The sequence below is a fragment of the Mustela nivalis genome, assembly GCF_964662115.1.
Source record: "Mustela nivalis genome assembly, chromosome: 17".
NCBI lineage: Eukaryota > Metazoa > Chordata > Mammalia > Carnivora > Mustelidae > Mustela > Mustela nivalis.
The window spans coordinates 29,111,830-29,688,545 of NC_139036.1; the positions used below are offsets into that span (position 1 = coordinate 29,111,830).

The 576,716-nt window shown below is 39.5% G+C and overlaps 8 protein-coding genes, 3 long non-coding RNA genes and 2 pseudogenes across 32 annotated transcripts in view; 5 read left to right on the top strand and 8 right to left on the bottom strand.

Annotated features, from left to right (window-relative positions):
• Nucleotides 1-3,107: 3,107 nt before the first annotated feature.
• Nucleotides 3,108-139,360, bottom strand: VMP1 (vacuole membrane protein 1). Of its 5 annotated transcripts, none has more exons than XM_082705935.1 (12): nucleotides 139,103-139,263; nucleotides 117,212-117,313; nucleotides 114,778-114,913; nucleotides 113,394-113,484; nucleotides 112,079-112,189; nucleotides 79,936-80,103; nucleotides 72,041-72,172; nucleotides 34,831-34,911; nucleotides 31,317-31,433; nucleotides 23,792-23,853; nucleotides 5,204-5,306; nucleotides 3,108-3,935 (listed from the first exon to the last, which is right to left on the bottom strand). In XM_082705935.1, the coding sequence occupies exons 2-12, from the start codon at nucleotides 117,285-117,287 to the stop codon at nucleotides 3,792-3,794; spliced, it is 1,221 nt and encodes a 406-aa protein (XP_082562061.1). In that variant the 5' UTR covers nucleotides 117,288-117,313; nucleotides 139,103-139,263; the 3' UTR covers nucleotides 3,108-3,791. The 5 variants fall into 5 exon arrangements, with proteins under 5 accessions (XP_082562061.1, XP_082562062.1, XP_082562064.1 ...); XM_082705936.1 differs by having other exon boundaries at nucleotides 139,099-139,208; XM_082705938.1 differs by lacking the exon at nucleotides 72,041-72,172 and having other exon boundaries at nucleotides 139,099-139,360.
• On the bottom strand, nucleotides 76,362-77,501 carry LOC309851131 (transmembrane protein 256 pseudogene; annotated as a pseudogene). Its single transcript has one exon. The product of its transcript is annotated as a transmembrane protein 256 pseudogene (transcript).
• Nucleotides 139,314-145,892, top strand: PTRH2 (peptidyl-tRNA hydrolase 2). 4 transcript variants are annotated; one of them, XM_082705952.1, is made up of 3 exons: nucleotides 139,366-139,496; nucleotides 139,614-139,769; nucleotides 145,272-145,892. In XM_082705952.1, the coding sequence occupies exon 3, from the start codon at nucleotides 145,272-145,274 to the stop codon at nucleotides 145,809-145,811; it is 540 nt and encodes a 179-aa protein (XP_082562078.1). In that variant the 5' UTR covers nucleotides 139,366-139,496; nucleotides 139,614-139,769; the 3' UTR covers nucleotides 145,812-145,892. The 4 variants fall into 4 exon arrangements, with proteins under 4 accessions (XP_082562080.1, XP_082562077.1, XP_082562078.1 ...); XM_082705953.1 differs by having other exon boundaries at nucleotides 139,372-139,496; nucleotides 139,614-139,752; XM_082705954.1 differs by lacking the exon at nucleotides 139,614-139,769 and having other exon boundaries at nucleotides 139,314-139,414.
• A 4,633-nt stretch (nucleotides 145,893-150,525) lies between these two features.
• Nucleotides 150,526-215,276, bottom strand: CLTC (clathrin heavy chain). Of its 2 annotated transcripts, XM_082705871.1 has the most exons (33): nucleotides 214,684-215,211; nucleotides 194,570-194,777; nucleotides 191,159-191,427; nucleotides 190,532-190,693; nucleotides 187,467-187,580; nucleotides 186,868-187,041; nucleotides 183,269-183,466; nucleotides 182,344-182,544; nucleotides 179,646-179,798; nucleotides 178,917-179,039; nucleotides 177,843-177,980; nucleotides 177,497-177,661; nucleotides 177,147-177,327; nucleotides 175,492-175,655; nucleotides 170,463-170,588; nucleotides 169,719-169,861; nucleotides 167,169-167,403; nucleotides 166,335-166,457; nucleotides 165,207-165,352; nucleotides 164,793-164,976; nucleotides 164,390-164,582; nucleotides 162,727-162,884; nucleotides 162,375-162,539; nucleotides 162,152-162,259; nucleotides 161,903-162,070; nucleotides 161,623-161,772; nucleotides 161,399-161,530; nucleotides 160,944-161,054; nucleotides 159,657-159,827; nucleotides 159,090-159,311; nucleotides 157,831-157,851; nucleotides 154,112-154,187; nucleotides 150,526-151,560 (listed from the first exon to the last, which is right to left on the bottom strand). In XM_082705871.1, exons 1-33 carry the CDS (start codon nucleotides 214,723-214,725, stop codon nucleotides 151,436-151,438), a joined length of 5,049 nt encoding a protein of 1,682 aa, XP_082561997.1. In that variant the 5' UTR covers nucleotides 214,726-215,211; the 3' UTR covers nucleotides 150,526-151,435. The 2 variants fall into 2 exon arrangements, with proteins under 2 accessions (XP_082561997.1, XP_082561998.1); XM_082705872.1 differs by lacking the exon at nucleotides 157,831-157,851 and having other exon boundaries at nucleotides 214,684-215,276.
• Nucleotides 215,277-215,297: 21 nt separating this feature from the next.
• LOC309851135 lies at nucleotides 215,298-217,676 on the top strand. The gene is made up of 3 exons (XR_014304645.1): nucleotides 215,298-215,821; nucleotides 216,454-216,529; nucleotides 217,410-217,676. It is a non-coding gene; the product is annotated as an uncharacterized lncRNA (long non-coding RNA).
• Nucleotides 217,677-224,758: 7,082 nt separating this feature from the next.
• Nucleotides 224,759-268,675, bottom strand: DHX40 (DEAH-box helicase 40). 2 transcript variants are annotated; one of them, XM_082705901.1, is made up of 19 exons: nucleotides 268,460-268,659; nucleotides 267,994-268,129; nucleotides 267,440-267,607; nucleotides 266,012-266,157; nucleotides 264,999-265,118; nucleotides 264,577-264,804; nucleotides 264,302-264,368; nucleotides 263,221-263,352; nucleotides 255,078-255,177; nucleotides 253,177-253,263; nucleotides 252,870-253,052; nucleotides 248,883-248,963; nucleotides 247,738-247,895; nucleotides 233,863-233,977; nucleotides 232,927-233,035; nucleotides 231,713-231,807; nucleotides 228,962-229,031; nucleotides 228,442-228,670; nucleotides 224,759-226,051 (listed from the first exon to the last, which is right to left on the bottom strand). In XM_082705901.1, the coding sequence occupies exons 2-19, from the start codon at nucleotides 268,109-268,111 to the stop codon at nucleotides 225,912-225,914; spliced, it is 2,346 nt and encodes a 781-aa protein (XP_082562027.1). In that variant the 5' UTR covers nucleotides 268,112-268,129; nucleotides 268,460-268,659; the 3' UTR covers nucleotides 224,759-225,911. The 2 variants fall into 2 exon arrangements, with proteins under 2 accessions (XP_082562027.1, XP_082562028.1); XM_082705902.1 differs by lacking the exon at nucleotides 267,994-268,129 and having other exon boundaries at nucleotides 268,460-268,675.
• A 16-nt stretch (nucleotides 268,676-268,691) lies between these two features.
• Nucleotides 268,692-270,039, top strand: LOC309851137. Its single transcript, XR_014304648.1, has 2 exons — nucleotides 268,692-269,696; nucleotides 269,898-270,039. It is a non-coding gene; the product is annotated as an uncharacterized lncRNA (long non-coding RNA).
• Nucleotides 270,040-278,546: 8,507 nt separating this feature from the next.
• LOC309851862 (ETS translocation variant 4 pseudogene) lies at nucleotides 278,547-280,616 on the top strand (annotated as a pseudogene). The gene has a single exon. The product of its transcript is annotated as an ETS translocation variant 4 pseudogene (transcript).
• Nucleotides 280,617-309,002: 28,386 nt separating this feature from the next.
• LOC309851128 (uncharacterized protein) lies at nucleotides 309,003-391,933 on the bottom strand. Of its 2 annotated transcripts, XM_082705956.1 has the most exons (5): nucleotides 391,304-391,933; nucleotides 375,634-375,740; nucleotides 363,451-363,613; nucleotides 345,293-345,399; nucleotides 309,003-309,201 (listed from the first exon to the last, which is right to left on the bottom strand). In XM_082705956.1, exons 1-3 carry the CDS (start codon nucleotides 391,461-391,463, stop codon nucleotides 363,518-363,520), a joined length of 363 nt encoding a protein of 120 aa, XP_082562082.1. In that variant the 5' UTR covers nucleotides 391,464-391,933; the 3' UTR covers nucleotides 309,003-309,201; nucleotides 345,293-345,399; nucleotides 363,451-363,517. The 2 variants fall into 2 exon arrangements, 1 of the variants encoding a protein (XP_082562082.1); XR_014304633.1 differs by lacking the exons at nucleotides 309,003-309,201; nucleotides 375,634-375,740; nucleotides 391,304-391,933 and adding an exon at nucleotides 363,693-363,807 and having other exon boundaries at nucleotides 345,287-345,399.
• Nucleotides 391,934-394,423: 2,490 nt separating this feature from the next.
• YPEL2 (yippee like 2) lies at nucleotides 394,424-459,859 on the bottom strand. 2 transcript variants are annotated; one of them, XM_082705957.1, is made up of 6 exons: nucleotides 459,594-459,859; nucleotides 438,554-438,867; nucleotides 404,543-404,586; nucleotides 403,427-403,535; nucleotides 396,057-399,380; nucleotides 394,424-395,837 (listed from the first exon to the last, which is right to left on the bottom strand). In XM_082705957.1, the coding sequence occupies exons 2-5, from the start codon at nucleotides 438,668-438,670 to the stop codon at nucleotides 399,291-399,293; spliced, it is 360 nt and encodes a 119-aa protein (XP_082562083.1). In that variant the 5' UTR covers nucleotides 438,671-438,867; nucleotides 459,594-459,859; the 3' UTR covers nucleotides 394,424-395,837; nucleotides 396,057-399,290. The 2 variants fall into 2 exon arrangements, with proteins under 2 accessions (XP_082562083.1, XP_082562084.1); XM_082705958.1 differs by lacking the exon at nucleotides 459,594-459,859 and adding an exon at nucleotides 439,001-439,469.
• Nucleotides 459,860-459,944: 85 nt separating this feature from the next.
• LOC309851133 overlaps nucleotides 459,945-576,716 on the top strand; it is a 124,224-nt gene continuing 7,452 nt past the window's right edge. The window contains exons 1-5 of one of the 8 annotated variants that reach the window (XR_014304636.1): nucleotides 459,948-460,709; nucleotides 469,013-469,135; nucleotides 477,649-477,802; nucleotides 485,570-485,637; nucleotides 531,677-532,317. This is a non-coding gene — a long non-coding RNA (uncharacterized lncRNA). Of the gene's footprint in view, nucleotides 460,710-469,012; nucleotides 469,136-477,648; nucleotides 477,803-485,105; nucleotides 485,283-485,569; nucleotides 485,638-486,322; nucleotides 487,342-531,676; nucleotides 532,318-547,272; nucleotides 547,881-576,716 lie in introns of those variants that run through there. The other 7 variants (XR_014304637.1, XR_014304634.1, XR_014304639.1 and 4 more) reach the window with 7 other exon arrangements.
• GDPD1 (glycerophosphodiester phosphodiesterase domain containing 1) lies at nucleotides 506,864-561,443 on the bottom strand (the record flags this gene model as incomplete). 2 transcript variants are annotated; one of them, XM_082705940.1, is made up of 10 exons in its annotated part: nucleotides 506,864-508,251; nucleotides 508,654-508,705; nucleotides 510,085-510,144; nucleotides 515,245-515,378; nucleotides 521,399-521,488; nucleotides 522,008-522,126; nucleotides 527,964-528,009; nucleotides 531,322-531,457; nucleotides 547,888-547,930; nucleotides 561,044-561,440. In XM_082705940.1, the coding sequence occupies 10 exons, from the start codon at nucleotides 561,183-561,185 to the stop codon at nucleotides 508,129-508,131; spliced, it is 945 nt and encodes a 314-aa protein (XP_082562066.1). In that variant the 3' UTR covers nucleotides 506,864-508,128. The 2 variants fall into 2 exon arrangements, with proteins under 2 accessions (XP_082562066.1, XP_082562067.1); XM_082705941.1 differs by lacking the exon at nucleotides 506,864-508,251 and having other exon boundaries at nucleotides 508,588-508,705; nucleotides 561,044-561,443.
• Nucleotides 569,023-573,952, bottom strand: SMG8 (SMG8 nonsense mediated mRNA decay factor). The gene is made up of 4 exons (XM_082705896.1): nucleotides 572,092-573,952; nucleotides 571,245-571,390; nucleotides 569,905-570,777; nucleotides 569,023-569,454 (listed from the first exon to the last, which is right to left on the bottom strand). Exons 1-4 carry the CDS (start codon nucleotides 573,848-573,850, stop codon nucleotides 569,257-569,259), a joined length of 2,976 nt encoding a protein of 991 aa, XP_082562022.1. The 5' UTR covers nucleotides 573,851-573,952; the 3' UTR covers nucleotides 569,023-569,256.

Here is a 576,716-nt window from a genome sequence, read left to right on the forward strand (position 1 = left end):
CATATTTTAAGGTGGTAATGTTAGAAAAGCATTTTCAATTATTTTATAGTAATTTAAAAAAATATTTTATTTATTTACTTGACAGAGAGGGACAGTGAGAGGGAAAACAAGCAGGTGAAGCCGGAGAGGGAGAAGCAGGCTTCCCACTGAGCAGGGTACCTGTGATGTGGAGCTTAATCCCAGGACCCTGGGATCATGACCTGAACCGAAGGCAGATGTTTAACAACTGAGCCACTGAGTCACCCTTATAGTAAATTTTGTGTATCATTGCTTTGTACCTTAAATCACGTAGCTGGGGGTTTTAGATTTAACACGGTTTTGGTTTTATCAAGTTCGTTCCTTAACATATGCTTTTCTCTTTATTAATTCTTATCTTGGGTTTAACTTTTTTTTTTTTTTTTAAGATTTTATTTATTTGACAGACAGAGATCCCAAGTAGGCAGAGAGGCAGGCAAGAGAGAGAGGAAGCAGCAAGCGCCCTGCTGAGCAGAGAGCCCAATGCGGGGCTCCATCCCAGGACCCTGAGACCAAGGCCTGAGCCGAAAGCAGAGGCTTTAACCCAATGAGCCACCCAGGCGCCCCTGTTTTAACTTCTTTAAACAGAGTGTTTCTACATCCAAACAAGGGCATACAGGCTGAGTATTTAAAAACCTGTATACTGGGGCGCCTGGGTGGCTCAGTCATTAGGTGTCCACCTTCAACTTAGGTCATGATCCCAGAATCCTGCAATCCAGCCCCTCATCACATCAGAATCCCTGCTCAGCAGGAAGCCTGCTTCTCCCTCTTACACTGCCCCTGCTTGTGTTCCCTTTCGCTCTGTCAAATAAAATCTTAAAAAAAAAAAAAAAAAAAAAAAAAAAGCTTCCAAGTCACCTACATGAAAGGTATAATTATAAACCATTAACATAGGCTGCTGCATATGGAGGGAAGTGGGTCTCAAAATTATGGAAGGCTTTTTGACACTAAAAGGCTGGGAACTCCTATAAGCTCTTTATACACAGGTCAGTCAAAACACTGTTCACCCCAGGGTACAAGGGGGCAACCAGTTATTCTAATTAGCCTAATGCATTAATTGTACTCAGAGGAATCAGTGTGGAGCTGTGAAAGGAAGACAAGCCTCATGCTGTCCTATTAAAGCTACAGCCCACACAGAGCACCCTGGAAACAGGCTGAGCTGGTTTCTAAGGGAGCCCTTGCTACTGCATCTACTAGTGTACTTCAGAAACTGTACTCTGGCCTTATCTTTCTCTGATTTTTAGAGAACGAGGGTGGCCATCCTCCAGATGAAAATAAAAACTCCATTTCTTTGGAGCCCCACACTCTAGCTCATAGATAGTAGAGCAAATACTACAAGTTCCCACGTGGCATGAACTCTTTGAAGGGAGTTTCCCCAGTGTGTCAGTGCACACACTGCGGCTGTGTTGCGTTATATCGCACTGCACTGCTTCTGGTCACGGAGTCAAGATATCATATAGTACCACAGACATTCAAGGCACAAAATGACACTAAAACAAAGTAGACTGAATTAGAATTCCCAGGCCCTTTTTTTTATTTGCAGCAACAGCAAACCATCCACTTACACATTTTCTGGTCTTCCATCACCTGGAATCAACTAGGTTTGTTTTTGGGATCATGTAGTTGTTGTGTCCACTTTGGTGGATACAAGAAAGGAACCAACCAATCACTGGAACAGAGGGTGCCATTCTGCCCCAGTGGAATCCAGCAGGACCATCTGAGCACGCCACACCTGGACACTCAGCGGAGGGAAGGAGGACAGCTGCTCTTTTGTTTTCCAAGTAAATTCATTTGAAAGTGAACCAACCATCATCCTATGTCAAATGTATTAATTACTTAGATTGTCACTCTAAGAAACATTTTTCTTTTTCTAATACCTTACTCTGAAATAAATTTACCAATAAATCCTAAAAATTTAGTACAAATAGTACAATTCGTATTTGATATCCTCTTTCCTTTCTTCAAACACCAAATAAAATGTAGGTGAAAGACATGAAACCCAACTGGAAGGTAAATTAGCAATTCATGATAACCCTAATGAGTGTAAAAACCTTTGTTGGTTAACATGAATCTCTCTAAAATAGAGTATCGGGGTACTGCTTTCCAAATAAAGGATCAATCACCTTGCCAGAAGGTCCCTGGGCAGAAAAAAAGATTGTTAACCTTTTCAAAACCCACAAGACAGGTTGTCTGTCCTATATTTAGCTGTGGTCATGGAGACCATCCCAATTTTCCATAAAATCTTCTCAATGCTGCAATATCATGGCATAAAAGATTCAAAGTGCCACTAGACATAAGGACCACAGTTTCTGATCATAAACCATGAGGCTAGGTAATGTTTAAATGGGAATATTTGATATGGATGGTCAGATGAAAGATACCAAAATGTCAGACAGCCCATCGACTGCTGTTGCCATGACATTCAACAGTCAACATCAGTCTGATAAGCTACCCGACAAGGTGGTACAGCCATGAAGATGTCACGACGGTAGGCAAAAATAAGCAGACATTCAGGCAGGATTTTATAAAACAATCAGGCATTTCTGGCCTGTTGCAATTTAAGCCCAATTCTACTCTTAACATAATGCCAGAAACAATCTTCCTAAAGAAAAAAGAGAAACTGTTTATTTTCCTCCCAAGCAAAACAAAGTGACCAAGTTCAACCAGAAACATCCCAAAAGAATGCAACACTTATTGAAAAAAGGCAAGAAAATTAGGTTACATAAAAAGTAAATTTGTCAAAACCAGAGTACATTCTGAGCTAAAATTAACACAGATATGAGAAAGTGGTTTTTTTTTTTAAACAAACAAAAGTCATTCTCTCTTCACTGCCCTGTAATTTGTATACTTTCATTCCTCCTGTTTTCACAAACCCCTCGCTATGCAAATCCCTAAGTTGCCCTTTGAGCAATGAGCTGCCCAATTCCAGCCTTTCCAGCCAAACAAAAAAGTACCTTGGTTATGGCTCTTATGTGCGAATACATGAAGGCTTAAGAAATTATGGTTGTGGGCGGATTCGGCAAGGCTGACCAGTAGGTGGTAGTAGCTAAAATGAAGCAAAAAAATCAAAACGCTCAAGAAAACGGACACAATTTTGGAATGATCAAAGATGTCTTTATAAAGTTTGTTCATGACTTCATTCTAAATATACAGAATAAAAAATGGTGTCAGCTCATTCGTGAGACACCAACCAGAATTTTCTTATACTGTCTCAAAATTTAAAGATCAGTTTCCCAAGAGGGTGTGCAATGCATCATAAAATGGCCTTTTTTTTTAAAGGTAGAAGAGGAAGGGGTGGGCAGGATAGCATATTAAATTTTACCATGATAGACATGCAAGACTGTCCTCCAATCTAGTATAATTTATATACATTTTAATGACTTAGAAAAACAAAGGAGTCATTTCTGACAAGCCTAAATGGCTTGACTATTCAACATACTTAGGAACTTTTTTTTTGGTGCCCGGGATTCTTTAACTGTGCCACATGGGCCCTTTGAAGGTAACAAAGAAAAGGACAGTTTCTGTTAAGTTTGGGGCTGAACATCACATTCCACCCTAATAAAATACAAGCTGGATTGAATTGAGGGTGGATACCTTACCTTAACACATAAAGGAAAAGTATGTCAGTGCAAGATATGGACTAAACTGCTTTCAGGGAAAAAAAAATTAAAACTGATAGAGGTTGGAAAAGGGAATTTTCCTTCCTGGTTTGGAGTCCTCCCAATTTAAGGCAGAACCCATCCATTCTAACTTCTGCCAATAAAACCTTTTCCTGCTTATTTAGTTTTCTCCTCTGAGTTCAACCGCTGCTGCATTCGTTTGGCATAACTTTGTGCCATGGAGTTAATGATGGACAGGATGAAGTAGCACACCATTACAACCACCAACTTCTCAAACAGCCAGGATAACCAGTTTTCTCCCTGCAAGAATAAATGCAAAACAATCCAAAAGAAACATTTCATTAGTTTGGTAGTAAAAAGGGAATCATCTATAATATTTAAGAAAAACGATTAGAGCTTGACGCTTATAACCTATAAAGTCTAAAAAATTAAAATAAGAAGTCTCACATCTCTGGGTATCCTGAAGTCTACATTCAGGCCTTTTTACAGCCAATTATTAGGATTTCACTTAGATGTAAAGTCAATGTTGATTCACATAGTTTAGAATGGGCCAGGTGTGAGGTCGCCTCTTATCTTTTACTACATAAGGATAAAATTGATTAAATTCTACTATCTGAAGTTGCCATGTAGATATTTGTAGAGAGTAATGTCAAGATAGTTACGTTCTTGTTCCAGCATTGGTAGCAGCTGTTTAAAATGTTAGCTCTTCCTGAAATCATATTTGGTCAACTGAGGGCAGCAAAGGGCCACACAGAGTCTAAGGCCATCAAATAATAATAATAATAATAATAATAAATAAATAATCCAACAGTTGGGATGCCTGGGTGTCTCAGTTGGTTAAGTGTCTGCCTCTTGATTTCAGCTCAGGTCTTAACCCCAGGGTCGTGAAATCACGCCCCGCACTGGGCTCCACACGAGGCGTCAAACTCACATTAAAAAAAAAAAAAAAAAAAAAAAAAAGAAAAAAAAAATCCAACAAGTATGTTTCCTTCAAGTTTCCCATTTCAGGTTACTGCTTACTCATCCTCTTCTAGTCATTTCCCTTTGCCACAGAACTGTTTACAGAAAAGGCAGGCTTAGTTTAATAAGTTAAAGTTTTTAAGTTCAGCTCTGTGAAGAGCCTTAGTTGATTAAAAAAAAAGATTATTTTCCCATCTTTGAAAATAGGGCAAAAGTGAAGGGAGATATTCAAGTGACCTCAGTTAGTGTAATACCTTCTTATGCTACAAAATGCTACAAATTTAAAATTTTTAATCCACTTGGGAATTATTATTTGTTAATAAAGCATTACAATCAGTCGACAACTCCTTTAATAGAACAGATCCATGATTTTCTGTTAACTCTACCTTTGTTTTTTGGGAGAAGATAGATACAAAATAGAAGTTACATTTCTGATTTAGACAAAGACAATTCCCCAGTAGAGAGTAAATAGAGCCGCAACCTTAGTTAAGAAGACTGACAAACAAACCTAGCTCTATTTGCCTAAAAATGCCAGTGAGTGCTGTGAATGTAATTTCAGCCTGAAACCACGGGGGTGGGGAAGAGAAGAAAACGGAGTCAAGTCTCACCTGTGGTGTGCCCATTTCACTTTTGTGGTGAAGCTTCTGCCGCTGGGCCTCCAGGTACTCCTGGAATGGCTTCTGTAGAGATGGACCTACGCCGGGGACAGCACTGGAAGCAGGGCACAATAACCCAAGGAAAAAGATATATTTGGGGAGAAAAGCAGGAAGAATATTAAAGAAAAATCCACTTACCACCTGGATTCAAAAAGCAGGGATTGGATAGAAAGAGGAAAAAATACAACAATCAGCAGAGCCGGCAGAGCCTCTAAACTTTTTTTAGTGGGTAAAATTCATCCTTTAACAACCCCTTAGAGAAAAATCTCTTCCACCAACATGTCTGGGAGAAAGTAGGAGCTGAGCCCCTTCTAGCAAAAGAGTTCATCCTCAGAGTGAGGCCAGCTAAGCGAATGCTGCACACCGGTGTGGCACAAAGAGTAAAATGAATGACTTCTGAGAAGTCCCACATTTATCACCACCAGTTCCTGTAAGAACTGGTTTGAACCGATTAATAAGGAAATGACTTATGCTTGTGTCATCCCCAGTTGAAAAAGAAACTGCCCGCCCTCTCTCTGACTTGTCCCATCTTCTCAGAGGGGGGCGGTCCTTTCTCAATCTAAGTCCTTATTAGGACAATCTGTGCGTCATCCTTATCCAAAAAGAATGCATTAGCAAATTTGGGAGGCACCTCCCACCAGTCAGAAGTCAGTGATTAACAAAGGAACAAAGAAGGAACTATGAACCTTGAATCACTTCGTGGCTTATGGTAGATGGTTTGCACAGAAACTACAGTACATTACTAAACAACTTGTTCTGAAACGACTGGGATAGTGATCTTTGATAAGTTTATGTACTCGGAGCTCCCTCTCACCCAGAGTACGTGGAGGCAGTGCTGTTAAACCGGTTTGGTAACCAGCGACCAGGATCCCGTTTTAGAAATGCTCGCAGGCGTTTTTTTTAAAATGGTAACTTGAGGCAACTCAGAAAATCAACATCTCTATTTTCTGTACCTTTTATTTTCTCATCTGCCATAATAGGACTAAAAGGTAGATGAGCCCAATCTGCAGCCATCAAAAGGTTTGTCAATACATACATGCAAGAGCACCTAATGGTCTCCCTTATAAGTACTAACTTCACCGCCTCTTTTCTAGAACAATCCAGTTACTGCTTTCTTAATAAAAAGCAAAGGGGCAGAGGAAGATAATTTTTTTGAATACTATATATTTACCAGAAGCTAACACATACATAAACTCCTGGCTGATACTTTTCCTTGATCTTCTTAACTATCAACCATCTAATACTTAATGGAATCCTTATTTTGTGTCTGACACTGTAGTTGGCACTAAGGGAAAACAAAACAAAACAGGGCAACTGCAAGAAACAGTTCATGCACACAAGGAACTTAAAATCTTGAGAGATTCAAAACACACAGGCACACACACACACACATATACACAAATGGATTTGTGAACAAAAAAATTTACAAATCTATACTAAATTCTTTTGGTACAGAAAATGTATTTCAAAGGAACTGGAGAAAGAAAGGAGATCAGTGTGGGGTGAAGCTGTACAAAAAGCTCCTTTACTAACTACTGCAGGATATGGGAAAGAGGCTGACTAGACATGTACAGCAGAGGCAAAGACTGCACTGATCAGACCATAAGACCCATATGACAGCCATGGAAGATGGAAGAGGGAAAGTCTCTTAACCTACAGCCAGAGTCTCTCTCACTGACTTCTAAGTGGTTTTACATTAACAATCTATTCTGGGGTAAACCAGAAGAGCTGTGTCTGATCAGTAATGATTCTGACTGCAATGGGGCAAGAACAGGACAAACTTTCTCTTTATTTTTTATTTTTTTTAGCTTTACTTATTTAAGTTATCTCTATACCCAACACAAGGCTCCAACTCACCACCCCAAGATCAAGAGTCACACACTTCTCTGACTGAGCCAGCCAGGCATCCCCAAACTTCCCCTTTAAAAGAGAAATTTTGGGGCACCTGGGTGGCTCAGTGGGTTAAAGCCTCTGCCTTCAGCTCAGGGCATGATCCCAGGGTCCTGGGATCGAGCCCCATGTTGGGCTCTCTGCTCCGCGGGGAGCCTTCTTCCTCCTTTCTCTGCCTGCCTCTCTGCCTACTTGTGATTTCTCTCTCTCTGTCAAATAAATAAAATCTTTAAAAAAAATAAAATAAAATAAAATAAAATAAAATAAAATAAAATAAAAGAGAAATTTTCCTTGGATAAATTTCCTTTTCCTCACATAATGCATAAGGGAATGCAAATAGCTCATCCATTTACACTTGAAACAAACCACGTGAATATAAAAAAACAATTCTAGTAAAATACACGTGTAAAAACATGGGCTTTGAAGACGCAGATTTATAAGAACTTTGTTTCAGATATCGATTCATATGCACTCTTAATAACAATACCCTATTGTCATTGTTTTAAATTCTCAATGATAGCCATAGTCAAGCCATTGTCGTCTTCTTTTTTTTTTTTAAGGTTAAGAAAACCCTTTTATTCATAAAGGCTGAAATGATTGTATGCTAATCTGAACAGCTGATTGTATAAGAAATGACTTGAACATTCTCTTTTTTATGTGCTTCAAGAGTTGGACTCCAACATATGTGCTTTGTTCTCTCTACAGACTTCTAACTTTAACTGGAGGTGAGCAGAAATATGGCTAACAGTTTCCCTCAAATCATTCTTAGGCTCCATTCTTGGGCCATAATTGAAAGAGAAAATGAAGAACTAAGACCCACATGTTAGAAAGGTTCTTCTTTTTTGTTGCTGTGGTTGAGGGGAATGAGGAAGGGACTGGCAACAATCATTCTAGATTCCCTTCAAAATAATCTTTAAAAAGTTAAATGACTGCCACTGTTAAGTCCATTAAGAGCTGCACACTAGCTGACAGAGAATATGTCATTACACATTTACATTTAGTGATGTGCAATTTTCAATTATCTTGGGCTAATGTTGAGATTAATTTTTCAAGGTGCTAGAGTGTTACAGGCTTCTTACGTGTTTTTGGTAGGTGGGAGAGGTCTTTATGTAGTTTCTCATAAGAGACTAGGAAAACAGCTGAAAATAGAGAAGTTAAAAGCTTTTATTGCAGTTTATTAGCCAAAACTCTCATGATAAATGCCACATGATCTGAATAAATTTGAAAAAATGAACATACAGGTATTAGGTATTATACAACTATTTATCAGATCCTCTTAATCTTTATATATTCATCAAAATTTTAGTTTTATTTTCATTGCTTTTTCTCTATAAACAATGGTTTAGGCCACAGTTGTCTCAACTTATACAAAGCACACTTACATTAGAGATTCCTTAATTAATACTGAAGCTATTTTAGTAATGGACTACATAAAAGTTGCAATTACATCTGTCATTCTTTACATGCATTTAAGGCAAACAATAATAACCAGACTATGACCTCATCCCTCAAGTTATTTTCAAGCAGCCAACAGAAGAGCCATTCCGACATTTAAGATTAATTTAAGGTATATATATGGGGGATAGGAAGAATAACTTCCATTCCTCTCCAGTGGTTTTTTATAGTTGGCTTAGTAAATGGCTACAGTGCCATTCCCAGAAATCCATTAAATTCAGAGTATCCTGTGCACCTGGCCAAGGACTCATCTCAACCTGTAGTTGAGTGGGTCCTCCATCTGCCATTAAATGCTGATTAAGCTAAAAGTATTAAAGTTTTGTGATACAGATGAAAATAAAGTTGGAGAAGAACAAACACACACAAAACTACTTTTCAGTCAACTGTTGGCCTTAAAAAATGTTTAAATTAGCTTTGTCAACAGCTACTTTCTCTAATCAAGAAAGCCTTAAAGAAACCCCAAACCAGAAAAAATAAAAACAAAATTGATCTCATCTGCTTTTCCTTGTTGTAGACTTTCAACATGGTGGGTAGAAAAAGCTGTGGATAGTAACTGATGTTTATTTTCTTGGCATACACAAAAGTGTTTCAGATAACAGAACTTATTAAAAAACACATTTCCAACAAATTATTCTAATGGCAATTTTAAAATTTTTGTTATTGATTTTAAGAAAGGGGGGAAAAACCTCTCAGAAAATGCAAACAAATGAGGAGGGGGAGAGCAAAGAACAAAAAACGCAAAAACAAAACCCGCATAAGTCCAAACCTACCCGGAGCTTGAAAGTGGTTTCATGGGAACAGTATTTTGTCAGGTTTACATATCTTAGTAGGTGTTAAGAAACAAGACAAACTTCTTTGGAAAATTCTGTCAAGAGCCCTGACCAATATGCAAACAAAACTTATTATTTTTTTAAAGCAATATATTTTTTTTAAGATTTTTTAAAAATTTATTTATTTAACACAGAGAGGTCGGTCACAAGTAGGCACACAGGCAGGCAGAGGGGGAGGGAGAAGCAGGCCCCCTACTGAGCACAGAGGTCAGGCCAGGCTCGATCCCAGGACCCTGAGATCATGACCTGAGCCGAAGGCAGAGAAGGCAGAGGCTCAACCCACTGAGCCACCCAGGAGCCCCCAAACCTATTATTTTTCTACAGTTTTAAAATCTTATGTGACTTTGCTTCTGAAATCCATTTATCTGATAAGAAATCTATAATTTAAAATTTCCCCATATTGACTCATTATAAATAAAGGTCTCCATTATTCTTTGTACCCACAAAAGCCAGAAAATCTTCCAGAGGAAGCATCACAATTGGCAGAGATTGCATAGAGAGTGGGTGGTGTGATTATTTTTCACAATGCTTTATATTTTCATTTTGTTGGTTATTCCTGGGCTCACACCCATTCCAAAAATTTATCGGTCATTATTATTCTTGTTTTCAAGGGACACTTTTCAAATTGTGTAACTTTCAAACAAATTGGATCAACAAATACTAAAAAACACACATTTTGATTTACTTTCAATCTCCTCTCCATCATAGGTAGTAATCAAACTAAGACTTGTTATTAGAATACCTGAAATTTTCCTATTCATGACTGTTTGGTTTTTTCCAGCCAGGTGTTTTTTTTGGTTGTCGTTGTTACTATGTACCACCATAAAACTTGGGCACAGTGTTAAATAACAGAAATAACATGAACTTAAAAACAATTGATGTGTCTTGTTGCTTAACCCTACAAACACAGGGCTGCCTTATATAAAGGTTAAATAGTTAAAATGCCTAAGGGAACTAAGTGGGTATGAATAAAGCAAATGTTATATTTAATATAGGTTCTGCTCCTTTCTTAACCACTTTTTGGAGGATCTTAGCATTAATGTGATCATGTAAATTACACTGGCTTTCCTGAAAATATACTGTCTGACATCAGTTCTCTATAAGGCTACAAAGCAATGAGGCTTTATTTTTCTTAGAAAAAATTACAGGCACAAGTTTTCTTTTGTTTGTTTGTTTGATCACCTTTGTTTTACTGGTTGTGTATACTTTGAAGCTGATATTTTATTTAACATCCCTCTGATGATTAATTATAATATCCTAAATAACACTCTCAAGGGGTGATTAGTTAGACCTCTGAAAGCTTATAAGTGGAACAAAAATATTTTTAGAATAAAATTCAGGTCAAGGGGGATATTAAAGAAAGGAAAATATAGGGTTTAATTAATTCTAAGTGTTGTTATAATTCAGAAGCATGATAGAAATTACTGAAGTAAATTAATGATGCCCGGTACTTTTTTGTTTTTAAAAAGATTTTATGTATTTATTTCAGAGAGAGACAGAAAGCATAAGTATGAGTGGGGGGGAGGGCAGGTGGCAGAGGGAGGGGCAGGTGGCAGAGGGAGAAGCAGGCTCTCTGCTGAGCAGACAGCTCAGGGCCCTGGGATCATTACCTGAGCTGAAGGCAGACCCTTCATAAACAGAGTCACCCAGAGGTGCCTGGGTGGCTCAGTGGGTTACAGCCTCTGCCTTTGGCTCAGGTCATGATCCCAGGGTCCTGGGATCGAGCCCCGCATTGGACTCTCTGCTCAGCAGGGAGCCCGCTACCTCCTCTCTCTCTCTCTCTGCCTACTTGTAATCTCTGTCAAATAAAATAAATAAAATCTTTAAAAAAAACAACAACAAAAAAACAGAGTCACTCAGGCATCCCATGTAAACCTTTCTGATATATGTATATATTACTTATGCAAATAGTAAAATGCACAAATACAGAAGGATAAAATAAAGCTAAAATTAAAAAATTTTTTTAAATTCTTAAATGTCTTACTAAGTATGATGGCTTTTGTGCTATCATTAGTGAATATTTCAAGACATATTACACACTTGTCCTTGATTAAAAGTAATAATTTCTAAATTTGTTGGCTGACTTCTGTAGACAGGTAAAATGTCAATGCTGCGACTTTTTTACTGCCTCCTGTGACTGCACTATTACCACTCTTCCCCTTCTACTGTTTCTTTACAGGAAACTTTTAAAGCCACTTGTGTGTTTTATGAGGATTAATTTAGTTAAAACTAGGAATTAAAAATCTGATTAATGGGGCACAGAAAAAAAACAATATATTGCAAAAGATCCACTGTGAACCCCTTTTGCATTGTGGCACTCCCACTGTTCCTCTAGCCTATTTCTGTACTCCATGAGATGTAATTTTCTGACATGTGGCCCGAGGGAGTGCCAGTCAGACTGATGGTAGTAAACTACATCCTCCATATGTGTATAGTCATATAAACTGTGTATATATGTGCTACCATAATGTTATATACCTAAAATACACAAAAAAGAAAACAACAAAGATGAAAATAAATATAAATAGAAGTTCTAAAAAAAAAATAAGTTCTATTATTTTAGTCCCATTCCGATGGTAGAGACCACTGGTGTAGACCATGAGGCTAAACTTCAAGGGGTATAAATATAAAAGGTATAGTTAGCAGACCAATTCAATATAGGACTGTTAGGTAAGATACTAGAGAGAAAAAAGCTATTTCTACAAAGATGTAGACAGTGGGAGGGGAGGCATCTGGGTGGCTCAGTTGTTGGGTATCTGCCTTGGGCTCAGGTCATGATCCTGGAGTCCTGGAATAGAGACTGCACATCGGGCACCCTTCTCAGCGGGAAGCCTGCTTCTGCCTCTCCCACTCTCCCTGCTTGTGTTTTCTCTCCTTCTGTCAAATAAATAAATAGATATATAGACAGATAATAAAGCAGACTGGATGTCTCTTTTTTCCTCAGACTTCTAATGGTCATAATAAAGAGGGACTTTTAGAATCCAGAGAGGTAAACCTCAAGAGACTGAAACTCTGAGCCCTCAGTTGTAACACAATTGTATTTCAAATGAGTATCAGAGTCATCAGAATTTTCTTGACTGAGTGAGGAACACTGCATGTAAATCAATAAATCAGATTCATCCTCTAACTCCAAAGAATTCTATCAACTGAGATTTGGCCCAGGAGGATTAGAGTAGAGAGCCTATTATTAAATGGAAAATGGTCTCTTGTAGACTCAAGCAAACAGATTCTTCTGCTGAAGAGACTGAATTTTACAGTGAAGGTACTAGTAGGATATATTTATTCAGGAATTTAAAAAAAAAAAAAAGCCCCTCCTACCCCACTCCCCCTTTATATGCTGATACTGTCTTCCATACAAAAGATGCAATAAAAACATGGTGGAAGTTCAGTAAGAAGACCGGACTAGCAATTCCCTTTCTTTTTTTTTTCTTTAATTAAAATTTTTTTTAAACATATAATATATTATTAGCCTCAGGGGTATAGGTCTGTAGCAATTCCCTTTCTTAATTTTTTGTTTTTAACTTTTTCTTTCTTTCTTTCTTTCTTTCTTTCTTTTTTTTTTTTTAAGATTTTATTTATTTATTTGACAGAGAGAGAGATCACAAGTAGGCAGAGAGTCAGGCAGAGAGAGGAGGAAGCCGGCTCCCCACAGAGCAGAGAGCCCGATGCGGGGCTCGATCCCAGGACCCTGAGATCATGACCTGAGCCGAAGACAGAGGCTCTAATCCACTGAGCCACCCAGGCGCCCTCTTTTTTTGTTTTTAAAGTAAACTCTACTCCCTACATGGGGCTTGAACTTATGACTTCACGATCAAGAGTTGCATGCTCTACTGACTAAGCCAGCCAGGCGCCTCAGCAATTCCCTTTCTTGATAACAGTCTTATAAATAATTTTTTCTGTTTCCAGAAATGTGCACATTTCAAACAGTACACAGTTAAGTTGTCCCCCCACCCCACGCAGTGATCTAAACAGGCTTAACGGTTAGTATTTTAATGAGTTGTCATTTCCTGTCTGATAAAGATTCTCACAGTATTTAACCACCAGTTTCCCTGGGGCCCAACCAATACTAGAGCTCTATTCATAGTGACTCAGAATGGATCTCAGACTCCAGGCCTGATTCAACAATGATAGATGGCCCTCCAAATGAAACTGTCTTTCCTCATAAGGTAGACTGCTCTGGAGAAGGGAGGAAGGGGGAATGTAGTTTATCATGTAATCTTTCTGAAGAAGCCAAAGGCCATTATGCTGACTCATTAATATTTATAGCCTTCCCGTCCTCAGAGATTAGAGAGAGAAAAAAAGAGAGAAACAAATTGATACCTAATTAACCCAGGAATATGACAAGTAAATGAACTGGCGCTAACTGCAAATCAACTTATATTTAACCTAGTAAAAATGGGATCCCATAATTCTGTATGACTGTAATGAAAGGGTTATTAATTTTCCCATGTAATTGAATGGAGAATCTGAATCTTTGAAGCTAATATTACAAGAGAAAATTGTTAACTGATGTATTCTACTTGCTTTTGGATCTGAAATGTGGTAGCCCACCCAAACCAAATTACTTTATAGCTAAGGATCTTGGAAGAGTACCCCAACATAAAGTCAAAATGAAAGTTATGTACTACACTAAAAAACCTCAGGATTTGGAATTAAAGCATCTTGAATTTCGTTCACATCTGTGTCTCTTTCAAATGATTAAAACCTCTTTTGTACTCTAGTTAGTCCATTGTGTGCTCAGTGGTATTATAAACACATGACACCATCGGTTTTTTAACGGCTGGGCAGAAGGAAGGTCTTCCTTCTGGTCTTTATCCAGAAACATCAGGTGTATTGTGCTACTGGCTCACAGCATATTTCCATCACAGGCGTCTTTCAAAAAAAAAATTTGCAATTGCCCTTGCTTTTGAACATTTAGAACTGTTTTCTATTAGAAGCAGAATGGAGGTAAAACCTCCTTATGACAATTAGAAGCTACTCTTTGAATTATGTGATCATTAAGGGACGTTTTTGAAAACAAAACCTCAAATCAGAATGTAGACTTGAGCAGTAGAAGCCAAACAGGCATTTATGTCAATGAATGAGGCCAGAGATGAAGGAGTGGTCTCTAAGCACCAAGTAAAAGTGATTGGCTGCCAAAACAAAACCCTGTAAAAAAATCAACTGATTTCAGTTCTAGAAAATGGCAAAATGGCAGCAGCTTTGTATAGTGACAAATCTGTGGCTGGCTTGAAGACCATTGAGTTCTAAGGATGAAATCAGCAATAGGGAACCACAGTATCAACATCAATAATAAAGAAGAGTTTGTAGAATTATAAATTGAAGGTAAAATGGTATAAAAACTTACTGACCTTTAGTTATTCAAAGTGGCATGACGGTCAGTGGACTAAAAAAATTGACATTACTGACTGGAATTCAATCTCATCTCAGAACAATATAACTATTCCAATATTAGGCAGAAAATCACTAGATGCAGTAGATAACTAAGAAAAAAGTTAGGATCTCTGTCTTAATGAACTTAATCTAGACAGGTGATAAGAAAAAAAATGCATTTAAACCTACAGTACAAAGGCCAGTAGGTTCCTCCCTCAAAGTAACACCTGCAGTAACTAGTTACAGCTGCACAAAGTGAATACACTTGTGAACACAGAGTGGACAGAGAGAATTTCTGCTGACTCCTTATCAAATTCACACAGTAGCCATTTGACACCAGCGCTCTTGTCCAAATCTACAACTTCAAGTAGATGATCTCACTGCTTTCTATAGCACTGACTCAATTCCTCTTTTCTACTTCAAAAGATCTTGGAATCTTTACTCTAGTTTTGAAGGAAGAAGTGGTTAAGGAAATAATCAATCCACTTAGGCTTTTGATCTTATTTCTTGGATCCTATCTCCAACTCTTGCATTTATATGAATTTAACTTCTGTGTGTTTCAGTTTCCTCATCTATATAGCGATAGTACCTTATAGGTTTTGTTATACATATTCAATAAAAATATATGTAAAGCATCTGGCACCATAGGTTCTTACTAAATGCTAATTTCCAACCCACATCCTTCCCTTTTTTCATTTCTATTTTCCATCTCTAGTTCTTTACTAGTCTTCCCCTCAGCCTAAAAATACTCAGAGGTCTCTCCTAATAATGAATGAATTCATGAATCAACAAATATTTATAGAACACGTACAATGTGTCAGGCATGACCCTGACCTGCCTTTTCCTTTAACCAACCATTCTATGTAATACAATATAATTCAGTTTTAGTTTTCATCATTCTACAGAAATGTTCTAATTATGGTCAATAGTAACTTCCTAATACAATGACAATTTCTCATACAGTCTAACTCCAGAGTTCCTGCTTTATCCTTAGCTATGTTGCCTCCCAGTATCTGTAACAAAAATATAGAATAGGTAAGTGTCAAAAGAGAAGATAACAAATTACAGGAAAAGGACATGAAAAGGAAGGAGTTTTCCACCTAAATTGCAGAAGATTGTGTTAAAGTCTGTATACAAGTGAGTCTCCACAGTTGCAGTGTTAAAACTTAATATATCCTTTTCCAGTTAATACAAGTACTGTGTATTCTACACCTCCATTACCTTTTCTGATTATTTTATAGTGATCAAAGTTAAAGAGAATCAATTGTGTTAACTATTTTATATTTTAAAAATGAAAGAACAGATTTGGGGCACCTGGATGGCTCAGTGGGTTAAAGTCTGCCTTGGGCTCGGGTTGTGATCACAGGGTCCTGGGATCTGCATCCGGCTCTCTGCTAGGCAGGGAAGCTTCCCCGCCCCCTGCCTACCTCTCTGCCTACTGGTGATCTCTGTCTGTCAAATAAATAAATAAAAAGGAAGGAAAGAAAGGAAGAAAGGAAGAAAGGAAGAAAGGAAGAAAGGAAGAAAGGAAGAAAGGAAGAAAGGAAGAAAGGAAGAAAGGAAGAAAGAAAGAAAGAAAGAAAGAAAGAAAGAATAGATTTTCTTTCTGTAGAAGAAAAAGTCCAGACTAACATAGCTCATTCCGACCACTTGTTACAAAGTAAGGAACAAGAAACATTGTTAAGATTCAAGAACTTAATTACTCACTGGTTAAAATGATCTCTCTTGCCACAGGCAAGTTCGACTCTGAGGTCAAACATCAAGTTAACTCACAAATAGGAGACAGCAAAGAGCATGGAACATTCTGTATCTGGTAAAAAGTCCCTGCTCCAGCCAACCCCCACCCCTAAGTTCAATGATTGAGTTACTTTCCTGTGTGGTAAAACTAGGGACTTTGTCTTCCAATAAGACCCTGGCAACCTGACAATGAGCCAATGTTCTGCATATGGTTTGTTACGAGTCACACAAGCTTAATGTTATTTTCTGGGAATTCTTATCCTCTATTTGGTAAGAATACTGGAACATGTCATTTTAATGTTAGACTTGGTCATGCTCTTTAAGAAATAGGTCCAGGTCTCTCTCATTGGAGAAAATCTAAAATTAAATAAAAATTAATTTAAAATCTTATTTAAAAAAAAAAAAAAAAAGACTGAAACAAATATAATGCCTTTGAGGCTCTGAAGTTCTCTCTTGCTTTGGTTCTGTCTCCTTGACTTATTTCAACCTAAGACACCAAATAGTGAAAAACTCTATTACACGCCTAATCTTTTTTTCAGAATCTTTTCTCTGTTCCCTGCCAAAATACTATAAACCAAAAGGATTTCTCTCAAAGCTATTATCTGTATTTTAACATCTTTCGGAATATAAAACTGATTCATTTTATCTGTTCAGATTTCCATTTTTAACTAGACAAACACTTTGATTTAGGAAAAGATAGAGATATCTTTCCCTAAACCTAATGACACTAGTGAACTTTCCAGAACTATCCAAGAAATAAATCTAATTACTATTTCTAGTTGAGGGAAGGTAACTATTTACTCATAAAATTACAGTAAATTTTGAAGGTAGGGCTTATATTCTCTCTGGGACCTTAGGACTGTCATAGAATGACATTCTGTACTAAAAATACCAAAGGCCAAGGGTATACTTAGGGTATCATATTTAGCAGGGCCACTCCCTACTTACATTAAGACTAGAAGTCCTTTGGAAAGGAGTATTTCCTTCAGTCGTCAGTATAGCAGTCATACCTCGGTAAAATTAATACTAAACCACAGCACCAGAGATGTAATGGTCAACACTAACTCACTACCAGGGATGGTATGATGGTAGTGGGCAGTTGGCCTGGCATACCCGCGGTGAGAATCTGCCTGAATCTAGTCCTAGATAAAATTATCTTATCAATACTAAGTTATCAAAACAGGAGTCTGCTGGGGATATTCTCTCTCCCTTTCCCTCTGGTGCTTCCCTCCCTCCCCTCTGCTTGCTCTCTCTCATTAAATAAATAAATGTATCTTTAAAAAAAAAAGAAAAAGAAGGAAAGAAAAGAAACGTATTGTTTGAAAAAAGAACAAATAGGGATGCCTGGGTGGCTCAGTCAGTTAAGTGTCTGCCTTTGGCTCAGGTCATGATCATGATCCCAGGGTCCTCGGATTAAGCCCAGCATCCAGCTTTCTGCTCAGGGGAAAGCTGCTTCTCCCTCTCCAACTCCCCTGTTTGTGTTCCCTCTCTCACTGTGTCTCTCTGTGTCAAATAAATAAAATCTTAAAAAAAAAAAAAAAGAAAGAAAAGAAAAAAGAGCAAACAGAAGTGGATGCAGAGAGAAGTTAAATAACTGGTCTGGGGCAAAGTTCATACTCAAATCTCAATTTCTTTTGTTCAAAGGCTGTACTCTCTTTATATATTCTACTCCCTAGCTCTCCTTTACTATTGGGGTTCAGTTTTCATTCTTCCTTTTTTAGTATCTCATCATTTTAAGTTTCAATTGTTGCTGACTTTTTGGTCTTGTCTTTTGATTTTTTCCTCTACAATGGTAATTCACCACTCCCTTAATTGTGGGTGTATAGTTCTTAATATCCTTCAAAAGGCTGTATTCCAAACTTTACTAGTTTAGTTTGATCAACTGCTAAACCATTTACAGTTTAATAGTATAATGAGACAATAATCAAAGGATAATGTTATTATAGCAAACTACAGGCACTATTTTCAGTTCAACTCAACAATGGGTCTAGGGAATCAATTTAACTATTCTACTCTTTTCTGAAATAGATTGCTAAACTATTATGATATGTAAAAATAAATTTATGTCTACTAAAAATTCATTCTCCTTGTTTAACTTAATTTTCAGTCTAGGCTTAGTGAGTCTATTTATTAATTATCATTTGAACACTTATATTTATTAATTTATTTATTTTTAAGATTTTTATCTATTTATTTGACAGAGATCACAAGTAGACAGAGAGGAAGGCGTGGGTGGGGGGAAGCAGGCTCCCTGTGGAGCAGAGAGCCCGATGCGGGGCTCAATCCCAGGACCCTGGGATCATGACCTGAGCCAAAGGCGGAGGCTTAACCCACTGAGCCACCCAGGCGCCCCTGAACACTTGTATTTAAAAGCATTTCCTACTTCAAAATACAGAAAAACAAATCATGTCAAGCTCAACTGGAGAATATGATTAAAAGATAATGTTTTTCCTGACAAATATGAAAAATATACCCACTGGTGTTTGCTAATAAAGAATTATTATCATCTGCTAAATCTGATTATTTATACTGTTTAATACACTGTCTCATCAAAAGAAATTGATGAGGTAATCCCTGTAAATAGCACTGGGGAAAAGATGAGGATTATCAGGACATTCCATTATCAATCTCCTAAAAACTATTTAAAAAATAAGACACCACCCATCTAATTCAATAAAAATTAGATTCTAGCAGGTCTTGAATATCTCAGAATGACTTTATGCAAAACCATCTTTAAGAAGGAAGAATCAGAAGCCCCTGGGTAGGCTCAGTTGGTTGAGTGCCTTTGGCTCAGGTCATGATCCCAGGGTCCTGGGATTGAGCCCTACATCTGGCTCCCTGCTCAGTGGGGAGTCTGCTTCTCCCTCTGCCCCTATTCTCACCCATGCTCGCTCTCTCTCAAAAAATATAATCTTAAAAAAAAGAAGGAAGAATCACTGGGGCACCTTGCCGGTTTAGTTGGGGGAGCATACAACTCTTGATCTTGGGGTTATGAGTTTAAGTCCCATGTTGGGTATAGAGATTACTTAAAAATAAAATCTTAAAAAAAAAAAAAAAAAGAATGAATCACTGGATTTTTTTGAAACAGTGTGCTAGATGAGATAACAAAGGGAAGAGACTCCTGTTTTTGAAAACTGTTAAGAAATTCTAACCTTAAAATGTTGGCCTAAGATTATAAAAACTCTTTTATTTCTATCTACTGTAGATAAGTAATGTAACTTTTCAGAAACTCCAAAGGCTGGGGAAACAGAAGATTCTGGGCTGTGAAATGATATGCTAATTTTTATTAGCCAGAGCTTTATTTGGATATCATGTATTCATTATATTCACTAGATACTTACCAAGCACCTGTTAGATGTCAATCAAGAAGCCAGGTGCTACAGAGACAATAGTGAACAAAACTAGGCATGGCCTAAACTATTATGATATGTAAAAATCTTAGCCAGAAAGAAGCTAACAGGTTAGGGAAAGTAGTTAGCAGAAAGATAATAATCATATACGCTCAAATATAAATGTAAAACACAACTGTCAGTGCATGCAATACATGCTGTTGTGAACAAACGTCCCTATTTTCTAGGGAAAAGAGGATATCTGATTTAGTCAGGGAAGGCATTTTGTTTTTTTTGTTTGTTTGTTTGTTTGTTTTGTTTTAAAGATTTTATTTATTTATTTGACAGACAGAGATCACAAGCAGGCAGAGAGGCAGGCAGAGAGAGGGGAGGAAGCAGGCTCCCCGCCGAGCAAAGAGCCCAGTGCGGGACTCGATCCCAAGACCCTGAGATCATGACCTGAGCAGAAGGCAGAGGCTCTAACCCACTGAGCCATCCAGGCATCCTGGGAAGGCATTTTGTTAACGTAATAGTTGAAATCTAAAGAATGTTATCTGGGGTCGCCTGGGTAGCTCAGCTGGTTAAGTGTCCAACTCTTAATCTCAGATCAGGGCTTGAACTCATGACCCTTGATTTCAGGGTCATGAGTTTAAGCCCTGCATTGGGCTCCATGCTGGGCATGGAACCTACTTAGAATGAATGAATGAATGACATTATTTAGGTCAATGGTTCTGACTAAGGTCGGTGGTGGTAGTGAAGGTATATGTGCATTAGGACATTTGGTAATATCTGCAGACATTTCTGATTATCATGGCTGGGAGATACTACTAGTATCTAGTGAGTAAGAGGACAGGTTGCAGTTAAATATCTTACAATGCACAGGACAGTCCCCATAACAAAGAATTAGTTGACCTAAAAATGTCAAAAGTACAACGGTAAAGAAACCCTGAACTGGAGTGCTTGAGTGGCTCAGTTGGTTAAGCATCTGCCTTTGGCTCAGGTCATAATTTCAGGGTCCTGGGCAGCAGGGAGTCTGCTTCTTCTTCTCCCTCTACCCCTCCCCCTGCTCATGCTCTTTCTCAAATAAATAAAATCTTAGAAAGAAAGAAAGAAAGAAAGGAAGGAAGGAAGGAAGGAAGGAAGGAAGGAAGGAAGGAAGGAAGAAAGAAAGAAAGAAAGAAAAGAAACCCTGCACTAGGCAAAGGAAAAACCACAAGCAAGTAAAGACCACTGATGGGAGACTCAAGAAAGGGAAATTATAGGGGATACATCATGCAAGGCTCTCTAGACCATGTTCAGGAGTTTTAGCTTTATCTAAGAAGGAAAAAACAATTTAAGGGTTTCAAGAAGATGAGGAGCTCGGGGGTAAGGACAGTGGTGATGAAATGCTCACATTAATACTTTTAAACGTTACTAACTGCAGTATGGAGAACAGATGGGAAAGGAACGTAACTTGATGTGGGTAGAAATGATAGGTAGTTGACTAATTTAACTTTTTAGAAATTCTAAAGGATAGTGACACAGAAGGTAGTAGTGGTGAATATGTATAAATTGCTGAAAAACTTACCCCTCCCCTTTTCTAAGATTAATTACTTTAATTTACAAAGAAGAGAGAGAGAGAGAGAGAGAGAGAGAGAGAGAGAGAAAACGCCCACATGCAAGCATGCAGGCAATTGGGGGGGAAAGGCGCAGACGGAGAGAATCTTCAAGCAGACTCCCCGCTGAGCATGGAGTCCACTGAGAAGCTCCACCGCATGACCCAGGAGATCATGACCTGAACTGAAACCAAGAGTGAGATGCCCAACTGACTGAGTCACCAGGATCCCTGAAAAACTTCCTCTTATAAATGTTCAGCATAGCAACAGGAGAGGAGAACGTACAGTGTTACATCCACAGTCACCGCTGTAACTTGTGGGTTTGTACAGTGGTCTGCTCTAGGTCCTTCGGAATTCTAGAGATGGAATAATAACTCTAAAAACAGATGAAATATCTTCTTTGTGTTTAGAAAATAAGGAACAAGAATATTTATTTCTGAATGTGATGTATGTTGACTTGTAAACCAATTTATTTGTAACAATCCAGAGAACAAAAAACTGGAATAATTAAATTCTAATGGACAAGCTATAATCCACATTTATAATCAGAAGCTTAGGAGGTAATAAAACCAATAATTGGCCCCACTGAGTTTATTCTCAAGAACATGTTTTTCATCAATTATTACTTTAAAACCATAATAGAAAATATCAAATACTATTTTATTATAAAACATGTATAAAAGAGTATAAATATATAATGTATGGTTTAAAGAATAATAAAATTAGGGGAACCTGGGAGGCTCAGCCTGTAGAGCATGTGACTCGATCTCAGGGTTCTGAAATAGAGCCCCACATCAGGCTCCCTGCTTAGTGGAAAGTCTGCTCTCCCTCTCCCTCTGCTGCTCCCCCTGCTTGTGCTCTCTCACTCATGCTCTCTCTCTCTCAAATAAATACACTAAATCTTAAAAAATAATAATAATAAGAGGTGCCTGGGTGGCTCAGTGGGTTAAGCCGCTGCCTTCGGCTTGGGTCATGATCTCAGGGTCCTGGGATCAAGTTCCGCGTGGGGCTCTCTGCTCAGCAGGGAGCCTGCTTCCCCCTCTCTCTCTGCCTGCCTCTCTGCTTACTTGTGATCTCTCTCTGTCAAATAAATAAATAAAATCTTTAAAAAAAAAAATAAAACAACCCAACAGAGTCTTTCTTTACTATTTTATCAAAGTCCACTCCACAAATTTATGACCTTATCATTTGAAGCATACGTTAAAACTGATCTTACTTCTATAAACACAAAAATAAAAGCTATGGAAAGTCTAGCCTTTTAAAATGGCCTGATTTTTCTCTAGTGAAGTAATAGGTTCATAACTGACATATTTTGTAATATTATATACCATCTTATCATTACTTTTTAATGAAATATTAATATTTTATGTAAGATTTGTATTTAAATTAAATGCAACTGTGCATCTGACAACGAATTTTAGCTAAAAATCACAACATTGTACTAAAGCACCATTAAAGATTTTTTTTATTTTTTTAAAATTTGACAGACAGAGATCACAAGCAGGCAGAGAGGCAGGCAGAGAGAGAGGACGGGAAGCAGGCTTCCTGCTGAGCAGAGAGTCCAACGCGGGGCTCGATCCCAGGACCCTGGGATCATGACCTGAGCCGAAGGCAGAGGCTTAACCCAATGAGCACCCAGGCACCCCCTAAGCTTTTAAAATTTTTTATTGTTTTTAAGATTTTACTTATTTATTTGACAAGGAGAGATCACAAGCAGGCAGAGAGGCAGGCAGAGAGGGAGAGAGGAGGAAGCAGGCTTACCGCCGAGCAGCGAGCCCAATCCTAGGACCCTGAGATCATGACCTGAACCGAAGGCAGAGGCTTAACCCACTGAGCACCCAGGCACCCCCAAAGCTTTCAAAATTTTTTAAAATTTTTTATTGTTTTTAAGATTTTATTTATTTATTTGACAAAGAGAGATCACAAGCAGGCAGAGAGGCAGGCAGAGAGGGAGAGAGGAGGAAGCAGGCTCACCGCCGAGCAGAGAGCCCAATCCTAGGATCCTGAGATCATGACCTGAACCGAAGGCAGAGGCTTTAATCCACTGAGCCACCCAGGCACCCCCCAAAGCTTTTTTTAAATCATGAATTATATGACTTTAAAATTAAAATTTAATTAAAAATCTAAAATTAAATAAGGATTATCTGAACTTGACCTTTCCCAGCTATAGGGTAAGAAAGTCTTCAATTTACCTAATAACAGGGCAAAAGATTTTTCCTTCTCAAAAAATAAAAAGGTATTAGAAAAATTCTGTCCCAATAAAATCTTCTATACTTTTTTTTCTATTTGAACAGTGATGACATTAATATTAATCCACAAAGAATTACTCACCCAATGAAAGCCACCATCTGCTCCACTATGTGTTTGCTGAATGTTATTATAACGAAGATTTTCTGTAGAGAAAATACCAGTTAAAATAAGTATTTCTGTTATCAGAAAAAAACCCCACCTCAATATAAATTCATAATTCTGGTAACAGTTTATTAAAAAGGCAAGCTGCTGCCCCAATTACAGTTTTTTAAAATTCTTTAAAAAAAAAATACTAAAAACACCACTTGCCTAAGAAATGCTACCTACTTTGTATTTTAAAGATGTTTTTCCTTAAGCACAGCTCTAGTCTTACAGGATACGTGACCATGTCTGAGGGAAAAATGTGAGTCATGAAACCCAAGGCTGAGTGAACATTCCACATGTATGTGTATCTTAGAATGGAGCACACAAACTAAAGTCATGGGTTCCCATATAGCCCCCACTACTAAAATTAATGCTGATCAGCCTAAGGACATGGGTCTGGACTAAATCTAATCCAGAGGATCCTGAAAAGCCTATACATCCTTTATAGAAAGTTTGTTGAAGTTAACATTAAAGTTCCATTCTTAGATCCTGGGTGATCTTGGACTTTTAGACTTATTGTACAAGCAAAAACATCAACAGGTTATTGAGAATCTTTTTTTTTTTAAGATTTTATTTATTTATTTGATAGAGATCACAAGTAGGCAGAGAGGCAGGCAGAGAGAGAGAGAGGAGGAAGCAGGCTCCCTGCTGAGCAGAGAGCCCGATGTGGGACTCGATCCCAGGACCCTGCTGAGATCATGACCTGAGCCAAAGGCAGCGGCTTAACCCACTGAGCCACCCAGGCACCCGGTTATTGAGAATCTTTATCAGACCTGGATCATTTTCAGTCTGGTGTCACTGAGGTAGTCTCCATTAATTAAAGATGTTGATACCTTACCTTTTTTTTCCTTCCTTTTTTTTTTTTTTTTAAGATTTTATTTATTTATTTGACAGAGAGAAATCACAAGCAGGCAGAGAGGCAGGCAGAGAGAGAGGAGGAAGCAGGAAGCAGGCTCCCTGCTGAGCAGAGCCTGATGCAGGGCTCGATCCCAGGACCCTGGGATTATGACCTGAGCTGAAGGTAGAGCCTTTAACCCACTGAGCCACCCATGCGCCCCGATAACTTACCTTTTAAATAAAGATGCCTTTAGTGCTAAAAGGTAGCAAATATCTTCAACTCAGTTGAAAATGTTCAAAATAATATAAGGCATTCTTACAGATTTTCAGGGGACATGAAATGTAAAGGACACTTCTTCAATGTCCTGAAGAATTTTTGTTTTAAGATTTACTTATTTGAGAGAGAGAGAGAGAATAGGAGTGGGCAGAGGGAGAGGGAGAAACAGACTTCCTGCTCTGAGCAGACAGCTCTATGCAGGACCCAATCCCAAGATCCTGAGACCATGACCAGAGCCAAAGCAGATGCTCAAATGACTAAGCCAGTCAGGCACTCAGCCCTGAATTAATTAATCAATTAATAATCACTTATTTGATTAATTAAGGATAATTAAGAATTAATTAATTTTAAAAAGATTTTATTTTATTTTTTAATTTTTTTAAAAAAGATTTTACTTATTTACTTGACAGAGATCACAAGTAGGCAGAGAGGCAGGCAGTGAGAGGGGGGAAAGCAGGCTCTCTGCCAAGCAGAGAGCCCAATGCGGGACTTGATCCCAGGACCCTGAGATCATGACCTGAGCCGAAGGCAGAGGCTTAACCCACTGCGCCACCCAGGCGCCCGATTTTATTTTATTTGAGAGAGAGCAGAGTGAGAGAGACCATGAGTTTGGGTGAGGGGTAGAAGGAGAAGGACAAGCAGACTCCCCGCTGAGCAGGGAGCCTGACACAGGGCTCAAGATCATGAGCTAAGACAAAAGCAGCTGCTTAACTGACTGACCCACCAAGCTACCCTGTGCCCTTATAAACCTTTTTCTTTTCTTTTTTAAAAAAATATTTTATTTATATATTTGACAGAGAGAGCGAGAGAGCACACACAAGCAAGGGGAGCAGCAGGCAGAGGGAGAAGGAGAAGAAGTTTCCTCATTGAGCAGGGAGCCCAATGTGGGGCTCAATCCCAGGACTTTGGAATCATGACCCGAGTCAAACGCAGAGGCTTAACCCACTGAGCCACCCAGGCGCCCCAATAAGTTTCTTAAAAAAAATGGGGTGCCTGCGTGGTTCAGTGGGTTAACGCCTCTGCCTTCGGCTCAGGTCATGATCTCAGGGTCCTGGGATCGAGCCCCGCATCAGGCTCTCTGCTCAGCGGGGAGCCTGCTTCCTCCTCTCTCTTCGCCTGCCTTTCTGCCTACTTGTGATCTCCGTCAGATAAATAAATAAAACCTTAAAAAAAAGAACTATACATGACATTAGTAGTAAAAATGTATTCTACGAGTTCAGAGAAAGGAAATGTCATATAAGTACGATTAATTAGAGATTCAAGGTAGTATTAAAGTTTAGCTCTAAAGGACTGATAATAACTCTCTTATCAAATATGAGTAATTCTGGGGCGCCTGGGTGGCTCAGTGGGTTAAGCCGTTGCCTTCGGCTCAGGTCATGATCTCAGGGTCCTGGGATCGAGTCCCGCATCGGGCCCTCTGCTCAGCAGGAGCCTGCTTCCTCCTCTCTCTCTCTCTCTCTGCCTGCCTCTCTGCCTACTCATGATCTCTCTCTGTCAAATAAATAAACAAAAATCTTTAAAAAAGAAATATGAGTAATTCTAGATTCTGTCCAAATTCCTGATGATGCCTGCTGACATTTTTGTTATTGTTTGTCAAATAATAACTTGAGCCTATGCAACCAAAAGGGAGGGAAGAGAAATAAATGATAGACTTCTTTTTACTACCCATCATGAATCTCAGGAAAGTAACTAAATTAGACTAAAACATATTATTTCAGATATTAGACTAATAAGGCAATGACATTTTCTTAAGAAATGTCATAGCGTTAACAGAGAGACATTGGCAGCCGGATAGCTGGATCTATGTAAGGAAGTAAGACTAAAAAGAAAAGTTCAGTCTTTTTTGGTGTTTGTTTATGTTTTTTTGTTTTGTTTTGTTTTTAGTTTTATTTATTTATTTTAGAGAGAGAGCTGGGGGAGCAGTAGAAGCAGGACAAGCAGATTCTCTGCTGAGTGTGGAGCCTGAACTGGGGCTCAGCTCCACGACCCTGAGAATATGACCTGGGCCAAGAGTCAATTAAGCCACCCAGGTGTCCCCGTTTATGTATCTATTGATTTTAAAAAGATACTACCTATCTCATGAAAAAAGCAAGCACATGTCAAAAAGAGTTACAAGATGGATGATGATTTCATAACAGTGTTATATAAACGGTGTATAAAGATTATGAAACTGGGGCACCTGGGTGGCTCAGTGGGTTAAAGCCTCTGCCTTCAGCTCGGGTCATGATCTCAGGGTCCTGGGATCGAGCCCTGAATCGGGCTCTCTGCTCCGCAGGGAGCCTGCTTCCTCCTCTCTCTCTCTGCCTGCCTCTCTGTCTACTTGTGATCTCTGTCTGTCAAATAAATAAATAAAATCTTTAAAAAAAAAAAAAAAGATTATGAAACTAAAAAGACAATTATTATAGATCATTTAGGGAGAAAAAGCATTACTATATGGGGGTCCTTGTAGTTTCCATAAAAGCCAGTTATTGGAGCTATAAATCTTTCACTAAGAATTAGAGCTAAGAGTTTTGCCTCTCAGTGATTTCATCACCATGAGTTTTCCCTACCATCATTTCCTAACATTGAAAATAAGCCAATGCCCAGATAATTGCATAATTCCATTGCCTGAAAACAAAACAAGACTTTCTTTTTATATGTAACAGCTTGAAAATTCACTGTGCTGGGCAAGACATAAATGTGCCAGATATTTAAGAACTTATGTCTCATCTCATTCAGGCTAGAGGTCTGAGTGGGGATTCTACCAAATAAACAAAAACACCGATCACCAAACAGCCCACTTAACCATGTGTGCAGAGGAAAGGGTTGAGTAGGGGGGGAAAAAAAGATATGGTTGCAGGGAACTAACAGTGCCAGAATGAACAAAGAAGAAACTATCTATAAAAGAAAGTCCTTCGATGGAACAAAAAATCTTAAATTAATTTATTAAAAATTTACTGGATGAGGCAGGGTGCCTGGGTGTCTCAGTCAGTTGAGCATCTAACTCTTGGTTTTGGCTTGGTTCATGATCTCAGGATTGTGCGATCAAGCACTGTGTGGGGCCCTGCACTCAGCAAGAAGTCTGCTTGAGATTCTCTTCCCTTCTCCCTCTTCCCCAGCTCACACTTGCTCTCTCTTTCAATAAAATAAAATCTTGGGGCGCCTGGGTGGCTCAGTGGGTTAAAGCCTCTGCCTTCTGCTCGGGTCATGATCCTAGGGTCTTGGGATGAAGCCCCGCATCGGGCTCTTTGCTCAGCAGGGAGCCTGCTTCCTCCTCTCTCTCTGCCTGCCTCTCTGCCTACTTGTGATCTTTGTCTGTCAAATAAATAGATAAAATTTAAAAAAAAAAAAAAGATTCTGTTTAAAAAAAAATAAAATCTTAAAAAAAAACAACAACACCCAAATTTACTGAGTGGGGCACCTTGGTTGGCTCAGCTGGAAGAGTGTGTGACTCTTGATCTCAGGGCTCTGAGTTTGAGACCCATGTTGAATGTACAGATCACTTAAATTTACTGAATGTCTACTACATGCCAGATGATATTCTAGGCACTAGAATACTCAGTGAGTCAAAGACTCAATTCTCCACCTTCATGGAGCTTATATTTCTGTGTATGTGTCTGTGGTGGAAAGATAAAGAGGTAATAAACAATATACATGGTATGTAAGTTTACATAGGATTATGTAAAATATTGAGTATAAATGTACTGAGTTTGGAAATCCCAATCTAACATTATTAGGTGGGCTAATTTGAAATTTTTAGGGGAAGTTTAACAAATAGCAAGATATGAATAAAAACAGTATTTTTGGCTGTTTACTTTAGGCTGAAAAAAAAGGGGAAAAGAACCAGAAGATGGGTTTACTATTAGATGACAGAAAAATCTGTGTGTGGTTTCCTTCTGATTACTTCAGAAATAGTTAAAACATTTATATTATGCACTACGATTGCCTACCCAAAGAATGAGAAATGTTTGTCACCCTGAGCTACATCTGGATGTACATCAAGTGACATGCCTTTAGAAACTATGTCTCCATGGTAAAATGGAACACAGAAAACATATCCCATGGTCTCAGTTTAGTGAAGGAATGCAGATTCTCTGCTTTCAGAAACAGAAAGATTTTGGCTTTCTTTTTTTTTGTTCCACACAGATACAGAGTATAGCTTTGAATTTATAGAGTTTGGTTTCAATTCCAGGGCTTTAGCCATGTATTTTATCTTCTCTAACACTCAATTCCCATACATATGTAATATGAATAATAACTATCTCATGGGATTGTTCTGAGATGACCAATGCACACTGCCTGGCACAGGTGCTGATAAATAGCAGGCTTTAAACAGTTCTGTTTCCTTAATCACATAAATAATTTATAGTTTAAGAAGGCAATGCAAAAAAAAGGAAAAAACACTGAACTTGAAGCCAGAAGACATAGGTTCAAATTCCAACTGTTACTTACTTTACTTATTAACCTCATAAGTGTGACAATTATAAAACAGAGTAGTTGTTTTTCTATCCGAGGATTATAATAAAATCAACACACAAACACTAAGTGCTTTAAAATGTGAAGTACCATATAAAAAACTTAAACATTATCATAACTTGAGGGGTGCCTGGGTGGCTCACTGGGTTAAAGCCTCTGCCTTCAGCTCAGGTCATGATCTCAGGGTCCTGGGATCGAGCCCTGCCTCCAGCTCTCTGCTCAGCGGGGAGCCTGCTTCCTCCTCTCTCTCTGCTTGCCTCTCTGCCTACTTGTGGTCTCTGTCTGTCAAATAAATAAATAAATAAAATCTTAAAAAAAAAAAAAAAAAACCAACCCTCTATCTTTAAAAAATATTATAACTTGAAAAAAACTGAGAATGTTTAAAAATATACTATTTTTAATATTCTGTAATGAAAAATCTGATAAGTTGCATGACCTATCACTATAGAATACTCCTAGCATAATAAATTTTACTAAATCCATACAGAAAGTTACTACACAAAGCTGGGTACATAAAGCTTATGGATTCTCAGAGAAGTTGCTATTATAAACAGAATTAAAATAATCTGTTCTAGTTTCTTAGGTATTAATACTTTCAAGGGAAAATTTTTTATTTTAAAAAAACAAAATGTTAGCTGCCTTCTTCCCCAGAAAGAACTGAAAAGATCAAAGAAAAAAATTATTCTCTGTTATACTGCAAAATAATCTACTACTCCCATAGGGTTTTATTATTTTAAAAATTCTAATATGGTCTTATAATGTTTACCAAAGTAAACAGCATTTCGACATTAAAAAACTAATTTCATTGAACAATATACTTAGTATAAGTGAGAGAAAATATATTCCTTGAAGGAGTAATGCCCTTGGAATACTGAGTGATTACCATGGCAGGGGAGCAGAGGATGGGCTCACTAAACTTATCCCAAATGCCAAAACATAACATTAGAAACTGGGCATGTAAAAGCAGCTCAAGTTTTCTTGTCTCATTCTTCCCTAAGAACTACAGGTAGAGAGGTGTTAAGAAGAAACCTGGGACAAAAGGGTTTTTAATTTTGAAGAAATCATTCCAGGGCAGATATTACTCACTGCTCTTGCCTTTCATTTGGTGTATGCCTCTGTGCTGCAAACCTCACTGGTTAAGAAATTCTATTCAGGTTAATTTTGTTTTCTTCTAGTGAGATTTACCCTTTTAAAAGGAAACAATTCATATCACAGTCCTAGAATCACCTATTCATTTCCCTTCATTCTCTCTCCTCTATTCATATATATACATACCTCTATCCTAGGGCTTTTGTTAAGACTGGCTTTGAACAATAGCAGATTCTCACTTCTCTAACCACAACCCACAGCTCTTCACCTCTTCAGAGACCCTTTTCTTCCCCATTCTCTCCCACACTAACATCTGGCTGGTTTTCTGTAAAGAACATTAATGCCTTGAGAGGAAGTATTATTGGGGGGGGGGGGTATGAAAGAAAAGTAGAATTAGTGAAAGGCCATTTTCTCTCAGCTCATGGTCAGTAAAAATGTGAAAATTTTAGACTATGTATGTGAAAATGACATGCATTTTCCTATACAGGAACACTATTTTTGGTTGGTAATAGTCTTGGAGGAACAGTTTCACAAGGCAAAAAGTGAAATAAAGAAAGACAGAAAAGGAGGGAGGAAAAAGAAGGAAAGAGAGGAAATAAGAAAAGTCTTAAAGGGTCACAGGAAAAATTTGTACCAAATTCACTAACTTCCAAATGATATGGTTAAATACCACAGTAAGTTACCAACCAAAAGAAGCAAAACCAAAATATTAACAATTCATACTGGAATGAGCAAAGAAATTAAGTTTTAGTGCCTTTTAATGGGCTCATTATCATTAGGCAGTGAATCAAAGGGTATAATTACCTGGATATGCATCTTAATTATTGCTTTTCCAATCAGAGTTGCACCAAAGAAAGTCCAAAAAGGTACAAGAAAGTGTCCACATGTTATTCCAGCCAGATCAAATAGAGGATTTGGAATCTAAGAAAAAAAGTTAAAATATATAATCCAAGGAACAGATTCATCTTGTGATTTACAGGTATGGGGAATCATGCTTTAAGCCTTGCTTTCACTGCAAAGACAGGTATAGGTTCCCTCATCACTAGGCTGTTCAGAAGGTTAGGCAAGTATTCTAACGTTTCTGTAAGTTGGGTCTCATATTCATTTCAGGCTGCTGTTCAAAGCAAACCAGCTGTCCTTTTGCTTTTATTATTTATAGCTAACACCCCATATATTTTTTTCTTTTAATCACATTAGAATTGGATAAAACCAATGGACCTGCAGGAATTTAATACCTTTCAGCACACTGCCATTTGGTAGCTCTGTCTAAGGTGAGGTATAAATGAAGAAAAAGCTTATTTCAGTAGTTACTAGGGCTCTAAAATCTTCAGCTTGAAATAGAGTATTATCTAGAAAGTACTCACATCTTTACAGCAAACATTCTAATAAAAGTCACAAATACATTTATGTGGAAAGGGGCTTTTATTCCTCAACATAAAAAATTCATAATTTGTATATTGCACATACAAACCTCATCATTTGTGTGACAGCCCAAGGCTGTGGGACTGTGTAATATATTTTAAAAAGAAAATCAAGTGTGGAAATATGAGCACATAGATTCAGATGTTTTGAATACTCAGTCCCAGACAAAGAAACGATTCAAAACAAATACCTTTTCCAAACATTCCCACATTTCAAGAATGCTGAAATACAATTTCATGCAAAAATGCAAAGAAACCACAAGCTGCTTTTGAGCACTTCATCTATTTTTCTCCCATAGAAGCACTCTGTCCTTGTGGCAGTTGGCAAAACCATTCAGAAGCCAATTAATTTGTATAATTTCATTTTTGAAATTTCAAAGAAAAGCCTAGTTGTTTAAAAGATATTTGTCACATATGTTCTTTTAAAAATAAGTCCATGACTAAATTAGAATTCAAATATTCTTTTGTTCATAACACTTGGATTCAATAACTCAGCTGTTTTTCTCATCCAAATTCAAATGTTTTATGCAATTTCATCTGTCTTATAATCATGTTAATAACAATACCATTTGTACAACTTTACATCAATCATTTCTTATATTTTCTCATGTGACCTTCATAACTCCATGGATTATAATTTTAATTGTTTTGCTATATTATCAGGCTCTACCTCATGTTGAAATAGAAATTAATCTAAAGTATACAAGATGTAAAGCAGAGATTAAAAATTAGAATTTGCTAAACATGTTGGACACCTCAGCGTATGCTATATACCCTCAGAAGAGCATATATAATCAGTGAATTTATTGTTTCATGTGCACGTTATTAATTCTTGTTTTTCAACTCCTGGCTAAATACACAGAAAGGAAGACTGGGATTAAATGAACTAAGTAGCTTTGAAACTTTCCCTCAACTAGAAGTTTTATTTATCTTAGTTCAAATTTTAACAAAATAATTAATAAACTTAAATGAACTATATATGCTTTCAACACTTTAAGTATCAAAAATTTTCTAGAAAAAAGTTCCTAGAAGGCCAAACTGATCTATCAATTGGACTATTCCTAGTCAAATATAAAGAAGGCTGACTAGTATAGAAAGTGGATTTTCAGAAGTGAGGACACATGGATAGACGAGTACCAAAGAAGACATACTATTTTGTTTTAATAAACTGAAGGTACTGTGTGTTTTCCCCACAAATAATGAAAGCTAATTTTTCTTGAATGCTTTGACTTGTTCAGTACTTTTCTAAAATTTCTACATTGTCAACTTATTTAATCTCAAATAATGCTATATGGTACCACTACACTCACTTTATAGAAAAGTGAGACAGACAGGTTTGACAGTTTATTCAGGATAGCAGGATTTCAACAGCAGAGCAGGATTTCAACTCAGGCAATACGGCTGTCATGCTTGTTCACTTAACCTCTAACGTAAGGACATTATTATCCATTAGGCCTCACAGCTTAATCCCATTCTGTTGACTTCCACGGCACTTTCTACTTATCCTTGTATTTCAATGGTCTTCCTCACTGGACTTCAGCATCCTTGAGAAAAGGGAATATCTTTCATTTCTTTATTCCTAACACTCAGTGACTGAATCAAAGCTAATGAATAACAATAAAAAATGAAGGAACATTTTATGTTCTAAGCACCCTGTTAGTTCACATACGTTTTCTTAAATCCTCACATCAGCCTTTACAATGAGTGTCTTATTGCCCCATCTTAAAAATTAGAAAATCAGGGTTCAAAGAGAGTAACCTGACTAGGTTATGTAGTTAATAAGAGGCAAAACTGGTATAGAAATGCCAAAACCAATTCTACAATAAACTTAACTTATAAATTGCTCAAATAGTTGAGGTCAGTATTATGATAAAATATTAAACATTAAAAAGAAAACTTAGAATACAAAAATTTCTAAATTGCCAGGGTCAAAGGCACATGTATATTTTACAGTATATCTAAAATGTTCACATCCATTAGAAATTTTGGCACCAATTGTCTTCTTTTCTGGTCATTTGCTTTGCTAAGACAGGAGTACTCAAAGATCTATTCATATTCTAGTACATAATGGATAAAGGAGTTGTGTGTCAGTAGACAATAATTTTGTGCATTATACTTACAGTTGCAGTTTTCATCATATCAACTAGATGCACCTAGTTATACTGGAGAAATCCACCACTGAAGTGCCAAAAATTGTGCACAGGCTACCAAAGAAAACTCTGTTCAAAATGTTCCATTTCAAATATAACTGTTTCTATTATGTTAGAAAAGGACCAGGATAAAAACCAACTCATCAATAAATGTCAGTTTTACAAATCTGCAATTTGAGATATTAACTACATTTTTGACGTAAGTGGCTTCTTAGTTCACTGTAGCCAAAGATGCACTTAACTTTGCCCGAGAGGTTTTGATTACTTTGATAATTGTAAATATCCCTTGAGACAGGTTTTTCATATGAATTCTTCCTTATAATTAATGCTTGAAACTCTGGAAAAAGCCTACCTATCTATAACTCTGGAAGGAATGAAGTCATTTTATTTGGTTAAATGCACATCATTTTATAAGTTCTTCATGGAAAGGATGAATTTTATCTTTCTTTTTAAAAATCTTTTTTATTCTTACTGAAACAAGCTATTTCGGTCCAAAGTCATCAATGGCAAGATGAAATGTTTAAAAAGTCAGTAAACAAGGTATGAAACTATCCAACAGAAACAGCTCATTTGATGAGTAAGATGAATAATTAATAAAATTACATACTCATTAAAAGTGATAACATTTTTGTTCACTCAAGTGTCTTATCTTTATTTTTCTAAGTGTGCTATCTTTAAAAACAAATTGGATCAAAATATAAATCTACCATTTATTAGCATTTCTCACTTTTAATACAATTCACTTACTGAAGCACAGGCCAAAATTCCAAAAAATCCAACTTTCTGTACTAGGTTTTGAACTGCCAGTTTAGCCCGGGAAGCAAAGTCCTGTATAAAAGGAGGATAATCAAAACATTAATGAAAAGTATAAGAAAGAATGAAAGATGGCTCTTTATAGAATTTATAATATTAAGTATCTCACAACCTGATTCACTTATTCATTGTTTTTGATGAATGATTAAAAAAAAATCACAAAAGGTTGCACTAAAAAATATGCAAATATAATCTTTTTTTTTTTTTTAAGATTTTATTTATTTATTTGACAGAGAGAGAGAGAGATGGCAAGAGAGGGGACACAAGCACAGGGAGTGGGAGTGAGAGAAGCAGACTTCCTACAGAGTAGGGAGCCCAATGCAGGGGCTTGATCCCAGGACTCGGATCATGACCTGAGCTGAAGGCAGATGCTTAACAACTGAGCTTCCCAGGCACCCCACAAATAAAATCTTGATAAAAATATTATATCCTAAAGATAAACTTTCACCACAATTCAAGAATAAGCCAAAACATTGTTAATTTTTCGTATTATCTCTGCATTATCTAAGGATGAACAAAATGTTATAAAGGAACTATGAACCAACACATTTTTTTTTTTTTTAAAGTAGGCTTCACAGGGGCGCCTGGGTGGCTCAGTGGTTAAGCCGCTGCCTTCGGCTCAGGTCATGATCTCAGGGTCCTGGGATCGAGTCCCGCATCGGGCTCTCTGCTCAGCAGGGAGCCTGCTTCCTCCTCTCTCTCTGCCTGCCTCTCTGCCTACTTGTGATTTCTCTCTGTCAAATAAATAAATAAAATCTTTAAAAAAAAAAAAAAAAAAAAAAAAAAAAAAAAAAGTAGGCTTCACACCCAGGATGGAGCCTAGTGTGGGGCTTGAATTCACAACCCTGAGATCAAGACTTGAGCAGAGCTCAAGAGTCAGACACTCAACAGACCAAGCCACGCAGACGCCCCGAACCAATTCATTCTTTTGGAAATACTGACCTACCACATTTGTCTCTTCTTCTTTCCTTCTACTACTTGCCAGACTTACTCCCTGATTAACAACAGGGTAGAAAATCATAGAATTTTTCAAGACAGTCAACAAAGACACCTCTGCTGATCACCAGTCAGAAAATGAAAAAAATAGTTCCGTGGCAATAACTGAATAAGCATTTATTACCCCCCAAAGCAAAATGACATGTTACATTTCACAGCTTGTGCTAGTGTCATGAAATATTTTCAGAAACATTTTACTCAAGCCTTTCAATAATCCTGCATTATAACAGAGCAGATCCTTTAGACTCAAATCAGTGAGTCTATGTCTATCTTACTATGCTATCTTCCATGCTGAAACAGGCATTTGGCAGGCTAGCATATTTTCATGATTTCCTTTTTCCTGCATGTTGATGCAACAAATAAACCTCCCCCCTTAAAAGTGCCACTCTGGGGATGCCTGGCTGGCTCAGTTGATAGAGCATGGGACTCTGGACTTCAAGGAGGTGAGTTTAAGCCCCATGTTGGGTATTGAGCTTACTAAAAACAAACATAACAAAACAAAACACAAACTCCCTCCAACTTACTTGGTTGGTGAGAAAAGTGGTAAGGATGGTGAGAAAATTGAAGGAATTAAACCAATAAGTATATTTTAAAAGATCTTAACAGTTAAGATAACTGTTAAGATAAACACTTTCAAGTTCAAATATATCAGCTTTCAAAGTCAATCATTAACTAAATTTTATAATGCAGTTTTGTAATTTAACAATTTATTTCCAAAGAGAGAATTTTTCTTTTTATGATGTCTTCCTTTTTCAGTAAGTCAACTATATCAGATTTATATATACATAATTTTAACGTAAGCTCTACTCTGAATGTGGGCTTGAACTCACAACTTTGAGATCAAGAGTCACATGCTCTACCAACTGAGACAGCCAGGTGCCCCCAATATTTAATATTTTTAAACAAACTGAACTACTGCAGCAGAGAGAAATTTCTATTTTTATTCAGATTTTTAAAAAAAGATTTTATTTATTCATCTAACAGAGAAAAATACAGCAAGAGAGGGAGCACAAGCAGGGGGAGTGAGAGAGAAAGAGAAGCAGGCTTCCTGCTGAGCAGGGAGCCCAAAGGAGGACTCAATCCCAAGACCCTGAGATCATGATCTGAGCTGAAGGCATAGGTTTACCCCACTGAGCTACCCAGGTGCCCATATTGGTTTCTGGAGAAGAATTCAGTGATTCATCACTTACATACAACACCCAGGGCTCATCACAACAAGTGCCCTCCTCCTTAATACTCATCACCCATCTAGCCCACCCCCACCCACCTCCCCACCTTGAACCCTCAGTTTTTTCTCTATTGTTAAGTCTCCTATGGTTTCTTTCCCTCTCTCTCTCCTTTTTTTTTTTTTTAAAGGATTTTATTTATTTATTAGAGAGGGACATAGCAAGAGAGCGAACACAAGCAGGGCAAGTGGGAGAGGAAGAAGCAGGCTTCAGGCTGAGCAGGGAGCCAGATGCAGGGCTCAATCCCAGGACACTGGGATCATGACCTGAGCTGAAGGCAGGTGCTTAACCAACTGAGCCAGCCAGGTGGCCTCCCTCTCTCCTTTTTTTCTTTTCCCCCTTCCCATATGTTCATCTGTTTTCTTTTTTCAGTTCAACATATGAATGAGATCATATGCTATTTGTCTTTCTCTGACTGACTTATTTCATTTGGCATAATACACTCTAGCTCCACCCAAGTTATTGCAAATGACAAGATTTCTTTTCTTTTTTTTTTTTTTTTTGATGGCTGAGTAATATTCCGTGTATGTGTGTGCACACACACACTACATCTTTATCCATTTATCAGTTGATGGCCATTTGGGATCTCTCCATGGTATGGCTATTGTTGATAATGCTGCTATAAACATTGTGGTGCATATACCCCTTCAAATATGTATTTTTGTATCCTTTGGGTAAATACCTAGTAGGGCAATTGCAGGGGTGCAGGGCAGATCTATTTTTAACTTTCTGAGGAATCTCCATACTGTTTTCTCAAGTGGCTGCACCAGTTTGCCTGCTCACAAATAGTGCAAGAGGGTTCCCCTTTCTCTGCATCATTGCCAACACTTGTTTCTTCTAATCTTATTGATTTAAAAACTGTTTAATATATAATGACACCAATTTTCCTATATAACTTGTTTTAAAACAAATTATATTTCCATTCATTTTTAATAATTTATACAATCAATTCCCCAAGTCATTAAACTGTAATTCACTAGAAGCACTAAATAAAAATTGGTAAGCCATAATGAAGATATATTTTGAGTTTTAAAAATATCAAACGGGGTGCCTGGGTGGCTCATGGGTTAAGCCTCTGCCTTCAGCTCGGGTCAGGATCTCAGGGTCCTGGGATCAAGTCCTGCATTGGGCTCTCTGCTCCACAGGGAGCCTGCTTCCTCCTCTCTCTCTCTCTGCTTGCCTCTCTGCCTACTTGTGATCTCTCTCTGCCAAATAGATAAATAAAATCTTTAAAAAATATACACATATATATATAAAACAATACTATTAGAATATAAGCAAGTTATGAAATTTAACAATATAGCCCAAGATTTAAAAATATTAATTCAGAAAAATATCTTCCTTTACAACCCTTGGTATCTTCACAGCAAATCCATTTTTATGAGTGGTAAGATGGCACTCAACTGCTAAGAAAAAGTGAAACGGGCACCTCAGCGGCTCAGTCAGTTAAGCATGTGCCTTTGGCTCAGGTCATGGGGTTCTGGGGTCTTAGAATTGAGCCCCATGTCAGGCTCTCTTCTCAATGGGAACCCGCTTCTCCCTTTTCCTCCCTCTCCCTGCTGCTCCCCCCTGCTTGTACTCTCTCTCTTCATCAATACATAAGTGAAATCTTAAAAAAAAAAAAAAAGACAAAGAAAAAGTCTATATAAATTTTATTTTAAAGATAACACACACTTTTTATGTCCCAAGTTGGACAAATGTGGGAATACTTTTCCTTTTTTTTTTTTTTTTTAAGATTTTATTTATTCGAGAAAGAGAGAATGAGAGAGAGCATGAGAGCAGGGAGGGTCAGAGGGAGAAGCAGACTCCCTGTTGATCAGGGAGGCTGATGCAAGATTTGATCCTGGGATCAAATTTGAGCCTGTTAGGTCCCCCAATAATAGGTCCGTGATCAAAGGAGTGAGACTGATACAAAGTGAAAGTCAAGTAAAGCTTTATTTTGCACCAAGCATCGAGAATCAAACTGACCGGCCAGGGACATCTCTTACAAAGAGGCGACCCCTCCCAGCCTCACAGACTAACTTTTATAGAGCAAAGGCCATGTGGTTGGACCTGGCCACACACAGGTGACCAATGAGATTGTAACACACAGAGAAAGCTGCACAGTCATGCTAGGTTACACACAGGTGGCCAACTGAATTACAATTTACCCTAGCAGATACTTGAACTAGCCTACCACCTTGGTCAGAATTGGCGCCCAAAAGGCAGGACCCACACTGCTTGGTAGCTAGGGAGACAGTATGCACGCCCCATGGATTGGATGTCTCCACCTGGCCTGACCCGCCCTTACATTTGGGCTTTGTTACCTGGGACTGGTTTCCCAGACTTGCTTTTAAGTAAGTTCCCTGAGGTGGGGGCAGGGTCAGTTTTAGGCCCTTACAAGCCTAAGGCAGTCACTTAACCAACTGAGCCACCCAGCCACCCCTGGGAACACTTTTCTATCATACCATTTATATAGTTCTCATGTAAAATTACAGCAAAAAAACTATTTTTTTTTTACATAAAATTGTGTAGAAAAGATCAGTGAAGTGTTTTATTTAAAGTTTGGTGTCCTGTTTTATCTTAATTTAATGGTTTTAGAATCTTTTTCTTTCTTTTTTTTTTTTTAAAGGTTTTATTTATTTGTCAGAGAGACATAGAGAGAGTACAAGCAGCAGGGTGGCGGGGGTAGCAGGCAGAACAAGAAGCAGGCTCCTCTGAGCAAGGAGCTGGATGCAGGACCCTGGGATCATGACCTGAGGTGAAGGCAGATGCTTAAAGGACTGAGCCACCCAGGCATTCCTAAAGGCTTTAGAATTTTATATTTATTTAAACCAAGTTACTATGATAGTGCCATCATTTTAAACTGATTTTTCCCATATTATAATGATACATATACACACACACACTTTTTTTTTTAAAAAGTAAGTTCTAGGGGCACCTGGGTGGCTTAATCATTAAACATCTGCCTTTGGCTCAGGTCATGATCCCAAGGTCCTGAGATCCAGCCCTGCACTAGGCTCTCTGCTCAGTGGGGAGCATGCTTCTCTCTCTCCCTCTCCATCTGTCTGCTGCTCCCCCTGCTTGTGCTCTCTTTCTCTCCGTCAAATGAATAAATACAATCTTAAAAAAAAAAAAAAAAAAAAAGTGCTATGCCCATTGTAGGATTGAACTCATGACCCTGACATCAAGTCATATCCTCTACTAACCGAGCCCCATCCAGGCACCCCCACACAAACGCATTTAAATTGGCAAAGAGGTATGACCATACCAACTGTTTTATATAAAGAAAAAATGATTAGGGGTGCCTGTCTGGTTCAGTCGGTAGGGCATGCAACTCTTGATCCTGGGGTTGTAAATTCGAGCCCCATGTTGGGTATAGAGATTACTAAAAAAAAAAAAAAAATTTTTTTCTTAAAAAAAAAAAAAAGAAAGAAAAATAAAGAAAGATTAAGCATTATACAGATGATCTAATATACAAAAAAATGAAAATATTTAAACCTACAGAAGTTCATGGAATCATGTTTTTAAAAATATCTTGAAAGTAAGGAGTCCTTTTAACCCTCTAGGGCAGAATCTCCTTATTCAACAGAAATTAGGTAAGAACAAAGGAAAACAGACTCCTTGCCCTTTCAGATGCCTGGGTGCTCATCATCAATTATTCTTAAGGGTACAGAAAGAATTTTCATTTGAAAGGAAAAAGAGTTACTTTATCTAAGTAAATGAAGTAGAAACCTCTCTTTAACATTTTTTTAAAATTAATTTTTAGCTGTGTGTTTTACAAGGAAAAACAAATTAAGTAGGTTTTTAATGGGAAGTTTTACTTTTTAAAGTCTGAAAGTTGTCTACTGAAAATGGATTTCATAAATCTTATTATGTGTTTAACACACACAGTGACCATGCTACTTTCAGTTCCTGTAATTTATTTTCCAGGACTTAAACAATATTCTCAGAATTAAAACTACATTTATATATTAAACAATCCATAAGCATTTATTTAAATTCAACTAATATGAAGTCTGCACACCTGTTTTAATTATAAGAAACCAGCAATAGCAGAATATGCAGCTTGAGAGAATATTTTCTTGATGTTTCTCCTTGCCGTGTAATGAAAAAAAACTTCAGGGAAGCATGTACCAGTATCTGCATCAAATCTAAAATATTTTATGATAGTAACCCATGTTTAGATTTCATAAACACAACTATATTTTGTTTTTATTTTAACCTTATTTTACTTAAAGCCATATATTCAAAACTTACTGATATGGCTCTTAAGGCTTTATTGAAAACATCATTCTTTTATTGTCTAAAATGTTCGACATGTTAAATACTTTGTTGCTCTATAGTTTTAAAAGTTCTTTTTTTTTTTTTTTTAAGATTTTATTTATTTATTTGACAGACAGAGATTACAAGTAGGCAGAGAGGCAGGCAGAGAGAGAGGGGAAGCAGACTCCTTGCTTAGCAGAGAACCCTATGTGGGACTCGATCCTAGGACCCTGGGTTCATGACCTGAGTTGAAGGCAGAGGCTTAACCCACTGAGCCACCCAGGAGCCCTAAAAGTTCTTTTTTAAAATAACTTCAGTACTTTAAAATTATTTGCATATTGACAGTTCTTATGTTGATTTTAAAGTAACATTGCCTATGTATATGTTTATTTACTTCCGCTTGCTTTTAAAATAGAATTGTATGGTAGGTACATTATTTGACAATAAGCCCAATTTACATGCCCAAACACACACACACACCCTCAAAACCAGCCCAAAACAGTGTCTTTTAACTAAAGTTTAAAAGAATCATTTCAAACATAATTTGCTCTTTTTTTTAGGCCAGGATATAAAATAAAAAAGCAAAAAAAGTACACCAATAGTGCACAACAACATTTTAAAGAAGAAGTTTAACAAATTAATATGTTAGGTATTCAATATTCGAGTTAAATATAAAAGGAAATTAAGATCTCATTTTAATTGTTTTGGTGCATTTGTGGGAACAATGTAGCAAGTTCAGTTTGATTACTTCCTCAATTGTCATTCTTCAGTAAAAAAAAAATCTGTACAACTAAAAACAAATTCCTTTTAATAGTTTCATTTCTCTGGATTCACATTTCACAACATTTACCTATTTCACAATTTAAAGCCTCCAAGTTTTATTCTCCAGTTCTACCTAAATAAGCAACACAAATTTACGATTTGTAAATCGACTTTTTAAAAAATAAAATACAAGTAAAATTATCATCCCCTTTCCCCATTGTGATTATGTATTTAACAAAATCATGTTTCTGAAATTAAGAATGAGAGAAAATAGGAGCATTTACCCAATAACTACAAGACAAATGAGACAAGGTTACAATAAATCCTTCTTATCACTGAGACTTTAAGGATTAATAAAGAAAGAACAGATAAAGCCTTCAAGTACGAATATTCCTGGACTACTTTTACTTCACCTTTCTTTTTCCTAAAAAAAAGTATCTATGATTAAGGGAGAAGAGAAACTCTATGGTTAATTATTAAGTAGCTTGTAAAATACTAATCCTTGAATCTAAAGATACCAGATGGATTTAAGTACATGAAATAGCATTTATCTACAGTACACTTATTTTATTTTAATTTCCATATGTGATCACAGGAAATTTCAAGATCTCCTTAAAAGCAACAAAAAATACCTAAATTTGTGAAACAAATGTAGTATTACTAGAGATAATTATGTATCCGGTTAATAGCTTATGTTAGTTAATAGCTTATGTTAGTTTGAGATGACCTATTACTATCAATGTGATAAGTGGTGAATAATTTTATAGATTAAAATTTTGTAAATTATCTGCCTTCTTAATTCATAATATGTTAAAACTTTTGCTGAGCTTGGGATGATATTGAAGTGACTCCACAGATAATATTAAAAATGATAGAGCAACAGCTTCAATAATAATCCCTTGTATGTAAAGGGAATTTAAAATATACTTTGTGTGTGTGAAGTTCTTTCACCAACTAAAAATGACTTTTTAGTTCCTTGGCCCTAGTCAAATATGTTGTGTCAAGGAAGTAAAACTCTATTAACCAGCTCTCTGCTCAGCAGGGAGCCTGCTTCCCTCTCTCTCTCTGCCTGCCTCTCTGTCTACTTGTGATCTCTCTCTGTCAAATAAATGAATAAAATCTTTAAAAAAAAGAAAAAAAAGAAATGCCCAGTCTTTCCATGAAAGAGGTCTATTTATTTACCTAAAAAGCCTTAACCTGAAGGGCGGGTTTCTTTTTTTTTTCCCCTTTTGGTTTTAAAGAAATCGCTATAACTGAGGTTGTAAGTTCCAGCCCCATGTTTGGTATAGAGATTATTCAAAAATAAAATCTTGATGCACCTGGGTGGCTCAGTGAGTTAAGCTTCTGCCTTTGGATCAGGTCATGATCTCAGGGTCCTGGGATGGAGCCCTACATCAGGGTCTCTGCTTAGCAGAGCCTGCTTCCCTCCACCTCCTCTGCCTGCCTATCTGCCTTCTTGTGATCTCTGTCAAATAAATAAATAAGATCTTAAAAAAAAAATCTATACTCAACCTAAGGCTCAAACTCAAGACTCTGAGATTAAGAGTCACATGCTCTACCAACTGAGCCAACCAGGTGACCCAGCAGGCTTCTAATGTAACACACATGAGGGCCCACTGCAATCCTTTCCAGAGACTGCAGAAGATAGCAAACACCACAACTGCCCTGCCCACCCCCCATCACTGGTGTCACTGAGAAAATAACTCGTGCAAACCTCTGGTGCCCCAGCTTTTATGGTTGCCTTGCAGGGGACACATCCCTTGATTGTCTAGGTCTAGTAGCCAGTGAGTCTTGTGTTCATGGGTTTAACAGGATGGTATCAGACAGAAACAGTTCTTGGTGGACAGTCTTACCAGTGCTCAGTGCAGAGGGAGCAGAAAAAAATGCCCATCTCCACCTTCCCTTGAAAGAGGTCCACTTGCATACATTAAAAGTTGCTGCCTGGGGGCGCCTGGGTGGCTCATTGGGTTACGCCTCTGCCTTCGGCTCAGGTCATGATCCCAGGGTGCTGGGATCAAGCCCCACATCAGGCTCTCTGCTCAGCGGGGAGCCTGCTTCCTCCTCTCTCTCTGCCTGCCTCTCTGCCTACTTGTGATCTCTGTCTGTCAAATAAATAAATAAAATCTTTAAAAAAAAAAAAAGTTGCTGCCTGAGGGTCCATTTTCCAATCAGCATGCATCTAGGTACTAACTAAGCTATTCCCCTTATGAACACTGACAGGTACTGGCACACCCTCAATTACTGGACAAATAAAGCTGTTTGGACACAATCACAAAGGACTAACAGACAACTAAGAGCCAAGACAGGGTTGAAAAAAATAGTTGATTTCCTACAGGAGGCCACCTGTTCAAGACTGAAAGAGGTAGATGTTTTACCTATGGCATAGAAACCAACACAGATGGTCACAGAAAATAAAGAAAAAGAGGAATATGTTCCAACAAAAAAACCAAGATAAACCCTCAGAAAAAGGCCTTAATGAAACGAAGATAAATAAGGACTTAACAGAGAGTTCAAAATAATGATCATAAATATGCTCACTTAGATCAGAAGAACAAAGCAAGAATTTTAAAGATAGAAAATATAAATACCATACACAAGGCACAGAGCTGAAGAACACAATAACTGCATCAAAAATTCAATACAGGAGTTCAACAGTAGACTAGATGATCCAGGAGAAGGGATCAACAAATTTGAAGACAGGTTAGTACAATTCTCCACTCAGAGCAGGGAAAAAAAAAAAAAAAACGAATGAAAATGAGTGAAGATAGCTTAAGGGAATTATGGAGCAATATTAAATGGATAAATATTCACAGTATAGTTCCAAAAAGAGAAGAGAGAGAGTAAGGAGAAGAAAAGTCATTCGAAAAAAAAAAAAAAAAAAAGCTGAAAAATTCCCTAGGAAAGGAAAGAGACATTCAGAGTTCCAAATCAGATGAATCCAAAGAGACTCAAACCAAGACATTTTATATTTAAATTGCCTAAAGTTAAAGGCAAGGAAAGAACTGTAAAGGCAGCAAGAGAAAAACAACTTGTTATATACAGTGGAACCCCTATAATACTATTAAGCAAAATTTTCAACAGAAATTTTGTAGGCCAGAAGAGCTGGCACAATACAAAGTACTAAACGAAAAACAACAATAGCAGCAAACCCTGCCAGTCAAGAATACTTTACCTAGCAAAGTCATCCAGACTGAAGCAAAGAGAAAGAGTTTTTCAGACTAGCAATGTCTGAAGGAGTTTAGCACCACTAGACCTCACACTTACATGAAATGTTAAAAGAACTTCTGTAAGCTAAAACAAAAGGGCACTAATCAATAACAGGTAAACATGTAAAAATATAAATCATAAAGGTAGATACATAGTTAAATTCAGAATAATCTAATGCTGTGAAAGTGGGTTAATCACTTATGAGCTAGTATAAAGTTTAAGTGAGCAAAAATAACTATAAGTATAATAATGTGCTAATGAGTACAAAGACAAAAAGATGTAAGTTGTGATATCAAAAACAAAATGTAACAGTAGTATAAAAATGTACAGCTTATTTTTAAAAAATTAATGGTCCTTTAGATTCACCATTTTTATAAGTTAGTTTGTGTGTACCCACCATGGGGCTCAAACTCATGACCCCAAGATCAAGAGTCATATGCTCTACCAATTGAACAAGCCAGGTACCCCAAATGTGGAGCTTTAAAATGTGTTTGAACCTAAGGTGTTATCAACTTAGGACAGACTGTTATAAGATGTTTTATGTAAGCCCCATGATAACCACAAAGCAAAAACCTATAGTAGATACACAAAAAAATGAGAAAAGAATATAAGCATATCATTACCGAAGTTCATGAAATCACTAAAGAGAGCAAAAGAAGAAAGGAACAAAGGAATTACAAAATATCCAGAAAACAATTTTTAAAAAATGGCAAATCCATACTTATCAATGACTACTTTAAATATAAAAAGATTAAATTCTCCAATTAAGAGGCAAAGAGTGGTTGGAAGGATTAAAAAAAAGTAAGAGCCATTATATGCTGTCTACAAGACACTCACTTCAGCTTTAAAGACACAAAAGATTGAAAGTGAAAGGATAGAAAAGGATATTCCATACAAATGAAAACCAAAAGAAAGCATGAGTAGCTATACTTATATCACACAAAACAGACTTTAAGACAAAGGCAGTAACAAGAGACAAAGAAGGCCATTATATAATGATTAAGGTGTCAATCCAACAAGAAAATATAACATTTGCAAATATTTATGCACCAACATAGAAGCACTTAAATATATAAAGCAATTATTAACAGATCTGATGATAAACAGATAGACAGCAATACAGTAATAGTCGGAGACTTCAAAACCCTACTTTCATCAATGGATAGATCATCTAGAAAGAAAATCAATAAGGAAACACCAGAATTAAATGATACTTTGTAAAACTAGTTAGACTTAAATATTTATAAAACACTATCCAAAAGCAGCGGAATACATATTCTTCTCAAGAACACACGGAACATTATCCAGGACAGATCATATATTAGAAAACAAGTTTTTTTTTTTTTTTTTTTTGGAGAGACAGAGTGAGAGAGTGTTGTGGATGGGAAAGGTCAGAGGGAAAGGGAAAAAAAGAATCTTTTTTTTTTAAAGATTTTATTTATTTTAGAGAAAGTATGAGTGAAGAGCACTTGAGCACACATGCTCATGTGAGCAGGGGGAAGGACAGAGGGATAGGGAGAGGGACAAGCAGATTCCACACTTAGCACAGAAACCCACATGGGGCCTAATCCTACAACCCTGAGATCACCAATGAAGCCAAAATCAAAAGTTGGATGCCCAGCTGACTGAGCCAGCCAGGCGCCTGGGAGAGAGAGAATCTTAAGCAGGCTCCATGCCCAGCATGAAGCCTGGTGCAGGGCTCATCTCATGATATTGAGATCATGACCTGAGCCAAAATCAAGAGTCAGACACTTAACCTTCTTCTTCTTTTTTGAGAGAGAAGACAAGTATTAATAACTAAAAATACTGAAATTGTATGAAGCATCTTTTCTGACCACAATAGTATGGAAATAGAAATCAATTAAAAGAAGAAAATTAGAAAATTCACCAATATGTGAAGACTTAACATGTTACTGAACAACCAATGGGTCAAAGAAAAACTTAAAAGTGAAATAAAAATCTACTGAAACACATGAAACTGGAAACACAACATAGCACAACTTAAGGGATGCAACAAAAACTGTTCTAAGAGGAAAATTCACAATGTTAAATGACGACATTAAGAAACAAAAAAGATCTTAAGTAAACAGCCTATCTTTATACCTCAAGGATCTAGAACACAAAGGACAAATTAAGCCCAAAGTTTGTAGAAGGAAGGAAATAACAAAGATCATGGAAAAAATAAACAAAATAGAGACTAAAAAGATAATAGAAAAGATCAATAAAACGAAGCTGGTTTTTAAAAAATGAACAAATGAATCAACAAACAAACGTAACAGATTGGCCATAGCCAGATTCACCAAGAAAAATAAGTAATAAACTGAAAAATTTGACACCTAAAAGAAATGGATAAATTCTTAAAAATCTACAACCTTCCAAGAGTGAATCATGAAGAAATAAAAAATCTGAACAGACCAATTACTAGTAAGGAGATTCGTTAACAAAGACCTCCCAATAAGCAAAAGTCCAGGACCATATGGGTTCACTGGTGAATTCTACTAAACATTTAAAGATGAACTGATGCCAATCTTTCTCAAGCTCTTCCAAAAAACTAGAAGAGGAGAGAACACTTCCAAACTCACTATACAAGGCCAGCATTATCCCAATACCAAAATCAGACAAGGACACTACAAGCAAAGGAAATTATAGATCAATATCTCTGAAGAACACAGATGCAAAAGTTCTCAAAAAATTTTAGCAAAGTGAATTTAATATACCATAAGAATCATCCACCAATTGGACTTATTCCAGGAATGTGAGGATGATTCAACATACAATTTCAACCACTGAAATACACCATATGAACAAAATGAAGGATAAAATCATACGATCTCAACAGATGCAGGAAAAGCATTTGACAAAATCCAACATCCATTCAAGATACAAACTCTCAACAAAGTGGGTAGAGAAGGGATGTACTTCAACAGAATAAAGGCCACATATGACAAGCCCACAGCTAATTTCATACTCAATGGTGAAAAACTGAAAGCTTTTCCTCTGGAACAAGACAAGGAGGCCCAATTTTCACCACTTTTATTCAACACAGTACTGGGAGTCCTAGCCAGAGCAATTAGTCAAGAAAAAGAGACAAAAGGCATTCATTCAGAAGGGAAACAATAAAACTATGTTTGTCTGCAGATGACATATTATATGTAGAAAATCCTAAAGACTCCACCCAAAAACTATTAGAATAAATAAATTAGTAAGAAAAGAAATTAAGTTGCAGGATACAAAATCAATATTCAGTAGCATTTTTTAAAAAGTTTAATTTTAGTAAACTCTACACCCAAGATGGGGCTCAAACCCACAACCCCAAGAGTTGCATGTTCTTCCAACTGAGCCAGCCAGGTGACCCCAAAATCAGTTGCATTTGTATATACTAATAATGAAGTATCAAAAAGAGAAATTAAGAAAACAATCCCATTTATATTTGCACTATAGCACACAAATGAAAAAAATTGAAGACACAGATATATGGGAAGATAAATGGGAAGATGTTCATAGATTGGAAGAATATTGTTAAAATGTCTATACTACTCAAAGTAATCTACAGATTCAATGCAATCCCTTTCAAAATTCCAAAGGCAGTTTTCACAGAAATAAAATAAAACAACTCCAAAATCTGTATGAAACGGCAAAAGACCCAGAGTAGCCAAACCAATCTTGACAAAGGTCAACAATGCTGGGCTGGAGGCATTACGCTTCCTGATTACAAATAACATTACAAAGCTATAGTGATCAAAACTGTATGGAATTAACTTAAAAACAAACACATAGATCACTAGAAAAGAACAGAGAGCCCAGAAATAAACTCACACCCATATGGCCAATTAATCTGAAACAATGGAGCCAAAAACACACAATGGAGAAAGGACAGCCTTTTCAATAAATAGTGTTGGGAAATCTGGATGGCCACATGCAAAGGAATGAAAATGGACCCCTATCTTACACCATTCCAAAAAAATCAATTCAAAATGGATTAAAGGATTTGAATAAAGGATCCAAAACCATCAAAACATAAAACAGCTAGAGAAAACACAAGGAGACAGGCTCCTTGACACTGGTCCTGGAAATGATTTTTTTTGGGACAGAACACCACAGCAAAGGCAACAAAAGCAAATAAACAAATGCAATTCTATCAAACTAAACAGCTTCTGTACAGCAAAGGAAACCATCAACAAAAACAAAAAGCTTACCCAATGGGAAAAAATATTTATGAATTCTATATGTGGTAAGGGGTTAATATCCAAAATATATAAGGACTCCTTCAACTCAACAGAAAAGAATCTGACTGAAAAATGGACAAGGTATCTGAATAGATATATTTTCTGAAGACAAACCATTGATGGTCAACAGGTAAATGAAAAGGCATTCACATCACTCATCAGAAAAACTCAAATCAAAACCCCAGTGAAGTTATCCATTCATAAATGTTAGAAAGCCTATCATCTTTTTTTTTTTTTTTAAGGTAAGCTTTAGGCCCAATGTGGGGCTCAAACTCCTGTCCCTGAGATAAAGGGTCGCGCTCCATCAACTAAGCCAACCAGGTGCCCAGAAAGCCTATCATCAAGAAGACAAAAGATACTAAGTGTTGGTGAGGATGTGGTGAAGAGAAACCCATATGCACTGTTTAGGGAAATGTAATTGGTATAGTCAGTATGGAGAGTCCTCACAAATTAAAAGTAGAACAATCATATGATCCAGCAATTCTACTTCTGGGTATTAATCTAAAGGAAACAACCAATATCTTGAAAAAATATCTGTACCCCCCAAGTTTACTATAGCATTATTTATAATAGCCAAGACATGGAAACAACTTAAGTGTCCACTGACGGATGAATAAACAAAACGTGGGAAATACACACACACACACACACATACACACACACACACACACACACACACAGAAATATCATCCCCCATTAAAAAAAGAAGGGAATCCTCCCATATGCAACATAGATGCACTTTACGGGTATTGTGTTAAATGAAATAAGACAGAGAAAGACAAATACTGTATAATCTGATTTATTGTGGAATAAAGTAATAGATATGGAGAAGTAATAGATATGGAGAAAGTAATAGTAATAGATATGGAGTAAGTTTAGTAATAGATATGGAGTAATAGATACAGAGAAAAGATTGGTAGTGCTAGAGGCAATGGGGAGGAGCAGTGGATGATGGTGGTGAAATAAAGCCAGCTTTCAGTTATAAAATAAATGAATTCAGGGGTGTATACTGCATGATGAGATGTTAACAATACTGTATTGTATATTTGGAAATTGCTAAGCTGCTAAGAGAGTAGATCTTGAAAGTTCTCATCACAAGAAAAAAAACTGTAACTACGTATGGTGATAGATATTAACTATTATTGTGATAATCATTTTGCAACATGTATGTATATTAAATCATTAGGTTGTATACCCAAAATGAATACAATTTTATATGTCAATTATATTTCAATTAAAAAAAACAAAAAAACTCGGGGCACCTGGGTGGCTCAGTGGGTTAAAGCCTCTGCCTTCGGCTCAGGTCATGATCCCAGGGTCCTAGGATCGAGCCTGTGTCGAGCTCTCTGTTCTACAGGGAGCCTGCTTTCTCCCCTCCTCCCCCTGCCTGCCTCTCTGCCTACTTGTGCTTTCTCTCTGTCAAATAAACAAAATCTTAAAAAACAACAACAACAAAAAAAACCTCAGTAGTTAAAATGAAAAAAATAAAACAAAGGACTAATGGTACAACTGTTTCACAGATGTGGTCAAAATCAAGACTGCAAATGATATATATAAGAAATTTGTATACTCCAATGTATAATGAGCAAACAGCTGTCCTGTCTTTATATTCCATCCAGTACACTAATTTTTTATAAAATTAAAGATAATGATTATAAAAACAATATTGGATTATCTAGCTAGAATTATTATTGATTGCTTTTGTTACTATCTAAAACTGGGACTATGGTTTCCTTTTCTCTGGCACATTAAAAATAAATTAGAAGAACATGAAATAAAAACCATCTTTTCCCCTTAAAAAAAAGAAGAAATTATATATAAAATATATCTCACATCCATCAAAATCAATGAAAACTGAACACAAGCAAAAAAGATCTGTGTATTCTTTGAAGCAATAAGAAACACTTATTTTGGCAAGTAGCTAAGTAAATAAGTACTAAAAAATACTAGATACCCTAGAAATCTTTAAAAAGAAAATTCAGTTTCTGTTCCTGTTCATATTCATATATTTCTTTTTTTAAAATAAAGCTTTTATTTATTTATTTGATAGAGATTATAAGTGAGAGGCAGGCAGACAGAGAGGATGAAGCAGGTTCCCTGCTGAGCAGAGAGCCCGATGCAGGGCTTGATCACAGGACCCTGGGATCATGACTCATGATCTGAGCTGAAGGCAGAGGCTTCAACCCACTGAGGAACCCGGGTGCACCCATAGTCATATATTTCTATTATCTAGGGCACTTTTATTAAATTGCATACTGTAAAAATTTAATGTGTGTATACAGGAGAGGGATAGTACTTGGTAGAAAAAGCAAAAAGAGATGATGAATGACTCAGGAAACATACATTGCAAAAGAGAACAAGAAAAACAGAAAAGATGAAAAAAAGTATTTAGAGAAACAATACAAACACTAATTCTACAGACATCATGTGACTTTAAAATGATACAGTACTGATTATACTGTCTTTAAAGTTTCCTGAACCAGTTTCTTCAGCTTGTCTATAAAATGGTGATAATAGTATCTATTACCATGATAAATAAGAGATAAAACTGCTTATGGGAAAAATTATAGACCAAAGTTAAATTACTCAGTAACTGTCAAAAGATTAAAAAAACCTGAGAACCAAAGAAATAAAGTATCTTGTCAGAATTCTTAGTCGACATTATGATGAGCTGAGTTCTAGGGCAACCTTACAATTACGGGGATAAGAGGTTTTTGTTTTGTTTTGAATTACAAAAAGAGAAAAGCAACATGTTAATATCAAGGAAGGAAGAGGCTGTAAAGCAGGAAGAAGGGAAGGAAGGAAATGCAGTAAGAATTAAAATTTATCAAATCTGTCCTGTAATGCCACCAATTAGTTTAACAAATCCAAGAGTATAGCAATGGGTAAGATTACTACTCCTAGGGGTACCTGGTTGGCTGAGCTGGTAGAACACACAACTCTGGATCTCGTGTTTTTGAGTTAATGCCCATGTTAGGTGTAGAGATTACTTAAAAATAAAATCTTTAAAAAAAAAAATTACTCCTCCTGAATGCTAGTTATATGGCTTTTTTTTTCCTTTTAAGATTTTATTTACTTATTTGATAGGGAGAGACATAGCGAGAGAGGGAACACAAGCAGGAGGAGTAGGAGAGGGAGAAGCAGGCTACCCGCTGAGCAGGGAGTCTGATGCTAGGCTAAGTCCCCCCATGACCTGAGTTGAAGTCAGACACTTAATGACTGAGCCATTCAGGTGCCCTCTGAATGCTAGTTTTTTTTTTTTTTTCCCCTAAATATTTTATTTATTTATTTGACAGAGAGAGAGCACAAGGAGGGGGAAAGGCTGAGGGAGAAGGAGAAGCAGGCTCCACGCAGAGCAGAGGAAGCCCCATGTGGGACTCGATCCCAGGACTCGGGGACCACGACCTGAGCCAAAGGCAGTGGCTCAACCAGCTGAGCCACCCAGGTGCCCCTGAATGCTAGTTCTTAATCAACATATTGTCTCCCGAAAATAAGAGGTAATTTTTCAGTTATTAGAAAATAAGAGGTAATTTTTCAGTTATTAAAAAAAATAGGGACGCCTGGATGGCTCAGTTGGTTAAGCGACTGCCTTCGGCTCAGGTCATGACCCCAGCGTCCTCGGATCGGGTCCTACATCGGGCTCCTTGCTTGGCGGGGAGCCTGCTTCTCCTTCTGCCTCTGCCTGCCACTCTGTCTGCCTGTGCTTGCTCTCACTTCTCTCTCTATGACAAATAAATAAATAAAGATCTTTAAAAAAAATAAAAATTTGGGGGCGCCTAGGTGGCTCGGTGGGTTAAAGCCTCTGCCTTCAGCTCACGTCATGATCCCAGCGTCCTGGGATCGAGCCCTGAATTGGGCTCTCTGCTCAGGAGGGAACCTGCTTCCCCCTCTCTCTCTCTGCCTGCCTCTCCTACTCGTGATCTCTATCTGATAAATAAATAAAATCTTTTAAAAAATAAAATACATTTTTTTGGGGGCGCCTGGGTGGCTCAGTGGTTAAGCCGCTGCCTTCGGCTCAGGTCATGATCTCAGGGTCCTGGGATCGAGTCCCGCATCGGGCTCTCTGCTCAGCAGGGAGCCTGCTTCCTCCTCTCTCTCTCTCTGCCTGCCTCTCTGCCTACTTGTGATTTCTCTCTGTCAAATAAATACATAAAATCTTTCAAAAAAAATACATTTTTTTTAAAAAGGAATTATTCTCTCTGACAAATAAATAAATGAATTCTTTAAAAATAATTTTTAAAAGTTATTTGTCAAGGTGGGGGAGAGAGAAAGAGAGAGGGGGGAGAGCGCTTGCACAAGCAGGGGGAGCCGCAGGCAGAGGGAGAGAGAAGCAGGTTCCACCCTGAGCAGGGAGCCTAATGCGAGACTCATCCCAGGAGCCTGGGATCATGACCAGAGCTGAAGGCAGATGTTCAACTAACTGAGCCACCCAGGCGCCCCAGATAAATATTCTTTAAAAAAAAAAAGAAAGAAAGAAAGTAAAGAAATCTTGCTATTTGCAAGGGTATGAATGGAACTAGAGTATTATGCTAAGTGAAATAAGTCAGAGAAAGACAAGTATGATTTCATTCATATGTGGAATTGAAGAAACAAATGAGCAAAGGGGGGAAAAAAAGAGGCAAACCAAGAAACAGATTCTTACTACCGAGAAAAAACTGATTGTTACCAGAGGGGAGAGGTGTGGGGAGATGGATTACATAAATGAAGGAGTCCACCTGTGGTGATGAGCACCAGGTGTTGTATGTAAGTGCTAAATCACTACATTGTATACCTGAAACTAATATTACACTGTGTGTTAATTAACTGGAATTTAAATTAAAACATGAGGGACATTTGGGTGGCTTAGTCAGTTGGGCGAGTGACTCTTGATTTTAGCTCAGGTCATGATCTCAGGGTTGTGAGACTGAGCCCCATTTAAGGTTCTATGCTAGGGAAACTACTTGAGATTCTCTTCCTCTGCCCCTTCCCTTGACTCAGAGGTGTCTGGTCTCTCTCACTAAAAAATAAATTAAAAAAAAAGGAGGGGGGCTGTGCCTGGGTGGTTCAGTCGTTAAGGTCTGCCTTCAGCGCCAAGTCCTCAAGTTGAGCCCCGCATTGGGCTCCCTGCTCAGCGAGAGGCCAGCTTCTCCCCCTCCCACTCCCCCTGCTTGTATTCTCTCTCTTGCTGTCTCTGTCAAATAAATAAAATTAAAGAGAAAAAAATAATAAACATAGATTTAAGAGAAAAAATAAATAAACTTAAAAAAAAAAGAGCAACTATATGGTATTTCTTAGGAAGGGCAGGCAGGCATTCATTTTTACCAGTGCCTGCCTAGTCTCTATTAGAAATAAAAACAGACTCTGCAGTCCAAGAAGAACAACAGTGCTCTAGACACTCAGCAAAAAAGTCTGAGTATGCAAGATTTACTAGAAATGACACATTATACAAGTCATGCATTTTTCTTTTCTTCTCTCTTTTTCCAGTCTGAAGTTAGTATCTCCTCATGTGATTATCTCATGTCTCACCAGAAAGGGTATTTACCAAGTCTTAGTTTGATGCTGGGGTGGAAAATCACTCTTCATTTTCAGCACTTTATAACTGATTCTATTTTGGTTACAAGTAATTAATAATGTTTATTTCCAAGTTCAAACTCGAACTGAGAAAACAAAAAGCACACGACAGCCTGCTACATATGTAAGACAACAATATTAGGTTGTGGGTGGAAAAAAGCAAAAGTAATTAAGATGAACTTAACTTAAACATCCAAAGCTATGAAAACAAAGCCAGAATGGAATTTACAAAATTATCAGGGACAGGAAACTTAAGAGACTGAAAATAAAGAATGAAGATAAATGGGATCTTCTCTTATTGTAAGACATGTAAATAGTGGGATTCTTTCCTAAATAGAACCAATTTTGCTTAACAAATTTAAAAACCCTGCAAAAGGAGCAAAGAGTTTAAATTCAAATTTACAGATGAAATTAAAATTTTAAAGTAAGAAATACCAAATTCGTGACAATAAATTGAGAGATCATGTGAACTTGAGCAAGAAGAAATTAACAGTGTAGATCAAAGTATGAAAACACATTTAGGGAAAGATTATTTAAATATAAAATGATGGGTTATAAGAGTTTTATATTATGAACAAAGAAAAGGGAACTGGGAGTAGTCTCCCAAATAAATGGTTTATTGAAGTAAACAGTTTATTAAAAACATCAGCAAAATGCATTGGCAAAAGGACAATAGTTGCAGAAATCTGAAAAATCATGAGTATAGCAATGCCCTTAGAAAATCATGTGCAGGGGCGCCTGGGTGGCTCAGTGGTTTGGGCTGCTGCCTTTGGCTCGGGTCATGATCTCAGGGTCCTGGGATCGAGCCCCGCATCGGGCTCCCTGCTCCGCAGGAAGCCTGCTTCCCTCTCTCTCTCTCTCTCTGCCTGCCTCTCTGCCTACTTGTGATCTCCGTCTTTCAAATAAATAAATAAAATCTTAAAAAAAAAAAAAAAAAAAAAAAGAAAATCATGTGCAGATCTGATAACTTCATGTTAGGAAAGATATAAAACAATTAGATAATGAGCCATGAAAAAAAAAAGGGGGATCAAAGACTTCAGGGGCTCTTAGATATAAAAGTAAATGATTACTTTCTCTAGAAAGGCTGAAAAGGGAACCAACATGAAATCTATAGAGTTATGAAAAGAGGAAAGGGGAAGTGTTAAAAAAAAAATCTTCTAATGCTAGAATGAGGGTGGCACCCTTTATGATGTGAGAGGCAAATTTAAAACCAACAAATGGCAGCACTTACTAAAGTCCTTACCTCAAGAAGTAGGTTTTTATAGATTTTGATCAATTAATTCATGCAGATCTATATGAGGGAAGGAGATAGAGAAGTCTAGAATACATGTGTACTTTTGAGGGGAGGACTAACTTAATTATTATGCCCTCGTTCTGGTATCCTAGTGCTTGAGTTTAAAAGCAAGGCAGTCAGGTTTTTACATTTCCAAGACAGGAAAATGACAAACCAAACACCGTGGCTATGTAGGAAAAAAAAAATTTTTTTTGTGGGGCGCATGGGTGGCTCAGTCAGTTAAGCCTCTGCTTTCAGGTCAGGTCATGATCCCAGGGTCCTGGAATTGAGCCCTGTGGCAGGGTCCCTGCGTGGTGGGGAGTCTGCTTCTCCCTCTCCCTCTGCCCCTGCCATGTGCTTGTGCCTATATGCTTGCTTGGGCACACACTCTCTCTCTCTCTCAAAAAAATAAAATCTTTAGGGAAAAAAAAAAAAACTTTGTAATAGGAAATGAGCATAAGTTATCCTACTGTTCGTGTTTTGCATTAAACTCTGATCCAGGGCCAAAACCCCTGAGTGCACTCAGCAGGTATAACAGAAGGTGGGTTTGTATTCCTATGTTGATTTGCGAACTCATGAGCAAAACCACAGCATACATAGTCTGTTGATCGTGTTTCAATGAAAGAGGCCTTTCCGAAGGCATTTTACAAAAGGTGTTTGAAACATAACCTGAAAAAAAATCTTTAAATTAGCTTAACAAAGGTAACCTAATGCCTTGCCACTGCTAATTTTTCCCCTATATCTGTAAACAGGTGTGCAAATGAAAAGAACAAAGCAGACATAAAACAAAACCATATTCCACTCCAATATACAAAGCAAACTGACAAGAAAAATCTTAACCATTTATTACTTACTGTGCTTCGCTAATGACTAGGCTACATTAACCTCTTATTTTCATTTTAAAATCTAGATTCAATTATAAGTGCTCCTTCATCAAAAGAAAATTTTTTTTCTATTTTTAATTTGATCATTGAGAGTAAGTGAGAATTGTTAGAATACAACAATTTTAAACTTCCACTATTCTATATTCTTTCCTGGGAAGACAAACAAGCTCAAAATTTTCTACCACTTGTTTTCTCTAAATTTATTTTGATACCAAAAAAGTAAGCAGAATAAAAATGATTTTTAGGAGGTCAGATTTAAATGTATTCATTAACTTTATTTTTAAAAGAAAAGTCTGGCTGAGATGACGACATTAAATACAAAAATACACATGTAAAAAGAAATGGATTCAGGAATGTACAATGAGTAGATAAGTTTCCCAGTGGCCATTCACTCAGCAGCTTGCGTCAAGCTGCAACTCCTGTTCAGTTAGTTAGTTAATTCTACTATTAAAATGGGCTAAAGAAATAGAGAAGACCTCAGAAAACAAATAAGGAATAAAAGTCTGGGAGTGGGGTGGTGAGAAAAAGAGTTCAAAATAAAGTAAAAGTTTCCTGAGAAAACAAATAAAATGAGGCATTAAGAATCCCACAGTAAAACATGCTAAGTGTGTGTGCTCAGAAACTACAACTATAGAACTATTTCAAGTGCTACCTTTTCTCATTGAGTCCCACACAAGTGACCTTTGTGTACCAAAGCTAAATGTGCTAGCATTCGCAATATCCTGCAACAGAATCCTTCAAAAGAGGCCACTTAAAATTGCTTAATCTTGATGGTACTTTGTGGTAAATCATGAGCCAGCCTGAAAGAAGATCTAGCAGGCCTGTCTTTTCAAAAACGAAAGGCTGCTGGGTGCGGTTGCTTCTGAAAAGAGAAACTACAGTAAACCCGGGTAGCTCTGACATGCCTTGAAACGATAAAGAAATGGGCTTCACATGTGTCTCTACTGTTCATTATGGTAAAGCTGATCAGTTCAACCACTTGCAAACAAGGAAAAGATCTTGAGGACAGGAAGCTTTTCTGTGGAAGTCCTGACGCAACACAAACCATAGCAGTTACTGCAAAGCTTAATGCAAACCCTCTAGAGTCCACGTTGACAAATTCTTTAACAAGCCCTGTGGTTACAGGGAAGCTGGTTTCACTCTGACTCACTCCTACTCAAACAGTTTACTGGAAATGAAGGGGAGGGGGAATTTTCAGAGAAGTCATGTGATGACCAGACAAACCACAGCCAGTAAAGGTTCGACAGAGTCAAAAACAGGTCCCAGCAACAACTGACACCCAGTGAGTTCAACTGGCACTAAAGTATACAAAAATAGTCCTGTTAGGTTTCAGGTCATCCACACCATGAACTCTTTCATAAATCTCTGTATGTAAAGGAACAGCTAGTTCACAGGGGGAAAAACCAGCAGGCAGTGATATGGTACGGGCAACTGCAAACACTTCATAGGAAAATGTGCTTAACAGAGTACAGCATCAAAGGAATGTTAAAGCTCTCTGGTGAGTGTATAAATAATCATTATTAAATGCTTTCCCAAAGTCTCTAAACTCAAATGTTCAAACACACATTCTATCATTACCAAAAGAAATGTCAAAAGAACCTTTAATTATCATCTTGCACTTTGGGGGATGTTCACTGGGTAATCTAGTCTACTGCATAGAGAGAAACATAGCAGCCATAAGAATGAGAATTACCATTAGGACTGACAAGCTTTTTGTGTTCTGTGCTTTCGCTAAAAAAAAAAACTGTAATTTTTTAAACATTATTTCTGAACAGGAAAGGATCTTATTTACCTAAAAAAAAGGTTTCTTGGGCCTTAAATACATTTAATAGTAAGATAAAAGATACTAGCCTTTAAACATAATTTGGTGGTTTAGCCTCAATAAATCAGATTAAGTGGCAAATATTCATCAATTTAGATATTATAGTCCTAAACAGAAGCTAAAAACATGCTCCCTTAAAACAGGATTAAATCCAGAAATTATAAAAATGCCTCTAAGGAAATACTTAACCTAAGATGGTGTACAGACTCGTGACTTACACTCAACAGAAAAACTAGCTGATCACTATAACAATGGAGGAAAAAACTGCATTCTCTTGGGGCGCGTGGATGGTTCAGTTGTTAAGCATTTGCCTTCAGCTCAGGTCATAATCCAGGGGTCCTGGGACAGAGCCCCACAGTGGGCTCAGCAGGAAGCCTGCTTCTCCCTCTCCCACTCCCGCTGCTTGTGTTCCCTCCCTCTCTCTCTCTGCCAAATAAATAAATAAAATCTTAGGAAAAAAAGAATTGCATTCTCTTAAGAGATGAAGTTTTAAGAAAATTAAATTTCTTATTTCTGCCTTAATTCTCAATTTCCTATAGGAGTAGCAAGAAACAGTAAATTTCACACAGTCAGCAAAAGAATCTAAGTAGCTAGGTCAGTTGGACAGATGGTGTTTAGGAAAGCAAACTTATTCAAACCATATTCTTCCAAGTAAATATGTACAAAATTCCTGCTCTATTGTGTAAGCTTTAAACACAAAAATACCACAACCACCCCCATGCTCCCATTTCCCACTGCTTCAATAATATTGGCCACTCTAATCTTTTATGATACATCAAGTGAATAGGTTACTTTATTTTTCAAACTTCTTTAGTACTAATGTTTCTGATTTTCCTCTTTTCTTTGGCTATGCAGCCTACAGAAAAAACAAGTTGCCACAAGAAACTTCATTTATTTCTAAAATATAGAATTTTATGAATTTTCTTTTACTTACTGTGAATTTAAAAATTATTAGACATTTAATTACTGATGTTTCTTATATTATCTTCAACTCTTGTTCTCAGATGACTATTAAACTCAAAGATGCAGAACAATTCAATCTTTCTTATGTAAAATGATCTGTGTTCACTGCAGTTTACATTTTACTTTGCAGTGGAGTGAGACTATTAAATGAACGTTTTTCATGTAATGTACATTTTCACTCTTGATATTTCTTAGTTTATTCAAAGTATCTACCACATGAATAGTATGTGCAAGACCAGGTAGGTGTTGTTGCAAATAATTTTTATGGTCTCCTCTCAAGGAATTTACAAACTCCTGGGAGAGATGAGAAAAGTCCAGAAATCGTTTTATTTTTAAAAAGATACTTTTTTGGGGGCGCCTGGGTGGCTCAGTGGGTTAAGCCGCTGCCTTCGGCTCAGGTCATGATCTCAGGGTCCTGGGATCGAGTCCCGCATCGGGCTCTCTGCTCAGCAGGGAGCCTGCTTCCCTTCCTCTCTATCTGCCTGCCTCTTCATCTACTTGTGATTTCTCTCTGTCAAATAAATAAATAAAATCTTTAAAAAAAAAAAAGATACTTTTTTTATTGTTTTTTAAAAGGAAACTCTATCCCCAACATGGGGCTTGAGCTCACCACCCTGAGATCAAGAGTCCCATGCTTTCCCCACTGAGTTAAACAGGTATCCCAGAAAGTCCATAAACAGTTTTAAATGAAGGTAGAAAATAACACAAGGAAGTTACAGCAGGAAACAATTTCTGGGGATTAGGAAGATTTTTGAGCAGCAAAGTTTCATGACAGAGGTATTTTTTGGAAAGTTATTTTTGTAATTTTGTTCAGGAATAGACTAGGGGACAAAACTAGTAAAGAGGAGACCTACTGGGAAGTCACTGGAAATGTTCAGGGAAGAGGTGGTAAAGACCTGAACCAGAGAGGGCAGATATGAAGATATTAAGGAGGTAGTCAAAAGGCCTTGAAGAACGATTGGATATGGGAAACAAGGAGGGAGTCAGATGACTCAGTTTTGACTGTGATTATGAAGACAATGACATCATTAACAGAACTCAGGAACAAAGAAGAAAAAGAATATCATAAAGAGAATAATTGAACCTTGCATGAGGGCTGCCTGGGTGGCTCAGTCAGTTAAGTGTCTGACACTTGATTTTGGCTCAGGTCATGAGACCGAGCCCTGTGTTGGGCTCCCTCCCCACTCAGCGCAGAGTCTGCTTGAGATTTCTCCCTCTCCCTCCACCCCTCCCTTTGCTTGCACATGTACTCTCTCTCTCTCTCTAAATAAAATCATAAAAAAAAACCTTGCATGAAATACTCCACCAAGCACATAAACAGCTATCTAGACTTATATTTTCTAAATTATGCTAGTTCAAGGTCATAGGAAGCTACATTTATTCATGTCTACCTCCCACAGACATCTAGTGAAAACATGACAGAAAGCCAAGAACAAAAGGAAGTCAATTTAGTGGAAAAATACCGCCTAATCTCATACTGTACTCACAAAAATAAAAATGAGGTACCATTAAGAATCTGAATTCAAATAAAAGTATTAATAATCTCTTCTTCTCAAAATATTTATGGTACATAATCCAACCATTACTCAAAACTAGAATTTAAGCAAATACTTAGCTGTAAAATTGCTACCTAGTAACAATTTCCTAGGAAAAGCATATACACCCTTTAACCTAGTTGGAGAACACATGATAAAGCAATGAGAGCCAAGTATTTTTTTCATTCTTCCTGCTGATAAACTTATTCTATCAAAGGGCTTTACCTAGATGAATAAAAAACACATTTTCTACCTCAGTCTCAGGCAATTAACATTTAAATACCCACTCATATTACTCATTTTACTTAATTTCCTGTTTTAGCTATAGCTGATCCAACTTTTTTATATTTTAGTGCTCCTATCAAATTGGGAGTTTTACAAAATGCATGTATCTGTGAGGAAATTCCAGGACCAAAGTCAGATAAACTTCTGGATCCCTGTGAAACTGAACACTATAGAAACTTATAAATTACAATCACTAAGATATAACTAAAAGATGTCAGCAGAGTTACAGTTTACCAAATAAATAAAAACATAGTAACTTTTTATATATCAATAACTATTTATAAAAATATAATATCTAATTTGTAGCAATAAAGTGTAAGACAAAACTAATATACAGACATCATGGGAAAATGTTGGAATGACACAGAAATAGCTAGTTACTTAAAGGTGAGAAAGTTAGAGTTCTATATTATATGACAGATAAAAGTATTTTAATAATATTTAAAGATGAAGGAATCAAACCATAAATATACTAAAAGGAAATATGGCTGAATATTCACTACATAATCATAATCATTCAGTAAGATAATTTTAGGCATTACTTCAAAAAGGCAAAGTCTAAGATACTAGAATTTTTGAAAAAGTAAACTTTTTATCCAAGTAAAACATAATAAAAACACACACAATAAACAATATGGAAAAACAGCAGAAGCATATGACAAAAGAAATCTCCTTAAAAATGTTAATAAGAAAGTCAGAAATACACTAAACATGAAAAACAGGTAAATAAACTAGTTAGATGAAGTTTGTTCTCTCTTTTTTTGTTTATCTGCATTTTCAACATGTTATACAATGAACATACTTTGTAACCAGAAAGAAAGTTGTTATAAACATTGAAGATGTAGAAAGTATTTAATGACACTGAAAAACGTTTATAGGATGTTTTTATATTCAAAACAAGTCACAAAGCAGTAAATACAATTCATTCTTTAGAAAAACAACTGAAGGACAGAGGAATTATTTTTAAATACACACATAAATTTTCCACAATGATCTGTGTCACTTCATAATAACACAATTTTAAAAATCAGCATCAAATGTCTATGACATACATGTGAAAAAGGAACTTCAGACTAATATTTATAGTATGATTCTAGTTTTTATTTTTTTAAAAGTTATATATCCAAAGAAAGCAGTTGAGAATGTGTTGATTATTATTCCACCCTGGGAAGTAGGTATGCGGGCTTTCTCTCTCTCTCTTTTTTTTTAAGATTTTATTTATTTATTTGACCGGCAGAGATCACAAGCAGGCAGAGAAGCAGGCAGAGAGGTGGGAGGGAAGCAGGCTCTCTGCTGAGCAGAGAGTCTGATGCGGGGCTTGATCCTAGGACCCTGAGATCATGACCTGAGCCGAAGGCAGAGTCTTACTTAATTCACTGAGCCACCCAGGCACCCCAGGGCTTTCACTTTTTACTTTTACTACTTCTGCAATGTTTCAACCCTATTACTTTAAAAACTTATGTAATTTTAAAATATGCAAATTTGGAAAAATAACAGAAACAAAGACCCTAAAACAAATTTGTTACTGAAAAGATAAAAAATATTTTTAAGATCACTATTTATAAGTAAAATGACCAAAAAATCCTTGTAAATTTATTTGCCTAATGAAAACCTTAAAAACAAATACAAGAATGTGTCACCTAAGTGTATCAAACAGCTGAGGTATAATAGAGCTTATTGGACACAGTAATAGTCCACAGTGTTATCAAGAACAAACAAAAACAAAAACTTCTTTTTGCTAAGCCATAGTTAGAAACTCTTCTTTAAATTATGAATTTAAATATTAGCACTATCTCAGATAATTTATAATGTGGAAAACTGGCAACAGTCCCCTCCAAACTATTTTACCCCCACTCCCATAACCACAAATAAATAAAGAAAAGTTAAAAACCTCACACAACCCCTTGTCTAAATCTGGGGAAAGTATACAGGGATAAATATACCCACAGAAGCTAAAATCTATAATAAGACACAAAACTGGTGAAAACTGGTAAAAACCCAAAACAATAAAAGGCCATAAAGAAAGAAAAATCAAATCAAATATAGGAGAAAGAAAAAATTTTTAAATTGGTTCTTCACTTTTTATTGCATTAACCTAAAGGAAAATGTTGCTATGCTCTAATACAGTAAGCAGAGTACTAATTTTGATGTCAAAAAACTGGGTTGGGTAATGGCTCTGAGATTCACTGGCTGTGTGTTCTTGAATGTACTTCCTGTCCAAATCAGGAAAAATATCCCTACTTTGGAGCTGTACTGTGGCACTTCATTTAAGGGCCTTATACATAGTTTTATTGATCTCAGAAAGAAAGTTGTCAGGGATGAATTATTTCAGTTTTTCTAGTCTGACTGCATAATTGGTTGATGTACATATAACTGCAATTCTGGGTAAAAATTTTAAATCAAATGTTCATAAAGAATATGTAATTTCTGGGGCGCCTGGATGGCTCAGTGGGCTGAGCCTCTGCCTTTGGGTCGGGTGGTAATCTCCGGGTCCTGGGATTGAGCCCTGGATTGGGCTCTCTGCTCGGTGGGGAGCCTGCTTCCCCCCACCCCTCTGCCTGCTGTTCTGCCTACTGGTGATCTCTCCCTCTCTGTCAAGTAAATAAATAAAATCTTTAAAAAAAAAAAAGTAATTTCTGATTAAAGGACATGAAACGGAATGCCCACATTTTGCTTACTTGATTTTTCAATAGAAGCAGATATAAAATTAGGGAATAAGAAATACATAGTTTATCCTAAAACAGTGATTGTAATTATTGGCTTTATAGGATGAAAGCAGCCAAACCTCATAACCATCAGAAATATTGTGTGCAGGCTGGTTTCCACGACTCAAAACAAACAAAGCAGAATTAGAGAAGATATAGTCAAAAAGTAACTAAAATAATCAGGGCCATAACAGATGAACAAAAAAGATTACTGCCCTAATGGTAGAGAATGGTTAAGTATTTTCAAGACTCTAAAGTATTCAAGAATTCAAATTATACATACGAGATGAAGAATAATTTACTTCATCAAATTCTAGAAGATCTGAGTTTTTAGAGATAGAGCTTTTAAATGGTAACAAGTTTAGAGAATATATTATTTATAATCCTAGAATAAAACTTGCAAAGAATGAAATGAGTCATCCAGTTAGTATTATACACAATGCAGGAAGTGCTATGCATGGATCTATGGAAGACAGCAGAGAGAGAGATAAGGTATTCATTCTTTTTGAAATAGCAATTCCATTTGTACACAATTAAAATTAATAGGCAGTTGGGTTTCTGGTTTTGTTTTGTCTTAATATTGAGCCACTGTGGGCCTCAGAAACCTCTACCCACTAATTCTAAGACAAAGTTTACCTCTAGTTTCTCAGCATGACTATATTCTCTTGACATGGGAGAGACAATTTTTGGATATTTGAGAAGTTCATTCCCCTTTCAAGGAAGTATGTCTAAATTCTTTACAATAATCTCTTACATTATAAAAATTCAAGATCATTTACCATCCCATTCCCCTCCTATAAAGAAATTCTGGTTTGTCAATGTTCTATTCTGTTAAAAATGATATCGCAGGGGGCACCTGGGTGGCTCAGTGGTTTAGGCCTCTGCCTTCGGCTCAGGTCATGATCTCAGGGTCCTGGGATCGAGCCCCACATCGGGCTCTCTGCTCAGCGGGGAGCCTGCTTCCCCTGCCTCTCTGCCTCCTTGTGATCTCTCTCTGTCTATCAAATAGATAAATAAAAATCTTAAAAAAAAAAAAGCCAGTTTAAAAAAAGAAAAAAAAAAATGATATCGCAGGAAGAGTCCCACTTCAAGATAACCAAAGAAGACCTTTGTTCCTGTGGTAGATTAGAGATGGCTGCAAATTCTTGCTTATTCCTCTCAATGAGAGGTAGGATCTAATTTGCCTCTCTGAATTTGGGCTAGCTTTAGTGACTTACTTAGCCAAGAAAATATGGCAAAGTGACTAGGATTTCTGAGGTTACATCATAAGAAACCTTGCATCTTCCCCCTAAATTAGTTCTGAATGCATGTTTTTGGAACTCAGGTACTGTGATATGAGGAAGCCAAAGAATCTCCATAAAGGGTAACTTGAGGTTCCAAACTAACAGTCCAACTGAACTCCAAGCCAACAGCCAAAATCAATTTGTCAGTCAAGTAAGTAAGCCATCTTGAAAGAAATTCTCCAATTTATAGTCAAGCCATTTTCAGTAAATTTCATATATGTGAGCACTACAAATGTTTTTTTGTTTGTTTGTTTTAAACCAGCAAATATTGAGTAGCTTCTTACTCAGCAATAAGCTGGAACACCTCCTATCTTCATAGTAACCCCCAAAATAAAAAATAGAAACATGAACTCTGACTTTGATGGAATGAGCATTAATGAAGATAAGGGAAGATGGAAGTTGGAAAAAAAGGTTATACCTGAGAACCTACAGTGAAAGATATGGAAGAGGAGAAAAGCGATCTGCATTATAGAGCTCCAAAAAGGACTTTCAGCTGAACTGCAGAAGAGGCTGGGGTAGGGCAAAACCAAGGAGACTGTAGTTTATTTTTAAAGATCTATTTATTTTAGAGAAAGAGCACGAGTCGGGGGAGGGGCAGAAGGAGAAGATACAGAAGCAGACTCCTCACTGAGTGTGGACCCTGACACGTGGCTCAATCTCACGACTCTGAGATCATGACCTGAGCCAAAATCAAGAGTCAGACACTTAACTGATGGAGCCATCCAGGTTCCCTGAGAAGACTGTAGAAGTAGACCCCTAGGCCCCACCCCTACTTGGCACAGACAACTTCCCTTAGTCCCGTAAAAAACATTAAATATAGTCTCTAGACAAAGTGAAGCAAAGATTCTGGGCTCAGGACATGTTTATGCAGGTATCCATAGTCTGAACATTAAGTGAGTTAAATGGTAAGTCTATATGGTGAATGACCATCTCTAACCCCACTTTATAGCCCAGCTTTACAAAGCAACAAAGTTAATATTCAGCAACAAAGTTAATATTCCCCAAGCAAGAAATTGGAGGATCCATCTAGAGAAAATGAACTATCCGAAATGAAAGAGCCACAGAAATTGGTATATATGGAGGTTCCAATAAATAAGATGACCTGCCACTCCTACAACTTGCCTCCACACACACACATCTTACATTCAGCCTTTATGTGCCTTATTCTTACATATAAACAGAAAAATAAAGATCACTAAGCTTAGAGGAAAGCTTCTAATATGAAGGAGAACAAAGGAAAAAAACATGCCTGGAGTAACAAAAAACCTGAAGAAATGAAGTATCTTCAAACACGTAAGAAACTGGGATGCCTGGGTGGCTCAGCTGGTTAGTGTCTGACTCTGATTTTGGCTCAGGTCATGATCTCAGTGTTGTGAGACTGAGCCTGTGTCAGACTTCATGTTCAACAGGGAGTCTACTTGAGATTCTCTCTTTCCTTCTCCTTCTGCCCCTTCCCTCTGTGCTCACATTTATGCACACACTCTCTCCATCTCTAAAATAAGTAAATCTTGGGGCACCTGGTGGCTCAGTGGGTTAATCCTCTGCCTTTGGCTCGGGTCATGATCTCGGGGTCCTGGGATCGAGCCCCACATCGGGTTCTCTGCTCGGCGGGGGGCCTGCTTCCTCCTCTCTGCCTGTGTCTCTGCCTACTTGTGATCCCTGTCTGTCAAATAAATAAATAAAATCTTAAAAAAAAAAAAATAAGTAAATCTTAAAAAAAAAAAAAAAGATAAACCATTTCTTGAAAATAAAATACAAATCACTTTCTGAAAATAAACAGGAGAGTAGAAATACATTTTAATATTAGAGTTAGAAGATAAAATTGAGGAAATTGCATACAAAGTAGAATGTGATAAATATTAGGAGCAAAATGATTAAAAAAAAAAACATCAAAAGGGTAAGTGTAAGTGTTGGAGGCCCCACACCAAAATAATGAGAATTCCAGAAAGCAAAAACAGAGACTAAAGAGGGTAAATTGACACAGAAAAAATACAAGAACATTTCTCCAAACTAATGGACTCTAGATTGACAAGTGTTTAGTAGAATAAAATTTTAAAGACCTTCCCCCCAAAATTTAAAGACCCATACCTCAGATAATGAGTAACATATCAAGAGAAGAAAATAAAACAACCAAAAAAGAATACCTATGAAGAGAAGTCAGGATGGCATTAGCTCCATCAATATCAACACCAGAGGTCTGAAGATGACTGAGCAATGACTTCCAAATTCTAAGTTAAAAAAATGATTTTCAACTTAGAATACTACATTTAGTTACTTGATTAAGTATGAATGAAGGACACAGAATTTTCAGAATTTCCATCAGGAAACTATGGTAAAATGTATTCAACCAAAATGAAGGAATAAGGCAAGAAAGAAAAAAACAAGGGGTGTCTGGTTGGCTCAGTCCGTAGAGTATGCAACTCTTGATCTTAGAGTCACTGAGTTTGAGTCCCATGTTGGGGGTAAAGATTACGAAAAAAAATAAGAACAAACAAAAACAGAAGAAGAGATCCAAATGGAAAAAGAAGCAACTGTGCAGAGGGAATCCAAGAGACTGCAGTCCTGATTGCATTGTGTGGGGAGAGGGTAGCTCCTGAGTGAGGACAATCAAGAAGAAAATAGAATTGATAATATTTTATAGGTGTTACCAAGTGGAAAGTGATATAGAAAGGTGTCTTACAGAGCTGGTAGAAGGGAGAGAAGAGACTGAAAAAACTATGCAAATGAAAAAATGTTAATTCCAAAATAAAAACTTAAAAAAAAAAAAAGAAAAAGGAAAACAGTGATAGTGTATTAGTTGACTTAACAGAGAACAATACTTAGACCCGTTTGGCATCTAATCCACAGCATAAAAATTTAAAACTACAAGCATATAAGTCTACTAGACTTATTCTACTTTAGCTTTTTGATTTTATATAGATGAAAAAAATGAGTTTTTGAAATGTTATATGACATACACTAACTATTGCCACCATTTCAGATCTATCAGCTGTTGAAGATACTTGGCCATTTAGTCTATGGATGGACACGGTTTCAGTAGTTGGAATATACTAATGACATGGGCATTCTGAGTTCTGGTTCTAGCTCTACTTCTAAGTGTAAAATTAGGGAGGTACCAACTTCTAGATCTGAAGTTTTCTGTAAGATTAGAAGAACAGTATCTTTCCATACTATTTTAGTTATTAACACAAGGCTCAAATTAGATACTGGGTTTTAAAAACCATTAAAAATAATTAAAGAGTTGTTTATATTAGTAACAATTATTAGTAACAATTATTATATAAATATTAGGACATGAGGAGAAGAGACATAGTATCTGCTTGATAGATAAGGCAAAGCAAATACCAAGGCCAACTTGTCTCTTTCCACACAGAGCAAATGCTCATAGCTCTTTGGTTCATTTGTTTTATATCTGGTTATTTGGCTATTCTATATTCATATTTGAAAATTTTGTTTTCAATTAAAAACCGTAACTGTTCTTAGTGGATTTCCACCTAATAATGCCTTTTTAAAAAGTCCATCTGTTGGGGAGCCTAGGTGACTCAGTTATTAAGCATCTGCCTTCAGCTCAGATCATGATCCCAGGGTCCTAGGACTGCGCACCATGGTCATGCTCCTTGCTCAGCAGGAAACCTGCTTCTCCCTCTCCCACTCCCCCTGCTTGTGTTCCCTCTCTGTCTATCAAATAAATATAAAATCTTTAAAAAAATTACAAAAATAAAAAGCCCATCTGTCATTAAAATGTGTTTTCTGGGGCACCTTAGTGGCTTATATGGTTAAGCATCTGCCTTAGGCTCAAGTCATGATCTCAGGGTCCTGGGACTGAGCCCCATGTCAGGCTTCCTGCTCAGCGGGGAGCCTGCTTCTCCTTCTTCCTCTACTGCTCCCCCTGCTGTGCTCTCTCTCGCTCCCTCTCTCTCAAATAAATAAATGAAATCTTTAAAAAAAAATACATACGGGCGCCTGGGTGGCTCAGTGGGTTAAGCCGCTGCCTTCGGCTCAAGTCATGATCTCAGAGTCCTGGGATCGAGTCCCGCATCGGGCTCTCTGCTGAGCAGAGAGCCTGCTTCCCTCTCTCTCTCTCTGCCTGCCTCTCCATCTACTTGTGATCTCTCTCTGTCAAATAAATAAATAAAATCTTTAAAAAAAAAAAAAAAATACATACATATATTTTCTTTCCCTCAGGGTAATGGTTTCTTGAGTCTCAGATTCCACTGAAAAGAAAACTATGAACTTGTTCCTCATAAAAATGTGTGTGTACTTATGTGGGCACACGCACTTATAAATACAAAACAGTAAGACAATTTTTCAAACAATTTCATTTCATAGGTTCATGAACACAACTGGGAAGGGATCTCTCTTTCATATCTTTCTTATTTTTGTCTATGTTGATTTCTACTGTCATTCCTAAGATGGAGACTCAATCAAATAATACTATTCTTAGGAATTTTCCTGCAAAGAATAAAACACTGGTTTTATAACATTAAGATATAGGTTGAGGGCACCTGGGTGGCTCAGTGGGTTAAAGCCTCTGCTTTCAGCTCAGGTCATGATCCCAGGGTCCTGGAATTAAGCTCCAAATCAGGCTCTCTGCTCAGCAGGAAGCCTGCTTCCTCCTCTCTCTCTGCCTGCCTCTCTGCCTACTTGTGTTCTCTGTCAAATAAATAAAATCTTTAAAAAAATGTTTAAGATATAGGTTGATATATAGTTTATATTTAGGTTTAAAGGCCTCAGCCTTAACCCCACCCCCCACTGTTAAAGGTAGTTTATCGTAATTATCCTTTCTTTTCTTAAAAACGTAATAAGGAACACCTGGGTGGCTCAGTGGGTTAAAGCCTCTGCCTTCAGCTCAGGTCATGATCCCAGGGTCCTGGGATCAAGCCCTGAATCGGGCTCTCTGCTCAGTGGAGAGCCTGCTTTCCTTCCTCTCTCTCTGCCTGCCTGTCTACTTGTGATCTCAGTCAAATAAATAAATGAAATCTTTAAAAAAAAAACGAGTAAAAAATATAGATGTGTGTCTGTGTATGTATTATATATATGTATAATACATAAATATATTTTAAAGTAATCTCTACGCCCAATGTGGGGCTCAAACTGATGATGCCGAGATCAAGAATCACACATTCTACTGATTGAGCCAGCCAGGTGCCCCAAAACCGTTTTTTGTGTTTTTTTAAAGATTTTATTTATTTATTAGACAGAGAGATCACAAGTAGGCAGAGCAGCAAGCAGAGATAGAGGGGAAAGCAGGCTCCCCGCTGAGCCGAGAGCCCGAGAAAGGGCTCAATCCCAGGACCCTGAAATCATGACCTGAGCTGAAGGCAGAGGCTTAACCCACTGAGCCACCCAGGTGCTCCCCAAAAACCATTTCTTTCTTTCTTTTTTTTTTTTAAAGATTTATTTATTTATTTATTTGACAGAGAGAAATCACAAGTAGATGGAGAGGCAGGCAGAGAGAGAGAGAGGGAAGCAGGCTCCCCGCGGAGCAGAGAGCCTGATGCGGGACTCGATCCCAGGACCCTGAGATCATGACCTGAGCCGAAGGCAGCAGCTTAACCCACTGAGCCACCCAGGCACCCCCCAAAAACCATTTCTAAAAAAAGTAATATCTACTCTGAACGTGGGGCTCGAACTCATGACCCTGAGATGAAGAGCTGCGTGTTTTACCAACTGAGCTGACCAGGCACCCTTGTAATGATTCTTAGTTAGGAGTTCTCAAATAATTTCCTTTAAACATGGTAAACTATTTTGATGTTATTCTCAAAAACATTCTGTTAGCCAGAAGTTTGACTATTTTGGACTCATATGCTGACCCACCTACTTGTCCCCCTTATTTAGTTAGTTGTCTGCCTGGTAATACTTAAGAAAACATAATGGAAAAAGAAATGTTTCGACTCCTTAACTTCATTGGCAACAACAACTTGTCCTGGTTTCTGGTCAGGTGTTTCGGCTTAGTCTGAGTTGTCTTGTGGACTTTCTGTATCTCTCTATTCTAAAATTAAGATTATAATCTCTTTTATATTTCAGCTTTTCTGAATATTCTATCCCACACCATGTCTTTTTTATTTTTAGTCTGGCAGTTTTCTTCTTCAAAGTATCTATTAATAATTTTACCTTAACCATAACTTCTTTAAGGATAATTAAAGTATTCTGTTTTTGTTTTTTTTTTCTACTGTTCTTACTTGTGCAGTCTCTGCGTGTTCCAGCATTTCTTCGAATTCCTGATACTCTTCATCATCTGGTTCGGCACCTGAAAGGCGAGCTGCCCTGGCCATGAAATATGGAGGCAGCTCTCCAATTGCTGTACCGATGCCCTATGTGCAAAACCAGATATTCACATGAGATTCTGTTCCCAACACAGTGTCACTAAACAGATCAAATCTACATTTTTCTCCATTACCAAAACCAAGTTAAGATGCACACGTTAGGGAGGAAAGCATATACTACATAATCAAGAGAACATAACTGTGAATCCTGGCCCTAATATTGACATATGCAATGCCAGGCAAGATAATATACATTAAACTCTTAGACAATACCTGGTGCATTGCAGATAAGAAATTAATGTTAGTTCTCTAGCATCTCTACTTACAATTATTTTGCCAGTTTTTTTCCCCTTTTCAAATGATTTGGTAAAGAGTATTCACCAGTAGAACTGTTAGATAAAATATTTAAAAAATTTTTTTTCTAGGAAACCTTCTGTTATTTAGAGTGTTGCTTTAATCTCAATATAACTTTATTTTGTGCAGAGCTAAAACAAATCGTGGTCAGGAAGCCCCTTGAAAACTCAACATTAGAATGGATTAATTTTTACCACAGGAAAAATGTTAATTTCCTCAGGACATTGAGTGACTCATGTTTCAGTCACTTTGTGGACTCTTGTTTTTGAAGACATTGTTTTTTTTCAATCAGCTTAGGACATAAGGATGAAAACAAAGGTAAAAGAATCAGGAACTTGGTTTGGGTTGAAAAGGCTCAAATGCAAGATAATATTGTAAAAGGTACACAGTCTCGAGGAAAATCCTCAACTTTGAACCATCCTTCTCATCTTGAGTCATAGTGAATGAAAAGCTATGGTAATTCTCAGAAGCAATTTTAGGTCTTTCTATTCATTCTGTATATGACTTTGTCAGCAAATGTCTTGAAAAGAATCCCTAAGAAACATTATCAATTCAAACATTTTGTGTTCACAGTGTTATATTCTGATGTGTGGAATAACAATCTCCAAATGAAACTGCATTATCCACATGTGAAACAAGAGTTCTGAAAATGAATATACTTAAGTGTCAAAAGAATCAGGCTCTACCTAAAGAACACAGAGAGAAATGAGAGAGGAGAGACAATACATTGAAAGATATATGAACAGAACACAAATCATATTTTGTTAAACAAAAAAGTTAACATTAGTCAACTTTGGAGGCTATCAGAGAACTATTTAAAAAAATGATAAAAAAAAGGGAAAGAATCCATTATTTATCATTCCTTATTTATCTGAAGAATATCTCAGGGTAACCAAATTGGTGAAAAGGAGGTTTCTCTTTATAAAAATATTCTAGTCAATAACTAAAGGAAAAAATGATATGATTGGAATATCCCTAGTTTATAACTCTTAATAAAATAATGGACTTGTATAATAATGGTGCTAGTATCATAAAAAGAAAGATAATCAGACATTATTATACCTTATGATAGAACTACATAAGGCTATAAACTGTGTTCTTGTCAAAAAAGATTTTTTCAAGCCTCTCAATCTATCACTCACAAGAAACACAGGGAACAGAACTATGCCAATTGGAATACAATCAGTAAAATCTAGACTGTGGGAAACTGTATTTGATAAACAACCCAGTTTCAACAACAAATAAATCTGAAACGAAAAATAAGGAAATAAACATAATCAGAAATATCTGAACATTAATGGGGTAACTGATTTGAAGAAACTATTCCTAAATTTTCTTAGATGTAATAAAGTTTGCTTAAGTCCTAATATTGATGTATTTACAGATGAAATGTGATATGTTATATAGGATATGCTTCAAGATAATTGACAAATGACAAAGGATATAGATAAATCATATTAGCAAGGAATTAGTATTAGCTGAGGTTAAGTGATAATATATTAAACTAATTATATAATTCTCTACACTTAAATATTTTCCCACTACAAAAAAACAGAAGAAAAGTTAATTACAACATTTTACTCAAAACATGAACTTCTCTTAAAACCTGTTAACTTAAATGGCCAATAGTTCTGAAAGCAATCATATGATTCAAACTCATGACAAGTTTCCTTAAAGCTAAAAAGGAAGTAATAATGGATAGAAATGAAATCAAGAGCTACATACTGACTTATACTTGGTTGACCATATTTATTTTAATAGTTTAATTCTGCTCATGTTTTTCCACAATATCAAAAAACAAGAACGGTGATCACGAGTCAATAATCTGTTTTTTATGCCAATAAATTAAAGAAATATAGTCATCCAGACAGGTTCCCCCAAACACATTATATTCTAGACATGAAGTTTATTTAGTCATTTATCTCAAATTAGATACTAAAGTTCCATAATCTCATGATTCTTACAAAACAATTTTAGAATTCTTGCAAAATCAAAACAAAAATTCAAAACAGAACTGTGGAACACTAAAAACTGTCAGCCTACGTTTAATTAAAGGGAAGAAATAACTGGCTTCCTTTACTGCAAAACAAAGAGACAAGTGATTTTTAGTCAAGCAATAATTCAGAAAGCTCTTCTAAAAACTATGTGCTCCCTATCAATTGATTACCCTGAAGTCCCTGCTTCTTGAACTGGAAAAGAGTTTAACATGCACAAAATATGCAAAACCAAGAGGAGAGTATCTTCCTGGAGTGTCAATTTTTAAAAAGGTTTTATTTATTTAATTGAGATACACAGCGAGTGATCAAGAGAGCAGGAGCAGGGGAGCAGAGAAGGGGAGAAGCAGGCTCCACTTCTCCAGGGAGCCCAATGCAGGACTTGATTAAGACTGACCCTAAGGCAGATACTTAACTCACTGAGTAGACCAGGCACCCATGGAGTGTCAACTTTACTCAAAGATTTGGGGGAGGAGAAAAGTCCTGAATTTTCATGCTCTTAAAAAGTTTTTTCAAGTGGATTCACAAGCAAATCAGCAGCATTTTGCTTTTCCATGTTGGGAATCATAAGTTTAATGGTAAAACTCTGGAGAGCAGAAAATTTTACACATGCCAACTCTCAGAAATTACAATAATTTTGTATTATCTGTGTATTAATACTTTTTTAAAACAAAATCATTTTTCTATTACATATTCCAATTACAAACATAAATCAGAGGTTAAAAGCAGAAGTTAGGAGGGTAAGCTTGAAACCATTGAGAAATTCAGGGCTCTTACAGCAATGTTTAAAAAAAAAAGTACAATTCTAGCAGAATTATCAAGACTGATTTGCAAATAGAAGAGAAAATTTGTTTCCAGTTTCCCTTGGGTCAGTTTTAAAATGATTTCAGGAAGGAATGAACTTCTGACATATGCTACAACATGGACAAAACTTGCATTATGTGAAGTGAAATAAGCCAAGCATAGAAAAACAAGTTATATGATTTCATTTATATGGGATATCCAGATTAGACATATTCAAAAAGGCAGAAAGTAAAATAGAGATTATCCCCTCACTCTCTCTAAAATAAATAAATCTTAAAAAAATAGTTAAAATGGTAAAACTTACATTATGCTTGTACTACCACAATAAACACTCTCTAACCATGAACTTAACATATAAATGACCTTAAAATGTGATGCTCTTTATTTGAAAGTCAACACACAAGCTCTTCTCTTCCCTGCCCTGCAGTCCTGCTTTACTCCTTATCATTCCTAGGTCTGAAATGAAATGTTACTTCTTCATGGAAATCTTCCCTGAATCACAAATTAGGGAAAATTTTTGTGTTATACAGATTCTTCCTTCACATTTTTATATGCAATTTTTCCACAATATTTACTTATACATTTTTTTTCATGATAATTATTTCTCTCACTAGAATGAGGGTAGAGACTGTTCAGTTCTGCTCACTCTGAATCTCCAGTGCTTGGACACATAATAACTGTTACTGGAATTCATGAGTAAAAAAGTTTGTGAAGCCTTGCATTGGTGATACAGCCAAATTGTGGAAGATCAAAAGGTTCCAAATGAAAAAGAGTAACTAATGATCAACAGTAACAAACAATTCATTTTAGCGTGCTCCTAAGATCCATATGAACAAGTTGAAACTGAAGGTAACCCTGGTCTTTATGTTATATTTGAAAGTATTTTGTATTTTCATGATTTTACTGATTCAGTACATTTATAATGATAGTGAAGTCTGTAAAGACATTTTACTTTGCTAAGTACAAATTAGATAAAAATTTCAAATAAGATATGTTTTTAATCAAGCAAGACATTCTCTTGAAAAAAACATATGAACATAAATGGGACATTTGTGAAAGGGTAAAACTCTAAGAATCAAGGCCAACACATTCTAAATTAGGTTTCCCAACCTCAGTAGCATGAACTTTTTATGACTGTATCTCATTTAACCATTTTAAAATATAAAACTAAGTGGCACTACTTGCATTCACAATATTGTGCAGCCCTCATCACTATCTATTTCCAATATTTTTCATCACCCAAATGGAAACTCTGTACCTATTAAGCATTAACTTCTCATTCCTTCAGCTCTGATAACTTCGAATCTACTTCTTGTCTCTATGAATTTGAATCTTCTGACAATTCACATAAGTGGAATCATACAATATCTGTCTTTCTATGGAATGACTTATTTCATTCAATATAATGTTTTCAAGGTTCATCTATATTGTGGCACGAACTAGAGCTTCATTCCTTTTTATGGATGAATAACAGTCCACTATATGTATATACTACCAAAAAAAGTGGGGTTTTGATTTGTTTTTTTTTTTTTTTTTGCCTTTCTCTTTTAATCCTCTCCCTGCTCCAACTCTTTAAAGAGGGACCCAGAAATCAAATGAAGGATGCTCAAAGAGCCAGGCTAATCAGCCTAAGATTAGCAGGCTCCCTCTTACAAGGACTAAAGTCTGGATGCTCGGGTCTCCAGAGTCTGGTAGTAAAAGCATGTGCAGAATAAGGTGGTTCCAGAGGCTAGCAGTAACCGGTCCAGAGGGACTTTCTGCAATGAGGGCACCCATAATAGGGCCAAGCTGTGTAAGAACTGGTGTTTGCTGATCTTGTCAAAGACCTACTTCCTGTAGGCATTCGGAAATAGTACCGTGCACCCCACAGGGGACCAAGCCTAAGGCCGGCTCTGGATAAGACGCCTAAATAGTAGAAAGCAGCCCCTGGCCTGGCCATGGCAGTGGATGGTCACCTACATTTTGTTTATCCATTTATCTGCTGAGGTACACTGGGTTGTTCCCACCTTTCTGAAAATGTGAATAATGCTGCTGAACAGTGAAGTACAAGTATCTGTATTTACACCTGAGTCCCAGTGTTCAATTCTTTGTGGGTAACTATGTAGGAGTGGAATTAGAGGAGGGTCATATGGTAATTCTGTTTAAGTTTTTGAAAATCCACAAAACTCTTTTCCCCAGCAGCTGAATCACTTTACATTCTCATCAAGAATCTTTAAGAATTCCAATTTTTCCACATCCTAACACTTGTTTTCTTTTTAAAAAAATAACAGCCATCCTAGTGTGTGTAAAGGGATATTTCCTTGTGGTTTGGGTCTGCACTTCCCCAATGACTAAATGATGTTGAGAATCTGTGCACTTACTGGCCATTTGTATATCTTCTTTGGCGAAAAGTCTATTCAAGTTCTTTGCCCATTTTTTAACTGAGCTGTTTGTCTTTTGTTGTTGAGTTGTGGAAGTTCTTCAAACACTCTGGATATTAAACCTTTATCAGATAATGATTTATGAACATCTCCTCCCTTTCTGTGGGTTGTCTTTTCTCTCTATTATTAGTGTTCTTTGATGTAGAAAAGATTTTAATTTTAGTGAAGTTCAATTCATCAAGTTTTCTTCGTGTTGCCTATACTTTTGGTGTCATATTTAAGAAACCACTGCCAAATCTGACATCATGCAGATTTGTCTCTACATTTTCCTCTAAGAGTTTTATAGTTTCAGTTCATAAGTTTAGGTCTTTGATGTAATTTGAGTCAATTTTTACATATGGCATAAGGAAGGGTCCAAATTCTTTCTTTTGCATGTGAATATTGTTTTCCCAGCACCTTTTGTTGGAAGGACTATCCATATAAATGTTGAGAACAAAAGGAACCGATTTAAACCTAACTGGGTATGTGCTATACTTTATACATGACAAATAATTTCAAAGGAGGAAACATGAATAGCAATATGCAATACCTAATGCTGATTGCTATGAGGATAATAAATTTAAGGTACAGTCTATATTTTTTAGAAGCATAAAATTTGGGAAAGTAAGCCACTATACCAGCCAAATTAACTAATTTAAGAGATGCATGGAGCCAAGCCAAATGAGCATTCAGACAATATGAACTATAGGAGTTAGAAGAGGCAATTATTACTGCCAGCTGCAATGGAAGTTTTTCTTTGTTGGCATTAGTGTTAATCCAGCCATGTAAATCATTTATCAAAGAACAAAAGCAAAACTGAAAACCAAAATCTATACACATGGTCTCTTTCTAGCATGTTCCTAGTATCTTCTGTTATTTTAATAATATTTTTCATCAAAGACTAATGCGGTCAAATTTATAAAACATATACAACTAGTACAATGAATTTGTTTCCAGTATTTATAAAAGAGTAACAGGAAGTATGACAATTTTTCCTGTCTTTCATATTCAACAAATTCAATATATGGCATTTCCTTTGTAATTCTCTTAAAATATAACATACTAGGTTATAGTATATATACTGTAACAGACAAATAACTTAGACTAAAACCAAAGACAATCGTTTGAAAAAAACCCCCACACCCAAAATACTCACTAACATTTAAACATAATGTATTTGAAAACTCTGCCTCTTCTGTGGGTATGGTATTCAAGTTCATTTTAGTTAAGATTTTGAAATGATCTGTTCCATATATTTTATTTTATAAGACACTGTCAGGGGAAAAGAGTTAAAGGGAACATAACTTAATGAGTCCAAACAATAAAAAAATATTCAAATGATAACAGGAAGTCTCTAGTAAAGGAACTATTCCTCAATAATACACACTTGAGGGGTGCCTGGGTGGCTCAGTGGGTTAAAATCTCTGTCTTCAGCTCAGGTCATGATCCCAGGGTCCTGGGATCCAGTCCTGCATTGAGCTCTCTGCTCGGCAGGGAGCCCCCTTCCCTTCCTCTCTCTCTGCCTCTCTGCCTACTTGTGATCTCTCTTTCTGTCAAATAAATAAATAAAATCTTAAAAAAAAATACACACTTGAGTGAATTTGGCATAATGAAAAAAAAAGAATGCTTTGTATAGATTAAAATAATCTGCCATTGAACATATAGTCCAAAAGCTTCCCAAAATGTACTTAAGCAAACAAACAAACAAACAAAAAAATTGGTACAACTGAAAATAAGCTCACCACAGACAACAGCCATATAGTCTGATACTTTACTACAGTAAAGTAAGGTTTATTAAGAAATATCTGACCTTACTTCAGTATCATTAACAACTCAGAAAATGAAATAAGCCCTCTAAGAATAAACACAGAGTATCTGAATATAAGAGAGAGACATAATGTTTACTAGTGTGGGTCTGATACATAACCACTTGCTATGTGTTTATCAAATTTATAAACACTGGTAAAATTTTGCAAAATAGTACAGTTGGATTATCTGTACTCCTTTTCCCTCCTGTTGTCTACTTGGCATCCATTGCTTTGTGGTACCTATGGCTTCATGCCTTCCTTCTGAATGTCATTCATGAATAGGGGAAACTCTAAACGGTTTTTCTTAGAAATGGATAACCGGTGGCTACATGAATTAATTATCTACAGACTTGCTAAGTAGATACATATTTGCACTCAATTTCAATGAACTATAACAAAGTTATCAAGATAGTGAGGTTAATTTTAGACAAAGATGAAAATGAACATCTTACCCACATGCAGGCCTCAATCCTAACTTTTGAGATGATGCTCCACAAAGAAATGGTTCCTTCAATGCCCTCTTCATCTGGACAAATAATCTGATCAGGATAGGGTGGTTCAGGGAAATTAACTGAATTGCATTCATAAGCAGCTAATGTAACTGAAGCTATATGTGGACCCTATAAAACAAATATGAGAAACCGCTGGTGAGAAATATTAAGGCAAAAGGAATTATCAACACACATGTCATTTTAACAGTACCTTAATTACTACATGTAAAGAGAAAAATCTTAGCTTTTATTTATTTATTTTTATGGCAGGGGGGCAAAGGGAGAGGGAGAGAGAGAATCTTAAGCAACATGGGAATCAATCTCACGACTGTGAGATCATGACCTGAGCTGAAACCAAGAGTCAGATGTTTAACCAACTGAGACACATAGGCACCCCCCAAAATGTTAGCTTTTATATATTTATTTTTTAAAAAGATTTATTTGTCAGAGAGAGAGGGAGAAAAAAAGAGAGCATGAACGGGGGGGGGGCAGGAGGCAGACAGAGGGAGAAGCAGGTTCCCCACTGAGCAAGAAGCCTGATGTGGGACTTGATCCTAGGACCCTGGGATTATGACCTGAGCCAAAGGCAGACAATTAACCTACTGAGCCACCCAGGCATCCCAAAAATCTTAGCTTTTAAAGAACAAGAATCGATCTAACTAAATATTTCAAGTTGCAGTTGGTAATCTGAAAATATAATACTGCTCAGAACTTCTTCCTGGCTTGCTTTTTTTTAAAACTTCAGATTTACTGAGGTATAATTTATATAGAGTAAGAGTCACTGTTTTTATATCTGTAGTTCAAAGAATTTTGACAAATATATTCAACTGTATAACCACAACCAATCAAGATATAGAACATTCCCATAGCTACAAAAAATTCCCTGATGTTGGGGCACCTGGGTGGCTCAGTGGGTTAAGCCTCTGTTGGCTCAGGTCACGGTCTCAGGGTCTTAGGATAGAGCTCTGCGGCATTGGATTGCATCGGGCTGTCTGCTCAGCGGGGAGCCTGTTTCCCACTCTCCCTCTGCCTGCCTCTCTGCCTACTTGTGATCTCTCTCTCTCTGTCAAATAAATAAAAAAATCTTAAAAAAAAAAAATTCCCTGGTGTCCTTTTGTAATCAATCTCCTCCCCCAACACCAGGCCCTAGAAACCATGATTTCTGGCTTTATTCTGATTTTATCTATATTCTCATTTGCAAGAATGTTATAGCCTGCGATAAAAACTTCCTGTGCCCTCTTCTTTTAGGCATAATTTGAGAATACTGCCTTTTGTCCTCACTTAAAAATAGCTGGTGAAGCAACTACCTCACTTATCTTCCCCAAAGATAATACAGCCTAAAACAAAATGAAAGTGTTGTATCAGTGAATTTTTCCTTTCTTTTTTTTTTTTTAAGATTTTATTTATTTATCTGAAAGAGAGTGTGTGTAAGAGAGAGAGAGAGAGAGATCATGGGCAGTGGGGAGAGGTAGCGGGAGAAGCAAACTCCCTTCTGAACAGAGAGCCCAATGTCGGACTCAATCCCAAGACACTGAGACCTGACCTGAGCTGAAGACAGACACTTACTGACTGAGCCAGGTGCCCTGAGTTTTTCTTTTAAAGCAAGTTTTTCCATGGAAGCTTTTGTGTTGCTGCGTACCTTTACTTTAAAACATTACAAAACTTAATAATAATCACACCAGTTAAAATGGATTAATATTAGATGTGTGATAAGGGCTTAAACACAATCATTCTCAAGTGCACATGTATGCCAAGGTGAGGGGTGTGCATAAGAACCAAGTAGGGGGTTTACTAAAAATATAAATTTCCAGGGCTCCTGGGAGGCTCAGTTGGTTAAGTGTCTGCCTTCGGCTCAGGTCATGATCCTGGGTGCTGGGACTGAGCTCCACATTAGGCTCTCCGTTTAGCAAGGAGTCAGTTTCTCTCTCCACCCTTCTTCCGTTCATATTCTCTCTCTCAAATAAATAAATAAAATCTTAAAATATATATATATATATAAATTCCTGGGTCCCCTAAGCATAGATTTATTCAGTAGGTGGGGATGGGGACTTGTATGTTTTAAACAAGCTCCTTTAGAATTTCAAATAGGCGAGGTTCTAATAGGCTAGGTTTAGGAACCATTGGGAGAACAGTAAATTAAGGGTCAGAAATTAAACCATCTTGGACAAAGTCACTTAACCTCTCCAGACCTCAGTCTACTCTTCAGCAAGGCAAAAGAATTAGACTCACAGTTCTATCCAGCTCCAAAATTAAAAAACTCCAAATTTAATCAAATATGTCAATAAAATCTAAGAATAATTTCCAAAGTTCTCATGAGGTGTCAGAGCTAAACCCTGGACATCCTGAACAGGTTGCTTTAACACACAGGGTAAAACACTCTGCAGACATAGTGGCCATACCATAACTTCTGGAGCCAGATGTTCTGGTTCAGGTTCTGGCCTCTGCCACTTACTTTCTGAGTCTTGCTTTCCTAATCTATAAAATGGAAATCATCAAATATCTTCAGAATCTACATTCTGGGGATATTGTAAGGTTTAAGTCAATAACTCATATAAAGTACTTAGCTTAGACTAAGCCCTCAAAATGTACTAGCCATTAGTTATTATGAAGAAAAATACTATATTTGTAGAATAAAATTTTGTAGGATAATAAATAAAATATTAAAATTTTAAGTTATATAATGTTATAAATAATATAATCTGAACTTATGTTATATATATAAAAAGTACACAAAATTTTATTTTCTTTTGCTCTCTCTGTATACACACACATACAGTAAGAGGTCTCTGTATATAAAAGAGGCTTTTTAAATCATAAGGTAAAAGAATTTGTGGTTCAGAGGCACCTGGGTGGCTCAGTCCGTTAAGCATCTGCTTTTGGCTCAGGTCATGATCCCAGGGTCCTGGGATTGAGCCCCAAGTTGGGCTCCCTGCTCAGCAGGGAGTATGCTTGTCCCCCTTCCTCTGCCCCTCTCCCCACCTGTGCTCTATCTCTGTCGCTATCACTGTCCCTCTAAAATATATAAATAAAATCTTGGGGTGCCTGGGTGGCTCATTCATTAAGCATCTGCCTTCGGCTCAGTCATGAGCCCAGGGTCCTGGGATCGAGCCCCACATTGGGCTCTCTGCTCCATGGGAGGCTTGCTTCTCCCTCCCCGCCACCCCCCGCTTGTATTCCCTCTCTTGCTGTCTCTCTCCTTCTGTCAAATAAATAAATAAAATCTTTAAAAAAAAAACCATAAAATGTGATTTAAAACAAAACTTTCTGTTGCATTTTTTTTTTTTAAGATTTTATTTATTTATTCGAGAGAGAGGCAGTGAGAGAGAGCATGAGTGACGAGAAGGTCGGAGGGAGAAGCGGACTCCCCATGGAGCTGGGAGCCCGATGCGGGACTTGATCCAGACTCCGGGATCATGATCCGAGCCGAAAGCAGTCGTCCAACCAACTGAGCCACCCAGGCACCCCTCTGTTGTATGTTAATAGGAAAAATATATTCATAAATCTGAGCTATGTTTCTCCCTATATGCAACCGGCACTGTGTGTACACATAAAATCCAAAAAACGAAGTTCTACACTTAGCACTGAGTTAATCAATTATTAGTTTTTTGGGTGCCTCGGTGGCTCAGTAGGTTAAGTGTCTGCCTTAGGCTCAGGTCATAATCCCGGGCTCCTGGGATTGAGTCCCACATTGCGGGTCTCTGTTCAGTGGGAGTCTGCTTTTCCTTCTACTGCTGCTGCTCATGAGGCTATCTCTCACTCACAAATAAATAAATAAATAAAATCTTTAAAAAAAAATTATTGCTTTTTTTTCTGGACCAACAAATTCCATGTGAATTTTTAGTCTATTTCTCTTTTCCTTGAATTTTAATTCACAGAAATCCATAAATAGCAATATTTACATTAAAAAATAATTCTGTAACTGCTTTTGATCAGTCATTTTTTTCTTAGTCACATTTTCCTTAAAAGTTATGATTAACCATGAAATTCACAACTTCTTTGAATACTATATGCATATGAGATTTCACATTTGGGGGAAATTATTACTTTGTGATTTTTTCTTTTTTTAAATTTATTTGACAGACAGAGATCTCAAGTCGGTGAGAGGCAGGCAGAGAGAGAGGAGGGAGCAGGATCCCCGCAAAGCAGAGAGCCCGATGCGGGGCTCGATCCCAGGACCCTGGGATCATGACCTGAGCTGAAGGCAGCGGCTTAATCCACTGAGCCACCCAGATGCCCCTACTTTGTGGTTCTTAAAAAAAAAAAAAAAAAAAAAACAAGTTGAAAGTTTGTGGAATTCAGAATAATTGAATTAGGTGAAAAATTTCTTACTGCACACATAGCTAAGTATCAGATGCAATTTAAAAAAAACACTGTAGTGTCCACCTGTAATATTTGAAAACACGAAAGAAAAATGTGATACCAGTGAATAAAACAGAAGAAATTCAAGGGTTTGTCCACAATAGCCCTACATAATTGTCCCCTGTAAGATGTAGGAACAGTTTGCACCTCAACTCTAGAAATAAACACTCCGTGAACAAAATTAAACAGTCCTGGATGCTAAACTAAGATTTCTGCAAAACAAAGGAAAGAAAAAACTACATTCCTATTCTAGAAATATGGAAAAAATATGTACTTCAACAGATCAAACACATTATCCAAGATAAAAGACGTATTCATAGTTTCAATTTTAAATAATTCTAAAAAGGGAAAATTTCAGCAACCTGATGAGAATTTTTTCCCTAAAGAAAGGACAGTTCACTCACACAACTAAACCGATATATACTTTCCATAACCACATTAATAAGTCATGATTACTCAGCCTTAGAGCAGATGTGGTGGTTCCCAGAAAAACAGACACAAATAACTCAGCTTCTTATCCTTTGTTCATTCTCAAGAGCCTGTTTAGCCTGTACCTTGACCATTTCGTTTAAACTATGCTAACTATAAGAAACCTCACGAGTTCTTTTTAATTTTATAGGCTGATGGTTCCTAAATGTAACTAAGTTGACTGAAATAAATATGTTTACAGAAAAAAATACAAACACCAAAACTAAAAAATGGTTAATTAAAATAATTTTTAAAGGTTACACATATTCAATCTACCTCTTAAGTTTATTTTCAAAACAAGTCCCACTGCAATGTATCAAATATTAAAGAATCACATTTTAACTATACTAAATGAAAAAAACAAGGGATAAAGACAAACAGCTACTGTATAAGCAGAAAAGGCTATCTGGACAGAAGGCTATCTGGACAGAACCACCATGAAATACATAAAAAAGCCTCACAATGTACTAAGCAGGAGGTTACGCTGTCCTGTGAGTATGCAGATATTGATATATATGGGTTAGAGGTCCTGGCCTTTAGTTAGGGAGTTTCTGAATCAGATCATGAAGTAAGTGGTACAGACTTTTACATCTCTAGTAATCTAGAAAACTGCACAAAGCATATGGAGCAATTCTTTTCAGGCATTGTATCACAGGCAGTACATGATTTCTGACTGCTAAAAGAAGGGATACAAATGAGGAAACCCTATGATGACTCTGGCTTTTCATTTGTAGACACATTTCATGTCTATAGCAAAATCCAAAGAGAAAGAACCCAAGCAAAGCAAGGTGGTCTTGGGGCACCTGGCTGGCTCAGTCTGAAGAGCATGAACTCTTGCTCTCGGGATTGTGAGTCTGAGCCCCACAATGGGTATAGAGATTACTAAAGATAATAAATAAACAAAGCATGGTGGTCTTGCTGAGTTCAGAAGCAAACCTGAGTTTAGGGAGGCTGAATAGCTTAACTCTGTGGGACAGATACTAATGAAGAGGGAGCGATGCAGAGAAAGAACTCTAGAAACACGCACAAGGTACCCTTTAGATTTTAACATACAAAGCTACTTTGCAGGTAAGCGTGGGATTCCATTAGGCTAAGCAAAATACAAGCAATGGGAAAACAACTAACAGGGAGTTGTAAGCTAAACAATTCCTAGAGTTCACACAGAACTAGAAAATACTTGTACTTTAACCAGCTAAAGTGGAGAGACAGCATTCAGGGAAGACCTTGGGGAAAGAGCTTAGAGTAACAGTTACTCCAGATAGCCATAACATGTTTTTTAAAAACCCTTAAACAGGGGCGCCTGGGTGGCTCAGTGGATTAAAGCCCCTGTCTTCGGCTCAGGTCATGATCCCAGGGTCCTGGGATGGAGCCCCTCTGTTCAGCAGGGAGCCTGTTTCCCCCCTCACCCCCTACCTCTGTCTGCCTCACTGCCTACCTATGATCTCTGTCTGTCAAATAAATAAATAAAATCTTTAAAAATAAATAAAAACACTTAAACAGCTCAAGCCGATCCATAGGTAACTTAACTGCTCACCAAAACAAAAAAATTGATGCCCTGTAGAGGAAGACAACAAAATCCATATAATCAGCAATATAATACATGTTCAGCATCTATTAAGAAACAACTAGATCTGTGAAGCATGTAAATATGACCCATAACTGGAAGAAACATTAGTCAACAGAAACAGAAATGTCAGAGATAATGGAATTAGCAGACAAGAACCTAAAAACAGTCAATATAAATATGTTCAAGGATTTAAAGCAGCAATTGGCAAACTTCAAATACGGACCAAATCTGACCCACAATAGTTTTATAAAGTTCAAAGAATAGCCATGTGCATTCATTTACAAATGTGTCCGGCTAATACTGTGCTACAAAAGCAAAACTGAATAGCTCTGAAAGACACTATAGTTCACGAAGTCTAAAATATTGAAAATATGGCCTTTTACAGAAAAAGTTTGTTGATACCTGATTTAAAGGAAAACATAAACACATGAGGAAAGAAATGAAATTATAAAAAATGGAACTTCTAGGGGTGCCTGGGTGGGTCAGTCGGTTAGGCATTTATTTGTCTTCAGCTCAGGTCATGATCCCAGAATCCTGGGATCAAGCTCCATGTTGGGCTCCCTGCTCCGTAGAGAACCTGCTTCTCCCTCTCTCTCTGCTGCTCCCCCTACTTGTGCTATCTGTCAAATAAATAAATAAAATCTTAAAAAAAAAGAGAGAGAGAGAGACTTCTAGGGCTGAAAATAAAACACTTGTATAGAAAAATTCATTGGCTAGATTACCAATAGATTAGAGGACTGCAGAAGAAACTATTAGAGAACCTGAAGATAGGAGAATAGAAAAGTATCTAAACTAAACGATATAGAGAATAAAGGCCATGAAAGAAATAAACCTCAGTAACCCATGGAATAATAATAACCAGTCTACTATACATGTAACTGGAATTCTAGAAAGAGAGAAGAAAGTGTGTGTTAGTGCGGAGGAGTGTGTGCAGAAAAATAACAATTGGGGCGCCTGGGTGGCTCAGTGGGTTAAAGCCTCTGCCTTCGGCTCAGGTCATGATCCCAGGATCCTGGGATCGAACCCCGCATCAGGCTCTCTGCTCAGCAGGGAGCCTGCTTTCTCCTCTCTCTCTCTCTGCCTGTCTCTCTGCCTACATGTGATTTCTGCCTGTCAAATAAATAAATAAAATCTTAAAAAAAAAAACTATTAAAAAAAAAGAAAAATAACAATCCACCAACTCACAGATCTAAGAAACTCCACAAACCTCAGTCAAAACAAATACAAATTAAAACTTAAATCACTGAAAATCATTATAATATAATCAAGTTGTTATAACTCAGTAATGCTGAGAAAATCTTAAAAGTAATCTGAGGGATGAAGATAAATTATCTACAGGGAAATACAGATAAGACTTCTAGTCAGAATAATACAAACCTAAAACAATGGAATTATTTCTCTGAAGTGCTGAAAAGGGAAAAAAAATCTAGAATCCCAGGAAAATATATTTAAAAAATGAAAGTAACATTAAAAACATTTTCAGACAAAAGCCAAAAAAATCTGTTCTACAAGATGAAAATTTTAATGTACACAAAGGAGTTAAAGAGTTCTGGAAATAATATAAGACTTTTCTTCCTCATTAAAAATCTCTTCAAAAATATCTAGCTGTCTAGGGGAGCCTGGGTGGCTCAGTGGGTTAAAGCCTCTGCCTTCGGCTCGGGTCATGGGATCAAGCCCCGCATGGGGCTCTCTGCTCAGTGGGGAACCTGCTTCCTCCTCTCTCTCTCTGCCTACTTGTGATCTCTGTCTGTCAACTAAATAAATAAATAATCTTAAAAAAAAAAAAAACTAGCTGTCTAAAGTAAAAACCACAGCATATGTAAAAGTAAAATATATGATAACACCACCATATAGTATGGGAAGAAGAAGAGAGAATATACTATTGCAAAGCAGATATATATACTAAAAAAAAAAAAAAAAAAAAAAAAAAAGCTCAGTCCAAAAAAAAAAAAGATAGAAAAAGAAGAATAAGAAATAGGTAGGACAAAGAGTTTGAGGATACATTTAAACCCAGTCATATTGACAACTACATTAATTATAAATGTACCAAACATACAAATGAAGGGCAGAGAGTGTCAGACTGGATTAAAAAAAAGAACTCAGTACATGCCATCTATAAGAAGCCCATTTTAAACATCAAAACCCAAAAGTAAAAGTAAAGGGATGAAAAAAAGATAACCCATTTAAAATAATAAATAATATGTAGTGGCCATATTAATATCAGATAAAGTAGGCTTGAGTACAGGGCATATTACTAGAGGATCCATAATGACACTTCATAATGATAAAAACACTAATTCTCAGGAAGTCAGAACAATCCTAAGTGTGCAGGCACTTAATAACAGAGTGTAAAATACATAGAGCAAAAACTGACGGAACTGAAAGGACAAATAAACATCTCCAATTACAGCTGGAAATTTCAATATCCTTCTTTTAGTAGTTGATAGAACAATTAAATTGACAGCTAGTATGGCTACAGAACACTTGAACAATATGGAACACTCCACCCAACAATAGCTAAACCCATATTCTTTTCAGGAACACATGAAACACTCATCAAGATAGACCGTATGATGTGATAGAAAATGAATCTCAGGGCATTTAAAAGAAAGTGCCATGCAGAAAGGTACAGATACAAGGAGCACTACCTAAGGAAGAGTGGCAAGTAAAGGTTCTTGATGGTTATTATCTCCAGTTAAGGTCAGCAGCCTTTAACCTATAAAGTGGTAATCAAAGGAAGCTAAAAAGCTACATCCAGCCCAGGTTGTTATTCTCTGTCAGATAAAGGTCTATAAATTCCCTAGAGATCAAGTCAAAAGTAACATTCACTAACTGTACTCATAACCCCCAAGAGTTCCTAATTAATGTCAATAGAAGTTCCTGTCAATGATAAGGAGGTTAAATTTTAAGATTGCAACGAAAAGTTATACTCTCATCAAAGAGGCAAGTTTTAGTTTAGTTTTGTTTTTAAATAATTCAGTATAGTCATTCTAAGTGAAGTCACCTCAATAAGATAGTTCAGCTATTTGTGACATATCAGACATCTGGTTTTGTTTGCTTCAGTTCAAAACCTCATATATCTAGTCTCATGAGATGTATGACATTATATTTTCCAAAGTTTTGACCATGGAATACTTTGCCTTGTTCAGGATAAAAGATGTTTGGTTGGCCAGGGAATAGTATGTCTGGGTGAGAGCAAAATCATAGTTAATTTGGGGGTAAAATTTCTTATAAGAGCAGATATAGGTATTTGTGGAAAAAGTGTTGTAACTTTTAAAATATTCTTAAGATAAGATTTAAGTTATACTTCTACAATGTAAACTCTTTTATGAGTAGTGTATAAAAGGAAGTTTTAGTGATTGAAAAAGATTTAACAGAGATACTTCTATGAGGTCAATCTGTACTCTAACTTCAGGGATAGTAATAAACTGAAAGCTCTGAGACAAATTATTAAAGCCCCGAAAATGAAGTCTTGGTACTGCGAACACAAATCAGGGTTTTTGCAGGGAGGGTGTGAGATACTCATGTTAACCACTGAAAAAAAATATATTAGTAAAATGACAAACTTGTATGTGCACTGCTGCTTCATTTAAAAAAAAAAAAAGTTTTCTGTTTTTGAACTTAACTGTTGGATTTACTTGGGGGCCTTTGTTTCTTTTTTCTGTTTTTTTTTTTTTTTTGTTTGTTTGTTTGTTGTTTTTTAAAGATTTTATTTATTTATTTGACAGAGAGATCAGGAATAGGCAGAGAGAGAGAGGAGGAAGCAGGCTTCCCGTGGAGCAGAGAGACCTATGTGGGGCCCGATTCCAGGATCCTGGGATCATGACCTGATTTGAAGGCAGAGATTTTAATCCACTGACCTGACCAGGCGCCCAGGGGGCGGGGGGAGGGCTCTGTTTCTTGCAGAGCCATTTTTTTTTTTTAAAGGGAATACCTAAAATGGTCATATTAGTTAATTGTTAGCCTCTCGGGCATAACTCTTTATCGACCAAGATGGAGAATATGATAATACATTAAAAGTGCAGTATGTGGGGCGCCTGGGTGGCTCAGTGGGTTAAAGCATCTGCCTTCAGCTCAGGTCATGATCCCAGGGTCCTGGGATCGGGCCCCACATCGGTCTCTCTACTCAGCGGGGAGCCTGCTTCTTCCTCTCTCTCTCTGCCTACTGGTGATCTCTGTCTGTCAAATAAATAAATAAAAATCTTTTAAAATAAATAAATAAATAAATAAGATCTTTAAAAAAATAAATAAAATGTTTAAAAAAAAAAGTGCAGTATGCGTATGCAAGAGTTTTTGTAGGGAAGATAAGGGGACAGACATTCTTCACCTTAGGCAGCTCCCTTAGAACTGATAAAACATTCCTAAAGACTAGAGCTGTTTGTACAACATCTGTAATGTCAATTCATAGCCTAATCCATCATCCATACACAGAAGTCAAGTGAGAATCCAAAGGCAAAACTTCCAACTAGTTTTGTCTGGAAACTTTAGGGCAAAGGTAATAAAATCAAGAATCCTGTGCTGATTCACTGGGAAAACATTTGTTTGCCACACTCCTTCACTAAGGAACAAAAGGAGTCAGTGGTTAGTCTGGAATGTGATTCATTAGGAATATCTGGGTGATAAATAAATGAAAGGAGATGACAAATGGTTGTCTGTACAACTTGCAAAACCTTTGTTTTCTTTAAGTCCGACGTTTAGGGGACTTCAAAAATGCCTTTGTAAACAGGAATTCTACTTCTCAAATTCTTTTAATCATTGCTTCTCTTATCATAGTAAGAAAACCACTTACTTAAGGTTATGGTGTACAACAAATCATTCTAGAAGGCTAGAGCATATAGCTATTAATTCTAAATGGGCACAAAAAAGTTTAACTAGTGTTTATATTATTTTTGTGAGGAAGGTCCCAAGTTTACAAATTAAGTCTCTGGTCCCTCTCTATAAAATGTAGCATCACTAATGCCCAAGCAGTAATTTGGATATTAATGTGGGTTTGTTTTCTGAAAATGCTAATAACTTACTGAATATAATCAGACTTCTATCTCACATTCCTCATTTGATGAAAAGCCTATTAGTAGTCGTAGTAGAAATAATAATAGTAATAATGCCTGCACACCTTAGGTAACCGCAAGAATATAGGAGATTCTTTTTTTAAAAAAAGGTTTTTTATTTATTTTAGACAGAGTGCCTGCGTGTGCACAACTTGGGGAAGAGGTAGAGGGCGAGAATTTTCAAGCAGACTCCTGGCTGAGCATGGGGCTTGATCCCACCCCCAAAAGATCATGACCGAGCTGAAACCAAGAGTCAGATGCCCAACTGACCGAGCCACCCAGGTGTCCCTATATGACATTCTAAAGCAAAAAAGTGTTATGGTAAGTATAAAACTGCTAACCAAAACAAAAAAATGTATAGTAAATTCTGTAGTTCAAGACCCCAAGTTGTAAGGACATGCTGTTAAAGTCATTTTTATTATACTGAAATAATCCATAAGATATGTTTCCTTTTTTTTTTAAAAGATTTTATTTTTACATAATCTCTACACCCAATGTGGGGCTCAAACTCACCACTCTAAGATCAAGAGTTTTATACTCCGCCCACTGAGCCAGCCCCATGCCTCTAGACATGTTTTACTTTTCTTTTCTAAACCTAAGCAATTTTTAAAAAAGATTTTATTTATTTATTTGGCAGAGAGAGAGAGATCATAAGTAGGCAGGGAGGCAGGCAGAGGGAGAGGAGGAAGCAGGCTCCCTGTTGAGCAGAGAGCCCAATGCGGACCTCGATCCCAGGATCATGACCCGAGCTGAAGGCAGAGGCTTTAACCCCCTGAGCCACCCAGGTGCCCCAACCTAAGCAATTTTTATCAGAAAGTTGATTTAAGTGTTCAGAAGAAGTGGACCACATATTTACAGAGAACTTTAAAAAGGTTACCATAAATTGTTTAAAATATCTACTCAACATGGCAGATTTCAGTTAAACTAAATCTCCTCACCTTTCTTTTAAGCACACATTAATAAACAGTGATTTAAGGGCAGGAAGTTATCCAGTCTATGCATACCCGTTTTATTTTGGGAAACCTGGCCCTGTCTCCTGGAGACCCTGGCTTCTTCTTTTGATGTGGTGATATAAGAGTTAATAGATGAATCATTCCTTGGGGAAAGGCAGGGAAAAGAGCTGATCATGCCTTCATCAAAAAAAGCACAAACAGACCTTTTCTAAGAAGGGCCTGTTTGGTTTTCCCACAAGAGCCCTGAATCACTGCATACTTATAGACAGAGTCATTATACCTATACAGAGCAGTATCAAGTTATACTAGAATCCTACTTTTGCCAATGTCTCCCCTGTTTTTTTCTTTTCTTCTTACAGAGGGAAAGACAGGTGAGCAAGAAGCAATAATCAAAAGTGAAGCAGGAAGAAAAGTAAAGAGGTTGGCTAACAATTTTTTAGAAGAATTATTCTACCTCATGGCATTAAACAATTACTATAATATTTCTTTTACTGAACCTACTTCACAATTTCATTTCAATCCATACCCATGTAGTTTTCCAAGTAACATTTACTTTAGGCATTAAATAGCCAACAGTCATAAAGTTGTAAAAAATGTCTACATTTAAGGAAAAAAAACAGCTTTTTAATAGCACACTACGAAGTACTACATACGTACTATAAAGTACTTACTTGTTCCTTAAAGGAAACAGGGAGCTATATACAAAAGGTTTCTATAAATATTCAACAGCAATCAAGAGGTCAGATTTTTTTAAATGTACAATTTTTAGCACATACTTCAGTGATGAAATAATCCTAAACTTTAAAGCAGAAATAGGCCTCTAAATCTTATACTAAGGCAAATATCTCATAATTAACTTTATGTTTATTTTATAACAAAAAGAAAAATATTTTTTCTATTATAATGGTTACATTAAACAAATAATCCATTAATACTATTCAAAATGTAATGCCTTGATGTTATAGCTTCTAAAAAAACCTGATTTGTCCACATTGAAATGAATTGTTCCAAAGCTTTTCTACATCCCAACTACATCTAGAAAGGGCAACTCTAATATTTTCAATATGTGAGTATCTCTCTCATTCTGATCCCCAAAGGTGAGGGAATTCGATGGTTAAAATATATACAACAAAGGGGGTGCCTGGGTGACTCCGTTGGTTAAGTGTCTGACTTCAGCACAGGTCATGGTCTCAGGGTCCTAGGATAGAGCCTCTGTTGTGCTCCCCTGCTCAGCAGGGAGTCGGCTTGTCCCTCTGCACCTCCCCCTGCTGGTGTTCTCTCAAATAAATAAAATAAAAATTTAAAACACACACACACACACACACACACACACACACACACACACGACACACCAAAGGGCAAAGTTATCTGTAAAATATATTCAGCCTTCTCTTTATAGCTCAATATTTGGGTGCCTTTTACCATTATTCTTGATAGGTATTGTTTCCATTAGACTTCATTTTCTAGGAGCTGGGTTTACTTGAAAGGCACTACGAAGTACTACGAAGGCTTTGTCCAGGAAACTGCTCCACCTAGTGTCAAAACTGTTCACATATCACATTATCTGAGACCTTAATTCTTGCCAAAGGACACATTCTCTTTGCTATTGTTAAACAGAATAGAATTTATATATCGTAAATGGCACTTACAGTTTACAAATTGTTCTTTAATCACCTACTTGTCTTGTAACATGGTGAATAATAATGTACGTGCATATAAGGAGCATGTCTAGGATATATTTCTCATTATCAAGTACCAAAGTTCCTGTTTATGTTACCCTGGTTGATTACAGGATTATGAATCATATTTTTCTAGTAATGGGAAGTAATTCTACAGTGGCTACTGAAATAACCCATCAGTTTTCCCAATTGTTTATAACAATCTAAACTTCACCCATAAATTACTTACTTTTCAAAATGACTGCAATGTTGAAAAACAAGTATTTAATAATTGCACTCATCAATGATTACAACATGAAGTAAGAATTAAATCTTGCTGTCATCGGGCACATCATTTGAAAGAAATTTCCCCACTTTCCTCTTCACGCAAAGTTAGTTTATTTTCTCTTGATGGTTTTCTAGACCATTCAAAGATTTGCACAACTATATTCTCTTCTAAAAACATGATGTTGGGGCGCCTGGGTGGCTCAGTGGGTTGGGCCGCTGCCTTCGGCTCAGGTCATGATCTCAGGGTCCTGGGATCGAGTCCCGCATCGGGCTCTCTGCTGAGCATGGAGCCTGCTTCCCTTCCTCTTTCTCTGCCTGCCTCTCTGCCTACTTGTGATCTCTCTCTGTCAAATAAATAAATAAAATATTAAAAAAAACAAAAACAAAAACATGATGTTAAGTCTAATATTATGACCTGGAAGAGAGAAGTGGTGATTCTTTTTTTTTTTTTTGGCAAAGGGATGAATAAATGCATATGTCCTGTAAAAAAAAATCCTTAGAAGGTGGCTAGGTCACTAACCCTGTGAGTTAGAGCAAGGGTTAACAAACCATAGCCTGTAGGACAAATGCAGTCAGGCCACCTGTTTTTGTGAATTAAGGCTGATTAGAAAACAGTCTCATTCTTTTCCACACTATCCATGGATGCTTTCTCACTGCAATAACAGATCTGAGGAGTTGCAAAAGAGACTATATGGCTGAAGATATTTATTATCTGGCTCTTTGCAGAAAAAAAATGCTGACCAGTGAGCTGTCTAGCCCTAGGTCAGACCATTATTAAGGTGGAAATTTTGATTCATCCAAATAGAGATGCATCAAAGAGGTTAACAGCAGCAACATTACCTTCATTAACTTGTTTTTACTCTGGGCATAATTTCCACTAGTAAATAAGCATTCCTGGATCACTCATATTCTAAATCTTCTGAAAGGAAACCCGCTACATGCTTGTTAAAACTAAAATAGATTTGTTACTGGATTTCTGAAAACGAGTATCCAAGAGAAGAGTGCTTAGAAGGCGCAATCTGAGAAAAATCTGCCAGCTACAGAAGGCTTTTTACATCTGATCTACTTTTTTAAAAACATGAATAAAGTAAATGAATGAAGTAAGTAGCCTGCAATACTTGTCAGGGAAAATTCATCATACAAAGGAACAAAAAAATGCCTGCATTAGAAATAAAATTGGTGCTCCCTTTTTTTTTTTTTTTTAAAGGAATTTGTTTACTTATCTGAGAAAGACTACACAAGCAGGGTAAGTAGCAGGCAGAGGGAGAGGGAGAAGCAGCCTCCCCACTGAGCAGGGAGCCCAATCTGGGGCCTGATCCCAGGACCCTGGGATCATAACCTGAGCCTAAAGCCTGACTGAGCCACCCAGGTACCCCTACAAATGCTACTTAATTTCTAATTTGTTATTTAGTAAGGATACTTTTCTTATATGAAAAAATAACATGGCTTACTATACAGACATACCAGAGATCGTAAGCATGCTCATATACACTAAATGAAAAACAAAAGCACATTTTAAGTCATTCATTGTGCTGGTGTTTATCTAAATTTAAGTAAATTTAATGCAAAGAACATAGTACAGTGTTGTTTATAAACCAGAGAGTAAATGTAGTTTTATTTGCTGGGGAAATAAAGAGGCTGTAGTGATGTTCAATACAAAATTGTTATGCAAAGTAAGAAAAAGCATATACAGATTAGGTCATTTTTCATCAATAGTCGTAACAGTCAGACATTTGGGACAGCCAATAAAGGAAGCACAATGATTCTGCCTTATTCTGCACACTCCCCAGGATTTTTCAAAGCTTTTATTTTATTATTATTAACTTATTCAACATATATTTATTGAATACCTAGTATGCATCAGATACTATTCTAGATACCAGAATACAGCAGTAAGCAGGACAGAAAAAATTCCCGTCCTTAACGAGCTTATATTGCAAATATTTGGGTTTTTTTAGAGGGGAAGGGGCAGAGGTAGAGAAAGAGAGAATCTTTAAGCAGGCTCCACGCCCAGTGTGAGGCTTGATCTCACAATCCTGAGATCATGACCTGAGCTGAAATTAAGAGTCAGATACTTAATTGACTTAACCATCCAGGTGCCCCAAGAGCTTATAGTTTAGAAGTGAGGCTTATACTTTAGTATCTGTATTTTATAGCATATTAGGTTTTCTTATTTCAGCTACTTGCACTTCCATACACAATTCAACCCCTCAAATTTGAAACCCTTCCTACTGTCACTGCTTTAAATTAGGTAATTACTACCTCTCACCTGGACAGCTGTCTTCTAACTGGACTCATTTTCAGTTGCTTCCCCACCAAATCTACCCTCCACACTGCTGCCAGAGGTATGCTTTTTTTTTTTTTTAATTTTAAAGATTTTTTTATTTATTTATTTGTCAGAAAGAGAGAGCACACAAGCAGGCAGAGAGGCAGGCAGAGGCTGAGAGAGAGGCAAGCTCCCCACCGAGCAAGGAGCCTGATGCCTGGAGCCTGACTCAATCCCAGGACCCCAGGATCATGAACTGAGCCAAAGGCAGCGGCTTAACCCACAGAGCCACCCAGGCATCCCCAGAGTTATGTTTCTAAAACACATGTTAAAACTTGTCTGAAAAACTCTTTACAACACATAAATTCCCTAGTCTGATGTTCAAAGCTTTTCACAATTTGGCACCAACCTATTTTCTTGTATGAGTCTTCTCTCCATTTCCAAAATATCCTACTTTCAAGTCTTTGCATTCACTGTCTTTCCCTCAACAAACCCATCTTCATGAACTTTTCCTAACTTTTCTCCAAGAGAATTCCTCCTTATTTTAGGGATCCCAAACAATTTATGAATATCACTCTTAGAGTACTTACTACAATATCCTGCAGCATAATTATTTATGTAATAGATATCTTCTGCTCTATATATCCAGTTCCTTTTGTAATTCACATAGTATTTCAGAGTGTTTTGCACTAAGTAACTGTTCAAGCTTTCTGAAGTAAACTGAATTACTAGTGATGATTTTATGAAAGAATTCTTTTTTTTTTTTTTGAGAATATATAAGACAACCCATTTGCTTGCAGTCTTAGTTTGAAAGTCTCAGAAAAATGAATGTTATCGAAATGAGTATTTCTGCTTTTAGGAAGTAATCAGATGTCAATTTAAAAGAACTATAGCAAGGGTGCCAGGCTGGCTCAATTGGGAGAAGCATGCAACTCTGGTTCTCCAGGTCCCATGTGGGGTGTAGGGATTACTTAAATAAATAAAATTTAAAATAAAATACAATAACTACAGCAGATATTACTCATATGTATGTAGGCAAATGGACTATAAAATTCTTTTTTTAAAAATATTTATTTATTTGAGAGAGAGAGAGAGAGTGAACACATGAGTGGGGGGGATAAGGGGCAGAGGGAGAGAATATCCACACAGACTCTTGCTGAGCCAGAGCCAAATGTGGGGATCAATCTTAGGACTGGGGCTTGATCTCAGAACCCATAAGATCAGGACCTGAGTTGAAAACGAGAGTCAGATGCTTAACCAACTGAGCCACCCACGTACCCCCAGACTATAAAATTCTAAAACAAAAGAGTATATGATACTAAAACAAAGTATTTAAGTATAGCATATATAAAAAAGTACATTATGCATATATCCTAATGAATTATTATAGTATAAAGATTCTTTATGCAGCTCAAGAAACATAAACACACAATTAAGGGATATGTCCTATTGGCTGTCAAGACTGATTATAAAGCTACTGCAATGAAAACTTTTTTTCAATTGGTTTGTCAATTTCTACAAAGTTCTGACAGATACTAAACTGATTTTGTAGATTAAAACTGGGAGAAATCATGGCCTTGCAATATTGTATCTTTTACGCTGTGAACATGATACACTCCTTCTTTTACCCATGTTTCTGCTTCCAATAATATATTACAATTTATGTAGAGGACAACCACATCTTTTATTAAATTTATTCTTAGATTTTTGCTTTTTTTAAAAAATGCTATTATAAATGGTCCTTCAAAAAAATTTCATTCTCTAAATGTTTTTCCTGTAGTACACAGAAATACAACTGTTATATATGTTGAACCTGACGTTGCATCCAACACTTATACTACATTACCCTATTAATTTTTCCAGATTTGTGGAAGTTATCACTTCTCTCTAGTTCTGTCAATTTTTGCTTTTTTTTATTTTATTTTTATCTTTATTTATTTATTTATTTATTTTTAAAAGATTTTATTTATTTATTTGACAGACAGAGATCACAAGTAGGCAGAGAGGCAGGCAGAGAGAGAGAGAGAGGGAAGCAGGCTTCCTGCGGAGCAGAGAGCCCGATGCGGGGCTCGATCCCAGGACCCTGAGATCATGACCCGAGCCGAAGGCAGCAGCCCAAACCACTGAGCCACCCAGGCGCCCCTATTTTTATTTTTTAAAGTAAGCTCTATGCCCAATGGGGTCTTGAACTCATGACCCAGAGATGAAGAGTTGCATGCTCTGGGGTGCCTGGGTGGTTCAGTTGTTAACTGCCTTCGGCTCAGGTCATGATCTCAGGGTTCTGGGATTGAGCCTCACATTTGGCTCCCTGCTGAGCGGGAAGCCTTTTTCTCCCCCTCCTACTCCCCCTGCTTGTGTTCCCTCTCTCGCTGTCTCTCTCTACATCAAATAAATGCGTGAAATCTTAAAAAAAAAAAACAAAAAAAAAGCTACATGCTCTACAGACTGAGCCAGAGAGGTGCCCCAAGTTTTTTTTTTTTTTTTAATATGTTGAGTATACATTATTAAGCAAATACAAATTTATAACTGTTATATCTTCTTGGTGAATTCAATCTTTTATTATTAAGAATGGATGCATTCTGGGGCACCTGGGTGACTCAGTTGGTTAGGCGTCTGCTTAGGTCATGATCCCAGGGTCCTGGGATAGAGCCCCGCATCAGGATCCCTGCTCAGCAGGGAATCTGCTTCTCCCTCTGCCTTCCCCCTGCCCCTGCTCATGCTCTAACAAATAAGTAAAATCTTACAAAAAAAAAAAAAAAAAAAGATGTATTCTAGATGCACCTGAGTGGTTCAGTCCATTAAGCATCCAACTTTTTTTTTTTTTTAAAAGAGTGACTGACTGACTTAGGGTGTGGAGCGGGAGAGGGCAGAGGCAGAGAGAGCATCTCAAGCAGGCTCCATGCCTAGCATGGAGCCTGATGCAAGGCTTCATCTCACCCTGAGATCAAGTCTCAAACATTTAACTGAGTCATCCAGGTGCCCCAAGCATCTGATTCTTAATATCAGTTCAGGTCTTGATCTCAGGGTTGTGAGTTTGAGCCCCACGCTTTGCTCTGTACTGGGCGTGAAGCCTACTTAAAATAAAATAAAAAGAAAGAAAGAAAGAAAGAAAAAGAATGAATGAATGTATTCTATTACCACTTCTTGCCTCACACTCTACTTTTATTTCAATATAGCTACATAAGGTTCTTCTTGGTTGACATTTCAATGGGCTCTTTTTTTCCCCATCCTCTTACTATTAATCTTTCTGTGTATTCATATTTTACGTAGTTTGTATACAGCAAACAGTTAAATTTTTTAAAAAATATTTTATTTATTTATTTGAGAGACAGAGAGGGAGCACAAGCAGGGGGAGCAGCAGGCAGATGAGAGGGAGAAGCAGGCTCCCCGTAGAGCAGGGGGGAGTAGCAGGCTCCTTAGCAGGGAGCCTGATGTGAAACTGAATCCCAGGACCTTGGGATCACCACCTGAGGTAAAGGCAGACACTTAACCAAATGAGTCACTCAGGCGCCTCCGTTAAATTTTTTTTTACATTTATTTGTACAACAGGAAGGAATATTTGAGTTATATTTACATAATTATTGATATATTTGGATTTAAATCTACTAGTGGATGCTTACACCTCATCCTGCCTGTTTTATGTTCATTTTTGTCCTTCCTTGCCTTCTTTTGGCTTGGTTTTTCATTCTTTCTTTTTTTTTTTAAGTAGGCCCCATGCACAGCATAAGAGTCCAATGCCTGGCTTGAACTGACGATCCTGAGATCAAGATCTGAACTGAGATCAAGAGTCAGATGCTTAGCTGACTAAGCCACCCAGGTGCCCTTGGCTTGGTTTTTTTTTTAATTACTGAATTTTGAGGGTGCCTGGGTGGCTTAGTCAGTTACATCCTGGACTCTTGATTTCAGCATAGGTCATGAGCTCAAGGTTGTGAGCTCAAGCCCTACCCTGGGCTCCATGCTGGGTTTAGAGCCTGCTTAAGATTCTCTCCCTCTCCCTCTGCCCCCTCCCACTGCCCACTCGAACTCTCTCTCTCAAAAAAATAAACAAGTAAAAATAAATCTTAAAACTACTCAATTGTTACCTGTCCCTATTACCTTGATAGTACATATTTTTGTAGTGCTTAGCCTATACATTATAAGTTCTTGCTTATTACAGTGTTATAGAAATTAATATTTTGCCTTTAATAGGGCAATGCAAATACCTTAGAAAAATCTTCAGTAATTTCCATTATTAAGTATCTGATTTGTAGATGCTATATTTTAATTCTTTATATATTTTAATCTTTCAAGACATTATCATTACTGCTCATCTTAATTTAAATTTCTACATATATTTACCCTTTTCTTACTTTTTATTCCTTCCTGAATTCTCTGGGCTTCAATACAGAATCACTTTCCTTTGATTCAAAGAACACCTTTTAGTATTTCCTTCAGAGAATGTTTGCTAATATCTTAATTTTACAGGTCACAGGCTACTTTGAGCATAGACTCCTCTGTTGTTAGCTACTTTCTTTTACCCTTTAAAGATACCATTCTAGGGATGCCTGGGTGATGCAGCTGGTTGGACCTCTGACCCTCGGTTTTGGCTCAGGTTGTGATCTCCAAGTCATGAGACTGAGCCCTGAGTTGTGCTCAGTGCAGAGTCTACTTGGGATTCTCTCTCCCTCTGTCTCTCCTGCCCCTGTGCTCTCTATCAAATAAAAAATAAATTTATGGGGTGCTTGATGGGCTCAGTCAGTTAAGTGGCTGCATTTGGCTCAGGTCATGATCCTGGTGTCCTAGGATGAGGTCTGCAAGGGCTTCCCTGCTCAGTAGGGAGTCTGCTTCTCCCTCCTGTTTTGGCCCTCCCTCCCTGCTCATATTCTCACTCATTTGCTCTCTAATGAATAAATTAAAAATCTTTTTTAAAAAACTGCATCTTCAAAAAAAAAAAAAAAGACAACATTCTACTGTCAGCTGCTGACTTCTCAACAAAATCAATGACAGCAAGAAATCAGTTTTACTGGAGTTTCTTTGCAGATACTATGCTTTTTTCTCCATTTTTTTAAATTCTTTTATTCTGGACATCCTTCTCTGGCCTATTTTACAGTTTACTAGCCCTGTTTTAGCTATGTCCACGGAAAGTCCAATAATAGAGTTCTTAATTTCAGTTACTATATTTTTTTCAATTCTAGAATTTCCATTCAGCTTTCCGTCTCCAATTCTCTGCCAAAATATTCAAACTTGTTTTTTTTTTTTTTTATTACCTTGAACACAGTGCTTTAAATAAATGCATCTGTTTAATGGATCCACCCCTCTGGATCTGTTCCTATTATTTCTTTCTCTTGATCAACTTATCTGGTCTCCTCAGATATCTGATTACTTTTGACTGAGTACTGGACTTACATATGAAAAAAATAAAGTTAAGGTGAAGATTAGGATGATTTTATTTTCCTTCAGACTTAAGCCTGAACTTTAGTCCCTATAAAGGGTAATTTATATCAAATCCATCCTTTCCTTTAAAGTATGGCCCCTTAGGGTTCCAATGCAAAGCCTTCAGGTTTATCAAGGCATTTCATTGTCCAGTATCACCTCTCAAGGCTTCCTCTTTAACATTAAGGCTGGCCTTGTAATTCATTGTTTGTCTGTTTCTTAATCTTGATGATACCTTTAAACAGATGTTTTTAAATTCTGTTAACCTTGCAAAAATTCTCTCATGAGAAAATTGATCTAAATTGCCTAACCTTTCATCACTGGACATGGAACAATAATCAGTGGTTTTCAACTATACTGACACACTATTACATTACAAATCAATTGTGGGAAATGTTGCTAATAATTTCTTAAGAATAACAGCTGAAGTGGGGTGCCTGGGTGGCTCAGTGGGTTAAGCCGCTGCCTTCGGCTCAGGTCATGATCCCAGCGTCCTGGGATTCAGCTCTTGCATTTGGCTCTCTGCTCAGCAGGGAGCCTGCTTCCCCTACCCCCTCTCTGCCTACTTGTGATCTCTGTCAAATAAATAAATAAAATCTTTTAAAAAATAGCTAAAGTACATAAAATGACTGCATTTAAAATAAAATCAGAGTAAGAATAATGATAGTAGTAGCTATCATTTCTTGAGAACCTTATATATACTAGTACTGAACTGAAAAGTATACATATGTTATTTCATTTAGTTCTCAAAACAAGCTTTTGCAATAGGTACTATTATTATCATTCACATTTTCAGTTGAATTAACTATGGTTTAAAAGTTAAGAAACTTGCCAAATATCACAGTTAGTAATATCTGATCAGGCATTCAAACCCAGCTGTTTGATTCTGAATATCCTTTATCAACTTCCATTATAGGAATGAAAGATTTTAGTCCCATAACAAAATCACCTTCAATCACTTGCATATTCCTTAATTAAAAAAAAAAGAATGGAATTACAGCATTATATCTGAAACTGGGCATGCCAAGGAAGTATGCCCTACCTGTAAATATTTATGTTACAGTGGAAGTAAAGGCTAATAACTGTTGAACTAATTAATGAATATGGAAAACTATTAGGAAAACTTATTTTCCATTCACAAGCATTAACTGGTATTATATAGTTGTAAATACAGATAAATAATAGAATATGTCTTTAAGTAGAACTTTTCGAGGGTTTCATATTTATCTAGAATAGAACTTACAAATACAGTACACTACATTGATTGTATTTGCAATGCCACCTAGTGGTAGCCAAATACAGACATATTTAGGAACAAAGTTCTACAAAAATGGTTCTTAACCCATTATGGGTTACAGTCTTTGGTGAATCTAATAGCATAGGTCCTTTTTGCCAGAAAGATGAATATTTGCAAAAACACTTAACAACATGTATAGTTCCAGGGCATTAACAGACCTCCTGAAGTCCATCTGTCCACTATTACAATTAATGGAACAAACCAACTAACCCCTAAAGGCCCAATTAACTCCCCTTGACCCGTGAGAAAAAAAAATCATTCACTTTCCTTTTCTTTACTCTCTGGTTAGTAATCAGAAATCCTGCATAAACAGTATCTAACTTTTCCTTTGTGGCTAGATATGTGTTCTCTGAAAACTACTAGATTTCCACTGTTTTCAAATCAAACTTAAAAAAAATTTTTTTAAAAGATTTTATTTATTTATTTGACAGAGATCACAGGTAGGCAGAGAGGCAGGCAGAGAGAGAGGAAGAGAAGCAGGCTCCCTGCTGAGCAGAGAGCCTAATGCGGGGCTTGATCCCAGGATCCTGGGATCACGACCTGAGATGAAGGCAGAGGCTTTAACCCATTGAGCCACCCAGGTACCCCAACCTTACAAAATTTGATAGTAGTCCAAACTAGTTATTTTTCTCTATTGATTTTCATAAAATTTAATGTGGATCACACAACTACATTTACTTCTGATGTCTAAAGAAATAATAAGAACCTTCAGGACATCTGAATTAACTTATACCTTCAATTATACCTAAAATATAAATGAAATTATTGATTAACAAACTTAAAAACCAAGACAACTTTTCCATTTTATTTATTTATTTTTTAATTTTAGGTGGGCCCCGCATCCAGTGTGGGGCTCAAACTCACAACCCTGAGATTAATAGTTGGTTTGTTCCATTAATTGTAATAGTGGACAGATGGACTTCGGGAGGTCTGTTAATGCCCTGGAACTATACATGTTGTTAAGTGTTTTTGCAAATATTCATCTTTCTGGCAAATAGGACCTATGCTATGCTCTACCAACTGAGCCAACTAGATGCCCCAAGACAATCTTTCCATTTTATTTATTTATTTATTTTATTATTATTATTTTTTAAGATTTTATTTATTTATTTGACAGAGATCACAAGTAGGCAGAGAGGCAGGCAGAAAGAGAGAGGAGAAAGCAGGCTCCCTGCTGAGCAGAGAGCCTAATGCGGGGCTTGATCCCAGGACCCTGGGATCATGACATGAGCCAAAGGCAGAGGCTTTAAGCCACTGAGCCACCCACACGCCCCAACAATCTTTCCATTTTAAAGGCAGATATACAGGTAACTAATATTATAGGAAATATAGTAACAGTTTGAGATCACCATTTAGTTGTAAAATGAGTCATAATTAGCTAAATGAAACATTTAAAAGAGGTAACTTCCATACTGAGAAGAACCTAATTGGGAAATTTTGCCTATTTAAAATATAGAAAAGATTTCCCTATTCTGTTTTTAAGCCATGATTTCTAGTAAAGAGTACTATGATGAAGAATGAATTAAATCTTTTCTACTTGCTATGTTTCATTTCTTTTTCACCTATTTTACTACAAATTATTATCAAAAGGATAGTTAAATTTCTGACCAGACTACTAACAAGTGACTACTTGCTTCCTTGACTGAGGAGTTATATATGTATATAGAAAATGTGACAGTTTCATTAGCACAAAAACAGAAAACACGAGAATGTTAATATCACATCCCTATGTGAGAATAAAGGCTCATAAATGAAAGAAGGTGTAATTAGGACTTTCTTTCTTTCTTTTTTTTTTTTTTTATATATTTATTTGACAGAGACCACAAGTAGTCAGAGAAGCAGGCAGAGAGCGAGGAAGGGAAGCAGGCTCCCTGTTGAGTAGAGAGCCCAATGCGGGGCTCGATCCCAGGACACTGGGATCATGACCTGAGCCAAAGGCAGAGGCCTTAACCCACTGAGCCACCCAGGCGCCCCGTAATTAGGACTTTCAAAACACAATCACGTTTCACAGATAAAAGGCAAGAGGAGTGTAGAAGGATGAACTCTTGATCACCTAGCACCAAGAAAGTGTTAAGTTTTAAAAATAAAAAATTTAGAATAGCTTCTTAAGGAGAAGGCTCCGTAGCTCAGGGGTCAGAGCACTGGTCTTATAGAATAGCTTCTTAAATAACACAGGTAAAATTTTTAGACCTTTACTTGATTCCGCTTTTGCTTCTGGTTTCCTTGCTATTTTGATCTATTTATAAGCGGGCAGTCTATACTTATTGAATAATTTTTTTCCTCTACATCTGATATCCTATTGGTTATTGACTACCTTCCTCTTGGCAGGACAACATAAAATAATTCATATAAAGTGCTAAGCACACAGCCTGGCACATAGTAAACATTTAGTAATTGTTAGTCTATCATTCAGGATAAGCTATAACAACAAACAACCCAAAAATCTCAGGAGCTTAAGATAAAAATGTTGATTTCTCCCTTCCTATACATACCCATCACAGAATGGTAAAGGGAATCTGTTCATTACAGAGTCTCAGGCTCCATCTTCAACAATGGATAGGTGAAAGAGTGTGACAAACCTTGCAGTTTCTGCCACAAACCAACAGCTATCACTTATGCCCAAATTTCATTGGTCAAAACAAATCTGTGGCTGGAGTTAAATATCATGCCGGGAATGCAAAATCTCCCCAAAGGTATTTATACCATAAAAATAAATATTAAATAAGAATTAAAAAAGAATAGAATTGACTTTAGTATTACTATGACAAGTACAATGATAATGTTTGCTACTGTATTAACAGTAGTAGTAACAGTGGTATTAACTTCTTGCAACCTGACTTCCATCCCAACCAGGCAATTGAAAAATAAAGAACAGTGATATCTTATATTTTCCTTTTGCTCAACTTCCCTGAAAATTATTTTTTTTGTAGTTGCTCATTTTTCTTCATATTCCCTATTACACTTCAGGAATCCTGAAAAGGACTCTTCAGAAAAGAAAGAAATGAAAAGGTCTAAAAACTAAAATAATCTGATCAAATGGAAATGTCACATACTGAGTTTACTTCTTTTTAACAAAGACTTTACATACTGAATTTGTTTGCTATATTGTTCTTTAATCCATTTCTGATCACTACTGTCTAAAAAGTGTTTATTTATTCATTTGTTTCTTTGTTTATTAAAGAGAGAGAGAGACAGAGCATGTGAGCACAAGAAAGTGCATAAGCAGACAGAGAAGCAGGGAGACAGAGAAGCAAGCTTCCCAAAGAGCAGGAGCCTGATGTGGGGCTCAATCCCAGGACTCTGGAATCATAACCTGGGCCGAAGGCAGCCGTTTAACCCTCTGAGCCACCCAGGCGCCCCTAAAAAACTTCCCAAAGAGCAGGGAGCCTGATGTGGGGCTTAATCCCAGGACTCTGGAATCATAACCTGAGCCAAAGGCAGACGTTTAACCCCTCTGAGCCACCCAGGCGCCCCTAAAAAAGTATTGACAACACTGATGCCTGACAAAACTCTGAGCAAACTAGGAAGAGAAGTGAGCTTTATCAACTCAATAATGTACATTTGCAAAAACCCTACAGCTAACATGATACTTAATGGTGAGAAACTAGAGGCTTTCCTACTAAGATTGGGAACAAGGCTTGATGTTCCCCCACCATTTCTATTCACTACCACACTGGAAGACCTAAGTAATACAGTAAGAAAAGAAAATGAAAAGGTATACAAATTAAGATGAAAGAAATAAAACTTCTTATTTGCAGATGAGATGATTATCAATGTAGAAAATCCTAAAGAATAAACAAAAAAGTTCTGAAACATTGTTATAACAAAGTTGCAGTATACAAAGTTAATATACAAGTCAACTGCTTACTTACATACCAATAATTAACATACACAACCCATGAATTATGCCCCTAGGTAATTACCCAAATGAGTTGAAAACTCATATACACACAAAAACTTAGTGCATGATATGATTCATAATTGCTATAATATGGAAATAACTGTGATATCCTTCAATAAGTGAATGAATAAACAAACTCTGGGGTACATCCAGAAAATGGAATATTATTCAGCATTAAAAAATAAATGAGGTAGCAAGCCATAAAAAAGAACATAGAGGAATTTCTTTCTTTCCTTCTTTCTTCTTTTTAAAGATTTTTTTATTTATTTGAGAGAGGGAGAGTGCAGTGGGGAGGGAGAGAGGAAGAAGCAGGCTTCCCGCTGAGCAGGGAGGAATTTTAAATTCATACTGTTAAGTGAAAGAAGCCAGGCAGAAAAAGACAGATGTATAAATCCAACTATATGACATTTTGAAAAAGCCCAAACTTACAAAGACAATTAAAGGATCAGTGGTTACTAAGGGTTTCTGGGCAGAAGAGAGGTGGAAGGTAGGAATAAACAGGTGGAACACGGGCAATTTTTAGGGCAGTGAAACTATTCCATATAATACTATAATGGAGGATAGATCACATTATGTATTTGTCAAACCCATAGAACTGTAAAAAAAAAAATGAATTCCAATGTAAGCAATTGGATTTAGTTAATAATATATCAGTACTGGCTCAACTGTAACAAATGTTTTATACGAAAGTAAAATATTATTAATAGTGAAATCATCATCAGGTTGTATATCTAAAACTAATATATATTCATGTCAATCATTCCTCATTTAAAAAAAACAAAATAGGGGTGCCTGGATGGCTCAGTGGGTTAAAACCTCTGCCTTCGGCTCAGATCATGATCCCAAGGTCAAGCCCCAAGTCAGACTCTCTGCTCAGCAGGGAGCCTGCTTCCCCCAACCTTCCTGCCTGCCTCTCTGCCAATCTGTGATCTCTGTCTGTCAAATAAATAAATCAAATCCTTAATTAAAAAAAAACACACAGGGACGCCTGGGTGGCTCAGTTTGTTAAGCGGCTGCCTTCGGCTCAGGTCATGATCCCAGCGTCCTGGGATCGAGTCCCACATCGGGCTCCTTGCTTGGCGGGGAGCCTGCTTCTCCCTCTGCCTCTGCCTGCCACTCTGTCTGCCTGTGCTTGCTCTCGCTTCTCTCTCTATGACAAATAAATAAATAAAATCTTAAAAAAAAAAAAAAGAGTCGGATGCTTAACTGACTCTTCTAAAAATATTTATAAAAAAAAAAACAAAAAAAAAAACAACACACAAAACAAAACATAGGGGAAGCTGTGTGTGGGTGTAGAATGATACATAGAAACTTTATCCTTTCTGCAGCCCTAAAACTGGTCCAAAAATAAAGAATGCAAGCAAAGCAAGCCAGCCAGACGGAAGTAAGGAAAGGAAGGAAGGGAAGGCGGGAAGGAGGGAAGGGTGGGTGGACGGGGAGGAAAGCAGGAAGGCAGGAAGGCAGGCACGTTGAGGGAGGGGAGGGAGGCTGGGTTCACGGGTTGCTCTGTTGGTTAAGCAACTGACTCTTGGTTTTGGCTCAGGTCATGATTCCAGTCAGGGTCCTGAGATCGAGCCCTGGGTATGGAGCCTCCTTAAGATTCTCTCTCTCTCTCTCTCTCCCTCCCTCTCCCTTGCTTGTGGGCATGCTCTCATTCTCTTGCTCTAAAAAGGGGGGGGGGGGATGGAAGGAAGGAACAATGAACAAAGGGAGGGAGGAAGGGAGGAAGGAAGGGAGGAAGGTAAGTAGGTAGGTGAATTCTCAGTCCTTTGCAAATTCCCCTTCTTTTCTGTCCAATCACTGGCACCAGCAACCCATGTGGATCAGGTGACGATCTCATCTACATTGCAATATAATTACTCATTTTAGATACTTATAATTTCTCTTTTTAGATACTTATAATACATACTGAATACACAAGTGAACACAAAACTATTCAGTTAATAATATCAACATCTACTCAAGTAAAAAACCAACAGTTATCTCTGGTTCCTTCCCACGTAACCAAATCACAACATCTTTGTACTAATCACATTTCTCTAAGATTTGTCCTATTCCATCTCAATGCTACTAACCACTCTTCTGAAATATTAAAAATTTATGCCATCTTTTGGTGTCATTCTGCTTGCCTTTTCTCTCTGCAAGTTCTTTTTTGTAATCTCCCCTCCTCTACATACTTCCTGCTACCTCCACAAAAGCCTAGTCTCTCAGAAGGATTATCATAATTGCCCATCTTCTTTCTCTCCCACTTGCAATCTATCTCCCACACTACAGCCAGTATCATGTATGGGATCTGGTTATTTTACTTGTATTTAATTTTAGCACATTTAAATAATTCTAAGGGTGCCTGGGTGGCTTCAGTTGGTTAACTGTTTGCCTTCAGCTCCAGTCACGATCCCAGGGTCCTGGAATAGAGCCCTGCATGGAAAATCTTTGTTCAGTGGGGAGCCTGCTTCTCCCTCTCCTCCCTGCCTGTGCTCTCTGTCACTATCTCTGTCTCTCTCAAATAAATAGATAAAATCTTTAAAAGTTTTTAAAAAATAAAATCTAAATAAATAAAATAAAATAAAATAATACAATAAAAATTTTACTTAATGCTAAAACGTGACCTGATCCACTATGGACCCCAGTTTATTATTAGCAGTGATAATGGCACAAAACCATTACTTATTTATTTAGATTTATTTATCTATTTAAAAGAGAGAGAGTGCATGGGGGAGGGGGCAGAGGGAGAGGGACAGAGAAATTTTAGCAGGCTCCATGCCCAGAGTGGAGCCAGAGATGGGGCTCAATCTCATGACCCTGAGATCATGACCTGAGTTGAAAGCAAGAGTTGGGCACTTAACTGGCTGCATTACCCAGGTGCCTTGCCACAAGACTTTTATATGGCTCTTAAGTACAATGTAATACAATTTCAGATGTTCCTTAACTAATTCTTCATAGTTGCTAAACTAGTGCAACATATACAGTACTGACTTTAATGAGAGTATAATACCTTCCTTCAAATAACTCCTGAAGAATTCCTTCTACACGTGTGAAAAGCCTAACCAAACCCCATTAAATCTGCCCTCTGATCTCCCAGCAGAACTACTTAATTTAGGACAGCAAAGACTTGACTTTTCACTCAAATGAATTTTATAATAAATGATTATTTGTATCTTTCTAAATTCTTTACTGGATACATGGATCAATGAACACATTTTATAAATGTCATGTTATAAAGGTTTCTCACGGATATGAAAAGAAACAGGAAACATAAAACTTTCTTGTTTCAAAATCTTTAACTTATTGTGGAATTTCTAAGTTTCATTAGAATCCCTCTTAATATTTGGAAGAATCTGCTACCTGGGTTGCTTTTTAGATAGTTCTAAATTAATCAAATGCTACAAATGAATTCCTTAATCTTCTTTTCCCAAGGAATCTCAGAGAAAAGGTCTAGAAAAGAACAGAAGGTAACCTATAACGGTAATTCTTTTCCCTTCTCCCTCAACCTCTTATAGAGCATTATACTTCTAAAACTGTAATTATTAAAGACACACTATTGTGGATTAGTTCTGAGATTTATGTCCCTATGTGGAATAAAATCAGCAACGAATCATGAATAGAATTCTAAAATTTGAGATTTTAAAGTCTTTTAGACTTGAAGAAGTTATGAATTACACATTAATCCTCAAATTACTCTTCAGGCCATTAATTTAGCAGGCTTCTGAACAATCACTCCTTAACACTTATTTCCCTGCTTCAGAAATGAATTCATTGAAGCATAAAGACTGGAAGTGTTTGCTGTGTTGAACTTTATTTTGGCAATCAGTACCACTGTGACAATTTTCACCTGTCTTTCCCCAATGAAGATCAAGCTATTTCAAGTATGAAGTTGCTTTCAATTCCTCAGGAACAGGAATACAGTGAAATAAGAGAGGCATCCAGGGCACAAAATTTAATGAAACACTCACTCATCAAGTCCATACTTACATGACCCTGGAAGCACCATTTAAATTCAGTGCCCTAGATGTCTTGTTAGTCATCCCTGGTCCTATCCCTGCTATAATTTCCAAGCATGTGGAAAACCTATCTTTTTTTTTTTTTTTTAAGATTATTTATTTATTTATTTGACAGACAGAGACTACAAGTAGGCAGAGAGGCAGGTAAAGAAGAGAGAGGGGGAAACAGGCTCCTTGCTGAGCAGAGAGCCCAAAGTGGGGCTCGATCCCAGGACCCTGGGATCACGACCCGAGCCAAAGGCAGAGACCCCAACCCACTGAGCCACCCAGGCGCCCTGAAAACCTATCTTTTATCTCTCTAATTTCTTAAGTAAAATAGTATTTTTTAGGAGGGGTACATTTTATATTTTGATTTAAAAGGATTTAAGAAAGCTTTTAATTCTACACACATAATATTTCATTAATCATATTCAGTGAGAAGGCCAAAATGACTATCCAGGTGTGTATACATGATATTTGAGGACATGAGGGAAGACATCATTTCTCATTTGCTGATTAACAGAGAAAGTAAACTGTTCAAATTAATTCTAAGTCTTACATGGCTTGTAAGCGGATAATTTCATATATTTAAAGAACTTCAACTATTAAAACGACAATTGCATAAGCAAAAGAACCATTATTCCAAAATCCGGAAAGATAAAAAACATTTCCTGGCTGAATTAATTTAAGTAAATAATCTCATCTGCTCAAGGGTTTTTCCCTCTTCTCTTTTTAAATCCTCAATCAAAAAGGAAAAACAAAACAGAATTCTAAATCAAACTTACTGATCTGAGGATGAGAATGCTTTTAAGATGCAAAGGTAAGTAAATAAAAATCTTAGAATTTTAACTTCTGAAGTAAAAGCACCAATTAAAACATCTCTTTCAATCTTCCTTATAATTCTTACCAGATAAAGGAGGAAGGTGTGCAGCCCTGTTCCAAGCCCAACAGAAGACAAAATTCCTAAGCCTATCCAGTAGGCATACAAAAGAAATTGTTTCTCTATACGTTGCACATACTGAAAAACAAAAAGGATAGAGTGAAAAAAAAAACCAAAACAGTTTTGTTAAACAAAAATGTGTTATTACCTACAATCAAAATAAAACAAACCAACTAAAGTAAGTTTCTAGTAGGAAGAAAGCATTAAGGGTAAAAACCCCTTCAAGAGACCTAATTCTTACATAAAAAATTCATCTAATTGTAATAAAGCTTTTGGTTTAGGCCTTTAAAATCCTACTATTGCAAATGCCATTTACAGGAAAAATGAAAATTACTAATAAGATAACTATGAGAATTAAAAGTTTTAAAGATAACTGAAAGTTACAAAGACTTTGTTTAAGAAAGCATTGTAATAAACAGCAGTGAGAGTGGGCAGTTATTTATATATTTGCGAATGGAACATATTCTTGTTTATCCAAGTAAAAAATGGAATAAAATTATTTTTGTCTATTTAAGACCAAGATGTTTTTTAAACAAGAGCAAGCTGAATGAAGTCCACTGAGCTATGGACTTGTTGGAGGAATTCCAGACACTACAGTCTAGATTCCCATACTGGCAAATACATTAATCTAACCAGTTCCTTACAAACTCTAAATGACGCACACAGATTTCTTCAAAATATTTGAAAGAAATGCATTTAAAACTATAAAAACTTCTCTACAATTAGAGGTTAACTGCTTCAAAAAAATAAAGTAATACCACTTTTAAAACCATTTCCTATTAGAATACATTGTTTTACTATTTTAACAAAAGTTATTAACACAATGTCCTATTTTCTTTCAGTTATATTGTACTTACGGACTACAGACAAATGAATGTCTCCCTTTTTATACATATAAAACCTAACCTTCAATCGAGGATGACTATATCTGGACAGATCACAGGAGAGTGTGATAGAAAATATGAAGACTTTGGTGCTGACTAAAGGATTCATGCTATTCTGACTAAACATCATCAGGAAAGTTACATTTGAATTCTTGAAAGTAAAAATGATCTATGCCAAATATAAAGGCTCAGCAGCCATCAACTGCCACAAGAATATTTTTAATATTTGGTCTTAGAAGAAAGATAGTAAGATATCAGTTATGAGATAAATTTAAAAAACAAAACCAAGTCTAAAAATGTGGAGGGTAGAAATTTTATCAAACCCACAATAGTTCCATTTTGAAACTGTTTGGGAGGTACAAGAGGTACAAGAACAGAAAAGCTGCTGAACCTCTTACCTGTTGATGTGCTCCTTCAACATAATACGTAGCTATAAGTACAGCAAGCAGCAGTAAAAAAGACACCACAATGCTTTGACGATGCCATAATCTTAAAAACAATTTAAAAACAAAAACAAATGAAATATCTCACAGGACTTATCACTCCCAAAACAAGTTCTTGTTGAAGCACTTAGGTTACTTAGCATAGCTATAGAATCAGTTTTTTGGGGGCTTAACTCTTCTGTCCTTAAACACGATGGTCTCTTGGGATACAAAAGGAGGTCAAGAGAAGATAAATGGGTACAGAACAACCAATTTCTTAATCATAAACCCTACTGTAGACTTTCCTTTACCCAAAAAAGTCTGATCTTGTTTACATCCCAACCTCTCACCGGTAGAGGCATCATAATGTAATGAGAAAAGCACTGGCCTTCAAGTTAGAGGACCTGGGTCAAAGTCCCTAAGTATTGCACTTTGAGAGATACACTTAACCAATCTGATTCTATTTCTTGTTTTTAAAATTATAATACAGTTGACCACAACACGGGTCAGAATTGCACGGGAGTATATGTGGATTTTTTTTTACAGTATAGTACTATTATAATTTTCTCTTCTTTATGATTTTCTTAATAACATTTTCTTCTTTGTAGCTTATTATAAGAATACAGTATATAATACATACACAAAGCTTCTGGTCAAAAGTAGGCTATTAGTAGTTATGTTTTTGAAGAGTCAAAAGTTGTATTTTCAACTATGTGGGGGTTGGCACCCCCAATCCCCATGTTGTTCAAGGGCCAACTGTAATCATGTATTTGTTTTACTAGTTTCAGAGTTGCTGTAAGGACCAAATGAACTGAAAAATGTTACAAAATGTTTTATAAACTCTAAGTACAATAAAAACGTACGATATTATTAAAGATAATAACTTAGAAAGGCAAGCCCAAAATGATAAGGCTTGCAAAAGTTCAAGTTGGTCTTTATGATATCTGGAACAGGGCTCATAAGTACTAATCTTAAAGATACAACACATTTCCTTGGCAGAGTCCTTCTTCATTGGCTCAAATTATCAGTAAAAGTGCCACGTATCCTGAACCCTGGCCTACTAAATAATCAGTGTATCTATTGCACACAGGCCCAACTTCTCTCTCATTTCCTATGTTCTCCTTTGCATAAAAGATTCAACATAAGACAGGGGTCAACTGTAATAATCCAGTGAGCAAATAAAACATGTTCCCCTAATCTATTTTTCTTCAAACTATAGAAAGGAAAATAAGTATGCTCCTAAAACATTCTAAATTTAATTCATTTTGAAAGAGCAGTTGGTAGAGAGAGTAGGAGAATGTTAAAGATTTCTAAAATTAGTAAATAAGGTTTACATAAAAAGTAATAGAAGACTCTTTACTTTGAGGTCCATTCCTTCAAGATTACTAGGATTTCCAGAGAAAAATACTGCAAGGTAATGAGTGGCTGTCTCCATAGGACAATATTCTGCCTTTCTTCCCGATCCCTCCTCTTCTTTTCATTCATTGAAGAGGGGTCTGAAAAACAGCGCAGAAATCTAAACAGAATGTTCACTTTTTCCAATCACTTTCAATATTTATCTACTTTCCATACCACATTTGAAAAACTGCATATTAACCTAAAAAACAAGCAAATGTGTTCACACGATAAGTCCTAGACAGACTAAGTGCTTCTACTCTACTCTGGGAACTATTTTTGCAATCATTTCATTCTCAAGAAACAAGTTTGCTTTCTTGTATGCTATTGGGATACTAAGTTAGCCCATCTTCTATGAAGGGCAATTAGTATCATATTACAGAACAAAGTGGTTTAGAGTTCGGAAGGCAAACTACTTGGTTCCAAATCCTGGCTACAAGTCATGTGACCCTGCGCAAGTTAGTTAACCTTTCTATGTCTCAGCTTTCCCCTTTTGAAAATGAAGATGAAAACAGTACTTACTTTTTTAGGGTCACTGCAAAGATTAAATGAGCTAATGTATGTAAAGCTTTCAGAAGAGTCTGACACTTAATAAGTGTATAAGTGTACAATTAAGGTCATTATCAAAATTACAAACGCATATACCCTATAATCCAGTAATTACGTTTCTAAGAATGATTAGGTATGAAGTGAAATGTCTCTTGGACAAGCTTATTAAATGCAATGTTACTTGTCTAAGCAAAAGATTATGAACAACTTAAATGTTAACAGCAGAAGTCAGAGAAGTGGTTAAAGTATGGTATACTCATACAATGGGATATTAAGCAGCCATAATGAAGAAGTTCTTCATGTGCAATTATAGGAAATATTAAGCCAAAAAAAAAAAAAAGCCCACAGTACAGGAGAGTAAATGTGTCATACTAACATTAATTTAAAATTCCAAGGGGTGGGCAGCAGGGGAAGAATATATAAAAGTACATGCTTTTTGAAAGAAAGGACAGAAAAAAATAACATGCAAAAGCTCCTAATATGAAAGAGACTATATGATATATGCATGCCTATCTCTGAATCCTGAAACTCTTGGTGAAATGATATAAAATTTATCAATGATCAGAGTAACCGAAAGTCAGATAAGTGCTGCAAATTGTCTTCTGCAAGGCAATGTAGTGATCAAGATAAAGAGAAACTGCTATTTCACTGAGCCTGTACTTCTTCCAACATAAGAGAATTTTTATGATATATTAGCACCATGCCAAAGTATTATCTGCAATATGTTTCAGATGCCAAACAATTCAGAAGTCAAAAAGAAAACCATTACAATTAGGAGAAGTGAAAAATCTTTCATTGCCCTTTAAACACATTATGGAAAGTTCCTACTTGAACCATCTATGTAAATAAAAGTGATAATTTTCAGGGTTTTCAGGGCTTTTTTTTTTCTTTTGGTAAATGTATGAATAAGAGTCAAATACACTGAAATTTACCACAAACTCCAAACTTGGTGAAAATATAAATTTGTCACAAATGAAAAATTTAAAATAAACCCACAATGATCACATTCTGCCTTTTTTGAGATTTGTGTATTTAGGATTAGTATAATAAGTAACTTTATAATTTGCTTCTAAAGTTACAAAATGGCATGATAAAACTGAGCACCAAACAATACCAAATAAATACTTAACATGCCATAAGATTAACAAATAATAATCTTGTACCTAGAACACTCCTGATGTGACTCTGACTAGGCTGCTTCTGCTATCACTATCAAAATTCACCATATAGGCACTGGCCCATAATTTCATTTACTATGAGGAGTAAACAAAAGATAATTACAGTAGTCTCCCCTTGTCTGTAGGGGACATGTTCCAAGATCCCCAGTGGATGCCTGAAGCCACAGACAGTACTGAACCCTATATATATTTTCTCCTGTATCTATATAGCTGTGATAGTTTAATTTATAAATTAGGTAGCAAGATTTACAGTGGTAATAATAAAATAATTATAAAAATATACTATAAGTTATATGAATGTTAACTCTCTCTCTCAACGTGTCTTACTGTACTGTCCTTGAGATTACGTGATATGATAAAATGTCTATGTGATGAGATGAAGTGGAGTGAATGATGTAGGCATTGTAACCTGGCTTTGGGTTATTAATGACCTTCTAATAATAGATCATTTTGTTTCTGGACTGCAGTTGGCCACAGGTAACTGAAACCGTGGAAAAAGAAAATGCAGACAAGGGGCAGGGGGACTTCTGTAATCTTATATAAGACATACAAGAATCTTATTTTCTTATTATATTAACAAAAAACAGTATTAGATATATTTCTATTTTACTTCAATGGAAAGGATATAATTTAAACCTGCAGATCTTCTCCCTCCAAACCACCATAATTTACCTGTGAAGCTTCCATTATATTGTTCCTTGTTCATTGCTACACGTCTCTGGTCACAATTTTTTCCATTCTCTGCCATTTCATAGATCAATAACTCTTGAGGAGCTAATAAAGCAAATAAAATCCAATGATATGTTATATACTTCTACTTTGAATTTATGACTGAATAAAACTGAGAAACAACATGATAGTAATATTCTGTATGTTATCTGAATAATGTGTTTATATTTTGATTTTCTTTTATAACCAAGATTTGAATTTGTATAGAAACTCTAATACAAATAGTAAAAATATAAAAGCCATGTAGTTGTATGCCTTTTTCAATCATTCTAGTGATCTTCCAGATTAAAATTTAGAGGATTTTGTCCACTGCAGAAGGAGATTAAATACTAGCACCTTCAAATATTGATAAGCTATACTATCTGAAGTTTGGGGGCGAGGGGCAGAGGGAGAGAAAGAATCTTTTTTTAATTTAAGTTGTTAAATTTATTTGTCAGAGAGAGAGCACGCACAAGCAGGGAAGCAGCAAGCAGAGGGAGAAGCAGGTTCCCTGCTGAGCAAGAAACCCAATGTGGGACTCAATCCCAGGACCCTGGGATCATGACCTGGGCCGAAGGCAGATGCTTGACCCACTGAGCCACCCAGGTGTCCCAAGAATCTTTTTTCTTTTTAAGATTTTATTTATTTAAGATAGAGAGACAGAGAGAGAGCACCTGCACGCGCACATGCAGGGGAGGGGTAGAGGGAGAGGGAGAGCGAGAACAGACTCCCAGCTGAATGCAGAGCCTGACACAGAGCTTAATCCCAGGACCCAGAGAGCATGACCTGAGCCTAAGTCAGATGCTTAACTGACTGAGCCAGCAGGTGCCCCAAGAGAGAACCTTAAGCAGGCTCCATGCCCAGCACAGAGCCCAATATGAAGCTTGATTTCAAAACCTTGAGATCGTGACCTGAGCCGAAATCAAGAGTTAGATGCTTAGTTGACTGAGCCACCCAGGCACCTCCTGAAGTCTTTCTGATTCATAATTTAATATTATACACACTACTCAAATTTTACCCATCTTTCATAGTTTTTTAAAGCATTATTAGAAAAAAATGGATTATACTACCAAACATGTCAAAAATGTTGATACACACTGAAGACAAATTAGGAAAAAATTCGACTGAAAAAAAAAAACTGGCCTAAAAGAATAAAAATTTTAAGTGTTTAAGATATGTTAAATGCACTCTTTATATCATGCTTCATATTACATGTAGAAGTATAAATTTTTACTTTAAATCCCTGTATTACAGGGGTGCCTGGGTGGCTCAGTGGGTTAAGCCTCTGCCTTTGGCTCCGGTCATGATCCCAGGGTCCTAGGATGGAGCCCCACATCAGGCTCTGTGCTTGGCAGGGAGCCTGCTTCCCCCACTCTCTCTGCCTACTTGTGATCTCTGTCAAATAAATAAATTAATCTTTTTTAAAAAGTCCTGTACTACAACATATAAATTGTGCTGACATAATTATTCTACACAAAAACACCAGATTGCCTATAACTGTTATCATTCTTCAGGTGTTAGTAAAGCAAATCTTACTACTCAAGAAGCACAGTAAGTACTTCAGGGCACCTGGCTGCCTCTTGATTTTGGCTCAGGTGATGATCTCGGGGTGCTGCGATTGAGCTGATTCTCTCTCTCCCCCTCTGCCCCTACCCCCCATGCTTGCTCACTCTCTCTATCTCTCTCTCAAAAAAAAAAAAAAAAAAAAAAAAGCAGGGTGCCTGGGTGGCTTAGTGGGTTAAGCTGCTGCCTTTGGCTCAGGTCATGATCTCGGGGTCCTGGGATCGAGTCCCACGTTAGGTTCTCTGCTCAGCAGGGAGCCTGCTTCCCTCTCTGCCTGCCTCTCTGCTTCGTTGTGATCTCTGCCTATCAAATAAATAAATAAATAAAATCTTAAAAAAAAAAAAAAAAGGCAGCAGCAGCACAGTATTTTGAGCAAGTCCGCAAAGCAGTCTTTAATATACTCCGAATGTGCCAGGAATCCTGCTAGACCAGGATTACAGTATGATATGGTCATGGGTTTAATCTTCCTACAGTTTGTTAGTTGGAACTATTTTATTCTTTGCCTAAAATTCTAACTATAATTAACTATAATTACTATAATACTTGCAAAATATATGCTTTGTAAAGGAAAATAAGTGAAAGACTATACATATAAAAAGACTGAGCATAGAGTATACATTCATCACTTCAACAGAAGGTGTCTTCTTTAGACACAATCCATTTGTGGACACCTTTGTTTTCCTGCCATTATTTCTCAATAAGCAAATAAACACATCAGGAAATAAAGTATAGGTTTCCACTAGCACAGATGGATAGCCTGGAGTAGATGGTTATAAGGTTGAAAGTTTGAAAATCTTGATTCACACCCCAAATTTGTCACTAACTAGTGGTGCGATCTTAAGCAAACCACATTTTTTCCCTAGATCTTTTCTTTTGTTTGCTTGTTGTTGTTATTATTGTTTAGATTTTATTTTTAAGTAATCTCTACACCCAACATGGGGCTCAAAGTCACAACCCCAAGCTCAAGAGTCACATGCTCTACCAACTGAGCCAGGCAGGCACCCCTATATCTTGATTTTCCGATCTACAAAATGAAAACAAATTCTCAATGTCGCAGGATAGGTAAGGATGAAAGAGCGTGTGCGTGTTTTTGGCACGCATGTATATAACCACATCAAAAGGGTAGGAAGTATATGAAGCAGTGAGTGCCTATACTAGAAAAACTACTTCATTGGTACATGCCTCATTGCTACCATTTCAGTGATGTCAGTGTCTTTCATTCAGTGCTTATTTTAAAAATTCTGGAATCTGTACCAGGCTCTGAGGACATAAATATGAATAACACAAGGTCCTTGTCCTCCAAAGGGTCCCTTCTTCTGCTAGGGAAGCCAGATGAGCACAGGATTTCACTTAAAATGAAACAGATACACAGCATCTAACTTAGTGGGAAGAAAACAGATTTTGGAGTCTAACAGATGGATTCAAACTCAAACTCTGTATGAATCTACTCCATGAGCTTGGACAAATTTCTCAATCTCTCTAAACAAGAATTTCTTTAACCTGTAAAATAGAGATAACATGACACATATCAAAGGGTTGTTATGAGGATCAAACAAGGTAATGTATATAAAATACTAATACACTGTCTCACTTTTCGTATGAATTCAAGATATGTACTAGTTGTAATGATGAGGAATAAAGTACAGGAGCAAATATGGGAGCTCAGAGTTCAGTATATTCAGAAGAGTTCATTAAAGCTGGAAATTTTGATTCTGCAAACTTAAGTCATACTTATGCAAAAATGTTTTCAAAAGATATAGTCCAAGCAATTACAAAAAAGATAAAATGAAGTTATTTTGTGAAAATACTCTAAAACCAGAGCATTACAATTGGTTCACAAAATGTAAATGTATTCCACAAATCACGCTTTCTGAATAAAATTAACTGAGGATACTGAAGTGGACCAAAAAATAAAGAAGTGTAGGATTTTCTATCTTCTAATATTTAACTAGAAGCCATACTTAAGTTCTGTAAAAACTTAAAACTTGTACATTCATATTAAGACAAATTCTGTACCCAATTTTTTTTCAGAGATGAAGAGCCATTCACCTACATTCCAATAAATAAAGTGTAATTAATTTGTGGCAAAAAGATAAACAAGTCACAAAGGGGCATGTGTGCTGTGAAAAAAAAAATCCTAAAACTTGTCCCTCTGCAAAACAGAATTAACTGACCTCATTTCCCCAGGTTTACTCTTTCCCATAGTATTGACTTTAAGAGTTAAAAACTTTTGGGTGCCTGGGTGGCTCAGCTGGTTTTCTGCCTTTGCCACAGGTCATGATCCCAGGGTCCCAGGTCGGAGTCCCGAATCAGGACCCCTGCTCAGAAGCATCAGGCTCCTTGCTCAGAAGGGAACCCTCTTCTCCTTCTCCCTCTGCCTATCCCTCTCTCTCAGCTTGTACTCTGTCTCTATCAAATAAATAAAAACTTAAAAAAAAAAATCAAAACTTTTATCCAAAACAATGAGTCCGTTTGAGTCCTTATTTACGACAATGGTATTATGCAACAGTTTGAAGATGTTTTTAAAGATATTGCAACAGGAATTTTCATTTGAGCAAATAATGTATTCTTACACAATATCTTAAAAAAGAAAGCAGCTTACTGACATTTCCTACTCAAAAAACTCTCTGGAAAACAAAACAGTCTGGAATTTACTTTTGTAATAAATAGCCAAGGGAACGAAGTTATTTTCTTTTAATCAGTCTACTTATTACAAAATAAGTTCACAGTTTTAAAAACTTTTGAAAAACTTGTGCCATTCCCAAAAGAACTATAAATATAAAGCTAAACATGCAAAGAATCACCTGTGTTCTAAATAGTTAAGTTATAGGGGTGCCTGGGTGGCTCAGTCATTAAATGTCTGCCTTCAGCTCAAGTCATGACCCCAGGGTCCTGGGATCAAGCCCCGCATCGGGCCCACTGCTTTGCAAGGAGCCTGCTTCTCCCTTTCCCAAGCCCCCTGCTTTTCTTCCCTCTCTCGCTCTGTCAAGATTTTATTTAGATAAAATCTTTAAATAAATAAGTAGTTAAGCTTATAAAAGCATGAAAACTTTTTTTGGACTTCAACCATTTAAAAAAATATTTTACACTATTTCTTATCTTTTAAAATTCCCTTGAAAACATCCTCGATTCTTTTGTCTCCATCTTCCTCAATCATATTTACACTTAGCAAAACTGCACTGTCCCTGGAACAACCTGCATCCTTATGGTCTGTGTGAACAGGTGAATGTAACTGGAGAAAAATCACCCAACTCTTCAGCTATTTTAAATTCATACTCTCTCTCCTCTCTGAAAGTAAATAAACGAAGTCTTTAAAAATTTTTTTTTGAAATTTGTGATGGCAGTCAGATTCCTATGCATGGGGATAAATCCAAAGTATTCCTAGTCTGTTTATAGGACTGAAATCTCCTCAAACAGGAATCTAGTACATATTTCTGACTTTCGATGGAGCTTATTTTGCAGTGAAAGTTGTAATATCAATTTTAATAGCATGCAACTAAGTTAAGTTTTATTTTTAGGAATGAAACTGTTAAAATAAACTATAGGTGTATGGATAGGATTAGAAGACAAAAAAGGAAAGAAGCACTACTCAAATATCAAATAATAATTCTCATTGTGAAAATATATCTAGATACAAGGAATGCTTTATAAAAGTTGCAACTAGCAGAGTTTAAATATAGCTGAAGCATTTAAAATTAAAGATTGATATTAAGATATGTGGGGCTTTTGTTTCTGGCAGAAGTGCTGAGAAAATACTGCCAAAATCAGCTCACAAAGGTTCTTTGTAGGTTGTACATCCACTGCTAAGACTATAATACTCCATTCATTTTAAACATTAGCTACACTTGTAGTGCAAAAACAATGTGAAACTAAATTACTTTGATTCCCTAAAGCAACACAGAATACATTTATGGATGACATGAAAACAGCAAATCCCAGAGTAATATCAGTGGAGAATTTAACAAGAAAAGGAAAAGAGTGATGAAGCCACCAATTCTAATTTTCTTGGCCACTGTATTCCAAAATAAAATGAACCCACTTCCTTGAAAAAAAAAAAATCATTTATTCAAATGACTCTACTTTCTCACAAAAATATTAAGTCAGGTTTCTCAATAATGCACACTGTTCTTCATACAAAGCATGCAAAGACAGCTAACTTGAATATTTCAGTAACCTTTCTTGCTTTTAGAAGTGTGTATAATTAGACTATTCAGTATATTCATTCAAAGAGTACTTCAAAATAGCTGTATTATTTCTCTAGAACTATTAAGAAACTGAAATTTATTATCTACACAAACAGTAATAAATATATTTTGACCAGTGAGGCTTTCATATAGTTTGTGCAGGGGTAAAAAGCCGAAGGTAATTCAAACATCATGCACAGTATCAGTGACTATTAGATCATCTGACTCTAGAAGCCAGAGATTATCACATGGTTGAGCAATATATTCTCTGAAAAATTCATTATTTGAATAAGAATACATGAAAAAAGAAGTCCTTGAATCTTTTTGAACTTCTTTTTTAAAAAAATATTTATTTATTTTTGAGGGAGGGGAAGGTGGAGGTACAGAAAGAGAAGGAAAGAATCCTCAAGCAGCTTCTCCACTGAACATAGAGCCCCACATGAGGCTCAATGCAGGGCTCAATCCTAGGACCCTGAGATTGTGACCTGAGCCAAAATCAAGAGCTGGCCACTTAACCAACTGAGCCATCAGGCACCCCTCTTTTTGAACTTTCTAAAGTCTATGGGAATTAAGCAAATTAAAACCCCCAAGTTAGGATACAATTTAAAGGCATTTGAAATCTTTATATATATATCTCTCCCAATAATCAGTTAACAAGTTATGGCTTAAAATGTCCCTCAACTTAATTTAGTGAAGTGTAATATGTATTCAACAGTCTCCTAATTGTTGAAAAGGCCATTGCTCCAGATCTAATTTTTAATTACATAAAATTTTAAGTAAAAATCCCTATTTTAAAAAGATACAACCTGGAGGACATTTTAGGGACCCCCTTCTTTGAGAGTTTCATAGGTTTGAGGGGAATGTTTATCTCTCATTTACAATATATAAAAATGTAATTCTATGTTCCTTTGGGTAAAAGCATGATATTATTTTAATACAGAAAATATGTAACTTGTAAAATTAGTTTGAAAAATCCCATTTCCCGGGGCGCCTGGGTGGCTCAGTGGGTTGGGCCACTGCCTTCGGCTCGGGTCATGATCCCAGGGTCCCGGGATCGAGTCCCGCATCGGGCTCTCTGCTCAGCAGGGAGCCTGCTTCCTCCTTTTTCTCTCTGCCTGCCTCTCTGCCTACATGTGATCTCTCTCTGTCAAAAAAATAAATAAAATCTTTAAAAAAAAAAAAAAAAGAAAAATCCCATTTCTCATTTTCTTTCAATCTACTAAACGTTCACTCAGGTTTTCATAACCAACACAATCTTAGCAAATCATTTTCACCAAAAAGATGGGGGACTAAGGTTCCAAAGTTGGGAGATTCAGCTAACTGTGAGACCTTGGGAATGTTACTCCGCATGTCTGCATCTCTCTTTCCCCATCCAATTATCAAGCACATATAATAAATTACTGCCATAATTTTCTTTCTATTCTAATACTCTATTCAGCCCAAGGTTAGGGTTTGGGTTTATGTAACAATAACTACTCTGTATAGTGATTTATAGTTTACATACAGATTAGCTGAACTGATACTGACAATGCTTTGTAGGGAACAGTTATTTTAAATCTTGCCTTCTACAAATGAGAAATTCAAGGGCTGGATGGGCTCTAAATTGCAATTCAGCAGCATATAAATGGCAAAATGAGAGTCCAACCTCACGTTTCTACATCCAAATTTAATGCTTCTTCTACTACACAAAACAGTCCAGTGAGATCCTATCAATTCTCACCAAGGAATTCCGGAGTCACAGAAAAAACAAAATGGTAATAAAATAGTTCCAAAAGTTTAACATGTTCTAGTATTTACAAACATTTCCCATTAGTAGAATCAGGAGAACATTCATCTCTGTCGATTCTCACAAACAGACAAATAACGGACTGTCATTAAAATCGGATGACTTTACCCTTGGTTCTTTCAGTCATTTCTTTGTGGGTTTTTACTATTCATGTATGTCTGACAAAATTTTAAGTTCAGATTACTTAACAGACTCCCTAATTTTACTGCCTCTAAAAACCTGGGGAATATAAACTAGCCCATACAAGTCATTAGTAAGAGAATAAGCTAAATCACAGAATATTTGTAAGTGACGAAGGCACGCATTTCAGATTATTTAAATCAAAATGAAGGGTTTTATCCATATAGTTCTAAGCTTTATGATCAATACAACATATTTTTTATATTATCCACAGTTTAGAAAAAAATACTAGAACTTGCTGTATGTTATCCAGCCACTGAAATGGTAGTAATGTTCCCACTACACCCATTAAGACTGATAAATGGAGGGGTGCCTGGGTGGCTCAGTGGGTTAAAGCCTCTGCCTTCAGCTCAGATCATGATCCCAGGGTCCTGGGATCGAGCCCCGCATCGGGCTCTCCGCTCAGCAGGAAGCCTGCTTCCTCCTCTCTCTGCCTGCCTCTCTGCCTACTTGTGATCTCTGTCTGTCAAATAAATAAATAAATAATCTTTAAAAAAAAAAAAAAAGACTGATAAATGGAAGTAACTGTTGGTATTTTTTGGTCATTTAACATTAAAGAGACCAGAATGATCTACAGCACCTTATACTTTTAATTGTCATTGTTTGCCCACTTTAAAGGGTATTTTGGGTTTCATTTTCTCTTAAATATTAAATAGCTTCCTGATAATAATCATTTAGGAACCTTCACTTTACCTTAAGAAAATTAGAACCTACTGAGTAGATAAAATATGATGTAATTATGTGTAACAATAAATTCTTAGCATCCACATGGCTTCAAGATAGAGTTTATATAAAATAAACTAAAATACTGCACATGGAAAAATGTAAATGAAACTTTTCAGTAACATTTAGTATGTGATGTCAGGTACATGTACTAGGAAGTTTGACAGTAAAATGGACCTGGATTGGATATATTCTTTGAGAAATCCCAGTTTCACAAAGGAAAGAGGCAGTCTCCAAAGTCCTCTTCCATCCCTTCAAAAAAATAAGTAAACTACACAACAGACCCAGAGAGACTGAATGGTCTGAGTTAGGTGATTGCAAGCCATGTTGGGAAAGGAAGAAAACCTGAGCAGTAGGAAAGAGACAGATAGGGGCAACAGGCAATTCAGAAGTCTCAAGCTACCTGAGAAAAGATTCTGAGAGCAACATCCCTTTAGGAAGACTGAACTTCGAGGTGGGAAGCTGTATTAGTGACTTACTCTTTGGGCAAAAACCCACGAAGAAAAACAGAATGTCACCTCAAAATCTGCCACTTTGGCATACTGATTACTTTGAATTAAAGGCACTTTAAAGAAATGGCACTCCGTTTCTTAAAACGGACACCTTGACTATCCTTTTTCTTCTGAAAGTAAGAAACAGAACTTCCGTGTAAAAGGTACGCTCCCTGTACCAGGAGGAAGGAAGACATTTTTATCAACAGAGATGGAACTTGGAGCTGACAAATCTGTACAAACTTTGTAATATTAACCCTTACCTTCCTAGATATTTCTTCACCATTTACTACCTCTAGATCAAACTTATTTGTCAATTCTTCACAAATTTATTGTTCTTGGTCTAAAAGGTATAAAAGCGTCCTGCTTTGGTCACTTCTTGGGGCATTCTCTTGTGAAGGCTCCCATTTACATGTAAAAAAAAATAAGTAAAGTTTGTATGCTTTTCTCCTGTTAATATGTCTTGTATCAGTTTAATTCCTAGATCCAGCAGGAGACCCAAAAAAGGTAGATAATATTTCCTCTGCTACACCACAAAGGCCACTGATGGTAGTCCCAAATCAGAGGTGCCTTTCTAGCTCTCAACAGAAGTAGAAGTAAACCCTCTTTGTAAATTAGGTCTGTCGGACTCCAACACAGTAAGATCAATCAATAAACTCACAAAAGTTCCAGGAAACAAGCCATTATCAGTATAGACGCCTCCAACTGACCCCACCAATCCTCTACCTCTTCAGGACAAGAAAAACAGATATCAGAGATTCAAGTACATATTAAGTATATTATAGAATAGCTATGTATATAATGTTTACAGAACAAAAGATGCAATTATAAAGATGAACACATGATAAAAACTAACACACCTTATGAAAGAAAGAAAAGCAAATGGAACTTTTAGAAATAGTAACCGTTGAAAATAAAAGCCAACAGATGGATTAAATGCAGATCAAACACAGATGAAGTGAACTGGATGAGCTTTCCAGGGAATTTATTAAGAACGCAGCAGAGATAAGATGGAAAATATAAGAAAATAAGAGACATAGAGGACGGAATGAGGAGGTCTATTATTTCTTTAATTGCAATCCCAGAAGAATATAAGGAATGGGATAAATGCAAATTCAAAAAGAAAAAGACCTGGAACACCTGGATGGCTCAGTGGGTTAAAGCCTCTGTCTTGGGTTCTGGTCATGATCCCAGAGTCCTGGGATAGAGCTCTGCATCGGGCTCTCTGCTCAGCAGCGAGCCTGCTCGCCCCCCCCCCCCACCTGTCTCTCTGCCTACTTGTGATCTCTCTCTGTCAAATAAATAAATAAAATCTTTTTTTTAAGATTTTATTTATTTATTTATTTGGCAGAGAGAAATCACAAGTAGATGGAGAGGCAGGCGGAAAGAGAGAGAGGGAAGCAGGCTCCCTGCTGAGCAGACAGCCCGATGCGGGACTCCATCCCAGGACCCTGGGATCATGACCTGAGCCGAAGGCAGCGGCGTAACCCACTGAGCCACCCAGGTGCCCCTAAATAAATAAAATCTTAAAAAGAAAAAAAAAAGGGATAAAGATCTAAAATTTCCAAAAATGAGTGCATCAATCTAGGAAGTAAAATATATCCCAAGTAGAAACAATTAAAAATAAATCCCACCCAGAAAAACTGCAATCAAATTGCAGAACACTGAAGTAAAGAGGTCTTAATCTTGAAAGAAGTTGGAAAGAAAGGACAGAATGCTGGAAGAACATTGGGGTGCTGGGGTGGCTCAGATGGTTAAGTGTCTGCCTTCAGCTCAGGTCATGATGTCTTTGGGTCCTGGGATTGAGCCGCACCTCAGGCTTCCTGCTCACCAGGGAGTCTGCTTCTCACTCTGCCAATCCGCCTGCATGTGCTCTCTATCGCTCTTTTTCTCTCAAATAAATAAATAAAATCTTTTTTAAAATAAAAATAAATAAATAAAAATGGAAGAACAGTTAGAATGAAAGCAGAATTCTCAACAGCAACACAAAAGCCAAAAAACAATGGAAAAATATCAGTTTTCAGATAAAATAGTCTATAACTGTGTGTCCAATAAAGACATTGATAGTAACCAATAAGTAAGGGTATATAACCAAGTATTGTCTAAAATAATAAGTGTCTTTCACAATAATTTTATTATTTTTAAGATATTATTTACTTATTTGATAGAGTAGGCAAAGAGGCAGCCAGAGACAGAGGGGGAAGCAGGCTCCCCGCTGAGAAGGAAGACCGAATTGGGGCTCAATCTCAGGACCCTGGGATCATGATCTGAGACAAAGGCAGAGGCTTTAACCCACTGAACCACCCAGGCACCCCTGTAATGATAATTTTAAAAAGAATTGCAATTTGGATAATGACATATAACTCTGGAAGAGAAAGATGAGAGCTAACGTGTCCTAAAGTTGGGGAGCTTCAAAATAGTACTTGGTAGAAAAAGTCCAAGTCGTCCAAATATGCCAGTAATTAAACAATAACAGTCTGTCACTTTGAAAAGGTTGCAAATTTTATTTTTTTAAAAATCCATGATTTTTTATAAGGACATAGAAAGGCTGAAAATGGGGTGCTTGGGTGGCCCAGTTGGTAAGCGGCTCCCTTCGGCTCAGGTCATGATCCCAGGGTCCTGAAATCGAGCCCTACACTGGGCTCCCTGCTCTGCAAAGAGCCTCCTTCTCCCTCTCCCATTCCCCCTGCTTGTATTCCCTCTCTCACCATGTCTCTCTCTCTGTCAAATAAATAAATTAAAAAAATCTTAAAAAAAAAAAAGGGCTGAAAAATAAGACAAAAGATAGAAGTCATAATTAGGGACAGTGAACATAATGATAAAAGATTTAACTCAGTAGGAAGACAGAACAATTCTAAATTGGAAAGCACCAATACAATAGATATAGCATCAAAATTTAGAACATAAAAATTGTTAAAAATACCCAGAGCAATGGATAATTCCAACCTTATACTGGGAGATTTCAAAACAACTATTAGTTACTGATATTTCAAGCAAACAAAAACAATGTTAAGCAATGATAAAAGATTTTAACGATACAATTAAGAAATAAAATGTGGGGGGACAGCTGGGTGGCTCAGCTGGTTAAGCATCTACCTTTGGCTCAGGTCATGATTGCCAGAATCCTGGAATAGAGTTCCTGATCGGCTCCCTACTCAGAAGGGAGTCTGCTTCTCCCTCTGCCCCTCCCCCCAATTCATGTGCAAGCCCGCTCTCTCTCTCAAAAAAATAAAATAAAATCTTTGGGGGGAAAAAAAAAGAATAAAATTTCCTTAAAAATTAATGTAGAAATAGATACATATAAAATTCAGCCTCTCACATTTAGAAAACACAAATTTTTTCATATGCTACTTATGATTAAGCTAAGAAACCAGTCTTAACATATTCCAAAGAATGGGCATCATAGACTACATTCTCTGAAAACTCAGAAATTATGTCAAACAAGGAGGGCCTTGGCAGCTTCAGATCATGGGATTGAGCCCCGTGTCATCCAGCTCCCTGCTCAACAGTCTTCTTCTTCTCCCTCTGAACCTGTCCCCCACAACATGCTCTTACACCCACACACACTCTTTCTCAAATAAAAGCTTAAAAAAATTATGTCAAACTTTAGTAACAAAAATATAACATTTGTACATACTTAGAAGTAATGCACACAGTTTTAAATATAAACTCATGGGTCAAAATAAGAGAAAACTGAAAAATGCTCAGAACTACTAGAACTAATAAATGAATTAGCAAGGTCACAGATTAAAGGTCAAATCAACACTCTTTCTATTAAATATCTAGAATAAACAATTAGAAAATTAAATTTAAGAAATTTCATTTAGGGGCACCTGGGTGGCTCAGTGGGTTAAGCCGCTGCCTTCGGCTCAGGTCATGATCTCAGGGTCCTGGGATCGAGTCCCGCATCGGGCTCTCTGCTCAGCAGGGAGCCTGCTTCCTTCTCTCTCTCTCTCTCTGCCTGCCTCTCAGTGTACTTGTAATTTCTCTCTGTGAAATAAATAAAATCTTTAAAAAAAAAAAAAAAAAACTGCTACACATCTTAAAAAAAAAAAAAGAAATTTCATTTATAACAGCATCTGAAACATAAAATACTTGAGGTAAGTTTAACAACATATGTAAAAGACCTATTCTAAAAAAATAAGAAAAGAAATTACAGCGGGTCTAAACACATGGGGAAATAAACAAGTTTATTATTTGAAAGACTTGATATTGTCATTATGACAATTTCTCTCAAACTGATATATAGGTTTAATGCAATCTCAAGCAAACATTTTTTTAAAAAGATTTTATTTGAGAGCGAGAGTGAGAAAGCAAGTGCAGGAGAAGGGGGAGGGGCAGAGGGAGAAGGAGAGGGTGATGCAGACTCCCCACTGATTGCAGAGCTGATGATATTCAGTGGATCCCAGGACCCTGAGATCATGACCTGAGATCAGAAGCTTAACCAAATGAGCCACCCAGAAACTCTTAAGAAAGCTTTTTTAAAAATCAAAAGTGATAAGTGGTTTCAAATTTATATGGACATGCAAAGAACTTAGAATACATTAAACAATTTGGTTAAAGAACAAAGTTGTAAGACTTGCACAACTGACTTCGAAATTTATTATAAAGGTAGAGTACTGATTAGTATGGTTCTGGCAAAAGGACAGACATAGATCAGTGAACAGAACAGAGAGTACATAACTAGACCCACATATACTGGGTCAATTAATTTTCAACAAAGGTACAAATTCAATGGTGAAAAGAAAGTCAATTCAATGGTGAAAGTCTTTTCAACAAATAGTACTAGAATAACTGAATATTCTTATGAAAAAGTGAACATCGACCCTTATTTCTCAAATGCAACTGCTGATTTGAAATGGATCATAGACCTAAACCTAAGAACGAATACTTTAATAAAGCTTCTAAGGAAAAAAAAAAAAAAAGAAGAACAAACAAACAAAAAACAACAAAAACAGGAGAAAATCTTTGCAATCTTGGAGTAGACAAAAATGTTTCTTAGGATTTAAAAAGCATGAACCATTAAAGAGAAAACTGATAAACTGGACTTTACCAAGTTTAAAAACTTTTGTGGTTTGAAACATTGTTAAGAAACCCAAAAAGGTAAGCCACAGAATGAGAGAAAATACTTGGAAGATACATGTATCTGAGGAAGTTCTTGTGTCCAGAGTATCTCTCTCTCTCTCCACAGACACACACACAACTAGTAATAAAGAATGAAGGTTGTTTTGTATAGGTATGGAAATAGAGAAAGCAACCAAGAAACATAATAGATGGGCATTTCAAAAGATTCTTGTATTTTTGGAACTCTTTATGGCAAGATACAGCAGTAGGGAAAGGAGAGGTTATTCAAATTGGTTATCCATATAAGGAGAGAAAAAGTGGATTACTACTTTGAGCCATGAACAAAATTCCATTCCAAATGAATTAGCAATCTAAAAGTAAAAAAGTAAAACTTCTAGAAGAAAATATAAATACCTTTTTGCCTTGGGATAGGGAATGGTTTCTTAAGACACACAAAATGGAGCTACCCATAAAGGAAAAAACTAATAAATAGAACACTGTAATTAAAGCTCAAATTCATTACAAGGTATCTTAAGTGAAAAGATAAACCAGAGAAACACATAACTGAAAAAGACTAAGTAGGTCGCTTATATAAAGAATTAAAAATATTAAGAAAAAGATAACCAGGGGCACCTGGGTGGCTCAGTGGGTTAAGTCTCTGCCTTCGGCTCAGGTCAAGATCCCAGAGTCCTGGGATCAAGCCCTGCCATCGGACTCTCTGTTCAGCAGGGAGCTTTCTTCCCCCGCTCTCTCTGCCTCCCTCTCTGTCTACTTGTGATCTATCTGTCAAATAAATAAGTAAATAAATAAATCTTAAAAAAAGAAAAAGAAAAAAAAGAAAAAGATAACACTACAAAAGCAAAATAGGCAAAAGACATAAAGAGGTATGGCATAGCAGAGGACATATATATGGCCAATGATGAAGATACCGACTTGATCTCACTGACAATCAAAAAATATAAATCAAAATAATGAGATACCATTTTTATCCAGTATACTTTACTATGTAACAATTTAGTTCCAAAATGTAGTGATATCCCTATGATTATTTAATAAAAAAAAATTAAGGAAAATTCTATTGTTCCACTGAAGCAGTACTAAAAATCTCCTATCAACAGATCTTAAAAACTATTAAGGGGCAGAAGAACCTTGCATATTCTCTTTGACTAAATACTTTTTGCAATGTGGAGAATTGAGAGTTTCTGGAAGGAACCAGACTCAACAATAAGGAAGTGGTTAGTCAGATCATCAATTTTAACTTCACTGGATTTTGGTCTATTTAACCGCAGAGCAAGATTTGACAGACCTGGCCCTTTCTTTTCTTTTCTAAAAGATTTTATTTATTTGGGGTGCCTGGATGGCTCAGTGGGTTAAAGTCTCTGTCTTCAGCTCAGGTCAAGATCCCAGGGTCCTGGGATAGAGCCCGCATTAGGCTCTCTGCTCAGCAGGGAGCCTGCTTCCCCATCTCTCTCTCTGTCTACTTGTGAACTGTCAAGTAAATAAATAAAATCTTTAAAAAAAAGATTTTATTTATTTATTTGTCAGAGAGAGAGAGAGAGAGTATATAAGCAAGGGGAGCTGCAGGAATGGGGAGAAGCACGCTCCTTGCTGAGCAAGGGACTGAGCCCAGTGTGGGACTCAATCCCATGACCCTGGGATCATGATCTGAGCCAAAGGCAGACGCTTAACTGACTAAGCCACCCAGGCATCCCAGAGCTGACCCTTTCTTGAAAGAATTCTGAATAAGTAAAAACTTTCACATGCTTTATATATGTTATACATATATATGTATATGTGTGTATATATAGATGAAAAAAATGAAAAATCTTGTTTCCCTCAGTCCCTCATCTAGTACACTCCCTGCTAGATATAACCACCTTTATAAGTTTTGTGTATCTGATCATTCTTCTAAAAAAAAAAAAAGATTTTTGCGGGCACCTGGGTGGCTCAGTCTGTTAAGCGTCTACCTTCGGCTCAGGTCATGATCCCAAGGGCCTGCTAATCAGGGAGCCTGCTTCTCCCTCTCCTCCCACTCCTGTTCTATCAGTCTCTTTCTCTCTCTCTCAAATAAAATCTTTTAAAAAAATAAAAATAAAGAAAAATAATTAAAAAAAGATTTTTTATTTATTTGTCAGAGAAAGAGAGAGAGAGAGAGCACAAGCAGGAGGAGCAGCACGTAAAGGGCCAGCACGGCACTCGATCCCAGGGACCTGAGCCAAAGGCAGACACTTAATGGACTGAGACACCCAGGTGTCCCTCTGATCATTCTTTCTTCAGACACTCCTTGGACCCCTTTTGCCAGTTCTCTTTTACTTAACCTGGGCCCTCTCCTCTTCCCTGTCTCTCCAAGTGATTTTTCTGGTCCTGTAGTTTAAAATACTAGCCTGAATTTATATCTCTGGTCCTGATCTCTAGATCTGTAAACCTACAACACATCTGGATGATTCCTAAGCATCTCAATTTTAACATATCCTTTCTTCCTTATTCCCATCCCCCCTTTTGTAACAAACCTGGTCTCCCCAAATCTTCCCTCTCCCAGTACTTGGCATAACCATCCACCCAGTTACTAAATCCAGAAGCATAGTCATTCCTGACTATTCTCATTTCCCTACTCATCACATCTAATCCAGGACCCAGTCCTATTTCAAATATATTTAGTATCCACCTACAGCTCTCCACTTTTTTGTCACCATTCGGGTCCAGGCCATCTTCATCTCTCACATAGATTACTGCCATGGACTCCTAATTTCTCTTTCTACTTTTATTCTTGACCCCTTCAATTCATCCTTCACATATAAACAAGAGTGGACTTCTTATAAATCCTATTATTCCCCTACTTGAAACTGTAGAATGACTTCTTATTACAGTCAAAATCAAATCCAAATTCATTTCCATGGCCTGCAAAATTCTATATAATGTGGACCATGAATATGTCTCCTACCTCATTTCAGGTTGCTATATTCCAAATATACTGTACTTGAGTCTCAAAAAGGCACATATCCGCATTAACTCTCTCAGACCCTTTTTTATTTCATAATATTTATTACACTGTGTTTATTCTTTCATTTTTGTATTTACTTTTTACTCCGTTAGGTTCCCGACTGAAATACTTGTTTCTCTATTAGGCTCTCAACTAAAATATGTTTGTCTTTTCTTCCCACTGTTTCCCCCCCAAAACCTGGTAAAAGACCAAGATATAAGATTTTTGCTCACTGACTGGATGAATGAACAGATATGGCAATAGATGTCACTGCAGAATAATCTTCCCATGCAAAGAAAGTAAGTACTAGAAAATATCATTAAACATCAAATTCTCAAATTTCAATCTCGAATTCCATGATGGCTTACACAAAGAATGTGAATTATTAACAATAATACAAAAAGGTTGACAGAATAGCCCACGGGAATATATCATTTTTTAAAAGAATCTCATATATTTTATAAAATATACACACAATGAAATGTATATATATTTATTTACTGAACCTTCACTAAAACTGACTAAACAACATGCATCCTGATGTTTATAGCAGCATTATCAACAATAGCCAAATTATGGAAAGAACCCAAATGTCCATCAACTGATGGATAAAGATGTGGTGCATGCACGCGCGTGCGCACACACACGGAATATTACTCAGCCATCAAAAAGAATGAAATCTTGCCCTTTGCAAAGACATGGATGGAGCTAGAGTGTATTACGCTAAGTGAAATAAGTCAGAGAAAGACAAATACTGTATGATTTCACTCACATGTTGAAGTTAGAAAACAAAACATATGAACAAAGGGAATGGGAAAAAAGGAGAGGGTAACAAAATATAAGAGACTCAACTATGGAGAGCAAACTGAGGGTTGATGGAGGAAGGTGGGCAGGGAATGGGCTAAATGGGTGAATGGCATTAAGGATGGCACTTTGGTGAAAACTAAATATAAGTGATGAATCACTAAATTCTACTTCTGAAACCAATATTACCCTATATGTTAACTAACTAAAATTTAAATAAAAACTTGAAACAAAACAAAACAAAAATACTGAGCAGTGAGCAAGTTAGCAGCAATGAAAAGATATGCTTTCAAAATGGATTGGGAAAGAGTTCTCTCAGCAACTGCTCAGCCGACTACATGATGGTAACAATGGTAACAATCATGGTTAACTACATGCCATTCCAAATGCTTCACTTAAATCTATTCATTTAACCCTAACAGTAAAGGTACTGACTTCATTGTCTAGGAGGAAATTGAGATGGCAAGAGGTCAAGTAACTAGCCCAAGGGTTGCATGGCAGTAAGAGTTGGAATTTGAAACAAGGCAATCTAGCTTATTAGTCCTGTCTCTTAACACTATCTATCTAGTCCTTCCAAAAAAAATCCATAAAGACAAAGCTTATGATTAAACTTCAAAAACAAGAGAAAACATCACAATGAACTACTGAAAAGACTATGTATCTCTGAATACCACAAACTCTTCGGCAATTATCATTAAACTGGGATAGGATTACTCAGTGGGTTGCCCTTGCTTAATTCAAAAATGCCTTAAGCTTTAAATGGCTTAATCTTTTATCTGACACAGAAAAGTTATCACCTGTTCAAATTTCCAAAACCTTCAAGGAGCAAAATATTTTAAAATGAGCTTTACAGAGCGTTTACATAATACATAATATCAGTTTGGCAAACCCTATATAAAGCTGCTTTACCAGAGTTTCTTTTCTTTTCTTTTTTTTTTTAAAGATTTTATTTATTTATTTGACAGACAGAGAGGCAGGCAGAGAGAGGAAGGGAGGAAGGTTCCGAGCTGAGTAGAGAGCATGATGTGGGGCTCGATTCCAGGACCCTGGGATCATGACCTGAGCCAGAGGCAGAGGCTTTAACACTAGCCACCCAGGCGCCCCTATACCAGAGCTTCTTGAAGCAATAAAGTCTTTAAAAGTTTACCCCTCAAAGTATTTGCAAGTCTGTGAAGGCAGATTATTAACTAATACAGCAACAATCACTTAACTCATCCAGCAACAATCACTTAACTCATCCAATTTGTTTTTGAGGTTAGTAAAGATTCTGTACTCTAGCGTTTATTTCTATACCAAAGAGAGAGAAAGAGACACCAACAAAGAGCACTGGGCAAAAAAGAAGTGATAATAATTATCTAGCTCTCTGATCTTCAAAAGAGGGGATAGACTAAACAGGTTTTGTGAAATCAGTAGGAGCAAAATGGTTCTTATCAAGACAAAGAGTTAAAAGATTACTACAGTGGCTATCTACCCAAAATAAAATACAGAAATGACTCTACCGATTAACAGATAACTAATATAACAGAATATTAAAATTACAAAGAACTCGAGGAAATTTTTTTAGTAGGAACAAAGAAATTAATACAGTTTCCTAATTATTACCACCAACATTTGTTCAGTAGAGACATGTGACAAAGATACTCACTTTTCCACTTGTCAGAAAAAAGACACCTTGATATCTGATAGTAATGAAGCATGAATTCAGAATAACTGTTCTGAAGAACAGAATTTTCTTTTTTTTCTTTCCTACAAATACTTTCCTGCAAATACTGCCAACCACAGTGTTTTTGTTTTCCTAGAATTTACAAGACTAAATAAGCTAAAAAGGGGAAACATGTATACCTATAAATACCTTTAACACAGGAAAGAAATCATTTTCATGCAAACCAGGAAATATTTCCAAACCATAAGGAGATGCTTGGAGACAACCTTAGCAGAACAGAAAGAACACTTGAGACCGCAATTCCAGTTCAGGTTCTGGTACTACCTAAATCATATGACCTCAGGCAAGCCAATTACTGATTGCTGCTGGGGAAGAATACAACTATATGTTCACAGAGGTTGACTCGAATTCCAAATATTGCTTTCAATGGGTATCGGTAAAGTGATAGTTTTTTTTTTTTTTTACTTAATAATGTAAATAAGGCTACTTTTAACCATTAGTTAACTATATAATAAGCACCTTCCTCTGTACTTGGAAATTCTTTTTTTTTTTTAATCTCTTTAGACAGAGATTACAAGTAGACAGAGTAGCAGGCAGAGAGAGAGGAAGGGAAGCAGGCTCCTTGCTGAGCAGAGAGCCCGACGCGGGGCTCCAACCCAGGACCCCAGGATCATGACCTGAGCTGAAGGCAGAGGCTTCAACCTACTAAGCCACCTAGGCGCCCCTATACTTGGAAATTCTTAAGTGACAATACACGATGACCAACAAATATCAGATTTAAACCCCCAAATGCAAAACTATATTCATTTTCCAGTCACCTACTTATTAACTATGGTGACTAATTCAATGGGTTATAGTATCAAGCTATTCCTAGGTAGCTTTTATTGGGTTCAAAAGTAGGACAAAGATCATCTCAGGAAAGTGTGCGATATTTTCAGATAAATAACACACTTAATATAAAACTTAAAACTGTGAAAAGATACAAGCAACAGAATTCCGCACTGATGTATTTCCACTTTTCACCGTATTTTCATTTCTACAGTGATTTCCCATTTCCCATCTCACTTAATCATTGTGACAATCCTTTGAAATAAGTAAGCAGTATTTTACCAACACAATCCAGACCAGCTTAGAAAGTTAGGTAACCTATCAATCATTATTCTAGAATACGAGTCACAGAAATTAAACTGTATTAATCAAGTAGGATATATTCCTCAATGGGGGGGGGAGCTTTAATGTTTTAAGGTAATACAGGCAAAGAAATAAAATATAAAAGATTTCTACTATAGAGTCATTTCACACCCATACAAATAGGCCACATTTGTCTAGGTACCACCATCCCTCTTCCAAAGGTCAATAAAAACACATTATAGAATGCATAAAATGTTGTCTAATAAATAATTTTTTACTATCATTTATGCTAAAAATACACGACTAAAATCACAGCTCATAATACAATTAATAGGCAGTAGCTGTAGGAACATTAAATTCTCTATCATTACAACACCAGAAAAACTTGTACAAGCTTCTCCAGAAGATCAGTGTAGTCTTGTCTACAGTTTTTCTGACATCAGCCTCAAAGGAGAATTGAAAAACATTAAAAAGTCAGGAAAAGCAGCCGTCTTGCCATGGTAAATAAACAGTTCTAGAACCTATATGAGATTTTTGCATGGATTTGCAGAAAAAAAAAATAGTTTAAACCTACTGGAGGTCATTAAGTAATCTTAGTGTGACACAGGGCCACATATGTCTTCCTGAAAGTTTAGAGATTAAGCTGACCTCCAGGTTTTATTGCAAATACCTCCACTGTAATAGAACAAGGTGTGGGGGCGGGGGCAGCTAGGGACTTGGAAGCCGAAGAGGACCCTACTCTTCATAAAGTAGGAGATCCGCGAGGGGTCTTTGCAAAAGATCACGGGAGCGAAGGCCCCATTCCCTTGGCCACAGACGCTTAAGATGGCACTTACTTGCCTGAATTTTGTTTAGCAGTGAATACGTTTAGTTATCAGGTGTTACCATGTCAGTGGTTGGGGAGGTCACACTGACAGGTCCTGAGAAACAGCTTGGTCATCAGCAGGGAGGATCTCATTTACTCTGAGGTCCTAGACACCCAGGGAGGAAGAGAGGAGTACCGTACAGAGCTTAGAACAGCTTCCAAGTCCGCGACAATGAGAGCGAATGGTAGGAAACCCGTGTATGGGTTCACAGTACTGGTAGCCAACCATGAAGAGGTGTCCCAGATAACCTGGCTACCGCCAGACTGACACACAGAGCCAGCAGCGCCCTAAAACACTGCCTGAAGTCGAAATTACGTTGCCCCAGATCAGCATGGTCTAAGTGGCAGAGCTGCGGAAGAAGCCAAGCTCTGAGGACAGTCTCAGGCTTCCGTCCCCAATTCCACGCGCTGGCTTACCTACCCGCTCTGACCCCGGCTTCTCCGGATCTCAGGATCCTGCAAGCGGCTCGAGACCGCCTCTCACACCCGCCGCTGGGGTCCGGCCAACCGGAACTCACAGGCGTCACTTCCGGTCCGTTCTCCACCCCCTCCACCCCCTCCGGGGACCGCCTCCAAAAGACAAAAGTTCCCCTCTCCTTTTCGCAACCTCCGCGGATCGTCGCGGGATTTCGGTTCGGGTTTAGGATTGAGGACCTGTGGGCGGGGCGAGAGGAAGAATGACTGTTCGATTCGAGGCTCTTGATCCGGAACTTATCCAGGAGTCCCGGAAGAGGTAACTCGCGGGGTAGAAGCGTGTTCACTACCGGAAAAGAAAAACGCGAAGGCGCGAGTGAGGCGTTGGGGTGGTTCCCTAGGTAAGTCGGCCCTTCACAGAGCTGAGGAGACGGATGTTCTCCATTCTCTCTCCACGTGGAATGTTTCTTCCCACCTCATTCCACACCTCCTCCCCCAACCTTTCATCTTCTCCCTAGACTGTTCCGCCCAAGTAGACGTTGGAGCCTCTGTTCCTGTTCTGCCAGCCGTCCTTTGGGAGAAGGGACTAAGATCCTGGGAAGGAGAAGGACCCAGAATTTCTGGTTCCCAGGCAAAGCCTCCATTCAGGCAGCATCGGTGCGCGCTCTCCGAATGTGAGAAAATACCGCGCGGGCCTCACATTCTGTTCAATACTTATTGAACACCCACAGTGTATGAAGTTGTTGAGTCCTAGGAGAAAAGAAAAGGTTTCCACGAATACGACCGAAAAATGTGTCTCTGTGTAACACAAAGTGTTCAGCGAAATATTTAATCTTTTAACCGGGTTAACCCTTCGCTCCCCACCCCACCCCCCAGCACTGGACACCGAGACTGTGATGTACAGTAGTTACGTGTAATTGCTACAGCAGTTCTAAGGAGTAAATAATTGATTGAGGAATGATAAAGAGTTCAGAAACAGGTGTCACTTGAATCACGCCTTCCTGGCTGAAGAGGTTGTGTTTGTGTATTTAGGTGGAGAATTATAGAAAATAATTTGGGGGGAGAGATTGATTTTTAAAGGGACCTAGCAATTTGGTGTGGCTGGAGAGTACAGTGTGTAACAGGAGAGTAGATTAGAAGGATAAAGTAGATTGTAACCAAAATTGTGTAGTGCTTTGAATTCGTGCTAAGGGATTTGTCTTATTCTTTAGGCCTTTATCCCGTGGTTTTTTGAGCTGGGAAATGACAGGATCAAGTTTGAGCTTTAGAAGTATAATTTTAATGCCAGGTGGATTAGGCTGAACTAGAACATGCATGAAGCAAATGTGGAAAGATAAGTTGGAGGAGAAGTTAATTTTGGAGGTTTTGGGCCAAGAGATCATTAGGGCACTGGTAGTAAAGGTAAGGAGATAGGCTTACCAGAGATAAATTCTACAAGGTTTGGTAACTGGATGTGGTAGGACAGAGGAGAAAAAGTCCAGGGTTACTCAGAAGTCAAGAATACAGAAGAAAGAAGTTTGAGAGGGAAAGGAAGTTACTGAGTTCAGTTTAGGATACAGAGACTACTTCATAGTACACTAGCAGAATCTGGAAACTCACGTTTGGAGCCAAAGAGAGACTTCAGGATTCCTCAGCATATGACAGTTTAAGAATAAATATCTCACGATCTTTTCTCTCTCCTCCTGTTAGATGTCAGCTCTATTAAGAGTGGGACTTTGTTTTGTTTAGTGTTCTATCTTTAGCGTCCAGAACAGTACCTGGTACACAATAGGCCCTCCATAAATATCAAGTGATTGAATGGAAAGAGAGTATATAGACCATCACTGTCCAAAAGAACTTTCATGCAAATGTTCTAGATCTGAAAAGAGTGGCCGCTAGCCACTTTTAAATTGTCGAGCTGTTGAGCACTTGAAATGTGGTTCAGTGCAACTGAAGAATTGAATTTTTATTTAGTTTTAATTAAGTCTAAATAACTATGTTTGACTGATGGCTACTATATTGGACAGTGTAGGTGTAGTGAAAAGAGGTCCAAATGTATAAGCAGGGGTAATGTGTACATCGGGGCGAGTGACATAGAGCTAAAGGAAACTGGGAAAAAGCTATCAGAAATATAGAATGATAATAGGGTGAAAGTTAGATTAAAGAATTTGAGGGAAGAAACTAAAGAAAAGTTACCAGTGAGCTGTGGGGAAAGCTCAAGATGAGGCCTAAAAGGAGGCAACTCTGTTTGGCATTTAGCAAGTGTCTTAATTCCTTAGTGATTTCAGTTGAGTGGGGAAGGAAGGCAGGTAATTAAAGAAGTTGAGAGGTAAAGGGAAGAGGAAAAGTCAGGCAGTGGTTTAAGGGTGGGAGAGGATTTTTGGAAAGGCTTTTTTTTAGGTTGGAAAGGCCAAGGTACAGCCAGTGCAGTGGGGTTAATGGGTGGAGTGTGGTTCAAAAGGGGTTGGGACTGAGAGCATTGGTGAAAGGGGCTTAGTGTGGTGGAGGAATGAGAACGCACCAGGAGGAGGGTTTTATAGGACATGTTTGTTTGGCAGTGCCATCATTGCTCTGGATTATCCATGAGACTAAGAATAGTTGTTTACTGTGGTCACAAGCACTGGGTTTATTGATATGTTTGTAGTGGATGTAGGGGGATAGACAAACACTTTTTGGAGGAGTTAGATGATAATGTGATCAGGCCGATAGGAGATTAGAACATCCTACAGAATAAAGATTTAGGATTAACATGTTAGAATTAGAGACCTCATGAGATATGGTAGAGAAGCATAAAGTTGGTAGTTTCTGGAACTTTTTCTGCTTTTGGTTTTTGCTGACTCCTATTGGTATATATATTTGTTTTTAGATAAAGTTAAAAAGATGAGAAGTTTTCTGTCATCATCTCCAGATGAGTTTCTTTATACCACTTTTACTAGTTATGTTACTGCAGATAAGCAGCTTTTCTGTTGGATCCGTATTTTTCTTGTCTTTACTAATGAGGCTCGTGTCTTTTTCTTTTTCTTTTTTTTTTTTTTAAAGATTTTATTTATTTATTTATTTGACAGAGAGAAATCACAAGTAGATGGAGAGGCAAGCAGAGAGAGAGAGAGAGGGAAGCAGGCTCCCTGCCGAGCAGAGAGCCCGATGCGGGACTCGATCCCAGGACCCTGAGATCATGACCTGAGCCGAAGGCAGCGGTTCAACCCACTGAGCCACCCAGGCGCCCTCGTGTCTTTTTCTTATTTTCACAACGACCATAATAGAAGTAAAGGGTTTAGTAAGTTTTGCAACACATAACAGGTCCTATGTATGCAGTTACCTTCTTTAGATAGTACCTGAATCTGATATATAAGATATTTGGTTACTTTGCAACCTAGAAATTGGTAGAAAAAATCCTTCTAATTGTTGACATGGAGGTTATACATATAATTTTTACATAATTGAATATTTTTTCATTTTGGAGTCTGGTTAGATTATCAGAGAGAAGTCTTGTTGATGTGTAACCTCGTGCAGTAAATAAATGATAGATACATTATGAGATAATGTAGATTTTAGTAAGAATTTAATGTTCTTTTTTCTGACTGCAAAGGCATCTAGAGCCATAAAGTACTGTCAGTACAGCTCTGTGACCAGATGTCACACCAGTGAAAGGAATAAACTTAATGTGTGTGACCCTCCTACCTCTGGCTATTCCATGTCACCCTCCTTTGATCCCTCAGTGTTCATTTCTTAGGATTCTGTTTTAGCCCTTCCATCACTCTGTATACTTGTCCCGTGGCTTCACCACTTCACCACTTCAGTAACTTCAGTTATATGTTTTCTTAAACTTCTATTTTTGGCCTAGGCTTATCATCAGAGCTTTAAGATGGTATATCCTTTTTCATTGTTGCTGAATATCTCTAACCAGGATATCTTTTGGTCAAACCATGTATAATATATCCTAAACTGATTTCAGTATCTTCTGCTTTCAAACCTGCTACTTCAAAACAATTCTCTTCATCAGTAAATAATACCTCTGTTCTCCACTTGTTCAAATCCAGGTCATTCTAAACTTCTCCCTTTCTTCTATCACCAGACCTCCAGTGAGTCACCAAATCACACAGATGTGCCTTGGCTACTTCTTTCCTTTTTCATTGACTTCTCTTGTCTAAGTGACTTTCACCTCATCTAGACTATTGGGAAAGGCAAAATAGAGCAGCATTAAAAACATGGGAATGAACATACATGCCTCAACATGAATGAATCTTGAAAACATACTAAGTGATGGAAGCTTGAAACAAAAGGCTACATATTTTATGGTTTATATGAATGTCCAGAATAGGCAATTTGTAGATTAGTGATTGCCAGGGGCCCAGAGTTGGAAAAAATGGTAAGCAACTGCTAATGGGTACAGGAGTTTCTTTTTGAGGCGCTGAGAATGTTCTGGGATTAGATAGTGGTGATGGTTGCACAACCTTGTAGATACATTTTTAAAAATTTTACTAAATTGTACACTTTAAAAAGGGAAATTTGGGGGGCATCTGGGTGGCTCAGTAGGTTAAAGCCTCTGCCTTTGGCTTAGGTCATGATCCTGGGGCCCTGGGATCGAGCCCCGCATCGGGCTCTCTGCTCAGCAGGGAGACTGCTTCCCTCCCTTTCTCTCTGCCTGCCTCTCTGCCTACTTGTGATTTGTCTGTCAAATAAAAAAATAAAATCTTTTAAAAAGAAAAAGGGAAATTTTGTAGTATGTGGATTATATCTCAAAATATTTAATATCTCCTATGCTATCCTCATTTATTTTTTGAAATTTTAAGATTTTTTTTGGTAAGGATTTGATTTGCTTGACAGAGAGAGACATAGCGAGAAAGGGAATACAAGCACAGGGAGTGTGAGAGGGAGAAGCAGACTCCCCTCTGAGCAGGGAGCCTGTTGTGGGGCTTGATGCAAGGACCCTGGGATCAGGACCTGAGCCGGAGGCAAATGCCTAACGACTGAGCCACCCAGGCACCCCTAAGATTTTATTTTTAAGTAATTGCTATACCTGGTGTGGAGCTTGAACTCAAAACCCTGAAATTAAAAGGCACATGCTCCACTGACTGAGCCAGCCAGGCACCCCATCCTCATTTAAAATATTTGAAATAATGTATTCCAATAAAATACTGAAATAAAATATTGGAAACTACAGTCTGCCTGCCATACAATTTAAAAAACACTCATATAGTGTCCTAATTTTAACATAAATGAGAAAAGGAAATTTGACAGCCATCTATATGCCATGTAGATTATGCAGGCATAATCGAGGTTATTACTTGTAAGCACCACAAATATGATAGCCCACACATTTCAATATACAAATGCTTCTCTTTCAGTAGAAGACATTGATGGTTGTTTGTGCCTGTACATGGAAGCATTATGAGTCCAATAGCCTCAAATGTAGACTGATAACAGGTGTTTTATTGGTGACTCAAATATCATCAACAGCTTTGCTGAGGGAACAGAAATTTCTAAAATATAAAGGACAAAGGATGATCTTCCTTTGTTTTATATGAAAGTTACACTTTTGGTAAATTCAGTGACTATTAGAACCTTGCAGAACGTACTTTGTGTCCATATGTATAATGAAGTTGGGTTCTTGTCTCAGGTGTTATTTTTCACCTATAATTTCCAGTGAGACGAATCTTTACTTCGTAAGACTTTTAGCACTCCATGCTGAAGTCTAGTAAATGTCAGCAGTGCACCTCACTCCAGGCCCATTGTTGTGACAGCCAGAAACTTCTCCGAGGGGTTGGTACCATCCCCATTGAGAACCACTGGATTATGAAGACACAGTTAAATGAGCACTGTATGGCAGAGAAGGGATGAGTTATTCTCGTTTTCTTTGGGTTCTTTAGACAGCTTGGTAAAATGGCATAGTTCCTTCCTCTCTACAAGACTTAGGGAAGACTGAGGAACAGAGCTTTATTATATCCAAGAAAAAGATAGATACTCCTTATGTTGAGAATGAAAATGACCTAAACTGCTTTACCCGTATTCTTGAATCTTTTAGAATACACAGGGGAGAAAAACAGTACATTAAGATCCAAAATATATTTTGCTTTTTTTCTGGATACCTCATGTAGTTTTAAAACGTTACTGCTTATATTGTCAAGGTTATTTGTCTAATAAGCCTGTATCTTTTCACTGCTAGATAGTGATAACTTTTTTCCCTTTCCTTTAAGATGCTCTCCAAATCCTTGGTAATGGAATATTTGGCTCATCCTGGTGCACTTAGCTTGGCTGCCGGAGTTGCTTGTGGCATGTGCCTGGGCTGGGGCCTCCGTGTACGCTTTGGGATGATCCCCAAAAGCTCGCTGAGCAAGACAGACACAGAGACCGGAAGTGAAGCATCCATCTTAGGAGAGAGTGGGGAGTACAAAATGATTCTTGTGGTTCGAAATGACTTAAAGATGGGAAAAGGGAAAGTAGCTGCCCAGTGCTCTCATGCTGCTGTTTCTGCCTACAAGCAAATTCAAAGGAGAAACCCTGAATTGCTCAAACAATGGGAATACTGTGGCCAGCCCAAAGTAGTGGTCAAAGCCCCTGATGAAGAAACTCTGGTTGAATTACTGACCCATGCGAAAATGCTAGGACTGACTGTAAGTTTAATCCAAGATGCTGGACGTACTCAAATTGCACCAGGCTCTAGAACTGTGCTGGGAATTGGGCCAGGACCAGCAGATCTAATTGACAAAGTCACTGGCCACCTAAAACTTTACTAAGTGGAATTTTGTTTGATGGTCCCACCATGATGTGCTTTGAAACCATTAAATTCTAATAATAAAAGCTGAATTTCTCCCCCACCCAGCTTAAGTATTTTTGAGATGAAAATCCATTTCCATGTTCTTCTATTATGTACTTGGCTCAGTTACAGTTATGTTGGGCTTTAAAAAAAAAAAAAGTTGGTTAAATGATCCCGATGGTTCAAGTGATACCACTTGAAAAACAAGAAGTATTTTTGAGAGAAACTTGTCACAAGATAGGATTACAAGGGCAGGGGTGCTGGGGAGAGCATCTTCTTGCATAATCAGCTCTGTGTTAATAGCTCTTCTTCCCTAAGACAGTGTTGCTATACCCCCTTGAAGGATCAGGGTTCAAGTGTGTACCCATTGATGCAAAACTACAGTTTGTTTTCCTCCGTCACTTTTTGGAAGACTAGAAGCCATTAACAGATCATGGTATAGTCCCACACAATTAGTTTATAATCTAACCTTCTGGATTTGTCTCAAAATTGAGGTTTTACAGTCATTGATAGAATCTACTTGTCTTCATGTTCATTTCCCCGACCCACACTGGCCAGAGGTTCTCAGCAGTGCTTCTACACCATGGCCTATAAAAATTCCTTTTACTTCCCCCAACTTTTCTAATAGCAAAGGTATTGAAAAACGTGCGAAGTGACTTATATGGACTTTGAAGGTAGTACTGGGCCCACATAAGAATTTACAGTAATTGTGGAGTTAATATAGTGTGTCATCCAACAGCCTACTGTTTTGTTTTTTTTTTTTTAAGATTTTATTTATTTATTTGACAGAGAGAAATCACAAGTAGATGGAGAGGCAGGCAGAGAGAGAGAGAGGGAAGCAGGCTCTCTGCTGAGCAGAGAGCCCGATGCGGGACTCGATCCCAGGACTCTGAGATCATGACCTGAGCCGAAGGCAGCGGCTTAACCCACTGAGCCACCCAGGCGCCCCCAGCCTACTGTTTCTTTACCTAAAATTTAAAGAACCAGATAATTATTTAAGGGCACCTTTATCTCCCTTTTGATCTTTATATACCTGTCATGATAGTAATTCCAGTAATTTCTGTTAAACCAGCTGCCCAGAATATGAAGGAGGTCCCAGTTCCCAAAAGCTACATAGCTTCTTGAATGAAAGCCACCTTTTAGGGGAATCCTGACAGTATTTTTAAAATTGAGCATATCCCTAAGAACTGATGATGCCAGAGAGCGTTTTGGTAACAGGTGCACATTAAGTAGCTCTTCAAGGTTAATTTTGACAGTTTGCATTAGTTAGCATTTAACTTCAACATAAGCAGCACGGTAACACAACTTCAAGGTCCAATGTCAGTGGAGTCAGGGCAGAACACCAAAGATTACTGCAGCCAGTTTTAGTTCTAATATTTAGTCAATTTTATAGAGTTTATGCTGGCATATGACAGCACAGGAGAAATCGCATCTGCAAATGATGCCACAGTAGCAACTGCTTCTAAATAGAATGTTTATACTAGATTCAAAAGTGATGCAATAGCATGTAACTGAGATGAAGAGAACTCCATCATAAATGCATGGTTCTGCTCAGGTTCTGAGGCTTGCTTCAGAGACTGTGACTCCCAAGTTCAAAGACCGTGCATTCCCAACAGGATGGCCTGCTGTGGCTGACTCAAGTAATTGTAAGAAGTCATGACATATCTACTAGGATGAATTGTACACAAATTCTAGTAAATCTGGAAATATATTATGCTTATTTCCTAGTTCACCTATACTTAGTATTTGTTTTACAGGGTACTTAATCTTATAGTTCTCAGGGTATACTCTACAGAGCCCATAGGGTCCTTAAGATACTTCCTGGGGTCAAAACTATTTTCATAATACTATACTGTGCTGACATTTGCAAAGGTGGGTAAAACTGTTGGGACCTTTCACAAATCGAGGCAGGAGCATCCTACCTATACAAGTAGTACTTCACTGCCCTACACCCACCGTTAAAAAAAAAAGGTTCTGGGACATCTGGGTGGCTCAGTTGGTTGGGCAGCTGCCTTCAGCTCAGGTCACGATCCCAGCGTCCTGGGATCGAGTCCCACATCGGGCTCCTTGCTCCATGGGGAGCCTGCTTCTCCCTCTGACTTTGCCTGCCTGTGCTTGCTCACTCTCTCTCTGACAAATAAATAAATAAAATCTTTAAACAAAAAAAAAGTTCACTTAATGTCCTTGATAAAGCAGTCCAAAAAAGTACTGAATTTGACCCTAAACTTTGTGTATTTGTCTTAATATTCTCTGTAATATTAAGTACTTCTGATACACACTGAAGTATGAATGTTGTCTTGGAAAAAAAATGGGTGACTGAGTTGTGAGCTGAACTAGCAGCCTTTGTCATAGAAGATTTTTACTTGCAAGAACTGACAAACTACTCACTCATCCAGGCCTTGATGTTTGGCAGGGATTTCCTCATAAATTAAATGACTCAATCATTTTAAGGAAAACAACTGACAGTATTCTAGAAAACTTCTATCTGCCTCTCCTCCCAAGTTTCCCAAAACTCGTGATTTTTCTGAGATCAGTATTCCCCACAATATTTTTTTAAAGCTATTTGTCAGTATGCAGAAGACCTGCACAACTTAGTGAATCAGTATTTTCCATATAACCAATGCATGAAGGTACAAATCATGCATGCGTAAAAAGATCCACTCAAAATAAAGAGATTAATGGGTTTTAATATAACATCACAAAAAGTTAAGTGTTAAGTCAGATTCCCACATTTCAACTAACCACAAGTATCTCAAAGGGCTACTAAAATACTCCCTTCCTTTCCTAATTACATATCTGCATGAGGCTAGACTTTTTTCACATACTTTAAAAAAGAATATATTGATTATAGAAACAAATATGAGAATCCAGCTGTCCTCTGTGAAGATGAACTTTGAAGAGACTTGTAAAAAACAGTGCCATGCCACTTTTACTTGTTTTGAGAATTATGGTTGGTTAACAGGCAATGAGTTTAAGTTATATTTAAATGAATTAAATTTTAAAATGTTTTAATTACTAATACAGTAAATATCAAGACTCACAATTCCACTTAAACTAAAGCTCTTTGGGATCTTCATAATTTAAGAGTATAAAAGGATCTTAAGTTTGAGAACCACTAGTGTGACAATGTCTACGTGACTAAATCAATTCACAGAAAGTTCAAGCAGCCCTACCTGGAGATCATGTCAGTTTGTTCCTGTTGTTGAATATGTTGTATGATGTCTAATGTCTATGTTGAAATAATTATCAACAAGTAAGATATTTTTGGTACAATGGCTGTATTTGGATAGTAGAGTGAAAGATCATTGAAAACATGTTTACCTCCAGAGAGGTTTCCCATTAAATCTCTTTCCCTTCTTCCCTTCCGTTTCAGTTAAATTTGAGAATTGTAAGAACTCTTAATACTCTGTTTTTAGTTCTTTTCCCAGACCATCCACCTATTCAGAGTAATGTTCGGGAAGACACCTTAAAATAAAGTTTATTACCAATTTGTTCTACCACTTACTGTATAATACTTTACTGCCAAGTCGAGAGGTAGGTAGGCAGTGTGATTTAAACATACTCCTGAAAATAATTCTGGAAAGTACTCATCATGTTAACATACACAAGAGGGAACATGTTCAGATGTTCAGCTTGCTCAGGATTTGAACCTTTGTCATGCACTGCTACAGTTTCTGTAACAGCCTGTAATTAGCCCATTAGGGATGGTTGATGCAGCAACTTTGTTTCATTGGACGTAGTATCACATTTTAGAACACGGTTGTTGGGTTTTTTGTTTTTTTTAATTCTTAAGGTTATAAGAAAACCTTTACTAAATATTTAACTTAAGGAAAAGAGATGAATTATTCCACTGGAAAAACAAAACCCCCACCTGATTCAAAGTACAGGAAAGATTCAGAAAAACAAATCTTGACTCTGAAAAGAACAAACTTCCAGGGACCATTGCTATTCTCCCTCATGATTTTGATAACAATAAAAGGGGGTTAAGTGCAGAGATCCTACAGAAACTTAAGTATAGCCGGATGTTTTCAGTTTGACAAACCAGAAAAGGAAAGGTATTTAACAGCTAATACTTTAATTTTTGATAGGAAAATAAGGGATGATTACAAGTGGAAAAGGGCAGGGGTTCCAAGTTTCAAAAAAAGCCTTCCATGCAGCTGATGGTCATCTGCCTTACCTAGAGAATTATAGGACAACACAAGGCTAGGTGAGGGCTCTCTAACTCTATTGAGGATTAACAATGAAATAAACAAAAGTAACATTCTCAGCCATAAACAAAAAAGGCTGAATTCAAACACCAGTTAAAAAACAAAGTACCCATAATTTGGGGGCCCTTAGGGGCAGTATGTTAATTACACGCTTACATATTTTTATTTCAAGTTAATAAAACATCCATATCTGTATATTTAAGTGAAATGCTTAGATAAAAACCTAAGGTACCACCTTGGTGAAAATGATGGGAGATAGCCAAAATGTAGCCCACTACAGTGCTGTTTCTTCAGACTACATGTACCTTATTAACTACAGGAATGCACACAATATAACGCTGTGTTTCCACAGGTCCCAATGCTCACTCTGCTTCTGTGCTCCTACCTCACTGTACCATGCCTCAGTTTTCAGTATGAAACTATGACAACCACAGTTCTTTTGGTTAAAGTTTGAGAGGTATTTAATTAAAACTGCCATTCTACGTGTTATTTCCACAGTCCAGTAATTTATTTTAAATTTGAGTAATTTCAAATTCCACAAACAAAACTGAAGAACAGCAATATTTTGTTTGAATTCTCTCTTCTGTACACTCAGTGATCTAAAACACCACAATATCCAACATACACAAACCTCAGGGAAGGGTTAGTAAATACACACAGATTGGAATCATGGTGCGCTTTGTTCCTGAATGGAATGGTCCCACAGAAAAAGCACAGGATACAGCACAACATAAGGGCACCTGTTACATATGAAGTGAGCAAAAACACACTAGCATTTTCTATATGCATAATGAGGAATCCTGCATAGGTTAAAGGGCCTTTTATGCTCATTTAAAAGTCAGGCAGGTTGTCTGTAATGCATTTTTCAAATAATTTGGAGAGCACTGCAATCCAATGTAGGATATGCTGATTAGTGTTGTCTTTGTTGGCATTGACAGTCTTACATGGTCACATACCAATATTTTTGCTGTAGCTTTTAAGTAAAGAGATTTAAATGCATTTAGACAATACATATCGAAAGCTGTTTACATACACTAAATTTAAGAGAATCAATATTAGAGTTTTTTTCTCTTTAAACACTACAGAGTGCAAATCAGATTCTTCACAACAGATTGAGTATTAAGCAGTTCTTCAAAGTATGAGGGGGAAGAAAAAAAAAAAGCCCGAGTGAATAAAACATTGAAACTATTCCCCTTTGAAAATAAATTCTAAAATGATGCGGAATGTGAAATAAGCTTTTAACACAGGTGATCCGAGTTTATAGTTAGAAACAAAGTAGTCCTTCATGAAATAAAGGTTACAAGAACATGTGCCTGTTTTCCCCGTTATAAACTGAGAAGCAGTAGAGACGATGTTTCAGTAAGAAAATATGCGACTACAGGATCAGCTTTCTGTCTCACATGCTGTACCCAAAGCCAGGCTGTGGCTGCCCATAGGGTGGTGCAGTATAACCATAGCCAAAAGGTGCCTGGGGAGGGACTGCAACACTGGGTCCTGCTGTCAGCATCAACTGGGGCTGACCTAGAGAAGAAAAACATGAAGGGTCAGAGGGTGGGGAGGCAGGGGGTGGGAGAAATTGTTAGCACTGTAAGACTATCACACTCTAATCTCACACACTCTTAACAATATAATCACAACTTAGAATGAGTTTTGTGGTGGCTCTTTTGACTATCACAATTTTGGCATGACAATCACCTTAATAAGAAGGGTTCTGCCTAAAAAGCCAACAATTTAGGGCAGAGGACAGAACTATAACAGTAACTATGTTATTTCATTTCATGTAAAGCAATATACACAGACATGCCAGACATGACTGAGCAAGACAGCTGCCAATAAGCTCATCACTCCATGGTACTCATACATTATTTAACACGTTTTTTTGTTTCTTTGTTTTTATATTTTATGTTTGTTTATTTGACAGAGAGAGTGAGAGAGGGAACACAAGCAAGGGGAGTGGGAGAGAGAGGGAGAAGCAGGCCTCCCAGTGAGCAGAGAGCCCGATGCAGGGCTTGATCCCAACACTCTGAGCCAAAGGCAGTCGCTCAACAACTGTTAGGGTGACAATATATAAGCCTAGAAAAGCTTAATTTTTTTTAATAGACGTGTTTTTCTCACAGATGAACTTTTAAAGTTAGATTTAAATTTCTGATTTAGGGGTTCCTGGGTGGTTCAGTGGATTAAAGCCTCTGTCTTTCACTCAGGTCATGATCTCAGGTCCTGGGATCGAGCCCCACATCGGGATCTCTGCTCAGGAGGGAGCCTGCTTCCTCCTCTCTCTCTGCCTGCTTGTGATCTCTCTGTCAAATAAAAACGTAAAATCTTTAAAAAAATAAAATTTCTGATTTAGGTTTCTGATTTAAATTCCTGATTGAGCCTCTCAGTAGGTTAGCGTTTGATTCCTGACTCTCAGGTCATGATTGTAAGGTTGTGGGAGCCCCGAAGCTGGGCTATGCACTTATCAGGGAGTCCTGCTTAAGATTCTCTCTCCTTCTCCCTCTACCCCTGCCCCTGCTGGCATGCAAGAGAGATCTCTCCCTCTCTCTAAAATAAATAAATAATCTTTAAAAAAAAAAAAAAAAAACCAAGAAAACTGCTTTAAACATATCTAAGTAGTAATAAAATGATAATCTAATGTATATCTAGCAAAGAATCTAGTACTAATTAAAACAAAAATAAGACAGAAATATACATTAGGTATGAATAGTTAAAGAGTATACACCCTGTTTCAAATACTGTTAATGCTCTTATGTACTTGTACTTCATTTAAAAAAAAAAAAATTTTAAGTAAACTATCCCCCCAAAAGTGGGGCTCAAACTCACAACTCTGAGCTCAAGAGTAGCAGTCTCTACTGACTAAGCCTGCCAGGCGCCCCAACACTCTTAAGTATTTTAAGTAGTGGTTGGCCACAAAAAGAAAACAACCTGTAGAAAACCCGTCTTATTTAAAGGGAGAAAACAACATAATATCTCTACTCACTCCCCCACATAAGAAGTAGATTTAAGCCCCCAAATGAATGTAAACCTAGTGCAAGGTTTCTCTCTCAGACAAGTGACCTCGTGTCTTTTTTTTATGAACAAGGAAAATTGTTGTTTGTGAGTAAATTCTTTTTGGAAATCAGCAGTTTGTAAAAATCACTTTTAACCTTAATGCTGAAATTTTCAACTGCCTAGACCAACTCTCCATTTAAACGCTCTGAAGATAAGCCAAATTCAGTAGGTACCCCCAAAGTATTATGGGATACTGTGTTTCCTATCTCAAATATGTCAAACATCTTGCTCTAATCTTTTAACCTGCTTTAATCTAATCATCTTTAATCTTTTAGATTTATCTTCTCCAACTTTATCAAAACCACACAGTTCTCTAAATTCCTGGAATCCTTTTAATATATAATAAAAAGGAGATAACTGTCATAACAGATTTGTAGTTTATCATTTCCTTTAGCAAGGTGGTCACAATTTTATGCTTTCCTCCAAAGAACACCTGGTTATAGTTCTGTAATTTATAGCTACCTAATTAATTAATTGTTCAAATGAGTATGCTCACCAAGAGTAAAAGGGAAAGGGGAAGTAGCTCAGACTTGCACATAGAAGAAATTAAACTGCCTTCAATATTGACAGAGAGTCTCAAGATCCTCTCTCTCTGGAAAGTCCTCAAATGGAAATAACCCAGTTCTCTGCCCTGGTTAGAACTTAAAGATGTACTCTTTATGAAAAGCACAATAAAGACACCCTTGGCATGTTCTCTTCTTTCTGCATTTCTGAAAACTGAACTCATTAATATTTCTTAGTAATTTACAAATCAATCAGTGAGCAGGCAATAGGAAAATTAAAGTTATGATCTTAAGTAACTGGTTTTTAATATTGTCTTTGCATTTAAGATGACCTTAATCAACAATTTCAAAGTCTGCTTTAAGACTGTTTTCAGAAAAAGATGGCAAAATTATTCCTAAACTCAGTGAGCCTTTTGCACTTTAGAAACTTACTGTATTTCTGTTTTGAGGTAGGATCCCTAGAGAATGAAAGTGTCTGCCTAATACTTTTCTGTGGGGTTAAACAAAGAGAGCAAGATTACCATAAACAATAGGTTGCGTCTCTGTAGCTTGTTCTTCTTCTTTTCTCAGTGACTCTGAAGCATCTAATTTATCCACCTGGAGAAAAACAGGTAATGTTACTTAGCACCTCAAAAGTATTACAAACCTAGGTTTATGGCAGAAAGTGGAAAAGCCTTAGTATGTTAAATTTTGTCAAAATAAAACAGACTAAAGAACATTCTCAGGCCCCCTCAAATTCATTGGCAATGTTCACAGTTCAGTCAAGGTGATTTTTAGCACTGTCATTATAAACCCTCAGAAAGGAGGGATTTATAAATGCCATAAAAGCTCACGCCAGGCTAAAACTGGGCATGCTAGGATGCAGCCAGCCTGAGGGAGGGAAGTAACGAGAAGGAACCACTTTTTCAAATGAAGTTTAAACCATGTCAAAGGTAATAATAATGAACTCATGACCAGGCAAAACTTCCCTCCCCAAAGGAAAAGATATTCAAAGAAGTAAATGAGTTAATGATTGGACAAATGCTCATTTGGAATAAGCTATCTTTTGCCAAGTGTGCAAAGTTTCTGCTGATACTGTTACAGGTGCAGACTGAAGTTTAAGACACGAAGTGGCCCCATATTCCACTGTTTGATAAAGACAGGCTGCATGTTCTAATGCTCTATTTTCTAAGAAGTAGAAATAGTAGTAGGAATGCCTAATTTTTGCCCCAGTGTCTTAGAGGAAGAATTTTTTTGCTTTTAATTAAAGTAGTAAATGGCTATTACATTCTAACTACTCTAAATAAAAGTGGATAGTATCAGAAAGAACTAATACTGTAGGAGTCCGAATGTTTAAAAAAGTTTTTTAAAAAAGTGAAAGAAAGGAGCTGGAGTACATAGGTCCTTCCACAAACTAGTTGAGTGACCCTGGCAGACCATTACACCAATCCTCAAATTTCCTGTCTGTATAATGATAACTGAATAAGATTTTCTGCAAAATTTATTCTAGGACTAACAGGATTTGGTTCTGTTATTCTGTGAAAAATTGGGGAGAAATGTTATTAGGACAGAGGGCTTATGGGATGTCTACTATACAACTTCCACCTACATTTTAAATTATATTTGTCTTTTAAACTATATTTTAAAAAGTCTATCATTATACCTGAGGTAAAACTAAAACTTCAAATTTTGATGTTATCTATTACTCGTGGTTTTCCAAGTCCTAAGTGTGTTGGGTGAGATGGGGGGCAGAGTGCAGGAAAAACTTTTAATGAATGGTCATGGCGTATTCTTAAAAAAGGTAAACAGTGAAAATCACAAAAAAAGACATGCAGACTTTAGTGAAAAATTATAAAGACCGGGTCCTAAAAAGGTTAAAGTAGCCTGTAGTTTCTATTTGAAATGATTTAAAAATGCATGTGTGAGTCTTTACATAGGTTATTAAGGTCAGGACAGTATTTTATACATATTTTGTCCCATATTAAATATTATAAATGTAAATCAAATCCATTCTAGTTTATCAGAGAATAATCTGAGAAAAGTTGGGGTACACACCCTAGATACCTTCAGATAAAATGTCATTTTTCTACACTTGGAAAATGGACTGATTATGCTTTTGTATGCCGTTTTCCTATTTCATGGCCTATGTGTTCAGTGTTACAAATTACCCCTGTATTGAATTAAAAACAACTATGGAATAGAAGTACCATGAGAAATACCCAATATTTGGCATTCAAGCTTAAAAATTATTTCAGCTGTATACTATGAAGCACAGTCTGTGCCATCAGGGTCAGATAGGGTTTTGCTAACTAAACAGTATCCAAGAGTGAGCTAAAGAGGTTATACAAAAAAATACATGGATGAGTGTAAATAACTTCCAAGTTATTAGAAGAAAAATGAAACACCAACAAAAAAAAAAGTCACCACTGCATAATACATTTCCAGACTTTCAAGGAAAAGAATCTGAAGGGAACACATGTTTAAACATTAATGTCAGAGGTGAACCTAAATCAAATGTTCAAGAAAGACATCCTATTAAAGTAGTACACATTAAAGACTTAGAAGAAAAGCTAGCAATACCACAATGCCCAGGCATGGTCACAGACAGGTTGGGCATGGGGGGAAAGAACAAAAAATAGTAACTCTGAAGGAATAGCATCAAATTAAGCAAAAAATTTATTTTTCTATATAATGGGACAGCCTCTGGCACAGCAACATCTAATTTTTGTTTCCACTGACCCAATTTAGATTGCTCAAAAAAGAAAAGCAGAGAAGGCTTTAATGAACATAAGCTTTTGTTAAGAGCTGTAACAAAAGTTTCTGATCCTTGGATTTAAAAAGAAAAACAAAGATAAGCATGTCACTGAGTTCAGTTCCATCTGTACTATTAAAAATTCACTATAATGTAAAAGGCTTTTCCACAAAGACTGCAATATGCTGCAGAGGAAAAGTTAACATGCAGTCAGTTATTTTGGTGTATGTGTGCATGAAAAAAAGGCAAAAGTACTGAAGCAAGAAGTGAGATCTGAAGATGACTGTTGCTATACAGGCTCTCAAGGAAACACACACAGCCCACAGCAATGCTTTAAGAGTTTCAAAAGTAGTATGATGTAATTGCAATGACTGTTGTACATGCTTGATTTAAAACAATGCATAACACTGCAGTTCAATTACCTGTTTTTCACACACACGCTTTCTAACTGCCTTGCTTTACTAGCTGCTGAAGGGCCTCACACACAATGCATTTTACTCAGGTTTGCCGTAAGTTCCAATGGTGATTCCAGTTTGGTTCAACACAATGCCAAGGCATTGTCCCCCACCCAAAGTCTTTCAAATTTGTTTCAACTCTCCTTTACCTTCCCACCCTTTTAGTACAACAATTTGATACCAGTCATAGTTTGTTTCATTTACACTGGGATGGAGACAAGCCAATGAAGGAAGCAGCAACCAAAAAGGTGCCTAAATTTGACCTTGGACAAGCCAACGGATGAGTAACAGCAAATTTTAGGTAGCTTCAGAGGTGTGCCTTATTACAGGAAGAAGTTAATATTGCTTCATTATATACAGAAATAATCCATGTTGCTTAGCAACAATTATAGCAAGCTACTCTCATGATTAAAAAAGTTTTGATTCTTCTTGAAAATGGACTAGCACCATAAGAACTGGACACCTGGAGAAACATGAGGAAAGTCTCTTCGGAAGCAGCTAGTATCTCTTGTATCTACTTTCAGCAAAAAATTAGTAAGAATCAAGAGATCAGAAACTGGATCACAGTCCTTCAATACCAAAAAAAAAACCCCAAAAACCTTTTAGGGCATATATATACATATATAAATTCAACAACTGTCAGGCAAAGCTCACAAAATAAAACCAGAGGCTGCTTAAATTTATTTAGAGTATTAAGAAAATCCTATTATGGTCCAGATACCCTGACAGGGAAGAGAAATTTCCTGAAACTTTGGAATTAATATGGAAACTCACCAGGCTCGGTTTTTAATAATATATTTAAGAGAGACTGTGAACCAACTACTGATTAGCCTCCTGCCCTTCCTAAAGCCTATTAGCCGATTAGTAGCAAACATCTACTAATGTCCTACAGCTCTATTATAGTTATGTTTCAAGGGACTTGCAGAGGCTTTAGTGAAAATTTATTTGGGGGAAAAAGCAGCAGCAGCAGTGTAGAAAAGGAAGGAAAAAAAATCATGCAAATTCCTTAGACTTAGTCCTCCAGACTTAAAGATGGAAAAGAATCAACTTTCACCTTTTCCTTTATTGCATCAACCTGCAAAGGAATTCAGAAGGTGCAGCTTAGAAAAAAAATCAAATTCCATATTGAGCATAAAAAGGTAGAATCAGCAACAAAGGTTTAGGGGAGAAACAACTAACCACTAAAAAAGGCATGAGAAAAGTGAAAATAAAGGGCATACTGGAAGCAAAATTTAGGATTTTTTTTTAAACTTCAGAGCTTATTGCAGAAGAATTTATGCTAGAGTCAGTGTGATAGAAAGCAGCTTAATCGCTAGTAAAACTTACAGCATTTCGGTTAACAGCAGCTTAGAGCCAGGTCTCTTAAGTTGGCATTATGCATATGAAAAGAAGCTATTCTCATCTATGGCTAATATAAGGCAAACGTTTTCTTACACTGGACTTCAAGCAGTTTTTATACCAAAAATGCTAATTCTTATAAAATTATGACTCAACACAATGGTATCTACTTAGATGGCACCCTAAGGAAATATTCATATAGGGGTCATTAGCAGTACTTTTTTCCCCCCCTTTACTCAGACATGCTGAAGAGTCAGATGTGAGACTGATTTTAATAAGTTTTAACAAATGGATCCCTTGGACCATTTAAAAATGTTCTACAGTAAAAAAGCTAGTAACTGTTGAGGATCAAGTAAGTAAAAAAAAATTATGACATCGAAAAGGTACATTAAGTGAATTTTGTAAGATGATTATACCCAAGGCTTGTTTAATGCATTTTTAGGTAATATGTTGTTAATTATTAACCTGCTATATTTTTAAATTAGGGGTTAAGCTACCAAAATGTACTACCAGAAGATCAATGGGATGTTAAGAATATAGATTTTGCTTCCCCAGAAGAAAACAGGCAGATATATTAAAGTCAAGAAGCAACCAAATAAAAGGGAATCTACACTACTAAGTTATGGATATCTGAGTTATAAGAACTGATTTGAGGAAGAGGTTATTTCTGGGGGGAAAAAAATCTTTTTAGTAGATGTTTAAAAAAACCCAAACATACAATATAGAAGTAACACTATTCACCCTCAGAAATACGTGAAGGGTAAACATTCTGACAAGTTATGTTTGAGATCCCTTTTCCATTCAATGTCATTTGTCAGACATTATAAATTACTGAAGAATAAAAATATTTTATGACAACCAAATGACTTAACACTTCTACTAGAGAAAAAAACATTTGAAAAAAATAAATCTGCATGTGGAATTTTACAAATCCTTGAGATAAATAGTTCTGAGTATACTAAGGGGCACCATTACCTTTGTCAAGTATTCCTTCATGACCTGGATGAAATAGGGCATGGCAAAATCCATGATATTGTGCCTCCATGCAGTTTCCAGGACAACATCTGGCCTTAAAAGATCATAACAGGTAAAAAGACAAGCTCCAAAGCACTCTCTTTTTTCTTCCTGCAAAAACCACTGTAGGAGTTCTTCAGCCAACTCAGTATCTTTAGATTCAGAGGCATACTGCATTGCATCCTATTCAAAGGAAAGGATGAAGGTCAAACATTAAACTCAAATGTAATAAACTGGCAAAACGAGTAATACAATGAGGGAAGAAAACATTCAAAATTGATTTCTTGAAAGAAAATATGACAAGGTGACTTTTTTGTTTTTTAAACAGAGATTTGACACAAACAGAAGATGACCCTCAGAATCAAGAAAATGACTTAATTACCATCCCCCTCAAATGGGGGATTAAAGGCAATTTTCATACACTGATACTTGTATAGACCATAATCACTTCAAATATAACATTCTTAGAGTTAAAACAGATCATCCAGTTCTTGATTTAATAGGGCTGCCCCCACCAACTTTATCCACCTTGTACAGGCTATCTTTCTTGCACAGCTCTACACTCTGTTTCCAGCGATTGTTGCCTTTGAAGAGATAAGCAGCAATTCTTCTGAACTCAATGAGTTCATGTTTTTCCAAACGTTGAGCAAGTGAGATATTGTCAAAGTTGTCATAAGCATCTATTGATGTTCGCAGAGCCTTTAAAAAACAAAAAAATCCAATGCCAAATCAGTTTTAGTTTAAAACTTGTTCCATCATTTTTTATCAAGAAGTCATTACTGTGTCTGACTTGACCGATATACTGTATGATATGTGTCTAAAATACAACTTGATCAATGAGCCTTCTTATAATACAACAGCCTAGATTCAAGCCTCAGGCCTGAAAGTTGCAAGCTGAACAAGTACGGAGATTCTTTGATCTGACTGTATAACAATGTCCTCAAAGGCACTATAAAATTTATAAAAGGTACTATAAAAAATGTAGAATTTCTAAACGTGCAATTTTCTCCAAGGTTTTCAGTATCAAGAACTTGAACAGTTAACGAAAATGGGAGGATTTATAATTTGGAGGATAAGATTCTTTGCTTTAGAGAAACTCCTGATACAATTAAACATGGAACTTAGGAATACAGATTAACATGAGATCTGAACCCATCACACTAATAGTAAGAGAAAAAAAAAGGGAACAAACTTAACCTTAATTTTTTTTTTTAAGATTTTATTTATTTATTTGACAGACAGAGATCACAAGCAGGCAGAGAGAGGGGGAAGAAGGCTCCTGAGCAGAGAGCTGAGCAGAGAGCCCAATGTGGGGCTTGATCCCAGGACCCTGAGATCATGCCCTGGGCTGAAGGCAGAGGCCTAACCCACTGAGCCACCCAGGCACCCCTACCTTAATTCTAACTTTATGTTTGCAAAATTCTTCCCTAGCTAAAGTTTATTAAAAGACAGATACTAATATGCTATTGAGCAAGAAAAGCAGAGAATAAATACACTTAAAACCAAGTAAGTTTTAGTTCAAAGACTTTTTGAACCTCACCTAAAATCTAGATGATTAAGAACAAAGTAACTACAATATTTTTCTCAAGCATCAACTAAGACATGATCTAAGCAAAATTCTGCAAACTTGGCAATTAGAACTCAGATTTATCAATCCTGAAAACATCACTAAATTTAGATCCCAGGCATCTAAGTACCTACTGTTTACAATTCTAAGGGATACTGGGCTTTTTTTTTTAACCCAAACACATCAATTTAACCACTGAATCATAACCCGAGTCTTGGAAAATATATGCAAGAAATAAAAGGTTTTACCTGATAATCTTCTTCTGTAATGAAGAGGTTGTTCAGTGATTCGTTCACAGATTTATTATTGTGGTTTTGAACTGAACGCAAATATGGTTTCACCAGCGGTAGCTGTTTAACCTTTAAAATAAGGAGTTTTGTTACAAACAGAGCATATCCTTAACGTTCAACAAAAGTTATCCCAACATGTCTTAGTTCCTTGCTGAGATTCTTAAAGGTTGTTGTTTTTTTTTGTCCCCCAATTTTATTTGACACAGATTGAGAGAGAGAGAGAGAGAGAGAGAACACACCTGCGTGCACACATAAGCAGGGGAAGTGGTAGAGGTTCTTGAAGCAGGGTCCCCACTGAGCAGGAAGCCCAACACAGGGCTCGATCCCAGGACTCTGGGATCATGATCCAAGCTGAAGGCAGCTATTTAACCAACTAAGGCACCACCCTGAAATTCTGAACTTTTTAAAATTACCTTGCTGAAATAATTGACAGCACGAGTATGATCCAACCGTGGAGACAGCACCATCAGCAAATCATTTAACAACAGAGGCTTGAATTCTAAGTAGAACTGTATTGCTCTGTAATATAGTTCTACATTGGCAACCTAAAATGGGAAAAACCCACATGTAAATTAAGAGTCATTTCCTAATGAGCTTTCTCCTTTCAAAAATTCTATCTTCTGAAGAAGATACATACCTTGGTAATGATATCTTTGAACTGCCCTTCTTTCCATGCATCAGTTGGATGATTCATCATAGTAATTATGGCATTATCATATTCTTCGTACTTGTCATACAAAAACACCAATTCTGCCCAAAGATGAGCTTGTTCTGCAGCTCTAAGCACCTATGTAAGAAAAGACTTAAATGCTTTAGATAGGAGTCTGTAATTCTAGCTAAAGCCTAAAAAAGGAAAGATGTTTTAAAGTTTTAATTACAGCTATAGAGCCACCTCACAATGTTAAAAGCTGCATTACCTTAGGAATATTCACTCTGGACCAGAACAGTTCCAGGTGCTCCCTCATTTTCTGTGGCTTAAATTTAGAATATAGAATAGCTAATTCGGTGAACATTCCCATATGAGCTCGCTCAAGTCCCAGCGCTGCTTCCAACATGGTTATCAGTTCTTCAAAGTAGCCTCGATCCTGAATAAGGGAAATACACAATTAAAGATAAGACCATCTGCAGCAATAGCTCTCAATTAATAAAAGACCCCTGTTCATTACCTGATAGTAGTTGATAAGTTCCTCCAATTCATCTGCATGTACTACTATATGAAGCCCACACATCTGAGCAAGACGAAACTCCTTGCCATCTACACAGGCGAAGCAGACCTATAATGAAAATTTCAATTATGTAAACACAAATATAAACATGGCTGGTTAATTCAATTAATCATTTAAAGAGATTTCCAAGAATCTTAATTCTTCGAACTGGTGTTAAGATTACCTCTTTCCATGTTCGAGTACTGTTAGCTTTCCTAGCTCCATCAACAGCTGCCTGATATTCACCCAGATGAACCAGGGTAGATGCCAAGCGTCCAAAATTGGAAACATTATTATACAATAGTTTAGCAGCATCATACATCTTTTCATCATAACAACGGTCACCAACCTGAAACAAATACAATTCATTTTCATTAAGTGTAAACTCAATCCTCTTTCCATAGTCGTAACTCAATTTAATACTGAGACACATTTTTTCTTGGAAATCATCAGTTGTGATACGTTAGATACTATTTAAAAAGTTCCTTAACAGCTTATCTTTTACACTCTGAAAAAAATTTGAACAGGAAACCCACTTGTTGGATATGAGCATTATTTGGCCCATTGATGAATTCTTCTAACTCTGCAAGGCGATTTGTTTTAGCCAGGGCAAATATCAATTCTGTCTCCACATAGGACTCACGAGCCTTCTTACGGGCCATCTGCAAGTACTTCACTAGTTCTTCCCAGTTTCCTAGGTATAAAGAAGAAAGTAAGTCCACACACTAACATCTTAACATTTACCTTTTCACTCAAATAAACAAGAATTATTTATTTCCTTTCTACGGAAACAATAAATAATAAATGTAAATGATGGAAAGTATCTAAAATGGCAAAACTTTTATTACATTTCTGTATTATCACTGACCAAATGAATAGCTGAATTCCCCTTTTCCTTAAAGTTGTCAGATTAGAAATCAATCAGAATTTTATGAGTAAACCAAAATTCCAAAACCACAATGAGATACCACCTCACAACAGTCAGAATGGCTAAAATTCACAAGTCAGGGAATGACAGATGCTGGCGAGGATGCAGAGAAAGAGGAACCCTCCTACACTGTTGGTGGGAATGCAAGCTGGTGCAGCCACTCTGGAAAACAGCACTGAGGTTCCTCAAAAGGTTGAAAATAGAGCTGCCCTACAACCCAGGAATCGCACTACTGGGTATTTACCCTAAAGATACAAATGTAGTGATCCGAAGGGACATGTGCACCCGAATGTTTATAGCAGCAATGTCCACAATAGCCGAACTATGGAAAGAACCTAGATGTCCATCAACAGATGAATGGATAAAGAAGATGTGGTATGTATGTATGTATACATACACACACACACACACACACACACACACGATGGAATACTATGCAGCCTTCAAAAGAAATGAAACCTTGCCATTTGCGACAATGTGGATGAAACTAGAGGGTATTATGCTTAGCGAATAAGTCAATCAGAGAAACAATTATCATATGATCTCTCTAATTTGAGGAAGTTGAGAGGCAACATGAGGGATTTGGCGGGTAGGAAAAGAATAAATGAAACAAGATGGGATCGGGAGGGAGACAAACCATATGAGACTCTTAATGTCACAAAACAAACTGAGGGTTGCCAGGGGGAGGGGGGTAGGGAGAGGGAGGTGGGGTTATGGACACTGGGGAAGGTATGTGCTATGGTGAGTGCTGTGAAGTGTGTAAACCTGGCGATTCACAGACCTGTACCCCTGGGGCTATTAATACATTATATGTTAATAAAAAAATAAACAATGAAAAAAAATTTTTTTATGAGATTTCAGGGATGCCTAGGTGGCTCAGTCAGTTAAGCATCTGCCTTTAGCACAAGTCATGATCCCAGGGATTTCTGCATTGGAATCCTTGCTCAGCGGGAAGCCTGCTTCTCCCTCCCCCTCCTCCCCTTCACCTCCGCTTGTGCTCCCTCTCGCTATCTCTTTCAAATAAATAAAATCTTAAAAAGAATGCTGAGATTTGAAAACAGAAAATATTCCCTGTGGACCTTTGTAAGTTCACAAAATGCAGCCCTTCTATATGTGGACTAAGATGGAGTGCTAAATTTCTTCACAAGTAAACCATGCAGTATCTCATTCCTATATAAATTCAGAATAGATCAATATCTTAATGCCTAGCTTAATCATAGCTAAGGTACATATTATGAGATCACAAACACATAAAAAGTAAGAAGTCATACCACTAGTATTGGCAGCTTGAACAACTTCCATGTAGGATGAAGGATCATCTGCTTTGATATATGAATCAATGGCTTCTTTCACCATTCCTTTCTGCAACTGGGCTTTTGCAAGCTGACTCCAGACTGCAGGTTCATTGCAGCGTTCAGCAAACTCATATGCCCGATCCAAATTTCCAATATGTTCAATCAAGACCTAAGCAAACAATTTTTGAATCTGAATTGTAGTAGAATGAATCTTGCCACATAGCAATTAAATTTAAACAGTTAGGATTGTGCTTGCTTTGGCAGCACATATAATAAACAGTTAGGATTTTATTGCTTTTCTATGCCAAAGCAATCAATTATGCTGAGCCTAACAGTATAATGCATACATTGAATCAACTTAGGCAATCTGAAGATCTACCTGAACTGCTGAAGTATTGACATCAAATTTCCGGAAAATGGCAAATGCTTCTTCAAACAACTCATTGCAGATGGCAATATTGGCAATATCTGGGGCATCATAATTATCCAGGCGGTTAATATACTCCATAACACGTGTACGGTCAGCCTTGATTGCAGTGAGGATGAGGAGGTTTTGCAGATTCCTTTCAAGAAAAAAAAAATTGCATTATTTCAAAATCTTATTAGTCAAAGAATAAACATTGTGGCTATGAAGAGTTTTCTGTCTCAGAGGCAGGGTAAGAAGAGGAGGCTATTGGAAGAGTCAGAATTCAAACAACATTCTCTAAGCTTTGTCTTTATCTTCTTCTCAAAAGTGATAGGTCGCAATTTAAGACTGAATATTAACAGCCAATGGACCCTTCTTAGAGCGTACCTGTGTTCACTGAATACAGAGTTATCAAGGACAATTTTCTCCAGCAGTTCAATGAGTTCATTAGGAAGGTCTGCAGTCATAAAAGCCTTGACAGTTACTGACACTTCTTCAGGGTCCTGAGTCTCAGACAAGGCTGTCTGTACAACCTACAAAGTATACAGAGAGAGATATATATATACACACATACATATGTATGTGTGTGTATGTATGTGCATATATATACATATATATATATATATTTGTTTATTTAGGGAGTTAAAGTACTGAAAATAAAGATGGTTACTGAAGACTTTATCTGATAAGAATAAGGTGGCATCTCAGCAGAAAACTTGAAATAAGAATGAAGGAGGAAAAATACCTTTAAACTCATCACACAAAGGTCTTTCTACACAAATCCACGTATACCCACATCATGTGTACTTCCAGTCTCCAGAAAAACCACCCTAATTACATAACTTATTTTTCCCTGATTAAAATATTATCTGTAATAACCACTCCTCATTATCATTTAATGGCTAACTACAAATTCAACTACATAGATGTGGCACTACTGACTCAGTAATTCCTCTATTTTTGGCTAATTGTATGGCTCCCAGGAAGCTTTGTATCTAAAATGGGAATTTTCCTTAGACATGCTTCCTAGGACAGGAACAAAAAATAAATAACCTTCAATTTATTCTCTTCTATATTTGTACTTCTATCAAAAGAATTTAAAAACATTAAAAGCCTTCAATTTTTAGGGTTCTAAAAACCATTTTTATGATGTGTGTGCAATATATATGTTAGTATAATTTTATTTTCTACTTTTTACTGCCTTCTCTCATAGTTAAATATGATCTATTTGAGTACATATGGGTATGATGACAGGAAAGTTTTTTTGTTTTTTTAATAATTATTTTATTTATTTATTTGACAGAGATCACAAGTAGGCAGAAAGGCATGCAGAGAGAGAGGAGGAAGCAGGCTCCCCACGGAGCAGAGAGCCTGATGTGGGGCTTGATCCCAGGACCCTGGGATCACAACCCGAGCCGAAGGCAGAGGCTTTAACCCTCTGAACCACCCAGGCACCCAGGAAAGGTTTTATTCATAGTTAAAAAGATAAGCCTTAAACACATTTGTCAATTTTACCTGGTCAATTAGGGGTCTCCTGTAAGGATTGCTTTCCAGCAGCACACTACCCCATAATTCTGGATCCTTTCGGCGTACCAAATAGCGGGAAAGACTTTTGAAGAGGGAATTCTCATTGCAAACCTAAATAAGATACTAAAGGTTAGTTTCAAAATAAAAAGTAAAGAATTTCTATAAACTAACTTTAGTTTTCAAGGTTATTTCTTATGATTTATACCCTGCTCATATTTCTTTTTTTAATCCATCACTTTTACATATAAACCTGAATAGGTCACAACCAAGTTTTTATTAAAATTCAGTATATGCTACAAAGACATTATTGGGGCAATGACAAAACTAGAATAAGACAGATTTTAAAATTATTCTGTCAGTATCAAGATGACTAAAGTTCGTATCTACAGTGTGGTCATGAAAACAGAATACTCTTAGTCTCAGAAAATACACACTAAGGAAGTATGTACCATATTCTCATATGTACATATATATATATATACATATATGTATGGTGTGTATGTGTGTTTATGTATGAGACAGTGTATGAGAACACAGGTGATATAACTACTGGGGTTAAAATGTTAGTAGGTGAATACAGACTTAATTTACTATTTTGGCCCCTTTAAATTCACAATTATTGGCAAATAAAGTTTTTTTTAAAAAGCTACAACTATAAGGAATTATTGGCAAATCAAGTTTTTTAAAAAAGTTACAACTACAAGGAATGCTCTATATCACCTAAAGCCACCACGAAACTCAAAATTCACTAATCTAACATTATACAACAGGTATTTAAAAATGTAGCCTTCTCTCTGTAAACATTTAGCTAGCAGTACTCACATTAATAAGTTCCAGATCACACTGGCCACGTTCATAAGCAACACAGGCCAGATGTGGATCTCTCTTCTCACAATACTTTCCAACAACGCGACTGTCATAATAAGGATTTTCACGAAGAAATCTCTCTGGGTTGTTATTACTGTCTATGTAGATTTTGGCTAATGCATTGTGAGTAGCAGGCTCCTCACAGCCCTCATGAATTCTGGCCTCTAGCCAAGGCAGAAGCAGTTTCAATCTAGTATTTCAAAACAAAACAAAACAAAACAAAACAACCACATATACACACAAAACCACACACGATATATTATTAAAAAACACACAACTCTTGACAATGCTAACTACAGAAATACCTTAAGGTATATAACATGCTCTCCCATATTTAATTTTGAATTCTCAACAATTTTTGTTACAAATTGGGAAATTAAGATTCAGAGACAGCTAAATGATTTGTCCAAGATTATACAAAAGGTATAGAAGATTCTCTTCAGAGTCTCCCAGACCTATCTGCTACACTATTTAGAAGATATAGAAAAAATACCTTTTTTTTTTTTTTTTTTTTAAATACTGGCCAAAATACCTAAACTTCAGATAAATTTTGTTTGGAAGTAAGATGGGAATGTCATACCAAAAAACAGGCCAGATTATCTAAGGTTCCTTATCATTTTTCTTTTTAAAGATTTTATTTATTTATTTGACAGATGGAGATCACAAGTAGGCAGAGAGAGAAGAGGAAGCAGGCTCCCCACTAAGCAGTGAGCCAGTGTGGGGCTGAATCCCAGGACCCTGGGATCATGACCTGAGCCGAAAGCAGAGGCTTTAACCCACTGAGCCACCCAGGTGCCCCTCCCTTATAAGTTTTTTAAAGATTTTATTTATTTATTTGACTGAGAGATAGTGAGAGCAGGAACACAAGCAGGGGGAGTGGGAGAGGGAAAAGTAGGCTTCCTGCCAAGGAGGGAGCCCGATGCTGGGCTCAAACCCAAGACCCTGGGATCAGGACCTGAGCTGAAGGCAGACGCCTAACGACTGAGCCACTCAGGTGCCCCAGTTCCTTACAATTTTAACACAATTAACAGACATTATCTACAGCCAAAGGGGGCAGGACCCTAAATACACAATGTGAATAAAATCTGGTCGCTTTAGAAGCTCTGGGTTTAATAATTCTAGCAGTCATATGACCACTCCACCAAGGAGCATGGTTTCACTAAGCTATAGCTTATGTTTCAGTGGTTCTGATGACCCAATACTCTTTTGACAATGGTGTAAGTATTAAAAGCACCTAGAGGAGGTGCCTGGCTGGCTCAGTTGGTAGAACCTCCAACTCTTGATCTCAGGGTCATGAGTTCAAGCCCCATGCTGGGTGAGAGGATTACTTAAATAAACAAGCTTTAAAAAAATAATAATAAAAATAAAAGCACCCACAGGAAAAATAACAGGCCATATTTTGGCTACCGAACTCGTATAGTTATTATGAACTCATTCCCATTAGGGTAATGACACAAATTTGTATTAAGGCAAAAAAATCATGGTCCTATAAGCAAGTGCAACACAAGCAGATATGCCATGGCAACTGAAAAAATAAGTATTAGCTAAGGCATATAAACTAGTGACTCAGATGTGAATCTAGTTCATCACAATGTAATCTGTAACTTAAAGACAAAACTGTCTAAGTTTATCTGGCTATTTGCTTAGAATATACAAACAAGATGGTTTTCAGGTATTAGATTTAAGATGCAACTAAAACCTCTTTCTAAATGTTAAATTATTACGACCTATAATCCGTTCAGACCAGGCTCAGACCAGTTTTTAAAATCAGTATTATATTCTGTATTTCCATTGTCTTTGAATACAGAATTTTCCTGCTTGAAATATTCAAATACAAATTCTAGAATACCATTTCAAGGATACCTATACCAACTCAGGTTAAAACTAAGCCACATAGGTTTTCTTGTTACCTTTTCATAGAGTAACTTCCCACAGTTAAACCAATCCACCAACCTCATTTGCTACAGTAACACTTTCTAAACCAGTTCATCAAAATTTCCCAGCTAAAAAAAAAAGACTTCATGGTATAATAAATACTAGAAGCACTTATACTATATATTCTCCTCTACTGGAAATTCAGAATTCATATTGTCACATTAAGGTTCAAACTAAAAATCAGTTTAACCCAGAGTTACACAGGGAATTTTTTTCTCTCATTATACCTGACATAAATTAATTAAAGAATTACTTACTAAAACAGTGGTGTCATACCTAACTATCAAGAAACCTTTTACATAGTTTGTATTAGAAACATAGCCAAACCATAGCTGTAATTATAAACATGTAAATAATATCTATGACAAAACTGTAATGTTTCAGAAAACAGATTTTTTTCTCAGCAATATAGCTAGCTTGTCACTTCTAAATTAGGTGTCTCCAGGGAATTATGATCCAGTTTTATCCAACAGCTTTTAGGCAAATGAGAGTCTGTGTTTTTTATCCATTAGCCTGCTAAGAGAGACTACTAATTTATCTACATTTATGTAGGTTAAAATGGTATTATACCTGTTTCTTTTTTCAACCTCAGCAACAAGCTCATCAGTAGAGAATTGACCTCTTACAACAAGAATTAAATTTTTAATGACATCTTCAGAGCAATCAACATCAAGCAATCCTCCTATAACCACAGGAAGTCGACTTGGATTCACCTATGGTTGAAAAAAAATGCCATTATGTCACTAACAAGCAAAACAAAAAGGGTTTTTTTTTTTTAAAAAAAAGGGAACTCTTATTTCCCTCTTTTAAGCTCAATTTGAAAGTTCAGTAATAAACCAAGAGTCTAAATTTATAAGTAGACAGAAAAAGGAGGAAAGGGGTTGGTTAATTACCTCAGCATTGCTCTAAACCCAAAGAAGCTATAAGATGTGTATGAAAGACTAATTAAAAGACCTCCATTACAGCAAAACTGCTTTTCCGTTTCTCAAGTTAGAAGGTAAGGTTTCAAATATCTATGTTTAAGATGGTTTTAAAACTGCTCTAGAGTCTATGGCCTCTACCTCAGGGGTTGGGTTATCAAGTAACTAGTGTGTAGGTCACCCAACTTCTTCAACTACACCAGTCTGTTCTGTTTTACGCTTAACATGAAGGTAAAATTCTAATCCAAATAACAATTCTGAACGAGAAAAGAAAAAAGTTGCCAGGCACTGTAGCAGGCTACTCCCATTTTGTACAGAATTTCAAAAGGATATGAAGATTTCCAGAGTGTGAGAAGTAGAATTTAAGGTAAGGTATTTTTTAAGTATTACTTACCTTCTGTACATATATCTCTATATACTTTTGAAGATTATTTCTATATAAATAGAGCACCAAATCATGGACAAAGTCAAATCGATCACATACAATGATAAGTGGTAACTGATCTGTTAGCTTTGCTTCCTGAAAAAAGAACAAAAAGAAGACTTACTATCAAATCTACGTAAAATATGAGAATCTATTCTACACTAGCAGGAGAGGCTCACATAAACTTGGTTCTTCTCTCAAAGAAAGAAATGCCCCAGTAGCTGGTGTTCCACTAAATTTTTCGTAATTCCACTCAATTTTTAGTAAGCTAGACTCAGATTCATAGCAAAATACCAAGTCCTTCTACATACACCCTTTATCAAAAAAGTAACAGATTTGTGAGCCACCTGTGGCATTCAGGATATAAAATAATCACAGTAGGACTTTCATTAATAGTAACATTGCAAGTGAGTTTGGAGTTGACTTAAGAACTACAGTCACATTATAAAAATGACGATATAAATGGTTCATAGTTGTTTCAAACTAATGATTTTTTACCCCTCCCAAATTCCAATCTACATGGCCCGCCTCTAACACTATTACAATAAAGTCTAAAGGAACAGCATGATGGTTACGAAAAAAAAAAAAAAGAGAGAGAGAGAGAGACAGAGAAAAAAGCAAGCACATAAGGAAAAGACATCTTTAAATTACCAATTGCTTTTATCATTACAAATACCAAGCTATAATCCTACTTATAGATTGACACAGATGTTACAGACAGGTTGGTAAGACCTGTACTGGGCATTTACCTGATACATGTCCTGTTAAATTCCACAGACATAAGGTACAGCACAAAAAACAATAGTTTCCATCAGGAATTCATTTATACACAATGAAACATTCCTCAATAAATGATTCCTCTATGTCAGTCTAATAAGGAAGTACAACTAAGCAGAACAGGACTTTCCCCAATGACAGCCACTGAGAACATTATTTGCAATGTTAAAATAAAATGGTTCATAAGTTTAGTGCCTATCACTCATCCAATTATAAATAACTTGAAGAATAGCCTATGAAATGTTCAGAGAACACCAAACTAACTATGGAAGAAGGGAGAAAATCCAAATAAAAAATCAAAATGGCTGTAAATCTGAAGTGGAAGTCCAGCTGCAGATTTTTGCCATTAAGGAAAGTCTAAAGCATGTATTATTTAGCACCATGGAAACTCTGTACTAACAGCTACAATAATTTCTAGAAAAAATGTTGATCTACCTATCCATAAGATTTCAGTTGGCCAAGTTTTTCCTACTAAATGAACATCAGAAAGTCAGTGGATCAACACACTATTCTTTTTCCTCTTTAACATCCACATAAAATATTATATATTTTATTTTATAAAATATATAAAATATTATATATTTTATTATATATTTTATTTATTTTATTATATATTTATATTTTATTTTACCACTTAGAAAATACACTTAACAGTAATGTAAGATTACCTAGGCATTTTAGTCTCATGCATGGGTCTTTAAGAATTCTGCTGGTTAAGACAACTATACCATATTTCTGAAGAAAATTTAAGATTAGAAAAGTAGATTAAAAACTAGTGTTTTTTCTTGACTGCCTAAATTTGCACGCGATTTCACATATGGGAAAAATGCTATTAATAGTTTAAATTATTTCCTAAAAAGGTTAACCCACTAGCTATTATGGTTAAACATTTTAAAGAACAAAACTGAAATTATATAAACACATTCAGAGGTTTTCTTAAACATTAAGTTATTCACTTAAATCATATTTATTGAGGATCTATATACTGGACACTGTTCTTATGCACTAAGATATAGCAGGGAATAAGGTAAAGCATTCTCTCAGGGAACCATGTTCTGGTGGAAAAAGGCAAGGTCTCGTAATGTTAAGTGTCTTAAAGAAAAATAAAGCAGGACATGGATGAGGTGAAGATGGAAGGTAGGTTTTATTCTAAACATGGTAATCTGAGACATCCTTGCTCAAAACAATTCATCAGACATCTGAATAAAGGCAAGGAATTCTTGTCATGAAGATTTGAGAAAAAAGTAGAAAAGGGCACAAGCAATGTCCTGGGGCAGGAGAGAGTTCAGGGAGTTCCAGGAATAGCAAGCAGGCCACTGTGGTTTAAGTACAACCAGAAAAGAAAAATGATAAAAGAAATAAGATCAAAAGTAGCAGAAAGCAGATCATGGGTCTGAAGAACAGTTCCATGCTTTCTACAGAGAGCTATAGTTCCACAGGGTGAATGCATGAGCCAAATGATTTTATGACAACATTTCATCCTGTCACAGGCTACTTTAAAGAAGTCATCATCAATCAGCATTGGTGGTGTAGTGGTGAGCATAGCTGCCTTCCAAAGAAGTCATAATCTACCAATCTCTGTATTCCTGGTGGCTAACACATAAATGGCACTTGAATGTTCAGGATCAGAGTATTTTTCTTCTCAGAGTTTACATATCACACCAGTCAATTACCATACGGCTAGTGTCTCCAAAATGAAATTTAATGACCGCGATGATGAGATGTAGCATTATACAGGTCAATAAGGAAAGTGAGTAAAGGGCCTAGTATGCTCATTCTTACTACTGGGGTACAAGGTAGAATACAATAGTAATATCTAAGTACAGAGCTCCCATTTCAGGCTGAAGATAAGACACAAGGTTTACCTTTAACTTCAGCTGGAAATAAAATTCCTTCATAAAGTCAGGAATAACATAAAACCAAAGGGGAAAGTTGCCTGATAGAAAATGATCACATGTTGGCTGACTACCTTATTTCCAAGGTCCACCAACACAGTTTATTAACAATAGTTATCACTCGAACACCTATGGCATTCAAGGTACTTGACTAGATGAACACAGCTTCTGGATGGAGAAACTGAGGCTAAGGCATACTAGTCAATTTGCCTTAGGTAACAGCTAGACAAATACCAAATGAACAAACAATAGCTAATGACACAACAGAATTTGAACCAGGGCTGACTGGTTTAAAAGCCCAGAAAAAACATCCATTTTCCTACTCTATCAAACTTACACCTGATTCACCGTGTGATGTGTGGAAGGGGAGTCCTCTTCTCATTAGATCTCAGGGGCTATGCAACATAAGGTTATACCATGCTAAAATCCAGAGGATTTCTGAAGCTCAAGATCGTAATTAAGTGAAAATAGTTAATTTAGTACCATTTTACATATAAATAATAGAAAAATACAAACCCAGTTCTAAAGCAATGACAACTGAAGCGTAACAGTTAAGAGCTTAGTAACAAAAAAGGAATCAGTGTGAGAATCAGGTAATATTTAAAAAAAAAAAGGAAACAGTACTGATACTCAAAAGAGGAACTGAATTGTTTTCTTGGGTACTCTACTCAAGCATAAAGCATCAAATCTTCCTGATCTGGAGGGCTTTTTGGCACCAGAAAGCCTTGGGTTTGAACACAGCATACTATCTAGGTTACTCAGAATACTCATGATGGCCAAGACATCATAGAAAGCTATAGATACTGGTGAAAATTTATCTTTTAATCTAAAATATAAGGCAACTTCTATACTTAGTAACTAAGAGTTTAGCTGTTTAATCTAGAGCCCAGCAATAATTTTTCAGAAGGGACAGCAGCTAATAAAACTATAGATTTAGATTATCTATGTTATTTAGTACAGTATTTTAAACTCAGTATACTGAATTACAAAATAATTGTTTTGGTTTTAGTTTCAATGTAAAATTCTTCCAAAAGACAAAAAATACTTAACTTTATATACAGTCTCTGGAATTGTTTCATATATATACACACATACCTATGTATGTGTGTATAAAATTTAAGTGCAAAATATATTTTTAAGGGGTAATCGAAGTTTTCTATAGTTTATTTTTATCGGCAACTGCCAATTTTAAAGCTTTATTTTCCTTACTGTATAACTGGTAGATATGACAGTAAAACTAAACATTAAACAAATTTAACTGCCCATATGTTCTGATGAGCTAAAAATCTTTAAACCATTATTCTTCACTGCAACACAGGCAGTTCTTACTTTTCTATAACTAGTGTCGAAAAGCTGAGGGTTTTCTTTTGTTAGATCTTACCTTCAGTTTAATTAATTACACACAATTAATATTGAGTTTCTAGAGAAAAGCTACTTCAATGAGAGAGAAACCTAGGTCTTTTAGATAACAAACCCTTCATGTAAATACAGGCTCCTGAAGGACATGAGGGCAAACTGACCTTAATCTTTAAGAGGAGTATACCTGAAAATCTAAACACTGAGAATCTCCAACTACTTTTCAAAATTTTTCTTCCAAAATTCAAGTGAAAGAAATTCTTTTGACACAGTGCTATTTTTTGTTCTTTTAAAGAGATGTTAATTCTTCTTCTTTTTTTTTTTTTTTGGTTAAGATTTTATTTGTTTATTTGACACTCAGAGATCATAAGTAGGCAAAGAGGCAGGCAGAGAGAGAGGGGGAAGCAGGCTCCCCACTGAGCAGAAAGCCAGATAACAGGCTCAATCCCAGGACCCTGAGATCAGGACCCAAAGTGAAGGCAGAGGCTTAACCCACTGAGCCATCCAGGCACCCCAAGAAGTGTTCATTCTTAAGTATTACTTACCACTTCCCTTATTTCGAAGGAAACCACAGAGTATTAAATATGGAAGAAATAATTTAGCACGTAATTTGAGAATGTTAAGAATTTCCCGTTAAGGGAAACAGTATTTTTAAAAATTTATTCATCTGAGACACAGAAACTGACACAGAGAGAGAGAGAGAGAGAGAGAGAGAGAGATAGCACATACACCCTTGAGTAGGGGAGAGAGGCATAGGGAGGAGGAGGAGCAGACTCCCCACTGAGCAGGGAGCCCGATAAGGGGCTCCATCGAAGGACACAGAGATCATAACCTGAGCTGAAGGAAGACATTTAACCAACTGAGCCACCTGGGTGCACTAGTGAAAACAAATATTTAAAACTATGATGAAACCTATGTAAAACTACTGATCTCCAATCCAGCCAGAAAGTGCATTACTCAAAACCACTTACCTTGAGAAAATTCTTGACTCGCTCAGGATCATAGCAGTTGCTTTCTCTGCAGATTCTTTCTACTTCTTTGATCTGCCCAGTCTTGCAAGCTGCCTGAATATACTTAAAGTGCACATCTGGGTCCTGACTAAAGTTAACAATGGATCCCAGAAAATAAAAGAGACCTTAAAGAGACAAATAACTGAAATTAAGCATAGATGTACCTCTGAGAATGACAGAACTGAAAAATACTTAAGCAATTAAAGAAACATCATGTCAACTATACCTCAATTTAAAAATAACTTTTACTGTATAGCCCCAAGTAAAAACTGGTTGCTCAAAAAGCTCAATAAGAATACTAATTAATCTAGTAATCAGTTCAATAAATGAACATTCACTTAAATCCCTACAGAACAGACAATTCTAAGTTTTCTAATAGCTGAGAAGTAGTTAGGAGGCAGCTACCTAATGCCAAAGCTAATCATACCATGTTCCACAGGAGAAATTTTAAATGAAATCATACCAGTTTCGTATGAGAAATTTTGAAAGAAGTCCTTTAGAGCAGGTTTTTCCTATATTCAGTTAATAGGAAAAATACAAAAGTGGTTTGAAAAGAATTTAATGCAGTGCTGTCCAACAGAACTTTCTGTGATAAAAATGTTCTATAAATGCACTGTCCAATATGGCAGGCACCAACCATACACAGCTATTAAGTACTTGAAATGCGACTGCTGTGACTGAAGAACTAAAATTTTAATTGTAGTGCTCGCTTCGGCAGCACATATACTAAAATTTTAATTGTATTCAATTTTAATTACTTCAAATTTATATAGCTACATGTCACTAGTGGCTACTGTACTTGAATGAATAGAATAAATTTAGTGTATAGTATACAGAAACTGAGAAATTAAGTAAAGTAGTAGAAATCTTATTCTTTCTGTCTAGAGCAACAGGACAAATAGAAGGAAAAAAAGATGACTGGGGCCCAGAAGCTTAGCTAATAAACCTAAGCGTCATCCAATAGGGATTACACTGCTACTCAGTATAGCAGTGATTCTCACGTGGGGTACTTTTCTTCCCAGGAGACAGACATTTGGCAATGTCTGGGGAGACTTTTGGTGATCACAGCTGTTTTAGCTGCTACTGGCATCTAGAAGTAGAAGCCAGGGATGCCACTAAATATCCTGCATGCATATGACAACTCACCCCCAAAACAAATTATCCAGCCCAAATTATCTATGGTGCAAAACAAAACAAAACAAACAAGACTCCCCAAATTATCTATAGTGTAAAGGTTGAGAAAACCCAGTATATAATGATAAGTCACAAAATGTCCCTGGCTAGAAACATTTGCCATTTTAAGAGTCAGACAACAGAAGTGTGAAATCTTATTATACCTCACCATTAATATTTTCATTTTATACAATTACGACAAAGCTACTATTTAGGTTTATGTCTTAAAATTCTGCCTTTAATTAATCTATAATACATCCAAGCTGACAGTCTCATTCGCTGCACATCTCTAGAATCCAACATAAAAGGGCTGACATTTAATAAATAAAACTCAAATTGTCCCATAAAATTTTGCTTGTAGAAAGAATTTCCAATAGTATAATATCATAATAATACCCCTCTTGGCTCTCTTAATTAAAAACAACTTAGAAACTCTTAATTACCTTCAAAACTCTTGAAAGATTCAAAAAGTTCAATCAGAGATTGAGTTGACAGTTGCTCATGATATTTCGAAGCCACCTGAACACAAATCTGCAGATTTTGACGAATATTGGCAGACAGCATGGCCCTGAGGCATTCTAGGGAGTCTTCCACTGATAAGGACCCAAAGTAATTCACTAACCACTACAGGACAAAATAAACAGGTAAACAAATACATAAATGAAATAATATTGAATTTAATGTTCGATATTATGAACGTAACTTGACTTAACGAACTTAAATTCAGTACTACAACCACATTTTCTATATACCAATCAATCATATGGCCATCTGTTAGATAAAACGACAGTACCTCAGGGTTAAGAAGATGAGTGTGAACAACCGCACGCTTTATGTCATATAAATCAGTGAAGTGTTCTAATGCACGCTGCAGCAGACCAGCCTTTTCACACAGCTGAGCAATATGAGCCCGGTCATAATGCGTGAACATCTGATTCCCTAGAATAGCATCTGCAACCTATAAAACCACAAATAGGACAAATTTATTTTATATCCCATTTACAGCAGTAATTCTATATCCAGATTACACACTAAGATTCAATACGCATCACAGTAGCTTCAAACAGCTTAATCTAAGAAGCTCTCAATATCTACTAACTAGAACAGTGGAAACATGCCTAAATGCAGGAAAAACGTACTTGAGGCGCATGCATAAGGTTCATCTCAAGCAACCGTGTCTGTAAAGGACCTTCAGATGGGCGGTTATTCTTCAGGGCATCAAGCAAGAATGCTGTACACTGCTGAATTAGATTGTATTCCATAAAGACATCCACAATCTAGGGAAAAAAAAATTTAATGAGAACTGTTTCTTAAGATGTTTAAAACTTGGGTGCCTGGGTGGCTCAGTGGGTTAAGCCGCTGCCTTCGGCTCAGGTCATGATCTCAGGGTCCTGGGATCGAGTCCCGCATCGGGCTCTCTGCTCAGCAGGGAGCCTGCTTCCTCCTCTCTCTCTCTGCCTGCCTCTCTGCCTACTTGTAATCTCTCTCTGTCAAATAAATAAATAAATCTTAAAAAAAAAAAAAAAAAGATGTTTAAAACTTGCTTTATGATCCTGTTGAAAATTTGTAAATGAAATTAAATATCATTTACATATACAAAAACTGCCAGAACGAAACCCAGGTTTAAATATAATTTGTACAATGTAACTTCATAATTTTAAGAATAAATTTTTGTCATCTAGCTATTTTTAATTCTGATTAAAAACGCTGTCAAGAAAAAACAAAAACAAAACAAAACAAAAAAAAAACGCTGTCAAGATACTACATATACGAGCAGAATAAAATCAATCAAAACAATAGTTCTAAAATTTTGATGAACTGTTTAAAATACACAAAATAGGAAAAGTCTCTGAGTCCCACTTCCTATATGCATCTCTTCCTTCACCCAATGGCAGAAACCAGCCTTTATTATTCCCATATATTTTTTCATATTTTTAATATATGTGCATTCTAAACAAGATGGAATTTGTTTTACATGCTTTAAAACTGTTTAAGGGTGGTATCTTCCTGTCCATTCTTCTGCTACTTGCTTTTCTGTTTTTGTTTGTTTATTTTTTAAATAAGATATTTGAGGTTTATGTTAACAGACACAGCTCTAATTTCTATTAGAAAAAGAAAGGTTAACCCATTCTTCAAAGCTGCTTAAACCCAGATCCCTCCCCCGAACTCACTTTTTAAATCAACTTCTGCAGAATACATTTTAATGCCTTTACCTGTGTGATATCAGCAAGAGGTTCTTCATCCTGAACTAACATTTGGGCAAACTGCTGTCCCTGATCTGGACTGATACGCATGACATTCCTCAGCAAGAATATCCAGTCTGGAGTATATCCAACCTAAAAATAGACATTGATTTGCAAAGTTTCTGCTGTACAGTTTCATTTCTGTTTAGCCTTCATTTGAAGGCTTTTTTCTACAACAGAATTTTACTAATATAGAACTACTGCAAGTACAAATTCAGTTTTAATTAAGTTAACATGCTCACTTTGACCTTGGTTTATATTAGGTGAATAGACCCCTTGGTGATAACATATTTGAATGGAAAACTATAAATTTTTATAACTAACTTACTCATTTTCAATGAATGACCATTTCAAAGTTTGTTCTAAGAGGTTAAAGAGGCCTGTGACATCTTAAATTCTGAGAAGCCAAGCAAAATTATCTTCATTTTTAAAAAGAAATCTCTCTACCCCATGTGGGGCTCTAACTTGACCCCAAGGTTAAGAATCTCATGTCTATCAAATGAGTCAGTCAGGCACCCCAGCATGTAACTTCTAAGTTAAGTGTAATTCTCTATGTGAAAGCTAAAACAGGGTTTTTATGCTTTTTCAAGTAATTCAAAGTTCAAAGAAATTCACTATTAAATTCATTGACCATTACTGTAAGTTAATTTCTCAATGTTTTAATGAATTTATATTGAGAATCTGTTTCACTGAACTCACTTTTTTCGCATATAAAACAATCTTCTGGACTTGACCTGTTTCTGCAAAGCACTGAATGACTTTATTTGGGACATTAGCCCGCAGATACACACTAAGTGCCAATGTAGGGTCCACAGATTTCACAAGGTCACCCAGTTCTTCTGAACATTCCAGCTGTCCAAGGGAAAAAGAGACTGTTTAGTAATCCATGAGCTATTTTATAAATGAGCAGTTAATATTACTTTCACTATAAATAACTAATGACAGGCACTTACAATTGTCCCAGAATATATTATAAATATGCAAGGGTTGTGGTTAGTAAAGACTCTTCATCTTGTATTCACAGCACTGTCTCAGTAGAATTCTCCACACATTCTACTTAAGGATAAAAGGCCCACCAAGACTTCATTCATACTTATAGATATAACCAACTACTTTGTTAGGAAGAGGTACCTAAAAAGTAGAATCCTGTACTTCTATCTTTTATGAATATTCAGATCATCAGATCAACATGGCCCCAATTTTTCCAAAAAGAATCCAATTTTTAATGTAATGTTATCAAATAAAAATTTAATATTTAAGGAGTCAGATGAGGCTTACCCTAAGGACCCTTCTTAAAATTAAGGTATAATCTGGGGGCGCCTGGGTGGCTCAGTGGGTTAATCTGCTGCCTTCGGCTCAGGTCATGATCTCAGGGTCCTGGGATCGAGTCCCGTATCAGGCTCTCTGCTCAGCGGGGAGCCTGCTTCCTCCTCTCTCTCTGCCTGCCTCTCTGCCTACTTGTGATCTCTGTCAAATAAATAAATAAAATCTTAAAAAAAAAAATTAAGGTATAATCTGTATGTCTATGGGATCTAAGCTCCATTATAATTTTGACTTTTAGATCTAAGGTCGCAAAGCAGAACATACTAATTTTACAGGGACTGAGATAAAAACTTTAGAATTTTTAGGTGGTATACAAGCAAATACCCTCCTCTGTACTATTCAGACTGCATCAGTCAGCTGCCCAATCCGGAAAACAGTTTCCCTAAGAGTTTTGATTTATATACTAGAGTTGATTTTCTACTTTTAATGGTTATGTCAGAGAACAGCATTTATCACTGAGAGGTAAAAAGTTCTACTGGAGTCTATACCTCTTAACTGAACATGCTAACTAGTACAGAGCTGACCAGTATCCTTTTACCATAAATAAATCCCATACAACCATTTTCACAAAAAAGGTAATGATACCTAAAAAGCTTTCACATAGCTATATAGGTCAACTCAGTTACTTTGGCTGTTCCCATTCTCTCTTAACTTAAACAATTAGAACAGACCTCAAATACTCGCTAGTATGGCTAGTAACTATTCTTCAGCAATGACTCCTGTCCAAGCATCCCAACTCTGAAGCACTATTCTCCAGTATCCCATAAGACTGCTAGAAGCTGGGTCAAGAAACAAGGACTTAGAATTAGTAATGTAAAAATATTATCAATATACACTAAAACTGAAAGGTATAATTATATTAAAAGTTATTCACTACCAGAGTATTTTAAACAGTACCACCTCAGGTCCTGATATAAGACAGAGTAATTCAATACTACCACTTTGTTGAAAAAGGTTTTTTATGGTGGACTGAAAGGAATAATGCCACCAAGCAACTTTTTAAACTTGTTAGCTGCCTTACAAATAAGCAACATTTTCCATAATGTGCTCAAGAAACACAGTGCTATTAGCTGCTTTGTGTAAAAAGAAATTGCTGGGCAAATACAAAAAATACAGGGAAACCCTACAGAAAAGAAAGCTGGTTAAGAACAAATTTTAAAGAGTCAAATTTAAATAAATTTCAAGAAACTAGTTAAATATTTTTCCATGTAATTGAGAATCCCTACCACTGCTAATTAGATAGCCCTGAAGTTTTGTAACTTATCAACAATTGTTCAACATTTCATGTTTCCCTTGCACATCCAAACACTTGTTACTAGTAGCAAATACAACAATTTTGATAATACTTGGGTATTTCTAAAAGATGTATTTGTAAGGTTGAAACTACTGTGTATATCAAGTATGGGATGTGAGATAAAAGAATATATAACCTATGTCCAAAAGAGTCTTACATATGTTGACCATATGCATATATGTGTATGTATACTGAAGTAAGCATCTCATACCAAAATTTTCCAAAAGCAAAAGGATAGCAATTAAAAAAAAAAAAAAGGATAGCAATTTGCTTCCAGGTTAGTACGCTTAAGCCCCAAGCAAGAATCCTGGATTCCATTTAAAAAACCGAACAAAGGGGCGCCTGGGTGGCTCAGTGGGTTAAAGCCTCTGCCTTCAGCTCAGGTCATAATCCCAGGGTCCTGGGATAGAGACCCGCATCAGGCTCTCTGCTCGGCAGGGAGCCTGCTCCGCAGCCCCCCCGCCCCGGTCTGCCCCTCTGCCTGCCTCTCTGCCACTTGTGATCTGTGTCAAATAAATAAATAAAGTCTTTTAAAAAAACAAAACAAAACAAAAAACAAACAAAAAAACGAACAAAGATACCCTATCTCAACGCGACATAAAAGTTAAATACATTTTCAAAAAGGTAGTAAGTTAATGCATCTCATACAATGTCTGTCCTTGTTCTGTTCCTATAAGCAGTAAATAATGGGCATTTTGGTGCAGCCTAGATGTTTCTAACTTGCTACCATGGTATTTAAATATGATCAAAGCAAAAGTATGTTAACATAAGTTTATGTACCTTATCTTCTTTTAACCATTTCTCCAAAAGCTGTTTCCGTCCTTGCTGAAGTACAGGTCTACACAGTTCTAAGGATTCGTACTTGTTTAGCTGACCCTGGTCCAAAAGAATTCCAAAATACTGAAGTAGAGGAGAAGTTTGACCAGGCTGGGCTGGGACACTCTGGAACCGACGGATAGTGTCTGGGGTACGAAGGATTCCCTTTAAGAAAGAGAAATGTGCAAGACTCCTTTTAAAGGTGATCCAACATTACACTAATAACTCCAAGGATCTCTTGAGTCAATCTTAAAAGCATGACCTCATCTACCAATAACAAATTTCAAATGTTCCATACACTAAATAGCAAAGATTCAGTCAGTATCTGTCACACATCTGGTTCAAGGTTGTAAAATTACTCAGAATCAGAAATATATCAATCCAATTACAATACCAATGTGTAAGAGAACAGCTTAATCGTAAAGCAGTTATGGCTGGCTGTTGTTGCAGGTTCACATTAAGTGCAAACTTTGTACTGATTGGGGTACAGAGTGTTAATTCAGTCCAACATTACAGTAAGGTGATGAGAATAAATTCAGCTACAATTTCAGACAATCTTCTTACCATAAACTAAATAGGATCTATTTAATTTTGAAGTTTAGAAATAAAAATCAGTAGCTATCACTGATGAGGGTAAACAGTGTTATAACTAATTGAACATTATTACATCTATGTAAATCATAGCTAGCTAGATCTACATAATCTGACACTGAGTTTTAAAGAGCTAACCAAGTCTAGAGGCATTGACAAGTAACTTATACTACAGGAAAATGCAACCTAAAAAGGGTTAGTTTCTCTGTGAGAGAGCTGGTTCCACTTCTAACATTATTAGAAACAGAACATATTAACATGAATCCCATCATGGCAATTTCATTTCCCTACTATTTACCTTTGGTGCATTGGCAGCTACCTTTGCTGCCTCTGAGTAATTTCCCTGGGCAAAAAGAGCATTAAATTTCCGGGCAAAGAGTTCTTCAGCACCAGCTAAGTTGTTACGTACAGCCATTCTCAGAGCCAAATCAGGATTTTGTAGGACATTGGTGATATAAGGAATTATGTTTTCTTCTTCCACACATACTGACAGAACCTGGAATTTAAAGATTGATGAATAGCTGCAATGTATTCATTTGGATATCAATGATACAAAATTTGTTTAGAGCTGTTTACTACTGAGTCATAAAAGATAATGAAATTGTGACAACTGCATTCTTGTTGCCATAAATAAATTTTAAAAAACTGAAGGGCACCTGGGTGGCTCAGTCAGTTAAGAGTCTCAATCTTGATTTCCCGCTCAGGTCATCATCTCAAGGTAATGAGATAGAGCCCCGTGTTGGACTCCATGCTGAAGTGTGTAACCTGCTTTGAGAGTCTCTCTCTCTCCTCCTCAGCCCCTTCCCCCTGCTCATGCACATGAATGCATACATGCTCCCTCTCTCAAAACAAAAAAACACCCCTGGGGATAAAAATATATTATATGTTTATAAAAAATAAAAAATTAAAAATTAAAAAAAAAAAAAAAACCACCCAGGAGAAAGAAGACTAAGGGTTGGTAATCCATTTGGGGATTCTTAAAACATGGCCATATTTATAATATAAATACAATATTTATAATATAAATAACCACCTATTTTATACTATCTTCACACTGTCTGAACTAATTGCTTTGCAATCATCCATTCATTCGTAACATGGTTAATGTCAAAATTTAGGCCCCATTCAGTTGAGCTCCAAAAGGCAGCTCTCTATGTGGTTTATCGATTCTTGGGAGAGAGTCTGGACAATCTACAGGATTATGAAAAAGCTCTGCAATCTCAATGAAATCTAGGGCTCATCTGGAAGAAGCTTAAGGTATATTCCTTTTAACTCTAGGATTTTTTTTTAACAAGGATTTTCAGTAATTTTAATTCCATTTACACTCCTAGAGACCAGATTATATACTCAATGAGGGGAGGGAATCACTGAATCTTCAAGCACCTAATATACTGCAACACATGCAGTAGATGCTTTATAAATGTAGCATCAGTAAAGAGCACTTGGAGAATAGTTACTTACCCTTAATTCTCCTTAAAAAGAAAAAAAAAAATCACTGTCACAGAATTCTGCCCTACTTGCCTAAATTCTAAATTACTCTCAACTGACATGAGAAAGGGAGCCTTCACTTCACTACTTACATATCCATTCCTCTCTCCTACACCAGATCTGGTTATACACCTCAGCTTACAAACATATTATCCCAACAAGCACTTCTCATACTGGAATTTCTCATCTGTTTCTCAGTCACTACGCCACATAAGGACAGGCACTTACCTTTCCTTAGTTGTATTATTAGCACCAGACTGTTTTGCCTGAAATAAACGCTTGATATTTGTTAAGTAAATGAAAATGGGAAATTTCTGTGCCAGTACTAACAAGAATCAAAACACAATCTGAGAATTCAATAATCAAAAGAGACAGGTAACAGTGTACCCTGTCTGTTCTATTTTTCCTTTTGAGAAAAATGAATAAATTTTAACTTCCAAATGCTTTCACTTCTACAGGTCAGAGGGACCCCTCCCCAGCTCCAGGACTTCGGCTATCCTCTATCTGCCTCATGTCATTCTACTACAAATTAATACATTAAAGGAAGGAGTAATTACTTGTTCTTTATAGTCATTTGCATTCCAGACCCTCACCCTTAATTTAATGCTTAGCTCCCAGGAAAAATAAGGAAGATGAACAAATCCAGTTCCAGTTACAGTCTGAAGCTTCCTAATAATTGCTATGCCTTCGTCTTTCCCAAACACCAAATCCACAGATTCATCTTTATCCTATTTTACTGTTCTAGCAGATTTCTAGCAACCAGTACTCAATATCTACAGGGGACAGAGAAGGTTCCTCTACCTCTAAAGTCAAGTTCAGAATTTAAGCTACATACTGGCAAAAATGTTCTTGTGACAGTTTTGGGGTTTTTTTTAAGCTTTTGATTTTTAAACCAATAGAAACCACAAACTCATTCCTTTAGGGCATATGCCCAGCAGCAACTGACTTTGACCAAAGACCAGAGGAAATGACTTAAGGCCTAAGGTCCCTATAAACACCCATCTCCCTACTCAAAGGAACTGGCCCAGAAAATTTGTTGGGAAGGAGAATCATCAGTAAGTTCTCAAAATCAGAGTTACAAATGGCAAATATATATGGTGAAATTTTCCTAGATACTTTATTACCTTAAAAATATCAGCATGGTAACAGAAATAAGGAGGTCTTTAGTTTAACAACTTCATAATTAAATTATCACTAACCTAGTTCACCAAAAGGCCAACTCATTCCTGATTTTTCTAAGAGAGACCCATTCAACTGAATACATGAAAGCTACTGAATTTTTAAAGTTGTTTAGTGCCAAGACATTGACTGGTATAGAAATATAATTTTTTTAAAAAGCCCCTTTCTAACGAAGAATAGTGACTGAAGCAGTTAAACAAGCAATTGTAATTCATTGTGATAGATGTAGAAGAGGAGAGCTACCTAAATTCTGGCAGTATAAAGCCTAAGCACCTAATCAGGTGTGGAGATCAGACAGGGAATGGACAGACAGGGAAAGACTCCCTTTCTCTACAGGATCTGCTTCTTTACATACATACCACTTTCCAGAAATTAACAGAACAAAGGTGGAGGGGAACCTATCTGCTTCCTTTGCTTACTATCTGGGAAAACTACTAATTTGAAAAGCAAGAAAAAGGCAAGACCAGTAATAGTACTGCTTGAAATTTTAAACCATTTTTTAGAAAATAAGATACCTCCTGGTGGAATATTTTTGATCACGCTAAAATATTAAGAAAACAGAAAATGAATTACTTCTGACAATTTCAGAATAAGTAATACTTCCCCTATCTAATTGGATAAGTTTCCAGGTACCCCGCAATAGCTATTGTAACACAGCACTTTCCAACATTAAATATTTAATAACAGGAAAAGAGATGTAGAAAGAATTCTTTCCCCAGGAGTTGATTAACTGACTTAGCAATCACAAAACGAAAAAACCTATTAAAAAAAAAGCAAAACCACCTGCCAAATGTGACCCTAATAGTTTTGCATGGAGAGTCATTTTTTTTTTTTAATGACTTATTTATTTGATTGCGGGAAGGGGCAGAGGAAAAGACTCTTCAAGCAGAATCCTTGCTGAATACAGAGCCCTACTTGATCCCCAGATCACGCAATCCATGAGATGGACCTGAGCTGAAATCATGAGCCGGACAACTAAAAGACTAAGGCCACCCAGGCACCCAAGAAATATTTCTTTTGACAATAAAGACAGATAAACACAATCCTAAGTGGCTATGTGTCAAATAGTTTCTCTTTGAATCAGGATCAAAGGGAGACTTTTTACCATGTGCTTCTGTATTTTTATGTGTATATTATTTCTGACATCCAAACCATTTGCTTTTTGGGAAGAAAAAGCAAAGTTCATGGTAGTTTTATTTCACTGCTTAATTTGTTTCAAGATTTCCTTACTTGTCCCTTTCTGTTGACTCCAATTATTCCAGCTGTAGCTTCATGCGGTGCAGTAACAAAGATTGTTTCTCCACTGATTCTATTCATGTAGATACAGGTACCAGTCTCAAGATCATAGAGGTGGATATAACCATACTTAGTAATCAAGAATACTACATCATGCTTTTCACTAATCTGTACAAAGAAAATCAACAATTCAGTAAAATCATGAATCTACAGAGAGAAAAATTAATTCATTTCCATTTTAGAGACGCTAAATTCTAGAACTTTGACAAGAGGCTTATATGAGAAATATATATGGTTTCCTCATTTCTATTGCCATTTACTACTCCAAGTTCTTACAATTAACAAAGAGTATAAGTAAAATGTATAAAAGAGAAACATAATTTTGAACTTAGGAAACCCAGTTTATTCATTACATGAAAATTAAGAACACTTCTTTACAAAGGAGCACTAATAAACTTTACTACTGAATAAAGGGTATTTTTCTAAGCACTACTAAATTACACTGACTGTGAGTAGCAGTTTGGGGATTAATTTTGTTTGGGTATTAATTTGGAGGAGAGATTTTAAAAGTCCATTTGTTTTGCTTAAAATACCTGCATTGCAACAGGAAAGTCATTTTGTGCTTCTGGAGGGAAGAAAACATCCACTGCCTTCTTTGGAAAGGGCTGGTTTCCTGTAGGTGGTGTGCCAACTTCAATGATATGTAACTGTTTAAAAGAAAATAAAATTGATACAGATCTCTCATTCAGTAGTTGATCATCACAGCAACTTTATTTGTAGCCCCACACTGAAAACAACCAAAATGTTCTAAAATAGGTGAATATTAAACTATGGTACAATTACACTATGTAATACTCCTTAGTAACAATAATTTTAAAAATTCTTGTGGACATTACGCCAAGTGAAAAAAAAATGCCAATCTCAAAGTGGCACATGTTATACAGTTCTACTCATGGAGCATTCTTGAAGTGATAGTATTACACAAATGGAGAGTAAATTAGTAGTCAGGAGTTTGAGACACTGGGGAAGCAGAGGAATCCGTGGTGATAGAACAGTATATATCACGAATCTACTCCTGTTAAATGACATAAAATGATACAATTGTACCAATGTCAATTTCTGGTTTTTCAAATGTACTGTAGCTATGCAAGATGTAACCAAAAACTAGGTAAAAAACAGAGGGCTCTCTCTGTACTGCCTTTGTGGCCTCCTATGTATTCTTTTAAGATAAAAACTTTTAAAAAGCTAACTGAATAGCTAGAGGGAATCACACCTCAATCTACCATAAATTAAGGGCACAGAATGGTAATATATGACCCAGGAAGGTACTTTCTCATCGTTTCCAATTGTAATTTACTCTTTCCAAATAGAATTCTAACTTAAGTTGTTAAATTTTTCTCTACCTATACATCTCTCTAACATAGATGGAAAGTATATACCTAAGTTGGTTCTCTAATCACATATACCTCATGGATGAGAACATTTTGGTTCAAAATATCTGATGCTGCATATCAGCCAGGCAAGAAAAGTAAAAAAAAAAAAAAAAAAACCTCAATAAAAGAGCATTATATATATTTAGCTTAGTCATGTCAGGAACGGACTCAAATAAAAAACAGTACAGTTTTCAAGATACATACCATACGAAAACTGTAGGGTCTCATCCTTCATTAGATTAAGTATCCATACTGAAAAGAATGGTTTTCTTTCAAAAGCTATGGCAAACTATAGCAGAAAACACAGCTATCTTCCAAAAGCCATGGTAGAGTACAAAAGATAAAGCATTCAAGAACCTATACAGGTTCTTCCCTATGACCCTGCAATTGCACTACTGGTATTTACCCCAAAGATACAGATGTAATGAAAAGAAGGGCCATCTCTACCCCAATGTTTATAGCAGCAATGGCCACGGTCACCAAACTGTGGAAAGAACCAAGAGGCCCTTCAACAGACGAATGGATAAGGAAGATGTGGTCCATATACCCTATGGAGTACTATGCCTCCATCAGAAAGGATGAATACCCAACTTTTGTAGCAACGTGGACAGGACTGGAGGAGATTATGCTGAGTGAAATAAGTCAAGCAGAGAGAGTCAATTATCATATGGTTTCACTTATTTGTGAAGCATAACAAATAGCATGGAGGACAAGGTGAGTTAGAGAGAAGGGAGTTGAGGGAAATTGGAAGGGGAGGTGAACCATGAGAGACTATGGACTCTGAAAAACAATCTGAGGGTTTTGAAGGGGCGGGGGTGGAAGGCTGGGGGAACCAGGTGGTGGGTATTGGAGAGGGCACCAATTGCATGGAGCACTGGGTGTGGTGCATAAACAATGAATACTGTTACGCTGAAAATAAATTTTAAAAATTAAAAAAAAAATTTTTTTAAAGACTAAAAATAAAATAAAATAATAAAAATAAAGTAGTGCTTTAAAAAAAAAAAAAAAGAACCTATACAGATTTTCAGATACTAGAAAAATGACATTGAAGTTTTTTCCCAGTAGGACTTTTCAAAATATATCTCAGCTTTATGTCTTAAGGATAATATCTGACTTCTAAAACTTAGTGTCTCTTCGTGAAATTCAATCAATTCAGACCAAAATACCAATGTTTTCTCCCATCCCAGTACTAACCAGGCCCAATCTTGCTTAGCTTCCAAGATCAGAGGAATATGAGCGTGTTCAGGGTGGTATGGCTATATTCACCATATTAAGAGGCTGACTGGATCATTCCTCAGTTCAGGGATTCTTATTCTGAAATTCTATGCAGAATTTTAACTTCCCATGCATCTATTCCCTCACTGCTAAGAAGATATGGATTTCAAGCCACCTCTATCTTAATTTTTTTAACTACTTACGGAAGACTTAAGAGATTCTACTCTGGCAGTTACAACGACAGCTAAACTGAGCTGCCAGGGCCAGGAGTACCAACTGTGGCATCCAAGTGCAGGCACTGTAGCAGGTGAATCCTCAGACTTCTGTGTCAGGGCTTTTGGCTAGGAACATGGCTACTGCCCATTCTCTCTTATTCCTCCTCATTTTTTCCCAAAGCCTGGTCCTTAACCTTCCTAGCAAATTATAAACTATCTGTTATCTTTTCACTAAACTTTTTATAATCTAGTCAACCAGGCTTTGTTTGTATTATAACTAAGAACCTCAAGATATAAAGTACTTCAATTTGTCCAGGTGCTTCCAATGTATAGCCAGGGTTGAGAAGCTGACTTAAGATATTACTCAAATTGTGGTCCAAATCTATCTAGTTACCTAGGGCATTCAAAATATAGATGATGGGCTCCACTTACTAAGTCACACTCTCTAGATATAAGGCAAACAAACGTACATTGTAGCAACCTTAATTCTTATACACAGTATTGAGAAACATCAAACTAAGGCCTTTGGTAAAGATAAGCAAAATAAAGTGTCACTATAAACAGCTGATATAAAAAAGTTGTTAAAGAACATTATTCATTTTAGACAACTATCACAAGAAAACATTATTTAGATAAGTATTACTAGAAGCAGAATTTAAAGTCGCCACAAATCTTTATATTAATAACAAATTAACAATGGAGAGAGAAGACTTTTGAAATTAGAGGACTAATTAAATTAGTAGAAAGACAAAGATAAGTTCTCCCTAAATAATAATTTGCGAAGCCAAAACTCACCTTCCCTCCGGCTTGACCCCGTACTGCAAAACAAAATAACGTAGATTCTTCTGCATTTCCTTCCATTTTAAACTGCGCAAAGCTAGCCGCATGTCCTTCAATGGGCTGAGACACTTTCCTATCTACAGAATACAACTGCATAGCTCCCACCACACGATTTTGCTACAAAGGATCAAAAAGAACAAAATTTGGGGACCCAGTGAATCTATAACTCTCAGATTCATCAGCCAGTAAAATAATTAAAATGCTTTATATCACTTTTGGCAGGATTTATAATTCTTTATATATTTAGTCTCTCCATGTAGATTTGACACCTCTTAATTTAAAATTTGGTTCCAACATTTTCTTAATAAAGCTTAACATGAATATTTAAAATGTGCCTCAGAAACAAGCATCTCTTTACACTATCTTGAAAAAAAAAATCACTTGGTAAGAGTATTCTGAAAACCTACATCAGTCTAGAGTCATTAAGCTAGCAACCTTTATTTCTTAAAAAAGAAAAAAATATGCTTTCAAAATAAGTCTGATTCACCAGGACTAAACATAGAAGACATAATTTTAAAATAAACTTCAGTCTACTCATATTAATTCTCTTTACCTTTTATTAAACATCTAGAAAAACGTTACCTGTGCAGATATGCCAGTCAGAAGTAACCACTTTTGCTTTGCATCTGTACGATAATTGATAATCTGACACCCTGCAAGGCTAGAATGGCGATCAAACATTTTCACTGGCTGAGACTCTCCTTCCATACTCCAATGATAAACTGCATTATCCGTAACAAGAGCAACCGTATTCAAAGAGATCCATTTCCAAAAGGTGACATCATCAGTCATGGTATGGGCCTTCATTTTACTTTTCATTTCAATGTTAAATATCTGAAGAGTTTTCCCAGCTAAAAACAAAATTATGAATTATGAGTCGTTAGGTAAGCAAACTTCAGGATAAATTATTATCTAGCTAGACTATCTCTAACAAGCTGTAACTTCAAAACAAAATGGTTCTATCAGGAGACTAATAACTACAGAAGTCACACTGATAGAGCAGCAACCTTTGAAGAGATAGCAGAGACTAAGCCAACAATCTATACCCATAACTGAAGCAAAAACTACATTACCTCTACTAAGGACATTTTAAATAAATAGTATGACTTCTATGGAATTCTAAACCCCAAATGAAAATGAGTCTGAAGACTTAACAGTGATGGAAAACAAGGCTGTAGCCTTCATGCTAATAATTAAGAATGTTTATGCATAAACTAAGTTAGTTGTAGGTACACAGAACAAAGCAAATCTGATACAAACACAGGGGGAAATGTCTACTTTTTAAAAGGCAATCATCCCCATCCAACCAGGTCCAGTGGAAAACTGCCTATTTGGAGAAGGATCTACAACTCTGCCTTGTACTAAGCACATAAGAGAAGTACATGCTACATCTCATCAGGGAAAGGTAGAGGTGCAGGAAAAAAAAGGAGACAAAGGACAGTTTCAGATGCTGTTAATATGCTGGAAATACAAACAAAGTTCAAGCTTCATCTAATTAAGACAGCAAACAGTAAAAGAAGGATGAAATTTGCCTTGAGTGTTAAGAGTTCATGGAGTCAGATGCAAAGGCTTGTACTTATAATTTGAAATCCATCAGAATGAAAAGTGATTTGGTCTAAATTAACAGAGATCAAAGCCCACAGCATTCTCTAGGTTAGCTAATCCAGATTAGTCCTTAGAGACTAAATAAAACTCCATTCCTGAGCCAAAGAGAATCTGGCTCTTGAAAAACAAAAACTAAATTATAGTTGGGGTTGGGGGAGGGAGGTTGGGGTTGGCAGAATTGGACACAAAACACAAGAGTTTTGTACCATGATCCTTCTTACCACATGTAAAACTTCTTCCATAAGACAAAGAATGCTATTCCCATCCCACATAATATGTAAACCACAACCAGACTTGAACAATTGTTAAAAGTTATAGTCCTGTTTATAAAAAGAAGTGAAGGTTTAAAAATGGCTTCAGAGGGAAGCAGTATTTGGGAATGACTTACTTTTCTTTGCTGCCTTACCCAGCCTCTAGTTAACAGACTTTCTTATTTATTTTTACACAAAAGGGGTTGGAGTACATGTGTAGGGTGATTGGGCAGGAGGGCAAGATAACAGCTTAATTCCATAATATAGACATATAGGCACAAATCTATAATGCTATTATTACAGTGCTCTGAAAATCCTTTCAATTTATTCTTCTTATATAACAGGACAATAACTAATACAATCTAATTTAAGATAACTCACCATCTGCACACATAAGAAAGCATTAAGAAATGTGATAAGATAACAATAACATTAAAAATAGAAAAGAAATGTGAGAAAATTAAAACGATGGCCTTTTAGTAGAGAAGAGTGAGAGCTGCTAAGCAGTTGAATCTAAATTCTTTGAGGAGGCTAAAGGGAGCTTAATACCTTAAAGTATAACATATGTATCATTTAACAAAAGCAAGAAGCTTGCTGCCATAAAACATGTGGTCCTAGTGTGAAAGTTGGATTACCTTTCCTTAAGATAAGATCAACAACTCCTATCTTGGATATGTGATGATGATGTATTTATTTGACTATGCTTGCCTCCAACCCTGCATTTAATCTCCAATCAGTTTCACTACTAAATACAAATTATTTACCAATTCACTACTAAATACACTACTAAATTTAAATTATGTGAAGAAAAACCTGTTTAAAAACCTAGCACCATTAACAACTCACCCACAAATTTATCAAGAAATTACTAGGAACCTGAACTCTTCCTACTACCAAGAAGAAAAACAAAGCAAAATAAAGACAATTAAATGCCTTTTTCAGAGTCAGCAAGCTTGTCACCTAGTCCTCTCAGAAACTTCTGTTTTAAAGTGTCAATTACATTCTCACTCTATAGTTCAAAGGAAAAAAAATAATACAGGCTTCCAGACAGTATGAATTTCTTTAAACTGCTCAGATGGATAGATTGTATGGTTCCCTACTGTGAGACCAAAAAGTTAGTCTGAATAAACTCTAACACCCTTGATTCCAAAGATTTAATAACAATCAGTGTAAATTGAAGACTTTTTTTTTTTTAAGATTTTATTTATTTATTTGACAAGGAGAAATCACAAGTAGATGGAGAGGCAGGCAGAGAGAGAGAGAGGGAAGCAGGCTCCCCGCTGAGCAGAGAGCCCAATGCGGGACTCGATCTCAGGACCCCGAGATCATGACCTGAGCCGAAGGCAGCGGCTTAACCCACTGAGCCACCCAGGCGCCCCCCCTTTTTTTTTTTTTTTTTAAATTAGGCTCCACACCCAACAAGGTGGGTCTTGAAATCATGAGCCTAGATCAAGAGTCAGCTCCTGGGAGGCTCAGTGGGTTAAAAGCCTCTGTCATGATCCCAGAGTCCTGGGATCAAGCCCCACATCATGCTCTCTGCTCAGCAGGGAGCCTGCTTCCTCCTCTCTCTCTGCCTGCTTCTCTGCCTACTTGTGATCTCTGTCAAATAAATAAATAACATCTTTAAAAAAAAAAAAAAGTCATTATGTTCTACCCATTGAGCCAGCCACTCACCCAATTCAAGACATTTTTAGAACTTGACATTCTAAATGAAATGCACACTTGAAGAATTTAAAAAAGGACAGCATAAATGATAAGTTTATCTTCCTAACAAAATTCTGCTATGTTTAAGTACTAATATTGAAAGTATATTTTATTTCAGAATATGAATCACTAATGTCTGGTCTTCTGTATATGGAGTTGTATTTTTAGCACAGCCTTGTCACACTGGAGGTACAAAATTTAAATTCTTTCAACCTAAAACTTAAAATTTTACCCAGCTATGCTGAGGAGAAAGTAAGACATTTCACAGAAACATATGCCACTCCGTGAAAGCAGTTAAAATCAAATTTAGTAATATCTTTAACTTTGCAGATTTAACTAAATTTAATCAACACACTAAAAAAGGTAAATCCTAATTACTGTATCTGAATAAATTATACATAGGGAAAAAAAATATCCCCACAATCTTTTATACCTTTCAGTGCAATTACTTTGCTAGCTGGATTCATGATGGCGCTATCTGCAGAAATTGGCCTTCGAATTGGATTGCTTGGGTCATTCATATCAATGATTACCACCTGAGCCTGCTCTCCTACTTTCTCTCGAATGCAGATGAATTTGTCTGACTCCATAGTTAGGGTACTGAAGCCAATGTTTGCTGGATTTATACCCAGGTTCTGGAGCTGGGGAAAAAAAACAAAAACATAATAAATCATGTTACAAAATGAATCAGAAAGACTTGATATTCATACATCGTCATCATTACAAATCCTCATTTAACCATTAATGCCTTAAGGTAAACAGTGACAACTCCACTACAAATGAGGCAACTGACAGCCAAATGATGGACCTTCTATTTTTTCAACAAATACGGCATTCAATTATTTTGTTATAACCTTATAGTTTTAACTAGGGATGTGTAACTCCAGGGTTAAAACTAAGAGGCAGAACAAGTACATAAAAGGGAAAAGGAGGGGATCTGAAATCACCAATGTTTCTTGGTTTAAGAATTTGCCCTCCCTTACCCACTTTAATATTTCACATGCACTGGACTTTAGGAATGAAAATTAAGTTCACCATAAAAAGACTTAAAATTTCAGAGTTCTTATCTAAAGGAACTCAGACTAACAAAAGCACACAGACAAGTACACAATTAGCAATTCTTTGCAAAAAATACCAAAACAAAGATATGTAAGAGGGACCTGTCAAGGAAGGCCCACCACTAAGGGAATGTTCTCAAGGGAGGTCGACAGAATGTGCAACAGAAGCTTCCTTCTAAATACTAGGGCCCAGAGATGTGAAAGGGTAAATCTGCTAAGGGAAACAGAAGTACTTCTGTTAACACTGGATACAGACTATGAAAGGTTTGCAGAACAAAGAATTAATAAGGTTTTAAAGACAAGCAAGGGCCAGACTGATGAGCTAAATGTATCCCAGTAAAAATCCTGAATGTCTTGCACAGGCAAAGGAAGGTACTAAAGGGTTTTAACAAGGAAAATAATGGAATCTGATTTGCTTTGTATACTCAAAAGATATTATCGTATTTGCTAAGTAAATATAGAGGATCTAAAGACAGTAGGTCCCTGAAAACCTACTAAGTGTGTAAGATCAAAAGGCACTTGCTAGAAGGAGGGCTCTACCCTCCTTCATTAATGAGTTATTCATATTCTGGTTGACTAAATGTAGTATGACAGATTAAGTCCCACTAAAAAGTTACCAGCGGGTTTTTATTAGACTTGGCCAGACTAATTTTTTTTTTTTTTTAATTTTCTCCAATGGATAACAAGTTCACACAGAACAAAATACAAACAAAAATGAAAAAGCATGGGCGCGGGGCAGGAACACATCTTCCTTCTGCCCAAGTCACCCAGATACCAATTTCCTTCCTTCTCCTCAGAGACCACCACTGTCATTACTTTCTCATGGACTGGGTGAGCCAAGTTAATTGTATTTTATCTAAATTCTTCTGTCAAATTCTGCTAGTAGGTCTTAATTATAACCAGGCCAGGATCTAAATAAAATACAACATTAGATTACGACACTGCACTTTACTTTCACTTTCCTCTTATACCTTAATGACTGTAAGCACAACTAGTTATAATGTGTAGTTACAGTAACTTGGTTACTGAATACCAGGGCAAGGAGTCAAGTAATTGTTTAACTGTTAATACAAACATGGTAATAAAATAGATTAACTGGCTTTACAAACTCAAGTATACACTGCAACACAATGCAAGTATACAAGCTGTGAGATAAGTAATTTATAATAAATTTGGTTACAATAAACTTTATAAATTATTAATTTTCATTTCTTCCTGACTTTAACTTTATAGTAACCTTTAGGTCCAGAACTAATGAAGGAAGATAAATAAAAGAGGTCTCCAATCACATATAAAGGGACTGTGGATGGGCTTCCAGAGGCCAAGTTCTCCATCTAGTTTCAGAGGTATATTTTTCTGAGAGGATGGTCCTCAAACTCTTGTGAATTTAATCCAGTTACCCTTCTAATAATTGTGGAGAAAAAATTCCAATGACTCCCAGATCACCTAGAACTCTATGTGTAAAAGCAACACATCATCTTCTTAACTATTCTGTAAAATAAGAATTCTATATTTCTAAGTCACTACACCAAACAGTCACATAAGACAATTTTGAGGTTCAACTGTCACAGCTTAAGTCCTACAATGCTGAGAAAGAGAAAAATTAATAGTGTTAGTCAATTAGTAACTAACTGAATCCCAAATTATTCCTCAGGGGCAGGTGCAAGACAACTGTAAGAAAAGAAAACTAGTAGGAAAGACGGTAGAGGAAGAAAAAAAGAAAAACCAAGAAACTTTTGTTTCTTATTCCCAACTAGGTCTCCAAATAAATGCAGTCAAAAAAGCTGTTGTCAACAGTTAGCACTGACCTTCAGCCTCAGGAGAGGCTACTCTTGAGCTACGCTTTTTTGCAAGATTTGGTTACAAATGGGGAGGGAGGGTTCACTCCTTGCAATCTACATAATCTCATGTCCTTTTCTCATTCTTCATTTACACATTCTACCAAGAAAGCTATGCATATGTATTTTTTATCTTCCCTACCATGAATGTACTACTGCTATTCAAAATACTTCATGTGAAACAGACATACATGCTATATTTAAAAAAACAAAATTAAACAAGAGGCAAGTGTCAAGCTCTCACCAATTTCACATATTTAAATATTTTTTTTAAAGCATACTTAAATAATGTCCATTTATACTACTATACAGGAAATTGCTCCCTCCTGAAAAGCTTCTCCCAGTTGTTAGAATAAGTGGCAGAACTTCAAGTGATGTACTCCTTTGTCTCTATCAAATACAAAACTGTATTTTCTTCCATTTCTTCAAATAAGGTCAGTAAGATTTTTTTCCCCACTAGTGATACTTTTCAGTGAAAGTACTCAGAACACTCATCAATTCTTCCATATTCACAAAAGGGAAACATCCCAAAACACATAGTAATAGGACAAGACACCATCATTAACAGCAATTTCGGGTTATAGTAGATAATTATGTCTACTAATATCTGTACAGATAAAAACTTCTAAAAATGTTTTTTAAAAGGTTTTATTTTCAAAACCACACAAACTAACCATAAAAACTTCTTAAGTTAATTATAAAGGTCTGATGGTACAGGAGACGTATTACCGGAAATTTAAGTGGGTGACTTTTCATAGTATACCCTTTCAAACTGTTGGAATATCTACCACAGAAGTTGTGCAACAAACTACTAATAAACTCAGAGGATGTGTAAGAGTCTCCAAACTTGCAGCTATTTTCAGAGGATAACAATAATATCCAAATTCTGGTTACATTTTTTATACCCTCAATTGACAAGATGTTGCTACTACTGAAGCTGGGGATATTCTGTCTTGCTATATGCTTGAAAATTTCTAGTAAAAATTTTTTTAACTTCAAAAAATTTCTACTTTCTGATTATAAATTAAAAAGCATAAATATGGAATCAACAAACTTGGGTCCAAGAAAAGGGGTTACTTTTTTTTTTTTTGAGTAATTATTACATAGACATGGCAAAGTATTCAAACAGTACATAAGGGTATACTATGAAAAGTCACTCCTATGGTTCCAGTAATACCTCTCTATCCCCAGCAATTAGAGATGCTTTTCCACCTTAGAGACAGCCTACATATATGAAAGTATAGATTTCCATCCTCCCTTAAAAAAAACAAAATAAAACAAAACACAAAACCACCCACTAATAGCACACACTAAAAACCATACAAATTATCAATTGCTCCCTTTTGAAAATTGCTCTCTTTTGAAAGAAAACCAACTCGAATGTCGCAATTCATTTGATTTCCACACTACATTTTGGGCTCTGGTCTGTAGGTGGCTCTACTGTAGGACCTCAAACATAAGCCTGGCTTAGCTACCAGAAAGTTTAAGTAAATAAATTTACTGTTAACCAGCCAACCCAAAACTCTGGAGAGTCCTGGAGTTTACATGTTAGAAATGATATAAAAATGGGGCACCTGGGTGGCTCAGCTGGTTAAGTGTCTAACTTCGGCTTGGGTCGTTTTCTCAGTGTCTTGGGTCATGTTCTCAGTGTCTTGGGATGGAGCCCCAGGGTCCCTGCTCAGTGAGGAGTCTGCTTCTCCCTCTCCCCTTGCCCCCACTTGTGCTCTCACTCTCTATCTCTCAAATAAATAACTAAAATCTTAAGAAAAACAGAAACAAAAATGTTTCTTTTTCCTTCTCATGCCAATCTGGATTAACATGCCTGGGGGGAGGGGCACAGGGAAACACTACATTCTTAGTTTTTGCTGTGTGACTTAGTATTTCAGATTCCCCATTATCTACAGAACACAGAAGGTTATCATTCAAGTAGACAATATTATAAAAATATATAACTTTGATTTTAAAGTAAAAGTGCCATCCAAAATTAGTTCTGTGGATTCTTCATAAGAAAAAATGTCTGGGTTTAGTCCCAGTTTTGTCACATAAATGATCACAGGGGAATCAGTTATCTGTGTATCTGTTTCCTCTTCTTAAACATCTAAATTCCCAAAATTATGAGGATTTAATATGGAGCACTTAGAACGTCTGAGACATAGTAAATTGTCATTATATTAGAACACACAACACATCAGTACTTAGGCCAGCTCAAAATTAGCTTTTTTTCTATTTGTATTTTACTATCTACTTAATTCAGCTGTCCTCCAGGTTGCTTGAAACCCTGGGTGTGAGCATCTTCTGACTACTGATAATAGATTAGTGGTCTCTGGGTGCTTAACTTACTCAGACACTATGAAGTGTCCCTTTTCTTCTTTTCTTTCTTTCTTTTTTTTAAAGAATAGGAAATTACACTTAAAAACTTTTAAATCTGTTTTTTAATTTGACTAACTAAAGTTAGGTAGAGACCAGAATCTCCAAAACCTCTGAACATTTTCATACTAAGTAACCCTGTTTTAATTCCTATTTTTAGGTATACCATGGAACATTGTTAAGGCTTGCTAACAAACTTGGCAAATATGCCTCAGGAAGCAAGCTGGGAAAGCTAATGTAAACATATGGCATAAGGTCAGCATCATCAAAAATTATCTTTGCCCTAAAGAACTCAAGGCTAAGAAAACAGAAGGTAAAATGTAAAGCAAACATTGAATTTATCTCAACATGCAGACAAGTTTAAGGCACCCTGTTCAAAAACACACACAAACCTATACTATACCTTTCTAAAACCAGAGTTTCCCAATTGGTCATACCACACAATTCCAGGTCAATTTATCCAACTAAACTTCAAAAAACTTCAAATAAAAGAACTTTCTTAAAAAGTAAAACCCTCTTCCATCTTTGCTCGTCAGTTTGTCTAATGTTACAGAGGCATCATCTTACACAGAAAGATAGCATTTCTTTTGCCTGATGAACACGGTAAATTACGTTACAGGACAATTATAGATTAGAAGAGGTTTATAAAATCAGAGTCAACACTAATATAAATAATGAAAAATGAAAAGCTCTTTCTTAATGGAAACTTAAAAATGATGAAAAACCAATGGAATTTTTGAAAAGTCACTTTTTTCAAGTATTACCATAACTGATTCAGGGAAGAAATCATTAATGGGTGAAATTTCCTCCCTTTGGTAACTACAGTATGGTCATACAAGACAGACATTTACGTAGTCTCATACTACTTCCCAAGGTACTCATTATAAAAGGGGAGAGTGGAGCGCCTGGGTGACTCAGTCAGTTAAGGACCTGACTTTGGCTCTGGTCATGATCTCAGGGTGGAGGGATCCAGCCCCTGTGGGTTGCCTGCCCTGTGAGGAGTCTGTATCTTCCTCTCCCTCTGCCACTCCCCACTTGTGCTGTCAAATAAATAAGATCTTTAAAAAAAAAAAAAAAAAAAAAGTGAAATCTCATGATAGCTTGAATTTCTTTAAAATGTTTAAAACAAAAAAGGAAATACTGCAAAATATCAACAATCTAGATGACTAGAATATAGCTCTCCCCAGTCTTCTATGAAAGCTTTCAATTTTTCTTAAAGTTTTTAAAAAAGATTAAATTTTACTCTTTTATAAGGTTACAGAAACTGAAAATTAAATTGTAAGAAATACATTTTTATTATGTAATTTACCTGTAGGGCAAGAAAGAACAATACAACTTTCAAAAGGTAAAGATGATAATCAAACCAGAGTGATACAATTCAAGTGTTAAGAGTTATGCTCATAGGGGCAACTTGGTGGCTCAGTGGGTTAAAGCCTCTGCCTTTGGCTGAGGTCATGATCCCAGGGTCCTGGGATAGAGCCCTGCAAACAGGCTCTCTGCTCAGCGGGGAGCCTGCTTCTCCCACTCTCTCTGCCTGCCTCTCTGCCTACTTGTGATCTCTCTGTCAAATAAATAAATAAAATCTTAAAAAAAAGAAAGAGTTATGCTCTATAAAGGAGTTCTACACCAGATGTCTGTGCAATCAGAACGAAGAAGTTGGGGCGCCTGGGTGGCTCAGTGGGTTAAGCCGCTGCCTTCGGCTCAGGTCATGATCTCAGGGTCCTGGGATCGAGTCCCGCATCGGGCTCTCTGCTCAGCAGGGAGCCTGCTTCCCTCTCTCTCTCTCTGCCTGCCTCTCCGTCTACTTGTGATTTCTCTCTGTCAAATAAATACATAAAATCTTTAAAAAAAAAAAAAAAAGAACGAAGAAGTTTGTTGCACTTATACTGTCCAAGATAGTGGCCCCTGGTCACATGCAGTTATTCAATTTTAAGTAAATCAAATTTAAATTCGGTTCCTCAGGCCCACTAGTCACAGTTCAAGTACTCAACAGTCACATGTGACTACTGTATTGGAAAGCACAAAATATACATTTCCATGGATGCAGTCTAATTAAGAGCATTGTTTTCAGGTGTGTTCTTCGGAGGCTAACAAATAAGAGTACTATCGGGGCACATGGTGGCTCAGTGGGTTAAGCCTCTGCCTTTGGCTCAGGTCATGATTCCAGGGTCCTAGGATCAAGCCCAGAAACAGGCTCTCTGCTCAGCAGGGAGCCCGCTTCCCTTCCTCTCTCTCTTTAAGCCTACTAATTTCAACCAGCTGTTGTCACATTTGATCAAATAGGAGCATTCACTGCAAATAGCCTTCTTCATAAGCATACTCAGGGAGAATGCTTCCTATTGAATGACTAGTAAACTCAGAACAGAACTCATTTACCAGCTGTATCAGCTGAAAATCAAAATACCTTAAAACTTGTGTTTATGACAGCATTACTAAGAACTTATGTTTCACAATTAATGCTTGGCTTTACACTTTCCAGATCCTTCCTCCTTGTTTCATCTGAAGAGTCAGAATGGAAAGGAAGTATGTACAAGCTACTACACTTCAGATGAGACCATTTTGTAAGTGGTCTATGTATACAGCCCTATTTCAGTTGCCTTTTCTTGAATCTTCTATCTTGATAAAGACTTAACAGATGTTACCACTACAAAATTAAGAAGTTAATAATCTGAGAGAGAACTGCTGATACCTGGGTATCACTCAATGCAGTTATTCTGAAGTTAAGTACCTAAAGATTTGGTTAACTTCCCATCCCAAGTACTTCACTCAGCATAATTTTCTTTAAAAGTCCCTGAACATCCTCTACCTTCACTAGTATCAATCACAGTGACAAAAACTGCTGACAGCAGTCACTTTGCAGAGCCCTTGAAACTAGCTATGAAACCAGCAGAATGTCAAATAAAAGCTGCAGTTGCTGTCTTCTACAGGAAATGGAGAAAAATGCTGAGAATGCAGGATTCCTTTAGTTCTTCCATCAACAGGATACTGGCCATTGTTTTGTGTGCTCCACACATTTCAAGCAAGTAAAAATGCCTTTAACTCTTGCTGACCCTTTGTTTCTACTCCATGTTAGCTTTTGAGGCAATCACTGTCTCTAGGAGAATTGGACTCTGGTCACTCCAAAATTAAGTACTACATTCAAGAAGGAACCATGGCTGGATTGTAAGACTATTAGCTTTGGCAAATTATCAGGAAACTCAAAGAGCATTTTTTCCTCCTTGTAGCCAACTACTGACTGGAAAATTAAAAAACTTTAAATCTGACTCATTCTTAAAACAATCCAATAATTAGATGAAATGTCACACATTGATTCTGATCAAGCTACAGGAGAATATAAGGAAAATTTTATGTCCCAAATCTTGCAGATTCTCAAGTTATGCCCTTTTCTACATAAAGGCCATTCAGGGGGCACAAAACAAGCGAATGCTACCAAAGTCATGACTGATTATAGGTGTTTACTTATGTGTGTTTGGGGTAGGGGTGCAGGCAAGGGGTCGTAGTTTGTCCAGACATTCTTTTCAAAGAACTAGAAATGAGGCTTACTTTGAGGGTTCAAGATTATAATAAAACTTACTGCTCACTTACCATAAAAAACCTTCAAAGGATGATTTGAATGTCCCTAGGCAGATACCAAAGGCTTGGTTTCCTTACTATTAAAATTGTAAAGGTTATAATGAAACTTCATTCTATGACAAAACTTCCCAAAATGTATTTCTAAGTGGAAGCCCAGTGATTCAGCTCAACCCCATTACTGCTGCTACTACTACACATATTCATGTCTTTTTCTACCCTATACCCACAGATCTGATAGGAAGTGAGACATTATGTAGTTACTGCTTATTTTTCTAGTTAGAGCACTCATCTGAAGCATGATCAACATGTAGGTGCTAAAAGTTACAAGACCAGAACCATTTTTTCACATTTGAATCACTGAAATATTTTCTTGTGAACCTAAATGCCAAAAATTACAAGTTCAACAGAGTGAATGAATGAACACTCAGCAAAAAGAGTTACAAGCTTTCTCAAAATCATTTAATATTAACAAATTCAGGAGCACCTGGGTGCCTCAGTGGGTTAAGCCTCTGCCTTCCGCTCAGGTCATAGTCTCAGAGTCCTGTGACTGAGCCCAATGTCCGGTTCTCTGCTCAGCACGGAGCCTGCTTCCCCCTCTCTCTGCCTGCCTCTCTGCCTATTTGTGATCGCTCTGTGTCCAAAAAAAAAAAAAAAAAAAAAAAAATTCAGGGAGTCTGAAACGTTAAAATGACTAAATGACCAGAATTTACTTTCTAAAATCTATTGAGCATCTATTATTTGGCAAGCTAACATCAATTCAGTATTTTATAACCTACTATTTAAGTTTTGTGAGACCACCTTTACTTTGTGTTAAGCTACAATCTTACTACTAAGTTAACAACCTATAGGGAAAGTAACAGGTTTTAGGCTCAGAGGGTTTTGAGTATACAATTTGCACCTCACGTCTTCTAGAAAGTGGAAAAAAAATTTTCCATCCCCAGAGTCTATAGAAACTGCTTCACTATCTCTAACATTCAGAGTTAAAAATATAAGACTACCTTAATTTTTTGGTCAGGGAGAGGATATGCTCTGGATGCTTGTAGATTTTTTGTTTGTTTTAAATCTCATGATTTAAACTTCCCCAAGCCTGTCTCAAACACTGGACCTTTCAAATCTTCTCCTTTGTATCAGTTACATTTTCTTCCATTGTCTGAAAAAAGCTTCCATTCCAATTATTTGTTTCTATAGTTCTCATATTTGTAACCTATTCTGTCACACCTCCTCTTGTTTTAATTGTGTGATTTCTCTCTAAATTTAAAATCTTCAAAAAATTCAAGTTAATCTTCCACACTGCTGATTTCCACAGGGGCAATTCTGCTGTGCCCAGGATCAACTTTCTGTATATATTCTATCACTGCAGTCTTTTAGGAAAAAAAAACCATTTCCTCAGATCTGTTCCTAGTTCTGTAGTATTTTTTCCAATAATCATACATTTAAACAATGAGCAGCTAGTGTATGCCAGACACTACACTAATAGAGAATTCTACAGTAAATGTGCTATGGCCTCCTCTACTCAGTGTGTTAATAAGAACATAGCAATTACAAAGGTGCCTTGGGGTTACAAGGATGCATGCCTAGCCCAGATAGATGTGGGAGTATACACAGTGTCTGAGAAGAAAATGGAAATACAATCTGAAGCAGGACACACAATTCAAGGGAGGACAGAGCTACAAACTTGAGAACAGAACTAAAAATACCCTATGTGCCCAAATACAGTATTCATTTTAGCAAGTGGACTATTCCCTGGACACTCAAGAAAGCTTCTGACCAGTATTAGAATGTGGAAAAACTGGAACTCATACATTGCTGGTGGGGATATAAAACGGTGCAGCTGCAATGAAAAACAGTTGGGTAATCCCTCAAAAATTTAAAACAGTGCTAAACCGTATGACCTGGCAATTCCAGTCCTAGGTATATATCCAAAAGAACTGAAAACAGGTATTCAAACAAAAACTTTAATGTTCATAGCAATACCATACATTCATAATAGCCAATGGGTGGAAAGAGCCCAAATGTCTATTAACTAATGAAAGGACAAATAAAACGTAGTGTATCTATTCAGTGGAGTATTATTCAACCATTAAGGAATGAAGTACACATCTATACTGCAACACAATGAACCTCCAACATCACGCTTAGTAAAAGTAAGACAAAAAAGGTCACAAATGATTCTACTGACCAGTAAATCCATAAAGACAGAGAGCATGTTAGTGGTTGCAGAGGATGGGAGGGGGTGGGAATAAGATACTGCTTAATGAATTTGGAGTTTCCTTTTGGGGCAATGAAGATGTTTTGGAACTAATACAGGTGATGGTTGCACAACATTGTTAAATGTATTAAATACCATTAAATTGTTCACTTTAAAATGGTTAATTTTAAGTTATATTAACTTTATCTCAATTTTAAAAGAACTTAGGCCCTGTTAATATAAATTCTTAGGAATTAGATATGCGTAATATAGTTCAAGTCGTCATTTGACTTAGCTCATAAGGACATTTAAAATTATAAAATAATTTACAGGGGCACTTGGCAGGCTCAGTTAGTAGAGTAGATGACTCTTGATCATAGGGTCATGAGTTCAAGCCCCACGTTGGGCATGGAGACTACTTAAATAAAATTATAAAATAATTTTTATACCTGAAAATGTTTTTCTACTCTTCACATTTCAGAAACAATTCTAATTCTTCATATGCACTTTTTTTTATATCAGTGTTTTTCATTAGCACTGGAAAGTCATCTCCATTCCTCTGAAGTGCTTTTTTAAAATAAATCCATTATGTAACAATCATGGGAATTTTAGAACATGCCTAAATTTCCATGTGCATATTAGAAGAGCTGGGTTTTTTGCTTGTTTTTGGATTATGATCTCCAGAAATATACCCCTAATAGACTGGGTTTTTGAGGGATGTTTAAAAATGTTTCCTTACACATCCAACAGTCATAAATATGAGACCAGAAAACAGTAATTGTTAGATATGTTACATTTACCTCTTACCAATCCAGATGATTCCAAGCCTATGATAGTCTTCAATGAACAGTGTTATAGAATTCAAAACAGAATTGTGAGAGGGCTAGGTAAATGCAGAGACTTGTCAAGGCTTTTAATATACTGAAACTCTTGGGGCACCCAAGTGGCTCAGTCAGTTGATGGTCTGCCTTCGGCTCAGATCATGATCTCAGGGTCCTAGAATAAAGTCCCACGTCCAGCTTCCCACTTAGCAGGGAATCTACTTGTCCCTCTCCCTCTGCCCCTCCCTGCTCGTTCCCAAATATAAAATTCTTAAAAAAAAAAAAATGAGAAACCCATTTAAAATAATACATGTATAAAGGAAACTCTTTTTTTTAAAGATTTTATTTATTTATTTGACAGAGAGAGATCACAAGTAGGCATAGAGGCAGGCAGAGAGAGAGAGAAGAGGAAGCAGGCTCCCTGCTGAGCAGAGTGCCCGATGCCAGGACCCCGAGATCATGACTAGAGCCGAAGGCAGCGGCTTAAGCGACTGAGCCACCCAGGTGCCCCTAAAGGAAACTCTTTCTTGAAAAATATTTTATGGTAAAAAAGAAAATTACCTTAGCTTTGCCAGGTTCAAAAGGAAGAATATACAGTATTGCAGAATGGGGAAAGACATGAATTTTGTAAATGATGATCTCCCTATGGGTTTTTTTTCCTCCTAATTATTCAGCCTCAAATAAGGAGAGTTATCCAGTCAGCTGTTTGCTAAACTGAGCATATGTGGATAGTCTCCAGCCTCATTGTGTCCAAAATGGTGGTTTTTAAGTCCTCTTTCTCAGCAATTCAGAAACAGATAAAGGCAACTCTCCACCCAACTCCCATTTTCATCTACTCTGACTTTCACAGTCAGTAGATGGGAGTCATCAAATGGATTCTACTCTAGAGCCTCCAGGAAGAATATAACCCTGCCAAAACCCTGTTTTCTCCTGTGGGATTCATTTCAGCCTCTGTCCTCCAAAACTTTAGGGTAATAAATCTGTGTTGTTTAAAACAAACAAAATTACCTATACACAGTTATAGCTCAAGATCATCAGAAACTGCAATCCCTAGGATTGTAGTGTATATTACTATTAGAGTTCTTCCCTTTCCTCCTCCAGAAATGGGCTGGATGTAGACAATAAAAGGAAAGAATCTGGTCTGAATCTCCAAGATCTTGGCTTCAATAACTGGGTAGATGGTAGTTTTTTCCTTTAGCTTGGCATGTTATGTTCTACTCTACTGGATAAAGGGAGACTCTCCTCTAGCATAGAGCTAAGAACTAACATTTGAGTGTCTCACAAGCTACGTCTTACAATATAAACACAAACACATACCACAGTCTAATTTCAAAATTGCCAAAAAGTATTATTTTAACTTAATAAATGAGGAAGTTGAAAAAAGATAAAAAGATAGAGTTCAGATTAAACATCTGAGACATCTTCTGCAATAGCACAGATAATTTAAATTTTCTAATGTGGCAAATGGTTGCAATGCACTCAATCCCTATTCCTTCAGAAGTAAGCTTTAAAATCAGCTTTACTTCAGAACCCAAAGAAAAGTCCTTATTTACCCAATGATTCAGAACAGGAAGTACTAATATTACTGGTAGTTCAGCCTCCAAAGCACAACCCTGTCTAAGTTTGTAACCAGTTTTCCCCTCTATGGCTATGCTATTCACACTGAGTAAACATGTCCAACTCCCACTTTTCTTCCCCCCCACCTCAAGCACCATTGCTTTCTTAAGAGTTCTGTTCAAGTTTTTTAGTAGTACAAACACAAAACGTGAATAATGCAGTAAAATCAAAAGAAGCTTTCTGCTTTCATAAGTGGCTTCAGACTGGAACACATTCACTCTTGTCATTAAGAAAAACTCCATAGACACTTTTGAGAAGTTCAGCTTTATGAAGGGGATAAAGATAATCCTAATCTTTAAATTAACCTGATCCCAATCATTCTGTACATTTTCTAGTAGGAAGTTGAATAAAGCCCTTTAAAAACATCATCTAACCATTTAAAGCATAGAAAATCAAATATTGGTTCACTGGCCCCTACTTTTCTCATAATATAGAAACAATTAAGGGATACCTGGGTGGCTCAGGTGGTTAAGCATTTGCCTTCAGCTCAGGTCATGATCTTCAGGGTCCTGGGATCAAGCCCTGTGTCTGGCTCCCTGCTCAACAGGGAATCTACTTGTCCCTTGCCTACTTGTCTTGCTCTCAAATAAATAAAATCTTAAGAAACAGAAACAAAACCAAAACTATTGACCTAAAAACAAACCACTGGTAGAATGTGTACAAAGAACACCACAACACAGATGAAAACAAATCGTGCTATATTTTGCAGTTCAAATTATATATCTCATTCACCAAATGAAGCAATGTGCCACACTGCTAAAAGACCAAGTATTAAAGTCTGACCACCCACTCACTAGCTATGTGACTCTAAAAGTTAACTTCTGGGGCGCCTGGGTGGCTCAGTGAGTTAAGCCTCTGCCTTCGGCTCAGGTCATGATCTCAGGGTCCTGGGATCGAGTTCCGCATCGGGCTCTCTGCTCAGCAGGGAGCCTGCTTCCTCCTCTCTCTCTCTCTCTCTGCCAGCCTCTCTGCCTACTTGTGATCTCTCTCTGTCAAATAAATAAATAAAATCTTAAAAAAAAAAAAAAAAGTTAACTTCTGTTTCCTCATGTGTAAAATAAGGCTAACCCTCCCTACCTGACAGCATGTTCTTGCTAATTACAGGAGATTATGAACATAAAATATTTATCAGTGTTCCTGACACAGAGTAGGTACTCAAGAAGCTAGACGGTCAATTAATTTTGATATTACAGATGTCAGCACAACTGAGATTTGATTAATAGTTATTCCCTTTAAGAACAAAATAAATTATGCCTCTCAAACACAAAAAAAGGGAGACAAAATCCAGTCTGACAGATGGGTTTCGTATAATGCATTCAGATCCAAGCCTCCTGCCATGCCTTCAAGTTAAGAGCTTTAGCCACAGACACTTGGCCAAGGGGCGGGAGGAAACATCTAGAACTATAAACTTTGCTATGATTTACAAGTTGATTTGTGAAGTTGCTTTAGCATGGGCATATATGTAAATAAAGTTAAGAGAAATACCCCATTCTAATATAAAGGACTGAAATGTTAGCTTTTGAACTCATTTCCCATCTAAGGGAGAACATTCACTTTAACACTGCCAGCTTATAGAAGGAAATATGTAACACTAGCAAAGGACTGACTGGCATTCCAGGTGGGTATTTTATCAGATTTGAGGAAGTTTCTCAAATATATCTGACCAAGGAACACTAATTAAAAATGTACAAATGGCATACAGCAAGTGCTCATGGGTCAGAATTAAAAAGTAACTTAAAGGGCGCCTGGGTGGCTCAGTGGGTTAAGCCGCTGCCTTCGGCTCAGGTCATGATCTCAGGGTCCTGGGATCGAGTCCCGCATCGGGCTCTCTGCTCAGCAGGGAGCCTGTTTCCTCCTCTCTCTCTCTCTCTGTCTGCCTCTCTGCCTACTTGTGATCTCTCTCTGTCAAATAAATAAATAAAATCTTTAAAAAAATTAAAAAAATAAAAAGTAACTTAAAGATTTTTTTCTTGAGGAGCCTGGGTGGCTCAGTCGGTTAAGTGTCTGCCTTCTACTCAGATGATCCCAGGTGAGATCGAGCCCAACATCAGGCTCCTTGCTTAACAGGGAACCTGTTATTCCCTCTCCCTCTGCTGCTTCTCCTGCTGTGGTCTCTCTATGTCAAATAAATGAAATCTTAACCAAAAAAAAAAAAAAAAAAAAGATTTCTTTTGGGCACAGTTTCAGAGCGGGATTAGTTTTGTATCATATGAATATTTGTATTAAGTCCTGCACAACATCGAACAATGAATAACATCCATGGTTGCAATTATGTGTGGATAGCCTTTGCCAACTAATCAATGCAAGCTTCAGTCTGTATTCACCATTTTGTTTCTAGTCCAACACAGTTGCTGATAAGTACTCAAATCTTAGGTATCAAATATTTATAAACCATAAAAATCTAGGTCTGCAAATAAAATACTGTGTCACTGGTTCTGAGATACATAAATAAAATGTACTAGACAAAAATTATAGCTAATAATTAATGTTCTTAAAGTGCTACACCAAGTACTTCCGAATACATGATCTCAGACCTTTACAGTAACTTTGTGAGGCAGTAGGCTTATATTACTGAGAGAAGTCTTAACCTTGTGTTCTTCAATACTGGAGCCACATTTTTACAAGCCACATGTGATACTGAGCAACAGAAATATGGTTACTGTGACTGATTTTAAAATTTAAAATAATTAACATAGTAACTGATAATTGATTCAGTTATGAAAAACTGAAGTTTGGAATAACTAGGTATGCAGATCTTCTTTTTCAACTGTAAATATTATGAAAGCTAAACACAGATTCCAATGAAAATAGGGTCTAAATTGGGATGTGCTGTAAGAGTAAAATACACATCAGATTTTGAAAAATCAGTACCCCAAAAGGAATGTAAAATATCTCATTTGAAAATTTCATACTCCTCACATGTTGAAATTATAACATTGTGAGTCAAATTGTAACATTCTTGGAGCAAAGTCTAACAGAAAAAAGCACAGCAGGAGGATACTGTGTAACTTCTCTTCTTAAAGCCATTCTATTTCCTTGAAATATTTTGTCTAAAGACCCAGGATCAAATCCTATTCTAACAGTGTTCTCTCGGGTGGAGTCTCACTTTCTTTAAGTAATAAGGATATCTGGGGAGATTAAGTGAAGACCTGAAAACACCAAGCCACAGTCATAGGGAAAAACGGGCTCTCACAAGAAATCTGCTGTTCCCTTCATTCACCAGCCATTGTTCACCACCAGCATGACCCAAAAGAGACAGAATTCAACTAACACTTTTTTTTTTGCCAACTAATACTTTCAAAAAATGTCTTTAGTTAATAAAATGTAAATGTGGGTGGTCAGAAAAAAATCTTCACTCTTACAAAGTCCATCAGTATGGCCTATAATGGTATGGTCCAATGTCACAGACAATAGCCTCATGTGGCCATTTACATTTAAATTAATAAAAAAGAAATAAAAATAAAAATTTAGTTCCTCAGTCACACAAGGCACATTTCAATATCCCTACGTAGCTACTAAAAATATTCATCACAGAAGAAAGTTCTTTTTTTTTTTTAAAAAAAAAAAGGGAAGAATCTTAAGCAGGCTCCATGCCATGTCCATCTCACGACATAGAGATCATGATCTGAGCCAAAATCAAGAGTCAGACACTTAAGTGACTAAGCCACTCAGGCACCCGAGAAGAAAGTCTTATTGGACAGTTACTCTCAAAAGGAAAAAACACATCAGTATCAGAGACAGAAAAAATATATTGTTGAATGTAATTCAAGTATTACAGGGTATGGTTTCTAAAATCACACACTGCACTACACACTAAAATGAAAATGACAGTGGTTCTATACACACACACACACACACACACACACAGTTCCGGGTCTTGAATTATTTCCTAAACAGAGTGAAAGCATATTCACTAGAATCAGCCACACCCCTTTAAGCTGAGTAAACTAACAATTAGGAAAATTCTGAAAAACATGGTACATCTTAAGTTTGGAAGCCATTCCCAGGTTAGACTATAGCAGAATTCTAGGCAGTATGCCTCTCCAGGCAGTACAGTACCCATATAGCATATTACAGTAATACTCAGCACTGCTTTCTCTCTGCAAATCAAAATAGCCATAGCAAGAACCCGTACCACTCAATTCACAACACATCCCATGCCTGCATTTATGGATCAAAGGAAAGAGAAAAAGGTGGGGAGAACCCAAGATCCTGGGAATACAGTAGAATGTGCCAATCGGCAAAGAGAAACTTAGTGTGCCAAGAATTGAGAACTACAAGCAACATTTTATGTGTAGTCCAGGAATTTTTTAAAAAATTGCATTTCTAGGGGCGCCTGGGTGGCTCAGTGGGTTAAGCCTCTGCCTTCAGCTCAGGTCATGATCCCAGGGGCCTGGGATCGAGTCCCGCATTGGGCTCTCTCTCTGCTCAGCGGGGAGCCTGCTTCTCCTCATCTCTCTCTCTCTGTCTGTCTCTCTGCCTATTTGTGATCTCTCTCTGTCAAATAAATAAATAAAATCTTAAAAAAAAAAGTTAAAAAAAACCCTGCATTTCTAATAATCTCTTGCTCAGATAGGCACTCATCTATTGACTATCAGCCTAAACATCCAAAGGAAAAAAAAAAAAAAAACCAGGGGGCAAAAAACTTCATAACTTAAATTAACATTTATTTGATGTAATTCCAAGCCTTGATGACAGATACTTCAATTGGCCAGAAAGTTTAAAAACAAATTTACAGTTCACCTTTAGACACTTTCACAAAAGCTAACTCTACACTCAAGTTCCTCAATTCTTGTTCCCAATTCTTATCCTCTTTCAGAAAGTTTTCTGCTACTTAGCAAACTGACAGAACTCAGATAAAGACATGAGATGCCAATTAAAATAACCCTTATTAACTTTTTTAAAGGGGATAAAAGTGAGAAGTTAGGGGATATTCTGGAATATCTGGAATAGGTTAGTGATCAGGGCTCTTTGCACAATTAATCATTATCAGCTGGAGCATACAGTCACACTAGTAAGCTTTACTTTAGCCCTGGCATGTCACTATAAAAAAAAAAAAAATTGACTGAATTCTTCAAATACATTTGCAAAGCTGCTTTATACTCAAATCTTCAAATTATTTCCAAAGGTAATTGTTTCACTTGAGTATTTGCAGAAACTCAGAAATCAGACCCGAATTAAATCTGTCTTCAATTAGTGACAAATCTGGATTCCAATCTTGGGGAGTATTTAACAATACTTGTCTCCTCTTTAAGAGAAATGAAAAGCTACTGCCCAAACCATCACTAGCCAAGAAAGAAGGTTTACTAATGGGAGATACCTCTGCCTTGCAACTAGTAACCGTACCTACTTCTGTTTCTAATTTACAAACATTTGTCTGCAGAAGTATTATATTTCAGAAACATTGTGAGGATAAGCTTGTTTTCCCCTCACACTCAAAACTATTTTTCTAAACCTCTACATTCATTTACACCTCACTCTAACTGAAATAACCACAGCAATTAAAACTTGAATTGAGCAAAAACCGTAACTTCGGTGTCCACTCCATCACTTAAGACTTTAACCTTTTTAAAGTGTTCCATTACTTCAGATGAGTTATCTGAAAACCACAGATGACCAAGAAAGTTTTACTTATTTTTTACATTTATTATTCATTACATTTCAAGACTTAAAGAAAAAAATGTCTTGCTCAAAGATGGTAATACCTGTAAAGAAACATGGTTACTGACACATAAATATTCATATTTCAACCTTTTTATTAACAAGAACCTTTAATGTATTCAACTGCAGAATGTAAATAAAACAGCTTTCAATGGCGTCCAGTAGGTCACTAACATTAATGTCACATCAAACTACAGCATCTTTTATCATTATGAATTTAGGCCTTCAGGAGGCTGAGCTGGGGCAGGCCTCTTTAAAGGAGTATTTGAAAAGAAAGCAAATTAAGATGAATAAATTACTGCAGCCAGAGTAAAACCAGGCTTGGTGAACTAAGAAAATCAGAAGCTCAGAAGAGGCTTAATTCACTCAAGCCCTCCAATGATCATCTGCCTCGGCCCGCCACGGGCACACTGCCAGATAAGACAGTATGTTGCCTACAGGAAAATGCACCATGGGAAAGAACTCTAGAACCTACTAAAAGGAAGCCAATTACAGACCAAATAACTTTGCATATCTCAGAGCAGGTGTGCTCTATCTCCAAGGGTCGGTTCAATTCCATGCAATCCTGAGTGAGGTACTTAAACCAAGCCCATGACTACCTGCTACTCTCCAGCAGACCCCAAGATAACCTCTGGATAATCTTCCCTACCTCCTAAAAAGAAAGAGGAGATAAAACCCACACCATTCCCAAAGAAATAAGGGAAGGAAAAAACGACGAGTACCCCTAGGGACCTTGACCCCACGCACTCCGCGACTGACACCGCCCTGATAAATATGTTCCCCCATTCTATCCTTCTTCTGTTCCTTTAGTGACCTTCTGTTCTAACTGCCTAGGGGAAGGCAAGAGGCAAGCCGCCGCCGTTCCCGCCCCCCCAACCCCAGGGGAAGGTGCCTTTCCCAGTTGAGAGCTGCAGAGGGAGGAAGAAAAAGGGTTGCTCCTCCCCAGCCCACCCGCCCCACAACTGGGTGCAGACACGATGGGGGAAAGAAAAGGGAAGAGAAGAGTAATGGGAGGTGACAGCTCTGCATTGGCCTAGTGGACGAAAATCCCTGGTCTGGAAGAAACGCGGGAGAACTGCACCCTCCACCCCGTCCAATCTACCCAAATGAATGAACTGAATAAAACGGCGAAAGGGGAGGGAGTTAGAATGCGCAGTTCTTACCACCCAGGAAGCGAAAATAAGAGGCCCTCGAACCCAGGCCTGGCCTCGCTGCCCTTCGCACCCCGACTTTCGTCTTTTCTATCCAAGCCCCACATCATTAACTCGTAAGCTTTCCGAGATAGTGCCCCCATCCTCCATCTACCCCAAACACCAATACCCACCCCCCCCTCCGATCCTGTTCCTTCTACTTGGTCCCAGACTCCAGCTTCTTCTTTGCTACCACCCTCTCCACAGCCCTCACCGGCCCGGGCCCGGCCGCACCTGGAGATGCTCCTGAAAACGAATTGGCAGAATCTGGGCCATGGCGCTGTCGGGGTGTATGGTCTCCTCCTGTCACTGGGGCTGCGGGGCAGTAGCTGCCCGGGCTCTCCAAGGGAGAGGAGGAGAAGGGGGAGGGGGGAGGCTGGGCTCAGCAAGATACTCTCCGGGGACGCAGAAAACTGGCAGGCAGACGAAAGAGCTCGGGTCGGGGGCGGAGGCTCCAGGGTCCGGGAGAGCCGCAATGGCGGAACCGGGCGCAGCGCAGACTCCGGAAACGGCTGAGCCCTGCGGAGGGATCCCGACGACAGAACTCCGCCCAAGTCACCTCACCCCCTCCGTCTTATGTACCCCTCCACGGAGCGCCGCGGTGCAGTGGAGCGCAGGAATTCGGGGCGCAGTGCGCCGAGGGCCTCGCTTACTGCTGCGCCGCGAGGGTAAATTAGAGGACTTGAAGGGACTATTTTTTTGGACTCATCACTTTCCCCAGCCTCCCCAGCTTTTCCTCCCCCCACTCCTTTTTTTTGCATTTTGCCACATCATGCGACTAGCAGTGACCTACGTCACTTCCGTGGGCTCTTTGGTCCCACCCACGTACTTCCGGGTGCACGTGATGCTGGTCGGGAAGGGTCGGCTGATCGCTGCCGGAATGCAGAGCGAGTTCTAGGGAAATACAGAGTCTCCTGGGAATAGGGTGGCTGCTGAGCTGCCTTGAGGAATAGCGGTGTTATTCTCTTTTTCTTTGGGCCCTGCCTGTTTAAACTGAGTCCCTTACGAAAAGGACGTGGCGTGGGCAGATGGGCCCAGCCTCCCGCCCTCTCCGTGACTCAGGGAAACGGCCTCCTTGCAGAGCGCTTTCTTGGCAGCCGGCTGCAGTACTCCTCCCCCGCCTACTTTAATACCGTGGGTGGTTTCTTACGTCTCTGGGAGGGGGAATGAAATGGGGTTTAAGATCCTCCCTGCCCTTATGCACAACCCTTCTGACGCTTGGAGATGCTGACGCTTGGATTCTAACTAGAACTAGCAATTTCTTTTGCATATTACCTAAATAACTGGCTCAAAGGACAGTGAAGGCCATTTATGAGGTGTCTCAGCTGGCCTTGAGATAGCTTCTTATTTCTGCGGACATTTTGGAGGACATGTATGTGATACGGGTCTAGCTTAGAACAGAGTTAGAGACTTTGAGTATCGTGTATGTGCTATAGAATTGGACCAGGATTGTGGCAGGAGGAGTTTTTTTTTAGCCACATCAAAAAAGGAGTCTTAAAGATTTCGATAATGAGTTTAAGAGGGAGGTTTGAAACCCTTAAGTTCTTCTAAGGTGTGGCTAATAAACATTCTTGGAAAAAGAGATTAACTATTAGAGGTGTATTTCAGTGGGACCACCTTAACATTGCCAGTTAAGTAGCAGTATTTGGGAATGTAAGCGCTTCAAAGCTGGAGCACTTTGTTTTCCAATAGCATTATGATAACTACAATATTATCGACTAGTAACCTTCCCAGTACTTGATTGCTAAGATATAAGCTGTAATAAATGCATTAAAGGTTTAAGAATTTAGTTCCTTTCATCTTTATAAGAGATGTGCCTAGTTTTCCAGAAAGATCTTGAAAAACGAGTAGAGAATGTTTCTTTTTAGTGCCCTTTTCCGTTAAACATAAAACCCTATTAGGTATACAGTAATTTTGTGTGTTAAGCAGTTTTGCTTAGGGAAGTTTGCTTAATCATTTAAATTGCTTTTAATGTTTTTCCCAAAATGCATCTCACATACTTAGGATGAGAGAAGAATCTTTGGAAGGTAAGAGAGGAGACAGAAGGCTGTTATGCAAAGGATAAGAGTGAATATTTATGGTAGGCAAAATTGTGTGTTGTTTTATTAGGCCAGATGCTTGAAGATGTTCTGTATTCTGCAACATTTGGAATAACTTTTCTAGTTCCAGTTAAATAGTACCTGCTTTCAATCCTTTTTGGAAGTGGACAAATTCTAAATTAAAAATGTAAAGGAGTTATTGTTTTATTATAGTAAAAGCAGTAGCTTAATCAGGTTTCATGTCTAATTTCAGAATCTGGGATACAAGAGCTATATCATGAATGGACCACCAATATTTTCTTTAATTTGCTAATAACTGTCGTTCATTTTCTTACAGACCTATAATTTTAAGTACAATTCCAAAGCAATTGATTTTTAGCTTGGATATTTGAATATGTGGGATATCTAACCAAAAGTGCACTGAGGTTCTGTTAATGACTGCTGTGTCATCGCACATAGAATGTAATAAATGCATTGTTTTCAGAAGTCATTTAGAAGAAAAATAGATTACAATTTACTAGTTCATTTTGAACACTATCCTTCAAGTCAGTAAATCCAGAATTTTTCAAGAGGAAAAATGATCCAGAGGATATTAAAACCCAAACCTGTGCATTTTAAAGATCAATAATTGGGGCTGAGGTAATAGAGAGAGCTTTTCACGGTAGTAAGCTGTTCCTGCTAATGGTGTAAAGGCAAAAAAGGTTATCCTTGGTTTAGAGGTCCTGAAGGCTGAGTCACTGTTCACAGTTACTTGAGCAGTAATCAAATGGCTTTGTTTTCAGATGCTACCTTAGGTTAGAGAAGATAGATAACTGTATAAATCAGAAAACAAACGCTAGGTTTTTGGGTTTTTTCCCGAACTATGACAAAGCCTTTCAATACATCTGCAATTTTTTAAGGTTTTATTTATTTATTTGGCAGAGAGAGCGCACACAAGGGAGCACAAGCATGGGGAGCAGCAGAGGGAGAGGAAGAAGCAGGCTCCCCGCTGAGAAGAGAAGAGAAGCCAACTTGGGGCTCTATCCCAGGTCCCCCAGGATCATGACCTTAGCTAAAGGCAGGTACTTAACTGACTGAGTCATACAGTTGCCCCTGTATCTATTGCTATTAATGTATTGTCGTCCTGGCTTTTAGTTTCATAAAAGTATTTTATTAAGTAGCCATATTAATAAAAGTGGTCAAATTCTTCCAATTTGAAGCTATTTTTATCCGAATATTCAATAGTAGTTCCTCACTCTGAGTCACAGCAAGCACCATTAGCAAAACTGCATTGCTCATATGCTATTTTGAGGAATGTCGGTTTCTCAAAACCTATACAAAAAACCTTTATTGTACCCGTAATATTATATTTTATGCCAGGAAATACTATGTATATATAATGTAAAATATAATAATATAATGTTTAATATGAAATATCCAGTGAGAATGACATCTCAGAAGAACATTCATTGGATTTCTCTATAGTTGTTTATCTTCAGGCAGCCCCCAAATTAAGGCCCCTGCCTTTTAACTTGACCTTTTAAAAACAGCAGGAGCTAGCTACATTGCAAAACCCACAAAATGAAGGCATTTCTCAAACATTAAGAGATCAATTTTAAAGCAGAATTTTAAGCTTAACCCATCATACCCACCACCTAAAAATTCAGATGTTAATGAAACCAAGAGGGATATACTTTAGCATTACCCAATAAGATAAGTGGTTTTGCCATTTAAACAGCAGCTTTAGGGGCACCTGTGTGGCTCAGTGGGTTAAGCCTCTGCCTTTGGCTTAGGTCGTGATCTCAGGGTCCTGGGATCAAGCTCCACATTGGGGAGGGGTGTCTCTGCTCAGCAGGGAGCCTGCTTTACCCCCTCTCTGCCTGCCTCTCTGCCTGCTTGTGATCTCTGTCAAAGAAAGAAAATCTTAAAAAAAAAAATAAACAGCAGCTTTGAAACATTTCAGCCCCCTAGGGCCACAGATATGAATCCCACAGGATTAGGTAAAGAGCAGCATATCAAATGCACAGGTCATCTTACAGTGCCCACTTTATTTTGGCCCTGTACAAGGCACTGATTGTGGGTAAAGCTCACGGGAAAAGAAACATTCACAAAGCCAGAATAAATTTTTTCATGGCCTTTTTAGTAGGAGATGGACCTGAATTTACAATTATTATCATTCACTTACTCAGGCTTGTCCTAAATCTAAGTTATACAGACAAAGTTTTAAAATGTATCATGGATAGCAAATAAGATCTGTAATGAATCTTTATTCCGTGTCAGGACTGAGCATGAAGTGGCTCATAACATTACCTTAAGAAGTCATCTCAGAAAAGTTGGTTCCAATATAGTGATACAGAGAGCATTATGGACAGAAAAACCCAGAAATTATAACTCTCCTGATCAATAGGGAGTCAGATGCCATGTCGCTATATCCCTTTCATATCCAAAATTTAAAGTCACAAGAAGCTTGAGTTCTCTACGATAAAGGGACGATGCGGATCAGGATGTTGGAATGATTGTTATAGGCTATTTTTTTTCTTCCTTTCTAAATATGTAGAACTGTCTCTATTCATCTCCTAGGATTATTACCATCTCCAAAGCAAGGCATGACCCACAAACATGTTTTCTCAGCAATTTAAAATTCTGTCACACTCCAGGGATAGTTCTACTAGTAATAATGCACATATGCAGCCTCCTTATAGTAGTAAACTCTCAGAATAAAATGGTTAAAAACTAAGATCTGGTAAAGTTTTGATTAGCTCAATAATAAAGTTTTAAGGAAGCATAATCTAATTTACTTGGTCGACAAATACCTTTCAGTACATACAACGAAAAATTAAATACTCAATGTTAAAATCTTCCAATTAAAAAGATTTTTTTTTTTTTTTAAACAAAGAGGGGCATAGCCAGAGAGGGAATACAAGCAGGGGCAGTGGGTGAGGGAGTAGCAGGCTTCTCGCTGAGCAAGGAACCTGATGTGGTTCTCGATCCCAGGACCCTGAGATCAAGACCTGAGCTGAAGGCAGGTGCTTAACAACTGAGTCACCCCTACAACTCACTTTTTAATAAATGACTTACCTTAACATGTCATGACTGATAAAAGTGGATTATGTAAAATGATCCAAAAACCTGGTTATTTCCTTTTCCTGGTTGCTTTTATTCCAAATAACTGTGGGTTTATAATGCTGTACAGTATACAACTACACAACTATTCATTCCATAACATTCCAGTAAAGAAAAATATGTAGAACTCATAAAAGCCTACCTCATTTATTGATTTAAATTTCTTTTTCTTTTCGGAGCCAGCCCTGTTAGCACCAAGAGGCATGAAAAGTTCTCTTTAGGGTGAAAATAAAAAGTAGCCTGATAAAGACAACCTTTTACCATCTCTACATTTTTGGGCTATCTAAACCATCAAATCAGATTTAGAGATGAGATTATACCCATTACTGAGGAGGGTTTAAAAATTCCATCTCTTGAAAGGTAACTAAGTAGAGTAGCAGACAGGCACACAATAGCAGTCTCTAAGTACTACATGTTGTAAAAGTAACCCAAGTCCAGGCCAACTTTCACATTTTTCTGTAAGAATGAGTAGCACTCAAATTATTCATTTGACCTACTTAGTGTTAGCCCAAGTTACATATTGGAAACTGAAAAATATTTCAAAAAAGCCCCTCTCAAGGTGACACTAATATTCTTTCCATGCTTAACTATGGTCCCTCTCCCAATCACACAAATTGTCTCCTTTTTAATCTAGTCCAAGTCCTACTCTGCCTTAAAAACTCAGCTTAAAATTTATTTATCCTACTTCTTAAGCTAGTATAACATTTATTGACTGTACTGCCTATTTAATTCAAAGCCTGGGACAACTTATGTTGTCAATAATCATACCTGGAGCTAGCACAACAATTATTCATAAATATCTATCATACACAAAAGGCACCAAACTGGGTGCTATGCTGTATTCGGGATTAACCCATCTCATTTCCTATGTATTAGCTGAGCATCAAGTACTATTAGTTAAAGAAACATGTAGGGACGCCTGGGTGGCTCAGTGGGTTAAGCCGCTGCCTTTGGCTCGGGTCATGATCTCAGGGTCCTGGGATCGAGCCCCGCGTGGGGCTCTCTGCTCAGCGGGGATTCTGCTTCCCTCTCTCTCTCTCTCTCTCTCTGCCTGCTTCTCTGCCTACTTGTGAACTTTGTCTGTCAAATAAATAAATAAATAAACGATCTTTAAAAAAAAATAAAGAAACATGTAGATTTTATCTGGACAACATACTTTTTTTTTTTAAATATTTTTTAAGATTTTATTTATTTATTTGACAGAGATCACAAGCAGACAGAGAAGCAGGCAGAGAGAGAGAGGGAGAGAGAAAAGCAGTCTCCCCGATGAGCAGAGAGCACGATGCAGGACTCAAGCCCAGGACCCTGAGATCATGACCTGAGCCGAAGGCAGCAGCTTAACCCACTGAGCCACCCAGGTGCCCCAACATACTTAAAAAAAAAAAAAAGAAAAAGAAAAAGGCACCTGGGTGGCTCAGTCAGTTAAGCATCTGACTCTTGGTTTTGGCTCAAGTGGTGATCTCAAGGGTCATGAGATCAAGCCTTGTATTAGGCTTCTCACTCAGTGGGGAGTCTGCTTGAAGATTCTCTCTCTTTGTCCCTCCTGCCACTCATACTCTCTCTAAAATAAATAAATCTTTAAAAAAAAAAAAGAGTTGAAAATCTTTAATAGTTTCACAAGAGAATTTTGTATTATTCATATTTTAAGATTAAATGAAAATTCTGGGGAGAATAGAGATTAGAGATTATAATTTAAATTTATTGATGCCTAACATTATGCTCAATCCTATCTACTATAAAGAAAAATAAAAGCCAGAAAGATCTCAGATATTTTTATGAAATAAAGATCTTTTCTTACAAATGAAATAATCTGAATTAGAATGGGTATATGAAAAGTCACTTTCCTGGATTAAAGAGCAAGTGGTAAAGAAGTGAAGTCAAAAGAATGTTTCCTGATAGGAAAAATAATATGAAATTTAAATTTCATTGTCCATAAATAAAGTTTTATTGGAATACAGCTGTACCCATTTTTTTATGTACTACCTATGACTGCTTTTTATACTACAACAGCAGAGTAGTTTCAAGACTGACTATATGGCCTGAAAGCCTAAAATATTTACTATCTGGCCCTGTCAAATGCAAATCAGTTATTTCTTGTAGACAGTTTGAACATAAGGAAAAATACATGAATATCTAAATATGTAAATTAACATAATAATGAGGTATCTTTTTGGTCTATAATTAGAAAAAAAATTTTGAGGGACTACAGGCACTTTACAACATTGCTGTTGGGAATGCGAACTGGTTCATCTGTTCTGCAAAGCAGTTTGAGTAGGCATCAGGAGTCTCAAAAATCACTTTCACTGGTGTATATAGAATTTGACCATAAGAAAATATCACAATTATTCAATCATTTCCCCATTGATACCTACATACTGTTCTCAATTTATTTGCTATTAGAAATGGAGTATAACATTTTAATGAATGCTATATTTAACTTTTTATGTGCTTAACATCAATCATCAAATTATGCTAAATCTATGTGAGTCGAACCTTATGAGGAACAGAGTATTTTATATAATCCCAAGGAGTTCCTAGGGTATTAATCTAAGGTGGGCTTGCTGGGTCATAGATTATGCATATCTTCAACTTTACTAGTTATTGTCAAAATGTTCTGTAATATAAGAGCAATTCATTCTATGCCAACACTTTTCAGGCATATTGGCTATTGCCAATCTGATGAAAAAGAATGGCACCTCAGTTTTAAGCTGAATTTCCTGGGGCACTTGGGTGGCTCAGTGGGTTAAAGCCTCTGCCTTCAACTCAGGTCATGATCGCAGGGTCTTGGGATCGAGCCCCAAGTCGGGCTCTCTGCTCAGTGGAGAGCCTGCTTCCCGCTCTCTCTGCCTGCCTCTCTGCCTACTTATGATCTCTCACTGTGTCAAATAGATAAATAAAATCTTTTAAAAAAATGAAGTGGTGGGGCGCCTGGGTGGCTCAGTGGGTTAAAGCCTCTGCCTTCAGCTCAGGTCATGATCCCAGGGTCCTGGGATCAAGCCCCACATCGGGCTCTCTGCTCAGCAGGGAGCCTGCTTCCTCCTCTCTCTCTGCCTACTTGTGATCTCTGTCTGCCAAATAAATAAATAAAATCTTTAAAAAAAAATGAAGTGGATTTTCCTAATTACTAGTAAGATACAGTACCCTTGTCTTACCATTCACGTTTCCTCTTTTGTGAGGAAACATGTGAGAACACATGTCCCTTGGCCATAATTTTCTATGATAACATTTGTCTTCATTTGTTTTTGTTTTGTTTCATTTAGTAATTTGAAGGTGAATCCTTATTCTTTAAAGAGCAAATTTGTCCATTACCACTACCATTCCTCCAAGGCTCCTTCTACCTTAATTAGATCTAGTATTCCCCTCATCCTGTGGACAGCCTCTCTCAGTGGAAATCAATTATTTCTATAGGAACTATTGTCACAATTACCATAAGGCTTTAACAATGTCATTCTCCTTTAATACATTCCTATAGTACAAAATAAGTCCAAATTCCATAGTTTGGCTTTCAAAGCCTTGTATAGTATGTTCTCAACCAACATTTTTAACCTATTACTATCCTACATGTACTCTATGCACCAAATAAACTGGATTGTTTTGCCACCCTTCTCAAACTGGGCTTTCTAATGCTCTGTCTTGATCTATGCTACTCCTAGCATACATCTGTTTCCTGGAAATTCTTCTTCAAAGAAAACTCTTTCTTATAATGCCAACAAATAAATATAGGAAAGAATTAGGGAAAGAAAAATCACCATTTTGCCACCATAAGAATAAACTGATTCAGCAGAGGGTACCTGGGTGGCTCAAATGGTTAAGTGTCTGCCTTCGGCTCAGGTCATAATCTCCAGGTCCTAGGATTGAGCCCCACTGAGCTCCCTGCTCAGTGGGGAGTCTGCTTCTGCCTCCCCCCCCCCCCCCCGGTTGTGCTCTTTCTGTATCTCTCTGTCTCAAATGAATAAACAAATCTTTTAAAAAAAACTGATTTGGCAAGAATCATCGTTTGATGATAAATCCAGAGGGTGGTAACTTATGAGGAATAGGCTATTTAACATAATCTCAACATATCTCTCCCCAAAATTACTTTAAAAAAAAATATTTTATTTATTTATTTGATGGAGAGAGAGATCCCAAGTAGGTAGAGCAAGGCAGAGAGAGAGAGGGGTAAGCAGGGAGCCCGATGCGGGGCTCTATCCTAGGACCCTGAAATCATAACCTGAGCCAAAGGCAGAGGCTTTAACCCACTCAGCCACCCAGGTGCCCCCAAAATTACTTCTTAATAATAAGAGTAACTATACTATGTATCTCCAGATTTGATGCCTTAGGAAAGACATTGGTATTACTTAGGCAGTTTTCCAGTCATGGAACTCCCATCATGTGTTCCAACTGTGAAGAAACATTAGAGAAATCCAAACTGAAGACATTCTATAAAATAACTTAGCTTGGGGGCACCTGGTTGCCTCAGTCGAGTATCTGACTCTTGATTTTGGCTCAGATCATGATCTCAGGATCTTGAGATCAAGCTATGCGGTGCTTAAGATTCTGTCTTCCTCCCCTCTCTAAAAATAATAATAATAAATATAACAAATATTATTATTATTATTTAGCCTGTCAAAAATGTTAAATGTTAAAGACCAAGAAACACTAAGGACATTTTCCAGACTAAAAGAGATTAAATACAGTACGTGATTCTTGACTGGATCCTGAACTGGGGGAAAATGCTATAAAGGAAAGGACATTACTAGAACAACTGATGCAATGTGATTATAGACTATAGATATGGAATGTATGGTTAATATTTACTGAAATGAAAGAGCATTTATTCTAAGAATCTACATATACCCCTTCCACATCTAAGGAAATATACTGATACACAGACTTGAGAAGAGAACCTGGTAAAATGAATGTGCTGAAATAGTGTCAAGAGCACTGAAGATTACAACGGACAAAGCAACAATGCTGGGAATGTTAGAGGAACCATCATCACTCACCTTACTTTAAGAACACAGAGATTTGGGTCCTTAAGTGATTTTCAATAAAGGCTCAAGTTTCTAATACTGAAAAGGAAACTGTTTAGACACCAAAGGAAATAACTGTAAAAGAGTTAGTTACCTATGAAAATTTTAGATTTTGAATTTTTACAAACAATATCTAAAAACACACATTATACTACCTTTTGAATTTTAATGACACTAATAGCTTTATTTAACAAACATTGAGTGGCTACTATGTGCAAAGCACTGTGCTAGGTGCCATGAAAGATACAAAGATGAGAAAGACATAGTCCCTGCCCACAAGGAGCGTATAATCTAGTGGGGGGAGACAGACAAATACACAAATAACTAGAATACGAGGCAGTAAACAACAGAGTGGGCAAGTGCTGAGAGTGGCCTGAGTGTGATACTAACTAGCCTCAAGGTTCCAATCTGAAACACTGGTGATATAGTGTTGGCTGCTTTGAAAAACTCTATCTCAATATCAGTGTAACAGATGTTTAAAGGGTCCTACCCAAGCAGCTGGAGGCAAGAGAGCAGGTCAGGTGGAGGGGCTGTTTGAAACACTGTCACACCTACATAGTGGTGCTGATACAAGTATGTAGGGACAGCTAAAAAAAAACAAAAACATATATATCATCTGTCCTTTGGTTAATGGCTATAGCTACTGTTTTAAACAATATATTTTTATATAAAAAGGAATTTGTATAATCCCAGAAAAATCAATTTAAGGATTAATATTAATTCAACAAAGAAACTTGCCATAGGCAATTTTCTTATTTACTAATTGATTAAATCTTTTCTCTAAATATCTATAAAGCTCTGTAGCAATTAAACAGTTAGACATCTAAGTATTGCTGAGTAAAAACCTCTTATATTCAGCCTTCTGAAGGAATTGGTCATATACCTGATAACCTGAAATAATACTATTCTAATAGCAACAAGAAGGCCTTAAAGAGATTTAAGGAAAATAATTTTTAATGCTTCAAATGCAAATGGAATACACGCTGATTAAATACAATTCAATGTTCTTTGAAAATATCTCAATGACAGCATTTGATACCAGTTAAGGCCAGCAAAATTGAAGTGAGGAAAATATCACATGTATTGTCTTTCATTGGTTTCATATATCATTGCCTATGACAATGGCAACTCAATGTTTTCTTTGAAAATTCCATTTATTGGTACTGATGAACTTTTATTTGCTTTTAGCTTGTATGCTAATAACAGCTGCTGACCACTTCCTCTTGGTACTGCTGTCTGATATAAATGGCAAAGTAGAAGCACATTTCCTGGCTGCTTTTCCTACTTCCTGAATTGCAGGGTTCACTGCTTAGCCTGTTTCCTTCCGTGTGTCACTGTGATCCTGGGACCTCTGCTGCTTTCGCTCAAGGAAACGAGCACGTGCATCTGATATGGATTTATCATCATTTCTTCTTTGCATTTTCTTTAGGACTTCTTTTGAGATTCCATCTGAAAATGTTACAAATTAATCCAGTAAGACTTTAATTGTGAAATTCAATACAAGTAATGTTAAGAGAAGGAGAAGCCCTGATTTTTCAATGTTACACGGGGGGAAAAAAGGGAAATTAAAGTTTGTCCTTTTAAAAGAAAGTAGTAGTCTATGATTAAAAAATAAGAAAGAAAGAGAGGGAAGGGGAAGAAAAGGAAGAGAGAAAGAAATGCAAGTATGAAGGCCTGAATGTTAGAATAACCGATCCTAATTCAAACATGTAGTTATACACTGCAACAAAACATTACATTTCTGAAGACCCTTCCAGATCTTGGGAAAAATTTCTTACCACTCTATTTCTCATGATGTTAAAAAAGGATAATACAATTTTCTCCCAATCAGCTTCAGAAGAGGAAGAGAGAATCCCAAGCAGGCTCCAAGCTCATTGTGGAGTCAATGCGGGCCTTGATCTTACATCCTTGGGGCTTGATCTTACAACCCTGAGATCATCACCTGAGCCAAAATCAAGAGTTCCATGCTTTAACCAACTGAGCCTCACTGCCTTAGACTCAAGTTTTTGCATTAGTAATGAGAATTAACATGGGTCCTTGGAATTAGACCTAATTCCAGCTGAGGGCATGAATAAATGTTACTAAATGCAGAGGACATGACCCTCATTTTTTCTGGCCAATTGTATATTGTTAGGTCTTCATGACAATATATATTGTAGGGGGAATGGTAATGCTGATGAAAATGTGTCAGGAGGTATCTATATTTACATTTTCCTATTGTTTATATATCTTAATGTTTTGGTATGTGGCTACATAGTTTACATATTTTCTTTTTTTCATTTAAAAAATTAATGTATAATTTATCAACAATAAAATATACCCTTTTTAGTGTACAGTTCTACAAATTTTCACAAGTACATTATACTCAGTTTGTGACCAAAATCAAGAGACAGAACCCTCAACCCCCCAAATTCCCTCCTGTCTCTTTGTAGTCAACCTCTCCTCTCACTCCCAGTTCCTGACAACCACTGATTTCAACAGATCTATTTTTTAAAAGGCATTGGTCTTTCTACCCTAAGTTGACCTTTATTATAAAATCGTAGGTACACCTGGGAACCTCAGTGGGTTAAGTGCCTGACTCTTGATTTTGGCTCAGGTCATAATCATAGGGTTGAGAGATCAAGCCCTAGATTAGCATGGAGTCTGCTTGAGATTTTCTCTCTCCTTATGCCCCTTCCCCTCTTCCCAACGTGTGCCCCACCCAAATAAAATAAATAAATAAATTTTATTAAAATTAGGCCCAGAATTCTAATTAAAATTAAAATCATGACCAGAAAGCTTTACTGAAAAGCTTTTTGTATTTGTGAGCTGAAAATTAAGCTTTCTGTCCTAGTTCAGTATAACTGTTTATACCTCCCAACTGGGATCTAACATTTCACAGAAAATCCCCTAGGCAAAAAAAAGATGTTCTGAAGTAATAGTTCACAAAAATTAATTTTTTAAAAGATTTTATTTACTTATTTGACAAAGTAAGAGAGGCAGTGAGAGAGGGACCACAAACAGGGGGAGTGGAAGAGTGAGAAGAAGGCTTCCCACTGAGCAGGGAGCTCAATGCTGGGCTTGATCCCAGAAGCCTGGGATCATGACCTAAGCCAAAGGCAGATGCTTAACAACTGAGCCACCCAGGCACCCACTGTTCACTAAATTTTATAAACAAAATAAAAATAGCAAAGGAGTACTGAGAAGCAGTATGGTATTATGATTAAGAGTATAAGCCACCAAGGGGTGCCTGGATGGCTCAGTCAGTGAGCATCTGCCTATGGCTCAGGTCATGATCCTGGGGTCCTGGGATCGAGTCCTGCATTGGGCTCCCTGCTGAGCAGGGAGCCTGCTTCTCCCTCTGCCTCTGTCAATCCCGCTGCTTGTGTTCTCTCTCTCAAATAAATAAATAATCTTAAGGGGAAAAAAAAAAAAAGAGTATAGGCCATCAAGTCAGTTTCCTTGGATTCAAAATCCAGACTCACGAATTATCAGCTACAGGATTTTCAGCAAATTACTGTAACTGCTAATTATTTCCTCATCTAAAAAGTTGGGATATGTACTTACCTCATAGGGTTATTGTGAAAACTCAATGGGGTAATGCCAGTTGTTAGCACATGGTAAAAGCTCAACAGATACTGTTGTTAATAATGTTGTTGGACAGAGGGGTTAAGGAAAACATGATTAACTGGAAGGAAAGAAGGAAGTCAAAGTAACAAAGTCTGAGACTCATGACAACTCTGCTTTCTAAAGAGACAGAGCCAGAGTCTATGTTCTCTAATAGTATTTCTATAATTATATGAGAATTTGGACATTTATGCTCCTTGGACTTATATCACTAGAAGAAGTGGCTGACTCACCCTTTAGATGCTTTACGTTTTCCTTATTTGTCCATCTCCTTCTTGCATCTTCTCTCACTTCACGTCGGGCCACACTGCTCAAATCATGTGCATTAAATTCATGCAACTTGGGTAACAAGTCTCTCACCCATTCATAACGGATTGGACACACAATTCTTGCGTAGACTTTCGTGGTAACTAATACCTCATGAAAAATGATCCATTCGAGTTTGGTTTCTTGTTCATGAAGCTATACAAAAGAATTCATTTAAGGATGATAACTCAGTAACTTGTCTCATTCCACATCTGACCAGCCACATACTAACAGCTCAAACTCTTCTGAATTAATTCCTATATTCTTCAATCAAACAGAGGGCATGGGCCAACCAGTACCTTTACAGCTTTATGTAATAAAGATATATGCTAAATGTAACCTCAAAGTGAAAAGTAGAAGACATTAATGCATGACTTAGTCCTACATCTTTACAAATTTCTTTCCTTTATTAAAAATAGGACACTTTAATAATAATAAGGCACTTACTGCTGAGGAAGGATGAATGTGAACTGGGCTTCCACGCCCATCCATGGTGCAAAATGTTCTCCCAACGGATCTAAACAACAGTAACAAAAAACCCCAAAGGATAAAGACAAGAACAGAAAACAATGAAATAAGTAGAGCACCAAATCTAACAATAAACAATTATAATATGTTCCACCACAGAATGTTATAAGCATAAGTTTAAACTTTTTCAAGTGTCACTATAACTTTTCTACCAACTCCTCTTAAATAATGATACAACTTCTCATTACATACAACCTAAACAGTCATTTTAGTTAAGTACAAATATTTCTGGTTAATATAGAAATATTAACAGTAATATTATATTTGTGCTTTAAAGTTTCCAAAATGATTTTATAATAAAGCCTCAAAACAACCTGTGAGTTCTGTGAGCAAGTCACTTTTATTAAGAAGTCAAAACTGAGATTCAAATAAACCAACTAGCCTTCTAAAGATCACAGAGTTAATGTATGGTGGAAGCAAGACCCAAACATAGGTCTTCTGACTTAAATACAGTGTTCTTTATAGTATGCTACAATTCTTTTTAAAGGGATAATTTTCATTCTTCTAAAATCTGATAATTAGAACATTGCATCTAACATTTCTCTAATTCACGTTCTTAACTTCAAATTCCTATCCTCTTCTGGGGCGCCTGGGTGGCTCAGTAGGTTAAGCATCTGCCTTCAGCTCATGTCATGATCCCAGGGTCCTGGGATTGAGCCCCATGTTGGGCTCCCTGCTCATCAAGGAGCCTGCTTCTCTCTGTCCCCTTACCTCTTCCCACACCCCACCCCCATGCTCTTTCTCTCTCTCAAATAAATAAATAAAATCTTTTTTTAAAAATTCCTATCGTTTTTTATACTTCCTTATATAAATGTTATTCCAAAAACTTGTCAAAATATTAGCAGTAGTTCAATCATCACCACAGGATTTCCTATAATACTTTATAAATATTTCCATTATAACTCAGATCAGACTGCATTATAATTGTTTATATACTATACAGTACAAAAAATTTACTTGAACCATCTGAGTTAGTTTCCAACCTTATGCCCCATCATCCACAAATATCTCAATGTATATTTTCTATAATCAAGGATATTCTACTACATGACCATAATACATAATACAACCAGGGAATTAACGCTGATACATGACCAACATCTAATCCTCAGACCCCAATAAAGTTTTATCCAAATGTCCTAATAATATCCTTTATAGCAAAAGAATTCAATTCACAATCAGGTATTAATTTTATTTTTCATGTACCCTTAGTCTCCTTCATCTGGCATACTCCCCCAGTCTTCTACCTTCATGATCTTCACAACTTTTTGAATAGTAATTTTGTAGTGTGGCCCTCAATTTGAGTTTGTTTGTTTCAGGATGATTAGATTTAGGTTATGCATCTTTGGCAAGAACATCACAGAAGTGAAGCTGTATTTTTCATTATATCCTAGCAGGAAGAACATGATTTCAATTTGTTTCATTACTGATGGTGTTCACTTTGATGGCTTCATTTGGGTAGCATCTGCCAGGCTTCTCTATGAAAAGTTACTTTTCCCCTTTCCCTTTGTAATTAATAAGACTTTTGTGGAGAGGTACTCAACTAATTCTATTTGTCATTAAACTTTTAATTTACACATTTATTAATTTATATGACTATAGACCCATGGTTTCACATTTTATTTAATGGGCTACATAATCCATTACTATCATTATTTATTTTGATGCTTAGAATATCCTATATTGGATCAGCTGGGGCCTATTCAAGCTAGCTCCAGTGTACTTCCAACATGGCCTAAAACCTCATCGATCACTTCTTGTTTGCTGGCAAAATATGATGTTCTGGGCTCATCTTGTACTTTCCCATCCCTATTTCTTCAAACAGCTCTAAGTCCTTTATGCAGCAGATGGTTGTTTAAAGTCAAGATCCGGGAACTAAGTATATTCATTGCTATTATGGTGTTATTGCTCCTAGTCCATCTCAGAGCTAGGGTATATTTGTATATAAATATTTACACACATACAAATACATATTATAAATATACACAGTAACATCTATTTTTATTCCCAAATCTGTCTATCCATCCATCTAACTATACTGAAAACCGTAAGTTCACAATGAGACCTGAAATTCCAATCCAACACCACAAGGCTCATTCTCATTTTTTCCCTTTCAGTATTTCTAATACTCCCTTTACCATTCCTAAATTTATTTAATTATGTGATCAATTCCTTTGTATATAATGAGTCTCTCATCATCACCATTGTTATCCCTTTCCCTAAGAAGATGCCCTCCCTCACTGCACTCAGACTCTAAACTCAACACCAAACACCTCCCATATGAGTGCCTCCCCCATCCTGCTTAATTGTTGACACTCCACACAAAGCTATTCTTGCTCAGAGATGCCATGCTCAACATGTTTGTCTTTCATATTCCACACAGAGTCACCCCTCTGCAAGAAAGCTCTTGTCACTCAACTAAGGTGCTGATATCCCACATTAGACAGCTGTCCTACAAACGCCCTCTTACTGAACTTGAGCTCCAATATCCCACTCTGAGCCACTGCAGCTCCCCCTCCACAAGTGACAATTATGGAGTCATTGCAATTGCTTTCATCATCATCACAGAGCTTAAATAAATCATCAATCTTTAATATTAAATAGTTCAACATTGTAGTCAATCAAATACAGTAGTATTTCTTATCCATTTCTCAAGCTCATATTGCTTACCTTCGAGCTACATTTTTGAAATAGCCTGCACAAAGACATCTTCGTAGTACTTCATGTTTCGGGCCTTCAAAGGTCTCTCTTGGGAAATCACTTTGCTATAGAAATAATATATATACAGTGGTAATATCACAGAATAATGTGAAATAATCTTTTATTTTGAAAACTACACATTTCTAGAGATTTCTGTTTCTGGACAATATGAAGTAAGAGGGATCAGATTTGGGGCGCCTGGGTGGCTCAGTCATTTAAGCATCTGACTCATGATTTCAGCTCAGGTCATGATATCAAGGGTCGTAGAATCGAGCTGCATGACAGGCTCCACACTCAGCTCAGAGGCTGCTTGTCCCTCTCCCTTTGCTCCTCCCCTCGACTGCACATGTGTTCCCTCTCGCTCTTCTCCAATAAATAAATAAATAAATAATAAATCTTAAAGAAGAGAAAGAAATCAGACTTACTCTTCTCCTTGAAACAACCAAAAATGTACAAAATACATGAAGTAATGATTTTCAAAACACTGAATTATCAAGCAATAAAGGACAGTGATCTCTCAGAAATAAAGGAAGTAAGCCCAACTGCCCCAGCTGACAGTCAACTTTGAAAGAGATTCTGGATGAAGGCTCAAGGAAGGAAAAACCCAAGTGGAACCTGGAGAACTCCCTGAGCTAGAGAGACAGAGCTGGGGCACCTGGGTAGCTCAGCTGGCTACGCGTCTGTCTTCTGCTCAGGTCATGATCTCCGGATCCTGGGATCAAGCCCTACATTCGCGACCCTGCTCAGTGGGGAGTCTGCTTCTCCCTCTCCCTCTGCCGCTGCCCCTGCTTGTGATCTCTCTCTCTGTCAAATAAATAAAAAAAATCTTTAAAAAATTTTAAGAATTTACAAAACATAAAGAGAAAGAACTGTGATGCCAAGAGTTCAGGAAAGAAGAGAATTTGACAGAGACAGAACTCCAAAGATTTGCAGAAGAGCCTCCACAAGTGTTTAGCTGAGCACTGGTTAGCATATAAATGTGAGGAAATTACCAAAGACCAGGAAAAAAACCTCCCGAAAGGATACAAGAGGTAACAGAGCTTGGTACTCACACACATTTAGGAATGGGGCCTATTCCTACAAACCACAGATCAGAACACCTTATAGTTTCCATAGTTTGGAAGACCATACTCAGAGAATCTTGCCAAAATGCTACTCAAGAAAAGTATCATTGTAGTAATTACCTGTTTAAGCTTCCTGATTAGTTCTCGAAGTTGAGCTTCAACACGAAATGCAGAAAATAAGCATCTCCAGTGAATCCAGTGTTTTTGGCACCATGAAGCTGGAGCTCCACTGCAAAACAAAAATATTGGTTTCCTGAAATAACTTCTATAAGTGAAAGACAGTCTAACAGGAGCACCTGGCTGCCTCACTCAGTAAAGCATGTTACTACTGATCTCAGGGTTATGGGATTAAGCCCCATGTTGGGGCACAGAGTTTACTTAAAAAAAGAAAGACAGGGTGCCCAGATGGCTCAGCTGGTTGGGTGACTGCCTTCGGTCATGATCCTGGAGTCCTGGGATGGATTCCCACATCGGGCTCCCTGCTCAGCAAGGAGTCTGCTTCTCCCTCTGACCCTCTCCCCTCTCATGCTTTCTCTCTCACTCTCTCTCTCTCTCAAGTAAATAAATAAAATCCTTAGAAAAAGAAAAGACAGTCTAATTCTCTCATTTTCTATTACAAAACTAGAAACAAACAAACAACAGTCAGTTCTTTTATGAGACCTGTCCAATTACAGAGAAAGCACTTCAAGGAATTTGAAAAAACTAAGGTAGGTGCCCCTGAGGGAATTAAAAAATAATTAACAAATGAATTTCTTCTTTTTAACAAATATATCAAGTCATTTTTTCATCGAAGCTACTTCTACAGAACTAAAATTTGATAAGGTTATCTTCAGGAAAGGTTTAGGGAGAGAAGAAAGAAGAGAACTAATACTAAATAATAAATGCCCACTTAGTAACAGCCATCTGGCATAGATAAATCTCACTAATGTTCACAAAAATACCTTGAGGTCAGTAGTTCCCCCACTGAATTTTATTGTCTAAAGTCACAAAGTAAATATATACTGGAGCGATAATTCAAACGGACAACTTTCTAGTACACAGAACTATTCCACGTACCTTGATTTGCACTGTTCAAAGATGACAGCTAAAGTTGCAAAGTCATTAAATCCTCCAGCTTTAGCTGCCAATTCTCGATGTCTTTGTTCTGCTTCCTTCTGATACTCTGGATCAACTAAAATGACAATCAGAGAGGCAATTTAGTTGTACTTTACATCAAATGCCTATATTTGTTTTGTTTACTCAAGGTCATTAGAAATCTGCCTCATCATCTATAGTGGAATAAGGTGGAACTATAGTAAATCTTCTGGGGGGATGGGAGGCTCTAATTACTCCCACAACTCCTTTATTTCTTTTAACCATGTTGGAGATTTAATAAGAATAGTAACAATAATTCTCCCAATACATTTGCCTTTAAAATAGTATTTAAAATTTATTTTTTAAGTTTGTTTTGATCATAAGAATAACCCATCTTCACAATAAAAACATTATATAGGGGCGCCTGGGTGGCTCAGTGGTTTAAGCCTCTGCCTTCAGCTCAGGTCATGATCTCAGGGTCCTGGGATTGAGCCCCACATCGGGCTCTCTGCTCAGCAGGGAGCCTGCTTCCCCCTCTCTCTCTGCCTGCCTCTCTGCCTACTTGTGATCTCTCTCGGTCTATCAAATAAATAAATAAAAATCTTTAAAAAAATAAAAAAATAAAAAAAATAAAAACATTATATAAAAGTTTAACATTCCCCACTTGGTCACATTACCCACAAACCAATCCTCAAGGCTAACCATTGTTAATTATTAAATGTGTGTCCTTCAGATATTATGTTTTTGTTTTTTAAATTTAAAATTTTTTAAATCATTAACATATAATGTATTATTTGTTTCAGGGGTACAGCCTATGATTCACCAGTCTTATACAATACACAGCACTCACCCCAGCACATACTCTCCCCAATGTCCATCACCCAGTCACCCCGTTCCCCCATCCCCTCCCCTCCAGCAACCTGACTGTTTCCTGAGATTAAGAGTCTCCTATGGTTCATCTCCCTCTCTGGTTTCATCTTCTTTCATTGTTTCCCTCTCTTTCCCTATGATCCTCTTCCTTATTCTTAAATTCCACATATCAGTGAGATCATATGATAACTGTCTTTCTCTGATTGACTTATTTTGCTTAGCACAATTCCCTCTAGTTCCATCCACAGGGTTGCAAATGGCAAGATTTCATTTTTCTGAGGCTGTGTAATATTCCATACTGTGTGTGTGTATGCACACGCGTAACATATCCTCTTTATCCATTCATCTGTCAAAGGACATCTAGGTTCTTTCCATAGTTTGGCTATTGTGGACATTGCTGCTAGGGGTGCAATTGCCCCTTTGGATCACTACATTTGTATCTTTGGGATAAATACCCAGTAGTGCAATTGCTGGGTAGTAGGGGAGCTCTATTTTCAACTTTTTGAGGAACCTCCATACTGTTTCCCAGAGTGGCTGCACCAGCTTGCATTCCCACCAACAGTGTAGGAGGGTTCCCCTTTCTCTGCATCCTCGCCGACATCTGTTGTTTCCTGACTTGTTAATTTTAGCCATTCTGACTGGTATGAGGTAGTATCTCATTGTGGTTTTGATTTGTATTCCCCTGATGCCTTCAAGATATTTTCTATGTATATACCAGTGTCCGTATATGATGGCTTATTTTTTATAAAAATGGGTTATATGTTTTGAAACTTCCTTTACTTAATAACGGCTTCATGTCAGTACATGTAGAATTATTCATTCTCAAAATAGCTATATTGTATCCCTAGGGGTAAAAGAACATAACACAATTTAACCAGTCCCTATTTATTCAGTTTCTAATTAAGGGCAATTAGACAGGACTACCATATAAGCAGAACTGAACTACTATAAGTTCTTCTTTTCTTTTTTAAACTTCTTATTGAAGTAAAACATGTATGTAGAAAACTACCAGGTTGTAACTGTACACCTCAATGTTAACAAAAACAACCTACCAAAATACCCAATAACTATCTGTTCCCCTCCACAAGGGTAACCATATCCTGACTTCTAACCCCACAGAAAAGTTTCTAAATTTTGTATAAATGTACTTCATGTATCTGATGTTTTTGAGATTCATCTGTTATTGACTTTGACCCAGTCCTACTCAGGATTGATATACTCTCTGATCAACCAAGTTCTCCAAATAGTACTTTACCCAAGCTAAATTTCTTTCAAAGTCCCACTTTTTTTTTTTCCCCCAAAATTTCCTAGTGCTTCTTCATTCTATCACATCATACCACAATTCCTATTCCGTCAGTACACCCATCACAACTCGATTTAGCATAGGCACTATGATGCCTGATACTAGAGAGCAGCATATATAGACTACGATGTGAATCTGCAAAGCAGCAGTTCCTGGTATTAGGAGGAAAGCAATCTGATAAAAAAAAAACACCCATGAAGATAAAAAGTCTTTCATCTCAGGCTTTAAGTAGCTTCCACCTTTGTTACCTAGGTAACAAGTGAAGGAAGCAGTTGTTACCTAGAAACAAAAGGAGAGAGAATATGATTAATTACAGGCCCTGCCTGTAATACAAACAGCCCTGCCAAGGTGAGAATACAATTCTCATCTCCTGAACCACCCAGGGAAACTGATTTTTAAGCCAAGACATTTAATTTCAAGCACTGAATCACCACTGCCCAAAAGGTATTATGCCAAAAGTCAAATCACACAAGACTTGAGCAGCACCCTGTCCTGGCCACCAACACCAGGAGACAAGCCTATCAGGCAGGAGCTCCGGGATCCCTGAATTGTGTTTCGTGCTATAGCAATGTAGAACACCAGCTGCCTTGGACCCCGGGGCTATAAAGCCTCAAAGAAGCTTCCTACCTTGGCTCAGTTCTTCCTTTCTCTGCCTCTAGCCAGCCATTCGATTTGGCTATGACACCTACAAGCATAATTTACACAGGTGGCTTACCATCTCTTATTAAAATGTCAGTATAATGGCAACAACTTTTAGCATAGATTACAATTTTAAGCTCAGCTCATATTTTCTGAAAATCAATTCTGCTCGTTAGTATTGGATCCCTGTTGTTTAAAGTGGCTACCTGCTCACATTTTTAAAAATGCAGACAGCATATTGCTTCCCTGGCTGTCCATTCCACGTTGCTACCGTCTCTCTGTCTTTCTTCCTCCATTATTCTCAAAGTCAAGAGAATAGATAACATATTTTTGTTTCTTTTCCCTGAATTCCCCCCCACAAAAAAACCTAATGAATTAAAATTAAAACAGGCTGAAGTCCCATAGTAAATTCAGGATATGTATGGGAAAATCAAAACCCATATCACACAGTTCCTACAATCTCAGCAATTTTATCCTCTAAACAACAGTCTGACTATTCACCTTTAATTGCTTTCCAGTAGACTTGTCACTATCTTTAATTTATTATCTTTCCCCGGATGAAATGCTATTATCAGTTTTATGTCTTGCAAATAGGTTGATCTTCTAAAGCAAGAACTGTAAGTGACAAGGTGAAGCAGCAAAACAAGTTGTATCAGCTGAACTTCTCCATTTGGGAAGATAATTCAATACTTTTCTATATAGCAATTGAACAGAAAACAAAACTATTTCACAGGGGATTTCAGTAATAATAACAATCCTCAGAGCCGAAACAGAGGAATAAAGCCACAAGTGTCACATACATATAAAATGCCCTTTAGTTCTAAAAATGTCACAATTAACATAATTAAAGACTTCAGAACCAACCCAATGTTTAAATTTGTTCCATTTCAAGGCAATGTTCTTCACCACCTAAAAAATATTTAACAGCTCTCACTCTATTGTCTGACTTCTATATTTTTTTAAAGATTTTATTTATTTATTTGACAGACAGAGATCACAAGTAGGCAGAGAGGCAGGCAGAGAGAGGGGGGTAAGCAGGCTCCCCACTTAGCAGAGAGCCCGATGCAGGGCTCAATCCCAGGAACCCAGGATCATGACCTGAGCGGAAGGCAGATGCTTAACGACTGAGCCACCCAGGTGCCCTATTGTCTGACTTCTAAAATAATATCTGTACTAGCGGACCCTGTACACAGTTTACTACAGCAAAAGGCAGATCACTAAAAATGTTGACAGAATGATCATCTTTATGTTTATAATCTTAACTTAATGTTAGATGTGAGAATACTACCCAGTTTTACCAGTAAGTATATGATAAACTAAATTAGGTGATCTAAAGAACCCAAGCCAGAAAGGACTGTTTCACCTATAAAGACTACAAATGCATACAGAAGCATCTAGAAAGCTAATCCATTTTGGGTGTAACAAGATCTTAGCAAGTCAAATGCTCAAAAGCTGAAGCTGCATTTTGCAGCAGCTGAAGTTCTTCATGATCCAAGTTTAAAAATTAATTATGTATTTATATATAGGCCATAATCTCTCTCTAAGTTATGAACTGAGATATATGGTAGCAATTGTTGCCTCTACAAATCGGACCTAAGGACATCTTTAGGAGAGGAAGACTTAGGAGAGGAATACTTCACTTAATTCTTTGTGCAGTGTTTGAATTGTTAACTATGTACATATATCAGAAATGGTGATGTAAGGAGTTGGGTGAAACCTCTCTCCCAGACAGACATCTGCTAAGCCAGTCAAAATTACCAAAAACAATCATTCAAAGTCTCTGGAGATTGACTGAATCTATGGACTTCCGTAAGAACAGAAGAAGGATCACGTTCGAGTAGGAACTACGCTCAACACCCCATAGCTTTGTGTGTGAAGGACAATTCCAGAGGGCTCAGCAGCCTGAAAGTGGCAGCCTTTCCCTCACCTCCAGCTCCTACTCTGTAAGGAAGATCAAGGCCGAACAGCTAATAAATGGGGGAACAGCTAAAGATCGTGAATTACAGCTTTCCATTCCCTTACAGCTCTGTATTGCAGAAAAGCTGTTCTAGTGAGTTCAGCAGCTGAGTGGTAGCTCCCACTATATCAGGTTTTTGTTTTTGTTTTTGGCAGCTGGTGAATATCTACAGATGCCGTCTCACCAAGCTTTATGCTAAGGAAAATGTATACTGGGCAGTGGTGGTGACCCAAGCACCAGTTCCCACCTCCTCCCACTTTAAGCTTCTGCTCTGACAGGAGGATCTGGGTGGGACAGCCATTGAAGAGCCCACTCCCAATCAACTCCCAGCTCCTGCTCCATAGCACAGAGGTTTTTCCCCAGGAAAGCACAGAGGCACTAGAAACCAGCAATACTCTGCCCCTGCCAAGGTGCCCAACTTTATCTGGATCAAACTACAGAGTAATTTATGCCCCTAGAGCACTGTCAAAAACAACAGGGCCATCAGCTAGCAATCAGTGGAGACTCATAACTTAATCTGTTACCAACAGAGGCAGGCCAGCAAGAAAGTAAAGCCGGCCAAAAACTTAACAGAAAGATCAGAGAAACCAACTAAACCCATAGTTGTCCCGATGTTCTAAGAGACTATATAGACCTCCAAGGTTGTACCTTCTGAGGAGGTACAAAAGGAAAGAGAACACCTGAGCCTCTGGTCTATGGCTGAATACAGGACAAACTCATAAACTCTAAACTATGAAAACAGTCTCTAAACCACACAACACAGATTGAACAGTAAAGGGTGAAAATATCACTAGCTTGAAGGTATTAAGTACGACCTGCAATCAACCAGTAGCTGACTGCTGGAACTGAAATGTGCAATAAAAATACGAAAACTTACACTAAGTGGGGCTCAGTAGTAGATTTGGGCTGGAAGAAGAAAGAATCAGCAAAATATAGATCAAAAGAGATTATGCAATCCAAAGAACAGAGTGGGGGGGGGGGGGAGAATGATCAAAAATGAGCAGTGTCAGAGAAATGTGGGACACCAGTAAGCACATGAACCTTGTGTAATGGGACTGCCAGAAGGAAAGAAGAGGAAGAGTAGAAAAAATTTTAAGGAAATAATTGTTGAAGAAAAATTCCAAAATTTGATGAAAAACATTAATCTAAGTTTTGATTAGAGGAAGCTTAATGAACTCCAAAAAGATAAAAGCAAAAAGACCCACAGATTCACAATAGCCAGAATACTGAAAGCAGCAAAAGGAAAACGACTTATTATGTACAAGAGAAGGCCAATAAAATTAACAAATGACTTCTCATTAGACATGACGGATGCTAAACAACTGGGATAATATATTTATTTAGTGCTAAACTGTTATCTAAGAATCCTATATCCAACAAAATGATCTTTCAAAATGAAGGAAAAATAAAGACATTCCCAGATAACAAAACCTAAAAGAATTCATTGCTGGCATACCTGACTTACAGGAAATAATAAAGGAAGTTATTCAGGCTGAAAGGAAGTGACACCAGAGAGCAATCTAAATGACAATGAAAAAGAATACTGGTAAAAGTAAATATGTTGGCAAATAAGAAAGTATAATTATCTCTTCTATTATGTCCCCTTCTGTGATTTAAAAAGAAATTGCTTGAAACACTATCTATAAAATTGTGTTGTTGGGCCTATTAACATAGAAATGCAATATATTTGACAATAACACCTCATGTGTTACCTATTTTTTAAAAAGATTTTATTTATTTATTTATTTATTTATTTTTAAAAGATTTTATTTATTTATTTGACAGAGAGAGATCATAAGTAAGCAGAGAGGCAGGCAGAGAGAGGAGGAAGCAGGCTCCCCTCGGAGCAGAGAGCCTGAAGCAGGGCTCGATCCCAGGACCCTGGGATCATGACCTGAGCCGAAGGCAGAGGCTTTAACCCACTGAGCCCCCCAGGCGTCCCTAAAGATTTTATTTATTTATTTGAGAGTGAGCGGGAAAGCACATGAGCAGGGAGAGGGGCAGAGGGAGAGGGAGAAATAGCCTCCCCAACCCAGAAGGGAGCCCAATGTGGGGCTTAATCCCAGGACCCTGGGATCATGACCTGAGCCAAATGCAGATGCTTAACCAATGGAGCCACCCAGGGACCTAGGTACTACCTATTTTTAAAAAAAGAAGCCTAGGTCAGTATCTAAAGGAAAAAAAAAAAACCTCGATCCTGTCTCTTTCATAACAATAGAAAAGGCCATTGCTATTTCACAGTTGCATTTTTATTCTGTGGAATCTAGAAACACTGAATCTCTGAGCTACCTTGGTGCTTTGGGGGTAATTCATGTTTCATATCCATTAACATGATTCACATCAAGTGCTTCACAAAGGCAAGACTTAATCTTGGGTGGCTCAGGATAGGTTAAACATCTGCTTTCAGCTCAGTTCATGATTTCTGGGTCCTGGGAAAGAGCCCTGCTCTCTGCTCAGCCGAGAATTTGCTTCTACCTCTCACTCTCCCTCTCTCTCAAATAAATAAAATCTTAAGAAAAAAAAGCACAGAAAAAATACATAATCTTATTGGCTATATTATTTGAATATTCTAAAGAGTCCACAGATCTCTAAAGCCAAGTATTAAGCTAACAAAGGGAAGTCTCCCTTTTCCTTGAGTGCCTTCAAATATAGGTCACTTTCAAATAATATTTCCTAAAGTTAGGACCCAAAAAAGGCCTTCAAGATATCAAAAGTAACTCTAGAACTTGATTAAAAGAAACACAAAGAACAGGAATGCCTGAGTGGCTCAGTCAGTTAAGGGTTGCCTTTGGCTCAGGTCATAATCCCAGAGTCCTGGGATCAAGTCTGAGTAGGACTCCTTGCTCAGCAGGAAGCCTGCTTCTCTCTCTACCTTCCTCTCTCCCTCCTTGTGCTCCCTCTGACAAATAAATAAATAAAATCTTAAAAAACACCACCACCACATAATTAAAACCTAAGACCAGGGCACCTGGGTGGCTCAGTTGATTAAGTGTCTGCCTTTGGCCCTGGGTAGAGCCCTGTATCAGGCTCCCTGCTCACCAGGGAGTCTGCTTTTCCCTCTCTCTCTCCTCCTCCCCACTGCTCGTACTGTCTCTGATAAAATCTTAAAAAAAAAGGGCACCTGTGTGGCTCAGTTGGTTGAGCAACTGCCTTTGGCTCAGGCCATGATCCTGGAGTCCCATGATCAAGTCCTACATCCGGCTCTCTGCTTGGCAGGAAGTCTGCTTCTACCTCTGACCTCTCCCCTCTCATGTTCTCTTTCTCTCTCTCTCATAAATAAATAAACAAACAAACAAATAAATAAATAAAACAAAAAAAAAACCCTAAGACCTAAACAACCTAAAAAGCTAAAAGTTGAGTCAACTATCCATCCACAGAGAGAAGATTCTAAACAAAAATTTTAAAACCAGGGGTGCCTGGGTGGCTTGGCTGGTTGAGCAACCAACTCTGGGTTTCAGCTCAGGTCATGATCTCAGGGAGGAGGGATTAAGCCCCACAATGGCTTCAGCCTTAATGCTCAGAGCACAGATTGCTTGAGATTCTCTCTCCCTACCTGTCCCTCTGCCCCTCCCCTCTGCTCACGTAGGCAGGCACATCATGCACTATCCCTCCCTAAAATAAATAAATAAATAAACTCTTCAAAAGAAAAAAAATTGCTTAAACCAATACCTGACCTTCTACTTCCAGTACTGGAATGGACTTAATTTTTCATTTCTTCTCAACTTCTTTCAAAGACATAAGAAGGTTTAAAGGAAATACTATAATACTATATTTGAATACTATATTTGAAGCTCATAACATATGTAAATGTAATTTATATGACAACAGTAGCACACATGATGGAGGAGTGAATGGAACTAAATTGTTGTAAGCTTTCCTGTATTCTACACAATGCAATAAAATATTCATTGAGTAAACTGTGATTAAAGATGATTATCAGCCCTACAGCAAGGACATGTTAAGCAACAGCAATAAGAATAAAGGCTTTAACACAATCCTTATCAAAATTCTAGCAGGCTTTTTCCTGAAAAAACTGATATGCTGATTCTAAAATTTATATAAAAATGCACGGAATATGGAATAACCAAAAGAGTATCAAAAAAGGAACACAATGTTGAAAGACTTACAATATCTGATTTCAAAATTTACCATAAAGCTGTGTAATCAACACTAAGTGGCACTGACATAAGGAAAAACAGATCAATGAAATAAAGTCCAGAAAAAACAGTCACACATATATAGTCCCTAGATTTTCTAAAAAGGTATCAATGCAATTCAGTGGAGGGAAAAATCTTTTCCATAAATGTGCTGGAATAAGTGGATGATCACAGAGAAAAAAAGTAACCTAGACCTCTACCTCATACCATATACAAAGCTTAAATTCAGATGGATCACTGTATTATATTAAAAGCTCAATAATGTAAAGCTTGTAGGAAAGTATCAATAGAAATATGAGAGGGAAGTATATTTTCATGATTCTGGGGCAGGCAAAGATCTTTTAGCATTCAGAAAGTAACACAACAATAGTAACTGATATATTAAACTTACCAAAATTCAAAAGCCCTCATCATCAAAAGCCACTGTTCAGAAAGTAAACAGAAAAGCCCAGAGTGGGAACAACTACATGCAACTCATTATCTACCAAATAACCTGTATTCAGAAAAAACTGAAATCTCTGAGATTCCATAATTTTTTAATAAATTTAAAACCTGAATAAAAGATTTTAACAGACAATTCACAAAGAAGACAGATAAATGGCCAATAATCACATGAATGCACAAAAATATTAGTCAGCAGGAAAATGCAAATGAAACCATAAGAAGGGATCACCAATACATAATAGAATGTGTAAAATAACATGACAGGCAACACCAAATGTTGAGGAAGACATGTGGTGCAAACATTGCTGATGGAATTTTAAAATGGTATAGCCATTTGGGGGAAAGGGTTGGCAATTGCTTTCTTTAAGATTTATTTATTTGAGGGATGCCTTGGTGGTTTAGTGGGTTAAAGCCTCTGCCTTTGGCTCAGGTCATGATCTCAGGGTCCTGGGATTGAACGCAGAGTCAGGCTTCCTACTCAGCAGGGAGTCTCTTTCTCCCTCTCCCTCTGCCTCCCCCCACCCCCAATGGTGCTCTCAGTCGCTCTGTGTGTGTGTGTGTGTGTGTGTGTGTCTCTCTCTCTCAAATAAATAAATGAAATCTTTAAAAAATAATTAAACATAAATAAATAAAAACTGTAAGCTGTCAGTGGTGTATCTTAGGAATTCTAAAGCTACTTCTGTATATTCTAGGGACAAAGGACAATTTGAATATGGACTCTGGACTAGATAATAGTATTGTGTCAACACTAAATTTCCTAATTTTGATAAATATACTATGGTTAAGTAAGAGACTGCCCTTATTCTTAGTAAATATATGTTATCAATATTTTGTGGTAAGGGAGTGTAACGTTCCTAAGTGACTCTTAAAAATACATAAAATGCATACATATATATAGAGAGAGAGACAGAGAAAGAGAAAAAGAATAGTAAAGCAAATACAGAAAAAAGTTAAAAACTGATGAAACTAGGTAAAAGGTATAAAGGAAATTCTTTACTGTACTTTCAACATTTCTGTAACTTTTAAATTGTATTCCAATAAAAAGGTAATTAAAAAAAAAAAAAAAAGAGCTAACACCAGAGTGGTTTCATCTACTTAAAAGTTCCAAGGAGGAAAACCAGTTCCTTTTTCTACCCTTGTAAGACTGTAAGATTGGATCACCTTAATCTAATCTAACTCCCTGATTTTACAAATGAAAAATGAAGTCCAGAAAAACTAGGTCAATAGTCAGATAATTAGGTTGCAGTGGAGTCAGGTTAGAACCCTGATCTCTGGACTCTCACCTCAATACTCTTTACTAGTTTTTAGAGTATTTTTAGCTTAGAAACCCAGCTAGACTTATTCACTTAAAGATTATCATTAAAGGATGGCTGACATACAATGCTACATTAGGTTCAGTTGTACAACATAGTGATTTAACAATTCTATACATTACTCAACACTCAACATAGTAAGTGCAGTTACTATAAAACATTAGTACAACAATACTGACTGCATTCTCTATACTATGCTTTCATCTCCAAGACTTATTTATTTTATAATTGAAGTCTGTTTTTCTTAATTCCCTTCACCTATTTCACCCATCCCCTAACTACCACCCAGCCAACCTTATTTACTGTATGGAATCTTTTTTTGTTGTTGTTAAGATTTTATTTGTTTGAGAGAGAGAGAGCAGGAGAGGGGAGGGTCAGAGGAAGAAGCAAACTTCCCACTGAGGAGCCAGAGGTGGGGCTGGATCAGGACCTGACCCAAAGACTGACACTTAACAGACTGAGCCACCTAAGCGCCCCTGCATATTACTCTTTACTAGAAAAGAACAATTGTAATTCGGGGTATTACTAGAACCAAAATTCTGACACTGAAGACTACAATCTAGGGGGAAGGGGAAAAGAAGACTACAATTATTTAGGATAGGCAGCTCACTGATTAAACCACAGAGTACTTTTACAGAAAACTGTATTCTCCATTACAATCTTGGCAATAAACAAACCAATCTGGACACACACTCACAGCTTAAAAAGGGATATGGCCATTATGGTAGCACACACTATTTTTAGTCTTGGCTATAGGCAAGAAACACGGTCTACTCAGAAGGTCTTTTATTTATTTATTTTTAAATTTATTTTTATATATATTCATTCACTCAAGGGGGGAGGGGCAGAAGGGAGAGGGCAAGAGAAAACCTTAAGCAGGCTCCATACCCATCACAGGGGCATGATCTCACAACCCTGAGATCATGACCAGAGCCAAAATCAAGAGTCAGAAGTTAAACTAACTAAGCCATCCAGGCTCTCCCAGAAGCTCCTTAAAAACAAACAAACAAACAAAAAACCATTCTGACCCTACCCCTACTCCCATTAGAAGAAAGTAAAGCTGCTATGAGAAGAACTAAGTTGTGTCCCATACAGACACACCAAGAAATGAAAGAAGCAGAAGTCTGAACCTCAAAACAATTCTCTTAAGATACAGGTGCTGAACTTGCATTTCTTTTGAGTCTAGGGAAGAAAAGTTAATATATTACTAATGTACTATAACAGGGCAAAAGTCCACCATACTATCTTCCTTTACCAGTGAAAGGAAATTAATTCTTAGCCAGGAACATTATAAACTCTCTATTTCAAACAACTAAGTTAAAGAATAACAAAATGTAAAATTCTTTGATCCTCAGTTTCATGTCTCATAGGGCTAGATATATGGTAATAAAAATGCCCAGTGAATTACTGGAGAATCTAAATAAACGGGGAAATATTTCATGTACATGGATAGAAAGGCTCAATACTGTCAAAATATCAATTCTTCCAGCCTGATCTACAGATTTGACATAATCCCTAATTGAAGGGGAAGGGCAAAGTCAGAAAACTAACCCTATCCAACTTCATTACTATAAAGCTCTAATATTCAAGACAGTGTGATATTGACAGAAGAGTAGGAAAAGAGGTCAATGGAACAGAATACAGGGCTCAGAAACAGACCCACACAAATTAGTTAAATGATCTTTAACAAGGGGGAAAGGTATTTCAATGGAAGAAGGATAGCTTTTTGAACAAATGGGGTTAGAAAAAATGGACATCCAACTCCTAGAAGATAACATAGGAGAGAACCTAAAGGATGTTGGGTATGGTGATGACTTTTCAAATATAACACCAAACACATGACCCATAAAAGAAGTAACTGAAAACCGGACTTCATTAAAATTTAAAACTTCTGCTCTATGAAAGATAATGTCAAAAGTATGATAAGACAAACCATAGACTTGGAAAAAATATTTGCAAAAGACATACCTGATAAAGGACTGTTATCTGAAATATACAAAGAACTCCTAAAACTCAACAATAAGAAAACTACCCAATTTAGTTTTCTAAATTGGGGGTGCCTGGCTGGCTTGGTTGGTAGAGCATGCAACTCGATCTCAGGGTTACAAGTTTGAGCCCCACACTGGGTACAGAGATTACTTAAAAATGAAATCTTTAAATAAAATAAAATATATAATAAAATATATATAATGTATATAATATATATAATATATAAATAAAATATAAAATAAAATAAAATAAAATACTTAAAAATGAAATCTTTAAATAAAATAAAATAACATAATAAAAAGACCTAAATGGACACCTCACACACACACACACACACACACACACACACACACACACAAAATCCACAGATGACAAATAAGCATATAAAAAGATGGTTAACATCATATGTCATCAGGGATCTGCATGTTAAAACAAGTTACTAACAAGTGCTAAACACTTATTAGAATGGTCAAAATCTAAAACAATGGCAACACCAAATGCCTGTGAGGATGTAGAGCAACAGGAATTCTCAGACTCATTGTAGGTGAGAACACAAAACTGTGCAGACACTTTGGAAGATAGTTTCTTACAAATATAAACCTATTGTTGTATCATAACTCAACAGTGAGTTGAAATCCTATGTCCACACAAAAACCTATACATGGATTACAGCAGCTTTATTCATAATTGCCGAAACTTGAAAGCAACCAAGATGTCCTTCAATATGAGAAAATATAAACAAATCCTAAACAATAGAAAGAAAAGAACTATTATACTTTAAAAAGACAACAAGGAACCTTTTTTTTTTTTTTTTTTTGACAACAAGGAACCTTAAATGTGCATTGCCAAGCTATCTTGGCAGAAGGGATATAGGGATGAATAGGTGGACAACAAGGAGATGTTTAGAGGAGTGCAATTTTTTAGTGTATTACTGTAACGGTGGAAATGTGTTACTACAGATACAGGGTTTTGTCAAAACCCAAATACACAATACAGTGACCCTTAGTTAATCATCATGTATCAATACAGGCCCATCAATAATAACAAATGTACCACACTAACAAAAGATGTTAAGTATGAGGTAACTCTGCATGTCTGTACTTATCCTCAACTTTTCTTTAAACCTAAAACTGCTCTAAAAAATAAAGTCTATAATTTTTTTAAAACTCATCATAAACTTCTTACCCGGTCTAATGAAGACATTTTCCACAGACAACATTGCTGCTATTGGAAGTAGTAGATCTTCACAATCCAGAGAAGCAGCCTTTATTACTGCACATGTCAGATGTGGAGGGAGAGGAAATTCCACCATAGACAAACCCAACCTGGTCACATGGCCGCTCCTTAATAGAAAGATAAGGTTCTTAAGTTCTTTCTATCTTGGGAGTACAAATGAAATGTTCATCATTTAAAATAAGTCACATATAGTTTATATTACCTTAAATCAACTCCGTAAATTCACTATAAAAAACACAACACACTGATCATTGATAAAAGAAAACATAAAGCTGATATATTCCCTGTTTTCAAGGGCCAATACATCCAAAAAACTAAACAGTGAGGCAGAATAAAGTACTATAATAAAAGACACAAAATGCTTCAGAAGCAAAGAGGATGTCCTTGCAGAAATAAGAGAATGATAATTACCAAATCTTTCCCCAACACACAATCATAAGAACAAGGTCTGGCTCTCTTATTATTTCATATGCCCAACTTAAAGCCTTGGTACTGAAATGGTCCTCAAAAATTACTTGTTAAATAATACCAAATACAAATACAGTTTTATCATGTAATTTTAAAATTCAGAATTGTGGCAAAGAAAACCTGAGGACAAAGTCTTATTTCAGATAAAACAATCCATTCAATTCAAACAAATCATTTTCTACTGATAAAGGAAACTATTAAGAATGCTCTTTGAAAAAAGAGATGGGGGGGCACCTGAGGGGCTCAAGTCAGATAAGCATCCAATTCTTGATTTTGGTTCAGGTCATGATCTCAGAATCATGGGATCAAGTGATGCATCAGACTCTGTACTCAGTGTGGAGTCTGCCTGTCCTTCCTTCCCTCTGCTCCCCCACACAATTCTCTCTCTCCCTCTCTCTCTCTCTCAAATAAATAAATAATAAGTAAATAAAATAAAAAAGAGACTGGGGTGCCTGATTGGCTCAGTTGGTAAAGCATGTGACTCTTGATCTTGGGGTCATGAGTTCAAGCCCCATGTGTGACACAGAGTTTACTTAAAATAATAATAAAAAATTTTAAAAATTAAAATATAACAGAGATTAACATCTGTTGTGGTTGGGTTTTTGTTGTTGTTGTTGTTGTTTTACCTGTCAATAGCATCACATTGGTAAAGTTGTTTAAGAGCTTCCAAAATGAGTCTCTCATTAGGTGGATCCAAATAGGGAAACCTGGGTTTAAATGAGATATGAGTTAAGATTCCATTCCTTGACCATTGTAAGATTTTACACAGACTTGACAATTTCTTTAAAGGTTTTACTTCTTTTTTTCAAGCCTCCTCTCCCTCTCTTTTTTTCCCCTCAAGCATTCTTTTTTTCTTTTTTTAAAGATTTTATTTATTTATGACAAAAAGAGATAGTGAGAGAAGGAACACAAGGAGGAAGAGCAGCAGGCAGAGGGAAAAGCTGGCTTCCCGTTGAGCAAGAAACCCAATCTGGGGCTTGATCCCAGGACACTGCGATTTTGACCTGAGCTGAAGGTAGACGCTTAACAACTGAGCCACCCAGGTGCCCCTCCCTAAGCACTCTATGATCATGATCAGCATTCAGTAAGGTAGGAAATTATTTTTTCTAAATCACACTCTTTTTTTCCTTTCTAAATTTTTATTTAAATTGTAGTTAGTTAACATACATGCAATGTTGGTTTCAGGAGGAGAACTAAGTGCTGAATCACACTCCTCTGTTTAATTCAAAAAGTACTTCTTTTTGATCTCCCTCAGCTGGAACACTCACCATTCTTTTCTCTATCTTACTCCTGACCCATTCTTCATAGATATTTTGACATTCTTCAATGTCAAAACTACTCTGTTCTATAGCCCACAATTTTTATTACAATTTTATAAACCAGTGGAGAAAAATTGACAGTGGACAAATATTACAAGTTGATCAACATTAATTCAGTATGGTTTTTAATAAAATCTTAAATATATCTGATTAATTTTACCACATTTGCTTTATGTATATTCTTATTTTCTCCTGAACTATCTGAAAACAAGTTGTAAATACAATGCCAATTCACCCCCCAAAATATTTCAGCATGCATCCTCTGAAAATAAAGACAGCTTAGGGGTGCCTGAGTGGCTTAGACAGTTGAATGTCCCACTCCTGGTTTTGGCTCAGGTCATGATCTCAGAGTCCTAAGATGGGGCCCACATTGGGCTCCACAATCAGCACGGAGTCCACTTGGGATTCTTTCCCTCTTCCTCTTCCTCCCACTGTGCCCTTCCCCCTGCTCACGTGCACCCTCGTTCTCTCTAAAATAAATACATGAAAAATAAATAAAATCTTGGAAAATAAAGGCATTCTTACATAACCACAATACTATTAATGAACATTAGACAAAAATATTCACAAAGGGTGGCATATAACCAAGCCTGAATATATATATATATTGTCTTACTACTAATAATAATTACTTAACACTATTGGCACTGGATTACTTTTTCTGCCATAAATCTTGAGACGGTTAAATCATCTACTCCAATTTCTCACCTTGAAAAAGTGCAACAAAGAACAAAAGGTCTAATACCTTACATAAAAGTCCACTCCAGGATTTACTGCTCTATTTAAAAACAAATAAACAAAAATCTTGTAGACTATTCTACAGTTTTCCTACAACTTGTACCAACAAGTCCTTGTATCTTCTAGAGCAAGAGTCAGCAAACACTTTCTATAAAAGGCCAGATAGTAAATATTTTATTTATTTATTTACCAAAGAAAGAGAGCACAAGCAGGGTAAGTGGCAGGCAGAGAGAGAAGCAGTCTCCCCGCTGAGCAGGATCCGCGCGCCCCCGCCCCAGCCATGCCGCCATGTGGGACTTCATCCCAGGATCTGGGGATCATGACCCGAGCCAAAGGCCAACCAGCTGACCCACCCAGGCATCCCCGCCAGTAGGAATTTTTTGTTGTTTTCTAAACAGAATAATAATTGCAAGCTCATACTAAGTTGTGGTGATCTGATAATTTCAGATCTTTTTCATGTGTATGTCCTTAATATATAACCCAAACAAAGGCTGTAAGATGTAACCTTTCACACTTTGGCCTTGTTGATTTTTGCCTATTAAGATCATTCTAAATCTTGCAGTTTTGATCATCTACTGATTAGACATCAAGACATTTTTCGGCAATATATAACCATTACTTCAATATCTTTAATATTTTCACTGAAAATGCTCATGAGGAAAGAGCAAAGTTCAGCACACTATCAGCAAAACCTCCATGTAGGCTATGCTAAGCAATTAATCAATACATTCTGAATTTGGCTATTTGGCAACTATATTCAACAGTCGTGTCACCTTATTCACAAAGATGAATAAGATAGATAAAACAGATATATAATAGGTAGATATAATCTTATCATATGATGTGTAGAAAACAAGAGACATTAGATTATCATTCAATAAATTCTTACAGTGCACCTGTTATGTGGACAATCCTATCTTCAAACTAAAAAGGAAATGGTTTATTATGACATAGTCTTTGTGAACCATTTTGATTTATATGGATTACTATAAATCACCATTAAATTCTCTAAGACCATTTTTTTCTAAAAAAAAAAAAAAAAAACTCTGCTAGAATTTGCTGAAGATCAATTCCAAGCATACTGGGCAGTTGTTTTCAGATTCTGACCTTTTCCTGAATGACGAAGTCAAAACATTTGTATTTCTTACAATTTTCTGGCAACCTGTCCTGCATAATTTCTCTTCTATAACCCAAAATCTGAAAGTTAATACTGGCTCTATTTCTCCTTATTCTACGTACATACTAAAAAGAGAAAGGCGGGTGGGTGGGGGGGGGGAGGGGTAAATAAATAAATAAATAAACAAACAAAAAGAGAGAGGAGAGGGACATCCAGCTGGTTCAGTTGGTGGAGCATGTGACTCTTGATTTCGGGGTTCTGAGTTCGAGCCCCACAATGGGTGTAGAGATTACTTAAAAATAAAATCCTAAAAAGAGAGAAGGAGAAAGAGAGAGAGGAGAATATTTTTGTTTTTTGGCTTTAGCATCTTGAGGACTTTTAGTACATTCTAAGTCTTAAAACTTAAGATGGAAAAATTAACTCAGTGCAGATGATGATATTAAGTAATTATTATTCCTACTTCTCTAATATATATATTCTTAATTATATGCCACTCTTAATATTATTCCTATTTTTCTAATACATATTTATTCTTGATTATATGTTGCTTTGAATTATGTCTTACTCACAAAAATCATATTATGAATATTATTTTAAAATCTGGGTTCATCTGAAAGCTTTCTGTTCAGCCATTTAGATTTATTTAAATGGTTCTTCTTTCTCATTGGTGAGTGAGAATTTCATATATTATATGTTTTTCTCTTTCTAAGATCTATATTCTCATTTAGAAAATCTCTAGTTTTAAACTATCCAAAAAATATTTTAATTGGCTTTCCAAGAGTATACAATACATATTGGACATACCTATTATTTCCCTTATGAACACACAGTCACCATCTTCCACAGTTTCTGACACTTTTGCAGACAATTTAGACTAAAATTAAGACCAAGAACTGTATTTTCCTTCATTATTTCCTCTATCATGTATAATATGAGATTCCAAGCCCCTACAACAATATTCTATCCTATGCCAACTAATTATATAGTTTAACATTTGAGGAACTTAACAGCTGTTCCATTCTTTCTTTCATGTGTCTGAATCTTGTTTCCTTAATAGGATTTAAGTTTAGTGAAAGCGAAATACAATCAGAGTATTACTCTATCTCTCACAGTACTTGCTACAATGCTGGTCACACAAAAGATGCTACCAGAAAACCACTTTCTGGTTGGAATAAGGGTCATTATATACCTTTCATTACAGATAAGCAGTGATCACTAAATGATCCAAATAAACATCAGCATGGAGCACCCCATTAGGCCAAGGTTAAAACAGGAGCAAGGAATCTAATCACAGGAAAGCACTGCAAAGAAACCTTTAATTTGGGTTTAGCTAAACCTCTAAATGAAGGAGATGTAGGAGTCAAATACCTCAAAAGAATTCTGAGAAATAACCTGGCTCCATCCTAACAAATTTTTTTCTCTTCAAATTGTCTACATACCTTATAACATCATGTATGGCAAGGCACTTTAAGGTCAGAACTACAGATGTCAAACTAGTTCTCTTAATCTCAGGGATCACATGGTCAGGCATACACTGGTTCCAAAAATCTTTACTGTAGATCCGAAAGCATTTTCCTGAGGAAGTCCTGCCAGCTCGGCCACTTCGCTGTAACGCCTCACTCCTTAAGAAGAAGAAAAAAAGAAGTCCCCCAAAGGTACCAAGTAGTTAACATCATACATCCTAACCAGTTAAAAATGACCTAATAAACTGTTCTTTGAACAAAAAAGCTTGACATAGAGACTTACTTTGAAATTGGAACCACCTCCAGGATGTCCAACCCTAATCTGGGATTGTGATTTAACTGCTTCACAAAGCCACCATCTACCACATATCTAAGAAGAATGAAAACCAGTTAAGTTTCTAGAATATAAGACTTGTTGATTTTTAGCCAATTCGGATTCTCCTTTTCTACCAAACTAGCAACTATATGATGCCTTTTATATTAAACGTAAAACTTGAAAGTCAAGAAATTAGAACCCCTGTGCATTACTAATGGAAATGTAAAATGGTTAAGCCAATGTGCAAAAGGTTTGAAGGTTCCTCTAAATGTTAAACACAGAATTATCACATGACCCAGAAATTACATTCTTCAGTGCATACCCAAAAGAACTGAAAGAAGTACTCAGCTAATAATTGTAGACATATTTTTATAGAAGCACTATTCATAAGAGCCAAAAGGCAGAAATAACCTAAATGTCCATTAACCATTAAGGGATACATGGATAAACAAATTATGGTATATACATATAACAGAATATTATTCAGCCACAAAAATGAATGAAGTGGTGATACATGCTGCCATGTGGATGAACCTGGACAGCACGATAAGTGAGAGAAGCCAGACACAAAAGGTCACACATTGTTCAACCATTTATACGAAACACTCAGAATAGAATCTCCATAAACACAGAAAATAGGTTGGTGGTTCCCAAAGGTTAGAATGGAGGGGGGCATAGGGAATAACCGCTAAAAGGGTACAGGGTTTTATTTTAGGGTAATTAAAATGTTTTAGAAGTAGGCAGAGGTAGTGTTAGTATTTGTACAACACTGTAAAGTTACTAAATATTAATTGTTCGCTTTTAAATGTTAATTTTATATTATGTGAATTTCTCCTCTAAAAGAACAAACTTGAAAGTCACCTATAGACCACTCTAACAGGTTTAGAATTTAATTCAAGGTAGTCTTCAACAACACCATTTAAGTCAACTAAACAGAGAACAAGTCAGGTAAAAAACTAAGTTAGGAATTGTAGTAAGTCCATCATTCACTAAGGGAACATTCCAAAACATATTATTTAATGACTTTTGCCTTTGCTGGAAACAGAAAATTACAGAGGAAGACTTACTCCAAAGAAGTGAAAGCCCTTACTGAAATAATTATTTTTATAGCAAAAGAGAAAACCAAAGGAAATTAAACTTCTTCTTAGATCTGGGTGATCATTTTACACAAAAGAATGACATAGGATCTTTGAGATTCAGATCCAGCCTTCCTGTGGCAAACAGAGAGATTTTTAGTTAAGGACATAAAATATACTGGATAAAAGATAAATATCCAAAATGGCTGTGGTCAAAAGACGAAAAGAACTTCACATTAACCATCAGTCTAGACTTAAAATTTCCCAGTGTTTCTCCACTAAATTTACTCAAAAATTGATGGCATCATTGATTACTTTAAAAAATAAGACTCACAGCATAGTTCATTTCACAAAAAAGTGAAAAGTGAGAAACAGTACCTTCAGCTAAACACTTGGATGTACAACACTTGGACACACAACTCCACCAAGTGGAGGTGCCAGATGAGAAGGGAGTATCTTATTATCCTAGGTATATCCTGATAATGAGTATACAAAAACAGCTCTGGCTATCTAGTTAATGAATAATGAATAATGAAACCCATGAAGCATTACACATAATCTTAAATTTGGGAAGACAAAGCTACAAATTGCCAAATAAAAGTAGTTCAAAAGTATAATCAGGAACACTATGTGTACCTCCTACTCCATTTCCTAATCATGGTAAATGATAATTATAAAAAAAATAGTAGGTGATTACAAGTAGGTTAACAAGGAAATTACTGGAGGACATAGAGGAACAAACTCAAAGCTAAGTGGCTTCCTTGGCTTTAAAAGAAACTTTAAAAGTTGTACCTAATTCCATCTATTGTCAAAGACGTTGCAGAAATATTGGTGGATATGACACATTTTCTAATTCCAGGTGGAGGTGGCAAAAATATTCTTCTCTGTTGATCTAAAATACATGTAAAGAGAAAATGTTAATTTACAACATGCATTTGTCAAACTCCACTTCTGAAAAACCAACTTCTTTTCGTTAAAAGTTGTGCTTCCTTCACCTCTTTAATTATCTCGAATTCAAAATAGCAAAACTCATCTTTGCCTCACCTTTTACTGCTAACATTTCTAGATCCATTAAATCAGAGATTATTGCTAAAATAAATCCTATAGAAGAATCCTTTATGTAGGTCACAGCTCCCTTTGAGAATATTTAAAAACTGTAGCCCTCTTCTCCATTAAAAGGCACATATGTATACACACACACATACACACCAAACAATTTCAGGGTATTCAGGTACTCACTGTAGCCCATCCATGAACTACAATTAAAGACCTCCACATACCTTAAAGATTGACCAGCTAAGAGGTTTTCACTTTTTGGGGTATCTTTCTGATGGCTACCTCTCTATGCAAGTAACATCACATTCGTTTCCCCTAACCACAGATTCTGAAGAGTGAACCCCAGCAGCAATGCTTGTACTATACCTTGTTCCTCCAGCCATAGTTTATGGCACCAAAGATAAACATCTCCCCCAAGCTGAGGCAATCTCCTGGAATTTGGAATAAGGTCCAAGAGATGCTCTATTTGATTAGGCTAGTCTCTTGCAAAGAAGAAAAATGAACTTGTGAACCACAGAGAAGTGGTTAAAGTACATGAAGGAAAGTCTAAAAATAATGAATTAGCCATGAAAGTTAAGACAATATTTCTGGGTTCCTGGCTCTTCCCAGGCCTTGAGGGGACTGGGTGTAAATTAAGTCGTAAGACAGATTTGGCCAGATTTGCTCTCCTGCCAGGTTAAGCACAAAATAAGACAAGAGAGTTAAGAATGCTTGCAAGGAAATGCTTATGGAATGGGTGAAAGAAGGTAAGCGAAGGCTGATAAAGGACAGTGTCGATGCATTCTGAAAATTGTTAAATTACAAACGGCAGAGTATCTGGCAAAACAGGATTTGTAGTTAACTTTGACTAAGAATTATTTTTTAGATATTAGACTTATAGGTAGCTCACTTCTTCCAGATGGTTCAAAGGAGTTTTATACTACTTTGTAGTTCAAATTATGCTTATACATTATTTATGATCTACTTGTTCTATTATAATGTAGCTCCATGAAACAAGGATTTTCTTTTATTCAAGACATATCCCCACTACCTAGAACAATATCTGGACCACAGAAAGTGTTCAACAGAGTTCAATGAATTGATAAATAAAAAATGCATTATATAAATAGTAAGCTAACATCCTTTCTACCACACTACCCTAAAAATCTACATAAATTAAAAATGTCCTTTCTGAACATGTTTACCTATAATCAAGTCTGTTTTTCAATCAAACCATTTCTAAAAGTACCTAATATTTTAAATGTTCAGTTCAAGAAAAATTTCAGTTTCTTTTACCATTTTGTTCACTATAATCAATTAGAAAGTCTTCAAACTGCTGTTTTGACAAGACTCAACGTTTATTTCATTTCCATTTCACCCACACCCTTTAATACCATATTCCCCGAGTACATATACCAGTTTATTTATTTTTTTTAGTAATTTCTAAACCCAATGTGAGGCTCAAACTCACAACCCTGAGATCAAGAGCTGCGTGCTCTCCTGACCGAGCCCACTAGGGGCTCCAACACGTACCAGTTTTTTGTTTGTTTATAAAGGTTTGAAAAAAAAGTTAATTATATCCTAAAGCACATTCTCTCTCTCCAGGAAGGAAAGAGGAAATGGAATACTTTCATTACAATGCAGTAAGGTCCCAGGCTGTTATTAATGGGGAGGGTGGGGGATTGGCAAAGAGACAAAAAAGATGTCCAAAGTCTACCAAGAAATAAGGATATTCAGAGACCACTTAACACTAAAAATGAAGGAACAATCCTAGATCTACGTATATGACATATTATATGTTAAGGTCAATGAAACTTCCTCATAGAATATCTTGTCCCAAAGTCCCCCCAAGAGATTCCAAAGCAGAACTATTTCTGAGAGAGAGGGAAAGAGAAATAGAATAATAATTTTTTCAGGCAATCAGACAGAAAAAGCAAATCACAAGGAAGGGGAAAAAAAAAAAAAAAACAGGCTGGCCTCTAACTTCTCCACAGCAACATTCAATGCCAGAAGCCAACTGGACAACATCTACCAAGTTCTAAGGAAAACAAAGTGTGACCCAAGAACATAAAACCCAGCCACAATACAGCTCAAGCATAAAGGCAAAAGCAAGACATTCTCAAACATAAAAGAGTAATAACAAAAAGCAGCACTCATGGGCCCTTCTATTTAAAAAAAAAAAAAAAAAAAAAAAAAAGTTAACAAAACCCAGGCAATCGAAAATTAACCAAAAGTAACTTAAGAATGGAAAAAGCATGGTAAAAATATTGATAAACATCTAAACAATGTAAAAATAACTAACAAAAATCAGAATGGAAAGATACAGAAGAGTCAAAGTACTTAAGTCCTTATCTTTCAATCAGAGAATCAGTAGGTAAGATCTCCAATCACACATGGTCTAAAAAGAAGAGATTAACTTCAACTTCTTAAAATTTTTCATCTTTTTAGACTTGAAAGCAACCTTTTATATCATATTCTCATATGGTAAAGAAAGTTACTTGACATTTAACAATTCCTTCTAGGAAATTCACATAAAATTAAGTACTTTTTAAAAAAGCAACTAACAGCATAAGCTCACTTTTATAAAGTATTTCTATCAATCAACCTATTTACTTCCATATCCTTCTGTATGTACACACACACACAAAGACACACACACACACACACACATCTGGTTATTTTTGAATGGAGGAACTTGAGGCGATTATTTTTACCTTTTTAACTTTGGACACTGCTTAAATTCTTTAAATGAAACTATATCACTTTTCCTTAATTGAATGATTTTCTTAAAGGAAAACTGGAGCAAAAATGCAGAGACACTAAGAGTATGTTAATTCTGTACAATGGAAAATGAACTGTGTTTGTACTTTTCTACACTTTAAAAATTTCTACAAAGGGCTAAAGAGAAAAACAGTAAGAACACATAAAACAAAATGTCATTTTTTTTGTTAGAAAAAGCTATACAATAAAAATACATTTAAATACATTAAAAAAGCTTAGAATATACCTCAGAATATTAATAGTGATTATCACTTAACTATGTTGCTGAGCTCTAAGTTTAATTATGTTTCTTCCTTTTCTGATTATATTTTACAACTACATACTCCACAACTATGTATTCTTTACAGTTATGTATGCTTTGTAAGCCAAAGGAAAAATTTTCGCATTTGGAGAGGGTACAGTAAAAGTTTTTATGTGAAGCCCACTAGCCTTATTCTCCCCTCATCTTTAATCTTAACGTTTAAGGAAATTATCACCAACAAAGCCAAATTCTAGGTACTTGCCAAAATGAGATGTCTTTGTTTTGCAGGAAGAAGAAAGAAAGAAAACTACTTTTGGATTAATGCAATCAACTAAATGTGCAGTTTTCCTCTTTTAAAATACACGCTACTCCAAGGTAAAGCTCCTTTCTTTTTCTTCATGTATTCTTATAACACATGTACTATTTTTTCACCCCCTACTGAATAACCAGTTACCAAACACAGGTTTCCCATGTGACCTCAGGAACATCACTTAGTCTCTATCTGTTCAATAAAGAAGTCTGATTATCTAAGTAAAATATTTATAGGTATATGTGCATTTTTCTAGAGAAAGAAACCATTGCTTTCATTATCTTTTATAAAGAATCTCAGACTCCACCCTCTAAAAAGGGTAAGAAGCACTGAATTCAGATAATTACTTTTAGTGCTAAAATAGTCAAATTCGGGACGCCTGGGTGGCTCAGTGGGTTAAGCCGCTGCCTTCGGCTCAGGTCATGATCTCAGGGTCCTGGGATCGAGTCCCGCGTTGGGCTCTCTGCTCGGCAGGGAGCCTGCTTCCTCCTCTCTCTCTCTGCCTGCCTCTCTGCCTACTTGTAATCTCTCTGTCAAATAAATAAATAAAATCTTTAAAAAAAAAAAAAAATAAAATAAAATAGTCAAATTCCATGCAAATATTTGTTGCTTATGAAGTAACAGATATATTTCAGTAAAACTGAAGAATTGCAAAATCTTGAACAAAAGAGGAAATTCAGAAGCAAAACGGGTTTTACTTGTTGTTGTTGTTGTTTCATGATTTTATTTATTTATTTATTTGAGAGAGAAAGAATGAGAGAGCATCAGAGGGGAGAGGTCAGAGGGAGAAGCAGACTCCCCGCTGAGCAGGGAGCCTGACACAGGACTCAATATTGGGGCCTCCAGGATCATGACCTAAGCCAAAGGCAGTTGCTTATACCAACTGAGCCACCCTGGTTTCCTAGAGCAAAACAGTTTGAGGGAAACAAGAATAAAGGTCTAGACACAGCCAGTGTTTTGCTACAAGACATAACAGAATGTCTAGCAGAAAGCGAAGAATCTGGAACTCAGTTTAACAAACATCTAATCAGGACTTCTCAACACATAATACTTAAGTAGTTCACAATTTCAGAAAGGAGATGAGGCAAAGATAACACGAGGTAGAATGTGTTAAGGGACACAAGAGGTGTAGCAAAGCACCACGAGGTTTAAATAAAGAGATCAAAGCCAGTTGTGAGGTGGGAAATCAGGTTTTCATTGAGGTGGTTGTACTTATGAAACAAAACAGCAGGATTTCAGCCAGTAAGAGGAGAGAATAAAAGGGAAAGGAGGAGTTCAAGTTAAGGAAATATCAAATGCTGTCACAAAAAAGATGGGAAAGGAAATGGAATAAAAAAAAAAACTGCCTACACTTTCAGCTTGAGAGAAACACCTCAAAGGATACGGGTTAGGAGTTCAGCCCAGAGAGTGGGATCATATAATCTTGGCATTATAGAAGGGATCTTCATATCTGACAGTTGAGAATTTTTTTTATGTCAATTAGGGAGACACCTTAAGATGTCCCTTTAAAATACTCGGCCACCCTCATGACTAGCCCAGAAATAAAAGCAAATACAACATATCCACCTCATAATCTCTACTTATTTACTAAACCTAGATCTGAGTCATTTTTGAGCCCTCTTCACAAAAGGCTACAAACAGGAAACCCTTCTTTCCTTTCCTCACTCCCAAGCTCAAGCTTTATGTTCCTAAGACATAATAATATTATAATAGTGTTTCTCCCCACCACCTGGAGTAGCAATAATAAAGTATGTGCTGTATTGTATTAGTGACACTTACAAAAAAAAAAAAAAGAAAAAAAGCCCAAGATCCCAGGAACCTGCTACTCCCAACTTCATCCATTACTCAGTACCTCATCAGCTCCATTTGAATGCCTCTTTGCATTGCTAGAAACTGCTCCCATAAATATTATTATGCTCATAATGGATCACCAACAGCTCACCCTTGGAACCAAAGGGAAACTAAAACAAGCAAAACCCTCCTCAGTAATGCCTCTACTGACAGCCAGCTCTACATCTTTACCATTCTCACATATACGCCAACACAAAAAATCTCATACACTGGGAAGTAAGGGTGAAAGCAGGCTGAGATCACACTGGAAGAATAATGAATGCCAAGTTATTAAGTTAGCATTTTAATTCAGCTGGTAACAGGGAATGGCTGAGATACCCAACAGGAAACTGACACAATCAGATCCGTGCTTTTGAAAGATGATGCTTACCACTGCAGGTAGGATGGTAAAGTACATCAGGGAAAACAGGTTAGGTAGCAGGTTATGTTAACAACTCAGGAAAGCAAATTGAGGATCCCAACTCTAACAATGACATTGAAAAATGAAAAAGAATGAATGAATGATTTGGACAAGACAAAAGCAAACAAACAACAAACAAAACACACACAAAACAAAAACAAAAACAAAAAATAACTACCTGTAGGAGTTATCACTTATTTGGACTAAATGATCTAGGATGATATGACGCACAGACTAGAAAGCCCTGTGAGGAGATCCATGAGTTCTAGAATGCAGGAGTGAGACTTAACTAGAGATAGTCAACCTCTCCGAAACAGAGAATTCTAGGAAAACAGAAAGCTAAGGATAAAACCTTAAAAAATAGTCACATTAGAGAGGAAAAAAGTCTGGGAAAGGTGGGAGGGCAGCACACTTAGAGAAAGGGTGGTCAGGAGAACCAGGTAATTAAATATTACCCCAGATGACAGAATTTCAAGGAGGCATTATTATCACAAAATCAAAATACATACTAATGAAAAAAAAAAAAAACTATGAGATATGAGAAAGAGATCATTTGCAACCTTTAATAGTATAAAAACTGTTTTTCAGGCCATTAAACGACACAATAGCAGACTCAGCAGGTTATTTTCATTGTGACAATAATAAAGGAAAGAATAAAATTACTTACATAGAAAAATATATTTATATTGTTAATGGTCAAAAACAAAACAACCGTAATGAGTTTTGAATTACCTCAGCAGTAAACAAAGTAACTTTTTTTTTTTTAAGATTTTTATTTATTGGGACGCCTGGGTGGCTCAGTTGGTTAAGCAGCTGCCTTTGGCTCAGGTCATGGTCCCAGCGTCCTGGGATCGAGTCCCGCATCGGGCTCCTTGCTCGGCCGGGAGCCTGCTTCTCCCTCTGCCTCTGCCTGCCACTTTGTCTGCCTGTGCTTGCTCTCTCGCCCACTCTCTCTGATAAAGAAATAAAATCTCAAAATAAATAAATAAATTTAAAAAAAAAAAGATTTTTTTTTATTTATTTGAGAAAGAGAGTGAGCATGAGAGGGGAGAAGGTCAGAGGGACAAGCAGACTCCCCATGGAGCTGGGAGCCCGATGCGGGACTCGATCCTGGGACTCTGGGATCATGACCTGAGCCGAAGGCAGTCGCCCAACCAACTGAGCCACCCAGGTGCCCAACAAAGTAACTTTTAAGGGAGCCAACAGATCAAATCTCCAGAAAACAATGAGAACTTTAAATATCTAATAATGACCCTAAAAATTCCTTTAAAAATACAAAAACCTAAAAATAGATATCCATATGGAGGGCAAGGCCTAATATCATCACAAAAGAGATTTCTAAAATAGCACAAGGTCTATGGTTATTTACCAAAACACATATTCGTAAACTTTTTTTGTTAACACAAGATTAACAACCACCTACTCAACAAAAACAACAATAAAATATAAAAACATTCAAATGCTTTTTACACTACATTAAATGCTGACCACAATCAAACTCTAAATAAATCCCCTTTAATTTTACATATCAAATTCCGTAATAAAGTAATTTTACTAAACAAATTCTAAACCTAATTCAACATTATGAACAAACATTAGAATAAGTTTGCATTTGCTGTTTGAAATTACAAAAGAATGGCATCATTCTTGTAAAGGAGACTGTGTGCTACTTCAAAAAATAATCCACTGTGTTGTCTCAGATGTACCTGGATATATATGATTTCTAGAAATTCTCTGGCAATACTAAATTAGGTTTGACTTATGGTACTACTATCAAGAAATTATAGTACTAATTTCAAAAAGCTACCAACACTATCTCTGTTCTGCTGAGAGGACAGAGCCCACTCTTAAACAATATCAAGGTGTGTGTGGGCAAGTGTCCAAGGCTCCTGAAAAAGTGAATATGAAAAGATTTGGAGGAAAAAAAAAAATCACTTCTCTCAAGGAATGTTGGTTCCCTTAAAGTTTTACTTCATAATTTGGGTGTTAGTTATAAAAATTAGTTGTTTGTGGGGTGCCTGGGTGGCTCAGTGGGTTGGGCCTCTGTCTTTGAGAGAGGTCATGATCTCAGGGTCCTAGGATCGAGCCCCGCATTGGGCTCTCGGCTCAGCAGGGAGCCTGCTTCCTCCTCTCTCTGCCTGCCTCTCTGCCTACTTGTGATCTCTCTCTGTCAAACAAATAAATAAAATCTTTAAAAAAAATTAGTTGTTTCTAAAATTAATTGACCTCACACTTTAAATACACTACTCTGTACATATGAGATTATTCAATAATTTTTTAAAAATTAGTCAAATTTTCTATTCTAGTGAGGTCTTACCTGTTGTCATAGATCCATAACATGGCAATATTAACAAACCATCCAGAGTTGTATCTTGAACATCATAATCATAATCAACAGACTCTGCCATCTGAAAAAGTAACTCACAACTTTTTTCAATTTCAAACTGACCTGAAATGAGGGAGGGAAAATAACGTCGGCAACAGCAAAATTAATTTAAGAATGAAAAAAGATAAGCCTTCTAGATTAAAATTATTTTTGCACAATAGCTACTTTAAATCTCATTTGATCTAAAGAAGATGAACTCCTAAATTGAACCAAATCTCAACAACAGAATTAAAAATAAGACACCAGTTCCCAAGGAATTTAAACCTCTATGGAAATAAAAGTGTTTATAATCTTCAAGCTTATCATCTTGTTAACACAGTATTTGAGGAAGACCCAGTAAAGTTAATCATTAATATAGAAGAATCTAGTCCAAGAGATACGGCATTCAGGGGTAGTTCAAAATACTTAAGTAACCTGAAAAAGGCAGAGACTATGTCTCACTTCTGACATCAGTACAAGGCAGAGTAGGAGGTGAGCGATGAAATGACTCATTTCTGTTAGTAGGATGCTGCTAATTGAAGAATCACACTAGTTTAGGATTTAATTATTCTATTTTTTTACTTCCAAAAAAGGCCTATGAGACATGGTTTCAACACCTCATGTACTGCTATAACACAGTACCATGCCACCACTCAAAGAAGAAATGAACTTGTAGGATGTCTTTTTGAAATAATGAAATGAATCATTCAGATCCAGGACTGTTTAGTGTGGTAACAGCTCTATATAAGGTAGACTAATAAAAATATTAATACTCTACCACTTAATATCTTTTTACTAAAAAAGTGTGTTTTACATATATTTCCTCATGAGACTGGCAGTTTTTATGGCAGTATAGAATTATCTTATATATCTTATATAAGATAGAATATCTGAAACTTTTAGATAATCATACAAAAGTAAGGCAATATGAGTTAAAGCCCAGATTTCCCAACAAAAGTAACACTCTATTGTGGTGCCACATTCTGCTCTTATATAAATAGTAAAGTTCTTAAAACTGATATTGAATGCTCACCAGTCAGAAAAACCAAGATGTCCCCAGCCATTTCATTCAAATGGATATCCATGGTCACTTTCACAATCTAAAGCAAGAAACACAAGCATAACATGTTGATGGAAATACAGTCCCCTCACTCCCCTTATTCCACAGAAAAATTAAATTTGGTTCTCAAAAGTTATATGACGTATAAGGGCTGTCATTAAAATATAAGGGAACAAATGAATTACTAAACTACTCAATCAACTGGAACCATAAATATAAAAAGACATAAAAAGGATGCCAAGTAATACCGCTTGAATATATGCAGTATTTTCTCTGTCCCGTGGGCCAATCAAATTGCAGAATTTTTCTCTGACTGGATAAAGCCTTCCAGGTATATCAAATATTGGACAATTTCCAAAGAATGCAGAGAGCTTGGCTAATTCCATGGTTGCTGACATCACCACAACCTTCAAATGTTCCTTCCTATTAGGAGACTTCTCCTGAAATAACTTCTTCAATAAACCAAACAAGATGTCCTGGAAAAAAAAGTAAATTTCTAATAAGTGACAAGTATACCTACCAACCAATTTATTTTAAATATTTTGCTTTCCCAACTAAAGAATTCTTATTTCAATAGATTAAAATGTAAGTAAGACCAGGAAATTCTCTAGAGGGTAAAAGCTACCCCAAATAAGTAAACTAGTAACAACCAGCATATAAAAATACTCACTGTAGTTAGAGTTCTCTCATGGGCTTCATCTAAAATGATGACACTGAACTTGGTAAGATTTGGATCTCCCAGAATATGTTTCAGTAAACATCCATCAGTCATATATTTGATTGCGGTTTCCTAATGTTCAAACAGCAGAGTGAATCAACTTATATATATATAGTGTTACAGAAATTGACCCCTGCTTCGCAGACCAAAATGTGCAGACATTAAGTGATTCACCTAATCTGACTAAATAAAAAAGTACACAAATTAGTCTAATAACAAGGATGATAAATTATAAAACTTGAGATCTATACAGGGACAGAGATAGGGAACTAAGGTGGATGTTCCAGGATAAAGCAATAGAACAGGACAATGAGATATAAAGTAGTCTGGATAAAGTGTAAGATAAAGCAGAGCATTCCCATGAGCAAGTTGTGAGAAACAATGAAATGGGATCCATCTCCCTGTCTCAGTCACTGTTTTAGAGGACTCAGCAGAAAAGGCAGAGGAAATAGTTAGGTGCACAATTTCCTATCGCTCTCTTCTTCCCTATTTGCTTATTTTAAAAGTTGTGTCTGTCAGGGATGCCTGGGTGGCTTAGTTAGCTAAACATCTGCAAGGGCATGGGATCAAAGCCCACATGGGGCTCCTTGCTCAGTAGGGAGCCTGCTTCTCCTTCTGCCGGCTGTTCCCCCTGTTTGTGAGCTCTCTCTTCCCCTGACAAATAAATAATAAATAAAATCTTAAAAAAAAATTGTGTCTATTGCCTCACATTAAAACAAGGTGAGAATAAGGTCCAAAAGCTAAAAGTCAGTAACAGTACACACAGAAAACAAAGGAAGAAAAAAGAAAAACTCCCCAGCAGTAACCACTAGGAATGCAAACATAGTATTTTTTGATGAATACTACAAAAATTAATCCTAATCTGGGGCTTTGTTTCTTTAAAATATAAATGCAAATTTGAAGTTAAAATCTTTCATAACTTTCTCCAATCTTTCTATAAGTTTACAGCAATAAAACTTTTGTACCTTAGAGCTGCAATCATCAAAACGAACTTGGTACCCTACTTTGGATCCCAAAGTGCATTTCATTTCTTCAGCAACCCTCTGAGCAACTGATATAGCAGCTACTTTTCGTGGTTGAGTCACACCAATCATACCATGTTGTGAAAACCCTACCAAAACCAGAGGAAAAAAACCACAAAATTATTAACAATTGCTTCCAATTGGAGCCAAATTCTTTCAGACCAATCAACAAAAACTGTTCCAAGTGTTTGCAAAAGAAAACTCTCCAAATTAACGACATGACCATGGAAATTTAAGTGGTAATAAAAAACAAGAATACGTATTTTCCACTAAAAATATACATGTTTTAATTAGGTTTTCCTCCCAATTTCAGTATAAAGAGTTACTTGAAAGAGTAAGTCAAAATGTTTAATTCCTAGAAATCCATAAAATTTCATAGACTTCCGGGGTGCCTGGGTGGCTCAGTGGGTTAAGCCGCTGCCTTCGGCTCAGGTCATGATCTCAGGGTCCTGGGATGGAGTCCCGCATCGGGCTCTCTGCTCAGCAGAGAGCCTGCTTCCTTCTCTCTCTCTCTCTCTCTGCCTGCCTCTCAGTGTACTTGTGATTTCTCTCTGTCAAATAAATAAATAAAATCTTTAAAAAAAAATTTTTTCATAGACTTCCTAAGGATTTACTTTTCCCCCCAAAATTTAAATATACCACCTTTCACAGATCCATTTTTTACCACTTTAGTCTCTGTAAGATGTGTCTTACAGTTGATGGTATTTTTTTCCTTTATCAATAGTATATAAAATAGTGGTATGTCTTAATAAATGGCACATTAGATCTGATGCATGAGACTGAGTATCAGCTAAGAAATTTTTATTTTTTAAATGAATAACATTCAGTATAATTTTGCTCTATACCAACCTTATGATACCATAAGAAGGAAAAGACACTTTAGGGATACATACAGAAGACACCATAAGAAGGAAAAGACACTTTAGGGATACATACAGAAGGAAAAGACACTTTAGGGATAATCTGTTAGCTGACTTGGGTTATGGAGTCAGAGAATAAATATTTACCTGATAATACTTGGAAAAAGAACCAAGAAATACTAATGTCAGGAAGAGGTATCACCATATTCCTGTAAATTATGTCAAAACCCAATGGTTAACAGTCTACTGCAAGTCAACCTCATTCTATAGCAAAGAATATCTACCTATAATTAAGATTATGGTAATTAAAAATGGAAAAATTGTTATCTGAGTCAACTCCTGAACATGAAATAAGACCATAAAAAAGCAGGGAAGATGTAGAAGGGATGTACCAAGAGAAGAAATGGGACTGTAGAACAAATGGTGGATATCTGTGCAATACAGAAGTCCTATTAGCTTTTAAGAGGATCTATTTTTAAATACTCCCAATATTATCCCAGAATAAAATTACCTGCTTCATACAGATATTTTGGGAGTTGAGTTGTTTTACCACTTCCTGTATTTCCAGTAACAATAAGGAACGAATTGTCCCTCACAGCTTGAATAAGCTTTTTTCTTTGTTTTTGAATAGGAAAAGTTGGAGTAGTTCCTCCTTCCTGTGATGTGCATCCTTTCTCTTCTGTAATAACAGAGAAACAATTTTGCAATTAAAAGGACTGTCAAGCTATCTCTGACTCAATTTCCCAGAACTGAACAGAAAAAGACAATAGAATTTTAGGACTGGAAGAGATCAGTCCATTACTTCTCAGATAAATCATCTATGTCCAATTTGTATGTGAGGGTTCACAAGCCCAGAACAACTTTTTGGTAAAATCTAACAACATGAGCATTTGCTAATGCTATTCAGAGTACTTGAGGAAGTAAGCCTAGCACAAGGCAATGTATATGCAAGCATACCTGCAGAGAAGCACAAAACCCAATTTTATTAAACAATAGACCAAAAGCTAGAACACAGCAGGAAACTCTCAGCTGAATTTAAAAAAAAAAAAAAAAAAAAAAAGCCACCTGGGTTTGCTTCTGATTCATGGTTCAAGTTAGGTCCCCGTTCAGAGTGACTGATATCCCAGAAGGCCAAGTGGTGGGTAACCATGGAAACTGGCTCCTGGAAACTGGCTCCCTTCATAACGTACCCAAAGGCAGGCTGGCGGCCCGACGAGTGGCGGGGGGGCGGGGGGGGAATGGATGGATAGAGAACAAAGGCTTTATGAGCCTCCTTAAGAAAAGAACGCGTCTAGGCGTTGGGGTTCACTTTTTGTCCCCCAGCAAGGTCTTCACCCAACTTGGATCTGGGACCGCCCCCCTCTAGACCAAAGTGCTCATTGGACACAAAGTTCGCCTCCGGCTTGGAAGGCGAGGAGAACGCTGCGGTCTCCTCTTCACTTTTCTCTGCACGCCAAAGGCGGACTTTTATCCCCCCAAAACCCCCATGCCGAAACTCCCGCTGGCCTCCGCAGCGTCCCGCGGACCGCACCTCTATCAGCGATGGAAACAGCCGGAGGCCGCTCTTCCTGAAGGTCTATTGACCGCTCACCCTCCTCCTGCCGCCTTGGCGCCCTGCCCGCGACGGCGGGAAACCGGGACATAGACCTGGCCCGGAGCGGAGGTGAGCACGTCCACCGATCAGGGGAGATGGGAGGGGAAAGGCGAAGACGCGCCCTGATGACGTCTAGGTGTTTACTTCCGCGCGTGCGACTTGGAACAAGGGGAGGGGGAGCTGTTAGGTGACGTGGCGCGCGGCCGCCGGAAAGCTTTCACCACCGGCGCGGCTCTGCAAGGCCACCAGCCGAGGGCCCAGCCCCGAGGGTTTCCTACCTTCACAGGTATGTGCTGCGCCTAGGACGTTGACGCCATGCCCAAGGTCCAGAAGGATCCCTTCCTACTTACCTTGTGCGCGGAAGAGTCAGGTCACACTCCTCGTCTCAGCTCTGGTCACCATAACCCCGTTCTGCCCTCATGCACCTAACGTGATGTGACCCTTCGCCGGGAGCTGGAACCTTCCTGGAGTGCATCGTTCCACAAAACATTCTCACCTTGCTCATTCTGAAATGACCTGTTCATTTCAGAGCTACTGAGTTGCAGAGCTGAACTTCTAGTTATGTAGTGCCCAAAGCTTACTTCCCACAGCTCTTCATTTCCTCCATAGGGCCCTGCATTTCAATTTATTTTATTCCCCTTTGCCCCAGCTAGAGCAGGAACTTTAGAAAACCACGGTACACTCAGCCCTGCAATGTGACTCTGAATGGGCCATCAATACTTGTTGAATTTTCTGGACGGTGAGTGAATTAATGATCTTCAGAGGAATCAAGCTCACTTGATGGATATGGATTTCTTGGAAACCACTGCAGCAGAAAAGTTAAATATGCAACAGTCAGAGGTGGGGCGGCTTTTTCAGAAAATTTACTTTGAGGGGACAGATCTTATTGTAGAACCTTCCAATCTTTTATATAGTGTCAATTGCCAGAAGATTGTTTCTTGGTCTTTTCAAGCAACCGTGCTATTAGAATTAACCAACACTTTGTGCCAAAGGAGACAACTCAGTTGTCCCTTCACCATTAATTAAAGTCCGGCATGCTCCTATCCAACCCCGCTTAAAAGATGTCATTGGACTCCCAAGATTTTTCTGGGCTCATTAAAAATGTACCAACTGGGGGCACCTGCGTGGCTCAGTGGGTTGGGCCTCTGCCTTCTGCTCTGGTCATCATCTCAAGGTCCTGGGATCGAGCCCCTCATTGGGCTCTCTGCTCAGCGGAGAGCCTGCTTCCCCCTCTCTCTCTGCCTGTCTCTCTGCCTACTTGTGATTTCTGTCAAGTAATAAATGAGTGAAATCTTTAAAAAAAAAAAAAAGTATCAGTGCGCCTGGGTGGCTCAATGGATTGGGCCTCTGCCTTCAGCTCTGGTCATGATCTCAGGGTCCTGGAATCGAGTCCTGCATCGTGCTCCCTGCTCAACGGGGAGCCTGCTTCCCCCTCTCAATCTGCCTACCTCTCTGCCTACTTGTGATCTCTGTCTTTGACAAATAAATAAATAAAATCTTTTAAAATTTTTTAAAAAGTATCAATTGATTTTATGTGGGACTGGTTAGCATCTCCTAAAATCCAAGTTTGTTGGGTTTTGAATGATACAAAATGAAATGAAGCTAACAGCTCTTTATCTCCAAAACCTGGGGGCTACAGGAATAAACCTGGCAATAGGAGTACATCTCAGATTTCTCTCATCCATTAAAGGAATCTCCCAACCTTCTGGATTCTGTTAGAAATTTGAAATATTACAAATCAGAAAAGCAAACCAAAAAAATAAAAAAGCAAAAAATATTTGTAGTACAGGCATATATTGGTAAGTACCCAGCAAATTATTTGGTACATGGTAGTTCTATTGAGGTCACTTTATAAGAAAATGAATAGAATAATTTCAGACCAATTAGTTAACGTTTATTGAGCACTTAATATGCAAACATCTAATATGAATTTTTTCATTTATTCCTCACAAAAACTCAGAGAGGTAGGTTATTATTACACCTAATTTTCACACGAGAGAATCAAGGCTCACAAATTCACTCAAGACAACAAAACAAGCAATAGGACCAGGATTTGCCACATGAACAACCACTATACTGTAACGGGAGATGGAATTATCTAAATTATCTATAACTTGGTGCCTAATATATCTTCTTTCAATATTTGCAAGTCACCTATTGTAGAATGGCTCCATTCTTGATTAAGAATCACCTAATGAGAGTATCCAGGAAAAAAACCTCAAACTCGAGAATGAGGAAAAGTAAAAGAGAAAAGCTCAAATGTTGTTTAACATTGTTGATTTTAAAACCAAGGACATTCAAAACATGTTACCATTAATAGCCATGTACTCCAGTCTACTCCAAATTAAAAGATCCACAATTATTTTCTGCCCAGTGAGTTTACAAATTACAATGGCGAGGAAGATAACAAATAGACAGTAAAAATAGGGGAGGGGGAATGCGTTGAATCTAAGAAGAAATTTTAGTGGTGTGGCAACATTGAATCAATTTCCTGTTATTTTGGGGTCACAAGAAAAACCGGAAAGAAGTGATATTTAAAGAAGTGTGAAAAGTACAAATTGCACTCTGCTGCTATTTCACAGATAGCCTTTCAAAATGTTCTTGAATCCAAGCAATTTGTTTCTGATCCTCCAAAAGACAGGAAGGAGGCTCAATATTAGAGATTTACAAAAATGGAATAGAATTTTAAAATCATCTTCAGGAAAGAAAGACTATAGAACCAATGTTACAACTTAAATTGATGGAGCATAAGAAAAATTATCGAACATATTAATACAATAAAACCCAGAAAGTTACAAACACCAGACAAGTGGTGATGTAGAAAGCTAATCATAACAGGAAGTTACAGAAAGAGAATGAGCAGTAGTGTCAAAGCACATGCATTTTTTTTTTTTAATTCGTGAATTTGACCAAACCAATATTTGTCTTGGTAAAGAAAGGCAGAAAGAAGCCAGATTGCAAGTGAGTGAGAAGAGAATTAGAGAGCAAATTGAAAATATGTGTAATGTATTTGGAGATGTTTGGTTAGAATGAACTAAGGTAAATAGAAGGGAAAGAAAAGAATAGCTAGAACAAGATGCCACTGCTACAGTGTATGTATGATAATTTTAAAGAGATGTGGTCATGAAATCATTGAGGTACAATCAGAAAGTGTGCTTGTGAGAGTTGAAACACAGAGGTACTGATGGAAGAAAAGTTCACATTTTGAGAAAGGACGCAGGGTTGGAAGAGACAGCAAAATCTTTGGGTTAAGGCAGCATTATAAATCAGCATTTGTGGCATATTTGTATCTCAGAATATGAATCGGATTGATTCTCTGTATTTACCTTACCTATTTCTATCTTGCTTGTAAACCAAGGGCCTTTCTTCCTCTCCAGCCCTCACCAGAGCAGAAACAGAGATCCAAGGACACTGCTGACCTAAGGGCCAAGACCAGAGCCTCCTGTGCATGAAGAAATATTGTGTTTTTCTCTGAAGACTGTGAGGACTGGATCTAGAAAGAGAGAAGGGAGAAGGAAGAATGTAAAGAGGAAGGAGGAATAATAGAAGGAATAGAGACCTCAAAGTGGGCAAGAGAAAAAGGCTTGAAAATTCTTATGGAAGGAATTCAGGAAGATGAACCATCCTCAAACGTGGAACCCTCCTCCTTTAAAAATAAACGAAGGTGAGGGTGGCTCAGTTGGTTAAGTAAAGCATGTACCTTTGGCTCAGGTCATGATCTTGAGGTCCTGAGATCTCAGATCTAGCTCTGTTTCAGTCTCCCTGCTTAGCACGGAGTCTGCTTGGCCCTTTCCCTTTGCCCCTCCCCCCCCCCACATGTGTACATGCATGCCCTCTCTCAAATAAATAAATAAATAAAATATCAATCCTTAAAGTAAATAAGTCAAAGTGACCTTTCCAAGTTGTTGGCCATGGGGGAGTTAGCCAGGGGTCTTGTGTTTAGATGCTTCAAAGCCTTGTTAAAAATGTTTGCATCCGAATGAGGCCCTAGTATACCCAGGTTTACAAGGAGATTTGGGTAGGAATGGGGTTGACGGGCTTCATCATTTGTAAAATCAGGATTGCTGATAAGAGAAGTAAAGTTTTGAAAGCTTTGAGTCCTACACCTGCTCCTGGTCATTAACCAGATTTACTTGGAGTACACATCAGATGGAACCTCAGTCTGGCTGTAAATCTCAGCAAGCTCTGTTAGATGGGAAGACTTACACTTGTAGACACGTTGCTTCCTTTGTTTGTTTGTTTGTTTTAAGATTTTATTTATTTATTTGAAAGAAAGATCACATTTAAGTAGAGAGGCAGGCAGAGAGAGAGGAGGAAGCAGGCTCCCCGCCAAGCAGAGAACTCGAAGTGGGGCTCGATCCCAGGACCCTGAGTCATGACATGAGCCAAAGACAGAGGCCTTAACCCACTGAGCCACCCAGGCGCCCCACGTTTTTTCCTTTGTGGCATGAATAAATGTAATTGAGGGGCACCACAAAAAAAAAAAAAAAAAAAAGGAAAGAAAGAAAGAAAACAACCAAAACCTATTACCAGTTTGTTGTTTAACAGTCTTGATACATTACATCCTGGAAGGAAGGAAGTAAGTAAGTATGAAGATCCTCACTCCCTAAACTAGGTAGAGCTAGACAGAAACAATTGGGAATTTTTCTATAAGTGATGTGCTGGTAGACCCAATGCCACTGTTATATATTCTATTAATATGCCTGTAAAATGTTAGAAATTTGGAGATATGGAGGAAAATAATAAATGGACATATAATAGAACTTAGAGAAGTATCCACCTTCAGTCCAAGGTAAAAGAAATCATCACACTTCTCCCCTGCTCAGCGGGGAGTCTGCTTCTCCCTCTGCCCCTCCCCCTGCTCGTGGGTGCATACTCTCTCTCTCCTCTCTCTTTCTCTGTTGTAAATGAACAAAATCTTTTAAAAAGGTGGGTGGGGTTGGGTGGGGAGGGGCATCTCCGTTAAGTGCCTGCTATGGCTCAGATCAGATCTCCAGGTCCTGAGATCAAGCCCTGCATCAGTCTCCCTACTCAGCAGGGAGTCTGCTTGTCCCTCTCTCTCTGTCATTCGCCACTCTCCCACTCATGCTTCCTCTCTCTCCCTCTCTCTCAAGTGAATACATTAAAAAAAAAAAAAAAAAAGAAATAGAGGTCTAAGTCCATCTTACATAAAAAAATAATAAGAGAGGGTGCCTGGGTGGCTCACTTTGTTGGGCAACTGCCTTCAGCTCAGGTCATGATCCTGGAGTCCCTGGATCGAATCCCACATTGGGCCCCCTGCCCGGCAGGGAGTCTGCTTCTCTCGCTGACCTCTCTCATATCATGCTCTCTCTCTCTCTCTCTCTTTCTCTAATATATAAATAAGAAAAATATTTTTAAAAATAATAATAATAAGAGAAATCATCACACTTCCTTATCTTTTAAATCTCATGCTTCTGGTGTCCAGATACTAAGATCTGAGTTAGTATCACAGAGCCTCTCACCACGCAGTCATGAAATCATTCATCAGTGATATAATTCAATTGAGAAATCAGTAAGGACTGAGACACTTCTCATCATTGTCAATGAAAAGTGATGCTTTACACGTATGCATATAATCTTGAATAAAAGTGTAGAATTCCATTATTGTATTAGTAAAATAATGCCTCTTTCAAAGGAAGGCTCAATGATTACTCTAACTTCATATTCATTCATTCTTGTATTCATTCAACTCTTATACACAACTCTTATAGGTATCCTTTTTAATAGCCATACAGAAGCATAAAAATATGTGTAAGACATGATCCCTACCTTCAATGACATTACATGTATTCAAGGAGATAATATATTTAGAGGAGGAAAAACTAGCTAGAATAATCAGGGGAAGGCTTCTTGGAGTTAGAATACACAATATCAGAATACACAACTCTTATAGGTATCCTTTTTAATAGCCATACAGAAGCATAAAAATATGTGTAAGACATGATCCCTACCTTCAATGACATTACATGTATTCAAGGAGATAATATATTTAGAGGAGGAAAAACTAGCTAGAATAATCAGGGGAAGGCTTCTTGGAGTTAGTGGCATTTGAACTGAGATTTGAAATTTGGGAATATTCCAGTAAATGCCAGGGAAAGATCCCATATAGAGGAAATCTCACAAAGGCATTAATAATGGAGTGATCAAGATATAGTTAATTATGGGTTATTGAGAAATCTACAAAATTAATGTTCTATCACCAATCATAGTCTCTGTAAATCTTTCACTTTGCCTGAAGGTGGCAAGCTGGGTTTATTTGAAACTTTAGAATCAATATTATTTGAAAGAAAAATGAAACAGTATTTCTCTGAAAACAATTTTTTCATTGACAATTTAACTCTAAAAACAAAAAGTGAAAAAAAAATTACTAATCTTAACATTACTTACTAACATTATATTATCATATTAAAATCTGTATATATTTAGATACTTTTAAGACTCTTTTTAACTAATCTCTACAACCATTGTGGGGCTTGAACTCAAAACCCCAACATCAAGAGTCATATGCTCCTCCAACTGAGCCAGCCAGGCACCCCTAGTATTACTTACTTTAAGGCCATATATTTTAGATATCTTAATTTTTAATTTAGATACTTAGATATTTTATACTTTAATATTTTATTTTCCTTATTTATTTCTCAGTTATGGTACAACTTTTTCATTTGAAAAAATAGGAAAAAAGAGATTATACTTGTTTAAGTTTATTTATTTTAAGTAATCTCTCACCCAAAGTGGGCCTCAAACTCATGACCCTGAGATCAAATTCACACACTCCTCCAACTGAGCCAGTGAGGTGCCCCTAAAAAGAGCTTACACTTTTAAGTATTAACATTAAAATCTGTGATCAACATTGTTTATAAATCTTTTGAGAGTAGTTAGGTTTACTGAGGCATAATTTCCAAATTATAAAACTCATCCTTTTTTTTTTAGTGTATAGTTGAGAGTTTTATGAATTTTGACAAGTTCATATGGTTTGTAACCACTGCTATCATAAAGATATAAAACATTCCATCATTTTGACAAATATCCTTGTGCTCCTTTGGGGTCAGCCTCCTTCTTCACCTCTAGGCCCTGGAAACCACTGACTTGTTTTCTGTCTCTATTGTTTTGCTTCTTCCAAAATTTCATTTGAATGGACTCATATAATATGTATTCTTTTTAAGTCTGGCTTTTTCTTTCATTCAGCATAATTACCTTGAGTTTCATCTAGAATTGAATAAGTTGTAATATATATCAATAGTTCCATCCTTTTTGTCTGAGTAGTATTCCACAATTTGTTTATCAACTCATTAGTTAAGGACATTTATGTGGTTTCCAGTTTTCGGTGATCATGCAGAAAGTCACTACAAACATTGATATACAGGTTTTTGAGTGACTATACATTTTCATCTCTCTTGGGTATATACCTAGAAGTAGAATTGCTGGGTTAAATGATAGATAAATGAAGGTTTATAAGAAACTGCAAAACTGTTTTTTCAAAGGGACCGAAGCATTGCTTTTACCAGCCATGTATGAGAATTCCAGTTACCCAGCACTTTTGCTAGGACTTGGTATTATCAGGTTTTTTGTTTGTTTTGTTTTACCCATTCAAATAGGTAGTAGTGGTATGTCATTATGGTTTTAATCTGCATATCTCTATGGCAATGATATTGATCGTTTTATGTATTTACTTGTAGTCCGTGTATCTTTGATGAAGTGTCTATTCAAGTCTTTTGTCAGCTTGCGCTAGAGAGGGAAGGGTTGCTTATTTTCTCAGTATTTAGTTTTGAGAAGTACTTATAGATTCTGGACTCAAGTCCTGTATGAGGTAGGTGCTTTACAAATATTTTGGCCTAGTCTATGGCTTATCTTCTTAATTATGTCATCCAAAGAGAAAATCTTCTTTTTGTTTTTGAAGATTTGGTTTATTTATTTGACAGAGAGATAGAGCCAGATATGGTTTATTTATTCGAGAGACAGATAGAGCCAGAGAGATAGAGATAGAGCCAGCCACTATCTGTTGGGGTTGTGGGGGAGGCGAGGGGGGCAGGGAGAAGCAGGCTTCCTGCTGAGCAGGGACCCTCCCCCACCAATGCAGGGTTTGATCCCAGGCCTATGAGATCATGACCTGAGCCAAAGGCAGACACCCAACTGAGCCACCCAGGCACCCTTTATTTTCCAAATATTACACTCTATTTTAAAAAGAACAATTTGTGTCAGGGTTTCTCTGCCTCTTATTTTATTTTATTTGGCAGTGATAGGATTTTAAGGCATTTTCAAATGACACGATCTATCTCTGCATTGTCTAGAATTATGGAATTTTAAACTCCAGCCCCCCCTTTTTTTAGAGATGGGGAAACAGACTCAAAGATCTTCAGTGAGTTGCCCAAGGTCATACAACTAGAAAGAAGCAGAGCAAAGCCCGGGATACAGCTTTCCAAATCTCTAGGCCATTGTTCTTTCTGCCAACTGTGTGTGGTCCCCTTCTGAAATGTGTCACTAGCTTTATTCCTACATATTAAATGTGGATATTTGCAGCAACAGTAGGCTTTTATCCAAAATTTCATTTTCAGTGCTTTTCCATCTAGTGCATAAAAATTTATCTAAGGAAAATTAAACCCACTTCTTACAAAATACTGCCAAGACTTATCCAGTGCCACTACGTTTACAAATCTCATCACAGAGTAAATACACACACAAAAGAAACATAATCTAGACTAAGGAAACAAATATAATTTGGTAATCTAAGGATTACTAAAATGCTGACTTGTAGTCGATATTTCTAAGACTTAAACATAGTTTTTACTTTACATTAAGCTAGCTATCCTTCTTCATTCAATTGTAAATTAGAAAATTCATCTTTTTCACTACACGGGACTTTCAGCAAGCTGGTGAATTAAATCTGAGTGGTCCAGTTTTGCCTTATGCAACAAAAACATATATATGTTTGATAAAACATAAGAAAAAGAAATCTCTGGATAACAGAAACAGATAGGAAATGCAAATCTATAGGAAAATTAAACACTATTATGTTGGAACAGTCTCCTGTGAGGATTCTTTTCAGAGTGCAATATAACTTCCATAGAGTAAGCATGCCTTACTGAAGATGAGTTCACAATGACAAAAAGTGCACATCACATGAAGAAATAAACCGTTAGAGAGATCAGGAGCCCAGCAAACAGGAAATCTCTACCCCAAGAACTAGAAATAATAAGAAAATCCTAAGGAGACTATAAAATGAGTGTTTTAAAATATTAAAAAGATGAAAGAATAGAAACCATAATGAAACAAGAGAACATTATAAAAATAAATAGAAAGGGCGCCTGGGTGGCTCAGTGGGTTAAGCCGCTGCCTTCGGCTCGGGTCATGGTCTCAGGGTCCTGGGATCGAGTCCCGCATCGGGCTCTCTGCTCAGCAGGGAGCCTGCTTCCCTCTCTCTCTCTCTGCCTGCCTCTCCGACTACTTGTGATTTCTCTCTGTCAAATAAATAAAATCTTTTAAAAAAAAATAAATAGAAAGATTTTAAAAATAATAAAATTAAACATTCAAAATTTTTAAAAAATTCATTGAATTTGAACTCAATGGAGTTTAAATAAATGAAGAGAAAGTAATGAAGTAGAAGACCAAGCTGAGGAAATCACCTAGAATGTAGCACTTCACTATGAAGAGATGGGAAATATGAAAAAGAAAATAAGAGATATGGAGAATAGAATAAAAGGCTCACTATATGTTTAAATAGAGTTCCAGAGTGATGGAATAGATGAGGAAAAAAGTAATATTTGAGCAAAGAATCTCTGAGCCCTATAAAGGAAAAAATAAAAATCATATACATCTAAACAAAGAAAAACACAATAGAAAGAGAACACAAGAGAAAGAAAGAAAATCTTAAAAGCAACAAGATAAAAAAGATTTCCTATGAAGGAATAATAATAATACATTATCAAATTTCTTATCAACAAAAACTGAGGAGAAAAGACAATAGAATAGTAGAGGGGGGCATTCCCTCCCTTCCTCTAAGAAATCGCCCGGAAATGGGAGCTTGCGCGAAGCGCTGATGGTCCCGCAGGGGAAGCTCATGGACCCCGGCTCCCTGCCGCCCCCCGACTCCGAAGATCTCTTCCAGGATCTCAGCCACTTCCAAGAGACGTGGCTCGCTGAAGCCCAGGTACCCGACAGTGATGAGCAGTTTGTTCCTGATTTCCATTCAGAAAACTTAGCTTTCCACAGCCCCACCACCAGGATCAAGAAGGAACCCCAGAGTCCCCGCACAGAGCCGGCCCTGTCCTGCGGCAGGAAGCTGCCACTCCCCTACCACCATGGCGAGCAGTGCCTTTATTCCAGACAAATCGCTATCAAGTCCCCCGCCCCCGGTGCGCCTGGACAGTCGCCCCTGCAGCCCTTCCCCCGGGGAGAACCACGGAATTTCCTGAGATCCTCTGGCGCCTCCCAGCCCCACCCTGGCCACGGGTACCTCGGGGAGCAGAGCTCTGTCTTCCAGCAGCCCTTGGATATTTGCCACTCCTTCACCTCCTCCCAGGGAGGGGGCCGGGAACCCCTCCAGGCCCCCTACCCACACCAGCTGTCGGAGCCCTGCCCGCCCTATCCCCCCCAGAGCTTCAAGCAGGAATACCTCGACCCCCTGTATGAACAGGCGGGCCAGCCCTCGGTGGGCCAGGGTGGAGTCAATGGGCACAGGTACCCAGGGGCGGGGGTGGTGATCAAACAGGAGCAGACGGACTTCGCCTACGACTCAGATGTCCCGGGGTGTGCGTCCATGTACCTTCACACAGAGGGTTTTTCTGGGCACTCTCCAGGTGATGGGACCATGGGTTATGGCTATGAGAAACCTCTGCGACCATTCCCAGATGATGTCTGCGTTGTCCCTGAGAAATTTGAAGGAGACATCAAGCAGGAAGGGGTGGGCATGTTCCGAGAGGGACCACCCTACCAGCGCCGGGGGGCCTTGCAGCTGTGGCAGTTCCTGGTGGCCCTGCTGGATGACCCGACGAACGCCCACTTCATTGCCTGGACCGGCCGGGGGATGGAATTCAAACTCATAGAGCCTGAGGAGGTTGCCAGGCTCTGGGGCATCCAGAAGAACCGGCCGGCCATGAATTACGACAAACTGAGCCGCTCGCTCCGCTACTACTACGAGAAAGGCATCATGCAGAAGGTGGCCGGCGAGCGCTACGTGTACAAGTTTGTGTGCGAGCCTGAGGCCCTCTTCTCTCTGGCCTTCCCGGACAATCAGCGTCCAGCCCTCAAGGCTGAGTTTGACCGGCCGGTCAGTGAGGAGGACACAGTCCCTTTGTCCCACTTGGACGAAAGCCCTGCCTACCTCCCAGAGCTAGCTGGCCCTACCCAGCCCTTTGGCCCCAAGGGTGGCTACTCTTACTAGCCCTGCCGCCGGTGGGGGCTTCCCTGTGTACATATAGAGGAATTTGGTGTTGGGGAAACCCTCACCCTGAAACCCACAGATGTCTTTGGAGCAGATCCCCACTGGTCCATCGGTCGCCCCTGCCCAGACTCTGAGCTGCTCACCAGAGTTGATGGGAAGGAAAAATGGAGAACACTGCAAGTGTCAAGGTGGGCTCTAGAAGCTCCTCCGGGGGTGTCACCTTCAGCCTCTTTCCAGGTCCTGCTTAGAGGCCCAAGCCACACTACTCTCCCTCCACACAGGGAACAAAAGTTTGGTCTGTTCTGGGGACAGAGAAGGAGCGTTCTCACTTTGTCCTGGTGGAGAGGGGTGCATTGAGCTCCCCAGATCTCCCCCTGTGGGCAGAAGAGGCAGACAGAATCCTGGATCCTGCATCCCACTCCAAGCTGTGGCCCTGGAGGGTCCTGCTTGTCCATTCTTGGTGCTCTGTGTTCCCAGAGGCAGGGGGAGGCTGGAGTAAGGAACCTGGGGTGGGGGAGGGGCTGCAGAGTGGAGGCAGGGAGGGCTGGGTTCCTGCTCCTAGGGCCCTTTGCCTCTTCTCTGCCTTTTCCTAGGCCCAGGCCTGGGATTCCACCTCTACCTCCAACCTCTATCACATCTGCCAGACCCCAATAAAGGCCCCTGCTTCTCCTGTTAAAAAAAAAAAAAAAAAAAAAAAAAAAAGAATAGTAGAAATCACCATATTGTTAATGGAAAATAATCAAGAAGTCTATACTCAAAACTGTCATTCAAGAGTGAGACTGAAATCAAGATATTTTCAGACAAATACTAAAACAGTTTACTAATAATAAATCATGCCTAAAAAAACACGCAAGCATGTTCTTCAAGATAAAAGAAATTGAACCCAGGAAAAAGGATTTTTCTCTAAGTATGAATTGTGAACAGAAAACTTAATAAAAATACTGGTAAATCTAAATTAATGTTGAGTTTTAAAAAGCAATAATGATAAATACTTCTAAGATGAGAAGATTTTTGAAAGGTGAAACCAAAATATTATAACAAATAATGAGAGGACGAATCTTCTAATACTGTGTATTGTTCAAAAGAGGCTAACAATATCTTAGACCCAGTTGAATGTGCATGTTATAAATTTAAAGATGAACATTGAATAAATAAAATGAAAGTGTGTATTGTTTTCATAAATGTAAAAAAGAAGCAAAGTAAGTTGTTGATTTTACACTGTAAGGAAAATATACTAGGCACCCTGGGGTGGCAAAGTCGGTTAAATGTCTCCCTTCCTTGGATAGAGCCAGAACCCTGCCTCTGCCCCTCCCCCCCCTATTTTTTTCCTCTCTCTTAAATAAATAAATTAAATCTTGGAGCGCCTGGGTGGCTCAGTGGGTTAAAGCCTCTGCCTTTGGCTCAGGTCATGATCCCAGGGTCCTGGGATTGAGCCCCACATCTGGCTCTCTGCTCAGCAGGGAACCTGCTTTCTCCTCTCTCTCTGCCTGCCTCTCTCTTGTGATCTCTATATGTCAAATAAATAAATAAAATAAAATCTTTTTTTGGAAGATTATTTATTTATTTATTTGACAGAGAGAGCTATCACAAGTAGGCAGAGAGGCAGGCAGAGGCAAGCAGGCTCCCCACCGAGCAGAGAGTGAGATGTGGGGCTCAATCCCAGGACCCTGAGAACATGACCTGAGCTGAAGGCAGAGGCTTAACCCACTAAGCCACCCAGGTGCCCCAATAAATTAAATCTTTCTAAAAAAAGAAAGAAAGAAAATATTCTTGACAACCATGAACTTCTCAACAAATAGAAAGTACCAAGGAAAATGGATAAAACCGACCAACCAAAAAAAAAAAAAAATGTTTAAAGACTATATATAATTATAATGAAGAAAAGACCAATTTTAAAATTGTATAAGAAAATAGCAAGTTTTGTTTTCTGATACTTTTTCTGTGTCAGATAAATTTTCCCTGTAAATAAACCTGAAAATGCAACTGTTTATCAGAGAAACAAACTCCTTTTAATCCCAAAATAAATAAAGGTTAATATTTTTAAATATTAATACATATTAGTATAACATCCAAGGCAGTAGAGATGAGAGATAAATAGCTCAATAACTCAGTAGATGGCAGGAAGGTATAGAAAAGGAAATAAAGAAAAAGCGTGGTAAATGGAAAACATAAAATAAGATAGTAGAATAAACTCTACTGTATTAGTAAAGTTGCAAAAGCATATTTATGACATGATATCATTTAAATAAAAATTTAAACACAAAAAATAATAGCATTGCTTATGGGCCTATCCCTACAAAGTAAAATTATAGAAACATGGGATACATACTAACTTCTGGGTACTAGTTACCTATGGTAAGTAGGAAGGGAATAAAGGAGGGTTGCTTCAAATGCATTAATAATTTATTTCTTTTAGGGATGCCTGGGTGGCTCAGTTGGTTGGATGACTGCCTTCGGCTCAGGTCATGATCCCAAAGTCCGGGATCGAGTCCCGCATCGGGCTCCCGGCTCCATGGGGAGTCTGCTTCTCCCTCTGACCTTCTCCTCGCTCATGCTCTCTCTCCCTGTCTCTCTCTCAAATAAATAAATAAAATCTTAAACAAAAAATAATTTGTTTCTTTTAAAAGATCTGAAACAATATGACAACATATAAGATTTGCTGTTGAACACATAGATGGTTACCGTGTTATTTTTTATGCTTTTCTGTATATCTGAAATATTGATGGTACATTAAAAATTCCCAAAACAGAAATACAAACCAAAACCACAATGAGATACCACCTCACACCAGTCAGAATAGCTAAAATGAACAAGTCAGGAAATGACAGATTCTGGCGAGGATGCGGAGAAGGGGAACCCTCTTACACTGTTGGTGGGAATGCAAGCTAGTGCAACTTCTCTGGAAAACAGCATGGAGGTTCCTCAAAAAGTTGAAAATAGAGTTACCCTACGGCCCAGCAATTGCACTACTGGGTATTTACCCTAAAGATACAAATGTAGTGATCCGAAGGGGCATGTGCACCCGAATGTTTATAGCAGCAATGTCCACAATAGCCAAACTATGGAAAGAACCTAGATGTCCATCAACTGATGAATGGATAAAGAAGATGTGGTATATATATATATACAATGGAATATTATGCAGCCATCAAAAGAAATGAAATCTTGCCATTTCCAACAATGTGGATGGAACTAGAAAGTATTATGCTTAGTGAAATAAGTCAATCAGAGAAAGACAATTATCATATGATCTCCCTGATATGAGGAAGTTGAGAGGTGATGTGGAGGGTTTGGGGGGTAGGAAAAGAACAAATGAAACAAGATGGGATCAGGAGGGAGACAAACCATAAAAGATTCTTAATCTCACCAAACAAACTGAGGGTTGCCTGGGGGAGGAGGGTGGGAGAGGGTCGTGGGGTTATGAACATTGGGTAAGGTTTGTGCTATGGTGAGTGCTGTGAAGTGTACAAACCTGGCGATTCACAGACCTGTACCCCTGGGGCTAATAATAGATTATATGTTAATAAAAAAATTAAAAAATATTTTTAAAAATTACCAAAACATTGTCTCACAGAAAAATCTATGTAATTAAGCCTATTTGAGCAAATAAATAATTACATATTTTCCTGGTTATGAGGACACTAAAGAAGACTGCAAAATTGTCTTTCCATGTCCATTGTAAACACAGCTTACCAGGAAAGGCACTGCCCCATACCATGTCTTCCTGGTTATCTCTATAACCCTCTAACTGCTTGTAGAAAAGTTGAAGGTAGAAGACCTTTGAGATCCAAGACTGTATTTCTTTTTTTTTTTTTTTTTTTTTTTTAAAGATTTTATTTATTTGTCAGAGAGAGTGAGCGAGAGCGAGCACAGGCAGACAGAGTGGAAGGCAGAGTCAGACGGAGAAGCAGGCTCCCTGCGGAGCAAGGAGCCCGATATGGGACTCGATCCCAGGACGCTGGGATCACGACCTGAGCCGAAGGCAGCTGCTTAACCAACTGAGCCACCCAGGCGTCCCCAAGACTGTATTTCTGACCATATGATGCACCCAAAACACTCCCTTTGCCAATGTTTGGTATTTTTTAAAAGAAGGAAAGAAATAGAGGCATATAAAAGGTATACATCTCTTGTGGGAGCTTAACTGTTTCCATCTTCTGGTTTTTCTCACTATCCATAGGTTCAAGGCAATGTGTGTCTTTTGTCACTGGAAAAATTAGATTAATCTTCCTCTGATGCTTGAGAAGACAGAGAAGAAAGGACAAGGCCAAATAAAGAAGAAATGGGATCAAAGTCCTCCAAATAAGAATGGAACGCACTCTTCCTCAATGTAACCCATCTCACGCTTCAAATAGGAACTTTTTTGAAAGTCATTTTGAAATTCTGTTTTCATAAAAAGTCTAAGTAGTTAGTAGCCTAAAATATGAAATCACAAATTTCATTTTTCTCTCCTTGATGGTCACAATTTTTTTTTAAAGATTTCATTTACTTATTTGACAGGGAGAGATACAGCGAGAGAGGGAGCAGGGAGAGTGGGAGAGGGAGAAGCAGGCTTCCTGCCAAGCAGAGAGCCTGATGCGGGGCTCAATCCCAGGATCCTGGGATCATGACCTGAGCCAAAGGCAGACGCTTAACAACTGAGCCACCCAGGCGCCCCAATGGTCACCATTTTTGAGCACCATGGCGATATATAATTAGGGAGCACTTAATGCTCCCTCAAAAAGAAGTTAGAACAGTTATTTGTAAACCCCAGTTCCCAGCTGTCTTGCAGGCAAAGACAACTTACCCTATGCCACCAGAATCTGCTCCTAATGGTATCTTTTGTGGAAGGCATAGAAAAGATGCCCTGTCTGCTATTAAGACGGAGCCATACCGTGCCCACCTCCTTCTAGTGAAGCAGAGGATGTGGAGAAAGCCCATTTAGAAAGAAAGAAGGAGAGGGTAGAGGATGACCCTGAAAGGGGAAAGAAGAGTTAGAGCCCAGTGACTTAAGTGTTCTTCCCTAGGGCAATTTTCTAGAGAAGGGAGATAAGTGACATAGCATGAGGAGAAAACCCAAGAGAAAATGTCCTGCTTCTCTTTGACTGGGTGCAACATCCACTCCGGTGACTGCTCAGTAGTGACAGAGAGACATGCATGGATGGATTGGCTAGAAGCAGTAGTCCTGGCTCCTGTGTGGCCTCCCAGGAGCATGCTGGGGAGAAAGCACAGAAATGGGGAAGAATCTCACTGACACCGAGAAGCTGCGGTGTTTAGAGAGAATGGCCTAAACTACAGACCCAGGGGTGATACCAGCACGCGTACCTGAAGACCAGGTAAGACCTGCCGCATTTCTTTCTTTCTTTCTTTTTTTTTTTTTTTTAAGATTTTATTTATTTAATTGACAGAGAGAGAGATCACAAGCAGGCAGAGAAGCAGGCAGAGAGAGGGGGAAGGAGGCTCCCCGCTGAGCAGAGAGCCCAATGCGGGATCCCAGGACCCTGGGATCACGACCCGAGCCGAAGGCAGAGGCTTTAACCCACTGAGCCACCCAGGCGCCCCAAGACCTGCCGCATTTCAAAAGGGCCTTCAATGGGCGCCAGTCCAGAGATGCCATTCTTGCCACAAGGACAAATTTTCATCTTAAGACCCCACAGGGATCTGAGGCCTCTTCTCTCCCCTGACACCGTGAGATCACAGATCCTTCAATACAACCAGACACTGTTTTGAAGAGAAACAAGGAGAAGGAGGAAGGAATGTGGAAGATTTTGTACGTACCCTAAAGAAAGTATAATATTCAATAGTGACTATGGAAACTGAAAAAGGTTGTTACCTTGAATTTACAAGCTTCAAGTTTACAGGGTGTTTGTTTGTCCCACTGTGGAAGCTTGTGAGGAAAATTATGTTCATTGATGAAAATAAAGAATATAATATGGGTAAATTTTTGACCCCACTATATGAATGTTTGTAGAAGTATTTTTCCAGATTGTTTTTTCTCCTGGTGTTATTACACTTCTTCAACTTGCATATATCACCCCCTTGGAAATGAACTGTGGTCCCATTGTATTGACCGAGGAAGGTCCAAATGCAAATACCAGTGTTGTCTATTCTGGAGTTGGCACGAGTAGGCATGAAACAAGACTTGGTAAGGTTAAGGATAGACTCCATTCTTTGCAACCACAAGAAAATGCAACCCCCCCAGCCATTCTGCTCTTTTTTTTTTTTTTTTAAGATTTTATTTATTTATTTGACAGAGATCACAAGTAGGCAGAGAGGCAGGCAGAGAGAGAGAAGAGGAAGCAGGCTCCCTGCTGAGCAGAGAGCCCTATGCGGGACTCCATCCCAGGACCCTGGGATCATGACCTGAGCCAAAGGCAGAGGCTTTAACCCACTGAGCCACCCAGGCGCCCCTTCTGCCCTTCTTTTTAATTTGTTCCTTTCCTTTGCTCTAAATACACTTACAAGCAGAACCGTGGAAAGCCACGTGCACAAAGACCACCATTCCTCACCACTGTGACCATTTCCCTGGGTAACACAAAATATTTAATAGGCTTGTCCTGGCATCTAATAACAAAGGAAAGACACATGGCAGATCACGATAATGATTTTGTGTCTTTCTATAATGATGAAAGAAAAACCTGATCCTGCATAATAATCACTTTGTTATTCATGGACCTTAAATGGCATCTCCTCATGAATTTTAATGTACCATCCATTTTCTCACTGCCTATCCCCACAATTCTATGTGAGCCTTCACAGAGTATTATTCTCTTCTCTCTTTCTTTCTTCCCAAGATGCAATTTTATCTAAACCAAAAGGTTTTAGGAGGTTGTCTTTTTAGTTTATTGGTCAGAAAGCTGATCTAAGTTGACATTAAATAACCTGGAAAGATCAAGCTGTGCACTTGGGATTTCTGCTTTTTTTCCCCTGTATGTATGTTCCTTGATTTTAAAAATAGTTTACTTTTCAATAATTATCTGTTGACATCATGCAGTCATAAATTTGTGCCTTTTAAAAGAAATCATAATTAGAGGCATTCATAAAAGTACATTATTTTGTTCTATGTTCTGAAAGTTACAGAATCAGTTGCAATATTTTTTCTTCTTATTCCTCGTTAGTAGGTATAATTCATATTGAAATTCAGTCCCATATTACTTGTAGACAAGTAATATCAAAATTGTATAAAACTAGGCTAGATTTTAAGCTATTTAAGGACACCAACTGTTTCTTATTTATCTTTGTATTCTATGAAGTATCTAACTCAAGGACTTCCAAATAGAAGGCCTTCATAAATATTCACTTAATAAATAAAAAGTATCTTTTGCAAAAAACAAATCAGTGGTTTCTAGGTCTAGGGGTGGAAGGATAGAACTGTCTGCAAAGAGAATGTAAGGAAACTTTTTACAGTAATGATAATATTCTACATGTTGATTGTGGAGTTAATTATACAACCATATGCATTCATCAAATATTATAGACTGATAATTGATTAATGTTGTTGCATGTACATTATCTCAATATAACTGATTAAAGAAAGAATCTCATGATAATATCATGGTTTCTTCATAGGAAATAATGACACATGCTGTTAAAAATAACTAGCATTCTTTGTATGATCAAATAGCCTGGTTTTACATCAGCCTTGCAAATTCCTAATTTCTTGATTGAATGACCAACAATTAAATACCACCAGGTGTCTGGCCCTATACTATGTCTTTTTAAAAATTCTCCCACTGACAAGTACTTTCAAATAAGAATTGTTATTCCTTCTTTCTCTACTTTTCTCCTTCCTTTTTTCTATTTATTTATTCCCAGTTCAAAACTAATCAAACAATTTATGTATGTGCATAGATGAGTGCTAGTCCTTAGACTTTTCCTTGAATACCTGTCTGACTTTGCTCAAGTATCTGCTTAGGTTTTCCTTACAGACGCCGTTCCTGACTATGCTACCTGTAAAGTATTTCATTAATCTCTATCCCCTTCTCTTTATTTCTCTTCATATCATTTTATTGCCATATGACATTGTGTTAAATATTTCTTATTTGTTTATCATTTGTCTCCTCCAGTAGTATTTAGCTTCTTGGGGAGGGGCAAGTGTCTTGTTCACTGTTGTGTCTCCAGTGCCTAGATTAGCTCTTCTTACACTTTGTTGAATGAATGAATGAATGAATGAATGAAAATAAATTCTAGACAGGTCTTTTTATTTTTAAGATTTTAGTTATTTGACAGAGAGATATCACAAGTAGGCAGAGAGGCAGGCAGAGAGAGAGGGGGAAGCAGGCTTCCTTCTAAGCAGAGTGCCCAATGTGGGGCTCGATCCCAGGACCCTGGGATCATAACCTGAGCTGAAGGCAGAGGCTTTAGCCCACTGAGCCACCCAGGTGCCCCTAAATAGGCCTTTCTGCCTACAATATCTTAACTCCATGTCTTTTTGTCTTTACTGAAATTCTACGAATTCTTCACCTTATGGTTATTTGACTTTTCCTAGATACTAATATTTTAATTATTTTGAAGTAGAAACATACTTTTTTGCAGTAAGGCACATAGGAGAAGAATTTGAGTTCAAAAGCGTGGCTGTATTTTGCACAATTTTTCCAGAACTGAATTGTGACAACTCCTCTATGTCTTAGACCAGGTTTTCTAGAAAACAAAGCCTAAGACAAAGTTTAGACAGCTAATTTTTATTGTGTATTAGGAGTGTGTGAAGAGGGGTGATGAGTATACTTTCAGGGAGGGAAGAATAAGGGGGAAAGGACCACAGCTTCTTGAGGAGGCTGGTTGCTTGGTCATATGAGACATCTCTGGAGAGGCTGTGTGGGTCTCGGAATAATCTGTTGGAGGGAAGGAAAGAAGGGCAAAAAATTCCTTTCCCATGCATTTCTAAGTGATGTTAACTGGCTCCTCCAAGAAGTCTCTGGAAAAGCCAGAGCCAGCATCAGTCCAGTCAGGTGGACCAGTTTCCTGAAACTGTGGAAACCCACTCCCCACCCCCAGTAATTTGCTTCACCCCATTCCCATGGCCATAAAGCCCTTGACTCTGCTGTCATCTCTCACTCTTTTTCTTTAAGATTTTATTTATTTATTTGAGAGACAGACAGAGAATGAATGGGGGTGGGGGCAGAGGGAGAAGGAGAAGCCCAATGTGGGGCTTGATCCCAGGACCCTGAGATCACGACCTGAGCCGAAGGCAGATGCTTAACCCACTGGGGCGCTCCACTGCTATTATCTCTAAATACCTGTCTGGCAAGGAAGCAAGACAAGTGGCCAAGACCTGGGTGCAGGTGGAGCCAAGCAAAGCAGTGATGACATAAACTCCCAGAAATTATTCAGGGCAGTTATTTCTAGCAACCAAGGCTCTAGCCCGCATGTGTGATCTATAGCTATATCTAGCCTGTCTCCAAGTGCGCACTCCTTGGTGTTATTTCCAGTCTAAATTCCCTAATTCTGCACCTCATTTCTTCCACATGTCTACATTCTCATCCAAAGTAGTGGGTTTTGTTTTGTTTTGTTTTTTGAGAATTTTGCTCAGCAGTTGAAATGAAGAATTACTTTAAACCCTATGCAAGATATAGTTAATCTTGCATGTTCTTTATTTTGTACATTAAGCATCAATAATTCCATCAGCAGATATTTATTAAGTACCACTATGTGTTAAGCACTGTTTTGAGCACTAGGACCATCAATGAATAAAACAGTCAAAAATTCCTGCATCACGCAGCATGCATTTTAGTGAGAGGAAGGGAAACAGACAGTAAATCATGGAACTAATAAAATGTTTATTATGTTGGATGATGAGAAATATTTTGGAAAAATAAGGGGGGGTTTCTTTTTAACTCAGTCATCTTTTGAAAGGACAACGATGAACCTTCGGGGAAAAGAGAAAGAAGATGTGAACGGAGCATTTGGGGAATGAAGAGTTCTGTGGGACTGCAACTCTGGATTAGGCCTGTAGACAGAGAATAAGGAAGTACCCTGGGGGGTGTAGAGAGCATCATGTCTTCTCTGTGCAAGACACAACCTTTTTCCCCTTTAACATTTTGATGCATCATTTTAATTTAAAAATTTTAAAGATTTTATTTATTTATTTGACAGAGAGAAATCACAAGAAGAGAGACAGGCAGAGAGAGAGAGGAGGAAGCAGGCTCCCTGATGAGCAGAGAGCCCAATGCGGGACTCTATCCCAGGACCCTGGGATCATGACCTGAGCTGAAGGCAGAAGCTTTAATTCACTGAGCCACCCAGGTGCCCCATTTTAATTTAATTTTTAATTAAAGTATGATTGACATGCAATGTTATGTTAGTTTCTGGTGTATAACATAGTGATTTGACAAACTACATATTACGCAATGCTCTGCCATGATAAGTGTAGTTAAATCTGTCACCATACAAAGTGATTATAATATTATCGATTATATTCCCTATGCTGTACTTACATATTTCATACCTGGAAGTTTGTGCCTCTTAATCCCCTTCACCTATTTCATCCACTCCTCCCCCTCTGGCAGCCACAAAATACAACTTCTTATAACTTTCTCCACGGCAAATTATAGGCAGGGCACCCTGCACAGAGCATTGTATCCATGGGAGGTACAGTTGCTGTTAACTTAGCTTTACTTCACAAATGGATTATATGAAGTACCCAGAACGGACATCTGGTGACTCCTTCTATATAACTGAGCTACAGCTCCCTGTAACTCCGAATTACTCTTCCTGCTTATAGAAGGTTCACAAGCTACAGAACTGAATAAGATACGGAGAAGAGACACTTCATTCTCCAAGGAGATTTTAGGAAGTACATGCTGCACAGAGTTTTACATTCCTTCTCTATGACAAATCCAAATTCTGGAAAGTGAGCCCTCATTTCCAAGTGGGATACCTGAAATGTCCTTAGCCAGGGGAGAAACTTGGAAAGTCTGAAGAAGGACCCGGGCCAAGAGAACTTGGGGAAGAATTCCAGTGTGGTAAATGTTAGGTTGAAGTCAGGTGGGGATGAAAGACATTTCAGAGAGTCAGACAGTAGATGTCAGTTATTGATGACTAGTTTGATATTAAAAATGAGGATCTCTAAATAAAACTTCACGGAAACTGGACATGTATTTGATCTCAGAGCTGGAGAACTGATTGGTCTTAACCAGGTGAGATGGTCAAGTCACATGATATCAGAACTCATCACGGGGCCCAGAAACTGAAAAGTACAAATGTTAAAGTTGACCCCATTACTCCACCAGGTAGATAATTCACTCTTCCTGAAAAGGGCTCATCCACTTTTTTTTTCAGCTAAAATTACCTATGCCAGGTACTTGCTAAATGTTGGAGGTACAAAAGCGAGCAAAAATTGGCCTAAGTCTTGCCCTCATAGACTTTATAATTCTAACAAGGATTATTAAGAAAAGCTCAGTTGGGATGATGGCTCAGTTGGTTAAGCGTCTGCCTTCAGTTTGGGTCATGATCCCAAGGTCCTGGGATCAAGTCCTACATTGGACTCCGTTCTCAGTGGGATGTCTGCTTCTCCCTCTGCCTGCCAGTCCCCCTGCTTGTGCTCTTTCTTTCTCTCTCCCTGAAAAATAAATAAATAAAATCCTAAAAAAAGAAAGAACGCTCAAGTGAATGCTGAAAGTATGTATCTGGAGGATAGACATGGTCAGGGAAGTGAGGCTTGGGCTGAGATTTGTAGGCTGGGGGTTCAAAGACTAAGCAGGAAATTGAGCACTCAAGGCTTTGTAGGTTGTTAAGGATTTTGATCTTTTCTTGAAGACCAGTTGGAAAACTACTGCATTTTTTTTGTTTGTTTATTTAAGTAAACTCTACTCCAAACTTAGGGCTCAAACTCATGACTCTGAGATCTACAGATGCATGCTTTGTTGACTAAGCCATCCAGGTGAATCTTATTGGAATGTTTAAGTAGGAGACTTGAATCTTGAAAAGATCATTCTGGATGTTGATGGAGAGCAGATTGTAGATGGATGAAAGAGGTTTCAGAGACAATATTTAGAAAGCTACTGTAACAATTCCAGGCAAGATACAGCAGCTTGGACTAAGAAATTACTCCACTTCCTCCCCTGAATAGCTGCATTGCCTTTTATTTTATTTTATTTTATTTTATTTTTTACATACTCATGGATTGGAAGAACATTGTTAAAATATCTATACTATCCAAAAAAAATATATCTATACTATCCAGAGCAATCTACACATTTAATGCAATCTCAATCAAAATACCACCAGCATTTTTCACAGAGCTAGAATAAACAATCCTAAAATCTGTATGGAACCACAAAAGACTACGAATAGCCAATGCAATTCTGAAAAAGAAAAATGAAGCTGGAGACATCATGATTTCCTGAATTTCAAACTATATTACAAAGCTGTAGTCATCAAGACAGTGTGGTACTGGCACAAAAACAGATACATACATCAATGGAAGAGAATAGAGAACCCAGAAATGGACCCACAAATATATGGTCAAATCTTTGACAAAGCAGGAAAGAATATCCAATGGAAATAAGACAGACTTTTCCACAAATGGTGATAGGAAAACTGGACAGCAACATGCAGAAGAATGAAACCGGACCACTTCCTGACATCATACAAAAAAAAAAAAAAATCAAAACGGATGAAAGACCTAAATGGGAGACATGATACCATCAAAATCCTAGAGGAGAAGGCTCAATGGGTTAAGCCTCCAACTCTTGATTTCAACTCAGGCTATGATTTAGGGGTCGTGAGATTGAACCCTACTTCACCTTTGGTGCTAATGCAGACCCTGCTGGTCCTCCCCCTCAGCTCTTCATCTTCTCTCCCTCTCTCTCTCTTTCAAATAAATAAGTAAATAAAATCCTGGGGTGCCTGTGTGTCTCAGTCAGTTAAGCAACTGCCTTTGGGTAGGTCATGATCCCAGAGTCCCAGGATGGAGTTCAACATCTGGCTGCCCTCCCAGCAGGGAGTCTGCATCTCCCTCTGACCCTACCCCCCTCTTGTGCTCTCTCACTCTCACTCTCAAATAACTAAAATCTTATAAATAAATAAATACATAAATAAAATCTTTTTAAAAATCCTTGAGGAGAACACAGGCAGAAACCTCTTTGACCTTGGGCATAACAACTTATTAGATACATCACCACAGGCCAGAGAAATAAAGCAAAAATGAACTATAGGGACTTCAAGATAAAAAGCTTTTGTACATCAAAGGAAACAATAAAACTAAAATGCAGCCTGTGGAATGGGAGAAGATATTTGCAAATGATATATCTGATAAAGGGTTATTTTTCAAAATCTATAAAGAACTTACCAAACTCAACACCCCAAAAATAAATAATCTAGTTCAGAAATGGGCAAAAGACATCAATAGATACCTTCCAGATGGTTAACAGACACATGAAAAGATGCTCAATATCGCTCATTATCAGGGAAATACAAATCAAAACCATGATGAGATACCATCTCACACCTGTCAAAATGGTTAAAACAAGAGAAAGCACGACCAATCCTAGGAACCAAATAAAATTCAGTATGGCTGGAATTTAGAAAAGAATGTGTGGGGGGATGAGAAGGAGAGGTATGGGGAAAATAAAGCTAGAGTAGTAGGACCCAAAGGGCCTTAAAAAATATATAAAAAAATCTTGCATTCTTGGGCAATTTCAAGAAGAAATAAAAATGACTAATATATATATTTTTAAAACTTCCTTTACCAGTAGTCAAAGACATGGAAATTAAGTGGATAATATTTTAACTTATTCAATTACCAAACACCTTTTAATTATAATATTCTCCACTGTTGAGGGTATGAAGAGAGAGTTTCTTTTTTTTTTTTAAAGATTTTTTATTTATTTATTTGACAGAGAGAGATCACAAGTAGGCAGAGAGGCAGGCAGAGAGAGGAGAGGAGGAAGCAGGCTCCCTGCTGAGCAGAGAGCCCGATGCGGGACTCGATCCCAGGACCCTGAGATCATGACCTGAGCCGAAGGCAGCGGCTTAACCCACTGAGCCACCCAGGCGCCCCTGAAGAGAGAGTTTCTTACACTCTGCTGGAAATAGTGATCTTTCTGAAAAGCTATTTGGCAATTTAAATACAAAGTTCCAAAAATGTTTGAATCCCTTCCTCCCTTTAGTTTTACTTCTCAGATGTTATTTTAAGGAAATAATTAGAACTACATTAAAAAAATGATATGAAAAGATGTTCTTCATCATAACAGTATAAAATGTTACACAAACTAGGTACCAAAATAGAAACATAACTAAACACATGATTGCTTCCATATGATGAAATATTATGCAAGTATTAAAAAGAACTTTTACAAAAAGAATTTTGGAGTTTTAATGACATAGGTTATAAATATATCTATATATAATATATGTATATATAAGCTGTATATATGTGTCCATGAATATCTGTAGACAGAACCAACTATGTAATTTGCAGAGTCTTGCAAAATGAAAACTCAAGATCTCTTGTTTGAAAGTTATAATTCCAAGATAACAATGGTAGAGACTTAAACCAAATGTAGGGCCCTTCTGAACATGAGTTCTGTGGGACTACACAGGTCCCATGCCCTTGAAACTAGCCATGCCTATAGAAAAAAATACTGAAAGAAAATATCCCAAAACGTTATTAATGATTACCTTTGGGTTTGGGGATTACTGATGATGTTTTTTTTACTGATGATTTTTATTTCGTGTCTTTTATATATGTTCACAATAAACACACATTGCTTTTTTTTTTTTAAGATTTTATTTATTTATTTGACAGAGAGAGATCACAAGTAGGCAGAGAGAGAGAGAGAGAGAGAGAGAGAGAGAGAGGAGGAAGCAGGCTCCCTGCTGAGCAGAGAGCCCGATGCGGGACTCGATCCCAGGACCCTGGGATCATGACCTGAGCCGAAGGCAGAGGCTTAACCCACTGAGCCACCCAGGCGCCCCAAACACATATTGCTTTTTTTAAAAAAATCTTCAAATGGATTTATTTCATGAAGAAGAAAATTTATTCTATAAGAAAGGACTATGATAGTGGTGTCTGGGTGGCTTGGTCATTGGGCGTCTGCCTTCAGCTGGGGTCGTGATCCCAGGGTCCGGGGATCCAGCCCTGCATCCAGCTCCCTGCTCAGTGCAGGGACTGCTTCTCCCTCTCCTACTCCCCCTGCTTGTGTTCCTTCTCTTGCTGTGTCTCTCTCTCTGTCAAAAAAATGGATAAAATCTTTTTTAAAAAGGTCTATGATAAAAGTTTTTAAAGGTGACCAAATAAATTAGTATACATGTAAATGCACATAAACAACTACTTGCTTATAAAACAATTATATTGCTGACTCCGTTATCTTTGCTGCATGAGATTGCCCCAAAACTTAAAGACTTAAGCAAAATAACAAATTTTTGCTCTGAATTACTCTGAAACTAGGGCTAGGCGCAGGGGGCTGTTCTGCTGTTCCCTGTGGTGTCTAATAGGACTCAAATGTTCAAGATGGCCCCTTCCTTCATGTTTGGAGCCTCACCTGAGATGGCTGGGACATCTGGGGGCTAACTGAGCATTCTTGTTTTTCCATGTGGATGCTATGACAGAGTTGCTGAACACCTGTACATAGTAGGTCAGAGCTCCAAAAAAGCATTCAGAGGACAAGTCCCAAAGTGCAAGAAGTTATCAAGCCTCTGTTGGTACCTTGTTTGCCCATGCCACATTAGTCAAACGAAATCACATGGCCAAGCTGAGCTGATGAGACAGAGGCCTACATAACGATGCCTATACCTAAATATATGGTTGTTTTTTTTTTTAAAGGTTTTATTTATTTTTTTGTGAGAGAGTGAGAGAGAGTGTAGAGGGAGAGGGAGAAGCAGAGAGCACAGAGCCCGATGTGGAGCTTGATCCCATGACCCAAGACCATGACCTGACCAACTGAGCCACCTAGGCTCCCCCCAAAAATACAGTTTCTGAGGGCCACTAATGTAATAGTCTGCCACAATTGCCTACTTGTCGAGTTAAAAAAGATAAAATTAGATTAATGGTGACAATAACATATAGTGGCTAGTATATGAAAATAGTGATCAATTAATTTTTATTTCATATTATATAGAATTTCAAGAGTTTCCAACATTTTATGTAGTGCCTCATTTGAGGTTATGCAATATATTTTGAATCTATTAACTTGTTGCTATTTGTTCATCAATGATGTGATTATCTAGGGGAAGGGGATGAAGAGTACACTTGCCGTGATGACCACTGAATACGGTATAGAGTCATTGAATCACTATATTGTACACCTGAAACTAATATAACACTGGTTGTTAATTATACTGGAATTAAAATTTTTTAAAATTATGTTTTCATCTAGTAATATCTTTTTTTTTTAAGATTTTTTATTTATTTATTTGTCAGAGAGAGAGAGAGCGAGCACAGGCAGACAGAGTGGAAGGCAGAGTCAGAGGGAGAAGCAGGCTCCCTGCTGAGCAAGGAGCCCGATGTGGGACTTGATCCCAGGACGCTGGGATCATGACCTGAGCCGAAGGCAGCTGCTTAACCAACTGAGCCACCCAGGCGTCCATAATAATATCTTTTTTTTTAAGGATTTTATTTATTTGTTTGACAGACAGAGATCACAAGTAGGCGGAAAGGCAGGCAGAGGAGGGGGGGGGAAGCAGGCTCCCCACTGAGCAGGGAGACCGACTAGGAGCTCAATCCCAGGACCCTGGGATCATGACCTGAGCCAAAGGCAGAGGCTTAACCCACTGAGCCACCCAGGTGCCCCTCATCTAATAATATCTTAAAAAAATTTTTATTTGAGTATAGTTGACATGCAATGTTACATTAGTTTCAGGTGTACAACATAATGATTCAAATTTTCTATGCATTATGCTATCCTCATCACAAACATATATGGGCTTTCATAAGATGGAAAAAACGGTATGATTCTTTAACACACCTGTCCCGTCCTCAAGGCCCCAAATCATACTGAAAGCAGCACTATAGTGAACTGGATTCTATTTTGCTTTTAGATTTTTTAAAATATCCATTTTGGGCCACTGGGAATAACGTAATTTTTTTAAACTTTATAAACTATGTTTTTAAGAAACTGTAAAGAACAGAGCAGAATATAAAAGTGAAATCAGTTCTTTGCTAAGTCAAAAATGCAAGCCAAGCTGAACCACAAATAGCACATTTCCATCTATTTTTGTCCCATGTAGAATTAGCTATTCTGTTGGACATTGAATATTTGCTTGAATGGTGCAACACTGAAAATGTCTGCAGTGTCCTCAGACCTACATTCATATAGTTAACAGCCCACGCTGGCAAAAGGAAGGAAGACCTGCAGACAGGCTATTGCATCTTGAGCTCTTAGTCATTCAAAGAAAGATTCAGCAATACATTTTTTTTTTTATAAGAAAGGGACTGCATCTGGAAGACAATAAAAGACACCTTGAGTGAGAGAGACCATGAGTGGGTTAAAAATCATACAGAGGGTGTTTGCAACGCATTCTTTTAGGATGTATACAGAGAAGCCTTAACAAGTTGAGATGTTAATAACTTAGAACTAGTCATTTGGGCACTAATAAAGTACAAAAGCCAAGGCAAATCACCTAATCCTTTTTAGTGCCCCTATAGACACTCTGTCTAGGTACAAAGGATTGTCCTTGAAGGCTTCATATTTTGGCATATTTTCTACTGTATTGTACTCTCAAATATTGTGCAATTTCCAACAGAAGTGATATTAAAAAAGAAAAATGATTGGATCCCTTTCTCTCTTTCTCATATCCTATGATTGTTGTGTCATACGAAAAGCCTTTCTTCAGAGTACCTACTAAGGGGGTGGAAATCTAAACCAAAGGAGCCAGAAGAGGAGCATTTGTTCCACTTTCGGCAGGGAAAAAGATCCAAAGAGGAAGATTTGGGGGGAGAGAAAGAAGGTGGAGAAGTTAGAGTGTCAAGACAAGGAGGGAAGTTGAATAGAGTTTAGAAAGAGAAATAAATGAGGTTGATTTTTGAGTAACTATAAGGAGAGAAAAATGTTTAGAAATATTTAAAAGGTGTTGCTACTGGTGTATTATAACCACTTTTCTGTTTCTCTTGAAACCTCCAGTAAGAAATTATTACCCACCAATATATTTACAGTAAGATTTCTGTTGTTTGGGTGAAACGACATTTGACAATGTCCTCTGTGGGGAGACAGAGAGGGGCAAGGAATGCCAGGTACACTCATGTTGTAGGTTAGGAAGAGTAGAGAGGACTCCTTTTTTTCATCTTTATTTTCTTCACGTGTAGGGTAGGAGAAAATTTTCCTCGACCCTCTTAGGACCCCTGGCTGCATTTGAAAAATAAATGGCAAAGAGACAGAGTAAGAGGAGAAAAGCACACAGATTCATTTAATGTGTTATGTGGCGTGGTAGCCTTCATATGAAAATAACCCAAAGAAACAGTTAGACCTGAGTACATTTATGGTAGGCTTGATGAGGAGTGATTATTTCTTTTTGTTCTGAAACAAGGTTGTTGAGATGGAGATCACAGTGTCAGTCCTACATTAAATAGAACTGGCAGGGAAGACTTCTTGGAGGAGCTAATACTTAAGTTGAGGAAATCATAGTTGAGGCCTAAAGGAAGACAAAAAGCTAATCAAGGAAAAGTAATTGACCAGGAAAAGTAATTACATCGAGGAGAAGGGCTTATATGAAAGCCTTGAGAAAGGAAAGTGGTTTTGAAGATGGCATTACAATAGTACCTCCTTATCTGTGGGGGATACATTCCAAGATCCTCCATGGATGCCTGAAACCGTAGCTAGTACTAAACCCTATATACACTATGTGTTTTTTCCCATACATACATAGCAATGATAAAATTTAATTTATAAATGAGGCACAGTAAGATTCACAACAATAACTAATGATGAAATAGAACAATTATAACAATTTACTGTAATAAAATTTATGTGAATGTGGGCTCTCTCAAAATATTGTATTGTACTCACACTTCTTCTTGTGAAGATGTGAGATAACATGCCTATGTGATGAGATGAGGAGACACGAATGATGTTGGCATTGTAATGTAACATTAGGCAACTATGAGCCTTTGGGTTATCCATCAGAAGGAGGATCATCTGTTTCTGAGCCTCGGTTGACCTTGGTAACTGGAACTGTGTAAAGCATAACTGAGGATAAGAAGGGACTATAGCATCTGAGGAAGGGGACATAAGAGCTGGAATTCAATTCAGAAAGTTGAGAGATGGGCTTTGAGTGGTCCGTTCTGAGCTGTAAACCAACCCCTTCATAGTAAGGTACTATGAATAAGATGGGAGGAACAAGGGATGAGGTGTTAAGAAGAGAGGAAGGGAGATAAGAACCCAAGAAGAAGGGTGACTCCCCTTCCCATTGCATAGAAGAAAGACTTGTAGAAATTGACTTGCTGAGATTCCCTGAGGGTACCATCTTTTTCTACACTGTCAGGTAAGAGTGACTTCTCTGATTACTGACATCAGGACAAGCCTTTGGAAGCAGGAACAGTGCACTAAGAAAAGAGATCCAAATTCTTACACCATCAACTATGGGTGATACTTTGCTGGTGACAGGGTTTCTGAGACAGGTAATGACCTGGCTGATAAGGAATTGTCCTTCTTGCAGACCCAACTCTCTCTAGAGATGATTTGGAAGGCCTAGATAAGAGAGGAATTGAGAGAGACATCAGTTTAGCCTCAGGCTAAAGCCACTTTACCTCAACACAGGCTCGATCTGCTTTCTAGTGGGTTGGAACTTGAGGGGAAAGATAAGGAAGAGATCAGTCCCAGATCTCCAGCAGGTGGATTTTGGCTAGGTATGTGAATATCTTGAAATAGAGTCCTGTTTGTTCAGACTCTTTTTTCAAAAAAAGATTTTATTTATTTGTTTGACAGAGAGAGAGACAGATCACAAGTAGGCAGAGAAGCAGGTGGGGGGTTGGGGGTGGGGAGCAGGCTCCCCATTGAGCAGAGAGCATGATTCAGGACTCGATCCCAGGACCCTGAGATCATGACCTGAGCAGAAGGCAGAGGCAGAGGCTTTAACCCACTGAGCCACCGAGGTGCCCCAAGTTTGTTCAGACTATTAATGACAATGACAAAATTAAACTCAAACTAACTTAAGCCAAAAAAAAAAAAAAGGTTTGGCTCACTTACAGGGAAGAACAGGTATGTGTTAAATCAAAAGTTTTGGCCTCTCACTTCTCATCTCTGTTTGGGTTGGCTTCATTCTCTCACTTCATATCTTGGCTTCATATCTTCATTCTTGGTGCCTTCATCCTTTCTCCCTGTGGTGGGGAATAGCCTCAGGAGCCCAGGCCTGTGTATGTCACAAGCCCAAACTTGTGTATGTCAATTTCTAGGGAAGGTCTCTGGTTGGTCATCCCTGGTCAGTCCTAATCTCTGAACCAGTCGCTCTGGTGGGACTCTAATTGACCAGATCCAGGTCATAGACCCACCCGTAAGGCCAAGGCTATCAGAGTATTGTGATTCAAAGTCCTATGAACTAAAAAGGGCTAATTCTCCAACACCAAGGATACTGAAGAGACAAAAACGACAAAATTCAAAATAGTAGGAAAGTTAAGAATAAATTATTTTTACAAGAGCAGCACAAAAAAGTGTAAAAAATTGCTATAATCCAGCATGAACTTCCTCTACTAACACGTGATTAAATTACTCTTCTCAAAGAGTAACTTTTTCATGAAATTAAACTCAGAATATTGAGAAAATGCAGCACGACAGAAAATAATCTTGTTCTCCACAGAGGTGTGAAGAAGGGTAAGAACCGGAAGTGAGTTACCCCACTGAAGTAAAAAGCCATTTAGGAGTGCCTGGCTAGTTCAGTCGGTTAAGTGACTGACTCTTGATTTCAGCTCAGGTCTTTATCTCAGAGTCTTGAGTTCAAGCCCTGCATTGGGCTCCGTGGAGCCCAGCATGAAACCCACTTTAAAAGAAGATAATTTAAAAAAAAAAAAAAAAAAAAGCACTGGAAGGCACAGATAGAGCTCTTGTTGCTGGGACTAAGTTTATCTCCAGAAGGTATAGTAAAAGACAGCAGGCTACAATGCAAGAAAGCATGGGCTCAATACAAAAAAGTTGGAAGGTCTCCGATGGTAGATGTTGATTGCTTCTCCAGGTAGATCTCCAGTATTCAGGCTGAGGTTATAGTACATTTCTTCAGTCCCCAATATGATAAGAACAAAGACTGAAGAGAACAAGCAGGGGCTTCAGTTCTAGAGACAGTGTGGTTCTTAGCAGGTTTCTAAGTCAGGCATTCAGGCACAGGGACCAGACAAAGGTGTAGTTACAAGAACTGATTACCAGAAAGTGTGGTCTTCGAGAAAATTCAGACACCCAGTTACTGGAATATGAGTTTAGAGCTGGTCCAATAGTATAACTTTTTGTGCCCAAGTTCCTGGGTGATGGACAGGAGTGTCTTTTGGAAGATGAGATTTATTTAAGGGGTTGATATCTGTGGGGAGAAAGAGGATAAAGTAGTGGGAAGTCAGGCAGGTTCTCACAGATATAAGGAAAGATTATGCAAGGAAAGATATTGATTATGAAAGATTATGATTATAGAAGGAAAGATATGCAAGTTTGAGTGTGTTTTGATCAGATCATGTCCCAGAGCTTTAACAAAGTATACAAGAGAGATGTTTTTAAAAAGGGTAGAGTCCACATCTGATTTGAAGTACCAGGGCTGTGCGAATATCATAACCAACAAATATTAGATACAATTTTGGGACACATTTAGATAAGAATAAGTTGAGATCTTACATTCATCTCAAAGATGTGCCTCTCTGTGCGAAGCTGTATGGATAAAGATCAGGCTTCAATTTCAAGCCACAAACTTAGCACCATTTACTTACAAATTAAAAATATAAGGATACCTCCAGTGATGTACATAATGCTATGGGTTGAATTTTTGTCCTTATTAAACTCTAGGTAAGCCATCCATCACTTCAAGGGACAATTTTCTCAAGTGTGTTCTTCTTAAAATCATTGAATTTTATTTGGTCTCCTATAGCATGAAGAACTTTGACTCCTGGGGGAAATCTTACGCAAGCAGTCATCTGTTCCTTTTGTGGGTGGGCGAGTTTTCTTCCGTCCTTTCCATTTGCTAATTATTGCCTTTGCATTCCACAGGATTCTGGTGGGCTGGTCAGTTACAAGGGCTTATGAACTAGGCTGCTCAATCAGAGCACTTAATTCCCGTAGACACACACTTGGTCCAGAAGGGAGCTGGTGACATAACCTAAGTTCTTTCCAAAGATTGATGTAAACCCTGGGGCAGCAAGAGTTGCCCTCTTTTCTTAGGAATTGCTCACTGTGAGAATACGATCAACCAGGGTTATTTGGTGGGTTATCTCTGCTCCTGTATGAAGGAAGCCTACCTAAAAAACGAAGCCACACAGAAAAACAAAAACAAGAAACAAACAAACGAAAACCGGAAGTAAGACGGAAAGACACCAAGAAAAATGTGGGAGAGATCTAATCATATGATTTGCCTTCTAGAACCAGTTATGCTCAAAGCAGGCCCTATTCCTCAGACTTCCCATTCCTGGGGGCTTACGTATTCTCTTTGAGGCTTAAATTAGTCTAAGTGGAGTTTCTGTAACTTACAATTGAAAGGCTCCAACACTGAAAAATCAACAATCCAAGGGCACCTGGATGGCTCAGTTGATTTAGCATCGGACTCTCGATTTTTGGCTCAGGTCATGATCTCAGGGTCCTGGCATCAAGCCCAGCATCTGGCTCCACACTCAGCAGGGAGTCTTTTTGAGATTCTCTCTCTCCCTTTGCCCCTACCCCACTGCCCGCTCACTCTCTCTCTTAAAAAAGAAAACAAACAAACAACATAATAAAAAATCAACAATCCCTCCATATAGGATTGCTAGCCATGGTTGCCACATGAATACTGACCAGAGGTAAACATTATTAGTTTCTAGTTTATTGGAGGGACATTGGAGAATCAATTTTGTGTCATTTAATTTTCACTTTTCCCCCGTTGTCTCCTTGTTGCAATTGCATGCCAAGAGGGCATATAAAATAGACTGAATAGTTAATGGGTTTAATTTTAATTTAGCACCAGGGAATTAAAATTGAGCCACACAATTTTAGATGTGAATTTGCTTTTCTGATCCTCTTTGATGACAATGTTCTGAAAGAATTTAGTTCATGTGCATGCTTGCAAGTAAGGACTAATCTTGCATGATATTAAAGTAGATTACTATCTGTCATTGGGCATCAGTGAAGTAAGTTTCTCTGTATCATCAGTCATTTGAATAAGTATAAAAAATCACATCATGAGAACTTCTAACTGGTGTCTAACATAGTTCCAGCTTTGGGAAGTTCAAAGCCTCTCCAATTCTTTATCTTTACATGGGTTTTTTCCTCCTCTCTAGAGGTTGTCTCTGGCATTCTAAAGTTTCACAATGATGTATCATTCTTGTGCTAAGTGGATCTTTTCACTCTGGAAATTGGTTTCCTACTATGCTGAGAAGGTCCTTGTGTTGTGATAATTTGCTCCTTTCTATTTTCCTTGTTTTCTATTTCTCCAACCCCTTACACTAAAAAATACTTATTGAGGACCTAACACGTGTCTGGCTTTGTTTTAGACAGTGGGTAAAATAAATAAAATCCTTGCCCTGGAGGCATTCACATTTTAAGTAGACATCAGACAGGGTCTCCTGGGTGGCTCAGTTGGTTGATCCCTTGGTTTCAGCTCAGGTCATGATCTCAAGGTTGTGAGACTGAGGTCCCTGTGGGCTCTGTGCTCAGTGTGGAGTCTGCTAGAGAGTCTTTCCCCCTGCCCCTCCCCTGCTCACATGCTCGCTCTCTCTCTTTCTCTCTCTAAAATAAATAAATAAAGGGTTTGATCCCATGATCACAAAATCATGACCTGAGCCAAAACCAAGAGTCAGACACTTAACCAACAATCAGACACTTAACCAACAGAGCCACCCAGGCATCCTGATTAAATAAATCTTAAAAAAAAAAAAAAAAGAAAAGAAAAGAAAAGAAGGAGAGAGAGAAAATGGATATTCTGCAGTGATTCTATCCTTCTTTTTTTCTCTCTCTCTTTCCTCAACCTCACCTTCCAAATCATTTATTACAGTTTTTACTTCTGCTCTAATTTTTTTTTTAATTTCCAAGGACGCTATTATTTCATGAATGCATATCCTCCCTTATCTCTCTGAGGATTTTTTAATAGTTTTATTTTTGACATTTTCTTTGGCTTCTTGCATACACCTCTAAATTTCTTTGTCCTGTTCATTTGTTTGGGTCTCTGTTTTTCATGATGAGAACTCTCACCTATTCACTTTAGTTTCATAATTGAAATTTAAATTTTAAAACCAATCACATGCCGTGATATCTTTTTTTTTTTTTTTTTTTTAAAGATTTTATTCATTCATCAGAGAGAGAGGGAGAGAGAGCGAGCACAGGCAGACAGAATGGCAGGTAGAGGCAGAGGGAGAAGCAGGCTCCCTGCCGAGCAAGGAGCCCGATGTGGGACTCGATCCCAGGACGCTGGGATCATGACCTGAGCCGAAGGCAGCTGCTTAACCAACTGAGCCACCCAGGCGCCCCCACATGCCGTGATATCTTAACTTTGATGATATGATATTTAACAGATATCCACCTTTATTTTAGACGGAACTGTGTTTTTTAAACAAAAACCATTCTCCGTGCATGCTTTGATCTTCTAAACGGGAAAGACAATTTGAGGGCTGAATATTTATCTAATGAGTTCAGTGGAGCCAATTAAGATAATTCAGGTCAATAGAAAAAATAATTTAATGTATGTTTCTCACTTAGCTAATTCACAAATCTGATAATCACTCATCTGGACCAAAAAAGTCCAGGGTGAATTCAACCTTTTCAGAGAAAAAACAGTCCTGTGAATTCTACTCAGAACTCATATTTTTAAAGTTCATTAATTACATAAAGTGAAATGGCTTTATCTATACAGATTTCAAGATTATCTTTTCAGCGTGAATGAAACTTACTACAATGTTTCATTATACTCACCTACTTATATGAAAAATTAATATATTCACAACATTGTCTCTCAGAAAGTGGTTAAAATAAGAAGAGGTATTTCACTAGATAGAATATGTATTAAAATGAGAGGCTGTTGCAGAACCCAGAGTGTATCTTTTCATAAATATAGATATATTCAGAGATTTTCTCTCTGGAGATTTTTAAATTAAATTTTAAAATGCCTTACTTATATATGTGGAGAATTAAATTTTAATGGTGGATCAAAATTATTACTGTATATTGCATATATAATTGGAATAATTTTATCAGAGTAGAAATACGGATGCTGATAATAAAAAAGGGTAACATTCACTGGGCACTTAACTCTATGGCAGATACCCTTCAAAGCACTTTATGTTTCTCTCATTTAATCTTTGCAACAACGCTTTGACGTAGGTACTACTGTTGTCGTCATTTTTGAGATAGGAAACTAACAACTGGTGAAGCTGGGATCAAATTCAGGCCACTGAGCTCCAGAGTCAGCTACCTCCCTTGTGCATAGCACTAGCACAGGAGAGAGAATTTAAAGAAATGATAGACATCTTCCCTAACTTCCAATGTTATCAATTAGCATTCTTTGGTGCAAGAAAAAAACTAATTCTGGCAACTCAAGGAGAAGAGAGTTTACTGAAAGTGAGTGTGATGAGTTTACAGAACCCAAAGGAAGGCTGGAGAAGTAGGCCTGGATTCAACTGGAAACAAGGCAGATCTAGAAGGTCAGAGGTGAGAACTGCAGAAAAATCTTGTCACAGGTGGTATGGTCAGGATACCCCCTCAGTGGGGATACACAGACTCAAAATATTTGCAGCCCTTTCCCATGACTTAGAACTCAGTTAGTTAAGCATCTGACTCTTTTGATTTCAGTTCCGGTTGTGATCTCAGGGTCATGGGATCGAGCCTGGGGTGGGGCTCAGCACTGGGTGTGGAGCCTGCTTAAGATTCTCCCTCTGTCCCTTCCCTACCCAACGTTCTAGCCCGCAAGTGCACACACTCTCTCTATATTTCTAAAAAACAAAACAAAACAAAATAAATAAAAAAAGACAGGAATTTCAGGAAGGAGTACACAATTGGCCTAGGTAGGCACAGCCTGGATCAGGCCTACTTGCTATCTGAGGAAAGTGTATCCAGTGGAAAAGAGATTGTTGCTTTGAGAGCCAGATTTCTGGAGTTTCATATTAGCTTTACCACATATTTAGCTGGGCAAGATTGGTGACTTATTAATTTGTCTGTGGTTCAGTTTTCACATTTTAAAAATAGAGATATTTTTACTATTTTACTATTAATCTTTTAGGGTTGTCTGCAGAATTAGCAAGTTAGTACACATGAAATTCTGAAAGAAGGCATGACACATAAAAAGCTTATGATGTTTACTTTGGTTATATACAAAGTTAAACATAAATGGATACATTAATTATCAATGAAATAAAAACAAAAGGCAAAACTGGTTTACTTGCTTGTTTCTTTTTCTGTACCTTTCAAAAACATTTAGGCTTTTTTTTTTTTAAGATTTATTTATTTATCTGACACAGAGAGACAGACAGCGAGAGAGGGAACACAAAGTGGGGGAATGGGAGAGGGAGAAGTAGACTTCCCACAGAGCAGGGAGCCCAGTGTGGTGCTTGATCCCAGGGTCCTGGGATCATGACCTGAGCCGAAGGCAGACACTTAACGACTGAGCCCCCCAGATGCCCCACATTTAGGCTTTTTGATAGAATAAAGATACGCCTCAAGAATGCAATAATAAAGAGGAAACATTGATCTTATTAATACTTTTCCATTTGTATCAGGGGTTGGTTTGTATTTATAATACCTTTGCTTTCTCTGAACTTGCAAAGATTTTCCTCTGGCCCCCAACACTGAGAGAACTGGTGAGCTTTCCAGCGATAAAAAAAAAAAAAAAAAAAAAAAAAATCTAATGCCAGTAGGAACAGGAAGATATGGAACTGTTTCTAGTGGCCATATTGTATGGGGCTCTGTGCTAAAAACTAAATGGTTCCTATGCATTCCTTTGGGCTAGTCTGGGAAATGTTTTTCCAAGACTGAAGCTTTGACAAGTTACAAAGCTTCAACTTCGATTTATTTAGGGAGGCATAAAAAGGATAGTAAATGTAGTTGTAGGAGCTCTAAGAATCTTATTGGTTGAAATTAATTGGGGGGTACTCAGTAAGTAAAATTTACTCATTAATAATTTAGGAAAATTTAGGAAAAGATTTAATAAGGTAAAACAGTTTATTATTATATAAAATTCTCATTATAGTGGATAAGATAGACCTATTCATAATTAGCAGCACTTCTTACATGCTCCTAATTATAATGAGTAATTTAGAGAACCAGAAAAATGAACACATTTGTTCTTCTAATCTAAGTAGTTTTTTTTTAAGTTTTATTTATTTAATTGAGGGGATGAGGGGCAGAAGGAATAGGCAAGAGAGTGTCAAACAGACTGAGCTCAACCCAGAGCCCAACATAGGCTTAGATCACAACCTGAGCCAAAAACCAAGAGGCTGACGCTTAACCAACTGTGTCAGCCAGGCATCCCTAATCTATCTAGTTTAAATATCATCCTTCCAATATCATTTTCTTTAAGGACTGCTCAAGAATATTGTCCCAGCCTAGGTGAACTGTTCCTAAATTATGAAAGGGGGGTGGGTTGAGTCTTCAAGACTGTTAACCTATGTCAGGAGATGACCAACCATTTTCATCTAGAAAGACAAACCCCTGGATGTCAGATGTAGCTACCTGGAATGTTGTGTAGAGTCCCATTTTGAAGTCCCATTTGCAGTCAACTGGAAGGAAGTCATAATCAAGAAGTGATTTTTTTCCAAGTGAGGCAGGAGGAAGTGGTGCCCACTCTGAGAGACTGCTATCTATCTGAGAACACACAGACCCTCACATTACAACTTACAGAGGGAAGAATGGAATAAAAGAAGTGAAAACAGGTGAATGAACCAAGAAAAACATTTAAAGAGTAAAAATGGGAAGAGAAGTAGAGAGAAAACTGACACAAAGAGAAAGGGTACAATACTTCATTTTGATGTGTAAGCCAAGGAGAAATGTACATGGGTTTTCAAAGTTTCCCTACAAATGGAGCGGTGGGCAAACAAGTTCTATTATTTTAAAGGTATAATTCTTTCCTTTATTATAAAAATTTTCCACGTTCATTGCAAGATTTTCAGAAAATACAGGAAAAAAAAGTTTTTTCACCTAAAACCCAGTCATTTTGCAAACATCGATTTTCGTGACAATTTTTTTTTTTTTTTTGACAGAGAGATCACAAGTAGGCAGAGAGACAAGCAGAGAGAGAGGAGGAAGCAGGCTCCCTGCTGAGCAGAGAGCCTGATAGGGGGCTCGATCCCAGGATCCTGGGATCATGACCCAAGCCGAAGGCAGAGGCTTTAACCCACTGAGCCACCCAGGCGCCCCTTTGTGACAATATTTTTAAGAGGAAGGGAGATGAAGGCAATGCAAAACAGTGGCCTGCCAGACAAAAGCCACAGGTAATACAACTGTTGTCAAATCAACTTGGATTTATAAGCTTGCTGCTGCAAGGGAGCATACACCATAAATACCTGGGGTTGTCTGGGTTAAGAACCAGTGGGGATGGTCTTGTTAGGATTTGGGTTTGTGCTGGCTGATTTGGGGGGAAGCAAGGATTTGTTCTAGACTGCACTCTCCAAGAAGCAGGGACAATTCCTTGATTGGGTATCTAAATTTTACTTATAAGACTGGAGTCTTTCATTGCTAGAACAGGGGAGTATTTGCTTATTTCATAGTTGTTTAATGTCCTCACTCTGTCCATGTTCAGATATGATTATGGTGTAGTCATGTTATTGACTTGTTCCACCAGACTCACAGAGTGACCTTATCTAATCATTATTCCTCTGTAAAAACTGTGGGGAACACTATGGCCAGCTCTTAGCTGCCTGTTACAGGTTGTCAAGAACTTTTATTTTTACTTTCACAATCCGTTATTAATCTTAGATTCAGACTTGTGCTCACGTTCCCACACAGGACTCTGTGGACCGCAGGTGACAAAGTGTGACCAAAAGTATGGACAAGGAATACCCCCCTGTTTCTGTATACTTGCCTTGCAGCACTTGGAGAGCTTTCTGTTTTCGAATTGCTGTGGACATGATGGCAGCATCCTTTGCAGGGCTGGGGTCAAGGGTGAGAGGGAGCTGCTGCCCTCTCGTGGCTTTTTCAGTAATTACACCAGTGACTGTTCGGAGCGCATAGGGTGAATTCTTGAGGACTTCTAGGAATACCTCAGGCAGGGCAGAAGAGGAGGGCAGATTTGCCTGGGAACAAGAGGCACGAAAATTTCAGATATTAGTGTTAGTGTGATCCGATCAGTACTCTCAGCTTGATTAAACCTGGAGAAATATGGACTACATGAATTGCAGGTTTTCAATGAGAACATATTTTATAATCAGAGAAGGTATATGTTTAAGATAGAAGAATAAGAATTTTGTTTTATTTTCAAATATTTATTTAATTTATTTTTTATTGTGTCCATTTAGCCACCATATATATTATATTGGACTGAGAAGGGACCATGCAACCTAAAAATGGAATAATTAAAGATGAGGGGGTTAAAAACATTTTGCTATCAAGAATTATATAATAAAGTTTATGTAAATAAGATTGAAATTTTACTAAAGGTGGGAAAGGTACTGAGAAGTAGTAACCTTAGTGTATTGCTGGAAGGAATGTAAGATGGTGCAGCTTCTATGGAAAACAGTATGGTTGTGCCTCAAAAAATCAAACATAGCACTGCCATATGATCCAGCAATTTCATTTGGGTGTATACACAAAGAATCAAAAGCAGGGAATGGAACAGACATTTGTACATCCACATTCATAGCAGCATTATTTGTAATAGCCAAAAAGTAGAAACAATCCAAATATCCATCCACAAATGAGTGGGTATGGTATATACATACTATGGAATATTAGAAAGGAAGGAAATCCTGACACAAGCCACAACATGGATGAACCTTGAGGGCATGATGCTAAGTGCAATAAGCCAGACACAAAGACAAATACTGTATGATTCCGTTTATAGGGGGAATCTAGCATGGACAAATTCATAGACAAAGAATAAGTGGGTTACCAAGGATTAGGGGAGAGTGGAGAATGGAGACTTGTAATTTACTGGGACCAAAATTTAGTTTGGGATGATGAAAAGGTTCTGAAAATAGATAGTGGTGCTGGTTACATTATGCTGTGATGTACATATTGTGCTTGAATTATACAGTTAAAAATGGTTAAAATGGTAAATTTTATGTCATGTATATTTTATCACTATGTAAAACTTATATAAGTAAAATAAATTCATGATTTTATCATCAAAGAAATATGAAATGTTCCTTTTGTGTGCTTTTCAAAATTGTTCTTTTGGATGTTATTGACTTTTATTACACAAAGAATACATTTTAAGGATATTGCTATTATATGCTTTAAAATAAGGTTATAATTTCATGGCCTTAAGCATAAATTCTTTGGATGTGTCCCATGGCCAGATGAAATTAAGTTGAAAGCTAGAGGTTTCCCACCCATCTTTTAGAGAAACAGCATTTTAAGGATTTTCTGCTATGTTTTTATTTACCAGGTAGTTCTCTGCATAGAGGGTAAACTTAAAGATACTGTAAGTGGGCTGTTTCCAACTAAATTAATAGTTTGGCTTCACTTGTGATTACTATGTTTATCTTCGAGTATAATTAGAGAAAAGAAAGTGATTCCAAATAGAAGTCTACAGAAAAGCATATTAAAAACTGGTTCCCCAAAATAGCCCAAGAGTGGAAAATAATATATCTTACTGCTATTGAAATTTGCACTTTTTAAAACAAAATTTTATTTATTTTTTTAAAATTTTTTATTTTTTATAAACATATATTTTTATCCCCAGGGGTACAGGTCTGTGTGAAATTTGCACTTTTTAAACATAAGGGAAAGGGTGTCTTATAGAAAGAGAACCTGTGAAGCTGTCCAAAGTGTTCAAATCAGGAGATCTGAGTTCAAGTTTTCTTGGCCTTGTGTGAGCCTAACTGTATCTAGCACAGTGCCTGGAACATAGTAGTTGGGCAGTAAGCATATAATGAATTAGGGGATGGTAAGCAAATGTCGCTTTCTTGCTCTGAACCTCAATTTTCTCATCTGAATAGGAGGGAGTTGGACAAGACGAGTAGGTCTCAGCTGTGGACATTAACATCACCTGTGGTGGGCACCTGGGTGGCTCAGTGGGTTAAGCCGCTGCCTTCGGCTCAGGTCGTGGTGATGGCTGCAAGACATTAGGAATGTACTAAATGCTACTGAACTGTACACTTAAAAATGGTAAGATGGTGAATTATGTGTTTTGCATTTTAACACACATGCCCAGACCCAACTAAGTCAAAGTGGGAGGGGTGGAGGCAAAGGGATAGACCTGAAGGAGTGCATTTTTTGAAAGCTTCTAGGGTCATTCCAATGCACAATGAAAGTCAAGAATTCCTCACCCAGATGATGTTTGAGATTCTTCTGTTTTACTTCAACCACTCATCATTCTAAGTAAGATGACCCAACAAGAGGAAATGAAGCCTGCTCACATTCTGCCCCAATTTCACACATACAACTAACTGCTTCCTTGGATAAACTGCCTGAATCCAAATTAGCTAATGGAGTTACATTATTTTTTTTCTAAATTATTGTTTCTTCTGTTTAATAATTTTCCTTCTTTTCCTAAATTGAATTAATCTTTTCACAAAACTTCCCTGCACAGAAATACAGTTCTCCACTCAATTAAAATTTGTATAAATAACAATGGATTCTAATATAAGTTGTTCTTATAAAGAACACATATATCTCCACTCAGCAAGATTCTGCTTTTCCAAAGCCATTTTTTCCTAAAGCCTGGCGTTTTCCGTTTTAGTTGTCACAAATATCCAAATAAGTTTTTAATCCAAGGTTTTATCTTAAAGTAAGAATTGTAGAATAATTTTTTAGATAAAATTATTTTTTTAAAGATTTCATTTATTTATTTATTAGACAGAGATCACAAGTAGGCAGAGAGGCAGGCAGAGAGAAAGGAGGGGAAGCAGGCTCCCCGCTGATCCCAGGACCCTGCAATCATGACCTGAGCAGAAGGCAGATGCTCTAACCCACTGAGCCATCCAGGCACCATAAATAATAGATTTTTAAACATTAAAAGCAACTAGAAAGTTTTCACCAATTAAAACTTGAAGTGACAGAACAAAAGGAAAACGGGTTATTTTTCTAGAAACAATTGTTTTATAAGAGAAGGATTGTTTTGCAACATTTCATTGTCTTGATGCAATAATCACAGGATATTGGGCCAGACTACAAAATTAGAGCTAAACCAAATTAAAGATGAAGTGGAAAATATTTTTAAATGCGTCCTATTTAAAATGAGAGAATTGGGGCTCCTGGGTGGCTCAGTTGGTTGAACGTCGGACTCTTAATTTCAGCTCAGGTCATGATCTCTGGGTCTTGAGATGGAGTCACATCTGGCTCTGAGCTCAGCAGGGAGTCTGCTTGAGATTCTCTCTCCCGTCCCTTCCCCTCCATCTCTTCCCCATCTAAATAAATAAATAAAATCTTTTAAAAATATATATATATATAGAAAGATCCTTATACTCTATGATTAAATACACATTTTTTCTTCCCTAAAGATTTATTTATTTTTTTAAAGGATAGAGGGGGAGAAAGGGTATGTGCACGTAAGCAGTAGGCGGCGGAGGGGGGGGCCGCGGCTGAGAGAGAGAGAGAGGATGAGGAGCAAACTTCCTGTGGAGCCAGGTGTGGGGCTCCGTCTCATGAATCTGACATCATGACCTGAGCCAAAATCAAAAGTCGGATGCCTAATTGAGTCACCCAAGTATCCCCAAATACACAATTTTAAAAGCATTTAAAAATCTCCTGAAATCTAAATTTCTTCACATGGCATTCCAGAATCTTCATAATCTGACCACCAACTTTCTCTCTAACCTTAGCCTTTTCTACTTCCTTTTGCATCTTTTGTGCTCCAGTGGGGCTAATTGCTATCCTAAATAGGTCAGTATTGGCTCACCCTTTCACACTTTGGAAATGAGGGTCCCCTTGCTGGAGAAAGGAATGACTCCTTTCCCTACACCTCTTCTTTAGCTATCCGATCCTCTGTGAAGTCATCCTTAACTCTCCAGCCTGGGTAGACACTCCACCTTTGATCACTAAAAGCATTCGCACCTACACCCAAACTTTCCCGAATGTAAGACTCAGCTATGGTATTTGTTAAAAAGCATATTCCAGGATCTCAGAATTTCCATGGAAGAAGCCTGGTAATCTGTATATTTAACAAGCCGCCCACAAAATTCTCATTTTCAGAAAAGTTTTGGGAACATTGCTCTATATTATAGCGCTTCTCCTTTTACCATTATTTGAATGATCTTTCAACAGCCTGTGAACAGTGTTTGTACATTATTATATTCCCAGTCCCAATATAGTGCCCAACTCATGGAAGGAAGTAAAACATGAATAAATGAAAAATCTAATTTTAAAAGTCTGATCTCATCTATTTCTTACAAGAGTCCTAAAAACATTAAGAAAGCACTTTTCTGGGTTCTGCATCTTCTTATTCCCTGATAACTATGGTTTAGCCTTTGCTAAGTTGCTCTTAATGGTGTTTGTTCTTCTGAGTCCCTCCGCTGGTCACTTATTTCCCACTATCCAGATGCTACACACCATCAAGGTCTTACTGCTGCTGGCATTATACCTCAATTTTCTCTGAATGAAGTGAGAATGTTAATAGTGCCTATCTCATAGGTATTTCCATGAGAAGTAAATGGAATAATATATCTAACACTTGCCATAATGTCTAATATTAAGGAAGTGCTAAATAAAAGAGTAACTAACAAATGTAACAAAGTTAGATCTAGTAACTTGGGAGCTGTTACAGCTTCACTGTTTCCCCGTGAAGTCCAAATACAAAAAAGGGAATCTTCAGTGTGATGCTTTGAGCCATTTCCTTGAAGGGTATGCTTCAAAATCCTTTCTGATTCTGCCTCTCTTCCCCATCACTGTAATAACCTGCATTTTATGGCAAAAGATAATATCATCAAGAGAGCTCGAAGAGTGGCATACCAATACAAACTTTGTCCCTGTTTGGAAGTCTGTCCTTGGAGGTTTTCTCTAAATACATGTCTTTCAAGTTCTCAGCATCTTATAATGTTTAGTACCTGGACACAATCACCAGTTTCCAAAGGATCAGAGCTTCATTCACCATCATGGCATCCCTCCATCCCTAGATGTCCAGTATTAATACACCAATACCAAAATGTCACTAAGGGTAAGAGGATAGCCAAGTATTCTGGGTCCAAAGAGACAGCAGGTTATCACCTGTTGACAGTTTAATGGACAAAGAAAGCAAAACGACAGAAGGCTATGCTGTTGCCTAAGCCTGGAAAAAAAAAGGAGAAGAAATATTAACCCAAGAGATTTGGCTGCACGCCCAGGGTGCTTAAGTGATAATCCAGAATTATTCTCCGCTCCAACTAGTTATCCCATCCCCTTTTAAACCTTCTCACTCAGCACATTTTTCCCCCACTAAAAACTAATCTCTTTTAAAATATAATATTTACCTACTTAAAGCCTACAAGGTCCTTGAGGAGCTTCCTAGTTAACCTTCTGAGGTTAACACTTTGATCCCCCCAAATCTGCAGTTTTTCCAAGCCTAGGTATCCGCTCCACTGCACTCTGGTGCCTTCTTTAAGATTCAGATCAGGGTAATGTAGGGGAAGGTGTAGGTCTAGGGAAAGTTGTCTCACCAAAGTCTACCCATCCTAGACCTCAAGGGTTTTATGCTAAGTGAAATAAGTCAGACTGAAAAAGACAAATATAATATGATTTCATTTATATGCAAAACCTAAAAAATGACACAAATAAACAACCAAACAAAAAGCAGAATCAGACCTACAAATACAGAGAACAAACCGATGGTTGTGAGGGGAGGGTGGTGGGGGAATGGTCAAAATGAAGGGGAGTGGAAAATACGTGCTAGAATTAAAGGATGAGTAAGTCACAGGAATAGAAGGCACCGCATAGGGAATCTAGTCACTGGTATTTTAACAGTGTTGCTTGATGACAGATGGTAGCTACACTTGTGGTGAGCACAGCATAATGTATAGAGGTTTGTTGCTTTTTTTTAAAATTCCGGTATAGTTAACATACGGTGTCAAATTAGTTTCGGGTGTACAATATAAAGATTCAACAATTCCATATACCACCCAGTGCTCTTCGTGACAAGTGCACTCCTTAATCCCCATCACCTTGTTCATCCGTCCCCTACCTACCTTCCCTCTCAGAAACATCTGTTTCTTCTCTAGAGTTAACAGCCCGTTTCTTAGTTTGTCTCTTTTTTCTTTTGCTCATTTGTTTTGTTTCTTAAATCCCACACGTAAGTGAAATCATATGGTATTTGTCTTTCTCTGACTTAGAATTATATGCTCTAGTTCCATCCGTGTCATTCATTACAAATGGGAAGATTTCATTTTTTTTGGCTGAATTATATATATACATATGTGTGTGTGTATCACATCCTTTTTTTTTTAAGATTTTATTTATTTATTTGACAGAGAGAGATTACAAGTAGGCAGAGAGAGAGAGGAAGAAGCAGGCTCCCTGCTGAGGAGAGAGCCTGATGCGGGACTCGATCCCAGGACCCTGAGATCATGACCTGAGCCAAAGGCAGCGGCTTAACCCACTGAGCCACCCAGGCGCCCGTGTGTATCACATCTTTATCTGTTCATCTATCCGTGGACACTTGGACTGCTTGTAAGTTGACCACTGTAAACAATGTAAAAGTTATTGAATCACTATGTTGCACACCTGAAACGAATATAACATTATGTGTCAACTATACTCAAATAAAAAAAAAACCTACTTTTTTTTTTTTTTCTACTAGAGAGGGAGGAGGGAGGGGCAGAGGGAGAGAGAATCTTAAGCAGGCTGCAGGCCCAGCACAAAGCCTGCCATGGGGCTCAGTCTCATTACCCTGAAATCTTGACTTGAGTCCCACGTCAGGCTCCTTGCCCCTACCTCTCCCTTTGCCTGCTGCTCTCTCTGTGAGAGAAGTAGACATGTTGGAATAGATATTTTATGTGAGGGCAGGTGACCAGTCAAAGAATTGTATTACATAAATGTCTATTACATACATCCAGAATACGCTTCATTTGTCAGGGAGCTATCAGGAATACGCTAGTGAGAGAAGCACCAGCATCAGTAGGAATTTCAGTGGTGGCTAGGGCTGCCAGTAGGAGACAGTGACAGGGCTTAGCTCACTGACAGAAATGGACCTGATGGGGTCCTGAAGCAACAAAGACCAGGGGACAGCACCTAACTACCATAAGCCGAGGCTGGGGGTGGGAGGGAATCCTACAATTATTGTAATGACCAGCAACGTGAAATGGCAGCCAAGGGGGCTCGACTCGGAGACAGTTGTAGAGATGGTTAATAGAATATGGCATACCAAGGGCCAATACATATAGGCAGCCAATGTGGGTATTGCTTCACATACATTATCCAGAGAAAACAAGGATGGAGAGCAGGAGGTTAAGAGCAGTTGCCCTAATAAAAATTCAAGATTGGGGAACCAGCAAGAACGCCACTTGAACTACAAGCTATGGCTACTGCCTGGGTGATTTCAATCCCTATGTCCCTGGATGAGCAAGCAAGAAGATTCACCATCTTGGCAAAAGTAATTGACAATAGTTACAAAATGGGAACAAGGAAGAATCTGTATGGAACCCAGGCATTCCACTTGGGTGCTTTATGGTATCCCCTTGTCCAACTACGAATGTAGATGGACAAGTGCAGCAGCCAAAGCCAAGAAAGGTATGGTCACCAATGGCTCAGAACCCTCAGACATGAAGGTTGTGTTCCACCACCTGGTAAGTCACTGAGACCAGCAGAGATGATAGCTAAGGGCAAAGTAAATTTAGAATGGACAGTAGAGAAGGGAGAGGATGAGTACCACTTGCGGTGCCAAGACCAACTGCCCTGACAAGGACTGTAGTTCATCTGACTAAGCTCCCTCTTCTAAATTTCTCTACAAGAAGAAAGATCCACTGGAATCTGGGAGGCGCTGATTCCCAAATGTGAATGAAATGGTGGATCTGGATGGTAAAAGGGTGGAAGATTCATTACTTGGATCTCCCTTCAAGAAAGGGCTTCCACCCAGCTACAAGGAGAGCAATTATATGATGATCTCCAGCAGCACCATCTTCAGACTCGTTTTTTTTTTCTTTACAATTTTATTTATTTATTTGACAGAGAGAGATCACAAGAAGACAGAGAGGCAGGCAGAGAGAGAAAGGGAAGCAGGCTCCCTGCTGAGCAGAGAGCCCGATTCGGGACTTGATCCCAGGATCCTGAGATCATGACCTGAGCTGAAGGCAGAGGCTTAACTCACTGAGCCACCCAGGCACCCAGCCTGACTCTTTCTGTGCAACACAGATCTCTAATTGTCAACATTTGCTCCAGTGCTTCCAAGTGAGTTGGCCAAAACTTGCATTTCAAGTGTCTCCTTGTTCTCTCCTCTTTCCTCCCTCCTTCTCTTTCTCATGTGGCAGATCCACATCAGGATCCAGAGGCTTTCCCCCTCCCATCCTACCTCCTCCCCCTTTTTTCTATTCCAGGCATTTCACCAAAATCAACTCCTTACACTCTTAACTCCATCTCAGTGTTTGCTTCCTGGAAGGCACAAAGGATACAGAGGTTTACAAGAGATGGCTTCCTCCATGGATGACCTTAGGCAAGCCACTCAGTCTCCCTAAGCTTCAGTTTTCTCAGTATAAATGAGGATATTATTACCTCTCTCATTGGGTTTTGGGTGGGCTTAAATATATTTAAGATTTTTACGAGCATTAAATGAGAGTGCATGTAAAATGTTGAGCAGAGAGCCTTGCACATTTGATAAGTGTTAGGTGTTAGGCTAATGGAAGAGATAAGGCAGACTATGAATGAGAATTCTTTAGCTTTCTTCCGGATATGTTCTGCCAGATATGTTCATTTGCCTAGCAGTGGAGAATTGTTATTAGCTTTTTTCCAAATATGATGAACAACTTCACCCTGCAGTGAGAAAAGAACTATTGGTTATGCCAAACCAAGAAGGTAAAAATAGACATTCATGGACAAGTAGTTATAATTGTTACTAGGGCTGTGATTTTTTTTATTGATATATTAATGACAATTGTGGTTTGAGATAAAAATTGAATTGTAATTTTGTAACAAGGCAAATTTACATGTTAAAACATGAAGAACAATATACATTTCCCATATCTAAAAAGCCTATTACAAGGATGAGTAATTTATCCTCCTGCGATGAATTTTGATGTAGCTGCACAGGTCCATTACCTTGATAAATTTTGTAAGGGCCTATTTAGCCAGAGCAATTCCATCCGGTTAAACAGTGATTTTGTTGTTTATGTAGTAAAACTTAAACTGACCCTGCCCCCCCTTCAGGGGACTTACTTAAAAGCAAGTCCAGGAAACCAGTCCCAGGTAACAAAGCCCAAATACAAGGGCGGGTCAGGCCAGGTGGAGACATCCAATTGTGGAGTGCCCATACTATCTCCCTAGCTACCAATGAGTGTGGGCCCCACCTTTTGCGCGCCTTTTGGGAGCCAATTCTGACCAAGGTGATAGGCTAGTTCAAATATCTACTATAGGGTAAATTATGATTTAATTGGTCACTTGTGTGTGACCTAGCATGACTATGCAGCTTTCTCTGTGTGTTGCAATCTCATTGGCCACCTGTGTGTGGCCAGGCCCAACCACATGGCCTTTGCCCTTTAAAAGTTAGCCTATAAGGCAGGGAAGGGTCGCCCTCTCTGTAAGAGGCCCCCCGAATGGTCGGTTTGATTCTCGATGCTTGGCGCGAAATAAAGCTTTGCTTGACTTTCACTTTGTATCAGTCTTGCTCCTTTGATTACGGGCCTAACACATTTCAGTTTTCAATAATATGTGGTGTCCTTTTTAAAATCAAAACTTTTCATTTAATCTCGTTCTCATGTATTAACATGCACACATCTATTTTGGTTGAAGTTTTCACAAAGGTAGAAAGAGGAATACCAATAGGAACTTTATTCAAAATATTAGAGGAGTCTAACAGTTAAGAAAAAAAAAAATCAGTCCAGTGGCTAAAGGGGGCTGTGATGAGGTTTGAGCTAACTTTAAGTCACATCTGAACTAAATTTATAGTGGAAGGCATTTATTAAAGTACTTAATACCTCCTCTGGTGAGTCTTTCAGCTAGTGGAATTTTAAAAGACAACCTGAAGGATTTACTTAATTATATTCAGCATTTGATTTCAATGGGAAAACCAATCATTACAGTGCACTAATCCAAGGGGTAGAAACTGCCATCCTTTAGAAGAGAAGCTGACACTCTTTTATGTTTAATTTGGTAATTTTTGACAACCATGCCATTTTTCACATCTGTTGCTCTTTAAATTAATTTTGAAGCAATTTCCTTACTGTGGATGGACAGTGTGAGGATGAAAAATTCTCACCGCATGGAAGCATACTGAGTACTTATTTAACCTTTCCACCAAGAATCTACCTCTCAACTCAGATTGAAAATTTCACAAATTCAAATGTACATGCTCTTTCTGAAAAAAGATTTTTTTTTTTTAACTCTCTGCAGGTCTAGTCAATTAGAACAAAACGATTGCCTTTTCTGTTTCTTATATCATCCTAAATTTGTTTCAACCACTGACCTAACCATCTCCTTGAAAATCAGTTGAATATAAAATCATAAAGATACACCTGGTCCAAAATAACAAACACGTCGACCCCCTTCTACTTTAAAGAGACATTAATGTATAACGTTATATAGTCCACATATCCCATACGTAGTCATTAGTTGCAGTTTTGCAAAAATAAAGCCACTGGCTGGCATTTCATGTAGTGTTTCTTCCTGTTTCACTGCTTCCCCCCTGCAACTGTTTAGAAGCTCTTTCTATCCCTCTATTTGCTTCCAGCATTGCACACATTTCCTTCTCATGCTTAAAGAGAAATGTCAAGTTCCTGATCTTTTGTTAAAGATTCATTGCCAAAGATGGTTTCACAGCAGGAGCCTTCCTAGGGAGAGAGTTGGCTCACATTCCTGCTAAGAACTTAACCTGGGTATGACGGAAAAATAATTCTAATCAATGTCAGAGAGCATATGGGTTTCTACCGAGAAGCCTGCCAAATAAGATCCACACTAATCCTTTCCATCTACTATCAGTCGATTGACTCTAGCAAAAAAAAAAAAAATCCTCCTATTTGGATAAACGAAAGCCCAAATCTCACATATATTTCTCCCACATCTCAGAGGTTTCTGTAAGAGACCAATAAATGCCTTGACTTTCTTAAGCTTAGTTTCCATAAATCTCCAGTTATTGTATTTTCGTGTCAATAAATGTGGAAGTGCCTCATTTCTACTTCATCCTTTATCCTGGGTGACCCATTAAGGTCAGCCCACAGATTGTGAAAGAAATGAGTCTGTTCTAATATACACACTGAAAAAAAGACCTACATTTGAATAGCATTGCACGTTATGTTGATGTGGGTTTCAGCTGGTGCTCCCTGGTGGTCTAGTGGCTAGGATGTGGGTTTCAGCTGGATACAGGCCAACGTTATGTGTCATTTCCGAAAAGAGAATGAAGCTGAGCAGCAAAATGGAGGCAGAGACACCTAGTGCATAGCATTATGGAATAAGGTCCTGGGCGATTTAATTAAGATATTTATTGTTAAAGAGTGGCTGTCCAAGTATTTTTTCCCCTGAGTTTATGTTTCTCTTTGCCATCCACCCTGCTTTGCTTCCCTTGGGATCTGCGCCAGGGAGTATGTCGGGGTTTTTTGTGTTTTTTTTTAGGAGAGGATTTTCTGTCTCTGGAATCTCAGAACAGAGGGAAATCACAGGCAGATTTGAATTTTCCTTACAAGCCTCTGTGTTTCAAACATTTAAAAGCCTAGAATAATTTGCCTCTTTTCTACACTGTGGAAAGATATAACCAAGCCCCACTTAAACTGGCATTCTATTATTTTGTAAATGTAAATAAATCAATAAACACAATAAATATATTGCATGCTCTCTGGCTACACAGTACAGAGAGTAGACAAGGTGGGGGACTTTCTTATTAAATATTGGTAGTTCTTGTTTCAAATATTTAGAACATTTTAAGCAAAGAGAGAAATGAATTGGAAATGAGGCTGCTGTTTGCTGCTAAGGAGCTCCATTCACAAATCTGGCATTTAATTAACAAAGATACAATATATTGGGCAGCTGCCTCTTTGTCCTAAGGCCCCTCCACTCCTACTGAGATATTCAATATAGCTGTCTGAGCATTCAAGTCATATTCTAAAATAAAGATTCTTAAAGAGGAATTGTATATTGACATTCTGATTCCCCCAGCTATGCAACCAAGCCCCAACTTCCAGTGCTCAAGTTACAAAGATGAAATGACATTTTCCCCAAAGCTGCATTGTCCGCTTTTAGGAAGGAAGACTTGCATTTCACTTCTTATCCCGCGCCCCACCCCCGCCCCCAGCACAGTCTGTAAGACCTTGTGAAAACTCCAAGATAACCAATATCCCTAAAATCTAATAGGAAGCAATTCTTATTTGCAGACCAAAATGAGCCAGAAATGGACATTCTCACACAGCAACTGCTCAGAGCAGGATGCAAACTGCAACTCAAAGACCTCAAGAATTTCTGACTCAGAAAAAAAAAAATTCTAGCTGTATTTTCTCAGTAACTGGTTTGACAGGACCTAGAAATCTAATTTGCCAAATATTGGTCCCATGTATTCTGTGCAGATACTATGTATATCATCAAAATGCTCCATAATTTGATTTATGAGGTGGCCAAATAAGATGATAAGAGTTTTCTTTTTCTTTTCCTTTTTTTTTTTTTTTTTTGAGCAGGCTGTGCCATGCTTATTAATAATAAAAACACCTCACCCACTCGTTCACTATAAAGACAGGCTCCAACGCCCTAGTGAATTATGTTCCCGAGTTTATTAGTAAGTTGGTTGTTTGGAAATTCAAATGGTTTTTCCTGAGTCAATTCCAGGCATAAGCTCCAAATTCGATGGACCTCAAAGTCACAGGAGCAACACCAGCCTGAGTCCCAGTTGCTAGGAGTCAACGTATCTGCTGATTATTCTCTGTTTATCACCTGCTCAGTGTTTTGAAAGACTGCACTAGGAATGGATTAATTCATGTGCATTCCCTTGAGGGCTGTTTTTCAGTTGACTTCAGCCAAGGAAGGCCATGGATCATGGACGAGAGTAAGAGGAGTGGGAGGATGGGAATTTCTTTGGGTATTTCTTCTATTACGGTCTTGCTTAGCTGCTGCCACTCTACCAGTGACTATGTCTCTCCAGACTACATCTCTAGCTGGGTGACCCCTCCTCCATAGCTCCAGCTATTACTGGGTCCTGCGAGCACCAATCACTCACTCCTCTCCCCCCTTTGAGGGTATAATTGCCTAATGGGATTATATGGTCTTTGGTATCTCCACCTCCTGTGTTGGGTCTCATAACCCTGCCCATGTTCTCAGTTAATAATTCCTTAATTTTTTCTTCTGGGGGCCCTTGGGTGGCTCATTTGGTTAAGTGGCTGCCTTCTGCTCAGATCATGATCTCAGGGTCATGGGACTGAGCTCCACATCAGGTTCCCTGCTCAGCGGGAAGCCTGCTTCTCCCTCTTGCTCTGCCTGCCGCTCCCCCTTCTCACCCAGGCGTGTGTGCTTGAGCTCTCCCTCTCTGTATTCAATAAATCAATAAAATCTTTAAAAAGAAATGTCTTCATTTGTATGATCCATTAAGACCCTGACTGAAAGAGTGAAGGAAGAATGGGAGAAAATATTTCTTCTTCCTTTCCTGGCTGCAGAAGTTGCTGCTAGGATTTCAGGCAGGATCATTCGTGTATCTAATTATGATCTTCCTATGTGCCGTTCATTGTGAATAAAAGAGATCCAGTCCCTGCCTTGAAGGAATTGACATTCCTAGTTGGGAAGTAAATATACAAACAAGTTAGTAAATACACAAACAAGTAAACAATCGTTATGTGTTCTGGGAAGTATTATGTAGGAAATAAAGAGGATGCACTGATATAGAATCATTGGTGGGGGAGGGCAATCTTGGATAAGGTGACATTTAACTGAGACCTCAAGGCTGAGGAAGCAGCCACTGGGAAAAGAGCTGGCAAAGGAGGGGTTGATGTGTTCCAGGCAAAAGGAGCTGAAAGTGTAAAGGCTTAGAGTGGGGGAAAGGAGCATGGTGGGAAAACCAGGATCTATGGCAGTCATTTGACTTCAAAGGACATAAAAAACAGATATTTGCAAGCCATATGAGGAGTTGAAGGAAAGGTGTGGAGGGAGTTGAGGCCAGGTGGAGAGTGGTACTAGATGAGACCTAACAGTTTGCTCAGAGAGTTCAGACCAGAGCCCGTAGTTCAAAGTGAAGAATATGGATTTCATTCCAAGTATCATGGGAAGCCATGAAGAGTTCCAAAGTGCCAAGTGATACCATCTGATTTATCTTTTTCAAAGCTTCCTCTAGTTGCTCTCTGGAGAGAAAAAGCTCCAGGAAAAAAATAAGGAGTATCCTGGAGAAGAGTCAGAATGCTACTACAATCCAGGCAGAAGATGACAATGTTTTGTTCTAAAGAGGTAAGAGTGGAGATGCAGAGAAGCAGACCTCTTCGAGTTTTGTGTTGGAGATAGAGCTGACGGGACTTGATAGGGATCAGGGATGGGGCAAGGCCAAGAAAAAGGAAGACTCAAGGATGACGCCCATGTTTCTGGTTTGGGCCATAGGCTGAATGGTGGAACTGTTCATTGTGAAGAGGAAGACTAAGGGAAGAATAGGGATGGAAAAGATTGATAAGGTGAAGATGTCTAAGAGTTATCCAAGGGGAAATGTCAAGCAGGCAGATGGCTATCAGAGCCTGGGGCTCAGAGGACAGACCTGAGTTATTTCTTCATCAAGCAGGTTGCTCAGACCAACCTAGCTAAGGCCACAAGCCATCTCCACCAGGCCTGGATGCACTCACTAGAAAGCCAACTGGGGTTTAGACATAAAGCCACAGTTAGTAAAAAGCATGTTATACCTTTCTTTGTCATTAATGTACATATTTTCATTGAAGACTTCAAAGAAAATAGATGGCTAGTTGAAAACAAGACTTGAGGGGCGCCTGGGTGGCTCAGTGGGTTAAATAAAGCCTCTGCCTTTGGCTCAGGTCCTGATCCCAGTGTCCTGAGATCGAGCCCCTCATCGGGCTCTCTGCTCTGTGGAGAGCCTGCTTCCTCCTCTTTCTGCCTGCCTCCCTGCCTGCTTGTGATCTCTCTCTCTGTCAAATAAATAAATAAAATCTTAAAAAAAAAAAAAAAGAAAACAAGACTTGAGAATTCTTAGGTCCCTGATTAAATAGCCTCATAATCTTGCCTCTAGAGTTCCAATTTCCACATGACTTAATGGCATATTTAAAGAAGAGCCCCGGAGTCCAGCTTGGCTGATGTACAATAATGTCCTTATGGGGAGCTTGTACCCATAGTGAAAGATAAAGTTCCAAGGCTTTTCATTCTGGTTGTCATGGCAACAGCAGCAAAGGCTCTGGAGGTAGGAAGGAGGAAGAGAGAGGAGAAAAGAGAAAGCAGGAGCTGTGGTGGCTGTTAGTCTTGGGAAGTTAATTAAAGACATATTTGTAAGGGACATGGAGAATGCACCACGTAAAGCCAGGCAGTTATAAGTATACAGTTTGTAAATGGACAGTTTGTTCTTTTTAAGGACCAAGACACACATAAAAAGTTTATCAGCCCCAGAGGCTAGGCATACATCATGCATCTGTTCAATCTCTTGGGCCCACTGCATTGCTGGGGGCTCCATGTACTCGAATGAATGAGCAGATGAGTTCCCTAAAAGAAGAATCACTGCTCTACTTATTTTATATGAGTTTTAAAGTTGCTAGGTGGACAGATCCTTTGAGTAAAGGTTGTCTTCCACATCAAAACATATTCATATTGACTACAAGTGTTGGTGAGGATGTGGAGAAAAAGGAACCCTCGGGCACTGTTGGTGGGAATACAAAGTGTTGTAGCCACTGCAGAAAAAAGTATGGAAGTTCCTCAAAAAAATTAAAAATATAACTACCATAGGATCTGGTAGTTCTACTACTGGGTATTTACCCAAAGGAAATGAAAACACTAATTTGAAAAGATATATGCACCTCTCTATTTATTGCAGCATTATTTATAATAGCCAAGATAGGGAAGCAACCCAACAGTCCATTGATAGATGAATGGATAAAAAAAGATGTGGTATACAAAAAGAAGAAGAGGAAGAAGGAGAAGAAGAAGAGGAGGAGGAGGAAGAGGAGGAAGAAGAGGATGAAGAAGAAGGTTGAGGAGGAGGAAGGAGGAGGAGGAGGAGAGGAGGAACTAGAAAAAGTGTCATTCATTCATATATATGTATACACACACACACACACACACACACACATATACACCTACAATGGAATATTACACAGCCACAAAAAAGAATGAGATCTTGCCATTGGAATAACACAGCTGGACCTAGAGGATATCATGCTAAGTGAAATAAGTCAGTCAGAGAAAGACAAATAATAAGATTTCATTTATATTTGGAATTATAAAAATAAAATAAACAAAGCAAAAAGACAAACCAAAACCAAAACCAAAACAAAAACAGATTCTTAACTCTAGAGAACAAACTGATGGCTGCCAGAGGAGAGGTGGACTGGGAGCTGGGTGAAGTAGGTGAAAGGGATTAAGAGCACACCTATCATGATGAATACTGAGTAATGCATAGAATTGTTGAATCACTGTATTGTACACCTGAAACTAACATAGCGCTATATACTAACTATACTGGAACTAAATCTTTTAAAAAAATTTTAAAAAGCCTATTCATACTATCATCAGCAATTATAGGATGACAAGCCTGGAAGGAAGACTCACCCCTAAACCAAAAGACCAAGTCAGGAAGTCTTACTCTCTAGGATTGATTCTAATAATCATTCACTAACCACGGATGGCATATTATATAATTATATATTTCCTATGGGGATCCATTATGTAATAGGCTTTGGATTAGATTCTGGAGGTGATTATTATTTACAAACTGAGGATCCTCAAACTATTGAAAGTTGTGAAAGTGAGGACAGTTGACAGTGTGATTTTATGCACGCACGTGTGTGTGCGCGCGCACGCGCACACACACATACACACACACAGAGGAACAGGGATTCCTGTCAACCCGAACAAACAAACAAGCCTGGGGAATGAAAATCTATTCAAGGGAACATAGTATCTGGTGCTCACAGAAGTCCAGACATTCAAAAGGGGAAATCTCCAATGGTATCGAGCCATGAGTAGCCTGTGTAAAATATCTCTCAAGACCTTTTGTTTACCTTGGCTTTAATTTTGTGCTCACCAAGTAGCCAATAATGTAATTACTCATTCTGTTTCCTTAAGATGCTGAAGAGAGAGCCCTGGATAAGACACCGCATATACATGATCACTGAAAAAAAAAAAATCCCCTTCTTCAAATTGCACTGAAGATAAAATTCAAATACCCCACCAAGATCTCCCAGACCTCACAATCTGGGTGCTACTGATTTCTTTGACCTCAACTCCCATCACTGACCCCCATCACTCTAGACTCTAGTCACATTGGCCTCCTTTCCATTTCTGAAACACTCCAAACTTTTTCTTGCGTACAGTCTTTGTTCTTTCAGTTTTACCTGAGAGCAAGGCTTTTCTTCAGATCTCCCTATGTGCTGATTACTTCCTACCAGCCATGTCTCAGCTAAATGGTACCTCCCCACACGGCCCTTCTGTGATCTCTGCACCAATGGTTGCAAACTTTCCCCTCTTATGTGCCCCCTCCCCAGTCCCTATCTATCCATTAGCCTGTTTTATCACTATATAATATCTTGTTTTTTTATTGTCTTATTCCCAAATTGGAATAAAGTCCAACACAGCTGTAGCCCTAGCAATGAGCATAGATTCAATACTCAATAAATATTTGTTAAATGAGTTGAATGTGGGAGACAAATGAAGTATGAGCTGCTCTAGACTAGAGAGAGGAGATTCAAATAGAGAGCATGGTCTGATGTAAATGGAGCCTTCCCTTGTGCCCACGATGTAACTTTGGCAAAGCACCATTAAATTACCATCATTGCATATATCTTATTTTTGTTTTTGTGTGTTCCTTAACCCACACTCCAGTGTAGACCATGAACCACTTGAGAAGAATGATCTTATTCATGTTGGCATCTCCAATGTCCAAATAAATGTTCATAGGATCCCTCAATGCCCTGCTGATGGAAATTGGCAGCTCAGAGGGAAAAAAAAATAGGGATTTTCTTTTAGATGAGCTTTACTTAATTGGCTGGGTAGGTGCCTGCAGTTGGAAACAGGCAGTGGAAACAAACAGTTTACACACACACACACACACACACACACACACAATAAAAAGATGTGTATAGGTCATGGCAGCACAAAAAGATAGTTTTGGGTTGGAAACAAGCAGTGAAAACAAGCAGTTTACACACACACACAAAAAACAAAAAACAAAAAGATGTGTATAGGTCATGGCATCACAAAAAGATAGTTTGGGGTGAGTCCTTCAGTCCTCCATCTGTCGTCTCCATCAGCACCCTCCAAGTAACCTCCAAAAAGATTCCAGGCAATTCCTCAACCACATGGCTGCCCTGAGCTCTTCTAGCCTAGAAATGCTAGTACCATTTCTGTCCACAGCAGTCGGATGGAAACAGAGACCACTTGACAGAAGTCCAGAAAGAGACGTAAAAACAGCCTAGCAGAGAGTAAGGGCACACAAAGGAGGCACCAGTAAGGACCAGCATTCAACAAGGAGTGACTGGAAAGAACTGTTTCATGTTTCGAACATTGCCAAGCTGAGTAACATGAGACCGAACTTGTTATTTAGCTCAACTATATATAGTTTGCATCCTGGAATTCACTCATACTATATATAGTAGAGTTTTATTCATGCACTCCAACTGATTATGTGTGCTGAACTGAAGTGTTACAGTGGTGCCAGAAATGAAGAGAAAATGAAATCTTCCACAGACCTATGGGCATGTTCTTTACGCCCATTGCCATTTTCACTAATGCGTGGCGGCGGCAGAAAGCTAATTGAGACCAGTCATGGAATAACAGGGTAGAACCTCCCCTGGAAAGAATGCCTCCTTTCAGTCTTCTCCTTGTGGAGTATTTATTTATTTAAAACCTGGCTCTGGTTGTCATTCAGAAATACAAAAAGGGCTTAAAAGCCCACATAATTATCCAGTTTTTATAACAAAAGAATAACACAAAAATAGTTTCTTGTCTTGTCTCTCTCAAGAAAGATAGTTCTACTAACCGGCTCATCATTAACTGTTTCATAAATTTCAGTCTTTGGGATTTAAGTGATTTTTATTTAACTTCTGCTCTTTCTTCGTTAAAATGACAATTTTTCTGACCTGCTTTCAAAAGTAAAATATTCTCTGAATAGCCTGGCTTAGGGGGAGAAACTCATTTTAGTTCAGGACTCTCAAATCTCTTCGATAAAGCTATTTTTGGTTGTCTCCCCCACCAAAACTTGAGACGTCTGGTAGGAGTGAGCACTATGAGTAAAGCCCCAAAAGGACAAGGCAGTCTTTCTGAGAGGGTGGGGTGGTAGACATTTAGTGTTTTTACCATCCAGCACCTAACATCCCTCCCTGACAATACACCCCAGCTTCACGTTGGGGGATTATTTCTCTCCTCTCCACCAACAAAATTCACAGGAAGCTGACTTCACTCCTGCTTTCACAGTGCAACATGTGACCTCAGCTAAGCCAATGGTAGCGTGCTAACCCTTTGATTACAGCAGTGGGCTGGGAGATAAGCACGTGATTCAAAATAGACCAATCAAAACCCATTAGACTCAAATCTGGGACTTTTACTGGAGCTCTTAGAGGAAAAGGTGGTCTTTCTTCTGTAACTGGTTGTCATGGTATTGATTGCCCATAGGTGCCAAAGACCCCCGGCTGCTGCAGAACTGAACTAACTGAGGAGGCAGAGCTGATGACTGGATCCCAGTATTCTGTAATTTTTTTTTGTTTGTTTAAGATTTTATTTATTTGTTTGACAGAGAGAGAGAGAGAGAAAGCACAAGAGCAAGCACAGGCAGGCAGAGGGAGAATCAGGCTCTGCACTGAGCAGACAGCCCGATGTGGGGTTCAATCCTAGAACCCTGGGATCATGACCTGAGCCGAAGACAGTCACTTAACTGACTGAGCCACCCAAGCACCCCCAGTATTCTGTAATTTTTTTTTTTAAAGATTTTATTTATTTGTCAGAGACAGAGGGAGAGAGAGCGAGTGAAGAGGGAGAAGCAGGCTCCCCGCCAAGCAAGGAGCCCGATGTGGGACTCGATCCCAGGACCCTGGGATCATGACCTGAGCCGAAGGCAGCTGCTTAACCAACTGAGCCACCCAGGCGTCCCCCAGTATTCTGTAATTTAATGCCTGAATTAAGCTGTGCCTGAAAAGCTATGCCTGGACTTTCTAGCTTAGTTCACTCAATAGTTTATTTTAATTTTTTTTTTTTTTTTTTTTTTTTTTTTGCTTAGATTAGTTTGAATCAAGTTTTCTGACATCTGCATCAAATACAAACAAATAGAAGCTGCAGACAATTGAGTACCTGAGCAAGACCGGGGAGTCAGTTGGAAATACATGGGACTGGTGGAAGCAGTTGGCCTGAGGATCCCCTAGAAAGGCCTAAAAATAACTTCATAGCTCCTGATCTAGACTGAGGAGCCCCTTCTTCCAAATGCTTTTGGTTTCAAAAAAAAAAAAAAAAAAAAAACTATAATCAAACAGAACCAAATGCTTTTGGTTTCAACTTATTTTTGTCTTTCATTATTCAAAATTCAAAGCTAAATAAAATGGTATACACAAATGCCACTCCCTTCCTTACCCCACTCCAGCTCTTTCACTTAATGGATAATAATTTTTATTGTTTTGGGTTTATTCTTCCAGTGTTTCTTCATGCAAATATAATCAAATATGAATAGATTTCCCCCCTCCTTTCTTTGTTTCACAAAAGATAATATGTCTGGCTCTGCTCTACATGCATTTTATTTCTTCAATATATGTTCATTCAAGGAGTACCCTCCTTTGAAATTCTATGGTGCCTTTGATTATTCCTGGTGGCTTGCTTTCTACATAATATTTGAAATGGCTCACAGCCTAATTTAGCATATCTTACCACTTCTCTGCTCTGTTACCCTGGAGACATCTTGATTTAATACTGGAGAATCCTATTTCACCAGAATTAGAGAATTCAAATCAAGGAGCTAAAACGAGGGTCCAACTCTAAACTAAAACAAAACAAAAACAAATCTAGGACGTCTTATCTGAATAATAACAGAGACTATTGTAGACAGTGTGGGAAGGCTCAAGAGGGATGCCAAGAAGTCTAATTTTTTTAGACTAGAAAGAGAGATTAGCAGTGACAGGTACATAAGCAGATAACCCAGAAAGAAGAGTATATATTGCCATCAACTGATCCATTACTTTGAATAGATGTCAGATTTGGTTCTCTTGATTGGGTAAAAGTCTCTGATCAAAGTAATAACACTGACCCACATGATCTTAACATCCGCAGCTATCTTACTAACCCTTTCAACAGACAGTGGCTTAAACAAGGCTTTGACAGAGGCCTGAGAGCCTCAGAACACAGACCTGAAAATGTGGGATAATTCACTTGGGACAATGTGAAAGAACATTTTCAGACTGAGTCTATACAGTGGAAGATCTAAAATTAAACTTTTTCTTAAAAATTATATTTAGCCTTCAGTATGAGAGAAAAATGTCTAAAAGAGTATGAATTTCAATGACACGATGAGTTGGAAATGAAAGGCAATCTACACTTACACTTATCATTTCACCGCAGAGTCTGGAGAATTCACCCTCTTCCATTAGGCATTTGGCACTTGGGGAAACTGAGCACGGTGCTTGGCACACGCTAACTGCTGAATGACTTTGTGGGCGAATGAACAAATGAATGTCTCTGTGCAATGTGTTCACCGTTGTTTTCCCCTAAGAGGCAAACCATCATCTGTGGATATTAACTTAATTCATTTGGGTCTGTAAGCTCAGGTTTCTGAGCTGTATGTGGTAGAGAAAAACTATTTAAAGACCAGGAAATTACCATTGGGTCTTATTATTTTGGTCACTTTTTCTTTTCTTATATTGCAAAACTCTGTATTGACATATCCAGCCAGGGCCGATTTTTTCTCTCAATTAGTTAGAGTTCCATGGGTTACATAAGCACATTTCCATTTTTATGGTTTCATGCTGGTCTTAATTAGAAGTAAATGAGCCAGGCATTCTGCTCTTTTATCCTTTAAAAAATTTAGCATTTATCACTTACTTTCCTTTTGATCTTCTAAAATTCCAACTGGGTAGTTAGAAGAGTCAGTTGTTGTTTGTTTGTTTGTTTTTGTTTTTGTTTTTTAGATAAATATATTTGCCATTTGTATTTTACCAAGCTACAAACCCCAAGGAATGAATGAAAATACAAAGCAGATGCTCACAAAGAAAATAGGTCTTCTAACAATATACTGCAGTAGTCTCCTCTCCACTCCCCTTACCCGTGGGGCTATGTTCCAAGACCCCCAGTGGATGCCTGAAACCGCAGATAGTTCTGAACCCTATATATACCATGTTTCTTCGTATACTTTGGAGATATTATGGGTTCGGTTCCAGAACACCACAATAAAGGGAATATTGCAATAAAGCAAGTCAAATGAATTTTTTGGTCTCCCATTGCATCTAAAAGTTATGTTTACACTGTACTGTAGTCTATTAACTGTGCAATAGCATTATGCCTAAAGGAACCCAATGTATATACTTTGTTTTTTTAAAGATTTTATTTATTCATTTGAGAGAGAGCAATACAGCACAATTTGGGGAGAGAGCAAAGGGAGAGGGATAAGCAGAGCAGGGAGCCAGGAGCCCCATGAGGGGCTTGATCCCAGGACCCCGGGATCATGACCTGAGCCAAAGGCAAATGTTTAACTGACAGAGCTACCCATGCATCCCACGATGTATATACTTTAATTTTTATTTTATTATTTTTTTTAAAAGATTTATTTATTTATTTGACAGACGGAGGTTACAAGTAAGCAGAGAGGCAGGCAGAGAGAGAGGAGGAAGCAGGCTCCCTGCTGAGCAGAGAGCCCGATGTGGGGCCTGATCCCAGGACCCTGGAATCATGACCTGAGCCGAAGGCAGAGGCCTTAACCCACTGAGCCACCCAGGCACCCTTATACTTTAATTTTTAAATATTGCTTTAAAAAATGCTAGCCATCATCTGAGCTTTCAGTGAGGTAATCACTGATCACAGATCACTAGAACAATAATGAAAAAGCTTGAAATATTGTGAAAATTACTAAAATGTGACACAGACAAAAAATGAGCAAATGCTATTGGAAGAATGGAGCCTACACACTTGCTTCCCACAGGGTTGCCACAAACCTTCAATTTGCAAAACAAAACAAAACAAAAAACCAAAGAAACACAACAACCCATATTTGTGAATCACAATAAAGTGAAGTGCAATAAAACAAGATATGCCTATACACATGTACCTGCATTGTAATGCAGGTATTTTCTGTTTGTTTTGTTTTTCTTAAGGTTCTTCTTCCTTTTTTAAAATTAACATATAATGCGTTATTTGTTTCAGGGGTACAAGTCTGTGATTCATCAGTCTTACACAGTTCACAGCACTCACCATAGCACATACCCTCCCTAATGTCCATCACCCCACCACCTCATGCCCTCCAGCAGCCTTCAGTTTGTTTGCTGAGACCAAGAGTCTCTTGAGGTCTGTCTCCTTCTCTGGCTTTATCTTGTTTCATTTTTCTCTCCCTTCCCCTATGATCCTCTGTGTTTCTCAAATTCCTCTAATCAATGAGGTCATATGATATTTGCCTTTCTCTGACAGACTTATTTTGCCTAGCATAATAGCCTCTAGTTCCATCCATGTCATTGCAAATGGCAAGATTTGGGGGAGTTTTGTTGTTGTTTGTTTGTTTTTGTTTTTGTTTTTTTAGATAAATATAGTTGCCATTTGTATTTTACCAAGCTACAAACCCCAAGGACTGAATGAAAATACAAAGCAGATGCTCACAAAGAAAATAGGTCTTATATACTGTATATATATATAACATCTTCTTTATCCATTCCTCTGTTGATGGATATCTAGGCTCTTCCCATAGTTTGGCTATTGTGGACCTTGCTGCTAAAAACACTGGGGAACATGTGCCCCTTCAGATCACTATATTTGTATCTTTGGGGTAAGTACCCAGTAGTGCAATTGCTGGGTTGTTAGGGGAGCTCTATTTTCAACTTTTTGAGGAACCTCCATGCTGTTTTCCAGAGTAGCTGCACCAGCTTGCATTCCCAGCAACAGTGTAGGAGGGTTTCCCTTTCTCTGCATCCTCACCAACACCTGTCATTTCCTGACTTTTTCATTTTAGCCATTCTGACTGGTGTGAGGTTGTATCTCACTGTGGTTTTGATTTGTATTTCCCTTATGCTGAGTGATATTGAACACTTTTTCATGTGTCTGTTAGCCATTTGATGTCTTCTTTGCAGAAATGTCTGTTCATGTCCTCTGTCCATTTCTTGATTGGATTATTTGTTCTTTGGGTGTTGAGCTTGGTAAGTTCCCCATAGGTCGTGGATACTAGCCCTTCATCTGATATGTCATTTGCAAATATCTTCTCCCACTCTGTTGGTTGTCTTTTGGTTTTGCTAACGATTTCTCTTGTTGTGCAAAAGCTTTTTATCTTGATGAAGTCCCAATAGTTCATTTTTGCCCTTGCTTCCTTTGCCTTTGGCGATGTCTCTAGGAAGAAGTTGCTGCAGCTGAGTTTGAAGAGGTTGCTGCCTGTGTTCTCCTCAAGGATTATGGTGGATTCCTGTTTCACACTGAGGTCTTTCATTCACTTGGAGTCTATTTTTGTGTATGGTGTAAGGAAGTGGTCCAGTTTCATTCTTCTGCATGTGGCTGTCCATTTTCCCAACACCATTTGTTAAAGAGACTATCTTTTTTCCACTGGACAATTTTTCCTGAATTTTTGAAGATTTGTTGACCATAGAGTTGAGGGTCCATTTCTGGGCTCTCTATTCTGTTTCACTGATCTATGTATCTGGTTTTGTGCCAGCATCATACTGTCTTGATGATTACAGCTTTGTAATAGAGCTTGAAGTCCGGAATTGTGATGCCAATGGCTTTGTTTTTCTTTTTCAACATTCCTCTGGCAATTCGGGGTCTTTTCTGACTCCATACAAATTTTAGAATTATTTGTTCCAGTTATGTGAAAAAAGTTGATGGTATTTTGATGGGGATTGCATTAAATGTGTAGATTTCTCTAGGTAGTATAGACATCTTCACAATATTTGTTCTTCCAAACCATGAGCATGGAACGTTTTTCTATTTCTTTGTGTCCTCCTCAATTTCTTTCATGAGTATAGTTTTCTGAGTACATATTCTTTGCCTTTCTGGCTAGGTTTATTCCCAGGTATCTTATGGTTTGGGATACAATTATAAATGGGATCAGCTCCTTAATTTCTCTTTCTTCTATCTTGTTGGTGTATAGAAATGCAACTGATTTCTGTGCACTGTTTTTTTATCCTGATACTTCACTGAATTCCTATGTGAGTTCTAGTGGTTTTGGGGTGGAGTCTTTTGTGTTTTCTACATAAAGTATCATATCATCCTCAAAGAGTGAGAGTTTGACTTCTTTGCCGATTATGATGCCTTTGTTTCTTTTTGTTGTCTGAGAGCTGAGGCTGGGGTTTCTAGTACTATGTTGAATAGCAGTGGTGAGAGTGGACAGCACTGTGTTCCTGACCTTAGGGAAAACATTCTCAGTTTTTCCCCACTGAGAATGATATTTGCTGTGGGTTTTTCATGGATGGCTTTTATGATATTGAGATATGTACCCTCTGTCCCTATACTGTGAAGAGTTTTGATCAAGAAAGGATGCTGTACTTTGTCAAGTGCTTTTTCTGCATCTACTAAGAGACTTGTAAGTTTTACTATTAGGTGACGGGGTATTGAACTATTTTTATTGATTTTGATGGGGGTTCTTTGTGCATCTTGGATTTAGATGATTGTTTCCTTCCCCAAATAATTGTTTCCTTCCCCAAATTAGGGAAGTTCTCTGCTATAATTTGTGTCAATATACCTTCTGCCTTCCCTCTCTCTTTCTTCTTCTTCCAGGATCCCAATTATTCTAATATTGTTTCATCTTATGGTATCATTTATATCTTGAATTCTACCCTCATGATCCAGTAGTTGTTTATCTCTCTTTTTCTCAGCTTCTCTATTCTCCATGAGTTGGTCTTCTATATCACTATTTCTCTCTTCTTGTTCATTTATCCTAGCAGTAAGAGGCTCCATTTTTTTATTGCACCTCATTAATAGTCTTTTTTTATTTCAACTTACTTAGATTTTAGTTCTTTTATTTCTTCAGAAAGGGATTCTCTAGTATTTTCTATGCCTTTTTCAAGCCCAGCTAATATCTATCTATATATAATATATATATTATATAATTAACCTATAGTTATATATAACTATAGATATATAGTTTATATATCTGTAGTTTATAGATATATAGTTTATATATCTGTAGTTTATAGATATATAGTTTATATATCTATAGTTTATAGATATATAGTTTATATACCTATAGTTTATAGTTTATCTATAGTTTATAGATAAATAAACTATAAACTCTAGTTTCAATCTCTTACTAATATAATGTCTGTATTGATTAGGTCCCTGGCAGTTGGTACTGCCTCTTGTTCTTATTTTTGATGTGAGTTTTTCTGCTTTGTCATTTTGTCCAGAGAAGAATAGATGAATAGAGAACAAAATGCTAAAAGGGTAATAATGACCCCCAGAAAAATATACACTAAACAAATCAGAAGAGACCCACAACTGGGGTGGGGAGGGGGAGAAAAAAAATATGATCGGGTTAGTGAAAAGAACAGACCCACACACTGGATTTTGGGTATATTTGCGTCTGTTAGAAGAAACTGCCTCCCAAAATTTTAAAGGTAGATAAACTTTTATATATATATATATATATATATATATATACACATACATATATATGTATATATATACATACATATACGTACATATACGTACATATACATATATGTACGTATATGTACGTATATGTATGTATGTATATATACACACACATAAAAATAAGGGTAAATACAATGAAGGGATGGAATACAACTATAAAGATGAAAATTTTAAAAAAGGAATCAATAAGATAAGAAGTTGGTTGAAGGGGCACCTGGGTGGCTCAGTGGGTTAAGCCTCTGCCTTCAGCTCAGGTCATGATCTCAGGGTCCTGGAATTGAGCCCCGCATCGGGCTCTCTGCTCAGTGGGGAGCCTGCTTCTCCCTCTCTCTCTGCCTGCCTCTTTGCCTGCTTGTGATCTCTTTCTCCATTAAATAAATAAATAAAATCTTAAAAAAAAAAAAAAGAAGTTGGTTGAAAAAGAGGAAAAAAATTTAAAGAAAAAGATGGAGGGCAGAGAATGTGATCAGGCAGGAGACTAGAACAAAGCCCTACACTAGACTGAGGGTCTATTTTGGTCTGTTAGAAGAAACTGTATCCCAAAATTTGAAATAAAGAAAAACTTACACATATACAAAAAATAAATTTAAATACAATGAAGGGACAAAATATGACTGTAAAAATGAAAATTTAAAAAGATTTTTTTAAAGGTATTGATAAGATATTGGTTAAAATAGGAAAAAAAATTTAAAAAAAGAAAAAAGAAAGAAAACTTTAAAAGTTTAACTTTGAAAGACTAAAGAATCATGGAGGGGGGAAGCCATGAATTCTATGTGCTGTATTTCCCTAAGTCTGGAGTTTGGCAGTTCTCATTGATTGGTGAACTTGGTCTTGGCTGGATGTGATCTTCTGGGGCAGGGGCCTGTTGCAGTGATCCTCAAATGTCTTTGACCGAGGCGGAACTGCACTGCCCTTGTCAGGGGCCAGGCTATGTAATCTGCTGGGGTTCGCTCTCAGAGTTTTTGTTCCCTGAATGCTTTCCCTACCACTTTGGAGGAGGAGAATGAAAATGGCGGCCTCCTAATCTCTGACCTGGAGGAGCTGAGAGTTCAGGGTCCCCTTGCTCAGTGAGCCCTCACAGAAAAGCAGTCAATCCATCTTGTCTTCCTTGTCAACGGCGGCATTCCATGCTCACCCAGCCTATGACTGAGCATTTCTATCTCTGGTGCATGACCCCATTTGGAGTGTCTAAACCCATCAGGTTCCTGCTACGGACTTCCGCGGCGCTCCCCCAGGGGAAGCAAGGGAGGTGTGTCTCCCTGGATCTGCTACTTGTGGGGTCCCTGCTCAAAGAGCAGTGGCCGGCTGTGCCAGGGATCATGGTTTATGGCAACCCCAAGCTGATAGCCCCCTCCTCAGCTCTATCTTTGCAGCTGGCTTCCCCTCTCTGATACCGGAGAGCTCTGCTGCACTCAGGCACCACAGTCCTTCTGTGACCCGGAGGGTCTTGAGACCACACCGTCCCAGGGAGGGTTTCTCCCCATCCTCCCTACCACCCACCCCCACTTAGCCACTTTAGGTAAGTTCCTCTGCAGAGCAGACTTCTAAAAGTTCCGATTTTGTGCTCTGCTGTTCTATCACTTGCCGGGAGCCGGCTAACGGAGGCTCCCTCCCTTTCCCCCGTGGTCTAGCTTCCCGTATGTCGCGTAGGATTTGCTTCTCCACAAGTCCTACCTTCTGGTCCCATCACCAGAAAAGTGGTGGCTTTTCTGTTCATAGAACTGATGCCCTTCTTTTCTTTGATCTCCTGTTGAGTTTGTAGGTGTTCAGAATGGTTTGATAACTATCTAGCTGAATTCCTGGGCCAAGATAAAATTCAGTTCTCCTACTCCTCCACCATCTTGCCTTTTCTTCAATACAGTTTAATATGCAAATGAGGCATGTAAGAGTAACAGCAGACTAATTATGAAATAGAATAATTATAACACTATGCTGTAATAAAAGTTATGTGAATGTGGTTTCTCTCTCTCAAAATATTGTATTACATGATGTGGGAAAGATGTTAGGATTTGAAGCCAATTGCCAAGAAAGAATTCTTGAGATGTCTTTGGTGTAAAAAGGTGATTTTATTAAAGCATGGGGAAAGGACCCCATGGGCAGAAAGAAGTGCCCTGGGGTCAGGAAGAGTGGCCCATTATATACTTTCAAGTTGGAAGGGGGTTAGAGATAGCCTAAGTCTCTAAGGAATTGTGGAAGAAAGGTTTCCAGGACCTTGAGAGGGCTAGGTATTGTTGGGGAGGGTCATTTATTGCCATCTCATAAAACCTTCATCATGAGACCCTTCAGATGTATATCGGTGGGCCATCTGCTTGGGGGATGATTGTCAACATCTATCTTGGGAGATAGAGATAAAGAAAGTTTCCAAAGGAATTTTTGTATGTTAAAATATGCTTATAGGATGGGTGTGGACGGGTGTCACACTAGGATTGCCTTTTGCCCTTAGCAAAGTGTCAACCTCGAGGCAGTTGATCCCTAGAGGAATGTCACACTGCCCGTTTCAAGGACTTGTCAGTGGGCTGTGAGTAGTAAGGAAATTTAATAATTTTTCTTCTGGGGCACCTGGGTGGCTCAGTGGGTTAAGCTGCTGCCTTCGGATCAGGTCATGATCTCAGGTCCTGGGATCGAGTCCCGCATCGGGCTCTCTGCTCAGCAGGGAGCCTGCTTCCCTCTCTCTCTCTCTCTCTCTGCCTGCCTCTCTGCATACTTGTGATCTCTATCAAATAAATAAATAAAATTTTAAAAAATAATAATTTTTCTTCTGTCTTTGTTTCCCCCATCACTATACTTACCTTTCTTCTCCTGATGATGTGAAATTAGGATGCCTATGTGAGGAGACAAAGCGAGGTGAATGATGTAGGTGTTGTGACACAGTGTTAGACTGCTATGGACATTCTGAGAATCCGTCAGAAAGATCATTTGCTTCCAGATGATAGCTGACTGCAGGAAACTAAAATGGCAGAAAGCAAGACTGCAGTTAAAGGGGGACTACTGAACAGTTTCAGTAAAACTTAGCCTTCATAATTAAGGGATAAAGCTTCATATTCTCTGTCCTAAAAATGAAATAGTTGTTTGCTGCTCTGGTGGTGTTGGGACCTTAGGAAACAATTATTAAATATAATTTACTCTCAAATATGTACGATTATTAATTAAGGTGAATGTTTCATGCTATTGTCAAATTTCAGTAATTTTGTTTTGGGTGCAATAAACTGACCAAAGAACATATATTTTGGAGCTAATGCCATTTTTCTAAGAAAAAACATTCTTTAAAAGCTAATTCAGCATAAACTTACTCTAGTCATAAATCCATAGACTCAAAATGTGATTTAGCTCCCAGATTTGAGCTGGTAAAATAAGCCAGGTTTCAATTAAAAGTCACTCAGTTATGCCTAAATGTCAATTAATTTTTGCTCCAGGGCAAAAATAGAAAATACTAATAGAAAATACTTCACTTTCAGGGTTTTATTTCTTCACTAACACACATGTGTGAAAAATACATTCTTGGCACAATATGTTATACAATGGTGTTTGATTACTTATGTATGTTTCTGACATTTACAATACCTGCATTGTCCTCAGAAGGTAATGCAGGATATATGAGGCTATCGACTGCAAACAATAGAAAAACAAGTTGGCCCACAATTTGAATAGATTGGAATGTGTAAGCGAAGAACAATGGAGACACTCCTTGTGTGTGGCTTTTTTAGAATGTAGTAAACAACTGTCTCTCAAGGACGGGTCACTAACCAAAAATTGTAACGAAACAAACTCTTCAGGAAGCTTTGCACAAGAAAAACTAGTACAAGGGATGGGTAATCCAAAGAGAAAAATAAAGGTGACAATGAAATCCACAAGACGATTTGGCCATAGAATCCTGGACTTGTATATATTTATATAATCCTAACGGCTTTGATTCTGCTACAATGCTGTGATACCACCCAAGCATCAGTGGAATTAGAAATGAAAAACTGCAACAATTAGTACAATCCTCCTCTGTTTTCCTTCTTCTCTTCTACCCTCTAACTAACCCGTTACAGAGCCTCCACTTCATCTTTCTTTGCTCACCAAGGACCTTTGATTCACTTTTACTCTTTACAAAAATTTAATTGACAATGATGCTGTTATAAATATCAAATTAGTCTTCATGAAATTATCTCCTTTATAATGACTAAATGTCACCATTATATTCTAAATCCACTTGCCTTATAAAAATGCCTTTATGGAATGAGTCATTTTTCTTTCAAGACTTCTCAGAGCTGAGACTGTCTTACCAGTCATAATTTTTAAAAATAGTACCAGGGCACACATCTTCTAGGTCTCAAATCATTTTATGGAGCAGTTAGGGCTAATACATTTGTGACTCTGTTGCATTTGTGTCAGGGCTGATGTTTGCATTGGACCTGAGGCATTACAAAGTAGTCAGTGAGGGATTAAATTTAATGTAGGTCAGGCTTTTAGACACTGGTGATCATAATGTTATATTTTCTATGATTTGCATGTTTCTATGTATATCTAGAACACGATGGTTTTGTCATTTACTTTGCAGAATTTGCAACTCCTTCCATTACCTCAGAGAAGTGTTTTTTGAATCCTTAAAACAAGATTAAGTTACTTACCTTTAAAAAATGGAATATACATATATTTAAAAATAAATATATACATTATGCCACCTTTGAAAAAAGAAGGAACAACTTCACACTAAACACAGGAGATACGGAAATTTCTTTGCCCTGGATTAATAGACTGAGAACAGAGGACTCTTTGTCCATGTCTGGTGCAAAAGAGAAGTTCTAAGGATCAATATTCCACAGGATTCTATCCGACAAGCCTGAATTGAGTTGCCTTTTTTTTTTTAATGTTATTTGCATAGTTTAGGCAAGAAAGGAAATGTCTAGAGAGGAGGGATGGTGAAAAAAAAAATTTCTGCAATATTAAATTCCTGTACGTGCACTCTAACGATTTAAACATTACTCAACACACGTGCTAGGCAGCTCAAGTTGCTGACTGAATATAGGTCCCAAGGGATTAATAAATGTACCTACCACCTTTGGAGAACTCTAGTTATAGGTCAGCCATTTCCTCTTCCTGTCCCTGCCTCTCAATAAGTGACTTCTGTTTCACATTATCCAAGGGGCACAGTCCAACTAAGTAAAACATCATGGTTCTTAATGAGAAGTTTCAAATGCAACTTGCCTTCATAGTTAGCTTTCTGTGAACAGCCAGGGCAAAAGAGCTGCTATTAAAAGAACCATATTTTCTTTATAGCCAGTTCTTGCCCTGAGACTAAAGCATGTTTGGTTAAGGATACTAAGTTGAGACAGGCTCCTTCTTTAAAAGGAAAGAGAGAAAGAAGGAAAGAAAGAAAGAGAGAGAGAGAGAGAAAGAAGTTGGAAGAAAGGAAGAGAGAGAGAGAGAAAGATTAAGAACAAGTCCTGCGATGTTTTTACAATAATTCAAACTGAAAACAAATGAATGTGTCACTGTTTAGGAATAGAAAAAAGAATGAGTATATATTTTATTCTATTTATTTTTCAAGTTATTGCCAAGAAAAGATAGTTCTTTATACAACCTCATGTGGACTGAGTCTTAGGGGTAAAAAAAAAAAAATGGATTAAGTGTTTGCTTTAGAAGGGCAATGCTAGACTCAAGAAGAGAGGACCCAGAGGGATTGACAAAACTCAATTGCTCAGAGTTGCAGGGACTGTCCTTGAGTTGAGATAAGTGACTTTTAGGACACGCAGTTTTTTGTTTTGTTTTAAAGGTTTTATTTATTTATTTGACAGAGAGAGATCACAAGTAGGCAGAGAGAGAGGAGGCAGCAGGCTCCCTGCTGAGCAGAGAGCCCGATGCAGGACTCGATCCCAGGACCCTGAGATCATGACCTGAGCCGAAGGCAGCAGCTTAACCCACTGAGCCATCCAGGCGCCCAGGACATACAGTTTTTAAAAGACGGCTGTTTGGGTGGTGTTTTCCTTTCATACTTTTCTTTGAAACCATGCACAACCAAATTCAATCATTATTTTTATTCTCACACTTGAATAGGTTTAAGTGCCCTCCCCAACCCTCACCACTTCTCCCCACTTCCCAGAGATGGCTCCTCTCTTTTGTCTCCTTAGACTACCCTCTCTTTGCTCTCTCTCTCTCTCTCTCCCTTTTCCTTCTGAAGACTGTATTTACTGGGGCACCTGGGTAAAATCCTCTGCCTTCGGCTCAGGTCATGATCTCAGGGTCCAGGGATCAAGCCCCGCATCAGGCTCTCTGCTCGTCAAGGAGCCTGCTTCCTCCGCTCTCTCTCTCTCTGCCTGCCTCTCTGCCTACTTGTGATCTCTGTCTACAAATAAATAAATAAAATCTTAAAAAAAATTAAAAAGACTGTATTTACTAAGCCGTGTTTACAGGTTGCCTGCATGTACCAAGCATGTCTCTCACCATAGTCTTGGGCCTTTTGCTTCCATCGACTTGTCATGGGCAGCCCGTGTCGGAACTCCCCAGTCCTGTTATTCTGGAATCCCTCTTGCCCTATTCATTCTTTCTCTAAAGATAATGCAAGGGACTCTAACGCTGAGAACATGTCTAACCAGAATGAAAATGAAAACCAGCCAAAGAAAATGTCCCCATTTCCCCTTCCCATGTTTATGAGGAAATATATGATGTGGGTCTACATCTGTGTTATCTCACTTAGTTTATACAGTTCATGAGAGAAAGAGATTTGACTCCTGGCCCTTCCACTTATTGTCTGGTTGATCTTAGACAAGTTACTTAACCAGATGCCTGAAATCCTTTCTGGAACAAGGCAGTGGTATAAACAAATAAATGATCTTCCTCAAACCTAATTTCCTAATTTAGAGGAAAGATAGCTTAGAGGTTAACAGCACAGGCTCTGCACTTAAATATCCTTGGGTGGGAGTCTGGGACTTTCCAGTGACTTGAAATAGGGCCTTAGTTTCCTCGTTTATGAAATAGAGCCAATAATAATATCAACCTCATAAGATTGTGGTGAGCACTGAATGAGGTAATGCACAGAAAGCTTTTAACACAGTGCCTGGGACTCGCTCCATAAATGTTAACTACTGGGATCACTGATGCTGTTATTTTTAATAAGGTATCATCACGACAAAATCTTGGAGGTTGCATCACAATGTTAAAAGTGAGATACCATTTTATGGAATAAATAAGAAAAAATAAGAAATATATATATTGATCTCTGCCCTTGGTTCCTGGCACAGAACTCCTATAACTCTTGTAAACAGGGGGTAGGAGAGGAATTTTTTGTTCTAACACGTAGTCTTTGACTCTGGTTCCTGACATAGAGCTCCAAAGATCTTTGTCATTTTCTCGGTGATAGGAATATCTTTTATTCTCACGAGGTGACCTTTGGTGGGTTCCTGGATGGTCACAAGAAAGACCAAGCCATGATTAAAAGCTTGGAAATTTCAGCCCCTCCTCCCCCCACCCCCATTTCTCCAATCCAGAGAAGATCCATCATACCTATGTGATGATGCCTCCACAAAAATCCCCAATAATCCAGGGCTCAGAGTGCTTCTAGGTATTTTCAAAAGGATAAGAATTTTTTTTTTATTCGAGAGAGAAAGAGAGCATGCATGTACCCGAGTGAGTGGGGAGGTAGGGTAGGGCAGAGACACTGGGAGAGAAATCCCAAGCAGAATCCCCACTGAGCATGGAGCACAACTCCCAGTGATCCCACGACCCCAAGACCAAAACCTGAGCTGAAACCAAGAGTTGGATGCTTCACAGACTGAGCCACCTAGGTGCCCCAAATATAAGAATTTCATCAAACAATTTGATCAACCCAAATTATTAACAATAATCTCAAAATAATCAAATGTTTAGCATTTAAATTTCCAATGTCTCATAAATGAATGTCATAATTTTTTTTAGTGTGCTTGAACCAAAACCAAAGTAAGGACCACATATTGTAATGTAGATTATGTCTTTTAAGTCACTTTAAATTTTAAACCATTACCATCCCATTTTTCTCTTCTTTGCAATTTATTAGTTGAATAAATCAGGTTATTTGTCCTAACGTTTCCCATAATCTGGGTTTTGCTGCCTGCACCCTGAGGTGCAATTTTGCTTGAGTTCTTTTTTTTTTTTTTTTTTTTTTAAGATCTTATTCATTTATTTGACAGAGAGCAAGAGAAAGCACAAGCAAGGGGAGCAGCACAGGGAGAGGGAGAAGCAGGCTCCCCACAGGGCAAGGAGCCCAATGAGGATTCCAGGACCTTGGGATCATGACCTGAGCCACCCAGGTGCCCCTTGTTTTTTTGTTTTGTTTTGTTTTTAATTTTAATATGTATTTCCTGTATATTGTTAATTGGATATCGATGCTTAATCAGATTCAAGTTTGATTTTTTTTTTTTTTTAACCAACTCTACTTTATAGGTGGTATTCAGTTCTTTCACTGGGATGCACATAATATCTGGTTGTCTTTTCATGACATCACCAGTCATTGGTGCTCAGTGACTAGATACATTAGTTTGTTAAGAATTACAAAATGGGGGGCGCCTGAGTGGCTCAGTGGGTTAAAGCCCCTGCCTTCGGCTCAGGCATGATCCCAGAGTCCTGGGATAGAGCCCTGCATCTGGCTCTCTGCTCAGCAGGGAGCCTGCTTCCTCCTCTCTCTGTCTCTGCCTGCCTCTCTGCCTACTTGTGATCTTTGTCTGTCAAATAAATAAATAAAATCTTAAAAAAAAAAAAAAAGAATTACAAAATGGGGGACACCTGGGTGGTTCAGTTGTTTAAGTGTCTGCCTTCAGCTCAGGTGATGGAATAAAAGGATTAGGGTCTAGGGATTGAGTCCTGCATCGGGCTCCCTGCTCAGAGGGGAGCCTGCTTCTCCCTCTGCCTCCTGCTCCCCTGCTTGTGCTCTCTCTCTCTCTGACAAATAAATAAAATATTAAAAAAGAATTGCAATGTAGGCAGCATCTGCCTGGCTCAGTCAGTTGAGTGATCATCTCTTGGTTTCAGCTCAGGTCATGATCTTGGGTTTTGAGATTGAGCCCTACATGGGACTTTGTGGTTAGCGTGGAGTCTGCTTGAGATTCTCTCCCTTTTCCTCTCCCTCCCCCGTCTCCCTCCCCCGTGCGTGCACATGTGCCCTCTCTCTCAAATAAATAAATAAATAAATTTCTTAAAAAGAAGAAGAAAGAGAATTACAAAATGATGGGGCACCTGGGTGGTTCAGTCAGTTAAACACCTGACTCTCGATCTCAGCTCAGGTCTTGATCTCAAAATCATGACTTCAAGCCACGTGTTGGGCTCCATGCTGGGTGTGGAGCCTACATAATAAAAAGGAAAAAAAAAAAAAGAATTACAAAATGCTGATATTTTATTTCAAAGATGCTTTTATCATTTGTTATCTGGAAGTTTCATGAAGAGAAATTTTCCTTTACCTACCATGTGGTTATCCAAAGACACTGTTAGAATAGAAAAAGCAGAATGGCAGATGAAATGCCTCATTCATTTCCTTTATTTTCTAGTTTTCAAAACAGTGAATTATTAGATTACCATTTAAAATTCAAATAGGGATTTATTATGAAAAAGACACTTTAGAACGTATAGTGTATGAGCATCAGTTTTTTTTTTTTTAACACTTTAGCAACACATAAAATAAAAGGCTAGCAATTTCCAGATTGGCAGCTGTGTACAGCTCCAGAGAACATTCTGCCCATATAGGAGCACAAAGGAAGATTCTGGGGGAGCGCTGGGAAAACGGTGGAAGTGGCGTATGCAAATAATTGGGGCACATTGTTGGTATGTAGATGATGAAGTACTGAAATGTTTGGGGAAAACTGGATGGGTTCATGGACAAATAAACAAAGGAAAACCCATGACAATTTTTAACATAGGATAAATGAAAACTGTTGAAGAAAGGGAGTGTGGTCGGGAAAGCAACTTTGCTTGTTGGTCACCAGCATTTGCGTGGCCCTAATAACGAAAACGCTTGCCTTTGGTATAAGAAAAATTGTTGATGTGCTTATGCAGGGAACATAGGAAAAAGGGAAATGGGAAAGCTGGTATGGAGAAAAGAAATCCTTATCTACCAACGTGGAGAGTCAGTAGATTGTATCTAAGGCAGTCAAGAAGTTAAATAGAATATTCTATTTAGAAAGAGGAATATATTAGAAAAAAAAACAGCTAAAAGAGTTAAAGTGATTGCCTCTGGGGAGTCGAACCGGGAGGTCTAGAGAGATGTGGCAGGGGACTGATTTTTTTTTATTAGAAATCTAGGCAACTTTCATACTATTATAGACATGAGCTACATGTATAAAAATAGAAATGAACCTAAAAATAAAGGGATAAGTTGTCCGTGAGATATGAAAAATGTAGAAAAAAGAGAACTGCAGAGTGAGTTTATGCCCAGGTCAGAAAAAACAACGCACAGAAATGTTTCAGCTTGCATTTAATCTGTAGTCTTAACAAAGACCTCTTTCACCCACTTGCAGTGACCTCCTACTGCCCAAAAAGACCAAGATCAATATTTTTTTTCTACTTCCAGTACATTTGTTTAAAAAGATTTTATCTATTTATTTGACAGACAGAGATCAGGAGTAGGCAGAGGGGCAGGCAGAGAGAGAGGAGGAAGCAGGCTCCCTGCCAAGCGGAGAGACCGATGCGGGGCTTGATCCCAGGACCAGGGATCATGACCTGAGCAGAAAGCAGAGGCTTAAACACTGAGTCACCCAGGCGCCCCTCCAGTGCATTTTTAATCATAACCAAGAGCTTATACTTTAGTCCTCTGCATGTTATCTAGAGTCACTTTTATCTTATGATCTTATGCCTAACCCTAAACCTGATTTCAAGTTAAATCCTCTTCTGGAAACGCCCTATCAACTGCATTGATCTCACAGGCAGTATATGATCAAGCCCCAGTAAAAACTCTGAAGTCTTGGGTAAACTTCCCTTGTTGGCAAGGTTATGAACATACTGTCACACATCCGTGGTCGGGACTCCACGACCCCATGGGGAGAAGAGGACCAGAAGCTCTATGTTTCTACCCCTCCTGGACTCTGCCCTTGTGTCTCTTCCTTGACTGATTTTAATTTGTATTCTTGTGCTGTAATAAAACAGTAATAGTAAGTGAGGACCCTGCGTGGCTCAGTCAGTTAAGCGTCTGCCTTCTGCTCACGTCATGATCAGGGGGTCCTGCCATTGAGCCCCACATTGGGCTCTTTGCTCAGTGCGGAGCCTGCTTCTCCCTCTGCCTGCTGCCTCCCTGCTTGTGCTCTCTTTCTCTCTGACAAATAAATAAAATGTAAAACAAACAAACAAACAAACAAAAAACAGTAATCATAAGTATAGTGCTAAGTATAGTGTGTTGTTCTAGCAAATTATAGAATTGAGGGAGGTCATAGAACCCTCTGAATGTATAGCCAGCTAGTCTGAAGTGAGGATGCTCCTGGGAACCCACAAAATTGGAGCTGGTGTCTGAAGTGAGAGTCATCTGGTGGGGACTATTCACTCAGAATATACAGTTAGCTAGACTCACTGGTGTTAAGTCATCACTAGGGAGCTGCTGGGACAGGAAAGGCCACCAGAGAAGTGAAAGTCCTTAGAGGTGAGTATCAGACCTGCTTAATTCTCTAGTCTGTGCTGTGGTCCCTCCGCACACCTCAAACCACTGGACAACCACCTCAGATTCGGCATACCTTCCCACAGCCCCAAATCTCAGAGAGCAGTCTCGTCCGTGGCTGCAGGGGTTTAAGGAGCACTGGCCCAATACTCGGGGACTCGACACTAGAGCCCTGGCAGACCTGCTGTCCCAGTCAGGGTCTCATTAGAAAAAAGATGGCTTAAGGATTTTCCTTAAACCACTGGCTCAGTGGGTTAAAGCCTTAAACCACTAGCTCAGTGGGTTAAAGCCTCTGCCTTTGGCTCCGGTCATGATCTCAGGGTCCTGGGATCGAGCCCCGCATCGGGCTCTCTGCTCAGCAAGGAGCCTGCTTCCCTTCCTCTCTCTTTCTCTGCCTGTTTCTCTACTTGTGATCTCTGTCTGTCAAATAAACAAACAAAATATTTAAAAAAAAAAAAAAAAAAAGATTTTCCGACAAAAGAGTGGTCCTGGGCAACCACAAGGGAAAAAGCAGTAACTGTCAAGAATAGCAGCCCAAAACTCAAAGCCACAAGGAGAGAAATATGGAACAGGATTCTGGAAAAGCGGCTGTCCTGGGGCATAACCAGCAGGAAGTAGCCTCTCCCTTCCTTCCCCTTTGTCTGCAGGGCTTTCCAGTAAAGACTCAGCGGCAGAGAGGGGCAAGAGAGGCTGTCCACAGCCCGTGCACAGCAGCCTGTGGGGTGGACAAGAACAGAAAGCAGATCTGCTGGGATAGATGAAGATCTTCCGCACCTGGGTTCAAACCCTTTCTCTGACCTACCAGCTGCTCAGTGATCTTTAATACGTCTCGTAAAACTCAGTTCCTTCTTCGATGAAACAGAAGGCTTTAGTAACCAAGGGCCAAAAGGAAATAATGTACATGAAGTGGGGGGTGTAGCACCAGGGTCATAGCAAGAGGTCTGCAGCCGGCAGCCCGTAGTGCGTACTGGAGAATTGCTGCTCTGCCTCTGCCTTCATGCCCAGCTCTCATTCCTGGGCTTCTGACTTGCTTCTGAGACCCAGTTGTCCCCAGAACCCCATTTTGATCATGGGATCCAGGTCCTTTTTATTGTGCCAGAGACCCTGTTATTGGCTCTATCCTGCAGGCTCCGAGGAACGACACCTGGCTGCATGCTTGTAGGTAACCATGGAAACCTGCAGCCTTCATCAGGCAAATTGGTAACAGCCTGATGACAATGAAAGGGGAGAGAAGCTGAGAACAAAGACTTGTAGGAGCCAGTTTAAGCCAAAACCCTGTTCCAGATTTGGGGTTGAATAGTTTGATCCATGAGAGAGGACCCCACCCCCCTCCTTGAAGCCCTGGTGCCTAGAGGACAAAGTGTCCTAACAGTGCAAAGGCAGGGTCGGAAGTACCCATGGCACTCTGCCTGCTGACTTCCAATGAGCTCTGCGTACGTTACAAACTCTGCAGGAGGGGCGCCTGGGTGGCTCAGTGGGTTAAGCCTCTGCCTTCGGCTCAGGTCATGATCCCAGGGTCCTGCGATGGAGCCTCGCATCGGGCTCTCTGCTCGGCGGGGAGCCTGCTTCCCCCTCTCTCTCTGCCTTCCCCTCGGCCTACTTGTGATCTCTGTCTGTCAAATAAATAAATAAAAATCTTTAAAAAAAACAAAAACAACCCCCCCCCAACTCTGCAGGAGCCATTTTGATTGAAAAGCTCTTGGCTTCCATAAGCTTCCTCTGAGGACTCGGTTCAGGAAACCAGGATTAGAGTGGCCAGAAGTAGAATGGAACAGATCTCCAATTTTAGAGAAAGGGAGGGTGTGAGGGTTGTGTTACAAAGAACCGCAAACTGGGTGGCCTCGACAACAGATGCTTATTGTCTCGCAGTTCCCGAAGCTAGAGGTCTGAGACCCAGGTGTCAGCAGCATCGATGCTTTCTGAGGACTGTAAGGAAGATTCCATTTTGTGCCTCTCCTAGTTTCTGGGGTTTGTTGGCCTTCTTTGGCATTTCTTTTCTTTCTTTCTTTTTTTTTTAAAGATTTTATGTATTTATTTGACAGAGAGAAATCACAAGTAGATGGAGAGGCAGGCAGAGAGAGAGAGGGAAGCAGGCTCCCTGCTGAGCAGAGAGCCCGATGCGGGACTCGATCCCAGGACCCTGAGATCATGACCTGAGGCGAAGGTAGCAGCTTAACCCACTGAGCCACCCAGGTGCCCCGGCATTTCTTGACTTGTAGAAGCATCACCCTGATCTCTGCCTTCACTCTCCCATGACATTCTTTTTTTTTTTTTTTTTAAGATTTTATTTATTTATTTGACAGAGAGATCACAAGTAGGCAGAGAGCCAGGTAGAGGGGGCAAAGCAGGCTCCCCACTGAGCGGAGAGCCCGATGCTCGATCCCAAGACCCTGAGATCATGACCTGAGCCAAAGGCAGAGGCATAACCCACTGAGCCACCCAGGCGCCCTCTCCCATGACATTCTCTGTGTGTGTGTCTTTGTCAAATTATCCCTTTTTGTATGACACCAGTCATATTGGATTAGCTCCCCCCCACCCGCCGCCGCCCCATAATGGCCTTATCTTAAATAATGACATCTGTAAGGACCCTATTTCCAAACAAGATTACATTCCAAGGTACTGGAGCTTGGGACTCCAACATATGAATTTTGAAGGGACAAAATTCAACCCATAACAGGGGGTACAAGTGGGGAATATCCGTCCCCTGGCACCTGTCTTGGTTCTTAAATATTGACCCTTCTGGAATTTCTCACCAATCAGGAAGCCTCTGATATTCTGGGTTGTGCCTTTTGCCCTACAGCACCTAGCCTTACCAATCTTGATGCTCCCCTTCAGTGATCTAGCTCCCTGGCATCCCTGAGTGTACATCTCCATGTCTCTAACCTGTCAGTATTTTTTCTGTCTGCCTGCAAAAGTTGAGTGTTTTCTTAGGACCAGCCTCACTGCTGGGGGTGTGTTTAATCCAGGCCCCTATTTCTTTAGTGGTGCCCCCAACGTCTATAGGTGGTGGGACCAAACCTAGCTGCCTTCTAAGGGAAGCCAGTAATGTTTGAAGTTCACACGAAGGTAAGGACACTTAGATCCAGACAGGCAAAGTTCGGAACCAGAAGGATGCCTCGGGAAGCAGAGTTCATGTGTACCTTGGAAGATCAAAGGGTGTTTACGATGGCCTGATTGAATGGATGGCTCAGGCCCAAAGGCTGGATTGTGGCTCTGTGAAGGTCTGCAGAGGGGTCCTGCCCCAGAGGAAAGCAGGAATACTCTGGCAGTAGTTAGGAACATGAATTTTGTTCACTAGGTGTCAATTTCTGCATCCATAAAATCAGACCCATCAACAGAAGTTATCTTATGGGATTTGTGTGCTGATTAAATGGATAATGAATATATGGCCTTAATTCAGTGTCTGGTAAACAACAAGCAAGCACTCAATACATGTTAGCTATGGTGACCGTGATGGTCATTTATGGACATTTTACTGTTTCTACAGAGTTGCATGACGTTGACAACGAAGTAGTTTCTGGGTGCGACTGATCAGAACTGCTGCTCCTTTCCTCTTGAAATCACATATCCACATAAAATTCCACAGACTCTTGGGAAAATGTTAACTATTCTTCAAGGTATTGCCACACAGCAGTATAGCTAGGTTGGGACCATTGAATGGGGACAGAAGCTATCAATTTGTATCAACTTTAATATTCTTTTTTTTTTAAAGATTTTATTTATTTATTTATTTATTTATTTATTTATTTATTTTTTGACAGACAAAGATCACAAGCAAGCCGAGAGGCAGGCAGAGAGAGAGAGGGGGCAGCAGGCTCCCCGCCGAGCAGATCGATGCTGGGCTCCATCCCAGGAGCCTGGGATCATGACCTGAGCCGAAGGCAGAGGCTTTAACCCACTGAGCCACCTAGGCACCCCTCAACTCAAATATTTTAAGTAGCTTTCTTGGCATGAGCAGGGAAAGAGTAACAGGTATCTTTTTCTTCCTCTCCAGAGAAAGGAGAAATTCTGTGGGTTCCTGAGATTCCACCACTGAGTGATAACAATTATCCTACACACTTCCTAACTTAGCTCAAAAATACCCACACTCTTTCTAACAGGGTCAGGTGCACCCCATCGTTTTGAGAAGATAATTTCCTCCGATGAGAAGTGAACCACATAAGTAGTCATTATGTGCGTGCACTCCTGTCCCGCCACAGTGTGATTTAATGTATTTTAGGAACTAAAGTTCAAAATGTGAGTTTCCTGCATAGAGAAAAATAATGTCAGAAAGCACTTAGGAAAAGGCACCGCAGACAGATTAAATACATTCAAAGATCTGTCCTTGGCCTTCTTTTCTGTTTTCCTTGACAATGTCATTCAAATTCCAGCTTGTGATGGAGGTCAGGTCCCTGCCTGCAGCTGCTGCTCACACAGTTTCTGGAGGGCTGCGTTCTCCATCTCTAGCGCTCACTGGAAGGTCCACTTACAGCATCCTCATCAGAGCAATGGATTGCAGAGGAAGTGATTCTGGCTACTCTTCCAGCCAATCCCACCTCCTTTCCTGCTTTCCCTGGGACCCCTTTTTCCTTCAATGCTACTACTGTGCTGTGGCTCATCTAGGCTGGAAACTGCTAAGTCAGTGATTCTTAGTCTTGTTTGAAGTCTCAGCCTTTAAGATTGGATAGAAGTTACTGGCTTTCCCCAGAAAAAGAAAAATATGGCTCTGCTCGCTTCAGTGGCACATACACTAAAATTGGAATGTCACAGAGATGAAGAGCGTGGCCCCTGTGCAAGGATGACATGCAAATTTGTGAAGTCTTCCATAATTTCAATTCTGTGGAATGGATAATGGATAAAAGGAGTGTGCTAGGCTGAGAACCTTTCCAACAAGCACATCAAAAAACAATACATACAGCATGATTCTGGTTACCAAAGGAAACAAACAGGGGACAAATAAAACAAGACAAAATCAGAGAGGAAGACAAACCATAAGAGACTCTTTTTTTTTTTTTTAAGATTATTTATTTATTTATTTGTCAGAGAGAGATCACAAGTAGGCAGAGAGGCAGGCAGAGAGAGAGGGGGAAGAGACTCCCCGCTGAGCAGAGAGCCCGATGCGGGGCTCGATCCCAGGACCCGGGGATCATGACCTGAGCCGAAAGCAGAGGCTTAACCCACCAAGCCACCCAGGTGCCCTGAGACTTTTAATCATAGGAAACAAACTGAGGGTTGCTGGAGAGGAAGGGCGTGGGGGTGGGGTAATTAGATGACAGGCATGAAGGAAGGCACGTGATGTAATGAGCCCTGGGTTATTATGTAAGACTGATGAATCACTGAACCATACCTCTGAAACTAATAATAAACACTATGTTAATTAATTGAATTTAAATTTTTAAAAAAGAACCCCCCCAAAAGACATATATGGCTAGTCACACAAATAGTGTGACTATTAATCAAAATTTCAGGGGGTAGGGATGCCTGGGTGGCTCAGTTGGTTAAGCAGCTGCCTTCGGCTCAGGTCATGATCCCAGCGTCCTGGGATCGAGTCCCATATCAGGCTCCTTGCTCGGCAGGGAGCCTGCTTCTCCCTCTGCCTCTGCCTGCCATTCTGTCTGCCTGTGCTCGCTCTCTCCCCCTCTCTCTCTCTGATAAATAAATTAAAAAAAAAATTTCAGGGGGTCTTCAGGCCCCCCATCAAAGCAATTCTGATTCCTCTCTTTTACTTTGTAATAATACCTGCTCAAAAACTTCCCCACTGTCAGTAAAATATGCCTACATTCCTTAGCTTGGCACATAGAGCACCCCATAGAGCTCTATGCTCTATGCTCTATGCTCTAAAACATCTTTAGAAATATGTTTTTCTAAAACAAATGGGTTAATACATGCACAGAACAGTGCTTGGCCCACGGTGAGTACTCAGGAAGTGTTAGCTATTATTATTATTGTTTTATGATTATTATTATACTTTCAGCCCAACCAATTTCTCTCGTTCCAGTTTTGCTCCCTCTGTGTTTTTATTGTTCCTGCCAGTCAAGGATTCCCCATGTCCCTAAATCCTCCAGCCCTCACAGATCACAGTTCCCTGAACCTGAGCCCCCCTCCTATAGGAAATTCAACTCCTTCCTTAATATTTCTGAATCTACGCAGAGCTTTTTAGCTCTTCCCAGTTGGGGCTTTTCACCTCCTGCCCTGAACCTTTGTCCTGGCTTTTGAAGAATGATATGGCCATATTCCACACTTAGTCACTATAAGCATGGACACAGTCCCTCTTCTCCATGACCCCACTTCCCATATAATCCAGCAGATACAGCAATTTTTTAAAGATTTTAATATATTTATTTGAGAGAGAGAGATCGATCATGAGCAGGGTGAAGGGTAACAGGAAAAACAGATGCCCTGCTGAGCAGGGAGCCTGTTGTGGGGCTCGATCCCCAGCCCAGATGCTTAACCAACTGAGCCACCCAGGCACCCTGATCAGGTGCTTTCAATTTAATTTTTAATTGTGATTTAAAATTTTCTTTTTCTTAAAAAGTCTACACCACAAACAAGTAAATAATCTAAGTTTTAGACCCTACAAAATTTAAGTCTGCCCCTATGTATAAAAGCCAGCTATAGCTTTGTTAGCTAAGGGAAGAATTTCGATTTTCTTCTAGGTGTGATGGGAAACTATTAAATGGTTTCAATTGGACAAAAGACATGAGCTTTCCTACATTTTAAAAAGATTGCTGTGAGGGGTGCATTCGGCCTTCAGATCAGGTCATGATTCCAGGGCTCTGGGATCAAGCCCCACATCAGGCTCTCTGCTCATTAGGGAGCCTGCCACTCCCCCTGCTGTCTTTCTCTCTCTCTCTCAAATAAATAAATAAAATCTTAAAAAATAAAAACATCTGATCAGTATGTGTACTCACTCACATTCCTGAAAAATAATATGCATTTTATCATGATCCTAATAAAAAAACTTGTTTAAGCTACACATTTTTATTAAAAATTAATTGATGAAGGAGTATATAGTTTAATTGTTCTTATAATAAATAAATAAATTATGCTAGATCTATGTCATTTTAATCTGAAATTCAACGTCTGTGTTAATCCATTTCATGTAATGAATTCAAAAAGTACTTTTTCGGGCGCCTGGGTGGCTCAGTTGGTTGGACGACTGCCTTCGGCTCAGGTCATGATCCTGGAGTCCCGGGATCGAGTCCCACATCGGGCTCCCAGCTCTATGGGGAGTCTGCTTCTCCCTCTGACCTTCTCCTCGCTCATGTTCTCTCGCACGGTCTCTGTCTCAAATAAATAAATAAAATCTTAAAAAAAAAAAAAGTACTTTTTCTATTTCTAAAAAAAGAAATGAAATGAATATTTATTTTGAATCTGAGAAGCAACCACAAAATTTCATGTTTACAAAAGTTTAAGTATTATAAATATCAAGTTCAGAAAAATAGTAGAGTATCCTATTTCTATGAATTGACTGCTTAACACAACTATAATACTTTCTCCTACTTTTTTTTTGGCTACAAATACTTTGTCTTCTTATGTGACAACAATTTTTAATATCATTTTAAGTTTAATTGTCTAAGGAGAGGATATAAAGATCAGTCATCTTTCCTCCAGCATCATTGTTAAAAATTCATCTTTTATGATCTTTTTTATGAAGAAGAGCTTCTGGAGTAAAATTTTAGGACTGTTGTCAAATTTGGTCAGACCTCTCTCAAGTTTCTATCACAGATGAGCTGTAATATTACAGGGCGTTTTGTGTTTTCTTATAAAAAGTTAATCATCCACCAGCTAGAAGTAAAACAGCAGCTGTAGGGACAGGTATTTTATGATGTGTGGCTGTATGACAGAACAGTCCTATTTAGCCATGAGGATGTGAAAAAACACAGTTTTACAGGATGTTTTAGGCTTTGTTTTCACTGGGGCTTTCTTACTAAGTGTCAGACACCATGCCAAAAGTTAGGCATGCACTATCTCATTCAATCTTTACGATTGCAGGGTGCCTGGGTGGCTCAGTGGGTTAAGCCTCTGCCTTCAGCTCAGGTCATGATCTCAGGATTGTGGAATTGAGCCCCGCATCGGGCTCTCTGCTCAGCGGGGAGCCTGCTTCCCCCTCTCTCTCTGCCTGCCTGTCTGGCTGCTTGTGATCTCTCTCTCTCTGTCAAATAAATAAATAAAATCTTTAAAAAAAATCTTTTTTAATTAAAAAAAAAATCTTTACGATTGCCCTTTGACACTAGGCATGAACTGATTAGAAAACTGAAGTTTAGAGAGATTAAGGAATTGCCCTGGAATTCACCATAATAAAGAACATCTAGCAAGTATAAGGGAGGTTGATCAGGAATTAGACTCAAGCTGCTCTCTGCGGATTCCCCATGACGTTGTATCCCACCAGAATCACTCTCCAAAGAGCTCAAAGACAAGCTTAAAAAGACCCAGCTACAATCTTCCCATCAGTCGCAGTGCCTAGTCTCTGTTTTGTACATAGAAACTAAATGGAATTAAAAGGTGCTGACAGATCTCTTTAACAACAGATGACAATGTAACAGACCAAAAAAAGGCAGAGTCGACTTTTTAGTCCCACCATGGAAAAGAACTGACGTTCCATCCTCATTCATCAGAGTCTTCTAGTTTCTGCATTAAAGCAGAACCCGCAAATTCGGATCCCAAGGTGATGTGTTTTTCTCGAATTGAAAGTACAAATGAGTTGAACGTCATTGCCGTCTGAGACGAATGGTTAGGTGGGTACATTTACCTGCGGGAACAGCCTCCTCCTGGGCTGTTCCAGTTCCCTTGCCGCCGCCTGCTGCCCACCTGGGCTTCCCACCGTGTCCCCAGCTGCTGACACGCTTCCTGGCACGTAGGAGACTCGGGATAAATTGAAGGTCAATGCACTGTTCTGAGCAAAGTCTCAGGGTACTGGGATTGGGAAAGAGAACACCCACGGAGCATCAGTACTATGCTAAATGCTTGGGGTACAAAGGTGGATTCAGTAGAGCTACAAAATTAGCAGGGCCCAGGGAGAAATGGAAATGAGGGGTGCCTGCAGCTTGTTCAGAAATTAAGCATTTCAAGACAGTGACAGCAGAGCCTTAAGCCAAACATGGGGGGCTCTTCTGAGTATGGGGTCTTGTGTGACTGTGTAGGTTCCATGCCCCGGAAAGTGGCCCTCCGTGAATTAGAAAGTTCTGTTCTCAAAGGGTTCTCAGCTCAGTGGGCAAGAAAGAAAGCATATACGATGATGATTTGGGGTGATAAACAGTACGTGTTGGGGAGGGAGTGGGAGCATTATGAGAGCAAAGACTCATGTAGACCTCACACAGGGTTTATAATCTCCTTTGTTTAACCTGAAATACTTTTACTGTATTACCTATTTAATGGCTTTATTGAGGTATAATTCACACACCATGCAAGTTGATTCATCCATTTAAAGTGTACCATGCAAAGGGGGCCCCGGGGTGGCTCAGTCAGTTAAATACCTGCGTTGAGCTCAGCTCATGATCCCAGAGTCCTGGGATCCAGTCTGACATTGGGCTCCCTGCTCAACAGGGAGACTGCTTCTCTCTTTCCCTCTGTCCCTCCCCCGACTCATGCTCTCTCTCTCCCTACCCCTGCCCTGCTCCTGATCTCTCTCTCTCAAATAAATAAATAAAATCTTGAAGTGTACCATTCCGTAGTTTTTAGTATACTGACAGAGATGTGTAAGCATTACCACAATCCATTTTAGAACATTTCCATCCCTCCAGAAAGCAAGCCCATTCCCAGGAGCAGTCACATTCCTCATTTTCCTCCACTCCTCCCAGTCTGAGGTCACCGCTGATTTTGTGTCTGTCTCTATAGATCTGCCTGTTCCTAAGAGTGGAATTGTTGATTATATGGTGATGCTGGGTTACTGAACTTTTTAAATAACAGCTTCATTGAGGTATCATTCACATACCCTAAAATTTGCCCTCGTAAAATGTACAGCTCCGTGGTTTTTTTAGTATATGTACAGGGCAGTACAACTGCTACTACCTAACTCTAGAACATTTTCCTCACCCCCAAAAGAAATCTCATACCCTTAGCACTCATACCCTACTTCCCCTCTCCCTCCAGGCCCTGGCCACCACTAATCTGCTGTCTCTATGGATATGCCTATTCTGGAAATTTCCTATAAATGGAATCATCATATAATACATGATGCTTGTGTTGGACTTCTTTCACTCAGCATAGTATTTTCAAGGTTCATTCATTTTGTAGCACATATATATAATTTTTTTTTAAAGATTTCACCTATTTATTTGATAGAGAGAGAGATCACAAGTAGGCAGAGAGGCAGGCAGAGCGGGGGGGGGGTGGGGGGGGGAAAGGAGGCTCCCCGCTGAGCAGAGATCTGGCCCAATACAGGACTCGATCCCAGGACCCTGACACCATAACCCGAGCCGCAGCTAGAGGCCCAACCCACTGAGCCACCCAGGCACCCTATAATCTCCTTTTTATAGATGAGGAAACCAAGAATCTGGGAAGTTAACGATTTGCTCAAGGTTGTACAAGTGGGAAGTAGCAGTATTAGGGTGACCAACCATGCCAGTTTGCCTGGGGCTGTCCCAGTCCTAGCTTTGAATGCCCCATTCTTAGGAAATCCCTTGGTCCTGGTCAAAGGAGGACAGGTGATTGCCCTAGGCGGGATTCAGCCTAGTCTGCCTGTGATACAATGGAAATGGCTTTGTGTAATAAAGAGGTGCAGGATTCTCCAGGAATATCCTAGAATAGGATTATTATCTCAGTATCCCTTAAACCAATCTTGGCGCTCTTTTCATTTATGTATCTAAATCTCCACCTTAATATTCCCCAACTTCTCCCAACCCCTTCTGTACTATTTTCTACCACAGCACTGCACAATTTACTTGTTATGTTTATTGTTTCTGTCTGCCTGACCCCTCCAGCCTTCCCCAATATAAGCTCTACAGGACAGGAGACTGCCGTTTTGTTCATTTAAGTATCCCAGTTGCCTAAAATAGCGTCTGACTTGTACCAGCACTAAAATTTTTTTTTTTTAACTGATAATCCTTATGTGACACCTAGACCTTGCATCAGGATGTCTAGCTAGCATATCATAGTATCTACCAGAAGGCGACTATGACAACTGTTCACGACAATACTCTTCTAAGGTATAGTATGAAGTCCGAGAGTTTTTCTTTTTTTGGAAAAGCTTTAAACCTCCAAAGAAGTTAAAAGAATAGCTGAATAAACATCCTAAATCCTTTACATAAATTTACTGATTCTTAACATTTTGCCACACTTGCCTCTACACACACACACACACACACACACACACACACACATTCACCCATACTTTTTAAAAAAGATGCAGGAGGTGCTTGACTGGCTCATTTGGTAGAACATACAACTCTCTCTTTTTTTTTTAAGATTTTATGTATTTATTAGAGAGAGGGAGAGAGAGAGAGCACACACCAGAGAAGAAGCAGTGGGTGAAGAAGAGGGAGGAAGAATTCAAAGCAGGCTCTGCTCAGCACAGAGGGTCTCAATCCCAGCACTGCAAGATCATGACCTGAGCCAAAACCAAGAGTTTGATGCTTAACCCACTGAGCCCCCAGGGCCCCAGAGCATACATTTCTTGATCTCAGGGTTAAAAGTTCGAGCTGCACGCTGGGTGTAGAGATTACTTAAAAATAAAATCTTTTTTTTAAAAGGTTTTATTTATTCATTTGAAAAAGAGAGAGAGAGAAACACAGAGACAGCACAAGCAGGGGGAGAGGCACAGGGAGGAGGAGAAGCAGACTCCCCACTGATCTGGGAGCCCGAAGTGGGGCTCGATCTCAGGGCCTGGAGATCATGATCTGAGTCAAAGGCAGATGCTTAACCACCTCAGCCACCCACTAAAAATAAAGTCTTAAAAAAAAAGGAGGATGCAGTCATCATGACACTTCACTCCTAAATGCCTAAAATATGGATCTTCTAGAAAAAGGACATTCTAATAAATAACCACAATACCACTAGTATCACACCTAAGAAAATTAACATTAATTCAATAATACAATTGAATATAAGATGTTCTCTATATTCAAATTTCTCCAGTGGTCTTTAAATTGTCTTTTTTTTTTTTTTAATTTAAAGATTTTATTTATTTGTCAGAGAGAAAGAGAGAGAAGAACACAAGCAGGGGTAGTGCAGCAAAGGGAGAAGCAGACTCGGACTTAATCCCAGGACCCTGGGATGATGGCCTGAGATGAAGGCAGATGCTTAACCAACTGAGCCACCCAGGCATCCCCCCCCTCTTTTTTTTTTAAGACTTTAAAAATATCCTTTATAAAGATTTTTATTTCTCCTCTAACATGCAATTTAATGAAGATTTACACATTGCCTTTGGTTGTTTTCTGTTGACTCCCTCTTGGTCAAGAAAAATATCTGCCTTTCGGTGGTTTCCATGACATTTTAAGCTAGTTGTGTTACATGTCCCCCCCTCCCCCTTAATTCTGGATTTGCCTAACTATTTCCTTGTTTAGATTCAGGCAAGAATTCGACATAGGGGGTGCTATGTACCTCTTAGTGCATAAGATCAGAAGGCTGCCCATTGTCTTACCACTGGTGATGCCAAAGTGTGATTGCTTGGTTAAGATCATGTCTGCCAGGTCTCAAAACATACATTTTCCTTTTGGAATTATTAACTGATCTCTGAGATGCTACTTTGAAGCCATGTGATTATCTTGTTCCCTAACATTCTTTCAGTCAATAGCTTTAACATGTTAATAATGGTACCCTGAAGCGATTACTATATTGGCAGTTGCAAACTCCAATATTCATCAACATTTACTAGCTGGCATGCTTCTGAATCACTGTGAACTCATAGATTTTTTTTCACATTTCATTTAATGTGTTATAATATCTTACCATCATTAATTTTTTGATGCCCAAAGTGCCTAAAATTTGCCAACTGGGTGCTCCTAAAATCCAAGATTTGAAATGTCTTTAAAAGCTAATGTATATGTCACAAAATATGATGGTTTGGGGGCCATGAAACTAAAAAGTAGACCATATTCATACATTATTAAACACTTTTCAGATAGTTTGTTGGCATATAGTATTTGCTACTTAAAACAAGTTCAGAAAGAATCTGTTGACAATACCTTTGATATTCTTAGAAGCTATGTTGTAGAACATTTTCTTTGAACTTGATGTATTATAATAGGACTTCTTCCTAAGAACACGAGTGAATTTTGATCTTTATATATTATTTGAGTTCATAACAAGATTTTTATAACAAGCCTCTAACCCAACTTTTCAAAGTGGAACATGAAAAGTCAGAAAATTAATACAACTGCATTGGATGCCAGAAATTTCATTTCCTAAGCAAAGTTGATGGAGTCTAAGAAAGGAAGGAAACTCTAAGCAGCCCCCAAATAAATAGAATTGGGTTGGGTTGCAAGAAATAGAAAGGCAGGCAATGGCATTATCCCATAGGGACTATATTTCTTCTCAGTTAATAAACCCAAATATGGTCAGTTCAGGCCTAATGAAGGTGCTCAATGCTATCAAGGCTTCTTCTGTCTTTCTACTCCAAGGCTGCTTCTTTCTTTTTACTCCACCATCCTTAGACTGTTGCTTTTGTCCCCATGTTATAAGACAGCTACTGAACTTCTAAGGTATTGTATCTGTGTTCTAGGTCAGGAAGAAGAAGGAAGGGATAAGAGGTCAAACTGAATTAGTCCCAGGAATGATCTCAGAAGTCCCAAGCAGTTACTTATATTTATATCTTGTTGGCCAGAATTGGAACATCATAGTCCCTTTCACTGCAAGGCAATCTACAGTAGAAGAAAGTGAAGGAGAAGGGAGCTACAGATAGCTTTTGGCACCCAGTACACAGTATCTACAGGTATGGTATCATTACTTACTATTTCACAAAAGTAACATCTAAAGGCCAACCAAATCTGTTGCCTTCCATTCAAAAAGCAAGCATTCTTTGAGCATTTTCTATGTCCCATTACTTCTCTCAGAGTATAAAGATAAAAGGGATAGGGGTGCCTGGGTGGTTCAGTAGGTTAAGCCTCTGCCTTCAGCTCAGGTTATGATCCCAGGATCCTGGGATCAAGCCCCACATAGCTCTCTGCTCAGTGGGGGGCCTGCTCCCCCCGCCCCAGCCTTCTGCTCTGCCTGCTTGTGAGATCTTTGTCAAATAAATAAATAAAATCTCTTTTAAAAAAAGATAAAAGCAATATACTGCTTCATTTGTTCTCTTTATAACATCTTTTTTGAAAGTTCCAAGTAGTAAGTCCCATAGGACCCAGGGGACAAGCAGGTGTGCTCAGCTGTATGTTACCTCCTCATAACAGTTTCACATGTAATCAAAAAAGGAACTGAATCACTCCATTAAGATAACATTCTCAGTCAACTATTCAATATTTTCCCATGTAAATGGTTCTCTTTCTGAGAAATTATCCTAAATTAAATTCATATTCAGAATTCATATTCAGACAATCTTGCCAAACTAACTTCAGGAGTTTGGTTGGACCAGCATTATTTCCAATGTTTACGGTAACTTGTTTATGTTTTTAGAATAATTATTATAGCTTGTATTATACTAAACGATAACAGAGGTCTATTTGGGGTAAGTTATATTGGTATACTTACCAATATAACTTAAAAATCATAGTGATATCACCCTAATTCCTTGTCCAAATAGGCAAAGCATAAATATGTAGATTTCTTTAAAGAAAACTGTTGCCGGGTGCCTGGGTGGCTCAGTGGGTTAGAGCCTCTGCCTTCAACTTGGGTCATGATCTTAGGGTCCTGGGATGGAGCCCCGCACTGGGCTCTCTGCTCAGTGGGGAGCCCCTTTCCTCCCCTCTCTCTGCCTGCCTCTTTGCCTACTTGTGATCTCTGTCTGTCAAATAAATAAATAAAATCTTTGAAAAAAAAAAAAAAAAGAACTCCCATGTTAAAAAAAAAAAAGAAAAGAAAAAGAAAACTCTTGCAACTAGGCTTTGAATTTGCTAAGATTTTCTTAGATCAGAGATAGGCATACTATAGCCAATGGGCCAAATCTGGACTGCTGACTGTTGTAAATAAAGTTGTATTGGGAAAAAAAATGTTGCATTGGAACACAGCTACACCTATTTGCTTATGTATTGTCTTAGGCTGCTTTGTAACTACAACTGTCTCTGAGTAGTTGTGATAGAAACGATTTGGCCCCCAAAGCCTAAAATATTTGCTATCTGGCCCTTTACAGAAAAAGTTTTAATTATCATTACTTAGCATATATTAGGTGCTCAATCAATGCTTCTTGATTTATTGAGTGAATGTATCCAAGGCTTTTAGCTGGATATAATAAATCAACAAACCAAAAAATCTAAATAAGAAGCATTTTATAATTCCCCAATTTATCTGGTATTTGCTTGTTTGACTGTAGTTTGCTATTGTTGACAGACCATATGCCTCACAAGGAGCCTATTAATGCTTTGAGATTCCGGAATGCAAACTGTTCTAGGTCCAAGTTTTCAAAAACTTGGCCTTTGGGCTAAATATGTCTCACTGACATGTTTTATTTGACTCATACCGTGTTGCTGTTGTTTGTTTTAAAAGTAGCATTAGCTGCCAACATTTAAAAATAAGGAGACTTCCCATAATCTAAATTCCTAGCTTCTCTTGAATATTTGAGAGATCAGTCAGTGTGAGCACACAATTCGGTTAGGGCCATAACCACCTATGGCTGAGCAGCTGTTATCTCCCGAGACAGAGTAGGCGCTCCCCAGTTCCGCACAGTCCCCACTCATGACCATCTTACCTATGGCTGACCCTGGCCAGGTACCTTATCTGCCTGGCCCTTCTGGAGACGTTTGTATTGAGGATCTTCACTCATTATTTCCTACGAAGTCCCCTGAGCTAGAACAGTAGTCGACAACTATCCATTTGCTTCCTCTTCTGGGATTGAAAATAGACTGGTACATCTGAAGACAAAACAGGAAAGAGTGACAATGCTATTAGGACCGTTACTTTCCTTCCCACTAGAACACAACTTTACTTCACCTGCTCTTTCCTTTTTCCAGGGAGCCTGAGGACTCAACCTGCTTTCCTTCCAGCTATTCAGCTCCCTCTACCCACTGCATCCCCTGGAGTTGTTTACCCCAACCCCTGGAGTGCTGTTTCCCCCAGTTCCTGGCTTCCTTGCTGCCCTTAAAAACAAACACCTTGGCCCTTTTTGTTTTTCGTTTTACTGTTAATCATTACAGGGGAAACAGACAGGAAATAACGAGGAGGAAATCACCAAGTTTAAAAAAAAAAAAAGTTACGGTTCTTAGAGTAATCGTCCTTGATTCCCGCGATGAAGTGGCGCTGGCAAGTAGCCTTTATCATCTCCTCTTAGGTTATCATTGCTGGTGGATTATGTTTGATAAAGGGCCTAGAGGTTCTGTAATGTCCAAATGGTGCTGAAGAATCGCCTTGAGAGAATTGGAGCCATTAGGTGGCAGCACAGGGTATATCTTTCCAAGTCTTTCTAGACCATGCTGGCGGATGTGAGGCACCGAATTGTCTAGGAAAGGGTAACTTAGCGCCAGGTCAGGACGAGCGCTGAGGCTGAGAACGGGAAGAGGAGAAGGGCCCGCCAAGAGGCTCCCAGTCACACTGTGCTGTCACGGAGCCAAGTGTGCAATTCTTGTCTCCCGTGCTTTTCCCTGCTACGGTGATCAGAATCACAGACTCTTAGCCCTGATAAGAAGCAACACCTTGATTTTACCGATAAGCAAACTGTCATCCTGACAGACTGGATTGGCCTCTGATCCATGCCAGGCCATGAGACCAATCAGAAATTTCTGCATCCTAACTCATGCCCCAATGTCCTTCTGGTCTGTCTAATCTGCTTCAAAAGCATTTACTGAAGTCTGCTTAGTAGACTGATTTTCCTAGTTCTGAAGGTGAAACTAAGATGGAGTTCTTTGCCTCTGACAGAGCGGGACTTCTTACAGGAAACAGACTTGACACAGGTCAACAAAAGTAAGTTTGGTTTCTGCCTCCACGTACTTAACCATCTGGGAGAAAAGTGAGGGCCCCTTATCCAGAAGATGAGTTACTGCTCTCTGCACTCTGTGCAGGCTAGTGTGGGCTCTCGTTTATGGGATCAGCGAGTATAATTATGGCTCTTACCAAGAGTGGCCTAGCGTATCAGAGCTGGGCCATGCACACCCAGGTAATTAACCAGTCCTCTCAAATGAGTAAAACCACTCATATTCCTCGAATTTAAACACAAATTCAAACAGCTGCATTATCACAAAATCATGTCCTCAGGCTTCTGTTAGTTTAGAGGGCAGTGTCATGACCAAGAGGAAGAGGACTTACCTTCGATCATGAGGTAGCATTTACTCGAAGGGGTTAGGACCTCACAAGAGGAATTTGGTTGGGAACTACTACCAACATCTGAAGTTTTACTTGTTTATGTTGAAGCACCATCCTGGGTGTTTTAGGACCTTGCTATTCAAATGGTGGTCAGCATTTGACTCAAATGGTGGTCAGCAGCAACACTGGGTAGTTGGTTAGAAATGCAGAATCTCAGGCCCAACCCATTTCTGCTGAATCAGCATTTTCATTGTAGCAAGATCCCCTATTGGGGCCCACGCATATTAAGGTTTGAGGAGCACTGTTTTAGGACACCCTAGAGAAATACACCTTCAGATAATCCTTACCTCAAAGAATTTATGGACTGGTTTAGGAGCACAAACCACACATGTGAAAAATGTCTTGAGAGTGACCCCACTAAGAAACGTGTCCTTAATGGCCAGGTAGACTGCCCTATGACATATAATATACACACATTTTGGTGTTTTTATTTTGTTTTGTTTTTCAGGTTTTATTTATTTATCAGAGAAAGAGAGAGGGAGAGCATGAACAGGGGGGAGCAACAGGCAGAGGAGAGAGAGAAGCAGGCTCCCCGCTGGCAAAGAGTCTGACATGGGGCAGGGAGGGGAATCCCAGGACCCTGGGATCATGACCTGAGCTGAAGGCAGATGCTTAATCAATTGAGCCACCCAGGTATCCAAAACGCACACATTTTGAAAGGGTGCAAAAGAGCAATTATGGCTGAGAGGTGTCGGATGGAGAGATTTTGATAAGCATATATTAATGGAGAGGGCAAAGGACAGGGGAAGGCATTTCAAGTGGAAAGATCAGGATAAAACCCAGGAGGAGGCAAAGTGTAAATTCTAGGCAGTGGCCTACAGATAATTTACGCTCTTATGCAGGTCCCCAGACTCCTTGTATCCCTTCGTGCTGCTGTGATTCCACGTGCCTATAAACTCATCACATTCAACTTTCAGTTTTCAGTGTTCCTCGCCCTCCTGGGAAGTCTTCAGATGTGTTCACCAACCTGCAAACTTTTTTCCTTGTGATTCAAATAGGCCGGTCCTTACCCTTTCCCTTCTAGTGCAGTTGGCTGTGATTTCTACCTCTTCTTTTATAATCGGGTAAAAGGAAATTCCTTACATGCGCACTCTCCTAAATTGCTTGAGCCTTTCTAATGTGGTGCAAATCTTCACTGTAAAGCTCTTAATCAGATCTCATAAAAGATTAGCCCAAATGTGTGTTCAGTTTCTAGATAAAGTTAAATCATCCTGGAGGGCCAGGAATTAACATGAAAATTGGAAACTTTTGTGTTGTTCCCATCTTTACCTCTAGATTTAGTTTCCAAGCAAAAGTGATTGCACAGAAAATGAAATCTAGAGCTTCAGTGTTTATTTTCCAAATGAGCTGGTGTGATTTTAACTCTCTCTTCTTCACCCACAACCCAAAGACCTGACCCAGGGATGAAATACAGTGGGCATGAAATGGAGAGAGTTAAGAGCGCCCCCACTGGATGCCTGAGGGAAAGCGGTCCCACCAGCTTCCTAAAGCAGCGCCAAGTCAACTGGGGACTCCAGAAAAGAAGTATGATTAATCTGAAGAGAAAACACCCTTTATACAATTCTTTAGAATAATTCCACTATAAACTCAGGGACTCTTCGCCTTCTCTGAACGCTGCTGGAGGTTACTGAAATCAGGCTGGAGCCTCGAGTGTGTTCAAGTGGGTGTCCGTAAACCCCTAGGCTTCAAGGGCTGCAAATTCCTTTGACCAGCAACACTCTGGCAGGGAGGACCTTGATTGCCCAGGAGCAGCTGACAGCTCATCTCTGTCACAGCCCATCAGCAAGCAGCTTCTCACCAGCTGCCTTGTGCACCCAGAAAAAAATGGTTCCTATATTCACAGAGATAATTTGAGTTGATAGGAATAGCATCAGGGGAAGAGGATAGCGTCACCAAATCAATACTTAAGCTTCACAGATTAATGTCTTGGCTCTGGCTCCGAGTTTATATTCAGGAGGCCATTGGTCCCAGACAGAGACACTAAACGGAACAGACATTTCATTCCCAACAACAACAAATTCCCTTTTCTTAATGAGGAGTCAACTAGAGACTTGATACGTTAAAGAAATTCATTGAGAACATCCATTAACTGTGAATTTTATGTTTATTGTGGCACACCTCTAAGAAATAATGTGGAGATGCCGGGAGAGGGGTACTGCATGCCTGGTAGGAATCTTTCTACACCCATGTTCACAGCAGCATTATGCTAAATAGCTAAAACAGAAGTAACCCAAGTGTCCGTTGATGGATGAATGGTAAAAAAGAAAATGTGGCAGATACATACAATGGAATGTCATTCAGCCTTTTTTAAAGGAAAGAAACTCTGAAACAAGCCATGATGTGGATAAACGTTGAAGACACAAAGTGAAGTGAAATAAACCAGCTATGAAAAGGACAAATACTGTATGATTCCATCTGTATGAAGCACCTAGGGTAGAGTTCAGAGAGACAAAGTAGAATGGTGGTTTCCAGGGCTAAGGGCAAGAGGGCAATGGGAGTTATTATTTAATGGGTGCTGAGTTTCAGTTTAAGAAGTTAAGAAAGTTCTGGAGATGGATGGTGGGGATGGTGACACAAGAATGTGAATGTACTTATTGCTACCGAACTGTACACTTAAAGATGGTTAAAGTGGTAAATTTATGTTATGTATATTTTGTCACAATAAGGGAAAAAAATGCATCCTTTATCCAACAGAGAGCAAACCCTTTATTTAAAAGAATCTCAACATCATTGGTTCCAAGGAGATTTCTTGGAAATGTTCAGTGGAGTACAAATGGTTTAACCCCTGATTGAATTTACTTTGGGACATAAATTTATAATCATAGAGGTTGACAAACTAATTACATATAAATCAACCATGCAAAACAATACAGATTGGAACATGGTGACATAAGATTTACCAGCTAAGCAATTTTCCTATCTTGGAGATCAAGGCTTTTCAAACTTGAGTGTATATGGAAATCTCCTAGGCATCTTGTTAAAAATGCAGATTGATTTCGTAGGCTTGGACTGAAGGTTGAAATTCCACTTGTCTAAACAGCTTCAGGTGCTGCTGCTGGTTGTGCTGGTCCAGGGACCCCAGTCGCAAGAATGGAGGTCTCTCTTCAGTTAAGATTCCTGCCCACACCTTGGAAGTAATGGCCCCCTCCTCAAAACTGAGTCTAAAAGGAGAGTCTTCAGGTGGTTTTAATTATTTCTGGGATTCTCTCACTTTGCTTATTACCACTGTCAAAATTCAGGTCTCCAGGATCTACAACCCCTTCTTTTTCTTCAGTCCAAGCAAGGACAAAACATAAAGAAATCACTGGCCCATTAGGTATAGGCCAGATCAGTTGCAATTTCCAAAATCATGGTTACAGGAAAGGAGGGAGGGGGGGTGGAAGGAAGAAAGGAAGGAAGGCAGACAAGCTGTCAAAACAGAGAGACAGGAGGAGAGAGAATGGAAAATAAGACAAAAACTAAAAGCACAAGAGTTCTGAAGTCCTCTCTAAGAATACTTCAATGAACTATCCATCGTTTTTAGGCTAAACGTTCAGACTCCATAAAAGGGCATACTTATCAGGGCCTGATGAGGTCCCTCTCCACCTCTCCTAGCTCATCTCTTGCCACTGTCCTCTATGTTCAGCCAGAATGAATTCTATTCTTCCTTGCCTTTACAGATGCTCTCTCCCTGATCTGGAACCTCATCCCCTCCTGTATCAGCTGGCATTGTCTCTCTTGAAAAGACCTCCCTAACCATGTTGCCACCCTCATTTTCTCCCCTCCGTGCTGGGTTGTCTTTCTCTGCCTTCAACTGCACACAGTGCTTACCCCATACTATAATATAGTAATACTTCGCAGTATGTTTTCATTGTTTTGGACTGTGAGCTCTTTGAGAGGTGGAAAGATGTCCTTGGTCCCTAGCACAATGTCTAGAACATATGAAGTGCTCAAACAATCCTTGTTGAAAGAATGAGCAAATGCAAAAAAACTGTAACACTGTGTGACATTTGAAGAAGACACTGCTTAGTTCCTAAAACACCAGGAAGCTGCCCTCAGAATGACTTTCCTAAAGGTCAAACACACTGACACCAATTTTTGTGTTCCAGCAACTGTAGCTAAACTCCCCTAATTCTGATAAATTGTATTACCCCAGCTTCCTCATTTTATAGTATCCTCTGAAAGACCAAAAGCAAAGAAATACATAAGGTGGTAACAGTAGTTTTTTTAAATGGAATTTAGCAGAAGACCAGAATCTCTTTGAATATTAGTATGTTGGTTGCATTCTTGTTATTGCCAGTTTGGCCCTCAAATAAGTCTGTAAAATTGCACAGCCTCCAAACTGGAGGTCTCAGGGCACCTAGGTGTTGCTAGCAGCCTCCAAATTGGTATATTTATGTATCTATAGATTTTTACATAGTTTCTACCTGTTTTATGCAAGGCACTATGTCAGGGCTATAGGGATGATCAAACTCCTACTGCCCTCAAAATCTTTGCCCTTTAGTGGCCTGGTTTGTGCTACTTAATTTCATGGTTTCAGCACCCATCTATGCCCTGGTCAACCTCTAGCTTCCATTTTTCCTGTCAACTGTAGGCAAATGTTTCTAACAGCCAGCAGAGCCTGCCCACATGAATGTCATACACACATCTTAAAGGCAGTATGTCCTTATCTTTCCTCCCAAACCTGTTCTTCTTCTACTAGCTACTCTAGATAATGGAACCCTCATTTCCTTACCTACCTAGGCTATTGAATCCTAAGTCATTCTTAACTTTTCCTTTCTGACATCCTCCCCAATCAATCAATTATCAAGTCTTATGGTTCAATGTCTCAAGTCTTCCTGAACCCATTCTGTCGCCTCTTTTTCAACTTTCAAAACCTTATCACTTCTCATCTAGATTATTGAAATAACCTTCTTGGTGCTTTTTTTTTTGCCTCCAATCCTTCCCCAGGATAAGACTTCCTGACGATTCCTGCTAGAGCGTCTTTTTAAGGCCCAAACCTAATATTGTCCTTCCTTTAGTCCTTCAACAAATCTCTTTTATCTATAAAATAAAGTCCAAAGCCCACATTGAGAGCTACAAAGCTTCACGTGACTTACCTTTTTACCCCACTCCTCCTCTTTTTTTTTTTTTAAAGATTTTATTTATTTATTTGACAGAGAGAAATCACAAGTACACAGAGAGGCAGGCAGAGAGAGAGAGAGAGAGGGAAGCAGGCTCCCCGCTGAGCAGAGAGCCCGATGTGGGACTCGATCCCAGGACCCTGAGATCATGACCTGAGCCGAAGGCAGCGGCTTAACCCACTGAGCCACCCAGGCTCCCCCCACTCCTCTTCTGACACTCCCCCTACATACTTTAAGATCCTTCCAGACCAACTCCTTATCCTTAGCATTTCCTAGCACACCATGCTGGCTCCTCCTGCAGGGACTTTCCAGATGCTCTAAAATTTCAGCCTAGAAAACTTCTGTTATCTTTAGATCAAGTCAAAGATCATCTCCTTCTGAAGAGTTCACCTCAAAGCAGTCAGTGTGTGCTTCTGTGAGTACTTCTCATGTTGTATTACAATTATTTTTCATATGCCTTTTTCCCTCTTGAACTGAGCTCCTAAAATACTGTGACTGTGTCTCACTCTGTTTTGTATCTTGGCCTTTGACACAGTAGCTGGTGCATATCAAACCAGCCATGAATGTTCAATGAGTAACTGACCAAGTAATTGAATGAATAAACAATTGACTGTGATAAGAGTCACAATAAGAACATTAGGAAAGGTGCAAACCAGGGCACCTGGGTGGCTCAGTGGGTTAAAGCCTCTGCCTTTGGGTCAGGTCATGATCTCAAGGTCCTGGGATGGAGCCCCGCATCAGGCTCTCTGCTCAGCAGGGAGCCTGCTTCCCCACCCCTCTCTGCCTGCCTCTCTGCCTACTTGTGATCTCTGTCTGTCAAATAAATAAATAAAATCCTAAAAAAAAGGGGGGGGGGGACAAACTGTTGCCACAGGGTGTTTAGGGGACTGAGTCATATTTATTTGGGAGACCAAAAAAAGACTGTGTAATTGGTTGTAATCTTCCAATTTAATCCTATGTATTTGTTCATGCCTTAAAGCAGGATTCACTCATGGCCCACTCCTTCTCCAACATCCACCCCAAAGTGAAACGAATTTTACCTTCTGGCTCTGGTGTAACAGACCTTTAGTTCATATACTATATATGATATTGCATATAATAATCTGGACTCATAATAATTTACCTATTTGTAAGTGGAGATCCTTCTTTTTCTAAGAAGGATATAAGGGGCGACCTCATAGCTGCTTATGTGTTTCTACTGTAACTTCTTGCAGAGAAGGTACCCAAATGTTTGCTGAGTGAAAATCTCAAGGATTGCCCAGGCCGGCTGGAACTATGGAGTTGCTTGGCAAACACTCAGACCTCTTGAGAACTAGCTCTGGTACTAAGCTGAAGCAGTCTCCCTACCTTGCATGCCTGACTGCATTTCCGTCCGTTTTCAGTTCACTTGGATTATATCTTGTATCACATAGATCTTTTGAACTTAGAACACCGAAGGCCTGTGTATGTTCATGGCTCACAGCTCTTGTAGTGCTGATCTGCCCCAGTGTGGTTAATGTTTAGCCCCTAAACCATTGGTTGAACGTCTTAAGACTACAAGAACAGGCACATGCTAATAGCTAGCTTGGGTTTAGTGAGTGATAGCTGCTTTCTCCACAGCACCTCAATGATCCGTTTAACCTTCCTCTCAAGACACATGTCATTCTGCTTTCCAAAGAGAAAAGGAATCGTAGAGCAGGAGAATCCAACACAAGGGCAGTTCCTGAGAGGCCTATCAAGAAGCAAAGTCTAGAGGTGCCTGGGTGGCTCAGTCATTAGGCCTCTGCCTTCCACATGGGTCCTGAGATCAGCCCCACATCTGGCTCCCTGCTTGGTGGGAAGCCTGCTTCTCCCTCTTCCACTCTCCCTGCTTGTGTTCCCTCTCTCGCTGTCTCCCTCTGTCAAATAAATAAATAAAATATTAAAAAAAAAAAAAAAAAAAAAGGAAGCCAAGTCTACTAACCTCCAGGACTTTCCTACAGGTCTGTCTATATAGGGATCCCACACAGAATCTGGAACCCAAATCTTTGGATTCCCAGACCTGTGCTTAATTCACCAGGTAGTAATGTAATGTTTGGATTTTCTGCTGGTTGAATTGTTCCCTCAGAGCAGAATTATCATTTTATTTATTGTCTTTTCCTTCTGTCATGGACAATTATTGGTTGTTGCCACTTCTCTCTTCCTAATAGGTCTCCAGATTTCTGAGCCACATGGGAAAAGCCCCACTTTCTTTCATCTAGGGATGAGTTCCACTGGCTATCAGCTCATCCATGTATCTTCTCACACTGAGAGGCCAGTCATGGCCTTACGGATGGCCCGTGACCTAAAATGGTGTAATCCAAGTGGCTGCAGCCATAGTGAGAAGCTTGAAGCTGTCATGTGGTAACAGAAGAATGAATCCACTCAGAGGAAGAAGAATGGAGAAATGGATCCCAGTTGTTTGAGTCCTGGGTCAAATTGTGTCTGGATCCCCATAAACTGTGTGACAGTAGAGGTATCTATCTTGATACCTATCTTGATATCTATCTGACACAGTAGGCATTCAGTAAGTGAGTTTTAAATGGATAAATGCGGATGGGAAGGACACCTTCTATAAACTCCCTTTACTCATTTGACTACTGAAGAACCTGGTCATTGTCATCATCATCATCATCATCTTCTTCTTCTTCTTTGTAAGATTTTTATTTATTTATTTGAGAGAGCACAGATGGGGGGCACGGGGTGAGCAGAGGGACAGGGAGAAGCAGGCTCCATGCTGAGCAGGGAGCCCAGTGCAGGACTTGATCTCAGGACCCTGGGATCATGATCTGAGCTTAAGGCAGACACTTAACCAACTGAGCCACCCAGGCGACCCTGAAGAACTCAGTGTTCTATAGGAAAGCAGTGACATGGACCTGGAAGCTGGGGTCTCACCCCAACCCAATGCCTTTTCGAGCCACCAGAAAGTCTCCTAGTAAATATGTTGGGGTCTTTGTAGAGGCCCCAACACAGCAATCCCTGTACTTCTCCTCGAGTTTTGAACTGAAGGAGAGGACTGTCGTAAGCTAGGTGAGCAAAAATAACCTTTATTACTAATAAAGCTGACATTAGAGAATATGGCTGGTACTGTCAGACAAATGAGCTTCCCAACACTCGAGCTCGGAATTAGACAGACGCGACCACTCACCGATAGGCAGATGGGCCAGGAGGGCCTTCCCTTCCCACCCTGGCTCCCCAAGAAGTAAGGAAGAGAAGATAGAACAAGACACAGTTTCTCCTTGCAAACTCACCAGATGAAACAACTCCTCCTCCCCAGGGAAGAATGAGGGGGTGAAGCGAAGCCAGGAGTGTTATGCTAATTGTGCTCCTTTCACAAGGATGAAAACAGCTAGAGTAGGAAAACCAAGTCTCCCTAACCCTTGTCAGGTATGATATGGTCAGGTCAGTGGATTCTGCCTTGTCTCTACAGAGTAATTCACACACTATGGTAGTAGCAAGCCTCCAATGGAGTCAGAGATCTTCATTTTCAAATCATGCAAAATTCACAGGAAGAAATAAGCAATTACGTTGAAATCACACAGTCAGGGGCCTTAGGTGGCAAACACCCTTGGGCTTGCACACCATGCCCATGGAAGGCATTTCAAGAGCATTGACACCTCACACACTTCCCACACTGACTGTCAGCTTCTCACTGATCTCAGAGCCACAAGGTACCTATTAGTCACCAGGAGAGCAGAGCCAAAGTTTAACTCCTTGGTGACACAGGGGAAATGCTACTTCAAATTGGATTCCAGGAAATCTGGGGAAATACTAGGCAGGAAGTCTGTTACCATGTCCCAAATTTCCCCAATGTCAAGGCTGCGGCTGGGAGCATTTTTCAAAACAAACCGTCAGTCTAGCAAATGACTGTGTGCTTTTGCTTTTGGTTTCACTCACCAGGGCATTTTTTCCTGCTTCCGTTTTTTGGGGGGTTTCTTTTTTCTTTTTAGGTAAACATTTACCATCAAGGTTCCAAGAAGATTTCCCCAGAAAGCATTGTTTGTAAATTTGAAGATTGGTGGATACATGAATGACCAGATGAACTAGATGTTTGCTACAGAGGGTACATTTGGTTCATAGTGGTACACTTAAAATTCAACAAGCTTTACTGAAAACTGAGTTGGCTGTTTAATGGAACTCTGAGCACAGTGAGAACCAGGATACCCTGACCCCAGTGCGGATCTCCTCCGGCTGCTAAGACAAAGCTTTGATCTCATCCTGCCCAACTCTCTGGTGGACTTTTTGCTGGAGGTCACACTAAGTAGGTTTTGCTAACCAGTTCTGGGAGAGAACCCAAGTTAACCGTGGAAACCCACAACACAGCAGTGACACAATACATTCCCATCTTCTCTTCTCAAAGGCAAAGCTATTTTCTCCTCTGTTACCTGCCCTGATTTTTACCATCAGAAGCTCTCTGATGCCACTTCAGCTATTGATAATTGGCACTGAGTTTTGTAACTTAACAGTTGCCCAGAATCAATTCCGAGGAGCTGCACAGAAACCACTTCCAAAAAAGCAAATTTGGGGGTTACTTCCTTGCTTATCTGCCCTCCATTTCCTTTCTTAGCCAATACGTCATCTGCCAGAAGACACTGAAACTTGAACCGTGTGCCTAAATGCCCGGTTCTGAGTATGCAGTAGATATTTGAGAAATTCTCTCATTGATTGATTGACTAATGTGTGCCTAGAGGAAGGGACTGGGCAGTTCCATGAAGAGTTGCTGTGTAATTCAGAATGAAGGGCATTCCTGCTGACTCATAGCTCCTTTCTAATTTCAGTCCAAAGGCCCCAGGGAAAGATCTGGGTAAGAAAATTGGCCTCAGGAAAAAGCCAGTGAAGGATGTTTGTTCTCCAGAAGAGAAACAATAGGGAATTGCTAACCGTGTTGAGCTCACCTCTGTCTTTGCCAGTTACCCTGCTCATCACCAGTTACCAGGGAGGGGTCCTCTGTGAAACTGAACTTCCCATCCCACCAACCCAGCTGGAGACACAACCCAAGGGCTCTGGTTAGCTTCTCGTAGCTTCTGCTCATACACAGCATGGAGGCAGCCAGTCCTCTTCGCATGACCTCTAAATGACACTTCCTAAAACTCAAGATGGTGGGGTCTCCAGTCACTTGAGAGATGGCAGGCATCTATTTTTAGAGCCATTCTGTCATCTGGATAGCCTCGAGTAGGTGTTTTTTCTGTCCTTCCGCAGCTCCTAATCTGGTGGGTTTGGGGCAACCTAGAAGAAATGCTTGCTAATGCAAGCGGGAGGGCAAGGGGGACAGCCAGCTGGAGACCAGAGCGGCTGGAGCTCCCGGAACCCCCAGCGTGCTCAGGCAGAGATTTATGGGCCTGCCTTTCCCCTCGTGATTCCGCATCACGCTTCTTTAAGCCAGCCTCAGCCGAAGAGCTATCATCAGGGGCCTCGTGTTTACAGCAGGGACTGAGATAGCACAACCATGAAGACGCCAGCCCTGTTTGTCTACTGACCTGATGGTCAAGGACCATTTCCTGGGCCCAAGAGCAACCTTTGTTCTGTTTCCTTTGTGCAAAATGCCAGGTTGCCTCTGCCTCGAAGAGGTTGACTCTGTTGTTAGCTGTGGGAAAAAACAGCCAGAGTTGCTATTTACACCCTGAACTGCAAGCTGGGTAAAAATAGCATTAGCAGCTTGGTCCAGCTTCAAACCCCACTGCAGAAAGAAGATTATTTTTGGAAGAAGATTTTCCTCCCCACCCACAGATCTGAAAATGGTCACCTCCCGGGGGGAGAAGAGGAGAGACAATCCCACGCAAAGGTGAAAAATACCCCTTTCTCTGCCCGCCGGCCCAAGACAGCACACCAAGAGCCAGACTAGAAATGTCTTCCCCTGACAACCAGGTCAGACCTCAGCACAGACCTGTAGGTGACCTAGTTCAAGGTACAGTGGGAATTAATTAACTTTGACTATAGTGACAGGAGGCAGCTGTCTGGACCTGGACGTCGCCATCTGCCCCTTGACCGCTCTCACTGTTAAGGCTGTATGTCTACTGTTCAAGAAAGGAAGAAAGAAGTCTTGACGGGGGTGCCTGGGTGGCTCAGTGGGTGGGTTAAACAGCTACCTTTGGCTCAGGTCATGATCCCAGGGTCTGGGATCGAGCCCCATATGGGGCTCCCTCCCCTCATGAACTTGCTAGAGCTTAGGAGCTGGGGTCTGGGGTCCTGGGGATCTCTCTCAGGTTCAGGAAGTGACCCATATGACAGTCGGTAGAAGGAAAGTCCACTTTTTCCATGAACAAGTATTTGATATATACACTTGAGTGTCTAAGGGGTCTATTATGACACCTGTGTAACTGAAGGGATCTACCCCTGTGGACAGTCCCCAGGATAGGTGAAAAATAGTAGAGAAAAAGGCCAGGGTCTTTAAATTGTTCTGTAGTTTGAAAGTGCCCAAGCCATCCAGAGCTGAGCCTGGTAGGTGTTAAGTAAACATTTTTAGGAGGGACAGGAACAAATCTTCCCTAATCCATCTCCTCCACCTGACCCTCTTTCTTCAGCAATCCAGGAACTAAAACAATCTCCCCCCTTGAGGAAACATACCAAGGCATGGCTAACCAACTGAAGGAATAGCGCCTCCTAGCAACACACACACACACACACACACACACACACACACACACTGCCATCACGCCCACTCAGTGTGGGCACCAGAGCAGCAACAGAGGGACAGATGGCCGGGTCCCCATAGAAGCCGAAAAGATGGGGACGGGCCCTACGGCTGTGGACAGACCTAGGTTTTAGTCCTACTTTGTCACCTTCTATCCCTGTGACTGTCACCTTGCGTCCCTGAATCTCACTTTTTCCCTCTGAGAAGAGGGGTGGTAATACCCACCTGTCCGGGCTGGTGAGGACCAAAAGCAGCAGCATACAGAGCGTGTGTTTCACACCCGGCAGGGAGTCAGGGATACTCTGAACCCAGCGTCCGGGAGCAGTTCTACTTTCCCTGTGGCCCAGCATGGGCCAAGTTTGGGAATCCATCCTGCTTCCAGCTGCCAGGTGATGGCGCATCTACCAAGTGGCTGAGGTCTTATCTCCCTGAGAAAGGCATTGCCTTAACAGAAATGTTTGAAAACATTCTGGCACACAATCAGGACTGCACCGTGCCCTTCATTTGCTCTGGACCTTCACCTCTTTGCTTCCACCTTTCTGTAACACCCACTTCCCCAAGCTTTATCAAGAAGCCAGAAATACAATCTCCTCCTCTGACACCTCTGCGCACAGGAGCTCTGGCCAGCTCGGGGCTGGGTCAGCACCGGCTTCTCTGCGGAGGCAGGCTGCCGAAGGTGGCCCCTCACAGCCCACTCCAAGTCACGCTATCAGGGAAGAGTTACAGCCCTGCTGCATCACAGCTCTTTAAGCTGTGTGTGTTCAGGGCTCTGAGACTCCCCAAGGACCTGAGAAAGACGGCGGCCTAGCCCTTTGATCGGGATCGCCTCAGGTTTCTATTTCCAAAGTTGAGAAATCCAGATGGTGCTGACTCCGGCCCAGGAGCCGAATGAACTCAGGTCCGTCTCTCTCCCTGACCTCTCACTGAGGATTGTAGGCCAAGGTGGCCAGGCTCTCGCCTCCAGCCTAAGTCAGCCTCCTCCTGACTCAGCTTTCTTCACCTCCCTATTAATAGCCACTGCTTTGGCTGGCTCCATCACAGTATGATTACAGTACAGGAATACATCTCAAGTAAGGAAGCAGCAAACTTTTTGGAGCTGGGCTCCTGAGGCCCAAAGGCCCAGGAGCTCACACTCGGTCCCAGAAAGCAGAGTGGGGTGCTTGTTTTCTGCAGGAGGAGCGGCTGGATACAGGTTGGGGTGACTGTGTCATTGGGCTCTAGGACAAGTCACTGTTTGGGGATTTCTGTCTTGCTGGGCTGCCCCGTGATCAGGGTAGGAGACAGGCATACAAGATAACTTTCATTTTATTGGAGCCTTTGGGTCCACAGATATTCCTGGACAGGGCTGCAAAAATGTGGCTCATATGCAGTAAAAGAGAGTCAGCTACCCTGGACGGAAGTTCTAGTCCAAGCTACCAAGGTCACCTTTTCTTTGATGCTGTAATAACACAGTGGCTTTTTTAGAGAGGCTCCGATTGTCTGGATGGAACGAGGTGCTGACAGTAGGCTGAACCCCAGCAAAAAAACGGTTTTCAGGCCACCCCCTTCTCCCTCCTCTGTCTCTCCCCAGTAAAGGCAGATGCGCCAAACTAAGTTTAGTGTTAAAATTCATCCTGTTAAGCCAGGTATCAGGTCACCCTGTAATGTGTTCCAGAATTTTTGTTCTTTGTGAACCCTGAATGGGAAGAACACACAAGTTTAGGAGTGAGATGCCCAGGGTTCAAATTATGACTCAGCCTCTTGGCTGAGAGGGCTTAATAAATTTATTCTACTTTTCTGAACCTCCATCTTCTCATGCATATAAAGGGGATAATAACCTCTCCTGAAATGGTCTTCATACAAATGAAATGAGACAGCTTTGGAAAAGATACCTCGTTCAGTACCTGGGATATAGCAGGTGACTAATAAACTCTTAATTTTCTTTCCAGAAAAACCAAAGGCAGGAAATGTGAGGGCACACCAAGGCCATCCAAGCCTCTCACACTACTGGACAAAAAACGACCCACATCTCTAACTGCGCAGACTCACGGTGTAAACATCTTTGATAGGAAGGCTCACAGGAACAAGTGGAACTTTGTTTCCCTTCTCCAGATTCACACCACTAGAAGTCCCACACTGAGGCCCAATCTGGCCTACGGTGTATCTTGCTGAAGCCACAGGGAGGAGTCTCGTGACTCCCTTTATCTTTCCTAGGAACAATGATCACGGTTCATAAACCAGGGGCAGAGCATCAGGAAGAACGGGTACGCCAGGGATAGGGAGTGGCATATGTCTGTCCCACTTATCAAGGGCTTATCTATATATTTCAAGGTCTCCCTGAAAAGAATCAGGTCAACCAAACCTCTCGAGTGAACTCTGCTATCAGCAAGGCCAAAGGAGAAACAAAATATCATGCATGCCCTGTTTTCCAAGCTACTGAGGAATAATCACCCCCTGTCCCCTGCTCTTCAAACACTTGCTTATTAGGTGACAAACAGTGGTCTCTTTAACATGGTACCAGCTGGCTTCCTTCAGCCTACGGCTCCAAGTCTGAGGGGAAGGGGTGGACTTCATTCCTGCTACGGCTTGCTTCCTTCCTCCTTGCCAACAGCCAGCATATATCTGATGGAAGCCAGAGCTCCTAGCAGCACGAAGTGGGGCAAGCCTTAGCATGACCCGCCCCACCACTATCTGCCCTCAGCTGGGGACTGACTGGGGACTGGTGTGAGGGAGGAGAGATCTGGGGCTAAAATGACTTAGGCTCATTTCCATAAAAGCAGCCAGAATTCCCTTTACCTCAATAGGCCAAGGAGTAGGACTTCCTATGACAAGCTCTTAAGACAGTGATCCTTAATTCCTCTTTGAACCTATCATTGGTGTTAACTCTACCTTGATTTTCCTATATGCACCAGTTGGTGGGGATGAGTACACCATAGTTTATCCACATGGCATGAAAGCCACCCGATTTAAGGATCAGCCACCTGGACAACATTCACCCCTTTAGCTGCCCAACAGATAGTTCTTGAACATTTCCCTCACACCATTCTACGTGCTGAATACACACCGGTGAATAAAACGAAGGTGGTCTCTGCTGACGGGGAGAGCCTGACAATGACTATGAAAATTAATAAATACGTGATTACACAAGGTAAGAAATGCTATTGAGAGAAGTGCCAGGTCTAGTAACAGAGAGTCATGCTGGGGGTGGGGGGTGTCTCATTTAGATGAAGGCAGGCCTCTCTGACATGCTGACATTTAAGGGCTTGGGATTTCAGTGGCAGTTGCCCACAAAAGTCTTCCCTCACTGCTCGGCTGAGTTTCCTCAACTCTTAGTGAAAGGCTCTACCAAGAACGAAAGTATATCCCAGCCAGGGATGCAGTGAAGAACATCCTGGGAGAAGGGCAGGGGCTATAAAACCCTTCTTCCAAGTCTCCTGCTGTGGATGCATTTACTTCTCTTCCCTTCCTCTCCCACCCTGACACCCATCTGTTTTCTGTCCAGGGCTTTTCTGGTAACACTTTTTGCTTCCCTACAACCTCTTCCTTGTTCCTGTCCCCCAGCATGTGCTCACGACCGTGAGCACACTATCCTCCCTGATGCAGCCCAGAGAAGCCGTTCCTGTCTTTGAAAACAGTTTTCTCCATGGTCCCCACAATCCTGCCCTTGAATTCTCAGATGCCAAATTGCTCTAACCTATAGGAGATAAAACTCACCATTCCTGCTGGGACAGCAGGTTCATTACAGACACTTCTTTCTAGAACTCTGTATCAGGACTGTTCTCCTAAGTTAGCATTAGTGAGGTCCATACCCACACCATCCACTCCCCACTTGAAGGAGCTCTCTGACTCTCTAGACCCTGTGGAACCAGCCTAGACATCAGAGCCAGACAGACCCGGGTCTGAATCCCAGTTCCCCCTTCTACCAGCTTTGTGACCTTAGACAGGTAAGGATTCCTCTCTGGGTCTCAGGTTTGCATATGCAAGATGAGGAGGATAATATCTACTCGGCAGTGTCAGTATAAGAATTAGTCAAGAAGTACGCCAGATGAATGGAATGTACTAGGTGCACTACCAGTATGAGTCTTTGTTATTATATCCGCTATAAAATAACCTGTGTAGAATGTTGGCAGTGCCTCATTTAGGAAGGGAATTGATTGTTCTATTAAGAATGGTGCCCAGGTATATACCCTAAAGATACAAATGTGGTGCTCCAAAGAGGCACGTGCACCTGAATGTTTATAGCAGCAATGTCCACAATAGCCACACTATGGAAAGAACCTAGATGTCCATCAACAGATGAATGGATAAAGAATATGTAGTATATATATACAATGGAATACTATGCAGCCATCGAAAGAAATGAAATCTTGCCATTTGCGACGACGTGGAGGGAACTAGAGGGTATTATGCTTAGCGAAGTAAGTCAATCAGAGAAAGACAACTATCGTATGATCTCCCTGATATGAGGAAGTAGAGATGCAACGTGGGGGTTTGGGGGGTAGGAAAGAAAAAATGAAAGAAGATGCAAGGGAGACAAACCATAAAAGACTCAATCTTACAAAACAGGCTGAGGATTGCTGGAGGGAGCGGGGGTTGGGAGAAGGGGGTGGGATTATGGACATTGGGGAGGGTATGTGCTATGGTGAGTGCTATGAAATGTGTAAACCTGGCGATTCACAGACCTGTACCCCTGGGGATAAAAATACATTATATGTTTATAAAAAAAAAAAAATGGGGCCCAGGTCTTCCTTTCACCAACCACTTGGCCGCAGTAGCTTTTTCATCCGTGTATTGCTAAGAACCAGGTGCAAGGACGCTTCAGGACATGGTGAGGGCATGGATCCCAGAATCTCCGATTGGAAGAAATCCTGAGAAAACTGTAGTCCAAGTTCTTGGTATCAGGCAGGACTGAATTTAACACTCAGACAGATGGGAATCCTTTCCAATACATCGTTGAGCAGCTGTCACCATGCTGCCCCAGCAGTATTGTTCTTGTGATCACACACATTTTATTGGAATCTCTTCACTCACTCAATACGTTCATTTAAAAAATATTTACCGAGCACCTACTATGTGCTGAGTACTATTCAAGGCACATGGATATGGAGGCGAGAAGACCAAGTCCTGCCCCTCGTGAGACCAGCCAAACCTACCGATTAAAGAAGAAACAAAAACAGTGAGAAGAGGGAGGGAGGAAGGGAGAACGCAGAGAGAAATGTTAGGAAGAAGATACAATGAGAACAGAATGATGAGGCAGAGCAAGAGTACTGAGGTGGGGTTTTCAGAGGATGCCTCTGAGCGGACACCTGACCAGAGACGGATGGATGGGGAGGAGCCCGCATCCGGGGACATGCAGAAGAGCATGCTAGGCAGTGGAGACCTCCGTGTCAAGTCCCTGAGCAGAAACAAGCTTGATGCACTCAAGGCACAGAAAGAATTTCCACATGGTTGTGGGCAGTGAAGCTGCAGGCGCCAGAGTACGTAGGCCCTTGAAGGTTGAATTTTATTCTAACTGCGGCATTAAGGCGGAGGGCCAGCGAAGTCTGATTTAATGCCTTGAAAGGATCCTCGTGGCTATTCTTGGAAATATGCTGTAAGGGGCATGAGTGCAAGAAAGGAGACCCAATGAGGAAGTTGTTGCAGGAATCCAGGCAAAGGAGGATGAATGCTTGGACCAGGTTGTAGCATTGGAAATGGTGAAAACTGGCCAGATTTGAGATATATTTTAGGGGTAGAGCTAAAAAGACTTCCTTATGGGTTAGGTATGGGGTGGGAGTTGATAGAAAAGGGAGGAATCAAAGAGGAGTCCTCAATTATGAACCTAATAAATTGGGAGGAGAGTAGTGCTATATATAGAGGCGGGATTGTTCGGGAGAAATTACGTACTGGTATCTTTCTCCTCCTCTAGACTGACGGTTTCATTGGGGCAGGGCCCCTAGCTCTCTTGTTCACTGCTGTATGCTCAGTGTCCGGCTTGGTGCTTGGCTTGCAGAACAATAAAAGCAGCTACCAGTCCTGGAGCATTAGTACATGCAACAGGGCTGTGCTCCACTCTTTATATTCATTGTCTCATTTACTCCCTACAGGAGAACTGTGAAGAGATACTTGGTGGGATTTTTTTGTTTATTTGCTTTTAATGTAGGCTCCACGCCCAACAAGGGGCCTGAACTCAGGACCCTGAGATCAAGAGTTGTAAGCTCTGGGGCGCCTGGGTGGCTCAGTGGTTAAGCCGCTGCCTTCGGCTCAGGTCATGATCTTGGGGTCCTGGGATCGAGCCCCGCGTCGGGCTCTCTGCTCAGCGGGGAGCCTGCTTCCTCCTCTCTCTCTGCCTGCCTCTCTGCCTGCTTGTGATCTCTCTCTGTCAAATAAATAAATAAAATCTTTAAAAAAAAAAAGAGTTGTAAGCTCTACCCACTGAGCCAGCCAGGGGCTCCCGGAGATACTGGTTTGAATCCTCATTTTACAAACAAGGAACTGGGTTCAGAGAGGTAACGGGACAGCCTCAAGGTCTCACTGCTACTAATTGGGAAAGCTTAACAGTGGTGTGTCTGGCTGCAGATTCTATGTTCTTCATCACTGTATCACATGGTATGGGTGGGTGGATGGATGGTTGGGGGGGCCAACAGATGGATCAGATGGGAATGGATTGATGGATGGATGGATGGAAGGCAACATACTTACTGAAAACCTCCTATGCTAAAGGGTCTAAGGGAAAAACATATAGAAAGTTCTAGAAAGCTTGGTTAAATTAAAATCCATCTATTTGAAGAAATTATCTTAGCACTTTTTCAATGATCTGGGATGACTTTCAGAGCCATGAGGATCACACGAAACACTTCTGATGTTTGAAAAATATCTTTGGGGTAACGTGATCAGAATAAAGGCAGAAAATATTGCTGAGTCAGGCAGCCCAGAACCTGGAGCTCCTCAGCAGTGTCAATTTTTACTTCTATGGCTAAACAAGCACAGCCAATCTCGGTTGTGGCCTATTAGGATCAGTTCCACAGTGCTTCTAGTAGGTGCTCCGTTACACTATGACTTGCTTAAGGAGAGGGTCCTGCACTTATTTCGTGCTGACACAGTGATCCAGGTCAGGAACCTGGGACCCAGCCCGGATCCCTCCCTTTCTATCACCAAAATGATGAAGAGAAAATGTATTGAGCATTTACTATGCCAGACACTATTGTAGGCACATGGATCTCATTTGATCTTTACCATAACCCTGTGCTGTAAATACTATTATTATCCTCATTTTATAGAGAGAAGGCTGAGGCAGATGGCTCTGCCTCACACTGGGTCACACTGCTAGAAGTGAATGGAATCAGTGCAGGCTGAAACCACACAGCCTGTGCCCTGAACCCATCTGCGGCCTCACTGGACAAGCCTCTAGTCCTGTGGATTCTGCCTTTTTGTTTTTTAAATTTTAAGATTTTATTTATTTCCTTGACATACAGAGATCACAAGTAGGCAGGGAGACAGGCAGAGAGGGGCGTCGGGGGAAACAGGCTCCCCGCTGAGCAGAGAGCCCAATGTGGGGTTTGATCCCAGGACCCTGAGATCATGACCTGAGCTGAAGGCAGAGGCTTAACCCACTGAGCCACCGAGGCGCCCTGGATTATGGCTTCTTAGGCATCTTCTCATTCATCTCTTCCTCTCTATCCCTACAGTTACTGCCCTTGGCTAGACGCTGTGTCTTTTCTCATCAGCAATAGTACTACATCCTTCTAAATTATCTCCCTGTTCCCATCTGGCCTCTCTGCCCTTCTCTCACCCTTCCTTCCATAACTGACCAAACTGGAGTTTGATGCCCGCGCTGGCCTCAACTACCTTACCCGGCCTCTTCTTCCTCTCCTGCTGTTTACCTTGAACCCTGTGCTGCAGGCATCATCAAACATGTGCTCTCTCAGGTTGGAATAGTGGGGCTGGGCTGCCCTCTCTACCCACAATGCTTCCTCCTTTTCTCCTGGGTGCAACACCACACCCTTCCTTACATACTTACATGCACACATACCTTGTCTATTCAGGGATCCCTCTTTATTCTTTGAGACTTGGCTCCTAAGATGCCTCCTCTATGAAGCATGTTCTCACTCTCACAGCCGGATTTGGGTACCTCTTCCTCTTCTCTGGCACCGCCCCTTCATACCTCTGAGGAAACCCATCATCTTTTTTTAATTGCAATTTTCTCTTTACAGACTCTCTCTTTTTGATGGTAAGGTCCATGAGGGCAGGAACCATAGTTATCTTGTTACTGTTGTATCCCCAGCACCTATACATATTCAAAAATGACTGTTAAATGAATAAATGAGGGACTGCTGAGATGACTTGATTTTCAAAGTAGATCTTGAAATCTGGAAAACATTTGTTCTCACACTTTCCCACTGTCGCACTGATCTACCCAGGCATTTTCACTGCCATGGGGCTCTAGTGGTAGTTATACTATAGAGTGGTTAGGAATGAAGACTCCGCAGTCACATTACCTAGGTTTAAAACTTGGGTCTATCATCTACTAGCTGGGGACCCTTAGGAAGTCGCAATCTCACTAAACCTCACGGTGTTTTAAATTTTATTTCTTATTATTTATTTTTTTTACAATTTTTTTTTACAATTTTTTTTTTATTTTTAAGTAAACTCTACACCCAGTGTGGGGCTCAAACTCACAACCCTGAAATCAAGTCACATGCCCCACTGACTGAGCCAGCCAGGCATCACGGTTCACTGAGTTCATGATAGGACCTACATCATAGGGTTAAAGTGAGAGCTAATGAAAAAAAGAACATGACGAGGCATTTGATGATTGGCACAGAGCTAGTGCTCAATACTTTCGATCTGTTATTATTAGCTATTTTCCTGACAGCTTCACTTGACCCCATCACTCTTTGAACCAAATGTCTAGAGTATGGTTCTCAAACATGGACACTCCATCCCAGCAGGTTTTGCATTTGCCATAGTACTGGGTCACCTTGGAGACATAGCCTTGGGGAATATGGATCCAGATGGTAGCTGAAACCAGGAGTGGCCTTTTGCTTGTAAGTTATGATTTATTGCCTAGAAACCAAAGTAAGCGTTGCCAACCAGTCAGCAGAGTACCTCAGTTCCTCAACATTCCCAACCTTCTCCCTTCTCGCTCGCTCTCACATTTGGAAAAACAGAGGGGACTGGTATAGGCAGTTCTGGATATGAACAGCAATAGGAGGGAGAAGGAAAAGCAGCAGGATATAGAGATTGTCAGGTAGTCTACGGGGTGTTGGCCACACAGAGGAGTACAAGAAGCAACATCTGGGTCTACAGATCCCTAGTGTGTATTTCATACGTACCTGGAAGACGTATCTTCTTTGAATTCTCATGCAGAAGGAAGGGGTTGACGTTTCCATTTCAGATCTGAGCTTTTTAGATGCCGACTCTAGCAGCCTGTTTTTGAGGTCATAGGAGTTTCACCGGGGCCTTGAACTAAGTGGCCAAGATTATAAATTGCAAGATTATCCTGAAAATGTGTGTGCCGATGAAGTGAATGAGGAGTGATGAGGAAAAGAACAAGACTGATTCCTCAGAAGATTTCAAAGGTTACATTTCAAATGTTACAAATCACCTTCCAAAGAACTAAGAAAATACATAATTTGGGATCAAGGGTTAAGGCTGTCCTTTGAATGTACAGCCCTTCATAATTATTTTACTTTAGCAATGCTGTTGCCACAGCCCTCTTTCTACAAAAGTTTCCATTTCTGGTTTGAAGGACACGAGGTTAGAACACAACAGTTAGGGGCGCCTGGGTGGCTCAGTGGATTAAGCCGCTGCCTTCGGCTCAGGTCATGATCTCGGTGTCCTGGGATCGAGCCCCGCATCGGGCTCTTTGCTCAGCGGGAGCCTGCTTCTCTCTCTCTCTGCCTGACTCTCCGCCTACTTGTGATTTCTCTCTCTGTCAAATAAATAAATAAAATCTTTAAAAAAAAAAAAGAACACAACAGTTAATAGAAGCGGTTGGTTTGTTGGTTTTATAATCTATACCCCGAGCAGAAGTGGGTTTTTCTAAAATGGATCAATCGGAAAATTTGGCCAAACTGTTTCCTACCTAGATAGATGGCAAAAAGGAGTCACTTTGGAGAGCTTTTGAGATCCTATACCTGGGTCCCTCTTTCCAACACCTGCTCTTACTTCACTTTTTCATTCTTGTCTTTATGTTTTCTTATGAAGTAAAAGATATTTTTGTTTATCATGTAAAGCCACTTTTAGGGACGCCGGGGTGGCTCAGTCGGTTAAGCTGCTGCCTTCGGCTCAGGTCATGATCCCGGGGTGTTGGGATCAAGTCCCGCATCCGACTCCTTGCTTGGTAGGGAATCTGCTGCTCTCTCTGCCTCTGCCTATTTATGTGCTTTCTCTCTGACAAATAAATAAAATAAATAAAATCTTTTTTTTTAAAAGCCACTTTTAAATTTCCTTCTTGCTCTTTTCCTTGTTTGGTCAGATAGGAATTTCTGTACATTTATACCATGAGAGGAACGTGGCAGTAGAAATCGGGTAAAAAAAAAAAGAGAGAGAGAGACTGAGTATCCACATCTATCAGAATGACTAAACTGAAATATAAACAAACAGAATTTTCATGGACTGCTGGCAGAAATGCAAAATGACACAACCTTTTTGGAAAAAGTTTGTTAGTTACTTCTAAATTTAAACAACCACTTGCCACATAACTCAGCAATCTGATTTTCCTAAGAGAAGTAAAAATATAGACACAATATGCACAAAAAACCTGTTCATAGATGTTTATAGCAGCTTTTTCCTAATAGCCAGAAACTGGAAACACCACAAATGTCCATTACTGGTAAACATACTGTGGTATATCCATATAATGGACCACTATTCAGCAATAAAAAGGAATGACCTATTGGTTCATGCAAGAGCATGGATGAATCTCAAAGTATTATGTTAAAGCATTTTGAAAGAAGACAGATTGGGGCACCTGGGTGGCTCAGTCAGTTAAGCAGCTTCATTTGGCTCAGGTCATGATCCCAGGGTCCTGGGATCAAGCCCTGCATTAGGCTCTCTGCTCAGTGAGGAGTCTGCTTCTCCTTCTTCCTCTGCCTCTCACCCCTACTTGTGTGCTCCCCCTCTCAAATAAGTAAATAAAATCTTAAAAACAAAAGAGACAGATTGAATGAGTTATGTTATTATATGGCATTCTGGGAGAGGCAAAACTACATTAACAGAAAATCAGTGGTTGTTGGGGGCTGGAAAAAGGAGGGGCTTATTATAAAAGGGACACAAAAACTTTTGGAGGTGATTTAACTATTCTATATCTTAACTGTGATGGTTAGTTATGTGACTATATACATTTGTTAAAACTCAGAACCATACACCTCAAGGGGGTAAATTTTGCAACCTGTAAACTATATGTGACTTGAAAAATGATTTGTATTTCTTTGGCTTTGAGTTTCAAATCTTAGGCCATCAAAGGTAAGAAAAAAATACTCCAGACAAGAACAAAGCATTTGGGAGAAAATACCATAAATGAAAGCAAGATGTACCTGCCTCTATACCTCACTTGAAAGAGATTCCCTAGATTAAAGAGATAGGAATGAGAGAGGGAAAGAAAATGATCAGAGAGATTAGTGGGATCTGGAGACAAAACGTTTAAACCTAAAGAGACCCCATGGAAAGGATTAGAGTCCATGTTCACTGACTGCCCTACCTATGACTGAGTGAGCCCACACATGGCCTCACCAGGTCATTCTGCTGAGTACTTGCCTTGGGCGGCAGACTGACATCACCCTCTGGCAGCCAGCTGAAATGATTCCTGTTTGTGCCCGCAAAACCTTGCTCAGCTCCGTCCAACATACCCCATGTGGAGAGACCTTTTTCCTTGCTATATTACATGAATGACTGCTGGCCCTCCCACGCTGCTCACCCCTTGTACTTAGGTTGGATTGAATGAAACCATCTGAGATGTGAAACACATGCCTGCTTTAGTGACCTTTCCTATCTTCTGAACTTCTCTCTCATTCACCTTATTGTTTCCAATGGAATGAAGTTAAGAGCTAAGACAATGCTTCCCTCCCACGACAGTCAATAAATAACACTAGTTTCTTCTTGGGTTGGGGTTGAAAGGAGTACGTTTTTTGTTCGATGACCACCCTTATATCCACATGAGTATTTGTTCATCAAACATCAACTGAGCTGCTAGTGCAGTCAACCATGAAGATTCTGGGTTCCTGCCTCAGAATCTGGTAAGGATCACAGTACAGGCCTGTGTCAAGAGCTGGAGGGACCCAGTGAAAGACAGGCAGCAAGGGGTCTCTGAGAAGCCTTTCTACAACTGTACTTTTCAGTCCAAGCCAGTAATTGCAATGGTGGCTCTGACCTTTCCCTCATTGTGCAACTATCCACTACCACCCCACCCCACCCCCACCCCCACCAGCTGTTAAACAAGGACTCCCTGAACGGGTTGAGAAGACGCCCTCCCTGAGGGCAGGGATCTTGTCTATCTCTAGCACAAAGTCTGGCTCATAAAGACCTGTGGAAAGAATGTGTAAGTCACTGTCTTTGGGGTATATATATACTATTTGCGAAAATATGAAGAAATATCAACCAAAATATGCTGAGAAAATGTATGCAATGAAAAAGGATAGTTCTAAACCATCTTATGATTCTTCTCATTTGTTTAGTGATTCACATGCACTTTTCTGCTCGGAAGGACACACACCCCTGCCTTGCTTCGCCACTACTATTGAAACGACAAAAAAACATTTCTTCAGCTCTAGGGAGCTAGGCACCATCTCAGCACTTCCATACGTTATCACACTTAGCGTTTATGACCCTAAGGGCCGTCAACAGAACCTCAAAAGGGAACCAACTAGCCAAGGTTAACAGAGCTAAATTGAGCCTGGAAGCCTGCTTTTCAGTCCCCACCTGCCAGTTAGTGTCCTGCCCACAGGCAGAAAGGATCTTTACAGGCATTCTCATGTGGAATTCTGCCTGCCTCAGGGCATAGCTTTTTCGACCAAGTTTCCCTCAGGCTAACCCTGGATCCACCCCAGGCAAGATGAAATATCTGAGGCCTTGGACACAACAGGTCCTAACCCGTTGTCTCTGCTGACTCTGACTTCTCCTTTGCAAGATGACTACCCACACCCCCTTGTTAAACACAAACTCCCACAGGAGCTCTTCTGATAGGTAGGGTCCCAGAAGGTCAGTGGCTCTTCCTTTGTTCAATCTTCCTCCCTCAGACGGCTGACATTCTCACTGGTGCAATTTCTTTATAATATCATTGAGATATAAAATGAAATGAAACCCAAGTCCTGGGGCTGTCTCGTCACCATGGAAACTTCAAGCCTGAGTGCCTCCAGGAGAAATGGGTGCTGGTCTTGCAGTGACAGCAGAAATCAGGGATGGGGAACTGGACAAAGCTAAAACAAGCTTCTGGGTTGGCGGCAGTTTGGGTCATAAACATAACATGTTCAACATAGGATTATGTCACCGGTGGCATTATCAACCTATATTCTTTTTTTTTTTTTTTTAAGATTTTATTTATTTGTCAGAGAGAGAAAGAGAGCACAGGCAGACAGAATGGCAGGCAGAGGCATAGGGAGAAGCAGGCTCCCTGCTGAGTGAGTAAGGAGCCCGATGTGGGACTAGATCCCAGGATGCCGGGATCATGACCTGAGCCGAAGGCAGCTGCCTAACCAACTGAGCCACCTAGGCGTCCCTCAACCTATATTCTTAATTTTTGACACTGTGCCGGTGTGGTAACACAACATACGAGGCAAATGAATGACAGCTCAGATTATCCCACTTTTGTGAAAGGACATTTTAAAGTCTATTAAGGTGGCTCAAAGAATGTGGTAGGGGAAAAAAAAATGGTAATGAATTTTAAGAACATTCTGTGGATGGATTTCTTTGCTTCTGGGAATGAGAAACCAAATTTTCCCAAGAGACTCCATTATTAAAGCCATAAATAAAACATCCCTGCTTGGTTGCTGTGCTGGCGGGGCCTTGCTCTGGAAACTAGCATTAGGGACAGGCAGTCCAGGGGAGGCTGGGGAGCTGAGTGAGATCTGAGAGCATTCTGTCCTTCTGCATGTTGCCTATCAAGGCCAGAGTGCAAGAACACAGAGCAAATTATGCTTGACTGAAGACCACCGAAGATGGTTCCTATAAAAATTCTCAAACAAGATTCTAAAATTCAAGGGTGTTTTTCTAAGCGATGCCCCTTTTTATTCTTTCTATACATGTTACCACCATAGAGCTAAGAGCCAGTAGCATGGAGCAGGGACCACTAGCCTGGGCACCTGGGTGCTGGGTTCTCAGGTCAGTCGGCTACTTCCCAGGCCCAGGGGTTGACTTAACCTCCTCTCCTTCTTTGTAGAGGTGGGCTGGATAGATGAATTTTGGATCCTCACTATCCTCTGTGCTAACAGTGCTCCGTGGGGGAGTGGGGAGTGACACTTGGTAAGGCCTATTTGATCTGGGCAATGTGCTGGGCACTTCACGGCTATTATTTGATCCTGACAATAACTTAAGTGTGGTTGCTGGTATATCTGACTTACAGATCACAGAAACCATTCCGGAGAACTGCAGGGACTTCCTCAAAGTGATCAACAGATAAGCATACAGTCCAGCTTCAAATCCCCATCTGTCCGACTCCAGAGCTAACCTTCTTTCTACTCCAACCTGGTGATTTCTGAGCTTGGAATAAACCGTTTGCATAGTTTTAATTCAAAATAAATACAACTCAATAGTTCTGTCATAGTTTTCAAATGATTTGCTAGGGTCTTGAAAAATACAGTTTTCCCAGAGCTCTCTGGTCTCTCATTAAAATGATCCCATTAACACCTGGGGAGAAGAGAAGGGCAGATTAGAAGTATCTTCGTGCCACATGAACTTCTGATGTTTGGCTTGTTCCAAGCTGGCCTGGAGAGTTACTCCCAAACGTTCCCCACAGCAATGTGCTATATGTTAGGACACTTTAGTCACTTCTGCATGGGCATGGTTTTCATTTCCATCTTTTCTGCCAGTCTGAACAACTGGAAGCAACACTTCTTCCTCTTAAAATGAAAGCCCTGCAATCAACAGGCCTGAAATCCTATAAAATATTTTAAAGGTATGATACAACTCAACTCCTCCTCAGTTCTAAGCTCCCGGCTTCCAATGGAAAAGCCAGAATTCCTATTTCATGAAAAAAAGAATAGAACGGAGTCAACGAAACACTCATGACAGTCTGGGTGTGTGATTGGTGTCATCTGTCAGGAAGTTTCATATCTAGTGGTTATTCCTGCTTCCTGAATAGTAGGCTGGGACCACAGAATGGAGGGGGCTTGTGGTGGAGGAGTCGGGGGGTGAGGGGAGGGCTTCAAATCAGAACAAGAGTTTAAAAATCCCAGCTCTTCCATGAACATGTTATTTACACTCGGAACCTCAGTTCTATCTTCTATAAAATGGGAGTATCTGCTTCACAGGACTGTTGCAAAATTAAGCAAATAATGGAAATAAAAATAGAATTTAACAGGCCACTTCATAACAGCACTCTGTAATCATAGCAACCATTGTATTACTGATTCCTTGCTATGTGCCAGGGACTGGGCTGAGCTCTTTCCATAGATGACCTTTTTACTAAGTGAAACCAGTATTTGAAATCAGGCGCACTAACTCCAGAGGTTGCCCTGTGCCCTGCTCTAGGTTCAGATGAAAGGATTTATGCGCACTTGCTGCTACAGGAAACAGCTGCCGGTGAGGGTGGTGGCTGATGTGGCTGGAGATTTCCCCAGCTAGGGAGGGCCATGCATAACCCTTTGTTCTCCCACTGGGTACAGCTGGTACCACTGATTCTCTGCTCCCTGGGATTAGCTTCCTGACTAGACTAGGCACATAACAGATGTCCAAAAAAAGTCCTTGCTGAATAAATAAATGCAAATAGTAAACGGAGTGTTCCTGATGTAACTAACCATTTACCTTACGCAGGAAACATTCAGTGCCAACCTCCTCTCTTCTCCTCTTTGGGATACCAACAAGCTAAACAGATTTTGAATCCATGTTAATTCAATGTTCACCAAGCAGCTGTTAAGTACCTACTATTAATCAAGGGGCCAAGGATTACACATGTGATCTACCGCAGAGTATTAAAAACAACAAAGCCCAGCTTATGTTCAGTTACGGAACACACAATACTTTTCAGGTAGCAGTGACCTTTGTGGCTCTGCTTAATATTAATTTGCTCATTCACATTCCCTGATCCCTCACATACTAGGCAGTCACGATGGGCAGACTGAGAAACTGTCCTGTGAAGCCACACAAGAATTAAGAAGGCTGTGGAGTCTTAGAGAGAGGCTGAAATTTGGAACACAGTGCAGGGACAGAACATAGAGTGGTGACGCCAGGCTATGTGTGATTCCTGACCCTGCCTTTCCCAAGAAACCTTCCTGACCTCAGTTGCATCATCTATAAAATGGGAATAATCGGCATTTATCACCGCCTTCCCATACGGTGGTGAGTACTCCTGGGATGATGTCAGGAACTGCCTCCCAGTCATGATCTTAAGTGAGGTCACATAGGCAAAGCACCTTACCCAGGGTCAGGCCTGATGTCCTGGACAGCCACTGCGGTGTTAAGAGCTTGGAAGGGAGAGGACCCAAGGATTGCTGGTTTGGAACCGGTTGTCTCCCACACGTTATCTTTTCTCTCCTCCCGGTCCACCAAAGGCAATCAAGAACGAAATGATAACAGACACATCCACTGAAGCAAAACAGGTCACGGGAATAAAATAAATCCCTCAAGGACAAATAGAAGTCAACTGCAGCTAGGCCCAGACTGGGAAGGTGAAAATTCATGGGAAGACAAGGTATTTCTTATTTTATAGAGAATAGACTTTTAAAATACTCTCACCAATGTGAAAACACACAAATACACACACACACATTTGGGCGGTTGTAATATCCTCTCTCTTCACTATTTAAGTTGCTTATGTAAGGTGAGAACACTGTAAGCTGTGGAGACTAGCTTTCGAAAAATCTGAAGTCTAGGCAAAAATATTTAGTCTGTTAAATGAAGGCACCACAATACACAACTGTGGACGCTGCCTGGCTATGCAAGGCTATGCATATGGAAGATACTGGAGTTGAAAAGAAAAACAGACAATTTACTTGAATGGTTCAACTACCTCACCTAGTGCCTATAGAACCTAATAGATGTTTAATAAATATTTGCTCAGTGAGAAGACTTAATTTTCCATATACTATAACTGTGCCTACTTCTTTCCCATTGTCAGCCCATTATTCAAGAGATAATGCTGCCTCTTTGTCACCTCATTTGTGGTTTTATAATTCTTTTATCTCTTCACTTAACGCAATCCAATTTCCCCCAAAGAAATTGGTATAAACAGAAAAGTTTGCAGAGTTTAAGAATCTGGGGCTTAGTAGACAGAAATCCTAAAGGTCACTCGGGCATTTCTGATATCTGAAGATAAGAGAAGCATTTGCAGATAAGCAGGACACCTGATTTTTATTCATTAATTGGCCAACTGTCCTTGCAGTAAACAACCCCGCAGGGTCTGTCAGTCAGCGCTCTGTGAATGGGGTTAGACAGATGACCTCCTAAAGGCTTTTCAGTTACTTTCAATGTTAAAACTCACGATAAAACATGCCGGGTCAATTACGACAGTAGAGCCCTCCAAAGAATATTTGAAAACTTTATTTTCTCAAATGAGCACCAACACAGATTGGAAATATGACAGAAACAATGCACTTTTCTCTAATACTGAACCACTATGTACAAATACAGGAAAAGGTGAAGACAAATTATTCGAAAATAATTATCTTTGTTATTGAAGCAAAGTGACCTGAAAAACGCCACAGGGGGTAAAAAAAAAGGATAGGGAAAAATAACAAAACCCAAACCCAACAAATACAGTTTGTAAACACAAGCATAAATAGACAGATTCCGTATTTAAAGATGGTCTCTGCAGGTTGAAAAGGGAACCAACTCTCACTTTCACCAAAATGTTATATACATACAGGCAGATTGAATTTGGTGATGGGAATAGTTTATTTCTTCTTGGCTTTACCTTTCACTGCTAGCAGATTTCATGACTGTATTTTGCTTAGGAAAATGAAACATCTCTCTCCTCTACCTTGACCACTAGCATGTTTCCTCAAGCAAGGCAGACTCTGTTAAAATATGTTGATTGTGTTTAAGATTTGATTTCCCAGCCTCTTCCTGAACCTGAGGCAGTATGGCCTTAAAATAAAATAAATTGTTTACTTACAAGGTATGTGTATTATTTTACCAATGTTCTTTCAACCCAAACCAGACACGGCTCCTACAACAACGGGAACACTAGGGTATGTAAGGAACACACGCACATGTCAGTTAGAAACACACAGATTTCATTCCGTTTGACCTTCACAAACAATAGATTTCCTTCACCATCTGGGAAAGTTGAGCACACAAAGAAAAAGGAGCAAAGTGGCAATAGCTCCATGCTCAGAAAATCAAAATCCTCATGGTTTGTGCTGTTGGTCCACTCAGAAACAAAACAACCAGCAAGAAAGAGAAGCAAGCCTTATGTGCCCAAGGTGTAAACTGTAGGTATACTGTCCCCAGGAAAAAAGAAAACAGGAGGCACAGTCCAAAGTGCTTTTTACACTTACACACACACACACACACACACACACACTAAAATCAAGATCCCGATTTGTTGGAAACTCTTCCAAAAAGAGGAATCACTAAGCTGTAACTATATCTGATTTTATTTTATTTTTTTCTTAGCCAATATTGGTGCAAAAAACTATTTCAATTCTCAACCTGGTAATGAAACTGCAGAGTCTGCTCCATGGGTTGGGGGGGTGGTGGAGCAGAGAGGCATTGCTTTATTCCCTCTGTCCAGACAAAAGTGATACAGATCTTTTTTTAAAAAAGAGTATATTGGTGATCACTTGTTTCCCTTAATATATACTTCAAGAAATGCAGAGGAAACCATAGAATTTAAAAATGAAAATAAAAAGTGCTCTCAGGGGATCTGAGAAAACAGCACCAAATATATTATTTAAAAAATTAAATATTATTTACAAAAGTATATTTCACAAGCAACTTTTTTTTTTTTTTTTTTTTTTAAAGATTTTATTTATTTATTTGACAGACAGAGATCACAAGTAGGCAGAGAGGCAGGCAGAGAGAGAGAGAGAGGAGGAAGCAGGCTCTCTGTTCAGCAGAGAGCCCGATGTGGGGCTCGATCCCAGGACCCTGGGATCATGACCTGAGCCGAAGGCAGAGGCTTTAACCCACTGAGCCACCCAGGCGCCCCGCAACTTTTTTTCCATATATATATCCACTTGAAAATCTTTTTCTAAAGGGGACACCTCTTTTTCACACACTGACCCACCTGCCAAGATTTATCCCATCTCCATGATCTTGCTCTCTCGGAGTTGGGGCAGCACTCAGTCAGGCCCAGCTGACCATTGGGGCCATCAAGTCTGGCTGTATTTGATTCATGTCAAATCAATCCATCACAGCCTGAGACTAACATCCTGGGGTCTCGGTGTATCCAGGGCCACCAAGGCCACACGACCTAGGACAGCAAGGGGAGATGGACCTAGAGGGTTGGCCAGCTGGATTTCAGTTGCAAAGAAGGCAGCTGCTGGCTGAGGTATAGAACGTCATGCCTTTCCCTTCCTCACTTCGCCCTTTCCCTTGCCCTACTCCCTGCACCCTGCCGAGGCTTTACCGTCAAACTCCAATTCCCTGAACCTGCCAGGGGTGAATGGATGAGGTCTTTGGTTATGCTCTGAGTCAATAATTTGGTGAGGAAATTAAAGAACGAACTGACTGAGGCCATGAGTTGATGTGTCTCCATCACTCAGCTGCGGTCTCTCCAATACTGCTTGACGTTAGGTAGACAAACCATGAGTGGAGCTGAAGTTGTAAGAAGCACTTTTGGTTTCATTGACACAAAGGGAAAGCCTAATGAGTTGTTTTTTTCCCCCTGTAGTTATGGAAAAACCAACATTCTACTCAGATCTTTTGCACCAAGTATGGTGCCACACATTCACTGGATGCTCAATGGGTAAGAATTGGAAAACCAAAACCAAAACCAGAACCTGGATCTAACTGGAGCCTGCTCTGATCCATGCAACAGCCAGAGGCCTCATCCCAAAGAAGAACAGTGGCACATCGGTCCCCTCTGCCCCTTGAAAATTCTAGGACACCTCGTGTCTGGTTTCTATGTCACCACATTCCATTTTCAGTATCAAAGACAAAACCTCTACCCATGCTTAATCCCCATTTTCTTTCTACGTTAAGGAGTATCAACAGCCAGGATATTCCCTGAGCAAAGGCGCTAATCAAAATCTCTACGTGAAGGCCACTACCTTCAGCACAGACAGAAAGGGGGATCTATGGTTTTTGTGCTGGCGAGCCAGTTTAGGAATGTGAAAGTCGAAAATTTTTTCATGGAGATCTTGGCCTTGGGAGCCAGAAGAACTTTTTCTTTGGGAGTGGAAATGAAATACTTCTTCTGAACCTCAGTCTGCTTTTTAGTAATGTGGGGAGCACTTAATTTCCCAGGGTTGCTGAAGTACCAAAAAATGTGGGTTAAAAGCCTCTGGGAACAAGATTCAATTTCTAAGAATCCTTTTGTGTCACAGAAGCTGTCTACTGCTAAGCCTGGAGCCACCCAGCTTCCTGTCAATCCTGCGTCAGTCACCCTCCAGGGCAGGACCACGCCTAACTCCTAGCTCCGGTGCCCCTTCTGCAATCAGACCACAGCAACATGAAAAGGCATTTCCACCATGGACTCAATCCCTACGGGAATTTGTCAGAATTCTGGAAATGTCCCTCACTGTCTGCTTAAATCCTGATGAATCAATTTTACAGATATTGTCTCTACGAACTCACTCTTCTGTGACTTTTAAGGTGAATGTTCCTATAGGATCAGCCTACTTAGAGAATGAGATGCTGAGAATTACCTAACATAACCTGCACATATCTTAACATTAATTACATTTTCGGTCTAAGCAATAAAATTAACTCGGTTAAATGACTTTGGTCGTGTACAGTGTACTACTGGCTTAGCTGTTGGTAGAATACACTGCACAGTGTTGGTTAACTGTAACAAACTCCTTTCTCTCAGGAGACTTAGGAAGGATTTGTTCTCCATTTCCTTAATATAAAGAACTTTGGTTTGGGCTGCGAGATGGGAGGCAGAGGCTAATATTGGAATTTGTAACTTGATGTTGGCTATCACACCCAGGCCCTTCCCACTAATGAACCACTCTGACAATTTCTCTCCACACAAAGCAGTCATGTCTGAGAACAGCTCCAGGGGCATGAGGAATCTTCTGGCCAGGTTATCACTCAGCTCAAAGCCTTGGGACTTTGTTTTCCACAAGTCTACAGGGATAGAACTGGAGAAAAACACCCAAAACTCTATGTACAAAGAATTGCTGATCTCACCGAAGCCACTGCATACCAAAGGGGAAAGATGCACTAACCTGTCATGGTTCAAATCTAAACTATTCCCAGCATTGCCCCACCGCACCCCCCTCCTTGCCACAAGGTTCTTCTCTTACTAAGGGTCAGGAAAAAAGGTTAGATAGTCAGAATTGCTAACTGGTTCTACTTTTTATTGTTTCTGGCACAGTATCTGAGCCATTTCTGAAGGAGCTCCCAAACTACCGCCCCCACTTTGTTCCCTGTCCTCCTCAGTTACTGATTTTACTTGGTTGGTGGCCGAAGCCTTTGGGATATTTCGATCTTGCATCCATTGCAAATGGCAGTCCCCCTCTTCTTACCTACAGTGACTAAAGAGGCAAAGATGACCCGAAGGGCAGTGAGGCATCGGGAGTTATCAAAACCACCTGGGCTTTTCACCCTCTGCTTCCACGACACCCCCAACTCAACCCAGGAGGACCAGGCCCCTGATCCGCTGGAGTTAGGGCCAGTTCCTGGGCTCACATGCTAACCCGGCACTGTCGGTGTCAGGAACAGAAGAAGCTTCTGATCAGAGAGAATGCAGTCATGAGGTATTTTTTTTTTCTCTTTGTCCTTTTAGACAAGTCGATTATTTCAAGCCTAAGTTACCAGGACGCCGGGAGCAGCACAATTTTGTTCCTACCTCTAACGGCCCATCCCCTGCCCACCCCTGGGACCCTCAAGGCTCTCTCCTTCCCCTCTTCCTCATACCCCCGTGCTGTGCCACTGCTCTCCCGACAAGAGGCCATCAGGCAGCTCTTCTATAGGCCCTAGGGCCCTGATCAAGGTGGGCTGCCGCCATGCGGTCAGATATCTGTTCCTTTTGCTTTCAGCCAACACTAGAACAGAGAGAGAAGCCAGGATCAACTCACAAACAGATACAAAGCAAAGAGACAGAGAGACAAAGACTTAGAGGCCGGTCACCAGAAAGACGGTGTCAGGGTGGGAGAATGCCCCAGATGGCAAGGCCCCTAAATGGATGGAACCAAGTGTTCAGTCAATCTCTCACGCTTGGGTAGAATGTTCGGTTGGATGGCGTTCACGTGGACACTGGGTTAGGTGGATACCCTCCGATCAGTCCCAGCCATTGTCCTTGATCATGTGTGCTAGCTCAATGATGTATTTGCCTTCTTTATATTTCTGGCTGCTTTCAAAGGCATGTTCCTAGGAGACACAAAAGAAAAGACACCGAATGACCAAAGACAAGTAGGCGACTTGTAGCACTGGAGCAATCAGGACCAGCCTCACCCAGAATGAAAGCATTCTTGCCACTCGAACATGCCACTGAGCTCCAGCTCTGAGGCAGCACTGGGACTCTCAATATTTACAACCAAGTTTCAATATTTTGCAATTTAAGTATCTCAAACATTTTTCTCAGTATTTACCATAGAATTTCTTCAGGATCTCTCATCATTTAAGGCTTTGCCCAAATGTCACCACCTTGGCAAGGTCTTCCCCACCTATTCTAATTTAAAAGCACAACTTCTACCCCTGAATTCTCCCCCCCCCCCTTTCCTGCTTCATCCTTCTTCACGACATTTATCATTTTCAAACCCACAGTACAACCTGCACATCTACTGTAACTACTGTCTCTCACCACAGTGACACAAATTTCATGGCAGGCAGAGGTCTTCATTTACGTTGTTCATTGCTGTATCCCTCATGCCTAGAAGACTGCTTGCCAGATAATAGGTCTTCAGTAAGAAACTGCTGTGTGTGTGTGTGTGTGTGTGTGTGCACGTGCGCACGCGCGCAAAATCTGAGGGATCTTGGTTTGGGATGCTAACCAGGAATGCACTCTATGGATGTATCCATCAAGTTTCTATGGCAGAACCCTCAACTGCACTTTGTTCCACTTAGAGAAAAGACACTCAGGGAGAGTACTAAGTATTGGGGAGCCAAATAGGTCTTTTTCTTGTTTATCTGGCTGTTTCTATGTCAAGTGTGTTAAGTCTGTTTTTCCTTCACTGCCTTTCTTCTCCAGGGAGTAAGGAGCTCCACAGACTCTAGCCTGAAGAACCTGGCAGCCCTCAAGCCCCACCAGCTGCCAGGCCTCCAGAGAGAAAAATGCAACAGAAACCACCTGGCAGATAACCATCCTAAATTTATAACACTGTGGGTGGGCTTGCAGGCTAGTAAGCCACACAGGGGGATATTAAACAACAACAAAAAAAGCCCTGCACAGGTAGAGGCTCAAAGGGTATTTTATTCCCAGGCGTAAATGTATAAAAACATGTTGGTATATCGTATGAAAAGCATTGGTCATCACAGTCATTTGATGGTTGAGCTTGAGGTGCAGAAGCAGTAGACATCAGCTTTGTTTCCTAGCCTTCCAGCTCAGGAAGGGACCCAATCCTCCTGCCTCCTGTAACTTCTGGGCAACATTTGCATGTAATGCATCTTCAATTCCTAGAGCTCTGGGGATCTGGGACTCTGACCAAGGACTCACACTTGAGCCTCTCCCTGAGAGAGGAATCATTCCACAAAGTGGAGAGGGGAGGGGCGCTGAGAGAAAATGTGCAAACACATCACACACACACAATGTGGATTCAGCAGTCATTTCCCTGACACTTCATTATTCCTCAGTTCTGTGTGTGTGTGTGTGTGTGTATACAACAAAGGAATGTGGTTTGAGAATAAGACCTATTGTTCCATGGTAGTGTGTTCAGGATGGGGAGGAGGTAAAAAGAAAACTAGGAAAGTAAGAATATATCCCTATTAAACAACGACAAGAACAAAAAAGCCAAAAGGAACAAAATTCAACAGCCCCCAAGCCACAGGACACTTGCAAAATGTCCTACCTGGACAGAACCTTAGATGTGGAGTCTGCAGAACATCCCAGACCAAACCCTGGCCCCAGAAGCATCACTTAACCAAGTGCATTTACAAATGCAAACTTTTTGTTTACAAAACTGGGAGAATTATTAAAAATACTTCACAGGATTTCTGTGAGGGTCAGAAGAAATAATGGAATGACAGACTGGAGCACGGGCCTGGGACGTGAGAGGTAATCAATAAATATTTGGGGAGATGGAGGTTTTCCCACTGTCCTGTGCATATCACTATGCTTGTCAAGCTGTTTTATCTGTTTACCTGTAGTTTTCCTCCTTGATATCATGGCTATAAACAACTTCAAGGGCAGGTGATAGATCGCATTGACTTTTGTATCCAACACGAAGTCTTTTAATAAACCTTTGTCAAAGGACTGAATCATTTTACCTGAAGTAAGGAGCAAAACCAACCAACTCAGATTTACCTTCTGTCTGTAATCCTGTACATCGTCAATGGATTAAGACGACCAAGAGGTTGGAGAAACAGAAGAATAATCACAACCAGAACTGTGGCCCCCAGATCACCCAGAGGAGGCCGCCAGCCATCCAGGGGAGAAGAGCCAAGGCCAGGTTTCCCACAAGCAGCAATCAGGGCAACCACAGGGAACTGTACCCATCTTGGCATCGTGAAACATGCCGTCCAGGGTTTCTTTCTAATTCTGAACATTTCAAGGGAGACGTGAAAGACAGGATGTAAAGGCAATGCTGCTCCATGGCAGACTCTCCCTGTGGTAGTGAAGATTTGCACATTTTTAAACTTTGGTTAAATGGAATCATGTTTCTGTTTTTGATAGAGATGGACAGGGAGAGAGAGAGCACAAGCAGGGGGAATGTGACAGAGAGAAGCAGTTTTCCTGCTGAGCAAGGACTGGATCCCATGACCCTGGGATCGTGACCTGAGCCGAAGGTAGACGCTTAATGACCGAGCCACCCAGGCGCCCCTGGAATCATACTCGTATGTCGGGCTTCTTTTGCTCAACATCTCTTTTATTTAAATAGACTTCTTCATATTTTTAGAGCACTTTTAGGTTCACAGCAAAAGGGAGCAGAAGGCAAGGAGGTTTCCCCTGCACTCCCTGCTCCCACATAATGGGCAGCCTCCCCCATTCCCGGAGTCCCGCAGAGTGGTATCTTTGTCATAATCAACAAACCTACACTGACACATCATTATCACTCTGTGGGCAGTTCTGACAACTCCTCCAGGCTCTTCCCAAGCTAACTAAAAGCTACCTAACCACAGATCATCTGAGCCAGCCCCACACTGGCCCTGGGCAACTGATGGGACAGGGAATTTACAGCATTTACATGGATTAAACTGTCCTCTCAGAGATGGGAAGACTCAATATCCCTACCATGACTGGGCAGAAGAAAGCACGTGAAGATATCTGCCAGTAATTAATGTATCTACCAGCAGTAACTACAGAAGTTTATTTTCACCGATCACCCGTACCTCCTCTCACCCTGACGAAGGACTGCTCACTCTAGGTGTCATGAAGACATTAAAAATACTTGTTGAGGGGTGCCTTGGTGGCTCAGTGGGTTAAGCCTCTGCCTTCGGCTCGGGTCATGATCTCAGGGTCCTGGGATCGAGCCCCGCATCAGGCTCTCTGCTTGGTGGGGAGCCTGCTTCCCCCTCTTCTCTGCCTGCCTCTCTGCCTACTTGTGATCTCTCTCTGTCAAAAAAAAAAAACAAAAAAAAAAAAACTTGTTGAGTTAAACAGTGAAGGAGCAAATGTCCAGTAGGGAGATTCTAGCCATGACTATATCTAACAGTAAACATTAATTAATATGTTTGGTGATGCTAGCACAGGGCCTAGGACCTGAGCAATGTTTGGGGGATATTTACCAGATGGGCTCTGCAGTGACATTCCCAAATACCTATATCCCAGTTTGGCCATGTAATGGCTAGAAAATGTCAGATAGACCATTCACCTCCCTATGCCTCCATTTCCTCATTCATAAAATAGGGATTAAAATATGACCTACCTTCTAAGAATGCTGTGAAGAGTACATAAAATAATACAGGCCTGGAACACAGTAAGTTCCCACAGTAAGGGAAATGTTATGTGCTGTTGTTATTATTATTATTATTATTATTAATTAAATTGTAAAGGAGATGTGTGTGTGTATCTGCCCATCTCAAGGGCAGGTGCAAAGGAACGAGTAAGAGAACAGGACTGTCAGAGGAAAGGGAAGAATGCGTGTGACAGACAGGAGTGTGCCAGCAGCTGCTCTTTGGGTTCAGCTGCCTATTCCTGGACTAAGATAACCCCACAAGGCCACAAGAAGCCAGGAGAAGAAAGCAATCTTCCAGCACGAGGCTCTCAGCTACTCCCTCCACAGCCCTCTCGCCACCTGACCAGACTCCTCAGTACTCACGTATTTCCAGCCCAGAGTGGTTTTGCAGTTTTCACAGTAAATGTCTGCGACTGCGTGGAGTCCTGTTAGCAACACTCGCTCTTCTGCGGGCCCACAGCCCACATTAACTCTGTGCCAAGGGACGGAGAGAGAGAGAGAGAACGGGTAGTTAGTCACACACTAAGCCTTGGTCGTTCAAGCTGAGCTTGCGGTGAGAAAATAACTGAGCATGGATGCCTCAAGGGAAGCCAACGCTGAGAAGGGCTTTGTTTATGACCAAACGTGGTAACAGCTCCTAAAATGGAGCGACGTGGAAACATCTCCATTGAAATGCATTTGGGATCTGCTAGTTCTGATTCAGTGTGTCTACCAAAAAAAAAAAAAAAAAAGTCTTTATGGTTGAGACTTTGCTTGGAATGTTTCTACTAATCCTAACCTTGTGACCTAAGGGGACTAAGTGATGGCCACACTGTGAAGACCAAAGCCAGGAGCATGGGTCCTCAGCTCAGAGCTCACTGATGACTGAACAGAGCTGAAGATGTCGAATGTGACATCTGCATGGTCTTGTCCCTGATTGCAAGGACGAACGAGCCCTGTATTATCTCCCGCTGAGCATGCGAGACTGCCGTTCCCCCAGTTCACCACACTTGTGTGAGCTTCACCTTCCTCTCCCAGGTAGGAAGCTAGAAATGACCTGCCCCACAGCGACGGAGCGCCCTCTAGGCCGAGTGCAGTGGGGAGGCTCTTCACTGCCCAAACCTTTTCCTCCAGTCCCAGCTCCCGCAGCGGATCTCCATGTCCTCTGTTCGACCTCCTCTCTTCCCGGATGACTCATCTTAGACCTGGTTCTGAAGCCTCCATGATGAGGCCCTCGGAGGCACTTCAACTTCTTCCCTATGAGCCTAGAGCCCTCTGATGTGCCTACTGTGGGTAGTAAGTGTGCTATTTTCAGCCGAAGATGCTGCACCCCCCCAAAATTCCCCAAAGATAACTGGCTACCTACTGTGGAGAGTAATGTTTTGTAGAGCTTTTATCATGGCAGAGGGAGGCGGGGACCATTGTTTAATTATCACTGAGCACTCCTCCCACCACCCTACAACATTTGCACCAAACCATGGATGTACCAGAGACACTCACACTGAGTTAAAGAGGTATGCTCGTCCTTGACTTCCTTGGAACGACTGAAATGCAAGAAAAAAAAATCGAAAGTTAGAGATCCATTTCACCCACCCATTCAGGAAACCAGCCCCAAATCACAACAGTCATGACCTTCCAGGATTGACACAGAAAAAAAAAAAAAAAAAAAGGCTCTGAGGTGGCAGTTAGCATGGGGGAGGACAAGAGGAAACAATAAATAGAGCTACAGAGCTTGGGCCAGCCCACACTTGGACTGTTTTCACCAGCCCAGGTGAGAAGAGAGAAAAACCAAACTCCACAATTACTATTAGACACTTCTTCCCTCCTGACACCATCAGTTTTACTAATCCACCCAGATCATTGACATTGGCCTTTGCTGGACCCACTTTTCCAGGGATCTGTGCTGGCCACAGCTTTCCTCCCGTTGGTTAGGGAAATCAGTGCAAGCACCTTTGCTGGTCCTCTTGGTCCAACCCTGAGAAGATGGCAAAGAATCCCCAAGGCAAGAAGGAATACGCCACCAAACCTGTACTTCTCACCTGCTATAAATCCTAACTGCCCTAAGAGTAAAAATCCTCCCAACTGGGAGCATGGGAGCTCTCCTTTCGAGGTGTAAGCAACTTGATCTCTATATCACAGGAATGCTCATTAAGCAGCAATCCCATTTTAAATTCTAACTTAAATATGAGCTGCTCTCTTCCGGCTGAAGGGTGGCAGGGAATAGGAGAAACGTGAGCCAGACCTTACCATGCAGTCTGGCATCTACTTCCATTAACACAGGCCCTCGCCGTGTTTCTCTCCTCTGGTTACACTGAAATGTCTGGCTGACATGAACCATCCGTGTTCTGCACCACTGCCTGCATTTTTAATGTGGTCTGACAATCGTACTCTGAATCCAACCTCCTAGGCTTCTCAGAAAACCACTCTAAAAACAAACAAATAAATAAGGGACTCTCCCATGACCTCTATTACTCCGTGGCTGGAGAAATCCAGCGGTGACTGGTTAACAGAGCACCAGAGGGTAGGAGAGAACCAGACAGGGCACAGATCACTGCACACCAGACAGCCACTGTCAGAAATACAGGACTTTAGGGATCAGTGCCACCCGCCAGAACCAAAGGCAACATTTCTGGCCTGTGGAAAAACTGCCTTTGGGGCAGCTGGATTGTTGGTTGCCCCTGACATGCAAATGCACCAGAGGCTGTGCTCCCAGATGTAGCTCCAAAAAGCGAGCAGATGTTCCCCCAGCTGTCGCTCAGACCTAAACCAGCTCTTTCCTTTGGGTTTTGAAACATTCCTGGGGAACAGAAGAACTCCCAAGCTAGCATGAAGCAGGCATAAAAACCTGGAGGTCTATGCTAGGTGTTTGGAAGAGACGGTATCCCAGTGACACAGACTATGGATTGAGACCACCTGTTAGACACCCAAGCACTGGCAGGGAAGCAAAGCCTCACCGTCTGGCCCCACCAACCTCTGCAGTCTCTTCTCTCGCTAAAGCGTCCTTTGCTCTAGTCAGGCTGAACCACACACTGGTTCCTGGAACTTACATTTCACCCGTCTGGCCACAATGTTCCCTCAGAAGGGGGGCGCTCTTCCACCTGACCAATGCTAAGCCGGCTTTGGCTCAGCTTCCTCTCTTTCGTAAGGCTTTCCCTGCCCTCCCCCGGAAGAGGCACCCACTGGCACCTACGTTCAGAACTCCTCCTGTTCCCCGTCTGTTCCTCTTTCACAGCACTTAACATACTGGATCTAATTTATATGTTTATTTTCTAACTTCCTCACTAGATTGTGAGCTTCCTGAAAGTGTAGGCCAAGTCTTCACTCTCTGAACCCCTAGCACAGAGCACAGGAATCTGGCATACTGTAGGCATTTAAACTAAGTATTTACTCCACAGGTGAATTGCCTCTGATTTCCTTTATTTCTCTAAGTGGCTTTACTGATGTGTAAGTGACGTTGTAAACCATACCTGTGTAAAGTGCACTATTTGTATCCACCTGTGAAAACATCACCGGGGCGGGGGGGTGGGGGGGCTGGGTGGCTCAGTGGGTTAAGCCGCTGCCTTCAGCTCAGGTCATGATCTCAGGGTCCTGGGATCGAGTCCCACATCGGGCTCTCTGCTCAGCAGGGAACCTGATTCCCTCTCTCTCTCTCTGCCTGCCTCTCTGTCTACTGTCATCTCTCTCTGTCAAATAAATAAATAAAATCTTAAAAAAAAAAAAAAAAAGAAAACATCATCAGGGTCAAGACTGTCACACCCACAAGTTTCCGCTGTCCTTCTTCATACTGCCTTCCATCCTCTCCTCACTCCTTTCCCAACTCATCCACAGGCAGCCCCTGCCGTCACTGTCGCTTGCATTTTCCGCTTTTTTTTATATAAACAAAATCATACAGGATGCAGTGCTTTTTGTCTGGCTTCCGTCACACAGCATAATTATTCCAAGATTCACCCATGTTGTCGCATTTTATCAAAAGCTAATTCCCTGGGGCACCTGGGTGGTGCCCTCACTTAAGCTTCTGACTCTTGGTTTCAACTCAGGACATGATCCAGCCCCGCGACGGGCTCCATGCTCAGCGTGGAGTCTGCTTATCCCTCTCTCTTAAAAAAAAAATTCCCTTTTTATTGTTAAGAGTCATATCCCATTCTATGCATTTACTGTAGTTCCTTTTTATTTGGTTTGATTTTCATAAGTGATTTAGACTCATCAACCTCCCAAGTCCCCTTACAGCTCCAAAATTATATTCTCTTATGATTCCTGGTTCTACATTATGGATAATTGGGAGCACCATCTTCTAAGAAACATTTGTTATAAACTTCAAGTTTGGAGCTTGGAAGCATGTGGTTATGGGAAAATAAATTCTAGAAGAAAGCAGACAGGAAGATGACCACACAAAGTAACACACCTCTATTCTTTGTAAGAGGACAAGGCATTTATTTCCCCAACAAACACAGATCATCTACTATACCTAGAGACCATCAGGAATGCAGGGAGAGAAGCAGCACTTGTAAGACTTCCCAGGGTAGAGGTATCCCCAGATGATATATAAGACAATCGGAGTAGGGGGGAAAAAACCCCAAAATTTTAATCTACTTTGATCTTTTTATATTTTTATCTCAAAAAAAGAAAAAAAAAGTTTCAGGGGCGCCTGGGTGGCTCAGCCCTTAAGTATCGGCTTTGGCTCAGGTCATGATCCCAGGGTCTTGGGATCCAGCCATGCATCGGGCTCCCTACTCAGTGGGAAGCCTGTGTCTCCCTCTCCCATGACCCTGCTTGTGTTCCTCCTTTTCTCAAGGTGCCTCTCTCTGTCAAATAAAGAAATAAAGAAATAAAATTAAAAAAAAAAAAAAAACTTTCACTGAACAGTCATAGAGCTTTGCCACTGGGATTTTCCCTGGGCTACTGCCATGTGTGCACAGGTATCTAGAAGGAAGTGTGGGGCTCTCACTGTATGTGTGTGTGGCGTGACAGTGGTACCCTTCAGTCTTTGCTTTCAGCATATTGTGAATACTGCTGTTTTTTGTGTAAAAGGATGTCAGTAATGAGACTAATCTTAAAAAAAACAAAAAACAAAAAAACCCCAACAGACAAAAACGGGATACTTGGGGTTCCTAGGTGGCTCAGTCAGCTGTGCGTTTCGGCTCCAGTCCTGAGATCGAGCCCCCTATTAACCCCTGTGTTCAGCAGGGAGTCTGTCTGAAGATTCTCCCTCTCCCTCTTCCTTTTCCCCCTCCTCATTATCTCTCTCTCTCTAAAATAAGTAAATAAAATCTTAAAAAACAGGATATTTAAACAGTAGGATCCCTGCAATTTTTTGTATAGAATAGCATACCACAAAAGAGGTTCACTTATATCAAAGTACTTAAAAATGTAAAAAAGTCATACATTTTTCTTCTGTAAAAAGATGAACATTCCAAACTCCCTGACCTTTGCTGTAAAAAGTAGCTGACAATACTATGGCACTCTTACTCTGCAATATTTTCCAAAGAATAAACCCACAAAAATCTGTCCCTTCAAAGTATAGGTGATACTTTAATAGGAAATGGGAATATAATTTCTTTTCAAAAAGTACTTATGCTATGGAGAAAACTGGTATCTGGCAATGTATCTATTTTATATGATCTCTGTATTTTAGAACTGGTATGACTGTACAAAAAATTGATCAAAATGAATGATATTTAGAAGATAATGCAGGTGGAAATCTCTGTGTTCAAAAAGATTTCTTAGATCCTGCCCCATAAATATTTTATAAAAGAAAAATACTGTTAAATTCAATGTCATCAAAATTTCAAACCTGAGAAAAGTTAAGCCACAGACTGGGAAAAAATACCCAGAAATCACATCTACGACAAAGCACTTGTACCTAAAATATACAAGGAACTTTCAAAATTCAACAATAAGAAACAAAACCCCCAATTTTAAAATAAGCAAAAGTAGCTCTCTGCTCCTAACCCATTCAACAGTCATCAGAATATTCTGGTATAGTGCCACCCACATCCCCAAGACACAATGGTGAAGGTCAGAGTAAACGGCAAAATTGGTCATATTGGGCGCCTGGTCAGCAGGGCTGCTTTCAACGCTGGCAAAGTGGATATACTGTTGTCATCAGTGACACCTTCATAGGTCTCAACTACATGGTCTCCCTGCTCCAGTCGGATTCCACCCACAGCAAATTCAACAGCACACTCAAGGCTCAGAATAAGAAACTTGTCGTGAATGGGAAGTTCATTTCCATCTTCCAAGAACAAGATCCCGCCAACATCAAATGGGGTGATGTTGGTGTTGAGTATGCTGTAGAGTCCAGTCCACTGGGTTCTTTGCTACCCCATTGAAGGGTGGGGCCAAAAGGGTCACCATCTCTGCCCCTTTCTGCTGATGCCTCATGTTTCTGGCGGGCATGAACCATGAGAAGTATGACAACCTCCTCAAGATGGTCAGCAATGCCTCCTGCACCACCAACTGCTGGCCCCTCTGGCTAAGGTCACCACTGCTGGCCTCTCTGGCTAAGGTCACCCATGACAACTCGGTGTCATGGAGGGACTCATGACCACAGTGCATGCCATCATTGCCAACCGAAGACTGTGGACAGCCCTTCTGGGAAGCTGTGGTATGATGGCTGAGGGGCGGCCCAAAATATCATTCCTCCTTCTACTGGCACCATCAAGGTAGTCAAGGTCATCCCTGTGCTGAATGAGAAGCTCAATGGCATGGACTTCCTGTCCCCATCTGCAATGTCAGTCGTGGAACTGACCTGCTTCCTGGAGAAAGCTGCCGAACATGATGACATCAAGAAGATGGTGAAACAGGCATCAGGGGCCCCCGCAAGGGCATTCTAGGCTAAAGTTGAGAACCAGGTTGCCTCCTGAGACCTTAACAGTGATACCCACTCTTACACCTTTGATAATGGGGCTGGCATTCTCCCTAATGACCACAGTGTCAAACTCATTTCCAGGTATGACAGTGAATTTGGCTACACAAACCAGCTGGTGGACTTTACGGTCCATATGGCCTCCAAGGAGTAAAAGCCCCCTGGATCACCAGCACCAGGGAGAGCAAGAGAATAGACAGAAAGGCCCTCAGCTGCTGGGGAGTCCTTGCCCCAACTCACCACTGGCACAATGAGAATCTCATGACCTCTAGGCAGTTTCCACGCAAGAACCCCAAAGAAAGAGAGGGACTCAGGGAGCCCCTCAATCATCAATAAAGTGTATCACCAATAAAGTGTACTGTACCCAGCAAAAAAAAAAAAAACCTCAAAAAATTTTTAAATAAAGAATAAAATGAGCCAAAGATTTGAACAGACTTCACCAAAGATAAACAGATGGTAAACAGTCACATGAAAAGATGTTCAGCATCGCCAGTCACTGGGGTAAGTGCAAATTAAAATCACAATGAGATACCACCCCTCATACTGGTCAGAATGGTTAAAATTAACAAGTCAAGAAACAACAAATGTTGGCGAGGATGCGGAGAAAGGGGAATCCTCCTACACTGTCGGTGGGAATACAAGCTGGTGTAGCCACTCTGGAACACAGCATGGAGGTTCCTCGAAAAGTTGAAAATAGAGCTGCCCTATGAGCCAGCAATTGCATTATTAGGGATTTACCCCAAAGATACAAATGTAGTGATCTAAAGGGGCACCAGCACCCCAAAGTTTATAGCAGCAATGTCCACAGTAGCCCAACTATGGAAAGAGCCCAGATGTCCATAGACAGATGAATGGATAAAGAAGATGTGGTATACATATACAATGGAATACTATGCAGCCACCAAAAGAATGAAATCTTGCCACTTGTAACGATGCAGATGGAACTACAGATGGTATTATCCTAAGCGAAATGATCAGTTAGAAAAAGACAATTATCACAGGATATCACTCATATATGGAATTTAAGAAACAAAACAGAGGATCATAGGGGAAGGGAGGGAAAAATAAAACAAGATGAAATCAGAGAGGGAGACAAATCACAAGAGACTCTTAATCACAGGAAACAGACTGAGGGTTGCTGGAGGGGAGGAAGTGGGGAATGGGGGAACGGGGTAACTGGGTGATGGACATTAAGGAGGGCATGTAAGGTAATGAGCACTGGGTGCTATAGAAGACTGATGACAAAACCAAAAAACTCTGGAATAATGAGATTCTGAGAACTTCCAGGTTAGTGAACACATCGTAGCGCTCAGTGAGTGACATGCCCTGAAAGGGCATGAAAAGTTCCACCCTCAACCTTTGCTCTCTGTTTCATCACCATTTGGCTGTTCCTGAGTTGTATCCTTTATAATAAAATGATAGTCATAAGTTAAAAGAAAAACAAAAAACAAAAGACACACAATGAGAGATCACGACACACCTATTAGAATGGTTCAATTTTTTAAGTTGACAAAACCAAGTCAAGAATGTGTAGCAACTGGAACTCTCTCATACACTACAAAACAGCATAGCCACTTTGGACAAGAGTTTGGTGGTTTCATTTATCCAAGTTAAATGAAAACCTATGTTTCAGCAAAGACCTGCAGGAGAAGGTTTTTGGAGCAACTTTATTCTTAATTGTCCAAAACTGGAAACAATCTAAATGTCTCTCGGTTGGTGAACAGATAAAATGGGGCTGCCCATATAACCATAGTCTGCAATACAAGGAACCAACTGCTGATACACATACCAACATGAACGAATCTGAAATGCACTGGGCTATGGTAAGTGGTTGCCAAAGGTTACAGCTAGGGGGAGAGTTTGACTACAAGGAGTAATGGGGGAGACAGAATTACTATCTTCATTATGGGGGTGGTTATAAGACCAAGTGTTTATCACGTATGAGGACTGTATACCAAAGAGTGAATTTTACTTTGTAAAACTAAAAAAAAAAAAATTTAATCCAATAAAAATTTAAAAATAAGCCATCTCTACAATCTCCCATCCATACACTGTATTTCTGTATTAGACAATTAGGAAGACACAATTTCCTAGTCTATTCAAAAGTATCCCAAACAAACAAAGAGCCAACTGCAAAGTTCTGCAAAAACCTTTGTGTAATTGGGTAAATGGGTTGGAGCATGGGGATCATGATTTTCATAAGCACAAACATGCTAATGTTGCATCTGAATCTGCCTTTCTTATAAGAACTTTCCAGCAAGGGATACTTTTAAAGTATGAAAAATACTCTCATTAGGACATACCTTAGAATTACTATATCAGAAAGTGATAAATGAGTTTTCTTTTTGAAAGAGTGTATTAAATCACACAGCTTCAATAAGATTTGAAAACCAATTTATAATAGTTTTTTTCCTTTCTAAATTTTAATTATTAATCATTTCTTTGAATATAGATTTAGAATGTATATATTACATAGCAGTATGTGTATACAACTCTTACGTATCCACAGACTAGGAGTATATACTCAAAACATTTTACTAGTACGGATGTGTGATTTTAAAAGTCTGGGGACCATTCTGGGGGTTTCTGCCTGCTTTAGGGCACGGCCTACGAGTAATTTCCCCTAGCCTGGCATAGCCCAGAATTCCTAGAGAGTACAGGATGGGGAGGACACATGGCAGAGAAGAGAAATGCCAGCCAGGCCCAGAGGTGCCGCCCACGGACACTATGGTTCCCCCAGGCCACTTCCACAAAGTGTGCTGGCTGAGGCCCACACTATGCAAAGGGCTGTCTTGGAGGCACCACCCCCTCAGGTACCCTTCTGGATAATGGTGAACCTGCTGGCTCAGCTGGCACACAGGACCAGCTGAATTTCCTGAGACAGAACTCTGGAAGCTCTTCCACCATGGCTTCCACTCTGGGCCTCTGCCAAGGCAACATTTATGATGGGAAAAACAGCCACTGAGAACAACAGGCATCTCGCAAACAGACAGATGAGAATAGCGCTGGCTGGGTCACTGTATCCTGTGGGGCCCAGCCCAGCCTGGCATACCCAGGCACGGCCTGGCACTCCCTTGAGTGAGGGTGGTACCAAAGGTGGGGAGACTGACAGGAAGTTAAGGAAGCAATTAGAATGAAGCAAACAGAATTTCAGACCAGGAGATCCCAAACAGACTGTCAGACACATTTGTTTGCTGTCATTACCGCCAGGCAACAAGGCAGTTCTTTTCCATGTTGTGTATCAACGGAGGCTGGTGTTCAGGACTCCAGGAAAGGTTTTTTGTTTTTTTTTAAAAAATTACACAACACTTTTCGTCTGTCCTTTAAAGGAAAGTTTAATAGCTCCAGGCCCAGCCCTTCCAGCCAGCTCAAAGGAACGGAAAGGGCTTTGAGTTTCCTGTTTAGTATCCAAAACCACTGATTTCTGGCCCCTTTGAAAGTCTGAAGGCAGTAATTCCATTTAAAAGCAAGGGGACCATTGAAAATGAATACTTTTCAGGGGGAGGTGGCAAAAGAGCAAACATATGGGTTCCTTCCCGTCGGTACCAGGCACAGGTCCTCACCCTTGAGCAGACTCAGGCATGAAATCGTCCTAGCATGAAACAGAGCCTCTCCAACTTGGGCCCTCTCCTCTCACTGGGAAGGTCAACTGTTTTTCTTTTTCTCTTTTTTTGGGAGGGTGGGGGTAGTAGAGATTTGCCGGGGGGGGGGGGGGCGCAGAGCCAAAGAGGCTCCACACCCAGCCCAGAACCCAAAGAGGGGCTTCATCTCACGACCCTGAGGTCATGACCTGAGCCGAAACTGAGAGTCCGATGCTCTACCGACTGGGCCACCCAGGCGCCCTAGAGGTCAACCATTTTTAATGGAGCATGTGCCTCAGGAGGGGCAGAGATATGAAGGAAGCAGATGTCCATCTGTCCACCCAGTTGCACCACCTGGGAGCTAGGTGCCTATCTGCACATGAAAAGAGGATCTAGCCTTGGAATCAGAAGATCAAGATCAAATCCTGGTTTTACCACAACTTATTAACTACTTGACAAGAGGAGAAATATTTAGTCTCTCTCAGCTTTGACATCTTTTACATCTGCAGATGGAAACCATGCCTATTTCATAGGGTTTTTGAGGATAATAAGTAAAACAAGGTAAATGAAGTCCAGAGTTAAAGGAAGGTTAGTTTCCTCTCTCTCCTCTTTGGCCTTTTCAGGAGCCTGGACAAGTGAGATGAAAAGGCTGATTCTAATCTACTTGGGTTTTCAAAATCCTTTTCTTTGGTGACTTTGATCTCCCCCATTTCTCTACTATTATGACAAAGGGCAAGGGTTCCACTCTTTGCAACTCAACGTCTCCATAAAAATGGAGGGATGAGACTGAAGCTCCCCATGATCCTTTCCAGTCTTATTTTGTGAATCCTTTGAAGCACTTAGTGCTTGCTTCTCCGACCTCCCATCCACAGGCAGTGTGAATTACATGGGCTTCAAATAGGCAGACTACCAGAGCTTAAGTCCTGGCTTTGCCATGTACCAGCCACACTACTAACTTGAGCAAGCCAATTAACTGCTCTGAGACTTAATTTCCTAATCTGTATAATGGGCACAATAAAACAGTACTCACATCAGCTTTCTATGAGAAATAAAGGAGATGCTATGATGAAAGAAAGTGCTTCATAGGGATGCCAGGGCAGCTCACTTGTTAGGCATCTGCCTTTGGCTTGGGTCATGATCCCAGTGTCCTGGGATTGGGTCCCACATCGGGCTCCTTGCTTAGGGGGGAGCCTGCTTCTCCCTCTCCCACTCCCCTTGCTTGTGTTCCCTCTCTGGCTGTGTCTCCTCTCTCTGTCAAATAAAGAAATAAAATCTTTTTAAAAAAATAAATAATAAATAAAAAAAGAAAGTGCTTCAAAAACTTCAAGGCTTTATGTGTATTGTGTTGTTACAATTTTTTTACTATACAGTTATAAAAGAACTTATTAGTACACAAATAAAGTTGAGTTCTTTTTAACTGAAATGTAATTCCCATTATCATAAAAGTCACCTTCTTAGTATAGAATTCAGTGGCTCTTGATATGTTCCTAAGGTTGTGCAATCATCACCACTACAATTCCAGAACATTTCCACTCTCTAAAAGAAATCTCATGTCGTTACCAGTCACCTTTCACGCCCTCTGTCCCAGGCCCTGGCACCCACAAATTTATTCTCTGTCTTCCTATGTTTGCAAAAGGCACCATACACTATACTATCAACCATCTGAGCAAGAAGACAGAAGAAGTATTAGACAGAGATACAAAGGAGGGTTAGCAAAACCCCCTGCCCTTGGGATGTTGGCTAAACATCCGGCCTCAGCAGATCTGACAGTCTGCTGGGGAGGGCCCAGTCAGTCCTTTTTCCTTTCTCATTCTTTTCTCCATCCATGGTCAGGCCCAGTGGAGTTTCCCATTTAGGGTCAGGGTAAGCCACAGGCTCCATTCCAAAGAACTGAAACCCATGCAAAATAAAACTGGATCCTGTCTGGACTTCACCCTTGAGGAAGCATATGGAGAAAGTGGGAAGGGTGATAATAATGAACAATAAAAATGATGCAAACTTCCAGAATTAGAACCCAAGTGCAGAATTACAACTTAGAGCCAGTAAGCCTTTAGCTAAGAGGAATAGAAGACTAAAGGGGATTTCTTCCATTTTCTCTGCCATAAGAGGAGAAGGAAATGGACATAAATGGAAATAAGAGACTTGGGTTAATTATAAGGGAAGAATTTCCTGACTCTGTAGGACTTCCACATGAGGACACGAGTCACTAGGAAAGATCAAAACCATTTGTATGTGCTTATGGATTACAAAAAGCTTTTACATATCTGTCTAGAAACCTTGAGATGAGCTAGGAAGCCATGTGGGCTGCCTAGGGGCAGAAGTATGGCCTCCTACAGCCCTTGTCCCCTGGCTTTGAGCTCTGGTAGGTCTCAGTTCACCCTCACATTCCCTCAACAGATGGAGAGAGGGGCGGAGAAGGCACTGGCTCTCAAGGAGGAAATATCTGCTGTGTGGAGTCATAAAATTCCAAGGGCATGGGAGCATACATGATGCAAATGATGCAAGGACTGAACGGCAAAAACAAAAGATGCTGAGCAGTCTGGGCGCCACAATTTATTGCTTAAAGGGGGATATTCTGGGATCTAAGTCACTTAACAGTCAGACCATTCAAATTCACCTTCCTGTTGACCTGCCTGAAACAGGCTGCTTTTAGGGATGGACACAGACTACAGAGAAATGGAAGGGAAACTGAGAACGGACTAGAGAAAGAGCCTGCAAAGTCTGCTCCCTCTTGATGTCTGCCGGATGTTCACTGGAAAGGATGCAGGCTTTGGAGCAAGCTGTGCAGCCTTGAGCAAGTCACTGCCTCAGGGCCCCATCTAAAAAAAGGGAGAAAGCTAAAGCCTACTCCATAAGGCCCTGTTCTAAAGGGATGTTGTGTTCAACGAATGCCTGTACATAAAGCACAGTGTGTGGCTCATGAAACAGCACTTAATAAATGTCTGTTTCCTTTCACCACCATGGGCATCTGGATTTAAAATAAAAGAGGCAGGACTACTCTGGAAAGGGTGGGCTATCTTGCCAGAGCCTCCCCAGACTCTCTTCCAAACCCCCAACAGCCACAGAGCCCCACAGCTCCTCTCCCACACCTCTCCCAGCTGTTCTTCAGATGTGGTTTGGGGCCGTGGGCTTGTTCTCTGTTGAACTAAGAGCAGATAAGACTCCCTAGTTTGTGGCAAAGGGTTAGGACAGCAGATGCCAACATAAACATGCAGCCAGTGGGAAAACAGATGCTGCCCACTCAACATCCTGCATTCGCTCCTTGCTCTCCATACACAAGGCCCCCAAAACATGCATTCTTCAGAAAGATCAAGAGCAGGGGACTCCTGTCATCAGAGAAGTCCCACCCTCCATAGAAGAAAGCTGATACCTCGTGACCCTCACTAGGAGACTGGACCATGGAGACTGGCTTCTGAGTTGAGAGTAGAGGCAGTAGAATCAGAATGCAATGGTAGCCAAGTGATAAATACTGGGGCCCTTTGCATTTCAGTTCAAATATAAAACTAAAATTTCAAGGGGGCTAAAATAATGGAACTCGAATTTCTCTCAAAACCCTCAGCCTCTTGAAAATAATTCACTATGAGCTGCTAAAATAGATAATGCAAGTTAATATACCCAGGAAGGACAAATACCAATTTCTTGGATTTCTGTTTCAATCCACACTTCTGGACACTGGCAGCTGGGGATGTCCTTACACCACAAAAGATATCTCATGTCGGGGGCAAAACCCACAGACTAGTACAGGGGAGAATGAAGATAGGACACCAAGGCTATTGTCCAAGGGACTTCCTAAAAGAAAGGAGCCTAACACAATTAGACTAATGCTGACATGCATATAGGGCATCAGTATACAAAGCCCTTTCCCATACAATAGGTGATTCAATCTCGAACACAACAGAGAAAACTGAAACCCAGAGCTGTTTGGATGACCTTCCCATTTCATATAGCTTATTAAGTCAAGGTCAGAACATAAATCTATAGCTTTTGACTCCAAGTTCCAAGATTTTTCTAGAGCAAGTTCACCTGGAAAACCTGTCTCTCTGATAAAGAAGAATGGATCAAGCTGTCAGAATTGATGACAGTCTCTCAGGCTATTCAGCTTCCTCTGCTCTGATTCCGTATTTACTTAGCAACTGCCTAAATTTAATTCTCTCGCTCAAGTGGGTTTACCTTCAAGGAAGGCAACACACAGTCTGAGCTTTCGGGATTATCTGTTTCACTGTAAATTAATGAATTCTGGTCTACCTATTAAATTCCTGTGAGTTGTGCTAGGTGAACGGCTTCACCAGAGCTTGGCCACTCTTGAGTGGAGAGGTAAAATTAAATTTGTAAACCTACAATGCTTAAGGCTGACTGAAGACCACCAAAGGAATGTTCTCCGCAACCCAGCCTGCAAACAGCCTTCCCAGCTCACTTCTGAATAAATGATTCTCTTTTCACAACCTGTGGGGAAAAAAGGATTAAAGGCAAAGAAGCCCCTTAAAATCCCTTCTTTGGCACCTGGATGTCATGGCAATGAGCAAGAGAACCCAGAAAAGTGAGCTAAAAAAGACAGACTTAACTAATTGGAGTTTTCAGGAATCTCATGCAGTAGACTCCAGTTTGGGTACAGCAGAGGATCTCAAAACAAAACAAAACAAATCATACCCATGACTCTGTCCAGTTTTAATTTCATAGACCATTGGGACTTGAAGGATCTTCAAAGATCAGCCATTCATCCAACACATGGCTCTTACCCACATTTCTACCAAACCTCTTCCAGGGATAAGGTACTCGCTACCTCCCCAGGAGGCCCATCCTACTTCCAGTTGTTCTGACTCTACCAAAGTTCGTTGTATGAGCTGAACTCTGTCTCCTGAGAGCTTCCTGAAAGCCCCATCTTTATATCCTCTGGTGCCAAATAACACTTTGAATGACAGCTTTAGAATTCACATCAAGGTTTCCTTGTACCGGCTGAACTTCCCCGGGGTTAGGAGCTTGGTATGATGGAAGAATTAGATAGTTGTATGAACTAGATACAATTCCCAGCTGTGGCACTTCCTCTACCATGTGCTCTTGTGGAAACTCACCTCTGGCCTCAAGTTCTTCCTCTGCCAAATGGGACTGCAACACCCACCTTACAGAAAGTCAAGGAAAGAGCATGGAACAGGGTTTCATAAATGGCGGCACTCTTCCACCACTTCCTTCTAATTTCTGTATGTGGCGTGGCTGTACCCTTACCAAGTTTACCACTATCTTCTAAAACTCATTTTTCACTTCCTATTAGGTGTTCTCTAAACACCTTCAACACTCTGCTCTCCTGGAAATGCTAAGCATAGCACAGGGCCTTACACAATTGACTTTGGGTTGTATATGCAAAAGCAGGCTAACTAACGTGTTGCTCCCCACTGTGGCAGCTGTCCAGCACAGGGCTTTCCTCCAGCAGGCAGAATCGCACACATCTACACCTACCCCCTATATCCTATACCACCACCCTCACCCAAGGGACTGGGCTTAGGAGTCCAGTTATAAGAAATAGTAATGAAGGATGAGACAATGTTATTTAAAAGGGCCATGGTGGGGCTTAAGGAAATCACAGCCAAAAGGCTTTTATGAAAGAGACAGGAGCATATAAATGCGGATAAGGTGCTTGCCAAAGTGCAAAAGCTGGGCACTGGTAATTCAAGGTACTCCTTCTAGAAACAGAACATGACTGGGTCAGAATAACTAGCTCACTCACTCCCACCCCTGCCAGACAAGGTTAGCTCGTCTGCCTCCAACAACATGATGTCCTTGGGCAGATCTCTGATCCTCTGAACTGGGAGTTGCATCATCTGTGAAATGAGGGGGTTGAGTAAGGTCTCTTCCGAGGATGAACATTCTGTGAGTCCACGTTCTCAAGAGAGTAAACGCCTCACACATTAAACGATCATTTGTGACTCAGAGTTAGACCTCTTCTCTTGTGTTTTTGAACTTCCTGTTTATCTGCATAAAAAGTCTTTTCTGCTCATCAGCTGGCCTATCTTATCTGACAATTCCTATTTTAGGACTCTCATCTTCAAGACAGAGACTTAATCCTTTTCACATTTTCTGGTGCTCAACCTTCTTCCCTGGCCAACACTAAAGCCCCAGGCAGATTGTGAAATATCAGGCACTGGAAAATCATTTTCCGAACAAAACAGTTTTGTGTCACATGAATGTAGTCTATGATTTAAAAAGAGGGGGAAAGGGTGCCTGGGTGGCTCAGTTGGTTAAGCGTCCACCTTCAGCTCTGGTCATGATCTCAGGGTCCTGGGATCGAGCCCCGGAGGGAGCCTGCTCCTCCCTCTCCCTTTGCCCCTCCCCTGCTTGTGTACTCTCTCACCCTCTCTCTCAAATAAATAAACAAAATCTTTAATAAATAAATAAAATAAAAAGTGGGGGAAAATCTAAATGTCCAATAGTAAGGCTGTAGCTTAGAATCTTGTGATAAGGGCGCCTGGGTGGCTCAGTAGGTTAATCCTCTGCCTTTGGCTCAGGTCATGATCTCAGAGTCCTGGGATCTAGTCCCGTCCCGCATCGGGCTCTCTGCTCAGCAGGGAGCCTGCTTCCTCCTCTCTCTCTCTGCCTGCCTCTCTGCCTACTTGTGATCTCTGTCAAATAAATAAATAAAAAATCTTTAAAAAAAAAAAAATCTTGTGATAAATCATAATGAGGAATGCTGTGTGCCTCCATAATTATAAGTCAACAACTGTATCTAATAAGCAGCTATGGATGGCCCAGACCTTGCTGGGCACCAAGGAAAACAGAGCATGCCAGCTCTGTCCTAAAAGTGCTTATAATCCAGCTAACTAGAAAACAGGACTAAAATACACAAAATAGGGGTGCCTGGGTGGCTCAGTGGGTTGAGCCTCTGCCTTCTGCTCGGGTCATGATCTCAGGGTCCTGGGATCGAGCCCCACACTGGGCTCTCTGCTCAGCATGAAGCCTGCTTCCACATTCTCTCTGCCTGCGTCTCTGCCTGCTTGTGATCTCTCTCTGTCAAATAAATACATAAAATCTTTTTTTTTTTTTAAAGATTTTATGTATTTATTTGACAGAGAGAAATCACAAGTAGGTAGAGAGGCAGGCAGAGAGAGAGAGGAGGAAGCAGGCTCCCTGCCGAGCAGAGAGCCTGATACGGGACTCGATCCCAGGACCCTGAGATCATGACCTGAGCCGAAGGCAGCGGCTTAACCACTGAGCCACCCAGGCGCCCAAATACATAAAATCTTTAAAAAAGTTTAAAATACACAAAATATGTATCAAACAATGCATATCATTGTGACACATTATGGGTGTGAAAGGAGTTTTGGGGAACACATGCGGAACTGCAGAGGATGAGAACACTCTATGGTTGCTGACAGAGCAGAGGTCTTTCCCACTGAAGAGATAAGAGCACTTACCCTAGTCTCAGCAAGACCCATCTACATGCCCATCTCCTTCCTAGGAGAGGCTAGTAACTCCACGAGAACTCAGCAAAGGTCCCTAGATGTTTGCAACTATACCTTGGGTCTTCCATAGTTTGCTATTACCTCAGGGCATTGTCTCAAGTATTATCTGTGTTTTTTAATAAGTGAGGAAAGACAACAGCTGATGGGGACAAAACCTATCCTGGAAGCTAAGTCTCCAGAAATCCCTGCCTCTCTTTTGGCTGAGTGTAAGCATTGTCTATTGTGCACACATCTTACACAAGGCATTCTTACCACTCCCCCTTCCACTAATTTTTCCCTACTGATGGGGGTGGAGATGGTGTGGGATCCTTAACAGCAACAGGCAGCAAATTTGAAAGCAGAACTTTTAGTTTTTAAACAAGGACCAGCCAGTTGGACCACAGAGTGGGTGTTTCCATGCAAATTCCAGCACTTTCAAGTTGCTCCATGAACTTTGAGCCCAGCCAGGACAGCAAACCTTGTTTTTTTGCAGCCAGCTCTTTGATTAGGTCTAGAGAGGGACTCAATTAGCATCATGGAAACAGGGAGCAGATTTCAGAAAGGAAAGGTCAGCTGCAAGCCCTAGCATTTGCTATCAGCCATCTGCCAAGCAGGAAGTGCTACTCAGATCTATTTTTAATCATCTTCCCTAGGCGAGGGCTCCTGAGAGAATGCAGAGGCCAGGCTTATTCCAAGACAAACATTTAATTGCTACCTTTCTGTACACATTTTAAAACAGTCTCTGGATACTCAACACTAGCTTATCCATCCATGCCCAGTTCCTGGGTTCTAGTGTGCTGGTATCGACTTGCAAGGCTATGTTCGGAGGCCACAGTTGAGGACCTCGTCTTGAGGAAATTTCCTGCCTGAAATATCAACTAACTCCACATAACACAACAATCCCTATACCTGGATTTCAGTGATTTGTTCTGACTGCAGAGGACAGGGAGGAGAGAAGATGTGTGTAAATCTGGGAGTACATGTTCATTCCCCAGAGCAGTGAGCCGGGCAAAGCTAACTGTGCAAACTTCCTGCTCATTTTTATTTCAAGTGCATCCACCTCTTCAAAAAGGTAAATTAAAACCAGCTCATGTGGCAGTAACTCATCTGTTTACTCAAGATACGGGTTGGCAGGGGCACCTGGGTGGCTCAGTGGGTTGAGACTCTACCTTTGGCTCAGGTCATGGTCTCAGGGTCCTGGGATCGAGGCCCACATCGGGCTCTCTGCTCAGCGGGAAGCCTGCTTCCTTCTCTCTCTCTCTCTCTGCCTGCCTCTTTGCCTACTTGTGATCTCTGTCAAATAAATAAATAAACAAACGAACAAACTAACTAAAAAATTTTTAAGAAAAAAGAAAAAAAAAGATATGGGTTGGCTAACCAAAGAGTAAAGGTTTCTCCTCTCAGTTCCCAGGGACTCAGTCTGTGTTGTGGCTGGTCATCCAGGCCCAGGAACATTTTGTCCGCTGGCTTCATCCCCCTCCTGACTAGTAGCAGCACTCATGTCTCAGTTCCAGCCAGCCCAAGGAATGAAACATCCCTGCAAAAGTCTGGACAGGGAGTCAGGCACGGCTGTGGCAGATTATGCAGAAACAAGAGCCTGGCTCAGGAGTCCCTGCATTCTCTTCTCCCAGCCCACACATCCAAACAGAGAGTTTCCTTGTCTCTTGACACTTAAAAACTTTCAGCCTCCTATTTCCACTCTACAGTACAGTCTGAGCACATGTACAATTATGCCTCAGCCAAGTCCCATCTACCAATAAAAGGCATGGGATGGATGGCTGGCTGCCACTCGGGGACTGCCCCATCAAACACAGTCCTTGGGAGCAGCAGGACCCATTATGTTGCATGACAAAGGGACAAAAGGGTCCGCTCCAGGTTTTACCCACCTCTCCACCCTCCCTCTTCTCTCCTCTTAGGAGCTTATCTGTCAGAGAGCAGCCAATGGGAAAGCTAAGCCGAAAGGGCACCTTGGCTGTGGGATCTTTGCCTGACAATGTGAAATAAGAGACTGAGTATTTGGGGCAACTTAACACCAGCAGGAGCCCAGCCAGAGGGTCAGGGAGGAAGGGACTGATAGGCAGACAAGTGTTTCACAGGAGATCTCTCTCCCAGGGTGGAATTCTCCCCTCAGTGCGGTGGAGCTCTACTCTAGTGAGCTGGAGACCACATGTCCCTGGGGGGGGGGGGGGGGGGGAGCCACTGCACAGGGTCACTCTCCCTGACCCAGTTGGACCACAAATTAATTAGGGCTTCTGAGCCCTGCTGACTCTTGAGTTCCTCTTCTTTCTGGTTTCAGGAGCAAAAGGAGCTAATTAGTAAACAGCTTAACAAAGAATAACTCTACTTCCACCCCTGCTGAGAATCACCTAAGCTCTTTCTCCATCCCTTCCCACAGGCCATGGCTCTATTAAAAAACAAACTAACAAACAAACAAGCAAACCGGGGCACCTGGCTGGCTCAGTCGGTTAAGCATCTGCCTTCCACTCAGGTCATGAGCTCGGGGCCCTGGGATCAAGTCCCACATTGGCTCCTTGCTCAGCGGGGAGCCTGCTTCTCCCTCTGTCTGCTGCTCCCCCTAATTATGAGCACACTCTCTCTCTGGCAAATAAATAAATAAAATCTTGAAAAACAAACAAACCAACCAACCCAAGAGATGGCTGAATGCTGTGTGGGTGTAAGTTTGAGACCCCAGGAATAGGGGGTTACCTTGAGATTCAGAGCCAGGCATACAGCCTCAGTAGCACCGAGAGAGTAGGCTGGGCTAAGCTTCTCGGCAAATTTAGATCAAGAAATTCTTAGGTATGAACTGAGAGTCACTCTTGAATTCCAATTCTGGTTCTGCCATTTCCTAACTTGGTACCCTCGAACAATTCAATGTGGCTAAGCCTTGCTTTCCTCATCCCAAAATGGTCACAGTCGGAGTACATCTCTCCCTGGGTCAGTCTGAGACAAAAGATGCGAGCCACAGAAACAGTGCCCAGCATTGTGCTAATGGTATTTTGTCAGCACTCCGTAAAATGATGACTATTACCACCACTATTAGAAGATAGTCTCCGAAGAACTTTCCTTTTTCAAACAAATGTTAGTCAAAACCACCCTTTGTGGGGTGCTCGGGTGGCTCAGTGACCCACGTAGGGGGTCGGTTCAGTGCTTGGCAGGGAGTCTGCTTGAGAGTCTCTCCCTCTACCCCCTCCCCACCCCACCTTGTGCACACACTCTCTCTCTCAAATAAATAAATCTTAAAAACAAAACAAGACAAAAATGCCCTTTGTGCCAAAAGGCTAGAAGGTAGACAGTAAGCCCTGGCTACTTTCAAAGTGCTGAGGAGGCTGGGACTAGGGGGAGGCAAGCCAGAAAGCTGGCACAGCATTTTTAAGGAGGCCTTTGGTTGGAGGTACTGCCCCTACACGTGGACAGCCCTGAGAGTGGGTGCGTCCTTAAATCTGGTGTTCAAAGTGATGGTTTCCTTGCCCTAGGCAGGGCTTTTGTTCCCAGTCACATCCAGACCTACTGAATGGGAATTTCTAGAGGTAGGTCGTGAAGATTGGCCTTTTCATCCCAGGTTATTCTGATGTGCTGTCAGATCTGGGAATCTGTGCCCAAGAATCCCTGTTTTCTCAGGCCAGTTTCCACCACCCTCAGGCGTAGGCTAACATCTGTCTCTCCCCTTCACTCACCCCTGTTCCCAACCCCCATGACTCCACCAAAAGCCTTTTGAGTTCTGCAACTCAGTTCTCACTTTAACGTAATAGAAAAACTCATAAATGTGGGGTTGCAACTGCCACCTCATGATGACTCAGTGAGGTTCAAGCAGCCAGCCAAGAGGGTCACGCAAAAGGGAACACATGCTCCAGCAAACCAGAGAACTGTGAAAGGCCCTCTTCTCAGAGTTATGGGAGCTTGGTGTCCACTAATGCTTTATCTGGCTGCTGCTTAACTGAAGGCATCACCAGGGAGGAAATGAACCTGCCTATGAATTACAGCACAGGTTTAAGTCTCAGCATTTATGAACTGGATACAGTATCAACCTTCATGTCTAAACAAAGCTCATGGATATACGTTTCCAGAAGGTGGGTAAGTTGATTTTATAAACTAGGCCATGCTATATATAACGTTGTAGTCCAATCTCAATCAAATGCTATCTACTCCCTTGCCCGAAGTGCTTTTCGTGGCTCCCCACAGCATACAAAACTGAATCTAAATTCTTAGCTGGGCCTCCTGGGCCTTGTGCGATGGACCCCTGCTGACCTCCTGCTTCCCCTTCTCAGCCTCTCCTTACACTTGATCTCTGCTAGGCTATTTCTCTGCCTCTCATCAGAATGAACCCCCTTCCTTTTCTCATTCACTTAGAAAAAATTCATCCTGCTCCTTGCCCCCATAGCACAGTGAATAATCGCCTCCTCAAAGCTGGTGTTTCACTATAGATGGTGTTTCACTTATAATAATTTATCTAGGGGCGCCTGGGTGGCTCAGTGGGTTAAAGCCTCTGCCTTCGGCGCAGGTCATGATCCCAGGGAAGCAGGCTCTCTGCTCTCAGCTGGGAGCCTGCTTCCTCTCTCTGTCTGCCTCTCTGTCTACTTGTGATCTCTGTCTGTCAAATAAATAAATAAAATCTTTAAAAAAAAATTTATCTGTCTGCCTTCCCCACTAGATCATAAGCTCCTTAAGGGCAAACATTTTCATGTGTCCACTGCTGTTTCCCCAGCACCTCATGCAGCAGAACTCCACAAGTGCTGAATGGTCAGAGAGGTAACAGGACTTACTTGATGCCAGGCTGAAGAGTTTGTGGCAGAGCCAGGCCTAGAGCAGAGGTGGCTTAACCCTTCATTCAAGGCTTTTAAAATGATGCCACAGACTCTCCATCTGTGGGGCCCCACACGGTTTTCCCATGAGGGTGATGAGACTGTGTGAAACTATGTGCACCGTCCGGCTTAGTCACCTTGTAACTTTGGTGGGAACCTGGGACTGAGGCTGAAGTCTGGCCTGAGCAGCTGAATGACCCCAGAGTGTCAAGTGGGGGCTACTCAATGGGCGCAGTGCACCGGCTCCTACAGCATCTGGACCACCTGTAGCCACCGTGATGGTTTTAGAATCCTCCTGAAATCACATAACCCCTTTCCCCAACACTCACTTCACAGCACTCATTCCTGTTCTGTAGCCTAGGAATCAGCAAATAATGCACAAGGGCCCAACTGAGCCTCTCACCTGTTTCATAAGCATTTAACTGGAACACAGCCATGCCAGTTTGTTTATGTCTCAACGGCTGCTGAGTTGGGTGGTTGAGACCATATGGCCAGCAAAGACTAAAATATTTACTATCCGGCCTTCTCAGAAAAGTTTGCCGACCCCCGATTTAGCTGAAGGCAGAGGGATGGAAGACTCCAAAGAGCCCCCTCTCCCAGCAAGAGACTGGCTGCCCCCACTCTGCAAGTTAGTGGACCAACTGGCTTTTGCATGATGTCATTTCTTTTTTTAGCACTGGTTACAGGCCTGGGATCTGGGAGGAGATTTTTGCCCGACAGAGACACACTGAGGCCTGAAACACCTAACACGTAGCCTGGGATATAGGAGTGCTCAGCAAGGGTTTATTAAATAAAGACACAAACAAAGGCCTGGGACGTGAGTCCGTCTGTGCCCCGGAACCCAAGTCCATCCTCCCTCCTGTCAGTTTCAAGGTGACCAGTCACACAGGTGCCTGGCAGCAGCCCGGTGACCTAGATTTGTCAGACCTTATCTTATCGGCTTTCCTTCCTCGTGTATTTACCCAGCACCTGCCCCCACAGTGCCCAGGGCAGACTGGCCTGTTGTTTTTACAGAGAAGGAGACAGACAGGGAGGAGTTTTCCTCCCCCACAGATATATACTTTGCTTTTTCTTTCTCCTGCTGAAGCAGGGATCAGGAAATACCGGGCCTTGAAGCTGACGGAGGTCCCGTAAATGGAGTTTCTCCTGCTTCCTCTCTCCTTCGGTCGCCTGGGTGAATCTGTCTGAGGGCTGAACCTGAAAGGGCTCTCCAGAGCCTGTCATTTGGAACATTCTACGTCTAGAAGGGAGGGGCTGAGGGTAAAAGCGTGCAGCTTTCAGAACTAAACAAAGCAACCACCACCCAAGGGTTAGAGGTCTGTTCCTGAGAACAGACATTCCTTCAAAGCCACATCAGAGAACAGCAGGTCTAATTCACTGGCCACCTTGAACTTCAAGAGCCTACCTGGCACTTCTACTAGACTGGGGTAGCCCAAGCTGACACTGCAGTGGATGACTGGGACAGTCGGGGGAAGAGCTGTGCACCGGTGGGAAGCTCATGAAAACCAGGCAAACTGGACGGAAAGCACTATGGAAATGTCGGCTTCTCAGCTGCCTCGGACAGCCCTGGGGAGCAGGTTCAGGACAGGGATCCCCACTTCTATCGCCAGCTGCTTCTTCAGATGATGGGCTTCCCAGGGACCAAAGGGTACTGGACACAAGTTGGGTGAGGGCAGAGCATACACCTGTTTGCCACTGTGTTCCCCAATATCTAACACACAAGAGGAGTTCACAAAATGCAGAACAAACCATAGGGTCTAGTGCGGGAGGGTCTAGTGTGGGATCTTTTGTTTTGGCAAGGAATAACGTTTCTGACCCCCAGTGCGTCTGTTGGAGAGCGCAAGTTACAGCAGATGCTACTGATGAGACCAGCCCTAACGGAGAAAAAGGAGTTTCCTGGTCCCCCAAAGATAGATCATGTTCCTTTCGACAATATCAACTGTCCCTTCAAAGACCCAAAGGTGTTAGGGGCCATGGGGGAGGGGAGAGTCAGTGCCACCTGTTCTTGACATCACTGTGGTCTGGAGGGGAGAGAGTTCACGGACTGATGAGATGTTGTTGTTGTTTTTAGCAGCAGCTGGCGGAGCCATCTCCTCCTCTCTTCCTCTCCTCCCCCCTCTGCCCCTGAGTCACAGCCCAGCCACTAGCAATAGGCACGGGAGGGGAGGGAAGCCCAGAGCTACAGTTCTCCTTGGCTTGGCAGCCCTGACCCCAGAGACAATACTCTGGGTCACCAGGTCAAACCCTCCCCGAAGGAGCTGACTGAAGGCTTTGGAAACAAAGGTATCAGAGATTCTTTTCCAGCTTTGTTTTTTTAAAAATAATGAAAATGGCTTCTTTAAAAAGAACCTCTGCTCCATGCCCACTAGGAAGCATCACAGGGTGAACCAAACTGACCACCGACTCTGGCTGTGGCGCCAACGCCCAAGGCTGGCTGGGTTGCTGTTACAGCAGTGAGGTCTCCGACTGCTGGCTCTGGGGGGCGGAGGAAAAATCACCACCTGACAGACCAGAAGGGAACTGAGCAGGGACAGATTTTCCATTTAAATTCTAAAGCGGCCTCAAGGCTGCTTGTGGGGAAGCTCAACCCCATCACTGTCCAGAGAGTGGAGGCTACTGCGATTATTTCATTATCTCCAGAGACCTGCTGGTCCCTTCAGAATTACAAGGAACTAGAGATTTGATGATCCTGGGTAGCTGAAGGGCAATAGCTGAGACTCAGGGAAAAAAAGGAGCCAATACACCAGGACAGTTAGGGTGTCAGCATGTTTGCCACTCTGGTTTTGCTCAATGAATATATTCATAGGTAACAACTACCAACCTTTATGGAGTATTTCCTATCATGTCAGACACTGTGAGAAGTACCATATATTGACGACCTCAAGTAATGTCCTCAAAAATCTTATAGGTATCTAGTATTACTATTACTTCCATTTTCCTAAAAAGGGCATTAAGACACAGAGAGGTGACTCACCTTGCATAACTACTAAATGCAGAAGTCAGGGTTTGAACCCAGGTTGTCTGGCTCTGAGATGCCATTGTTATCTGCTAAACTATGTTGCCGTGTATCATTGGCCGCTGCTCTATTAGAAGCAGGAGATGGGAGAGGTGGACGGACACTAGCCTGAATGACAGTCTGAGCTCATGCCTCCTTTGGAGGGCTGAAGAAAAAAGGAAAGCCGAAAAGAATGGTCTTGGCCAAGATCATACAGCCTTGATGCTTTCATTCTGCCCCAACTGGCCCTCTCCTCCAGGCCTGCCTCTAGCATTTACAAGCATCAGTTACGTGCAAGGCAGTAGGTGGTTTGGCAGAGAGGACGTGGCAAAGTACAGAGTCAAGAGGTTCTCTGCGCTTTGGTTTCCTAATCTGTAAAATGAGGACCTGAGGTAGAAAATCCAGGTTCAAAGGCCCCTCAAGCTCTAACGTTCTGTAGTCTTTGACTCCAGGTCATTTAGAATCTTAGTAGGAAGCAAGACAATTATGTCAAAAAGTGCATGTAACCACAATAACACAAACCATATTATTATAAGACAGTCATTATTAATTGCCAAAATGAACAACCAGGCAGTAAACTTCCCTAGGAGTTCAACAGAGGGAGAAAATCCCATAGTCCAATAAGACGTCCTAGAAAATATTTAAACTATTCTTTTTTTTTTTTTTTTTTAAAGATTCTATTTATTTATTTGACAGAGAGAAATCACAAGTAGATGGAGAGGCAGGCAGAGAGAGAGAGAGAGGGAAGCAGGCTCCCCACTGAGCAGAGAGCCCGATGCGGGACTCGATCCCAGGACCCTGAGATCATGACCTGAGCCGAAGGCAGCGGCCTAAACCACTGAGCCACCCAGGCGCCCCTATTTAAACTATTCTTTAGGAATGGGTAGAAAGTGAATAAAAAGAAAGAAAGGAGAACTCTTCAGTCAAGGAAACGATAGGAAAGAAGATAGGATAGGATTTACCATTTTCTGAGAGATCAGAAAATGTTTGATGGTGGAAAGCCTGGGTGGCAAGGTGGTTAAGTCTGACTCTCTTGGTTTCTGCTTGGGTCTCATATCAGGCTCTGTGTTCAGTGCAGTCTACTTGGATTCTCTCTTTCTTCCTCTCCTTCTGCCCCTCCCTCTGCTGTGTGTGTGTGTTCACTTGCTCTTTTAAAAAATAAATAAATATGGCGCCTGGGTGGCTCAGTGGGTTAAGCCTCTGCCTTCGGCTCAGGTCATGATCCCCGGGTCCTGGGATCGAGCCCCGCATCGGGCTCTCTGTTCAGCGGGGAGCCTGCTTCCCCCCCTCTCTCTGCCTGCCTTTCTGCCAACTTATGATCTCTGTCAAATAAATAAATAAAATCTTAAAAAAATAAATAAATCTTAAAAAAAAGAAAATAGTTGATACCAAAAGGAGCTACCTAGATATGACTGTCAAGCTACTGTAAAGAGGACATAGACCTGTCTAGATCTGTACTCCACACAGCTTCTTGGTAACCTATAACCTCAGGCAAGTCACTTAATTCCCACCTTGAAGGGATCTTGTAAAGTTAAGTGATGGAGTAAAAAGGAATCCCTACCACACAGATGTTCAAGAAACAGTAGGCAGCAACGTACATTTCTCATCCTGTGTTTTTTCAGGTTGGTACCCAACCACATCTGCAAACATTCTCCTGCCCTCCACAGTGAGCCTCACATTCCCATGCATCCTGAAGTTAACAGGCTAAGTACAGGAATCATGGTGACGTCATCTCCCTATCCCTGGCACCTGGCACAGAGCCTGGTATGTTGTTTGAAATAAAGAGTATTATTGAACTGAACTATCAGAATATGACGCTGGATTCTGTTCAGGCCCCACAAAACAAAAGAGCCAGACCAGCAATGGCACAGCTTTACCATCCCAGAGACAGGCCGAGTGCCAGTGCTCAAATAAAAACGTAGGGGGAGGGTCCTGCACCTAGTACATGTTTCCCAGAGAAGACACTCTGTTGAAAAGCGTGTCTTTGGATTTTGAGTAAGTACACAAGCTTGCAATCATCAGCATCCTTACTGAATGCCAAAACACTAATGTATAAACCAATCTTATGATTGGAACCTTACAGGCATCTGCAAACCACAGAGTTAATTTTCAGGGTACGCCTCATAGCTCAAGTCAACATTTCCTTTTGGTATTTAAAGCAACCACATAGAAAGAATCGCATTTGAGCAGATTCATGTTCCAGCTGCCTGCAGTCTGCAGCAAAAAAACACAGATGATTCCCCAGACTTGGTCCCTAGCAGCTCCTCTGATAATAAATGGGTGAGCAATTCTACTTGTGCCTACATCATTCATTTCCACAGGGAGCAGGCACGACTATGGGATAGGTCGGCCTCCCATCCAAAGACTGTGACCTCCTGAGCTCAACTGTTCTTATTCATAATTACAAATGACAGGAATTTTTTTAAAGCCCTATAATGCCTGTATTTCTTCCTCAAGTAATGCTCAACGAATCTTCGCTGAACCACGACCATGTGCCCCCCAAACACCTACAAGCCACCGCGACGCGCACACACTGAATGGTTCCTCCCTCTCCAGTCTCTCTCCAGCAGTTTGCCGGCCACACCATGACAACGTCTGCCATCTCACAGCAAAGCTCTCTGGTGGTGGCATTATGTGCTCAGAAATTTCAGCCGTACCCAACTGCCAGCCGGAGAACGTCAGGACTTCTATTCTTCCAACAATCTGGCTTCTTCCAACAATCTGGCTTCAACCCACTCCTTCGATCTGTTTTCACACAGCTCCTCAGTATCTAACCTAAAAGAATGGGCCGTTCCCCACATGCTTCCTGCCTTCACTTCGTTATTCCTGCTGTTCTTTTTACCGGCCCCTCCCCATCTATTTCCACGTGTCTCCGTTCTTGTTCCCAGGCACATCTCAAAGTCACTTCTACCAAGTCCTCCCAGAGTTTCACAACTTCTAGACAGATGAACCTTAAGGTTTTGATCAACCTTTTGAGAACCTGAAGGCAGCTATGGAGCCCTCCCATGAAAAGCAGACTACACACAGAATTAAACATGTAATTTCAAGGATCCCTTGAAGCCAGTCCATGGACCCCTAGTTAAGATCCTCTAGGTCTGTCTCTCCAGTTTATAGTACTAACAGTCATTCACTCGTATACTCACTGAAAATCTACAGCAGTCTTTCGGAGCTGTGCGGAGTGCTAGAGAAACAAAGATGGTATCACAATTATCTCCTCAAGCAGTTCACAAGCTAATGGAGACATGCACTGTTACACTGTGATAACTGCTCTAAGATAAACATAAGGTGAAACACAAACTTCAAGAAGAGATGACTTATGAACCTATTATCTCCCAGCTAGAGTCCAAGTTCTTTGAGGGTAATATTCTAATACCTCCTAGAGTGCTATACACACACACACACACACACACACACGAGTACATATTTAGTATATATGCAATGACAGAACAGAGCCAATGAAACAAAACAAGTCTAGGCACAGTGCCCACTGCCATTACCCACACATGCCAGAGGCCTCAGAGATTCAGTTAAGGTGGTCGCATGTTCGAACTATCATGCTATACTAATTATCCCAGCCTAATTTATGGCTTATCTCATCCTGAAGCAATTCAATCTCTATCCCCATGGAGAGAAGATAGCGTAAGATATTACATCTTAGGAGCTCCAAATGGTTTCTTTTCACCAAGGAACACAGTCATCTAACCATATCCTTTTGGTTTGCAGATTTTCTGTATAGATTTGGTTCACCTGTCACCCCTTCCCAAGGGACCAAGAGATAACCCTTTTGCCCTCCTCCAGAAATAACACTTCATTAGATCAGGGCTTTGGGGGCTCCTGGGTGGCTCAGTGGGTTAAAGCCTCTGCCTTTGGCGCAGGTCATGATCTCAGAGTCCTGGGATCGAGTCCCACATTAGGCTCTCTGCTCTGAGGGGAGCCTGTTTTCTCCTCGCTCTCTCTCTGCCTACTTATGATCTCTGTCAAATAAAAATAAATAAATAATTTTTAAAAAAGAAGATCAGGGCTTTCAAAGGTCAGATACTTGGGAAAAAGAAGTCAGTATTTTTAGGTTTGATATGTTTGTTTGTTTGTTTGTTTACAAAAGCTAGATTGATTGAATATAAGGGCACGTGGGTGGATCAGTCAGTTAAGTGTCCAGACTCTTGATCTCAGCTCAGGTCTTGCTCGCAGGGTCCAGAGTTCAAGCCCCATGTTGGGGCTTTAAAAACAACAACAACAAAAATGACTGAATGTGTTAAATGGGGCTTATTGGCTTACTTTGGAACTCTTTCATAATTTATCACTTTTGCCTTTGCTATACCTCAGAAATGCAGAAATGCTCTGTAGGAAACCAACAAACATTCAATGACGTTTTATGAACATTGCAAAAGAAGCAAAGGTGCCCACTGTGGTGTGGGTCCTACCAGCATAGTTGTTCTCAATGTCATTTTTCTTAAAACCCATCAGTCACTCTGGTACAATCATAGGTCCTACTATTTTAGAAACAAAATTTTCACTTTTTATGATAAAGATAATTATAGGTTTATATACAATCTAGTTTTTCTTCCTCCTAGGAATTCAAAAGAAATACTAATTTTATTGAATTATAGTTTTTGTAAAAATCATTGTCACATATCCACTGAATACCAAAAACCTCTTAATTCATAAAATTAGAATTCAACTTTATTTTGCAAGTCAGGAAAGCTCAGGATGATCTTCAAGAGCCACATCTTCTCGTCCATAGTCTCCGAGAATTAATTCTGCTTAATGTGACACACCCATCATCAAGGCGGCTACATACAATCCAAACCTCACTGTAACACTTTCAAGACACTTAGAGAAGAAGTAATGAGTGGCTTTTTAGAAATTCTATTCCTGTATTTATTTTTTGCATCAATTTTCCAGGATATTTATTATACATTAAAGACAAGCTGGTGGATGGTGTGAATTAAGAGAAACGCACCCCCAGTAAGTAGACTGGAGAGGATGGAACAGGTCTCTGTACCTCCATACCAGCACCCCTCCGTGTCCACTACCTTCAAGGCACTATGTTAGGGGTACAAGTCTTTTTGAGAATCACTGATGTGGAGCACTAGTGCTCGGAAGCCGGGGGTGGCAGAGGGTGCCTGGGTAGCTCAGTCATTAAGCAGCTGCCTTTGGCTTGGGTCACGATCCCACAGCCCTGGAACCGAGTCCCACACTGGGCTCTCCGCTGGGTGGGGATCCTGTTTCTCCCTCTCCCCCTCCTCCAGCTTGTGCACTCTCTCACTCACCCGCTCACTCTGTCTCTCAAATAAATAAATAAATAAATAAAATCTTCGAAGCAGCAGCAGCAGCCTCAGAGTGGGAAATGGCAGGCAGAGAGGGCCTCTCGGTAGCCAAGAGACCAATACACAGCTTCAGAACATCTTCCTCCTTGCTACTTCTCTCAGAGCAATGCTCCATCTTACATCTATCTAGGCAGGGCAGGGAAAACCAAAATGCTACTACCATAAGCCCAATGGAGCCCAACAGGGAACGAAAAAGAACCAGCCTCCTAAAAGCTCCCAGCCTCAGAAGGAGGCCCAGTGGTTGAAAACAGCCGGAGCCCCTCCCACAGAGCACAACTGAGGGGTATGCGATGGAAGGGTCTGGCTCTGAGGCGGTGGAACCTCAGGCCAGTGGCTGAGCTGCCCATGGCCTATTTTCTCATGAAGAGAGGCTGGGCTAAATGACCTGCAATTCTGGGAATTTTGTATTTGTCACCAGGAGATAATCTGACCCGAAGATCTGACATAGTGATAATTTACATAGCTCTGGATGGTGAAGAAAAGATTTCGGCCTTCCCCCTGGACTGGGCACCCACTCCAGAGCCTCGCACAACACCATCCCTCCAGGGCCCCAAAACACTAGAGCAAATCGTGTCTTGGAATGAGGCCACCATCCGCAAAGTGAGTTCATGAGAGATTAATCCAATTCACCATTCCCCAACAGCCTATTCCGCAATGCCATCAAAGGGTGATGGGTCAGCAGCGGGGAAGCAAAGGAAGGCTTACAGACAGAAAATTGTCGCGGAAAAGCTTTGTGAAGATCCAGTTTTTCATGACAGCTAGTTTCCACTGAAATGAGCAATAGATTGTTCTCACTTGGGGCAACTAGTTGTTCCAATTGAAACTATTATTATTTTATAACCAAAGTATATTTTTATAATGGGGCTTGCACCATTAAGCAAGAACAACAATGTGAGCAATTCCTCGTGCCAACTTCGAGTACCTCCGCATGCAAACACTCCAGCATTGAGACCACAACACCCCCTAAGAAAGAAAATGCAGGATGTCTCAGCACATTCCCTAGATAGCTCTGTCATCAATTCAAAGAGGCCCCCTACCCCCATCCTACAGAGAAAATGCCCTATTACCTTTGAGCAGACACACACAACTTTGCTTCTACGGCCTTTTGAGAAATCCAACTCCTGGACTCCAAGTTCTGAAGTCAAACTATCTTGGCTAGACTAAATTCGCTTGGTATCAGGCAAGAATAATCCCTCTACCACCCCCAAACCGCCTTTGAACAGCAAAACCAAAAGAAGCAAAGGGACTTTCTATTTGTATAGGAGCTTTGTGATATGCCAACCACCCACACACACCCATGATCTCATCCAGTCTCATAACAACCCAGTGAGGTAACCCTCCTCACCCTACCTTCAAATAAGGTATGCCTACCTCACAGGACTGTCATGGGGACAGCACACAGTGAGCATACATTAAGTGCCAGCTACTAGGCATTACTCACAGCAGCGAATATTACTTTACTCATCTTATTAGTGAGAGGCTGAGACTCGGAGTTTGGACAGTTGATTCCAGGGATTGAGGCCCCTGGGGGTTTACAGCAAGCTGGGAAAGGCAGAAAGGCTGGTGGCGGATTCTTTCCGCCACATCGGTAGAGACCCTAATTGTTCAAAACATTACAACTACACATTTCCATGGGAGTCCCAAGTCTCAATCCTGTACCCAGTTCTCTACCAGCCACATACTCAGAGCTTTAGTTCTCTGGACCTTTGTGTTGCCTTCTCCATAATGAAGTCAGACCCCCCCGCCCCCACCAACCTTTTTTTTTTTTAAACCAAACAAGGGAATGTCAGGCTTCCAGATGAAAGGCTCTATCACAAGTACAAAGTATCATTTAATTACACTGCTGCTCCAGTTATCTGCTTCTCAGCTCCTAACTCCCACTGGGCAGATTGTGAAACCGCATAGGAGATTATGTCAAGAGGGGAGAACAGGAGAAACATTCTCTCCCTGAACTTTCTTAAATGGAAGAGAGAAGCAAAATGAAAAGAAAGGCCCATTTTCCAAGGAGGGGGCTGGAGGAATGATGTTTCCATTAAGCGGACCTGCCTAAGAATCTATAGATTATTTAACGCCGGGGGTGGCTGTGGAGTGAAATAAAGGAATCTTTGTGCAGCGCCAGCCACAGTTCCCTCATTCCCTCCCCACAGCCAGGCATTTAACCCAACTCTTTAAATCATCAAGCTCTAATGCACCCCATCTGTGCACTGGTTGTAGCCCATGAAACTGAAGGCTGTGCTGACTTTGGCCTGGACTTGTGAATGAGCCTTTCTGCCCCAAAATGGGCAGGGAGGAGGACAAGAGGCCAAGAAAGACTCTTCTGCTCATCACTTGTCTTCTCCCAAGGCTCACGCCCCACCCAGATCTATTTGATCATTTCGTGAGCTCTTGGCCATGTGTCAGGTTCCTGACCAGGAAGATACAAAACTAGGAGATGTGGTCTCGGGTCAAAGAGGATGTAGAAAAGCTCCTGGGGGAGAGGAAAGAGGTGAAGGAAAAGGGCTGCTGTTGGCTGAGGCACATATGCCTGAAATACCCCCATCTGCATATTCAGGGATGTTGGTGAGTTCCAAGTGGTTGGAACATAAAGCAAGGAACTGGCAAGAAACCTCACTCAAAAAGGCCAGACTGTCCAGGGCCCTGAATACCAGGCTTCAAACATCAATGCTGAAAGACCACGACCATCTCCACATGTTCCCTCTGTCTGTCTTACAAGACCCAGCTCAATACCACCTCTTCCAGAAGCCCATCTGGATTGAACACACTCAAAGAAACTGCTTTCTCCTCTTTGAACCTCCAATTTGCATTCTTGGACAGCCTCTCTGAGTCTCAACTTCTCCATCCAGAAAATATGATTAACATCACCTACCTTAAAGTCTTCTTATGCGGGTTAAGTGAGATAACATTTATAAAGTGTCAAGTAGCAGTTTTTAGGACCTAGAAGGTGCTAGGATCCATTTTATTGTTACCTCAATTTCTTATGACACATATGCACTTCTTCCTGGTATTAAAAAGATGTCTTGGCTTCCATTTTCTCTGGAGATTTTGAGAAACAGGACAGCTCACATTTCCCCTCCAAGTCTGCAAGCCCCCTTCCAAAGCAAAGGGGATGGACTCCTCTCTTCCCTCACTGACACTGCCTCCCCACATCCAAAATTCCAGACTTGAGGGTTTCCCAAAAGATTCAAGAGGAATCTGAGACAAGGTTAAGTCTGCTGATGGAGAAAGCTACAGGCTGGCTGGAACATAAATGGCATAAAGGAGAATTAGTGGAAGCCTAGGGAAGTGAAAGTAGGCCAGAGGCCAAGACTCTGAGGGCTCCAGGGTTCAAGCTCTGTGGTAACCCTAGATCTTGGGATAGGCCTAGAAGGACTTCTGTCCTCAGACCTGATTTGAGAAGCCCCACAACCACAGACATGGTTGTTCAAGCTGCCTCCTTCACTTCCTGTCAAATCAGCCAGGTGGACAGTACTGTTCTAGAACTACTGATCCTTCATCCCTCTGTGGCTGGGACTAACAAGCTAGAGGCAGGGAAAGCAATGCCACCTTTACTAACAGATGAAGAACACTATTTTTTTTTTTTTTTTAACGGAGTCTGGATATGTAGAAAGGTTGATTTGGTTTTTTTAATCTTAATGGCATGAGTCCATGTTCTGAGAAAGGGTGCTCTTTAAGGGGAAGAAGTCCCCATGATCTTTCTCCTTTTCATGCATCCTAGTTAAAACCCATTTCTCCTCCCATGGGAATTCAGAGCTAGGAGAGAGGGAACTCCCCTGAAAATGCTGCCTGAAGGAGCCAGTTCCTGGATTGCACAACTGGGATACTGGGTTTATTGGTTAACAATCCCCCAATCCAACTTTAGGAAGCAGCTGCTAAAGTGTTTCAGGAAAAATAAGGTTCTGTTCTTTCTTCTGATTATGATCAAGTGTCACTCCGTATTTTACCTCATGCAAAAGCCCTAAAGATCCCTGAGGCCAGTGAGTGGGTCAGCTCTTTACCAAGCCACTTTTGGTCCTCCCCAAAGGCCACCCGTTTTAGTAGCCCAGCAGTGTTATAACCTTCCCAGGGAGCTTGGAAGGCAATATCCTCTCATCTCAGCTAAGAAGCTCCTCCTACGAGGTATCCTGCCCTGACCACCTTTCCCGGACTTCTCTTTCCAGGCAAGCAACACTCTACATGGCGTTCACCCGCCACCTTGAGCTAAGCCAGCCAAGCGAGAGGTTCCAATCACTGCTCAGCACCTACCCCTCCGGCCTGCAAGCTACCAGCCCCCCAGCCTCCAACAGGGATCACATCTAACTTTCAAAATTACAAATTAAACTAGTACATCCTCCCTCCAACTCAGAGTTATCTCTCAGCTGAGTGAGACAGCCACACACGTTAGCCCTCTCTGTGCAAAAGACCAAGTACAAGGATCTTGGGCTCTTCCGGAGAGCTCGTAAGCCTATGCAACCTTATGAGCCAAAGTGCCCCCAACCCAGAGGAGAGCAAGGAAGGCCTACAGGGCAATGTACCTTGGAAATGAGTTCATCATGATTGGCCAAGTGGGCTCTGCAGTGAATGCAGCTGTAGGTCCGGTGGCAGGAGGGCAGATATGCCTGGAAAGTCTTGGATCTTGTCATCTTCACCATTGGCGCCGCTGAGCGTGGGGTGAACTCTGGAGTGGCCCACGAGGCACTCCCACAGGATGGGTCGCACGGGAAACACCGGAAGACACAGGTAAAGGCCGTGGTTTGGCAGGGGGTGGGTGTGGGGCAGGCTCCACACACTGGTGATGTCTTCAGAGGAAGGACCCTCAAGCAGAGGTCGAGGGCTGGTTCTCAGCAGCCTGCAACGCCAAGATAAGGGGAATACCATGAGCTGATGGAACAGGGCTTCCTGCAAAGCAAGTCAAGTCCAACTGCCACCCAAGAGAGAGGGCAACATTTACAGGAAGAAATGACCGCTTCTCTGTTTCTTACCATCATTGTCAAGACACCCAATTATGAGAAAGGAACTACTGGGGATCTCAGTGCTGCTGCTTGTCCAGAGTTGGAAGTTCAGTATCAACCCAGGGTTCTTCTCAGCAGTCACCCAAGGTATCCTCCACCAACATTCAGACACTGGCATGATCACCATTCTTAGGGAACTACAGAAGAGGCCAGGATTAAGGATGTGCCACCTGTAGCTCCAAGGAGAGGACTCTCAAGTGGCCTCCTCTTCTGAGCCAACCAAGATAAAGGCTAAATGAAAAGGGAAAGTTTAACCTCTACAAAGTCACTCTACAGTCATGTATGTATTTCTCATCCACCTCCAGATACCAGTAGTCTTCCACTACTTAAAACCACCACCTAGCAGATACCTGGGTGGCTCATTCAGTTAAGCAGCTGCCTTCAGCTCAGGTCATGATCCCGGGGTCCTGGGATCAAGCCCTGCACTGGGCTGCCTGCTCAGCGGGGAGTCCGCTTCTACCTCTGCCCCATTCTCTCTCTTTTGCACGCACACACACACACACACACACACACACGCACTCTCTATCAAATAAAATCTTAAACAAACAACAACAACAACAACAAAAACCCCACCATTTACAGAGATAACAAACCCCACGCCACCCTCTGCTTGGGACTAAGCAAGATACAAAGGATCAAACTCCCAAGCAGTAGGGTTCCTCATGGCTAGCCAGCTCTTTTAGGCAAAATGATTTCCTTTGCTATACCTTGCCCAGAAATAGATGCTCAGTACTTTTTTGTCTGAAAAGCAAGCAAGCAAATGAATGAAACAAATGACATAATCAGACTCCTGCATCTAGAATTCACAATGACAGTGAATTTTACCAGAATTTCTCTTCAACCCTCAAAGTTTCCATTAGTCATCCCACAGCACCAAACATCTCTCCTGCCATTGCCTCAGCAATTCTATTCTACTGGGAACCAAGGACACTGAGAAAGTGGTGGTTTCTGGGCTATGTCCAAGTAAAGGTCTGAGGGGAAAGTCCCAAGGTCCAATGCACACTGTGCCTCTCGGGCTCCCCTGCCTGAAGCTTCTGGACCTGCCTATTCCTTGGGCTTCCCTGAAAGGGGTGGTGTTCCCACTTGCCTACCTCCCAGGGGAGGCACAGCGTTAATTAATGCCTGCACCACGCTTTGAAGATAAAATTATTTAGAGAGACGGGGGGGGGGAGGAAGACAAACAAAATCAGATCTTTGCGGGATTATGTCTGGGATCCATCTGGATGTTTAGAGAAAGCTGCAAATCATAGTTCTCTTTTTCCTCTAAACCTTACTAACTAAATCTTTCCAAAGGGCTGATGTCCTCCTCCCTGACATCCTTCCCACCACAGCAGCCACTGAAAGTCACTACACCCCTGGGACTCTGTACATCTTCCTGAGGGGCCAACAGCACTGCCAGCACCAGGCTGAAGGAAAACAGCGGTCACTACTCTCACTCCGCATTTCCCTTGTGCAGTCCTGAGCCACGCAGGGCTGCCCATTCAGGGTGACCAATTACACATGAAGACACCCAACTGCGGAAGGAAATCAGACCTACAAGGACCCAGGCATAGTGTCTTCCCTGCTTGGTCCACCCACCACTATTTTTAAAGATGTGAAATCAGGTGACACTGAACATTATAGAAATACTTGGATACATAGTCTTGGGAGACTATGGAGGGGAGAATGGGTTTCCCCGGCATTGGAGTTAGGACTGGCCAGAAGAGGAGGAAGGCAGACACATGACCCCTTGGATCTAGAGCCCCTCTTTCTCATCCTGGACATCCTCTGATAGTAGGTAAGGTGAAGCGTGGTCAAAACGTAAGCCCATGGTAGCTCAATCATGTTGGGTGTTGAGGCTGTTGAGTTGTTACAGGCGGTAGAAAGAGACAAGTACCCTGTCTGAGATTTCCTGAAATACCCTTGAACTTTCCAAGAGCCGCTGTTTCACTCTCAGAAAGGGCAGTATCTCCAGGAAAGGAAGGGGTGGTAGGTCAGGGTAAGAAATAGGAAAAAACAGGCAGGGAAACAAGCTGGAGGCTTGCCCCAGGCCAGCTTCTGAGTCCAGAGCCCTCACTGCCCAGTGGGGAGCACTCGGAGCAGGGGTCCCATCCGTGTTATAAAAACAAAGAAGGAAGAAAAGGAAACCATGAGCCCTGGCTGCCAGTCTGGGTTTACAGAGCAGCCACAGAGTCTGTTTTCTTATACATGCAGACAGCTTCTAAATTATGCATTTCCCCAGAGTAGAATTATTTCTTTTCTCACTTCTCTTCTGTAGGAAAAAAAAAAAAAAAAAAAAGTTTGCAGGCAGGGGTTTATGGTTATGCTCAGCTTCAAATCTGAATTCCAAAATTTGTTCAAAGCTACCTTCTGAAGAATAAACATTTATGGTCCATACTATGCATACATACTGTACATACAAACCCACACCATAGCTCTGAACTAGAAGACAAGAACTGACCCCGTAAGCAACGTCCCAGGCTGCCTGGTGCTGGAGAAACCTGAGTGCCTAGCCAGCCAGCATGGGACTCTGCTGTCACTCTGCTCCCTACCCTCTCTCACAGGAATTCATAGGCATCCAAAATAGGGCTCCTTCCCTGAGAAGGAAGGAAGGAAAACGTGGCTTGTTGAAATGCGCATCTTGCAAGCTGGAAGCAATGAGAGGAAGTCAGGAGAAAGCAAGCTGAAGCCTAATCAAGAGAGGGTCCTTGTGCCTGAGGAGAGAGAGAGCAGGCTGTCACAAGAAAGAGGTGACAGAGAGGTCCCCAAAATAATCACCTATTACTGTCTTCTTTCCTAAGGGAAAATTTTAAAAGCTGCTTCTTTGAGGCAGGAAGGAAAGTAAAATAGATGGATTTATTTATTTAATTTTTAAAAAAAGATTTTTATTTGTTTATTATTTATTGAGAGAGAGAGAAAAAAAAGAGAGTGAGAGAGCATGAGCAGGGTGAGGGACAAGTAGGCTCCCTGCTGAGCAGACCCTGAGATCATGACCTGAGCCCTGAAGTCAGATGCTTAATCAACTGAGTTACCCAGGTGCCCCTGAGTTTTTTCTTTGTAGGAAGAAATGACTGGTATGGGGCTGCAGAACTCACCACATTCTGATTTTTGGACTTCGGTACTTATAATGGGGCCACAGGCTCCATGGGGCTCCATGAGTCCAACTCATGGAGTCCAACATACTGTGGAGTCCAAATTGATTTCCAACAATCGTCAAAGGAGCTCCATGTTTAAGAGCCTCAGGGCACATGTACAAATTAAACACCATTTTAAGTGAAGCAATAATCCATCACAGTGGAAATTAAAGGAAGATTTGCTACCACCCACAGCTGGCTCCTGCTGATCAGCATGGAAAGAAAAGATGTGAACTATTATGATTAAAAACAAACGCCTCAGATACTGCACCCGGAGAGCCAAAAGCACAGGCAGCACACAGCGAACCTGGCCGTCTCACCTGACAGGCCTCTTCCAAAGGGAGCCACCAAGGCAGCTGAAACTCAAAACAGAAATGTCTGCATGGCCCAAAGATGGAGGGGTAGGAGTACGGATGCTCCAGGTAAACCACGAAGGAACTGGATGAACGAGGATGTGAGACAAGGGGCCACAGAAACTGAGAAGAGGGGGGAAGGGGACGCCTGGGGGGCTCAGTCATTTAGCATCTGCCTTCTGCTCAGGTCATGATCCCAAGGTCTTGGGGCATTGCGCTCCCCTCTGGGCGGGAAGCCTATTTCTCCCGCTCTCTCTCTGCCTGCGGCTCCCCCCACTTGTGCTTGCTTGCTGTCTCTGTCAAATAAGTAAAAAATCTTAAATAAATAAATAAACAAATAAATAAAGCAATGGCCTGGTGAGGAGAGATAGGAAGGATGCCTCAGGCTGAGGTCACAGCATCAGCAAGACCGTGCAAGTGTGTGTAACAAGTGTAGTGTCTTAGACGGAACTTAAAGAATTTGGTTGCTTGGGACGCCTGGGTGGCTCAGTGAGTTAAGCCACTGCCTTCGGCTCAGGTCATGATCTCAGGGTTTTGGGATGAGTTCCCGCATTGGGCTCTCTGCTCAGCAGGGAGCCTGCTTCCCTCTCTCTCTCTCTCTACCTGCCTCTCCATCTACTTGTGATTTCTCTCTGTCAAATAAATAAATAAATAAAATCTTTACAAAAAAAAAAAAAAAAAGAATTTGGTTGCTAAACTGGAGCACTTAGGACAGTCCCTGGCACAAGGCAGACCCTTAACATCATCTTAAAAAATCGGAGTGCAGAGTATGAGAGGGCAGAGATGAGTGTGAAGCAATGCGCGGGTGCCAACGGCAGCTGGCTGTCAGTGGTAAGACGCCTGGAACCTGACTGTGCACTTCCTACCTGCCAGGTGCCCGTGCAGAGTATTAGCTTAGTTAGTCCTCACAGAGCCTTCGGAGGTTGCTATTATTATTCTTCTTTTCTTATGAGGAAAGTATGGTCTGGAGAAGTTAAATCAAACTGCCCCAGGTCACACAGCTTGTGTAGGATAAAACTGAGATCTGAAATCCCTGATCAAGGTTCTAGATCCCATCTTCTAAACCACCACCCTATATTGCCTTTCTGAAGGCCAGGACAGTAGTCATGGTCAAATCCACTTTTTATACTGGCTGAAATGCAGAAGGTGGATTTCAGGGGAAAAAGAGGTACAGAGACCTTCTAGGGTTGTGTAAATCAGAGATGCTATGTTCTTGGTATTCCCTTAGGGCCCATGGGAGCATGGCCACTGAGGAAGCCACCTCTTAGAAGGACCTCAACAACGATTAGAGTAACACTCCAATGGCTCCTCCAATGTCATCACCTGCTTGTCTTTCCTTGAGAAATCTAAGTTTGGAGAAACATCACCCCAACAGGACCATCTCCTGTGGTGCCAGAGAACAAGCTAGAGTGTCCTCACAGAAGTCGCAATGTAACTCTCGGGTCTCCTTTTTCTTTTTCTTCTTCTTTTTTTTTTTTTTAAAGATTTTATTTATTTATTTGACAGAGAGAGATTACAAGTAGTCAGAGAGGCAGGCAGAGAGAGAGAGGAGGACGCAGGCTCCCTGCTGAGCAGAGAGCCCGATGCGGGACTCGATCCCAGGACCCTGAGATCGTGACCTGAGCCGAAGGCAGCGGCTTAACCCACTGAGCCACCCAGGCGCCCCTCTTCTTTTTTTTTTTTTAAAGATTTTATTTATTTATTTGACAGAGAGAGATCACAAGTAGGCAGAGAGGCAGGCAGAGAGAGGGGGAAGCAGGCTCCCTGCAGAGCAGAAAGCCCGATGTGGGGCTTGATCCCAGGACCCTGAGATCATGACCTGAGCCCAAGGCAGAGCCACTGAGGCGCCCCCCTTTTTCTTTTTTTTTAAGCAGAAGCATTTTTTTTTAATTGACCAGTAAGAGTAATAATAGTTATAATTGTGGTGTGTATTGCGTGCCAACACTGTGTATGCTCGGATCAGTTGGGGAAGGTAAGGGTCCAGTGGCTGAATAACTTGCCAAAAGTCACTGAGCTAGAAAGGAGTAGAAGTGGTTTGTGATTCCACACCCTACTTATTTTCCCGGCAGTCTTTGCCCACCCTCCACCAAACACCCAACAAAAACAATGGGATGGTCTTCTACTGTGGCTGGAGGTATTACTTCTTTTATTTTCAAAAATATTTATTTGACAGAGAGAGAGAAGAGCACAAGCAGGGGGAGTGGCAGGCAGAGGGAGAAGCAGGAGGCTCCCCAGTGATCAGGGAGCCGAGCCCAATATGGGGCTTGATCCCAGGACCCCAGGATCATGACCTGAGCCATCCAGGCGCCCCTCACCAGGCCCTTTAACTTGTCCATTAAGACTCAGCTCAGGGGGGTGCTTTCAGTTCAGATCATGATCCGAGCGTCAGCTTTCGGCTCAGATCATGATCCCGGGGTGCTGGGATCGAGTCCTGCTTCGGTCTCCCTGCTCTGAGGGAGTCTGCTTCTCCCTCCCTGCTCATGCTCTCTCTCAAATAAATAGAATTTTTTAATAAAAGTCTTAAGGGGGAAAAAACAAAACACCACTCACCTCCACATGGGGTTTATTGGTCCTTCCACTGGGCTCACCTCTACTGAAACACTTACTATATCAAAACTAAAATTATCCTTTTCTGCCTCTGTATCCTCTACTAGGGGTAAGCTCCAAGAGTAGGGACCACATTCTTGTACTCCCTGGACTCCGCAGCATACAGTAGCAGCCATTAATGAACTAAACTCCCTCTGTGTCCCATCCAGCTTCTGACTAGACCAGTCCACCCACCCATGTGGGTAGCAGACATGATTGAGGCCCCTCCCTTCTCCCTCTAGTAACGAGGTAGGAGGCAAAGTTCCTCTGGGTCCACAAGGCCCATGAAATACTATTCTACCCTGACTGCCCCCAGTCAGATCCTGTGCCAAGATGCCCACAACTATGGTTCTTCAGGACTACAGATGTTCTAAGTCCTGGGTATGAACCAAAGGCCCGTCATTGATATCCAGGTCCATGGATATCATGCTTTTGTGGGGCCTAGGTTAAATATATACATGTATTGGGGGAGAAGTCCTAATTAGAGGCAATAAAAGGCAACAGTGGAAAAGGACCTGGTGAGCCATTTCTAGGACTGGGAGGCAGAAAAAAGAGACAATGTCCTTGAAGGCCTCTATCCCAGGAGGAAGAAGGTCCTCCTTCCCCTTTCCTAATCTCACCAGAATCCTGAACCCAGACCAGGGAGCGGAGACCCAATTTTCTTGGACCATCAAATAAGTGAGGGTTTACAGGATCTAGAAGCCAACGGACCTGGGTCCAGTCTCGCTTCTTCTCACTCGCTAACTGCCTCACCACTGGGCAAGTTGCCTGAAAAGGACCAACACTGCCTACCTTGTGGAGGAGACAAAAGAAATCAAATGAGACATTCCAAGTAGAGCACTCAGCACAGCACCTGGCACCTGCGTTTGCCTTCAACGCTGCTAATTAGCTACAATCGTCCCACCAGCAACGGAGAAAAAGTGTGGGAACTGTTCCTATTCACATGACCCAAATGAGCAGTGTCTCTGTCTCCCACGTTGATTCATGGTGGTCAGAGGGTTAGGGCCTAAATTAATCCACTTACAGGTACATTGTGGTTTTAAGCAGGTTCTTGTGGCTTAGCTGGGGATCTTACATTATTGCTGTATCATTCCAAACAACAGACCAATCCATCACTTATCGCAGTGGAAAAGTTACCCTGGCAGCCCACATTGACTCATGAGGCCACTACTAACAACTTTACTGAAATGCCCCTATTATAACAACCGTAGAGCTGATGAGCAAGGCACACAGGAAAATCACTGTCATCGCTTCATAGTTACCCACTGTACAGCACCGGGCCCAGGTGGTACTTCATTTCAAATTCATCCCGATGATAATAAAAGTCAGCTTGGACCGTCAAGGAACCATGGTCTTTCATAAACAAAGCCAACCATTCATCTCTACCCTGGACACAGGGCCTAGTCTTGATTTCACAGGGCTTATCTGTCAGATGATAATCCTACATGAGCTCTAAGATTCCTTTGGCTCTTTAAGTCCTGATTCCATGCTGTAAGGATGTCTCTGCCAGCCAAATCCTGCCCCAGAGCCCAGTAGCCAACCACCAGCCTTCACTGTGGTAAGACCTTGATTTCAGCGAGGTCACAGAACATGTCAGTCGCGCAGAGCCCACTCAGAAATGGCTGCTGGACGGTGCCTTCGCAACATCTGTTGGCAGAGCGATGTATTACTAAATGGCCCTTAGTTCAGCACTCTGGGGACCTGGGAAGTTCCCCACATGAAGCCTGCATTGGTCAGAACATCTACAGAGAGGGAAGGTGGCTCCCCTTGAACATCCAGACACTGGCATGGAATTCACCAGGTATCAGACAGAAGTAGCTGCTACTAGCTGGCTGTGAAGAGATCAGGTACTACTTTGCATTGCTTCCACAAATTCAATAAAAAATAATGTTAAAAACCCAAATGATCTGTCTGAAGATTCATTACCAAGGACACCTGACTAAAGTTCATCAATGGTTCCCTCCTTTTTCTTATACAACTCCCAACTCCAAAAAGAGGATTTAAGGTAACTTACAAAAACACACAATACTTTTTTTTTTTTTTTAAGATTTTATCCATTTATTTAACAGAGACCACAAGTTGGCAGAGAGGCAGGCGGGGGTGGAGGGGTGGGTAGCAGGCTCCCCGCTGAGCAGAAAGCCCGACGACGAGGGGCTTGATCCCAGGACCCCGAGATCATGACCTGAGCTGAAGGCAGAGGCTTAACCCACTGAGCCACCCAGGCACCCCCAAACAATACTTTTAAAATAGATGAAATTAGGGTAAGAAAAGCAGAAGAACACAAGGTGAGTTAGGACAGAGAAATGCATGTTTATATTAAGCTGCTAAATATTTACTGAATTTCAATTGCACATTTGGCTTTGAGCTCTGTAGTAAGCAAGGCAGAAAAGAAAAATCAGTAGTTAATAAGGTTTATAGTTCCTATAAATCCTGGTTGTTCAAGCTACAGATTTTTTTGAAGTATTTATTTATTTATCTGAGAGAGAGAGCGCACGTGCTCAAGTGTGCAATCATGAGAGGGGAGAGGATCAGAGGGAGAAGCAGACTCCCCACTGAGTGGGGAGCCTGATGCAGGACTTGATCCTGGGACTCCAGGATCATGACCTGAGCCAAAGACAGTCACTTCACAAACAGAGCCACCCAAACGGCCCTTAAGCTACAGATCTTCTAAGAGACATTTCTCCTGTGGGTGGTTGCAGAGGGAACCATGAGCAATGAACCAGTAGACAAGATCTTCAGCACACACCAATAGCTCCTACCATGAAACTCTTCCAAGATTGCTTCTCAGAGGTCCCTCCATGAAAATGCACAGCTTAAGTCAACACTAAAGGGCAATTCAGTAAAGGGGATTCTACATGGGGGTCAAGTCAGGGCAGCCCAAGAACACAGCTTTCTGATGATCTGGCTAGATACACTGATACAGACTCTCCAGAGGAATGGAAGAGCTACAGAGCCTTCTGGCAAAGCTCCATGAATATCATTTATCACAACCAGGCTTTTGAGTTACAAAAACATGGGTAGCCTCCAGCATGCCAAGTCCAAACACTAATACTTTTGAATGCTAACACCATTTGGCTCTGGTGTTGCATTCAGTTAGTTCTCCTGTGGTTGGTTCAGCCTACTTTTCCCTCAAAACTCTCTCCTTCTGCACCTCATGCCTCTCCTGCTGCTGCTCTTTCTCTAAGCCTCCACGTCTCTGGCTGCTCTTCCTTCCTCCTCCTCCTTGGAGGTGTGTTTCTACCACGTGCCTGACTGCCTGCTCCCCATGTACATCCTTAGCCACACCCAAGTCTTCTAAACTTCTGCCTCCTGCCCCTGAAGCCTGGATTCCTTTCTAAAGGAGGCCTCTCACTGGCTCCTAGGAAGGCATTTCAAAGCAAATGCCTCCAAAGCCAGCACCATTTTCCCCTTCCCCTGGTTCCTACCACCCTCACCCTAATTCTGTTCCTTTCTCCTGAAGGCCAAGTTGCCAAAGCAGTCAAGACCCTCACTCTTTCTCTCCCTTTGATGTCGTATTCCTTCAGTCCCCTAGACAGCTGGCTCTGTAATCCAGTATCCCACAGCCATCTTCATAGCTATGGCCAGCAGCACTGTGTGAGCCCTCCCCTCCCTCATCCTGAACTCACGTGACAGCTTCCTAAACTGGTCTCCCTGACTCAGCTCTTACCTCTCCAGCCCATTCTAGAATGCTATTTATACAACACAATCTGATCACATCGCTCATGTTTCAAAACCTCCAGTGGTTTCCTAGCAGCCTATAGGACAAGGTCCAACCCCTCCAGTGGCACTAAGAAACTGGGCTGATTCTCCTTCTTCTCCTTATCTCTCTTCACTGTCACCTTCCCACCTCCCTGCAAACCTGTTCCCCCAGCGGACCAAGCTTGTTCACTACCTTTTCCCAAGCTGGTTCAGCCTCTTGCAAAGCCCTAACCTATCTTAACCACCTGGTAAATGCTCGATCATCCCTTAATACCCAAATGAGACCCTAAGCAGAGGGGGTGGCTCCCTCTTCCCAGAATGCAAAACCCTCTTTTTGCCTGAATGGCCTGTTCCCATCTGTCTCCCAGACTGGGAGCTTCCTGCAGCTCAAGTCCAGTCTTTAACGCCCCTTGGTTTCCCCAGGACTCCTAGTCTCAGGCATATTAGAGTCTTTTTATCCCCCTCCGGAGAATCTTGATAAATGGTAATTAACGGGGTAAAATGAGTGACCATCAGTGAAACTGTGCTGCCCTGTAAAGCTGATATTTTTAATCTTACTTAAACACTATCCAGTGCATTTAAAATATCTAATTCTGGCCATCACACGGGACTCGCATACCATGAGAATTCCACAAAGTTGAAAAGCCAGCAAACTCCTGTGATGTCAACTCGCTTGGGCTGGAATGGAGCATGAAACTCAGAACTGTGGTGCCATGGCTCCAACACAACACATGACAAGACTGTCTGATGCCTGTATCTGTGCTGTCAGATGGCAGAAGTACTTCCCATTCCACCTCCCCTGGCCCTTCACACCATCTGAGTGCCACCAGGTAGCTTCCCAAGGGACCCTCGCCAGACTGGCATGGACTTCTGACCCCCAGAGAAACCCTCACACTTCCAACCCACAAAGGTTCTTTCTCCCAGGGTGCTCCCCACAGAACCTCCCTGGGACAGTGTGAGGAGGAGAAAAATGAACTGTCAGATACGGTTCAGGTCAGCAAGGAAAGGGGTCCCTAAACCCTGCCCCTCGATTTTATGTTCAAAACAAGGCCAGATCTGCCCTTTCCCTCCAATTCCCCAGAGACTGCTGCCCTCAGCATCAGTCCTTGTATTGTACAGGCTCAGAGAAGACAATCCTAGTGAAAACAAAATAAATACCTTTTTCTCATGATCTGGGACCCAGATGGGGCTGGGTCCATCCCTCTGCCCCCAGACAGGGCTACACTTGAACCACAGTGTAAAACCATCACTTTGAAGATCTATCAAGAAAACAACATTCTGGAAAATAGCGAAGACATGGCAGACAATCTTTGGAAGTGACTTCACGGGGGACCCATCCCCTTAGCCTCCACCAACGCCCACTGCCCAGGTTCCTCTCCCACAGGTGGAACACTCTTCACAGCTGTAGCTGTATTTTACTGGGGAGATTATCTGACTGTTGTCTGTATCTTATACTCTCAAAGATCAAATATTATTTACTGAATAAATGAACTTCTTTGGACCCTGGGCACTGCACGACCTTGATTTCTCTTTAACTGCTACTCCCCAGGGCACAGCTGGGGCCCCAATTAGTTACAAACCATCCATCCCCAATCTGCCAATACAATTCTGTTGTTCAGCTGTCAGCATGCCTTTGGCGTCCTCACTTTAATCTCCCAATTCAAATAAATCCAAAACTCTAGACTCTGACATCTGTGGCTGGGCTCCCCGCCTCTGACCAATTGGAATTTGGAAACTGAACTTAAAACTCAAACGAGAGGGGGAGGCAGAAGCACTTTCAAAGGGAGGCCTGTATGTCTAAAGTCCCAAGCTTCACCAGCTCAAAGATGGATGTATACTGTCCTAAGAATTTTTTTTCAGATTTTATTTATTTATTTGACAGAGAGAGAGAGAGAGAGAGATCACAAGTGGGCGGAGAGGCAGGCAGAGAGAGAGGAGGAAGCAGGCTCCCTGCTGAGCAGAGAGCCTGATGCAGGGCTTGATCCCCAGGAGCCTGAGATCAGAGGTCAGAGGCCTCTGATGAGCCAAAGGCAGAGGCTTAACCCACTGAGCCATCCAGGTGCCCCTGTCCTAAGAATTATTAAACTGCCATCTAGTATTGTTGCCATCTACTAAAGAAGAGGAAGAGGAGGAGGATGGGAGAGAGAACGACTGATTCTAGAGCAGCTTTCTAGATTTCTCCTGTTATGGGAATGGCAGACAGATGTTAGGAAGAATGAGAACTACTTTTCCTTTCAGGCCTGGCACATCAAGGGGTGCCATGGATGCTGCCAGTGCAGCTTTTCATATAATTCAAGAAACATCCACAAAGCTGGTTGTTTATGGTTAAGTCCCTGCCACCCCCATCCCGGTTGTGAGCCATTCCTGGCCCAAGACCAGTTCTGGTTAATCATCCTTCCAACCCAGGCCAAAGCCTGGCTTACAGTAAGAGCTCAGACTCCTTGGTTGAAGGAATGTAGGAAGTGAGGGGAGGAGGTAAGAGGAGTAGTCATCTGCTGTCAGTAAGGCTCCAGGACTCTACAGTTTATAATAATAATTTCCTGGGGCACCTGGGTGGCTCAGCTGGTTAAAGCCTCTGCCTTCAGCTCAGGTCATGATCCCAGGGTCCTGGGATCGAGCCCCATATCTGCTCAGCAGAGAGCCTGCTTCCTCATCTCTCCAGAGAGGCAGGAATTACTATGATTACTCTTGTTTGAAAAGTGAGGAAAAAGTTCAAGAAATTAAACATTTCGCCCAAGATCACTCCACTAGAAAGTACCAGGACCAGGATTTGAATCCTTGGACAAACCTCTACCTCTACCCCACATGGATCCTTCAACCCAGATGAGCTAGGGAAGATGGGCGTCATTGGTCCTTAAGCCCTTATTAGAGCAACAAGAAGAACACCTTCCAGAGGAAGACCAAGTGCTCTTAGAACATCTTCAAACTCTCAGAGCTGGCTCACCGCTTCAACTTTTAATTACAGAAATACGAGAAAACAAATGAGGGAAGGGAATAACCTCAACCAGAAAGCAGGACAACAGATCAGGCACAAGAAAAAAACCAGTTATAAGTTTCTGTCATATCTTCCTGCTAAGGAATTTTTAGCTTTAAGGCAGCAGTCATACATAGGGATCATTTGTTTCCTTTAGGATTTGAGGGGGAAAAAGAAAGAATCATGTAAGGAAAACTAACCAAATGCCCTATTTAATTTGCATTTATACACAGTACACATGCTTATACCATTAATACAACAAATACTGAAAGAGAATTCATTTCTACTTTACAGTCCATTTGGCTGTGGATCAATTTAGGGAGGGACCCCCCAAGAGACAAAAGACCAAAGCAGTAAAAGAAGAGATAAACAGGAGGCAAACATAATGGATGACACATGCAGGAGATACAAACAAGGAAAGGAAAGGAAGTGGCAAAATACAGTAAGGGGAAGGAGGCCAAAGGTCAAAGATGCTGCGTAGATGGTTTCTGCTAAGAAGATCAACTACCTCCGTTATTCCCAGGCCTCAGACATGTAGGGGTGACGACATCAGAAAAAAACTTGGGGGGCGCCTGGGTGGCTCAGTGGGTTAAAGCCTCTGCTTTCGGCTCGGGTCATGGTCTCGGGGTCCTGGGATAGAGCCCCGCGTCAGGCTCTCTGCTCTGTGGGGAACCTGCTTTCCTTCCTCTCTCTCTGCCTACTTGTAATCTCTGTCTGTCAAATTAATTAAAAAAAAAAAAAAAAGGAAAAAACGGGAAAACTGTAGGGGCACTATTATTTGCTTGCTTTTATTAGATTCCCTAGCTGAAAATTCTCATTTTGTAGGCCTGTGGTTGGACCAGAAATTCTTATGGCAGCCAGGTTTGGGAATCTCCAGGGATAGTCCCATTTTTGAGGATGTCTATTATCTATGTCAACTAACCATTGTTCACAGACTTCTGTGAATGGAAGCCAACAGTCCATTTCCATGGAGTTACTCTAAACTGTAGCAATAGTGCGGTGTCTGGCTGGCTCAGTAGAGCATGGGACTCTTGGTCTCAGGGTTGTGGGTTCGAGCCCCATGCTGGGTGTAAAGACTGCTAAAAAAATAAACTTTGGGGGAATAAGTAAACTGTAGCAATAGCAGCCCAAGCAAAATCCCAATGTTCTCTTTCAAACACCTCATGTGCCTACTGAACATTCACCTACATTACCTTTTATGTTCATACCCCTGTGCCTTTGCACACACTGTTCCCCCTGGGAGCGTTTCTGCATGTTTAAATCCTCATCATTCTTCACACCTCCATCTCTGAACGCCCACCCTTCTTTCTGTAGCTCCATAATGACTTTAAGCTTTTTGTACCTTATACTCTAGTTATTGACACATATGCCTTAATCACTCCTCCTTGAGTGTATGCTCTTAGGGGCAGGGGCCATAGCTTATCCCATCTTCATCTCCCAAAGGTCTTATGTTATCTGTTGAATTGTTATTAGCTAGGAAAATAAAGCAAAACCAAGGTTCATTTTCAGCCCTAGGCCAGAGGTTCCTCTTCTAAGCAGCCCAAAATAGGAATCAAAATTTTACTGACTCAGGCAGGATATGCTCCAAGCCTATCCTCTCTTGCCCCAGGTACTCACAACCGAAAACAGCAGGGAAAACAAAACAAATCATTGGTAAGGTCAGTATTTCCTATTATTAAATTTCTTATCAGATAAAAAATAATGCCACTTCTGTTTATGACAAGACCCTGTTTCAGCCTTAGTGACACCCATTGGCCATCTGGAAATCAAGCCTTCCTTCCCTAATAAGAAATAGACAAGGGAACTCCAGACACTAGAGACAAATTTCATTCTGAGCTGGCAATCTAGTTTCAGATCAAAACCACCAACTCTGGACATACCACATTCTCAAGACCACAGGGGAAGGTTGTAGCTCAGGAAACAGGAGTGCACAGGGCTGTTGACCCAACCAAGAATGTGAGTGGCAGTGTTGTTACCTCATAGGCAGAATATTCCTTTGCCTCATCACAGAAAGGAGGTAGGCTTTACCTAGGATCAGGATATTATGGGTTATCTGGAGGTTTATTCAGGAGATGACATTCTTCAAGAACATACAGGAATAGAAAAGAATCTGGGCCTGGAAATGAAAGGTATGGTTTACAGTCTCTGTTTTGCCTTAATTAGCTCTGTCTTAACCAAGTCCTTTTTGCCTACTTGAGCCTCAATGTTTGTATCTCTAAAATGTAAAATCTGAAATGATTTTAATACCCAAAGCAGCAGCTCTCCAATTAAAAAAAGAATGATAAATCACTAACTTGAAATTAGAGAAAATACAAATTACAAGGAAAAAATTAGGATGAGGGGCCCTAAAGTTACTGAAGTCAGGCCACAGATTTGGCTCTGTGCTTCCTGGCACCCAAAGCAAAAAAGAGAAACATGATCAGTTATACATTCCCAATTGTCCACAGAGAAATATTATGCCCATTCCTCAGGAAAGGAAAAGCTTTTTCTGGCACTTGCCCCTGAATGAAATTTCTCCTATTAACTATTTAAAGGGGATACTAAGTGAAACTGTAGCTTAAAGGAGCAGCAACACCATCCCTTTTGAGAAATATACTAGAGTTATAAAGCTGTTTAGGACTGTGTCCCTCCATGAAAGCAAAGGGCAGGACACCGAAGTTCATCTCAGTGAAAATAATTCTGGAGGGACTGAGGTAATATGGGCCAAATACGCAGCTTTCAGTCAGCCTAGTTTAATCGAAGGATAAACTAAGAATGGCCAGAGGAACAGGAAGACGACATGTCCTTCCAAAAACTTCCATGACTTCTTTCACATAGGTGTTATCAAAATTTGGGCAGCAATTTGTGATTAGAGGATTCCTAACTTCCACTCTAGTCTTGATAGATCTCTGTGACATGCTGCGTCTTCATTTACTGGCACTAACTTAAGATCTGGTGGTTTTCTCCCTCTTAACTGCACACTCCCAAATCAATGGGTTGGGAATTCCTGCCAAAGAGAGGAGGGAAATCTAACTATGAGTGTTATTATTAAAAGCTAACAGCAGGGAGCCTGGATGGCTCAGTCAGTTAAGTGTGGGGCTCTTGGTTTCAGCTAAGGTCATGATCTCAGGGTCATGAGATGAAAACCCAAGTCAGGCTGAACACGTGGGCCAAAGTGGGCTTGAGATTCTCTCCCTCTGCCCCTCTCCCCCTCCAGATTGCACGCACACGTGCTTTCTCTTTAAAATAAATAAATAAAAGCTAACAGCAAGTGGTTATGTGCCAGGCTCTGTGCCTGGTTTCCTATACATCCCCTCATTTTGTCTTATCAATTCTGTGAGACAATAACTATTATTAGTCCTATTTTACAAATAAAGAACAGAGATTTAGAGATTTTTAGCAAATTGCCCAAGATCACAAAGCTAATTATCCAGGTCTTTTTGGTTCCAAAGCCCGGGTTCTTAGCCCTACTTAATAGTGCCTCGTATTAACGAAATGTTATTACTCGTAGAAATGCTTGTTTGTCAGGAAAAGTGAAAACAAAATAAAGCTACTGGGGGAGGCGGGGGCTGTTTATTGACACAACAAAATGACAACGGAACTTCTAGAGACCTATTAAATAAAAAGTGTAAAAGGGTGAAAAATATTGTGAAAAGCGGAAATCCTGAAATAAATTCCAAGGGAACACTATCACACCCCAGGAAAAGGGAGAGAAAAATTCTTTTCCTCTTCTCCTCTTGAAAATGAAAGTATTATTTCCTACTCTTAGAGACTCAAAACCTTGACTCTCTTTATTCATTCATTCCCCTGATGGGTAGATACTTATCCAGAGCTACCGGACCGCCAGGTAAAGTCAGCAGTGAGACAGAAGCATCTAGCCATCAAGCAGATAATGTATTTCCAGATGGTATTAAAGTCCCTTGAAAAAAAAAACAAAATTAAGGGGATTAAGAGGGGCAGGGACAGGAGCTGTTGTTCTAGATAACTGATCTGAGAGAGGCTCTCCCGAAACCCAAGAGCCAATCACGTAAAAATTTATAGAGAATTGCATTCTGGAAAGAATAACTACCAGTAGAAAAGCCCAATGACAAAAACAAACCTTTAACATTTTAGAAACCAGAGGAAAGCTGGCACACACGGACCTGATAAGGACCTGTAGAGATGAGGGGAAAGAGGCTGGAGGAAGGAGACAAGATGTACAATGCCCACAGGGAAGGGAGTTAGATTATAAGAAGCCCCTGGAAAACTTTAACCAGGGGAATAGCATAATCTGATTTTATTTTAAACCCTCCAGGGCCTCTATTCCCAAATCTCAGGAAAATTCGGGTAGGTGTGGTCCTTTAAAGATGCATGTCTCATCTTTTGTTAAAGAAAAGATCATTAAAAACCATCAACTCTAACAAAATACCATTAGCCCGCAGGCCCTGGCTTTCCAAAACTGGGAGGCTCAAGTTTAAAAAAGATTACTCCCTTTCCACAGTTTTTAGACCCCTTCAGGCTAGGGGAATGTAACAGAGCACCTAGTGGTTTGCTGATGGACCCTAGGGAAATGCCAAGATAACTGACAAAGGAAACTGACACTTATCCTCCATTTGAGTACTACCTGGACATCTCTTCCCTCTCCTTTTCTATACTAGGACATCCTATCCTCTGCCATCCATTTGTTGCTTTCTTCTTTATTACAGGCTCAAAAACAGACATCCTAAATGTGAGTAGTTTGACCATATTGAACATCATTCATTTCAACAATACTACAGTTAATATTCCCATATTAAGCATACCGTTGGCAGGAAGGACCACTGTTGAATTTGAACTGGGACAGAGTTCTATTTGAAGCTAAATGCAGCTTTGATTAATTCAAGGAAATTTCTTTTACCAACATGTTAGAAGGAAAACTTCTAACACAGGGATGCATCAGGTGTGGGTATGTTTGTGTCTGAAGGTAGAGATAGAGGTAACAAGATTCACCTGCACATAGGAGCCAAGATGTCATCACAGGAACAAACCAGGGCTGAGGTAGGCAAGGAGGTCAGGGAAATGCTTATTAACAACTCATCTCATTAACAACTTATGCTAATATCATTAACAACTGTTGACAAACCCCTGACTCCCTCATACTCCCAAACAAAATCAACAGCCTGCCTGCCCTTCCCCCAGGCCTCATGGCTTGGAATACCCAGCTATTAAACAACACTGACATTTTCTACAGGCCAATTGTTAATACCCCAGGCATAATAACTATGTCACTGCCTCAAAACTATCTGATTTTTCACTGTTATTATTAATGATTTTAATAATCTATGAATAGTACAGCATACTCATCACCACTACTCACTACCCCAATCCCACATACCTAGAAACATCCAGCCATACAGAACACCAAACAGCAGTCTTCAAATGGACTGAGCAGGGTGGTGTGGGAGGGATGTGGGGTTCCTACGGCCAAGGCTTCACAGCAACTAAAAGCAAACACACTCTTGGACTTTTCAAAGCCTAGGCTAGTGTGACCAGCAGATGAGTGATCTTGAGTTTGCAGAGAATAGGTTACATACGTGACTAAGGCTTTGCATGCTTCATATCCAGTTAATAATGCCTTTCATTGTTCATTGCCCCCAATTTCCCATTAGATCTGGGTTTCTCATTGACCAACTGCATCACAGTGTCATGGTCCACTTTATAAAAATGCACCCCACTGAGAATAAACATCTCCAGAGTTGACCCACAGACTGCATTTTTAAACACTTTTCAGGTCATCTTTGTGCACATTCAAGTTTGAGGACCTCTGTCCTAAGAAAGCAATGCTTCTTTAACAGTGGGTCATCACCCATTCACCCATTTGGTAAAGAAATCAAATTAACAGGCCATGACCAGCAGTTGGGTTTTTTGTTTGTTTTTTAATGGAGGGGGAAAAAATAGCACACTGCAGGTAGCAAGAACATTTGTTTCCTGGAACTTATCACAGTTGTGGACCTCAGTGCAGTGATGTAAAAGGTATTCCTTACTTTGGATCCCAAAGTTTGAAACCACTCTCCTTGAGGGCAGAAGGAAAATGGTACCCTTGTACATGATGTTTATTTCCCATTTTCCACCCCTAACTTCAAGTTTTTTTATTTTAGTTCAAGCACAGATCCCAAGACAGATCCCAGAAATTCTATTATCAAATCCTAAACCATTAAGGTAAATAAGTTAAGGAGAGTATGAGCCCCAAAGCCCCCACTCTTGCCTGAGACCCTTACCATGAAGCTGGGGATAAGGGATGGTGCCAAAGGGAAGCTAGCACAACTCTCCTCAGGCTGGACCTGTTCCTTGGTAAAGAACTTATAGCCACTCAGATCACAGCTCAGAGGAATTAAAAGGTTCCTCATCAGGAGCAATACTCACCCTTAGTCTAAGTGCTAAGGAAATGGGAGGAATAGAACTCAAATTCGGCCCATCTTTGCATCCTGTGGCCATGAAGTCAAAGGAAAGCTAGGGAGTAGTCATCCAAGCCCACTCATTACAAGCCCCGGATTTCTCACAACCAGGAGAGTACGGAGGAGCATCAAGCACGTGAGATCAAGTCCCTCCCCAGAGCCAGTGAGTGACAGGAGTTACCTCTGGCAAGTCACTTAATTTCTAACCCCAAGCTCCTTGCTCTGCCCACGTTCAGTCACCAAATGGGATACAGGGAAGCAGACAACCTCCCTGCTTGTCCAACGCTCTAGGACAGGGAACCCCATCTTGCTGGACCAAAAGAGAACAGAGGAATGGCAAAGAATAGATAAATAGCTAGAAGTCTTGTTAGCCCTTAGATTCACCAAAAGCAAGGACTCACTTAAAAGAGCCTTGTTAACCCCAAGACAGCAAACTGACAAGAAGGCCAAAAAGCAAAAACCCCAGCAAACTCAGGTGCAGTTTCGTGTGCCGCTCATGGCGGTGGGACTATGGGAGGGTCTGCTAACTTGCAACAGAAACAAACGGAGGACACTCACTCGCTTGGCTTTTTAAGTGTTTGTAAGCTGAGAGTAAAGTCAGAGGTGGCAGTCTCCTGGGCTTCGTCCAAAAGAACAGGTGGCTGCCCCAACCCCCAACTTGAGTCAAGACATCCAGAGGAGGTCAGCGGCCAAGGAGGGTGAACTTAAAGCAGTGAGAGGTCTGGGCTGCCCCTCTGCGCCAGTTCCTGGGAGGTACTCGCTGGAGAGGCCCCTACATTCCATCGGGCAGGAGAGAACTCGGCGCCCACCCCCTTGGCAAGGGCGGTGGGGAGGCTCCGGGAAGCGGCCAGGCAGGAACTCGGCTGCGGTTACCTCGGCCCAGGGCCGGCCAAGCGCTCCTGGGAGTTTCGTGGGCTGCCAGTCCCCCACAGGCTGGGGGCGGCGGCCTCGAACCCAGTGTCTCCAGCGGAGGCCCAGCGTCACCGGGGACAGAAAACGCCCGAAGCACCCCTCCCGACCCCCACGGAGCCCGAACCCGCAGAAACTATGCTGAGAAGCAGCAGCTACCCGGTGTCCAAGTCCCATCCGCCAAAGCACGCACCCTAGACTTGCCCAGCTCCTCGCACAAGTCCCCGACCCCGACCCGGGAACCCGCGCCGCCACGGGTCCCTCCGCAGCCAGCCGCCCGGCCGGCAGTGTTTGTAAACAAACCGGTCACGTGGCCCTGGCGGCCCGCTTCCCGCCCGGCGCGCCCGCGGCCCCCACGGGGACCCCACGCCGAACCCCGCCTCGGCGGCGCAGCGCAGGGGGCGCCGCGCGCTCCGCCCGGACCCGGCCGGAGGGGCTACGGGACCGGAGCCCGGCGCCGGGTACGAGGCGTCCGCGCTGACAGCGCGCCCCACGCCCACGCGCGCCCGGCCCGCGCCGCGCGCCAGGTCTGCTTACCGGGCAGCAGGCTGCCCCGTCCGGCCAGCGCTGGGCTCGGCTCCGCCGGGGTGCGCAGCAGCGAAGGACCGCCCGGCTGGCTCCCGGGCTCCGGGCGCGCTCTTAAAGCCACAGTCTCCGCCACTGCCGCCGCCGCCACTCCGCATCCCTCCCGGTCGGGGCCGGGGGCTGCCCTGTGACGGACGCGCCCCCGCGCCTATCCCCTCGCCTCAGCACCTAGCAACACGCCGCGGGTTGGCTCGGCTCGGCCGCAGCCCATCCGCCCCAAGCCAATCAGCGAAGGACGGAACTCCGCCCCCCGCTTCCCCAACCTCCCACCCCCCACCCCTCTGTCCTGGGCCGGCTGGGGTGCGGGGAGTGCTTCCAGAGCCCCGTCTGGCCCGCCGCGGCTCCGCGGGCGAAGCTTGGCTAAGCAGGGCCACCGGCTGAAGGAACAGAGAGACAGAGTGATGAGGATGGTTGGCTTTCAGTGCTTGGGAAGAGACCGTTTATTTGCGTTTTGGTTTTGTCCCCAGGTCAAGGCTGGGATTTCTGGAACCTAGGGTGAGGAGTGGGGAGGCTGTATAGTACTTAGACTTGTAGGGCCAAATCAGCAACTCCCTCCTTACACCTTAGCCATTTCTAACTCAGAGCCTAAGTTACCTGAAGAGGGCCTCAGGACCCCGGCCAGCTGAATTTAGTAAGATAATACCAAACCAGCCCAGGCCCTAGTCCAAAGCAAGGCATTTCTCCACTTCTCTGTGTTCTGCCAGTAATTTCAGAGAGTAAGAGTAGGAAAGATGTGGTGGGGGAATTGGAAGGGCCCCAGCCCCCTATTGCTGCTGATTTTCCAAAGCTTTTGCAGGGAAATGCGGATGGTTAGTCTAGAGAAGTAAGATGGTCAGTGACCAGAGGGGAGAAGCCCACGTTCTGGATCAGTGCTTTTCAAGGAAGAGAAGGTTAAAAAATAAGCCCAGGCAGTCAGGAAATCCAGGAAGGCACCAGGTGGGTGGAGTGGGGTAGTCTCCCTGCAGGAAAACAGGTCAATTTGAGAAAGAATGCTGGCAGGGGTGAGGGGAAGAGAGGATCCTAGCCTTTTCAAGTCACCACCAAGGTTCTGCAGTTCCTCAGAGAGCGGTAAGAAACCCCATGTTTTACTGAACAGCTCTCAGGATGTGAGATGCCCCTGGAGGTACAGCTGACTCCACCTCCTTCCATATGCCAGTTTGCACATAAACTGAGAATGTTACTGGAGTAGACCCCCATGTGGCTCCAACTTCACCTGCAGCTCTAGCCAGCTGTGTTTAAACTAGATCTGATTCAGTTACTATGCATTGCATTCACATCGGATTCAGTTAATATACCTTGCCTGGTTGGATGTGAATCCAGTCCTAATGTCAGTAAAATGTTTGTATAAACAACAAAAGTGCCTCAACTTCATTCGTTACTTATGTATCAGACTCAAATTTGCAATCCGGGCGTAAGCAGGAGCGCCAAGTCACTGTCACTGTTCGCATTTGACAAACTTGGAAAGAAAGGTTTAACATTCCTTTCTCTGAAATGTGATGAACTCTTTTTTTAGAGGATCAAGAGGTTGACATCTATCTAGCTCTGATGTGCCTTCTGGGCAAATTTCTTTGTCTCTCTAGGTCTTCATTTTAACAGTTGAAAACGAAGATTGAGATAGCATGACTTCTAAAGTCCTTTCCCCTCCAAAATTCTAAGGAAGGCCAGGAAGTGAAACTTGTTACAACATTTCAGCAATATTCTCCTAGTGAATATTTGTGTTGCCAGATCAACACTCCCCAACGGTAAATGCTGCATTAGTTTAACACCCTAGGATACCTGGATGTTATGTAACAAGATTGGTGGCTACTGTTTCTGTTTAAATAAAAGATAATGTTAGCTAAGGAGGACAAGTCTGGTGCAGTGGTTCAGAGGGAGATCTGAGGACCCCTGCTGGCCTGCAGTGTGTATGCAGGAGACTGGAGAAGGGAATAGGACAGTAGGACCAGGAGACAATAGAACCAGCCAGCCAGCCAACGACAACAAAAAAATTTAATAAGCCTGATCATGCCTACTCCCAGTCAAAGAGCCAAGTATGGTGAATTGTTAAGCATGAAGGTAGAAGTGGAACAAAGTAGTAGAAGCAACTTCTGTCTCCCTGAAAGCAAGCATCTCTAATTGCCCCTGAGTACATACATTCTTAGTGCCTATTACGTGCAAAATTTCCTACCTGCATGGTAGTATTCTGAAGAATTAACATTAACATTCCTTTCTCTGAAATGTGATGAACTCTTTAGAGGATCAAGAGGTTGACTTTTATCTAGCTCTGATGTGCCTTCTGGGCAAATTTCTTTGTCTCTCTAGGTCTTCATTTTTACAGTTGAAAACGAAGATTGAGATAGCATGATTTCTCTGAGGAGAGAAGCTGGGACCAATGGAGAGTGTGTGAGAACTGACAGATATTTATCCTGTAGGGCAAAAATTGAGATGGAGAGAATATAGGGAAAGACATAAATTTGTTCAAATTTAGCCAGAGAGGTTTTTTTGTTTGTTTATTTGTTTAAAAAACAACAGCAACAACAACAACCCTTATTGGTAAAAGTTTGAGAGGTTCCTGGCCTCACAGACAGGTCATTAGTCTGGCTTTGTTAGTGGCCCAGTCCACTTGTCTCCTCTGTGTGAGGCCAAAGTCATTCCCAACGCCGAACAGTCATTCTTTTCCAGCATCTTCTCTCCTACCCCATGTTCCCACCGTTGCCACATGCACATCATAGAATCTGATATGTTTACATCTTCCTTTCCCTCACCCCCACACCATCCATCAGCAGGTCTTGTCAGCTCTACTTAAATGTATATTTGCCCTGAACACATCTGTCTCTGCGGCTGTCACCTGATTGGTGCCACCAACATCCCTTGCCTGGAGTAAGCAACAGCCTCCCAACTGATCTCCCTGCTTCCGATCCATTCTCTACACAACACCAAATGGTACTTTTTCAGAACAAACCCCTTATGATGACCCGTAAGGCCCTACTAACCAGGTCTGCCAACCTCCAGGTCTTCCCCTATAGCTCCTTTGCTCATGCTAGTCCAGTCAAGGGGACTCCCTTTCTTTTCCTCAAATACACCAGGCCTAGGCCTGTTACAGTACTTTTATTTGCTGTTCCCTCCACCTGAAACACTTTGCCCCAGAAGACCGCCTCCTTGCCGCTTGGTTCCAGGTCAAATGCCTCCTCCAGAGAGTCCCCCGTCCTTACTACACAATCTTCATGCCTCCCCCCCCCCCCGTCAAGGTACTCGCTATCACATCTCCCACCTTATTTTCATCCTAACACATATCACTCTCTGAAATTACTGTATACACTTATTTATTTGTTTTCTGTTTCTGTCCCATCCAGCTCTCAAGTGTCAACTATATGAGAGCATCAGGGACCTCGTCTATATTGCTTCCTGTTGTTTTCCCTGCGCCAAGAGGATCTGACATTCAACCAATATTTGTTTGTTCAATAAATAACTGAACAAATAAATAAATAGGCCTACTGCCTCACACCCTTGACACCACAGTTTCCTTCACTGGGAACGTTATTCTCTCCTTAACCCCCCGACCTTCCCCCACCGCTTCTTCCTCTCATCATTCTATCTCAAAGCCTTTTGCTGAATGACTCAGGCCAAAAATCAGGTCAAATGTCACTTCTTTGGAGAGTTTCCCTTAACCTCCCTGGAAAAATTAATTTTTTTTCTCCTCAGTACCCTCATAGTACTTTATCTGTAGTCCTATTATATCACTCAGTGGTCATTATCCATCCTCCTGTCAGTCCCTCCTGGGCTGGAACCTTATCGGATGTCTTTGTGTTTTCAGCAGCTGACACTTGGCAGGCCCCTTCTCAAGGTTTGTATCTGAATTGAATCCAGTAGGGATCCAAACGGAAGCAGATTGGGTCTGTCCTCAGAGTATACTGATCTACAGATAGCAGTCTTACTTTGCAGTATGACATTAAACCTGAAACTTGAAGGATATTCTATATTAAAAGGGCAGCCTGCATTTTAAAATCACAGTGCAACAGAAAGTTCCTGGAGGCTAAAGGCTATAGGCTCTCACACCACCATATCACCTGGGAAATAGTCCCTACTGCCTGGGTGAGGTGGGGAAGTTACTCCTCCTGCGCTTTATTGTCCCCCCTCCTCCCCCAACAAGTAAAATCCCATGACATTACATCACAGAGGAGGGCCTGGTGCCATCCTCCTGTGGACAGAGCTTGGTAACAGTGCTTTGTTTCTTTATGTACAATAAATGCTTTCTCTGATCCTTGTCCAAGTCCCTCATTTTCAGTCATGAAAGTGACTGATTAAATGCTTTTGAGACTGTAAATGGGTTAAGTGTTGTACCTAAGTCCTCCTGAACATACTCCAACAAAAAAGCTGCCATCATTTAGTGAGTATGTATTGTGCACTGAGCAGTTTCTAGTCTATCTAGTTGTATTTAATCTTCAAAGCAACCTGGAAGATAGCTAATTTCTTCTCTCTCACTCTTTAAAGCTGATCTTATGGAATTTGAGCCCTGATCTATCTAGCTTCAAAGTCCATTCACTTTCTTTCTTCTACACCAACAAAGAATAAAAATGCTTCTCTCCTCTCCAAATATCTTAGTCACCTTTACAAGGAAACTCATCTGAACATCAAACTACCGACAAAGCAAAATCCTATGCCAAGCTAAAGGGCCTGGAAACAGGAGTTGGAGGGGCATAACACTTCCATCTTAAAAACAACAGGAACAATAATATTTATCTTATTCTTCCTATGTTCTAGGAGCTAGTAGAGACACTTTACATGCCTTGTTTCATGTAATCCAATCTTCACAACAAGGTACCACAGTTCTCTATACCTTAAGCACGGATCAAAATCCAAAAAGCTCTGAAAATCAAAAAGGGAGTTCGGCAGAGCTCACATGGAACAATAACAGAACTCTAGTATTCAATAAGTAAAATCTGTAGGGTAAAAAAACAACTTGACAGGATACAAGCAATTATATTTTTCTTCCTTTATTTTCATAAGCTACTAATAGCGCTCTCATAGAGCTTCTTTTCATTCCCAGTCCTTCCCACATGGACTCGTCTCAGTATTTGTCTAATCAATCAGTTGTATCTCCCAATTGGTTACAATACTGTTGAGGATGTCTCTCTCTTGTACAATTTTTAACTTTCAACAAACTAATATAATAAATCATGGAAAATTTTTCCATGCTCCACTTTTCAAGAAAAAAAAATTTTGATGCAGCTCATTTGATGGCAAACTTCAACTGATATGAGGTCATTCGTAGGCTTTATTAATCCCATCTAGTATATTCATATGTTTCTTGTGGGAATATTAAGTGCTTGAAGAGCTCACACTCCCTAGGGTTTTGGTGATATATAGTGTATGCACCGAAAGCTGCTAGAATTTAAAACCTCTCTCTCAGGGTTCCAAATATGGAATCAAGGACTGTGTCATTATCCCTATTTAATAGATGAGTAAACTTAAGCTCAGAGATGTTAACTGATTTGCCCAAGGTCACACAGCTAGTGAACAATAGAGCTAGGATGAAAAATCTGTCTAAAACTGTGAAAACAAAATTGGGAACACCTGTGATGGATAAGGGCTCCTTTTTCTAAAGGCCAAGATTGAAGTGACAATTCATGGTAGAGGAAAAAGAAATAACTTATAAAGATATGAAGAAAATATTCAACCATAGTAATAAGAAAAAATTTAAATTGGAATTATAATGAGGTGCTATTTTTATCCTATCAGATTGGCAGGTAGTAAAATGTTCAATAACATTGTGTTGGAGAAGATTTGAAAAAACAGTCATTAAAATGTTTGCAGTGAGGTAAATTGGTATGATTTCTATGAAGGGCAATTTGGTAACCTCTCTCAAAAGTAGAAATTAATGTGAGTAGAAAGTTCACTTCAAGGGACTTATCCTTAAGATACACTCACACATGTGCACAAAAATGAATGTAAAAGTAAATTGTAGCATGGTTCGTATTAGCAAAAACTCTCTCCGGGGAATTTAACTTTGCTGTTGATGAAAGGCCAGACATTTTACAGCTCTCTAAAACTGATAATGGGAGGTGATTATTTCCTCTATCCTGTAGAAGAAACTCTCAGAAATTATTTTTAGTCTGTAGGCCAGTAGCCAGTTTTGTATAAAAATTAACAATTTCAGGGGCACCTGAGGGGCTCAGTCAGTTAAGCATCTGACTCTTGATCCAGCTCAGGTCCTGTTCTCAGGGTCCTGGAATCAAGCCCCACTTTGGGCTCCCTGCTCATCTGGGAGTCTATTTGAGGATTCTTTCCCTCTGCCACTCCCCCTCTTGCTTGCTCTTTCTCAAATAAAATAAATCTTTTTGAAAAATTAACAATTTTATTTCAGAATTTCTTTTTATCCACTGACTACAATTTTCAATTTTCAGATGTTCTTTCTTTCTCTCTCTCTCTCTTTTTTTTTCTTTGAGAGAGAGAAAGAGTGCATAGGGGAGGGGGGAGGAGCAGTGGGAGAGAATCTTAAGCAGGTTCCACGCTCAGCACAGAGCCCAACTCAGGGCTCGGTCTCATGACCCTGTGATCATGACCTGAGCTGAAATCAAGAGTCAGATGTTCAGCTAATTGGGCCCCCCAGGTATCTCTCATATTCTCCTTCAAACCAACTTTGTCATCCTGGTGGGTTCTTCATTATAAGTTAAATAAAACTTGAATATATGCTTTCTATGTATTTGTATTAGAAATAGGATTTTTACCTTTTGAGACTGATGCATTGAGATAACCTAAATCCATCAGTAAAGGACTGGTTAAATAAATCACAGTGCCTTTATACAAAGGAATACTATGCAGCCATTAAAAAGAGGAAGGTCTAGGGGCACCTGGGTGGCTCAATGAGTTAAACATCTGCTTTTGGCTCAGGTCATGATCTCGGGTTCCTGGGGTCAAGCCCAATGTCAGGCTCCCTGCTCAGTGGGGAGTCTGCTTCTCTCTCTCTCCCTCTGGTCTTCCCACCAGTTGTATGCTCTCTCTCTCTCTCTCTAATAAATAAAACATTAAAAAAAAAAAAGAAGTAGGTCTATATGTAGCTCTGTATATTCCATAAGGGTGTTTAAGTTCATTTGTTCATTTGTTCATTTGTTCCCTAATGAACTTAAGCACCTAGAAAATTGTCTGAGCACACAGCAGCATTAATTTGCTGTGGTAACAAGTGACCCCAAAACATTTCTTTTTCTGTCATTGATATGCAGGGCACTGCTCTAGGCTGAGGGTCACATGTTAGGTTTAGACTGGCTTCTAGTATCTTCTTATTTAGGGGCCACTGCTATACAAGAAGCACATGAAAACATATGATGTCCCTTAAAACCTCTACTTTGAATGACACACTGTCACTTCTACCTACAATCCATTGGCCAAAGAAAATATGGCCAAACCTTAAGTCAAGAGAGAAGTTTATTATACTTTTCTTAACTAGAAGAACCTCCAAAGTCAGTAGGATGTGTAACCCTATCATGAGGAATAGAGAAGAATATTGCAATCTATTACAATGCTCAATAAATATTTAAATATATATTGAATAAAAAGTGAACAAATTCCAAGAATTAAGTTCTTAAAAAAAAAAAAAAAGCATGGTGCAGAACAATTGTACAGAGTATGCCACCATTTGTTTTAAAATACATATTTACATATGCCACTGTGGAGAAGCACCAGAGGAGGGGAGCTTAGGAATGAGAGGGAGAGCCTTACCATTTACCACTTAGTATCATGTGTGTGCATTACCTATTAAAAAATAAAATTAAATTCTCTGTGGAGCAAATAAAAATAACAACCCAACACTGTCTGACTATAGAGTTCAAATTCTAAAACTCTATGCTATAATATCTTGAGGATAAAACATGGATCAGAATTTTGTTGTTGTTCTTAATTCATTGCAAACAAACTGTACATGGGATCTCCTTTGTCTCTAGTTCCTGGAGACTTACTTATAACACAGCACTAATAATAGCAAAATTCCATCTCAGCCAATTTTTTTCATGTTCTGGAGCTGTAGTTTTCAAACTCTGTGGAAGGCTTCCCACTCCTGGGAAGCCCTGTCTGTGAAATCTCTGAAGACAGAGGTACAAAACTAGTTCATCCTGAGCCTTTTAACCAAATTAACTCTGTTCAGCTGTCTTGTTTCTGAGTTTGAAAAAAACCATTCTCCTAATCGTAAAATGTGACAACAATGGCTCCCTCATACTCATTTCGTGGTTCTTACAAAGCAATAGAGTCCATAGGCACCCCCAAATCTTCAGATAAAGTTTCCCTCAGGACATAACAATAAGCAGAATCAAAATATGATGAAAGATATTGAACATCTACACAAAAGACTCACCTAGTCAGCAAATAGGTAGAGTTTGCTTTTTTTTTTTAAAAAGATTTTATTTATTTATTTATTTGACAGACAGAAAGAGAAAGAAGGGGAGCTACAGAGGGAGCAGGAGAAGCAGGCTTCTCTGCAGAGCAGGGAGCCCGATGCTGGGTTCGATTCCAGGACCCTGAGATCATGACCTGAGCCAAAGGCAGATGCTTAACTGACTTGAGTCACCCAGGGACTCGTAGATGGAGTTATTTAAGAGTGCCACTGTCCAGGGGCACCTGGGTGGCTCAGTGGGTTAAAGCCTCTGCCTTCGGCTCAGGTCATGATCCCAGGGTCCTGGGATCGAGCCCCGCATCGGGCTCTCTGCTCAGTGGGGAGCCTGCTTCCTCCTCTCTCTCTCTCTGACTACTTGTGATCTCTCTCTGTCAAATAAATAAATAAAATTTAAAAAAAGAGTGCCACTGTCCAATTAAGGATTAGGGCATAATTTCTAGAACTATTGTCCTAGAACTTAAGACTATTGTTCTAAGGACGACTATATATAGCTATTGCATCTAAAGCTGCAAAATATTCTAGACTCTGAGTGAATGCACTGTATTATACGTTGTCTAAAGAATAGCTTCATTCATTCCTGAGGTATCCCAGTGAAGAATGGGAATTCTACAACGGGAGGGTTGACAGTGGTACCTCACCCACTGCTTGCCTCTCAGCATAGTGTGTGGCACCTTACAGTTTACTAAGCCCTGTTCAGCGGATTTACAGATTATATTCTGTCAGTAGTACTCAGGTTTTCCCTTAGTTGACTCTCACGAAATGGACAAGGGCTTAACAAAATTCCTGCAAAGAAACCACAAATTAAAGAGGATACTAATAATTAAAGCACAAGCAAACTGTAAAATGGTAGGGTTGACATTTCTATTACCTTTAATATAAGCTGTCAGCTACATTATTCAGTAAAAGCAGTAACCTTCTTGTCAGGTCTGACAAGAAGATGATACAAAAAAAAATCAAAGTTATCTGCAGATCGTATGAAAAATGGATTATAATTTTTTTTTTCTGTTAGGAACACACAACCAGAAAAGAAGTTTGGAGATCTCTGGTTTGAAAAACTGACTCCTGGAGAGCAAGAATTTGTCAGGGACTCTCCAGCGTGATCCATACAGAGGGTGCCCGGCCAGAGTCTGAGGTATTTTATTCTCCTTCACTGGTTACACTTACAGAGAGATGGAGTGAATCCAGCTAGCTTGATGGTACCATCTTTTATGATCACCCAACTAATTTCTTAATTATATCCTTGACTTTCAAGTATAATTTATGGTTCAAATGTGGCTCCGAATGTTGTCTTTCTTACGAGGAGAGAATGTACCATCTGGTGTTAATGTCTGGTCATTGTGTAATTCAGCGTTGGACTTCTTGTGAGCTTGGTTAATGTGGGTTTATTCCCAGGAGACTGCTCACTTCTGAGAGTTAGGACATCATAAGTTCCTGGATTTGTGACGGTGATGCCCAGACCCTACATGACAGGGACCCTCAATTCCCCCAGATGACTTCTCGGTACTCTCTCTTAGCGGTGGTTGGCAGTAACCTAAACCCTTCCACCAAAGACCCTAAAGGGCAGTACATTTAGGAAACTGGATGGGCCTATTTCTAAAAGAAGGGGCTTTCTAGCTCTGAATTACATTAACCTTTAACATACCTAATGTTATTCTTGCTCAACAGCTTTTTTTCTTCCATGGTCTCGGGTTTTGAATACTGTTGATTTGCTAATTTGTAAGCTGATTGTTGCTTTGGTCTGCCTGGCACCAAGGCCCAGGATCCCAACAGGTTCTCAGACTGCATGATAGGCAAGATAAACCAACCTGCAGAGCAGAGTTTGCAAGGACTTCGGAGCAGCCTCTCTGCTAGCCTGGCCGGTGATGGTGGCAGACCGCTCACTGATCGCTTAGCCGGCCTCTGCAGGATTTTCTCTCCCATGACTGGACTCTTCCTTCTTTGAATAAAACCAAAATAGTTCCATTTTTTTTAGTCAAATGACAAGATCATCAGCTGTCCTAGCAGCTTGGCTGACCAGACTTTTATTTTAGCCTCATTGCCTGATGGTACTATTCCAACTCCAGCAATTTCCAGGGGTAAGGAGCGGCCTATGCAGGGAAGGGTATGGTGGACCCAATGGAACTGGATTTTAGATCAATTAGAATGGCAGTTCTCAGTCTTCATTGCATATTAGAATCACCAGGAGAGCCTTTTAAGCACAGCACTGACTGTGCCCTACTCCCAGCCATTGTAATTTAATTGGTCTGGGGCCCAAGGACCTAGGCACGGATACCTTTGGAAGTCCCCAGGTGATACGTGCAGTCAGTGATGAAGACCACGGACTTGAGATCTTAGATGTAAAGGTTTGAAGCTGACACAATTCTCTTGTAAGCCTCTGCTCTGAAGCTCCCTTCAATCATCTGCTCACATCCCGTTTTGCAATTAGCTCACAGACATGTTTGCAAAAAGCTGAGAAAGTAAAAACGTGTTAATGATACAATGCCACACTTCACCGGTTGCAAGACATTTTCTTATATATTCTTTCATTTGACTCTTTAAATAACCCAGTGAAGGGGGGCGCCTGGGTGGCTCAGTGGGTTAAGCCGCTGCCTTCAGCTCAGGTCATGATCTCAGGGTCCTGGGATCAAATCCCAACATTGGGCTCTCTGCTCAGCAGGGAGCCTGCTTCCCTCTCTCTCTCTCTCTCTGCCTGTCTCTCTACCTACCTGTGATCTCTCTCTGTTAAATAAATAAATAAAATCTTTAAATAAATAAATAACCCAGTAAGGGTATCCATAATTTTCTGGTAAGGAAATTGATATCCTGAGCTGACCGAGGCCCCAGACTTCTGGTTTTTTGCTCAGCACCCCTTTAATTATGTAATACTTAACTCTACGGTGAAGGTTAATAACCTCGACTGCCAAATATAGACTGAAAATAACGCGCAGGAGTCAAAAGCGAAGACTTTACAATCAGATGTAAAAATCTGAATTTTAGTTTTGCTACTTACTAGCTCCATGATCTTGAGCAACTATGTTATCTCTTTGAGACTCAATCTTCCTCACCTGAATATAGTACTGGACTACAGAACCCGCTTCAAAGGGGGTATCAGTGAGATTTAACGGTTGCTATTCTCATGACACAATCATGCCACATTTACCTACTTGTTAGTATAGAAATGATCTCCAAGATTGTTTTTAAGTATCTGGGCTCCTTTATCCTATTAAGTTGTCTTCGGTATCAATCGTTGATTTTCTTGCCTGATACTGATTGGTTCATGATGGTGGCATTTCTAATTATAGTCACCAAGTGATTCCTTTTAATTTTTTTAAGGTTTTATTTACTTATTTGAGAGAGAGAAAGCATAAGAGCAGAGTGAGGGGCAGTGGGAGAAGTAGACTCCCCGCTGAGCAGGGAGCCTCAGGTAGGGCAGACTTCCCTTGTTTTTATTTATTTTTTTATTTTTAATTTTTTTTAAAGTTTTATTTATTTGTCAGAGAGAGAGAGGGAGAGCTAGCGAGCACAGGCAGACAGAATGGCAGGCAGAGACAGAGGGAGAAGCAGGCTCCCTGCCGAGCAAGGAGCCGGATGTGGGACTCGATCTCCGGACACTGGGATCATGACCCAAGCTGAAGGCAGCTGCCTAACCAACTAACCATTTCCCTTGTTTTTAATGAACTCGACAGTTTTGAGGAGTTCTGGTCAGGTATTTGCAGTCTGCCTCTTAACTGGAATTTGTCTAATATTTTTCTCACGATCAGGCTGAGATTATAGGGTTTGGGGAGGAAGATTGTAGAGGTAAAGTACCATTTTTATCACATCATTTCAAGGGGACATAAACTATCAATATGATTTATCTGTGTTGATGTTGACCTCCAGCACCTGGCTGAGGTCCTATTTGTCAGCTTCCTCCACTGTGGTTACTCCCCACTCCCCTTTTATTTTTTTATTTTTTTTTTTTTAAGATTTTATTCATTTATTTGACAGAGATCACAAGTTGGCAGAGAGGCAGTAGAGAGAAGTTGTGGGGAAACAGGCTCCCTGCTGAGCAGAGTGCCTGATGCGGGGCTTCGGGGGTCGATCTCAGAACCCTGGGATCATGACCTGAGCCCAAGGCAGAGGCTTTAACCCACTGAGCCACTCCGTTGCCCCCCCGCAACTCCCCTTTCAAGACTGTATTCTTTGGCAGGAAGTCGTTGCATATAGCACACTTTTGGGATTCATACTCCTGTCCTTTACTATGGAATATCTACATTATTTGTTTGGAATTTTTCCTGCACAGGAGATTGATCTCATGCTTCTGTTTGTAAACCTTTTGCCGTCACCTCCCACCCAGTCACGACAATTAACCTAATTGGTGGTGGCCATTCCCTAACTGCAGATTAGAACCATAATGAGGTCTAGGGAGACCTCTTGTGGTTAAATGAGGGCATAACTGGCCAACTACAGGTTCTCACCTTCCACCGCGGACAATCCCTTTAGTTTAGTCCAGTGTTTCTCCACAGGATTTTGCTCCCCAGCTCTTGAAACCCTTTGGCAACATCTGGAGATGTCTTTAGTAATCAGACTTTTAGGAGGAGATGCTACTTATGTCTAGTAGTAAGAGGCCAAGGATGCAGAGGTTGAGAAGCCTTGTGGTCAAGGCAGTGTACAGGTGCACAGCTACAGCTATGCTCAAAGGAATACCGTTATAATAGGGTGGGGGGGAGACCCTGTTTTGTGGGGAAAAAAAAAGAGGACAAATTCTTCAATAAAATGTGTGGCTCGACACTGTCACAGAGAAAATGGTCAAGTGACTTCTGGGAATGTGCAATTTCTATTTGGGTCAACCTTGTTCACATGAATATGAGTGGCAAGAGCTGTGGAGCTGAGCAGAAGAGGACAATAAATGGAAAGCTGTTCTAAGCAGAAGAGGTGCCAGTAGAGAAAGAAACTCCACTGGGGCCAGTATTTTGAGAAGGTGATTATGTGATAAAACTATTCATTTCAGATAATTTTTTAAAAACTAAATTTTTTTTTTAAGATTTTATTTATTTATTTGTCAGAGAGAGGAGCGAGAGTGAGCACAAGCAGACAGAGTGGTAAGCAGAGGCAGAGGGAGAAGCAGGCTCCCGGCTGAGCAGAGAGCCCAATGCGGGAACTCATCCCAAAACCCTGAGATCATGACCTGAGCCGAAGGCAGCCGCTTAACCAGCTGAGCCACCCAGGCGTCCCCTAAAAACTAAATTTGGAGGGGCACAGTCAGCTAAGCATCCAACTTCTGGTTTTGGCTTAGGTCTTGATCTCAGGATTGTGTCAGGCTCTTTGCTCAGTTTGGAGTCCGCTAAGGTTTCTCTCTCCCTCTCCCTCAGCCCTTCCCCTCTGCCCACACACACATGTTCTTTCTCTCTCTCTCTCTCTCTGAAATAAATAATAAACTAAATTTTGAGGGGTGCTTGGGTGGCTCAGTGGGTTAAGGCCTCTGCCTTTGGCTCAGGTCATGCATGATCCCAGCATCCTGGGATCAAGCCCCGCATCGGGCTCTCTGCTAAGCAGGGAGCCTGCTTCCTCTTTTCTCTCTGCCTGTCTCTCTGCCTACTTGTGATCTCTGTCTGTCAAATAAATAAAATAAAATCTTAAAAAAAAAACAACTAAATTTTGAGGGAAAAAATTACACCCAGTCTATTACAACTGCAATCTAAAACTTTTGATTGCTCTCCTATACATATATAGTTTTGTTTGTGCAATGAATATAAGCTATTGTATTCCACTTTTTTTTTTTTTACTGAATATAGTATCTGAAGTATTTTTTCATATCCTTAGAGTTCCCATTACCTTTCCTAAAGTCTATGATAATCCATTATGAAGGTAAACCATACTATAGCTGTTCTAGTTAAACAATTATACTGTTTCAAATTGTTCTGTTTTCTGATGTTGCCATATAGTATTTTTCTTAAAGTATTTCTTTTTTTCTTTAAAGATTTTATTTACTATTTGACAGACAGAGATCACAAGTAGGCAGAGAGACAGGCAGAGAGAGAGGAGGAAGCAGGCTCCCTGACAAGCAGAGAGCCCCATGTGGGACTCGATCCCAGGATCCTGGGATCATGACCTGAGCCGAAGGCAGAGGCTTTAACACACAGAGCCACCCAGGCACCCCTTTAAAGTATTTCTTAAGGGTACCTTTCTAAGAGTCCAATTCTCAGGGTCAAAATGTAAACAGTATATGGCAACACAGAATGGATAAGAATATTGAATTTGGAACTAGGCAGCCTGGGTCCAAAACTCAGTTCTGTCCATTACCACCTGTGCAACTTGAATGATTTGCTTAAACTCTCTGATTCTATGGGGATTGTGGTAATGAATAAATGAAATCGTGTATGCCAAGTACATCATATAGATGATGGCAAATAGACAATTTACTTTTATTCTTTCTTTTTTTTCCCCTTCGGGCTCTTGATACTTATGTCATGTTTCTTTTTTTTTTTTTTTTTAAGATTTTATTTATTTAGGGGCGCCTGGGTGGCTCAGTGGGTTAAGCCGCTGCCTTCGGCTCAGGTCATGATCTCGGGGTCCTGAGATCGAGTCCCGCATCGGGCTCTCTGCTCAGTGGGGAGCCTGCTTCCCTCTCTCTCTCTCTGCCTGCCTCTCCATCTACTTGTGATTTCTCTCTGTCAAATAAATAAATAAAATCTTTTGCACCCCTTATGTCATGTTTCTAAAAGACTGTACCAGTTTCCAATGCCACAGACAAAGCAAAATGGGACCATTAAAAAAAAAGCAACCATTTTTCCTACAATCCCATGAGTCATTTTTTTGGTAAGATTTTATTTATTTATGAGAGAGTATGAGAGAGCCCACGAGTTGGGGAGGGGCAGAGGGAGAAGAAGGCTCCCGGAGGAGCAGGGAGCAAAATAAGGGACTCGATCCCAGAGCCCTGGGTTCATGACCTGAGCTGAAGGCAGACCCTTAACCAACGGAGCCACCCAGGTGCACCACAATGAGTCATTTTAAGGTTAGCTTAATTATTAGGAATTATTAGGAATTATTGGGGGAGGGACAAAGAAAGGGGCTTCCTGCTGAGCGTGGCGAGCTCATGACCTGAGCTGGAATCAAGAGTCAGATACTTAAACTGAGCCATGCAAGTGCCCTAGGAATAAGTTTTTAATTAGGTTATGTTGCTTTCGTGGGCAAATTGTCTTCCTAACGATGCAAATCTGTAGGTAATGTATGTTTTGAGATCACTTTAACCAGGAAAATTTGTGTATGGGAGGGGAGACACAAAAAGGCCAAAAACTCCTCAGAGAATTTGCAGTGAAGGAATGTACCTTATATTTCTGGCAATTATGCAGAGCCTTCAGCTGCATGATGTTGGCTTAGGCCTTGCTTCCCTGCGAGTGTCCACAGCCCTTGCAACTATGGCGCCCCGTCCCCCTCCTGTAAATGTCCCCATTTGGCCCTTTTGGTCCTTCCCATAGGCCTGTGAGTTTTCATTTATTGCTAGGCACTTGGGTAATCCTGCAACATAACTGAGCATTTCAGCTGAGAACATATACCCTCTGGTTCTCATTAGAATCTTCTAAGTGCTTTCTCTTAGGCTGCATAGGCTATAAAGGAAATAAATATATAAGACAATTCATAGCCTCTACCTTTGGTTTTGCATTACGAAACAAAGGCTTGGGCCTAAAAGTCTTTGCCACCCTCTGCGCTAATAGTCCGTATTTCCAGGGTAAAACAAGTCCCAGCTGTATGGAGAAATGAATAGTATAAATTGGATACATAGGGGCACCTGGGTGGCTCAGTGGGTTAAAGCCTCTGCCTTTGGCTCAGGTCATATCTCAGGGTCCTGTGATCGAGTCCCGCATCGGGCTCTCTGCTCAGCGGGGAGCCTGCTTCCGCCTCTCTCTCTCTGCCTGCCTTTCTGCCTACTTGTGGTCTCTGTCTGTCAAATAAATAAATAAAATCTTCAAAAAAAATTGGATACATATAATTTTTTTTGTCTTTGTTTCTTTGTCTTCGAGACCATCAAATTTATATATACTGTCTCCTTCTGATGTTTCTAACATCTATACTTTGCTATAACAGCAGAAAATTATAGAAAAAAAATCTAACCACTATTAGCCCTTTAAAGTATTTACCACAAAGGGCACCTGTGTGGCTCACTCAGTTAAGCATCTGCCTTTGGCTCAGGTCATGATCCTGGGATCCTGGGTTCAAGTCCTGCATTGGGCTCTGCGCAGCCTGCTTCTCCCTCTGCCTCTGTGGCTCCTCCTGCTTGTGCTTGTGCTCTCTCTCTCTGGCCAATAAATAAGTAAAATATTAAAATAAATAGTGTTTATTACCAGTTTTTTCTATAAATATGTAATGATTTATGATTTTTTTTTATAAAGATTTTATTTATTTATTTGTCAGAGAGAAAGCGAGCGAGATCGAGCACAGGCAGACAGAGTGGAAGGCAGAGTTAGAGGGAGGAGCAGGCTCCCTGCGGAGCAAGGAGCCCGATGTGGGACTCGATCCCAGGACGCTGGGATCATGACCTGAGCCGAAGGCAGCTGCTTAACCAACTGAGCCACCCAGGCGCCCCAATGATTTATGATTTTTAATATGAAATTTGAATGACATGGCATATACAGTGTTATGTCCTGCCTTTTCTCACTATTATATTGTGAAACATTTACCTGGATTTTCAAAAATATGATTTTTATTGGCACCTTATAAATATATTTCATTTAATGATTCCCACTATTGCTTAAACATTCTGGTGACTTCTAAATTTCATAATTATAAATAATTCAAGGGGAGGTGGGTGGGGGTTGGGGTAACTGGGTGATGGACATTAAAGAGGGGAAGTGATATAATGAGTAACTGTTTGGTTGGTTTGTGTTTTTTTTAAAGATTTTATTTACTTATTTGAGAAAGAGACAGTGAGAGAGAACATGAGTGAGGAGAAGGTCAGAGAGAGAAGCAGACTCCCCGTGGAGCTGGGAGCCCGATGCGGGACTCGATCTCGGAATTTGGGGATCATGACCTGAGCTGAAGGCAGTCGTCCAGCTAACCGAGCCACCCAGGCGTCCCTGGTTGGCTTTTTTTAAGATATTTTTTATTTGACAGAGAGGGACAGTGAGAGAGGGAATACAAGCAGGGGGAGTGGGAGAGGGAGAAGCAGGTTTCCCACTGAGCAGGGAGCCCAGTGTGGGGCTGGAACCCAGGACCCCAGGATCATGCCCTGTGCCGAAGTCAGATGCTTCACTGACTGAACCACCCAGGTGTCCCTGAGTACTGTGTTATATGCAACTGATGAATCACTGAACTCTACCTTTGAAACTAAGAATACACTATTTGTTAATTAATTGAATTTAAATAAAACTAAATAAATAAATATTTAAATGAGTATCCTTGAACATATATGTTTATTCATATTAATTATTCCCCAAGAATAGTGTATTACTTTCCTAGGGCTGCCATAACAAACTACCACAAAGTGGGTTGCTTAAAATATAAGAAATGTACTGCCTCACAGTCTGGAGACAAGGAGTTCAAAACCAAGGTGTTAGCAGGGCCCCGATTCCTCTGAAATTCTTCCTTTTTTATTCTATCTTGTGTTGTTTGCTGTCAATCCTTGATATTTCTTGGTTTATACAGTGGTATGAGACCCCTTATCCATGGTTTCAATTTCTGTGGCTTTAGTTACCCATGGTCAACTGCCTTCGGGAAGCAGATGATCTTCCTGACTGATCCTGGGAAGGTCCATATTGCCCAGCACTACATCATATGCCTGCGTCAGCCCTCAAAGTCGTCTTATTATGTCAGCGAGGTATCGTCTCACATCACCACAAGAAGTGTGAGTACAGTACCATTAGATATTTTGAGAGAGACACATTCATGTAACTCTTATTTCAGTACATTGTTATAATTGTTCTATAGGATTATTAGTCTTTGTGGCTCATCTTCTACTTGCCTAATTTGTAAATTAAACTTTATTATAGGTATGTATTATACAGGGGAAAAAATCGTTTTTATAGGGTTCAATACTATCTGTGGTTTCAGGTATGCAAGGGGTTCTTGGAACATACCCCCCCAAAAGATATAAGTGGGGGGACTACTACAGATAAATAATTCCAGTCTCTACCTCCACAGCCACACAGCTCTCTTTTCTCTGTGTGTTTCTGTCTTCACATGGTGTACTCCTCTCTTGGGATGCCTTTTATTTATTTGTTTGTTTTTAAATCTATTTATTTGTCAGAGAGAGTGTGTGTGTGTGTGCATGTGTGAGGAAGCACAAGCAGGGGGAAGGGAAGTGGGAGAAGCAAGTCCTGATGTGGGACTTGATTCTGGGACCCCGGGATCATGACCTGAGCCAAAGGCAGAACCTTAACTGATTGAGCCACTCAGATGTCCCTAAATAAAATCTTATTAAAAATAAATTTTATAGGGGCGCCTGGTGGCTTAGTGGGTTAAAGCCTCTGCCTTCGGCTCAGGTCGTGATCTCAGGGTCCTGGGATGGAGCCCCGCATTGGGCTCTCTGCTCAGCGGGGAGCCTGCTTCCTCCTCTCTCTCTCTCTGCCTGCCTCTCTGCCCTCTTGTGATTTCTGTCAAATAAATAAATAAAATCTTTAAAAAAATTTTTAAATATTTTTTTTAATTTTATTTATTTATTTGACAAAGATATTTATTTATTTGACAAATAAATAAATAAAATCTTTAAAAATTTTTAAAAATATTTTTAAAAGATTTTATTTATTTATTTGACAAAGATCACAAGAGGGCAGAGAGGCAGGCAGAGAGAGAAAAAGGGAGAAGCAGGTTCCCTGCTGAGCAGAGAGCCTGATGTAGGGCTCGATCCCAGGACCCTGAGATCACGACCTGAGCCGAAAACAGAGGCTTTAACCCACTGAGCCACCCAGGTGCCCCAATTTAAAATTTTTTTAAAGAAAAAAAAAAAACTAGCTTCCAACAAAAACTATTCTTTCACCAAGGATGGCTTAGAATGGGAAGGGAGTAGAAAGGAAAGAAGGTGGGGAGTCAGATTGTGAAAGGTGTTGCGTGCCAAGGGGAGCTCAACCTACAGGCAATGGAGTGATGAAATCAAATAAATAATAAAGTGATGATGAATGGCACAAATAGTAAGAACTGTGGGCATGGAGAGGAGGGAGTTATTACTTCAGAGGATGATCTTATCCCTGAAATCAGACCTGGGTAGGGATTCCAGCTCTTCCACTCATCATCTGTGAACAAATTCTGTAGCCCTTTGAACCTCATCTGCCTGACCCCTAATAAAATAACAAAGCTAATAACACCTACCTAAATACCTTTTGCAGGAACTAAGTGAAAAATCTGTTAAAGGCTAAACACATAGTAAGTACTTGATAAATGTTATTTCCAACCATGCCAGGTCCTACCTTTATGATTAAGCTTATAGTTGGAAAAGTTGACACTTTTACTTATCACTGTTTTCAGGCTCCGGTACTTCTCAAAATCCTCTACCCATTTCATTATTCATGTCTACATTCTTATACTTCTACCCGAACACAAATACCTTTTTGTTATACGTTCCTCATCCTCTCCCTGCATTTCGAATCAACACCACCATTCTAGGTCTGGAGGCACCACCTCCTCCATCCTGTCCCATTTCGTTATATCATATTTCTTAAGCTTTGCTTCACTAATTTTTTCTACCTGATTCCACGGTCAAAAATCTTGACTATAGGGGTGCCTGGGTGGCTCAGTCATTAAGCGTCTGCCTTCGGCTAAGGTCATGATCCCAGAGTCCTGGGATCAAACCCCACATCAGGCTCCCTGCTCAGTGGGAAGCCTGCTTCTCCCTCTCCCACTCCCCCTGCTTGTATTCCTTCTCTCGTTATCTTTCTGTCTCTCAAATAAATAAGTAAAACCTTTAAAAAAAAAAAAACTCACCTAGAGGCAATTTTGCTTAGGGAGACAATGGCTTATTTATTTTCCTTTTCCGGCTTCTGAGAAAATAATACTGAACAACTCAACAATCTTGGGAGAGTGAGAAATATGAACCAATGTCCCCCACTCTTCTGCCTTCTTAGCTTTGGGCCCAGAAGTCAACCAACTAATGTCTTTGTCAATAAAACCTGCAACTCAACCCAAAGATTGACATCCTTGTCCCCAAACCCATTTCACAATCTGTAAGCAGTTTGTAAATTAGTCATAGTGCTGATTATAGGGAAAGAAGAGTATCTCCTGTTCCAGAAGAAAATTGATTTGTGAGTACATCCAGAGCTGAAGCTACAATATAGCAATTCATTTATTTAACAAATCTTTATTGAGATCTATATGCCAAGCATTGTACTAAGCTCTAAGATATAGCAGTAAATGAAACCCAGTCCTCCCTCTCATGGAACTTGCATCCTGGTGAGAGAGAGGGATAATAAATAAGCCAATATATTAATTATATAAAACGTGTCAGCTGGTGATATGTGCTATGGATTAAAAAAAAAAAGAATAAGAGGGAAAAGAGATGAGAAGGTAGAAAAGGCTGTTTGCTTTTTTTTTTTTTTAAGATTTTATTTATTTATTTGACAGAGAAAGACACAGTGAGAGAGGGAACACAGGCAGGGGGAATGGGAGGGGAGAAGCAGGCTTACTGATGAGCTGGGAGCTCGTCCCAGGACCCTGGGACCATGACCTGAGCCAAAGGCAAACACTTAATGACTGAGCCACCCAGGCGCCCCAAAAAGGCTGTCTTAGATAAGTGAGTTTGCTTTATTTTTCTTTTTTTAACTATCAAGATAAACATACATACTCTAAGGTATGTAAACTCTACAGCTGTGCACAACTTGGTGAATTTTCACACACACTCATATAACCACTGCCCAGGACAAGGAAACAACATTTACAACATCCCAGAAGGTTCCCCTGTGCCCTTTCCCAGTTAGCGCCCACCAAGAGCAAGCTACTATTCTGACATCTATCACTGTTGATGAATTTTACCTATTCCTGAACTTCAAAAAAAGTGGAATCCTAAAGTATGTATATATTTGTGTCTGGTTTCTTCCACTGAGCATAATGTCTGTGAGATGAATCCATTCTGTTTAAAGTTAAGGGACCTTCCCCTTCATTGCTATATAGTATTCCGTTTCATGATTATATTCGCAATTTATCCATTTTCCTCTTTTTTTTTTTTAAAGATTTATTTTAAAGAGAAAGAGCACATGAGCAGGAGGAGGGGCAGAGGGAGAGGGAGAAAAGCAGACCCCCTACTGGGCGTGAAGCCCAACACAGGGTTCCATCCCAAGACCCCAAGACCCCAAGACCCCAAGACCATGACCTAAGCCGAAATCAAGAGTCAGCTGCTTGTATGACTGAGCCACCCATGCAAATCCAATCCCTTCTCCCCTTGATGATAGTTGGATTACTTCCAATTTGGGACTATTATGAAGAAAGTTGCTGTGATTGTTCTTGTGTATGTCTCTAGAGGTATGCATTCATTTCTCTTGGGTATCTGCCCAGGACTGGAATTGCTAGGTCATGGAGTCAGTATGTGTTTAACTTTAGTAATTAATGATGAACAGTGATTGAACCCATTTATACTTCTCTCGGCAGTGTATGGTGGTTCAGGCCCCTCCACATCCCTGCTAACACTTCATTGTGTCAGTCTTTTTCATCTCAGCCATTCTTTGTGTTTGTTAAGTGATTTTTTTAGCGCAGACCTGAAGCAGTATGCACCGCTTGGAATACCTTGTCTCTTGAAGAGCAGTAAGAAGGTTTCAAGGGAAGCAAAGGGGTCAGTGTAGCTGGTATTTAGTAAGCAATGGAGAGAGTAATAAGAGATGAGGTGAGAGGTATGGAGGTTGAGGAAGCTAAAGTAAGCCATTTTATGACCTTTGGCTTTATGCTGAAATAGAGAAGAAATCACTGGAGGTTTTTTGTTTTTGTTTTTAAGATTTTATTTATTTGTCAGAGAGAGAGAGTGAGTGAGCAGCTGCTGTGTTGAGCAGAGAGCCCTATGTGGGACTCGATCCCAGGACCCTGGGATGATGACCTGAACCAAAGGCAGACACTCAAACTCAATCAACTGAGCCACAGAGGCCTCGCCATTGGAGGGTTTTAAAAACAGAACAGATGTGATCTAACTTGAATTTGTAACTGGACCACTTTGGCTGCTTTGTTAAGAGTAGACTAAAGAAGACCAAGGGAAGAAGCAGAGCAGGGAAAAGGAGGGAGAGCTTTTGCAGTAATCCAGGAGAGAGCTGGGTCAGGGTTGTGGCACTGTACGAAGAAATAAGGAGGGATCTGATTTTGGATGCGTTTTGAATGTAGACATGACAGCATTCTTGGATGGGATTGAGGTACAAGAAAAAGAGTATCAAGCATGATTCCAGGTTTTCAGACTTGAGCAGGATAGGTCTTCTGTACACACTTTTTGGTATGATTGATCACACAAAGAAGCCAGCAGGGGTCACTCTTTCAAACCTCAATATAGTAACATCAAGTTGAAGAGAAAGCTCCTGTGACAAAGCTTTGCTGGAATAGCCTTGAACCTACTTACATTGTAATCAAGAAATTGTTCCTACTGGAAGAATTTAAGCCAATTTACAATTATAACCGACAAAGATTGGCTTTGTTTATAAATCTTCCCCAAAGGCTCTATACACTTTACAAATGCCCCATGGCCAGTGGCTTCACCTCAAAAAAAACAAAGCCATTTCAAAAGCAGAGAATTAAGAGATGTGAAAGAGGCAAGGGAATCTAGGTCAGGAAAACTAATGCTTTTTCATAAGAACATAGCACAAAGCTATCCGAAATGCTTAGTTAAGGTAAACAGAGCTCTAAGTCGTAGAGAGTGCTTAGAAATGACCTAAACAGGAAGCAAAAATATTCTTATTTCCCAATACAAGAGCAAACCTAAGGGAGTGGCTTAGGGAATTCCTAAGGGAATTTCTTCATTCACAGAATGAAATGATCCTGGTCAATAAAAAGTTCGAAATTAATACTAAATATGCCCAACATAGCTGTTTCGCTTTCTCAGAAAATTATCCAAAATGCTTACGAGTCAGTTTTTCTACGTGACAAAATAGATTTCTGCCTTTCCTGCCTTAATAAGAGGGTGAGAACACGCAACGATTTGTGTCACCTTACTTTGAGGAAGTGGAATTCAGAAATTTTCAAGTGACAGAAAAAGTGTGAATAATGCTTTGCTAGAAATGAAAGCATGAGGAAGTGGCATTTTTCACTGGCTTCTACTGGTGACAACTAATGGCCTGCGTCTTCCAGCCACTGTCTGGAATTGAGGGTGGAACTTGAAATTACAGAGGTTCACCAGTGCAAAGCTGATGTATTCATTCATGTGAGGAATAAATCCACAGACCTGGCTGCATAGCAGGTCCTCATTAACTGAACTAAACAGTCCTTCTTATGAAGGCTTGGCCAACTCTGACTCATGCGCCAAATTTCACCTTTTATATGGCCCACAATCTAAGAACGGTTTTTACATTTTTAGATGGTTGGGAAAAAAATAAAAATAAGAGTAATATCTTGTGATGTGTGAAAATTATGTGAAATGTACATTTCAGTGTCCATAAATAAATTTTTTTAAAGATTTTATTTATTTATTTGACAGAGAGATCCCAAGTAGGCAGAGAGGCAGGCAGAGAGAAAGGGGGAAGCAGACTCCCTGGAGATCATGACCTGAGCCGAAGGCAGAGTTGTTAACCCACTGAGCCAACTAGGTGCCCCCATAAGTAAATTTTTATTGGAACACAGCCCCATTTATCCATTTAGGTAGAATCTGTGATTGCTTTTGCATTTTAACAACTGCCGTGAGTAGTTGTGACAGGGACCCTATAGCCTGAGAAGTCTGAAATATTTACTGTCTGGTCCTTCCCAAAGTTTTCCAACTCTCTGCTTGATGTCACACAGAAGTATAAAAGATAGAAATAACAGTTGAGGGCACCTGGGTGGCTCAGTGGTTGGGCGTCCACCTTTGGCTCAGGTCATGATCCCATGATCCTGGGATCAAGTCCCACATCAGGATCCCTGTTCTGCAGGGGAACCCGCCTCTGCCTCTCTCTGTCTCTCATGAATAAATAAATTTTAAAAAGAAAAAAAAAAAGAATAACAGTTGAAGGAACTTATATTTCCAAAATGCAGTTGAGGGCACATCTTGGAAATGGAAAAGCACAAAAACAAAACTGGTTCGTGTTGCATGTATATAGCTTTTACCTGTAGTACTTGGCATTCCTTCTTTCTAGGCAGTAGAGAGTGATCCTTTTTCCAAGAAAGAAAAGGGATCCTAATCCCTTTAGTCAACTAGAATCAGATGATATTCATGTTTTCTGCTCTTACATTGTTCTTTTTCATGGAGAGTTAGTAAAAGAGAAAAGGTTGCTTAGAGTTCAATAATACAAAATAGGGATTCAATCAACCTGCACACATTTGGATTAACATTTTCAAAATGGGTTTTCAGGTCAGAGACCTTGTGTGTGTTTTTTGCTACTGTGTCCCTAGACTCTCTACAATGTGAATGCTCAAATGTTTGTTGACTGAATGCATTATAATAAACTCTCTGTTCACGCTTAAGAAGAAAGCTATATATATACTACATTTCATGTTTTCCTCAGTGTCTGGTATTGAACACAATTTTGGGTACTGTAGCCGGGACACAGGGGTGCAAGAGCTCCTGGCTTCCGGGATCCCAAATAGACGGCTACTCACCACTGACAAAAATCCAAAGCAAAGAGACAGGCAGTAGTGAAACAAGAAAGGAATTTACTAGAATCTCTAAGACTGTCTCTAAAGTGCCAAAAATACCTCCAGGTTTAGAGAAGGAAAATATGGGACAAAGGTCAGTGGGTATATGCACATGGGCAGTGAAGGTCAAGTCATCATTGTCTTGGGGTCAATCACAGTCGAGATATTGCTGGATTGGGGCAGTCCTTACTGCTTGAGGGGGTAAGGGATGCTTTGCCTGCAAGATCTTTTGCCTGAGTTTGGAGATAAGCTGGAAAGAAGAACTTTATCAATTAAAGAGTTTGTGGTCAAAATGGAGCTAGTTGACGTCCTCTTTCAGGTTGGCCAACATCAGACAGTAAGAGCAGAGTCAGTGTTTACAACCTTGCTCAACCTCCAGATCACATCTTCTGCAGTCAAAGCTTTTTTCCCCTTCCGTTGTTTTTCAGACTGCTGATTACAGAAGAAAATGCTGACCCCAACAAAACAAACCCCAAACCAGAATGCTCTTATTTACACAAAGAAATTTATGTTACCTTCATTCACTAAATACTGAAAGAAGTTCATAGGGCTCCCAGCTGATTTTTCTAATTGCAAATATGAGATTAAACTATCTGAAATATGAACTCTGAAGAATGTTGCTGTTATCCATCCCCAAATTTTCATGACTCGGTTTCTCTTTTCTTGCTCTTTTCAACTTGAAGTTTGTTTTTTTTTTAGATTTTATTTATTTATTTGACAGAGAGAGATCACAAGTAGGCAGAGGCAGGCAGAGAGAGAGAGAGGAGGAAGCAGGCTCCCCGCCGAGCAGAGAGCCCGATGCGGGACTCGATCCCAGGACCCTGAGATCATGACCTGAGCTGAAGATAGTGGCTTAACCCACTGAGCCACCCAGACGCCCCTCAACTTGAAGTTTTAATGAGGATCTGTCGTGTACTTCAGATGCATTTCACCAAGTTGGAAAAGAGAGTAAGAGCAGAGGTGAGTAAGATGAGCTTCATTCACAACAGAATCTCAGTGTAATGAAAGATTTTTGTACATGACTTTAACAGCCGAAGAGAAAGTGGAATTCATGTAACTACACTACACATTGCAGACGAAGAAGAAAAATCTCAGAAATCTCTGCTGTACTGGAAATTACTTAGTTTTATGACAAAAACAAAAATTCCAACAAGAGCACTGTGGAGTTGTTACGTTATCATTTAAGATCTTTTAAAGATTATTGCCTAAGTGGTCTCAAGAAATAAATAGCCAGAACATGAATGGTTCTCCAAAATATTAAGTACCAATGCACTATGGGTGAAGAATGAAAATTTCCTTTTGCCCACTATAAAAAAAGAAAAGAAATAGAGAGACATAGGTCAGATCTCCAGGTTCCCTCCAAGTTCAGATACTAAATATTAATCTTTGTATAGATCATGAGATTTTCTGCCATCAGAAAACCTGTTTGAATACTCTGGGATTTACTTGATTGTCAACCATGGGCAATTCTTGGAACTCTGAGCTTCTGTCTTTCATGACTCCTTCACAGAACTTCTGTAAGAATCACGGAAGGAAATACATAGAGAAATGCCTTATAAGTTACAAGTTCCTGAAAGACGACTTCTACTACCTCCATTTTTACCTCAGTCTATACTTTTCTAATTGATTAAGTTCTTCTTTCTAGCTTATCTCTAAACTCAGGCAAAAGACCTTGCTGGCAAAGCATCTCATGATTGGAATTGAAACCCTCTCAGGCAATAAGGATTGCCTGAAACAGCAAGACCCCTGCATGACTGAGCCCAAGACAATGATGACCTGACCTTTACTGCCTACCTGCTTGTACCTACTGGCCTTTGGTCTCACATTTTCCTTCTATAAACCCAGAAGTTTTTGACACTTTAGAGACAGTCTTTGAGACACTAGTCCTCTGTCTTCCCTATATGGGCCTCATTGAAATGGATTCCTTTCTTGTCTCACTGCCACTTGTTTCTCTGCCTTTGGCTTTTGTCAGTGGTGAGTGGGCCGCACCTGATCTGTTTGGGATCCTGGGAGCCAGGTGCTTTTGTACCCCTGTGCCTCAATTACATTCCCACCAATCTCTCTCGAGAGTAGGGACTGTATCTTATTCCTTATTAAATCTGCAATATCCAGGACAGGACCTGGTCCATGGAAGATGCTTAGTTTTGATTGAAGACGTATTTTACCATAGAAATATCAGCTGTTCCTTAGCAACTTTTACAAAATTTATAGATTATTATTAGGGTAGTAACGGAATATAAGATGCCAAGTTAGCAACTGTCCTTGAACCAGTAGGCTTTTAGTCTAAGTCCTTTCTCTATGATTTTCCTGATGGTAGGGCCCAACCACAGAGTTTTCTACTCATTACACACTCCACAGGTGTGTATTAACTAAAGAAAATGGAATATGCACATCAAGTAAAAAAATCACTCCAAGGCTGATAATGTTGTTGCCTTTTATTTTGGAGATAATTTTACAGGGGCGCCTGGGTGGCTCAGTTGGTTAAGCATCTGCCTTTGGCTCTGGTCATGATCCCAGGGTCCTGGGATCCAGCCCTGCATAGGACTCGCTCCTCAGCGGGAAGCCTGCTTCTCCCTCTCCCGCTCCCCCTGCCTGTGTTCCCTCTTTGTGTTCCCTCTCCTGCTATGTCTCTCTCTGTCAAATAAATAAATAAAATCTTTATTTAAAAATAAAGATAATTTTACTAACAATATCAGTCAGATATAGTGCCTCAAGTTTTCTCAATAGTTTGCAATGAACCAGCCACACCATTTCTCTCAGTTTTCCTGTGAATAATGGCACACATTGGTGAGGCAGATTGCCTGGGTTCAGTGACATGAAACGGCTCTCAGGCAGAAGTGACATATTCTCATGGGGGTCAGAAGTCATGTGGGTATCTCATTAACTCTGGTTCCAATTAATTGAACTAACCAGACTATAAAATGCAAAGATATCAGGCAATTAAAAGACCAACTAAAGATCACAGGCTCTGGGAAAGAGAAGCACCATGAAAGAATTCTAAAGATCAGATGGTCTCAAAACTTTTGGTTTAAAGCAACAACAAATAACAGAATTGTTTGGTTTTTTTTTTTTTCTCTAACTTGCCTATTTATATTGTTTGCCCCTACTTCTTTTGGGTTCTTCATCTTTTCTTTCTTCATTTGTGTGAGCTCTACATAAGATAAAGAACTTAATCCTTTAACTATCCTATGTGCTGCAAATATTTTTCCCAGTTCTTTTGATTTTAGAGTACTTTTGGATATATGGTTCAAATTTTCAACAGCTCGTTGGGGTGTAATTAATATATCATACATCCAGAAGGTTTCATTTTTTTATGTAGTCAAATGTATATATATTTTCCTTCTTTGGTTTTGGATTTTGTTTTTAGGAAAGGCTTTTACAGTATAACATTATTTTAGCCTATTTTTTTAAAGATTTCATTTATTTGAGAGAAAGAGAGCATGAGTAGGGTTGGGGGGAGGGGTAGAGGAAGAGGGAGAAGCAGACTCCCCACCGAGCAGGGAGCCTGATGTGGACCTGGGATCAGGACTTGAGCCAAAGGCAGACGCTTAACTGACTGAGCCACCCACGGGCCCCAATTTAGCCTATTTTTATAAAAAACTTTTTATGGTTTCATTCTGAAACTTAAATCTTTACTTCATTTTGATTTTGTTTTGTAATAACATATGTGGCAGGGATTCTTATTTTTTATTTCCCAGGTTATTTAGCAGGTGTCACATACCCTATGTATAATCCCATTTTCCAACCAGTTTGAAATACTATCTTTATAATGAGCTTAATTCAAATTTCTATTTTTCTAGAAACTGTAGTTTTTATTTCCAAACAAAAAATTAGCTTTTAGTATTATAAAATCAGTTTGTGAGCATTGTAGAAAATTAGAAAATACAAAAACATACTAACACAATCAAAGATTATCTTACTGTATATTCCTTTGAGATATTTTTCTTTGGTAAGATATATAGATATATGCATTTTTATGAAAATGAGATTGTATACTTGTTACTTTATAACCTGCTTCAATTTAGTGATCTTGACCTATTCATTTCAGTAATTGCTCATCTCGTTTAACACCCATATACAAATTTCAGCAATCTCCAAATGGACTTTACAGCTGGCTTATCAAAACCAGAATTTAATCCAGAATGATGCATCTAGCTGTTATGTTTCATAAGTCTCTTAATCTTTTTTCATTAACATATTATGTATTATTTGTTTCATTGGTACAGGTCTGTGATTCATCAGTCTTACACAATTCACAGCACTCCCCATAGCACATACTCTCCCCAGTGTCCATCACCCAGTCACCCCATGCCTCCCACCCTCCTCCCCTTCAGCAACCTTCAGTTTGTTTCCTGAGATTAAGAGTCTTTAATGGTTTTTCTCCCACTGTGGTTTCATCTTCTTTCATTTTTCCCTCCCTTCCTTTATGATCCTCTGTCTTGTTTCTCAAATTCCTCATACCATGAGATCATATGATAATTGTCTTTCTCTGATTGGATAAGTCTTTTAACCCTGATGAAGTAGGAACACAGTGCAGATCTTTCTACAGTACAGTTCTTGGGACTACTCTTCCAGTCCTTGAGATTTTGCTCATAGAGTACATAGTAACATTTCCACTTAGAATCTGAGTGACTATATGTCAGAAATATCATAGAAGTTGTTTTTTTCTTTTTCTAAGATTTTATTTTTAAGTAATCTCTACACCCAACATGGGGTTCGAACCCACAACTCCAAGATCAAGAATTGCAAGCTCAACTGACTGAGCCAGCCAGGCGCCCCATAGAAGTTATTTCTACAAAGACTGGCAGAATCTCAGACTTTACCCTAAACCTAATACCAGTTGCATAGGGGAGTGTAGGTCAGGTAGTAAAATATAATCAACATTTCAAATGGAATGCAAAAGGAAGAACGTGGAACAAAGAAGTTCCTACAAGAAGAAGCAATCAACCCCAGATGGAAATAAGGTACTTGTGAGGCTATAGGACTTCTGTTGTTCAGGGATTTTTCAGGAATTAGTACTAATAATTCATTTCAAGAACCCAAAAGAAAGATAACAGAAATTCAAAATACAGTAAAGGTCATTAACTTGTATGTTTTCCTGTGGAGCTCTTCAAAAGCAATTTGCTAGATTTTAAGTTTGTTTTACCTTAGCTCATATTTAGATATTATACATATCAAATCTTTGGTTTGTGAGAAAGTTTTAATTGGATAAGGAAGTGAGAAGACAAAAACATGAAAATCCACATCTACTGTTGAAGCCCTCACTATGTTTTTACTGATGCCTCAAAATATCCTGTGAATAGAATATTTTTGGATAATTAAACAACACAGAATAGATTGCAAAATGAGAAAAGGAAGCTATGGAACAATATAAATAGTCTGATATCATTTGTGATAAAACCAGAATGATTTGTTTATACTTGAAAATATTCTGAACACATGATGGACAGTTGTCATCTTTGCAATGTGGAATTGGATGAGGAATGAAAGAACCATTATTTTCCTCTACATGTATCTATAATTTTTAGATTTAAAAAATAGAACATTTTACCCTCTGATGTTTTCAGAGGGCCAGAAGACATGTACTGAAAAAGCAGAGTAAGTTAGAACATGGACACTAAAATCACATTCATTAACAAAGTGTGATCAGGGCACTTGGGTGACTCAGTTGGTTAAGCATCTGCCTTCTGTTCAGGTCATGATCCTGGGGTCCTGGGATTGAGCCCTGCATCGGGCTCGCTGCTCAGCAGGAAGCCTGCTTCTCCCTCCCTCACCCTCCCCCTGCTTGTGTTCCCTTTCTTGTTGTGTGTGTCTCTCTCTCTGTCAAATAAATAAATAGAAATCTTCAAAAAAAAAAAGTGTAATCATTTTATTGCTGGTATCAGGATAGGACTGACTCTGGTGCAACAAGATGACTATTTCTTTTTTTACTTTATTTCTTTTATTTATTCATTTGACAGAGAGAGAGATCACAAGTAGGCAGAGAGGCAGGCAGAGAGAGGAAGGGAAGCAGGCTCCCCATTGAGCAGAGAGTCCGATGCAGGCCTTGATCCCAGTACCCTGAGATCATGACCCAAGCCGAAGGCAGAGGCTTAACCCACTGAGCCATCCAGGCGCCCCAAGATGACTATTTCATTGGAATTTTCTTTTAGATTAAAGGTGTCAAAGTAGCAAAGCATAGAGAATTTGAGTTGGAAACCAAAGTGGGCATCGAGGAGGCAAAATAATCTGTTATCCGTGGCTGTGAGAGCTCCCAATAATTGGAAGAGCACAATTAGAGAATAAATATACTTCTATTGGGGATAGAAGTATTTCTATTTGAGTATGTTTCTTTATTTATCATTACTTTTTTTTAATGAGCCATCTAGGCACCCCACATCTGACTCCTGATTTCCACTCAGGTCATGTCCTCAGGATCATTAGATCAAGTCCCACATGGGGCTCCCTGCTGGGCACAAAACCTGCTTAAGATCATCACTCAGGGCACCTGGGTGGCTCAGTGGGTTAAGTGTCTGCCTTCATCTCAGATCATGATCCCAGGGTCCTAGGATAGAGCCCTGCTTTGGATTCCCTGCTCAGTGTGGAGCCTGCTTCTCCCTCACCATCTTCCTCTGCCTGCTCATGTTCTCTCTTGCTCACTCTCTCTGTCTCTCAAATAAATAAATAAAATGAAAAAAATGAAATTGGACCACTTTCTTGCACCATACTCAAAAATAAATTCAGGGGTGCCTGGGTGGCTCAGTCGATTAAGCATCTGCCTTCTGCTCAGGTCATGATCCTGGAGTCCTGGGATCAAGCCCCACATTAGGCTCCCTGCTCAGCGGGGAGCCTGCTTCTCTCTCTCCCTCTCTCTCTCTCTCTGTTTGCTGCTCCCCTGCTTGTGCTCTCTCTCTCTCTCTGTCAGCTAAATAAATAAAATCTTTTAAAAATAATAATAAATTCAAAATGGATGAAAGACCCAAATATGAGACAGGAAACAGTAAACATCCTAGAGGAGAGCACAGACAGCAACTTCTTTGACCTCGGCCATAACAACTTCTTACTAGACATGTTGCCAGAAACAAGGGAAACAAAACCAAAAATGAACTATTGGGACTTCATCAAGATAAAAAGATTCTACACAGCAAAGGAAACAACCAACAAAACTAAAAGCCAGCCTATGGCATGGAAGAAGATATTTACAAATAACATATCTGATAAAGAGTTAGTATCCAAAATCTATAAAGAACTCATCAACTCAACACCCAAAAACCCCCAAATAATCCAGTTAAGAGATGGGCAGAAGACACGAATAGACAGTTTTTATAGAGAAGACATCCAGGTGGCCAACAGACGCATTAAAAGGTGCCCAGCATCATTCATCACCAGGGATATACAATCAAAACCATGATGAGATACGGCCTCGCACCTGTCAGAATGGCTGACATTAACAACACAGGAAACAACAGATGTTGGCAAGGATGTGAAGAAAAGGGAACCCTCTTAACACTGTTGGCAGGAACGCAAACTGGTGCAGCCACTGTGAAAAACGGTTTGGAGGTTCCTCAGAAAGTTAAAAATAGAACTATCCTATGACCCAGCAATTGCACTATTTGGCATTTATCCAAAGGATACACAATTACTGATTTGAATGGGTACATGTTCCCCCATGTTTATAGCAGCATTATCAACAATAGCCAAATTATGGAAAGAGACCAAATGTCCATTGACTGATGAATGGATAAAGAAGATGTGGAATGGGGGCGCCTGGGTGGCTCAGTGGGTTAAGCCGCTGCCTTCGGCTCAGGTCATGATCTCAGTGTCCTGGGATTGAGTCCCGCGTCGGGCTCTCTGCTCAGCAGGGAGCCTGCTTCCTTCTCTCTCTCTCTCTGCCTGCCTCTCAGTGTACTTGTAATTTCTCTCTGTCAAATAAATAAATAAAATCTTTAAAAAAAAAAAAAAAAGATGTGGAATGGAATATTACTCACCAGTAAAAAGAATGAAATCTTGCCATTTGCAATAACATGAATGGAGCTCATGTGTATTGTGCTAAGTGAAATAAGTCAGTCAGAGAAAGACAGATACCATATGATTTCACACTTTAATTTAAGAAACAATACAGAGTTGCCTGGGTGGCTCAGTTAGTTAAGCATCTGTCTTCAGCTCAGGTTATGATCCCAGAGTCCTGGGATGTAGCCCCACATCAGGCTTCCTGCTCCGTGGGGAACCTGCTTCTCCCTCTCCTACGCTCTTGCTCTCTGTCACTATCTCTGTCTCTCTCAAATAAATAAATAAAATCTTTATAAAAGAAAAAGAAAACCGATGAACATAAGGGAAGGGGGGGAAGAAAGAAAAGAGAGGGCAGCAAACCATAAGAGACTTTTAACTACAAAGAAAAAACAGAGTTGCTGGAGGTGGGGGCATATGGTAAATGGGTGTGGGTATTAAGGAGGGTACCTGTGTTGAGCAGCAGGTGTTACATGAAGTGATGAATCACTAAATTCTACTCCTGAAGCCAATATTAACTAGAATTTAAATATAAAATTGAAAAAAAGTGGGGGGCACCTGGGTGGCTCAGTGGGTTAAAGCCTCTGCCTTCAGCTCACGTCGTGATCTCTGAGCCCTGGGAGCCCTGGGAGCCCCACATCGGGCTCCCTGCTCAGCGGAGAGCCTGCTTCCTCCTTTCTCTCCCCCTGCCTCTCTGCCTACTTGTGATCTCTCTCTGTGTCAGATAAATAACAATCTTCAAAAAAATTTTTAAAAATTAATTGTGGCAAATTATACATAATATAAAATTTAGCCTCTTAATTTTTTTTAAGTTTTAGTAAATGTCAGCTAACCAGTTTTACACAGATAAACTTTCACATTTTGTTTTTAAATGAGTAAGGTAGCATGCTTTGCCAAAAATTACAGGCCCCCTTGTTACTTTTGGAATGACTCTATAGATAGAAAGCCCTAATTATCTACCACCAAAAATGTATTAAAAATTAATTTTGAACTTTTTTTTTTGAACCATACCTTTATTCAATCTGTCCTAGCCATTTTTTAAAAGATTTTATTTTTTTAGTGATCTCTACAGCCAACGTGTGGCTCGAACTCACAATCCCAGAAGTCAGGAGCAGCACCCTCTACTGACTGAGCTAGCCGGGTGCCCCCATCCTACCCATTTTTAAGTGTACATTTCAGTGGTATTAAACATATTCACATTGTTGTGCATTCGCTACCATTTATTTCTAGAAGTCTTCTAGTCTTGTGAAACTGAAACTCTATCCATTAAGCAAACTCCTCATTTCCCCCTGCCCTAGTTCTTGGCATCTGCCATTTTATTCTCTGTCTATATGAAGTTGACTATCCTAGGTACTTCATATAAATGGAATCATATAATATTTGTATTTTTGTGACTGCCTTATTTCACTTCATGTAATGTCCTCAGAGTTCATCCATGTAATAGCATGTTGCCAATTCTCCTTCTTTATCAAGGCTAAATTATATTCCATTATATGTATTTATTCATCTGTCAGTGGACTCTTAGGCTGCCTCTGCCCGTGGACTGTGGTGAAGAATGAACATAGGTGTATAAGTATCTTGGCGACAAATTCCTATTTTCAGTTCTCTTGTATATGTACCCAGGAGTAGAATCGCTATAGGATAATTCCATTTAAAAAAATTTTTTTTAAGGAATTGCCCTACTGTTTTTCTATAGCAAGCTGCACCGTTTTATAGTCCCACCAACAGGGCACAAGTGTTCCCATTTCTCCACAGTCTTGCCAACACTTATTTTCTGAAAAAAAATTTGTAGTAGCCATTGTAATGGTTGTGAGATGGTTCTCATAAATTTGTTGTTGTTGTTCTCATAATTTTTTAAAATTTTAATTTTGTTTATTTATTTATTTGACAGAGAGAGAGAGAACACAAACAGGGTTGGGGCAGAGGGAGAGGGAGAAGCAGGCGTCCTTCAGCAGGAAGCCTGATACAGGGCTCAGTCCCAGGATGCTGGGATCATGACCTGAGCCAAAGGCAGACACTTAACTGACTAAACCACCCATGTGCCCCATAAGTTTTATTTTTTTAGGGGCGCCTGGGTGGCTCAGTGGGTTAAACTGCTGCCTTCGGCTCAGGTCATGATCTCAGAATCCTGGGATCGAGTCCCGCATCGGGCTCTCTGCTCAGCAGGGAGCCTGCTTCCTCCTCTCTCGCTCTGCCTGCCTTTCTGCCTACTTGTGATCTCTCTCTGTCAAATGGATGAATAAAATCTTTAAAAAATTTTTTTAAATTTTTTTAGAAGATTTTATTTATTTCTTTGAGAGATGGAGAGTGAGCTGGAGCAGGAAGAGAGAGACAAAGCGTGAGGGAGAAGCAAACTGCCCCCTGAGCAGGGAGCCTGACACATGTCTCCGTACAGGACCCTTACTTAGCTCAGAACCTGAGCCCAAGGCAGACGCTTAACCAATTGAGCCACCCAGACGCCCCTGTTCTCATAAATTTTTAAAACAAATTATTTGGGGGAGATTCCAAAAACCGAATTTAGAAAAAGACATTTTTTTTCCTGAGAAAAATGTTGCTATACTTCTTCTTAGTATTTCCCACCTGAGCCAAGAGGTTATTTCTTCCATGATGATATCATATCTCTAAGTTCTGGATAGGTTAAATTTGGATTGTGCCAAGTGATTAATAGGGCCAGGTGTATCCTGTTTCATTTTGCAAAGCTGCCTATACGCTTCTTCTTTCATAATCACATGACCTAAAAATGATGACTTTGGGAATACCCAAGAAAAAGGGAAATGAATCAGCTAAAGAGAAGAAGAATTGAATTGGCCAGGGAACAAGCAGGAAATAGATGCACACTCAATTTAGAATAATTTGAGTATTGTTTAATAAGAGGTCATTTACAGAGGTACGAGGAAATAAGGATAGTGATATGCCCAAGGCTCTCCAAGCCAGGAAATGTAGAAAGCTTGGGAGCTGTTACTGGAACTTAAAAGGAGAGCATGCTGGAGACAGAGCCAACTTGAAATGAGCTTGCCCTTCAGTCAAGGGACTCAGTCAGCCCAAAGCAATTTTTTTAAAAAAGATTTATTTATTTGACAGAGAGAGAGCAAGAGAGCACAACACAAACAGGGGAGAGCAGCAGAGGGAGAGGGAGAAGCAGCTTCCCAATGTGAGCATGGAGCCTGATGCGAGGCTGGATCCCAGGACCTTGAGATCATGACCTGAGTTGAAAGCAGACATTCAACTGACTGAGCCACCCAGGCACCCCCTCCCAAAGCAATTTGATAGAGAAAATCAATACCAATCTCTCTTCTCTCTCTCTCTCTCTCTGATCTCATATTAGGTTCCCACTGGCGAAACTGGAAGGAGAACAGGACTGGTAATAGGACTTAGATAACATTTGTCGATACGTTTGTTTTTTTCCACTAGAAAAGACAAAGTCTTAGCTGGTGGAGCATGTGATTCTTGATCTTGGGGTTGTAAGTTTGAGCCCCAGGTTGGGTATAGAGTTTACTGAAAAAAAAAAAAAAGAGGGACGCCTGGGTGGGGCTCAGTTGGTTAAGCAGCTGCTTTCGGCTCAGGTCATGATCCCAGCATCCTGGGATCGAGTCCCACGTCGGGCTCCTTGCTCAGCAGGGAGCCTGCTTCTCCCTCTGCCTCTGCCTGCCATTCTGTCTGCCTGTGCTCGCTCTCTCCCCCTGTCTCTCTCTGATAAATAAATAAAATCTTTAAAAAAAAAAAACACAAAGGCTCATGTAATCATATATTAATGGTTGTCAGTTCTGGATGTTAGACTCACAAATATTAACTTACTTTTTTGTTTTTAGCTGTGATTTCTTAATTCTCTCAAAAGTGGTGGCACAGTTTTCCATCTGCTCCCACTGTTGATAAGATCAGTTACTGTTGGGAATATTGGCCATTGATTCCCATTTCCATGTACTACCAATATTGTTGAAGCCATGTCAGAGAATAGTAAATGCATTTGACACGTGGAGAGTTTCCTTTTTTTTTTTTTTTAAAGAGATTTTATTTATTTATTTGAGAGAGAGAGAATGAGAATCCAAGGCGGTGGGGAGGGTCAGAGGGAGAAGTATCTTTGTAGCTTTGTATCAGAGGGAGAAAATCTTTGTAGCTTTTATTTAGAAAGTTCACTTTTCATAGTATCACAGTATAACCTTCTCTTCGACCTGGTTTTTAATGTTTCTCTCAGTATTGAATAGTGAATTGAAGACATACTAGAAAAATCAGAGTGAAAGGGAAAGTTAAGAAGATGCAGTTACATCAGTTCTAGTTAGGTGACTATGTCATTTCCCTAATTTCAGTTTCATCTAAAATATGGGAATGTTGATCAACCTACTCTGCCAGGTTGTTGTAAAAAATACATGAGAATGTATGTAAAAATGAATAAAACCTAAATACTTATATAGATGTAATATATTACCATTATTCAGCAATACCCAAATTTTCAAACTCAGTTACTTGAATCTTACTTTGAATTTAAATGTTTGAAAAGGTGTTTGTTTGTTTTCCTCTAGCAATCTATGGGCTTGTTTGGTATCAGCTGTCTGTAAATCTCCAATTAGTTATCCTAGAAAACTAAGAAATAAACATCAGCTTCTTTCTAATACTTCTGGGCCATGCTAGATTTCCTGTCTAACCTAGCCCCCCATAGGTGGCCACAGTGTTTCCTTCTCCAAATCTCTCAGATTTCCTCAATTTACCCTTCCCATCTCTACCTTGTCCTACACATAATCGATCTCCAGCTCTCCCACTATGCCCCATCCCCAAATGTTATAGACTCCCTGAATTTTAGGGGGACTAAATTGTGCCCCCAATATTCATATGTTGAAATCCTAAACCTCAGTGTGACTATATTTGGAGATAGAGCCTTTAATAATTAAGGTTAAATGGGGTCCTAAAGGTAGGGCCCTAATCAGATAGACTGATGTTCTTTTTTTTTTTTAATTAAGATTCTATTTATTTACTTGACAGAGGGAGATCACAAGTAGGCAGAGAGGCAGACAGAGAGAGAAGGAAGCGGGCTCCCCGCTGAGCAGAGAGCCCGATGCGGGACTCGATCCCAGGACCCCGAGATCATGACCCGAGCCGAAGGCAGCGACCCAACCCACCGAGCCACCCAGGCACCCAACTGATGTCCTTTTAATAAGAGATCTCTCTTGGGGCCCCTGGGTGGCTCACTCGGCTAAGCATCTGACTCTTGATATCAGCTCAGGTCTTGACTCAACCAACAGAGCCACCTGGTCACCCCAACATCCAAGGTTTTTTTGTTTTTTAGATTTTATTTTACTTATTTGTATGTGAGAGAGAGAGAGAGAGAGAAAACACAAGCAGGGAGAGGGGCAGAGGGAGAGGGAAAAACCAGCTTTCTCCTGAGCAAGGAGCTGGATGCGTGGGTTCAATCCCATGACTCTGGGATCATGACCTGACCCGAAGGCAGATGCTTGACCTACCGACTGAGCCACCCAAGAGCCCCAACATCCTATTTTTATACTCCTATTCTTCACTGGAGTATAACAACAAAAGACAACCTCTGCCTCCTTTTCTCTTTGTTCTCAATTGCCTAACTAGACCATAAACACTAAGGAGGGCAGGAGTTGTTCTGTCTGCTTCATAGCTGTAAGCCAGGCGTCCAGCATGGCAGGGATTCATAAACATTGAATAAGTTACAACCCGTTCAGTCTTGATTGAAAGAAATCCTTGCTCACATGTCCTCTCTCCATAGCTCCGGTTCTCTCCACTACTTCCTTCTTGCTTTCACACGTTGATAAGCCTCCCCATTCAGAACACAACCCGCTTGATACCACACTGCCTTTTCAAATGTCCTGGTTCTCCAATTTCTTTGAATAAAGGGCTGATTTTTACTAGCCTCATTTAGTAGCATTCAGTCCTCTTCATTCCTTTGCAATCTGCCGTCACTTAATAAATAAACCGTAGTTAAGGAGGCTTCCTTTAAGGGGCACCTGGGTGGCTCAGTTGGTTAAGTAGCTGCCTTTGGCTCAGGTCATGATCTCAGGGTCCTGGGATTGAGTCCTGCATCAGGCTCCTTGCTCAGCAGGGAGCCTGCTGCTGCTCTGCGTTATGCTCTCTCCTTCTCCCTCCCTCTCTCTGACAAAAATCTTAAAAAAAAAAAAAAAATGGCAGCCTCCTTTAAAACCAAATGCAGCATCCTCATCCAGCCCCTACCTTCCTTGATCTCAGTGTCCTATTCGGGACACTGCTGACAACTACCTTCTTTTTTTTTTTTTTTTTTAAGATTTTATTTATTTGTCAGAGAGAGCGAGCGAGAGCACACGCAGACAGAGTGGAAGGCAGAGTCAGACGGAGAAGCAGGCTCCCTGCGGAGCAAGGAGCCCCATATGGGACTCGATCCCAGGATGCTGGGATCATGACCTGAGCCAAAGGCAGCTGCTTAACCAACTGAGCCACCCAGGCGTCCCTGACAACTACCTTCTTTATTAAAATCTCCATTTTCATGGGATTGTGGACCCTGTACTTTCCTACTTCTGTTTCTCAGACCACACCTTCTCTGTCTCTTTTGGGCATATCCTAAGGCTTAACTCTCTGCTCTCTTTTTCCCTACTCACTTCCTTCAAGAGTTGTTTTTTGTTTTTTGTGTTTTTTCTCCTCTTGGTTAACTCTTTTGTTAATGACTCCAGAAATTACAGGCAGGTTGATTGTTTTGTTTCAAATACAGTATCTCAAGCCTCAGATCAGCCCTCAGAACAGCCCAGGAACCCCACAATGTTTCTCTAATAGGAACACATTCCCACTCCTGAAGATGACTATGAAAGAAAGCCTTTCCTCTTTCCTCAAAACTTTCCTACCTCTTTCTCCATTCTGAGTTTTAGCAAAGACCTTGGCTCAGCTATCATGGAAAAATTAGAAACCACTGGATGAAAATTCCAATTTCCCTATCACCCAAACTATAAAGCCCTATTTTTATTTGTGCCTTGATTATTTTCGTTTAGAATGGTGGAAAAGTCCTTCTTCTCATGAAAAGCCAACCTCTCCATTTGTGTTCTTTCCCTTCCTTTTATTCTTAGTAAGCTCCAAGCTCTTTCCTGCCTCAGGGCCTTTGCATTACTCTTCCAGCTGCTTAGAACACTCTTCCTGATTTTCTTTGCATGGTTCATTCTTCTTCTTTAGATTTCAGTGTAAATGCCACCTCCTCAAAGAGGCCTATCTTTTTTTTTTTTTTTTTTTAATAAACATATATTTTTATCCCCAGGGGTACAGTTCTGTGAATCGCCAGGTTTACACACTTCACAGCACTCACCAAAGCACAAACCCTCCCCATTGTCCATAACTCCACCCCCCTTCTCCCAACCCCCCTCCCCCCAGCAACCCTCAGTTTGTTTTGTGAGATTAAGAGTCACTTATGGTTTGTCTCCCTCCCAATCCCATCTTGTTTCATTTATTCTTCTTCAAAGAGGCCTATCTTGACCCCTTACCTGAAATAAGCTCGACTTTATTCTCGTCGCAATCCTTGTTCTGTCTTTCAGAATATTTGCTTCAACTTGAAGTTGTCATATTTGTTTGCTCTTTTTGTTTATATTCTCAAACGGAATGTAAGATCCATGAGTCTATATACCATGTCTCTCTTGCTCACTATTATACCCCAGATCTAATAAGTGGCTAACCTACAGGGGGTGCTTAGTAAGTATTTACTGCAAAAACGAATGACAACATCAATTTCCTATGTTGTCCAGAGAGGGAATTCAGTGACTGGGGGATGGGAGGAAAGAGAAATGTCACTGTATACCCTTTTGTACTATATGAACCAGTGACACTGTTAGCTATTTAAAAATAAACTTCATGGGTGCGCCTGGGTGGCTCAGTGGGTTGAAGCCTCTGCCTTCGGCTCGGGTTATGATCACAGCTTCCTGGGATCGAGTTCCGCATCGGGCTCTCTGCTCAGCGGGGAGCCTGCTTCCGTCTCTCTCTCTCTGCCTGCCTCTCTGCCTACTTGTGATCTCTGTCTGTCAAATGAATAAATAAAATCTTTTAAAAAAATAAATAAATAAATAAATAAACTTCATTAAAATTGGAAAAAAGAAAGCAGTTGTACTGTTTCAGTCTAGAGATGGTGGTGGCTTGTACTAGCATGTGGCAGTGGGGTTGGGAAGAAGTGAATAGATTCGGTATCTAGGATTGTGGAGGCTGAGAAAAATTAAGGCCATCCCACCTCAGGTTTAGCCTTAGCATAAGTACAGCCATCTTAGCTTCGGCAGCCATCTCAGGCCCCTGTGACCAAGGGCTGAACTTTCCCCTACTTAACTTTAGTTCCAGGGACCCCCACCCTGCTTTAGTTCCAAGAAAGTACCCCACCCTGCAACACCCTGGCAACAGCTTACTGCAGAAAAGTCTGAAACTTCTCCTCTTCCTCGCATTCCCCAAGCCTCTTGTAATGACCCATTAAAAACCCCTGCCTTAACTAGCCTCGAGGTCCAAGTCCCTACTCTGCTGTGTCAGGTATACTTGGGCCCAAGTTTAAGCTTATCAAATAAACCCTCATGTGATGGCATCGGTGCTTGGCTCCTTGGTGGTCTCTCGGACACGAAAACTCGGGCATCACAGGATTTTATGATTGGGAGGGAATGAATAAGGTGTACCTAAGAATGTCCATCACAGCATTATATAGACTAACAAACAATTAGAAACAACTTAAATTTCTAATGGCAGGGTAATAGTTAAGTAAATCATGGCACATCTACTTGATTAAACAGTATTCCATTTTTTTTTTTAAGACTTATTCATTTTACAGAGAGAGAGAAAGCACACATGTTCATGTGTTGGGGGGAGGGGGATGGGCAGAGGGAGGGAATCTTCGAGCAGACTCCCCACTGAGCACAGAACCAGACTAGACTCAGTCCCACGACCCATGGGATCACAACCTCAGCCTAAACCAAGAGTCAGAGGCCCAACTGGCTAAGCCACCCAGGGGCCCCCAGCATTCCATATTTTTAAAGAATTTGTAACATGGGAAATTGTTCATGTTATATGAGGTAACAAAAAAAACAAACAAACCAGGATGTGAAAGTATTTATACAGTATGTCATAATCATGTAAAAACCTCTAAAATTAAGTATTATGAAAAATAATGGAATAGAGCAAAAATTAATAACAACTGTCTTTGAGTTGTGGAATTATGAATTTCCAAAAATTACGCATTTCTAATCTCTGGATCATATCCAAAGCAAAGCCATAATCCCTCCTTCCTGATTTGTGGATTTAGCAGGAAACCTGGATTCTTTGGTTAACTCCAAGCTGGCAGTTAAAGGTTTCTTTCCCCTGCCTTTTTTTTTTCCAAAGGAAATAGAAGTTTATTGAATACAATGCAAGGGAGTGGCAGGTAGGACAGTAGAGAGGCTGTCTGGCCAAAGGTTTCTTCTCTTAAGAAAGAACACCAGATTTGAGAAGAGTCCCTTGCTAAGGTCCTGAACACAACAACTCTATAGTAGCTGGACAGCCTTTTTTTTAAAGAGTGATTTTTCATTAATTTTGAGTAATTAAAATTGATGTCTATTCATTGTAGATAAAGCTGGAAAACTAGATAAGTAAAAATAAGTCACTTATAATACCAATATCATAAAAACCACAACTGAAACTTTGATATCATTTCAGTTTTAAAAATGAGTATGTAGGGGCACCTGGGTTGCTCAATTGTTAAGCCTCTGCCTTTGGCTCAGGTCATGATCCTAGTGTCTTAGAATCGAGCCCCGAATTGGGCTTCCTGCTCTGCAGGAAGCCTGCTTCTTCCTCTCCCACTACCCCTGCTTGTGTTCCCTCTTTCACTGTGTCTCTCTCTGTCCAACGAATAAATAAAATATTTTTTAAAAAATAAAATAAAATAAATGAGTATGTATATTTTTGTTTTCACAGTATACAGCTTTATGACTTAGTCTTTTCACTTAATAGTAGGTATAGAACAGTAATATGAGATCATTCAATGTATCTATAATTTATTTAACTAGTTCCTTCATGTTGCATAGTTAGATTGTTTCCAGCTTTTCACTCTGCATAGTTACTGTTGGGGCATTTATCCTGTTTTCTTAGGATGTTATTTATAGCACTGGAATTTCTGAAAGAAAGGATGTATTTAAAGATAGTGTCAAGGATGCCTGGATGGCTCAGTAGTTTAAGCATGTGCCTTTGGCTCAGGTCATGATCCCAGGGTCCAGGAATCGAGATCCGCATCAGGCTCCCTGCTCAGCAGGGAGTGTGCTTCTCCTTCTCCCTCTGCCCCAGTTCGTGCTCCTTCTCTCACAAATAAATAAATAAATAAAATCTTTAAAAAAAGATTTCGGCTCAGTATGGAGTCTGCTTGAAGATTCTCTCCCATTGCCCCACTTCTCCTACCTGCCACCCGCACTTGCAGAGTTTTCTCTCAAATAAATAAAATCTTTAAAAAAAAAAAAGAAAGAAAGAAAAGAAAAAGGCTTAGAGTGAGTTAGGACGTAAGGAAGAGAAGGAAGAAGGAAAAGCCTGGAAAGGAAAAAGATCTTAGATCAAAGATTGTAAAAGCCAAAAAAATTTTTTGCAGAAAACTCCTGTTTTAAATCAAACCTTATGTGGAACTCACATGTGAAACAGAAAAAAGTGAAGCAGTTCTGGTCAAACTGGGAATGGGTAACACAAAGCTATACCTGCTCAGCCTCCTCTTAGCGTAGTCATCCCCATCCCCACAGTAGAAGCTGTCTGGGCCCCATCTTGTTATCTTATGATGAAACCTTCCCTCTGAATTTTAAAACCACTGGACAAACAAGACTAATGTATGGCATAGCAACCTATTCAAATTGCAAGTAGAATCCTGAGAAGGAACTAACATCACCTCTAAAGTACTACCTTTGCAAAATCTGCCTAGAAAGCATACAAAATTCCTAAATCTATTTCTCCAACTAGCCTTTCCTGCAAGGGCGAATATACTTAAATGTCTCAATGTCTTTCTGTCCTTTCAAACTTTGTCATTTTGAAGAGCACAACAGTCATCATTTTTACCACCATACTGGTTCCCTTAAGTTCCCCATTTTCTCGCCGCTTTGGAATGAGTACTGACTTTCCCTTCTCCTTTTAAGCTCTAGTCACCAACTCTCATTAATTCCTCCTTTCAGAGAAACGTAAATTCATTGTTTCCCTACTTACATTGCCACCACTTTCATTTGCAACCTTATTACCTCAGGCCTAGATTGCTGCAAGAGTCTCCCGTCTGTACACGATTGCTAAATTAGTTTGTGTGCAATTTAAGATCAACTGGATCTGGTTAGCCTTCTGACCTGATTTCTGGACTGTTCTCTGGTCTAGGCTTGTCTCTTTCCTTTGTACTATAGGATGTTCCCACTTCCCAGTGTGTCTGCTATGTTAAGAGTTAGAAAAGCTAGACATCACTCGTGGCTTTAGGAATTGTCTTGGGATTGTCTTTAGGAATGCTCTTAGCATTCTGATCTCTTTGATTCTTGGATTTGGCTGCTTTAGTTCTGATCTTATTTTGGTGCCTGGTCTGACAGTGAATTACATTTTCCTTTTGGTACTAAAATGATTATGTCATATTACTGCCTTTTACTATTATTATTTAAAGATTTTATTTATTTATGTGACAGAGAGAGATCACAAGTAGGCAGAGAGGCAGACAGAGAGAGCAGGCAGAGAAGCAGACTCCCCACTGAGCAGAAAGCCCGATGTGGGGCTCGATCCCAGGACCCTGAGATCATGACCTGAGTCGAAGGCAGAGGCCCAACTCACTGAGCCACCCAGGTGACCCTGGTTCTTGTTTTTAATGTCTTGAGTTTAGCCACTGGCTTGCAAGAGGTTCTATTCAGAACAAACTCTTCAACCTGGCACTCATGACATTCCTTCAACTGTAATTTTTTTCCCCTAAGATTTTGTTTGAGAGAGAGAGAGAGAGAGAGAGAGAGAGCATGAGCGGGGAGAAGGAGCAGAGGAAGAGTGACAAGCAGACTCCCCACAGAGCAGGAAACCTGATGTGTGGCTCAATACTAGGACCCCAAGACCACGGCCTGAGCCAAAGGCAGATGCTTAACCAACTGAGCCATCCAGGTACCCCTCCCTGCATACTGTTTAAATGCACCTTTCCACCACCACCATGTTGCACAGCTCTAAGCAGAATCATTCAGGTATGAGTTATTCTGTTAATGATTTCCCATACTACAACATCCTACAATTTATGTTTTATGTTCTTTTCCCAACCCATTGCAGCTATTCTTTCTCCACAGTTGTGGCTCCTGGATGCCCACTTGTTGTTAGGGCCACACTCCTATTTCTAGAACCAGTCCTGGTCAGAAACATCAGGTTTAATAATTCTGGGACTCAGTAGCATCTTACTCCTATAATTAGTCCAATGTTATCACTCTGTTCTTCAGTTCTATTAAATGAGCTTCTTTCTAAGACCTGGGTCCTAGTCCTAGTACCTTGTGAGCTTTTTAAAATTTTTTTTTAAGATTTTATTTATTTCACAGAGAGAGAGACAAAGCGAGAGAGGGAACACAAGCAGGGGGAGTGGGAGAGAGAGAAGCAGGCTTCCTGCAGAGCAGGGAGCTTAATGCAGGGCTGGATCCCAGGATCTTGAGATCATGACCTGAGCCGAAGGCAGACACTTAACAACTGAGCCACCCAGGTACCCTTTCTACTACCTTGTGTTCTGTTTTGCCTTGGTAACAAGCCTAGGACTTTAGTCCTATAGGGAAGCCCTCACTACTTCTTATTAAAACTCCCTCCTGCCAGTTGCTTGCTAAAATGCTTGAACAACTGTTGCCTATTGCCACATACTTGGGCTACTGTTGGCATGCTAGACTAGACCTATAGCTGGGCCTGTCATATTTACTGCCAGCTTCATCCCAGTAGAAAGGTCTAATCATATCTTGTGACCAGTTCTCAACCTTTCCCACTATGCCTAGCAATAGCTATCTCAAAATGAAAGAGTATTTAAGCTCTTTTAAAATGTGATGCTCCCTGGGGTGCCTGGATGGCTCAGTCGGTTAAGCATCTGCCTTTAGCTCAAGTCATGATCCTGGGGTCCTGGGATGGAGCCCCACATCGGGCTCCCTGCTCAGCGGGGAGTCTGCTTCTCTCTCTCTCCCTCTCCCTATGTCCCTCACCCCACCCCCACTCCTGTGCACGTGCACGCTCTCTCTCTCTAATAAATAAACTAAACCTTAAAAAAAAAAAAAAGTGATGTTCTAGGGGATCCTGGCTGGCTCAGTTGGGGAGTAGAGTATGTGACTCTTGATCTTGGGGTCTTGGAGTCTGAGCCCCACATTGGGCATAGAGATTACTGTAAATAAGTAAATAGATAAAATGTGATGATGCTCTTATCAGAAAAGCAGTATTGAGATGTTATCTGATCATGAATATCAACTCTTTTATTATAGTAAATACTTATGTCAAGTGAATTAAAGTCACCTCGACTATAAAATCAGCAAACTTTTTTTTTTTTAAGTCAACTACTCCCAACATGGGGCTCAAATTCACAACCCTGAGATCAAGAATTATATGTTCTACCAACTGAGCCAGCCAGGCATCCCAGAAATACCAGGCTTTTAAAATATGACTTTCTAACCATCTTTACCGTATTGGGTACTTTATCTCCTACTGTTGACACAAAATATATGCTGGCCCTATGATATGAGCTGCTCTGAATCATAACAAAGCAAAATTCAAAAAGAATAAATAACAAAAAAGAATCATATTAAAGTGATCAAAATAATCCCTAGCAACTATGACCATAAATTATAGTACATGAAAGTAAAAATGACTTATTTATTTATTTAAAAGATTTACTTATTTATTTGACAGAAATCACAAGGAGGCAGAGAGGCAGGCAGAGAAAGAGCAGGAAGCAGGCTCCCCACTGAGCAGAGAGCCTGATGCAGGGCTCGATCCCAGGACCCTGGGATCATGACCTGAGCCGAAGGCAGAGGCTTTAACCCACTGAGCCACCCAGGTGCCCCTAAAAATGACTGATTTAATGGATCACCTGCCCAAGTTATTTGTTCAAATGCCAAGAAGGCACTTCCCTGCCATAAGAGTGTTTCCATATTTTCTTTTGCTTTCCTTACTCTAGAGAGAAATGTCAGGCGTACTTACTCACATTATCAATTTATCACCTCATTAAATTCTGCAGCCCCAAATCTATAAAGCATATTTGGAATTACAACTGCAAAAAAGCAATGAAGAAACCTTATTTTGTTCTTGTAAAACTTTATTTCAGTTTAGATAAACAAAAAGCAAATGTTATTTATGTCATTGAGGGATAGGTGGGAATATCATCATCCTTCTTAGCTGTGAGCTGGCAAACTCCAAATGAGAGATGTAATCTAGGTAAAAAGACCCTTATTATTCCAGAGTATATTTGCCTCCCAAAGAGATCATGAAAATTAGTCAAAAAGATTAGAAAAAGATTTACATGGAGTCATATCAGAAAAGGAGAGGAAGTGATGCCTAATGCTTTGAGAAATTCTGCTTCCATTTAATAGTCAGAAGAATTAAACCTTAAAGATCAGGAACAGGTGGTTTATACCATACGTATTGGAAACAATGATACGTACTTTTCGTCAGTTTCATATGATTATTAGGATTCAAGACGTTATTTATAATCTAGATGTAGGCCCAAACAGTTATTAGTCAGTGCCAAAAACTGGAAAATTTTGTTTAGAGGAAACATAATGTTTAGAGGAAACGTAAATATATGACTATTTAGGTCTTGTCTTAATTTACATTTAAGAAGTCCAATTTTAATGTCTGCCAAAAAAGAAAGGACATGGTAACAATTTTACACCTGAAGAAGATTCCAAACAGAATGTCCCCATTAACAGCAGCAACCAAGAAATCTAATTGTCTACAGTTTCTATTTCTGATCAAGTATTAGTTTCAGTTTTTATGGAGACTGCCTTCTGTTAACAAAGGTAACAGAGCCTGTCAGATCAACTGTATCACTGATTTCTAAGCTCTCCTCCTACTGTATTTTCTTTCCTTTTAAACTAAGATGTACCTAGAAATAACAAGACAACTCAGCATAGCTGTAGTGGCCTTCAGTAATTTTGCTTTACTAATTAATTGATCTTATTCCAGTGAAGGCTAGTATCAAATCTATTCAGAAGTCTTTGATTTTACAATTACTTATAATAGAAGAATACTGCATCATATACAGAACTCTTGATCAATAATCTTCTACTTACATCTCATAACCAGTTATCATTCTAAACAAACTATTTACACATGTAAAATATGCAATATTCTTTAAAATAAATATACAATATATAGTTTCTACATTCTCAGACAAGCTTAAAAATGAGGTAATTAAAACTTAAATGATTAAACCTTTGCCATTCTGGAAATGGCTTAGGGAAATGATGGCAAACTTGTTTTGTTTTTTGTTTTTGTTTGTTGTTGTTGTTTTTCTTTAGGTCTTTTCATCTTTTCTTTGAGTGCTTTTGAGTACCTCTTTTTCTAAGCTGAAAAATTATGTAAAAAGTCCTTAAGCTTTGTTGGATAGTCTGTCATTACCCCAGTTGCTCCCAAATCAAAAGCTCGTTTGTATTCTTGTTCTTCATTCAAAACCCAAATATACACCTGAAAATCAGAAGCATGAGAAGTATGAGATGAAAGGTTGAAAGTAGAAAATTATGTTTTAATAGCCTTTATACACTACAATCTCAGCATACTTAGAAACAACATTTTAAGCCTGTAATTTTAAGAAATCATTGAACTGTTTAAATATTTTTTTACTTTACTCCTTAAATAAACACTGTCCCACCCTCTGACTTCAGTTACTCTCACCTATACACACGTGGACTCCAGTTACTAAAATGCCAGTGCTTTCTTGTTAAGTTGAAGGCAGAGCTTAAGGTCTTCATAGGTGAACGAGTAAAGCAGCAGCATCAGAGCTGGAGCCAAATCAAGTTCCTGCCCTTTACACTATTGTTAAACTGGTGAGCTATACTGTTTCCGAAATGCGTCATTCCAGAGACTTACCTGAATGCCTCTGGCAGTGAGGTGGTCAAACAAGGCTTTTCTCATTAGTAAGCTAGAAAAGAAAAGCAGAACAGATTTAGATACTCTTACCTCTTAGTCCTTAGTCCTAATTTAGTCCATTTAGAGTTTATCCCAGTGCTTTAGCGGCAGTAAAGCAACAGCCTCAAGTCATAACTGCGGTGGATATTTATGTTCTAACTGCTGAATCTCCTTTCACTGCTGGCTGCTTGCTGGTGGACCACCAGAACCTCCCTTCTATTCCTTCTGTAACTAGATCCTCAGGAGACGCAATCTGATCGAACCCGCTCGGTAGACAAGAGGCTTCCTCGCTTTCCCTGTTGACACTGTTAACAAGTGAGGAAGAGCTGAGAAGTCTGTTTCTAACTTTCCAAGTTAAAACAAGGCCATGAACTTGGGCCAGGTTCTATAATATAGTTCATTTACATAATGGATTAGTGTTTCCTGGGTTATCTTAGAAACCTCATGTCCATTAATTACACTATAAATAGGAAACCTGCACTTTTTAAAAGTGCTAAATAATTGACTTAAAAGTGAATTCTTAGACTATAAATCACTTGAGCAGGATGGGAGCGAACTATATTGGCAAGTTAAACATATTGTTTCTATTCTGTTTATGTCTGTTAAAATGATGAAATAACAGAGACTTAAAATCATATGCATTTAATACCAATTAAAAATGCAACCCTGAAAACTGGAAATTGAATCAGTAATAAAGCAAAAAAGAATAAACCTCGTGGCACAGAGAAAAGATAAAAGATAGTTTTCCAACTCTGCAAGAGGAGCTAAGTAATTTAAAAGTTGTGATTTAGGACTATTATTTAAGCATTCCAGGTTCCATTTTAAAGCAAAATATAAAAAATAAAATAAAATAAAGCAAAATATAGCACAGCAACATCATGGTATTTACCTAAAACTAAACACAACGTGTCTGAGAAGGGAAAGTATTTTCTTTAAAGTTGATCTCTACCCTAAAGGTGGGGCTTCCTGTCTGCTGTTAAGTCTTCGTGCAGCGGATTTTTCGTAGGAATATGCCACTAGTCAGTATATACTTTTACATACACTTGTACGGTTATACACACTTCTTTCCACCATATCTTTGACTGTGGGTTAGTAAAGAGAGCAAATGCCATGCCTCCTCTTCTACTAACTAGCTAGAGAATCCTAACTTAATCATCTGCCTTTGGTTGCCCCTGAAGCTGGAGGAGATGATCTCTCAAGATTCCTCTTAAGGTTTTGTGACTCGTAATTAGGGTGGTTCTAAATGATTCATATACATCCACCCATGGAGTACATGCTCATTGAGTCCTTGTTACAAACCCCATGTAGAAAGCTTGCTCTAAATTACAAACACGGTATTTAACAGATACAGCTAAAACAATAACTCGTAGATCAAGAAACTAAAATTCTTACATATCGGAAAGCCAGATGAGAAACTTTTGACTTCTGGACATTGTGTGTGGTTCTTTTAGCCTGAGGCAAAATAAAATTTGAATCATAAATTAGAAACACAGAAAGATATTAGTGTGATAAAATAAAATGAGTTCAAAAACAAACAGTTGCCTTGCATTTAGTATGTGCTCAAAAAATATTTGTGGAAAAAAAGTAAATTAAAACCCACTTGGGTTCTCTGTTTCTATTGATTTTGAGATAACTTTTTGCTACCATTACTAAAAGGTTAAAAACATAATGAAAGTTCTCTTTCTAGACCCTGGGTGCCTGGGGCTCATGTCTCTTCTCTTTTTTGGTGAAGCTTCTTTCTCTCACTTTGTCTGATATAACTTAGTAATAGAAGATTTAGTACATTTGCTGCTGAAGTGAGCACTGGTATTTAGTAAACTTAAACAAACAACCAAACTTTACTACAAATTAAAAGACATATGGGGCAAAAAAAAACCTTAGAGGCATGTTTTTTCTTCTCCTTTCAATAATTGAAGACATGGGCCATGTTCTTTCTTTTTTTTCTGTTCCAGGTTTTTTTAAATTCCGGTTAGTTAACATACAGTATAATATTAGTTTCAGGTGTACAATATAGTGATTCAGCAACTCCATACATCACCCAGTGATCATCACAATAGGTGCACTCCTTAATCCCCATCACCTGTTTAACCCATCCCCACCACCCACCTCCCTTCTGGTAACTATCTAGTTAAGAGTCTGTTTCTTGGTTTGCCTCTCTTTTTCTTTTGCTCATTTTTTTGTTTTTGGAATTCCACATAGAAGTGAAATCATATAGTATTTATCTTTCTTGACTTAACTTTGCTTAGCATAATACTCTCTAGCTCCATCCATGTCATTGCATATATCAAGGTTTCATTTGTTTTGTTTTGTTTTAAAGATTTTATTTATTTATTTGACACAGAGATCACAAGTAGGCAGAGAGGCAGGCAGAGAGAGAGGAGGAAGCAGGTTCCTGGCTGAGCAGAGTGCCTGATGTGGGGCTCGATCCCAGGATGCTGGGATCATGACCTGAGCTGAAGGCAGAGGCTTTAATCCACTGAGCCACCCAGGTGCCCTGGTTTCATTTGTTTTTATGGCTCAGTAATATTCCATAGTGTATGTATATATACCATATCTTCTTTATCCACTCATCTATTGATGAACACTTGGGCTGTTTTAAATAACTTGACCATTGTAAATAATCTGCTATAAACATCGAGGTGCCCATATCCCTTTGAATTAGTATTTTTATATTCTTTGGGTAAATACCTAGTAGTATGATTGCTGGATTGTAGGATGGTTCTATTTTTACCTTTTTGAGGAACCTCATTACTGTTTTCTGCAGTAGCTGCACCAGTTTTCATTCCCTCCAACAGTGCATGAGGATTCACCCATTTCTCCACATCCTTGCCAACACGTGTTGTTTCTTGAGTTGTGGGTTTTTTGTTTGTTTGTTTTTTTAGATTTTATTAACTTATTTGAGAGAGAGAGAGAATACAAGCAGGCAGAGCAGTAGGCAGAAGGAGAGGGGAAGCAGGCTCCCAACAGAGCAGGGAGATCAATGTGGGGCTCAATCCCAGGACTCTGGAATCATGACCTGAGCTGAAGGCAGCTGCTTAATCATCTGAGCCACCCAGGCACCCTCTTGAGTTTTTTTATTTTAGCCATTGTGTCTTCTCCATTTTAAATTAGATTATTCATTTTGGGGGTACTGTGTTTTATAAGAACTTATATATTTTGGATACTAACCCTTTAACAGATCTATCCTTTCCCAAATACCTTCTTTCATTCTGTGGGTTCCTTTTAGTTTCATTAGATTGTTTCCTTTTCTGTGCAGAAGTTTTTTATTTTGATGTAATCTCAATATTTTATTGTCGATTTTGTTTCCCTTGTTTCAGGAGATGTATGTAGAAAAAAGATACTGCTTGTGTTCTCTTCTAGGATTTTTATGGTTTCAGGTCTCACATTTAGGTCTTTAGTCCATTTTTAATTTATTCTTTCTGTATGGTGTAAGAAAGTGGTCTAGTTTCATTCTTTTCCATGTTGCTGTCCAGTTTTCCCAACACCATTTGTTGAAGAGACCTTTTTCCCATTGGATATTTTTTCCTGCTTTGTCAAAGATTATTGACCATATAATGGTGGGTTCATTTCTGGATTTTCTTTTTTTTTTTTTTTAAGATTTTATTTATTTATTTGACAGACAGAGATCACAAGGAGGCAGAGAGGCAGGCAGAGAGAGACAGAGAAGCAGGCTCCCTCCTGAGCAGAGAGCCAGGTGCAGGACTCGATCCCAGGACCCCAGGATCATGACCTGAGCCAAAGGTAGAGGCTTTACCCCACTGAGCCTCCCAGGCGCCCCATTTCTGGATTTTCTATTCCATTCTATTAATCTGTGTGTCTGTCTTTGTGCCGGTATTACACTGTTTTGATTACTACAGCTTTGCAATATAACTTGAAGTGCAGAATTGTGATGCCTCCAGTTGTGTTTTTCTTTTTCAAGGTTGCTTTGGCTATTTTGGGTCTTTTGTGGTTCCATACAAATTTTAGGACTGTTTGTTCAGCTCTGTGAAATATGCTGTTGGTATTTTGATAGAGATGGCATTAAATGTGTAGATTGCTTTGGGCAGTATAGACATTTTCACAGTATTTGTTCTTCCAATCCATGACCATGGAATCTCTTTCCATTTCTTTGTGTCATTTTTAATTTCTTTCACCCGTGTTTTATGGTTTTCAGAGCACAATTCTTTCACCTCTTTGGTTAGATTTATTCCAAGTATCTGAGTGTTTTTGGTACAACTGTAAATGGGAGTGATTCCTTAATTTCTCTTTCTGCTTCGTTATTGGTTTATAGAAATGCAACAGATTTCTATAGGTTGATTTCATATCTTCCAACTTTGCTGAATTTATCAGTTTTTTGGTGGAGTCTTTTTGGTTTTCTATATGTAGTATCATATGCAAATAGTTAACGTTTTATTTCTTCCTTGCCTCTTTGGATGACTTTTATTTCCTTTTGTTGTCTGACTGCTGTGGCTAGGACTTCCAGTACCATGTTGAATAAAATTAGTAAGAGTAGATATCCCTGTCTTGTTCCTGACTACAGAGGAAAAGCTCTTAGTTTTTCCGCATTTAGGATGATATTAGCTATGAGTTTTTCTTTTTTTTTTTTTTTTAAGATTTTATTTATTTATTTGAGAGAGAGACAGTGAGAGAGAACATGAGCGAGGAGAAGGTCAGAGGGAGAAGCAGACTCCCCATGGAGCTGGGAGCCCGATGTGGGACTTGATCCTGGGACTCCAGGATCATGACCTGAGCCGAAGGCAGTCGTCCAACCAACTGAGCCACCCAGGCGCCCCTAGCTATGAGTTTTTCATATATGGCTTTTATTTTAATGTTGAGGGTTTTTATAATGTGTGGATGTTGTACTTTGTCTTTTCCCTATGCTTTTTTTGCATCTATTGAAATGATCATATGGTTCTTATCCTTTCTTTTATTAATGTGATGTAGCATGATTGTTTGATTTGCAAATATTGAACCTAGGACCTGTTCTTTTAAATTATCTTTTCTATACTTGACCTTTGGACTTATGCTGAGTTTCGTCAGTTTCCTCAGATTCCTGGAGCAGCACAACTACCTGTGTCATTAATGTTGGATTGTACCAGAGCAAATCTCTGGTTAGCCTCTCTCTACACTGAAAACTTTTAAGTTTAACAGCATACGGCGATTTCCATTCCCCCTGGATCTTCACTTCCTGTTTCCTTTCTAATGCCTCTTGTCCGTACTCTTGGAATAATTCTGAGTCTCCACACTTAAATTCCTTTATTTCCCCTTTCTCTCTGAATTCAGTTTTTATTAGAAGCTCTCTAAATAAAATCCTCTTTTTCCTAACTGTAGCCCAGATTGAAAATACTGGTTGCGACTTCTGGAATCTCAGGGATTTAGTGTATCAAACACTACCTCATTAAAGAAATTATTATGTTGTCTTAGGAAGTACCCACCTTCATCTATTAAAAAAAAAAGTTAAAACACACACAATATTCTACCTTGTCTTAATCGATGATTACTTTTTAGAGAAAAGATTAATCTATGAAGTTTGTTCATTTGTCTGTAATTAAGTAATACCTGCTCCTAAAAGAAACACATGGGAGGTAATCTAGAGAGGACAACAGTTCATGCCAAGCCATAGGAAGCTTAAGTATTTCAGGAGTAAATGGTCAGGAATCATTTTAATCCAGCAAATGAAAATGGTTTCTTTGTAGGCAAGAAGTGATTTCTGTTTTGTCTGAGAAATAGCTACAAAGGCTGCCCATAAATATAATTGGGAATAGATAAAATAAACATGCTCATCACGAAGAAACTCAAATTGGAAAACAAGCATGAAACTTAAATGCTGAATACAAGGGTACCGACCAAATTGTTTTTCTTACCAATATTTCCTAATGACTGCTGCACTAATGTTCAGCTTGATCTTTTAAAGTTCTGTTTGGGGATGAAAAAAGTTTCCATGCAGGTGAGATCACATTTAATGTAATTTTTTTTTTTTTTAAAGTAATCTCTAGGCCCAACGTGGAGCTTGAACTCACAACCATGAGATCAAGAGTTCCATGCTCTTAGCCAGCCAGGTGCCCCACAAATTTGGAGTTTAATGGAATTTCAGCTGCATATTGTGACTGAGGTATAAATAAGTTAGGGCAGTTGGAGGGCAACTGCAATTACGTGTTAGAATAAAAAAAGTATTAAGCTTCAACAGTTGAGGTCAATTCTTTATACCTGACTTCTGAGTACACAGGCACAGAAAGTTGTTACCTGAAATGGGTCCAGATGAAATACTTACAATACTATATTATTCATTTTAGAAAAATGTGTCTTAATTATATCAAAAAGCATTATTAATACAGGTCAGTTAAACCAACATGTAAATAACTACAGCAATCTATTTTTTTTTAAGATTGTATTTTTAAACCCCCATGTGGGGCTCAAACTTATAACCCTGAGATCAAGAGTCACATGCTCTACTGACTGAGCCAGCCAGGCGCCCCTACAGCCACCTATTCTTTATCATTTACATCGATATTAGTGAGCCTTGATCTTAGTCCCCCTATAATGATAACTGAGGAAAACAGAGTAACCACTTACTTCAGTATGATAGAAGGCATTGGGATTTCAAAAAACTGTTCTCGAATGGGCACAAAGGGCAAGAGGCCAGTGAAGAAAAGGCCAAGAATGAGCAGAACACGTTGTAGACTGAAGAGGATAGGAATATCTGAATTCTAAAAGACACAAGCAATATTATGTTATTTTACAACTGCTCAAATAAAGAGGATGATTTCATATCCTCAAAATTTCCAAGACTGTATTGGACATTTGTTAAAAGTACTCCCTGAATTATCAACATCCATCTCCAAACCCACCACACTTAAAAATGGCTAGTCCCTGCCAAACGGATCAGGATCTGTCATGGAGCCCTATACTGTTAATTGATGATACTTGAGTTTCTGTATTCCCTATTCTCTGCTTGCTACACCACTTCTGTCTGTTGGTGATAGTGCTTATCATTAGAGAACCAAATGGAATAAGATAATGAAATGAATAAATGAGGGGTGCCTGGGTGGCTCAGTGGGTTGAACCTCTGCCTTTGGCTCAGGTCATGATCTCAGGGTCCTGGGATCGAGCCCCGCATCAGGCTCTCTGCTCGGCAGGGAGCCTGCTTCCTCTCCCTTCTCTCCCTCTGCCTGCTTCTCTGCCTACTTGTGATCTCTCTCTGTCAAATAAATAAATAAAATCTTGGGGGAAAAAAAAAGAAATGAATAAATGAAATATTCAGTAACCTTACTCCCATTTAAAAAAATATTAACTAAAGATCGATATTTTTTCATATATATCCATATAGAGATATATAGGTGTTCTTATCTATAGATATAGTTATATATTAGTTGAGCAGGATATGATATTGATACATCTATAGATAAAATATAAACACTGTTGCAAATCTGTCATCTTTCAACTATATTATGCATCAAATATAAATAGGATTTTGTAAGCTAGTCCAAGAATCTAGCCATCATTTTAGATTTCTGTTGCAAAATGTGTTCAAGGTCCCAAAACCCTTAGAATGCAAGCCATATATATATATATATTCTCTTCATCTTGTAAAACTGAAATTCTGTGCTCAGTAAATTGCCCCTCATATCCCCGTCTCCCTAGCCCCTCCTATATTTGTCTTTAAAACAAACAGAAATTATGGTAAAGCTGATTTTTCTTTTTTTTTAAATATTTTATTTATTTATTTGAGAAAGAGCATGAGAGAGAGATCCTGAGCAGCAGGGAGGGGCAGAAGGAGACGCAGGCTCCCTGCTCAACAGGGAGCTCGCCGTGGCACTCCATTCCAGGACCTGAGAGCATGACCTGAGCTAAAGGCAGACATTCAACAGCCTGAGCCACCCATGAGCCCTACAGTTGATTTTTTTCTATACAAAAGTAATATATTGAAAAAGTCATGCAGAAAAGTAATTTATTTTGAATATTACCTCTAAATTACCCACTTCTTTATTTATAAAAAAAAAAATTAAAAAACAGAGTAAGTTTGAGGATTTCTTCTGCACCTATGTTCACATGCTGCTTTGTAACATTTTAGGCTAATTTATATACAGGTGTTTCAGCTGTAACACAATGTACAAGTCCCTGAAAAACCTGACTTCTGCAAATTCATGCACTAAGAATAACAGAGCTTATGGGAAAAACTGGCTTGGGGCTAACCATCAAAACTTAAACAGCTTTGGACCCAGAGAACTAAAAACAGTAACCGGTACTTCTGGAAAGCCATGCCAGGCTGCCCGGAGTGGGAGAGGGTAGGGTTTGGTATGCTGACCCACCACTGACATAACAGCCGGGGCCACTCCATATCTTCTAAAGTAGAACATCTGGGAATCTTGCCATTGACAACTTGGATGGACTTGGTATTATACTAATGAAATAAGGCAGACAGAGAAAGACAAATGCCATAGTGATTTCCCTTATGTGTGGAATCTAAAAAGCAAAACAAACAAAAAGCAGAGACTGACCCATAAATACAGAAAACAAACTGATGGTTGCCAGATGGGAGGGGAGAGAGGGAGTGGGTGAAGGGGGGTGAGAGACATAGGCTTCCAGGTATGGAATGAATAGGTCGTGGGGGTAAAAAGGGACAGCATAGGGAATGCAGTCAATGGTGTCATAATACTGTTTGTTATATGATGACTGGTGCTAGCTACACTTGTGAGTACAGCATAAATATAGATTTGTGGAATCACTAGTATCACATTGTGTTTCAATTCTACTTGAATAAATAGAATTTATGAAATGGCACCCAGGCATTTGTATTTTTTTGAGACTTTTCAGGTGATTCCAACACACAGCCAAGGTTAAGAACTACTCCATTGAGTAAGAGTGAATTAAAAGTCATTACGTGGGACTAAGGGCCCCATGTTTTCCCCTCCCCACTGTGTGCCCCATTTTTCTTTTTATACATTTTTTAAAAATTTAAATTCAGTTAGCCAAGTTATCTTTGTATTTTTAGTTTCTAGCATTTGGGCTAATGTAGAATTCTTATAAATCATACTTTTAGAATTATAAAAGATGCATGACTTAATTATATGACATGTTCATTATATGAATAACAAATATGATTGAGACATTTTTACTGCGATGTTCAAATATTACTGCTGGAACTTTTGGGAGTTTTTAAATTGTAAAATGACAAAAAGCCAGAGTCTTGAAGAAAAATATGTGAATCAAGGGAAAAGTTCTCTGATTCTGGGTCAAAAGTGGACTTTTTATTTTGAAACACTAGAGTCACAAAAACTTGTAAAAACAGAGTCCTATGAACCCTTAACCTAAGGTTCTCCAAATGGTAACATTTGTTGTAACTGTCATACATCAAAACCAGAACTTGACACTGGTTTATCGCTGGAGTTTTTTGTTGCTGTTTTCCCCTTTCTTTTTTTTCTTTTCTTTAACTCCCTCCTGGCCCAGCATATCACTGTTAATTAGACTATAGACCTTACTCAGTTTCACTTTTAAAAATTTGCATTCATTTGTGCATGTGTTTGGGTTAATACAGTTGTTTGTTTGTTTGTTTGCTTAAGATTTTATTTATTTATTTGAAAGAGAGCGAGAGAGGGATCACAAGGGACAGGGAGAGGGAGAAGCAGACTCCCCACTGAGTGGGTAGCCTGATGCAGGTCTCAATCCTGGGAACCCAAGATCATGACCTGAGCCAACGGCAAATGCTTACCCAACTGAGCCACCCAGGCACCTTGGTTTAGTGCAGTTTTAACAGTGTATCAATTTCTTTAACCACCACCATAAACAAGATACAGAACAGTTCCATCACACACAAGAACTCCCTCCTACACCTTTTGGTATTTGCCTTCACTCTCTACCAGACCCCCAGTCTCTATCCCCTGGCAGCCACTTATCTGCTCTTAAATGTGTACAGTTTTGAGAATGTTACATAAATGGAATCATATAGTATGTAACCTTTTTGTTTTTTGGTTTTTCTTCTTTAAGTTTTTTTTTTTTTCTTTTTAAAAAAATTCCTGTTAGTTAACATACAGTGTTATATTAGTTTCAGGTATATAATATAGAGATTCCAGGGTGCCTGGGTAGTTCAGTCTTTAAGCATCTGCCTTCTGCTCAGGTCATGAACCCAGGGTCCTGGGATGGAGTCCTGCATCAGGCTCCCTGTTCAGTGGGAAGCCTGCTTCTCCCTCTCCCACTCCCCTTGCTTGTGTTACTTCTCTCGCTATGTCTCTGTCAAATAAATAAATAAAATCTTTAAATCATCATCATCATCATCATCATCTAGAGATTGCAATATGTAATCTTTTGAGGGTTTTTTTTTTTTTTTGAGGTTTATTTTTTTTCACCAAGCAAAATGTCTTTGAGTCTTAGGACAGCCCAAGTTGTTACAGGTATCAATAGCTCATTTCCTTTCATGACTGAATAGTATTGTATCATGTGGATATGTCAGTTTGTTCAGTCATCCACCTGTTGAAGGGCATTTTGGTTGGTTTCCAGTATTTTGCTCTAATAAACAAAGCTGCTGTTAACATTCATATACAGGTTTTTATGTGCATACGTTTTCATTTTTCTGAGGTATATGCCCAAGAGTGAGACTGCTGGTTAATATGGGAAGTGTATGTTTAGTCTGGTAAGAAACCACCCAATGAATGAAGAGAGTGGCTGTACTATTTTACATTCTCACGAGCAAGCTGGAGAGATGCGGCTTCTCCTCATCTTCTCCTGCATTTGCTGTTATCACTATTTTTTATTTTTTAAAAACATTTGAGTTACGTAAAGCAACCAGCAGGCAACAAGACCTCCAGTACAGTCACTTTTAATGACACGTGAAAATACCATTAGACAACAATTACTTAGGGAAAAGTATTAGCGCTAATTCTTAGCAATCTGAAACCATCCATCCCAATGACCACTGTTTTCTTCTTTTGTACACAAGCAACCTTGGAATCTCAGAGAGCCTGTGGCACATACATAAAAATTACCTGCTTTAATGAGGGCTTTAACTGTACTTTAATTATAATGGTGCCAATTCTGGATCTGTATTTTTGCCTTCTTTGCTAGGAAGGAAGGCCTTCCCAAAAGAAATATTTGTATTTTGAATTACTGTTTGTGTCACAGTATTTCTTCTGCCCTATCACCACTAGTACTTGTATTCTGAGAGTCTTTCATGCTTAAGGTTTTTTTACATTTTGAATTTCATATTCTCCTAGCTATATTTGCTATAGTATATAAGCCATACTTATAATACGTATAGTATGTAGCTAAACTTGCTTAGAGAGGCTTAGCATACCATGTCAAAATATATCAAATTGGAGCACCTGGGTGGCTAAGTGGTTTAAGCCTCTGCCTTCGGCTTAGGTCATGATCTCGGGGTCCTGTGATCAAGCCCCACATCAGGCTCTCTGCTCATCGGGGAGACTGCCTCCCCCTCTCTTCTCTCTGCCTGCCTCTCTGCCTACTTGTGATCTCTCTCTCTCTGTCAAGTAAATGGATAAAATCTTTAAAAAATATATATAAAAGAAAAATGAATAGAAAATTATCAGAAACTAGAATAAAAATTCATTTAAAAAATATATCGGGATGCCTGGGTGGCTAAAATGGTTAAGTGTCTGCCTTCAGCTCGGGTCATGGTCCCAGGGTCCTAGGATCGAGTCCCGCATCGGGCTCCCTGCTCAGCAGAGTCTGCTTCTCCCTCTCCCTCTGCCTCTCCCCCTGCTTGTGTGCTCTCTCTGTCTCAAATGAATAACTAAAATATCTTAAAAACAATTTTTTTAAGTATATCAAATTAACTTTTTATAGATATATTTTCTTCAAACAGAAAAATTTCAGTGGGTAGATGGCCCTACTTTTATATACCACCTGATAACTATGATCCTGGCTTAATTTGATTAGTTCTGATTGGGAGGTAGGGAACAGAGAAGCTTGAACTCTAGAGTCGAAGGACTAAAATCTTTTCCTCAATTTAAAATTACACAAAAATTTCTATAACCTAACAAAAAACAGACATTAAAAAACAGGAATAATATTTTGTTTCATAATGTACATAATAAAATGTTGGCAAACGATTAATATTAGCATGTGAAAATAAGAATTCTGTAAGCCAGCCCCAAGTACTTGATTTCTTTTCTTTTTATTTATTTTCTTTAGAGATTTTATTTGACAGAGAGATAACAAGCAGGGGGAGTGGCAGGCAGGGGGAGAAAGAAAAGCAGGCTCCTCTCAGAGTGGGGGGAGCCCAATGTGGGACTCGGACCCTGGGATCATGATCTGAGCTGAAGACAGTTGCTAAACCAACTGAGCTCCCCAGGCACCCCCAAGAACATGATTTCTATTAAACCTATTACCTCTGGGCGCCTAGGTGGCTCAGTGGGTTATGCCTCTGCCTTCAGCTCAGGTGATGATCTCAGGGTCCTGGGATCGAGCCCCACATCGGGCTTTCTGCTCAGCAGGGAGCCTGCTTCCCCCCCTCTCTCTGCCTGCCTCTCTGCCTATTTGTGATCTCTCTCTCTGTCAAATAAGTAAAATCTTAAAAAAAAAAAAAATCCAATACCTCTATTACTAAACTTCTGGTTAGTTGCTTCCACCCAGTACCATCTGTCTTTATATCAAGGCTTTGAAATAAGATACTTTTAAAAATTATTACTGTGAAAAAAAAATTATTACTGTGGTGACATTTATAGATATCCAACAACAGGAAGAAAGATCATTCTGTATCATTTTGGAAGCTTACCTCTCTGTAGCACTTTTCTACGATTTCATAACTGGCATTACCCCACACCGTTATGTGTTCTCGTCTGTATTGTTTCACCAACTCTGAAACCTGCATGTGAAAAATGCAAAAGTTTATGCATATGCCTACTGGCAAATCCGCTTATGTTACTTCACTTAAAAAATGGATTACAACTGACTATCTGCCAGTGAATAATATCAACTTTGGGAAGAACCGATATGTAATTCAGATTATTTTATAAAATATAAGCAATTACATACATCTTACCATTCTGTGATTTATCTAATAGAATGCAACTATTTAGTCATTTGATATAAACTAACTGCAAGGGAAGCAAGTAAATTTGAAGAAGTTAATTATACCCGTGCCAGAACAACTGGTTCACAGGAGCTCAGTTTTATCCATGACTGGGACAGGACAGCTTGCTCTGAAAATAGGCCTTCCAACAGTAAAGTGATATTTTCTCCCAGGGCATTATTTAAAACAATATGGATCCCTAGAGTATCACATTTCCTTGAACGTTATCAGTTTATGAAGTCACTTACTGTAGTCTTACTTAGTTTGTGAAATCCGATAGAACACAGCCAGAAGAGGGACTGGCTCACATACCTTTTTTATCAGCACATTGTTGTTGACCTTGATATCGATGTTAATGGGAGTGTTAGGAAAAGCCTCAAAAACTTCCTTCAGTAATGGAATTCGGTTATCTTTTCCTTCACATTGGCATGCTGAGAAAGCAAGATTTGTAAAAGTATTTTTAAAAGATAACATTCCATTTTTTTGAGGATTGGGAGAAAAAAAGATAAAGTACTGTTTTCACAATAGGATGTATTTATATAGGACATGTACAAAAGGATGAAAAGTAAGAAGAGGAAAATCATCTAAAATTCAACAACTTAGACATAACCATTGTGATCATTTAGTATACTTTCTCTAGTATTTTTTTCCAATGCATAATTTAATAGTTACAGTGTAGCTATAGATCTTAACCTGATCTTTTTACAGAAGTAAAAAAGAAATAATGCATATTAATACACTTAGAATTTAGAATTATGATTTAAAGTTTTTTTTCATTAAACTTTTTGAGATTCATTTGGAGTTATAAGAAAAATACAGAGATTTATGCACCTTTTACCCAGATTCCCTGATAACCTCTTGTAAAACTATAGTACAATATCATAACCATGACATTGATATTATTATAATCCACCAATCTTATTCTATAATTATTTTAAATGGTTTTAAAATGCTCCATTATGCGACAATTTAATTATTTTAATTTAACCATTCCCCCAGAAAGGTAACAGAGTTTGCCATTCCAAAATACGCCACTTTGGCATAAGGATTATTTTTAACTAAAGACAACTGAGATGAAGCAGATACAAAAGAAGCCCTCTGCCCTTTCCCATTTGCTGAGAAACAGGACTTAAATTTGTACAGAACATAAATCACCAACTTTAGGCCCTTATCAGCACCACAGAACGCTGCATAACAAACTATTGACTAACCTTTATCTTCCATTATTCACCCATATACTTAACCTTCCCACAATTTGCTACCCTAAAAATTCAAAATCCTTATTTGTCTTGTCAATTCTCTGAAAATGTATTGGATATTTTTGTTAAGATGCTAGGAGTACCTGTGTGGCTCAGCGGGTTAAGCGGTTAACTGTTTGCTTTGGGCTCAGGTCATGATCCCAGTGTCCTGGGATAGAGCCCTGCCTCAGGCTCCCTGCTAAGCACCCCACTCCCCCTGCTTGTGCTCTCTCCTCTCTCAATCTCTCTCTCTGTCAGTTAAATAAATAAAATCTTAAAAAAAAAAAAAAAAAGATGCTATATAAACTCAAGTTCTAGCCAGCCTTTGAGTTACTCATCCCTGAGTTTCTGCCATGATAAGTATATTAATAAATTTGTTTGTTTTTGTCTTGTTAATCTCTTTTGTTACAAATCCTTCTAGAGGGTAGGAGAGAAAAAAGGTCCCCTACATTCTACTAGTGGATACTGAGGTTGTTTGGGAAGTTGTACTATAATATCACCATTGAAAATTTTCAGAGATTGAGAATATGTATGTTAGGACAAGGGAAATACATGCTAATTCAGGAATGTGTTAAAGAATTGTATCAGTGTAGCTATTCAAAGAAAACTGAGTCAAAAAAAATTAGAAGAGGATTTTTAAACACTTTTTTACCTTTCCTGACAGTTATTTTCTTTGTTCTTTCCCTAATCTCTTTTGCCTTGAATCATTTACATAATATATATGCATGCTATATAAGTATCATAAAATTTGTCCTTCCATCCAAAACTTCGATCGCACTTCTATACGAGTAACAAAATGGTAACAGATCCTTTATTTCATCTTCATTGTACAAAGTGTACCAATGAAGTAAATTAAATCCATGTCAAAAAATTATTTTTAGTAAAGGCTCATATGAAAAAGGAGCATGTAAATGAGGAAAAAAAAGGAAAAATGGATTACTGTTTTGTCTGTTCTATATTCCATTCCTATTGCCTTTTTACTACCCTTTGTAATTCAGATGGGCTCTGGATCACTTGACCAAACACTCCATCATTTGGCTCTGTCTCCTCGGCCCCAAAGAGAACACATGGACCTTAAGCATAACACTGTGAACGTAAGAGGAGGTCTTCTGAAATCCTCAGCAGAATGCATCATGTACTTTTGATGTTGGCAGAGTCCATCTTTATGTGTAGAAGGTGTGCCTGAGAACAGAGCTAACAAAAATGAAACCAGACCAAGAAACCGAGATACAGACTAATTACTGCTTAAGCAACTGAAGGCGTATGTTCAATGTCTGAAGGTATAGAACCTCTAAGCTTTTTAGTTAGGAGAACCAAATTCTTTTTTTTTTTTAACCATATTCTTTTAAAACTTTCTTTTGAACTATCTTGATGTGGATTTCTAGCACTTATAATAACCGAGTTTAGAGTTTAGAGTTTACCAAATTGAATGGTAAAAATTCTGTTAATATATAAAAATTTAGCTTGTATTTACCTACCCAGAACCCCTTCTTCCCTTGGAATACTGCATCTCCTTTATTCCATGTTGTTTTGATTGGGTTCTCAAAAACAGGACCCACTCCCCCTTTGTTCTCATGGGCAAGAGTATGACCTAGGTCTGGTTTATCATAATAGCCTATTTCTTTGTCCACAGTGACTATCTCAAGGATGGACACATGAGCCATGCCAGGCCAATCAGTGTCTTTCTCTAGAACTTTCCCCTGAAGCTCAAAGGGAGGATTGCTTTTTTTGTTGCTGTTTTTTAAAGATTTTATTTATTTATTTATTTGATAGACAGAGATCACAAGTAGGCAGAGAAGCAGGCAGAGAGAGAGGAGGAAGCAGGCTCACTGCTGAGCAGAGAGCTGGATGCGGGGCTCGATCCCAGGACCCTGGGATCATGACCTGAGCCGAAGGCAGAGGCTTTAACCCACTGAGCCACCCAGGCACCCCGAGGATTGCTTTTTACCATTGGGTCAATGTGTGGGCAGGATATGAATGAATTGTCAGTGATTATGTTCCCTGCCACAAGGACAAAAGGTAAGACCCAAGATAAGCAGAACCATAGAATGACTCGACAAGTCCCCTTTGTGCCCTGGGATTCAATAATATTTAACATCAAATCCACCACTATTATAGACAGTTAATGATAAAATAAATCTCTGTTGTTTCTTTTTTCCCTTAAGCTGGTGTAAACTCATTTCTGTTATGATCTAAAAGGTCTGCACTGTTTCAGATGGTAGCCATTAGCCACATAGGGCTATTTAGATTAAAATTAAATAAAACTAAAAATTCAGTCCCTGCGGTGGACTAGCCACATTTTAAGTGCTCAACAGTCACATGTGATTATTGGCTACTGTAACTGACAGTGCAAATACAGAACATTTCTACCACCACACTCCATTTAAACAGTGCTATTTTAGTTAAGTCAAAATTTTGTTAGCTTGTTAAGTGTGGAAAAATTAGTTTGGCAGTCGAAAGAATTGCCATGGGTGATAGCTATTCACAACCAGGTTAAGATGTTTGCAAGGATCAACTTAGAAAAAAGTCAAACAGATAAAACTAACTTTGGAACATTATACGAGAAGAAGAAGGTTGCATCTAATAGTGGGAGAAACAAGGAAATTAAAGTTATGTTAATAACTCAGAAAAAAAAAAAGCCCATTCTAAAGGTGATGTTAAGATATATACAATAGATGCCTCAGCCAGCAAGAGTGTAGAAAATGAGCCGGGGAAAGAAGTTTGTCTCCAGTATAGTTCTGGGCAGAAGAGAACCACCTAGGAAATACTACAGAAAGAGAGAGAGGAAAACAAGAGTGACAGGCAAAACAAAAAAAGAACAGAGTGATAGTGCCATAAGATGTGCTGGGTGATGGAATGAGTGAAATGGCCTCTAAAAACATGCTGGAACTTGAAAACTGACCATTCTGACCAACTCTAGATTACCCAAATTATGTATCTTTCATGAAAAAAAAGGCTATTTTCAAGTAAGCAGGATAGGGAATAACAAACCCTTTGGCTAACACCTTTTTATATTCTTTCTTTATATTTATTTTTTAATGTAGCCTGTGGCACATCAAAGCACCTTAAAAAAAATTACTTCTTCAGTAAAATTATGAACCACAAAGAAAGCAAGAGGCCTAAAATCTGTATTCCTCCGAGAGTTGGTAGTCTCTCTCTCTCTCTACAGTACTTAAAAGTAAGCAACAGTTTGTTCTGAGCATGGGAGTAAGACCAAACAAACAAAAAGGAGGAGGGACAACTATCTGCCTGAGTCAAGTTTTTATAATACAGTATCTTAGCCTATTTCAAATGCAGTAAACTTCACATTTGAGGCAGAGTCTTAAGTTAATTGTGATGAACTGAATGCAATATGAACAAAAAATTAATTCTTTTTATAGGTGTCTAAAGCTTGAGAGTACATGGCAGTGCTATTAATGAGGCATATAAAGAGACTCTTTAGGGGAGCCTGGCTGGCTCAGACAGTAGAGCATGTGACTCTTGATCTCAGGGTCATGAGTTCAAGCCCCATGTTGGGCAAGGAGCCTACTTAATTAAAAAAAAAGAGAGAGAGAGAGAGAGAGAGAGAAAGACTCTTTGGAAGGAGAAGCAGCGTGGCACAGCTGAACACTGGCCTGGTTAGAAGGAGACCTAATTTCAAGTCCTAGCTCTGTCATTTATTTGCTGTATGACCTTAATCAAGTTAATTTACATCTTTAGGCCTCAGTTTCCTTATCTAAAACAGGAAGAAATAGAATTATATGGTCTCAAAGGTCATTGCATATTCATAAATTTTATGACTTTATGACAAAAGGTATATAAATAAAAACTTCAAAAAAGGAAGTATAAAATCTGGAAAAGAATTAGAATAAATTTCTTCCTCAAAGAAACTTTTTAATCTTTGTGAGGCTTTGGCTTTGCTCTGCAAGGGGAAAAATTAAACAAAATAGAATGAAACCCCCCCAAATAAAAAAGAACCTTGACTTATGAAGTATTTTAACTTTCACAAATCCATAATTGACATAAATATATAATAGCTTGGCAAATATAATCCTGTTAATCACAAGAATGAAAAAAATGTTTCTGCAAACCAACACAGCTTAATGATACTTATCTGAAAAGTAACATCAAACAATGTTTAGATCTAAACATCCTTTAGAAATAGCTAATTTAAACAATTTTCTGATTCTTATTTGGCTTTCTTATATTTTCCAGTCAAGGAGAAATTATAAATTTTAAACCTAGTACACAGAGCAGTTAACAGTTCTTTAGGTCTTGACATTTAACCAAGGTTTTAACCATATTCAAAGCATACCACACCAAGGTCCATAACATGTAACATCTTGTAGTTTTACTAAGTTACAATTTGAATCATTCAAAACAGGAGGATGAATTGCGACAGCGTGGGGCTCTACCTGCTTAGCAACCTGCATCTCCAGCTGATGTATTTTCCATCCTAACATGTTCCATTCTAACAAATCCAAAAAACTGGGCCAAGGAACATGTTCCTTTGTGAGAAATATTCCCTCACAAGACAGAAAACTGCTATGCTGATGATTAAAAAGTGATGGTGACCAGGAAATGGGTGGTTTATCTGAGTAATAGAATTCTCTCTAATAATTTAAGATAGGGAGCAGTGAAATGACATAAAATCAAATGGTATAGAATCAGTAAGGATCTGAAAGGGGTTTTTTTCAGTATCTTTTCATTTTTTTTTAACTTATGATGGATTATTACTACAAATTATAGTAATCATCTAGAATTTGAAGCTTCAGAAATGCAAAGTAGCCCTAATAATATCTGGGTTTCTTGTAATTAGTATTCAGGCTTAAATTAACTGTACATAAATTTAAATAGAGCAAGCCAGTGAAATCTCTAGCCTTCATCTCAGGGTCAAGATTTCAGATTTGTAGGTCTGAGAGAGTAAGTATTGAGGGCAGTACTTTTAGCTGGAACTTACTATCAGAAGAAAACACACATGTATATCTAATTCTCAGTGTAAATGAATACACTTTAATGTAAATATGTAAGCTACAAATGGGAAATATTACCTCTTTGAAATGTGACATCCAGTTTGCCAAGGTAAGGTGGGAGTTCCTTTAAAAGATATGATTAAAAAAAGTTAGCTCTCAAGAATTTAAAAATATTTTAGTGTCTTACATTGAGACAAAGATTTTCTTCTTCAAAAAATAAAAGAAAAAAAAATTACCTATGTTTACATAGGGCACACTTTAGCTGAACATCCCGAACAGCAAATTAACCAGGTAACTACTTACTTTCACAACTTACAAGAAAAGAAATCTGTACTATTTAATGTGGACCTTTTCTCAATAATAAATATTTAGTGGCGCCTGGGTGCTCAATCATTAAGCATCTCCTTCGGCTCAGGTCATGATCCCAGGGTCCTAGGATCAAGCCCTGCATTGGGCTCCCTGCTCAGCAGAGAGCCTGCTTCTCCCTCTCTCACTCTCCCTGCTTGTGTTCCCTCTCTCACTGTGTGTGTCTCTCTCTCAAATAAATAAAATCTTTAAAATAATAATAATAAATTTCAATATCTCAGGAGACAAGTGTCAAGAAGAGACAATTTTTAAAAATGACTAACATACAGAAAAATCTTTAACTCACAAATAATCAAATAAATACTAACTGAAACTTTAAATTTAGGAAATTTTTGTTATAGTTTAATACCCTATAGTGGTAAGGGTATAGCAAAATGGGAATTCCTCTAATACCACATTCTAGCACTTTTAAAGAAATTTTTACTTTATTTTATCTTTAAGTAATCTCTGAGACCAATGTGGGTCTTGAATTCACAACCTTGAGATCAAGAGTTGCATGCTCTACCAACTGAGCCAGCCAGGTGCCCTAGATTTTGGAACTCTTAAACACTTTAAGAAAGCAAGCTGGACGGGTGCCTGGGTGGCTCAGTTGGTTACGCCGCTGCCTTTGGCTCAGGTCATGATCTCGGGGTCCTGGGATCAAGTCCCGCATCAGACTCTCTGCTCAGCTTCCCTCTCTCTCTCTGCCTGCCTCTCTGCCTACTTGTGATCTCTTTCTGTAAAATAAATAAATAAAATCTTAAAGAAAGAAAGAAAGCTGGCAATAACAATTTTCTTTTCTTTTTTTTTTAAGATTTCATTTATTTATTTGACAAACTGAGTTCAGAAGTAGGCAGAGAGGCAGGCAGAGAAAGAGTGGGAAGCAGGCTCCCCACTGAGCAGAGAGCCTGATGCGGGGCTCAAACCCAGGACCCTGAGATCATGACTTGAGCCAAAGGCAGAGGCTTACCCACTGAGCCACCAAGGCACCCCAACAATTTTCAATATAAAGAAACTAAAATATTCCCAATCTTTTACCCAATAATTTCCCTGCTGGGAGTTTATTTAGGGAAATAATTTTAAAAACAGAGATAACTGGTGCTTGCTTTGGCACCACGTATACTAAAAAAAAGAGATAATTTTATTTTTATATAGACACTTTCAATAAATATAAATATATTTATATACATGTCTTCATAAATATATATCTTTTAAAAACTCTATATAAAGCATATAAATATAGAGAAACCTTTATCTTTACACATGAAGGTGTTCAGTGCAGTGTTATCTCTAATGGTGAAAACATAAAACTAATTTAAATGCCAAACAACAGAGAAAGAATAGTTAAAAATTCCTCTATATCCACTCAATGGAATAATTGCAGTCACTTGAAATGTTTATGAAAAATAAGCATGGGATCTGAAAGGGCTAAATACCACCAATTCCAAATACATGACATTCTGGAAAAGGTAAAACTATGGAGACAATAAAAAGATCAGTGGTTGCCAGGGGTTAGGTTAGGGGGGGAGGCTGAACAGGCAGAACACAGGATTTTTAGGGCAGTAAAACTATTATGTACGACACTACAATAGTTGATCCACCATTATACGATAAAACCGACATGTCATCCTATGTTAAGAATAAACCTTAATGTTAACTATGGATTTTGAGGTGATAATGAGTGTCACTGTAGGTTCATAGATTGTACCAAATATACCACTCTGGTTCAGGATGTTGAAGGAAGAGTGGGGGGCCTAGACCTGTGCAGGGTCAGAAGCTATGTGGGAACTCTGTACTTTCTGCTCAATTCCACTGTGAACCAATAACTGCTCTAAAAACTAAAGTCTATTAAAAAAAAAAAGAAAAAGAAAAAGCGGGAAGCCTGGGTGGCTCAGGTGGTTGAGCATCTCATTCTTGGTTTTGGCTCAGGTCATGATCTCAGGGTCCTGGGATCAAGCCCCATGTTGGATCCACAGGGAGTCTGCTTGAGGATTCACTCTCCCTCTACCCCTCTCCCTGCTTTCACTCTCTCTCTAAAATAAATAAATCTTAAAAAAAAAAAAAAAAAAAAAGAAAAGGGGCGCCTGGGTAGCTCAGTGAGTTGAGGCCTCTGCCTTCGGCTCAGGTCAAGATCTCAGGGTCCTGGATTGAGCCCCATGTCGGGCTCTCTGCTCAGCGGGGAGCCTGCTTCCTCCTCTCTCTCTTTCTCTCTGCCTGCCTCTCTGCCTACTTGTGACCTCTATCTGTCAAATAAATAAATAAATAAATAAATAAATAAATAAATAAATCTTAAAGAAAAAAAAAAGAAAAGAAAGAAAAGCCTGCGGTGTCTGGGTGGCTCAATCATTAAGTGTCTGCCTTCACCTCAGGTCATGGTCCCAGGGTCCTGGGATTGAGCACTGCTGAGCAGGAATACTGCTTCTCCCTCTCACCCTCCCCCTGCCTGTGTTCCCTCTTTTGCTGTCTCTCTCTCTGTCAAATAAATAAATAAAATATTTAAAAAAAAAGTAACTTTAAAAAAAATAAATTTTTAAAAAAGCATGGAAAAATGTGTATCATGCCATAATGTTAAAGTGTTCAAAAACACAATATCTATAATATACAGTAGGACCACTACCAGGCAAAGAACATATAGGGTATACATACAGATGGTATTGTTAATATAAGTTTACTTTATGTGGTAAAATAAAGCATTATTTTCCATCCACTTATCAGTCTCTAATATAATGGCAAGTAAACTACTAAAATCAGATTTCCTATTCTTGAAGACTAAAACTAATTCATACATTCAATCTGAACCAAATAAATTGTAGTATACGTCAAGCAAGTTGAAATCCAGTAGTTTCACATTTGAGGACTTTGGTAATCTTGTTAAAATACTTATAAAAATAACTCTCCAAAGATGTATCCACAGATTTCTGTAGTGAGTATAAATCCTCCCTGGAAGTTAGAATAGTTTTTATCATTTCCTCTGGCATTCATTATTTAATCACTATCATTTACTGAGGCACTATCTAGCATTCTTTGTTTTTAAAAATCCTACGGGCCCTAATATCTACTAGATATTAGTTTATCATGCATTTTTACTTACACAGTACTTGAGATCAGAGATGTTTACATTGACCCCAGTTGACCTCTTTAAATTCTCATCATGAGACACTACAACTTGCTCATCTTTTGTGATATGGCAGTCCAATTCCAGCATATCAGTTCCAATTGTAACTGCACTGAAGAAATGCAGAGAAGAATAATGACATTAGAAAGTTAAGTAAACTTTATTTACATTATATGCACTAGGTGTAAAAATTAGAGGAGTTACAAATCAAATAGCAAAACATCTCATAACCCTAAAATTTCTCTACATTGTCATCTGTTATGATTTATTGATGTCATATTCTAGAGTAAACACAGATTAAGAGAATCATGTTGCCTCTTTCCATAACCAGCTCTCCATATCCAAAGTCTGTAACAGAGACACTTCTTCCCAAGACCATGAGCTGAAGTGTGGAAGGGGTCTCAAACTGAACTGAGCAGGGATCAAAAGATACATGGGTGCCGTGAACCCAAATTCCTTGAGTCCTCTGAGAGCAAGGCCATGGCTCAGAAAAGCTCCACAGTCAATGGCAAAAACCCACCCTATGGTGACCTGGCCTGCAGGGTGACAAGCTGCAGAGTCACTATGACCATCAGAGAAAAGAGATTTACCAAGAAAAGTGATGAAGCCAGGGAGATGCCTTCCACTCTGGATTTGGAGCTACCATGCTGGGCCCTGCAGAACCCCCCGCACTGTCTCCTTCACCCATAGAAGACTACAGAATCTAAGTGAGCTTATAGAGCACTCCAGCAAAGTTGGGATGTCTCTGAAGACTGCCTTGGAACATTTTTGTTCTTTCTTTCCTCTCAATCACTGCTGAGTGGTGTTTTTCTTCACTTATGCACTTAGAGAAATCTTTGGTTTTTCAAGTCAAGTCTCTGAAATATGTCCACATTTGATCTTTAATTTGTATCATTCTATAGAATGTTGTCAGTTGTATTTGAATTAAAAAAAAATTGCTGCCAACCTAATATAATGGATAGGATACTGGATCAGAAGTTAAAAAGGTCTGGATGCCATTTCCTACTTTGCTATGAACTTGCTGTATAACTATCAAGTAAACGCCTTTCTCTAGGCCTACATTTTCACATTTATAAAATGATAGGATTAAAGAACAAGAAATTGGTGCCAGCCTTTATCACTTTAATTCAACACAGGATTAGAAATTCTAGCCAGAAAAAATAAAATAAAATAAAATTTTAAAAAAGACAAAGAAAAAGAAATCCCAGACAGAGCAATTAAGTAAGAAAAAAAAAAAGGAGCTGGGCATCCAAATTGGAAAGGAAGAAGTAAAATTATCTCTGATCAATATGATCTTGTATGTAAAAATCTTAAAGATTCTACACACAAAACTGCTAGAATTAATAAACTCACTAAAGTCGCAGAATACAAAAATCAACTACCTGGGTGGCTCAGTTGGTTAGGCGTCTGCCTTTGGCTCATGTCATGATCTTGGGATCCTGGGATTGAGCCCTACACTGGGCTCCCTCCTCAGCGGGGAGTCTGCTTCTCCCTCTCTCTCTCTGTCACTCACCCCACCCCCACTTGTGCTCTCTCTCTCAAATAAATAAAATATTTTAAAAAAATCAACACATGGGGGTGCCTGGGTGGCTCAGTGGGTTAATTAAGCCTCTGCCTTTGGCTCAGGTCATGATCTCAGGGTCCTGGGACTGAGCCCCACATTGGGCTCTCTGCTCAGCGGGGAGCCTGCTTCCCCCTCTCTGTCTGCCTGCCTCTTTGCCTACTTGTGATCTCTCTCTCTGTCAAATAAAGTCTTTCAAAAAAAAAAAAAAACACACAAAAGTCAGTTACATTTCTATACATTAGCAGCGAATGATGTGAAAAGGAAATCATAAAACAATCCATTTGTAATAGCATCAAAAAAATAAAAAGACTGGGGTGCTTGCATGGCTCAGTCAGTCAAGTGTCCGACTCTTGATTTCAGCTCAGGACATGATCTTAGGGTTATGAGATTGAGCCCCACATCGGACTCTGTGTGGGGCATGGAACCTGCTTAAGATTCTCTCTTTTCCTCTCCCTCTCCCCCCTGACCCTAAAAAACAAAAACAAAAACAAAAAAAACTTGGGAATTAGCCAAGGAAGTAAGAGACTTGTACAATGAAAGCTGTAAAACATTGCTGAAAGAAATTAAAGGAGATATATATATATATAAATGGAAAGACATCCCATATTCATGGATTAGAATACTTAATATTAAGATACATGGATCTATACATTCAGTGCAACTCTTATCAAAATCCCAATGATTTTGCAAAAACTTTTTTTGCAAAAATAGAAAATTTTTCCATTCTAAAATGCCTGAGGAGCATTTAGCTGGCTCAGTTGGAAGAGCATGTGACTTTTGAAAGTGGGGTTGTGAGTTTGAGCCCCATGTTACTAAAAGAAAAAACTGTAAAATGCATATGAAATCTCAGGGAAACCCAAAGAGTAAAAACAATCTTGAAAAAGAAGAGGGGTGCCTGGGTGGCTCAGTTGGTTGAGCAGATGCCTTTGGCTCAGTCCTGGGATCAAGTCTTGCATTGGGCTGCTTGCTCAGCAGGGAGCCTGCTTCTCCCTCTGCCTGCTGCTCCCCTGCTTGTGCTCTATCAAATAAATAAATAAAATCTTTAAAAAAAAAGAAGAACAGAGTTGGAAGACTCACACTTCCTGATTTCAGTACCTACTACAAAGCTACAGTAATCAAAGCAATATGGTGCTGGCATAAAGACAAACATATAAATCAATGAAATAGAGTCCAGATATAAGCCCTCTTATGTATTGTCAAATGATTTTCAACCATTCAATGGGGAAAGGGCAATCTCTTCAACAAATGGTGCTGAGAAAACTGGATACCCACATGTAGAAGAATGAAGTTGGATCCTTCACTAACACCATATCAAAAAATAAACTCAAAATTGATCAAAGACCTAATCATAACACCTAAAATGAAAAACCTCTTAAAAAACAACATACAGGAAAAGCTTCGCTACACTGGATTTGGCACGACTTCTTGGCTATGACACCAAAAGCACAGGCAACAAAAGAAAAAAAAAGACAAATTGTACTTCATCAAAATTAAGAACTTTGTGCACCAAGGAGCACTATCAACAAAGTAAAAAGGTAGCCCACACAAACCATAAGAGACTCTTAATCATAGGAAACAAACTGAGGGTTCCTGGAGGGGTGTGGGTGAGGGGATGGGGCAAATGGGAGATGGACATTAAGGAAGGTATGTGATGGGGCACCTGGGTGGCTCAGTGGGTTAAAGCCTCTGCCTTCGGCTCAGGTCATGATCCCAGGGTCCTGGGATAGAGCCCCGCATCGGGCTCTCTGCTCAGCAGGGAACCTGCTTCCCCCTCTCTCTCTCTGCCTGCCTCTCTGCCTACTTGTGATCTCTGTCAAATAAATAAATAAATATTAAAAAAAAAAAAGGAAGGCATGTGATGTAATGGACACTGGGTACTATACAAGACTGATAAATCTGAAGCTAATAGTACATCATACATTAATTAATTGAATTTTAAAAAGTGAAAAAAAAAGTAGCCTACAGAATGGGAGAAAATAAATGCAAATCATCTATGTGATAAAGGATTAATAGCCACAGTATATAAAGAATTCCTAAACCTCAACAACAATGTAACCTGATTCAAAAATGGGGAAAGTACTTGAATAGACATTTCTCCAAAGAAGACATGCCAATAAGCACATGGAAAGATCACTAATCATTAGTGAAATCCTGTCAAAACCACAATAAGAGGGGCAACTGGCTGGATCAGCTGGAAGACTGTGCAAATCTTGATCTCAGGGTTGTTAAGTTTGAGCCCCACAATGGGTGTAGAGATTACTTAAAATAAATAAATAAATAAATAAACAAACTTTTTGAAAAAAAAAAAAAACACAATTAGTTTTTTGGGGGGTGGCTATTATTAAAAAGAGAAGGAAGGAAGAAAAGAGAAAAAAAATAGTATTGGCCAGGATGTGGAGATATTGGAACCCTTATATATTGTTGGTGGGAATATAAAATGGCAGTTTCTCAAGAAAATTAAACATTGATTTACCATATGATCCAGCAATTCCACTTCTAGGTATACACAGAAAAGATATGAAAGAAGGGAGTTAAAGAAATATTTATACGACCATATTCATAGAAGAATTGTTCATAACAGCCAAAAGTAGAAGCAACTTAACTGTCTATCAACTAATGAACAGATAAACAAAATATGGTATATACCTAAAAAGAAATATTATTCAGCCTTAAAAAGGAAAGGAATTCTGGGGAGCCTGACTATCTGCCTCAGTTGGTAGAGTATGTGACTCTTGATCTCGGAGTTGTACGTTTGAGGCCCATGTTGGGTGGAGAGGTTACTTAAAAAATAAAAAAATCTTTAAAAAAAAGAAAAAGGAAGGGAATTTTGGTATATGCCACAACGTGAGTGAGCAAATCTTTAAAACATTATGCCTGGTGAAAAAAAGCCAAAAACAAAAATATAAATATTTAATGTTTCCACACTTATTTAAATGTACCTAAAATAGATTAATAGAAATAAAAGTAGAATGGTGGTCACCAGAGCCTGGTGGGGAGGGAGTTAGGGAATTATTACTGAATGGGTCCAGAGTTTTGGTATGGAAAAAAGTTCTGGAGATGAATAGTGGTGATGGTTCCATAACAACGTGATTGTATTTAAGGACACTGAACTGTACACTTAAAAACAGTTAAAATGGTAAGTTTTATTTTATGTATATTTTATTGTGATAAAATAAAATTTTACTTTAAAAAAAAAGAAAAAAATTGAAAGGATTAGATCAGACAATCTCTAAGCTTCCTTTCACAGTCGAGATCCTATGACTTTTACAAAGGGAATATCACAGTGGTTAAGGAGTACAAACACTGCACGAAAAAGGGTAAATATGTGAGGTGATGGGTATGTTAATTACTTTGATGGTGAGAATCCTTTCACAATGTATACACATATCAAATCATCACATTTTATATGAAATATAATTTGTCAGTTATACCTCAAGAAAGTTGGGGGATAAAGAACACAGACACTGGCTCCACCACTTACTTGGGCAAGTTATTTAGCTTCTTCACGCTTCAGTTTCCTTACTTGCAAAACAATGATGATAATATCAGCTCTCTATACCTCCTCCCCACTTTGTACCTTACACCCCAAACACCCCCACACTTTCAATACTCTTCTGCCTGAAATGTCTTTTGCAAGAAAAACACTATACAGTAAAATAACAGATTCACATCTGAACAGGCACTTCACAGATGAGGATTTCCAAATGGCCAGTAAGTGTATGAATAGATGTTCAACATCAAAATTCAACAGGGAAATGTAAATTAAAACTACAATGAGATAGCACTACATAGCCACTACAGTGGCTAAAATTAAAAGGACTGACAACAAAGTAGAAAGACAGTGGAGGACTGGAACTCTATATTGCTGGTGTGAGGGTCAACTGGTACAATCATTTTGGAAGGTATAAATGTAGACCTACTCTATGATCCTGCAATTCCACTTCTGCTAAGTATATATCTGAGAGGAATTAATGCATTTGGCTGTTAAAAAACACATAACAGGGACACCTAGGTGGCTACCTCGGTTAAGCGTCTACCTTCAGCTCAGGTCATGATCCCAGGATTCTGGGATCAAGTTCCGCATCAGGCTCCCTGCCCAGGGGAGAGTCGGCTTCTCCCTCTCCCTTTGCCTCCTGCTCCCCCTGCTGATGCTCTCTTTCTCACTTACTCACCTTCTCGCTCTCAAATAAATAAATAAAATCTTTTAAAAAACCTAACATTATTTCACACATCATGGATAAATCTTACAGATACAAAATGAAGAAAGAAAAGCCAGAGACAAAAGTATAAATACGGTATGATCACACTTATGTTATCGAGAACAAGCAAAATCAAATCATCATAATAGAAATTAGAATAATGGCCTTCTAGGGGCAAGTAATGTGGACTGGGAAAGGTCACAAGGATACCTTCAAGAGTGGTAGAAATGGGGGCACCTGGGTGGCTCAGTGGATTAAAGCCTCTGCCTTCAGCTCAGGTCATGATCCCAGGGTCCTGGGATTGAGCCCCGCTTCAGGCTCTCTGCTCAGCAGGGAGCCTGCTTCCCCCTCTCTCCGTCTGCCTCTCTGCCTACTTGTGATCTCTCTCTCTGTCAGATAAATAAATGGAATCTTTAAAAAAAAAAAGTGGTAGAAATGTTCTACATCTTTATCTAAGTGAGGGTTACAAAGATATATACATTATGTTTAAATTTACTGGGCTATATAGATTGTGCATTTTATGGAATGTATAGTATGGAATGTATATAACAGTAACAGGTTTTTAAAAGTTTTTCTTCCCTTATCTGCTCTTTTTTTTTTTAAAGGTATATAGATATATATTTTTTAAGATTTTATTTATTTATTTGACAGACAGAGATCACAAGCAGGCAGAGAGGCAGGCAGAGAGAGAGGGGGAAGCAGGCTCCCTGCTGAGCAGAGTGCCCGATACAGGGCTTAATCCCAGGACCCTGAGATCATGACCTGAGCCGAAGGCAGAGGCTTAACCCACTGAGCTACCCAGGCACCACTTATCTGCTAACACTTTTTTTTTTTAACTTTATTTTCTTAAAAGATTTAAAAGATTTTTTTAACTTTATTTTTTTTTAAGATTTAAAAGATTATTTATTTATTTATTTATTTGACAGAGATCACAAGTAGGCAGAGAGGCAGGCAGAGAGAGAGGGGGAAGCAGGCTCCCCGCTGAGCAGAGAGCCCGATGTGGGGCTTCATCCCAGGACCCTGAGACCATGACCTGAGCCGAAGGCAGAGGCCTTAACCCACTGAGCCACCTAGGCGCCCCTTATCTGCTAACTCTTAACTCATCCTTCAGGTCTAAGCTTAGGAACCACTTCGGGATATCTTTCTCAATCCCCCCAGATTAGATGGGGTCACTAGTTTACATACTGCTAAATTGCCAGGACCCTGTAGCACCCTGTGTTTATTCTGTCATAGTATTTACCACACTGTTTTGAACCTATCTATTTATCTCCCCTTGCCCAGTGAGACAGGAGTTCTTTAAATAAAGGGTTTGTGGGCGATGACTGGTTTACTCTTACATTCCTAGTGCCCAAGCACAGGACCTGGCACAGCTGGTACTCCATAAATATTTGTTTAAAAAACTCTATGCAAAATGCCCACCTAACACTTTATGCACTAATCACCATGGGTGACATTTCAAGATGAAGAAAAGTAAACATGGGTGGAGCAGGGAGAAAATTTTAGAAAGAAATAACTTTTCTTTTCAAAATTCAAGAATGGAAAGAGTAAGAGCTGTGGTGAGTGGAACAGGGTGAGAAGATACAAAAGTAGATAAATTATGTTTGTGCAATAGATTCCCATGCACTTGAACTGTTTACTGGTGGCTTTATATGAGGTCAGGTCTCTACCGTAAGACTGAATTCCTAGAGAGGAAAGGCCTATGTCTGCTCCATACTTTCTAATGTTTGTGTTGTTGGGAATATCACAGGTATCCAACATATTTCTAAATGAGTGGACTAAAGCCATGTTTTACTTATCTATTAGATATCTATTAACATTTTAAATTTTAATTATTATCCTGCTAGCATCTAAATGATCATCAGTGATAATCCATATCCATAGTAAGTACTATTCTTTTTTTTTTAAAGATTTTATTTATTTGACAGACAGAGATCACAAGTAGGCAGAGAGGCAAGCAGAGAGAGAGAGAGAGAGAGAGAGAAAGAGGAGGAAGCAGGCTCCCCACTGAGCATAGAGCCCGATGTGGGGCTCAATCCCACGACCCTGGGATCATGACCTGAGCCGAAAGCAGAGGCTTTAATCCACTGAGCCACCCAGGCACCCAGTAAGCACTATTCTTAAAAGAATAAATATTCACATGGAATGGCATTTTTGAAGTATATCTGAATGAAAAAAGCAGGTAAGATAGGATCCTTGTGATGTAAAATAAAGTTTATGTATAATTTTGTTTGATTTGGAAAAATACTTTTTTAAAAAAGATTTTATTTATTTGACAGAGGGAGATCACAAGTAGGCAAAGAGGCAAGCAGAGAAAGAGAGAGAGAGGAGGAAGCAGGCTCCCTGCCAAGCAGAGAGCCCGATGCAGGACTCGATCCCAGAACCCTGAGATCATGACCTGAGTGGAAGGCAGAGGCCTAACCCACTGAGCCACCCAGGTGCCCTGGAAAAATAATTTTTTAATTGAAGTGTAGTTTATATATTAAAAAGACTAGAAAAGATACAGGCCAAATTGTTACAGGGCTTATCTCTAGTAAGTTGTATTTCTGGGACTGGAACTAGAGATTTGAGCAGGCCAATTTTTTACATCACATAGATTGCTTGAATTTTTGTTGTTTTTTTCTTTCTTTGAGAGAGGGAGACAGCATGAGAGAGAGAGAGCACAGCATGAGCAGGGGAGAAAGGCAGAGGGAAAGGGAGAAACAGGCTGTCCAGGGAGCAGGGAGTCCAACATGGGGCCCATCCCAGTACCCCAGGATCATGACCTGAGCCGAAGGCAGACACCTAACTGACTGAGTCACCCAGGTGCCCCCTTTTTATTTTTATTTTTTAAGATTTTATTTATTTATTTGTCAAAGGGAGAGCGAGAGAACATAAGCAGGAGAAGCAGCAGGCTCCCTGCTGAGCAAGGAGGCCAATGCAGGGACTCCATCCCAGGACCCTGAGATCATGACCTGAGCCTAAGGCAGAGACTTAACTCATTGAGGCACCCAGACATCCAGAATTATTTGTTTTTAGAATATAAACTTCTAAAGTGGCAAAATAAGGATACTTCATTATTAATATATTGTATCTAAAAGACAATATTTTGGACACCAATTTACTGATCACCAACAGAATGAATTACAGCAGGAATTTAATCTATGAAAAACGGAACATCCTTTTAAATACATAAGCACTCACGATTCTTATTTTGCCTCTGATCTCCTAAGTGGAATGAATGTATCTTCTGTTTTATACTTAAGCTTGAAACACAGAATATAAAAATGATATAAAAATGCAAATATAAATTTGTATATAAATATATCAATTAAGGAATAAAGTTTTAGCAATTGAGTAAACGTTTCTTAATGTTTTTAAAACAAACTAACTTGGTTCCTTAATGTAATTCTTACTAAGATATAAATAACTAACTTTATGTGTCCTCTTCTAAAGGATCTCCACCTTTAAAAGAGAATATTTATTGGTCAGTGTGTGCTAGAACCACAAATGTGTAAAAATAAAATGCAAAAAGAAGCAAACAAAAACAGTTTTTGGTAGATTTACTTTTCTGTACTTTTAAATTTCCTTAAATATTTTTTTAAAAAAGAATAAGAAATGTAGATTTTAAAAAAAGAATAAGAAATTTTTTAAAAAAGAATAAGAAATTTTTTAAAAAAGAATAAGAAATGTAGAAACTGTAAACAATATATGTAGCTAGCAAATAGTTTTGAAATAAAATCCTGAAATCCTTCATATAGCTTATTTTTTTTTTTAAGATTTCATTTATTTATTTGACAGAGAGAGATCACAACTAGGCAGAGAGGCAGGCAGAGAGAAAGAGGAGGAAGCAGGCTCCCCACTGAGCAGAGAGCCCGATGCGGGACTCGATCCCAGGACCCTGAGATCATGACCCGAGCTGAAGGCAGCGGCTTAAGCCACTGACCCACCCAGGCGCCCTCCTTCATATAGCTTAAAAAAAAAAATTGGTACTACTGATTTTTGGTCATGTGCATATCTTTCTTTTGTTATTATTGGTTTTTTGTATGTGTATGTGAAGGGGAGTAAGAGCAGTGGTTATCTATATTTTCCTGTATTTAAAAAATTCTGCAGGGCACCTGGGTGGCTAAGTCAGTTAAGTGTCTGCCTTCAGTTCAGGTCATGAGAAGGGAGTCTGCTTCTCCCTCTCTCTCTGCCCCTCCACTCTGCTTATGCTCTTTCTCTCTCTCTTTCACTCTATCTCAAATAAATAAAGTTTTTTTTTAAATAAAAAATAAATAAAGAAATTCTGCATTGGGCTCCACACCCAGTGTGGAGCCTACTTAAAATAATTGATTGATTGATTAATTATTTTTAGTGTATGTGCTGCTAAAGCAAGCACAATAAATACAATTTTAGAAGTTAATTTAAAAAATTAAAAATTAAAATAAAAAATATTTATACCTTTTACCTGAGAAATCTAAGTTTAAAGTTTCCCTTCAGCTGAAATGTTGGCTGTTTTTAGAAATGTTTAAGAATATGGGGTGCCTGGGTGGCTCAGTGGGTTAAGCCGCTGCCTTTGGCTCAGGTCATGATCTCAGGGTCCTGGGATCGAGTCCCGCATCAGGCTCTCTGCTCAGCAGGGAGCCTGCTTCCTCCTCTCTCTCTCTCTGCCTGCCTCTCTGCCTACTTGTGATGTGTCTCTGTCAAATAAATAAGAAAATAAAAAATCTTAAAAAAAAAAAAAAGAAATGTTTAAGAATTATATAAAACATATTTTCTAGGGGCGCCTGGGTGGCTCAGTGGGTTAAAGGCTCTGCCTTCAGCTCAGGTCATGATCCCAGGGTTCTGGGATTGAGCCCCACATCGGGCTCCCTGCTCAGCAGGGAGCCTGCTTCCCCACCCCCCGCCTCTCTGCCTACTCTCTGTCTGTCAAATAAATAAATAAAATCTTAAAAAAATATTTTCTATTTACTCTATGCTTATCTCTTATCAATAAGCTAGTAAAACTTTAAAGCAATAGTAAATGAGTACATCCAGGACAATTTGTAAATTCTCCTAACAAAATTATCCTAAATTTGATATACAAATAGCTAGAACATAGCTAGAAAAGGGAAATTTTTTTAATCAGTTTGGCCTTCAAAATTTCCCAAATATGATAAAATGCATCTGCCAGATATTTTATAGCTGAATTTTTAAAAAATATTTATTTATCTTAGAGCGAGAAAGAGAATGTGAGCAAGCAGGGGAGGGACAGAAGGAGAAAGAGGGAGAGCATTTCAAGCAGACTCCCTGCTGAGCATGGAGCCCCACTTGGGGCTCCATCTCATGACCCTGAGATCGTGACCTGAGCAATAATCAAGAGTCCCACTCTTAACCAACTGAACCACCCACATGCCCCCAGATAGCTGATTTTCTGACAAGCTGATTACAGACAGAAAAGGGGACGTCAAGGGGCGCCTGGGTGGCTCAGTGGGCTAAAGCCTTTGCCTTCGGCTCAGGTCATGATCCCAGGGTCCTGGGATCGAGCCCCATATCAGCTCTGCTCAGCAGGGAACCTGCTTTCCTCTCTCTCTCTCTCTCTGCCTACTTGTGATCTCTGTCAAATAAATAAAACTAAAAAAAAAAGAAAATAAGAAAAGAAAAAGACAAAGGGAAGTCAAGGCTTCAACATTACCAGAAAAAGAAATAAAAACTCTAGCTCTAAAAGATGTGAAATTCCTTGAAACTCCACAGGAACAATACACGAACAATTTAAAACAGACCCTATACACTATATGTTAAACTCTATTTAGAATTTAAATAAAAAATTGGAAAAATTAAAAATAGTAAACCCCAAAACAAACAAATAAATAAGTAACAGACCCTATATTAAGGAATTTATTTGAATCTCATTTATTCCTCACACCCCTGAGGTTTGTTATTATTCCCATTTCATAGATGAGAAATTAGTATTGTATTAATTAGATATTCTGAAAAATGTATCATGAGAACTAGGTCACTGATTAATTACTTTGACTGTCTGCCAACTTACACTTCCAGCTACTGCTAAAACAATTTGTTTCTTTCTTTTACCATTCATGTTAATACCATGGGGATCAAATTGTCCTATGGGTATTTACAAAGGCGGCCTGGTTTAATAGCCTAGTTTTATTAGCTCTTAAGAGCTAGATTTTACATACTCAAGGGCTTAGTGACTCCGTGTGTATGTGTGTGTGTGTGTGTGTGTGTGTAGTACAATTCCTTAGTTTCTGGTTTACCTCTTATATTGGATGGTTTCTGTCTCCTTCATTTGTCTTCTGTTAATGTTCTTTGATCTTGAGTGCCCCATCCCACATCTCCGTTCAGTAAGCCACTAGTGAGAGTCTATTAGCATCATAATTAGGTGTTAGGGGTTAAGAGATTAATATGGAAAGATTCTTGCTCTCAAAGGAATTACAGAAGAGCCATATTCATAACCTAAGGTGTTTGTGAAAGCATTTTATAAACCATATTACAGGACTTTTTATAAATTGTGACATACAAAAAGGAAAAGGAAAAGAGAAGGAAAGGAAAGGAGAGGAGAGGAGGAAGGAAGGGAAAGGGGGAGGGAGGGAGGGAGAGAGAAAGGAAGGAAGGAAGGAATTGTGAGATATAATCATTTCTCTTCAGTCCTAATTATTCTTTTTCCTAATTTTTGGTGTGTGTTTTTTTTTAAAGATACTATTTATTAATTTGAGAGAGTATGAGCAGGGAGGGGAAGGGAGAGAGGGAGTGGGACAGGTAGAAGTAGACTCCCCACTGAGCAGGAAGCCCTATGTGAGGCTCACTCCCAGGACACCAAGATCATGACCTGAGCTGAAGGCAGAGGCATAAATGACTGAGCCACCCAGGTGCCCCAATCCTAATTACTTCTTTAGACCCACTATAATGAATTAATCTTCCATACATTCTTTCAGTTTCCTAAATACATCTTGTCTATATACCCTCGAATCTTAATGTCAAACATTTAACATTTCTTCCCCTTCCTTTTTTTTTTTTTTGAGTAATCTCTACTCAATGTGTAATCGATGTGGGGCTTGAACTCACAACCCCAAGATCAAGAACTGCATGTCCTCTGGACTGAGACAGCCAGGTGCCCCAAACACTTCACGTTTTAAAAATAGTTTCTTGGGGCATCTGGGTGGCTCAGTGGGTTAAGCATCTGCCTTTGGCCCAGGTCCTGGGATGGAGTCCTGAGGCAGGCTGAGGTGAGAAGCAGGTGAGTCTTCTTCTTCCTCTCCCTCTGCTTCTCTCCCCAGTTTGAGTTCGCTCTCTCTCAAATAAAATCTTAAAAAGTAATAGAAATAATAAAAATAGCTTCTTCCTCTATACCAAATGGTAACTTCTCTAGTCTTAGTATCTTTTCAATTTTCTGGTTAATCTTAACCAGCCTTCCCCCACCAATTATTTATTCTTTCTCTAATATCGTCTTGTTTTCACTTCCATGTCATAATATTAAGCTTTGTGAAGTGTTTACACATGCACATAAATAAGATCTAAGTTTTAGCTGCTCATTATATTTTTACTCTTTCTCCCTCAACTACTTATCCTATCAAAGATATACCCTACTTTTAAGCACAGTGTCTTTTGCCAAGTATATATTATAATTCCACCTTTTTAATATACTGTGCCTTGAAAAGAGTATGTTTACGTGATTTTTTTTCTTGTTGCTCATGAAGCAGGTATTAAAAAAAAAAAAAAAAACCTCCTAAGCATCCCACAGCTAAAATATTCTACTAACAGAATACTTATAAATGAAAACAAAAGTATGTATTGATAGCAAGAGCACTGATCCAAAAGATAAAACACAAAAACCACCACCAACAACAAATTTTTAAGAGGTTAAAATCAAGGGGCACCTGGGTGGCTCAGCTGGTGAACCGCCAGACTCTTGATTTTGGCTTGGGGTCTCAGGGTCATGAGATGGAGCTCCAACTGGGCCTTCATGCTCAGTGGGGAATCTGCTTGAGAGTCTCTCCCTCCATCCCTCCCTCCATTCACACACACTTATGAGTTGTCTCTCAAATAAATCTTTAAAAAAGCGGGGGGAGAGAGGTTTCTGGGTGGCTCAGTCGTTAAGCACCGCCTTTGGCTCAGGTCATGATCCCAGGATCCGGGGATCGAGCCGGGCATCTGGCTCCCCCACTCAGAGGGAAGCCTGCATCTCCCTTTCCCACTCCCTCTGCTTGTGTTCCCTCTCTCTCTGTCAAATAAATATAATCTGAAGATGGGAAATGTAATGTTGTATCTAGCAAGTAAAAACCATCCAAATAGGGGCACCTAGGTGGCTCAGTGGGTTAAAGCTTCTGTCATTGGCTCAGGTCATGATCCCAGGGTCCTGGGATCGAGCCCCACGTCAGGCTCTCTGCTCAGTGGGGAGCCTGCTTCCTCCTCTCTCTCTCTGCCTGCCTCTCTGCCTACTTGTAATCTCTGCCTGTCAAATAAATAAATAAAATCTTAAAAAAAAAAAAAACCATCCAAGTAAGACAATTCTTTTTTTTTAAGATTTTATTTATTTATTTATTTTATTTATTTATTTTTAAAGATTTTATTTATTTATTTGACAGGCAGAGACCACAAGTAGACAGAGAAGCAGGCAGAGAGAGAGGAGGAAGCAGGCTCCCCGCCGAGCAGAGAGCCCGATGTGGGGCTCGATTCCAGGACTCTGGGATCATGTCCTGAGCCGAAGGCAGAGGCTTTAACCCACTGAGCCACCCAGGTGCCCCAAGACATTCTTTAAATATCAAAAAGGATTTCAGTTGATTAAAATCTTCAAAGATAAAAATATTTCTACCTCATCCTTAAAAATAATTTATTATATAAATGTACCATTCTAAGAAACAGTTTATTATATAATCAAGTATTTTAATTTCATAAATAAGGGTGGTTAGTAAAAATTTAGCAAAAAATATGGGGGAAACTTACAAAATAATATACCTTAAATATAAAAAAGGCTAAAATCACTCAAAGTTATAAATATTTTTTCCCCCAGGTAATATATATCACTACATGCCTGGGAACAAATATTTGTTAAATCATAGTATATGGGGGGGAGGTATGTGTATGTGTGTATGCGTCTCAGTATAAACTGCACAAATACAATTATATATATATACATTATGTATGTTATATATATAATTATATCTAGATGTATACATTATATAGTTATCTAAAGATACCCACATATATGATTTTTTTTTTAAAGATTTTATTTATTTATTTGACAGACAGAGATCACAAGTAGGTAGAGAGGCAGGCAGAGAGAGAGAGAGAGAGAGGGAAGCAGGCTTCCTGCGGAGCAGGGAGCCCGATGCGGGGCTCGATCCCAGGACCCTGAGATCATGACCTGAGCCGAAGGCAGCAGCCCAAACCACTGAGCCACCCAGGCGCCCCCCACATATATGATTTTAGTAGAGAAGATAACATAAAGTAACTTACTTTATTTTACTGTATTTTATTTTGACTTAAAATAAGTTAAATTATTTTGTTTCAGAATCTGGAAAGTTTTTTCCACAGACAGGAGGAAAGTTTTTGCATTTTTAGGGTTTTAGAGCATCTGGTGATTATAGCCAAAGGTATTGTATTGGAGAAGAGGAAGAATAAGCAATGACAAACACAGGAGGCTAGGATTTAGATGAAACTAGAATATGGAGAAGCAGTGCATTTGGAACTGGTAACAGGAAAAATAAACTCTCAGGTGTCTTTGTTATTTTTAAGTAATCTCTATGCCCAATGTGCGGCTCGATCTTACAATCCCAAGATTAAGGGTCACATGCTCTACCAACTGAGCCATCCAGGGGCCCCTAAATTCTAAGGTACTTTTAAATGATGAGAAACAGAATAAAAACTTAAGCCAGGGGCACCTGGGTGGCTCAGTGGGTTAAAGCCTAGGCCTTTGGCTCAGGTTGTGATTCCAAGGTCCTGGGATCCAGCCCCACATCAGGCTCTCTGCTCAGCAGGGAACCTAGTTCTACCTCTCTCTGCCTACTTGTGATCTCTGTCTGTCAAATAAATAAATAAAATCTTTTTAAAAAAAAAGATAGTAATTTTTTTTAAAAAGCCAAATTTTGATTTCTCAGTCCCAATGTATGCATAAAAATATATAAGAAAATATGTTTCCTACTAAATATGGAAAGGTAATGTCTTCCAGGGAATTTAACTTTTTATATCCTCTGCTTTATTTTTCAGGGAAAAGAAAACTGTTTTCACCATTACTATAGACCAATGATGATCATTTACTCTGAGACAGAGAACAAGGTATCAATCAGCTTTCATTCCTATCTCTCCTGCTGCTTCTCTGTGTAGTGCTCTAAAAGAGACCTGAAACATTAGGAAAAAGCTAATTTACCTTTTTAAAAAAAAATAAGACCAACACTCTTAAGGCTCCAAACAAGACCGGATCACAGCTTCAGGTCAGTAGAATTACAGCGCAGACACATAATCCTATTCATAAACAGCAACCAGTGTTAACAGTTGTTTCATTTTCTTCTTTTCTCTTCTCTCCAAGACTAATTAGCATTACACACAGTGTGTTCCTTGTTACAAATGCCTTCTTTCAGCGTTAGAACTATAGTATCTTTTGATTACCCACAACTCTGATCTAGTTTTTCAGTTATGCAAAAACCAAACACTCTAACACTTCAGACTAGCTAAACTAAAAAAAAAAAAAAAAAAAAATAGAAACAACTATCACAAGTGGATGTGACATGTATACTACCTTCACTTTGTGAATCATCATCACTTCAAAGATAAACTATAAAAGAAGACCTTTAAAAAAAAAAGAATACCTTTTTAAATACTTACTGCTGAAAAGCTGCCATTGTATTCTCCAAATTTTCTCCAGCACCTGTGAAAACATTAAATTTAAATTTCATTTACTAGCTAATTTCAACTTTTAAAAAAAATTTTTTTAATTTTTAAAAGATTTTATTAATTTATTTGAGAGAGCACACACATGCACAGGAGTTGGAGGGAGAAGTGGAAGGCAGAGGGAGAGAGAGAAGCCGACTCCCCTCTGAGCAGGGCTCAGGGCCCAATCCCAGGACCCTGGGACCATGATTTAAATGAAGGCAGATGCTTAACTGACTGAGCCACCCAGGCTCCCCTAATTTGAACTTTTTAATTTTTCCAGAAATTAACTTTAATAAGCTACATCTAGTGAATCTTGATGTTTACATACTGTATAGACATTACAAATTTTTTTTTAAGATTTTATTTATTTATTTGACAGAGAGAAATCACAACTAGACGGAGAGGCAGGCAGAGAGAGAGAGAGGGAAGCAGGCTCCCTGCTGAGCAGAGAGCCCGATGCAGGACTCGATCCCAGGACCCTGAGATCATGACCTGAGCCGAAGGCAGTGGCTTAACCCACTGAGCCACCCAGGCGCCCCGGCATTACAAGTTTTTTAAAGAATGTAATAGTATTTTGAATTCTTTCTGGCTGCACCAGGAAGAGTCAAAGATTAAAACAAAGCCGCAGCAACACAGAAAGGTTAGAACCTAAACATGTTTTTTAAGCTACAATATCTGCTCGTCAGAGGAAAGACAGAAGAGGACCTGGTATGTGTGTGTGTGTGTATATATATATATATATATATATATATCCTCAGAAACAGTTAATCTATCTCTTCTGCATCCCCAAACTCTCTTACGCATCTCTCTAGTAAGAATTTATCACATTATAGCATAAATTATAAAACTGACTCCTTTTCCTATGAATTACTGAAAATAAGTTCCTGTTTTAATCGCTTTGGCTGAAGACAACGTAGTGCAGTAGTTAAAGGTGGAGTTAGGATCTTTGCTCACAAATCTACTTGATATTTGCATGACCTTGGGAAAGTTACAAAACTTCCCTGAGGCTGAGCTTACTTATCTGTAAGAATGAGGGATGCCTAGCTATCTTAGTGGAGTGTGAGATTCTTGATTTCAGGGTTGTGTGCTTGAGCCTCACACTGGGAGTAGAGATTACATTTAAAAAATTAGCATTAAAAAAAATTTTTTTTATTAAGTCTACCCCCAAAGTAGGGCTCAACCTCATGACCCCAAGATTAAGAGTCACATGTTCTACTGACTGAGCCAGGAGCTTCCCCACAAAAATAAAAATATTAAAAAAGAAAAAAAAAAAAAGAATGAGGATAAAGGTTGGCACCTATTTCATAGGATTGGTGTAGTTAAATGAATTCACATGTCAGGTGTCCTACGTCATCAATTCGAAAAATGAGTTTTTCCCTTTTAACATCTCATAAGTTAGGATGCATTTTACAACAGATGGTGTGTAATAGTTTTTTTTAAAGACCTTAGAGAGGGTCTTTTTTTTTTTTTTCCAAGATTTTTATTTATTTATTTGACAAAGATAGACACAGTGAGAGAGGGAACACAAGCAGGGATATTAGGAGTGGGAGAAGCAGGCCTCCTGCTGAGCAGGGACCCAGATTCAGGGCTCGATCCCAGGACCCTGGGATTATAACCTGAGCCAAAGGGAGACACTTAACAACTGAGCCACCCAGGCGCCCCAGATGGTGTATAGTAGTTTACTTGGCAAGATTTTCTCTCTCTTAGCAGTATGTTAAATATGTGCATTTTAGGGGTGCCTGTGTGGCTCAGTCAGTTAAGTGTCCGACTCTTGCTTTTGGCTCAGGTAATGATCTCATGAGTGCAAGACTGAGCCATGTGTTGGGCTCTGTGCTGGGGTTGGGGTCTGCTTAAGATTCTTTCTCTCCCTCTCTCCCTCTGCCCCTCCCCTACCTCAAAAAGAAAAGAAAATGTGCATTTTATAATTAATGGCATTAGAGTTAATGAAATAGTTAATATTCTGTGAAAGTAAAGGATTACTGCTATTATTATTGCTATTGCCACTGTTACAGTAACTGATACTTGGTGGATGTCCACTGACTCATGAGTAACAAATATTGCAATGACAAAAAGGACACAGATAAAAAGTATCTAATTATCTAATATTATATATACTAGGTAGAATCAATTAACATAACACGCTAACCATAAGATTTAAAATATTTTAAAACTAAAAGATTTCAGTATTTTTTTTTAAGATTTTATTTATTTATTTGTCAGAGAGAGAGAGGGAGAGAGAGCACAGGCAGACAGAATGGCAGGCAGAGGCAGAGGGAGAAGCAGGCTCCCCGCTGAGCAAGGAGCCTGATGTGGGACTCGATCCCAGGATGCTGGGATCATGACCCAAGCCGAAGGCAGCCGCTCAACCAACTGAGCCACCCAGGCGTCCGATTTCAGTATTATTAAATTATTAATGGGATGTACAGGAAAAACACTTAGGAAATACTTTTCCAAATAATTAAGAAAAACAGTCCATTTCTTTTTAGCAAAAAGAAACACTTCAAGTTTATGACACTGTTCAAGTATTAGCATTAAAATGTTTCACATACAATACCACCTGAACATATTTGTGAGAGTATTAGAATTTTCTTCTCTTATATTGTTAGATTGTGCTTCCATGGCAACCTAATTAATAATCAGTAGAAACACAAAGTATGAAGAAATGAATATATTAGCTAAATGTTCTACAGTTCCATAGTTCAGTAGAGAGAAAGGAATACCCATGTAAAAAAAGCTACTTTGATTTTAGGTTTATTTTAGTCACTACAGTTGATGCACAAAAGAAAACAGATGAAGTAATTCTGAAGATTATAGCTTTTGTAAAAATAAGTGCTCTTTAAAAAGAAGTAAGTGCTCTTTCAAGGTTAAATGACTTTTTCTGTTTCTTTTTTTTTTTTTTTTTTGTATAAGATTTTATTTATTTGACAGAGAAAAATCACAAGTAGTCAGAGAGGCAGGCGGAGGCGGGGGGAAGCAGGCTCCCTGCTGATTAGAGAGCCTGATGTGGGGCTCGACCCCAGGACCCTGAGATCATGACCTGAACTGAAGGCAGAGGCTTAACCCACTCAGCCACCCAGGTGGGGTTAAGATTTCCTTAACTTTATTTATTTACTGGACAGAGAAAGAGGGAGAAGCGGGCTCCCTGCAGAGTGGGAAGCCCAACTTGGGGCTTGATCCCAGGACCCCGGGATCACAACCTGAGCCGAATGTGATGTTTAACCAACTGAGCCACCTAAGTGTCCGGTTAAGTGACTTTTAAAAATCTAGTTGGTGTTGGGGTACCTGGGTGACTCAGTCGGTTAAGCCTCTGATTCTTGATTTCAGCTCAGGTCATGATCTCAGGGTGGTGAGATCAAGCTCCATGTTGGGCTCTGCACTGGTGTGGAGTCTTCTTAGGATTCTCTCTCCTTCCCTCTGCCCCTCCTCTCTTTCTCTCTCTCTCTTAAAAAAAAAAAAAAATCTAGTTGGTATTTGTTTTAGTCAAAAACTATGGAAATATGTTATAATCAAATAATCAATATTTAAGAACAAAACACTCTATACTATGAAAAAAAAAGACAAAGAGTACTATTTTTTTGTTAACATTTTATGAAAATTAACTATCTTCCATATTTAATGAAGAGTGGCATTATTTTACATTTTTGCAAATCTCTTTAATGCTTTATAGAAGGCAGCTGCAGTCTCCTATCTGTTTCATTCATGTATACCAACCTTCACACAGATAGCCAGTTGGAAAGACACTTTTTTGATACTGCACCAGAATTTAACAAGTGGTAGTTTCTTTTTCTTTTCTTTTTTTGAAGATTTTATTTATTTATTTGACAGGCGAAGATCTCAAGTAGGCAAAGAGGCAGGCAAAGAGAGAGTGGGAAGAAGGTTCCCCGCTGAGCAGAGAGCTCCATTCAGGGGCTCAATCCCAGGACCCTGAGATCATGACCCTGGCAGAAGGCAGCGGCCTAACCCACTGAGCCACCCAGGCACCCAACAGTCATTATTTCTCAAAAGTTCCTTGCAATGTGAAATCTGAACCATATGAATGACTTTTTCTTACTCTATTATATGAAAATCCACTGCTTCATTTTGAACTTTGTTTTTTTAAGTAGGCTCCAAGCCCAGAAGGGCTTAAACTCACAACCCTGAGATCAAAACCTGAGCTGAGATCAAGAATCAGCACCCGTAAGTTCATCTTGAACTTTGAATAAATCTTTCACTCATGCATGGTTTTAGATCATGCATTGGTCTTTGGAAAATACTAATTCACGAAATCGTGCTGATTTCCTAAATATTGACACATTTCATTATACAATATTTTTTAAAGTCACATTTGTTAATTCCTCATCTCATCAGAAAAATCTATAAGAAAGCTATCAAGCTCACAGTGGAGTATACAAGTTTTCCAAATTTCTAATTTTTGCTTGAAACCTCAAATGTAATCATTGGCACTGCCTTAAAATGTAGCTTATTTTTCTTCTAATGACAGACTCATTTTATAATTTTCAAGACTACATCTGCTGAATACTCAAGTCTGAATAACTGGTTTCAGTTTTTTTAAGTAAAAACGGTGTTCTGTGGGAAGAAAATAAGGGCTAATTCAGCTCACAATTCAGATGATTGCATAAGTGCTCTTCCTCAAAACAATCACCATCATACTTTGATATGCAACAAAAGTATTGGGGCGCCTGGGTGGCTCAGTGGGTTAAAGCCTCTGCTTTTGGCTCAGGTCATGATCCCAGAGTCCTGGGATCGAGCCCCACATCGGGCTCTCTGCTCAGCAGGGAGCCTGCTTCCCCCTCTCTCTCTGCCTGCCTCTCTGCCTACTTGTGATCTCTGTCAAATAAATAAATAAAATCTTTAAAAAAAAAAAGTATTCTGTATGTACTTCCAATTTTGTCACACAAAATATGAGAAGTTTTGGGGTGCCTGGGTGGCTCAGTGGGTTAAAGCCTCTGCCTTCGGCTCAGATCATGATCTCAGGGTCCTGGGATCAAGCCCCACATCGGGCTCTCTGCTCAGCGGGGAGCCTGCTTCCTCCTCTCTCTCTGTCTGCCCCTCTGCCTACTTGTGACCTCTGTCTATCAAATAAATAAATAAATAAAATCTTAAAAAAAAAAAAAAAAAGAGAGAAGTTTTGTGTGGGGTATCCAGTGGCTCAGTCAGTTAAATGTCTGCCTTTGGCTCAGGTCATGATCCCGGAGTTCTGGGATCTAGCCCCAGGTTCATTCTCCACTTGGGGAGTCTGCTTCTCTCTCTGCCCTCACCCAACTTGTGCACATGCATTTGTGCATGGCTCTCTCACTCTCTCAAATTAAAAAAAAAAAAAAAAAAAAAGTTATCTGTACTCAGAGTGCCTGGTTGGTTCAGTTGGTAGAGTATGTGACTCTTGATATCTCAGGGTCATGAGTTCAAGCCCCATGTTGGGTATAGAGCTTACTTAAAATTAAATAAAAAAAAAAAAAGACATTCATTTTTAAAAAGTTACGTGTAAAAAAAAAAGTTACGGGGGCTCCTGGCTGGCTCAGTCAGCTAAGCATCTGCCTTCGGGTCAGGTCATGATCCAGGTTCCTGGGATTGAGCCCCACATTGCGTTTCCTGCTCTGCAGGAAGTCTGCTTCTCCCTCTCCCACTCCTCTTGCTTGTGTTCCCTTTCTCTCTGTATCTCTCTGTGTCAAATAAATAAATAAAATATATATTTTTTAAATGTTACATATATATAGGGCTTAAATGTAATAAAATAATTTTTATTAATACATCAAATATATCCTTAAGTGAAACTGCCTTTTTAAATTTTTTAAAAGATTTTATTATTTATTTATTTGTCAGAGAGAGAGAGAGAGAGAGTACAAGCAGGGGGAGTGGCAGACAGAGGGAGAAGCAGGATCCTTGATGAGCAAGGAGCCCAGTGTGGGACTTGATCCCAGGACCCTGGGATCATGACCTCAGCTGAAGGCACACACTTAACAACTGAGCCACCCAGGCATCCTGAAACTGTCTTTAAAAAAAAAAAAAAAACTGTGAGCACATGATAGTAATCGTTTGTATCTGGGTGATATAGGTTCATGGAGTCTTAATACTTTTGCATATATCTGAATGAAATGATATTTTGGTTTGGGGAAAACAAGTTAGAAAAAAATAGGATAGAGATTCAGTACTCTGAAATCAATTTTCCCACAGGTAATATAATTTTTACTAATATTTACATTCAGAGTTTGTATGTTTGTCTTTTATGTCTGCTTTTCATATTAATTTTATTATTCATTTAAACCTAACAGCTTAAGCATGAAAACATTAAGATCTTTGATTTTGTAAGTTTATGAAATTAATACCCAGTATTAAATTAAACAATGAGAAGACAATCAAGATATTAATAATAGAAGCTATGCACTGTATTAGCACCTTATATATTATTTCATTAAAACCCACACAACCAGAAAAAAGTTGGGTAGTCACATAGCCAACTAGGGGAACTACAATTCAAGCATAAACTATATATGTTATTCATAGTGGTCCTTATTCCATATTCTACTTGTTTATAAAGCTTGGAGATAAATTCCACAATGATAACACCTACAAATTACCTGTTAGATTCATATGGTGAAAACCTGGAGAGTAACCAAGGGACTAATTAAAGAGTATGCCATTCCTCTCCAAGGAATTATTTGGTGGTAGCTCTTGTCTCATGAAATTATTTGAATTCCTTTTGTTACCGGTTATATCATTTATAGAAGCACACTTTCCACTAATTTTCCTTTTCCTTCCATAATCAGTTTAAACAATGCCTGGCTTTGCATATCACCATCTGACATATAAACAAATGTTTAATTTTTAATTAGTTATTAAGTTATGAAATGGGAAAGAGCATGAGTGTCACAGATTTTACATGCTGTCCTAATATGTTTATAATTCCTCTGCTTACATCATACTTACATCATACTTACATCATACCTCCCTCTTCTAGTTCACATTTTTCACTTCTCTGAAAAGTCCCATTTCTCTTTATTTACAGCTTCACTATAAACTTCCCAAGTTTTCATTCTATATTAACTTTTTCTCTCTTATATAGTGTTTCATAATTTGTAATCAGTTTCTTTCTTTCTTTTTCTCTTTCTTTCTTTCTTTCTTTCTTTCTTTCTTTCTTTCTTTCTTTCAGAGAGAGCAGGGGAGGGGCAGAGGGAGAGGGAGTTTCAAACAGACTCTGTGCTTAGCACAGAGCCTGAGAAGGGGCTTAGTCTCATGATCCTGAGATCTCGACCTGACCCAAAACCTAGAGTCAGACACATAATCAACTCTGCCATCCGTATGTTCTGTGATCAGTTAATTTCTGATAGGACAGGAAAAGTAAAGGAAACATTCTCTTCTGGATCTTTAATTAGATTTAGATGCTGTGAAGGAAAGAAATGTCTGTTTAGTTTTCTTTTTGTCTCCCAAATGCTTTATGTACCAATAAACACTGTAGAGTTGTTTTATAGATATGCTCTAACCACCATTATTTACATCTTTGTCTACACGATCAATGTGTGTGATGTTTAGAAAGCCAATGACAAATATGACCATGCATTAGCCACATGCACACAAAGAAACCTTCAAAATTAAGTATTTTCTGATATTGGATAAGAAAGCATAGTTCAAATAAAACATATCCTAATGTTTGAGATATGATCCGATCTCAAAACGAAATTTTTCAGTAAATCAAGCAATAGAGTAAGTTCCTTCTTCATTTCTTTCTTTTTTTTTCTTAAAGATTTTATTTATTTATTTGACAGAGAGAGAGATCACAACTAGGCAGAGAGACAGGCAGAGAGAGGAGGGAGCAGGATCCCCGCCAAGCAGAGAGCCCGATGCGGGGCTCGATCCCAGGACTCTGGGATCATGACCCGAGCCAGCCGAAGGCAGAGGCTTTAACCCACTGATCCACCCAGACGCCCCCCACACCTTTTTTTTTTTTTTTTTTTTTAAAGAGAAAGAGAGAGAGAAAGAGAGAGAGAGAAGAGCAATGGGAGAAGGAGAGAGAATCTGAAGCAGGCTCCAAGCCCAGCACAGAGCCTAACACAGGGGCGCAATCTCACAACCCTGAGATCATGACCTGAGCTGAAATCAAGAGTCAGGACCTTAACCAATCAGATGCCCTCTTCTTTATTTCTAAATTCACTTGTTCCTTCAACATTTACAGTGTGCCTTGGAAATAGTATATGTAATTTACATAAGTGCATAAGGAGCTTGTAAGGAGTAGAAATGGTGTATACTAAGAGTATTTCTCAATATGGGTTCCCTGGAACACTGCAGACTTGGTTTTGTATCTCAAGAGGAAAAAACTGGTGAAATCTGTATGTACAGGTATAAGAAAAAATTAAACACACTAGTAGCACAGAAGGATATTCAAACTGTATATTGATACACAGGCAGCATTTACCAACTAACTACCACACGTATGCTCTCTTCAATGATAAGTGGTTTTTATTATGTATCTATCATAAATTCAGTAATTTTTCTATATGATATTTTTATATTTAATTTTTCTAAACTTGTATACAATTTAAGACATATATATTTTTTAGCCATTGCTGAAAATAAGTACATTTTAGTTTGCTTTCTTAAGCAGAAAAGTAGTATTAAATAAATGATAAACAGGGGCGCCTGGATGGCTCAGTGGGTTAAAGCCTCTGCCTTCAGTTCAGGTCATGATCTCAGGGTCCTGGGATCGAGGCCCACATGGGGCTCTCTGCTCGCCCAGAAGCTTGCTTCCTCCTCTCTCTCTGCCTGCCTCTCTGCCTATTTGTGATCTCTATCTGTCAAATGAATAAATAAAATCTTTTAAAATAAATAAATAAATAAATAAAGCAACCTCATTGCTAATAAGGTATCAGTAGGAATGAGTGAACCAGTTGAGGAAATGAATGAGGAAAAAGTTCTTGTCGAAAGGGCACCTGGCTAGCTCAGATCAAGAGCATGTGACTTTTTTAAAAAATAAATATTTAATTTATTTATTTGACAGAGAGAGAGCACAAGTAGGGGGAGTGGCAGGCAGAGAAAGAGGGAGAAGGTGCTGAGCAGACAGCCTGACATGGGGCTCAATCCCAAGACCCCAGGATCATGACCTGAGCCAAAGGCAGATGCTTAACCATCTGAGCCACCCAGGTGCCCCGAGCATATGACTCTTGATCTTGGGATTGTGAATTTGAGCCCCATGTTGGATGCAGGGATTATGGAAGGAAGGAAGGAAGGGGAGGAGGCGGGGAGGGAGGAAAGAAAAGAGTTCTCATTGAAAAGTGAGGAAGAGTTCCCTAAATATAGGAATGAGGGAACAAGAAGAGAAATAATTGATAAGTTTAAGGATGCAACTGCAGAGTGCCACTTCCAGTGACACTTTTAAGACTCAAATTGATGCTTTAATTTCGTCCTTGAACATCCAGTTAAAGTTTAGGACCCAGAAGCAGCCAGCGTCCAACAGCAAATTTACCCTCAAACTTATTACTTGCCAAATTATTCTGTGGCAGGTTAGCCAGACTGTGACAATACTCTGTCTCAAGATTGAGAGTGGAAGATTAAAAGGGAAGGTAGGGATTTCATGGGTTGGCAATTCTTCTTATTCTTTAGCCACTGATCCTAGTACATAGACTTTTTTTTTTTTTTTTTTAAGCCTGTTGCTTAATTCATTTGCTTCATGGAGATAGATTAAGGAGTACTGGAGTAACTTATTTCCATATTTCCCTATGGTTATACCTCTAGCCAATTCAGTTGGCATCTGAAATAAATGTACATACACTGTGATTCCAGGAGGTGCCTGGATGCCTCAGTGGGTTAAGCATCTGTCTCCAGCTTAGGTCATGATCCCAGGGTCCTGGGAGAGAGCCCCACATCAGGCTCTCCACTCAGTTAGGAGCCTATTCTTGCTCAAGCTCTGTCTCTGTCTCTCTCTGTATCTTAAATAAATAAAAAATATATATACATTATGATTCCAAATATCAGAAAATAGGTATTTAAAGGATATACTTCAAAATTTTAACAGAGATTATATCCAGATACTAAAGTTTTAGGAACTATTTTTCTTTTTTCATTTCTATATTTTCCAAATTTCTACAATGAACATGAATTACTTATGCAATTGGAAAGATATTAATAAAATCATGCTTTCATAGAAAAATTAAGAAAATGGACTTTGAGAGTATTGCTTGCTCTCCATTTGATCCAAAGGGTATATCTTTGATCTTATTGGTGTTTCATCAATACATTGTAGTTATAAAAGGTGTTCTTTGGTCAAATAAATTTAGGAAATATGTGGGAGGGACCTAGCATGCAGTAATTAGCAGACAATAATTTATTATTTTGATTATGTTAGGATCGGCACTGAAGCTAGAGACAGAAGCATTAATAAATTCTGAAACCTCCCCTTAATGAACTAAGGGAGGCAGATATATTAACATATCCTATTATGATATAATGTAATACAGTGTATGCTCTAAAGAGACAAGAACAAAATAATCCCACAGCATTTAATTTTTAAAACATTAATTTCCTCTTTCGAAGATAACCAATCTTAGCAAAAGGCAATATGTTTATTAAAATTTTGAAAACATTAAGTATAAGGTGATCTTATTCCTTCTCAATCACCTCGAAGTTCTACTACAAAACACGTATGTGGTTCCCTGTATACATGCTTATATTTCTAAACAATTTTACAGTTTTCAAAGTGCATTTTATACACCTAATCTTCCTAACAACCCAAAGAGAAACAAGGCAAACAGTCCTCATTTATAAAGAAGGAATCTAGGTCTTCTTCCCAAGACTAACTAGTGGTCCAGGATCTGACCCAGGTGATAATGCAGACATAATAAAGTTATAGTAATCCTGGTGTATATACTTTATAAGATATATTGATCAATGCTTCCGTCTTGGAATGGTCATACATCTGACTTACATGAAATATCAGGTATTTGAGGTTAGGGCAACAGAGAATTAGCCCATATGTTAGTAATATGCACAGAGAGACTAGTGACTGCTGTTGGCAGTGTCCAAGACAAAAATAAAAAGTAAGTAAGGAGGTGACTCCTTCCTCTACTATTATTTTCCAAGAACTTAATATCTTGATTTACAAAGTATTTTTTTAATCAATATCTCCCTATCATTCTAGATTTAATTATATTATTTGGTGCACATACTCAACAAAAGCATATTAAGCACTAACAACGTGGGAACTAACTACATCATACAGATACTTAATGAGATTCTTATGACAGTTTCAGGTATATATCTTTGAATACACAAATACTGATCCCATGTTTGCAAATAATGAATGGAAATTTTTATATAAGGGGTGAAACTGAAACAACTGAAAATGACTTTATATCTAGGGGAAAATATTTTTAAAGTATTTCTGACAGTAAGTGAGAATTGGAGATCCAGCTTATCCTGGTTTTGATACTGGCTACATTAATCTAGCATACATTTTTTAACCTCAACAGAGTACTGTTTTTCTCACCTGCAGAGCGTCACAAAAATTCAAAAATTAACATTTATTTCTTCTAAAAATAAAATTTAGGTCACCCACAATGACAGTTTTGATAGCTTTTTGGAGGATCTTAGTTTTGGTTTGGGTTTTTAGTAAGTATATTTTTCTTTTTTCTTTTCTTTTTATCAGTAAACAGAGGGCACCTAGCTGGCTCAGTCAGAAGAGTGTGCAACTCTTGATCTCAGGGTGATGAGTTCAGGCCCCATGTTGGGTGTAGAGATTACTTAAATAAGTAAATAAACTTTTTTTTAAAAAGTAACTATATATTTAATTAAACCAAATAAGCATTTACATGGCATTTAGCTGGTGACCCCTTAAAACCTTTGATGCTTTTCATAAATAAGGAGACTTGCACAACTATTGAAGTCACTCTTTAGAACTATGTTTAACATAGAACTGTACAGATTATACAGAAGAATACTAATGTATTTCTGTCATATTTAAAACTGTATTCCTGGCCAATTCTTGTTAGAAAAGGTGTTACGGTACTAAATCAAGTTTTAGACTGTAAACTCCTAGATTTGCCATTTCAAGTATTAGACTGTGAATTCCAAGCAGTTTTAACCTAGTTAAACATTCATCTGTAAAGAATAGTTAAAATTGATTGACTTCATCCAATTTCACAGCATTTTATACATCACGCTTGAAATGAAATAAAGACTCATTATTCTGAGATAATGAAGGGACAAAGATTTGGCCTGCTGTTTGGGAAATTACAGAGTGAACTATCTAGGCTCCACAAGATACTTTTCCAAGAAACAACTTCTTTGTTTTCGCTAAGCAATACAGTCCTGTCATAAATTACATCGTCTTTTTGTCTTTAGAAAACCCAGGTGTTATTGCAGAGGTGCAGCGTAGGGCTTAAAAAAAAAAAGGAAAAAAAAAGGGGGGCAGGTGAAAGGTTTGCTGCCTTGGGAACCAGGACGCTCCAGTTTCTGTCCCAATCCAGTCCAAGCTCTGTGACCTTGGGAAGTGTCCCCAGGTCAGTGACTAGGTTTCCCTCTCTTCTTAATTATCAGTATTCAGAGAGGGGGACGGGTGTGGGCCGGGGGGGGGGGGGGGGGTAGGAACCAGTCCCCAGGGACTGCAGACAACCAAGCTACAGCACGGTCCAGGTTCACGCAGTTCCTCAACCCTCGAAGCTCGTCGCCCCGGATCTCCCCCACAAGCTCAGCCACTGGCTCCGCTCAGAGCAGTCGGTTCCGGTTCCCCAGCGGGGTACCCGGGTTCTGCTCCGCGCTCCCCCCACCGTCTTCAGCCTCGCTGCTAGAAAGGAACCTTGCGATCATCCTTCCATCTGCCGAGAAACGCTCCATCCACCCTTAATTCTCACCCTCGTCCGTCCTCCTTCAGAGAACACCTGACACCGCTGCACTCGACAGAGCCCCACCATGGCTCTGTCTCAAGATCCCTCATCTTCCTTCAGGAGAGCTCCCCTTCACATCGCCTTCACCTCCAGGGAGTCCTCTTTCGCACACCCATTCTTCCTCAAACTCTCACGCATTTCCACCCGCCAGCCTTTTGCAGAGCTCTGAAGGACCCTCAGCTCTAGAGGGGGGAAAAGCCTCCCCCACCTCCGCCATCGATCTGGGGACCCCCTCTCACCTCCGCGGTGAGAGATGTGTTTACTGAGGAATCGCTGCTTCTTTCTCGGGTGCAGCAAGGTCGGGTATTTGAGCAACAAGAATGAGGTCACCAAGTACCCTCCCAGGGTGGAGAGAAGGTAAAAAGCCGCGGTGGACGACATCTCAGCCTCCTTGTGGGAAGTCTCCCACCCCCGGGCCCTCTGAACTCCGCTGCGGCGGTCGCAACGGCTGCGGCGGCGGAGGCAGCTGCTCGAGGTCTGCTCGCCCCCAGCCGGTGCCCGCGGTGCAGCGCACTTGCCGGCGCCAGCCGTCCACGCAGGCGCAGCCAGACCCCGGGCGTCTGAGCAACAAAGGGGCTGCGGTACGCAGGCGCGCTCTGGCTGCTGGGTAGGAGCCTGCAGAGGTCCGGTAGTGAGCATTTGTCACCCAGCTCTGCGGTAGAACCCGCAGCGCTTTAGAAAAGCTCCGAAGGAGGCGAAAGCTTGGAATCTTGCCAGTGCCTTCGCCATCCCTCAGGCAGAAAAGGCTTTTCAAAGATAGCCTGAATTCGGGAAGGCCTGACATAATTAGAAAATCCGCATCAAAAAAAGAGAGATTCCAGGGCACATCTTAACCCCTACTCTAGGAAGTGCAAAGAACTGTTACCAATGGAGGAGTTAAGGCCTGCTAAAACAAATAATGAACCCATCCGTTTGTCTAGCTAAGATAGAGTTTTCCCTATTATACACAGCATAAGACGTACTAGTTTGCTTATCAATCAAATATTTGAGGGGCAGACTCCTCCCTGGTTTCACTGCGAAAATGTAATCCACCTCCCCACCCCCCTACCCACCCCACCCCCACGCCTTGGATAGGAAGTCAAGAAATACTTGTTGACTTGCAGGTCTACTTATATTAGGAAAACGTTGATAAGTTTATAGCTTATTATTTAGAAGTCTTAGATGGGAAACTAAATCCTTGAAGGGCCAACTAGTTTTCCTTTTATCCATACTTCCAGGTTGACATAAGGAAAATGTGGGGAAAAGGTAGGTGGCTACATATCCAAGGAGCGCCGTAAAGGTCAAGTTGATCACTGTCTTATAAGTCAGTTAGGGGTGGGGGGGTCTTGCTGGTTCAGGGGGGTAGTTAAAGGGTTAATTTCAGTGCCCATCAGGTTATGGGTTGTTGTTTTTTTTCTTTTTTTAAGATTTTGTTTATTTATTTGACAGAGATCACAAGAAGGTAGAGAGGCAGGCAGAAAGAGGAAGGGAAGCAGGCTCCCTGCTGAGCAGAGAGATGTGGGGCTTGATCCCTAGACTCTGGGATCATGACCTGAGCCACAGGCAGAGGCTTTAACCCGCTGAGCCACCCAGGCGCCCCCGTCAGGTTATGTTTTGCCTGCAGGATCTTTTGCCTGAGTTAAGAGATCAGATAGAAAGACTTAATCAATTACAAAATTTGAGGTTAAAATAGAGATAGTTGAAGTCCTCATTCCATGAAGATTCTAGGAAACGGCGGCCTACACTAAATTTTAAAAAGTAGCTGAAAATGGGGCGCCTGGGTAACATTTAGTGGGCTGAGTGTTAGACTCCTGCTTTCAGCTCAGATGATCTCAGGGTTGTGGGATAGCGCCCTACACTGGGCTCGGAGCTCAGCACAAGTTAGCTTGGGGTTCTTTCCCCCTCCTTCTCCTCCTCTCTGCTCTCCCCCGTGCTTGTGTGTGCGCTCTCTCTCTAAAATAAAAATAAAGGGGCGCCTGGGTGGCGCAGTGGGTTAAGCCACTGCCTTCGGCTCGGGTCATGATCTCAGGATCCTGGAATCGAGTCCCACATCGGGCTCTCTGCTCAGCAGGGAGCCTGCTTCCCTCCCTCTCTGCCTGCCTCTCCGTCTACTTGTGATTTCTCTCTGTCAAATAAATAAATAAAATCTTTAAAAAAAATAAATAAAATCTTTTTTTTTTTAGATTTTTCTTTATTTTTTCGACAGAGATCACAAGTAGGCAGAGAGGCAGGCAGAGAGGGGGGCGGGGAAGCAGGCTCCCCGCGGTGCAGAGAGCCCTATGCAGGGCTCTATCCCAGGACCATGCCCAGAGCGGAAGGCAGAGGCTTAACCCACTGAGCCACCCAGGTGCCCCTAAAATCTTTTCTTTAAAAAAAAAAAAAAAAAAGTGGCTGAGGGGCACCTGGGTGGCTCAGTTCTTAAGTGTCTGCCTTCAGCTCTGGTCATGATCCCAGAGTCCTGGGATCCAGCCCCACATCGCCCTGCTCAGTGGGAAGACGGCTGCTGCTTCTCCCGCTCCCCCGGGGTTGTGTTCTCTCTCTCTCACTATCTCTGTCTTTGTCAAATAAATAAATAAAACCTTAAAAAAAATAAAGAAGTAGCTGAAAAAGACTTCTGCATCAGTTTGCTACCATAGGAAGTCTATTTCTTGATCTAAATCAAGAATATCTCTAGATATCAAAATATCTAGAGAAATGGTAAAGCCTTTATAGAAGAAAAAGAACTAAGTATGAAAATTCTCAAATATAACCACACTTTTAAAAAAGATTTTATTTACTTACTTGACACAGAGATCACAAGTAGGCAGAGAGGCAGGCAGAGAGAGAGGAGGAAGCAGGCTCCCTGCTGAGCAGAGAGCCGGATGTGGGACTCGATTCCAGGACCCTGAGATCATGACCTGAGCCGAAGGCAGTGGCTTAACCCACTGAGCCACCTAGGCGGCTGTATAATCACATTTTTTAAACTAAAAGATTTTAAGGAAACTCAGGAGTTGAAAAATATTGTCTTGTTAGAAATAATCTGTTTAGGGCTGACAAATTATATCTTGAAGATCAGCTTGATGGGCATGGTTCTGCTTCCCTTTACCAAAATCTCACCTGATAGCAACTTTTCTTTTAACTTTTGTTAAACTTTTGTTTAACCCAAGGAGAGAGAGAGAGAGAGCACAAGGCAGGGGGAGCGGCAGAGGGAGAAACAGCCTCCTTGCTGAGCAGGGATCCCAGAGTGGGTCTCTATCCCAGGACCCCGGGATCATGACCTGAGCTGAAGGTGGACGCTTAACCAACTGAGCTACTCACGTGCCTGGCCTGTTTCACTGTTCTCTGCAGAAGTTAAGTACTTTGCCCAAGATTACATGGCTAGTAGCTAATGTTATAACAAAGGTCACCACTCTTAATTCAGTTCAAGGGGTTGGTTGGAGAAGATAGTATTGAGCTTCTGAAAAATAAAAGATTAATGAATGATTCCTTATGTTGTCATTTAAATCCCTTTACAGTTGCATTGCCCAAATCATTAGGTAGCAGATGTAATGGCCTAGGATCAGAGATATTTACTCAAGAGTTCTGAAGGAATTAATAAATTAAATTGATATCTTATTCAAAATAAGAAAACTGGTGCTGAATGGATTGATGGCCTATCATCAGGATTCCTAACTATGACAATGGGAATCTGATACTAGGCTAGAGCATGGTTTAACTTTTTGTAGGGCAATTTAGCAATATGTGTCAAAATGCAAAATGTATATATCTCTTGCCCCATCAATCCAAAGTCTAGCAGTTTTTTCTGCAAAGAAAAGTTCATAAGTATTAATAAAAGACATATGCATATGGGATGCCTGGGTGACTCAGTTGGTCAAGATATGACTTTGGCTCGGGTCATGATCTCAGGGTCCTGGGATGGAGCCCCACGTCAGGCTCCTTGGTTCAATCGGGAATCTGCTTCTCCCCTTCTCTCTGCTTCTCCCTGCTGCTGGTGCTCTCTCTCTAATAAATAAAATCTTAAAAAAAAAAAAAAGAAGAAGAAGAAAATGATTTCTATTGCTATATTTTTGGGCAGGATTATTTTTAGCATAGGAAGATTTGGGAACAATACATTGTATTTACAATTTGATAGGATCTGAGCTCAGTTACAAATAACAGTAACTATCCTTTCTATTTTTAAGAGTTTGTAAAGGACTTCAATTAATACAACTTTAAGAGTTTGAACCAAGGTTATCTTTTGAGGTAGGTAAAGGAGTTATTGTCCTCATTTTACAAGATCAACAAACTAAAGCTTTAGATGGTATCCAATGTCTGGATTGCTTCCTTAAAACATCAACCCAGTGAGCTGCTGTGCCAACCTAGGCCAATAAACATAATTCAGAATACTGAAAATTAAACATAAACTGCTAGCTGGCCTTTGTTCACAGTTGTGCAGCATTCCAAAAACTGAGTGTAGTTCTATTTGCCACATCTTAGGACAGGCACAAAGTTGTAAGAGACAGAAAGGAGAGAGAGTGGCCAAAGGATTTCAGAGGGTGTCATATCTGAAGTATAAACAAACTAACAAAAATTAAATCAAGTTTAAAAGACCACAGAAAGGTACAAGAGGAAAGGTACAAATCAAGTAGACAAAACTGCTACCCATCATGGTGCTTACCATAGTTTCTACATATACGAGGCACTGTACCTGATAATAAAATGTAGGACTAAAACTAACCAAAATGTATTCACCATCTCCAAAACTATTAGAATTGTGGGATACCTTTAAAAATAAATTCAAGATAAAATATAATTATCGAGAATTTATAGGGGTACCTGGGTGGCTCAGTGGGTTAAAGCCTCTGTCATTGGCTCAGGTCATGATCCCAGGGTCCTGGGATGGAGCCCCACATCGGGCTCTCTGCTCGGCAGGGAGCCTGCTTCCCCCTCTCTCTCTCTGCCTGCCTCTCTACCTACTTGTGATTTCTGTCTGTCAAATAAATAAATAAAATCTTTTAAAAAAAGAATTTATTTATGTGCCCCTCTGTTAGGAGCTTTATATATACTCCTTTACTCCTCACAAACACCCTTTGCGATAAATGATAATTATCATTATCATTTTATTATTTATATAATCATTACCATTTTAGAGAAAATAATGTTCAAGAATTAAGTAAATTGTCTAGATTTCTCTTTCTAAAGATTTATTTATTTGAGAGAGAGAGTAGGAACAGATGTGGGCAGTGGGAGAGAATCCTTAAGCAGGCTCCCTGATGAGTGCAGAGCCCAACATGGGGCTCACCCATCTGACCCATGAGATCATGTGCTGAACTGAAACCAAGAGTCTGAAGCTCAACAGACTGAGCCACTCAGGTGCCATTGTCCAGGTTTCCTAGGCAGTAGAATCTTTTTTTTTTTTTTGCTCCAATCTACTATAGTACTATTTTATACAGGAGAAAATCTGTAACAAGAGATGGTATAGTATAAAGATTCAATAGAGTTTAGAGAGAATTGCGATTCATGGTCTTAAAACAAACAAGATATTTTAGGGGTATCATGCCCAATTTTTCTGACATTAAAAACTCACCCATTCACGTCTTTGTTTTTTTTTTTTAAGATTTTATTTATTTATTTGACACAGAGAGAGATCACAAGTACGCAGAGAGGCAGGCAGAGAAAGAGAGGGGGAAGCAGGCTCCCCATGAACAGAGCTTGATACAGGGCTCGATCCTAGGACCCTGAGATCATGACCCAAGCCAAGGGCAGAGGCTTAACCCATTGAGCCACTGAGGTGCCCCACACATGTCTTTTTTAAAAGATTTTATTTATTTATTTATTTGACTGAGAGAGAGAAAATGAGATAGAGAGCATGAGAAGGGGGAGGGTCAGAGGGAGAAGCAGACTCCCTACTGAGCAGGAAGCCCAATGAGGGACTTGATCCCAGGACACCAGGATCATGACCTGAGCCTAAGGCAGTTGCTTAACCAACTGAGACAACCAGGCACCCCTAAGATTTTATTTATTCATTAGAGACCAAGAAAACAAGCATGAGCAAGCATAAGGGGTAGGGGTGGGGCAGAGGGAGCCACACAAGCAGTCTTCCCGCTGAGCGAGGAGACCATTGCAGTGCTAGATCCCAGTACCCCAAGACCATGACCAGAACTGAAGGCAGATGCTTAACTGAGCCACCCAGGCACCCCAAAAACTCACCCATTCACCAAGTCTTAAGACCAGAGTCAAATATTCAGTTGGAGGAACTGACATGCAGTTTTCAATCTTACATTATTTCAGAAGACACCGGAAGAGTATAGCTTTAAAATCAGAGTCCTTGATTTAAATTCTGATTTTGCTACTCCCTCCCTACTATGTGACCTTGGACAAATTATTCAGCCACTTCTAACTTTAATTTCTTGATCTGTAAAAACAGACTTACCTTGCAACGTTTTGAGGATTAGAGACAATGTATGCAAAATGCTTAGTAAAGTACCTAAGAAATGGACATTCATAAAATAGCTATTATTATTCTGTGGCATTCAGTAAAAAGTAGCTATTGTTATTTTTGTGAATCAAACTTTCCTAGTCCCATTTTTCTAATTTTCTTTGTTTTACTCTTTCTTGGAAGTTTTTTGTTTGTTTTTCAACTAAAATACAAATTCCTCTGTTTAAGTAGTACAGGGAACTTAATTTTAAACCAACATGTGAGGCCATTTAAAAAAAATCAGAGTAACATAGTTTAACATAAAAAAGAGCTATCACATTTGTCCTTTAAATAATAAGCACTCCTTGAATAAGATATAATTTACTTCCTAAAGTTCTATACAACTTTTCGGAGACACAACAGACTTACCAATAGGCAAAAGGATGTCCTGTAAAGTCCCTTCTAACCTAGTGATTCTTTAAAAAAAGAAAATCATTTGAATCATCTGCTTTATCTGAATAAAAAAGAGAAACATCTGCTAAGCAGAGGACAATGCAAGTGCTGCTACAGAAGAAATATAATTTCTTTAATAAAATCACTTTGGAAATTTGCTGAATAAGGTTTATATCACTAATGTGCAAGGCAGTAAGCAATACAAATTGCATAGTCCACACTTCTCTAATGCAACATTCTATAAACCAATTTATGGATAAAAACATGAAGAAGTTCTGCAATTGTATTAAGCAGGCTGTAAATACAAATAGCATAAAAATTTGTATTTAAAAATACAGAAATTCAAATTAGGGTGGCTTCTGTAATCAAAAATAATTAAGGAAAATCGCTTATTAATTTAAGCAGGAATGTAAATTTTTTCCATGTAAGAACGACATAAAAAAAAAAAAAGAAAAAGACACAAATCTGCTCTTTTGACACCTTATTTGTTCTTACAAACTACTTTGTTACAGTTCCTTTAACCACAAGTTTATACAACCTGTTACTCAACTCTTATAGGCTATTAAAAAAAACAAAACAAGGGGGTCTGGGTGGCTCAGTCAGTTAAGCATCTGACTCTTGGTTTCAGCTCAGGTCATGAGCTCAGAGTCATGAGATCAAGCCACCATCAGTGGGGAGTCTGCGTCTTTCCCTCTCTGGCTCCCTATGACCCTCCCCCCACTTTCTCACTCTCCCTTAAATAAATCTTTAGAAAAGCAAACAACTATTAATATATGTCCTAGAGAGCAATCTAACTGTGTTTTCCAAATGCAGTGCACTAGTTAATGAAACCACCAAAAAACCATGCTTAGTACAAAAGTGATTGTGATTGTTAAAACTGATATATAAGGAAGGAAAAATTAAAAGGATGAAAAATAAGGATGGGATGCAAAAACACTGTAAATTAATTTCCAGAGTTGGAGGCTCATGTTGAGTGTAGAGATTACTTAAAAACAAAGTCTTAGAAAAAAAAGTTTAAAAATAAGTTTTAGTTCACTTAAAATAGATCTCTCAAATAAAAAAATAAAATAAATTAAAAATAAAAAAATTATGACATCTCATCAGTCCAGGAATAAAATAGTCAGGACAAAATAGTCTAACTTAGGTACCAGAATTGTGAGCCAAACAATAGGGCTTTTTTTTTTTTTTGCAAGTAAGTCGTCCATACCATTACCAGATAACCTACTGGGTCATCTTCTTTTTGAAGGTAATTTCAGAAGTGGCGTCTTAAGGAAAATCCCAGCTTAAACATCGTTTTAACCAAAGCAAAGTTTTGGATCAACATGGTTATGTAACATTGTTATGACAGAAACATGTTTTATTATGGACAGTGAAACAGAAACAAAAGAAAATAGAGCTACCAACCAGATATTTTTATGTCCTTTTCTAGAAGAACCAATGTTTATTAGCAAGCTGTAGGTCCACTTACAATAAATATCAATTTATGAAATAGTGGAACAACTACTGTCCCAATACTGAACACCTGTAACCAAAGCACATTTTGGATTCAAGAAAATACAGCATACATGTACCAAAAACAACCCCCCTCCCCAGCACATAGCAAAACCAAACACCAGCTTTAAGATTGAACTGGCTGTAAAACGCTCATTGTGTTACTGCTTTAAGAACTCCACGGAGCACCTTGTAACTCATTAACTGCACGTTTTCCTTAGGAGGGAAACAAGGTCCTCTCTCAGTCACATAGGCGTAAGGAAATCTCAAAACCCAGAGGCCATCTGGTGGGAGAGTGATTTCTTGTTTCTCTGGGTAGAATACTGGACACGGTGGTGGGCCTGGCTGAACCTGAAAAATAAAGGTAATGCACTTATTTTTACATTTTTCAATAAGAAACACTTGAAAGGTAAATGCCTAAACAAACAACAGGTCCAAAGACCATATAAGATTTAAGGAGATAATGGATAAGACCATTAAGACCATATAAGATTAAGGAGATAATGGATATGCTCCTAACTCTAATCATATTCAATATTACATTATTGGTCTCAAGTATTATCCTACTTTTCTACAGATTTTTAACTTCAAGTTCTGCCTTTAAACTATACAATGTGAGTTGATAGTATGAACTGATTAACACATGATTTTTTTTCAAGAACTAGAATATTAGGTTGAAAAGTTATTTAAAATTTAAAACTGTTTAATGAAATAATTACTTTGGTATTATCCTGCACTTCTAAAAGACAAAACAAGCATCAGCATTTTTTATTTGAGGATGGAAAAGGTCGTATTTCTTACCTGGGGCATTAGTATTATCTGCAAAGGAGCATCGGGAACTACAACAAAAAGCCTCATAAGTTGAGCATAATGTGGTTTTAGCCCTCTACCCTGAGATGATGACAGAATATATAAGGGCATATCACTATTCAAGGCTTTTAAAGCAGACTCCTTTGGCCCACTTCCCATTACTTTCATTACTTTGTCAGGTCCTGAGCACATAAACCTCCGACCTCTAGAGTCTTCATACTCAAAGCCCACAAATGCTCGAGCTATGTCATCTCTCCGTCTTCCTCTTCCCATTACAACTGCACTTCTCTTTCCAGGAATAGCTTTATTTGGAGCAGGCCAAGAATTTGTGTCTAAGTCTCCTTCATCCTCGGCTCTAGTCCTGATGACAATGTCCCAAGGCATAAGATAGTTTGTTCCTGGAATAAAGCCCTGTTGGTCTAAACCTGTATGAAAGTTATAAGACTTAGCAGGGCCTAGCTTAACCAATGACCAACTGGAGAATTTGGGTAGGAGACCTTTAGGACAATTTGAATGTAGCATGCCTGGAAGATACTCAACTGTGGATGCCTGTCTATCAACTAAATTTGGTCTCTTCTCAGTTTTTACTTCTCCTTGACCATGAACTTCTGGATTATCTCCTCCTGCTTGTGGATCAGCTGGATAGGTACCTAAACTATCTGTGGACTGGCCTAAACTCAAAGCTAAACTCAGGCTTGTGCTCTCTCCTTGGGTTTGAGGTTCTTTTTCTTTAAGTTTATCAGCATCTGCATCTGGAGGGGCAGGAGAAGATTCATTTTTGGCAGGAGCAGGATCTGGTGTACTTGGTTCAAATACTGGGAAATTGATATGATCCAATTTTCCACAACATTTTTCTTCCAGAAGCTATAGAGGAAGAAACAAAATAAAATAAACAATCTTGTGAACTCTTCATTTAAAATAACACACTCTGGGCACCTGGGTGGCTCAATGGGTTAAGCAGTTGCCTTTTGCTCAGATCAGGATCTGGGGGTCCTGGGATCAAGCCCCACTTCAGGCTCCCTGCCCAGTGGGAAGCTTGCTTCTCTCTCTTCTCACCCCTCACTCGTGTTCTCTCACTATCTCTCTCTCAAATAAATAAATAAAATCTTTTAAAAAATAAGTAACACATTCTTCACTCTAAAAAACAAGATTAGCAATTAATGGGTAAGCAAGTAAGTAATAAAAAGAACTTTTCCTTGTCTATAGAGCATACTCCAGTCACATTTACTTTTCTACATACTTTGCTTCTGAAAATATGTACTTTTACTTAAATGGTAGTTAACACACACACCAACGGAAGGAAAAAGAGGAAGAAAAAATTTAGAGTCTACCTGATAAAAGTCATAGTTAGCTGCCTTGATATCAAAGGGATCATCTCGAGGTGCCTGTTTCCTTCCACAGTTACAGGCACCAGTAGATCGAGCTCGGCTATTGTGATACAGCACGGGAGGATTCCTATCGGCTTCTGGTTTTTCTCCTGGAAAACACAACACTCACTGTTAACTTCACACATACAATGCAGAGTCAAATTTATTTTATATTCTATAGCATTTAACTTCAAAATTTCTCCAAACAGTGTTTTGGAAATGAGAAGGAAAAATAAAAAACACCCAATAAAAACACAAAATCTTGACTAAATATACACAGCAGAAAAAGCAAATGAAGAAACAAAAAAGGATATTTTCAATCTGAAGTCTTAGGTATTCTAAGACAATTTTAGCATCATCATGGTGAGAATACATTTCATTGTATTCCTTTTAGCTCAACAAAAACTCCAAGATAAAAATGTTAATACAAAACTTTTGAAAATTTGTATTAATAGTTATCATTTACTAATTCCCTATGGTTCATCCTTTAAATACAGAAAATAATTAGTAGCCATAGATGTCATTTTCTTTTTACAGCAGGAGAGAAAACTTAAATTTGATGCAACTGAATTTCTATAGGGCCTTTTTAAAAAAACATCAAAACTAGCGAATAGCCTCTCTTAAAACACAAATATAGGGGTGACTGGCTGGCTCAGCCAATAAAGTATGCAACTCTCTCTTGATTTCAGGGTCATGAGTTTGAGCCCCACAATGGGGAAAGAGATTACTTAAAAATAGTAATTTTAAAAAAACGCAAGAATAAAAACACAGCTCAGTTCTGACTTCAAAATGCTGAGAGAATTTTAGCTACCTGATTTAGGTAATGAGTGAAATTTGTGTACACAGTGTTGATCAGTTAAACTCCTCTCCTCACAGAGCTGATGGCCATTGCTCCAAAACTTGTAGCAGTCTTCGTGTAACTGCATGGCATATTTGTGAAAGGCAGGACCCCTGGCATGTTGACTATACACTCGAAGAGCCTGAGCAAGCTGATTTTTATGGACAGTCATTGTGTAATTATGAGGCAAATTTGACTGATAAGCACTATGGGCCATGGGTAAAGCTTTTTGGCACCGGTTTTCTGAGAATTTGGTGTCAATATCCAAAAACCCTTCCAAGACTTTAATACTGCTTAAAATCTTAGATGTTAGCTCCCCAGTGGGAGACCCCGGGTCCTCCTCTTTCCCATCAATAGCTACTTCATACAGTTTTGAAGCTGCTGAGATCCACTTCTGGTAAGTGGGAAGTTCAAAATGGGAAGGCTGTGGGTTCCTGCCCACACTGTCATCAAAACCTTTCTTGCTTAGGACTAGCTCCACATGCTGCCATAGAAATTCCCGAAGGGTAAAATCCACTAACTGCCCAGAAGAACTGGAACTGCTGCTGTCAATGTGGAAAGATAGCTGCTGTCGGCTATGCTGCCTCATCACCTGGTATCGCCTGGGCCCAGAAAGGGGTGCAGGCACCAGCAAAGATTCTGGGTCCTTCACAGTACAATGACTCCTGAGTTGGTCCAGCAACATGCCTACTGGGTCCTCCTCTTGGCTACCCGGAACTATGTACACAAAAGCTTGGTTGGCAGGCACAGTAAATAGGCAATTGATACTCTGATTAGTCAAGACACGACTCTTCCTAAAGATTCTATAGATCTGGTCCTCCAGGGCATGTTGCAGTCTCCTTTTGGGAGAATGCTTCTTGGGCTTGTCTGGATGAGCTGGGTCTTGGCTCCGAGGGGGTTCCACCTTGAGGGCTCCATTGAGTTGAAAGAGGAAAAGGAGTCTAGGTGGGCAAGGTCGGCAGTTTAGCTTCCAGTCTTTGCCAACTGGACAATCCTTAATGGCTGTTTTGAGAAGGGGCAGTACTTTCTGTCTCAGTCCATCCAGGGCTCTGAATACTCGATCGTAAGTGATGTCAAAGGAACAAGTAGGATGGACCAGAAGCAGGATGTGACAGACGGAGAAAAGGTAAAGGAGACTGAGACACTGCAGCTTCTCTTGATGCTTCCAGAATTCGTGCGCTTCTGCATGAGGTAAAGAGAGGCCACCTCCAGCTTCCCCGCTCTGAAGGGCACGACAAGCCCGCAGAAGCTGCGAATTGTCACAGATGGAAGTGAGAAGAAGATAAAGAACTTTGCTTTCCTGATTGTAATAGGCCTGCAGAAGGCTGTAGTCCTGGGAGCCGGGCTCAGTTCGGTTACCTTCAGCGGCAGCTACACCTCCCCGAACCGAATCTCCGGTCCCAGCCCCAGCGTCTCCGGCTCCACCAGCCTCCCCGACGGCTCCAGCCTCGGTCCTGATTCCAGGCCCCGTGTCCCCAGGATCTTGGTGGCGAAAGAGGGGAAAGACCTGTCGGTCGCAAACCGTATTCACAAGTGAGAACTTTTCGGAATTCAGTCGCAGAGCCGTCTTGCCGAAGATTCCCACCACGCAGATCTCATCCTCTCGCCAAGGAGGCTCCGGTCCGCCAGCCACGCTCCCTCCCCCCTCTGTAGAGGATCCCTCCGGACTTTCAGAGCCGGTCCAGGATGAAGCGCCCATTAGAAGCTCTCGCAAGCTGACAGGACCCGCCATGGTGCTGAGACGTCTCTACACTCTTTCCGGTCCGCCCTGAAAACCCAACCGGCTGACGTCCACTCTCGAAATCCCTCCTCTGCTTCTTCACTTCCTGCTTTCCTCTCGCTCTAGGTTCCGCCTCCCGCTCCTCCTAGTTCCTCGCGGTTTCCCCACTGCTATACCCCAGCTTGTTTAAGGTTTGCATTAACACGAGGCTGTAGGAATTGAGAGATCAAAAAGACGATTGGAAACAGAGAGTTTTGCAGTTCAAGGAATATAAAAACACTGCAAAAGAAGCTGGTCAAGTGACTCTTGCAAAAATAGAAAAGTGGTTCGGTTTAAACTCTAGAACCTTGCTACAGAAGGTGTAGGCTGCAGGTCCCAGTGGGAGCTAGTTAAAAATGTAGATAGAATCTCAGGCCCCAACCCAGACCTACTGAATCATTACATGCATTTCAATTAAATCCTAATGATTTGTACACAGGTTACAGTTTGAGAAACACAGCTCTAGAGATACCTGGCAAAGCAAGGTAGGTGAACTTCTTCTGTCTTATTTCTAAAGAAATGTAATTCAGTCACATCAGTGGAAAAGAAGTCCAGTGATTTTGAAAGGTTTATGGAGTACAAGCTTTAAAAAAATAATTTCTCCTTCTTGGAAGAATATATATCAAAATGTTAAAATGTATAGTAAAGTGTTTAAAACATATTAGAATTTGTTCACTTTCATTTCTTTACTCCCTGTTTTTCTTTTCAAATAGACTTTTTTTAAAAAAGGGTTTTAGGTTCATAGCAAAACTGAGCAGAAAGTTCCACTGTAACCTCTGCTCCAACACAAACGCATTCCCTGCCCCCCCCCATCAACATCTGGCTCCAAAACCGTACCTATATTACAATCTATGAACCTACATTGGTTGACACATCATTATTAACCCCAAATTGATAGCTAACATTAGGGTTTATTCTTGGTGTTGTACATTCTATGGGCTTGGACAAATGTATAAAGACATGTATTCACCATTACAGTGTCCTATATATAGTTTCACTGCCCCCCATATCCTCTGTGTGTCTCTTATTCATTCTTCCTTTCTCCAACCCCTAGCAACCACCGATCTTTTTATTGTTTCCATAAGTTTTGGCTTTTCCACAGTGTCCTGTAGTTGTACTCATGCAATGCATAGCTTTTTAGATTGGCTTCTTCACTTAGTAATATGTACTTAAGTTTCCTCTGTGTCTTTTCATGCTTTGATAGCTCATTTCTTTTTAGTGTTGAATAATATTCTGTTATCTAGATGTACCACCATTCATTTATCCTTTTGCCTACTAGAATACATCTTAGCTGCTTCCAAGTTTTGTAAATTGTTAGTAAAGCTGCTACGAACTTCTGTGTGCAGGTTTTTGGGTAGACATCCTCTTTATTGTTTTTATTTATTGATTTTTATTGAAGTAGAGTTGGCATACAATATTACATTGTATGGTTTCAGGTGTATACCATAGTGATTCAAAAATACATAAAAAATTATGTATTATGAAATGGTCACCATGATAACTGTAGATACCATCTGTCACTGTACTTATTATAATATTATTGACTATATTTCCTGTGCTGTACTTTACATCCTCTTTTATCTTTATCTATTTATTGTGGAAATAATTTTGCAGTATATACACATATCAAATCATTATGTTGTATGCCTTAAACTAATACAATGTTATATGCAATTATATCTAAATAAAACTATGGTGGGGAAAAGAATTATTTCATTTAATTTTCAAAGGAAGGATAGATAGAACCCTAAGTCCATGGTGGTGGTGTTTTTAATAAATTAAGCTATACTTGGCTTCTCAACTAATCCTTATTTACTAAAAAGAACTCAAAAAGGAGTGGGAGTGGGATTTTTTGTTTTTGTTGTTGAGATTTTATTTGACAGAGAGAGACATAGCAAGAGAGGGAAAGCAAGCAGAGGGAGTGGGAGAGGGAGAAGCAGGCTTCCTGCCAAGCAGGGAGCTAGATGCGAGGCTCAACCCCAGGACCCTGGGATCATGACCTGAGCCAAAGACAGACGCCCAACGACTGAGCCACCCAGGTGCCCCAGGAGTGGGTTTTAAAAAAAACGTATTTTTAAAAAATTTGTCGGGACACCTGGGTGGCTCAGTTAGTTAAGCATCTGCCTTCACCTTAGGTCATGATCCTGGGGTCTTGGGATTGAGCCCCATGTCAGGCTCCCTGCTCCGCGGGAGGCCTGCTTCTCCCTCTCCCTCTGCCTGCTGCTCCCCCTGTTTGTGCTCTCTCTCTGTCCAATAAATAAATAAAATAAAATAAAAAAGGAATTGCTTTCATATACATATTTTAAAAATTGCCTACTTACCATTTACTTGTTTCTTTCTCTACATGTTCAGATCCTATCTCTTTTTTTAAAAAAGGTTTTATTGACTTATTTGAAAGAGAGGGAAAGAGAGCATGGGGGAAGGGGTAGAGCGAGAGGAAGAAGAGGGTTCCCAGCTGAGCAGGAAGCCAGAGGAAGGCCTCAATCCCAGGACCCTGAGATCATGACATGAGTGAAACACAGATATATAACCAATTGAGCCACCCAGATGCTCCCAGATCCTATCTCTTTTTGAAAATCCAACTAAAATGAGAAATTCTACTTTTATCAATATAAATCATATTGTGATCCTCACCATGTGTAGTATTTGCAGTTTAGTATGTGACTTTGCTGATATAAAATCATCTTAACAATTCTTGGACTTATAAATCCAGGCAAAATAAGTGTATATTAACCATAAGCATTGTACAGATTTCCCAAGTAAAAAAATGTTGAAAACTCAAATAGAAAAGACTCCCTTGAATAAAACAGGAACAACAAGAACTCATATTTTGGGGCGC

Excerpts from the sequence above, each read along its gene's own strand:
- LOC309851128 (XM_082705956.1), bottom strand. The coding sequence starts at position 391,463 with ATGCAAACGGTTTATTCCAAGCTCAGAAATCACCAGGTTGGAGTAGAA. Across the intron at positions 375,741-391,303 it reads CGGAATGGTTTCTGTGATCT|CTAACAACAGAGTCAACCTC; the intron begins GTAAGTCAGATA and ends TTTTTCCCACAG. Across the intron at positions 363,614-375,633 it reads AAATGGTCCTTGACCATCAG|ATGTACCAGTCTATTTTCAA; the intron begins GTCAGTAGACAA and ends TTTTGTCTTCAG.
- VMP1 (XM_082705935.1), bottom strand. The coding sequence starts at position 117,287 with ATGGCAGAGAATGGAAAAAATTGTGACCAGAGACGTGTAGCAATGAAC. Across the intron at positions 114,914-117,211 it reads ATATAATGGAAGCTTCACAG|ACCCCTCTTCAATGAATGAA; the intron begins GTAAATTATGGT and ends GCTGTTTTTCAG. Across the intron at positions 31,434-34,830 it reads GAATTTTGGCCTGTGCTTCA|ATTCCAAATCCTCTATTTGA; the intron begins GTAAGTGAATTG and ends TTTTTTTCTTAG.
- DHX40 (XM_082705901.1), bottom strand. The coding sequence starts at position 268,111 with ATGAAGGGAGCCAGTTTCCAGGAGCCAGTTTCCATGGTTACCCACCAC. Across the intron at positions 233,978-247,737 it reads AAATGTCTTCATTAGACCGG|TTGATCCAGAGTATCAGAAG; the intron begins GTAAGAAGTTTA and ends TTGTCATTTTAG. Across the intron at positions 229,032-231,712 it reads TTCAAAAATGTAGCTCGAAG|ATCCGTTGGGAGAACATTTT; the intron begins GTAAGCAATATG and ends ACTGTTGTTTAG.
- SMG8 (XM_082705896.1), bottom strand. The coding sequence starts at position 573,850 with ATGGCGGGTCCTGTCAGCTTGCGAGAGCTTCTAATGGGCGCTTCATCC. Across the intron at positions 570,778-571,244 it reads CTAACTATGACTTTTATCAG|CTTCTGGAAGAAAAATGTTG; the intron begins GTAGACTCTAAA and ends CTTCCTCTATAG. Across the intron at positions 569,455-569,904 it reads AGATAATACTAATGCCCCAG|GTTCAGCCAGGCCCACCACC; the intron begins GTAAGAAATACG and ends TTTATTTTTCAG.
- PTRH2 (XM_082705954.1), top strand. The coding sequence starts at position 145,272 with ATGCTCTCCAAATCCTTGGTAATGGAATATTTGGCTCATCCTGGTGCA.
- YPEL2 (XM_082705957.1), bottom strand. The coding sequence starts at position 438,670 with ATGGTGAAGATGACAAGATCCAAGACTTTCCAGGCATATCTGCCCTCC. Across the intron at positions 403,536-404,542 it reads GCATACCTCTTTAACTCAGT|AGTTAATGTGGGCTGTGGGC; the intron begins GTGAGTGTCTCT and ends CCCTTGGCACAG. Across the intron at positions 399,381-403,426 it reads CCACTCTGGGCTGGAAATAC|GAACATGCCTTTGAAAGCAG; the intron begins GTGAGTACTGAG and ends TGTGTCTCCTAG.
- CLTC (XM_082705871.1), bottom strand. The coding sequence starts at position 214,725 with ATGGCCCAGATTCTGCCAATTCGTTTTCAGGAGCATCTCCAG. Across the intron at positions 183,467-186,867 it reads GAGTCAACAGAAAGGGACAA|GTTCTGTCAGTATGTGTGGA; the intron begins GTAAGGAAATCT and ends TTTAAATTCCAG. Across the intron at positions 166,458-167,168 it reads GTGATCTGGAACTTATTAAT|GTTTGCAATGAGAATTCCCT; the intron begins GTGAGTACTGCT and ends TATCTTATTTAG.